This window comes from Doryrhamphus excisus, chromosome 18, assembly GCF_030265055.1.
Source record: "Doryrhamphus excisus isolate RoL2022-K1 chromosome 18, RoL_Dexc_1.0, whole genome shotgun sequence".
Lineage (NCBI taxonomy): Eukaryota > Metazoa > Chordata > Actinopteri > Syngnathiformes > Syngnathidae > Doryrhamphus > Doryrhamphus excisus.
Window position 1 is genome coordinate 9,138,748 of NC_080483.1, and position 511,857 is coordinate 9,650,604.

At 40.5% G+C, this 511,857-nt stretch overlaps 21 protein-coding genes and 1 long non-coding RNA gene across 36 annotated transcripts; 16 read left to right on the plus strand and 6 right to left on the minus strand.

Moving 5' to 3' along the window:
- Positions 1-15,076: 15,076 nt before the first annotated feature.
- On the minus strand, positions 15,077-110,236 carry pax7a (paired box 7a). 3 transcript variants are annotated; one of them, XM_058054785.1, is made up of 10 exons: positions 110,031-110,236; positions 79,267-79,967; positions 78,203-78,438; positions 77,219-77,348; positions 76,825-76,953; positions 52,845-53,044; positions 40,640-40,805; positions 39,209-39,405; positions 20,392-20,641; positions 15,077-17,534 (listed from the first exon to the last, which is right to left on the minus strand). In XM_058054785.1, the coding sequence occupies exons 2-10, from the start codon at positions 79,349-79,351 to the stop codon at positions 17,419-17,421; spliced, it is 1,509 nt and encodes a 502-aa protein (XP_057910768.1). In that variant the 5' UTR covers positions 79,352-79,967; positions 110,031-110,236; the 3' UTR covers positions 15,077-17,418. The 3 variants fall into 3 exon arrangements, with proteins under 3 accessions (XP_057910768.1, XP_057910765.1, XP_057910766.1); XM_058054782.1 differs by having other exon boundaries at positions 77,204-77,348; XM_058054783.1 differs by lacking the exon at positions 110,031-110,236 and adding an exon at positions 85,888-86,001 and having other exon boundaries at positions 77,204-77,348.
- Positions 102,084-106,052, plus strand: mrps16 (mitochondrial ribosomal protein S16). Its single transcript, XM_058054786.1, has 4 exons — positions 102,084-102,228; positions 102,339-102,378; positions 102,743-103,009; positions 104,738-106,052. Exons 2-4 carry the CDS (start codon positions 102,366-102,368, stop codon positions 104,851-104,853), a joined length of 396 nt encoding a protein of 131 aa, XP_057910769.1. The 5' UTR covers positions 102,084-102,228; positions 102,339-102,365; the 3' UTR covers positions 104,854-106,052.
- Positions 110,237-121,014: 10,778 nt separating the features above from the next.
- On the plus strand, positions 121,015-127,825 carry LOC131106611 (mucin-3B). Its single transcript, XM_058055835.1, has 11 exons — positions 121,015-121,111; positions 122,054-122,335; positions 122,417-122,541; positions 123,637-123,701; positions 123,775-123,891; positions 123,962-124,158; positions 124,239-124,404; positions 126,055-126,222; positions 126,306-126,421; positions 127,463-127,530; positions 127,600-127,825. The coding sequence occupies exons 1-11, from the start codon at positions 121,015-121,017 to the stop codon at positions 127,642-127,644; spliced, it is 1,446 nt and encodes a 481-aa protein (XP_057911818.1). The 3' UTR covers positions 127,645-127,825.
- A 793-nt stretch (positions 127,826-128,618) lies between these two features.
- errfi1a (ERBB receptor feedback inhibitor 1a) lies at positions 128,619-181,559 on the minus strand. 2 transcript variants are annotated; one of them, XM_058055183.1, is made up of 7 exons: positions 180,390-181,559; positions 179,984-180,275; positions 149,354-149,470; positions 143,505-143,584; positions 135,777-135,989; positions 135,614-135,696; positions 128,619-132,982 (listed from the first exon to the last, which is right to left on the minus strand). In XM_058055183.1, the coding sequence occupies exons 5-7, from the start codon at positions 135,929-135,931 to the stop codon at positions 131,883-131,885; spliced, it is 1,338 nt and encodes a 445-aa protein (XP_057911166.1). In that variant the 5' UTR covers positions 135,932-135,989; positions 143,505-143,584; positions 149,354-149,470; positions 179,984-180,275; positions 180,390-181,559; the 3' UTR covers positions 128,619-131,882. The 2 variants fall into 2 exon arrangements, with proteins under 2 accessions (XP_057911166.1, XP_057911165.1); XM_058055182.1 differs by lacking the exons at positions 143,505-143,584; positions 149,354-149,470; positions 179,984-180,275; positions 180,390-181,559 and adding an exon at positions 140,110-140,274 and having other exon boundaries at positions 128,620-132,982.
- Positions 174,355-181,149, plus strand: LOC131106272 (taste receptor type 1 member 3). The gene is made up of 8 exons (XM_058055184.1): positions 174,355-174,551; positions 174,635-174,935; positions 177,234-177,590; positions 177,652-178,053; positions 178,131-178,334; positions 179,297-179,417; positions 179,911-180,281; positions 180,348-181,149. Exons 1-8 carry the CDS (start codon positions 174,355-174,357, stop codon positions 180,933-180,935), a joined length of 2,541 nt encoding a protein of 846 aa, XP_057911167.1. The 3' UTR covers positions 180,936-181,149.
- odad1 (outer dynein arm docking complex subunit 1) lies at positions 181,347-192,716 on the plus strand. The gene is made up of 16 exons (XM_058055181.1): positions 181,347-181,947; positions 182,193-182,273; positions 182,342-182,438; positions 182,519-182,708; positions 182,780-182,905; positions 182,973-183,086; positions 183,166-183,233; positions 185,791-185,978; positions 186,081-186,215; positions 186,425-186,507; positions 186,593-186,761; positions 186,848-186,993; positions 188,203-188,300; positions 188,447-188,537; positions 188,622-188,709; positions 192,595-192,716. The coding sequence occupies exons 2-15, from the start codon at positions 182,207-182,209 to the stop codon at positions 188,694-188,696; spliced, it is 1,647 nt and encodes a 548-aa protein (XP_057911164.1). The 5' UTR covers positions 181,347-181,947; positions 182,193-182,206; the 3' UTR covers positions 188,697-188,709; positions 192,595-192,716.
- Positions 192,717-200,670: 7,954 nt separating this feature from the next.
- Positions 200,671-203,991, plus strand: si:ch211-222l21.1 (prothymosin alpha-A). The gene is made up of 5 exons (XM_058054999.1): positions 200,671-200,901; positions 201,309-201,386; positions 201,700-201,766; positions 202,387-202,463; positions 203,114-203,991. The coding sequence occupies exons 1-5, from the start codon at positions 200,848-200,850 to the stop codon at positions 203,186-203,188; spliced, it is 351 nt and encodes a 116-aa protein (XP_057910982.1). The 5' UTR covers positions 200,671-200,847; the 3' UTR covers positions 203,189-203,991.
- Positions 203,992-204,218: 227 nt separating this feature from the next.
- slc45a1 (solute carrier family 45 member 1) lies at positions 204,219-215,336 on the minus strand. Of its 2 annotated transcripts, XM_058055792.1 has the most exons (10): positions 215,180-215,336; positions 214,366-214,808; positions 213,437-213,529; positions 213,041-213,265; positions 210,872-211,743; positions 210,638-210,791; positions 209,418-209,594; positions 209,140-209,345; positions 206,168-206,393; positions 204,219-204,583 (listed from the first exon to the last, which is right to left on the minus strand). In XM_058055792.1, exons 2-10 carry the CDS (start codon positions 214,784-214,786, stop codon positions 204,555-204,557), a joined length of 2,403 nt encoding a protein of 800 aa, XP_057911775.1. In that variant the 5' UTR covers positions 214,787-214,808; positions 215,180-215,336; the 3' UTR covers positions 204,219-204,554. The 2 variants fall into 2 exon arrangements, with proteins under 2 accessions (XP_057911775.1, XP_057911773.1); XM_058055790.1 differs by having other exon boundaries at positions 204,219-206,393.
- A 1,216-nt stretch (positions 215,337-216,552) lies between these two features.
- Positions 216,553-224,327, plus strand: prxl2b (peroxiredoxin like 2B). Its single transcript, XM_058054955.1, has 7 exons — positions 216,553-216,708; positions 216,989-217,193; positions 218,839-218,890; positions 219,002-219,065; positions 219,156-219,231; positions 221,521-221,639; positions 224,121-224,327. The coding sequence occupies exons 1-7, from the start codon at positions 216,646-216,648 to the stop codon at positions 224,145-224,147; spliced, it is 606 nt and encodes a 201-aa protein (XP_057910938.1). The 5' UTR covers positions 216,553-216,645; the 3' UTR covers positions 224,148-224,327.
- Positions 224,328-224,843: 516 nt separating this feature from the next.
- mmel1 (membrane metallo-endopeptidase-like 1) lies at positions 224,844-240,986 on the minus strand. Of its 2 annotated transcripts, XM_058055378.1 has the most exons (24): positions 240,802-240,986; positions 237,101-237,274; positions 235,985-236,032; positions 235,402-235,464; positions 235,164-235,325; positions 234,102-234,182; positions 233,887-233,982; positions 233,693-233,811; positions 233,464-233,529; positions 233,193-233,327; positions 232,071-232,160; positions 231,814-231,950; positions 231,655-231,748; positions 231,462-231,590; positions 231,211-231,309; positions 230,346-230,429; positions 230,168-230,271; positions 230,026-230,084; positions 229,831-229,950; positions 228,685-228,818; positions 228,527-228,592; positions 228,361-228,456; positions 227,204-227,280; positions 224,844-227,095 (listed from the first exon to the last, which is right to left on the minus strand). In XM_058055378.1, the coding sequence occupies exons 2-24, from the start codon at positions 237,255-237,257 to the stop codon at positions 226,996-226,998; spliced, it is 2,316 nt and encodes a 771-aa protein (XP_057911361.1). In that variant the 5' UTR covers positions 237,258-237,274; positions 240,802-240,986; the 3' UTR covers positions 224,844-226,995. The 2 variants fall into 2 exon arrangements, with proteins under 2 accessions (XP_057911361.1, XP_057911362.1); XM_058055379.1 differs by lacking the exon at positions 235,985-236,032.
- LOC131106386 (uncharacterized) lies at positions 229,739-235,619 on the plus strand. The gene is made up of 7 exons (XR_009120071.1): positions 229,739-231,727; positions 231,801-231,854; positions 232,148-232,281; positions 233,214-233,312; positions 233,890-233,988; positions 234,116-234,216; positions 235,183-235,619. It is a non-coding gene; the product is annotated as an uncharacterized LOC131106386 (long non-coding RNA).
- A 7,765-nt stretch (positions 240,987-248,751) lies between the features above and the next one.
- On the plus strand, positions 248,752-253,832 carry miip (migration and invasion inhibitory protein). Its single transcript, XM_058054970.1, has 9 exons — positions 248,752-248,972; positions 249,339-249,491; positions 249,567-249,669; positions 249,751-249,862; positions 249,938-250,017; positions 250,083-250,209; positions 250,959-251,055; positions 251,126-251,245; positions 253,555-253,832. The coding sequence occupies exons 1-9, from the start codon at positions 248,946-248,948 to the stop codon at positions 253,678-253,680; spliced, it is 945 nt and encodes a 314-aa protein (XP_057910953.1). The 5' UTR covers positions 248,752-248,945; the 3' UTR covers positions 253,681-253,832.
- A 2,016-nt stretch (positions 253,833-255,848) lies between these two features.
- On the plus strand, positions 255,849-263,167 carry tnfrsf1b (tumor necrosis factor receptor superfamily, member 1B). The gene is made up of 9 exons (XM_058054450.1): positions 255,849-255,968; positions 258,818-258,923; positions 259,552-259,677; positions 259,759-259,917; positions 261,077-261,170; positions 261,235-261,404; positions 261,472-261,564; positions 262,572-262,630; positions 262,709-263,167. Exons 1-9 carry the CDS (start codon positions 255,927-255,929, stop codon positions 263,165-263,167), a joined length of 1,308 nt encoding a protein of 435 aa, XP_057910433.1. The 5' UTR covers positions 255,849-255,926.
- A 904-nt stretch (positions 263,168-264,071) lies between these two features.
- Positions 264,072-300,384, plus strand: trim62.1 (tripartite motif containing 62, tandem duplicate 1). Its single transcript, XM_058054446.1, has 7 exons — positions 264,072-264,116; positions 264,479-264,569; positions 267,719-268,240; positions 289,021-289,116; positions 291,306-291,562; positions 293,122-293,237; positions 297,114-300,384. Exons 3-7 carry the CDS (start codon positions 267,833-267,835, stop codon positions 297,662-297,664), a joined length of 1,428 nt encoding a protein of 475 aa, XP_057910429.1. The 5' UTR covers positions 264,072-264,116; positions 264,479-264,569; positions 267,719-267,832; the 3' UTR covers positions 297,665-300,384.
- On the minus strand, positions 300,168-314,922 carry LOC131105932 (uncharacterized). 2 transcript variants are annotated; one of them, XM_058054451.1, is made up of 4 exons: positions 314,754-314,922; positions 305,640-305,907; positions 305,156-305,305; positions 300,168-302,273 (listed from the first exon to the last, which is right to left on the minus strand). In XM_058054451.1, the coding sequence occupies exons 2-4, from the start codon at positions 305,647-305,649 to the stop codon at positions 301,423-301,425; spliced, it is 1,011 nt and encodes a 336-aa protein (XP_057910434.1). In that variant the 5' UTR covers positions 305,650-305,907; positions 314,754-314,922; the 3' UTR covers positions 300,168-301,422. The 2 variants fall into 2 exon arrangements, with proteins under 2 accessions (XP_057910434.1, XP_057910435.1); XM_058054452.1 differs by lacking the exon at positions 314,754-314,922 and adding an exon at positions 306,328-308,553.
- On the plus strand, positions 304,793-323,672 carry znf362a (zinc finger protein 362a). Of its 3 annotated transcripts, none has more exons than XM_058054448.1 (9): positions 304,793-308,465; positions 316,767-316,833; positions 318,134-318,338; positions 318,403-318,522; positions 319,517-319,841; positions 319,919-320,143; positions 321,199-321,277; positions 322,743-322,901; positions 322,971-323,672. In XM_058054448.1, exons 2-9 carry the CDS (start codon positions 316,768-316,770, stop codon positions 323,133-323,135), a joined length of 1,344 nt encoding a protein of 447 aa, XP_057910431.1. In that variant the 5' UTR covers positions 304,793-308,465; position 316,767; the 3' UTR covers positions 323,136-323,672. The 3 variants fall into 3 exon arrangements, with proteins under 3 accessions (XP_057910431.1, XP_057910432.1, XP_057910430.1); XM_058054449.1 differs by having other exon boundaries at positions 307,976-308,465; positions 318,128-318,338; positions 319,541-319,841; positions 322,971-323,666; XM_058054447.1 differs by having other exon boundaries at positions 307,998-308,465; positions 318,128-318,338; positions 322,971-323,664.
- A 1,203-nt stretch (positions 323,673-324,875) lies between these two features.
- Positions 324,876-328,546, plus strand: LOC131106259 (epithelial membrane protein 3-like). Its single transcript, XM_058055161.1, has 5 exons — positions 324,876-325,091; positions 326,989-327,103; positions 327,180-327,282; positions 327,355-327,495; positions 328,199-328,546. The coding sequence occupies exons 2-5, from the start codon at positions 327,026-327,028 to the stop codon at positions 328,372-328,374; spliced, it is 498 nt and encodes a 165-aa protein (XP_057911144.1). The 5' UTR covers positions 324,876-325,091; positions 326,989-327,025; the 3' UTR covers positions 328,375-328,546.
- A 3,618-nt stretch (positions 328,547-332,164) lies between these two features.
- fam83e (family with sequence similarity 83 member E) lies at positions 332,165-338,785 on the plus strand. 3 transcript variants are annotated; one of them, XM_058055820.1, is made up of 8 exons: positions 332,165-332,909; positions 332,999-333,145; positions 336,300-336,424; positions 336,496-336,933; positions 337,740-337,796; positions 337,882-338,143; positions 338,217-338,432; positions 338,502-338,785. In XM_058055820.1, exons 1-8 carry the CDS (start codon positions 332,454-332,456, stop codon positions 338,682-338,684), a joined length of 1,884 nt encoding a protein of 627 aa, XP_057911803.1. In that variant the 5' UTR covers positions 332,165-332,453; the 3' UTR covers positions 338,685-338,785. The 3 variants fall into 3 exon arrangements, with proteins under 3 accessions (XP_057911803.1, XP_057911805.1, XP_057911804.1); XM_058055822.1 differs by having other exon boundaries at positions 337,906-338,143; XM_058055821.1 differs by having other exon boundaries at positions 332,167-332,909; positions 338,505-338,785.
- An 865-nt stretch (positions 338,786-339,650) lies between these two features.
- On the plus strand, positions 339,651-348,638 carry utp3 (UTP3 small subunit processome component). 2 transcript variants are annotated; one of them, XM_058055614.1, is made up of 17 exons: positions 339,651-339,825; positions 340,002-340,086; positions 340,687-340,743; positions 340,817-340,873; positions 340,940-341,072; positions 341,147-341,215; positions 342,065-342,186; positions 342,251-342,412; positions 342,485-342,553; positions 343,847-343,887; positions 343,968-344,064; positions 344,670-344,738; positions 344,994-345,131; positions 345,200-345,342; positions 345,431-345,497; positions 345,737-345,844; positions 345,920-348,638. In XM_058055614.1, the coding sequence occupies exons 1-17, from the start codon at positions 339,809-339,811 to the stop codon at positions 346,007-346,009; spliced, it is 1,524 nt and encodes a 507-aa protein (XP_057911597.1). In that variant the 5' UTR covers positions 339,651-339,808; the 3' UTR covers positions 346,010-348,638. The 2 variants fall into 2 exon arrangements, with proteins under 2 accessions (XP_057911597.1, XP_057911598.1); XM_058055615.1 differs by lacking the exon at positions 344,670-344,738 and having other exon boundaries at positions 345,920-348,630.
- On the minus strand, positions 346,066-350,965 carry ppcs (phosphopantothenoylcysteine synthetase). Of its 4 annotated transcripts, XM_058055619.1 has the most exons (5): positions 350,846-350,964; positions 348,554-348,646; positions 347,459-347,984; positions 347,283-347,386; positions 346,077-347,142 (listed from the first exon to the last, which is right to left on the minus strand). In XM_058055619.1, the coding sequence occupies exons 3-5, from the start codon at positions 347,976-347,978 to the stop codon at positions 346,816-346,818; spliced, it is 951 nt and encodes a 316-aa protein (XP_057911602.1). In that variant the 5' UTR covers positions 347,979-347,984; positions 348,554-348,646; positions 350,846-350,964; the 3' UTR covers positions 346,077-346,815. The 4 variants fall into 4 exon arrangements, with proteins under 4 accessions (XP_057911599.1, XP_057911601.1, XP_057911600.1 ...); XM_058055616.1 differs by having other exon boundaries at positions 346,066-347,142; positions 347,283-347,984; positions 350,846-350,965; XM_058055618.1 differs by having other exon boundaries at positions 346,066-347,142; positions 347,283-347,999; positions 350,846-350,965.
- On the plus strand, positions 349,962-483,621 carry foxj3 (forkhead box J3). Its single transcript, XM_058055612.1, has 12 exons — positions 349,962-350,307; positions 399,298-399,796; positions 441,651-441,725; positions 455,192-455,275; positions 458,783-458,884; positions 469,590-469,718; positions 473,799-473,970; positions 478,969-479,415; positions 480,214-480,315; positions 480,399-480,590; positions 480,659-480,757; positions 482,183-483,621. The coding sequence occupies exons 2-12, from the start codon at positions 399,476-399,478 to the stop codon at positions 482,296-482,298; spliced, it is 1,839 nt and encodes a 612-aa protein (XP_057911595.1). The 5' UTR covers positions 349,962-350,307; positions 399,298-399,475; the 3' UTR covers positions 482,299-483,621.
- A 9,713-nt stretch (positions 483,622-493,334) lies between these two features.
- prdm2b (PR domain containing 2, with ZNF domain b) lies at positions 493,335-510,859 on the plus strand. The gene is made up of 4 exons (XM_058055753.1): positions 493,335-493,501; positions 499,867-499,968; positions 502,535-506,898; positions 508,112-510,859. Exons 2-4 carry the CDS (start codon positions 499,950-499,952, stop codon positions 508,127-508,129), a joined length of 4,401 nt encoding a protein of 1,466 aa, XP_057911736.1. The 5' UTR covers positions 493,335-493,501; positions 499,867-499,949; the 3' UTR covers positions 508,130-510,859.
- Positions 510,860-511,857: the final 998 nt, after the last annotated feature.

The following is a 511,857-nucleotide window of genomic DNA, read 5'->3' on the forward strand; positions in this document are numbered from 1 at the left end:
GCATTTACTCACATTCCGTGTGTCCATTCACATCCTTTCCACTCACACACTCGTAACAGTATGCACATTTACACACACATCTAATATAAACAAAATCACAAATACTTAAACTTGCTGATATAGTTAATCTTCAAACAGCTAAAATAATGCATAAGGCTAAAAATAACCAATTACCTAAAAATGTCATCCAATACTTCTCTACAAGAGAGGAGAAATATGATCTCAGGGAAGAACTACATGTGAAACACTTATATGCTAGGACTACGTTAAAAAGCCATAGCATTTCAGTATGTGGAATCAAACTATGGAATGGATTGAGTAAGACCCTCAAACAATGCACAACGAAGAGCCAATTCAAGAAACAATACAAGCAGTTGATGTTTGCTAAATACAAGGATGAAGAGTCTTCAACCAGTCATGATGTGCTATACATATCACTATATTGACACTTACTATGGTACCCATTATGTCATTGGATGGTCATACCACCTTGTACTTTGGTACGGGACAAAAAAAAAAAAAAATCTAATAAAATTAAAAAAAACTTAAACTATATTAGGAAAGCAGGAAGTGAACAAATATAACAGTTACTGATTATGTTTTCATATTTTAAAATGCAATGTTTCATTGTTGACACTAGATGGCAGTGTTTTGTGGCGAACTTTTTAACTTTTTTCAACAAGTTTTATTGCAGTTGATTGATACCTCAGAGTGTTTATTCCTCCAGCAAATATTGTTTTTTTTTATTATACCTTTATTTACCCAGGCAAGCAATTTAAGAACAAATTCTTATTTACAAATGCAGCCTGAACAAAGAGCAAAAGCACTTTGACGGGAGAGGGGAGTGCTGAAAATAAGAACGTTGTATAAAATGACAAATATCAATACAGTAAATATGTACGATACATACAATACAAAAACATCAAACAACAACATTAAAGCAATGGGATATGGCAATAGGCCTTGTAATATGAGAAGATGAACAAGCTGAGTACTCACACAAGGACTCCTGTGACATTGACATCTGTTAACATTGCTGCTAAATTATTAATATTTCATATTTCATTTTTATTATTTGTTTTAATTCTCTGTGTCCCGCCATGAATCTCGTGGTCCTCAATAAATAGTGATGCTATTTCCGAATCAGTTATATAGTGCAACTTTCATAGCTAATTTTAAGTTATTTTTAATTAACTTATTTTTATTTTTATAAGTTACCATAGCGATACAGCTGCTTTAAAGGAGAGCTGCCTTCAGCAAGCTTCGCTGAACATGCAAGTCCGGCTTTCCACTCAACACGGCTCGCTAACCCACTAAATTCGCTTCGCGGAATAGCGAAAATTATTTTCTATTTACATACACATCATGTAAACATTCACATTCAGCTAATAATAATATCTATTGTTACTAGTACTACTGTAGCTATTCACAGTATGGTATTATAATAATATGAACAGCTGTTCACACATAATTCAAATGTGTCCATTCACATGCATAATAAAATATCTGTCATGTACACAAAAAAGGAAAATATGTCCATCCAAGGACAAACCGAGGTCATGTAAACATCTGTCTAATCACACACCGAGTCTAAACATGTGTCTGTCCATTCACATACATACATTATATTGACTTTATCGATGGCCGCATCACTTGGCTGGGGGGTGTCTATAAGAGTTTCTACCCTCAGACCTTCTATTTGAGCCAATCACAGTGTGATGTTGTGAGTGTGTGTCTGTGTGTTGACTGAGTGACTTTGACTATTGTTACACAGGTGGCAAAAGCTCCGTCTCAGCACCTCCTCCTCCTCCTCCTCCTGCTGCTGGTGGTGGTGGTAGCCTCATCTCAGCTCACGGCCCGGTGCAGTGAGGCGGTTAGAGTGGCAATGGCTGGTCAGGGCCCCCATGTCACCCCCCCAGCATCCACACTGTTCATTTCCCTTTCATCTTGAGTGTGAAATCGCTGCCGGTGCAGCGCTGACCTCAGCATTAAGAGGTCAACTATTGAAATCTGATGTGCGCCTCTCTGGCTGAGGGACTCCAACAGATGGAGGGCACAGAGAGGGGAGGCGGGCAGAAAGAATCATCCTGAGTGCTCAGAAGTTGTGTTTCAGTGACAACTTTTTTGGGGGGTGGGGGGGGAGTTGTGATGTCTTGCCACTGCAGATCAGTATTACCTCCACCAAGGAGGTTTTTAATCACCATTTGTTTGTCTGATTGCAGACAAAATACAAAACCTATTTTGACCATTCACATACACATACACCTAATTTATCATTCTAATGTATGTCCATTCACACACATATAATTTAAGGCCATTTAAACATACACACATATATGCCTATCCATTCACATACAAAGTTAATATCAACATCAATCCTTCCACAAAACATTACATTTTGCAGCAGATAGAATTTCAAAATCAGCCTCTCCATTCACATATAGTCTGTCTTGCAAGCCAAGACGAAAATGTGTAAAAGGACATTTACACATTTTAGTAGCGTTCCACATTCGTTAGCACTGAAACCATTTCATTAACACACAATCATTATAAACATCCGTCTGTGAATTCACACATACTGTAACATAAAGTATACATATGTTTGTCCGTTCACATTCACATGTGCCATAAACGCCACACTAACTATTTAACATCTGTCTTTCCATTCACCTAAATACATTATTTAAAAAAACAATCAACCCATTTACACACAGTAATTCCAAACATCTGTCTATCAATTTACATACACAAATAATTTAGTCCCTGCCCATTCACATAGACACATACACCTACTTTATCATTCTAATGTATGTCCATTCACACACATAGAATTTAAACAATGGTCAGTCCATTTACACGTACACACATCATGTAAAAAATATGTCTATCCATTCACATGCAAAGTTAATGTCAACATCAATCCTTCCAGAAAACATTACATTTTGTCGCAGATGGAATTCCATTCACATATAGTCTGTCTTGCAAAGCCAAGACGCAACTGTGTAAAAGGAAAAACATTTTAGTAGCGTTCCACATTCGTTAGCAGTGAAACCATTTCATTAACACACAGTCATTATAAACATCCGTATGTCTATTCACACATACTGTAACATTAGGAATACATATGTTTGTCCATTCACATTCACATGTGCCATAAAGGCGACACTAATCTGTCTTTCCATTCACCTAATACATCATTTAAAAACCAATCAATCCATTCACACACAGTAATTCCAAACATCTGTCTATCCATTTACATACACAAATAATTTAGTCCCTGCCCATTCACATAGACACATAATGTAATAGTTGACCTATCCATTCACGTACACACATAATGTCAAGCGAAGGACATCTGCCTCCGGATGACGTATGAGGTGAAAACTTGAGTTTTAACATCATTCACCATGCAAATTTGGACTCTTGAATGTTGCGTGTGTCTTGTAAATGTCTCCCCACAGCCAGGACACATACATCTTTGCGTAAAAAGACAAACTTTTTTGGCAGCGTTCCACCAACTACACACCGACCTTCTGCATTTTGAAGTCAATTCGACACCTCTGCTCAGTGTGAATCCCCTTGCAAGATAGGACTTTTTTCCAGGTCTTGTCTCACATTTCCCATGGGCTAGACTTTCATCCTTCTTTCTGCACAAGACCACCCTAAGCCCAAATAAGGTGTTCTTCCTCCTCCTCCTCCCTGAAGAAGCTGAGGAGTTCGCAATGTGCCAAAACTTTGGAGCCCCTCACATATACGCAAAGGGGCGCCTGTAATCACAAATAAATAGCATTTCTGCCTATCTCAGGAGCAGATAACTAGGAGATACGATGCCTTCGATAAGGAGCAGTAATTTGGCTTTTAGAGATCGCTCCGGGGGTCTTGGTGCTGAGCGGCACTGATTGACTGTGTATATGGGAGGTTGTTTTTTTTTTTTTTTTCTTCCCCCTCCCCAACCCGCTCCACATTTTTATCTCTCCTGTTGAAGAGCTTTTCATCTCTGATGATTTTCTCCCTTTTCATACGTGTTTCCCCCAGAAGGAGGCGAGATCACAAAGCAACACAAGGCAGAGTGGCATGTTTTAAAGCGATGGACAAAATACAAATATTTGAAAATGTATTTCATGGTAATTATGTCAGGTTTCATGGCCTTGGCGCAGTACTGAGGCGCAGCCTGGATGCCTTAATTTGTATAGAAATTGTAATCATTTGTTCATTTCAAGGTGAAAATTGCATTTTTTAATTTAAATTGTATCCTGCGTGATAGGCTATTATCTAGAAAAATTGTCTGTGTGTATGGCGGTCTATGCCCTGCCGTCACGCCTCTTTGGAGCCCACTTCTCCCGAGAAAGGGCTTATATGTGAATCTCCTGACTCAATGCACCCAGCTTGTTCTTCTTCGCCGCCGCTGCACTCATTTCCATTCTGCTTATTAATATTAATTAGCTGGCGAGCACAGGCGAGCATTTTAAATGTAAATCAAGCTACGGTGTTGCAGCGATCTTTATCTTTGCGCCGATTTCTTAGATTTAACACAACTTTACTTGGACTTTTTATACACCCCCCCACACTTTCTTATAGGACACAATATTAGGTACACCTGTTCAATATAACAAGATACGATGCATCAGCGAGGTAGTGAATATTGCAGCAGGGGTGGGAATCGGCATTGCTAAGTGTACGATACGGTGATTGAGTGATATCAATATGTGATGGTATCATGCAATTCACAATATTTTGATGACAAAAACACATGTTTTTGTAGAAATACATGGGACATGTGTAAGAATGAAATCATTAAAATAAGTGAATATAAATAAATTGAACACAAATATATGAATACAGTAAATAATATTATATTTATAAATGCAACAATAATAATATAACTGCAGTTCATCATTCATCATACATATATATATGTATAATGAAACTGCAGTTCAAAAGTGAGAATTATTACAGTATCGTCATTACAGTAGTGGTGAGTGTATACATCTAAATATGACATTATAAAGTTCCATAGAAATAAAACATTTCATAGTTATATTAAACCATTACAAAAATAAAATGGCATTAATCTGCCACAATAACTCATTCTAAACCCCTCTTTAATTTTTTTTACTCTCACTTTTTACACGACAGATTATCTAGCGCTAATACTCCAGACCTTGAAATTCAAAACAGCCCCCCAAAAAATAAGATTTCCTTTGCCCATGCAAACGAGGCGGTCCGGGGGAAGCAGATATATGCGGAGCGTCTCGCGAGGATCCTCGGAGGTGACGGGCCACAAAGCTTCGGCTCAGGTACATGGCATATGCTGGCATAATTACAGGATTTGTGGAGGATTATTATACTGTAAGTGCTTTCATGGCGACAGCTGGGAGCTTTTTATACTTGCCGGTGACGCGTAATCTCACGGAATAAAACCGAGACCCCCAGAGCATCTCTTAATCATTTCTTAGCATACCTGCACACGGCTCCTCTCAGCTCTCTTCCTGAGGACACATTTGTACTGTTAGATGACAATTATTAGCACGCTCAAGGAAAACAATAACCAAGATTTCTTTCCAGTGTTTCACATATATTCATTTATTTGTGCCTGGAATTCATTTGGAATTGGCACAACCTCCATTTTTGGTCAATTTTGGGCTACCTGTTTGCCGTCACCCATAAACACATTATAATGGGACTGTCTGTGTAGCTTATTGTTCCAACACTGTACAGTAGATGGCATTGTTACTCTTTCTTCATATGCCACAGCTGACTTAGATGCGCATTATAATTCATCTACTCATCAACATAGTGAGATATTAGATACATACATAGTACAATGATGGGTAATTTTTCTTTAAAATCGGGACGCTTCCCCTAATGATAAAGTCTCCAAATAGACACGCCAAAAGAAAGACTAAAATAAAAAATAAAATAAACTTTATTCAGCTCCTTACCAATATTTATGTAACATATTTCTCTGCAAATGCTACGTAAGCCTCATTGGAGCTTTTCCACTTGCACTACAGTTCAATGGAAAGAAATCCATTGAAAGTGGGCTGTACGGCGGTCGAGTGGTGAGCACGCAGGCCCCACAGCTAGGAGACCCGGGTTAAATTCCACGCTCGGCCATCTCTGAGTTTGCATGTTCTCCCCGTGATTGCGTGGGTTTTTCTCCGGGTACTCCGGTTTCCTCCCACATTCCAAAAACATGTTAGGTTAATTGGCGACTCCAAATTGTCCATAGGTATGAATGTGAGTGTGAATGGTTGTTTGTCTATATGTGCCCTGTGAGTGGCTGGCGACCAGTCCAGGGTGTACCCCGCCCGAACACAGCTGGGATAGGCTCCAGCACTCCCAGAACCCTCGTGAGGATAAAGCGGTAGAAAATGAATGAATGAAACGGGCTAGTGTACCAAAATATTTTGGTATGGACCAAAGGATGATAATCGTATCAATATACGAAAATAAAGACATTATTTTATAATAATAAAGACATATGTGCGCTGTGATTGGCTGGCGACCAGTCCAGGGTGTACCCCGCCTTACGCCCAAAGACAGCTGGGATAGGCTCCAGCACCCCCGCGACCCTCGTGAGGAAAAAGCGGTAGAAAATGAATGAATGAATGAATGAATGCATGAATGAGTGCAAAAGTGTATTTTCAGTTTATCTTGTAGGACTAACTAGGTTTGTCACCAGCTGCTTATAATTATCTGCATTGTAGTTTCCAAGAAACTCTGATGCAAAAGTCAATTTTTGCTGCCATTCCTGAAATTTTTCGAAGTGCATGCATTTTGTCCGCTTCCATAAGAGAGACTTATTTTAGACTTATTAAAATGCATGTATTGGAATGTACAGACAGGCTTTCAGATAGAACTGGTTGCTTGTCGACACACTGTATGTTGCCTTATTTTGCATACATTTCCTTTTTATTACTGCATCTTAAGAAACTGTAGCCAATCTGCACTTCTCATCAGTGAAGGATTTGGTGAAAGCTTCCAAATACTACGTCCAATACCTTCAAATACTTTCATCAATTCTTGGGGTCTTGAGGAGATTTTGTGTTCAGCTTGTTTTTGGTTTGGAGAGAGAATGTGTAATTAATTGGTCATTTTCTTGTAAAATAAAGTTTTTGTTAAAGGGAACCTATTATGGTCATTTTTCAGCCAGATCAGACATCATGCAGAAGCAGAGCGCCTGGGTCTGACCCCCACAGCATTTCATCAATGACCGTCTAGTTTCGTGCAGTGGAACAACCCACTAAACAAGAAGGAAGTGGTGTCATTTATCTGTGATAACTACAGTAGCTGATCTTCAACAATATATGAAGTTATTCTAGTGTATATTTCGTCAATTGTGTTCATGTTTTTATTACAAAACATGCCTTTTAGCATGTGCTCAAGTGGAAGAGAGTGAAAGTCCACTGTTCCGTCACCCATTTATTATGTCATGACTGGTTGAGTCTTTTTTGCTAAAGCCCTCGTCCCACTTAACACAAATCAAGCAGAACCAGCAAGAATTTTAAGAAATTCTAAATTCACGCTATGCATTCTGGTGAATGACTTCAATTATCAGGAAAAGGAGCTGGTGCTTCAGAGGCGTTTGGTACTGTATGTTTGGCTCCTTTTTTTCTTCTGATATAAATAACGTGATGTACGTTGGCCACATGGAAGTAGTGAATGACGCTTCAGTGGGTTTGTTGCCTTTCAGCACCTCTTTTCAGCACCTCTGCGCTGTCCACGCTAGCGGCGGTCGCTGGTGGAATTGATTTGGCCACTTATGGTTGGCGGTGATGTGAATGTGATGTGACGTGAACAAGGCAACACGGTGATGTTTCAGCGGCAGCTGCAATCAAAATGTTGGGAATTTTTAGAATACTGTAAGAATATTAGGAATGCAGTCAGAGTACATTTAGAACACCTTCTGAATGTCGGTCGATATTTCCCCACTTCAAATCCACCTTGAAAGTTTTTAGTGCCCTGATATTTAGAATGTACTAATAATGACTATTGAGTTCAAGAAATAACTCTTTGTCTGCCTCTTTGTCAACAATCAAGTCTTCAGTGAAGGTAAAAGTGACTTAAAATTTATATTTGTCCTTTTAATTCATCATATATATGGATTTTATATTCATTTTGAAGTGTTTTTGCATGTTCACATTTTTAGCTTTCTAGAACAGATGATTAGATTTGCAACATTCATATAGGCTAAATTATTTTTCTGCACAAAATAAGATGAAAAATAAATGAACAAATCAAGAATAAAGAAAATCAATCAATCAGTAATAAATAAATATAATAATAATAATAAAACGGCAAATAATAAAAACTTAATAAACCACATATAGTTGGTGGGTAGACATATTATTTTTTCAGATTAAAATTACCAAAGCATTATTAGAGCCCTGTAGACATGACAAAACATGACTATAGTCACATTTATACTTTTTTTATTTACAACATATTGCACAACTGCAGGGTCTTGAGACACATGCTAACTCGCAAACTAGAGAGCTAGCGACCTAAACGGTAGCCTTCAAGTTATTTCCTTTAAACTTAAATAGCCAAAAACATACCACTTCCACACGGATAGGGAGGATAACTATTAACAGTCATTTAACCTTTAATATGAACATTAATCAAACGTAATAATTTTTTCTGGGTACATGATACCATACAGCATCCATATCAACATCAAACTTTCATACAAGGCGGGGGCCTCAAACTAGTGTCCTGCGGGCCACATTTGGCCCATGGGCCGCATGTTTGAGACCACTGGGTTAAATGTTATGGTTTCAGACGGATACTTTGCAATGGAAATCAAGGTACCACTGCACAGCTCCAGGAACCTCCCCTGGTCTCTCCAACTGCCATTGTTCACTTGTGACACAATTGTAATATGAGTCTTAAATATGCCTCACACATGTATTAAACGCATTTAAATTATAACACTTTAAAAAGTTATCAGTGATCATTTTAATTTGACATCATTGCTGACTGAGGATGAATTAGATGTGTTTTTCTGTGGGAGAAAAATTGCCTATTTTCATAGAAAATAGTTATTCAATGCTTCTTCAGTAGTTTTGTTATGAGTGTGAAGTGCCTTGACTTGACATCTTATTTACTAAGCAGTGTTTTCTTGCGCTAAAGGGACGGTTGCGGTGGTGTCCCAAGACTTGTGCACACACTATGTCGTGACCTGTTTTTCTCTCGTGCTGGCAGCAGGTTACTTATCAAGTGGGGCCAGGTTGAGGGCCCCGAAATGAGATGAGAATCAGAGCTCCATGGATCATTCCAGAAGGAGTATGACCGGGGCTGAGCGATAGGGCCCTCCTGGCCTCTCTTGCCGCCGAGGCTCAGGACTTTTTTCTATTTCCATCCCTGTGATGTAAACAAACCCATTACAGTCACTTATTTATGCACAGGGGCAGTGCTTCGTGGGGGCCCCGGACCTGAGGACACGGCCCGCAGCTAAGCCACCGTGGCACCGAAACCCCCCCCATCTCTGTCTTCAATGGCCGCCGAGGAAGAGGAGGCATGTGCGCTTTATCTAAACCTCCCCAGAGAAGCGAGTGGAAACGGCTCTGGTGGGCTCTGTTTATCCGCCGCTCCTGTAGTCAATCAATTAGGCGATCAAAGCGGGCGGAGAGCCAAAGCTCTCATACATAGCGACGCCTCATCCGGCACCTCAGCTGCCGCCTCGTCCACTCTGAGTGACAGGCACACCAAAAAAAGCACCCTGGCCGCCACCTTTGCGAGGCAGACGGGACAAGCGTGGCACATGGTGAGCTCTGATCTGCTCAAGTAGAACATAAAGTTTGAGAGGAAGAGATGAGCTGTGACTCTATTGATGCATTTGGCAACCCTGTGGGCACCTTCATGATAAATAATGTACATTAAGTCATCATATCATTTTTTTGCTCTTCTTTTCATTCAAATTACTCAAAACACATTAAAAAATACAAAAATGCAATTAAATGATGTTTATTTATAATCTTTTTCATTATATTAATAGAATGTATAATTCAATGACAGTATTGTTATATTACATACAAAGTACAGATGACGTACTCACAAAAATTATAATAATAATAATATGGGGCAGAAATGGGTATCAGGTTATTGTTTTCTTTACACATAATTTTAGCTGCTTGAAATTAGACTAGATCAGAAAAGTTAGTCTTTATTCGAGCTTTTTCTGCTGATTTTATTCATGTGAAAATAGGCATTTATCCTTATTAAATTACAAGTTTAATCCTCATAAAACTCAGACTTTTATAAAATATATATGTTATTACAATATGCGGTACCAAGGAACTTTTTTTAACATGCTAACCCATTTTTGTAAAAAAAAAAATCAATAAATGAATTCATCCATTCATTGTCTACCGCTTATCCTCACGAAGATAAAATACAAACTGTAAATATCACATTTTGCAAAGTTTACAATTAAAAAACTTTCACAAATATATGTTTACTTTAGAATTGTTGTATTATCTAATTATTATGGAATCTCACATGCTCAACAAATGATGAACTATAGTTGATAATGGGTAGCCTAGTGGTTAGCATGTTGGCCACACAGTCAGGAGATCGGGAAGATGCCGCTATGGCATCTCTGTGTGGAGTTTGCATGTTCTGAGTTTTTTCCGGGTACTCCGGTTTCCTCCCACATTCCAAAAACATGCTATGTAAACTGGCGACTCCAAATTGTCCATAGGTATGAATGTGACTGTGAATGGTTGTTTGTCTATATGTGCCCTGTGATTGGCTGGCGACCAGTCCAGGGTGTACCCCGCCTCTCGCCCGAAGACAGCTAGGATAGGCTCCAGCACTAGTGAGTATAAGTCGCATAGAAAATGGATGTATGTACCAAACTGCAAGTTCAATATCATGTTTCCCCGTCCAAGAACTTTGGACTTATTGCAGCCTCAGAAGCGATCAGGTGCAAAGGTACTTAAGTCGAGGGGAGAATACATTTTAGGATTGCTCCACCCAATGTGCATATGTTGAATAAAGGGGTGTAGTGGCAAACTTACGTGGAGGGGGGCAAATCCTGTGCAGTCAGAATCCGCTTCAGCTGTGCGGCTTTTCACCCTTGGGGGAAAATTGGACTCTAAGGCTATGTCCAATTTTTTTTCATATGTGAACTGTATCTGTTTTTTTCATATTGGTGTGAACAGTACAATTCCCGTTTTCTTCAAATGCGACTCAGGCCTCATTTGTATGTAGATATAAATTCAAGAAGTATGCGATTAAAGCTGTTTTATGTTTTGCATTTTGTTCCTTTACTGTACCAAAAAATATACGTGACTTTAAGCAAGGGAGGTGACAGTGACTATGGTGTATAGTTACACCCTATTACTATATCATATTATCACCTTATTGTGTGGAACACTGATTCATATATAGCAGGTCATGTGATACAACAAGTTGACTTTGTAAAATGTACTATATTGTTGTATGTATACATGCATGTATGTTTTTAATATTGCGGCCCCGCTACAGCTGTAAGATCATTTGTCATGTCAGCAGTGCATGAAAGAGTGTGTGCTGGCTTGCAGCTGTAGGAAGTCAGTCAATGTGTCGTTAATCGCGGAATGTTGTCTACAAATCTCTTCGCTATGGTGTCAATGCTCCTGCCTTTTGCCAACATGTCAAACATCTGAGCTCACTTACTTTTTATTTGATCATCGCCGCCGCCACCGCCACCGCCGCTTGTTTGCTCTCCCATGAAGCTATAAAGGATCAAATTAGCAGCTTGTGTTAATTAGTCAAGAAATCAGGTCAGATTGATGTGTGAGAGATATAAATATACCAAGAAATAATTAACTCTTTTTATTGTTCATATGAAATTTCATGAGCGGTAATTTATTTTAGATGAGAAATCTGATTTAAACTCATCTGAATAAAACAGTTTAGTTGGTTTACGTATTATCAACTATCCATCCATCCATTTACTATACCGCTTATCCTCATCAAGGTACGCTGGAGCCTATCCCAGCTGTCTTCAGACAAGAGGCGGGGTACATCCTGGACTGGTCGCCAGCCAATCACAGGGCACATACAGACAAACAACCATTCACACTCACATTCATACCTATGGACAATTTGGAGTCGCTAATTAACCTAGCATGTTTTTGGAATGTGGGAGGAATAAAGTACCCGGAGAAAACCCACGCACGCACAGGGAGAAAATGCTAACTCTACACAGAGATGCACAAGTGGAGAACCAAACCCAGGTCTTCCCGATCTCCGGACTGTGTGGCCAACATGCTAGCCCAGGGGTCGGCAACCCCAAATGTTTAAAGAGTCGTATTGGACCAAAAAAACAAAAAACAAATATGTCTGGAGCCGCAAAAAATTAAAAGCCTTATATAAGTCTTATAATGAAGGCAACACATGGTGTATGTATCTATATTAGCCTACTATCAAAATTACTAAGATGGCTACAAATACATAATGAGCCTTCATGATTACGTGTTTATTTTCCCTGCAGCGTATCCTGTAGGGAATGACGCACCACGTGACTACTCTGTTGTAAGATGCCCCAAGTTTAACTTCATTACAATATTAATGAATTATGTTTCATTGCTTTGATGAAATGAAAGAAATGCTATAAACAAATCCGATTTTTGATGTCATTTTTATTATGATGATTCGAAAAAACAACAACAAAATGGAACGTGCATAACGAGCCCCTTATCTGGGCAACAAAGTGCAATAAAACGCAGCCTTTTGAAAAGGTAAAGTATATAAAATCTAATTAATACAGTTTAAGTTTGATTTCTGTGCAAATGCCTAGCAAGTCAGTGCAAGGGTGAAACGCAGCAGCTCTCCTCTTCGTAGCTATCCTCGTGTTAACTTGTCAGGGAGGTAGGTAGGCGGATAGATTAATAAAGTATCTACCTAACCAACGTAGCTCTCCTGGTGTTAACTTGTCAGTGTTATTCAGCTCCGAACCGTAGTAAGGGCGACCTGACTTCAGCAGAGAAGGAAAATATTACTTGTTACTTCCAACCAACTTTATTTTAACATTACAGCCCCGAGGTATTTCACACCGGACGAACTTCCTGGTTCAAAGGTCAGGCAAGTTCACCCTACTTAGCTGTCCAAGGCAAATGCCTGTAACATTCGAACCCGCGGAACCAAACATAATAATATCCCTAAGTGTCATTCTAAATATATACTGACGAAAATCAGAAAACACTTTATAAAAACAGACAATTTGTTACTAAATATGTGCCTATGACAGGATTGTGTTCTTACCCGTTTAATGTGACTTCTGTTTTCAGACATGACTCTTCAACTCTTCAACATCGGGCATGTAAGATGAATGCAATGAATGCAAATTATTCGTTCCAAGAAATGTTTAATCTTCCGTTCTCCCCAGTTATTTTTCTCTTTTTCGCCGGTTTGTTTACAACAGCCACCTGCCTGGCATCCCGCCCTGCTGATAGAAACGTGTGTCGCAAGGGTATGACGTAATTCTTCGTTGACAGAAATGTTGACATTTAATATTTATATTTACAGCATTGAAAATTTAAATGTTAAAAAATTTTGTGTCAAGATTGTCCTCCTACAGAAACCATATTAAAACAAAAAATATATTTCCCTCCTCCATATTTTTCCATTTTCAAACATTTTTCAAAAAGCTTCAGGGAGCCACTAGAGCGGCGCTAAAGAGCCGGATGCGGCTCTAGAACCGCGGGTTCCCAACCCCATGCTAGCCACTCCACCACCTTGTAGCCCCAGGTACATTCTAATCTAATAGGTAGCCAAATATTCTTCTTGATAAAATGCACATCTCAACCGAACCTGTTATATTCTCCTTCAATGAATAAGACCTTTTCAAATTAAATGTCATAGCAAGTCCGCCTCCTTTGACTTCATGTGAAATAGCTTTTTTCTCCTCATATATGTTCTTGGACTATATGACTCCAATTTGTGTAAGATTACAACTTCCTCATAGTTAATAATTTGAGTAGTGGGTTTCATTCTCCTCAGGGTTCACGTCAGGAAAGGCATGTGTGTTTGGATTGCTGGCAAGAGTTGAAAGTTGAGAAAATAAATCTGTAAAATGATGCTTTCTCTCTCATAATATTACTGCATTCATATATAGAAGACTTTTTTTTCTCCTCATAATATGTTTTCATTATTTCTGACATTTTGGTATATAGTAATCCTTCTTTATCACTGCTAATTGGTTCCAGCCCCGACCACAATTAGTGAATTTCCATCAAGTAGGATTCATATTAATGAACAAAATCTGTTTGTTGTTACAATTAGTAGAGCCCGGTACACATGACATAACACCCCTATATCTTCCGAATGTGTGGGCAGGAAGTGACGGCAATAATTTGGAGTTGAGTACAGCCCAACAGTAACCTGTGTTATATGATGATGATGGTTATTATGTTATTGTGACTGTTGTCATAAATAAATACTTATAAAATTATAAAAGCCTGTTGTTGCCAAACAAGCTCATCATTGTCTTGTATTGCCTTAAACTTTATTTGTATTTTAGTTGATTTAGAACATTTTTACTCTTTATGGAAAAGCTTAATTTAGGTTGAGAATACATTACATTGACTTAAATATGCATTTTGTGGATTAATAATATGCTGTAGTAAACCATGAAACAGACAAAGTGATGTTCAAGCCACTGGAATTTGGGATTATATAACCTTTTCAATTTTCTTTTCATAAATAATTTGTTTTTGTCTCCCCGTGCATGCGTGGGTTTTCTCCAGGTACTCCGGTTTCCTCCCAGATTCCAAAAACATGCTAGGTTAATTAGCGACTCCAAATTGTCCATAGGTATGAATGTGAGTGTGAATGGTTGTTTGTCTATATGTGCCCTGTGATTGGCTGGCGACCAGTCCAGGGTGTCCAGGGCGCCTCTCGCCCAACTCCAACACCCTTGTGAGGATAAGTGGTAGAAAATTAATGAATAAATGAAAAAAAAAAACAATTCTCTTGTAATTAGATTTTTTTTCTTTTCGGCGTGGCCCTCATATTCCTCTTCTAACTCAGATAGAACTAAAAAAAAAAAAAGAAAAAGTGCATTTTGCAAGATAGTATTGCATTTGTGATCTTTATTTGATAACAGTTACGCCAGTGTTACAGTAAACACACCCACAGGCTGAAGGTAGTAAATAGCAATACAAGTTTTGCCACTAGTCTAATATTGATACAGCAGAATAAATTATACGTATGATCATATACACACATGCCAACAGAAGAGAAAGCAAGGATGTCAGAAAGCAACTAAACAGATTAAGGGTCGGGTAGAGGGCGACGGGGGAATAAGACGCCTTAAATATCCAAATGTTTATTGAAGTGTTAGAAACGGCATTGATACACTAAAGACAATTCTAATTTCTTCTTCTTTTTTTTTTAAATATACCTGTACACAAGTTCACAGGAGAAGCTGCAGTTCAGTGCGCGGAGTAAAGTTCTCATCTCGTCAACAAATCAGTTGGAGGGGGCGTGTCCCGGGAAGGTGCAGTCCTGTCTGTCTTGCATTGATCAGTCCGAGAGGTCAAGGCGGTGAAAAAGAGATCCATCCGCCATGGTATAAAATGTACACTACAGTGGTCCTGTCATCCATTGGCAGCACTTTTGGTCCACTTTTTCCATTGGATAGGGAATTAAGTCCAAAACACTGACATGTTCTCCATCCCTGCACAGGCTTCCAACGCAATTAAATACAAGTCAAACAAAACAGAAAGTTGCCAGACAGCCAGTTTTGTTTTAGTATAAAACATATTTCTTTATAAACAAATGACGACTGTACACTTTTTAAAGGAAAAGAAAGAAAATGACAAAGTGGTCCTGGATCATGTTGGAGGTCAACTAGGAGTGCTGCACACATGGTTGGTATCCACCATTCTTTAGTTTTGTACATTTCGTTGATGACGACGATGTCATTGGGGGCTCGGGTTGCATTCTGAGTCAAAGATATTGTTTTGGAATGCTTCTATTATAACGTTAATTTACAATTTTGGCAAAGAGGCAACTTTATTCCTGTAAAATAAGGTATTTTTTCTCTGTATGTGATAACTTCATTCACGTAAATAACAGCATTTTTTGTCCTTTTTCATATCATGCTTTAGAGTCAAAGATATTGTTTTGGAATGCTTCTATTATAACGTTAATTTACAATTTTGGTAAAGAGGCAACTTTATTACTGTAAAATAAGGTCTTTTTTCTCTGAATGTGATAACTTCCTTCATGTAAATAACAGCATTTTTCGTCCTTTTCGTCATTTTTCGTCCAAGTAGTGTTGGGCATCGAGTTTCGAGCATGGATGGGAACCGGGACTCACATTGACTTACTTCATGTGAAATTGTTTTTCCTCGAAATATGACAACTTTATTCATCGTAATAATTATTCTAGTAATATTACTACTTTTTATTTGGAAATGTAGGACTCCATATGTTCTCGTAAAAATTATATTATTCTGCTTTGATTCTTGTAGTTTTATTTTTTTTTACATGTACTTTTTTTCCCACAATTTTCATGAACATGAACAACTTTTTATTGTCATTTTTGTCAAGTAAGTGGCTCAACTTGTGTCCTTTTTCCAAGGAAGAAGAGTTGGAATGCTGCTTACGGTGGAATGTTTGTCAGGAATGATTGAAGTGAAGGTGCGTTTGTACAAGATGTGCTCCGTAAAGAGAAAGTAGGAATAATAAGAGGAGGGGTTTGACTGTGAATGTATGTGATTTAATCTGCTTTCCACACTAGCAGAGGGCAATTAGAGGGGGGGGGGGGGGGGGTGTAATGCAGTTAGGCCTCCATATTTCTAAACAAAATACATTAATTTCCCCAATCCGGTTTTTACAACAAAGCCCCCACTTCCCTGTGGACCGCAGCTAAGGATGGGGTGGAGGTTAGAGGCGGGTGTGGAGGCGGAGGGGGGGGGCGCTATTGGCGGCCAAAACACTGCTTAAAATTCCCTGCAGGATCCCTCCAGCCAGACTTCCCACAGAGTGGCCAAGTTCTTTTGGAATGTCAAGATGGATATGAAAGCGGGAAGGTCAAATCGCTCACTAAAAGTGAGGGGGTGGGAATTGCGGGGGGGGGGCAGCTTGGAAAACAATCATTGTGCTCCTCCTCACGAACACACCAGTGGAGTCAAACAACGTTAGCAATAATAAGCACAAGAATATTATCATTATTAACAATCATATCAAAAAAAGAAGAAATGATATTTGTTAACTACTATCAACATCAAGGTCACATGAGTACTTGTTGCCAATGGCTCTGGGGCAGGGGTCCAATATGTGGACCCATTTAAAGTGTGGCCCCGTCCCCTCTTGCAGAGCAACGGCACGTCCCGTTCCTTCTGCTGGACTTGTGGAGGGCGGGTCCCCACTTGATGGAGTTTGGATGTGTTTGTGAACGAGGGTGGGGGCGGGGGGGGTTCAGTAAGCCTGCCCCGTCTCCACCTGCAGCAGTCCCAGCACGGCCGAGTGGTCTCCAAGCTTCATCCTCCTTTGGGTGGACAAACTCACGTTCTTGGCCAGGTAGTCCACGGCAGCTACAGCGACAGAGAAGACTACAGTCAACATCAAAAGTGAACATTATGTACTTTTTCAATTTTTAAAATATTTTTATTATTTTTTTAAATATATTTCTGTTTTTTTTAATATTATATTCAGTAGTTGCGTATTTATTTTAATTTTTTTAGTATTGTTTTTATTTAAAGGGAATTTACTGTGAGTGTGTGTGTGTGTGTGTGCTTTGCAACAATGCAAGGAAGGGATTTGGTTTAAAATGTATGTAAGTATATATTCATTCATTCATTCATTTTCACGGGTGGTGCATCTCTATTTCTGTACTGTGTATATGCGGAAAAGGTAAGGTATCTGCAAAATATATATACGGTGTGTTATCCTATCAAAATATATACAAATTTAATATTTCAATTTCAATTAATTTATTATTTAATCATTTTAACAATGTATTAACTGTATTGTGTAACCTTGGTTTTTGTCATTCCAAAAGTTCGGATGAAAACTGAAATGTACAAAAAAAAGTAAATCCAATTAATCTGGTTGAGACATCCAAAAATATTGAAAAATATATATATATATTTTCATTCATTCATTCATTTCCTGTGCTAATTAATCCTCATTAAGGTCTGCTGTGTTCAGGCGAGATGCGGGGTACACCCTGGACTGGTCGCCAGCCAATCACAGGGCACATATAGACAAACAACCATTCACACTCACATTCATACCTATGGACAATTTGGAGTCGCCAATTAACCTAGCATGTTTTTGGAATGTGGGAGGAAACCGGAGTAAAACCCACGCATGCACTGGGAGAAATATGTATATATATTTGTTATTAAGATGATTCTACATACATGTTATCATGAGCTACATACTTATTTCAGTACTTGCAGAAGAATCCAAGCAATGGAAGTTCCAAAGTGAAAATGGTTACATTAAAATGTACATTTAGGGAATGGCTGGGATAGGCTCCAGCCCCCCTGTGTAGGGGTCCAGAATATTCCTCGGCTGTCATTAGTGATGAAATGCACGGTGTCAGAGGCGAGTGCGTCAAATGAAAAGGGGGTGAGGTTGGCATGGCTCTGGCACGGCTCATATGCATCCTGGTAGAGTCTCCATGCTGTCACTCAGCAACACCCCCCCCTCTCCTCCCTCCATGATGACCGTGTTTGTGTGTGTGTGTGTGTGTGTGTGCCAGTCTTCATTACACTTGGCATGTGCGATTTCATGGCCTCCACAGTCCACACGGCCCATCATTTTCATCATCCTCCATTCATTAGCCATCCACTGTGCTCAATCAGCATCTTAATTAACCTCGCATCAGCTCGCGTCCGCCATAGTCGGCACACTCTTGCCAAGCGGCCCGACACGTGACACATGGCGATGATGTCGGATGCTTTTGGTCTATATATGTGTGCATGTGTGTGTCCGTGTAAATAACAAACAAATGTGTGCACGCTGGCTGCTTGGGGAAGTGTGCTTCATTTTACCTTCATCAATAGCCGAGACAGCATCAGTCAATTATGCTAATCTAATAAGGCAAACTCTTTCCTACCCCCAGGCTGGACCAGTGTGTGTTTGTGTGTGCGTGTGTGTGTGAGATGGAGGCGAGAGGAAGAGGTGGCCAAGAGGACATTGTGGCCCCCGAGGGTGTGCCGCTCTTTGAAGTGGCCCTCTGCTCTTTCCCATCCAAGTGGAGAGGGATGTGACTAAGGAGCATGGTGCTGCTAGTGCTGGTAATAGTGTGTGTGTGTGTGTGTGTGTGTGTAAATGGGGGGGTGGGGGTCTTTATCAAGAGCACGTGTCTCAAACTAGAGAGCAAAGGTCAACAAGGTCTCTCATCGCTTATCTTGCGTTTTGAAACACAACTGCACATGTCACACTACTTTTTTAGTAGTTTATTATGACATCAGGATTTGAATAGTACCATGTTGTATTTTAGTCAAATGTTTGTGTATTTTTATATATTTTATTTAATTATAATTAAGTTATATATAAAGTTATATATAAATATATATAATTAGAGTCATTAAAATATTTTTGTATTTAGTATATTTTTGTGTATTTTTTAACATCATTTAAGTATTTTATCTAATGGTTTTAATATTCTTAGTATTTTTAAATTTTTATTATGATAGTAATATATTATTATTATATAATAATAATGTAATTTTTTTAGTATTGCATTTTTTTACAATTATATTTAATGTTAATATTTGTGATTTAGCATTTTCCTTTCATTTAAATTTTTTATTTTCATTATTATTTTTGGTATTTTATAGCATTTAGTAATATTTTACTAGTTGTATTTTTTATGATCTTTAGTAACCATAAAAAACCCATAAAAAACATAGGAACTAGCCCAGAGGTACTACAAGAAATGGTATTACTTTTATAAAATGTTTTCTATTTTTGTTTTTTTATATATTTTTTTATTTTTTCCACCAATTTTAATTTTAAAAAATGTATTTATAATATTCCACAATTTTGTGTACATACAATTTGGTATTGTCTTTATTTTTTTTCCATCATTATTTTTGTTATTTCAGTTTAAGGTTTCTATTTTAAAAAAATTGTTAAGTCTCATCAAAACTCATTTCATTTAAGTTTCATAAAAACAACTCTTGAACCATCTAATTTTCAATCCAGTGTGCTTAAATTAGCGACATTCAAACATCAAGTCCAAAAATGTTTTGTGTTTTGGGTGCTTGTTTCGTTCTAGGTTGTGTTGCGGTGGGAGGAAAACGAAAAGACGAAGAGGCGTCTCTCTGACTTAACTGATGAACACCTTTAACAACCAATGGAGATGCATGTCTGAGACAGTTCTACATTGGAGTTCCAAGGATGTTTTTTTTTTTAAAGCTCAATAAGACTACTCACTCTGTCCATACTGGCTGTACTGGTATCCAGCAGTGACGGGGTCCACGCTGTAGCTGGTGGCGCTGTAGGTAGGGGGGCAGTAGGACTGCGAGGAAGCCAGGCTATCCACGCTCTTGATGGGGTCTGAGCGCTGGCTGCAGCTGGCCGAGATGGGGTTGGAGCTCTCCAGGCTGCCGTGTAGCGGCGAGATGGAGAAGTCGTGCTGAGGCTGGGAGGGCACGGCGCTGGGGTTGCTCAGGATACTCATCACCTGAGGATCAAAGCGGTGATGAAGTTGAGGTAAAAAGGAAGAATACATGTCCATTATATTTTGTTTCCATCTATCATTCTGTTTTTTTGTGCCGCTTATTCTCACTAGGGCTGCTGGAGCCTATCCCAGCTGACTTTACAGGGTGATCGGGTACACCCCGGACTGGTCGCCAGCCAATCACAGTGCACATATAGACACATACATGAGTAGGTAAATAAACCTAGGAGTGAGAGAATGAAATAAACGCAGTGATGAGTTCAGGGAACAAGAGCAACTGTTTCCATTAGCTGGCGCTGTCAGTAAGCATTCTGCTGTGGGACGTAAAGGGTCCCCAAGGGTGATAATAGACCCACCATTCGTGCCAGACAGCCCGAAGCCTGAGCCGGAGCCTACAGCACAACAAGCACCGAGGGAGTCCCTAATCCTTCGCCCCTAGCCTAGCCGTCTCATGAATAGTAATGGACTTGGAACTGCTAAACGATCCCTTCAGATCCCTGCACAAAAAGTGTGCTCTGCAAAGCCAACAGAGAGGCCCGCTGATACCGCAGGTTAGGGCTCGGCCCCCCGAATATGACAGCGCGTGCGTTATTGCTGCCGCATAAAGCTTCCAATTCAATATTCTAGATTATTGTAATAGCATGTGACACTCGCCAGAGGAAGGTCTCACAATGTGTTCAAATGGAAGAGATTACCTCCACTTGGAGCACACTGGACCGCTGCACTTTTAAGTGAGTGAGGGGGTGCCTCATAATAATAATAAAAAAAAACCTTTCCCTCCTATAGCGAGGAAGCCGTACTTCTCAACATCAGGTTCATGTTGAGTTTGGCTATGCTCCACTGGCCTTTGGCCCCCTGGCTGCTAAACCAATTAGGCCATCATGGAGGTGGTTAGCAGCACACACACATGAACATACATCACGTGAAGGATCCCACATAACAGAATTAAACATTCTCTACATTAATCACAGCTTTAGGAAACATAACACATCATTTCCATATGTCAATCCTACACTAAAGCATGTAGCATAAGAGACAGCGTGCATGGAGGACACATTTAACTCAAGGACCACGAAGATGAAGCGTCTTCAGGAGGACAGACAAGATGGCTGCAAGGCACGGTGGTCCATTTTAGTTTTTAATTGAAGCTCGATTGGATCGCCCAATAGCCAACAATTGCTCCAATTAATATTCATGCTCATAAAAGTTCTTCAAAAGAAAACGATGCCTTATCACAGATTTTTGCTATTCTAAGGATGGGTCAGCCGCTTTGGAAAAAAAAAATCTGCCTGTCAGTCCTCGGCCTTAATAGTTGGAATTTTGCTGAAGGAGCAAAGATAAGCTTTTTTTTGGAGGTTTCTGCACGCACTCCGTAACTTTTAGTCATCTGATGTTTAATAACACTCATAAAAGGATGGAGTTGGACATTTAGACATCATTGCAAAAGTCAGATATTCCGCATCTTCATCAATGCAATCACATCATGAGGGCTTTTTTGGTAAGATTTGTGACTATAATTCTCCTAAAACCTTCCAAACAACAAAAATGAACTTAACTAAAGCATGTTAATGGATTAAGATAATATGATTTGTGAAAATTTAGTGGGGATCCATGTCAAAATGAGTGCCTTTTAATAAGAGTAGGAAATATAAAATAAAATAAATTTAAATTAAATAATAGCAAAATATTAACTGTGGTGTATCACTTGACTTTTGGGCAAGCTTTTTTTTTGTTTTTTTTTTGCAGTATTTCCTACTAAAACTCAACAAAAGAACATGTTGTTTGCATCTATTGTGTAATTTATTTTAATGAACTGTGTTGATGGACAATGTTGGGCTCATTAGTTCATTGATTCATGCTTCCCACCCATATACTGTATATTTAGTTTAGTGCAATTATCATGAATATATAATTATTGAGAAAATAAAGTTCATAAAAGGCATCTTGGACGTCTATGGAGTAACCTAGAAACCAGAACATGTGAAGTCTTTGTCGTCACATGTGCTGGAATAGTTGCTGATGATGTGCTGTGTGTTACAGGTACAAAAAGTCAAGCTTATAACTTATAAGGTTGGTAAAGAAGTAAACAAGTTTATTTGTGTGTATAATGTGAATATAATCCAAAGTTCTGGTTTTTACATATTTATGATGTGATGAAGTACATTCATGGGCTAACAAGTAGTTTACACTTCTTTTGGTTGGTGATATATTTGTATTGTATGAATGTACTTTTGGGAGTGACCAGGATGGATAGGATCAGGAATGAGTACATCAGAGGCACATTACATGTTAGAGGCCTTGGAGATAAAGTCAGAGAGGCCAAACTGAGATGTTTGGGAGAGAGGAGAGATAGTGAATATATTGGTAGAAGGATGCTGCCAGGTAGAAGGCGTAGAGGAAGACCAAAGAGGAGGTTTATGGATGTAGATGAAGGAGGACACGAGGGTAGTCGATGCAGAAGATAGGGTTGGATGGAGTAGATTGTTTTGCTGTGGCAAATCGCCAAGCTAAGGTATCTGCTTTAACTGTTGTCAGAATCATTGCTGAACAGCCACCTGTAACGGGACTGACTCCGACAATAATGAGAGGGAACCCTGAATGTGATGGCGAAATTGCCCAGTTGTTCAATTCTGATGCAGAAAATGAGGACTTTAAGTGCGTTGTTAAACAGTAAAATAAAGTTAAACTAAACCTATTGTTTTGCTTCCTTTGCCTTTTCTTTTTTTGTAGACCGTCTGTTTTAGAATGTGCCTTATAATATGGGGCGCCTTATGTTGCAGAAAATATAGTGTTGTATTGTAACTAAAATGTTACATTTCTGTGAGCTATATATATAGAAATGTTCTTGGGTGTTAGATTTGTATTTTGACTCAGATGTTCAATGATGTTGTTGCTCGAGTAGCAAAGAAGCAAAAAAATGAATAAAATGAGTGTTTTGTAAGAAAAAAAGCAATGTTTCTGTCAGCAACTATGATAAACACTCAACCTTTATGAAATATAAAAACAAAACAAATGAACAAATTTGGACTTTTCCTGGATTATAACTGTTTTTGGAAACATAAACAACCCTTGTTCAAATATACTATGCATGCATTTTTTGCATACAGTGGAAGAGTAGCCTCTATGACCGATCTAAAGGAAACGTAAAGACTTTGACATTTTGATATAGAAAAACGCGTTTCATTTTGCGAACATACTCTTCATCCCCCCCCCTTCCTTCCTATTCCACAGTGTTTGGTTTGTTGTTGGACGTAGTGTGAGTGCTGCTTTGGGAGATAATGCGAGCCAGGACTTTTAGTTTAAAGGACAATGCTCCGGGGTGTTCTCTGCCTCCCACCTCCCTCCCTCTATGCTCTCGCTACAGATAGATTACTTTAAAAATAATAACAACACACACACACACACACACACACAAAGTAATTAATTCTCTCAAGTTGTGAGCCCTGCGGCCTGGGGAGAATTGTAAATTGATACAATGTGCATCCTTTCAGATAAATAAATAAAAAGCCCCTTTCATTGCTCATTTATTCAACAGTCAAATTGCATTTTTTTTTGTCTTTGAGTGGATGTTTGACAAGCCTCTCTGTGTGGATTGTTGTCGAAAACAGCCCCAATAAAGAAAGACAAGCGTTCATTCTATTTCAGACAACATTGGCATGAAAAAAAGAGCAATCTGCTGCTTGCTGCACCCACTAGAGCACCTGCACACGAGTGAAACTATGACCGTGTATAGAAGGAGGGCTGCAGAAGAGGAATAGAGTAGTGGGGGGGGGGAAGTGAAGGCTTTGGGGGAAGTACAAAGACTCCTGTAGGACTGCGCTGGCCCGAGGGCTTGCCTGCCTGGAGAGCTGATAGCGAGGTCCCTCTGTTCCATTCCCGGCGCCAGCGCCAACACACCCTGCTCCACAAATACTCTTAATCTGCGCAAGACTGGATTAGTTCCTCTGTCACCGATAGCTTTCGCTGTTCTGCCCAAATGAAATGCCCCCGAGATGTACCTTTAAGTTAGGCAGAGGTCAGCGGGGCAGACAGGGGAGGAAGAGAGAATTAAAAAAAAAAAAGAGCAGCACTCCAAATGTCTGCCAGTTATCGGAGTGCTGCAGAATAGCATCTTAGCACCTTAGCAGATCTGCAGGCGTGATAGTGGCCTTGGAGGAGAGTGATTAAAGATCCACTCGGATGACAGAGATCAATATTTGAAGGCCTGTCCTGAGGGTGCGATTACAGCAAGAGAATGGGAAGTGAATGTGACTTTGGCTGGGGACTGTTCAACTATTCCAAAATGCAGATACAGTATGATACATATTCTTACTTGAAACATATTGCTCTAAAACAGGGTTGGCGGAACATTCTCCATCAAGGATGAGGAGGGCGGGGCGGGGCAACCCTGGTATTTCTATATATTTTTTTGATTTGTAAAAAGACAAAACAGCATTTTGTCTTCAAATTGTGCCTTTTTATGACAATTTTTGCTGTTTTTCTGCTTTAATTTTATTTCTACAATGTGCAGTGGGCTAATAAAAGAAAGAGCAGTGGGCCCAACATTGACCCCTGGTTGCACCCCTTCACTAAAAAATCTAAACTGTAGAGTCCAATGTGGTGTATTTGTGTTACGTTGACTGTTATGTATTATACATTATGTATTATTATTATGTATTATTGTACTATTACATTCTTAAATACCTCAATTAATGTGACATTTTTTTTTCACAAGGTACTAGCACACTTTGCAGAGGAAAGTGTGGAATAGTTTTATCGTTCATTTTCACAGCACCAGATGACGGCACCTTTGTTTCAAGGCTCAATCAAATAATAATAATAAAAAAAATCTTGAGGGTTTTGATACATTTTTAAAACACGAAATAGGACAAAAAAAATTAAGAGGGAAAAAATTAAATTTGTACCAAAAAATGTCAACTTTATATTTTTTTTCTAAATCTGTAACCAATATTCTATTTACACAAATATTATTTCAGTAAAATATACATTTTCTTGTGACATTTTTTCTCATGTTTCCTATATTATCATCATCAACTTTTTGCTTATTGGCTGGTACAAATCACATGGCATGTATTAAAAGTGTCAATTCAAAGTGAAAATAATAATACATTTATCATTAAAAAAAATAAAATACATACCAAAATTAAATGTGTAGAAAAATGGAAGAAAATATTCAACGTTTTATAACAATATAAAATACATATTAAAAAGTTTAATTTAATGATGAAATTACATTAATAAAAGCACATTTCCAACATGTTTTTTTGTATGTGGAGGAATCTGAAAGTTGCAAAAAGACATACTTCTCATGTTGGAATGGAGTGGTGGCCAAGCATCCAGTTAGTGCTGATCCAACTTAGGATTGCTTTGGAGAAGGTCATCAAGTATTTACATTAAGGACTTTAAGTATAACAACCATAAGACAATCAATACAGCTATATATTTCTCCCATAGCCAGCCTCTGCTTGGTCCACTCCTGCTGCCCCCAAAGCCTCCCCACCTCCTCCATCCCTCACATGAGCTGGGGCCGGCCCAGCGGGCAGTCAGGCCCCCTCATCCGAGCAGACAAAATGACTATTTAAAAATAACAGTGATTGCATAAATTGAATTAAAGCGTTTTGGTCACGGTGGAGGAGGTGGCGCGAGGCGGGGGCGGGGGCCGCGGCGATGGTGGCAGGCAGCAGATGATGGGCTTTGGCCCGCATGCCACCGCCTTAATTGGCTGCGGCACATTAATAACAAGTGAAAAGTGTCTTCCAACAGGAAAGACAGCGGCAGCGAGAAAAGACGGCCTTTAAAGAATGGAAGGTTGGGGTGGGGATGGTGGTGGGGTGCTAATTGTGTTCAATTAAGTGGCTGATTGGCACTGACAGAATCTGGGCAGTGACAAGAGAGGCGCAGATGAGGATGATTAGCAGCCGCAGGAACAAGCTGTCACTCTTCACAATAATGTTGATATTAAAAGTGATGCTGATGATTTACCTGAAAGGTCTATCGACTCTCATCCAGAACCATACTGTCTGATAGCATCAATTTCATTCATTCAATTTAACACTGTAGCATCAAATGGAGTTGGCGGTGGGCTACCCAGCATGCTTTGCGGGCACCTTGTAAATAGTAGTTTAAAGTAGTATTACTCTTATCACTACCTGTTACGTGTTGTGTGTTTATTTATTTGGACCCCAAATTGTCCATAGGTATGAATGTGAGTGTGAATGGTTGTTTGTCTATATGTGCCCTGTGATTGGCCCCACTTTATGAGACCCCTGGTTATAACTACAATAAGTTTTTTTTCATCTTATCTTATTTTGTTATGTTTTCTTTTGTTCTTTTTCTTCTTCTTATTGCACAAAAATAAATAAATACAGTAAAATTTGCTACTCTTTATGGACCAAATTCCACTTTTACCTGGCATACATTTGTCACTCAATAAAATAGAAGAAAAAAAATACCAGTTTTGGAAATTAACAAAATTAATTTTAATGTGAATATAAATTATTATGATGGGTGGTAATCATTACTTTATGTACAATTACTTAAAAATATATTGTTTTTATGTAATTTTTGTGTTATAACATTTTGTAAGTGGTTATAACACATTCCAAAAACATGCTAGGTTAATTAGCTACTCCAAATTGTCCATAGGTATGAATGTGAGTGTGAATGGTTGTTTGTCTATATGTGCCCTGTGATTGGCTGGCGACCAGTCCAGGGTGTACCCCGCATCTCGCCCAAATACAGCTGATTAAAAAAAAAAATCCTGTTTCTCAGTGTGTATATTTATGTATGTATATTTATTGTGACATGTTTCATTATTTTCTTTACTAATTTTTTTTCCTTTATAAAAATATGACATTTATGAAATTTTCAGTTAGTAATTACAAATAAAGAAAAAAACACCTACATCCTCTCCAGCTCACTTTTACTAACGTGGAAACATCTAAGCAAGCCCAGCTGTTCACTGACACCCAAGTCTACTCTTAAACATCCCATAGTGGCGCCTATAAAGTCGGGGCCTTTGCTAACCAGAGGTTAATATGCCGTCTATTGGAGTGCAATTGGAGAGCGTGTGGGGAAGCAATCGTCTATTCTTTGCTAGTGATATGCTTGAGTAACTATGGGATGGATTCAGCCACCAGGAACAAGAGAGGCCCCTTCAAAACACACACACACACACACACAAATGCACACAGACTCTAAATTAAACGGCAGATTTTCTGATTCCAGGAGAGTGGTTTTGGCGTGTGGAGGAAAGCGAGGCAAGAAAAGGTTGGAGGAAGACGAGAAGGAGGAGGAGGAGGAGGAGGAGGAGGGTTTGTTTGCGGAAAAGCAGCAGGGGCCAGGTCTAGTGAAAAATGTCAGGTCAAATCGTTCTTGACAGTGTTAATATCCGCACCTCATCGCCATAATTACATGTAAATAAATAGTGAAATAGCTCTCAGCTGGAGACGGAGAGGCGAGCCAGCTGAGGACCCGGCAGCCTTGTTGTCTTACACCATCAAGCCAGGCGGCTAACGCTAACATTGGCGCAAAGACGGGAGGGGGGTTTGGCGATGAGGGAGGGTGGATGGTCGCTGGCATGAAAAAGACGGAGAGTGTAGGTGAGAGGGCAAAAAGTCAGGGCGAGTATCAATCACATCAATGCACCTGTCAGAGTGGCATCTGGAACTAACAGGACGCACATGAAGCGCACATACACACTCTGACACACACACACACACACACAACACCAGGAAGGCAGGTTCACAGCAGAGCAGACCTCGGTCATCCCATAATATCCTCTTGCTACCCTAACCCTTGACCCCTGAGGAAGCATGGGGTCGCCACAGACGCTTCACCTGCCTGGTGAGCGGCCAAAGACAAGTGGATGCTGTATTCATTTTTATTTAACACTATTGCCACCTCTGTAGACCACCACAATGCATTCAGATTATTTTTGGTACCTCTGGAATATGTATTGTACTGACAGGTAATTGGCTTGTGATGAATGAGGTGAGTTATATTTTCAGCAAATTCACATCTTGTGTGAAAGTGATTATATATATATATATATATATATATATATATATATATATATATATATATATATATATATATATATATATATATATATATATATATATATATATATATATATATATATATATATATATATATATATATATATATATATATATATATATATATATATATATATATATATATATATATATATATATATATATATATATACTTTCCCCCATGATAGCTTATTCTAAGGCACCCTTTATTATTATGGGCCTTTTTGCTGATTGGCTACAAGTAATCACATGGCATAAGGGCCCCTTTCCAGGAAATAATATATATATTAATAGCAACATTATTATAAATATATTAATTTTCATATATTCATATATTCATTCTAATATTATGATAAATATTGATTATGATGAAATATAAAATAAATATAAAAAATATAATATAATATAAAAATAATTTGTTTTATATTAATATATTAAAAATAATTCGTTTTATATTAATATAAATATTAATATAATATTAATAAAATATTTTTATATTAATATTAAAATATATACAATATAAAAAATAAATATTTTGTATATTAATGATTGCATTGTATTTATAAAAAAAGAGTCTGAGCTGAGCAGAAAATGCCCCAAAATATGCTTCGGAAAATCAGGGTGTAAATATAAAAATGAAGGGATCCATTTAACAAAAAAAATAACTTTTTAATACAAAATAGTCTCCAATATTCAGGTCACCTCAAATGTGGCTGTATTTTATCAGAATTCAAAAATATGTATTTTACATCATCATATTTGCTAAAGTTTCACATTATCACTGATAAATACATACATAGTCATCCTATATATCTTTATTCCAGTCTCATGTTGAAATTCTTCTGTTTTGAATGGACCGAGTTTGAGTTCCCTTTTTTGTCTACTCATGATGGCTATGGTTTATGTTTGCATATTCATTTCATAACAAATTGATGCACACAGAGCAATGAACAACTTCATACTCTCCTTTCATTCTGCTTGCGCCATGAGATGTTCAGGCGCACTCCTAATTGTGTTAGGCGCTAATTTTTATTCACATCCCTCCCTACTACAATTGATGTACCCCTGGGGGTACATGTACCCCACTTTGGGAAGCTAGTTAATAGAGTGTAAAAAATGCCATAACTTCATCAAAATTGAAGAAAGAGATAACATTTTTGGCCAGTGTCGCCATTTTGAGTACTGTTTTCATCAGGTTAAATTTGAATGTGATCCGAATTAATGTCTGACTTGTGTTCTGTGCACAAAGAACTTCGGAGTAGTGGACATGGTGACTGAGTAAATATGAAGCTGGCTTATAATATAATTTCTACTATCATAATAAGAGTAGGCATATTGTGAAATAGCAAAAGTCACCTTCAAGAGCGCATGAGTGCGGATGCGTTAGCGGCTATTTTAGATAGCATCGAAGTGTGCAGCGATACTTGAATAGCGGCAGCAGGCCTGCGCACCTTATAAGGCACCGTAGCTGCGTGGGACACACAGCATGTGAATCAGTCTCAGTCATTTTCCTCCTTAAATCCCCATCTTCTAGGATTTACTGAAATTCATATTGGCTGCCTCCGCGAGATAAATGTAAATCACATTCCCTTATATTTATTATTTATCGGGACGCAGCAGCTCACTTTCAGCGGGAAATATCTCTCACCCGCACACAAACACCCTTGCATTTAAATAGCATTTTTATTGTTCGCCCTAGCCTTTCATCTGGGCGACGGGGAGAAGAGAGCCGCCTCTCCGGGGGAGACACTTTTTGGAGCTCGGGGAGGAAGGTGGCGGGGGGAGGGCAAAGAAAGGGGGGGCACCAGCGAGTGAGTGCGCCATGACATGGAGGCAAATGCAAAGAGCGAAGAGTGAGGTTGCCAGGTGAAAAATAGAATATGAAAGCAACACATGAAGACCAAAATATTTGGGATTGGGAAAATGAAAAATGGCTTCTTTGGGTTGCCCCGCAGACATTAGAGATAGAGCAGGTTTACATAGCGAGGTAAAGCGGAACGCGTATTACCTTAGCCAAGCACGAGAAGTAAGAATTGAACACCATTTGCTAACTGGAGGGTTAGTGCTAAAACTATTTAACAGTGTAAATATGCAGATTAAGAACTTTTTTCACAGCAACAATGGTACAGTCCAAGCCGGATTGAAAATGTGACAAAAATACACCTGTTTACTTTATTTTAAAAAAAGTAAGTTACCAGTCATGGCCTCAAGCTGCCATTGGATGGAATTATGGAAAATAAAAATTGTCACAAATTGTACTATCCAAACCCAGCCTCTGGATGAACCAGGAAGTAGCCTGCTAACTAACTAATCTACAGGATGTATCAAAAAAGCAGACTCTCCAAAAAGTAGCCGCTAAACATACAATTGAATATTTTCATGAATGTCTTTATTTTCGTATATTGATACGATTATCATCCTTTGGTCCATACCAAAATATTTTGGTACACTAGCCCGTTTCATTCATTCATTTTCTACCGCTTTATCCTCACGAGTGTTCTGGGAGTGCTGGAGCCTATCCCAGCTGTGTTCGGGCGGGGTACACCCTGGACTGGTCGCCAGCCAATCACAGGGCACATATAGACAAACAACCATTCACACTCACATTCATACCTATGGACAATTTGGAGTCGCCAATTAACCTAGCATGTTTTTGGAATGTGGGAGGAAACCGGAGTACCCGGAGAAAACCCACGCATGCACGGGGAGAACATGCAAACTCCACACAGAGATGGCCGAGGGTGGAATTGAACTCGGGTGTCCTAGCTGTGAGGTCTGCACCCTAACCACTTGGCCCCCATGCAGCCCCTGGCCTGTTTCAAGTGGGCAAAAAAACAAAAAATCCTCCCAAAAAATGAAAGGGTTAAAATTGAAGCAAAAGTAATAAACAGTGATACAAAATGTGTTTTGATCGTCTATGCTTTGGTACGCAGGCTATTCCGACAAGTTGGAAATGGTTGAATTGTTGCACCATACTTTTCCGCAACAACATCAATGGTAACAATTATCTCTGAATGTTAAAATAACAAAAATAAACGTTAAAATAACAAAAATAAACGTTAAAATAACAAAAATAAACGTTAAAATAACATTCAGCTGGACGGCGGTCGAGTGGTTAGCGCGCAGACCTCACAGCTAAGAGACCAGGGTTCAATTCCACCCTCTGCCATCTCTGTGTGGAGTTCGTACTCTGGTTTCCTCCCACATTCCAAAAACATTTGTAATGTTAGGTTAATTAGCGACTCCAAATTGTCCATAGGTATGAATGTGAGTGTGAATGGTTGTTTGTCTATATGTGCCCTGTGATTGGCTGGCGACCAGTCCGGGGTGTACCGCCTCTTGCCCGAAGACAGCTGGGATAGGCTCCAGCACGCCCCGCCACCCTTGTGAGAACAAGCGGTAGAAAATGAATGAATGAATATTATGATATTATAGTTAAAATTGCATTGAGCACTTTTTTAGTCTCACAGGACTGCAATCTACCAGTGGTGTTGGTTTCCAGTGTGTGTGTGTGGGGGGGGGGGGTGTTGATGATAATATTGTCTAATTTGCATAACTGGCCATGATGAAAGCAGGAAGTGAACAAATGTAACAGTTACTGATTGTAAAAGTACCAGATGGAGGGGTAGGATTTAATAAGCTTTGCTTCTTCCTACTCCTTTTGGACATGTGGAACTGTGAACTGATTATGTGATGCATTCAATTGTAATCTGATGCATGTTCAAATGAAATAAAACCATTACCATTACCAAACAAGTATTACTGGCCTCAACTGAGGTCCAAACCCCAATAAATGCCATTCACTAACATTGGCGGACTTGTTTCTGACCCCAAATGTGGCCTTGGCGGAGGTCTGTGCTCCACTCCGCATGCCATTCTAGTCTCAACATGAGGCGTCATTCATCCCAGTCGATGAATCAGTGCCAGCAAGGGCATATTTCTGATGTCACAGGCGGGGAAGGTTTCCTCAGAGTTCAAAAGTGTTGCAAAAACAAGACTAATAATCTAAGCAGAAACAGTATAGCCAGTGGATATGATTTACAGTCCCTGGATTTTCTTGGCAGCTGCCAACAGCAGGTCTCTTTTTACAGAAAGCCTCTTACATGTTTTTTTTTAAATACTTGCCAAATTGAAAGCGCATTTGTTTTAATGGGAGTTCTAATTAACCACTATGTGTTGCTGAGCGAGCGGCGGATGCTGTGAATGCAGGCGATGTGCTCATCCTCTTTGATTTGTTGTCAGAGGAGGCTGCCAGCTGACACAGTGCCCGGTGAGAGGCTTAATGCCCAACTTTTAATAGTGTGGGGGACTACACCAATCCCCCCCCCCCCCCCCCCCCCCCTTCGCTCATTGGTATTCAGGTGCAGGCTGCCTTGTTAGAAGTCAGGGAGGGAGGCAGAATGAAGCCAGATTGTTCCGTACATTTCACCCCTCCTCTCTCCATTTTTTTTGGCAGGAGCAGAGCGGGCGTCTTAAAAATAATTCATCCTTTTTTTTTTTAAAGAAGCGTCTGCGCAAGCTAATGGAGAAGCAGCAGCACAGTTTGGAGTCTCCCCTGGCTTATCTCGCTCAGACAGTTGTGGGGAGTCGCTGGTGAGCACGGTGTCAGCGTGCGTTGGTGCGGTGCAGGCGGGCAGGCGGGCAGGCCCCGGGACACGGATCAAAGGGAGGCAGGGGTGAGCGCCGCAATGCCTCTGATCCCGTCTACGTGTATATGCGTGTGTGTGTGTGTGTGTGTGTGTGAAGGCCCTGCCCACTCACACAGCCCAAAGGCCCTCTACATACACATGCACACGCATCGCTGTCATTCCAAAACACTTTCATTAAACTGAAAACACATGAAAAAGTTACTTATAGTTAACAAAGTAACTTTGTCAACTTTGTTAACATCAAACTGGAATCATGGGTTGGGAAACAAAAATGGCTACCTGGACTGGTTTTTATTGCAAGCAGCTTCGAAGATGGCGCAGCAGCTTGAGAACATAATATAATTTTTAATACACTTTTTAATACACATTTGTTACCTGTGACTCATTGAATGTATCTTAATACTACAAAACGGGAACGTGCAATGGCCGTCTACAGAAAAGTTGGATTCTTTGGCCTTCTTTGAATGCCATTCTTTCATGTAGTCAAGCATTTTTTACAAAATATTATTAGTATTATTAAAATATGTGGTGAGGCAGTTCATAAACCCCGCCCCCAAAATGGTGGTCTGGATCAGGACACTGGCAAGCACATGTGTGTAAAATATGAACAAAAATTGTCTTTGAATTTTGTCTAATGATTATGAAAAGTTGAAGATACCTGTATTATATGAATGCTACATGATTCATAGTTCTCATGAAGCAGTTCAAAGTTCAGTTCACACATTAAAAATATGAATAATTAGTTCACCATTTCAATTTCAAACTGAAAGTTCACTTCATTTAAAGTTTTTTTAAGGTGAAAATTCAGATGAAAGGCTCGTCTTTAAACATGGAGGTACATATCCTGAAGTCCTCAGGAGCATTTGGGAGTATGAGCAATCACGTACCTAGACAAGGGCCAGGGGTGGAGTAAATTAAAATGACAAGGTGGAGGATCTGGAGGATCTAGAAAGTTTTCTGTGTGCGTTATTGTGTGTAGCTGCTCTATAGGAGTCCACAACCAAATACAAAGCACCAAAAATAAGGGGTCCTTTTTAAGAATTGCTGGATTTTTACGCTAATGTGCACAATGCTATGTGAAGCAAGTCGAGTACTTCATGTGTCGCGCCGCCTGCTGGTAAAATGTGGACAATAACAATAACGTGCTGTTACAGGCTACTGCTACAGCCATAATCCACTCAAATCTGAACCCTCTGACATCACTTCCTTTCCTCCACATGTCCGGTACACATTTATTTCAACACTTATTTCTTGTTTTCTCTGATTATGTCTACTTTATTGGGTAATAAGAGTGTAAAGGTGACTGTAGGGCTGTTATTTCACATCTAGAGGGCTCTATTAATGTTAAAAACTGTATTTTGATGGATGTAAATAGGTTTTCTATGTTTCAACTACAAAAATATTTCATTTTTAAATTAAAAAAATCCACTTTTTTAACCAATTAATTGCAATAAATGGGGTGATTAATCTATACATGACTGTATATGGGGTTTTAATTTAATTTAATTCCAAATTTTAGCTGGAAATGTTGGGAAAAACTTGTGTCAGCATGATCGAAACCAAACTTTAAAGACTACCAATTTTTTTTTTTACCATTTCCACACTATTCACAAGTCAATCAAAACACATTGAGTGAGAATAAACCTTAAAACTGCTTTTTTAAGCATTACACAAGAAATGCTATCTCTAAGTCAATTAACCTTGTCGTACCAGAAGGAATGAGGACCTTTACACCATTACCATTACACCATTACTATTACCATTACTACATGATGTTTGACTGGTAAGTACAGTATGCCAGGGTTAATAGAGCTTTAGAGCTAATAGACTTTCATTATATGTAGTACTTCATAATGTAATAGACAGCTTTGCTTAGCTTGATTAAATATAAACACGCTAGTCTAAATCCAGACATTTCAGGCATCAGCATGCTCTCCCCCGTGGACTCTGAAATAATATAAAATAGTATAGTTTTTCATGTATGTGTGTAAGCGCCTATTTTGACACCTGCATAGTCTGTGTGGTACAGGTTCATTGTGTGTTCCTATTTTGGTTGCACCGTGAGTTAGGTGGGCATTTCGATTGATTGGCGGCTGCTAATAAAAAATAAAGCTCTGATCAAAATTTGCAGGGTGGCTAATGCTGACGATGCAGACCCACTGTTTTCTACAAGTGAAGTAGCCTTGAATCTGATTATTATTATTATTATTATTATTATTATTATTATTATTATTATTATTATTATTATTATTATTATTATTATTATTATTATTATTATTATTATTATTATCAAGAATATCCTCAATGATGACAGGCAAGAATCTTTCGAGCAGTTTATCTGACATTATTCAGTGTGTGCCCTCCCAACACCTGCTGCGCCTGGAAATGAAACAAGACCAACAAGGAAAAAGCACTTGCGCTTGATTCCTTTTGGCCAGTCATGCACAGCAACCGCCTCCCTCAAGCAGCCAAACATGTCGCCACAATCAAACAGCAACCACTTTCACGTCCTTTCTGGATGGCTTTTCCACCGTAATGGGAAAATATGTGCTGTCGGGTTGGGTTATGGGATTGGGATGGACGCGGGCTTCCTGTCGGGGCCTGCTGAACGCTGCAGGATTCCATTACAGACTTGGCAGAACGCCACCGTCGCCCATTTGTTGGGAAGCAGAGACATTTTTTGTGTCAATCTTTGCGGCAAAGGGACTCGGCCACCAATGCTGTAGCTCTCCTACGTTACCAGCAAGCGTATCTCCTGCAAACATACACAGCGTGCAACTGACTAAACTCGTCTTTACATGCTTTCCCCCCCCCCCATCAATCATGACAAATACACCATGACCACAGCTCAATTTATGATAATGTTTAATTGCAAGCCTGCTTGTGAGTTGTTGTGTGCAATGCGGACAGCATGTTTGTGTTCGTATGTGTGTACGCAGCGGGACGTCGCGCCACCCAGTGAACTCTGATTCTACTGCCAGTGGGAAGGTTCATTTCCATGCTGAGAAGCTGATGGGAATGCTGTGCAGGGCCTTGCACAAGCATGGCATACCACATCAAAACATCTCTTGGAAATATAATGAAAATACACACACACAAAAAACAAAAATATACCCATTTGGACTTCAAAATAGACACATGACTGGAAGGAAAATGGGAAGCGTAGATCTCAACCAAGGCCGAGTAAACCCAAATTTCACTACCTTTATACAGCAGATATGCATACCAGCCGAATAGCTCATCAGAATTAACATGTCATTCATTGACAAATAAAATAAATTTTGGATTTTGCTAATAAATTCAATAAATAACCAGAAAATAACAAAAAAATGGATTTGAGTGCACAAACAAAGAATCCACACTGTGAAGAATGGAAACTGGTTCTTTTATAGACAGATTCTGGCCTGGATCTCCATTTTTATTCACCAAATACACCACTAAATCCTATTGGTTGTGGTTAAAATGCTTCGGAAGACTCACAAGCATACTGTACATGTAGTACAGATACACTCAAAGCTCAATGACTTGTGGACAATTACTTGCGAATTCTCACCCGTTTTGCTTGATGGCAGCCATGTTTATCAACCATTGTTGCGCAAATTTTACACACATGTGTTTGTAATCCCCTGCGTACCAAATTTCATATGAGTTTGGCTAAACACCTACAGTTACAGAGGTCTTGGAATGTGTTGAGTGCATTGAGCTGAATGGTGAAAGTAAATAACTAAAAAATAATTTTTTTAAACAGGTTTGAATTGAGTAACTTGATACATTCAATTTCAATCTAGTTAAAATGAACATAAATACATTTTATAATAATAAATAACTAACAGCTCCTTGATGAAGGGAAAAGACATTATATGCATTATATGTGCTCTGTGATAGTCTACGCTTCTCGCCCAAAGTCAGCTGGGATAGGCTCCAGCAACCCCGGTGACCCTCGTGAGGATAATCAGCATAGAAAAAGAATGGATGCATGAATAAATGCATCCTAGCTTCTGTCCTTTCATCCTCACTTTACAAGGACATGTTTAATATCCTAACACGTTCTAGAACCCCTGCTAAAAAAAAAAGAAGGGGACCCCATGCTGGCATGAATGAGGCATTAATGAAATATATATGTTGATAAATGATGAACTTGGTGTTTGTCTACAGGTTTTTCAGCGGGAGCATTAGCAGCTAAAGCCCCCTGCGCCTCCATTAACAATCCAACACACTGTGAGCCTCCGTGTTATCCTCACTCCGTCACTCCAGCAGGAGAGAAAATCTCCTTTTTGTCACAAAATCCTTAATTCTTTCTTTTAAAAAAAAACAGGGTAATACTCAGTTTCCAATCTGCTTTCAGAAATATTTTAAAGGCGACTCAAATAAAACACACACGAACGACTGGGGTAATTGTGGACAAATGCGGCATTGAAATTCATTTTCAACTCTTTACACACCATTTCAATCTTATTTTCTGCTTGTTAACCGCATCTTGTCGGTGAGGGGTGGGCAAGGCTGGCCAGTATTGATGGGTAATTGTGTATAATTCGCTGCGTACACACGATTTGCATCATTTACAAATGGTTTTGCATTCTGTGCCGCTTAAAGCTCAACCTCCAGCGTGGAGCCACATTCAAACGCTCATTAACTAAGGTGTCCAAGGAGGTTAGCATGAAAAGTAGCACACATAGAGCACCCTGCATTAGAAGGCAAGGAAGCCAATAGGTCAAAAAGAAAAAAAAATCACTTCCTGTGTTTAAATGTTAGCATTTTCTAAGAGGAAGAGAAAATATTAAAGAATGTGTAACAATAGATAATAGGTAATAGGTAACATTTACAATAATGAAAGAAAAGGGGAAAAAGGGAGCTAAAATAAAAAAATGTATAACAGATACTAAATATAATAATAATAGTATATATTCCAATATATATATATATTATTATATATAATATAATAATATAAAAAATAGAGAAATTAAAGATGAATTAATACATTTGAAAAAATACAGGTGTAAAATTAATTAAACAAAGAAATTAAAATAGAAAAGAAGTAAGTAATTTTTTTTAACTTAATCAATGCAATAAATGAATAATTAAAAAATTCACAAGTGGAATAATTGAAAATAATGCAGAAGCAAGATGTATATGAAGAAAAAAATGTTGAAAATGAAAATAAGAAATAAATGTGTTATATAAATTAAAATAAATATATATAAATAAATAAATATATATAAATTAAATTAAATAAATCCATAATAATTTAATGCATACAAATACAGGAGCAAAACAAATTAAAATAATGAGAAATGATGAAGAGAAAGAAAAAAAATAAAAATTCAGAAGTTGCAAGTAAACAATATACAAATAAATAAAATACATTTAAATAAATAAAGAGCTTAAAGATAAAGGAATAAGTTAAAATAGATGAGAAAATGAAAATGAACAAAAACAATGCAGAGAGAGGCTGGAAAAAAGGGTAAAAAAAAAAAAAAGACTGGAGTCTTACGTCTGCAGACAATTACAGCAAGAAGATTATGGGTCTACATTTTAAAGCTTTAGCTAATTATTTCATCTCCGTGTGTTCTGGCAACGCCGTGCAGGATTTAGACGTCCCAGGAAAGTAAAAAGCGCTGTGGACTATCAAGATAAATTTTAATTTGTTGATGTTAATCCAATTGTTTTAGCAATGTAGCAATTTGGAGTTGCTAAAATAAATCCAGGGCTTTTGGAAGGCTGGCATAAAAGCTTGACACTGGTAGTTATAGCAATGAACATTTTAATTGCAGCCACAATTACATATTCCGACAAGTGAGATGAGCAGGAAGAGGAGGAGGATGGGGAAACGTCAGGAATGAAGTTTTAGAGTTGTGTCCTACCTGGGGAGAGAGCCCGTTGCCGACCGCGTTCATGTGGTTGCTGGACGCTGAGGGGCTCATGAAGGAGTCTGAGTAACTGGAGAAGCTGTGGCGGTTGGACGATAGGCCGTACGCCGAGCTGCTGTCGGCGCTCAGACCTCCCTGGTGCATGGAGGACGGGGGCAGGGGCTGTGGTCTGTGCAAGGTACTGCTGCCCTCTGACAGGGGGGGAAACATGCACAGGTACTGTGTAAGCTACGATCATCAGTAGGATATCTCCACATGTCCATTGACAACATTAAAGTATATCATATTATGTATGGAGAGTAGGCCAGAGGAGTTTCTTCTTGCCTCCAGTGGGGTTCCTTAATGTATGAGGAGCACAGTTCCACACAGTACACATTTTAAATGAAATATTTCATAAAAACTCATAAACAGCAGATTAGTGGACAGATATAATATGCATAATTAGGACTACCTGTGAAGAACATCTGTTTATGTTCCTCCAAAGCTATTCAACTACGTTGTATTAAAAAAAAAAAAAATCTGCGATGCTCGTCAAAGATCCTCAATGAAACAGGAGCACTATGCAGACCAAAGTCAAAGATCCTTGTTTGGACAGGAGCACTTTGTACATTTTTTAAAATGCTAGTCAAAGATCTTTCATATGACAGGAGCCCTCTCCTGCGCTTAAGGATCTACTGCCAAAAAGCCAGTCCAAGATCCTGTGTATAACATGAGTGCTGTTGTTTTTAAATACCTACTTCAAAAACGCAAGTCAAAGATCCTTCATATGACAGGAGCCCTCTGCTGCTTTTAAGGATCTACTGCCAAAAAGCAAGTCCAAGATCCTGTGTATAACATGAGTGTTGTTGTTTTTAAATACCTACTTCAAAAATGCGAGTCAAAGATCCTTCATATGACAGGGCCCTCTGCTGCTTTTAAGGATCTACTGCCAAAAAGCAAGTCCAAGATCCTGTGTATAACATGAGTGCTGTTGTTTTTTTGTTGTGAATTGATTATGTGATGCACTCAATTGTAACCTGGTGCATGTTCAAAATAAAAATTAAACCATTACCATTACCATAAATACCTACTTTGTAAGGATTTACTGCCAAAAAGCAAGTCCAAGATCCTGTGTATAACATGAGTGCTGTTGTTTTTAAATACCTACTTCAAAAACGCTAGTCAAAGATCCTCATATGACAGGGTCCTCTGCTGCTTTTAAGGATCTACTGCAAAAAAGCTAGTCCAAGATCCTGTGTATAATATGACTGCTGTTGTTTTTAAATACCTTTATAAAAACAGTCAAAGAGTCTTTTGATGACAGGAACATGCTGCTGTTTTTAATGACCTACTTCAAAAAACGCTAGTCAAAGATCCTCTTTATGCCAGGAGGGCTCTTCCTTTTTTTGGAACTTTTGCAAAAATACACCATGACCGCGTACTCACCTTGTGATAGCGTGGTGCTAGGGTAGCTAGCCTCCGGGAGCTGGTATGTGGGTAAAGTGGGCATCCCTGTAGGTGGGAACCCCCCAGGAAGCAGGTGGTTGAAGGCGGCCAGCTGATTGGCTCCGGCTTGTTTACGCCACCTGGCCCTTCTGTTGCTGAACCACACCTGCAGGAGATATTGAGGGAAGAGATTTTAAATCCTCTTTCTATCAATAAACCACAGCTCCACAGTACTGACAGCACTCATGCAGCCCTGGACCACGGTGTAGGCAAAACACAAGCTTACTGACCTGAAACCCTACTTACTTATACTTTTATATAAGATTGCTTAGTTAGTTATTACAAATGGTGCCTTCAAGGACCCTCATTAAGCAGGAGAGATGAGGCAAATGTACTATAAGGCTTATGTACCCTTTTCAGTTTGGAATTTAAGGGCACAAAATGTCACTGCAGTGCTTTGAGCCAACCTGCTTGAAAAAGACCAACTGCAAAAAGGCTGGTCAAAGCTCTTTCAGGAGACCGCGACAGCTAAAAGTCAGGGAGTTTCTACGTGAGTGATTACCAATCAATGTGCGTCAACATCAATTTTTTTTTTTTTACTTAACCTCCTTGATGTCTCCCAAGCATGACATAGACTCTTCTGATTGCAATGCATCAAAGAAAAGGAGATGGTATCCTTGAACATGTGAAAGGATCTGCTCCGGAATGGACAGTGATAGCTACCTAAGCAGTGCAGTGGTCCTTCCAATAGACCTGTCTCTCCATTCTTTGCAACGTCCCTTTCAGTATACTAAATGTAATTGTTAGTAATTATTTTAGTGTTTTTTTCTTGTATTGAATCTGTCATTGATATGATATATTATTCATATGTTCTATGTAGAGTGTGACTTTGCTGTTCGGTACTATTTATAATTTAAATAAATAATGTTTTTTTTTTCCAAATCAAGTATTTAGAAGGCAAGAACTCCAGTCTAGACAGAGTCAGTCCCAAAATGAGCAGCACACACAATGTCAATTCCCTGAATAAAAAAAGGCACAAAAAAAAAATCAGACTTTCTTTAGAAACAGGCAAAAAGATTTACACATTTTAAAAAGGCTTCTTCTTCTGCTTCAACAAAACATGAATCTAATCAGAGCTTGTGAAAGGAGGCAGCAACCTGTTCCATTTAGCCCGAGACAAGGCTGCGGCCTCTGTGGCGCGCTCGGTGGGGGCTGAAGGACATTGATCTATGCCTCGCACAGGCAATTCATCAGACTTTAATACACTGTCAGCGCAGTTCATCTACTGTTGTGTTTCAAACGGCCCGGGCTATTGTGAGCACACATGAAAGAGGGGGACAAAGGCCCCTCCATACGCCAACCAGAACAGTGGACACAAAGAGGGGGCGTCCCTTTTTAAACAGGCCTTAAAGAGGGGACACTTTCAAGGGGACTTACACAGCAACATACTTGCTGAAGGAGGAGGAAGGGGGGCGCTTTTTGTACACACAAGCATATACGTATATAAAACTTTTAAAGGACCGTACATGGGATTTTTATTGGAATGTGTAGCAGAAGAAAGGAAGTTTCTAGGACACAACCTAGCAATACTGCAAGAAGAAATCATCTCCATCCTGCTAGCAACAAGTGATGTGTGGCTGTAGGGAGGCTCCATCCATTGGGATGTAGTGGAGCGTGCTCCCAAGCGCCCCACTAGAAGCTCCTACTGAGGCTAGACAAACAGCTGCGTAACTCAGAAGAAGAGGAGGAGGAGGAGGAGGAGGACTTCCACACACTCCCCATCACCCCATTCGGCGCTGCCACTTCACCTCCGACCTCATCCTCTCACCCCAACCCTCTTTTATGTTCACGTTAAACTTCCTTCCCCCTCTTTGTCATCCTAGGAGGTGTTCCATCATGGGAGCCACAAAACGCTTCCAAAAACATTTGACTGTTGTTCTTTTTGCAATGGCGACCCTGCAGTGACTCACTTTCACACATTCTTCCATCATCAACAATAATCACACTGATCAGGACACTAAGTTACTACTACTATTACTACTATACTGTACATATTATATACACTATTTATTGCCTTGGAATTGTCCTAACTTTTTCCCACTTTATGGCACCCCTGGTTATAACTATAATTTTTTTTCTGTTTTTTTCATCTCACCTTATTTTGTTTTGTTCTTTTTCTTCTTCTTTTTGTACAAAAATAAATAAATACAGTAAAATTTGATACTCTTTATGGACCAAATTCCACTTTTACCTTTTTTACCTAGACATGCATACATTCATCACTCAAGAAAATAGAAGAAAAAATAAATAAAATACCAGTTTCGGAAATGAACAAAATAAATTTTAATGTGAATATAACTTATAATGAAAAAATAAAAATATATTGTTTTATGTATTTGTTGTTATTATTGTGTTATAACATTTTGTGTAAGTGGTTATAACACACATTCTTCCCATGCATGCGTGGGTTTTCTCCGGGTACTCCGGTTTCCTCCCACATTCCAAAAACATGCTAGGTTAATTGGTGACTCCAAATTGTCCATAGGTATGAATGTGAGTGTGAATGGTTGTTTGACTATATGTGCCCTGTGATTGGCTGGCGACCAGTCCAGGGTGTATACCGCCTCTCCCCCAAAGAGAGCTGGGATAGGCTCCAGCACCCTCCGTGACCCTCGTGAGGATAAACAGCATGGACAATGGATGGATGGTTATAACATACGTATAACATATATACTGTATATAGGACACTATATGAAAATAATTTTGTTAGAAATATTTATAATTAATAATTATTTTTTTAATGTAAAACTACTGCATTCAAATGTTTTTTGTCATTATTATTATTGTACCACTTTTGAGTTGTTTTTCTAAAATGTATAAAATGACATGTATAGTTGAGGAGGACAACTTCCTGTTTAGCTTCCTGAGAGCAGCTCATTCTAACTAAAAAATTGGAGTTTTAACAACAATGATTAGAGAGCCTGTGTCTAAATTGTATTTAACAGTAATAACAGTATCTCAACCTCACTATTAACATTTATGAAATGTTGTTACGGTGAAGTGACACCTTTTTATTTCCTAATAATCATCATTATTCCCATTTCCTGTTGTTTTACTGTCGGAACATCACACAATGGAGGTTCACTTCTGAAGTGACCAAATATGTCTCCTCCACACAAAACAAAAGGGACAAAAGAGAAGCGTGTGTCACAGATGAAGGCTCTTTAACACCACAAAACCACACTCTTGCCACTGAGCAGCCTGAAGCCTGAGGATTTGAGGCTGTGCTCTGGAACCTGATCACAAAGTCACCTTGGACCACAATTCTCTGCTCTCCCCAATCCGGTTTAATTCTCTGCAGCGCACAGAGAGCATTGGGCGCTCCTCGGCGTCCTCGCCATATCTACCTACACGTGTCGCTCCTTCTCAGCTACTAAGAGGTTTCTGTATCTGGAGGGTCTGGACAAGGATGCACCTCAGCTTGGAGGAAGAGGAGAGCTTCCAGCTTAACTCTGCTGCAGGAACCACAAAATGTGGGACGGCAGTGAGGGGACCAAAAGGTGAAGGTTGCTGTGGATCATATTCAATCCACACACATATGTAACAATAATAATAATGACAGTGTATGTAGATGATGTAAGGTGGATGGAAAGTTGATGTAAAGTTCTAAAGATGACTATGCTAATGATAAAAATGAAATTGGGCAAAATTTGACTATAACTGAATGCTTTTTCTTTGGCTTTTGTGTGACATCACTGCAGAAAAGAACCAGTGTTGGCAAAGATTAACAGAAAAAAACTCCATATTTTTATAACACAACAATTCGATTTGATTTGAAAGTGTACAAAGGATTTCTGCATGTTTAAGATGTTTGTTGTTTTTTGGTCCCAAATTCTGCCTCAAAGTACACTAGTGGCTTCATTAGGCCTATTTTAGGGGGGCTTCAGCCCTAAAATAAAATGTTCTTAAGCCCCCCTAAATAATTTGCTATTTTGATTGGTTTTTTTTTGTTTAAAAAAAAAAATCTGACAAATTTCATATAATAGGGCAAAAGCAATAAGCAAGCCAATAAGCAGGCTAATACTAGCCTACTAATAGTAGCAATAATCAGAACAAAAAGAATGATGATAGTCATAATAATAGGCTAATTAATAATATTATTATATAACTGATCACTGTCCACTGGACAGAATGGTTGCAGAGCTTGAGCAGCGGTTTTGCAGTATAGATTGCGTGTACTTGTGTAAATTTAATGGTAGCCTAAAACAATTGAGTATCTCTACTAAATCTGTCCAAAAGTGGCAAAGTTATATCCCGGTTCTTGTTCGTTATTTGTTTTTTGGATATTTTGATTGATTGATTGCTCTTGGGTCTCTGTCCTGGCTGCTCAGTACAATATGGCTAAAGCCACCATTGGTAAAAAGTCAAAGTAAAATGGAATGTGCGTCATGAGTGATAAGTATGACAGCCATGGAACCACATATATTTAAGGTACTGTGACATAAGAATGTGGTACTTCCGTGTCTGGTATGGCTACTCAGTTCAATATTGCAAAGGTTGTGATGAACCAGAAATTGAATTTATTGAGGACTGTCGAAGTGGTACTTGCATGTCTGTCCTGGCTGCTCAGTACAATATGGAAATAAGCACAATAAATAAAAAGACGGTTTCTGGGAGATAATGCTCCCTGGTCTCTCAATGTATGACCTAAAACTGTATGACTTTAAGGCTGCACGGCGGACGAGCGAGCGAGGAGACCCGAGTTCGAATCCACCCTCGGCCATCTGTGTGGAGTTTGTTCTCGGTTTCCTCCCACATTCCAAAAACATGCTAGGTTAATTGGCGACTCCAAATTACCAATAGGTAAGAATGTGAGTGTGAATGGTTGTTTGTCTATATGTGCCCTGTGATTGGCTGGCGACCAGTCCAGGGTGTACCCAGCCTCTCGCCCGAATACAGATGGGATAGGCTCCAGCATCCCCTGCGACCCTTGTAAGGATAAGCAATACAAAATGAATGAACGAATGACTGTAAATTTAAAGTTAACTATGATGACAGTTTGACGCAGGTTTTTGCAATCATAATTGATCTGAAAGGAAAAGATTGTGTTCTCAGTTCTCAGAGGCTTGTGTGGGTTCAAGTTTGTATGTTGGCATCGCCTCTTTGCCTTTAAATCCCCCTCATTCACCTTCAGCCAAATGCATCGATTCCTGCGCCATCGTGTTGTATTTGATATCATCTCGGCTCTGAGGTTAAAGCAACCATTCAATGGGATCACAAGGAATTTTAGAGTCCCCCCCCCTCTTTCAAGCCAATCCTCCATGCAGGCTGCTGTCAAAAGAGAAGTAGACAGTAGATGTGTGACGCCTTTCAGGAGCCAATTTGCAACATGTTGCTGCAGATGAATAGCAAGCGACATGAGCGATAATGACAAAACAAAATGCACCGCTGACTTCATATCCGCCCGAACGCGCTGAGGGTGATGCAAGCAGCATCAACATACAAACACTCTTCTCCCTCCTACCATGCAATAACACCCCCCCCCCCCCCCCACCACCACCCCTTCCCTTCCTCATCCCGCCGCCCCCTCCCCGTCATCTTCCCGCCCTGCCTGCCTTCCTGCCTTGCAGACTGCTGGCACTATGCTAATTAAAGTAGCTAGGAGTGTGAATATGAGAGGAGAGTGCGGATTAACTTGATAAGTATCAGCAGTACAGAAGCACTGTACCAAAAGTCATTTAAATTCTAATAATAAGAAAGTGTTAGAACATTCACACTGACGCACTGGCAACCATTTCTCCCCACCACAATCTACATAAATCCTATTTGTGCCTTTATGAAATATAAACCCCACACTGGCGGGAATACAGTTTTTGCCTGTTGGGTTTCGCTTGCCGCCAGTCGACTCCATTGTTTTTTTTTTTTTTCCTCGCTTTTTTGCCGCTGGTGGGCGATTGATAGTAAAACAATCGCCACTTTGTTATATATCCCCTCTTGGTTTATGTTTGCTATTATGAATGTGCAGTAGGAGTCTGAGCTGGAAATGAAGCAGAAAGATTGAGACTTATTGAATTAAATAAATCCCGAGTTACTCAATTGCTTTTAAGTCAATATTTAAAATGATTCTACGTGTCCAAGTTCAGAGATTGTGAGCTAGCAACTCATCATTCAAAGACATTAGTGGCACTGTGCTCAACATGCATTGGAATACGAGGATGCAAATAACATAAGTAGCCTAAGAGGTTTATAATCAAACAACAAAAAGAACAATAACTTGTGGTGATTCGACTACTCACTCTAAAGTTACATTGGGTGTTTTATACATGTGAGAAATTTCAAGTCAATCTAACTTATGGGGTTTAATAAATGGTCAATGACCTATGGACAATGGTAATGGTAATGGTTTTATTTCATTTGAACATGCATCAGATTACAATTGAATGCATCACATAATCAGTTCACAGTTCCACAGGTCCAAAAGGAGTAGGAAGAAGCAAAGCTTATTAAATCCTACCCCTCCATCTGGTGCTTTTACAATCAGTAACTGTTACATTTGTTCACTTCCTGCTTTCTTAATATGGTTAAATTTAAAAAAAATGTATTTTTTATTTTTGTCACGTACAAAAGTACGAGGTGATATGAGCATACAATGACATAATGGGTACCATAGTAAGTGTCAATATAGTGATATGTATAGCACATCATGACTGGTTCAAGACTCTTCATCCTATGGACAATGGCTTGCTAAGTCCCGCCCAAGCTCCTGCAAAGAGGTTATGCTTGAAAGCGGCCATGTTTTGTTCCAATTTCACACACGTGTGCTTGTCACTCTCGCTACCAAATTTTGTTGCGATTCAGCTAATCATTCCAAATGTTTTGCACTTTTGTCAAAGTAATAGCACAGAAAAATGTGCAAATTTGCACCCCAACTTGTCTGTTATGAGCAAGTGTCCCAATACTTTTACACACAGTGGCGATTTATCCTTCTCCCCCCCTCCCCCAACATATTAACTGGTAAGCACATAGAAAAGGGGAGAAACTTTCCTCCATCCTCAAATTGATTTACACGCTTGGTAAAAAGCCAACGTGTCTACCTATTAGATTGCACTAAGTATCACAGCTACATGCCCCATGTTTATTGCTAATGAAAGATGATCTCTTTGACAGTAGTGTGAGCTGATGGAGAGGGAGGGGGCGTGCTGGGTTGGCCGCACCAGCCAAACCAAGAATTGCTTCATCTTACTGTATGTGAGGCTGCTTGCAAGCTATCAATGTGACAAGCTATGTTATTTATATGTTATTTATATTTTGTTCTCAAGATTGTATCCTCCCCCCAAAAAAACCTAATGAAAGGTTTTATTCATTCATTTATTTTATACCGCTTATCCTCACAAGGGGGTGCTGGAGCCTATCCCAGCTGTCTTCAGGCGAGAGGCGGGTACACCCTGGACTGGTGGCCAGCCAATCACAGGGCACATATAGACAAACAACAATTCACACTCACATTCATACCTATGGACAATTTGGAGTCGCCAATTAACCTAGCATGTTTTTGGAATGTGGGAGGAAACCGGAGTACCGGGGAGAAAATCCACACATGCACGGGGAGAACATGCAAACTCCACACAGAGATGGCAGAGGGTGGGATTGAACTTGGGTCTCCTAGCTGTGAGGTCTGCGCGCTAACCACTCGTCCAACGTGCAGCCCTCTCAAGATTTTATTTATAAAAAAAAACTATTGAAAGGTTTTATCACACAATAAAACGCATTTGCAAGTTGTCATGTGCATACCAGAGCAACAGGTGGCGCCACCACTATAAGGACATTCAGCCACAAAAGTGGGCAATTAAAGCAGCCCCCTCAAAACAATAATAAAGGAGTGGTTTGCAAGCAAGGCTGGCTGGCGACCAGTCCAGGGTGTACTCTGCCTTTCTCCCAAAGACAGCTGGGATAGGCTCCAGCATAAGACCCAGGTCTTCCCGATCCCCTGACTGTGTGGCCTACGTGTTAACCACTCTTCCACCGTGTGGCCTACGTGTTAACCACTCTTCCACCGTGCGGCCTTCTTTTAATAATATGTGTTGTGTGTAGTGTGAGTGACTTAGGTCTAGTTTAGTATAAGTTTCAATACTAAAATTTGACTTATATGCTGTCGAAGGAATGGAACTCCTAGGTAGACTGAAAGGACCTTCTGTACCCTCCTACTGAGGACATGGATCATATCCCACAATTTGTCAGTGGAGGTAATAAAACCGTAGTGGGCTGGCGCTGCTGAAGGAGCTCTGGTAACTGCTCTCAAAGTGACAGCAGAGCTGATAAAGATGGATGAGAGATGGGGGGGCGCGGGGGTGTTTTAAAATGGCAGGCCTGTCCAGCCAGACACAAGGGAGTGTGCATCCGTTTATGAGGTTTGCGAATCAGCACATATTGACAGCTCGGGCCTCCCAAGTTGCACCTCTACTCCCCTAACCATCACCGTGGTGGACGACACACGGGTGATTTACACCATGATTGTTTTATTCTTAACCCAATGCGCCCATCGGTCTCTCTAGGACATCTGGAGGATGCATCATTGCAGCTGTGCAGGAGAAGATGGGCTTTCCGGGCCAAAGGGTCTTCTTTCTTTGCTGCCATTTGGGCACCTAAATGTAAAGGCCCAGCTGGTGCTTGTTTCACGAAGACACGTGTACATTCCATCCAAAAACACAACCAAGGATGTAACCATGGCACATATAACCTTCTACTACTTTGCTGACCATGTTACAACTCATAGAAACTGTAAGTGTATTTGGTCCTGTAAGGCCACCATACTGTACTTTATGTACACCAAAGTCAATAAGATCTTTCACGTGTTCAAGCATCAACCTACCTTTTTTTTTTGCTATCACCCCGAGAGTTATCAATTGAACCTTTATCAGAAATCACAGTCTTTTACACCATCCTGTCCATAAACAAGTCATGGAGACATCTTCTTTGATGGCTTATTTATATAAAAAAAGATTAAATAGAAGGTAAAGAATAGATCATGATCAAATAATACTAAAAATAATGATAATAGTTGTGAAAAAACATACAAAAAATACAATTATATGATATTAATTATAATGAAGGTGGCACGGTGGTCGAGGGGTTAGCGCGCAGACCTCACAGCTAGGAGACCAGGGTTCAATCCCACCCTCGGGCATCTCTGTGTGGAGTTTGCATGTTCTCCCCATGCATGCGTGGGTTTTCTCCGGGTACTCCGGTTTCCTCCCACATTCCAAAAACATGCTAGGTTAATTGGCGACTCCAAATTGTCCATAGGTATGAATGTGAGTGTGAATGGTTGTTTGTCTATATGTGCCCTGTGATTGGCTGGCGACCAGTCCAGGGTGGACCCCGCCTCTCACCTGAAGACAGCTGGGATAGGCTCCAGCATACCTGCGACCTTTGTGGTAGATAAGCAATAGAAAATTAATGAATGAGTGTTAAAAGTTGGCGTATAAATAATAAAGAGTGTACCATTGGAACATGCAACCACTATTGGAACCACTACTATAGCCTATCCCAGCTGTCTTTGGGAGAGAGGCGGGGTACACCCTGGACTGGTGGCCAGCCAATCACAGGGCACATATAGACTAACAACCATTCACACTCACATTCATACCTATGGACAATTTGGAGTCACCAATTAACCTAGCATGTTTTTGGAATGTGGGAGGAAACCGGAGTACCCGGAGAAAACCCACGCATGCACGGGGAGAACATGCAAACTCCACACAGAGATGGCTGAGAGTGGGATTGAACTCGGGTCCACTCACCGCCGTGCAGCCCTGAAATGGATTTTTGCAAGATATTTGGGTGCACTCAAAAATCTTTGTTAGTTAGTTTCAGTATTAGAGTATTAGTAAAAGGGAAAATAGTAACTATAATAGTACTATAAGTAAGTACTATATAATAACTTTAATAGTAAAAAAAATATATTAGCAGTGTGGTAGATAGATAGATAGATAGATAGATAGAACTTATGTAATACTGCTATTACTTCTTTTTGTATTTCCATGTCAACCTGCCTATGATCAAATATAACCAAAAACATTACTACAGTTTTAAATATATCAATACAATTATTTATTATCAAAATTGTTTAACCCTCTGACAACCAACTGTGTTCAAGTTTGGAGGTTCCGCACCAGTGAAATACATTTCCCATGTTGGGAATATAGAATTCTAAGTATTTCAACAGGTCCTTGCTTAAAGACTATTTGACTGTTTTTCTACGGGTTTACAGATGAATGATTTCTATTGGAGCAGCTGCTTCCTGCACATGTACCATATGTGAGTATCACATCTAAAACACAAAAACCAACAGAGTGTCTCATGAAATAAGAATTGTGTGAGGAGGCGAGATGGACATAGACATGTGTGCAAGCAGTTATTGCAAGTGACGAACACTTAGCATGCGCTGTGCACTTCCAGGGGTTCAGACAGAGTGTGAATGACTGCGGTAAGAGGAGAGGGGTGCCCCAGACTCCCCCCCCCCCCCCCCAACCGGTGGCTGATTGATTAATGTTGTCAGGGCACGGGGGTCCCAGGAGAGGATGAGGAACACTGTGTGATATGTTGAAGGTTTTACAAGCAGCGGCAAGCTTGAAAGTGATGGGATGAGATCCTGGGCCAAGGGGCCGGAATGAGAAATCCAGCAGGAATGCGTTGCCTTCTTTCTCTACTCTTTTTTTTTTCTTTTTCACCTTCCACCCCCCTCCTAAACTTTGGGAGAACAGCTGCCGCTATAACTCTACTGTAAATATTTTCCCTCGCTTTGACACACAGCTGCATGGCACCCAGGCAGGCAGACAGTTACAACGAAGGAGCGGCCGATTAGCATGGGAACCTTTTTAAAAGCACTAAAAGCATCTCTTCAAATCGTCATACTTCAGCTACTGAACATTAGGCCATACATAAAACAATAATTAGACTACAAAATAGCCTGTAACTAATACAATAGTTGCTCTTTTATTGCCATGGCAACCCTGGAGCACCTATAGTTGGCTAGAACCCACCATTTTACTTTAACGTCAATGTAATTATTCATTCATTCATTCATTTTCTGTGCTGGAGCCTATCCCAGCTGTTCGGGCAAGAGGTGGGGTACACCCTGGACTGGTCGCCAGCCAATCACAGGGCACATATAGACAAACAACCATTCACACTCACATTCATACCTATGGACAATTTGGAGTCGCCAATTAACCTAGCATGTTTTTGGAAACAAAAAAAACCCACGCATGCATGGGGAGAACATGCAAACTCCACACAGAGATGACCGAGGGTGGAATTGAACCCTGGTCTCATAACTGTGATGTCTGCACGCTAACCACTTGACCGCCATGCAACCCTGCCCAAACATCATAAAGGAAGATGCCAAAAAATATTATTGTAGAATTTCACTCTTTTTGAGGGACACACTCCAAAAACAGGATATATTGATAATGTTTCAATAAGATTGATCAGTCAGATATTGTATACCAAAAAATCATATTTATTAGTGTAATGTAGTTCAACACTATACCATGACCGGGGCTCAAACCCGCATCCATAGATCCCCACTGATTGAGAACTGATCAGCGCAATAAGCAACAAGCTAAAATCCCGAGTCGCCAACTCGTTCCCTGCAGCTCTTAAGGCATCTGGGGGTTGAGGTTTGTACGATGGCAGAGCTACACCCGTTAGCATCGATGAATATTCATTCATTCATTTTCTATCGCTTGTCCTACGAGGGTCGCGGGGGTGCTGGAGCCTATCCCAGCTGTCTTCGGGCGAGAGGCGGGGTGCACCATGGACTGGTTGCCAGCCAATCACAGGGCACATATAGACAAACAACCATTCACACTCACATTCATACCTATGGACAATTTGGAGTCGCCAATTAACCTAGCATGTTTTTGGAATGTGGGAGGAAACCGGAGTCCCCGGGGGGGAAAACCCATGCATGAGAACACGCAAACTCCAGGGTGGGATTGAACTCGGGTCTCCTGGCTGTGAGATCTGCGCGCTAACCACTCGACCGCCATGCAGTGCATCGATGAACAATGATTACCAAAAAAAGTACCGTTTCAAAAAGCCCAAATGAGTGCAATGCAAAAGGGGAAGTAAAACAACAAAAACTAGCAGGGGCTTAAAACTGTTCCATGCTTTTTGACCTCAATAGGCGACGGGACCCTACCTGCACTCTGGCCTCGGTCAGCTTGGTCCTCTGAGCCAGCTCCTCCCGGGTGTAGATGTCCGGGTAATGTGTCCTCTCAAAAGCCTTCTCCAGCTCCTCCAGCTGCTCGGCGGTGAAGGTGGTGCGACTGCGCCTCTGCTTCCTCTTCAACGGCAAATCGGGTTCCGAATCCACGTCGGAACCGTCGTCTGTGCGGCTACCTGAGGGGTAAAGAAAGAGTAGAATAGTTATAGTTCAGGAAATGCATCATTCCATTTCAATGACAGCTGTAAGAATATTATCTTGATCTGTGAATATTTTTTATATACAATAAAAAAAAAAGGCCCTGATGCACAATCCTGCCTCAGTAGTGAGGGGGTAGGGGGGTTAAGAAGAAGTTAAGCGCTAGAGAGGGAGCGGGGGTAGTCGGGTTAATCTGCACAGGCCACCTTGCTGCTCCTCGCCTCTGGTTGGCCAAGGGCATGCTGCTTATACACAACACACAGCCGCAGTGTGTGTAAGCATAATATCATAGCAAAGCCATTCAGCTCTCCTTGTGTTTGCGTCTTCTGTCATTAAGTGAATTAGAACACATTTTACACCACTTTTGAAGCATTCAACTAAGCTGAGTTTCCGCTCGAGGAACATAGATACGGCACAAAGCTGCACAATCCGGGCCGACAGGGAAATTTTTTGACAGCATTACCATCGCAACATTACCATTATAACTGCATTTGGAAAATTGCATCATTTTCACCACCTCTGCATGTCTATTCAGACTGCATGGCCCCTTTCATTTCATGTCACAAAATTCTTATTTTCATAATTTCCTCATTGAGACACTGACAAGGCGGCGGTGATGTGCCAGTGTTGCTGCGGGCCTTGTTGGATTGCATCATGCACAGTCCAGAAGAGTGTGGGAGAGGGAGAAGAAAGGAAAGATGTGGAAGAAGAGACACCAGAATCCCGCTTCTGACACCACTCGGCTCCAATGACAGCCCATAGAATGGTCACCTATAGTAGTGTAACAGCACATGTATTCCTAATCAGATTTATCGGCATGGAACACACAGGCATACACTTTTCCCTACATGGTACACATTAAGTGGGGGATGGGTGGTGTCAACACTACTCTGTCAACAAATCGGGACAAAACCAAAGAGTGGAAAAACCTCTTCTGTTTGCTATTAGTGCTGCACTTCAGCTATTTATTACAAGAAAAATAAGATTTTATGCCCCTGAAAATGTTATTGTTACTGCTGCACCGTTCTGTATTTCTGCACTTTTCTAAAAATAGACATTGTCAACTATTAAACATACACCATATAAATGAAGGGTGATCTTGCAAGATTAAAACGTGATAAGATTTTTTCTTCGGAAAAGAAATGTTTCATCGGCACTAGGCCTAATGAATGAATGCAGGAAGAGAGGTTACTCCACCATATCGTCCGTTTTTCATCTTGTCATGTTGTAATACAACAAATAATACATTGGGTGAGTCCAACTTTGTTCTTAAAGGGGACCTATAATACTCATTTTTTGACCTTTTTTATTGAGTTGTGGTCTCCTATAGAGCAGCTACACACAATAACCCGCACAAAAAACTTTTTGGATTTTCCAGACTCTGCACCTATCCCGGCTGTATTTCCTTTGATTTGTGCTTCCTGCCAAAACAATCTGTTTTAATTTATTCCACCCACGACCCACTTCTGGGCATGCCCACCATGCAGTGATTGGTCACACGCCCAAAGTGCTTCCTAACTATAAACCATATAAGGACGTCCACCCCTCTGTGACATCACAAAGGGGCAGTTTTACCACGCCTTTTGAAACTGAGCGTTTTGAGCCATCTCAAACTTTTTCTGAGCTCACTTCCAAAAGCAAAAACCTCATTATCTGAAACTTTGGCATTGTTTAACACGAGAATACAACATTCCAACTATATTTATAGGTCAGAAAAGTGGAAAAAGCATAATAGGTCCCCTTTAATGTATATATTTTTTAATCCAAAAATGTCCCTGTTAGCTTCCTACAGATTCATTAGATTTATTTCTTATGATAGAATTTGACTTGGTTAACATCTGTTAGAATCGAACCCTTTGGAACACTTTAATGATGCTAAGAGAGGATCCACTGTATAAACATACATGTAAGCAGTTTCATTTAAAACCCATAATAGAGCTGTTTACACAAAGGCTAAGCAGTTTTATGTCCTTCCTGTGATCTTAAACCCAGGTACCGAGGTGGCGTACCGCTCCACCGGTAGCAATCGAGCTACTTCCTAGCGCCTAATTTATTGTTTCCGTTTACGGCTCACTTCAGCAGCATCTATCAACACAAGTGGACAAAAGAATACTCAAACATAGCCTCGGAATAACAACTGTGAGAACAAAAGAGCAACAGAGCTGGCAGAGTCTCAAGGCCAGCTCCAGAGTTTAATTAAACAAGGAATTAGGGGATTATATGGAGACTATCATCACAGGCCACTCCACCAGTCTTCCACGAACATTTTTTTTGTCCCCCCTGAGCTCGCGCTCGACGATTCTCTGCGGATTACACGTGGCCGCCGGACATGAGGCCGCATTCATTAAATCAATTCTTCAGTCTTATCCTTTTTAATAAAGATTGATTCTTGAAACACACACCAGCGAACACCCTTGAACATACAAAAGTTGAAAATGTACATACACCGCATATCTTTTGTTGGTTTTCACCAGGATGCACATTTCGGTCGGGGCGCTAAATTGCTGTGACGACACTTGAGACCACTTTCCAAAGTCACCCCTGCGTCCTACAACGAGGGGGGGACGCAGTCAACGCAAACTCGATGGGACGTCTTCTACCTTCTTAAATGATAGTCTTTTCCTTGTGCAGACTTTACTTTACCGTGGAACCCGCTGCGGGTGTCACATTCAGACCTGCCAGCGGGCTAATGATTGATAACCCTCAACAGCTGATGGCATGCACTGCAGCTCTCCATTAAGCCCTTCAGAGCCAACACATCTGCTCTCAAACATGAACCACAAGCGCAAGGTCAACAGGCCTGCCTGTAATGAGGATGGGGTGGAAAGGGAACATGGTACAACACAATACGTGCACAGCCCAGCTGGGACTTGGACTGGGAGTGGAGACCACCTCTGCCAACATCGGAGAGTTACATGCATATGTGCTTAGGCCTGAATGTGATGCATTATTCACAGAGAAATTAAGAAAAATGCTTGAAAAGAAAAACAAAAGTGTGTTGGAGGGGTCTAGTATTCACATGGTGATGTAATGGAAGTAGTTTTTGCACCGTCCAATAAAAAAACACTGAACCGCCGCACAGTCACCATTCAGGATTCACAGATATTTGCTCAAAAATTTATAATTTCTTGCAGAAAACATTTCTCAATCACCATGAATCTGTTATAATTTATGAATATGTGACATGTTTCCATGCTTGTGTCTTTATTTAATCCTTATTTATACTTAACTGATTTTTTTTTTCATCAAGCATCTTATTTGTCAATCATTGAACGCACCATGGCGCCATGGCACCACGCATGTTAATATATGATCATAAATCATTAATAGAACAGACATGCAGTGTGGATTACACGTAGCCTGACAACCAAGCATGAAGGCTACATTGTGACTCCAGTTCCATTTATTCATGGATCATTACATTAGCATTTATTAATGGTGAGTACTTGTGCATTTTATACATGAAATGTGTATAATAAGTGTGTGAGGCATATTTAGGACAATGACAATTGAAGAGAGAAGGTAAGCTGAATGGGATCTAATTTTATAGACAGTTATTTGATTGAAACTGCCAATACAAAATCTGAAGGGAATGTCAACGTTATAGCTAAAGGGTTTGGAGCAGAGAGAGGTGAGCCATTTGCCAAAAAGAGGCATTTTTTGTGCATCTTGATCACTTAGAGTTTTTCACCATTCATGAGAGGTCTTGGAAAGTAAGTCATTTACTTGTATAGCACTTTTCCACCTCCAAGACACACTTGGACACTGTTAGCACATTTACTGTATCTACTGATGGCGCTGCATCAGGAGCAACTGGGAGTTGAGTAACTTGTCCAATTACGGGAGGATAGAACCTGCCATGCCACCCAAGTAACCACCATTAATAGAATAAAAAACATTAGTATTTGAATTATGGATAAAGAAGGAAAAACCCACACAACGTAGACACAAAGTGATGTCCTGCAATCTAAAGAACACAAAAAAGCCCGTCGGGAGCACATACATACAAAGTGTACAAAAAAAGTTAATATGGTTCCGCTCCAGTACTGAAGGGGGCAGTAATATACATTCAAAACAGAACAACTTCCAAAACAATCAAGGAGAAAAAAGATGTCTGTTATGTATGTATGTCAGCGGATATCATTTTTTGCATAATACATCACATAAACGGGTTGCACGGCAGTCGATTGGTTAGCGCGCAGACCTCACAGCTAGGAAACTAGGGTTCAATTCCACCCTCGGCCATCTCTGTGTGGAGTTTGCATGTTCTTCTCGTACATGCATGGGTTTTCTCCCGGGGACTCCGGTTTCCTCCCACATTCCAAAAACATGCTAGGTTAATTGGTGACTCCAAATTGTCCATAGGTATGAATGTGAGTGTGAATGGTTGTTTGTCTATATGTGCCCTGTGATTGGCTGGCGACCAGTCCAGGGTGTACCCCTGCCTCTCGCCCGAAAACAGCTGGGATAGGCTCCAGTACCCCTGCGACCCTCGTGAGGATAAGCGGTAGAAAATGAATGAATGAATGAACATCACATAAACAATAACTTGTGAAAACAATACAGTACTACTACAGGAAGTCTTCATATTTTATCTAAAAAGTCAAAACGGGAATCATGCAACCAAAACAACAAATAAAAAAAAGCAATTCCATTAAAAATGTATGAAAGGTTGCAGTGTAAAGTCAATACTCTTCCACTTCAGTCATATTAATGTACATTAAAACTGTGAACAAATCAAGGAGAAAAAAGTCTGCTTTGTTTATGTGCAATAATGTTTTTGCCTAATCAATAACTAATGTTAACAAAGCCTTCTTCAACTAAACATAACGTAAAGAGAATGATGAAGGTCTGCTTAGGATCTTCTAAACAAACATTTAATCATCATGTTGTCCTCTTTTTCTTTAAATCCACTCCCTCATGTGCCAACGTTAATAATAATCAGTAAACAACACCCCCGCAGGGATGTCGAGACCCATTCGTTAATGGTCGGCTCTGCAACAAAAAGGTACATACTGATTAGACCTTTCGCATAATAGCGCCGCTCTAAGGCTTGGTGGGATATTGATAAACCTCCAGCGTGCCCGGCTCGTTACTTAGGGTCCAATTAGAATGTAATTATGTGCCATCCAGTGGGCACGATTACTCCTCTCCTCCAGGGGGCCCCTTAAGATCAGTCACACACACACACCAACATTGATTTTCAAATGCTGGTCAGCACTTTGTTTAGCTAAGTACTTGATTAAGACACAGAATGAATTAAAGCTACATTGAATTACAAATGGCACGATAGAGGAAATGGATGGCTTTAATACAAAAATCTTTAATCAAACGGGGACCAATCATGGATATTCCGCTTTTCATACTAGAGTATCGTGTTTAGATCAATGTTTTTTTAATGAGTGTCTGAAAAGATTAGTACACAGTGACCAATTTTCTTGCTTATTTAGCAGTAGGGATGTACTATCATTGTACATTGTACATTCATGTTCTACCACTTATCGCGGGGGTGCTGGAGCCTATCCCAGCTGTCTTCGGGTGAGAGGCGGGGTACACCCTGGACTGGTCGCCAGCCAATCACAGGGCACATATAGACAAACAACCATTCACACTCACATTCATACCTATGGACAATTTGGAGTCGCCAATTAACCTAGCATGTTTTTGGAATGTGGGAGGAAACCGGAGTATCCGTAGAAAACCCATGCATGCACGGGGAGAACATGCAAACTCCACACAGAGATGGCCAAGGGTGGAATTGAACCCTGGTCTCCTCGGTGTGAGGTCTGTGCGCTAACCACTTGACCGCCGTGCAGCCCCAACACACAAACATTATTGTCTAAATAGCATATCTGTTCAAAAGACTGAACCATTGTTATCTAGCACCACCTAAAAAAACTCTTCTTCTTCCATTCCTTCATGATGACATCAGTGGTGGATGTTAGACATCTTATGCTCCCCCAACTTCCTTCCTTACATTTGAGGAAGTAGGTTTTATGCTGCCGATACCAATCCCGATAATCCATGGTGAAATTGTCAGATACCAATACAGATACCGATCACATACATACAGCATAACTGCCCTCGGCACCCCGGAGAGGACACAAAATGCCGGCACTCGTCCCTCAGCTTGGCACCACTGCTGAAATCAGTGTGCACAATACCCGTTTCAAGCATGACGCAAGAGTTCACTCGTCATGGTCCATGTGAGCCGTGTACGCTTATTGGACAGCCAAACTGGAGAAGTGCTAAGACTGATGTGCACCAATCACGTGCATGCTCACAAAGTGCACAAAGTGGTTACAAAAGGCATGTCCGTCACTCGTCATCTATAGCCCTGCACACAACAAATGTTCCTCCTGCACTAAAAGTGCTACATAGTATCTGATGGCTCCCAGATCCCAAATGCCAAATCCACACTCGCAAGTAAAGTGGGTTGGGACCGGGGCCACACCCTTCCAAGTACTAGCGCCCAAATTCCGCACCAATGTAAAACTTATATCAGTCTCACAAAGACAGGAAGTCCCACTTACATGGCAGACATGGTTATTCTGATTGATGTAAAATGGGCAGAGCCAATCTGCGTTTTAAAGCAAATATCGGCCGATATCCATATTGTGCTTTTTCACTGATACCGATCGGTTGACCAATCGGAGCACCCCTACTAACTACTTATCTTACCTCCTAAAGAGGACAAACATAGATATTACAAATAAGCCCCTGCCTTCGTGCTCCCCTGTGCCATGGCAACCGACAATGGCCTCCCTATCAGCTGCACCTTTCTGCTCACTATCCGAGACGCAGGGACAAAAACAGACAGGGCTTTGGCAGTGCGGTATTAGCTCATAATGGCTCATTTTTGAAAAGCATATTAGTTCCAGCATAATTACGATGAGGCCTCACGCTCTGTGTGTATGTGTGTGTATGTGTGTGTATGTATGTGTGTGTGTTGCAAAGCATTCACAGGACCAGCCTGTGAGCACCGAGTCACACCAGTTGACTGACAGCAGATTTAGCTGGAAATGCTGCTTATGTGTTTATTTACACCACTTTTTTTTTTTTATCTCACAGGACAAAAATAACACGGAGTCTTTTCTCCCCCCTTTTTATGTCGACTTGTTTATTTTTGTGCCTACCTTTTGTCGTGCCTTGATACCGCAATTATACTTTTTGTCAGTCACAGGGGGGTGAATATCAAAAGGCCTAATTATGCAAACAGGCCGCAGATAAGCGATGGGATCTGCTATCTGTGACATGCATCTGTCTCTGTGCTGTCTCTGCCGCTCCGGGCCTGCATATAAACACGCCTGCCTGTCCTCGGGACTGCATGCGATTCAAGCACAACAACACCGGAGTTAGTGAGAGTGGAGGGATGTTTTGGGGGCGGAGAGTTGGTGGCGGATGAGGATGGGGGTGAAGCAACATCAAATAACTAACAACTTCCCCCGATTTGCATTTTTGGGAGAATGGCATCGCCCGCTTAATGCACGTCTCTCTCTGCCTCTTCCATCCCAAAGGGGCTGCCGAAGTGAACGGGGGGCCTCGCAGTGCACGATGCATCCCTGATAGCAAGCTCATGTGACGACCACATCAGCGATTAAGAGACAATTTTTGCCATGAAGAAGCTCCCCGGGTTATCCTAAACTCAAAACAAAACTCTAGTGCGTTAAAGCGCAAAAGCTGAAACTAAACTACTTGGCTGTAAAGTTAAGCAACTTTTTTAGTCAACAGTTTTAGTCAATTTGAGTCCCTCGGAGGAAGAAAATGTCCAAAATTTGGGAATCCCGGTTTCCAATGAGATTTATGCTTCTAAAGATAACAAAGCTCATGTAAGGTACACCTAAACAATCAAAAGTACACATTTGTTTGGGTAAGTTTCAGTCCCGAAGAGGAAAAAGCTTGCCAAAATGTCAGCTTAAAAAGTTAAGGAATCCTGTTTTTTGGTGAGATGATGAAGCTCAGACACTTTAAAAGGTCTTTTAGTCAGTTTGAGGCCCGGGGAAAGAAAAACATCTCCAATATTTTAGCTTAAAAATGTCGTGAAATGATGAAATTCATGCTTCTAAGAGATAATAAAGCTCCGACACTTTGCTAAATACATCTGCACAGATGTGTTTTAGTCTGTTTGAATCCCAGGAAAGAACATCGAGAAGCAACTTTAATTTTGAAAGTAGCTCGTCTACACACATTTTCGGTGTACGGAAAACACTTCTGTGACCGTCCTTCAACATAAGAGCACCATTTTCCCCAAGAATATCTTCTATAAACAGTTGGAATTGCATGGGTGACTACATCTTCCTTAATCACAACAACAGGCATTAGAAATGTGTGCAGAGTCTGAAATCCCATTAGAAAAGTTAGCCACTTGGTTAGCAATAAATAAATGTGCTTTCATTATAAGGCTTAAGGTCATTAGATTTTTAGACAAGACTGAGTTAAAATTGTATACCATTTTATGTTATATGTACCCTGTGATTGGCTGGCGACCATTCCAGGGTGTCAGCTGGAATAGGCTCCATCATACACCTGTGACCCTAATGAGGGTAAGTGGCATAGTAAATGAATGGATGTCCTTATATTGTGAAACATTGTGAAACCCTAATGCGGACGTTTCAGTACTGAGGAGGAACAAAATGTTAAAAATTTGAGCTGAAAAAGTTTGTGAATTTCGGTTGCATAGTGAGATTCATTTTTCCAAAAATAACAATGCGCCAGTACTTCATGAAGTACACCTGAACCATTGGCGGCACCAATTTATGACAAATGACTGATTCTTGTAGTACATGAATACCCACTTATCTTTAATTTAATTATAATATAGGGCAAAACATGTGTTTCAGTAAATTTGCCTCCCAAGAAGGAACAAATTTTCCAATTTGATTGGACAAAGTTTGGGAATTCCAGTGTCTAATGACATCCACGATGCCAAAGATAACAATACTTAGTATTATTGTCACTATATTTGGGCTAATACACGTCAAGTACTGTATTGCACATAAGTTAATGCACACTTTAGCTTTGACTGTGCTCTTTCATTTGCATATTTTAGTAACATTTTTGCAATTGCAATTTTTGTGATTCATATTTGATGTTCCTTGTCCTCAACACTAGAACTTGGAAAGTGTTTATGTCACTTAAACTACATGCACAATTATAAACATATTATTAGATTACTACCTCTCTGAATATGAGCATTTTTATACAGTATTTGGAATAACAGATTTTTGGATATTCACCATATCATGATGATTCCAAGCACTCTTAATTCTAAAGAATGAAGCAGGAGAAAGAAGGAGAACTACGAGTACAAATGCAAAACATCAAGATGTGCAGCAAGTACTTCAATACTTTTCTTAGGGTTCCTTCAAGAAGAGGACAACAAGGAGGAGTCTCTCTAATCTCACAACAAACAATTAGCCAGCCCCCTCTACCATTTTTTTTTTTTCGGAGGGAGGTGTTTGGGGGTGGAAGAGTCATAGAGCGATGCTCTTTTATAGCTCTTGTCATTTGGATGAAGGCACGGCAGCGTCCGTGAGAGCGCACGCTTGCCTTCAACAACAGGCCGTCCACTGCTGGGGCCTCCCGGCCTTTTCAGCCCGCAGAGACAAGCTCCTCAGGGGGCCATTAGAGCATGAATAGGTGCCTGACAGGCCTGTGCAGCTCTGCAGGGCATCCATAAATGCTGACATATTGACTCCCCATGCCTGAGTGCTGCCCAAGTGTGAAAAACGTGACGGCCTTGAAGGATTCTCTCTTTGCCAAAGAATGTGGAGGATGATGAGTTTAGTTTGTTTTTAACAATGATCAAAATGATTGTTTAGGGGGTCTTCAATATTAAAAATTAGGCTGTTTGTGGAGCCGAACAGTGGCCATGCAGTCATGAGATTGGGTTCAAATCTCAGCTTGGGCATCTTTGTGTGAAGGTTAGATGTGTGCATGGGTCGTCTCTGGGTACTCCGAAATTTCTGATCTCCTGAATGGGTGGCCAACATGCTAACCACGAGGCCACGGTGTACCCCAAAAAATAGTTATAAATCCTAAATCCATAATAATAAGATGCTGAAACAGAACATTCGATTCCCCACTTGGGCATCTCTTTGTGGGGTTTGCATGTTATCCCCGTGCATGCGTGGGTTTTCTCCCGGTATTCCGGTTTCCTCCCACATTCCAAAAACATGCTAGGTTAATTGGCGACTCCAAATTGTCCATAGGTATGAATGTGAGTGTGAATGGTTGTTTGTCTATATGTGCCCTGTGATTGGCTGGCGACCAGTCCAGGGTGTACCCCGCCTCTGGATGGATGGATGTTGCTAATGTTATATAAATACATATACATATATATACACACACATATATACATATATATATATATATATACTATATATGTAAATATATATATTTCTATGTACTTATGTAGCGCTGCATTCCACTCACTGCTGAAAAAACTGAATTTCTCCCTATTGCACAAAATAAAGACTTATTTTATCCCATAAACTATAAAGCATTGCATAAACCCCGTGATAAATGCATCTTATTATGATCATATATACAAAAAGGTATTTGTAATCATCAGATAAAAGCGGAGTATCATAGGAGGAGGAGAATATTTACAGTACTATTCTCCTGCAGAATAGTACTATACATATTCTCCATTTTGTAATCATTTCTACTAAAAGGCACAGGAGAGTCAATCCCGTCAGTCAATATTAGACTTTTAATATCCAAGTGTGTAATTCACACACACTGCCCTCATCTTTAAGTATTGAATTTCTATATTCTTGACTTGCTTTTGCATTGAATGTGCCTTAATTTGCCGCAACAAGGCATTTTCCTGGAAATCCCCTAATTACACATCCTAGATCATCATAAAAAACTAACTTTGCCAGGTTTCTTCTCCAGCATCCCCTGTCTACAAGAATGTCACCGCTTGCCTCAAAGTCTTTACTAATTGAGGTCAAAGCGAAAATAATGAAATTAACAAGGGACAGAGTTAAAAGGCGGGCGGGTGGTGAGGGGCTGAGGGGGTCCTTGCCAAATTGAGCCTGAGCTGTGGTCCCCTGGCAAAAAAAAAAAAAAAAATGCTCGTCTTACATTGAAAAAAAAAATACAGGAAATAAGAAAAAAGGCTGCAAGCTGAGGTCTCTTGGAGGAGGAATATGGTTTTCTCCACAGAAGCAAAGACAGATTAACCCACAGCACAGTATAGGAATGCACACACTGGACCCCTTTGTGTGTGTGTGTTTGCATGCATGCTTGTGTGTGTGTGCCTGAGGAAGGTCTTCTAATTTTCTGGGCAGTGAATTTTATGGGGGAAAAAAAAGTTTGCGTGACACAAGAAAAAAAGATGATATAAACATAAAACGGTAGCTGCTGCTGCTGCATAAACGGCTTCACCAAGACAGATTGTTAATAATAAAAGAGCGTGAGTATTTGCAACAAAGAGCTTAAGCGAGGCTGTAATGTGGAGCTTTTCACATATTCCCCAAGGAGGGAATGAGTGACGATGCAGAAATAAGCCCATTAGTTTGAAAATAGGGAACAAAACATTGCAAGTTGTTATTTTTGCAGGGACCAGGACGCCAGCTCCGCCCTTTTTTCTTTGGACAATTTGAGCAATTTGTGATTTACAACATGTTTGTCTTTAGCGCGCGGTTGCATACGCAATTAAAAACAAATGAATATTTGAGCATTGGAGCACATCAGGAGCATAAAATGTGAAATGTTCTGCCGCTAAGTAGCATAGGCTAATGGCCATTTTTAAACTAGCAGAGCATGGTTTGTGACAGAGAGGAGAGAGAGAGCGCGGGGGCACTGTGCTAAACCTAATTATTGTTGCACATTATGCCGCCTCTTCCTGTATTGTAATAAAATTAGCCAGAAATGCCTTTTGTCTCCACACCCCCCCTCCCCATCCTAAACGCAGCTCGCTTTGCGGTTAACCAGCGGAAACCCTTTCAGAGTTTGACAACCCTCGCCGGCGAGGTGAATCGCTGGAAAGTATGCGTCTTTCAATAAATTACGTGCTTCTGACCGGCTCATCTGATTTATCATGGACATAATAAAAAGCCTGTGTCGTGTCGGCTAATTTCTGCATTTTGTTTGGTTTGGTGGAATAACAACAGCTTAATCGGCAAGACAAACGTGCATTTGTGCCAGAGGTCTTGCTTATTATTATTATTACAGTGTGCATCTCAAAAATGTAGCCAAGATTCCCTCAGACAGGCGGGGAAATGTGTACACTGTGTTTTGTACGGGAAGCATCGCACTATAATAAATGTCAGACAAAGCTCACACGTTTAAATAGAGCACTCTGTCAAGTGTAATGAACTGATGAGTAACCATCATTAAATCGTGGAAAAAGTCACACATAAGGGCGGGGTTGTGTCTTTTTTTTTTTTTTTTTTGAGTGCTAAAGAAAAGTTTACAGTCATCTCTCAGCAGGAGGATTCATCTCAACTGGAAGAAAAGCTTTTGTGGTTTGACGTCAGCTGTCAGCCGCCAACCACGTTTTTGTCGTCTGATAAATAACTTGTTAGTCGGGATGACTGTGATTTACGGAATTACACGGTGAATTAAATTGTGTTTACGACGGAAATTGCTCTCTGTCTCTCTCTGTCGCAGGCAATGCAACCCGCCGTAGAGTCCAGACAAAAGAAGGAACGCTGTGTGCCTCTGAGCGGGAACACAAAATAAAAATGTATGTTTCGTGTTATTCCCGCTCCAGCAGTAGGCGCCATTGTCTGTTAAGGCCACGAGGTCAGTTACTAATGCTTTTATCATGGCAAACCATGTGTGTAGATCAGCTGATTGGGGTGCTGATCTACGTTGGATGCGTAGCAAATCACCACTAAGGTCTCTAATGAGCGCCGTGGCTGTAGGTTTTTTTTTTGCATTTGACCTCTATATGCGCTTTAAAATGTTGTTGTCAGAGCATTTTGGTCCCTTACCAAAATAAACTGTGAATTGATTATGTGATGCATTCAATTGTAACCTGATGTTCAAATATAATTAAACCATTACCATTAAACCACTATTACAACATTGGTTCTGTTGCTGCTGTGTGGTACTAAAAAAATGGCCATGTGATCAAAATTTTTCATGCACTCCAAATCATTACCTCATTCATTCATTTTCTACCACTTATCCTCACAAGTGACGCAAGGGGTGCTGGAGCCTATCCCAGCTGTCTTCGGGTGAGAGACGGGGTACACCCTGGACTGGTCGCCAGCCAATCACAGGGCACATATAGACAAACAACCATTCACACTCACATTCATTCCTATGATTGACAATTTTGAGTTACCAATTAACCTAGCATGTTTTTGGAATGTGGGAGGAAACCGGAGTACCCGGAGAAAACCCACGCATGCACGGGGAGAACATGCAAACCCCACACAGCTATGCACAAGTGGAGAATCGAACTGAGAATGTTATGTTTCATCTTATTATTATGGATTTAGGATTTATAACTATTTTTTGGGGTACACCGTGGAATGTTTTTGGAATGCGGGAGGAAGCCGGAGTACCCGGAGAAAACCCACGCATGCACGGGGAGAACATGCAAACTCCACACAGAGATGACCGAGGGTGGAATTGAACCCGGATCTCTTAGCTGTGAGGCCTGCGCGCTAACCACACAACCGACCGCCATGCAGCCCCAAATCATAAACTGAATTAAAAAAATATATATTTATATGAAAAAACCCTCTCTTGAATACAGTAGATCCCCGCTTTTCATGTAGATTATGTTCTAGGATCACCAGCGATTGGCGAAAATATGCCAATAATAGAAATGCCCATAAAATGCCCCTCCCTCTCCAAACATCCCTGCTATGAATGTTGACCGGGATTTCTGACCAGACATTTCATGTTGTTTTCAAATCTCTCATCTTCTAAAAGGCTGTTGTAATATAAACAACCTATGGTCGGTTACCAGCGCCGTTCAAGCGTGTTCCGACCACCACCGACTGCTCCGGTTAAAACCCTAATCCTCCCTTCTCTCCTGGTGAATAACCCATGAGAGCCAAATAAATGGCCTTTTAGGGAGGCGCCGGCACCTCTTGTCAAGACATATCCACTTGAGAGACGCCACCGTCCTCGTGTCAACTCATTCCTCCGGCCCATTTCCTGCCCTCACTCCAGTCTAATGGATCTGAGCCACCACAATCCCAGTCGAGGTAATACTCACCAATCGGGATTCATTACAAGGACAAATGCGCGAGTGCGATGCCCACTGTAAGTGACACAGACGAGAGAGGGGCTGGAGTATGAAGAAATAAAGCCCCCCCAACCCCTTCTGCCCCCCCTCTTTCGTCAGACTAAATTGGATTGGCAATACGGCCCACAGATGTTGGAGGAAAGTGGCGAGAAAGACAATGGGGCAGAAAATAAGCCACAATAATGACTCCACTTGGTAAACTAACACAGTATTGATCGCCTTCTCCTTCTTGTTTGTTTAGAAAAGCCTCATCCCCGCTAATAGCTGTCTAAGAGTGTAATCTCTCCCTTGTCCTCCCCCCCATTATGTGGCTCCTTTTCAAAGACTTTAGGGTCCAGTGTCGCGCTGGGCTACGAAGCAATGGGACCGCCGAGCGATTGTTTGCTAATGTTGACACCTGCCAGAGCCGGCTCGCTCTATTCGGGGCGCGCCAAGCACTCCGAAAATGGGATGCTCCCCCTCTTTAGCGAGATTAAGTGCGGGGTTGCCGGGGTCACAAATCACCGGACTCCCTCTGAAGTCGAGAGGCACCGAGCCAGAGAGCGAGAAGACTAAAAAGGGAAAGCTGCAAGAGGGGAGGGACGGGAGGAGGGATGAGGGATAAAGACTGACAGTCTATTGTCCGCTGAAAAGGACGGGAATAATGTATCTTCTTAGCTGTGAGGGACCAGCGTGGCCCCCTTCAAAAGTATATCAACAAGGGAGGACAATGCACATTGATACTTGGAAATCATATAAACTCCGACAAGGAGTCTTCAGCCTGCTTCCATGTTTGAAACTGCTGAGAACTGACAAGTCTAAAACCCAGCCATAACATTTTAAATGTTTGATTTGTTTGTTAAACTACGGCAAAACTATTGAACCGACAAAACTTTGCAGAGTTAAACAAAAACTACTCCAGACATTATTATATACATTTATGATGAGGGAAGGATCCTTGAATATTTGTGCAAACCCAAATAAAGTTAAGTATGGAGGATTTCTAAAAAATGTTTTGGTTAATTTTATTAATTTTTGTCCTTATTTCTTAATCAATGTCTCACTCAATCCACATTTTTTTTTACCTGTACTGTGCTGTTTCATTTGCAAAAAAAGATATTCAAGGAGCCAAAGAAGAGCTGCAGACATTTTAGGGACTTCATAAAACTGATTTGTCATTTGTTTATATATTAAACGATTTCGATAAAACTACACAAAAGTTTGTTTATGAAACATTGTGACAGGATTACACATGCAGCATTCGACTAAAGTTGAGAATTCGAGAGTTGATTCAATTTCAGAGAGTGAGTCAAACAGTTTTGTTTGCAGAATTATGCAAAATCCACAATTGTATGGCGAATAGGGAAGAGGTAAAGGAAGGACCCTATTGTGTTTTAGTGTGAGTCGAATATGTATTATCAGAACCATTTATATAGTTTTTTCTATATGCATAAATTTGTATTTTAGATTTGTTACCTTACTTAACCGATTTGTGACAAAACGAGGTACGATCACTGAATTACGTTGCCTAATTGCAGAACAAGTGCCATAATTTGCTATAGTGCTACCTCAGAATGCCAGGATGTTGTTGCACCTTGGTTCAAGGCTTTCATTAACAAAAGAAGGCAAATTACTATAACATAAAACATACTATGGAAGCTTGACACAAGAATGCACAAGAAAAGGAGAATAAAATCAGGAAGTAACCAACAGAGATACAACGGAATCTAATGAACCGTAGTTACAGATCATACGCAGGTATCCCTCGAACTAGAATAAACGTGAAACGTAAAAGGCTCCAGCATACCCCCGGTGACCCTAGCGTAAATAAGCAGGTTAGAAAATGGATGGATGGAATTGTTGTCATTCGGAACAGGACAACCAGCGATTATTTTGCACAACTTTTTCCACCATTTTTATGTTTACCTCAACCTAGTCTACTTTTACATTAAAAAACGGTTGGACTTTTTTTTATTTGTTGGCATCTTTTAAATGAGATTTATTAGTAAACATTTTAGACAGACGAATTTAACTATTCGTTCTGAAGTGAGTATCTGTAAAGGTACTTTCAGCACAATTGGTGGAGGTAGATGGCAGCCTATTCAATACGTTTGGTTGGTTATTTACACAAATGATACAATATCCACATTATGTTATTAATAAATGGACCTAAGACAGGATCTATTCGATTTTTGGCTTGATGCGCCTCTTTTTGCTAACATATACTTAAGCCGACAAAGCAAAAACAAGCATGTCCACAACAGACAGCACCCAGCTTCTCCCCTTCTACTTTCCCCCCTTTTGCAGATGTACATTAATGCATTTTTTTTTAAAGAGAGCGAGAGATCTGAGCAGCAGCAGAAGCAGCCTGTGTCCCTTTTTAAAAGTGCTGCTGTCCAGCCTTATCGTGTCAGTTTGAAGGCCCCCATTCAAAAGTATTCATGCATCTGCCTTTGAGGCACAATGGCTGCTAGTTTATAAACTGTCTGCCCGGGCACCCAAAGGCTTTGGTTCCTATTGTTTTGCTCCCCTTAATAAACTTTTCGGAGGAGTTCATCAACTCGCTTGAATAGCGAGTCTCAAGACAGAAAATAACAGAAAGGCCTTTTCTCTCCTCCCTCCTCTTTCTCTCCTCTCCTTTCTAGAAGCTGTTCACCGAACAATGGCGAGAAGAGGCTTGTCAGACATCACACACAGCCTTTTTTTTTCTCTCCTCTCGCTCTACAAGAAAAAAAGTATTCACACCCCACCGAAAAAAGAATGAAGCCTCTTGAAATGGAACAGGAAGACAATGCCTTTTTTTTCACAAGGCTGCACTAGAAAGTAAATAAAAAATAATACACAAAGTGTGTGAAAGTCTTCTAAAATGCAACTAACACCTGTTGTCAGCTGCAATGACAGAATGGAGTTAAATAGAGTTAAATCACTTGTTTACACTTTGCACAATTCAACATGATTTAATCCTATATACCTCTTCTCCATGTCCAATTTATGTTACCAGTTTCTAATTGTGAAACTGCATACAGTTACAAAAAATAGGGGGGTGGACATTATACATATAATTCTATATACATGATAAATATGTAGAAATAAATATGTAAAATATATAGAGGAAAAACACTGTCAATAAATAAACGCAGGCTCTAAGTCATTAATCCTCTGTTGCACCTTTAAATTACAAAAATGATCCAAAGTCTTTAATAGATGTCCGCTCTAATTAATTTCATAGTCAATTAAAAGGAGGCTGCACTCCATGGCTGCTGGACAGCCGTAATTGATGTAATAGCCGGTAAAGCGCAGAGAGAAAGAAAAGAAGGTCTTCTTGGAAATAAAAGCCCGCTGTGGTCCAATTGAACAACATCGCTTATCCCTCCTTCCACCTCCTCCTCTTCCAGCATCTGACCCAAAAATGCCTTATTGGCTGCCCCCCCCGGACCATGCCGCCTCCTGTTTCCCACCGATGCCCCCAGTGCGTTTTGAACACCCTAATTAGATGTGACAAGTTCAACTAGCTGGTCCTCGCAGGAGGAAAAAGCCGCTCAGGTTATGATTTCCCACTCGGAGCCACCAGGGATCGTGTGGACAGATGATTCCTGTCAACTTCATTCATCTTCTCACAGCCAATTAAACATCAGTGCTAACAAAGCGCTGCCAATTAAACGCCTCTGAGGAGACGGAGATGGAAACGTTTGGCGGGAAGGGGACATTACATAAATCTAGTATAATAAATGTGTGATTTGCAACCTGCGGAATATGAGACATGTTGTATCATATTTGGTCACACGCTGTCTATTTTATGATACACTCTGTACACTTGGCAACCTGGAGCCATCTGCACGATCAAGATGGGTCCAATTGTGTGCAGATAATCCATATTCTAATTAATTGTGGTGTAGTTTGCGCCAATTCGCTCATTCTTGATCGTTTCATGTTCGGAATTAACACGTTTTAACTGATAGTGTCGATCGAAACGGAGAGATATATCCGTATATATTTGACATTTTTTAGATTTTAATAATCGTTTACGTGTAAATAATTGGTGATTTAATGCATCTTGAAGAAAAAATGGAGTGCACTACTTAATTATAACCAGCGGAGGCGCTGTTGAGTCAAATTTGACATTGTTGTAATAACGTAATTTCGTTTTTGTAAATATATATTTCTTTAAATAAAGATATTTAACATATGTAGGAAAAAATACAACTGAATATCACTTTTAAAAAGAATCTAGGCCTTTATATTGATATGATATATGCAGGATATAGTACAGTATATGAAATATAATTATATAGAATATCATTGTATATATACAACAACATTACTATATACATTTATAACTAAAGTATAAATATATTTCAAATAAAGTGGATTTGGAAAAAATAATAATTGATTACACCAATACTATTATGCGACCAGTCCAGGGTGTACCCCGCCTCTCGTCCGAAGACAGCTGGGATAGGCTCCAGCACCCCCCGCGACCCTCGTGAGGATAAGCGGTAGAAAATGAATGAATGAATGAATGAATACTATTATGCCTATATATATATATTTTTTTTTTTTTTCATTTTATCCAAGGAATTTTCAGTGTTTAGATTTTCGACACGGCTATTTTTATGTCCCCATGTTTTAACAACAATGATTGGAAATTCTACGGCGTCTTATCACCAGACCCCCTCCACCTGTTGACATCAGGAGAATGGTGGAAACTGGGGACACGGGGGGTCAAACACAGGCCCCCTAATGAAAGACACCCTATGTGACAGGATACCTGGAGGGGACATCACTTCGCATTTAATTTGTGGCATATGGCTTGAGACCTCCCCCCCAATGAAACCCACTTGCATAAACTCAATGTAATTCTCGATGGTAAAGGCTATAATTAAATATCGGTAGTGCCTGTGACGTCACCCAGACGTCTTATATTCTGCAGTTTGGGAGCAGGATGTGTTAACCTTGAATTGCGTCCCAACAATGTGCCATCATAACCCCCACCCCCCTCTCCATCAATGAGGGGAGAAATTGAATCCCTTTAAGTTATTAAGCAGGAAAGGATTATAAAAGGCTCTTTATAGAAATGAGCTAGAAATCCCCATGTCTTCCTCTGTGCACTTTTTACATTTCCCACAAGAAGCTGGGGAGGGAAGATTGGCCCTTTTCAAGAGAAACCACAAGAGATGGGAAGAAAACCTTTTTTTTTTTTTTTGGTTGGTGCCCCAGATGATAGAGTAGGATGTATTGGGGTGGGGGTCCCACATGGTAAGAGCTCCACTTTAATTAATAGACAGCCTTGAGAGGTATCACTGTCAGTGTGTGAGTGTTTGTGCCCCCATGAATATTTCTGATGTGATCAAAGTCAATGAATCTAAGCCTGCTCCCGTTTTATTTATTTTTTTTTTAACTCACTTAAGCCCCTGACACTGAAATGTCACTCCGGGTTCGGTGGGCCGTACAAGCTTAATAGGGTATGGGTAGCCCCCCCTTCCTCCCCCTTTTAGTCAGTTTAGTTTGCATGTGTACACATCCGTTAATGTCTTCACAACCATGACACTATTTAAACATTTAAATAAACATGACATTAAAACGTAAGAGGGAATGGCCTGCCCTAGCGTAGCGTAAAAGCTGTCATTACGCACGCGCAGTGGAGCCATACTGGAACCACAACAACGTATTTACAGGTTATTATTCATCCCACTGTGTTGGGATGATGATACATGCAGAAGTCACATAACAAGACAACAAATAAGCTATTTTACCACTTGTATCATAATAACAATGAAATAAACTGTCATTATATATATTATATAGTAATTTCTTTTTCATATCTGCCCTGTTATATGACCCAGTATTTTGTGTATTTTACATTACATCGTGGCATCTCTCATTTAAATGAACTAAAATGACATGAACGTAGGTAATATTATTATGGCCTATACAGTATACCCTCACAGGCCACTTCACTCATTATATGCAATGGAAAAGCTCAAATATAAATACTTAATAAACTATAATCATAATAATGTAATGCCTATAAAAAAGAAGAATTATGCATTCATTCAGTTTAAATCATGCATTTTCTCCTCTGATCATTTTAATATTAAATATACATATAGCTATAAAAATGTAATTATTGGGACTTTGCAGTGGTGGGAAAACTATTTTGGAAAATAATACAAATATATTGTAGATTGGAGATCTCTAAATATAAAATTAGAATGTTGTTATTTTAAATATGATTAGACATATGTTAAATAGAATTGTGATTGTCGTTTGCAGTGGTGGAAAAAAAATAGAGCCATCTAAAAAAATTGGAGATATTGACATTTATAATTAATATGTCATTGATTTAAATATGATTAAATATGTTAAATATTGTTGTGATTCTAGTTTGGTGACAAAATAAAAATAAAACTATTGAATCATGTTGGAGATTGTGGGCTTATATTTTTTGTTTTTAATATGACTAAATAGGATATTTTATACATTAGAGACACTTTTTAGATAATACATTTATTGTATTAAGATATTGATAATTATAAAATAAAATAAAAATAATTTGATTATGTTGGAAATTGTGCATTTGTGCCTAATGTTTTTACAGTTACAATTTAATATTATGATAATTCATATATTCATTCCGACATTTTAAATAATACATGTATTTTTAGTCGCCATTTAAATCTTATTAAACGCGTTAAATTGAGTGATTGTAGTTTGTAGTGGTGACAAAAATATTACTGTTTAAAATAATATAATAATAATTGAGAGATTTTGGAGATTTTGCAGGTGTGCCTAATGTCTTTATTGTTATTAGTATTTAGCATGATTATTAATGTTAGTGTCGGGTTGCCCTCCCTATAATAAAGCGCGATGTAAATTCCAGTGAAATGTGGCTCTAGTGGCTGCGGGGACAGGGGAGGTTAATCCGAGTTTAATGCAGTGAAGCACAGCGCGGGGTCTGGGCTATGATGGGTATGTTATCTCTGCCCACCATTTGGGTTCTCCCTCAATTCCAAGCCAAGCCAAATAGCTGCATGGAAGAGAGAGAGAGAGAGAAAGAGAGAGAGTGGAGTGGAGTGGATGGAGTTATACTCTCCTCCATGCCTGAGGAAAGAAAACGTTATTAATAGCTAAATAACTCGCCCATACTTTCAGTGAATCTCTCTCACACACTGTTCCAGATGGATTTGTTTGAAGTCAAGCGCACCAGTCCCCTGCATGCCCCCCCTACCCCTTCTCCAAACCCCACCCTTCCCTCCTCCATTCATTCGGAGAGGTTTTATAGCCGAAATATAACCACAATATGTCACCATACACTTCTAGAAAGGAACACTTTTGCACACTTTTCACAACAGAGTGGCACCAATAACACAACACAAATGATGATGTGTGCTGTTCTGTTTGTGCACTCTTACCCTCCACCCCCCCACCCCCCCCCCATCCACCAACCCTGTCACTTCCCCTGCCTCAAACTGGGAAATAATCCCACCTGGCATCTGTTTAATTAGATTGAGGACCTCTGCTAATCCCACGATTTGCTCAAGTGTCCATCGCCTGTCGCCGTGCGTCACTTGTGGCAGATGTGCATGATGCAAAAAAAAAAGAAGAAGATCCACAAATATAATGATGGATGGTGCGCAGATTATTACATGTTTGCATTGGTTGATTTACTCCCCTCTGATCTCTTTAGATTAGAGTGAGAATACAAATGCACTTCTAATAAACAAATAAATAAATATTAACGACTTAAAATGGATTTAAAAAATAGAGGGGGAGAGAAAAAAAAAAGAGAGAGAGAGAGAGAGAGGATGGAAAAAAAAGCATGAATTTTGACGCCCAGGGCGAGCCACTGTATGTGAGCTGGGCTCTGAGATGAAAGTGAAAAAGAAATAAAAGGCTCTATTTAATCTGCTTTAAAACCCCTCTCCACATATAAGGGGCCGCGCTTCAAACCGCTAAGAGTGAGAGGCTGATTGGGGATAAATACATTTCTTAGCGTGCCTGCGAGCTATTACACCCGGTGTGAACACGTAGTCACCTATTCAGCCAGCGTCGTCTCCAGCGCTCCCTCTAATAAGTATTAGCGTTATTATTAAAAGCCTCGCTCGTCTCAAACTGTATTACGCATGCACGCACGGAGCCACGGAGGAAGGAAGGGGGGGGGGGGTGGCTTTTTATAGCGATGTAATTCTCTCCCAATTTAAAAAAAAACACCAGCACCACGGGGACAAATGTAGCAGCAGGGGAATTATAGGATCTGGGGTGTTTTATAAATCAATAATATAATATTTGTGCGTAAAGTTTAGTGCGTATAAAGCGTGCGTAAAAAATTCAAGCCACTTGGTGATTTATCATTAAAGCGTTTAACATGGCCTCATGTGGACACTCTGGAGGAGAATGGTGGCATTTTCCTGACAAAGCGTGGCAAGGGTTGGAGAGAAAGAAAAAGGGAGGAAAAAAAGACCGTTTTCACGCTATCAACTGATTCCACTCCAACGCGCCATTATATTAAATTACAAAACTATCTAGCAGCGGGGCGTACTGAATAATTCATCTCTCTTTATGTGCCCTCCTTGCCCTTTTGTCCAAAAGTTTTCTCTCTCTCTCTTTCTCTCTCTCTCTCTCTCTCTCTCTCTCTCTCTCTTTTAGTAGGGTTTTTTTTTATATAAGAATGCCGGAACGGTGCTTCTCCTTATTCCCCGCTTTGCTTTCCAGGATTTAGCTTTTGTAGCTCGACAAAAAAGAAAGCATCAATGAAAGGGAGAGTTTGTTGAGGTTCATCTTCAAGTTTACAGAGAGGGGGACTGGGTGCGCATACGTTAAGGGTCCTTTTTTTTGCGTAATGACGCATGAGTGACACAAGAAAACCAGGTTTAAAAATGTGAATAAAATCAAACATTAATATAGTAACACCACAAATAATATAATAATAAATATCTAAATATTATATAATAATTTTGTGCTATTTTTACATGTAAATATTTTGTTTAATGTATCATATATTTTGCTAATGTAATTATTAGCTAGGGTTTTACTATTGTAAGCTGAATTTGAATTTATATAATGAAAAAAACATCTAACCAATAACGTATATAAGTCACAAAAATATTTTAAATAGATAATATCCATATTTAATACAGCATATTAGCATGTATATGATTTCATGACGAGCTAGAGTTAACAAAGCGACACCACATTGATGTCCACTGAAGTGACAAGCAGTGAAAATGTCACCGGCTGTGAGGTGGGTCAAGCAGTCGTTTAGGGTCCCCCACTATGAATGGCTGAAAGTATGAATGAATGAAGCAACACAAATTAATTTCCTGCAGCGAAAACACCTTCTGCCAAGGCGCTCATAAATAATGAATAGTGAATGATGGCTCGGTGTAAAATAAAAGAGGAATAATGTGTCCAAAATTCCCAAGGGAACGCCTCAAAGGAAGTGTGTTTTAAATGTTGGTAAATACTGACATTAGCCGGGCCATTAACACTGAGGTGGGTGACATGCAAGGTATGTATAGAAGGCATCGACATTATAAAAAAGGGCCACTGCTGTTAACTTACATTTATCACCGAGGATGCCATCGATGCTATGCTTTGTTTTCTTTTCTCCGTCTTCATCCTTCTTATCACAGTCATCCTCGTCATCTTTTTTGCCAAATCGGGCCCTCAAAACGCGGCTGATGGAGCTCACTAATGGCAACAAAAAGGTAAATGGGTGATTAGCCCCTAAAACCCAGAACACAACCATATCATCCTGTAAGACATTTCTTAAGAAGGACACTGCACACAAAAGTATCAAAGGCATATTGTGTGTATTTTCTATAGACTATATTCATATTTCAACACCTTCATGATACACACACACACACACCACCAATAAATCATTTATACTTGCTGGCTCCTATAATAAAGTTAAAAATAAAATAGAAATGCAGCTTACCAGATGAAGCCTCACCTGAAGGAACCGTGCTTCTGTCGCACACCCCGTCCTTCAGCAGCTTATCCCGGATCTCCCAGCTGAACATACCCGGGTTCTCTCTCTTGTACTCCTCGATCCTCTTCTCCACATCAGGAGTGGCCACCTGCTGTAAGTTGGAAATGTTGGAGAGGAGGAGGCAAAGAGGAGTTAGATAGGAAGAGGCTCATTTTCATTTGAAGTATAGTACTATTTACAGTATTCATGTGTATTCCAAAGGGTTGTCATATAAATTAGAATATTTCATACTGAAAATGGTTAAAATATTTGCACTTCAGCTCAACTTTATTTTTATTTTAATATTTAAGTCAGTAGTTTTATAACTCAAATTTTAGGATTATCAAAATACTGGCTTTTTTAAAGCTTCATATCATACAGTTATTTATTTTATTAAATGTGTATTATTTAGTATTGCATTGCCACTATTTAGTGTCAATTCATATTTAACTTGAAATCGATCAAATTGATAGAATTGGAAAAATATATATAAAATAAATTGTTTTAATACAAATAAGTGCAGTTAAAAAGCAACGTGGGAATATTGTGACCAGTGAATATACATTATTCAATTATTGAATGATTTTATATATTATACTATAGATTGTAAGAAATATAATATATGACTGAGCAGGGGTACTTAATATTTTGATTAGTGAAGGAATTGACATGATTATGAAAAATTAAATATTGTGTATACCACCAATTAAGTGTATGTGGAAGGGGATGGGGAGGGGGTCTGCGCAAGTGTACCTAATATTTTGACCATTGGATGCATGGTAATCAATATTAATATTATACATTATGTAAACACTGTAATATATACTGCATATTTAGCTGTGCAGGTGTGCCTAATTTTGTGACTTGTTACTGCGCATGCACATTATGATAGTTAGCATTATTATTGGCGAAATTATTAGATTAGGTTCCGTGTCCAGGTACTGACCCACTCCCACTCCCACTCACCCTGGGCTTGCTGCCTCCGATGGCCCCGGGACGGATGGAACCAGTCTCCTGGTATCGGCACAGGATCTTCGACACGCAGCCGTGAGAGACCCGCAGTTGCCGCGAGATGACGCAGGGCCGGATGCCGTGGTGGGCCATCTCCACTATCTTGTGTCGGATGTGGTTGGGTAGGGGCCTCCCGTTGATGAACACGCCGCCCAGCTGGTTGACACGGCCCTGGCCCAGAGGGGTGGACACTGCGTGGGGAAGACACACACACAGCCATGTCAACACAATATTAACAAGAAAGCATCACGTTGTGTGTATTTTTAATTGCCATAAATGATCATATTGCACATTAAAAAAAAAAGTAACCCACTCTCCACGCAGACAATTCCACCATGGAGGGCCACTAAAAGAGACTGACACTTGCCACCTTGATTATTCCTAGTCATGCTGTCCAAATATTGATGTGATCCTTTTCTCTTCTTCTTGTGGGTTATTTGCCATTTGCGGCGGCGCCCCACTCGAGAAAATCCACGGAGCTTCGCCAACTTGCAAAGCAATAGACGTTTTTTTTTTCACCCCCTCTGTTTTTTAAGACGCATTTCACTTGATGCCACTTGAGCACGAACTGGGCCCTAATGGGAAAACGGTTGCCATAAATGCATGCAAATACAAAAGTGGTACCCCCACCCCTCCATTTCACCCCCCCACTCATCCTCCTTCTGCCTTATGCTCAGACACCTTGAGTGTGCGTGGAGAGTTTTCACCAAATTAACAATTAGATTGCCTCTTTGGTGGCTCGTTCACTGTCAAAGTTGGGGCCGTAAAATGCACAAATATATGTATAATATTATATCATGTATAATATAATGTCATCAATATAAACTAAATCAAGTAGGGGGAAATATGAACGTTCATATAGACGAAATGTATAATTTTAAGTGGACAGTGGGAAAGTAAACAATTGTACAAAAATAATAATAAAATTCATTTTTAAATACACATATCTTTGCCGTTTTATATATTTAAACATGAAAAAAATATTGTATGACCTTCATGCAATTGTGTCCATGCCTCACCTTCCAGAGGGAAGCCGGTTCGTGGGTAGTTCTGGCCCGGAGTGGGGCGCACCATCCGAGGCACTGTTCCGGGCAAAGTAGCCATCCTGCAGCTACTGGGTCAGCACCACCACCGCTACAAACAAGGGAACTCTGGAGCTGCAGCTGCTGTTTCTCTCACAAAGTCCAAAATGAAACAAGAGAAGGGAATGTTATGGGAACCAAAAATGCACACAAAAAAGAAAAAAAAAATATGCAGCGAAATTCCAATCCCAGGTGGAGAAAACTGGTAATTCTCATGCGAGAGAGAGGAAAGGGGAGATAAATAAGTGATGGTCTTCTTAAAATAGATTACTGATGGTATAAAATGATTTTATAATGAAAAGTCTGTAGTGCTTAAAAGTCTGGAGTTGGGTAAAATGCGCAGATACTATTTTCCCCTTGGTGCATTTGGCGTGAGTGTAATGTCTGCTGGCTCCGTGGAAGTAGTTGAAGAGGGCAACTTTGGCGTGCACGTCGTGGGAGGAGACAGCCGAGCTCTCCCATAGGCTCCCTTGGCCTTCTTCTTTTGGGGATGAAACGGAGTGGGCTTAGCCTGCAGCCGGAGCGACCAATCAGAGGGCCGTTTTGCATTTTTTAATACGCTGCTGCTGCTGCTGCTGCACCCTTCTTCCAGCACCATCATCATCATCATCCTCCTCCTCCTCCTCCATCCTAAGACCCTGCACACAACAAGCGAATGCATTACATCGAAATGTTTGCCTAAACCCACTCTTTTTATTCACAGTCTACTTCCATGACATTCAAACCTGAAGAATATTTAATTAAAAAATCTCAAATTCTTATACAAATGTAATTTATTAATTAATACATGAAAAATAATTCAAATTGACATGTTTTTAACCCTTAAATGTCGAGTATTGGTGATGCAATGTAGTCAGATCTATGGAGAAGAATTGAAAAATGGCTTCTAAAAGATTCTAAAAAGTTTGTCAACAATATTTGGTCATATTCCAAGAAATAAAATTTATTGCATTAAAAAAATACATAAAAATAATAAATAATACAATAATAAATGAAAATAAAAGTTTTTTCAATGAATGTTATATAATTCGAATACATTATTTTAGGTATAAAAGAAGAAATGTCGTAAAAAAGTACAAAAAAAACATGGTTATATTAATCACCAATAAAAAAATAATAATAAAAAGAAATGAAATAATAAATAATACAATAATAAATGAAAATAAAAGTTTTTTCAATTAATGTTATATAATTCGAATACATTATTTTAAGTATAAAAGAAGAAACGTCATAAAAAAGTACAAAAAAAACATGATTATATTAATCACCTATGAATTAATCAGTGCATTAATTCGTTTACTCGTATTTGATCTTTTTATAGAAGGTAATTACTAATTTTATGCACGTGTTGCTATTGAATGGAGAGTATGTTTATTATATTAGATATACTGTATATACAAAATACCACTAGGCCTTTGCACTAAGTGGATGGGTGACATTTTTTGCACAAGCACTCATGATAGAGGGGGCAGTTTTGAACAAAACATTTTTTTGCAGCAACAATTAAGGAGTGTGCAGGGGTGAAATGGCGATTTCACATATGCAGCATGAGACAGCAGGGAGGATGTGCTAGTGACCCTTCCAAACTCAGCCTCACATGATGGGGGGGTGGGGGGTGGGGAGACACCCAAAGAGAGGAAGGATTCAGTCAAGCATCAATCATGTGACAGACAAATGACACTAGGAAGTAACTGGGAAGAGTCCAGCAACACTAATATATAACATTTTAATATTCAGCTGAGGTGGTTGATTTGTAAACATGACATTGTGTCTATGGTATTCTCAGAAGGATTTTATATTTATGATTGTATGCTATGGAAGCACTGCGAACATACAAATGATCAAACAGTAAAAACACCACGCAATGAATGCAATGAGGAGATGCTGCACACACAGTGGTTTGATAAAGTGTTTTCCTCCTTTTTGATTTCTAACACTGAAATGTTTCGGCTCATGAAGTAAATATAAATATTAGTCAATGACAACACAACTGAACACAAAAAACAATTATTAAATTAAGCCTTTTGTTAGAATCCAAAGCTACATGTATGAGTCTCATACAACGCTGTGGAGCAAATGTGGCTCATCTTTGCAGAATTGTTATAATTGAGCCATATTGGAGGGTTTTTCCAGCATGATTCAGGTCAGGACTTTGACAAGGCCACTCCAAAGTCTTCATTGTGGTTTTTTTCAGAGTTGGACTTGCTGGTGTGTTTTGGATCATTGTCCTGCTGCAGAACACAAGTTGGTTTCAGCTTGTGGTCTTATTAGCAGAGAGCAGAATTCAAGGCCTTAAAGGGGAACTGCCCATTCCCAGGGGAATTTTGCCCATTATTCGCAATCTCCTATGCAAAACATGGACACATTTCTTTGCCTTTTCTGTGCATTATAACACAAGAAAACAAGTTTTTTTCAGTAAGCTTACAACGCTGTCATTGAGATACACCTATTTCGACTATGAATCCCTCTAAATAAAAACCTCTAACAACGTGTAAAGTGATTTGCGGGACTACCAGTATTTCAATAACTTGGGTAGAGCCACTAATTGTGGTGGGAAACGTCTATTAGCAACCCCGCACCATTCATGCACACTGTATAATGCTACATAGACAAGCGCTTTTGCTCCATGACTTACACAAAATAAACATATTGCATTGTTTGATAGATATGCTGTGATCATGCATTAACCCATACATTGATTGTAATATGTAATAGTTGCAGTATCTAGCCATATGTATTTTGATGATTTAAAACACTACCATTGCACCATTACTAACATCACCGTATGTTAATGTTGGTATGATGTTTGTTGGCTCATCATCAGACAACAGAATATTCTCCCAAAGGCCTTGGAGTAGAGGTGGGAAATGTCGATTAGCAACCCCACTCTCTGTATGCACACTATATAATGCTACACAGACAAGAGCTTTTGTTCCATGACTTACAGAAAATAAACACAGTAAAGACAAATTGTTAAATTGTTACTGTTTGCTCTTCTAACGTTGGAAAGGTGTCGGGCTTCAGCAAGTTTGTCGGCTAGACCAGCTGCATATTGCTCCATGATAACGAAACAGACCAGTGTCAAATACCATGGACAGATTAAAATCAGGAACTCCAACCACTTGTGTCTGATGGTAGCGTCTTTTGTAAATAAATGTGGCTTTCCCATACGAGCCGTTGCTCTAAACGTAAACAGAGAAAGCAGAGCTTGGGGGAGGGTAGCGAGCTTATCTGGCTTACAACCATGCCCATATAAGGAAGTCCGCTCCTCTGTGACATCACAAAGGTGCAGTTTAACCACACTTTCTGAAACTGAGCGTTTTGAGCCATCCCAAACTTCTTTCAGGGCTCACTTTCAAATACGCAAACCTCTTTATCTGAACGTTTGGCATCATAACATGAGAATACAACATTCTAACTACATTTACAGGTCAGAAAAGTGGATAAAGGCATGAGTAGAATGCCTAGAAGAAAGATAGTCATCTTTGCAAAAAATTGGTTGCTTTACTCTTTAAAGACAGATATGTTTTAGGTCTGGTCGTCCTGCTGTTACAGCTAACTTCCTAGTAGCCTTGCTAAATTCCATTTTACTCACAAAAAAGTCTCATAGGCCCGACAATTGGGATTGAGAATTAATTCATCAATTAATTTAATTAATTGCATAATACATTTAAATGAACTGGACAATTTTGCTGGCCTCAATATATTGCTATGCACATGCATGTCTATTTCCTTGACCTCTTGCCTCTAAACAGGGATGAAGAGAATTCACACGGTCTGCACCTTAGCACATTTGTTCCACAGAACAACGGACTGAACTGCCCTTTTGTCAGTAGTACAGTCTCTTGTCTCGTTGGGTGGAGTTGGGGCTGCTAGCATACACACAGAGTGCAGAAGAGTCTAACATAGTAGAAATTAAATATGAGTCAAATAAATCAAGATACTGTTGTTGCAATATAGTCATTTTTATAGTAATTTTCTTCATTTTCTTAAAAGTAAAGCTAAAATCCCTCATAGAGCCAGTCTTCTGTGTTGTCTCATCTGGTGACAAAATGACACCCCTACTAATAACACAAAGCTTTGTGTGAAAAAAAATATATATTTTACACAATATATATAGTATGTGTTTGTTCTAGTTAACATTTTGTTCACACTTCCTAGAATGACACTTTCTAATAATAACCAGCGAATCCAGTAATTAGAAGTGCAGGGAAGAAGGAAAAAAGCAGCCTCTTTATTAAACATTTTCACAGTTTGTTAGACATTTTCCTTTAAATCTTTCCTTTTACGAGACAGCTAAGAGCTCATCAATTCTCCAAGCATTTCTAAGGTTTGCCACTTTTTGCAAAAGGAAGTGTCCGGTAGTGGGCGACGGAGGTGCTCTTTTTCTACTCCTGTGAGTGTGCAAATACTTCATCTGATGTAAAAACACGCTGCAATCTTATCTCGATCTTCAAATACTTTCCTCTCCTTATTTGCGTCACGGTAAATTAGCAAAGTTTCTTTTATGCTTGTAGGTGAACACACTCTTCCGCTTATGCTTTATCTCCATATTGTTCAGCTACAAAGGAAGAAGAAAAAACATAGCATTAAAGATGTTGCCGACTTGGGTTTTTATCTATTTTGTGAGTGGAATAAAGACGACAGATTATTTGAATGGCATTTTTCTTTCACAAGCTGATTATCAGCTTTTATTTGCTCTACAAGGTTGTAATTAGGTTGTTTTGCCAGAAGAACTCACAGCATACAATATAGGCATATATTTAAAAATAATCATATCAACATAAAGCCAACAATTCTATAAAAATGACATATTTTATACACCATTTACTACACAGAGGACGGTGCAGAGAGAGGAGTCAGGGAGTCCGGTCTCCTCACAATGAGGCTAAACACAGTAAACTATACGGCATACATGTTGGTGGTCATGGTGGTCACATGATGTGACTTATTAAGCTTTTTTCCATGTTCATTTTTGCATTAAAAATACTTTAGTTTTTGTTTTATCATTGAAGTTATGAGTATATTTGGCCCATTATGCTTGCTCATTTGCTAAATATATGTTTTTGTATGGGCAGCACGGCGATCGAGTGGTTAGCTCGCAAGCCTCACAGCTAGGAGACCAGAGTTCAATTCCACCCTCGGCCATCTCTGTGTGGAGTGCGTGGGTTTTCTCCGGGTACTCCGGTTTCCTCCCACATTCCAAAAACATGCTAGGTTAATTGGCGACTCCAAATTGTCCATAGGTATGAATGTGAGTGTGAATGGTTGTTTGTCTATATGTGCCCTGTGATTGGCTGGCGACCAGTCCAGGGTGAACCCCGCTTCTCGCCCAAAGACAGCTGGGATAGGCTCCAGCATACCCGTGATAAGTGGCAGAAAATGGATGACTGGACATCTAATGGTGCAGGACCTTCTTCTCACAGTTAAATCAGTAATGAATGCTTTTGTGAATATTGAGTGAGTTATTGCAGTACACTTATTTTGGGACTATTTTTTCCTTGCTTAATGTACGTTTTTAGACATTTTTGCCTCTTTTCACTCAAAATATTTTACTGTATGATTTTGGCAATAAATATGACATGAGCACTCACTCTTGACTTCGCCTGAGTTTGACTAGAGCTCTACCACACCTTTGTTTTAGAGTCTCAATGTTTCTGTCACCACCCATCTACCTGTTTAACGTCTGTTACTGAGTACACTAGTGTTTTTTTCTACTGGAAATTCCAGGTGGTTGTTGTGGCTATGACTAATGTTTATGTAATGGTTAGAATTGATTTACTATCTAAACAATTGCTTGTTTTTCACCCATAGACAGAAATATGGTTTTCATGTTGATTTCACCTCTAAATACAGCCTTCATAGGCAAAATTTACTGTTCGATATTATTATTAGACCTAGACATTCAGTGCATTTTCAGTCTAATAGTGTCTCATAGAAAACCTTCTGGACACACACACTCACGTAGCACAATAAGAGTTGCCCAACATGTACATATGACTAATGTAATAATACAATACAGGGAGACACCATAGATTGTTCTCACTGACAAGCCTCGCTCTTTGCACTATCCACCCAATCTGAAATTGAGTGTTGACATTCAGAGCTATTTATTGACTGAATTAGCAATACCATCGGACACACCTGGGCAACAAAACACACCTGACAGTCACATGTTCCAATACTTTTGTGCGCATGAAAAATGGATGGCTGCTCTAAAGATGTAAATACTTGGAAATGAAACCTAAAACCGTGTCTCGTATTCATCTTTTGATGTAAAAACCAAAATGTACTTTTGTTGTGACTTTATAGACCTATTAAAAAATAAAATCCCACCAAATTGTCTAACCTTTGGGGCACCTTAATTTGAAATTCTTCCTCAAGTGTTTATTCCATTTACACAAGAAATGAAATAAAAGCAGACACTTTCATTGAATAAGAGTGGCCATTGTGATGGAGAGGCACCCTTAAAAGAGGAAGCTGCTGCCCAAATTAGAGGCTTTTAGTGTGATCCAGCTTACAAGAATACTAATAAGTATGCATGCAAGGCATAAATACCTTTTTAACTATATCCTTGATAACTTGTTGAGACATCTCCACATCTGGTCAGAATTATCCAAAAGTCTAATCGCTTCCTCAGCGGTAAATATTCCATTGCCGAGGAGAGGATGAAGCTGGCAAGAAGAAGTGTCACTTTGGGAAGTAATTGAATGAACGGGGAGAAGACACAGGTGTGACAAGGTGGTTAATGAGGAGAGCGAGGACGCAGACATTCCTCATTTGGAACAAGTTAGCCTGTTTGAACCTTGCTTCACCCCCCCACTGACTTTGCATTGCACACACACACACACACACACACACACACACACACACACACACACACACACACACACGTGGAAGAGCTCAATCACTGAAATCTGTTTTACACTCACTTAATTAACTATTATATTACAATATATTTGTTATGCTTCTTGAAGTGTGTCTTAGTCCATCATTACTTGTTTTTAGTAATTCTATAATGACCATGTGCTTTATTTAAAATACATTCAGAAACCATACAAAAAAAGTGTGACCCTTATATTTGGTACAGTTTTACTTGTACACATGGCGTGAAGTACCTAAGACTGTGTACAATATATTCCCGCATATTTTAGATACAGCATTTACAACACCACAAATTTGCAGATTCATTCATTTTCTATTTCTTATCTTCACGAGGGTCATGAGGGTGCTGGAGCCTATCCCAGCTGTCTTCAGGCACGAGGCGGGGTACACCCTGGACTGGTCGCCAGCCAATCACAGGGCACATATAGACAAACAACCATTCACACTAACATTCATACCTATGGACAATTTACCTAACATGTTTTTGGAATGTGGGAGTCCCTGGAGAAAACCCCCGCATGCACGGGGAGAACGTGCAAACTCCACATACAGATGGCTGAGAGTGGAATCGAACTCAGGTCTTCTAGCTGTGTAGTCTGCTCGCTAACCACTCGTCCACCCAACAGCCCCAATTCGCAGATTTTTGGTTAAAAATTTAAAAAACATTTAGCTTGTTAGCTTCCTTTGCTACTGAACAATGGCAAACGTTTTTTTATGCTGTAACTCCAAAAAAAACATAATTTATTTATTGAATCCTACTTTTATCTATGTTGGTTGGATCTAGAACAGAGTAACCATGGTATGACAAGGTAACAAGGTATGACTCTCATGGAAAAATACCATGAATTATATGCCAATGAATCCACCTCTGTGACTCACCACCTTATTGCGATTGAAAGGTTTGAATGATCCTAGGAGCTATGTTGTCTGGGCTATATGCCCCTGGTAGGGACAGGCCAGACAAAAAGTCATACAGAAGACCCTATGAACAAAAACAAAAGGTGGCACCGCACCTTGCTCGGACGTGGTACTCCTCACCCGACGACAATAATGACAGTGTCTACACTAGCGCATTCCATCCAGAATCCATTTGGGGCTACTAGCAAAATTAACAACATTATTCTGGTAACACTGGATTTCACATTCAATAAAAAAATATAATTTGTTAATTTTTCCTATGGTTGATAATAGAAATCCTGTCAAATTTTCCGTTATTCTATGAGAAATTGAGTGTTCTCATTCAAGACTTTCACACAATATTATATAAAAAGTACAGCAAAATAAACAGGTGGTTAGAAACATTCACAAATCAACCAATGGAGTTCTTTCTTAAGAACTAAAGCACCAATAGCATGTGCGGTCTTGAATGCGTTGCATTCTTGATGTGGGAATGTGCCTTTTCAAAGACAGCTATCATGTACTTTAAATCACTTCACCCATACTGAATCATTTGCCGTGCAACGTGTGGTATGGGAGGTGTGTGGGGGTGGGGGGGATAACCTAACATGTGTCATGTTGACATGTATGTCTGGGGTTTGAGTTATGCATCAAGCAGGGATGGATGCTCATAACTCAACGGGTGATCAAACAGTTCAGGGCTACTTAAAGAGGACAGCTGCTTGGGGATCCCAGAGGTTTGTTTAGAGGAGGGACCAGTGGGACCAGCTGATCTATAGGTGAACTTGTTGGCATACAAGGAAGTGATTTGACAAATCCTCCTGCTTCAAGCGGATACAGCATTAGCTTGTCAACATTATCATGGATGTTACCAAAGCAAACATATTTTCATTGGACCACAACATAATCAATATAGCAGTTTTCTATATGATCAGGGTCACTGCAGAAGGGTGAAAGTTGGATTACATGCTGGATTTTTCACCCGTCAGTCATAGGACAATTGAGGAATTCTATATGACCTATATACATACTCTGGCCACAACCTAATCATTCATTTTCTACCGCTTATCCTCACAAGGGTCGCGGGGGTGCTGGAGCCTATCCCAGCTGTCTTACACCCTGGACTGGTCGCCAGCCAATCACAGGGCACATATAGACAAGCAACCATTCACACTCACATTCATACCTATGGACAATTTGGAGTCGCCAATTAACCTAGCATGTTTTTGCAATGTGGGAGGAAACCCATGCATGCACAGGGAGAACATGCAAACTACACACAGAGATGGCCAAGGGTGGGATCGAACCGAGGTCTCCAAGCTGTGAGGTCTGCGCGCTAACCACTCGACAGCCGTGCAGCCCCAACTTAATCATCTTCACAGATTTTTTTGTTTTGGTTGACGTTGTCGCATGGCATCAGCTCTGTTAGCATACCACACCTCTATTTGATAGCTTCCTGTCGCATTAAGCGATTAAGTTGAAGCGAGCGGGTGTGGTATGTTCTGGGGCACTTTGGTAATGCACCATTTTTGCTAATATTTTCATTATTTCGTGGAAGATCGACTGGTCAATCGCGATTGACAGGTTAGTTACCCCTACATTATCGTTTTCAGAAAGTCCAAACAGCAACAACAAGACAGTGTTATCAGATTTATAAATATACAGTTTCAGCACCCGTGAGTGTGAATGGTTGTTTGTCTATATGTGCCCTGTGATTGGCTGGCGACCAGTCCAGGGTGCACCCCGCCTCTTGCCCAAAGACAGCTGGGATAGGCTCCAGCACCCCCGCAACCCTTGGGAAGAAAAAGCGGTAGAAAATGAATGAATGAATTTCAGCACCCAGAAAGCTGTTGCCATGGGGACGAAAGGCTGAAACAATAAAAACACATTTTTTCAACCAAAAAATGTTCCCGTGTGGACAGGCTCTTAAACAGCACATTAGTTGAGACTAAGTCAACAGTGCCTCTATTGGTTGCAGCCAAGTATTGCACTCTATTTTGACTCATTTGCATCAAGATGCAGTTAATGAAAAGTGGATTATTATGGTCTTTGGACAATATAGGGGCATCAGATAGATGTGTGCAGGTGGGCTGGGTGACATCCTGTCACAGCTTGTTAGGGTGTGAACGGCACACCAACACCAGTAAGAGGGTGGACAATGGGGTTGGTTGCTCGGAGCATCAAATCTAAACCTCGGAAATGTGAGGGCTGTCTCGTGGAAGTCCGGATGAGAAAGTGGAAACTAACAAGCAGAAAATACGAGGCACATGACAAGGCGCTGATGATGGTGCTCCTCTATTAGAAAACCAAGAAAACCAAACTGTATGTCCAGAAACCCGTTTGTCTGTAAGGAGATGCTCTTGTCACCACACTGCAAAGATCACCTGCTTAGAAGCAACATAGAATCAAGATCAACATGGTTTCAACAAGAACAAAGAAGCCATTCATGCAACATGTTCTTATGCAACAACGTCATTGGGCCGTGTCAGGATTAAGTTTGATTTATAAGCCGATTGTTCGCTTGATGTCTTTGATTATTTGGCTCACAAACATTATAAATGTCATGGCCGCTTACCATGTCCCAGAAGTGTCCTAACATGCACCTCAGGACAAGGGACTCGTTGTCGTAGCAATAATATATATTATCTTTAATAGATGTTTCTTGTCACGTCATTGTGGTGCTGTAACGGCGATCCCAGGATGAGAGAAATGAGGCCCCCCACGCATGCACGGGGAGAACATGCAAACTCCACACAGAGATGGCCGAGGGTGGGATTGAACTCCTAGCTGTGAGGTCTGTGTGATACCCACTCGACGGCCATGCAGCCCATTCCAAAAACATGCTAGGTTAATTGGCGACTCCAAATTGTCCATAGGTATGAATGTGAGTGTGAATGGTTGTTTGTCTATATGTGCCCTGTGATTGGGTGGCGACCAGTCCAGGGTGTAACCCGCCTCCCGCCCGAAGACATCTGGGATAGGCTCCAGCAACCCCGCGACCCTCTTGAGGAAAAGCGGTAGAAAATTAATGAAAATAATTTTATTCAATAAGAATGAATATTAGCAGGAAAAATGCTCAGTTATGAAAGAGTGTGGTGTGCTATAGCTTGGTGTTAGCTTGTATTTCTGTGTTTACATTTGCAACATTACTAGCAAGCACTTGCGCCTAGCTGGGTAGTGTATGTAGACTCTGAGACAAAGTCAAAGATCGGTGATAAAAACGTTAGTACTCCAAAAGTGTAAGAACTTAAACCAGATCCGATATGATCAAAATAATAATTACAACATACGCCGCCATCTTGCATAGGTCTATGTGTTGTGTTAAAGACACACGTCATTTTCAATGATTTAATAACACAAAAACTAATTTGTATCAATATACGCTATTTATAAGAAGCTGTGGGAACCCCCATGTAGTCAGAATGGTACAATCTTGATCACATGACATTTTCATATGATCCGACAGCTGATTGCCGGATCACGCTCCTCTGTATCGAATCACAGAATAGTCAACTATTCTAAGACACCACTACTCACTATATACACAATACTATGGCGGGTCAGATTATGTCCTACCTGTATGTCCTACATTACCATTACCAATACATGCTTGTGGTCTTTCTACTATAAAATTTTAAGAAAATCGAATAAAAAAAATACACTTTTGCTGTGGGTTGTTGCTGTGGCTAGTGTAACAATCCATTTTACACCAGCAAGAATGTGTGTGTGTGAGTGTTTGTGTGGCATGTGACAGGAGGACCAAAATGCTTGGGTATCACGCTCTGATGTGCATGCCAAATCCACTTGTCCTCTCACACAACCTAGCAGTGTGCTGCTCGGCTTGCAAGAGGTTTGAGGAGAGCACCGCTGGGATGGAGGTCACAACCTCTCCCAGCACAAACCGCACGAAGTGTAATGCGCTGATTGAATTGACCAAATATCAACTTCAGCCAGCTTTGGTCCTTGCCTCCTAGTGACTGTGCTGTACTATATTTACTGTATAGCAAAAATCTTGTATGTATATATTCAAAAATACAGTATTGAATAATATAAAGTATTCATTTTTAGTGCATTAAGTTAATTCATTCATTCATTTTCACAAGGGTCACAGGGGTGCCAGTTGTCTTCGGGCAAGAGGCGGGGTACACCTTGGACTGGTCGCCAGCCAATCACAGGGCACATATAGACAAATAACCATTCACACTCACATTCATACCTATGGACAATTTGGAGTCGCCAATTAACCTAGCATGTTTTTGAAATGTACTGCACGGCGGTCGAGTGGTTATCGCGCAGACCTCACAGCGAGGAGACCCGAGTTCAATTCCACCCTCGGCCATCTCTGTGTGGAGTTTGCATGTTCTCCCCGTGCATGCGGGGGTTTTCTCCGGGTACTCTGGTTTCCTCCCACATTCCAAAAACATGCTAGGTTAATTGGTGACTCCAAATTGTCCATAGGTATGAATGTGAGTGTGAATGGTTGTTTGTCTATATGTGCCCTGTGATTGGCTGGCGACCAGTCCAGGGTGTACCCCGCCTATCGCCCAAAAACAGCTGGGATAGGCTCCAGCACCCCCGCGACCCTTGTGAGGATAAGCGGAAGAAAATGAATGAATTAATGTTTTTGGAATGTGGGAGGAAACCGGAGTACCCGGAGAAAACCCACGCACACAAAGGGAAAACATGCAAACTCCACACAGAGATGGCCGAGAGTGGGATCGACCTCCGGTCTCCTAGCTGTGTGGCCTGTATGCTAACCGTGATCACCGTGCAGCCTGAATCAGAGTTGTGTTTTTTAATTTTGCACAATTTACTTTGTTTTGTAGTGTGAATGGTTGTTTGTCTATAAATGCTCTGTGATTGGCTGACGGCCAGAACAGGGTGTACCCTGCTTCTTGCCTGAAGTCAGCTGGAATAGACTCCAGCATACCCCCGCGATCCTAGTGAGGATAAGCGGCATAGAAAACGGATGGTTGTTTGGAAACATCTTGAAACTATTCTTGGGTCATTTTTACCACTCTTGCAGATTTGTCAACACATTATAGCTTCACAAAATTATATTATATATATATATTTTAGGTGAATGCTGCAAAGTAAAAGTCTCTGGCAGCATAGTGATTTTGAGTTTTTGAAACACAGCCTCAACCCTGAAAGACAAACAAGTGTAAATAACAAAACCAAGCACACTTGTCATATGATCTAGGTGGTGTGTCCCCCCGTAATATGGTTGATATATTTGGAGATTTATCAGCCAATGCGGGCGAGCACATGCTCTTCCATTCCCGAGAAGACAGTACATTTTTGCTTTAATCCGGCGGCTGCGAGGGAATACAAATTTTAGTGCGAGGAAAGAAGCTTCTTTGTTAATGAAGATAAAAGTAATGCCTCCATTTTGCATGCTATTACAATTAGTCTCACCACCAGCATCTGAAAGATTCTTCCAGAGTAGCGAGATCACTTGACCCCCCTTCTGTGACCAAATCCTGTCTTTCCATTAGGTGCTCCCTGCAAGCAGAACATCTATCAGTGCTCGAGCTGGACACAGATGCTTAAAAAAAGCATAGGGCATCACAAAGAGCTCACAGACGAGAAGTCACACGGCGGCTGTGATTGAAAAGAGCCATTCTTCTGAGCAAGTGATGTGGAGAATTGAATATACATTTGCTCTTTCTTTATTGGAAAAGCAGCATAAAACAATGCAAACATGCAATCACATGACTTAATTTTCTCAACACATATGAAAAACAAACACACAGAAAAAGCAATAAATAAAATTGCCGTAAATTTTCCATATTTTATCCCCCCACACACAATATTACATATCTATTAGACATAATTACTACAATTTTGTTACTTTTGAAATGTATTACTTCCAAAATGCAGGTTTAATCTAAAACAAATGTTACACACAATGCACCGGTCTATATATTGTACTTGGGTCTACAGTATGCCATTGGTGATGCAAATATCACTATAAAATCAGCAAATAATCATAATTCTGTTTGTATAGCTACAAAAATAAACTATAGATGACATGTATTTGCCAGTTTGCCTGTACTGCAAAAGTGTATCAACATACAGTTAAACAGGATGAATGTGAGTGTGAATGGTTGTTTGTCTATATGTGCCCTGTAATTGGCTGGCAACCAGTCCAGGGTGTACCCCGCCTCTCGCCCCAAGACAGCTGGGATAGGCTCCAGCACCCCCGCGACCCTCGTGAGGAAAAGCGGTAGAAAATGGATGAATGAATGAATGAGTTAAACAGGACCGTGACTGTGGTTGTCAACTTATTTGGTCAGGTCTGGTTCTTGGCTTTGTGGTCATATTAACATAAAAGGGTTTGATGTCATCCATCCATCCATCTATTTTCTGTATCGCTTATCCTCACAAGGGTCATGGGTATGCTGGATCCCAGCTGTCTTAGGGTGAGAGGCGGCGTACACCCTGGACTGGTCGCCAGCCAATCACTGGGCACATATAGACAAACAACCATTCACACTCACATTCATACCTATAGACAGACCATTTGGAGTCACCAATTAACCTAACATGTTTTTGGAATGTTCGATGTCATTACGCAAAAAAATGGACCGATCCAGACCAGGGTATTTAATTATTATGGAGTGTCTGGTATGAATGTGAGTGTGAATGGTTGTTTGTCTATATGTGCCCTGTGATTGGCTGGCGACCAGTCCAGAGTGTACCCCGCCTATCACCCGAAGACAGCTGGGATAGGCTCCAGCACCCCCACGATCCTTGTGAGGATAAGTGGTAGAAAATGAATGAATAAATTGTCCATAGGTATGAATGGGAGTGTGAAGTTCTATGATTCTTATAGAGATTTTCCATCAGTGTGATCCTGATGTATAGTTACCTTTGTAGTACAGGCAAGCCTGGCTTTGGACTCAATAGACCTTACTAACTCACTCAACTTGCTTTGCCAGTATACCCCTCAGACAATATGTTACATCACAAAAAATCAGAGGTGCTGCTACAGTGATTGGCATCTATTTTTTTAAATAATGCATTAAGAGTCAGAGTAATATAAATTGCAGTACATTACTATGTGACAGCAAAAATAAATTCTCATAATAATTGGGTAATTTTTGTAACGTGTGACTGCCATGTTTAATCTTTCTTTTATGTCCTTTTTTAGCAAAAACAAATATTACAGACTGTACACGACGTCACAACTGATACAAGTGTTCCTTGGTGGGTTCACCAATTCTTGTGTTTGTTTGGCAAAATAATCCATTAAAGTAATAATTGATTGACTGATCCTAATACGCAAAAGTTGCATGGGTACATGACACAATGGTGCTCAGTGATGAGACACAAAATATAATTTAACACTCTTAAGAGGGATGAAACCCAGAAACTCACTGTGCCCACTGATTTACTTTCGTAATGTACCTTACAAAATGTGGGGCTTTTTTGGTGGTCAGAAGTAAGAAGCCTTTATTCATAGATGAGTCATAACCAATAGAGATTAACACAGTGACCTTGCTTAATTTAGATATTGAAAATTATGCAAAAAAAAAAAAAAATACAGACAAATATGATATGCACATTCCAAAAACATGCTAAGTTAATTGGCAACTCCAAATTGTCTATAGTTATGAATGTGAGTGTGAATGGTTGTTTGTCTATATGTGCCCTGTGATTGGCTGGCCACCAGTCCAGGGTGTACCCCGCCTCTCGCCCGAAAACAGCCGGGATAGGCTCCAGCACCCCCGCGACCCTCGTGAGGATAAGCAGCATAGAAAATGGATGGATAGGCATACACAGTATAAGCACATACCGTACAAATTTACCTGAACAAATCTGCATTACAAACATACAGAAAGAATCTTCTGTACATAATGATTATGCTACTTCGGGGACCGCAAAATAATTAAAAGAATAACACTTTTAAACGCGCTAACAAAGCAAGTGCAATGTGACCAATGGCACATTAGTAGCATCTCCCACATTACCCAGTTCTCTTTAGACATACTGCAGCGTAATGGAGGATATAAAGTGAAAGGCTGTAATGGCCATAAATAATCACCTCTCAGGCTCTTTATTGTATTACACAACCAGGAAGCACACACAAGTGGTAGAAAATACAAGTGGAGAACCCTAATAATGTGATATCAAACGAGACATCCGATCATTACAGGATTACATCTGCTTGTTGTTATCGCTTTTTCTTTGGCTTTTTGTGCCTTTTGCAAAAAAACACCTACTCCCAAAGATGAACCATCATCAATATACCTCTAAAGTGTCAACATATGTACCTCATAAAACCTCAGTCTACCTCACAAAACTTCATTTGAGCAAGTATGAAAGGATTAAATTTGAAGAAGAACCTTAATATGAGCTAGTATCAAAGGATTAAATCAGGATGGGCTTTTTTCATCTGCTTTTAGAGGGAAAAAAAACCTTTATACCCACAGTTATTCAAAAAGATCAAGTCATCGAATGGCTTCGTTCAAAATGTCAACATGTCTCAAAATACCTCACAAGAGTATATGAATAAATGCTTTTGCTTTTTCTTTGGCTTTTGAAAGTAACGCTTATTTCTCCAAAATAAGTTGTTGTCATGTCACATCACAAAAATGTCATTATTGTACAACACCTCAGTCGACCTCATGAGACTTCATCTCATCCAGCATCAAATGATTGCATTTATTACATTTATTTATGAGCTGCATGTTCTATGCTGCTACATCACTACGGTCACAGGCATGCTGGAGCCTACCCCAGCTGTCTTCGGGCGAGAGGCGGAGTACACCCTGGACTGGTCGGCAGCCAATCACAGGGCACATATAGACAAACAACCATTCATACTCACATTCATACCTATGAACAATTTGGAGTCATCCATTAACCAAATATGCATGTTTTTGGAATGTGGGAGGAAACCGGAGTACCCGTAGAAAACCCACAAATGCACGAGGAGAACATGCAAACTCCACACAGAGATGTCTTCCCAATCTCCTGACTGTGTGACCTTCATGTTATGCACCATGCGGCCCACAATGAAACTACAGTATCACAAAAAGTTGGAAGACAAGTAAGCTTGAAGTAAAGTTAAATATACAGTAGAGCCATACTTTTCACAATGCTTTGTCCTCTTCATTCAAACCTGTCTGCTAGGTTGACTTTTACGTTCTCCTCTGATTCTGGATCAACCCTTGAATAGAAATGACTGTTGTAATTATTAGGTTAGATTCAGCTCTACAACCCTCTCTCTTCTACTGGCATTTTCACTGGAAGATCCACTTATTAAAGACATTTAAATGGAAAGGGACTCAACATTAATGAATGATGATGTAAGATGATATACTAGTGTAGCCAGTCATAGTATACAACTATGGCGAGTTCAAGGACCATTGAGAAAAGTGGGAAATCTCATTGCACATTACGGTATCAGTGAAGCATAAAACCGTAAATGTGAAAATTGTGGGCTTTTTAAACAGTGGTATATGTATGCAGTACATTACACCTGTATTATCAGGTATTTATAAAAGTATTACTGATCTTCAGTGACTAGGTTTTCTGTGGAAATAAATAGCATATTTTCTGAAAACTGAAAAAAAAGTAACAGGGTCATGAATGTTGTATCACAAATTAGTTGTCATATCTTATCCTACTGTAGACACAAAGCAATATGTCCCAGCATCAATCTGTCCTTGGCATCGGGATCAAAGTCGGTAACGGACGTGACAGAGCCACAGGGGTAACATCAGGCCCTTTGCCTCTTTTCCAAGTAAAATATCTGGTCATCTGAGCGTCTCTAAACAGGACGGTCACAGACGATTAGTAGAGGAACAACTCGTATTGGTATCCCAAAGAGCATGGGGTACTCACAAGAGACATCCAGCCACAACTGGAATCAATGTCACTGTTCAGATCATCACGCATTGCAGATTCACCATGTAAGATGAATTTGGTGTGCTGCCTAGCTGTGTGAGACTTCCATTCATTCGCAGATTTTTCCGCAAGAAATTTGGTCGGCTTAATAGTGACACTTTTCCTCGGGAAACATGCAGCCCGGCTTTGTTGTGTGTCACGATGTTTGTCTGGCTCGCTTCTGTCTGCAACCGAATCCCCAGCCTCTCCTAAACAGGCCTTATAATCGTGTTATTCCTTTTAATTAAACTTGAGTGTGCTAAAATGATCAAATTAGTCAATTAGTCGTAATGTACTCAAAACAATGTAAAGTGTGGTTTTCCCTATATTTGTCAATTGAATGGTTGGTCTTCCAACTTTTTTTTTAAATTGGTTCCATCGAGAATGGCTGCGTCAGACTCATCATTTAGTTGGAAATGGTGCTCTCCAAGACTTGACTGCCTCCTCCCAGGTTGATCTATCTCATGAAAAATCAATTAGAGAGTTTAGATATATAATTGTGGAGGAACTGATTGATTGATACATCTATGTTCAGTGTAATTTGGTTGGTTTCATGTAAAGACGGCAAACAATAACAGAACAATGGGATTTAACGGCTGAATGAGTGGATATAAACACAAGCTCACCTCATGAACAGTACATCTTACAAGTCGTATTTTACGATACAATTTAAGTGAGTCAATAATAATCCGTAACTATGTGATATAACAGGTATAATATACAGCAATGGTATCAATGCAGTGCTAGGTATTTGTCATCAATAGCCACGTATAGATGGACCCAAATATTCCAATTCCATTCGGGTTATTTGCTAAAACGGAAAGAATCTAACCTTTGCATACACCTCATTCCAAAAGAAAAGTGCCAATCCAAATGAATATACAATCGGATTCACAGGGGTGGAATATTCCTTTCCCCAATCCGATTGAGGTATATTGTACCCGCTCATACGGAAAGTTGTCAGACTACGTTCTTCTTCGTGATGTTTTTCTTCTGTTGTTTATTGGCGGTTGGCAAGCAGCTTTCGTGTGCATTACCGCCATCTGTGGAACAGAATCTAAACCCTTCTATACGCCATTCATAAGTCCAGTTTTATTAAAAAAGAAAATACATATCTATATAAAACATGTGCCTGGCTTAATTATAAAATATTAGCAAGATTTAACTTTATCTTTTATTGTTCCCTGGTGCGTTCTTTCAGCGAATGCTGAGATATGACGTAACACGCAGCTCGAGACGTTCTTCGATTAAAAAAATGGAGACTGGACTGCTGCGGAAAGTTTGTTTTTGATTCAAACTAAATTTCAAGAGTGGACGAACAAAAAATTGGCAATACGGAGTTATTCCAACAAGTGAAAGAAAAACTCAAGGAAGTCGGGGTATCACGTGATGTTGGTGTTTACACTTTACTGCACATGCCCCATTGACTATTCTGGTTGATTATAGCGGTGCATGTAGACACGCATTTGGAATATTCCTTTCCATGTATACCATTGCTTTCGGAAAGGTCATTCGGAAAGATTCCATTTGGAAAGAGGAAAAACTCCTCATGTAAACGTGGCTATTGAGGACACATGATTAGCAGACATTACTGGATACTTGGAGGTACTATTTCTAGTAATTAGTTAAGAGGATCCACATCTAGAAATACTATACTCCATAGTCTCTACTTAACTACAGAGGCCTGTTTTCTTGTTGCCCTGAGTATCCTCTCAGAAGGCAATAAATACAGGAGAATAGATATGTGCAAATCACAAAGCAGGTATTGGTATTCTCCATAAAGAAAGGGAGCACAGGGCAAGTCTAATAGAGGCTGAAAATGCCAGACAACTTTGAAACAAATTCACCTTGCAATCAAGCGAGCTAAATCTGAATATTATCTGTCAGAAATGTCAAAAAATAACCCCTACAAAGTTTAGAAAGTAATCAGAATGATCTGTTATTAATAATATTCTTCATGGAGTTCTCTTCAGTCTGATCGGAAACTTTTGGATCTTGTATCTTGATCTTATATGTTAAACAACAGAAATCAATTGGTTGGTGCCTTTCTTTTTTAATTGTTTTTATGACTTTGTTGGTATTCGGCAAAAAGGACTATAAAGTGCTCAAGCCAAACTCAGTATGCAGATCTTTATGGCGACTCCGTAATCAGGAAAAAGCTGAAACAAACAAACTTCAAATAATGCACTTCGATTTTAATCTGGTTACAATTTTGGACTACTGTCTTTTAATTTAATGTTTGTAAGGTTGTTTTACAATATTTCAATTTTTTTTTTATTCAGAGGAGTCTGATATCCAGAGTACCAGAGCCTACACACACCACCCAGCCGGGCAGGAGCCTTTGCAAGTGGTGTCCAGAACATAAACAAAGGCAAAGAAGGCACAGAGGAATATGCAACACCTCAAGCTAATTACAGCAGACTCTCCTTATCGAGGATTTTCTTTGCCAGTGTGCGGTCTTTGGTAAATAACAAAACTTTTGGACTGCAATGTCATGATTTTCACCAAAATAGGGCTAAACTTTGTTGTTGTGTTTTTTGCAGAATTAGGACTCATGGGTAATGGTCTCTTTTAACTTGTTCCCTTATTCACCCCTGATACCAGTATCCATTTTTAAAAACATCAAAAGTTCAGGAACTTATAGTACTAGTATGACTTCCTGGAACTAAAAGGTTCCTGTCTGGTTTGCATTTCTACCGCAATCAGGCTGATGACGTATTCAGGGTGAGTAGTATATTTCTACACAAATGTCAAAGCGAAAAGATACAAAACAAGATAGTTTAAAAACAAAGCGCTGATTGTTTTTCACAAAAAAGTCAGCGATGAGTGAAGGGTTAAGGCTTTAGTAGCAAATGTCTACACACACGTTCACAGTCCAACACAGACTTTTTGTCACCATCTGTAAATGACAATATAAAAAGAGTAAATGTCAGCGTTGAGCTCACGGAGGCAACAGGAAAACATGTAATTGTAGCTTCACTTGGCTTTTGTAACTCAACAAATCACATACATCTAACTATTGTTTCAACATGTAACTAAATTGTCATCATTTACAGAGGAACCTTGGTTAGTGTCATTAACATGTTCCAGAAGGACTAACTCGATCTGAAATGGACACTAACGGAATCAATTTTTCCCATGAGAAACATTCATTCATTCATTTTCTGCCACTTATCCTCACGAGGGTCGTGGGGGTGCTGGAGCCTATCCCAGCTGTCTTCGGGCGAGAGGCAGGGTACACCCAGGACTGGTCGCCAGCCAATCACAGGGCACATATAGACAAACAACCATTCACACTCACATTCATACCTATGGACAATTTGGAGTCGCCAATTAACCTAGCATGTTTTTGGAATGTGGGAGGAAACCGGAGTACCCGGAGAAAACCCACGCATGCACGGGGAGAACATGCAAACTCCACACAGAAATGGCCGAGGGTGGAATTGAACCCTGGTCTCCTAGATGTGAGGTCTGTGCACTAACCACTAGACCACCGTGCAGCCTTAATTTGCAACTTTTTCCAAATTTTTCCACAAATGTGATAGGTGTGCAACAACACTATCTTGATTTATTTGACTCAGAAAGCAGTCAGTAAATGAAGGTAAAAGTAACCCATCCATCCATTTTCTATACCGCTTATCCTCACAAGGATCACAGGCGTGCTGGAGCCTATCCCAGCTGTCTTCGAGCGAGAAGCGGGGTACACCCTGGACTGGTCGCCAGCCAATCACAGGGCACATATAGACAAACAACCATTCACACTCACATTCATACCTATGGACAATTTGGAGTCGCCAATTCACCTAACATGAATATTTTTGGACAACAATTTAATAACAACGCTATCGGCTTGATCATGCAAGGATAATATTGTGGTGGACCTCATCCAGGATGAGCTTACTAGTCCCCAACCAGCATAGTAGCACTGTAACTAAATATATTAATTAGTAAAATGACCAGCATGGACAGTTAACATAACAATAAGCATATCAGTATAATGGGCATATGAATGAGGTATGTTCAAAGATAGTTCTGAGCTTTCTGAGAGGATTCTGAGATGCTTTTTCAATAAGGGCCGTGGTCCTTTGCAGAATTACAAACAAGGGCCTATTTTATTTCTTTGTGTTTTTTGTCTTGACTGACCTCTCCTTACAGAAAACCATGTGTTTGTCACACACACACACATTGAGAAAAACAAGCTTTACACAACAGGAGTGTGAAATCAGCATGTTCCAAGACTGCAGGGGTAGCCGAGCTCCCAGTGGGCAAAAGTGTCTGCGGGCTCAGACGACATCAGGCACAGCATTGACCCCTGCATTCACCATCACCTTGCGTTTCATTACCAGCAGGGTCCACGTTGCTGGAACGTGATTTCAAACCATATGTGCCACTGATACGGGGAAACGTCGAGAGAATACAAATGATAAAAAAAGTGATGTTATACATGCAATATCGTTCTCAGAGCACGGCTGAAAAAAACAACATTCAATTGCAGGCCCGTCATTCTAAATATGATCTTTGTTGTTGTGATTGTGTGTGCTTTATAAACACATCATGTGGCTTATTTGCTACAAATACACAAAAGACAAAATAATTTATTTAGAATTAATGGTAGTAGTCCTGATATATATTATAATACTGGGTAGACGTTTTTTATGATATACCTGTATTAATCAAATCGATTTCAAATGTTATATTGCACCAAAACTAATAATCAAAGGCTTGAATTACTTTGCATAAAAGTCTTAGGAGTGTGTAATAGTATAATTCTTTGTATTACTCAAATCCATTTTTAAAGTTATTTCTGCACTATAATATTCTCATATGTGAGACTTGTGAGTAGCAACAACTTTGTATATATGAATATATATATATATATATATATATATATGAACAAAATATTTTGTGATATTTGTATTAATATATCAATATATCGAACACCACACACAACAAACACTATATTAGAAAGTATTTTTTTATGGTTGCCATTTAGATTAACATTACACTTTAGTGGTGTAATACTGCCCCCAAGCAACCCGAAAAGGTATTGTCGTCACTGGGAAGTACAAACGTCACTTCCGGTTACAACATGGCGGCGCCCTGATAAGTGTCAGAGCGAGTATAACTATTTGTCTTATTTCTCATAACATCACCCCTACCACATTTCTGGTTAGACCTGGTTAGATTACGCGTTTTCCCCACATTCAACATCGGCAGAAGGTATCGCCATAATGTCGTTTTATGTGTTTATTGTTAGCTGTTAGCTTCGGAGAGCTTTTATATGTAGTGTAAACATTACTGTTTACTTAGGAACTGTGTTTTTGTTACAGGCTCGAAGATTATATTCAACTAGCATCATGGTTCATCTGTGTAAGTATAAGCTACATGTATTCATTCTCGAAGATTTTGTTTTGTTTAAATATTGGTTTAAAATTGTCGGAAAAGTGAGTATCCTCACAATATGTTACATTACAATCTTGCGCTATTCACCTCTGTAGTCACTACAACACATCACTGTTTGTGCAGATGCTGTTTCTAATCAATTAAAAAGCTTAATTCAAGTTAAAATAGTTCATTGTAAACAGGAGAAACATTCAAGTACTGCTGCCAAATTTAATGTTAATAATGTTGACTATTCTGATGTCAATATCTATCAGTATCAAAAAATAATAATAATTATGATGTCCTGTTTTTTTCTATCCAATCTGTCTGTGTATCTACTGTTCGCCTGCAGCATCCCACCTCCTAAAGCGCTACCAGGGGGGTCACGTGGTCCTCCGCATGGCTCTGGCCGGCCACAACCAAGCCAACAGACCCTTTTATCGCATTGTGGCGGCGTATAACAAACAGGCAAGAGACGGCAAATATATAGAACAACTGGGCACTTACGACCCGCTCCCCAACGTCTACAACGAGAAACTAGTCAGCTTCAACTACGATCGCATCAAGTACTGGATCGGCTGCGGCGCCCACACGACCAAGCCGGTGGCCAAACTTCTAGGTGTGTGCACACTGATTCCATACATTTAATATTATTATAATGCTATTAATTATAGCAGTTTGTGAAGTGCATGAGAAAGTGGTTATTTATTATAATAAGGACAGTATGTTGCACAACACAGCAGCAACAGGGCCAATATTGAAATAGCGGTAAGGAGCAAACTACAAACAATGCAGAGTTCCTTATTACGAGAATAACCAAAAGTTGACTAGTACAACTAACAAAGCTGCTGGATTCTGACCAGTCATTAATTACACCCTCACTAGGGTTGGGCAGTCATTTTTATATACCGGTATAAAGTCTTCCAGTGATAAGAAAATGACTTATGCTGGTATGAATGATAATTTAAAATGGAAAAAAGCCAAGTTGATGACCAAGAGCAATGCCTAGTGGTTAGCGTGTTGGTCACACAGTCAGGGAATCGGAAAGATTAAGCCAATTTACCCGTGATCCAGTTGCACAAAGTGGGATAGTGCAAAGTGGCAGTGTTTTTACATAAGTTACCATGGAGGTTTACTCTGTGGAGTTAGCCTACCCCAGACTAGGCTAAGATCCAGAAGCTATTTCATCTCATCTCTTAAGTGGGACTGAGACCGATGTACGTGTTACACCACGCAATTTGTTGGTCGTGGTCAACACGTAGAGTAAATAGGGTAGTCAAACTCCTCCGAATTGGTAGCTTTTAGATCGTGAGTACAGCTTGAGGTGCGCTTCATGTAAGGCTTCGTACGTTTCAAAAAAAAATCTTATTACAGCCTGGGATGGAACACACTTGGCCTTGCTAAGTTGATGCATATACCATTATGCCACTCTGGTTTTCTGGCAGAGGAAGTGAAATCAATCATTATACCGACAGGATCAAAATCTTAAGACCAGTTGAAAGATGGCTAGAATATGCATTTTAATTTTAATATGCGTTTTTAGTAAAGCTACAATATGCGCAAGAAGAAAAATGGTGTTAAATTTATCTAAAGCACTCTGTCATTCATTATTGGCATTGAAATTTTACAGACAATTTTTATCTCACAGTTATAAAAGGGACAAATTGCTTCCCTTTCAGAACTCAAAACGGGACATACTTCTGTTCCTAAAACTGGGCAATTCTGTTTTTTAACGCAGCCCGAGTACTTCTGTCCCAAGCTCCTTCTTTTGCCTTTCTTCTCTCTCATTTGTCACCTTCCAAGAACAGATTTGACGTTGCATCATTGCATCTCTTTGGCAGCCATGTACAGAAGCACCGTCAGTTGTCTTTGCCAGGACAAAAACATAGCTTTGAGGCTAAACTTGCCATTCAAAATACCCTTTTCACTCCATTTCTATCCATTTCTTCTCAGTATACATTCCCACTGTTGCCTCGAATCAGCCAAACTATGATGTGTCAAACAGGATGTGCACACTTTAATCACGTGTTTAAAATAAATTGTGGCATTTTTGAGAGTTAACTCGTTATTGTTATTGTGTTACTAACACAAGATGGGTGTATGCCAACGGAAGTTCCACTGTACTCCTAATCTTATTGGATAAGAGAAGCCTGTCTGATTTCCAATCAAACCTCTCAATGACTCACACCAGGCTTGGGTGGTAAACAAATGAACTCAGCATGGGATTAAATATTTATTTTCCTCAGGTGTGACATGCTGTTATATAACCTTTTTTTTTAGGTCGGTCTTACATACACTACAGTGTACACAATATATATGGTTTTAAAAGATGCTTGTCGTCTTGCAGGGTTGGCCGGGTTTTTCCCACTTCATCCTATGACGGTGACAGAGATGGAGCGTCGCCGAGCCCAGGCCAATCAGGCGGAAACGAAAGCGGAGGATAGTGTGGAGGCTGAAGCGTGACGAGTGACTGCTTGTGTGACGACACATCAGTCCAGAGACACATTGGACTCTTGTATTTTTTTGTATATCGTTTATCATAGTTGTGGTTCCTTTAGTGGGTAAACCAATGATTAAAACTGGTAAACTACATGTTTGGTATGGTGTCAAGTTTTGCGATTCCATTGTCGGGTTGGGAATGCAATCTAAATAATTTGTTATTCATATGGGGCTGTAAGGGCGGGGCTACACATACTACGGTCTGTTAATTGCTTGACAACTGTCAATTCCAACCTATTAGAGATGGGTTATGGGGATTCATTGTAAACCTTTCAGTCGAAATGGAGGGCGATATTTGGCTTCAACCAACAGAGGTGCTGTTGATTCAATTTGAACTGGTTTAAGCCTAACTATATATTTGCATTGTGGCCCATTCATTCATTTTCTACTGCTTATCCTCACAAGGGTCGCGGGGGGTGCCGGTCCCTATCCCAGGGGTACACCCAATCACAGGGCACATATAGACAAACAACCATTCACACTCACATTCATACCTATGGACAATTTGGAGTTGCCAGTTAACCTAGCATATTTTTGGAATGTGAGAGAAACCGGAGTACCCGGAGGGTGGGATTGAACTCAGATCTGCGCGCTAGACACTCGACCGCCGTGCAGCCCCATTGTGGCCCACATACAGGAAAAAATAAATTATGTGATACAATTTGTGTGGTCAAGATGTTTAAACCAATCAAATATAGGTCCAGATATGCTAAACTATCTAATAAAACATTGGCAACTGTGTTATATGTGACAATGAAATTACTGTTATATCTAAATATATGACATTTTATTTTTAGAATATGCATAGGGCCAATAAACAAGTAACAGCCGCACATTGGACACCCCTAATACACATCCACATGGCACAACTGATCCAGGTGGCATTATTTTGCTTGACTCAACGCTGGTTTGGGAACAGGAGTTCAGAACATTTGGAGAAAGGTTAAAAATATTGTTTTAAAAACAACTTTGTTTTCCTCATAGAAGATCAAGGCAATGTAATCAAAATATATACAACATTCTCATTACTAGTTTCAAGCTGTAAATATTGTGTCTCTTATTCTCTTCTAGTTCCAGGACGTCACACACTCCAAGTCTCACCCTTTGACCTCCACTTGTAAAGATGAATTCCTTTCTTTTGTGTGTCCTTTCTTTTTGTGTGATTGCATGCATACATACATGTGACTCAGTGAGGGAGTGATTAAACAAGCAATGAAAAGCCTCAAGTGGACAGTAATGTAGATATGATTGTACTGTACTTTTTTTTTTTTTTTTTTTTTTTTTTTACAGCCCAGCGCTCCTTTTGGGCCCAGCAGGACCTTCCCCACCCTTCATCACGCTTGACTGGCTGTTTGATGGAACTTTGCTGCGCACTAATAATCAAGAGTGGTTAATCATCATGGTTTTATGTAAACACCTCTTTTTGGATTATACTGAAAGCAACCCTCAGGAAATCCCTGTTATGTTGTGTCATAGAATTTTCCAAACAACAGTTCATTCATTCATTAATTTTCACAAGGGTCGCAGGGGGTGCTGGTCCCTATCCCTGGGGTACACCCTGGACTGGTCGCCAGCCAATCACAGGGCACATATAGACAAACAACCATTCACACTCACATTCATACTTATGGACAATTTGGAGTCGCCAATTAACCTAGCAGGTTTAAATATGCTAAATAAAAGTCATGGTTTTAGTGGGTTGGCTGGTCAAAGTGGACTAAACCCAGAGTGAAAAGGAGCTGAATAGAGGGGGAAAAAAAACATAGGTCACAGTTTTATCTGGATATGTACTTGATATGTCAAATAAATAAAATTAAATAAATATAAAAAATAACTTTAAAAATATAAATGTAATTAATAATAATTAAAATATAAAAAATTACAAAAAAATACTAATTTATATATACACATATATACATACACGCACACACACACACACATATATATATATACGTATACATATACTACATATATATACATATACACATACACACACATATACATATATATACGTATACATATACATATATACGTATACATATATATACGTATACATACATACATACATACATATACACACATATATATATATATATATATATATATATATATACAGTCCCTGACAAAAGTCTTGTCGCTTATCCAAGTTGTAGGAACAACAAATAATAACTTGACTTGTAGTTGCTCAATTGGAATCAGAAATGACTTATATGAAAGGCAAAGCCCTCTAGATTATGCTTTTTATATCAAAATAAAGTTTTGTACCATTCATTGAGTTTTATCATTTAATTAGGACATAAAGGTCAGATTTTGCTTGGACAAAAGTCTTGTCGCATACAAAAAAATGTAGAAATAATACATATACTTAATGTTGAATACACAAATATGCTACAATAACATTAGAACATAAAGTCATTGTACCTTGGAAAAAAGAATTAATATTGTGTATGGCTTCCATGAGCTTGGAGGACTGCATCCATACGTCTTGGCAATGACTCAAATAACTCATCTGGAATGGCCAAGAAAGCAGTCTTGCAGGACTCCCAGAGTTCATCAGGATTTTTCGGCTTCATCTTCCAAGCCTCCTCCTTCATCTTACCCCAGACATGCTCAATAATGTTCATGTCTGGCGACTGGGCTGGCCAATCCTGGAGCACCTTGACCTTCTTGGCTTTCAGGAACTTGGATGTGGAGGCTGAAGTATGAGAAGGAGCGCCATCCTACTGCAGAATTTGCCCTTTCTTGTGGTTTGGAATGTAATGGACAGCGAGAATTTCTTGATATGATGTTGCCATCAACAGCCAACAAAAAAATCGTGTTGCATTTGCCAAGGCCCACAGCTTGCAGAAAGGATGGACAGTGGAAAAGTGGCAGAAGGTTGAGTTTTCTGACGAATCATCCATTGAACTGCATCCCAATCGCCGCAAATACTGCAGAAGACCTGTTGGAACCCGCACGGACCCAAGATTCACCCAGAAAACAGTCAAGTTTGGTGGAGGAAAAATCATGGTTTGGGGATACATCCAGTATGGGGGTGTGCGACAGATCTGCAGAGTGGATGGCAACATCAACAGCCTGAAATATCAAGAAATTCTCACTGTCCATTACATTCCAAACCACAAGAAAGGGCAAATTCTGCAGTAGGATGGCGCTCCTTCTCATACTTCAGCCTCCACATCCAAGTTCCTGAAAGCCAAGAAGGTCAAGGTGCTCCAGGATTGGCCAGCCCAGTCGCCAGACATGAACATTATTGAGCATGTCTGGGGTAAGATGAAGGAGGAGGCTTGGAAGATGAAGCCGAAAAATCCTGATGAACTCTGGGAGTCCTGCAAGACTGCTTTCTTGGCCATTCCAGATGAGTTATTTGAGTCATTGCCAAGACGTATGGATGCAGTCCTCCAAGCTCATGGAAGCCATACACAATATTAATTCTTTTTTCCAAGGTACAATGACTTTATGTTCTAATGTTATTGTAGCATATTTGTGTATTCAACATTAAGTATATGTATTATTTCTACATTTTTTTGTATGCGACAAGACTTTTGTCCAAGCAAAATCTGACCTTTATGTCCTAATTAAATGATAAAACTCAATGAATGGTACAAAACTTTATTTTGATATAAAAAGCATAATCTAGTGGGCTTTGCCTTTCATATAAGTCATTCCTGATTCCAATTGAGCAACTACAAGTCAAGTTATTATTTGTTGTTCCTACAACTTGGATAAGCGACAAGACTTTTGTCAGGGACTGTATATATATATATATATATATATATATATATATATATATATAAATTAAAAGGTTTGTTCACGTAGCAGTCATTATTATTTAGAACCATTTGAACGTCTGTGATGTGGACTTGTACCGCACGTGTGTATATGTGTGTTGGTATGACTGTACTTTCACAAGCTACGTTTGCCGAGGGAGGGCACGACATCACTAACAATCAGAGTGGACCTGTTGATCATTTATGACACCTATAGCACATCCCACAGTGACAAACGTTTAGATGCAGAAGGAACAAACTGAGCAAGAAGACTTAAAGTGGAGTTGAAACATTTGAATATTGGCTGAAATGATTCAGGTTTAGATCTTTTGGAAAATGCACAAGTGGATACAAATGGAGCCCTGCCATGGGAAAGGCTTTTCCACCGTTCTTATCGTCACATCTGTCATCATGCTGGTTTCTTTCAGTTGGATAAATGCACAAGAAGAAGGTGGGTTCATTTCCATATTTCATATGTGGTATACATATAGTGTTAACATATAATCTTGTCAGTGATTGATTAAATACATGCTGAGCAGATGCGAGCCATCCATCCATTTCCTATGCCGATTAATCCTCGAATGCCAACCACGGCATTACTTGTCTGCCATTTTAATTTGACAAGTGGAAACATGAAATTCACAACCATTCTTAATAAGGCTGCCAGATTCAGACAAAATAATTTAACTGTAAATGACTAACAATGACAGCACTTAAAATATTACATCCTGTCTGGACAAAATAACATCTTAAAGAGGCTTAAGACAGTCAAACAACATCATTTTAACTACAGCAAAGCATGCTGGGATATGTGTAACGTTCCTATTCGACAGATGCGGATGCTATTCTAAATGACAAGTGACAAATCAACAGTTAATTTATTGAAACAACCAAAGTTGTATAAAGTTGTAAATATTTGCAGACTATCGGAAAGTAAAAAGGAGACATAGAATTCTGTCCCAACCTGAAAAGGCAACTATAGGGGTGCATTATGTGTCATGTCATGTTAGCAACTTCAAACTAGCATCTTTTTGTGTGCACTTGCATCAATTGGGACACTCACCAGCAATGGATATATTATACGATATATTATATACAGACCAACAACAGTGTGTCCAATTATTTTGTAAAATTTTGGAAATAATATCTAGGGAAACTAAAAACAAACAAACTAATAAATGGCCATTCAACAGTTCGGCGAGTTCATGTGATGCTAATAGGATTGGTTACTACAGCACACAATATATTACCGTCTGGGTTTATGATCGTCTTTTATAAAGTGGAACTTTTCAAGGGGTAGTGATAATGCAAGTATACAATTGTGGTGGGAGGTGTTACATGAGGAAAAGTTTGTGGGGCTTAAAACAAACCTACCAGCCGGCAGTAGTGGTGTGGAGGAATCTCGCTGCGGACTTCAATCCGTGACACTAGTCCTGTAATGGTAGCTCACTTCCATCAAGGAACCTGACCAATTTCGAAGTCTACCGCGACATGTATAGGTTTTTTTTGTCCACCCGATTCACGGTAGGCGGCTCCTGTCGCTCACTCGTGTCATTTCCCCACTGCCATAAAAAACCTACTTGCGATGCCATATTTAGCCGGTTAGCCGCGATTGGTCGTGCCGTACCACGTGACCAAGACGTCATATAAACAATGGGGAGAAATATAGAGTAATGTAGAACTTTGTTATCTGGTTACACACTGATGATGTATATAAGTGTGCTTCATTCACTACTTATGTTGCTGAAAAGGACATGAAGGTTTTAATACTTTAAATATGTAGGAATACACAAGTTTGAATACAAAATCAAGCCAAACTAAACAAACTAGTAAACAACCATCCACAGGTGAATTTTCTTCCTCTTCAGAGCCACAGACTTTGCCTGAAACAACAGTCATGGCCACAGAATCAACTGACTCAAACAAATCACCGGAAACGTCCACCACAAATGGAATCCTGCAAACAACCAACAATGATTACTCCACAGCAACATTCAGCTCTTCCACACATACTGGAGTATCATCACCTCTGCCTCCAAAAAACACTGGGTTCATGGATACGTCTCCTGTACATAAGACAGACACAACGTTACCAACCAATCTGGAAACAACCCAACCCTCTCTCATTAGTACTGAACCATCAACAACGGGTATGTCTTCACCTTCACAACCACAGTTTACATCTGAAGCAATAGTGACGTTCATAAGATCTACTGCTAATGAATACAGCACACATTCCTCAAGTTTAAATACAAAGTCAAGTCAACCCATACCAACCAGTCAAGAACCATCAACAGGTGAAATGTCCTCCTCTTCAGAGCCACAGACTTTGCCTACAACAACAGTCATGGCCACAGAATCAACCAACTCAAACACATCACCGGAAACATCCACCACAAAGGGAATCATGCAAACTACCGACAATGATTACTCCACAGCAACATTCAGCTCTTCCACACATACTGGAGTATCATCACCTTTGCCTCCAAAAACCACTGGGTTCATGGAAACGTCTCCTGTACATAAGACGGACACAACGTTACCAACCAATCTGGAAACAACCCAACCCTCTTTCATTAGTACTGAACCATCAACAACGGGTATGTCTTCACCTTCACAACCACAGTTTACATCTGAAGCCAAATCGACGTTGATAGGATCTACTGTTAATGAATACAGCACACATTCCTCAAGTTTGAATACAATGTCTAGCCAAACTAAACAAACCAGTCAACAACCATCCACAGATGAATTTTCTTCCTCCCCAGAGCCACATACTTTGCCTACAACAACAGTCATGGCCACAGAATCAACCGACTCAAATAAATTACCAGAAACGTCTACCACGAAGGGAATCATGCAAACTACCGACAATGATTACTCCACAGCAATATTCAGCTCTTCCACACATACTGGAGTATCATCACCTTTGCCTCCAAAAACCACTGGGTTCATGGATACGTCTCCTGTACATAAGACAGACACAACGTTACCAACCAATCTGGAAACAACGCCACCTTCTCCCAATCATATTGAACCATCAACAACGGATATGTCTTCACCTTCACCACCACAGTTTACATCTGAAGCAACCATGACGTTTACAGGATCTACTGCTAACGGATACAGCACACAATCCTCAAGTTTGAATACTAAGTCAAGTCACATCAAACCAACTAGTCAAGGACCTTCAACAGGCAAAATGCCCTCCTCTTCAGAACCACAGACAACAGTCATAGCCACAGAATCAACTGACTCAAACACATCACGGGAAACGTCCACCACAAAGGCAATCATGCAAACAGCAACATTCAGCCCTTCCACACATACTGGAGTATCATCACCTTTGCCTCCAGAAACCACTGGGTTCATGGATACGTCTCCTGTACATAAGACAGACACAACATTACCAACCAATCTGGAAACAACCCAACCCTCTCTCACCAGCACTGAATCATCAACAACGGGTATGTCTTCACCTACACAACCACAGTTTACATCTGAAGCAACGGTGACGTTTACAGGATCTACTGCTAATGAATACAACACACAGTCATCAAGTTTGAATACAAAGTCAAGTCAACCTCAACCAACTAGTCAGGAACCATTAACAGGTGAAATGTCCTCCTCTTCAGAGCCACAGACTTTGCCGACATCAACAGTCATGGCCACAGAATCAATTGACTCAAACAATTCACCGAAAACGTCCACCACAAAAGGAATCATGCAAACTACCGACAATGATTACTCCACAGCAACATTCAGCTCTTCCACACATACTGGAGTATCATCACCTTTGCCTCCAAAAACCACTGGGTTCATGGATACGTCTCCTGTACATAAGACGGACACAACGTTACCAACCAATCTGGAAACAATCCAACCCTCTCTCACCAGCACTGAATCATCAACAACGGGTATGTCTTCACCTACACAACCTCAGTTTACATCTGAAGCAACCATGACGTTTACAGGATCTACTGCTAATGAATACAACACACAGTCATCAAGTGTGAATACAAAGTCAAGTCAACCTCAACCAACTAGTCAGGAACCATCAACAGGTGAAATGTCCTCCTCTTCAGAACCACAGACTTTGCCTACAACAACAGTCATGGCCACAGAATCAACTGACTCGAATAAATTACCAGAAATGTCCACCACGAAGGGAATCATGCAAACTACCGACAATGATTACTCCACAGCAACGTTCAGCTCTTCCACACATACTGGAGTATCATCACCTTTGCCTCCAAAAACCACTGGGTTAATGGATACGTCTTCTGTACATAAGACAGACACAATGTTTCCAACCAGTCTTCAAACAACCCAACCCTCTCTCACCAGCACTGTACCATCAACAACGGATATGTCTTCACCTTCACAACCACAGTTTACATCTGAAGCAACGGTGACATTTGTAGGATCTACTGCTAATGAATACAGCACACAATCCTCAAGTTTGAATACAAAATCAAGTCAACCCAAACCAACTAGTAAAAAAACATCAACAGGTGAAATGTCCTCTTCAGAGCCACAGACTTTGCCTACAACAACAGTCATGGCCACAGACTCAACTGACTCAAACCAATCACCAGAAACGTCCACCACAATGGGAATCATGCAAACTACCAACAATGATTACTCCACAGCAACATTCAGCCCTTCCACACATACTGGAGTATCATCACCTTTGCCTCCAAAAACCACTGGGTTCATGGATACGTCTCCTGTACATAAGACAGACACAACGTTACCAACCAATCTGGAAACAACCCAACCCTCACTCACCAGTACTGAAGCATCAACAACAGATAAGTCGTCACCTTCACAACCACAGTTTACATCTGAAGCAACAGTCACGTTTATAAGATCTACTGCTAATGAATACAGCACACAGTCATCAGGATTGAATACAAAGTCAAATCAACCTAAACCAACTAGTCTGGAACCATCAACAGTGACATTTGTAGGATCTACTGCTAATGAATACAGCACACAATCCTCAAGTTTGAATACAAAATCAAGTCAACCCAAACCAACTAGTAAAAAAACATCAACAGGTGAAATGTCCTCTTCAGAGCCACAGACTTTGCCTACAACAACAGTCATGGCCACAGAATCAACTGACTCAAACATATCCCCGGGAACGTCCACCACAAAGGGAATCGTGCAAACTACCGACAATTACTCCACAGCAACATTCAGCTCTTCCACACATACTGGAGTATCATCACCTTTGCCTCCAAAAACCACTGGGTTCATGGATACGTCTCCTGTTCATAAGACAGACACAACATTACCAACCAATCTGGAAACAACCCAACCCTCTCTCATTAGTACTGAACCATTGACAACAACTTCACAACCACAGTTGACATCTGAAGCCACGATGACGTTTATAGGATCTACTGCTAATGAATACAGCACACAGTCATCAAGTTTGAATACAAAGTCAAGTCATCCCAAACCAACTAGTCAAGAACCATCAACAGGTGAAACGTCCTCCCCTTCAGATCCACAGACTTTGCCTACAACAACAGTCATGGCCACAGAATCAGCTGAGTCAAATAAATCACCGGAAACGTCCACCACAAATGGAATCATGAAAACTACCAACAATGATTACTCCACAGCAACATTCAGCTCTTCCACACATACTGGAGTATCATCACCTTTGCCTCCAAAAACCACTGGGTTCATGGATACGTCTCCTGTACATAAGACAGACACTATGTTACCAACCAGTCTTCAAACAACCCAACCCTCTCTCACCAGCACTGAACCATCAATAACGGGTATGTCTTCACCTTCACAACCACAGTTTACATCTGAAGCAACAGTGACGTTGATCAGATCTACTGCTAATGAATACAGCACACAGTCATCAAGTTTGCATACAAAGTCAATTCAACCTCAAACAACTAGTCAGGAACCATCAACAGGTGAAATGTCCTCCTCTTCAGAACCACAGACTTTGCCTACAACAACAGGCATGGCCACAGAATTAACTGACTCAATTAAATCATCGGAAACGTCCACCACAAATGGAATCATGCAAACTACCAACAATGACTACTCCACAGCAACATTCAGCTCTTCCACACATACTGGAGTATCATCACCTTTGCCTCCAAAAACCACTGGGTTCATGGATACGTCTCCTGTTCATAAGACGGACACAACGTTACCAACCAATTTGGAAACAACCCAACCCTCTCTCACCAGCAGTGAACCATCAACAACAGATATGTCTTCACCTTCACAACCACAGTTTACATCTGAAGCAACGGTGACGTTTATCGGATCTACTGCTAATGAATACAGCACACAGTCATCAAGTTTGAATACAAAGTCAAGCCAAACTAAACAAACCAGTCAACAACCATCCACAGATGAATTTTATTCCTCCCCAGAGCCACAGACTTTGCCTACAACAACAGTCATGGCCACAGAATCGACTGACTCAAACACATCACCGGAAACGTCCACCACAAAGGGAATCTTGAAAACTACCGACAATGATTACTCGACAGCAACATTCAGCTCTTCCACACATACTGGAGTATCATTACCTTTGCCTCCAAAAACCACTGGGTTCATGGATACGTCTCCTGTACATAAGACAGACACAACGTTACCAACCAATCTGGAAACAACCCAACCCTCTCTCACCAGCACTGAACCATCAACAACGGGTATGTCTTCACCTTCACAACCACAGTTTACATCTGAAGCAACCATGACCTATACAGGATCTACTGCTAATGAATACAGCACACAATCTTCAAGTTTGAATACAAAGTCAAGTCAACCCAAACCAACTAGTCAAGAACCATCAACAGGTGAAATGTCCTCCTCTTCAGAGACACAGACTTTGCCTACAACAACAGTCATGGCCACCGAGTTACCAGACTCAAACAAATCACCAGAAACGTCCACCACAAAGGGAATCATGCAAACTACCGACAATGATTACTCCACAGCAACATTCAGCTCTTCCACACATACTGGAGTATCATCACCTTTGCCTCCAAAAACCACTGGGTTCATGGATACATCTCCTGTACATAAGACAGACACAACGTTACCAACCAATCTGGAAACAACCCAACCCTCTCTCATTAGTACTGAACCATCAACAACGGGTATGTCTTCACCTTCACAACCACAGTTTACATCTGAAGCAACAGTGACGTTGATAGGATCTACTGCTAATGAATACAGCACACATTCCTCAAGTTTGAATACAAAGTCAAGCCAAACTAAACAAACTAAACAACCATCCACAGATGAATTGTCTTCTTCCCCAGAGCCACAGACTTTGTCTACAACAACAGTCATGGCCACGGATAAAACCGACTCAAACACATCACCGGAAACATCCACCACAAAGGGAATCATGCAAACTACCGACGATGATTACTCCACAGCAACATTCAGCTCTTCCACACATACTGGAGTATCATCACCTTTGCCTCCAAAAACCACTGGGTTCATGGATACGTCTCCTGTACATAAGACAGACACAACGTTACCAACCAATCTGGAAACAACCCTACCCTCGCTCACCAGCACTGAACCATCAACAACGGATATGTCTTCACCTTCACAACCACAGTTTACATCTGATGCAAAATCAATGTTGATAGGATCTACTGCTAATGAATACAGCACACAGTCAACAAGTTTGAATACAAAGCCAAGTCAACCCAAACCAACTAGTCAGGAACCATCAACAGGTGAAATGTCCTCCTCTTCAGACCCACAGACTTTGCCTACAACAACAGTCATGGCCACAGAATCAACTGACTCAAACAAATCACCGGAAACGTCCACCACAAAAGGAATCATGCAAACTACCGACAATGATTACTCCACAACAACATTCAGCTCTTCCACACATACTGGAGTATCATCACCTTTGCCTCCAAAAACCACTGGGTTCATGGATACGTCTCCTGTACATAAGACAGACACAACGTTACCAACCAATCTGGAAACAACCCTACCCTCGCTCACCAGCACTGAACCATCAACAACGGATATGTCTTCACCTTCACAACCACAGTTTACATCTGATGCAAAATCAACGTTGATAGGATCTACTGCTAATGAATACAGCACACAGTCAACAAGTTTGAATACAAAGCCAAGTCAACCCAAACCAACTAGTCAGGAACCATCAACAGGTGAAATGTCCTCCTCTTCAGACCCACAGACTTTGCCTACAACAACAGTCATGGCCACAGAATCAACTGACTCAAACAAATCACCGGAAACGTCCACCACAAAAGGAATCATGCAAACTACCGACAATGATTACTCCACAACAACATTCAGCTCTTCCACACATACTGGAGTATCATCACCTTTGCCTCCAAAAACCACTGGGTTCATGGATACGTTTCCTGTACATAAGACAGACACAACGTTACCAACCAATCTGGAAACAACCCTACCCTCGCTCACCAGCACTGAACCATCAACAACGGATATGTCTTCACCTTCACAACCACAGTTTACATCTGATGCAAAATCAACGTTGATAGGATCTACTGCTAATGAATACAGCACACAGTCAACAAGTTTGAATACAAAGCCAAGTCAACCCAAACCAACTAGTCAGGAACCATCAACAGGTGAAATGTCCTCCTCTTCAGACCCACAGACTTTGCCTACAACAACAGTCATGGCCACAGAATCAACTGACTCAAACAAATCACCGGAAACGTCCACCACAAAAGGAATCATGCAAACTACCGACAATGATTACTCCACAACAACATTCAGCTCTTCCACACATACTGGAGTATCATCACCTTTGCCTCCAAAAACCACTGGGTTCATGGATACGTCTCCTGTACATAAGACAGACACAACGTTACCAACCAATCTGGAAACAACCCCACCTTCTCCCAATCATACTGAACCATCAACAACGGGTATGTCTTCACCTTCACCACCACAGTTTACATCTGAAGCAACCATGACGTTTACAGGATCTACTGCTAACGGATACAGCACACAATCCTCAAGTTTGAATACTAAGTCAAGTCACATCAAACCAACTAGTCAAGGACCTTCAACAGGCAAAATGCCCTCCTCTTCAGAACCACAGACAACAGTCATAGCCACAGAATCAACTGACTCAAACACATCACCGGAAACGTCCACCACAAAGGCAATCATGCAAACAGCAACATTCAGCCCTTCCACACATACTGGACTATCATCACCTTTGCCTCCAGAAACCACTGGGTTCATGGATACGTCTCCTGTACATAAGACAGACACAACGTTACCAACCAATCTGGAAACAACCCAACCCTCTCTCACCAGCACTGAACCATCAACAACGGGTATGTCTTCACCTTCACAACCACAGGTTACATCTGAAGCAACGGTGACATTGAAAGGATCTACTGCTAATGAATACAGTACACAGTCCTCAAGTTGGAATACAAAGTCAAGTCAACCTCAACCAACTAGTCAGGAACCATCAACAGGTGAAATGTCCTCTTCAGAGCCACAGACTTTGCCTACAACAACAGTCATGGCCACAGAATCAACCGACTCAAACATATCGCCGGAAACATCCACCACAAAGGGAATCTCGCAAACTACCGACATTGATTACTCCACAGCAACATTCAGCTCTTCCACACATACTGGAGTATCATCACCTTTGCCTCCAAAAACCACTGGGTTCATGGATACGTCTCCTGTACATAAGACGGACACAACGTTACCAACCAATCTGGAAACAACCCAACCCTCTCTCACCAGCACTGAATCATCAACAACGGGTATGTCTTCACCTACACAACCACTGTTTACATCTGAAGCAACCATGACGTATACAGGATCTACTGCTAATGAATACAACACACAGTCATCAAGTTTGAATACAAAGTCAAATCAACCTCAACCAACTAGTCAGGAACCATCAACAGGTGAAATGTCCTCCTCTTCAGAGCCACAGACTTTGCCGACATCAACAGTCATGGCCACAGAATCAATTGACTCAAACAATTCACCGAAAACGTCCACCACAAAAGGAATCATGCAAACTACCGACAATGATTATTCCACAGCAACATTCAGCTCTTCCACACATACTGGAGTATCATCACCTTTGCCTCCAAAAACCACTGGGTTCATGGATACGTCTCCTGTACATAAGACGGACACAACGTTACCAACCAATCTGGAAACAACTGAACCTTCTCTCAATAGTACTGAACCATCAACAACGGGTATGTCTTCACCTTCACAACCACAGTTTACATCTGAAGCAACGGTGACGTTTGTAGGATCTACTGCTAATGAATACAGCACACATTCCTCAAGTTTGAATACAAAGTCAAGCCAAACTAAACAAACCAGTCAACAACCATCAACAGGTGAAATGTCCTCCTCCCCAGAGCCACAGACTTTGCCTACAACAACAGTCATGGCCACAGAATCAACTGACTCAAACACATCACCGGAAACGTCCACCACAAAGGGAATCATGGAAACAGCAACATTCAGCTCTTCCACACATACTGGAGTATCATCATTTTTGCCTCAAAAAACCACTGGGTTCATGGATACGTCTCCTGTACATAAGAGAGACACAACGTTACCAACCAATCTGGAAACAACCCCAACTTCTCCCAATCATACTGAACCATCAACAACGGGTATGTCTTCACCTTCACAACCACAGTTTACATCTGAAGCAACCATGACGTTTACAGGATCTACTGCTAATGAATACAGCACACAATCCTCAAGTTTAAATACTAAGTCAAGTCACATCAAACCAACTAGTCAAGGACCTTCAACAGGCAAAATGCCCTCCTCTTCAGAACCACAGACAACAGTCATGGCCACAGAATCAACTGACTCAAACACATCACCGGAAACGTCCACCACAAAGGGAATCATGGAAACAGCAACATTCAGCTCTTCCACACATACTGGAGTATCATCACCTTTGCCTCCAAAAACCACTGGGTTCATGGATACGTCTCCTGTACATAAGACAGACACAACGTTACCATCCAATCTGGAAACAACCCAACCCTCTCTCACCAGCACTGAACCATCAATAACGGGTATGTCTTCACCTTCACAACCACAGTTTACATCTGAAGCAACAGTGACGTTGATCAGATCTACTGCTAATGAATACAGCACACAGTCATCAAGTTTGCATACAAAGTCAATTCAACCTCAAACAACTAGTCAGGAACCATCAACAGGTGAAATGTCCTCCTCTTCAGAACCACAGACTTTGCCTACAACAACAGTCATGGCCACAGAATTAACTGACTCAATTAAATCATCGGAAACGTCCACCACAAATGGAATCATGCAAACTACCAACAATGACTACTCCACAGCAACATTCAGCTCTTCCACACATACTGGAGTATCATCACCTTTGCCTCCAAAAACCACTGGGTTCATGGATACGTCTCCTGTACATAAGACAGACACAACGTTACCAACCAATCTGGAAACAACCCAACCCTCTTTCATTAGTACTGAACCATCAACAACGGGTATGTCTTCACCTTCACAACCACAGTTTACATCTGAAGCAACGGTGACGTTTATAGGATCTACTGCTAATGAATACAGCACACAGTCATCAAGTTTGATTACAAAGTCAAGCCAAACTAAACAAACCAGTCAACAACCATCAACAGGTGAAATGTCCTCCTCTTCAGAGCCACAGACTTTGCCTACAACAACAGTCATGGCCACAGAATCAACTGACTCAAATAAATCACCGGAAACGTCCACCACAAAGGGAATCATGCAAACTACCGACAATGAGTACTCCACAGCAACATTCAGCTCTTCCACACATACTGGAGTATCATCACCTTTGCCTCCAAAAACCACTGGGTTCATGGATACGTCTCCTGTACATAAGACAGACACAACGTCCCCAACCAATCTGGAAACAACCCAACCCTCTCTCATTAGTACTGAACCATCAACAACGGGTATGTCTTCACCTTCACAACCACAGTTTACAACTGAAGCAATAGTGACGTTGATAGGATCTACTGCTAATGAATACAGCACACATTCCTCAAGTTTGAATACAAAGTCAAACCAACCTCAAACAACTAGTCAGGAACCATCAACAGATGAAATGTTCTCCCCTTCAGAACCACAGACTTTGCCTACAACAACAGTCATGGCCACAGAATCAACTGATTCAAACCAATCACCAAAAACGTCCACCACAAAGGGAATCATGCAAACTACCGACAATGATTACTCCACAGCAACATTCAGCTCTTCCACACATACTGGAGTATCATCACCTTTGCCTCCAAAAACCACTGGGTTCATGGATACGTCTCCTGTACATAAGACAGACACAACGTTACCAACCAATCTGGAAACATCCCAACCCTCTCTCATCAGCAGTGAACCATCAACAACGGGTATGTCTTCACCTTCACAACCACAGTTTACATCTGAAGCAACGGTGACGTTTATCGGATCTACTGCTAATGAATACAGCACACAGTCATCAAGTTTGAATACAAAATCAAGCCAAACTAAACAAACCAGTCAACAACCATCCACAGATGAATTTTATTCCTCCCCAGAGCCACAGACTTTGCCTACAACAACAGTCATGGCCACAGAATCAACTGACTCAAACACATCACCGGAAACATCCACCACAAAGGGAATCATGCAAACTACCGACAATGATTACTCCACAGCAACATTCAGCCCTTCCACACATACTGGAGTATCATCACCTTTGCCTCCAAAAACCACTGGGTTCATGGATACGTCTCCTGTACATAAGACAGACACAACGGTACCAACCAATCTGGAAACAACCCAACCCTCTCTCATTAGTACTGAACCATCAACAACGGGTATGTCTTCACCTTCACAACCACAGTTTACATCTAAAACAACAGTGATAATCCGAGGATCAACACAAAATAGTGCTGAGACTCTATCAACTCAAACACAACCAACTAATCAAGAAACACCGACTGCATGGTCGTCTTCGTCCGAACCACAGACTATGTCTGTTCCAACAAACACACCCACCAAATCAACTGAATCAAACACGTTATCAGAAACATTCCCCACAAAAGAAACCCCACAGCCCTCAACAGCAACGTCCAAGCAAACAACAGTAATTCGTTACACTTCTGCCTCAACAGACACCACATCTAATCCATCGTCAGTATTTAATTCTGCATTTACTACGACCCAAACGAGTGAATCTCCTTCTGTAACATACCGACAGACGCTGTCAACTCAATTCCCAACCACCATCACAGTTCCACCAACCAGTCCAAGATTATCCACAGAGTCAAAACAATCGCCTGGCTCTCCAAGTGTTTCTATTTCCACAGTTGACTTCCAGACACAAACATCTGGTCCAGCTGCATCGACAGCTGCAGACCATACACATTCTTCATTAACTGCTAGCACAACACGTTTGACACAATCAACAGCAACAAGCGACCAAACAAGTGCTACTACAAAACCTCAGTGTACAGAAGAGGACTGTCAGTGTGCAGCAGGCAGGAAGTGTACGTTCAGTGAGGAGCTTGGTCGCTGCCACTGTGTTTGTTCAAATAGCACCTATGGAGACACCTGCTCCTATGGACAAAACTACACATCTCCTGATATTGGTAAGACCAAAATTCATTTTTCCAAAAGGTTTTCAAATTTCGATCAGGAGTGTATAATACAGTACTCGTTTCCCCATACAGATACTGGCGCCATACCCACTCGAAAAGCAAATATTACTTTGGACATCAAGATCACCTTTCTGGATGATTATTATGATTTGGTATCACCACAATCATTAGATTTCATCAGGAAATTAATAAAGGAGGTACAGTACATATTTATTTGTCTTCATATGCTCATTCTAGGGAATGCTCACATTATTTTAAATACATTTTATTGTATTACTGTATACTTTTTTCAATTAAATGAAATGGTGACTCAGGAGGTAGAACTGGAAGGTTGGCGGTACAATCCTCATTTCCTCATTTTTGTTGACCTTTCACCCACGTTTCCTCCAGTGCTACCCATACTGGTGTGTGAATGTGAATTGGCAGCCACTTTTGGAAAAATGTTAAATAAATAAATTGTAAAAAAAATGTGCTAATAAATTAAAACTTGTTAATTTATTTTTTACTTTACTTTTACTGTATTATTGAGTTTGGTCTTAAGTAAAGCATATATGTGGGTTTGAAAAATGCATTTAACATTTATAATAATATACAAACATTTAAATAGCAGTGGAATTATTTCAAATTATTAATTATAATTATTTTGTGGATTAAATTATGTAATATGTTTCCATCAACATGAAATGTTTAGAAGGTCAATTGTTAAATTCTATTAAGATTATACATTTTAATGTAAAATGATATTCTAAAACTATTAACTTAATTAAATATATATTATATATATATTATATTATATATATAATATAATATAATTATATTATATATAAACTATATATAAATATATACTATTACAATTACTATATATACTATATATATACTATATACAATATACTATATATATAATTTTATAAATTAATCATTGATTTTAAAATAGTTTTAGGAATATCATTTTACATTAAAATGTAGAATTTTAATAGAATTTAACAATTGACCATCTAATCTAACCATTTCATGTTGATGGAAACCAACATATTACATAATTATATATTATATATATTATTGTATTTGTATTGGTTATTATGTATAACTAATACCGTATTTTTGTGTATTTATTAAGTTAATGAATTAACTAATGAATTATATTTTTATTAAATTATTGTTAATTTTTTTTAATTGATCTGTAGGATCCAGTCCAAGGTGTACGCCACCTCTCGGCTGGGATAGGCTCCAGCACACCCTCCGCATTGAAAATGAATGATGGATGATTTGTACTTAATATTGTTCTCTTTCAGCTTGAAGTCCTATGCAAAGAAGCCGACCCCCAAGGTTTTGAAAAAGTAGAAGTGTTGGAGTTATTGTAAGTATTGTATTCTCATGAAATCATACAAGTTACTTCCTGTTTTTATCAGCTTTGTCTTTGTCTGCTACAGACCAGGAAGTATTATTGCAGCAAGACGAGCGAGGGGGCTCTATCAGAACATCGCACTACAGTTGGTCAACACATTCATAAAGACCAACAAAGCCGGAAAGGAAGTCATAACGTTGTCGTAGGTTTACTCCTGCAAGTTACTTCCTGTTTCAATCAATGCACCTTCATTTCCTGTCCCTCTGCCGTAGACTGCATGGTGTGGCCGCCACAAGTCGAGCGGCGTACTCCTATCAGAACAACCAAACCCAAATACAGTGGCTCAACATTCACTTAAATGGTACCTTGACCCAAATCCTGGATGAGAACATCGCTCAGATATCTCAGGCCTTCGGTGGTGCAAGCGTGCAGTTGGAGCAGGTTGTCTCCGGGCCACCTGAGATCAACAGTAAGTTTACTTTCAGTAGTATTATTATTATTTTATTATTATTTTATTAATATAACCTATATACTGTATTTATCCATCAGACATCACGGACATGCAGCCTTTTGTTAGCTGCTCAGCATTTGCTAATTACTCCGCTGAGGTCGTGGAAGGTCAGTGGCAGTGTGTTGGACCATGCAAGACCTCAACCGACTACTGCAGTTCCCACGGGGAATGCCTTAATGATATCCACAGAGGACCCCTTTGCAGGTAGTACCGAACACACTCACTGGGCACAGTCCATTGACAGATGTATCAGTGGTGGCCTCCGCTCGAATATATGCCTGACCTCAATTAAACACTTCATCGATAGAAATAAAAACCTGTGGTAGGGACCTCCAGTTATTTACACCAAGCCTCAATTAATCGTCAGTAGTGGTTTCTGTTCTAGTACTGTATGTTGTCCACTGGTATAAATGCCTCACCTCAGATAATGATCTTGCAGGTTTTCAGTTGTATTCAGTGTTACAAAAATGTGAAAATATGTGGCTGTCATGGCTGACTGCAGTGTTGGGCATGTTACTTTAAAGAAGTAATTATAGTTACTAGTTACTTCTCCAAAAAACTAACTTACTAACTGAGTTAGTGTCTGTACTTCCATTTGGCAAACGCTGTGTTCTTGCCAGGCTGCACGGCGGTGGTTAGCGTGCAGACCTCACAGCTAGGAGACCCAAGTTCGATCCCACCCTCTGCGATCTCTGTGTGGAGTTTGCATGTTCTCCCCGTGCATGCGTGGTTTTTCCTCCCACATTCCAAAAACATGCTAGGTTAATTAGTGACTCCAAATTGTCCATAGGTATGAATGTGAGTGTGAATGGTTGTTTGTCTATATGTGCCCTGTGATTGGCTGAAATTGGAAGTCACTGAAATTGGAAGTCTCAGATTCCGGACGCTGGACAACCTCTGATTTTTTGTCATTATCCATTCCCTATAAATAACACATTTTTCACTTTCTATGCCACTTATCTTCACGAGGGTCGCGGGGTTGCTGGAGCCTATACTAGCTGTGGATAGGCTCCAGAACCCCCCGCGACCCTCGTGAGGAAAAGCGGTAGAAAATGAATGAATGAATGAAATAAGTAACGCCGTTATACCCATCACAGGCTGTCTGAGACAAAAAGTTTCCCAACCCCTGCCTCCATTAAAGGCGTAGTACATTGTTTACATCAACAAATAAACGCCACACATCTCAGATGGTGGCCTCCACAATGAATTGCCTGATCTGTCAATCCCTTAAACAAATAAAGGCCTCACCTCAAATAAGTACCTCCCTAACCTACAATAGGTGCCGTGCCAGGCCTTAATTACTCACTGGGTGTGTCATCCACTCATACAAATAAACACCTCACCTCAAATAGTGTTCTCCACTCCAGGAGACACATAATTGCTGCCTTCTGTGTCAACTTAAACAACTAACTCACCACCCAATTAAACACCTGGTGGTTTGTCATATTGATTTGCCCACTAATAAATGCCGTGCCACAGTTAAACGACTGGTGTATCAATCCCACAGAGAGGCCTCCACTCTAATAATTACCAAGACACAATAAATCACCAGGTGTCTTCTTACAGTATATGATTTGAGGCATTTATTCTAGTGGTTGAATAAATGCCTCACTTCATATAATAGTCTTGACTTTAATAATAAAAAGATACCAATGTGTCATGCACAAATGCCAGTCTTGGATAATGACCCCGGATCTAATAAACGCCCACTTAAGATATAAAAGGTGACACCTGAGATACCTGCCTCCTCTTGAATTGATGCTGTGCCTCAAATAAAAAGGCCTGGTGGTCAACTAGTGGCCTCCACTCTACTGGACACAAATAATTGCCTCACCTTGCATTTTGTTCTCACAGGTGCTATGAGTCGAACATCAGGCAGTACTACGGTCAGCAATGCCAGCTGGTCCGTTGGGGTCCTGGCTTCTATGGAGCTGTGTTTGGGTCGCTAGCGGGGGCGCTGCTGCTTGTCCTGATTGTCCTTCTTGCTGTCTTCCTGGTCAAAAGAAAACATTCGAGTCCCTGGTGAGTTAGTCAAAAACTGGCTTTTACTCAGCAGATGTCATAAAAATATAAATAAAATAAATAATTTTTTTGTGTTTTTTTAGGTATAGAAGTCATTTTACCGGATACTTAGATTTTGAAGAAGATTACTTTGACTTCACAGACACAGGTACTCCACCTCTTACAAGACATGATGGACCGTTCCAAACAACGACATTAGGTGTGTCAAAAATATACCTTCTTAACGTCGATAATTCATTTATTTCATTGATTACATTAACATTCAAGCCACTCCTAATAGTCTTGTAGTGTCATAGACTTTCTTTCATAACTTTATTCTGACCTGAACATTAACAGCAATTCCAATACCATATACTGTATGTATCGCTAATCACAAACACACCTTTAGTTCTCCTTGGAATGACACTTCCTCATTGTCACTATAGACAACACTATAGAGATGCATTCATGGACACTCCGAAAACCATAATAATATCTTTATTGTGCATGTATGTGTGGTCTAGATAAACAGAAATGCTAAGAAAATCAATAAGGGGATATTCTTATGCAGAAGTACAATTTGATGCATTTAAGTATGCTCGAAAATAGCATAATTTTTTTTTTAAATAATTTATTCTCTTTTTTTCAATTCTCTTTTTTCTTACGGTACCTCACCTCACACACAAAATAATACTGTATTCAATTTTGTATATTCTAATAAATTTTAACCTAAAAAAACATGTTTTTTTTATTTGTTATTGACTTTTTTCTTGAAAAAATAATGTGACTTTATTCTTGGGAAATTACAGCTGCATTTTTGTAATATTACAACTTTATTCTCTTTGGAAAAGGAGCCAAAAATAAACTGATATTTTTGTATTTCTTTAAAAAAAAATTTACACACTTTGCTCGTGTTCAGACATTTTATAGTTCATAAATGATAAATTCTGTCTGAAAATTACATCTTCATTCTTTTTTGGTTAACTTTTTCTGCAAAACGTAAAGAAAAGTGAAAGTGAAAATTGTAATTAGACATCGTAAAACGCTCAGAAAAGAAAGAAGTGCGATTAAACATTGGCAGCATGGCCGGTCCAAGCCGCTCAAATACCGCCATTGCCCTCAGGGTTAAAGATGGTATCCTTGAACATGTGAAAGGATTTTCTCTTATGAATTGAGGTTACATTTTTTCCTGTTGCCACTAGGGGGCATCTTTGTATTGTATGTGGAGATTGCCTGATATAATGTTCTTTCTTGAGTTTAGGATTGGAGGGCACTTACAGAGATGAAACCTTTAGGCCTCACCTAGAAAACATTGATCCACACATACAGGTATATTTTTACATCTAATGAGCACCATGAGTATATTAAAAGGTAATGTTGTTTTTTTTGTCTGTGCAGGTGTCAACAAAACGTCCTGAGGTGTTGCACGTCACGTACTCGTGAAGCTGGAATGTTTGCACATGAGAGTTTATATTCATATGATAGCTTTCTATATCTTTATATTGTTGGATTGTCACATGTATGCCTGCTTCACATTGAATCCCTGTCTGTTCTGCAAATAAAACCTAATGGTGTTCATAAAAACACATGGCCGCTAGAGGGCGGACTGAACGTGGCAATAATACTTTTCTGAGTTGACTACAAATGAGGCAGCCTGCTGCACTGCAGTGTTAAATATTAACTGCTCAACACACATTACAAAATTAAACAAATACAAGGAATTACTTGCACATATTCCTCCACGTGGTGCCAAAAAAGTATCTGCAAATAGTAATACTGATAGATGTTTTTATTGAAAATAAATATCTATTTGTTGTTTGAGTATTTGAGAATAAATCATAAAGAATGATTATCTATATTATGTACAGTATATAATGCTAATATTTATAATAAATTTATATATTAGTAATAATTATTTCTCACTGAAGTAAAAAAAACATGAATAAATTAATTAATACAAAAATTGAATTATAATATAATGACTGTATTAAACTGATAAATTAAAGTAAAGTATATTTTTTAAATGCAAAACAACTTGAAAAATAAATAAATGATTAATAATAAATTACAATTAAAATTTTAAATATAATTTTTATTTTTGGAAAAAAAATATTAAAGAAAAAAAACATTTTGTCTTGTGACCCGAGCTAAATTTTCAAAATTTGAAATTCTTGTCCTGTCTTTCTTCAATAAAATACAGTGCATACGTCACACATAGTATAGCAAATAGTGATTTAATCATTTGGCAGCTTTAATAATAATATATATAAATATATATATATATATATATATATATATATATATATATATATATATATATATATATATATATATATATATATATATATATATATATATATATATATAGCAATATAACAATAATGATGAAAATACAAAAATCAATTGCATGTGCATGTTTTATATTACTGATGATTTATTCCATTTCCAATGTGGTTTTGGGCTGCGTGCCCAACCTTTTATTGTGTACATCTACACACACCACCAACCTGTGTGCATGTAGTGGTGAAGAAGGGCGGGAACCAGGAAGTGAAAGACAAGGCAGCTGTGCACCTGTCAGTCCACCATTGTCAGTCACTCTCTGGATGGAGGCCAGTCACAATAACACACAGCAGGGTGTGTGTGTGTGTGTGTGTGTGTGTGTGTGTGTGTGTTGAAACAGTCCAAGCAGACTTGACTTTAACACACTCCAGCCACAAAATTCATAAATAAAGTTTATTTTTTTGAAAAAAAAGACTACAAATGGAATCGTTAAATACTGTACACAGCATACTACACTCTCCCAGTGCATATCTTCACCACAGCAGAGATCATTATTATTATTTTTTTTTTTTTTAAACTCATCTTCACTTCTTTGTCCTATAATAAGACATTTCAATACCGTTAAGATTAAATAGTACCAGTGTATGATGTAAACATTATCGTTGTTGGACTTTTTAAGTCAGAGCAGGAAAGAACACAAAAAAAAGTATACTTCAATTGACCTTTAGTGAGCCCAAAGTGAACTTCAACACGTGTGCTACATTTACAACATGTCTCTTGGCTGACCAACAACTATAATAATAATAAAATACAAAAAAATATATATATCTTTTTTTTCCTAGGCTGCCAGCAGCCAAAGTCTGTCAGACCACACCCACTGCAATCATGTAAGGCAGGAATGTATGAGAACAGGAAAGTCTGTGTGACAGCTCTCTGCATGTGTGGCTTTAAGACCATGCATGCACACAACATGACAGAACAGAAGAGAAGGTGGACTACGTGAAATAGAGGATTGGATATTGGAGGGAGGTAGTACTTCACAGCTTGACCACAATATTACAAATTTCAGTAAGAATGCATTCACTCAGGTCACATACACACACACACATATAAGTAACAAATACGGTCACCACACACTCAACATAACCCCTTTCACGCAGCTGGCTTTTTTATTTCTCTATAAACGGTCCTCCATAATTAGCCGGTTTTGGTGTGGTAGCATCAGAGCCGTACCAGAAACAAGGGAAGCTGTGTGAAAGCGCACAGTCTGGCAGATATCCAGTTTTTTTTATTATAGGTTATATCTTTATTATATCTTCTGTTATGGCTCTCAATTTGAAGAGAATACAGAATTCCTGTATTCCGAGCCAGGACCACAATTGTTTAAATAGCGGATACCGGAAAGGCAAGATACTTATGAATGTTAAAAAATATTGCTCATTACAAGATGGCGTGTGGCTGTGTGAAAGCGCACAGTCTGGCAGATATCCTGTTTTTTTACTGTATGTTCTGTGTAAAACGCCTGATCTTCTGTTACAGCTCTCAATTTGAAGAGATCCCTAGCCCCTTTTACACATTTTTATTGCAGGTTAGCTTTGGTCATTCTGTATTCCTGTATTCCGAACCAGGACCACGATTGTTTAAATAGCGGATACCAGAAAGGCAAGATACTTAAGAATCTTAAAAAAATATTGCCGCTGTCCGTCAAGGATTTTATACATTACGGTATCTCATTACAAGATGGCGTGTGGCTGTGTGAAAGCGCATCTCAATGCAGGAGTTACCCTAACAATTCTCCCCTATCGGAGGTTAGTATGAGAGCCGTAACAGAGCCAGGACAACAATAGTGGATGCCTGTTGTGTCTGATAAGTATTTCATACAGTACTTCACAGAATGCCTGTTGTGTCTGATAAGTATTTCATACAGAACCTCACAAATATTGTGTAATTTATTGTGGAATGCTGTGTGAAAGCGTACCCCAGTTGCAAAAATATCCTGTTTTGACAGCAGGGTATCTCTTGAGCCTTTCACACAGCTTGTAAAAGCTTTTCCAGGCTACTGTTCTCTATAAATGTCAACAGAACAGGAAGACTAAAAGGCGCCCCAAGTCATTATTCTGCCATCAGACGTACGTCAGAACACAGGCGAGACAACACCTGTGTAACTGTGTAACACTTCGCCAATCCTGTTGTGTTGACAGGAACGTCCCCTTCTGACAAATACATTACATACAAAAATGGGTGCAAATCCCGCCTGCAGGATCTCCTGCTACGGATTCAATACGCCAAATTTTCCTTCGGAGGTAGTGTCAGAGGCTTCTTGTACCCCGTTATGTTCTCATTCATTCATTCATTCATTTTCTACCGCTTTTTCCTCACAAGGGTCGCGGGGGTGCTGGAGCCTATCCCAGCTGTCTTGGGGCGAGAGGCGGGTTATACCCTGGACTGGTCGCCAGCCGATCACAGGGCACATATAGACAAACAACCATTCACACTCACATTCATACCTATGGACAATTTGGAGTCGCTAATTAACCTAGCATGTTTTTGGAATGTGGGAGGAAACCGGAGTACCCGGAGAAAACCCACGCATGCACGGGGGAGAACATGCAAACTCCACACAGAGATGGCCGAGGGTGGAATTGAACCCTGGTCTCCTAGCTGTGAGGTCTGCGCGCTAAACCACTCGACCGCCGTGCCGCCCCCGTTATGTTCTAATTGATAGTATTGCTATTGTTTTGTGGCTCTGATGCATCCATTTGATGGGATATCTGTGTGAAAGGAGCTGCACTTGGCATTCCAATGCATAAACAGAATGGCCCTATAAACAAATATATATATGTGTGTTAGAATCCTTCATTTGACCCTATATATCTTCCCGTTTCAGGGATGGGCATTGAGCTACATTTTCTTGAAGCGAACTATGTATTATTTATCCTGTTACTGGGATGAGTGAATGTTCTTAATGGTCTTATTGAGCACATTACTTAGACTGAACTCCCAGCACCTCTACTGGTTGCAGCTAAGCAGCTCCATTTTTTACCCCAATTGCTTTAGTCCAAATCACCAGTCACTGATCATGCCCATCCTTACCCGACGGATTAAACATCACATTGTGGACCTTGTGTCCCTGATGAGATACAAAAGCAGCTTTTAAAAAAAAAAACAAAAAACAAAAGCCCCGACACGTCATACTAAACATGCTAACCCTTCCATACGCTAAAACACTGAATATGAGAGGTTCAAGGCCCGCTTGCACCTTTCACATTTCACACAAGTTTGAAGGCCGAAAATCAACATGTAGTGATGGTGCCCACCGTTAGCACGTTAGCAGTAACCGGATACCCTGGTACCCCGCTGTTATACAATACATAACGGCTTCAAAGTAAAACAGCAGCGGTTCAAACTAGATCCACGGGTGCTTTCCTTCCAGTACGGAAGTCCCACTCCGAGTCCGATACATTCGTGTCACGAGCGGACGGGCTTTCCAAGTTCAACAGCAGCTTTTCCACAGAAGGGGAGTCCATAAAAGTGGGCCGATAAGGCAGAAGGTAGTAGTGGGTGTGGCTGGCCTGGTGCCCCTGATTATCCACGATAGGCAGGATGCAAGGGGAGCCCTCGCTGTTCTGTCTCTGTAAACCCCGACTGACGAATTTAGGGTCCGGTGCAAAGCTTTGCGTCGGGGGCAAGATGCCATTGTGGTACTTGGGGAGGCTCTTGGGGCTGGGGGTGCGAGAGCTGCACAGGGACATGGGCTCCCTCGGGGGCAGCTTGGGCGGTCTGTCTTCGTCGCTGTACGCTCCGGACGACACTTCCGCTGACCAGCGGCGAGAGTCTGCTGTCTTAATTGTCCGTGGCGGGACGGGAGGAGGAACCTCTGATCTGTCCATGTTGTGGGCGTAGCGACTGTGGCAGGCAAGGCGGAGCTGAGAGGGTTTGTTAAAGCATCCGGCTGGTCCTGAGAGAGAACGCCGGAGTTTCCTCTGACTTTTGTCCAGTGCTCTCTGACAAACCGTTGGCTGCTCTTGACTCACTTCCTGTTGCGGCGGATGTGCAGGGTGCTGCTGATGATGATTATGTTGATGTTGCTGATGGGGCTTCGGGCTTTGCGGTGCTAAGGGTCCGTCGTAGTAAGCATGGTTGACCTGCCCGCAGTCTCTGAAGCTCCTTCGACTGAAAGCCCCGTGACGAAAAGGTTTGGAATACTGTTGAGACACCAGGCAGCAGCTCTCGTCCGCACTGTTAAAGAACTCCACCTCGTTGTCCATTACCTGCTCGGATGACATATCCCTACGCAAAGGGATGGGGGGCAATGGCTTGGAGCACCTTCCGGGGGTCTGCGGCGGACTGCTACACATGGAGAGCCTTTGGAATGAGGGGACCACCTGGTCGTCATCGGCCGGACTGGGGGTGGAGGGTTCAGCCGCACAAGACAGGGAAAGGTGGGAAGGCCGGGGCTTCTTGGGAGGTAATTTCAGTGTGCTGGAACTGTGTTTGTGCCCTAGAAGAAGAACCACAAGCAGATGTTAGCATTTTTAAAAAGGTCTTCTCACAGGCCGCAACAATATAAAAACATCGGTCAAATAGCTGCAATAATAAATTCTCACTTTTGATGAACAATATTTTTATAATTGTGGTTGTAGTTTTGCGGCACGGTGGTCAAGTGGTTAGCGCGCAGACCTCACAGCTAAGGAGACCAGGGTTCAATTCCACCCTCGGCCATCTCTGTGTGGAGTTTGCATGTTCTCCCCGTGCATGCGTGGGTTTTCTCCGGGTACTCCGGTTTCCTCCCACATTCCAAAAACATGCTAGGTTAATTGGTGACTCCAAATTGTCCATAGGTATGAATGTGAGTGTGAATGGTTGTTTGTCTATATGTGCCCTGTGATTGGCTGGCGACCAGTCCAGGGTGTACCCCGCCTCTCGCTCGAAGACAGCTGGGATAGGCTCCAGCACCCCTGCGACCCTCGTGAGGAAAAAGCGGTAGAAAATGAATGAATGTTTCTGACATTTGTGGCGCCCCCTGTGGGTTGTGTTTACAGTGCCTCAAAATACATGCGAGTATGCATGTAACATACATATCCTCAACGATGTATAATGCTATAATGCAAAGATTAAAAATGTGTACATGTTTTGTGTGCACTTTTCTCAGAGCAGAAAGTTAATTTACACACAAAAACAACTTTAGGACAGCCCATTCCTTCAGAACTGTACACATATAAAGATAACCACAATATTAGAAATGCCATTCAATGTAAACATACCATAGTAATACCATTTGACATTTAAAACTGAATATTCAATGGAGCCACAAGTTTTGAATATTTTGGCTGCCACGTTTAGCAGGCAAGTGTAAAAAAAACAAACAAAAAAAAAACTCTTCAGTACAAGACAGCACAATTGTAAATAAATACATTTCAAAACAGCTCTTGTATTGGATTTCATGACAAACTCATGACAAGCTTGTCAACCAATTGAAAACTGCAGAAGGCCGTCACTCAATATCCCGATCTGACCCACCGGTTTCATCTTACAAACAACATTAAACTCATCACACAGTCACTAACACTCAAATGTCATACCTCAGAAATATAGAAACATATCAATACAGGATTTATATGCATTTACTTGAGAAAACCATTTCATTGGAGGAGAGCATAGAAAGCATTAAAAATGATGCTGCAATGCTGCTTCTTTCTACTAGAAGGAGCTAGAGGACCCAGAGCCAAAAGCAAAAAGGGAGGCTGATGTCACTGCAGCACCCCAATGAGTTGCTCAGACACATGGGAGAATTTTTCCATGCATCCATTTTATATGCCGCTTATCCTCACTAGGGTCACGGGGTATGCTGGAGCCTATCCCAGCTGTCTTCGGGTGAGAGGCGGGGTACACCCTGGGCTGATCGCCAGCCCACCACAGGGCACATATAGACAAACAACCATTCACACTCACATTCATACCGATGGACAATGTGGAGTCGCCAATTAACCTAGCATGTTTCTGGAATGTGGGAGGAAGCCGGAGTACCCGGAGAAAACCCACGCATGCACAGGGAGAACATGCAAACTCCCCACGGAGATGCCAAACGGAAAATCGAACTGGAGAATTTTGATTTATTGAAATGTTTCATATTGTGACATGTTTGTATATTTACATTTACACCAATTGATCATTAAGTCTTAATAAAAAAAATAGGGAAATTCTTATCTTCCACAAGAAAATTTTTTGAGAAGGGGCGTGGGGTTGTGGGGCAGGTGGGGGAAAGGTAGTAAAAGCCAGACTGTACGACTGTGGTGCAAACGTGTCACTCTTATTTTGAAGGCCTGATGTTACTGCTGCTCTAGCAGAACCAGAGAAGATTTACAATTTTCATTAAAGTCAAAACAAGAGAAAATATTAAGACAGTAGGGTACCGGGATAAAATGGCAAAATACGGTAGTTACCCATGAAAATGGAAAGGTCCAATGGAATGGCTTCCATGTTAATGAGTCGATCAACTGGGGAGACGTCGAAGTGATTTTTGTCTTTTCAGATTAAAATGAAAAAAAAAATAAACTATGCAGAACTTTCCACAACAGCATTGAAGATGCGGTCATTCTCATCCGAGTCAATAAAAACACGCTGCAAACAAAACCACACTATTATTGTACCCATGGTGAGTCAGCATTGATTTTGTGCTTTTCTTTGTTATATACATTAGTAAATAACAGTAGCATTAGATTTTTATATTAGAAAATGCAATAAGATCTGCCCGCGCTGCCAAGTGTCCAGAGTCAGTGGGCTCAGAAAGTTTGGGAAGCACTAAAATAGAGGATCTTTGACAGGTGTAAAAATATCCATTGTGTTTTAATGTATGTATATTTTAATGTCTATATCAGCCATTTGGTGAAGTAAAGAGTAGCAAGTATGGCAGAGCCTTGCATTGACATTGCATTGCATTCCATACAAAATAAGATTGTGAATGTTTTGTTGCATGGAAGTTTACATTTTTGTATTGCTTAGCACCAATTTAATTGATAACTTTGCTCCATTTTGGTGAAATCCGTGTCCCTTAAAAATCCCTTTTTCACCCTTGTGGAGCAAATACAGAATAAAAACAATGCAGTCTTTGTCCCCTCCCGACGACACTTACTCTCGTAACTTAGAGTTGGCGGACCCATCTGTTGGCCATGAGCGCTGTTATCTGTGTGTGCAGATTTCAGACTGAAGTAGAAGCTGTCAAGGATTGAAAACACATTACTACCACTCACATGAAACCCTGCAATGATTTCAGATCAGTAAATCTGTGCACTTACTTCTCCAGGTCATGGCGATGGCTCCATGATGGTTTGAATCCATCCATGCTGTGACGACAGGACCCGCCCCGCAGGAAGGGGTGTTCTACGGGAAAATATGTCTCCTGGGCAGTCAGGCCCACTGTGGACATGCTCCAGGCACACTCGGGTCGCATCAAAGCCAGAAAACACTCAGATGGGGGACAGCTGGCTGCCACACTGCTGCCAGTGTACCTGTATGAAAACAAACGGAAGAAATATAAGCTGTATGTAATAATATGCGTTAAGTTGCAGGATTTCATAGCATGAAGGAAAAACCTGCCTTTGAACCGCAGTGAGCTAGATGAGTTCACATTGTGTATACTTCATGGAGCATATAGTTAAAAAATAAATAATAATAAAATGAATAATAAATAAATAAATAATAATAAAACTAATAATAAATAATAATAAAACTAATAATAAATAATAATAAAACTAATAATAAATAAAATAAATAATAATAATAAATAAAATAAATAAATAATATTAAATAAATAATAATAAATAATAATAATACATTAAAAGGCAGGCTTCACTACACATCTTAAAATACAGCTTGGAGCTCTGCCAGCTATCAGTCAACCAGTCAGTATTTTCTTCAGCAAATAGGCTAACCTAGCATTATGTGGCTGCTAAAAATGAGGTAATAAGATTAGCATTGTAGTCGACATAGCTATGCTAGTGTTGCTAAAGTTTGTGTCCTCTTGTCCCACTTCTTAATGTTACATTGCTGTGTGCAATATATTGCATATATTACATTGGACATAAGTAAACATCAAGCAGAATCAAGGCTACATTTTGGACAACGGACCTCTGAGACGTATTAAAAATGTTTGGAAATACTATAATATGAGGTTTTACAAATATGTTCTACCCGACTACTTTTCCTGCAACAAAAAAGGACCTGCGATGAGTCGACCGTTTGCGTTACTGCAATCTGTGCATAGGAAGGGGATCCTCCTCTTCCCAGAGCGGCACCTGATGTTGCAACAACTCCTCATGTCAAATGACCTGAATGTTTGTGTCATTCCAAGTATGTGTCAAGCCTGAGTAAACCATGTCTACATATTCAGCAGGGGGGGGAAAGATACCCGAGTGAGCCACAATTTTTTTTTATGCTTTACTGGGGTTACAAATCGACTGCAGGTAAATATAGAGATGTGATGTGAGTGGATTAACCTGTTCGCACATTTCACAAATCGGCGGGGTAATGGTCAGTAGTCTACCTCCCTAATTCCTTGTCTCCCCGTGAGCAATATTTATGTGCTGCTCTGACAGCTGCTAGGAAACAAAGCCCTAAAACAACAGGAAGCACGGGGGCATCAGCCGGAGGGCAAGATGCATGCCAACTCGTGGGTTTGTTGACTTGGTTCGGCGGGACACAGGGGTGGGGTGTGGGGGGGACTGGAAGTAATATGATCCTTGATAATGAACCCCCTGGGGGGCCTGTGCTTCCTCTTGCAACAGGTGCAAAGACAGTTCATCCTGGCACCCCACCATCGGAGCACTTACAGGCAGCGGGATTAAAACAAACGATGCGTGGCCCAGTCGGAGCATGGAAACCACTTTATTCAGATCATTTGGTCAGAGAATGGGGCTCTTTTTATAGTCAAGAAAAAGGACTTGGGAGAGAGTCAATTTGTGTGCCACTTGGTACTAGGACCCATAAGGCTCCTATGTACCTTTTCCCAGCGCAGAAAAAGCTATATCATCAAAAACAGAGGCTCTTGTGTCCTCTATCTATCCTACAGTTGTTTTTTTTTTTTTTTAAACAGGGATGATTCCTGGAATACACATGGTCCAAAAAATAGAGGTTCTAGGAGTATATTTGTGTCCCTCTCAGCACCTCTTCAGGACTACATTATAACTTTTTCCAGGACCAAAGACTACATGGCCTAGAAATTGGGGTTCTGAAGATTCATATGAGGTACAATCTAGACGAATCAGCACCATGTACTTTCCAAATATCCCAAATATGAATAGTTTTGTAGTCAAACAAATTAGAAATTGACCTAAAATTACAACAAACCTTAGTCCAAGGGTACTTACTGCCAGGTGTCCACAGTAAGTCATTATTTTGTCTTTACATGGTGGTTTATTCTGCTGTTTTTGCGTGTCAATACCATTCCATATTAAAAACAGTATTTCTCACAGTGTTAGTAAGGATTGAGTTTGTGTCACAAGACCATTAAGAGTTTGGGATCAATCCTGGGCGTTGGATCACAGTTTGGGATCACTATGTACAATCTAAAGTACAATATTGCACCCCAGGTGGGTCATTATCAGACTCAGGGGAACAGCTCCCCGGGAACCAAAAGGTTCATGGTTGAGAAATGGTCGCTTCCCCCCCAAATACTACAATAGTACTTGGTTAAAGGGGACCTATTATTATGCTCATTTTCTGCTCTTTGTAACAAGTTGTGGACTCCTGTAGAGCCGCTACACACAATAACCCACACAGAAAGCTTTCTAAATCTTCTTTTCTCTAGGTACGCCCACTCCGCTGTTACTGGTCACACTTCCAACCGCTCCCGAGGACTTCCAGATACGGAGGTCCACATTTAGTGCAGGATATCTGCAGCCCATATAAGGAAGTCCAGATAGCCTCAATACCAGTAGAACTGACTGTGTTGAACTGAAAACTTTTTTCAGGGCTCACTTCCAAATGTACAAAACTCATTATCTTACCCTTATTGGCATCAATTAACACGTGAATAAAATATCGTAACAACATTTATAGATCAGAAAAATTGAAAAAGCATCGTAGGTACTCTCGAAAGTTCAGATAGTCAAGTTTAGGAAGACTACATGTTTGGAATGGTTGTCCATTGGTACCTCTATGTATATAATCTAACCTAATATACCATCCCAAAGGACTAAGTAGTCCAAGTTAGTCTTTTAGGACATGTAAAAGACATCATTAATTGAGGATACCGCCATCTGTTCAGGGTTGCAGGGATCTAGAGCCTATCCTAGCTGTCTATGGTCTTAAGACAGTCTACAATGTTGACTCAGGGTCAAAATGGCACATTTTACGGAAAGAGAAGTGTCTGTCTACATAAAATAAACAATCATCTATGAGCATTTAAGGCTATACGTTCGATTCCAGTGAAACATTTCCTGGGTCAAAGGGGTACAATGTCTGGAAATAGGATTTATAGAGGTCCAGGTCTATAATATAGTATGCTAATGTCAATGTAAGAGTGTCTTTATTTAGGTATAATCTATACTGAGTATTCAGTTCCAATGTGATTTTTCTGGGGTTAAAAGGGTGTATGATGAGAAAATATGTTTTTTTGTCTTATTAAATTTCATTATTTAGTTTGTTTAGCTTAAACAAAAGAGGCTAATCATTCCCCTTCATCTTCTCCAGCACCCAAAGTATATAATACATATTCAAGAAATAGAGTGCACCCTTTAGGTACAATATAGACAAACGTAGCACCCCATAAGCCTATTTATTGGACTCCAAGGTACACTTGGTATGGTCCATTGGGTATATGGTGTCGAAATCATCGGTTTGTGTGGCTAATTATTGAACTCCAATCCAATATAACGTTTCCAGTCCTAAATGTATTCACTTGCATTGCTAATTATTGGACATGCATGACTTTAACAGGCAACAAAAACAAGTCATTTTGAGTGACAAGCCTAGGTACCCCCCCCCCAAAAAAAGTTGTTATGGTGTACAATAATAGACGTACATGGCTGCACGGGTGCAAAATTAGCTCTTGTGATGACAATTGAAAGCCTTGCTTCCAAAAGAAGTGAAGAGAAGAGAAGAGAAGGAGTTGCCGCCCCCGCTTCACGACACCCCTGCAGCGGTTTCCAAGCAACCATACCCGCTTTACCTGTGCGGCAAGCAAGCAAGCAGTGCGCACACCCCCTCACCTTACAAGATTGAACAATCATGGCTAAAAAAGCCCTCTAGCATCCGGGCTGAGTCACGCCACGCCGCACACACACACAGGCGCGTGCGCACAAACACACACACACACACACACACACAATTTGAGATTTGGAAACACTTAAAGATGATGCGCAATTGTTAAGTTTGTGGGTCAAACATTTTTTTTAAAGAGGCTTGCATCAGTTAAACTGTACCCACGGTAAAGTAAATACAGTAGCTGTACATGAACACGATTATTCTATTATACATTGTATTTTTGTAGGCCGGCGTTCAATGTCCAAAATAAAAGAAAATATCCCCTATACGCATGTTGTTTGCCACACATATACATATATATACACATATACATACATACATACAAGGGTGAGACAAACAATTCCCACACATTTCTCCACGACTCACCAAAAAGAAACCGCAACCCTCCCGAAGCGTAAAAACAGAAGTCCTTTAGGGCTTTCCAAAAACAATGATTCCGTGAGGTGGATCTATAGATTCTTGGGAGCCATCAAACTGCCTTCGATGAGGCTGACGATCCCCTATTTTACAACGTGAGATAAAGTGCTGAATGGAAGCGAGCTGGTTTATAGGCTGCACGAGCACCAAGACAGAGACGCCCTGGATCCGCCCATTTAAAGGCATACGCGTCTTTTGTGTGTGTGTGTGTGTGTGTTTATGCATGCACACTTGCAAAGTTGCACGGACAGGAGCACTATCTCGCAAGACAAATTATGCAGTGTCTCAAGCCATTTTTGTAGGATTTCAATCAATGGGGCAAATGAGGCTCTTTATGATAAGGAGCAGTACAGGTTTATGAGGTGACCATTTTGTGTTCACCCACATTCTCACCAAAATTTGGCCAAAGTTTCAATCCGCGCAGTCTTGCACCCACACTTCCAGCACTACGGGGCACAAATTTGGATGTGTGATGTAGACCTAAATCCATTAATGTCCATTATACGCATACCCGAAACGATGATCACAGTATTTATCTGCATCCTGAATCACAACCACTCGAACTGGTCCATGAGCTTCCGCTACGTAGTCAAGATTGCACTCGGTGTACTGACTGCATTTTGCATCGGCCTACTTTTATTTGGACTGAACTTACACTACTTACAAATGCTAAGTGTAAAGTACTGAAGTGTGCACATATAGGTAATGACTTGCTTTCTTGGTCTATCACTTCTAACGTTGCGTTTCCTGAATTTAGTGGATTATTTCCAGTCTTATTTGGAGTCTTCCTAATGTATTTATCTTCATATCTCGAATGCATTAAAATGCAAATGTGTTTATCAGGAACACAAATGTAGCTGTGGCTGTTTTTTGAGTCATTGTATTTATTTCTATTGTGAAATGTGATGATTATCATTAAGAACTTGCGAGGAGCATTCTTATCAGTCATTTTATGACGAACCTTATGTGTGATTGGCCTTTTGTGAGTACACACGTTTTGTATTCTTTTTGTCCACCTTATATTATGTAATTCATTCATTCATTTTCTATCGCTTTTTCCTCACAAGGGTCGCGGGGAGTGCTGGAGCCTATCCCAGCTGTCTTCGGGCGAGAGGCGGGGTACACCCCGGACTGGTCGCCAGCCAATCACAGGGCACATATAGACAAACAACCATTCACACTCACATTCATTCATACCTATGGACAATTTGGAGTCACCAATTGGATGGAATTGAACCCTGGTCTCTTAGCTGTGAGGTCTGCGCGCTAACCACTAGACCGCCGTGCCGCCTGTCCTTATACTATGTGTCATATCAAAACAAACATAAAGTATCAAAGGTAATTAGTAATGATTAGTAATGAAGAGTAGCGATCCTTCTTTTATTTTAATCTACCAGTTTTTGTGTCACTCACATTGCTTATTCGTTCTGGAATTTGTGTAAACATTAAACCGTCTTTGCATTCAAACTACATTGTGATGATGACCTTTTAGGCCAATAGATTAAACAGATGATCAAATATAAACTTGCAGTCTTCCATTCAAAAACTCCATTACAACAACATTTGGCTTACTTTTACCTTCTGGGACATTTATCAACAAACTCTAGTAAGAACAAAGCCTGGCATGCTTCTTGCACTTGTACCACATTTTCCCTTCAACATGGCTGCACCAGCAATACACAAAGCAACCACAAAAGCACACACACATGCAGTCTGCTGCCAGCCACACCAAGCCCACATTGCTTTGTTTTGTTTTGTTTTTTTTCTGCAAGCTTATCAGATTGCCCTGAGCATTTTTGTCCTATGAAGCAGCTCCTGTTTGAATGAATCTCTACATGTACTGTATTTTTTGTGAACTGTGTTATGGTGAGAGGGGTTCTGAATATTATTGCTACCTGTTCTGTTACACAACCTCTGTGCAGGGCAGTTTTGTAACTAAATTCAGCATTGTGAAAACATGAGGACACACCATGGTGTAAATTACTCAAAATGCTTTGGAAGACATGCTACGATACATATATCCCCCTTCTAAATCCACCTGCTAGCTTGATGTTGACATTCTCCTCTGATTTCGGATCAACATTTGCAACAAAAAGGGACTGTCCAGTTCTCTCTTCAATTGACAATCCAGGTTTAAACCCTAAATATGCCTCACACACTAATCGTATAGGTATTCGCCACTAATTAATATTAATATATTGATTGATGATTCAAAAACAGATGGAATTGGAGTCACAGGGAACAAAAATCTGCAAATGTGCAGGAATCCGTTGTGTTTTATAATCATTAGACAAATAATCAATGATGGACAAGCATTAGTACATGCTTGTACGTCCACTTACCTAATACAAAATAATTAATAATTAATAATACAAAAGGGCGGCACGGCGGTCTAGTGGTTAGCACGCAGACCTCACAGCTAGGAGACCAGGGTTCAATTCCACCCTTGGGCATCTCCGTGCATGCGTGGGTTTTCTCTGGGTACTCCGGTTTCCTCCCACATTCCAAAAACATGCTAGGTTAATTGGCAACTCCAAATTGTCCATAGGTATGAATGTGAGTGTGAATGGTTGTTTGTCTATATGTGCCCTGTGATTGGCTGGCGACCAGTCCAGGGTGTACCCTGCCTCTCGCCCGAAGACAGCTGGGATAGACTCCAGCACCCCCGCGACCCCCGTGAGGAAAAGCGGTAGAAAATGAATGAATGAATAATAATACAAAAGTACCAGTTTCTTGACAAGTCAACTAAACACCCAAAAGTTACAGCTTTGAGTGCATTGAGCTGTGTTAGAAATTTCAAGTCAATTCAACTTTTGTGTTTTAATAACAGCGCCACCGTGTGATGTAGTCGTCAGAGGAAAAACAGAACAGGGAACACAGTTGTGACAAATGTTCACACTTTTTATGTGCAGCGGTAGCAACATGACTACATTTGTGATCTTGTACAGGTGTACTGTACTGTAATGCTCAGCATATAGTACATTCATGAAGCCTATTTAGCAGTAAAGTAGTGGTTTATTAACTATGTACCCTACTAAAGCAGGCTAAGCAAACCTGCACAGTGACACGCAGGCTAACCAAACACAAGCAACAATAGCGACAATCACCTCATGTGCTGAATCAATACTGGAAAAAGGAGAGGTGTGTGTTTGTGTGGAGGGAACAGAGAGCGCTCTTTGTGCTTTACAGCTTGGGCACAAGAGGGCCTCCCTTAAATCCTGCAGGCTTATCATTACATTGATGGACCTGTAATGGGCCTTTCGACATTTTTGGGATTCCTCGGAAGGAAGAAGGGAGTGTGCATTACATTTTTTAATGTAAACAAGACACAGTTTGGTACTTACTGTGTATTGCAGCAAACAGTGGGCTACGTGAACGAAGTGCTGTCTTTCTGCATCTCGATGTCATCCCTCACAGGAAGTTCCTTATAAAGTGAGGTGGAGGAGGGAGATAAGAATGCACAGTGAATAATTCCTCATCTCTTTCTTTTCATCATTTTGACTAACACGAAACTTGTACAAAATGTAAAAAAATATATATAATAATAATAACAACTTTTTGTGTGTTTACAGGAAAAATATCCCTTCTCTTTGTGGTGAGGGTGGAGTGTCAATGATTTATTCACTATGGAGGTCAGAGCACTGATTGCCCCAGCCTGCCAAGGTAATTAAATTGCACGCATTTTCAGCCCAAGAGCAAAGTCCGCACTGATATAAACACACAAGCAAGCTAGGTTGTAAGGTGACGTCAACCCTGAGAGCCTGTACAGCTGCACAGTGCACAAATAAGCAGCCTATTGTTGGGTTTATGGGGAAGCAGACAAATCGGTGTTAAAACTGTTTTCTTTCCCCGAAAATAAATAAAATTAGTAATGGAATTACTACTTCAGAAATTTAAAGCATTACCAAGAAAAGTAATTATTGTGTTACTTTTTGGAAAGATCTTCAAATATCTGGATTGTGCTACTCAGAGCATACCATAAAAACACAAAATGGAACAACCTGCTTGTGTTTTGTGTTGATGTTTAGTGTGCCGATGCCTTGCGTGTGAATGCGGGCGCTAATATCGTTAGTATCACTTTTATTTATAAATAGTACCAAAGAAAGGACAGAGCTGATTGGTTCATTGAACTAGGAGGAATAGATTATTTGTTAATGCGTAGACAGTGAAAAGCAGGAAAACAAACCCATTCAAAGTAAAATTAACTAGTTCAGAAAGCAAAAAACGTAAACATAATTAATATTGAAATCAGGTTATAAAATTCTACAGCTGTCAGTCGTCCCACCAATGTTACGGTTCTGAACGTTAAGAAACGTTTTCAGGTCGAAACGGTATTTTATCGTTTCAGCCCAGTCGACTTTGTCCTGATATATTTTTGGTCTTATACACCAAAGCGACACGCATAAGTATACGTATTTGTCAAAAGTCTACAAAAGACGAACAAGAGGAAGTTCACAAAGTATGTGCACATGTGTTTCAAAAGGGGCTAAAGTCAGATGGACATTTTTTGTAGCACATCTAAGAGGTTTCTCTGTATAACTGTATAATTTATTTACCCTGATATTCTGTTTGGTTTGATGTTTTCAGCACAGCAAGTTCCTGGGATTATGAAAAAACACCAGCCGCTAGGTACTTTTATCTGGGGAAGTTTGTGCTCGGAGGAATTTTTTTTTTAAACTGCTTAATATCATCTTCAATTTTAACATTGAGAATTTTCAAAAAATGTGCTTACAGTATATCCACATCTAGTGAAAATATATGGGTTCAATTCCAGAAAATGCTTTATTTAAGCACCCACATTGGCAGACAAATGCTGATGTAAGTCTACCATATATTTCACTGAGATCCCGTTCTGTTGTGTCTCATACAGTAGTCGCTATGTGCATCATAATGGTGCAGGTTTGAGCTTCAAAGCTAAGCTCGGGATGACATATTGCAGTGTATTACTGCTCTATTGTGGTTTTGTCTCCGTCTCCATAACACACACACATATTGCCTTTTCCTTTCTCCATGCAAACAAATGAGAAATAAACTTGAGTATAAACCTTATTAAAGAACGCTGTTTAAGAGCAGTGCACTCCTTGAGATGCTTTGCTTCTTAATCATTTCCTCTATTAACAAAGTCTTATGGGAAATGATGAGATTTGAGTGTAAATTGCCTCACAAGACAGGTATTCTATTCTAGCGAGCAATATAATCAAGAGCAGTGATACAACTCATGGTTGCATCATGCCTCCACATTGTTATGCTGAGCTTTGCTGATGATGGCAGGGTGTGTTGAGTCTATGAGACATCCAACAGTTTGCTGTCGAGCATATCTTGTGAATCAAACTTAGTAATCATCACATGTGTGTGCATGTTTTTTGTTGAATTCACCTTGTAATCATTGTGCTAAAGAGCATGGGAACATGGATTCCACTGGCTTAAAAACTACACCACTTCCCTACGGTGTCTGATGTCTGGGGAGAGAAGCTGTGAAAAATGACAGCTGTGGTCAAAAAGGAGAACGTCATGCTGCTCCAGCTGCAAGTGTGTGAATAACCTGCTCTAAATATGCCCTGTTTTCCGGCACTTTTTTTCCCACAGCAAATATGGAGCGCCACGGACATCTTTTAGCGATTAGTCATCCCTGAAGGGGACGGTGAACAGATGTACTCTGGTCTGTATTCAGCCAAAACAGGAGTTTCTGGCACCTGGCCAATGACTATCCCAGTCGCCTGGTGCTCTTGATGTTCACAACAGAGCAAAAACTTAATAGTTGACCTCACGTCAAAATCTATTCATCATAGGCGACAAGCGATTACTGGGGGAGTCCAATCCTCCCTCGGTTTTCCTGGTCCAGAGTGACTCATAAGGAGGATGTTAAAAGCACACATCAGAGCACCCTTTGAGGAGCTGATAAAGATTTCAGATGTCCAACAAAGAGATCAGCAGGTTTGGCATCACTTCTTGATGTGGTTAGGTATAAATCCACCCACAGAGATGAGACAAAGTTGAGCCAAGAGGGCAACTGATGGATAGAAGAAGGCAGATGATCTGCACTCGGTCAGCTTGATACGTCCACATTTTTTTTGCCCGTGTGAGTGCATTCTTCAGAATGACGAGATCTGAATCATTGGGGCCAGACTATGCACAGTGTCAGAGGGCTTTTTGTTCTGTTCAAAAAAAGAGCTTAGGGTAGGGGTGTCAAACTCATGCCACGGAGGGCCGAGACACTACAGGTTTTCTTTCCAGTCGGTTACTAAAGCAGGTGATTTTAATTTAAATTTTTGAGGGACGAACCTGTCAATTAAATCACCTGCTGGAGAAACTGATTGGAAAGAAAACCTGTAATGCACGGGTCTCAAACACGCGGCCCGCGGGCCAAATGTGGCCCGCAGGACACTAGTTTGAGGCCTCCGCCTTGATATGAAAGTTTAATGTTAGTGCGGCCTGCGCAAGTTTGATATGGATGCTGTATGGTATCATGTACCCAGAAAAAATTATTACGTTTGATTAATGTTCATGTTAAAGGTTAAATAACTCTTAATAGTTATCCTCCCTATCCGTGTGGAAGTGGTAAGTTTTTGGCTATTTAAGTTTAAAGGAAATAACTTGAAGGCTACCGTTTAGGTCGCTAGCTCTCTAGTTTGCGAGTTAGCATGTGTCTCAAGACCCTGCAGTTGCGCAATATGTTGTAAATAAAAAGAGTATAAATGTGACTATAGTCGTGTTTTGTCATGTCTACAGGGCTCTAATAATGCTTTGTTCATTTTAATCTGAAAAATATAATTTGTCTACCCACTAACTACATATATGTGGTTTCTTGAGTTTTTATTATCTGCCGTTTTATTATTATTATATTTATTTATTACTGATTGATTGATTTTCTTTATTCTTGATTTGTTTATTTATTTTTCATCTTATTTTGTGTAGAAAAATAAAAAGTAAGATATTTGAGAACAGTGGAATGTTTTATCAGAGCTTTTCTTGTAGAAAATTGGAACCAATGTTTTTAATAAATTGGGTTTTTTTTGTTTGTTTTTTTTGAAAACCTGATGCGGCCCAGTCTCACCCAGACCCGAGCTCCAGTAGCCCCCAAGTTAATTGAGTTTGAGACCCCTGCTGTAATGTCTCGGCTGTCCATGGCATGAGTTTGACACCCCTGATGGCGTTGCTACTACCTTCATGCCCTGCAACAGAAATTATCCACTCCACTGATCACCTTAACAATGAGGCCCAGTGCCCATTTTCCATTCTATTCCAGAAAATAAGCTGTGCAGGTGCATACATTTAAGATGAAATGCAATGGTCTAGAAAATCCAGGAAACCAAGCGTGGGCAGTAATGAGTAGCTTAGTCTATGGAGTTGGATGGTTGTTTAAGCCTTGAGGCCACATCGAAACAGCCGTATGCTTGATAAATCAGTAAGCCACCATCCACTTTGCACAACAACAGTACCTTAAAATCTGTATACCCAAAAGTTCATACCATACATTTTCAGAAAAAATATGCCACAAACATTGCAAAAACTTGATTAGCAGACCTTGCAAAACTTTAGTGTACAGTTTTTATATGTTTTAATTGAATAGTGGTTAATGTTCATTGTAACCTTTGTTATTCAAGGTATCGTTGGGATTTTTGGACATGAAGTTGTATGACATTCCCATTAGCAGTGTAGTCCATCAATGGTGACTTACCCCACACTTGTATCCGTGAGCCCAGTTCTCATCAGATTTCCGTGATGACAAATGTAGTCCTGATTAGTTATTGTTTTTTTTTTTAAGTAGAGTTTGGCTTCTCAAAATAATATGATACGAGTAATGCAGGCTGTAATCAGCTGTCCATTGTTGTGTATTTGATGAAAATGGCTGTGACCCTCGCAAACAAGATGCCTGCAATGTCACGGCAGATGCATCTTTATCACACACACACACAACAAAGGACAACCGATAGCACGCATTCATATGACGTCAGAGAAAGTAAAGCCGAGGGATATGTGGGTCTGATATTTTTAAAAGGAGGCATTTGTATTACTCTTTTGTACGCATATTGTTTTGAGAAGCCAAACTCTTTACCTAAATAACCTTGATAGCTAATCTGAACTACATTTGTCATTACCAAAATCTGACCAGAACTGGGATATCGAGACCAAGTGAGGGAGTAAGTCGCTGTTGATGGACATGTCATACAACGTCATGTCAAAACTATCAACTACCAACTATCCCTTTAAGGTTAGGGATGTTTAAAGGTTGTCAAAAATATGGTAGTAACAAACTCTATCAACAGAGTGACAAGCTTTTTATGAATTATTTCTGACCTGAACACATCCATAGCAGTGCAATTTCAACTCATATATGTATCTCCAACTCACAAACACGTCCCTCTGTTTGCCCTGGGAACAATAGGCATATTCAAAGAAACTGTGAACTCCAAACATCTTTACTATACGATAGGGATGTCCCGATCAGGGTTTTATACAACCGATTCCGATCATCCATGAGTGAAATCAGCCAATACCAATCACATAGATTAAGTGTAAATGTTTAAATGTATTACTGGCTTTTTCTTCTGAGCGCTACTTTTACAAAATGAAAATGGCAAAGAGCTACTCAATTTTGTAACATTTATTTTCATAGCTTATTTCCAGAACAAAATGCTTGCATTTTGTATTTCACAATGCATTTTTTCCTTGTCTTCTCACATTATTAACTAAAAACTTGAATGAAAAGCTTTTTCCCCGCCTCTGCTGGGCCCCTCCAGCCGTATCCGCTGCCTTCTGAACTGCAAATGCAGCCGATATCGGATATCGGTAAGAAACGGAAACCTAATATCTAGCATTTCTAATCCTGATATACCATATTAACGTGATAGCTGTTTCTCGAAATAAAAGAACAATGCTGAAAAGTGACTCGAGCCATCATGGCTGCTTTGTAAATGTAGCTAGTGGAAAGAACGCAGTGTCAGGTTTAAAGAAGGGGCTGTAATTATCTCCAAGCCAGCAGATTATTCTCAGCTATGAAGAAAAATAATGGGTTATCAGTGCCTACGTGATCTATTTTTAAATCATGTAGCATATGAGCCAACAGTATTAGATAGGTTTACCGCACATTAATATTACCGTGTATGTTTGTGTTTAAACAACATGATCACAAGAAAATCTCAGTTTATGCTATCCAAGTTTCTGCCCTCTGGAGACGATGTCGCCTACTCACTGTTGTGGTCACTCGGCAGGAAGTAAATCAGCCAGGAGACACCCCAGACCAAACACTGCAAGGGCCCATGGAGCCTGAAGGCGTGTAGGAGGTGTGCATGAAGTGGTTCTTGCGTCTCTGTCAAGTACAACACAAAAAACCTTGGTTCTGTATACAGACATAAAGTCACCCGTAGAAATGTGTGCACAAATAACTAATACGTAAAAGCTGCCACGAAAAAATTCATCGAGCCAATCCAAATCGTGGAAACCAATGGAAATGTTCACCACACAGGAAAAGGGTGTCGTTTTACACTTCCCTAAGAGATATCACACCCACATACGTGTCCCCCTGACCTCGCACTTGCCTCAGCTGAAGGACTGCCTTTAAATAGGGACTCATGTCAAAGTGGTTGAAACATATTTTGCTTGCCTTTTTACTTTCTTCATCCTCCCAGAATGCATCTGTCCACAAAAAATAGATTTTCGGTTGAACTTCTCTTCAATGTGAGTTCACAAATTAAGCATGCGAATGCAATAGACCTTGCGTAACCGTTATCCTTGTCTAAATAAAAAGCAACCCTAATACCCTAGAAGAAGGGGTACCACAATAATAACATCTCCCAATGTGTTTAGACAACCAGAAGTCTATGAGACTGAACTATGGCATCGCTACTGTTAATAATATTATATGTAATATGGAAGTGGCAGGCTGCACAGTGGACGAGTGGTTTGCATGTCAGGAGATCTGGTTTTGATTCTCCGCTCGGACATCTCCGTGTGGAGTTTGCATGTTCTCCCCATGCGTGGGTTTTCTCCGGGTACTCCGGTTTCCTCCCACATTCCAAAAACATGCTAGGTTAATTGGCTACTCCAAATTGTCCATAGGTATGACTGTGAGTGTGAATGGTTGTTTGTCTATATGTGCCCTGTGATTGGCTGGCTACCATTTCAGGGTGTACCCCGCCTTTTGCACAAAGACAGCTGGGATAGGCTCCAGCATGCCCGCGACCCTAGTGAGGATAAACGGTATAGAAACTGGATGGATTGTGGCAGTGCGCAAGGCAGGATTAGAACCATATATTAAGTGTTTTATGCATACTACTGTATAAACCTTGCAATCCTACCAGCAGTCAGCATTCCCACCTGCACTTGCTTGTTAGTTCAACAGCTGTTGCTCTTTTCATATCCAAGCAGAAGCTGTCGTAATTCTACATTAGATTAAAGTTACTTAAGATTTGTCAGAGCAAAAATTCCTTACTGGATATGACTTCAGTCAGAAGCTTCTTAGGTGTTGGAGCAAAGACACTGACGTATAGATCGTCGTATAGTTCAGCCAAGAGGTATTTCCTGGTAAATCTATTTATCTTCCTGTTGTTATCTATGGTCTCAAATTCTAGTATGCACTAGGTTGTGGATATTCACTGTAGAAATGAGTTTCCTGGGCATGACTTGTGCATCGATTATATTGATTTTGGACTGGTATCCAATCATAATTAAGTCCCTGGACGAACCAAGGACACACTGGAGAGATCTTTCCAGCTGGCCTTAACTCTTTTTGCAGTTGGAACAGCTAAATCTGCTTTATTTGTCACATATAGTATGTAAAGCAAAATATGGGTGCCCGAGGGAACCAAATCCAGATCTGGATCTTAGATAAGGGAACCGGTTGGAAATTAAACTTACATTTTTGGGGGTTATGGGCACCTGGAGAAAACCTACACACTTGTCGTGGTCTATGTAGAGACCTTCTTGCTATAGTCCATATGGACAAAGACTGAAGCATTGCCTGGAATTTAGATTCAGATTAATCAAAGGAAGTTGGAATAACCTGCAAGACAATTCGAACAAACAGAGAGATGGCGTACTGCTGGTACTCTGTGACAAAAAAAGCACACTTTATGCAGTTTTCCTAGTTTTTCTAACAGCAAATACAAAGAGAGCAGATAATTTGATATATTAATGGGCAATATTCCATGGCAATATTGGGCCATACTAAGCCAGCCAAGTAAACATTCATTCATTCATTCATTTTCTACCACTTTTTCCTCACGAGGGTTGCGGGGGTGCTGGAGCCTATCCCAGCTGTCTTTGGGCGAGAGGCGGGGTACACCCTGGATTGGTCGCCAGCCAATCACAGGGCACATATAGAGAAACAACCATTCACACTCACATTCATACCTATGGACAATTTGTGGTTTGCCAATTAACCTAGCATGTTTTTGGAATGTGGGAGGAAACCGGAGTACCCGGAGAAAACCCACGCATGCACGGGGAGAACATGCAAACTCCACACGGAGATGGCCGAGGGTGGAATCGAACCCTGGTCTTCCTAGCTGTGAGGTCTGCGCGCCACTCGACCGCTTAGGTAAACATATACAGCAAATGTGGCGTCCCTTTTAATGAAATTTCCAGTATGTAGTGCCAGAACATGTCGCTGCAAAACAGAAAATAAATAAGAAATTGGATAAGAACATTCCATGCCTTGTTTTGTCTGAGGTGGACAAAAAAGAAAGCTACATTGAGTCTTTTTTTTTAATTCTGCCTTGCTGACCTTTTGAACTCATATACAAAATACAACAGAATGGAAGTTGAACAAGTGTGACATTACAAGCGTGCTCAGGTGGTTTGTGTGTATGTGCAGACACTTCAAAAATTTGCGGGAACATTGTTAATGGGGGGAAAGACACAAAGAGGTGTGATAGACCTTTTTGCACCTTGCTTGTACAACAGCACAAACACCACTCCCTGTTGTCTACCGGCCTTTCGTGTTTGCATGGGCACGTGTCCACATCACGTCATGCTGATCTCTCATGTGACACAGCTGTAACTTGGCAAACAGAGCTAAGTCGTATCGTTCCAAGCAGGTGTAGTATTGGTGATATTAACAGCTAAAATGAGCGACGATCCACTTTCTGAGGGCCAGACATTCATTGCTTGAATTGGCCAAATGATTCAGACGGAAAAAAGGGAGTTGCAGAGGAGGAATATGAGGGGGTTTGAGAGAGGGAGTAGTCACACAAGAGAAACCACCCACCCTGACCACAAAAGCTTGACTCATGTGCTTCAGCTGGTGGACGGTTTGGGGGACAGGGACCCACCAGTGGGTATCCTCTTGCAGGACATCCATGAAAAGTTATTTGTCACTCCTTTCATTCATTCATTCATTCATTGTCGACCACATATCCTCATGAGGGTTGCGGCCGTGCTGGAGCCTATCCCAGCTGTCTTCGGGTGAAAGGCGGGGTACACCCTGGACTGGTCGCCAGCCAATCACAGGGCACATATAGACAAAAAACCATTCACACTCACATTCATACCTATGGACAATTTGGAGTGGCCAATTAACCTAGCAGGTTTAAATATGCAAAATAAAAGTCATGGTTTAGTGGGTTGGCTGGTCAAAGTGGACTAAACCCCAAGTCAAAAGGAGCTGAATGAAGAGAAAAAAATACATAGGTCACAGTTTAATCTGCATATGTACGTGATATGTCAACCAGAACCAAGTTATGACATTCTGTCATAATATAAATATAAATTAGTCATTTTTATTAAATAAATACATATTATTATAAAATTATAAAATATTACTATAAATTATATATAATTAATATAATAATATATGTAGTAAATATAATATAAATAATTATATATATGTATAATGTTTATATAATTAATTAATATATATATATATAATATATATAATATATATATATATATATAATATATAATAAAATATATAATAAAATATATATTATATATATAATATATATAATATATATATATATATATATATATATATATATATATATATATATATATATATATATATATATATATTATAATGTATTATGTATATGCAATTTTTACTATTATTATTTTACTATTACAAGTCAAAAAGTTTTTGGAATGTGGGAGGAAACCGGAGTACCCAGAAAAGACCCACATACGCACGGGAAGAACATGCAAACTCCACACAGAGATGGCCGAGGTTGGAATCGAACTGGGGTTTCCTAGCTGTGTGGCCTGCACGCGAACCACTTGTCCTTTGTCACTCCTATTATAATGAAATACTTCAACTTTGAAGAGCTGAGCGGTGTACGACCTGACATTATGTTAAACAGAGATTGATCCCTGTCTTTTGTTATATACTACATGGAGTCATTCATAAAAATGATGTGTACTGTTTGGACACACACTGCTGACAAGTGCAGGAACACAGTGTCCTGCCTGAGTTGCAAAACAGGATGATTGCTTGTTAGATGGTAGTCAGAAAAAAAAAGCAAACACTCCCACTCTGATAGGAAAAAAATGTTTGAATGAAAATTATAAATTGCAATCATAGATGTGTTTTTCACAGTCTTTTGCTCTGCTTTACTTACATTTAACCATTTAAACACAATTACTGTAAATAGTCTAGTAGTTTGTGTTGTGCTGCAATTGTCCAGGAGCCTCGGAGTGTGTGTGTGTGGAGGGGTACAGGGGACACACACAAATGTTAGCAATAGGGATGCTCCGATTGAACGGCCACCAAACAGTATTGGTAATATCGATATCGATAAATGCCTTCCAATGGCAATCAAAAAAGCTGATCACCTGTACTATTACGCCGTGTCACAATCACCGCATGCAGTGTAGTATATTGGCTTGCATCCTCCTCCCACTTTCCTTCACACTATGTAGGCGTGGCAAAACAAAAACAGTCATGTCTGCCATGAGGAACTTACTGGCCAACACATGTCGGTAATCTCTTGGGGCTACCACAATAGAAAACTTTAATTTAATACCCGATTTGAAGTACACATTTGAATGTAGTGAGTTTTCGGGGCTTATGTTGTGATCATCAGTCAAATGGCAGCTAATGCAGCCAAAACGGTTTCCAACACTGTACGTGACAGTCAGAATCCTAAAGAATTAACCCCCTCACCCCCCTCCGGAAAAAAATATTTAAATCGGCCGAGATGTTTGGTGCTCATAAACAGGCTCAAGGGACACATATGACTTATAACATCATTAACAAGTCACATTTGGACAATAGGGTACCCTGTTTTTGGTAGTTGTGTTTGAACATGTCAGGACTTCATGTCATGATTAATCACTGCTTTAACTGCTGTTCTAAATGTACACGTTCAATATAAATGAATATACACTATTATTGGAGGTTATTACATATATCACTTTTGTGCGGTTGAGCGCACATACATGGTATGGTATGGTTTATCCGTTTAGTTACATCATGTGGTTACAGTCATTCATTAATTCATTCATTTTCTACCGCTTTTCCTCACGAGGGTCGTGGGGGGTGCTGGAGCCTATCCCAGCTGTCTTCGGGCAAGAGGTACACCCTGGACTGGTCGCCAGCCAATCACAGGGCACATATAGACAAACAACCATTCACACTCACATTCATACCTATGGACAATTTGGAGTTGCCAATTAACGTAGCATGTTTTTGGAATGTGGGAGGAAACCGGAGTACACGGAGAAAACCCACGCATTTACGGGGAGAACATGCAAACTCCAAACAGAGATGGCCGAGGGTGGAATTGAACCCTGGTCTCCTAGCTGTGAAGTCTGCGCGCTAACCACTCGACCGCCGTGTGGTTACATTTGTATTGTATTTGTATTTCAATTTAACATGTCTGAAAAGGACTAGGAAGAAGCAGAGCTTACAGCAGCGGACATTTGCACATTATGAGAAAACACAGTATAAGTTAGTCATTGTGAGACATATTTTACATAACGTTTGTTATCATCATGCTTGTGTACCAAGTGAGACCATAACAACTGTGTATATAAGTGTCGGTGTGTGTGTATGTGTTTTAACACCTCGCCTCCGTTTCCTGTTTTCATCTCACAGTGTCCCCAGTCACTTTGTGCGCACGCCTCCGGCCTGTGCAGCCAAGTCGATAACACACCCCCACCACCACCACCTACCCCGTGAACACTAAGTAAGATAAGAGCTTGTGATTAGCACTGCCTGCACTCTTAACCCATACAAAATACATGCGGTGTGTGTGTATAAAATCTCTTCATAGAGCGTCTCTTGATTGGACACACTGAAATCTTATCTGCAAAAGAGAGAGCGAGAGAGAGAGAGAAAGAGAGAGAGAGAGACACATAGACACTTTCCTGGAGAGAGGAGGGTGTGCATGGCAATGATTACTCAACAGCACAGGAGGCGGAGCCATGTTTGTCATCACTATTTTCAAGTGCACAAGCAAAACTTCTAGCTCCACTATGCACCCTATAATGAACCATGGCAATAAAAACTGAGCAGTTTAAAAGGTATAACGAGCTTGTCTTATTAAATTTAGGATAACCTGTAAGGATAAGCATCTTTTTGTTATGCTGGTCTATAATAATATTTTCAATATTTCAACATGCTAAATGTACTGCAAAAAAGGGTAGTAAGGATAATTCATAATGCCGCCTACAGATAATATACTAACTCCTTATTTATAAAATCACAAATACTTCAACTTGCTGATATAGTTCATCTTCAAACAGCTAAAATAATGCATTTAATTACCTAAAAATGTCATCCAATACTTCTCTATAGAGCTGTTCTATCTAGTACTTGAGCATGAACTGGTGAAGTCTGCTCAGATGAGAGGCGAAACATTTTTTTAAGTCAACATGAAAAGTCCAGTTGCGATCGATACTCTGAGAATATAAACAGATTTTAAGTCTGTGTTATACTTTCCACACAAATGAGCCGAATGAGGAAATCCGCTCGAGAGACCGGGTGTGACTTTATACTCGACTTCCGACACTTAGCCGTCTAATTCTTGAAGAGGAGGAATTGTATTGTATTTGTTTCCTGCTGCAACACAAAAGGAAGAGGAGTTGGTCCACTCATCCTTTGAACAGGGGGAGTGCTGAAATCACAGCTTGTCATTTTTCCCACCACAGGGACAGGTACCCTAGCAGGAGAATGTGCTTACAAAAGGCATGCTGAATATGAAAAAAATAAAATAAAACTTGACATAAACCACAACTTTCAGGGTTTCCTAATGCTTAAACTACTGTGTGACCGGGTAGGCTGCCTCATATAACTGTATTTATCACATACTACAGTATTAATTGTCCCTGTACCCTAGAAACCGCCCATGAATGATACAGGAAAAGGCCGAAATGATACTGTGTCAAAGCCCAGGGCAGTGATACTGATAAAATATAGAGTTTAACCATGTCCAGTATCAGCCCCCGTAGCTGTCCACTCAGAGCGCGCTGCTCTGGTATCGTGCCCGTGAAACAACCAATCAGAGAACAGTGCACGAGCGTGAACACACAGCGTTTGTTTTGCTGCAGTCTGTGTTCTGTCAACATGTCAGCGTTTTACACTCCCGGCGAAAGACAAATATGGAAAATAGCAAACAGAATATTAGAAATTGAACATTTTATCACCATTAATGAGGAGGACACAATAGTATGTGATAATAAGATCATAAGACCTTCGGTCTAGGGCTGATACTGGCACGCGGGGGGAATGATACTGGGCCTGATACCAGACAAACCATGTGATAACCTATAAGTATTTCTATACTTCAGCTGTGAGCATCTCCTGCTTATTTGCCACTTTTTCCACATGTCTCCATCCGTGTAGTTACAAACATTTGCAGGTGCACAAAGTGGAAATTTTCTGCATGAAAGGGGCCACTCAAGAGGGCGTGGGTGCGAAAAAAAAAAAAAAGTCTTGCAGATGCTGAAAGCATAAAAAAAAGGCTCAAGTCACCCAGGATTTGTCAAAATGCATGACATCATGGAAGTTTTGCACATATTTGTTTGCATTCTGTGTAAAGTTTACAAGCTAGTGTACGCATACATACATCAAGAAATGAAATGTGCAGACCTCACAGCTAGGAGACCAGGGTTCAATTCCACCCTCGGCCATCTCTGTGTGGAGTTTGCATGTTCTGTTCGTGCATGCGTGGGTTTTCTCCGAGTACTCCGGTTTCCTCCCACATTCCAAAAACATGCTAGGTTAATTGGTGACTCCAAATTGTCCATAGGTATGAATGTGAGTGTGAATGGTTGTTTGTCTATATGTGCCCTGTGATTGGCTGGCGACCAGTCCAGGGAGTACCCAGCCTCACGCCCGAAGACAGCTGGGATAGACTCCAGGAAAAGCGGTAGAAAATGAATGAATGAATGAATGAATGACTGAGCTCATACTTCAACAACGTCGGTGAACCTGCAAATCAAAGCATGCCAGTGTGTTGGAATAAAGTGGCGTCAAACCCTTTTGTTTACAGAGTTTCCCAATTTGCGGGCTAGCAGGGATTTCAAGAGTCTGACAGCTTCTCAAACTCCCACACACGTGTCTCACAGGGCAGCGTCTCTTCCCGCAAACTGCATTTTGTGAGGCCCACCGATTTAAGTCTAGTGTTTCATACAAACCCACACGTTGTTTGTTTTACTTGTTGCCATGGGGATAGTGGCAACCCCTCAATAGTTGACCTGAATAGATCGCTGTGGAAGTAGGCGGCTTGGCTGCCGCACAACATAAACAGATGATGATGATGCAATCTTTATTAGGCTTTTTTTTTTTTCTTCTTCATGTTTGCATTAAGCACGGGTGTTGCTAACATTCAACGGCATGTGCTGTTAGAGTCCCGACTGGTAACTCTAGCCGGTGTGGAGTGTCTGCATGCTGTTTCTGGAATGACAGTGATGGAGAGACTCCGCTGTGGGCCACAGAGAGAGAGAGAGAGAGAGAGAGCGAGAGAGGTGGGGGCTGAAAAAGCTCTGCTCTGCTCTGTTAGCTATTTGATAAAGAGTGCTATATTGCCTCTGTTTGATTGTTTTACAATCCTTTGGCACCAGACCGTCTGCCGCAGGTATGATCTGCACCTGTGTGTTGCGCTGGGTCACAAGCAAAGACGTCCCACACACACACACACACACGTCAAGAGACATCACCGAGTGTGCAATCACATGCTCATATAAACTCTCACACTGAACGTATAGTACTTAAGTCTATTCCCTGAAGCAAGATAAATCAGTCATTAAACCGAGCTTTTCAAGATGTAAAATAAATTAAAAAGTAGATTGTAGAATGACTCTTGCAGACAAGCTTGTCAAGACTACCGTGGAGCAACACTGAATGTTTGTCACCTGTGACTGGTTGGACCTGATCTGTCGCATGTATCTCTGTCCTTTCAAGAAGTGCTGAGGGTGTGGGGTTTAGCGCTGGCCTGCATGAAAAAAAAAAAAAAGGATTTACATTACCTAATTTTATTTTCTTTCACAAGGAATGAGTTCACTTTTTTTTCCTAGTTTGGAGTTATAAGCTTAGACAAGGTGAATTTGTGTCTACAGTGGTGTATAAAAAGATTTCTGTCAAGCATGGCACTGCTAATCTCCAAACCATCTTTGATGCATGACTTGGATCCCCACTGCATGTACGCAGTGAAGGATAGGAAGGAAAAACAGGTCAGCATATTGTGCAACCGTTTTGGCACTAAACAATCATTGTGTGCTTCATGCAAGTGCTGAAATGTGTAATCTGGGGTGAGTTTGCGAACTTGTGCATGACTATTTTATGCATTTCTATTCTCTTACTGTGGAGCTGGAAATCCTACATTGGAGTATATTCTATTCAATTATGCTGGGCAGATGTTGTAATAGACATTTGGACCACCTTTGTTGGTTATATTTATATTTAAGATATATCAGGATTGTATTCTTATATTTCACAATTTTCTTTTTTTTTTCTTTTTTCATATCCTATAACAAGTGCCAGAGCTGCAGCCAGGAATGATGTGTCCCATGAAAAAAATAATGACTTGGAGTTTGTCCTCACTTTTCCCCTTCACACAGCACAAAATAAATGGATAATTAATCCATGTGATCAGGATCGGTGTCGGCTGGTTTCAGTCCTGGATGATCGGGATCAGAATCAGCATCTTCTGGGGCATGTATTTTCTGTTCAGTTATTTTATCATTATTTACATTTCGTTTGATGATCTGAAACACTTTTTCACACCACTGTATCATGATATATTGTATGTTATATTTTGCATATCTTACTTTGATAAACAAATAAATACAGTATATTATATTTTTATTCCTATATATGTGTAATACACTATTTGGATTACTGCAAATATATGTAATTATTACTATATACAGTATATTTGTCTTTCACAATTTCCATTGCATTTATTGTTGTTGTATTTCCTTGTTTTTTCCCCTTTAAATTCAACTTTCATTAATTCATTTTCTACCGCTTTTTCCTCACGAGGGTCGCAGGGGGTGCTGGAGCCTATCCCAGCTGTCTTGGGCCGAGAGGCGGGGTACACCCTGGACTGGTTGCCAGCCAATCACAGGGCACATATAGACAAACAACCATTCACACTCACATTCGTACCTAAGGACAATTCGTGGTTTGCCAATTAACCTAGCATGTTTTTGGAATGTGGGAGGAAACCGGAGTACCCGGAGAAAACCCACGCATGCACGGGGAGAACATGCAAACTCCTAATTGTGAGGTCTGCGTGCTAACCACTCGACCGCCGTGCCGCCCTAAATTCAACTTACGACAATATATTTTGCTTTCTACCATGCATTTAGCATCTATTTTGAATCAAGTTCAAGTTACTAAATATGTACTATATACTTGATACTTGCCTCTCAAGGCTTCCATAGAACATTGGAGCCACATTCATGTAGAGAAAAAAAAGGTTAAAGGTCAAACGGGAAAGTCAGGATTTAAAAGGTGTGCAACAAACAGGAATGGGAAAAAAAAAAATAAATAAGCACGCCCTTTTACTCCTCAAAATCCTCACCTCCTCCTAACCGCTGTGCAACATGAGCAATCACGTTTCTACCACCTGTGCATACCTGCACATACATATATGTGCATACACATAAAAATATGCATTGCAGACTGTGTGTCATATGTCCATGGTTTACAAACAGAGTATGTCTGCCGTCACCGGACACCACGGCTATTTTGGCGCCCGCTTCCCAAGCCACATCCTAGTGTCCGGTCTCCATGTGGAAGTCTGCAAGCCAAGGTCAGCGGGTCACATTCCTCCAGCTCTTTGGCATTCTGCCCTAGGGTTCAAGTAGTGTGGAAGTGTGTGTGTGTGGGGAGGGGGTGTTCTGTACTGACTAGTGATAGAGAGACACACACAGGAATACACAGGCACATGCAGTGTGATTAATGTGTCTAAACAGGTACATGAACAAGTGCTGTGTTTGTATGTTTGAGGGTTAACAGGGGCGACTCATGGCCAATTGCTCATTTACTTGTCTACTTTACATACAGGATGAACACCATGAAACAGTATATATGTGACAGCTATCAAATGTTCAAGTTTGTTCAAGCTGATGTAATTTAATCCTCATTGGTGCACCATAATCACCCGCAGGGCAACGTTGAGTGATGGCATGCAAAATGCCCAAGTCGTATCTTACTGGAAGAAACACTTCTCTGATGGAGCGTTGTGTCATCTTTAGAACGCCATATGGACAAACGTCTTGAGCTTTTGATTTGCAAAAACAAGGACTTAACTTTCAGGGATATGTGGCAAGAAATGACAAACAGCAGTGTGAAAAAGTGTCAATGCTAGCTTTAGCCAGGAAATTGACCGGACCCTCATTCCCCTTACTTGTTTACTGTGGTGAGTTAGTTTCATAAGCTTTTCAAAAATAATAATAAATGAAATAGACATTTAATCCAAGAACTTTGTTTAGCGCCCTCATTTAAACAATGCAAGTTTTTCATAACCCAACCTCTCAAAAGAATCGGAATAGAGAATCGTTAGGAACCGGAATCAGAAGAAGGAATCGAAATCAGAACCAAAATAGCTCAAATTTAAACAACACTAAACCTGTAAATGTTGTCAGAATCTTATATAGGCGTACCCGGTTGCAAGCTGTTTGCTGTGGGACCAATCACAGTGGAGTAGGCAGGCCCTGGAGGCAGGCTGTGGGTGGAATAAATTAAAACAGATTTGGAAATCCATGGGGGGAAAAAAGCTGGATTAGGTGCAGATTCTGGAAGCTCTAAAGAGCTTTCTGTGTGGGTTATCGTGCGTCGCTGCTCTATAGGAGTCCACAACTCAATGCAAAGGGCCCAAAATGACCATAACAAGTCCCCTTTAAGGGCAGTGTCCATGACTCCACCATAAGAACCGCTGCAAAGTGTATGTAAATGTAAATCAATGCAAAGGGCCCAAAATGACCATAACAAGTCCCTTTTATGACTCTGGGGAAATGGTCTTCATTGCGGAATTCCAAGATGAAAACCTTTGCTGAACAAAAAGAACATTCAAGATTATCTCACTTCTGCCAGAAAACTTTTTGAAGATCCCCAAGACCATTTGGGAAAATACTCTGCGGTCTGACAAGACAAAAGTTGAACTTTTTGGGCAGCAAGAGACCATGAAAGACTAAACCAGTTATTAGATTTAGGGGGCAATCACTTTTCAAATCAAGCCATGTAGGTTTGGATTTTTTTTCTCCCTTACTAATAGAAAAGTTTCATTTAAAAACTGCATTTGGTGTGTACTTGTGTTGACTGATATTTTAATTTGATTGATGATCTGAAATATTTAAGTGTGACGTGCAAACGTGCAAAAAATACGAAATTCCAGACAATTCAAATTTTTGTGTCTGAATTCATCCCAAAATCAACACCTAAGTCATTCACACTGTACAGAACACATGAAGGACATACGATATGGTAATGGTTGATTTTATTTGAACATGCATACAAGTTATATAAGTATTTCAAGTTTAATTTTTCCTGATGTCGTGGCAAAAGAACCTGTATATTCGAGGTAATATGGTAAGGTAATACGGTAATACGGTAATACGGTCACATCCATGCTTCACTACAGAATGTAACATTGTGTACTGCTGATGAAACTAGTAGCACTCTTTAAGTGGAGTGTGTTGCGTTGTATCACTCTAGTATGCAAATTTGACACTACAGCCTGAAACAAAACAAGGACATCTTGCACGGGCTATGAACTTCCTGGAATTCTTGTTCCCTGAAATTCCGAGTGTCCTGCCGGAAATCCAGCTTGAGCAACCCCCTACCCCCAAAAGGGGTTGAGGAGTGTGAATAAGTCCACAGAGCAAACATGGCCGTGGCTGACAGGCGGACTGACTCAGCGCCACATTCCAGCGGAGTCACCCGTCCACTTTACCCCTTTGGCACACGCACCCCCTCCACCTCCCGCACGCACACACACACATATGCATCACCTCTTTAATGTGTGTTCTCTATGCAGGTGTGCTCAGATTACATCGTGTAATTAACCATAACAACCCTTTCCCATCATATCGCCACTCAGGCTTACTCACCATATGTTGTCACTCTAATTGCTAGAAAGACCATATTTGGGGATTGATCCACACAAAGACAGGGGATCCATTGGAAGTGTGGGCAAACAGATTAGGCTTGTTTATGTAAAATGCATGACAGGCAGTACAGTACATCCCGTGCAGCTGCTATTGCATGTCTGGATGCTGAGCTGCCAAGCACCAGGGCCCTGATTCATCCGCTCACTATACTGATCCCCAAACCGGTCTGTCGAGGAACCGATATGCGGCACAGTTACTCAACTCAACTTTAGCATGTATGTGCATACATGCTAGTTACCTTTTGCCTATTTTGCACAAATCTATTGGCTTTAAAACAATCACAGCATCATGGTTGATGCTGAGCCTTGCTGTCAGAAGTAATTCAGGCTACAAATGAAACACTTGTTTCATTTTGCATGCAAAACAAATGTATATTTTTGTTACCCTCTGAGCAATTTGGAAGACTTACCAAGGAAGGAGGACACACCAAGATGGTGACAAAGAACTAGGACAACAAGATAATTAAAGACAACTGTTGTGTGACCTGACTCTATTCATTACACTTAAACGCAATGTACAATTAATGAATGACAACCCAAACAACTAAACATTGAAGCTGCAGTAAGAAGCATTTGTTTTTCTTCCAGGGTTCCCCTTCTAGTCATGAAGAGCAATTTACTGTAATAGCTGAGATTTGTTTTTAAACTGTAACAATAACACCAGTAGGTTCACCGATATTACAGCTAGCTAAAGCTGGTGAGTCACAGTCACTATGGCTGTTCCCTTAGTGCAAGCTAGCGTACCGTGTAAACAGGTTTTTTAACATGCTGTTTAAGAGAAAAATAGATTTTGTTGCTGTACTAAACTCGTTTCAATTTTAATCATGATGTCCACACTATGCCCTAATTTGCATATTTCATATATATTGTATGCCTGTGAGGGCTGCACGGCGGTCGAGTGGTTAGCGCGCAGACCTCGCAGCTAGGAAACCCGAGTTCAATCCCACTTTCAGTCATCTCTGTGTGGAGTTTGCATGTTCCAGGAGTATTCCAGAAGTATTTCATTATAATAGGAGTGACAAAGGACAAGTGGTTCGCGCGCAGGCCACACAGCTAGGAATCCTGAGTTCGATTCCACCCTCGGCCATCTCTGTGTGGAGTTTGCATGTTCTCCCCGTGCATGCGTGGGTTTTCTACGGGTACTCCGGTTTCCTCCCACATTCCAAAAAACATGCTAGGTTAATTAGCGACTCCAAATTGTCCATAGGTATGAATGTGAGTGTGAATGGTTGTTTGTCTATATGTGCCCTGTGATTGGCTGGCGACCAGTACCAGATTGCCTGTACCCCACCTCTCGCCAGAATCAATGCCCTGAGCATATTCCATACAACAAATTAATAAAAATGACCTAATTTAGGCCTAATTTATTAACAACATTCAGCATTAATTAAAAACACTTTTACAATAATGACAACTGTCAATGTTCTTTGAACCTAACAAGGGAATCAAAAGTTAAAGTTGAGATATTGGTTGCAGTGTTCAATCAAAAAAAGCCCAAACATATCCAATATTTCATAATTATCCAATAATTCATAACCGGATCTCATGAATATGAAAAATATATTATTACAACTTCTTGCCTTATTCCCAGAAAAAAAACACATATTCAACAACTAAAAATTCTATTTTACTTTGAAAATTTGACCAGGATATGAATCACTTCGGCCTGGTTCACAAAGCATGATGCAACAACTGCTTAATTTCAATTTGAATTGATACCGGAATTGAATGTGTTCTTCCAGCGCCATCTCTGAAATCGCTTTAGTAGTTTCTTCCTAATTCTGATAACTTACAAAACAACAACATTTTGTACTTGGCGGAGGTGATTATATCACAGTGTCCCTCAGTGTTAGGCAGCATAAAAGGTGTGCGTGATTAACCCTGCATGAGTCAGATACAGGTGTTTTGCAATTGAAGTGAGGCCTCTAACACCACCCCCTTCCCCAGTTTTTTTTAGGTTTATAGCAATGAGACAGCCTACATCTTGACACGCAATCCTGCTGTCATTGATTCAACACACTGGAGAGACAGTGGAAGGGTCTGCAGCTGTGGAATCTGTGTTGACACCATGACAGATTTGGACCAGTTGTAGATATGAACACATATTGAGTTTGGTTGAGGTTCAGGGCCCTAGATAAAGGTCATATTAGGAGAGTGGAGAAACAGATGTAGATAAATCTGGGTCATTGGTTTATATAAACTGGTAAAGACGGTGAGAACAATCTGAGGAAATTCTTCCCAAATCAGGTCTTTGGTCTTCAGTCCAATCTACTTCCACTAATGTGCTCAGGTTGTCATGTTGCGAGGGCGATTACCAATGTATAATTGTGGCGATGACTGGTATTGTCGCCTGCCTGGAGTAAAGCAATGTGGATTTTCCTGTAAAGTCACCACCAGAGTGACGCAAAACCTCCGTTGCTAGTGCACAAACTGAGTCATCTTTCTGAATAAAATACAAGGACCAGTTTGGAGTTTATTACTTTCAGATGTGTGGTACCCTGAAGCAATTGTGCAAAAAAAAGCTACTCTGCTTTTTTTGGATTTTATAGTCATCCTATCAAATGACAACATTGTTCCATTTCGGTAACATACAGCCTTCATGTTAGGAATAACAAACTGCAAGATGGTCCCTCAGGTCCAAGATTGTGGACAATTGGTAGGTAGTGGTTCACCTTGCTGACTTTGATGCAGAATTCCCATTCAGTATCACAAGCGTTCTGCAATTTGTCGTGGCCTATCCAGTCCGTAGGTCATCTTTTGCTCTAAGTCAACGACTTTGTGAGGTTCTAGAAGACTTCAGAAGAAAAATAAGAAAAGAAAATCATCCTTTTCAAACCTGCTCAGCAAATTTCACTTAGTTCAAAGATAGAATTAAATGTCTGAGATGTAAGGAGACATCACGGGACTTGTAGACGCTTGACAAATGAAATGGTAATGGTAAAGGTTTAAATTTATTTGAACAATCCGTTGCATGTCAATTATGAATAGAATTATTCACTTCTTGAATTTTGTGTGTTATTGTTAAGAAAATCATGTAAAAAAAAACCATACTTTTAAAACTCGCTAAGCTATCTTCAGTTTATTTGATTTAGCATTACCCCAGAATGCAAGGACATGGTGGCAAGTTGGGTCAATAAAATCTTTAAGTAACAAAAAAATAAGCTCACGTGGAGCATCACAATACATGAAAGCCAAATTACCAAAATAACAAAGAATGCTAGAAGGTACAGCTATACACAGGAATGCACAAGAAAAAGAAAATAATACCAGGAAACACATAAACAACCGAAATGCAACAGAATCCATCCATCCATCGTTGCAGTAGGAACTTAACCTTAAAGGGACTTGACCTTAACAGGAATCTATTATGACAATTTTTCAGCCCTTTCTATTGCTTTGTGGACTGCTATAGAGCAGCTCCACGCAATAACCAGCACAGATCTGTTTTAATTTATTCCACCCCACAGCCCACCTCTGAGCACGCCCCCTCTGCTGGGATTGATCACACTCCCAAGTACTTCCGGACTACTGCCGAACCCCACTTTCTAATTTTAAAGTTGATAATAAATGAATAAGATCTTTGGGGAGCTATGTCAAGTACCCTGAGAAAAAAACATGTAAGCAGACCTAAATATTAAATGTAGTATAGAAAATGCTGTCTTTCAAGAAAATATGCAGACAATGTGAACATAATCAACAATGACATTGACAGCGTAGGCCATCTAAAACAACAAAGAAACTGCAATCACACAACCTGACTCACTCCTTCACTTTGTAATGATGAAGTAGGTGTATTTACATTGGCTTTGTGAAGCATGAAAAGAAGCACAGGAGCCTTGGAGACAGGTTTTCTAAGATGACTGGCCATGCCGGCTGAAGGCAGTGTTGGCGGCGGCTCCTAACCTGTGCTTTAGAGGAGGACAGACACCCCTGAGGGCAGAACTTAGAGCAGCTGGTATGTTTCTATAAACAGGCAAAGACATCCTCTTGTGATGTATGTGTAGCAGATGCTGATCTGTGTCTGCCCTCGAGAGGAAGCAATTATTGACTCAGAGGCAGACACGCCTCCGTTTTATAAGCGCATATGAAATCATCTCATGACTGGCAGCCTTGCAGCGTGATTCATTGTATTGCCTGGAAATGCAGGAGAAGCATTGAAGACAATATATAAATGAGGTGGAGTTGTACCATCACCTACTTCAGTTGAGCCATAAGTTGAACAATTGGGAGAACATTTTCTGGACATACATAATTATTTTTTGGTCATGTATTGTCTTTTAAGTAAGTTATTTGCCCTAAACACTGTGCCCAAAGTAACACATGAGGTTCCTCGGTCTATGTATAAGTTCAGTTCCTACTAGTACTGTACACAGAACACATGAAGGACATATATGTAAAATACAGTAATAAAACGGACGGATGAGAGAGGCCTATTGGAAGGCGCTAGTATGAATAATGAGACCACTAGGATGCTTAGTTATCACGGTTATGTCCAGCAGATTCTTGTATATGTTCAAGGATACTACTCTCATCCTTGGTGATTATTATTATTTTCTGTTATGCCCGAGGGACGGAAAAGACCAACATTATTGTTCTCTTTCGTCAATGTAGCGATGCGGATTATGTTTTATGTTTTCTTCCGCCGTGCTCACATAACTAGTTACTGTATATTTTTGCTTTTGTATAGTATTAATTTATAGGCTTGTATTGTAATGATGAAACGTCGTAAAAGAAGACCCACTCAAACTTGACGTTTGACAATTTTTGTTGACAGACATACATGTATATGAATGCCATAATTTGTTTTCTTATTATTTATGTAATTTATTATATATCTATTTCTCAGGAAACAGCATCCACTGAAGCAAGGCAACTTGTCATCACGTCTGTCTGACGAGGCCAAGCGTCCTATGACGGGTTGTACGCCTCTTACATAAGCTTGACCTGGTAAAATTCCACAGCACTCGCTCGCGCCTCTGTCCTCCATCTTCCTCCAAGTGTTACGCTCCGCAGCGACAACAATTTCTCACTGTTTCTCAAAAGTGGGATGTTTTTACAGCTGCTTTACAACCGTGGGGCTGCGTCACGTCAAATGCGACTTTGCCTTTAAGAGATTCGCTCCATCTCCGAATACAGTGTGTGTCATTGTTTTCGGTGGGCCTGTCTACCGCCCTGGAGCGTTTCCAGAAAGGCCTCGTGCAGACGAGGGGAAGCCTCTGCGGTCACTGAGTAATGTGAAACTTAAAACGGCATTATCTGTTCAACATTAAATGATATTTATGTGCATTTATGGAAATGGAAATGCAAAAATGAAAGAAATAAACACAGCGGGAAAAAGCAGACTAACTCTGAGATCACGCATTACTCGTCTAATGAGTCACAGACCGAAGGATGACAGATGAGAACAGATCAGTTTGCTTAGCCGTGTAATACAAAACCACCACACGGAAAGCAATACACACATCACAGATATAAAGTGTTGCATGTCCAGCTCTGCTCTATCAGTTATAATCATTTGAAATTCAAGTGCACTGAGTGTATCATCAATAATGAGGGTGAGATCTGTTAGACCCATCCAAAGTGATGCAATGCATATGTTCTGTCTGGAAACGGTGCTGTCATTTGAGTAAGTAATATCACAGCTGTGCATCACTATCACCGCAGGAATCTTATCACACTCCTCGATAGTACGCACAAGGTGACCAAGGACATTGTGTCTAAGGTTTGGACAATGTGTCCTTGGTGAGTTGGATGACAAGCCCAAGGATGGAGCCAACTCAACCACTGCAGTGATGCAAAAAATTGCTTGTTTTTCCCTACATTACATGTCTACAATAATGGTCCAACAGCAACTTCGAAAAGCTCAAATCTATATAATAACTTTATTTTTAAATTATTGAAAACAATTTTTTTCCTCCAATAAAATGTAATTTTGTTGTATTGGGGCCGCACAGTGTTGTGTGAGTTCGATCCCACCCTCGGGTATCTCAGGCATCTCCATGTGCATGCATGGGTTTTCTCCGGGTACTTCGGTTTCCTCCCACATTCCAAAAACATGCTAGGTTAATTGGTGACTCCAAATTGTCCATAGGTATGAATGTGAGTGTGAATGGTTGTTTGTCTATATGTGCCCTGTGATTGGCTAGCGACCAGTCCAGGGTGTACCCCGCCTCTCGCCCGAAGACAGCTGGGATAGGCTCCAGCACCCCACACGACCCTTGTGAGGAAAAGCAGTAAAAAATGAATGAATGAAAATGTAATTATGTTGTATTGGGGCCGCACAGTGGTCAATTGGTTAGTGCGCAGGTCACACAGCGAGGAGACCTGAGTTCGATCCCACCCTCGGGTATCTCAGGCAACTCCCTGTGCATGCGTGGGTTTTCTCCGGGAACTCCAGTTTCCTCCCACATTCCAAAAACATACTAGGTTAATTGGCGACTCCAAATTGTCCATAGGTATGAATGTGATTGTAAATGGTTGTTTGTCTACGTATATGTGCCCTGTGATTGGCTGGCGACCAGTCCAGGGTGTACCCAGCCTCTCACCCAAAGTCAGCTGGGATAGGCTCCAGCATACCCTTGCGACCGTAGTGAGGATAAGCGGCATAGAAAATGGATGGATGGTAATATTTTAGCATGCTAATATACATAACATACACGCTCTTGTGCTCCTGTGCAAGTGTACCCAATGTTGTGGCTAATCAATGCAAGCTATATGTATTGATTTGCGCAATTGTGCATGTTATGGAACAGTTTTACCAAGTAACTTTAAATACAAAGCTGAAGAAAGACTGATAAAGTGGAGGCTCCGCTGAGCTCCGCTGTGGCTGCAGCCGTCTCGGGAGAGGCCATCTCTATGTACAACTGGCCAATGCCAGAGTGTGAAGAGTGAATACATAATGAGCATTTTCTTTAAACACAAAGATGGATAATGACTCGTTTCATACATGTATCCGGCAAAAATGCATTATCCGTAATGGATACTAGTTATCGGCTCATCCTTACCAATGAGGTCCATTCCAGCGATGAATATATTCTATTATCTTCAGCTATTATCTTCATGAGAGTCCCGGGGGTCTGACTTCGGGCAAGAGGCGGGGTACACCTGGACTGGTCGCCAGCCAATCACAGGGCACATATAGTCAAACAACCATTCACACTCACATTCATACCTATGGACAATTTGGAGTGGCCAATTAACCTAGCATGTTTTTGGAATGTGGGAGGAAACCGGAGTACCCGGAGAAAACCCACACACCAGTGAATAATGTTCAATTTACATTGAAAAAGTCAGAGCAATTATTTCATAACAATGTTTATTATCATATGTTAAATGTAATTTAACAGTACATGCTACACTAATAACTACAGCAGACATAGTGATATAGTAAATGTCCCCTCCAGAAGTGGCTTTCTAAAACACCTCTCCAATTCTTTTCCTCAAATTATTCAACAATCCCATAAAACGCCCGCTGGGTCACTGCTTGTGTGAGCAGCACAGCAGACGGCGGCCATTAGGCTCGTCCTCTTGTCCCCATTTGAACTGAGACCAAAGAGAGTTATTAGTGAATCCAGACTGCAAACAATCCCTGGAAACTCCTTAAACAGTTCTAGCGGACTCCATGTCTCACTATCTGCGTGGTTAATTTAGTTTGTGGATTGAACCCCCCCTCCCCGGCGAATATTATACCAATTCAACAGAAGAAAGCAATGGCATAAAATGCTGATGGTTGTAAAACGCAAACTGATCCTGTAATGCTTATGCATCTTTGCACATGTGGATGTGTGTACATGTTGCAACACACTTGTAAAATACACGCAGGCTAAAGACACGAAGAAGAACAAGTTTTACTGCTGGGGGGAGGAGGGATGCTTGATTTAACCCCTTCCAGGTGCAAAGCATGTTGCATAGGAATAATCTCATTGTATGAACGGTCTTCACACAGGATATTACTATAGAGTGGAACCGAGTGGTTGACTTCGAAGTTGTTTTCATTTCAAAATATCCCATTGGAAATTAAATGAAATATTCTGTTCCAGGGTCAAACTGTCACTATCGTAAATATTTATTAACTGTACACACTAGCACACAATAGCATCAGTAACAATGGTCACTGGACACATTATGGAGAGGCAACAGGGAGGCATTTGCAGAGAAATACTGCCACTTAGCTGTGGTTTATCGGTAAAGGGGTAATTAATTGGTGTTGTGCATTCATTCATACATTCATTTTCTATACCGCTTATCCTCACGACTGTCGCAGGCATGCTGGAGCCTATTCCAGCTGTCTTTGGGTGAGAGGTGGGGTACACTCTGGACTGGTCGCCAGCCAATCACAGGGCACATATAGACAAACAACCATTCACACTCACATTCATACCTATGGACAATTTGGAGTCGCCAATTAACCTAGCACGTTTTTGGAATGTGGGAGGAAAACGGGGTACTCGGAGAAAACCCACACACGCACGGGGAGAACATGCAAACTCTACGCAGAGATGCCCGAGCGGGAAATCGAACCAGGGTCTCCTAGCTGTGTGCAGTGCTTCTCAAATAGTTTGACAGGCCCACTGGGGAAGCCACTAGAGGCTCTCATTTTAATGCAGACCAACCACCATATACACATTTAAGCCACTTCTTCTTTGCTGATGCTCACCGGCTTCTTTTTGTTGCTATTTGCGGCTATTACTTGTGGTTGACAAGCATCGACTCTCGGAATCAAAATCAAATAATTTGAACAATGCCGGGAGAATCGAAATGTTAGTCTCGGTTCCCATTGATGCTCAAGACCTGATACCCAACCCTATTTCTAAGTGTTACAAGTATAAATATGAGTTAAGCAGAAATGTGTTTACAGAGCAATACTGTCCCCCAGTGGTGTTTAATAGGTATTACTGGAATTCATATTATTTGTGTTTTATAATAGGTTAGCAGTGGCTTGGTAAATTGAATTTATGCAAATGTCTCAATTTCTATGGTTATCATCACACTTTTTTTCTTTGGAATACTTGAATTTTTTTATGTTTGCATGATTAAATGGCTGTTCCCTTGCACTCTGTCAAACAACAACAACAGGTGCATTTCTTCCCATGTTTTCTTGGCTATAAAGGCGATGTCAGTGTGGTCCAACATCCCACAGAGCAGATTAGCATTCTGCTGCTGGACTGGGCTAGCTGACAGTCTCAGGGGCCGGCTAATAATTTGTCAGTGCCTGTGGGGTATGAGGCCAGCATGTCAACAACGGGGCCAGTGTTTCTCAAGCCAGCCATGGAGATTAGAGAGCAGGGCTAAACGGAAACCACAGTGAGAGGCTGGTGTTCCTGGTTCTTTATCGTGAAAGGAAAGAAGACAAGCGTGCTAAATGTGTGTGTTGTGAACATTGTCCTATCTTAGCAGCAGGTGATAAGGCTAATCACAATAGAAGTGTATACAAATACAGGGTTTCATGCGGGTTCAGATTCAGAAGTGATTCCCTCTCATCAGATGGCTGCACTGTGTATCTGCATGACTGCACAGCTGCATCTTCACCTTTGTCCCACCACAAAACCTTGAGCTCTGAGCTGTACTATAAAGAACTTTAATTCATGTTATCCATATATGACAATTTGAAAGCTGAAAACCTCCCATGCTTGAGTGTGAGCGCTGCAGGTGAAGCGGTTCAAAGACCCACGTCTGACACCCAGTGGCTAAACCACATACTACAATGTCCAGCATTCACTCATAATGTTTATGTAAAAAAATAAGCATAGTAGATGTGTAACCTTAAAAGGGTGTAATTTAACCATAATCTGGCCTAGAACACCAGATTTTACATTGTAAATAATAATAGCATTGCTGCTAATATTAATACTAATAATAATTATCATAATAGGAAAGCTCACAGTACATACTGTTATTTGTTTATCTTTCAATGGGATTGAATCACTGCAATACTACATAAAACTGTAATTTTTCAGCAGAAAAAAACTGTTTTTGTATTATTTTACTGTAGTTACTATGTATAGTTGAAATTACAACAGGAAAAATTACAGTTTTATGTAGTATTTTACTGTAGTACTCTAGTTTAAATTACAAAAAAAGTGTGCCGATACATATTTCATATGCAATGCAGAGCAGTAATTCAATCCCATTCCTATTGTCCCATTCCAAAGTCAAAAAAATAAAGTGATTCCAATGTGTACAAAATTCCAAAATACAAAATCCAAAAAACAGCTTTTCAAATATAAAACAAAATGTTCAAAATTCTGCTGTATTTATTGCCGTATTGTCACAGCAAAGAAAGGGGGGGGGGGGGGGGGGGGGGAACTAAGGACATGTTGAAATCCTAACTGGAAAAAAAATCAGTGGCAACAACGCACAAGATCCAAAAGAAGAGATTAGATCATACTCGAGAAACAAAGCTCCTCAAACATCAAGCAGACAGATTCTGATCTGAATCCACCACCTGCTGCTGTGGACTTGCATCCCACACAAACACTACACCACCATGCACACAACATGTACCTCCTTTTGCTGTAAGCCATTTGAATTGATTTTGCCTACCAAACAGAACTGCTTAGCGGTGACTGTACCAAAGAAAAACAATTAGTTTCATCATAGCCTTTTTACGTCAAGATCCCAAACAAGATAGCCATAGGAGACTACATGATAAAAAATGATCATGGTTGTTTGCAAACATGTCCAGGGTGTACCCTGCCTCTCGCCAAAAGTCAGCTGGGGTGGGTTCCAGCATACCCTCGAGACTCTAATGAGGATAAGCGGTATAGAAACTGCACGGATGGATGTTTGCAAAAACTGCAATCCCACATCCAAGACCACCCATGAAAGAAAATTTTAATTGTAATTTCAAAAACTCAGTTTGATAACTACAGTATGTACGTTCATTTGTCAGCAAAAGACAGGTAATGTTGACAGATGTATGTAAATATCGGAGCAGGAAATGTGTCAATTTGCTCGCATGGGTTGCACAATCTATGCAAATGTACATGTAAACAATGATGCTGAGATGGAGACAAAAACAAACAAAACTGAAGACAGCCAATTGGGTAAGCTTAAGTAATGTTTTCATTATTGATAATGCTGCAATGAAGTACAGTATAGTCGTGAGTGCATAAACAACATTTAAATGTTGCGGTCACCTCCTGCCAGACAAGAGAATCAAACGACAAACCACAAACAAATGACAGGTAAATGTGCCGGGAAGTTGAGCACCTCTTTGTAAAAAGAGACAACAAATCCTGATATTCCCAAGAAACTCGCAAGTCTTTTAAAATAAAAGGGAATGTATTATTCCTACTGTTAATACACCTTTTCGCCTTGCAGTTTCTTCTTTCAGCAACAGATTCTCCCACCCAATTATAATACAATTTGAGTTTTGACATTAGTCCATCTCTACCGACCATCCCTACTGATGAAGCAGCTGTGGGTTTGTTTGCTCAGCATCAATTCAACAAACCAACTACCTTTACCTTGAGAGAGAACCACTCAACCACCTGACCCAATACTCTCATTGGACCAGGAGTGGGAGGGGTCATTAAGGGACCTACCTCAAATGTGATTTTGCATGCGGAAATCTTTCATGGTACACCTACAAACATTGACCTCGCCCCTGCTGACTCATTCTGCATCTTCTCTAGAAAACATGGCTGTAGGTTTTCATCTCCTGGTTCTGTGTTGGACACTGACTCACTGTGTGGGTTCACCTGCTTGGTTCCAGAATATTTCCACCAGCATCTTTCAACTTACTGGGGATATTATGCTTGGCGGGCTGTTTTCCATCAACGAGCTAACCAGTAACCTTTCCCAGAGGACAGAGCCCAACGACATCAGCTGTGAACGGTAAATTAGGATATGATAATCTGTGTGAGAGTATGTTTTGTCGTATTACTAACAAAGCTTCATATTTTGTTTATTATATTTAGTTTGAATGAGTTAGAACTGGGCCTTGCACTGGTGATGAAATACACAGTGGATGAGATCAATGCCAACCAAACACTGCTCCCTGGCATCAAGCTAGGGTACAAAATCTACGACACCTGCAAGCAAGCCGCCGTCATTGTGAGGCCCACCGTCTCCTTCCTGACCAACAAAAACAACCGCACGCTATCTGTGCAGTGCAATTACACCGACTACGAGACCAGTGTGGTGGCTGTGATCGGGCCCTATAACTCGGAAATGGTGGTGGTGATTGGGAAACTACTGGGATTTTTTCTCATGCCGCAGGTTTGGTCCTCATAGACCTTGATGTCTTTTGATCATGTGTTTTTGTATGCACCCTATTTGGTTCTGAGCTTCTCAGAGCCCGAGATGGTTTATGTGGCTCTAAGTCAGAGATGTACTAGTCTCTGAGCCACAGGAAGCTAGTGCAGAGACCTGAGACGGGACTAAAATGGTCATATTCTGGTTCTAGGTTCTAGTCATGACTCGTGCAGCAGCATTCTGGATATACAACTGTTTTACAGTTCGGTTTGGGAGCCCAGTTAGAAGTCCGTTACGGATTAGTCTCAGACTGGATGTTATGACCAAAACTCATATGCGATATATGTTGGTTGAATATCGATATGATACAATACGCAATCAATATGCAATCAACAATCATCAATATGCAATCATGCTGCAGTCACAGAAGTCTCTCAGCATTAGCTCTTCCATCTCACATTCCCCATGATGGCAAACATGGTTGATACTGTCTTTATCCAGCAACATTTATACCGTCTTTTTCGCTGTTCAATCCCGCTATGTAGCCTCTCCTCCTTTGTATCTCCGCGGGGATGTCTGGTCGCTCTGCGTAGCAAACGGGTGTTCGAAGCTAACAGCTACTCCAGAGTGTAAACAATGGAGCTAGTCGCAAGCTGCAAATGTAAGATGAACATCTACGTCATCAGCTACATCAACATCATCAACAGCTTGCACTAAGGCAGTGCCATTTAGAAACATGAGACCTCCGCATCAAATCCAATCTATATTGATATGAACGATATGCTTGTTTTTGATATCGTGCTTAAAACAAATATCGATATTTTTAAAATAGTGATATATCGCCTAGCTCTTAATTAGTCTATCATTACATAACACGGAAGCCTCAACATGGTTTTGATAAATTATAGTTGTATTGATTGTTTAAAGTATTTAGGCATTTTGTGACCCTGAAGAGCACAGGTCACTAACTGGCGGACAGGGGTTTCATTCCAGACCCTGACGGCATCCTACATGGATCTGTGTCCCACATGATACTTAGCCAATGAAACCGATGCATTATAGTTATAGTTACTTTCCCAAAAAGGTAACTAAATTAGATAATTACTTTTTCATCAATGTAACTAGCTACCAGGAAAAGTAATAATAGTAATCCCTCATTTATCGTGGTTACTTGGTTCCAGACCAAGTGTAACTTTGCATTAGTATTATTTGCCCCATTGGTGTAATTCCCAGTTTGTCCAGCTGGGTGCGCATGCATCCCACACAAACTGAGGCTATTGCTGTTTCTCTCGGACCATAGTGATGTGCATACCACTGATTTCTTTCCAATCCAATTCGGACTGCAGCTATGGAAAAAAATAATTTTACTTGGTTAAAGACAAGAAAGAATAAAACATTTCACTATGATGTAATGAACGGACAACTGGTTAACTTTATAGTGTTATTTATTCTATTGATATTGCTATTGTCCATAAGTGGTTATTTTTAGGACTACATATACACTATATGCATTCTCACACCAGAACAGACTTTAACCAAAGCAAATTTACCTTGCCGTTTAATATAGTGTGCCTGCAAGGTGGTGATGTGTGCTATGTGTGACTCTGAATGCTGAAAACATGCTACAGTAAGTTTGAATAAGTATGTATTGTTGGAACCAGCATTGAGTGTTATGGATGCAAAATGAGACAGGCCGAAACACAGTTTCACCCACGATGCTCCACTGGGTTGATGGACTGTTATGCGGGAATCAGAGTAGTATGCGTCACAGCTGATGACGGAGCCACTCCCATCACATTTACATACATGTACCTCTGAAATGACAGCGGTCTTCTGTTTAACCCATAAAATTCTGAGGTTTTGAACCTTTGTCTCTTTTGAGTGGTCCATGTGTTTGTTGCGTATCTCTCAACAACGCTCATATGAACAACCCAAAATAGCATCCGCAGACCATAATGCTTTGAAGGATTATGTGCAAGTATCACAAGATTTCATCTTGACTACATGATCCAAGATGGCGCCGTAAACAAACCGGATGGTATTTTGGATACTAAACAAGCAGGCGAATGCTAGCCAAGGAAAAATTTTGGTTGTTAACCAAAAAAGGTGTTTACCGGGGAAACGTTAACCGAGGTACCACTGCACTTATTGACCATTAAAAATTTCCAACCTATCCTTGAACAAATCCGTATCTTCTGATCAGCCCAGATTTGAGAGTGTCATACCAAACCGTACATGAACAAAAGTCATCAAAAAGTCATCACACAGTGGTTACAGCAAGAACATAGTGTCTAACTTTGTATATGACTATTCTGGTTTCAGATCAGCTTCGGTGCCACCAGCGACAAATTCAGCAACAAGCACATCTACCCATCCTTTTTACGCACAGTGCCCAGCGACAAATGGCAAGTGGACCTCATGGTGCTCCTGCTGAAAGAGTTTGGGTGGAACTGGGTGGCAGTGGTGGGCAGCGACGAAGAGTACGGACAACAGGGAACACAGGAATTCACCAAACTAGCTGAAACCATGTCCGTGTGCGTAGCCTACAAGGGGCTGATTCCTGTCTACTCTGACCCTGCAGCCACAATCCGAACCATTGTGGACAACATCCAAACCACAAAGGTCAAAGTAGTGGTGGTGTTTTCTCTTCCAGAACCAGCTGCAGTTTTTTTTAAAGAGGTAAGTAAAGACTATACCATAAACTAACAAACCTAACTACCCATGATTCCCTTTATTCAAGGTGATCAATAGGAACATAACAGGTGTATGGATTGCCAGCACAAGTTGGGTGGTTCATCATCTGCTGACTTCCCTCCCTGGTATGGAAAAAATCGGTACCGTCATCGGATTCGCTGACACAACACGGAAGCTACATCTGCTACCGGCCTACACGGAGGTGCTCCTCACCAAACTGAGCGAGGAGAAGATGAAGCCTGTAGCGCCTGAGCTCCACAATCCCTGTCCACAATGTTGGAACTTGACACCAGCAAATATAAGCCTCGTCCTGGATCCTGGAGTGCAGCAAGCTGCTTTTCGAGTTTATGCTGCCATCTACAGTGTGGCAAAGGCGTTGCATAACATGCTAAGCTGTAGTTCAAGCTCGTGCGACTGGGATACAGAGACCAAAATTCTTCCATGGAAGGTGAAGCATTTGTCATTGTTGAGAGTGACTACAGGACTTTTTCTGTTCTAACCTAACAATTGTTGTTTTTTTTGCAGCTCTTGAGGGTTTTACGTAACATGTCTTTTGACATTAATGGCACGCATTTAGAGTTTGACAGCAATGGCAATCCCAACATCGGATTCACAGTGGTGGAGTGGATCTGGAAAAAGTTGCAACTGGATTTTGCTGTTGTTGGAAGTTTCAACCAAGAACTGTCCATCAACAAATCTCTTTTCAAATGGCATACTGAAGACTCTCAGGTAATTAGTTCTGGTCTCATATTATAGTGCTATTTTTACTATTAGGTCCCACAGTAATGTATTGTTAGTATTTTATACAAAATCTAAACTTGATGGTACCATTTAGTTTTACTTTAGTTTCAAATGCTCATGAACTGTGTTTGTCCAGAGTGTGTTGAAGCGCTATTGTGAAGTTCAACCACTTTTTTTACATGTACACTACAACACTGCACTTATTCAGTGTAACAGATGGCATACATTACATACAAAAACCTAACATTAAAGCATGGGGCAGAAGGACACAAACAAAATGCAACACCAGCATAGCTATGAGAGCTACGGTGCTAACATTACACTCACAGTTTAACTAGGGACGCTCCGATCAGGGTTTAATGCTGCTGATTCAATACCAAGCATCAAGGACTGAAATCAGGCGATACCAATACTGATCACATGGATTAATTATACATTTTTCTATTTATTCACAGTGAGTGGTATTGGCCAAGGGGGACATAGAAAGGGGAAAAGTCTGGACAATCCCAAGGAACCCCCTACCTATTAACTAATAGGTTAGGCCACTTTTTTTTTTAATGAGACCAAGTATTTCAGGTTGCACCCCTGTTCCTGGCTATGGAATATGAAAAAGAAAGGATAAAAATCACCTTAATTCAGACAAACATATTTTACTTACTTTTTGAAGAGAACATATCGTATGAAACTCACTCATGAAACTTACTGAGGGTGAGACACCTTCTTTAAGGCACTAAACATGATCTCTTTGATTGTGAAGTTGCATCATCACCTCTTTGTGCCTCGTGCAAAAAATGTGAAAAGACGTGTAATACATCTTTAGAAACGAACAATCGGTTTGAAAAAAAAATGTCTGAATATGTCTTTGGGAGCGAATTAGTTAAAAGATCCGGGGGTTATGGAGTCAAGTGATGGATTCCTTAAAAATTATTGTGATGTCACCACTTTTGCAGATCCCCGAATCCACCTGTTCAGCAGAATGTGGCATAGGCCAAGTACGAAGAGTCAAAGGCTTTCATTCGTGCTGTTTCGATTGCATTGACTGTTTGCCCGGCACTTATCAGGCCAACCATGGTAAGGTTTATTCATTTAAATAATAAACAATAGATTTTGGCATACTAGCTCATTTGCATTGCTCATTAGGGTTGTGCGATATTGACCTTAGCATGTATCGCAATATTTTTTGAGACGTTTTCATGACATAAAAATTATATAAAATTTCAAGTCAGCATTTAAAATATATAATACAGTGAGCGTAAAAAGTATTTCATCCCTTGCTGATTTTGTTGGTTTGCCCACTATGACATGGAATTTATAATTGTCACTTGTACAGAAGTACAAGCAAAATTGAAAACATGATCATTACATACTTTTAATGGTATGTATTCTAACATGGAGAGACATACACTAAACCAATATTTAACTGTATTATGTATATGAAATTATTGTATGTATGTATCTTTCTCATCACTTTCTGGAGGACAGCAGACATTGTCACTCTTTTACAAATATGCATTAAGATGTTGAAGAATTTCCTTGTTCATGATTTATGATTTCCAATTGCTAGAGGACATCCAGTGTACCCAGTGTCCAGAGGGCCAGTGGTCCCAGACCAGAAGTACTAACTGCACTAGACCCACCTTTGAGGTTTTGTCCTGGGACACACCAGAAGCACTGGAAGTGGTGCTGGGCGGGCTGCTGCTGCTGCTATGTCAGGGTGCAGTGGCCGTCATCTTCCTACGGCATCGGCAGACCCCCATGGTGGCGGCCTCTGGTGGGCCCTGGAGCTTTCTGGTGCTTTTCAGCCTGATTGGAGCCTGCCTCAGTGTGGTGCTCTTCCTGGGCCATCCGGGGAATTTGGTGTGTCGTCTTCAGCTGCCTCTGATCTCCATTTTACAAACGTTTGCCGTCTCCGTTATCGCCTCGATTTCCCTGCAGGTGAGGACAGACATTTGTAAACTTAAGACATTTGTAAACATTAAAAAAAGTCCTCTCCTTGTGCAGATATTCTTTCTAACAGAATTCCATGACAAGGCTGCTCCTCACCTGCAAAAACTGAAAGGACCTGCTTGCTGGCTGTTTTTGATCATATGTTGGGCTTTGCAAGCATGTTTCTGCATCTGGTACAGCCAAGAAAGCACCTTGTTGTCGGAGTATGTGGCAAACATGAAAATCGACTTCATGAGAACCTTCTTGTCATGCCCGATCACACCTGCTTTTGGACTGGGCTTGATGCAGAGCTGCAACTTTGTATTGGCCCTCGTGTCGTTCATGTGCACCTTTCTGGCGGTGAAACCTCCTCATCAGTATAACCTGGCCAGGGACATCACCTTTTCCACGTTAATCTATTGTGTGATTTGGGGAACCTTCATTCCAATATACATAGGTCTGCGTGAAAAGAGTAAGCTTTTTGTTATGATTTCCTTTAATCTGATGAGCAACTTCGGACTTGTGGCAGCTTACTATTTCCCAAAATGTTACCTCCTGTTGAGAAAACCCGGGCTCAATACCTCGGAATATTTCTGTACCTTCCTGGAGGGAGCGCCGCTGACATCTGCCAAGGAGGAGCCACAGCCACAGCAGGGCAAATAAGCTAAAAACAATTCTCAAGATGTGGTAGGTGTACCACTGGTGGTAGGTGGGCTCTATATGGTGGTACACAAGAACAATCAAAATACAATACTGTCTATCCAACCATTCATTTCATATACTGCGTGTACGCCATTTTTGCTCCTGTGTACTACTATCCATCCATCATCTTCTATGTCACTTATATGTACTACCAACGGCCAACTATTACAGCCAACATTACCTACATTTGCTTTTTCAAATAAACAAATCCTGGGAGATGATTCTCCTAAGTCTGTTAATGTCTTTACACCTGCCATACCGTGTGCAATTGTGGGACGTTTGACTGTTTTAATAGATTTTAAGTTATTAGTGCTCGGTTTAGTTAATCTCCATTCCAAGTATGCTAGGTCACGTGCGGGAAGAGAGGTCACAATGACTTATTAATTTCTCTCCGGTAAAACTCCACCACCTTAGAGGTAGCAGGAACTTATTCAATGATTTATGTATTAACTTTTCAGCGTTATTCATCTCCGAACCGGAGTAAGGGCGACCTGACTTCAGCAGAGAAGGAAATGTTACCTGTTACTTCCAATCAACTTTTACTTTTAACATCTCAGCACCAAAGCATTCCACACCGTTCTTTTTTTGTCTCCTCTTCCTGGTTCAAAGGTCATACAAGTTCACGCGACATAGCTGTCCAGGACAATGTGTAACCTATGCCATTCTTAACTAATGTCCATGACAAGTATGCTAGCAGGTATTCCGAGTGTTTAGCAAGAAATTAGCACGAATAAAACCTAATTTCGAGATTATTTAGTTTGTCTACTAAATATTTTAAATATATTGGGTAGGAGGTGAAATACTAATTCAAGCAAAACGGTACAAGTCTTCATAAATTGTTTAACCTACCATTGCGGTACTTGTGCAATGCATGCTGGGAAATGTGGTTCTTCTAAACCACTTGGTAACCGTTGCTAACAACTCAAGTTGCTGCTCAAGTCCTACGGAGAGACGAGATTGTACTTTCTGTGCGGTAAGACTGCTTTTATTCGTCGTTTAGAAAGCCCACACACCTCACATTTTGGACGAACTAGCTACTTTTTCAACAATTTTACCGAATGTGTTTCTTCGTCGCCATATTGGGTTTACCTGACGAATAGTGACGTCAGAGATTTAGCTAACTTCTGAAAGCTAAACACCTTGTTAAATTTTGCCCAAAAATATGATAACTCTGTGTATTTTAAATAATGTCTTGTTATCGCCCCTTTTGTCCTCTAGAGCGCAGTGTAAACATGCCCAAGGGAAAATTATCCAAAAGTGCCCGTTCAGATAGCAGTGATGTAGATATTGATGGGACAGGTAATGTGTCTAATTATTTATACATCTCTTATAAGAAACACTTACACTTACGTGTCATTTTTCAATAGAATTAGAAAAAGCAAAGCTGTTGAGACAGTACAGAATCATGGATGGAGACCGCCAGGCCTACAGCATTCAGACCCGACAGCAGATGCATAAACAACTGTGAGAACTAAGAAAGTACAATTTTACCAGTGCTTGACAGTGTTTTCTTTACATCTAAATGTCTGCCTGTGCATTATAAGACAAGAGATAGAGAACCTGAGGGCGGAGCAGGAGGAGCTGCAACATAAACTGGGTGCTTGTAAGAGCTTGTCCCGTCAAAAGAAAGACAAGAAGGATGCAGCATGCCTTCATGCACTGATGGAGCAGAAAGACTCGCTGGAAGTGGAATTGGAGAAAGAAGTACAGCAGCAAAAAGAGATAGAGAAAGAGGTGATAGTCATTTTAACATTGCTTGACTTTTTATATACTGTTTTATTATACTTATTGAGTCATGTGGGCAGATCTCAAGCATGGAGATGAAGCTGAAAGAGCTGAGAAAAGGAGAGGCCAGCACAAGTGACACTCAAAGGTCTGCAGCGAGGCGAAATCAGAGGGCTATAAGAACTATGGAAAACAAACTAGAAGGCGTGAGTATCAAAGCTCAGTCAGCTTCACATGTTAGCATGACACCTACATTTCAAACGTCCTTCTCAGGCCTTGACCCGATTCAACGAACAGTTGACAAAGAACAGCCACCTCAGAGAGGAGCTGCAGACCCTTCACATTGAGCGAGTGCGATTCCAGCGGCTTCACGACAGGCTGGTCCAGGTGAGCGATGTGTGATTTTGCTACTGAAGTGTTAAGCTGCTTTTTTTCTCTATGATTTATTTGATCTTGTTCTTTACAGGAGATCCAAGAGGTCCGAAAGACAATTGGGGAAGCAATCACTGTGTCTACTGCAGCCCACGATGCAAGGTACAACATTTTCACAGTTGGGTATCTCTCAAAAAGAGAGTACACATGTTGGCAACCGCTATATAAAAAATAGGGGTGTCCAAACATTTCCCATTGAGGGCCGCATACTAAAAAGTCAAAGGACGCAGGCATGCCACCTTGATATTTGTATATGTTTTTTTGTTCGGCGGTCGAGTGGTTAGCGCGCAGACCTCACAGCTAGGACACCCGAGTTCAAGCCCACCCTGGGCCATCTCTGTGTGGAGTTTGCATGTTCTCCCCCGTGCATGCGTGTGTTTTCTCCAGGTACTCCGGTTTCCTCCCACATTCCAAAAACATGCTAGGTTAATTGGCGACTCCAAATTGTCCATAGGTAGGAATGTGAGTGTGAATGGTTGTTTGTCTATATGTGCCCTGTGATTGGCTGGCAATCAGTCCAGGATGTACCCCACCTCTGGCCCGAAGACAGCTGGGATTGGCTCCAGCAACCCCCGCCCACCGTCTTGAGGATAAGCGGTAGAAAATGAATGAATGAAAAAGGTTCAACGCAACTTGTGATTGACTGCCGGTCTCTCAAAAAGCAATTTGGGATAGGTTCCAGCATACCCACAACCCTATTGAGCACAAGCATTGCAAAAAATGGATGGCTGGAGTGTTAAATACAACGTAGAGTATAATTATAGTCAAAGCTTTTTTTTTTGTTGAGTGTCAATCAAGCAATTCTCTTTACATAGTGCCTTTAGCTCTATTTTCCCCCTTTGTTTTCTGTTTAATTATATTTCTATCAAGTTCTTTCAATAAAAACGAGCCACAGGCATATCCGCTTTGGACACCCCTGGTCTCAGTGAAGAATGATGAAACGTGTTCTGCTCAAAACTGGTAGTTCATTGGTTTGTAATGGTTAAGCATTGATGCACTGACTGCTTATTAAAGTTATTGAGTGATTTGCATTTCACATAAAAAGTGGACACGTGTTGCTTTTGTTCCTCAAAGCATGCAACTTGCCAATGTTGTGCACTGCCAGTGTCACTTGTACTACTTTTACTACAAAAAAACGTTAGCTTAGCTAATTAGCTTCAAGCCAAGCCCCCTCCGTTCAGGCTGACAATGTTGCGGTACCTACGAGCATGCTACCGGACTCGGCACACCACGCTTCGACCATTGCCTCAGCATCGCCTAGTGCAAGGGGAGTAATGTCGTCCACAGATACACTTATTTTACCACCATAGAGTGTGTGCTCTTTGTGTCAGAGAATAAAATGTCTGTTAATTAAATCCTTCCATTTATTGTTGCAATACATCATTGGACAATTTTGCCCAGTATTTTAGAAAACGATGTAGCTCGGCTAAATTGTCTAATGAGATGTCAGCCTGTGCCCACATTGCTACAAAATCCTCAACAGATTGTTATGTTGGTGCTTGTGGGTAATGCAGAGTTGTGATGCAATTCCAATCACTTTATTTGCAAGCAGCAAACATAACATTCACACAAGCAAGCTCCGCTAACCCCGCCATGTTCCATTCAAGCTCACTGAAGAAAAAGAGATGACTTTCCAAATAATTTTGCCAACGTAGACAGTGTTTCAGTTGGCCTCTTCGGGGAGGGGATGGGTTGGTGTTTGTGATGAAATGAATGAACAGTCTGCTGGTTTCATCACACACACTAATGAATGCATAGTCTGCAGGGGAAATATTTCCCCACACAAACGTTTGTTCTCCTCACAATGACAGCATTTCATTCACATAATTTCAATTTCTGAGCGAGTCCGCATTTAATAGTAGAGTCCTGGAACATGACAGCTCAGTAAGTATATGGAAGTAGATTTATCGTGACCATGGCCTAACCACTACGATGGCAGTTATATTGGTATTTAATTGTGTTGCCAGCTATTTTATAAAATAAATAATATATGGCGGACGAGTGGTTAGTGCGCAGACCTCACAGCTAGGAGACCAGAGTTCAATTCCACCTTCGGCCATCTCTGTGTGGAGTTTGCATGTTCTCCCCGTGCATGTGTGGGTTTTTGCTAGGTTAATTGGCGACTCCAAATTGTCCATAGGTATGAATGTGAGTGTGAATGGTTGTTTGTCTATATGTGCCCTGTGATTGGCTGGCCACCAGTCCAGGTTGTACCCCGCCTCTCGCCTGAAGACAGCTGGGATAGGCTCCAGCACCCCCGCGACCCTTGTGAGGACAAAGTGGTAGAAAATGAAGGAATGAATGAAATAATATATGGCGGAGGTTGAGTGGTTAGCGCGCAGACCTCACAGCTAGGAGACCAGGGTTCAATTCCACCGTCGGCCATCTCTGTGTGGAGTTTTCATATTCTCCCCACGGCCCTCGTGAGGAAAAAGCGGTAGAAAATGAATGAATGAAATAATATATGGCTTTGTCATTTTCAGTGGTCAGTAACTCTACTACGATACAAGTTGGACACTGAGTACTCTAAAGTATACCCACGTTTGATTTCTATGTCCCTTGAGAATATATGATGTAATAAAACTGCCTGAAATGTGATGTAGATGATGTCGTTCTATCCATAACAATGTTGCATGCTTGCACATATTCTGTCCATTAGGGTGGAGGCTCAGTCCAAGTTGGCGATGATGAGAGAGAAAGCTGACAAGGAGGTTTCCCACTATAACACTGAAATGAGGGAACTTGAAAGGGTTATTTCCCACGAGTGTGGTCTCAAAGACTTCATCACCACCAAATACAGTGAGAAAAGCCAGGATGATGAGCAGGAGGAGGCAGGGCCTGGACAACGTAAGAAACACAGGACCTATGGTCCAACTTGTTCTTGCCGAGAAGACAATTTAAACTCCTCACATTCCCATTTGGCACAGCTAATGTTTTTGCACTTCTAAGTGTCAGGTGTAAGGGATCAGCGGATGACAGACCCTGCTGAGGAGTCTCAGGATGATTTGGAGGCCTTTTTTGAGAGGATTCGGTCTGTGACAGGAGAGGACGACCTGGACTTGCTGGTCACGAGGTTCATCCAGGGTAATGTCAATGCAGTTGTTGCACTAGCTTATGGAGCTAAATATAATTGTGTCTCTTTATAAGACAAGGAACCATATTTGGTAAGTGACATGATGCCACATATAGTGAAGCCACATGCTTTTTTTTTCCTCACAGACAATAGATAGATAGATAGATAGATAGATAGATAGATAGATAGATCTCTTAAGTTGTGCTGTTTCTCTGTGCAGCTGAAGACCGTAACTTTGCCCTCTTCAATTTTGTAAATGAGCAAAACAATGAGGCCGAGGTGCTTCAGGACCAAATCAGCCAGGTGTGTTTCTTATGCCATAGCACGACCACATCAATACTGTGTTTATGTTGATGTAATGTTGTTAACTGTGTCTGTGTGTACACAGATCCAAGAGGAGATGGAGCGCTTTCGCCAGAGAGGTTTGCAACAGGAGGAGGATCATCATGCTTTGCTGAGAGACATCGATGTTCAACAGAAGGAAGCCCAAGTGCAAGCTCAGGACTATGAAAACAGAGCTGATATCTTAAACAAAAATTTGAAGGAGATTAAAACAGGTCCAGCATGCACCATGTTTGCATGGCATCATCACACACACAAAATGAGCGATTATATATAATACAGAGTAGTGTTACTGTTACAGGAGTGAGCAACATCTTCTCTAAAGTGGCACCCGACATCTCGGCGATGGAGGATTCCATTAGTGATAACAACATGATGTCCTACTTGGGTGTAGTGGAGCAAAAGACCAACGAGCTCCTCACCATACACGCCTTCCTCGATAACAAGGTAAGGTCTTTTTCTGTCATTAATTTCTGTCATTCTGAGGTATGAATGGGGGTGCTGGAGCCTATCCCAGCTGTCTTCGGGCGAGAGGCGTGGTACACCCTGGACTGGTCGCCAGCCAATCACAGGGCACATATAGACAAACAACCATTCACACTCACATTCATACCTATGGACAAGTTGGAGTCACCAATTAACCTAGCATGTTTTTGGAATGTGGGAGGAAACCGGAGTACCCAGAGAAAACCCACGCATGCACGGGGAGAACATACAAACTCCACACAGAGATGGCCGAGGGTGGGATTGAACTCTGGTGTCCTAGCTGTGAGATCTGCTCGCCAACCACTAGTCCGCCGTGCAGCCCATGAAAATGTTTATTATTAAGGGAGCAAAAAAATCAAACAAACCTACATGGTCCTGTGTGAAAAAGTGATTGCCCCCTAAATGTAATAACCGGTTGGGTGGCCACCCTTAGCAGGAACAACTGGAATCAAGCGTTTGCAATAACTTGCAGTGAGTATCTTACAGCACTTTTGCCTCACTCATCTTTGCAGAATTGTTGTAATTCAGCATGAACTATATTTTTAAGGTCATGCCACAGCATCTCAGCATTCAGGTCAGGACTTTGGGTAGGCCACTAGACACGACACTTTTTCCTGGCCTCAGCCATTCAGAGTTGGACTTGCTGGTGTGTTTTGGATTATTGTACTGTTGCAGAAGCTGTGCCGAACACAAGGTCGGACATGCTCCTTCAGGATTTTTTGGTAGATCGCAAAATTCATGGTTCCTTTTATCACAGTCTTGCAGTTCCTGAACAGACCCAGACTATCACAGAAATGGGAACTTCCAAAAAGTTAAACTTTTGTCTGGACTGGACGTTTTTGACATATTTTATGTATTTTTTTAATGAAAAAAATGTGTACTACTAAAACATATTTTGAGATTAACACATCTTGGCAGATTTAAAAACTGCTTTTCTTTTTGTCAAGCTGCTACTGCGGCTCCATGATAAATCATAAAAAATACTGGTAAAAAATGCATATATCAGATTTTTTTCTTTAAAACTTGTTTGTTATTGTTTTCAGCATATAATTGAAGCAACTATTCTTTAAAAGTGTGTTCGGCACTGCCAAAACTTCTCACTTCAGAAGGTTTTCAATGTAAAAAAACAAAAAAACACTGTGTATAATTTACTTTTATTTACAATTCCAGGATGTTGGAAAGGAGTACAACCCATCCGATCTCCCTAAGTTCCTTTTTGGCCAAACCCCTGAGATGCTCCAGGCGAACCTCCAACCTACAGTCCAGAGGTTTTGGGGTTTTTTTTAAAGCTATTTATTAAACTATGTTTTAATCTATGTATTATAAACCTGTTTGGATTAAAAAATTGCACATACAGTACTTTACAGTTCAAGGCTTTATGCTGACGTGTGTGTTGTGTTCTGTGACCTCCCAGTGTGGAATATGACGTGGACAACCCGCCTGTCACGGATGAGGAAGAGCGTCCACTCTCACAGGGGGAACTCCGCAGAAGAATACTGGAAGGGGTCAGTCAGATAAAAAGAGGCTATCTATAGTCTATTCTCCACAGGAGACGGTTACATCAAAACTTTTTCTTCTGTGATTTACAGGTTGTGCAAAGGGAGAATCACATGACGACCAAAAGCTCCAAAACGAGCCCACGTGTTGTGGCGGACACCCACTGACGCAACCTGAGCGGTAGATATTTCAAAATATTTTCTTATGTGCAAGGTTATGATTTAAAATGCATCTTGCACACTGTATATGAAATAGAAATATTCAATGCATATTCTTTCCTTGATGATTACTCTAACAATACAGTGATTTGTTTATATGCATCTAATTAGTTGTTTAGCCATAAAAAAGCCCTGTGGTAACCAGCTGTGCTTTTCATGTGTTAGTGGCCATCTGGCTTTGACGACACTGCGGTGTCGCTACGTGACACTTACTGCTATGCTCCAAAGGTTGGGGGCAGCAGAAAGCTTTTGTCATTCTAATTGGCTTGCTGAGATTTGGATTCTGAGTCTTTCCAAACATGAGGGAGGATCTGCATGTGAGCAGTGATTTTGGAACAAATTGTTGTGGGAGATTGAGCAAATGTGTAAGCAGTGCGGGGCAATGTCACCACATAATACAACTACCCACCCAGTACAGTAAATTAATTCCTCAGTTATTATGGTGCATTGGTTCCATACCCGACCGTGATAAGTGAATTTCCGCAAAGTTCTCATTTATAAATGGAATATTTTCATAGTCAGAGCACAAAAAAACTGTTTATGATGCTTTTGTAACATTATTAGAGTCCTGTAGACATCAAATATTACCCTTGTAGTCACCTTTAGACCCGAATAGTCCCTGTTTCAGAGTTCAGTTTCAGCTTTGTGTGGGTCATGCCCACAACAGAAGCCTGTGTTTTTAGTACAGAATTTTATTTGGGATTATTGTTCCATAACCTGCAATAAAATCCTGTTGTTCCGGTGATCAAGTCTAGTGTTTTTGTGTCTCACCAAACATTACAGGAACATTACTGACCCCTAGTGACCAGTGTAAAATACTACATATCATTCACAGCATTTTTGAATCTGTCTTCTGAATGCTTTGTGCTTTTCACTTTAGGAATTTAGACAGCTGGGATAGGCTCCAGCATACCAGCGACCCTCGTGAGGATAAGTGACATAGAAAGTGGATGGATGGGTGGATTTTTTTGAAAATACGTGTGCAAAATTGGCTTCAATATGCTTATAGTTCGAGTGGTTAGCATGCAGGCCACACAGCTAGGAGACCTGAGTTTGATTCCACCCTTGGCCATCTGTGTGGAGTTTGCATGTTCTCCCCGTGCGTGGGTTTTCCCCGGGTACTCCGGTTTCCTCCCACATTCCAAAAACATGCTAAGGTAATTTGAGACTCCAAATTATCCATAGGTATGAATGTGAGTGTGAATGGTTGTTTGTCTGTATGTGCCCTGTGATTGGCCGACCCTCGTGAGGATAAGCGGTAGAAAATCAATGAATGAATGAATGAATGAATGAATGAATGCCGATGGTTCGAGTGGTTAGCACGCAGGCCACACAGCTAGGAGACCTTAGTTTGATTCCACCCTCGGCCATCTGTGTGTAGAAAAGCGGTAGAAAATGAATGAATGAATGCCTATGGTTATATTCAACCACCAAACAGCATGATTTATTAATTCATGTAGTTTTTGAAAACTGTGCTAGAGAGAAGTTTTGAAATTCAAGTTTTGTGTCCCTGGGCAAGACACTTCACCCACCTTGCCTCCAGGCTGCTCACCCTGATGTGGTAGTTGGTAGCCATAAGCCATGGCTCCAGACTACCTTTTTTTTTTTTACAAGGTGCACAGTGGCCCCTCACTTAATAATAACAAGGGGAAGACACTTAAAACAAACCCTTGGGAAGCGCAGTTATATGGACATTATCAGGACTTTATCAGGTGCAAGGACGTATTCCGGGTTAGTCAGAACCTGTTGACGTGGAAACGCCGTTGGAAAAACTTGTTTTTGGACACTGAAGGGCTCAAGTCATGAGCAAATAGTCACAACAAAGCATACTCTGCTAGCAAATCAGTCTGACACAAAGTAGAATACTATATTTGCTCAAATCAATTGGGATTGGGATTTCCAATACGGAACACAAGCAGAAAATGTAGGGGTGCACATCACAATCGACTTGCAAAGTCAACATTCACATTTTTACTGTATTACTGATAAATACTATTAACTCCAGTATCACCCTTTTTTCACACACATTGGCCTGCCTTATTCTTCTTTGGTGTTTGTCTTCTTTCTTCTTCTTGGGTTGGAAAAGTAGCTCATTTGCTCCTTGATGTCAACTACTGGGCTGAAGTGTGGAGCAGTAACAAAAATATTCAATAATTATGAAATAAAATTTAAGTGGCAGGGTTGTCAACTTGTGCAAATAATTATTATGCGGGTATTGAAAAACTCTTCGTGCAGCCCGAAGAGTTTTTCAATACGCACATAATAATTTTTTGCACAAGTTGACAACCCCGCCGCTTTTTTGCAGTACATTTAGCGAGTGAAGATTGCTTTTCTACATTTTTAGGTAATTGGTTATTTTTAGCCTTATGCATTATTTTAGCTGTTGAGGATTTTTGTTTTTTTTTTGGCTACTGTACAATGCTTTATAATGTCATTGTATCCAAACACTCAGTACTAAAGATAAAGTGAATGGGTGCTTATTTTAGGAGGTTTACTTTAGCGCAGTGACCCTGCTAAACAATGTACAAAGCCTGTTTCTATATTTAGTCTTGAAAGGTAGGTTGCATACAGTAGATGGCATTGTTGTGTTTCCATCACCAGGTGTTTTAAACAAGACAAATGGGTCAATCTGATGTAATTGACTGCAGATTGTGCGGTTTTAGTGGATGCTTTTCAGGATGTGGGACTGTTACTCCTACAACACGTGTGACACGGTGCAGGCGGCGTCTCGGTTTGTTCAAGATAATCCCGTCTGTGAAAAAAGAGATTATGTCAGATAAAACAGCAAACAGAGGGGTTGGCTGACAGGCGAGGGGAAACGTGACGGAGGAGGCTGATGTCTTTGAAACCCCCGACGAGTGCTGCGTGCACACGGCCCTGCATTGCCATAGAAACGCTCCTTTTTAATCGCAACACAAACCTCATTTTCCTGCTCCTGACAAAGGAGCCCTCATTTCCCGCCTCGGCCATTTGCCAGCGCCCCACCCGCATACACCCCCCAATACATAGTATACTTTATTTACACCTCTTGCTCAACCACTTCTTTACGGCTTTCTTTGAGTAGTCAGGTTTCTCTGGATTCTTCCCTTTAGTGCTAATTAAAGTGTGGTTATGATTTGGAGTCGCTAACGTGAACTTTAAGCAGATTTCCTTATTTTTTTTTATGTGGGGGGGGGTCATTTTGCTTCACCTTATGTCTTGAATGTGTGTTATCGTTACAAAATGCTATCTAGACTTTAAAAAAAAATGTCCAGACTCTCCTTCTGTAGTTTATTTATTTGGGAATGTTGCCAGGTAGTTTCCCAGTCACTCAGTCTGCCTGCCTGCACCCTCCCCTTGACGTATGCTTAACACCCCCTGCCACCATCCCCGCCACTCCCCACTCCCCTTTCTCACTCCCGACATCCCAGGGATGTTGCTAAGCAACCGCCCACCATGAGAGCTTTTTTTCCAACCAATCAAATCATCCGATTTTCAAACGTGAATGAAAATAACTAAAATATATATTTTGAATATGTATATAGACATCTGCGCTTGTTTACTTCACTGCCCCCTCTTAAAAACAGGATTATTTTTTATAATAGTTGTCCACTGGGTGGCAGTACAGTGGGTTTCTCATGCCATTTTTTTCCCCCTGCTGTTGCTAAGCAATCTTGACTCTTGTGTTTTTTTTACCTGTGAAACATTTGCAGATATTCATCCATCCATTTTCTATGCTGCTTGTCCTTACTAGGGTCGTGGGGGTATTACGTAGCCGATAATCCCTGCCACCATTTTCTTCATATTAAATAGCGTTGATAAATGTCACTCTAAAAGTAGAGTAACAATTATTTTTGTCTGCTTCCAGAATTTGTCTTGGCTTCCAGTCGCTCTACCATGACCGCATTGTGTGAGGCTTTCACACAGGAAATGTGCTCTTGAGTGATTAAGACCTGCAGCTCTCATGGCTGCCACTTTGCTTGCCGTCCTTCCGTCGTCTTCCTCTCACATTGAAGATGCCCCCCCCCCCCCCCATATATCGTCCAGCTGATTTATATCTCCATTCATTTTTGTTGTTATGGGTGTTCACTTCTAAAGTGTCCCTCCCCCCCCCCCCCCCCCCCTTCTGTCTACTAGTATGTCCCCAGTCTCCCTTGTCGTGGCAGCTTTGGTTGCTGTGCAGATGGCTCTTTGTTGGTGCTTCACAATGGATCTGAGGTCAGTGTGCCTCATGCCATCAAGCGCACTCTAAAAGTTCTCCTCTGCAGCTGCTTCTCGCTACTTGTACTTGTTGTCAATCGCTCCGAGAAAGTGCAGCCAACGCATTTTTGTACTATTTCAGTGTAGTATGAAGTATGTAGTTTATAAGGTAGCCTGGACCTTGCATAGAATAGTGTGCAAAAATGTTTTACTTTAGCCTCATTCACACAGGAATACCGGAAAATTGCTCCATAACAGACTTATAGGTTATCACATGGTATGTCTGGTATCAGGCCAGGTATCAGCCCGAGACCGAAGGTCAATACCAGACAATTCCGGGCCTGATACCAGACAAACCATGTGATGATCTTATTATCACATACTACTTAATCATGAGCTTATTATCACATACTATTTAATCATGAGCTTATTATCACGTACTATTTAATCAAAAGACCATTTTGTTTCCAGAAAATGTTCAGTTTATTACATGTATTATATCTAAACAGTGTAAACACAACAATTGCAAAAATATTTCATATATCAACAGTCTTATCAATGTCTGACAATTACAGTTCCATTAATCAAGTTTGGGTTTTTTGGTGACTGGAAAAGCACTAGGAATATTTATAGTTACAGTGACATTTCCTGTCACATGCGCGGAGTTTAGAAAGTTAAGCCCAGGAGCCCACTTCATGACCTGGACTTGTGCGTCATGTTCTCTGATTGGTTGTTTCACGGGCACGATACCAGAGCAGCGCGCTCTGAGTGGACAGCTACGGGGGCTGATACTGGACATGGTTAAACTCTATATTTTATCAGTATCACTGCCCTGGGCTTTAACACAGTATCATTTCGGCCTTTTACCCGTATCATTCATGGGCGGTTTCTAGGGTACAGGGACAATTAATACTGTAGTATGTGATAATATCCGGTATTTATGTGTTTGTGCTTTCCACATACAACCAAACTAAGACAGGGTGTATCGGCAAAATTGCGTGTGCCAGAATCCTTTGTGATACTTTATTAATACTTGTCAGCTATTGCGTTCAACACAACAAGGCGGGAGATGGTCGTAAACTTCACAGTCCATTTTCATTTTTCTTTATTCCCTTTACACCACTGTGACAGCTCTGGCCCAGGGTGGAAAATTGCCAGTTGGTGCTCTTCATATCAAAAACAAAACAATTCTACCTCTGTAGGCAGAAAATTGCCAGATTGACTTAGTCTGTGCAGTTTACACAGAGCTTTGGCAATGGATTGTGGGAGAATGAAGACATTTTGATCCGTCCTTTTACTTTTAAATGTTCGCTTTTCTCGATCAATGTCTCACTTTTAAGCAAGGTCAGCTTTTACAGTAGCGTAAAAGGTGATGATAATGTCAGTATGACTGCTGTGAAAATGCTCATTAAAAAACATAACTTGCGATATCCATCCATTTTCTATGTCGCTTACCCTCACTAGGGTATGCTGGAGCCTATCCCAGCTGTCTTTGGGCGAGAGGCGGGGTACACGCCAGCCAATCGCAGGGCACATATAGATCATTCATACCTATGGACAATTTAGAGTCGCGAATTGAGCTAACATGCATGTTTTGGGAATGTGGGAGGAAAACGGAGTACCCGTAGTACATATATAAACTCCACACAGAGATGCCCAAGCAGAGAATCGAACCCATATCTTCCAGATCTCCTGACTGTGTGGCCTCCATGCAAACCTCTCTCCACCGTGCGGCCCTACTGAGGTAAAAATGTTTTTGAAAGAAAAATAATCAAGTAGGGCAGCATGGCGGTCAAGTGGTTAGCACGCAGACCTCACAGCTAGGAGACCAGGGTTCAATTCCACCCTCGGCCATCTCTGTGTGGAGTTTGCATGTTCTCCCCGTGCATGCGTGGGTTTTCTCCGGGTACTCCGGTTTCCTCCCACATTCCAAAAACATGCTAGGTTAATTGGTGACTCCAAATTGTCCATAGGTATGAATGTGAGTGTGAATGGTTGTTTGTCTATATGTGCCCTGTGATTGGCTGGCGACCAGTCCAGGGTGTACCCCGCTTCTCACCCAAAGACAGCTGGGATAGGCTCCAGCACCCCCCGCGACCCTCGTGAGGAAAAGCGGTAGAAAATGAATGAATGAATGAATAATAATCAAGTATTTTTACCAATACCGTTGTATGCCACACATGCACATCAATGCTATTATGTTCAATATGTGAATCCTTCAATTTCAGCATTAATATTAACAGTGTTGCGTGGCTGTGCGGTCCAAAAAATGTAATAATTTAAGACTTTTGCACAGAATTCTATTCAGAATTCTTTCATTGTTGATTTCTTTGGTGTTTTGTACTGTAGCCATGCTTTGGTGCATGTGGTATCCTTGTAAACGCAACCACACACCAGCCAGAAAAAAACACAAATGCAAATTTACCATCTGCTGTGCGGTGCAAAAAAAAATGCTTATTCTTATCACTTATGTCATAGTCAAACATCTTTAATTATTCACAGCATAACAATACATGCTAAATATTTGTTTAAGATGGTAAACAAAGCTAGGTCTTGTCAGGAGAATGAGTTCCAACATGGTAGCACAGAGCAGAGCCATGCAGGGCCTTGATGTCTGCAGCAGGAAGGAGCAGGTAGAGTGAATGGCGGGAAAGTAGGAACAAGAAGGAGGAGGAGCTCTTCTCGCAAAAAAGCTCTCGGAATGACTGGAAATTTCCACTTTCTCTTTGCAAGTCAGTTGCTGGAGGGGTGGGCGGAGCTTAGAGGTGAAATTAAATAAGGTGGTTGCAGCCAAGCACGAGGGAGGAAGACATTTGTGAAACATTATTATTAGCTTCAATGTAAGCAACCTTATTTACTCAAACAAAGCGACTTCCTGGTGACTTTTATGGACATTGTGTGACTATTTCATTTTATTTCAGTTTCTACTGTGGAAACAAAAGCCACAAACAGAGACTTTTTGTCCCAGCAATAGTTGCATGTCCTGAGTGTAGAGACCCCACAGCTTCTTTGTCATTCCAAAGGGATCTGATTAAACAGACGTGCTATTGTTGATGCATTTTACTCTGCTAATTGCTAACTAGTCAAAAGCCAGAGACCACAAGCATAAACCAAAAGAAAATGAAGTACCAATGCTGTTTTTTCATAAAAGGGCAAAGAGGCAACTGGAATCTTTTGAAGTGGATAGCAAACACGCCTTAAATCTTTTGGACCACTTCCAAACACACTAGCATTTTGCAAATCCTCAAAGCACTAATCCGTCTTCCGCGTTAAAAAAAAGACAAGTCAACCACAACTGTCCAACAAGATCCACCAGCCTTGATCATCTTGATCCAAACAAGACGGTTAACAAAAATAAAAGGTGGAAAACACATTTTTATTTTACTTAAATGCAAAGCTTGTCGTCCATTGTTGCCAGCTTGTAAAGCCCTTTGAGGCTATTTTGTGATTAAGGGCTATATAAATAAACTTGACTTGACTTGAATTGATGTTAATCTACTGCATAAAATATTAAAATGACACACAAATGCTTGCCACTACAATGGAACCTCAAATGTTCTGCTGAGTAATGTTGGTGGATGTCCAAATTCTTCTAATTTCACAACCACTTTCCCATAGAAAATAATGCCAACTGAATTAATTTGTTCCAGGCTCAGGTTGTTGCCATCCTAAAACCTTTATTTGTAAAAGTATAATTTATTTGTAAAGGTAATGTTTGGTAGGAACACATTAATATTCTTAACTGTCATAAAAGTGCAAAAATAACCATTGTATGATTAAATACATAAAACTCCCCCTTGGAAGATCCCTGATATAAAAAAAAATAAAGTATAAGTACTCATCCTTGGAAGATGCCTGGCATAAATCTACATATAACAAAAAAGTACAATTACTCACCCTTTGAAGATGCCTGACATAAAACTACTTGCAACAAAAATGATGTAAAAGTAGCCTACTAACCCTTGGGAGACGCCTGGCATTAAACAAAAATGAAGTAAAAGTACTCTCTTGGAAAATACCCGACATAAAACTACATTTAAAAAAAAGTCAAAGTAATCACCCTTCAAAGATGCTTGACATAAACTACTTCAAACAAAAATAAAGTAAGAGTACTCTCCCTTGGAAGATGCCTGGTATAAAACAAAAATAAAGTACAATTACTCACCCTTGGAAGATAGAATAGAATTACTCACTTATTCAAGATGCCTGACATAAAACTAAAACAATCTAGAATTACTCACCCTTCAAAGATGCTTGATATAAAACTACTGCAAACAAAAATAAAGTAAAAGTACTTTTACACAAACACTTTCTCTTTTACAGCTCTGATACTAACTCCAAAGGCAGAATATTGGCTTTCTAGGTTTCCAAATGTGGCCCGCAGGACACTAGTGTTGAGGTCCCCGCCTTGATATGAAAGTTTAATGTTAGTGCGGCCCGCGCAAGTTTGATATGGATGCTGTATGGTATCATGTACACAGAAAAAATTATTACGTTTGATTAATGTTCATGTTAAAGGTTAAATAACTGTTAATAGTTATCCTCCCTATCCGTGTGGAAGTGGTACGTTTTTGGCTATTTAGTTTAAAAGAAATAACTTGAAGGCTACCGTTTAGGTCGCTAGCTCTCTAGTTTGCAAGTTAGCATGTATCTCAAGACCCTGCAGTTGCGCAATATGTAAATAAAAAGAGTATAAATGTGACTATAGTCGTGTTTTGTCATGTCTACAGGGCTCTAATAATGCTTTGTTAGTTTTAATCTGAAAAAATAATTTGTCTACCCACCAACTATATGTGGTTTCTTAAGTTTTTATTATTTGCCATTTAATATTATTATATTTATTTATTAATTACTGATTGATTTTCTTTATTCTTGATTTGTTTATTTATTTTTCATCTTATTTTGTGTAGAAAAACAAAAAGTAAGATATTTGAGAACAGTGGAATGTTTTATCAGAGCTTTTCTTGTAGAAAATCGAAACCAAAGCAAAGTTTATTAAATTTTTCTGTTTTTAATAAATGCGTTTTTTTTTTTTTTTGAAAACCTGTTGTGGCCCAGTCTCGCCTAGACCCTAGCTCCAGTGGCCCCCAAGTAAATTTTGTTTGAGACCCCTGATTTAGACTAACTGTAGATTTAAAAAAAACATAATTAATATTCAATCCTGCCTTAAACCAATACTGTAAGCATTTTATTAATACAATGCCTCCTGATTGTTGTCCCTATCATAACTTCTATGATGACTTCATTCCAAACTTTTCTGCATGATGGCACTAAATGGTGTTAATTACAGATTGATCCATCAAGACCTCACTCTTCTTTCTCCAGTGAGAAAGTCAACTTTATGTTGGCCCCCCGTGCGCTGCGGGACTCGCCTGACAAGCACAGAAAAGCCCACCGGACCATGTGGGACTCCCACTGTTAAAAACAAAAGAGCTCAGATTGCGGCCACCAATTCCTCCAATTATCGGGACCCCCTTCGCCCCCTTCTCAAACCCCCAACCCTAATCCTGACCCTTGCTCTTTGAAGCACGTTCCTCTAAGTGCTGACATTCCACAAGTCATGTCTTTGGGCCTTTGTCCTCACAGAATGAGGTGAAACGAAGGTGTTTTTTAAGCGAATTGCCATCCTGTATCATGTCACTGCAGAGGAGAACAGTCGGGGTCTTGGAAAAGTATTTCCACACGTGACATTTTTAATTTAATAAAGACACATAGAGGAGCTTGTCTTTTGTGAATGATTCCTTTTGCTGGTGCCATGTGGTTTTTTTTTCCAGTTGGGAAAATGTGGGGCACTGTTGCATCTCTTTTTCTTTGGCTACCCTACTGTTTGGCTTTAACCTGCACACAGCACACAGGCTGCCCTTTTAGCTGCAGAAACACGAATGGAAAGATGTTGTGCTAGGCAAATGAGGAAGGGGAGGAAATTATCTCACAATCTGCCCGCCTCATTCTCATGCACGCGCCCACTTTCCACTCACCGAAAAGGGGAGTGAGTAATGCCTTCTGCCGTCCGCGAGTTACTCCCAAACATCATTAGATTTCAGTGCAATCTCTTGGAGTTATTTTGTGTCATGTAACAGCAGACTCAGTAGGCCACCAGAACCTTGCAGAACAACCCGCCAGGGCGCAGGCATACAAGCCTTTGAACTCTGCGTGTAATTACGCTCCATAATTATATTTCTTGAATGCGAGGTGAGTCACTAAATGGGCTTATAGGGCCCCAAGGCTTCCTTGAAATCGGTGGCTTGGCGGGGAGGAGATAAGACCGGGATGGTTAGCTCCCAGGAGATGTGCTAAAATTAGAGGCTAGTGACAAAACAGTGGGAATATATAATAATAATGTCTTTAGGTATTGTGATCTAAAATACTGTTTGTTTTTTAACATCAGGAAATAAACTGAAGCATTCACTTTCCCCAATAAACTGGCTGTTCCGCTTTGTAACTGAAAGTTATACGCGGGCTCTACCAAGAAAAAAAACGGCGGGGGGGCCCACTAGCGCTTGTAGTCACTTCCTTTGGTTTAACAGTTGGATGAACCGGTTGAAGATGAAAGGAAGTGAACTTCAGGAACCACCGAGTGAGAAAAAAATAAAACAGGTTCAGGATATAAGGATTACTTATTAATGGGATGAATAATTATGTTTTTTTTTTTTTTTTTTTTACCTGTTTGCTGCTGAACTGGCTAGATAAACATCTAAAAAAACAGTGTAAACTAGTACTGCAAAACCACAGCCTGATCTAATGTCATATGTTGCACTTTTATAAATATTTTGCTATATTTTTATGTGTTCCGCTTTAAGGCCGCACCGTGGCCTCACAGTCAGGTGATCTCTTGTGTAGAGTTTGCATGTTCTGTTGTGTACTTGGATGTTTTTGTTCACCCGCATCCCCAAAAACATGCATAGTAGGCTAATCTGCGATTCTAAATTGTCCATAGGTGTGAATGATTGTCTGTCTATATGTGTCCTGTGATTGGTTGCCAACCTCTCGTACCCAAAAGTCACCTGTGACCCTATGAAGACAAGCAGTATCGAAACTGAGAAAATAATTTTTTACATCACATTTTTCATTAAACACAGAGATTAAACATCTAATTGTCTGTACGAATGCATGCAGATTTCTAATTGTATTTTGCACACTGCTAATGCAAAAATAACTTTAAAATAAAAAAAAGACTGAGCATGAAGTAACTGAATGCATACTCAATACTTCTAATAAGATTACAAGGTGCACTTTAGGTAGTATTCTGCAATGTTTTGTTGCCAGTGTGTAGAAACTGGTTTCACTGAGAGCAGTTAAATTTAGACAGGAAGGAGTAGCCAGCTAGCCAGCCAGCCAGCCAGCCAGCCAGGAGCATGGTTTTCACATCTTGACATAATTCAGCCTTAAGTGTAATTTGACACCACCATGCTCGACAAAAAAAGAGTTCTAAAAAACATGACCAAAAAAAGACTCAACATGGATTCGAATGTCGATTCGATTGCTGTCGTAGTAAAACATTACTGAGCTGTCTGTATGTTCTGTAGATATATGACAACTTTAAGAACTTGTATCTATTGTTTAAATTAAACCATAAGATAGACAAAAAGTGTCATTGTAAAGCAGCGCTTTAAAACGACTCACCAATCAACGACCAGAACGCATGAGAGGCGGGATTTTTTGCTAAAACTGACATTGCTTTCCTCTAATCACATATATCCGTCGTCACTCCCGTCCAATCAGCTACCGAGTTGAGCCTCTGCCTCCAAGTAGAGTCGCTTTCAAGCGGCTCCACAGAAAAAGACGGGCAGACTTCATTTCTCTCTCGGCGTCATTGGACTTGTATCCCCCTACGACGACGACGACGACGACAAAGAAGAAACAAACATATTTAGAGTTTTCCCCATTAAATAGGAATAAATAATTATCTTTCCCTTTAGCCATGGCCGATACAGCTGTTGTAGACACGACCGCCACTGCAGAGGTTACAGCCAAGGTGCGTTTGATTCATTCATTTATAATGACGCTCTAAATAAGTGTATAAAGTTGCTACAGGTTGCTAAGGAGCGATGATGTTGTTTGGTGGTTAAATGGCGGTTAGTGTGTGCAGCCCTCAAATGTTGTTAATGTCGATAAAAATTCGACGCCTAAGCCAGGTAGAGGTCTTTATTTCGTCTTTGTGCACCATACGGGTTTGTTTTACTAACAGAGGTGAACGTTTTTGGGGTGAAATTTGTCTACAAGAAGTAGACAAAAGCTGGCTGTGGGCGGGAAAAGCCTTTGAACGTCTCAAGCGCTTCCTCGACAATTAAATATTCATTTAATATATTGAAGTTATTTTTTTAACTCATTAAATCTATATTACTGGATTTTTTCCGTGATTGTGTCGTTTTGTTTCAAAAGGAGCTGAAAGAAAAGAAAGAAGTAGAAGAGGAGACGAAGACGACGGCGGACAACGGGGACGCACCTGCTAATGGCACAGTGAGTTTGGAGTAAATGGTGATGGTGGGGGAGAGCGAGGGTCTTTTGTCTCTAACAGCCCTCCCCTCCTTCATGGTCGTCGTGCAGGTGTCGCCATTCTGCCTGCTTTGTGTTGCCTTGTGAAATAAATGGCTCAGATGTTGGCAATGTCTTCCCCACAAGAGGACTGGTGCTGCTTAGTGGTTAATCCTCTAGGGAACACTAGCAAGCAACCCCCTCTTCTCTTTTGGGGGGGTAGGATTATTCAAACCACTGAGAGTCATTAAAAAAAAATTATCTTTTCAACAATCTTTCTCTTACCTCCTCTACTCAGAACGGTGCCAATCACAGTGATGACAAAGTTGACGCAGCAGAGGAAGAGGAGCACAAGAATGGAGATGGTACAGTTTTACAAAAAAAGCTTTGTCCTATAAGGGTGGACTATACAGTGCTTGGGTCCACCTCACTTCAACAATTTCTCTTTATATTGACTGCTGTGTATGATACCTGACACCTTTTTTTTTATAAAATAAACAAAAATAAGCCACTTTTTAATTTTTATGTGCCTAGTGTAATATATGTTGGGCACATTTCAGCATCCTTGGGCTTGATTGGAAGAGGTGGGCCCTGGCACAGCATGATTGCATGCATACTCTTGTGTATTTCTGACAAACCCTGATACAAGATGTACATCCAGCACATTTGGCTACTGTGTACAAGTTGGGTAGTGTTCCCCTCCTTTGGCATGGTTGGGTGGGCCAGCATAGTTCTTGCATGACACATTTTATAAAAGAACTAAGTCCACAAAGACTCAAAATAATCAAGTCTAAACGCAAGTGATTTATGGCATTCGCCACCTTTCACAATAGAAATCTGAATAATTTTAATGACTGGAAATGATCCACCTTGTCAGGTAAATTGGGGTGAGTGCTATCTAAGTCTAGGATGGTACAACTGGCCTAGTAAGAATACAGTTTGCTCTTAATTACACCCTAAAGAAACAATCTGTTCTTTTCGTTAGGCAATGCAGACGAGGCGCCCCCTGCTGAAGATACGGATGCACAGCCCGTGAAGCGTGCTGCTGATGAGGAAGAAGAGGTTTGTTGTGTAACTCTAATAACCGCATTTCAGCTTATTTAACCCCAAAAAGGCACCCGAGTATCAAATGTAGCATGTAGGTCACTTTTAAGGCTACTTAAATGAAAATGTGAAGATATATTTTTTGAAACAACTGTGGTCAGGTCAGAAGTTCATTACATTTGATGCAGTGAATATGGGTGATAGTAACTCTTAAGGATATATGTAGAACCATATTTTCTTGATGCATTTTTTTGACACACACCCATTACCCAACGAGACAGATGCTTATCTCAGTAGCAAGGCCTCTTTAGGAAAAACAGTGCTTCATGGAAAGTGGCACCCTTTGGTTGACAAATACAAAAACTGAGCACAGGTAGTCTGAATCTTAAACAATTGGACGGTGTTATAAATGTGGGATCACAAAACATAATTTCAGATTACTAATTGGATATTTTTTTGTATCAAGGTAACAGCTGTATCTTAAGCCTTGACATTTTAGGTTAATTTAAGGAACAGAGCTAACCATTCAAAATATTTGAAAATTAGTATCTCCTGGCAAATCTCACCTATATTTCAAAATGCGACTTGGGGCTAAAAATCTCCTGAAGCGTCAATGTTCATGTTTTTAATATTTAAATGTAATTTTATGAATGTTTTGTGTCATTCAGGAGGAAAAAGCGGAGACCAAAAAACAGAAGACCGAGGAGAATGGAGATTCAAAAGAGGCAGAAGTGGAGGCTTAAACATTCCTTATGCAGCCCCCCTCCTCCTCCTCTCTGGTCAACATCGTGTTGTAGAGCTTGTGCTTTTTTCTTATTTTTTTCCCCCCCAAAGACATTTTTTTTGTCATATTCTCACATTGCACTGAAGTTGTTGTGAAATGTAATGGCCATCTCCTTTATTTTTCTTTGTTGTTAATTTCTTTTACCAAATGTTATTTATTGGTCTTTTTAAAATGAGCCCCTCTTATAAACAGGGCCATGCTATAAGATCAGTTATTTCCATTTTGAGCACAATCTCTATCAAGTCAGTGCTGACCAGCTGATTCATCAATGTTCTTCAGGCAGCTGCTCATGTTGACCTCTCAAGATTCACTTTGAGGACCAAAGATAAGTTTTAAGCAGGGGATAATGTTAATAGTTTAAAAAAAAAGGACATTAGTTAAAGCAAAACCTTTTTGTGTTTGAGCTGCTAGTTAATGCTTGGCTTGGCTGCCCGGTTAAAATAACAGATGGAGCAAATAATATGAAAAGGGACTCCATATGATAGCTGAAGGTGGGCTTCTTTTTTGTTTTGTTTTTTGCAATATGAATTAACCCCTCTTAAATCTTAATGCTTTGGTCATTTTCTGTATGCATTCCACGCAGGTTTGTACCATTTACACCTTTTTCGGGTTGCTTTCTTTTACAATGAGTTTACATTTATGGCTGAGTAACATGGCATCGTGTCCAAAAACTGCCTCTCTTAAGAACCAGGATGACATTTTGGTCACTCCAGCCAACTGCTTTGTATATTCTGAAACAAAATAAATTGTCTTTTTACTTAATTTCCTGCCGTCTGCGTGTTTTGTTTTTTTCTAATTGAAGTGACCCACTTTCCTATTCCTTAGAAAATGGCTGTCTAAGATGCAGGAAAAATGATGGGAAAGGAAGTGCTGTTGGGTAAATATCTACCCTGTTACTCCCCCTTGTGGTGTGTTGGTGTGATGCAGCCTCATTCAAATAAGTTGACACAGGAGTCCAAAAATGATCAATTTAGTTAAAAGCGTTTGTTTTTAGAGATGTTGAACAATAGGTGGCACTAGTGTTACAATGTTTATAAATAAAGCAAGCTTCTGTACATTTACTGTTTCCCAGGCAAACACTGACTTTCGGCTGAGGCAGCAGTACTGACTGGGCGTGATGGGGTTTGCCTGTGCTGACCAGGGCATCAAAGAACGGTGCCCTTAAAGAGCGACTGACAGTGCAGTACAATGATGATGGGTTGCTGCTGCTGCTGCTGGCTTTAATGAACCCCAAAGAGTCTTCGTTGTCCACTTTGCGAGGTGCGGTTACTCAAAGTTCACATGTCTTCTCTTTCTGTTTCTTCTGTAGCCACCTGAATCTCGAGTCACACCCCAGTTTCAACTTCTCCTCTTCCTGATAATGACAAGAATGACTGTCATTATTACACTGCTCGGCCAGGAGGTCGTCACCATGCAGTGTCATGGCTTTTAAGTGAGGGGAGGGGCCCCACCAGTACACACCTATATCCAAGGTAAGTGTATACCACCCAAACCCACATGTCATTGTAATTATTTACACTTCATGAAACCCATAAAACATGTCATGACACAAGCCCTTGAATTAATAAGTGTTAAAAATGTTGCTATGCTATACTGTCATGTGATTAACAGACATTCGCTTCACCTAAAACAAACATGCAGACATGAGGGAACACATTACAGTGGTACCTCCAAATGTTGAAGTAAAAAAAAAAGTTGCGTGATGCCACAGAAGGATACAAGGTATGGCGAAAAGACATGGAAATGGGAAATTTAACTGGTAAAACTGCTAAAAACATGCTTACTGGCTTTTCAGAAATGTCACAATTTAAATAAAGTTTAAGGAAATACAAGATGTCCTCACAGGCCACTAGGTTCCACTAGTAACACGCACACGACTTGATCGCAAACAGGCTTTTAATATTTTATAATTATGTATCCCACAACAGTCATAACATAATACGACTACTAATAATAGTCATCATAATAATAACGAGGGCTACTGTTGTTGGCCGTACTCCAGCTAATACTCAACTCTGAACCCTCGACGTCACTTCCTGTCCACATGTCTGGGAGCCATTTATTGACACACACATGAGCATAAGTCTTACTTATGTTTTAAATGGCCTATTTTTTCTGATTATGTTTACTAAATTGGGTAATATGAATGTAAAGGTGACTATCAGGGTATTTCCTGTCTCAAAAAATCAAATCAGGGTAAAAATCTAATATAGAAATTGAAACAGGTTTTTTATGATCTAACTGCAAAAATATTATGTTTATTGATATTGAATCCTACTTAACAGAAATTCACATTGGCATGGTCTTATTTAGCTGGGGCCGGAGTCCCCTATTGCATAACAGGGGACTTTTACAGCGTACATGCAAAACTTGTTAATACACCTATAAAAGGCCACTATGCAAACACCTTTGAGTGAGTAGCATACCCCTGTTTTGGTTTTATTTATTTACCTTATACAGTTCTACAGTTAAAATGTTATGTGTAAAAACATGGCATTTACAGATAATGAAGGTTTTATGATGATTGGAACAGATTAATTCACTTTCCTCTGGGGAAAGGAAGTGAAGATTGGAGGTTCCACTGTAAGAGTGAAAAAAAAGATGTTGCATTAATCCTCTGAAACAGCACCAAAATAGATGATTAACTGCAAATAATCAAACACACAAACAACAGCTTCAGTCACACGTAATGCATGATGCATGGGCACACACACTGTATAAACACACCACGTGGAGGCGCCGGCAATGTCAGTCTTTCTGCCCGCTCATTGAAACACTACAATGTTGTGCTGTACAGTGTGCGGCAGGAGATGTGGCGTGTTCTATGCACACACTCAATAGTGTGTGAAAGCTTGCTTGTTTTTTTAATTTTTAAAAAATTTTTTTTTTACTTAAGTGTGCACCAACAGTGGCTGGCTCTCGCTTTCGGGGGGCTCACCCTCTGGGGCGGGCAGCTGGTACACGACGCAGAGCGAGGAATACACACAGCCCACGAATGACATCAGGCTGGAAAAGTACATCACTCCCTGGGCACCGCCGACCAGTGAGGTCAGGGGTCCCATGGCCACCGAGACCAGGATCTGAGCCAGGAAGTACTGGCAGCTGAGCAGGGAGATGTCCACCCCCATCCCTCGTCTGGTCCCTTCCTCGGAGGAGCCGCAAAACTGACAAGGCAAGAATGTTTTGTTTATTCATGGAGTGTAGCAAGTGTATTAAAATAAATGTCACTGCTCTACAACAATGTCATCTACAGCATCCTGCAAAAACAAGACGGTTAACAACAATGCTTTTGGAGTATTGGAATACATAGCCACCTATTAATGTATAATAAATAATTCTAAACATTTGTTTGTTTTTACATGAACGTATATATGTGTGTGTGTATAACACTAAATACAATGACATATTTGAATAATACAAAAACACTATACTGTTGTATAATATAATACAATATAATACAGTGAAGAAAATAAGTATTTGAACACCCTGCTATTTTGCTATTTCTCCCACTTAGAAATCATGGAGGGGTCTGAAATTTTCATCGTAGGTGCATGTCCACTGTGAGAGAGATAAACTAAAAAGAAAAATCCAGAAATCACAATGCATGATTTTTTAACAATTTATTTGTGTGATACAGCTGCAAATAAGTATTTGAACACCTGTGTATCATCTAGAATTCTGACCCTGAAAGACCTGTTAGTCTGCCCATTAGAAGTCCACCTGCACTCCATGTATCATCCTGAATCAGATGCACCTGTTTGAGGTCGTTAGCTGCATAAAGACACCTGTCCACCCCATACAATCAGTAAGACTTTAACTTGTAACATGGCGAAGACCAAAGAGCTGTCCAAAGACACCAGAGACAAAATTGTACACCTCCACAAGGCTGGAAAGGGCTACGGAGCAATTACCAAGCAGCTTGGTGAAAAAAGGTCCACTGTTGGAGCTATCATTAGAAAATGGAAGAAGCTAAACATGACGGTCAATCTCAATCGGAGTGGAGCCCCATGCAAGATATCACCTCGTGGGGTCTCAATGATTCTAAGAAAGGTGAGGAATCAGCCCAGAACTACACGACAGGACTTGGTCAATGACCTGAAAAGAGCTGGGACCACCGTTTCCAAGGTTACTGTAGGTAATACACTAAGACGTCATGATGTGAAATCATGCATGGCACGAAAGGTTCCCCTGCTTAAACCAGCACATGTCAAGGCCCGTCTTAAGTTTGCATATGACCATTTGGATGATACAGAGGAGTCATGGGAGAAAGTTTTATGGTCAGATGAGACCAAAATAGAACTTTTTGGTCATAATTCCAATAAGCGTGTTTGGAGGAAGAAGAATGAAGAGTACAATCCGAAGAACACCATCCCTACTGTGAAGCATGGGGGTGGTAGCATCATGCTTTGGGGGTGTTTTTCTGCACATGGGACAGGACGAGTGCACTGCATTAAAGAGAGGATGACTGGGGCCGTGTATTGTGAGATTTTGGGGAACAACCTCCTTCCCTCTGTCAGAGCATTGAAGATGGGTCGTGGCTGGGTCTTCCAACACGACAACGACCCGAAGCACACAGCCAGGAAAACCAAGGAGTGGCTCCGTAAGAAGCATATCAAGGTTCTAGCATGGCCCAGCCAGTCTCCAGACCTGAACCCAATCGAAAATCTTTGGAGGGAGCTCAAACTCCGTGTTTCTCAGCGACAGCCCAGAAACCTGACTGATCTAGACAAGATCTGTGTGGAGGAGTGGGCCAAGATCCCTCCTGCAGTGTGTGCAAACCTGGTGAAAAACTACAGGAAACGTTTGACCTCTGTAATAGCAAACAAAGGCTACTGTACCAAATATTAACATTCATTTTCTCAGGTGTTCAAATACTTATTAGCAGCTGTATCACACAAATAAATTGTTAAAAAAATCATGCATTGTGATTTCTGGATTTTTCTTTTTAGTTTATCTCTCTCACAGTGGACATGCACCTACGATGAAAATTTCAGACCCCTCCATGATTTCTAAGTGGGAGAAATAGCAAAATAGCAGGGTGTTCAAATACTTATTTTCTTCACTGTATATCATAAATTAAAATGAATGAAAATAACTATCTCACTCATATTTCCACATTTACATTCATTCATTCATTTTAGGGTCGCGGGGGTGCTGGAGCCTATCCCAGCTGTCTTTGGGTGAGAGGCGGGGTACACCCTGGACTGGTCGCCAGCCAATTACAGGGCACATTTAGACAAACAACCATTCACACTCACATTCATACCTATGGACAATTTGGAGTCGCCAATTAACCTGGCATGTTTTTGGAATTTGGGAGGAAACCGGAGTACCCGGAGAAAACCCACGCATGCACGGGGAGAACATGCAAACTCCACACAGAGATGGCCGAGGGTGGAATTGAACCCTGGTCTCCTAGCTGTGAGGTCTGCGCGCTAACCACTGGACCACTGTGCAGCCTGTCGTAACTGTACTGTCGTATAATATAATATATCATATTTATTAAAATGAATGAAAATAATTATCTCACTCATATTCCCACATTTCCATATTAAATAAATATATATATATGTATTAACATTTACAGAGTCAAAGACAATGATCTTACCTTATGGACCAAGATATTGAATGGTAGCTTGCAAAATAATGCTTTCTGCTATTTAAAGGGCATTTTCCTATATTGAGAACTCTGCAACTGTACTCCTATTCACAACTCATTTCTACCACCTAGTGTCCGATTCCGATTGAGGACATTTCTTAAACCAGGCTTTCCCACAGCTGATATGAATTTACTATGACAAACATAAACCAAAAAAACCTCACTAAGAACCTGTGTGTCAATAGAAACACAGTTTACTACACAGTTTAAAATGAACATGCATGTGCATTATATAGAGTATATAGACTGACCTGGGGGCTCTGGTAGTATTCACACAGCAGAGAGTAAGGCAGCGTGCATAGCGAGGAGAAGAGCACCCCGTAGGTGACACATAGAGACAGTACCACATAGAGGTTAGTGGACAGCGTGGCCAAACCTGTGCCCAAGCCGAATGCCAAGTAGGCAAAAAAATACAATGTGCGAAGAGAGAAACGCTCCTCCAGCTTCTCCAATATGGCTGAAAGGAGATAATATACACAGGTTAAATGGATATAAAACAGAATGGGGATGCGAAGAGGTGTCCACTTACCTGAGTAGAAAGCAGCACTGAATGCATAGATGCACATACCCCAGCAGCCCATGCTGACCCCAGCGTTGTAGCGCTGGTAAGCCTCAGAGTCATGGGGCGCTTTGGGGTCTCCTTCAAAAACTACCTCCCCCATAAAGTCGGTGTAGAAAAGCAGCATGCCTTCAAAGGACAGCCATCCTAAAAAAAACCCCACAATGACAACACACATTACTGTAATACAATATGACCTTCAAGTCAGTCAGTGGAACCTTGGAACTCAAACACAGTCTTTTAGTAGGGCCTGTTCTATCTTTCATTTGTGCAAATTTTGTACACCGTATTTTCCGGACTATAAGTCTGACTTTTTTTCATAGGTTGGCTGTTCCTGCGACTTATACTCCAGAGCGACTTATAAATGAATGAACTGTTTATGTTACATAAACACTGGACAACTTTTCTGTTTATGTTTATTTTTTGTTAGCTGAATAACCATTGTGGGCTGCATGGCGGTCGAGTGGTTAGCGCGCAGACCTCACAGCAAGGAAACCAGGGTTCAATTCCACCCTTGGCTATCTCTGTGTAGAGTTTGCATGTTCTCGCCGTGCATGCGTGGGTTTTCTCCGGGTACTCCGGTTTCCTCCCACATTCCAAAAACATGCTAGGTTTATTGGCGACTCCAAATTGTCCATAGGTATGAATGTGAGTGTGAATGGTTGTTTGTCTATATGTGCCCTGTGATTGGCTGGCGACCAGTCCAGGGTGTACCCCGCCTCTCGCTCAAAGACAGCTGGGATAGGCTCCAGCCCCCCCGCGACCCTCGTGAGGATAAGCGGTAGAAAATGAATGAATGAATGAAGTGGTTAGTGTGCAGGCCACACAGCTAGGACACCCAGGTTCGATTCCCCCCTCAGAATAACCATTGTGTTAGCATATCTTACACCTATTCAGCCTGTTCTAGTCACGTAGTACTCAGCTCATGTATCCATCATGGTTAGGCAAACCCTACGTCCACTAATTTTTATACTGCAGTTTCCTGTTTGACTTATCATGTCTGATACTCTGATATTGCAAAGGCTCTACATACACAAAAAAAATGAGAACTGGCAAAATCATCAAAAAAATACTGACTAGTAGTGTATCAGGATTTGGAATATTTTTCCATATATGACAACATAATTTATGTTGAGTTCCACCATAAACTTGGATGTTTTTTGCAAAGTTTATAACGATGTTTTACTCACCCAAAAAATGGTTAGTGCATAAGCTGCGCAAGGACGGAGGCATTCTGTAAATGGCTATACACAAAAGCTTCATTGACATTTGGGATTCTCCTGTCTCCACATTCTCACTCAGATCGCTCTCGTAGCGGACGCCATTCAGCAAAATGTTCGCCACCTTCATTGAGCAAAAAAAAAAAAACAATTATGAAGAGTTCGGAAATTGTCTTAGACATTAAAATGTGTGGTTTGTCTGACCTGCTGGCTAAAAGTCACAGTCCTTCTACGTCCGTTCTCCAGCCCGACTACCTGCGTCGCTGCTGGCTCTTCCATAAGTGCAAGACTTTGTGGTCGCTTCAGGATTCCACCACTGGAGCCCCGACGTTGCCCCAAATCGAGCTGCTGCCCCCCTGACGTAACCTGAGATGCTTGTTGAGATGCCTGTGGAGCGCCCTCTGCATCCGGATGATGGACCCCATCAGGCTGCCTCTCAGGATGGCTCTCTGCTGATTGGGTGAACCCTTCTGGGGGAGGGGAGTCCCCCGGAGGCATGTGTACAGAATTGGGCACCAGGAGGGCCTGTGGTGTCTGTTGACCCGTGTAGCAGTCTATGAGAACACTGTCTATATAAGAGGTCCCCAATGAGGAGGCAAATTCATTGATGCCGGTGAGTGAATTGTCCCGACTTATAAAGCTGCCGTACTTTGGGGTAAGGGGGCTCAGGGGTGATATGGGGCTAGTGAGGCCCGCGCAGAGGCGGGCGTTAGCGCTGCAAGAATGAGCCAATGGGTCCGGGTAGCTCAGGTGGGAATTTGAGAAGTGATAACTGTAGAGACCTTCCTCGTCTTCTTCATCCACTCCCAGCGCTGATCCCGGTGGGGCGGGGGGAGACGGGGGAAGAAGAAGGTTGGGGCTCTTCAGGTGGCTTTTGCTTGAGTTTGGGTTTTTGTTTGGCTGGCTCTTTGGCAGGGGCCGCTCTGGGATGCTCGTAAGAGTCATGGCTGTGGCAATCACCAGAGTGATACTCGTAAACAGGTAGATGACACGAAGTTGACCTCCCATTGATTTTCCAAAGTGGGTTTGATCCCAATTGATGCCACCCACGATGTACCCGAAGCCACCCCCTAATCCTGGACAAAGAAACAAACAGTTGCTGATTAACACTGATTTTACAAAAATGTTACAAAAATAAAAAAAACAAAAAAACTATATTAAGAAAGCAGGAAGTGAACAAATGTAACAGTTACTGATTGTAAAAGTACCAGATGGAGGGGTAGGATTTAATAAGCTTTGCTTCTTCCTACTCCTTTTGGACATGTAGAACTGTGAACTGATTATGTGATGCATTCAATTGTAATCTGATGCATGTTCAAATGAAATAAAACCATTACCATTAACCAAAACCCCAATTGACGTAGTAAAGCACTACATTGGAATTGGGCAGCAGGACCTGCAGTGCAAATCCAGCCAAAGATTGACACCACAGCTATTCACCATCAATTGCAAGGGTTAAGAACCCTCTTTACCAGTTATGGTTCATCATTGCTGGTAAAGCAAGCTGACAAAAAAATTAAACAGGAGAAGCAATGCTTTTTTAAACTTTAGTGGTCTTTTAAAAGAACAGAATGCACCCGTGGTAAATCAGTTAAAGCTGTAGACCATTAAAAAGGGAATACAATAGCTGATATTGACAATTTTCTGGTATATAGTCAAATATAATAATATAGTCAAACAACCATTCACACTCACATTCATACCTATGGACAATTTGGAGTCGCCAATTAACCTAGCATGTTTTTGGAATGTGGGAGGAAACCGGAGTACCCGGAGAAAACCCACGCATGCACGGAATTGAACCCTAGTCTCCTAGCTGTGAGGTCTGCGCGCTAACCACTCGACCGCCGTGCACCCCAGCTCCATGGTTTTTACCTCCAATTCAAATATTCAGATAAAGGCACTAGGTGAGACGTTGGTATCAGGATCTTCGTTGTAAGGTGAACTTTAGCACTTTTCTAAAAGAACAGCAGTTCTAGTAAATCAAAACCTCAGAAAGCTGTAGAACATTAAATCAGGAAAGCTGTGGCTGATGGCACCTTTTGCAGTTTTGCTGAGCTTCCTTGCCTTTGGAACCCATTGATGAAAGAGTCAATCCAGGCCAACCTATGTCCCCAATGTTGTCACTTCTAAAACTGTACCAGCATTATTGGGTTGTTTCACAAGCTTGGTAATTTAAGCCACAATAACATTGAATACTGTATATTGTACGTCACTTAGATAGTCCCATCAGAATTGGTAATAATAAACCTTGGTGCTATAGACTATTAAATTATGGTTGACCATACATCATCTGTCCTTATCCCAGTGATTCTCAATTATATTGATTGGAGAGATTCCCTGACAGTACACAAAAAATCACTTTATCCCTACCTGCCAGCAGTGCATGGATGTTCAATCCCCGGTCCTGGTCCTCGGGGCTACAAACATCCATCATGTAGGCATGACTCGGGTTGTCTGCGGAATCTGCGCTGAAATCCATCAGAACCACACCACATACAGTCAGGATTATGCCCCACTTGTGATTGGACGCAGTGTCGGCCAGCGCTCCCCCGATGTCCCGCCCGTTCAGGACCAGAGTCAGACCAACCAACGCCCCTGGAGGTCCAAAATAGAGATGATAGTTATATACCCATACTGTATATGACAGGAAGCATGATTTCCAGGTGCTTTTGACAGATAATCCTTAATCCATACAAGGGATTAAACAACAAACATACCACCTACTCCTTATCTCTTGTAAGTACTGCTAAAGAACTGGTGTCTTACCGATGGCCAGTGCAAAAATAAACGGTCTCCTTCGTCCAAATCGGGATGTGCAGCGGTCACTCCAAGCTCCAATAAGAGGTTGAACTAGGAATCCTTCAAGATAAACAAAAGATACGCATTGTTATGCAAAATTTACTTTTTAATTATGTTATCACAGTAATATGCGTATTTAGAGCCTTTTTATTAGCATGTTGTCGCTAACATTTTTAAGACGAGTTTAGGCGAGAGGCGGGGTACACCCTGGACTGGTCTCCAGCCAATCACAGGGCACATATAGACAAACGACCACTCACATTCATACCTATGGACAATTTGGAGTCGCCAATTAACCTAGCATGTTTTTGGAATGTGGGAGGAACCCCATGCACGCACGGGGAGAACATGCAAACTCCACACAGAGATGCCTGAGGGGGGAATCGAACCTGGGTGTCCTAGCTGTGTGGCCTGCACACTAACCACTTCATCACCATACAGCCCGTATCACATCATATGAAGTCATTCATTCATTCATTCATTTTCTACCGCTTATCGTCACGAGGGTCGCGGTGGGTGCTGGAGCCTATCCCAGCTGTCTTCGGGTGAGAGGCGGGGTACACCCTGGACTGGTCGCCAGCCAATCACAGGGCACATATAGACAAACAACCATTCACACTCACATTCATACCTATGGACAATTTGGAGTCGCCAATTAACCTAGCATGTTTTTGGAATGTGGGAGGAAACCGGAGTACCCGGAGAAAATCCACGCATGCACGGGGAGAACATGCAAACTCCACACAGAGATGCCTGAGCGGAGAATCGAACCCAGGTCTTCCCGATCTCCTGACTATGTGGCCTACGCATTGTATATGTAAAGCTATTAAAGCTACAGACACACCAAGTTTCAGTCGACCGTCTTTACCACATCAAACCAGCAGGTGGTCTCTTACCCAGTATGGGGCTGATGAACCACACCAAGCTGTAAAACTGATCTGGCAGGCCCATCTGGAGAAGCACGGGTGTCACATAGGCCGTCTCCATGGCGTAACTGAATTCAATACCAAACAGGATGCACCCGTTGAAGAGCAGCTCTTGGAAGGTGCGTCTCGGGGGCAGCTCACTGAGGTCCAGCTGGTCCAGAGGACACGGGGTGTTGGGTGGCGGCGGCGGCGAAGGTCGAATGGGTTTCTGTCTCTTGTGTTGCCTTTGGAAGTTGTTGGCACGGTGACTTAGATGTCGGGTGGAGGACGTCGGGAAGCTGGCCGTCTTTGGGAGGGAGGTCCTCCAGAGACCTTCCTGAGCGGAGGATAATCTCCCCCCGGGACTGGCCAGGAGGGGGTCGCTGGGGGTACCCATGCCTGGGGATGACATCTCACTCTTAAGCCAGCTTAGTCTGCCGCATAAAAGAAACACACGGACAGTGGGAGTCATTGCTGATGGTCATGTAGGGGATACCAGGAGGACACTGCAGGCATCCTGGACGTGCACGACGCAGTCTTATAGTGAGCTGCGCACGCCACCATGTGCTCGCCACAGCTGCAGGAGTATGCGGCATCATCAAGTCTGTTTCCTTTTAAATATTTCATAAAGGAAGCTCACGTAGGACAGCTCGGATTCTATTATCCAAATAATGCACCCTTGCACCCTTCAAATTTCAACCTTCACCTTTCTCGTCTATTTAAACAATCGAGTCCTCACTGGTAAAGAGCATGCCGTCGAGCTAACGTTTAAAAGAGGCGTGCAGAACGAAAAGATGATAATTACCTTGTCGCGCTGGCTCGTCATTTATATTGTGTGTAGCGTGCTACCATTATGGATTTTTATAGACGTTAGATGAATTACAGAAGTCATGATGGCTGTTTTTTGATGCAGTCATTCTCTCCTAGGTGCCTTTTTCCTTGCACCCTCCCTTTCCTTTCCTCCCCCCTCTTCGCCTCTTCCTGCCGGTCTGTCCCGTGACGTCACGCCCCTCCCTGCAACATCAGCACCGCTATCTATGGCAATGTTAACGTAGTATTATCTACTGTTTACAGTATTGTATGCACAGTTTGTATATATGGATTATTGTATGTATAATATTAGCAATATTACCTGCACTACTCGGCGTCGTAGTTACAATATACTACACATTCAAAATATATAACATAAAAAGTAAAAAATCCATGAAATGTATATAAAAATAATAGTACAAAATGTCTCATGCCGTTATAATTTACCCATTGATTAACAATGTCACTGTCATGTTAAAATTGCATAGTCGGCACTATTAAAAATAAAAAATATATAGTATGACTTATTTTTTTAATTAATACAAAATACATTGAACTGATTAAAATATAAAAATACGACATGTTATATTTTATATTAATATATGAACCATATTGTGGGTGTAGAACTGCACTGCATAGTCAACAGACTTAAAATACTAAAATTAATGTCTAATTCAAAATAAATATTTAAAACAAAAAATACATAAAACTGATTAAAATAATTAATTATATTTCTATAATAATATATTATATAAAATTTTATTATTTTCTTAATTTTTTATTATTATTGCATTTTTATTGTGGTTTCAGTTGTGGTTGTGCACTGTGGCGGCAACACAATTAGAAAACTAAAAATAAAATATGGCTAGTGAAAAATAAATCTAAAAAATAAATAATAATACAAATATTCTCACTGTACCAGAATTCAGATGTGTAATACTGCAATATAAAACCTTTCATAGTATACTACTCTTATATATAATACTATTGTAGAAAATATTTCAAATGTTTCAAGCCCCATAGTACATAATGAAATAACTGTAGTATATCATTGTGTTTTCTGGAAGTGGCTAAAGAAAGTTGCACATACGTATATAGGAAAAGCAAAGGGAAGTAAAAAGAAGGCTACGTTAATGAACAACTCACTGTCATAATAGGTACAACTTTTTAAAAAGTGAAAATAAGGTGGTTGAGTATGGTGTTGGTGTGACCTTTGCTCAACTTACACAAGCTATTATTTCCCTGATTTAAGCGGCGACACTTGCCGAGGTCCCGCCTTCTTTTAGGGCCCCCTTTGTGCTCCGATTGGCTAACAACTCTGAGCTACTTGAGTATGATTGGAGGAGTTTTTGTAATGGGCGTACCAGGAAGTGGTTGTTTTGCAACAACTGCTTACGGGCGTCCAAGCGTTATAATATAACCTCATTCCTTTGATCATATGGTTTGATTTTGTTGTGAAACATGGCAAATGCTGACCTTGTCCGAGTAGGAAAGAATTTATTAAAGAGCGCTGACACTGGAGAGGTAAGCTATAAAGTACCTAGCTTGAAAATCGATCTTTTTAATTGTTGCCAGTTGTATTTCCAGCAAGCTCTCAATGGTATATTATTAAAATCTATTAAACTCTTAACTAAACATCCTGCTGAGAGATCTACTGTCATGTATCTGCTATTATTTCCCCCACTTAAGCTAATAGCTCATAAGTGGTGTCTCCAGGGTGACATAATAATGATGCTTATGGAGAGGTACTCTTCAATGTGACATCCTGCAATAATAACACTGTTCCCTTGTCTTGTGCTTCCAGAATGTGGAGCTCCAGTCTCTGTGGCAGGACCAGCCGGTGGTGGTGTTCTTCCTGCGTAGGTTCGGCTGCCAGGTGTGTCGCTGGATGGCGGCTGAGATCAGCAAGCTGGAGCCAGACCTGAGAGCCAGCGGTGTGGCACTGGTGGGTGTCGGACCCGAGGAGTTTGGCCTCCAGGAGTTCAAGGATTTAGGATTCTTTAAAGGATGTAAGCACCATTATTGTCTATGCTCATTTATATGAAACTATAAAATGTGTTTTCATAGAAAATTCCAACTTAGAAAACATCAACTGTGTTGAACTAGAAAATGCATAACTATAACCATAAAGATGCTGTATATATGGACAAAATATTTATTAGAACAATTAGGCTTGTCATGATAATGACTACAAATGATGATGAACAATACTATTGTCAACTTCATTTTGACACCATTTTGTTATTCATTCATTTATTCATTTTCTACCGCTTATCCTCATGAGGGTCGCGGGGGTGCTGGAGGCTATCCCAGCTGTCTTCGGGCGAGAGGCGGGGTACACCCTGGACTGGTCGCCAGCCAATCACAGGGCACATATAGACAAACAACCATTCACACTCACGTTCAAACCTATGGACAATTTGGAGTGGAAAATTAACCTAGCATGTTTTGGAATGTGGGAGGAACCATTTTGTTATTAATGTAATAATATATGGCATAATAATGTGAGTAATAAACTTTAAATACTCAAGAGTACACCCAAGAGTATTTAACATTATCATTTGAATGTCAAGACAAACAAAAAAGACAAAACACTAAAATAAACACTAAAATAAAAGTATCTATTTTAAAATTAGACTTAAATAAGAATCATAATCACAATATTTCTACTTTTGAATCAGTGTCACTTCCATTATTGTATGAATATTCCAAAAGAAAACGGAGAAATCAGCTCATTTGCATATGTAAATATGTGTGGAACAAGTGATTTACCTTTCATGAGGTGTAACATTTTGTCGCAGTACAAGTACATGTTTTGTATGTGTTTAGTGTACAATGAGGGCTGCATGGTGGTTGAGTGGTTAGCGCGCAGACCTCAGCTAGGAGACCTGAGCTCAATCCCACCCTCGGCCATCTCTGTGTGGAGTTTGCATGTTCTCCCCGTGCATGCGTGGGTTTTCTCCGGGTACTCCGGTTTCCTCCCACATTCCAAAAACATGCTAGGTTAATTGGCGACTCCAAATTGTCCATAGGTATGAATGTGAGTGTGAATGGTTGTTTGTCTATATGTGCCCTGTGATTGGCTGGCGACCAGTCCAGGGTGTACCCAGCCTCTCGCCCGAAGATAGCTGGGATAGGCTCCAGCACCCCAGCGACCCTCGTGAGGATAAGCGGTAGAATCACCTCACTGTTGAATTACTTCTGGAATCACGGCACCGTTTTGTATTATTTATTAATCTTTATCATGTTACAAAATGATGCACAAACGGGAGGAAATCACATGGTGATTGACATCAGATGGTGTGCACACTGTTCCCTCTTTCATGAATAAGTTTGCAGTAACACATATATATAATATAACACATCTTTGATCATGAAGAAGAAAAGGGCAGGCCTGTGTTGTCCTTTCAAAGCCATGATGTTTTCTTCATATTAGTTGGCTACTTGATGTCTCACCCCCCTTGTTTGAAAACTGAAGCAATGTGACACAAAATTGGTGAATTCCTTTTTTAATAACCCTGTCTGACCACATGTGCCTGGGAATTCATTGTAATATTTCTCCGAGTGTGGGCAAACAACACAAAATCTATTTATGGCTGCTACAAAAAATAAATGTATGGGAAATAAGTAACCCTAATCTTTGCTTTATTTTAGCAATTTATGTTGATGAGCAGAAGAAATGCTATACAGATTTTGGCTTCAAAAGGTAAGTGAGTTCCTGTGGAAACTGCATTTAACATTATTATGTACAACTGCACAATCTGATGAGATCCAATACAAGCATAATGACAAACGTGCTGCTGAATGATCCTTGCAGGTACACTGCTCTGAGTATAGTTCCTGCCGCACTGGGGAAGAAAGTACGAGACGTAGCTGCAAAGGTAGCTGTGTGCATAATGGTGTGGCTATACCTGACATCACTTTATTGTCTGACTCCTGTCTCTCTCTGCTGCTGCTGCTGCTGCTCTCAGGCCAGTGCTGACGGCATCAAGGGAAACTTCTCAGGTGACCTACTCCAGAGTGGAGGCATGATCATCGTAGCCAAAGGTACTGTGCAGCCACACATAAGGAATGATACGATAAAGAAAGTTAGCAGCTTAATGGGTACAAATATACAGTACATACAGTATGTCAATCCATGCACTAGAGGGCAGTACTGTATAATGAAATTTGATTGCACAAATGTGTATTGTTACAACAAAATACTAAATAATAATACAAGCAAGTGGAGAGTACAGTATTTTCCAATACTATCAACATCTGATAACGTAAATACCATGCAAAATAGCATTATTATATTACAAATGGAGTGTTTAAGCGTTCTTTGACAATGTAAACAACGTTTTTTGTTTGTAATACAATACAACCACAGATGTCAACCAGTGACAGCAAAGAGGACAACTGTGATGATACACAACAGACACAACAGTAAATTTAACTTGTGCTTTGCGATGTAGCGCAAGTCCTCTCTGTCCTGACTGCTCAGTACAACATGGCTAATGCCAACAACGCCTCATAGGCAGTAATCCAGTAATATTGTGTAAAAGTTCATTTTCTTCTGTAATATCATTCAAATTGTGAAACCTTCATATATTGTAGGTTAATTTTAGGTTTAAGTGAACTATTCAAAACCCCGAAATCCATGTGTTATAATTAGGGCTGTCAAAGTTAACGCTCTAATTAACCCTTAGATGCATAAGTGGGTGAAAAATGACCCGGTCAGGTTGTTTTCTTGAAATATCTTTGTAATGAAAAAATGTTATCATTTCATATTCCATGTATTCCTCAAAATACATGTTTTTGATATAATGCCATTCAATTTTTTAATTTACCTTTTATACATTTTAAGAAATTTTTTGTTTTTGTGTTACTACCCCAACCTTCCATAAGTGGGTGAAAAATGACCCGCATGCATTTTCTATGGAATCCAATCGGAACCTTTGATTCTTATCAACTTTGGCTGTCAGGAATAAATTAACTGTAACACACAAACTATGAGAAGTGTCACCCCTCAGTAAGATTATTTTACACATCAAGTGCTAATACATGTAAGTATTATCTTCATATGATATTGTGTGTGTGTGTCCTTCATGACTGTTAGTATTGGTTAACAACAAATTAGCACACTTACATAACTAGCTGACACTGGCTGGCTAACATTACTATATGTATTGTTGGGCATACTTTATCAATAGCTAACACTAGCACAGTTTTCGTAAAATATTAAATTATTTAAACCCTCGGCCGCCACCGTAGTTTGATTGAAGCACGGTAACTCTGTAGCCACAAGTTGGAACAAATATTGATGGGAAATTGAGAAAGAAAAGAATATTTAGATTGGTAAAGTTAGCTTCTAAGCCCTGGTATGTGGCTCTAGTAGCAAGAACAAAGTTATTTGTATCTATTGTCGCTGTGTTTGACTTTAATCACGGATTAAATGGCCTGCCAGAGACTGGAGCAGTGCAGGTATTGTTTTTAATTGTCATGTACAGTGCTACCATGTCATAAAAGTGGCCCAACTAACCAGTGGTTTTCACATTTTAACATCTTTCTGATGATTTTTGCATTGAACTGCTAGCTAAAATTGGAGTTCCAGCTGCTATTGACGGGCTATTAATGTGATGACAGTGGCTGGAGTCCAGTGTTTTGCTAGCATTAGCGATTTAGCATCGAGCTAGCTAGAAGATTTTCAACATTCGGGTAAAACATACGTACATGTGAATGATCCTATTTATGATGTATTGTATAAAACTATGATAGGTACAACATCAAATGAAAAGCATTAAATGTATACAGAGCCGCCATTGTCGCTTGGTGGACTTTGTTTTTCAGAGAGGTTGTGTACCGCAAACATGCACATTAGCACTCAAATTCACCAAATCTTACCTTCATCATTCCTACATAGTATTAGCATTCAGGAGCAAGTATGAGGTGAACGAAAAAGGGTGAAAATACATCAAAATACATCCATACAGCCCTTATCGTATAGAGCTCTTTGCATCAGAGAACGTTCGTGGTGCGTTCAATAACCGTCAAACAAAGTTGGACAAATCGCAGTTCTCATTAAACATTGAAAAAACTTGGGGGTTTCTAATTCATTGTTACAGTATTGTAATAATTTGTATTATTCGTATTATTATTTGTATATAATTTGTATTATTATATACAGTATGTGTGTAACTGCTATGTCTCTGTCATGCACTGCTAAAGGATGAGTTTCTTTAATGCATTTTAGATGTATTTAGTTTAATTATACAGCTAGTTTTTTATATACTTGTATGACAGTTAAGAACAAATTGATGATCATGCCTTTTTAATGTGTTCTGCTGCATAAAGGTGGTGACAAGGTCTTGCTCCACTTCGTTCAAGACTCCCCAGGAGACTATGTACCATTGGAGGATATTGCTAAAGCTTTATCTATCTCATCTCAAGTGAAAGAGGGTCAGAGGCCAGTGGTAAGACGCACTTCCATTCAACAAATTAGTAAGATAAGCCTTTGGTTAAATCGAAAATGTTTTACAGCACTTTTACGTCAGCAGCATCATGCACATTTGACAAGCTTCGTCACGGACAATGAAATGTCCATTACTCAGCGTTGTTACTTTGAAAAAAAAAAAGAGAAAAGCTCCTCAGGAATGCAATAACAACTCAGAAACATACGGTCATACACGCGCTTGTGGTGAGAGTGGGAGTCTGTCCTGTGACCGTCAGGTCTTCCTCTGACATCTACGGCATGTCCTGCCACCATGTCAAGAAGACTTGACCTCCCCATGAACCGTCTTAGGAGCAACACGCATCTTCTCGTCAGCCGATGAATAGAACAGACATTATTGTTGCCCGCGAGCTCCAAAATGTGGCAGAAACGAGTGCTAGTCACAAGCTAGCGTCCATGCTTGTTTGCATGGGGCCTTGACAACATTTGTCGTCACAGGAAACCTTTGTCAGGAATCTACCGATTTCAGCCGCCGATAAGTAGAAACCTTTTCCTCGAGGAATTCGACACGTTTGGGTTAACAAGTAGTTATCTGTTAAGACGCTTCTTATCTTATCTAATTAGCGTCCCAGTAATTTGGTACAGTAACTCCGAGCTCAACAGCTCACTGTAGCACGCAAAACAAGCTGACCTCATTTAAAGACACATGATGTAACACTTGTGTATTAAATATATCAAATATCTTTTAAAATCTACAGTTATCTAATTTCTTACCATTGTCATAACTTATACTCTACTACTTTCTGGGTACTCCTTTTGTTCGATACTAGTTGAAATTATTTCATTCTTACCTACAAAACACAGTTTTTTGGGACCGGCTATTTGCAGTGGCATGGTACCACTTAAGTACCACTCTCGTGGCATTCTTATACTAAAGCACCAATTGCAGTACCGCTTTTTGACATCCTCATATGCTTGGGGTACCACCGAGAGTACCAACTTTTGTTGTTTAGTCCCAAAGTACCACTATTTGGTACCCTTTTGCACCCCTTTCCTACAAAGTAGGAAAGTATTTGGCAGCCTTTTGCATAGCTAAAGTGATTGGTACCTAGAAGTACCACTCGGTTACCAATTTCATATCTGGCACCCTCATGCTTGGGGTACCACTGAGAGTGCCAACTTTTGTTGTTTACTTCCAAAGTACTACTATTTCGTACCCTTTTGCACCCCTTTACTACAAAGTAGGAAAGTTTTTGGCAGCCTTTTGCATGGCTAAAGTGATTGGTACCTAAAAGTACTACTCGGGTACCTATTTCATATCTGGCACCCTCATGCTAGGGGTACCACCAAGAGTACCAACTTTATTTGTTTAGTTCCAAAGTACCACTATTTGGTACCCTTTTGCACCCCATTACTACAAAGTAGGAAAGTAGTATTTGGCAGCTTTTTGCATAGCTAAAGTGAGTGGTACCTAGAAGTACCACTCGGGTACCAATTTCATATCTGTTACCCTCATGCTAGGGGTACCATTGAGAGTACCAACTTTTGTTGTTTAGTCTCAAAGTACCACTATTTGGTACCCTTATGCACCCCTTTTACTACAAAGTAGGAAAGTATTTGGCAGCGTATTGCATAGCTAAAGTGATCGGTACCTAGAAGTACCACTCGGGTACCAATTTCATATCTGGCACCCTCATATGCTCGGGGTACCACCGAGAGTACCAACTTTATTTGTTTAGATCCAAAGTACTACTATTTCGTACCCTTTTGCACCCCTTTTACTAAAAAAGTAGGAAAGTTTTGGCAGCTTTTTGCATAGCTAAAGTGATTGGTACCTAGAAGTACCACTCGGGTACCAATATCATATCTGGCACCCTCATGCTCGGGGTACCAACGAGGGTATCAACTCTAGGGGTTCCTACAAATTACCACTGTTTAGCACTCTATGCTTGGGTACAATTTATAGTGGATTGGTACCTAAAAAGTACCACTTTTGGAGCCTTATGCCTGGGTACTATTACAGTGGTTTGAACTACAACACTTTGGTACTCTTACTGTATGCCAGGGTACCAACCTTAGTAGTACAATACCTAAAACATGTTGGCACCCTTAAACATGGGTCCTAATTTAAGTGTTATTGCACCTTACGCCTGTTTACCAATCGTAGTGGTTCGCTCAACCGCTTTTTTGGAGTGTATGGAGCAAACAGAACAGCTAATCATCCAAAGTATACCACACCAAGAGCGTATATGGATAATGACCCAAAACATAGTATGACAGCAAATCCAGATTTCATGAATGATGTTTTTTGTGTATTTGTGCGTCACTGTGGCATAGCCATGTTTCTGTGGATGGAGGTCAGGCGTCATGGCAGTGTACATCTGTACGCTGTACGCATTGCAGTATCATTGGCTGTTAGATATGCACATCACCATTGATTCCATGCATTTATTATTCCCCGACACTGTGCATCTTGTACACAAAGTTAAATTTTTTCTTGCAGTGCAATGACGATGTTTGCACTCGGTGAGGACGTCGCCCATTCAAGCCTGATTGTAATGTACACAAATGATTCTAATACCTTGATCATGATGAATGTGGATTGTTTTATATGACCATTCCATTGTCTTTATCATTAATGTTAATGATGTGTAATTCACAGGTTCTATGGAATTACTAATAAGATGCTAATAAATGAATGTCATAGTTGCTTATTTGTTGTTGCTTTTAATTCGGTCAAGTAAAATAATACACGGCTGCACGGTGGTCGAGTGGTTAGCGCGCTGACATGCTAGGTTACAAAACATGCTAGGTTAATTGGCAACTCCAAATTGTCCATAGGTATGAATGTGAGTGTGAATGGTTGTTTGTCTATATGTGCCCTGTGATTGGCTGGCGACCAATCCAGGGTGTACCCCGCCTCTTGCCCGAAGACAGCTGGGATAGGCTCCAGCACCTCCTGCGACCCTCGTGAGGAAAAGCGGTAGAAAATTTATGCATGAAAATAATACAGTACTGCACAATGGGCCCTACAAATTTGATAATTTCTCATTCTTAGTTTTTCTCATCTCATTCACCATCCATTAGTTTTCTATGCCGCTAATCCTCACTAGGTTTACGGGCATGCAAACAGTCAAATGCAGGCAAATGGTGTACAGTATAAATGAAGCCACCAACATTTAAAAAAAAAACACATTCAGACTTGAATTTCTCTTTGTTGTGTTGGCACATTCACTTTAATGGCAATAATTGCAGGTTAGCATCACAAAAATAGTTATAGAAAGTAATATTCCTGCAGGAACATTCCATAAAACATACTGTATACTGTAAATACTTTTTATTATTATACATCTTTAAATCTTGCAAAGCAACAATGCAATGTCATAAATAGATAAATAAATACATTTCACATATTTTTTGTATATATATATTTATAGCAAAAGATAAATTGGAATAGAGAAAGAATAACAATACAGTTTGACCATGTGGATGTGACATGATGTATCTATATGTAAATACTGCTATATAGAACATCAAGCATATATAACACATAGTACTCTATAGTGTAACACATTCAGTTCTGCTTGCAAGACATCCTGAATATGTTCATTTTATTTTAAAAGCTCTCTGCAGCACTAATCCCCCACCCTACCCACCATCCCCCCCTCTGCTTTGATTCTCCACTGCCATTACGTGGTAATAAAGGTAGAAAATAACAGTCTGAGCCCCATTCTCGCTTGCTCGCTGGCCGTCTTGTACTTGATGGTCACGAGGCCTCAGCGTCCTTTCATGTCCATTAGTGATCACCAGTGTGAGCTTCATCTGCCTTCGCTGTCTGATCAGTCTAACCTTCACGTGTCATTTGATTGTGCCATAAAGGCAACAGGTTGAGTGTTAACTGTGTTGTGTTTTGGTCAGATTTTACGTTGAGTCTACCCAAACAATCTGATATACTTCAGCCCAAAATGAAGAAAATACACACTTTGCCTAATCTTGACAAAAACAAAACAACGCGGCTTGAGTCATACATTTTCATCTCTTACATCTCTTTTTACGTTGTATTTTACTTTGTTTTGGGGAATTTGTGAAAATCAGCCAAAGAGAAAGATTGACACAGTAGCATCTCCAACGTTAAAGTTGCCAGTGTCTTCAAAGGGTGAGTAGTTTTGCTTAATTTTAGTTTTATTGATTTCCCATGATCAATATTCCTCCTGTTCCCTCTCTTGTCTGTACGGTGTCTTCAAGGGGTGAGCAGTTTTACTCATTTTTAGTTTTATTGATTTCCCATGATCAATATTCCTCCTGTTCCCTCTCTTGCCTGTACGGTGTCTTCAAAGGGTGAGTAGTTTTGCTTAATTTTAGTTTTATTGATTTCCCATGATCAATATTCCTCCTGTTCCCTCTCTTGCCTGGCCGGCGTCTTCAAAGGGTGAGTAGTTTTACTTTTTTAGTTTTATTGTACAGTGCTTAATTTGCCATTATACCTGTATGACGGTGAAGTTATCATGTGCATTTTTTTAATGATGGTGAATTGTGGCGATGGTTCATTCATTTTGTTTTCATGACAATTAACAGTTCATTCAAATTTTACTTCTAGTTCCATAATCTCAAAACCTGAACAATTTGTAAGTCAGACAGCTTCGGGATCACGGCCACAACAGTAGCCCTTGTTGATATGATGATGATGATTATGTTACTATTATTGTGCCTGTTGTGAGATAATTTAAATCCACAAAAAAGCCTAAAGACACAGAGTGACCAATGTGGAATACTACATTCACAAGTTCACAAAATTCTTAATTTGTAGTATTTGTGTTTCAGCTAATTTAGCCATTTCGGCAGAAACTACATAACATTTGCTTCTACTGTATATGCATATTTTTGCTGCAAAATTGAAACCGCAATGTGGCGAGGGATTACTATACTAAGAAATCGTCCTTGCAAAAGCCAAAGTTGACATATTTTCCGAGTCTGTTAAAAGCTGCAGCTCAGTCTAAATGTTAATTTAAGAATGAACAGTCTTAAATCTCTCAGGTAATTTGCTGCACATAACAGTCACTGGACAAAGTCACTAAATGGAACTAATTCTCTGGTTGCCACCTACGTTTTCATTAATCCTGCAAGCACTCACCCTAGTTCATTCTGCGTGGGGCCGAATGAAAACATTCACAAGTAAATCACAAAGAGCTGCACTAGATTTTTGTAAAGAACATTCTCAGCTCGTATTATATGCCAGAGTTTGTTTCCAAGACTCGACAGGAATCCAGGATATCACCCGTTGCCAAGTACAACAACAGCCAGTGCAATAATAATAATCGCGGTCACGCCAAATAAATGACTCCCAAGCTTAAAGAGTCTCCTTTCAGCGTTAAAATGTTCTACCAGACACGGCACTTCTGCTCAGGGTTCATGGGACTGCCTTTTTTGCACTGGAAGGCTTCTGAGAAAGCTTCGAAATTCTGGAGCGAACCGAGAACCCTAAAAGAACAGAACATTGTTGCAGTGAGACTTGTTCTTTCAATATTTGAGTACAAGCTAACAAACACATGCATGAGTTAAACTGATGGCTTGAGAAAGGGACCTTACCTGTATTCTAAGGGGCTGTGGGAGTCAGTCTTGATGGATTGGCTGGCGTATTCGGGCCGATAAGCACCGCACCAAACCTGAATAAGGAGAACGTTTAAGACTGGCGCGTGTCCAATATCCAAAACAGCGGATTACTGCATTTTCATGATTCAGCCTTTGTGGGAAAACTTACTATTTTATGCTTAGAAATCTCCATAATTATGGCAACACATCATGTAATTTAATACTAATTTAAATCCTGCAAAGCATGCTGGAAAGTTGACTATCCCAATAGGAAGTTACCCAGCATACCTTGCGGATTATACATTTCCATAAGATTGTGTTGTTTTGCGGACTACACGGTGACGTAGTGGTTAGCACGCAGGCCACACAGCGAGTTCAATTCCACCCTCGGTCATCTCTGTGTGGAGTTTGCATGTTCTCCCCGTGTTTGCGTGGGTTTCCTCCCACATTCCAAAAACATGCTAGGTTAATTGGCGACTCCAAATTGTCCATAGGTATGAATGTGAGTGTGAATGGTTGTTTGTCTATATGTGCCCTGTGATTGGCTGGCGACCAGTCCAGGGTGTACCCTGCCTCTCTCCCGGAGACCCTAAGCGGTATAGAAAATGAATGAATATTATCAGGCTGCAGGGTGGACGAGTGGTTAGCACTCAGGCCTCACAACTAGGAGACCCGAGTTTAATTCCCCCCTCAGCTATCTCTGTGTGGAGTTTGCATGTTCTCCCCGTGCATACGTGGGTTTTCTCCGGGTACTCCGGTTTCCTCCCACATTCCAAAAACATGCTAGGTTAATTGGCAACTCCAAATTGTCCATAGGTATAAATGTGAGTGTGAATGGTTGTTTGTCTATATGTGCCCTGTGATTGGCTGGCGACCAGTCCAGCTTCCTGTGATTTCTATAGTATAATACAAGGTGGGCCTAAAGTAGGGTTACAGTTACTTCTACGCTACTTCATCACAACTTGTTACTTGGGTTGGTTACACTGTGAGTGATGGATATATTTGTCAGTTTGTGTGAGTGTCAAAATAGAAGTTTCTTGTCTCAATGATGTCTCAATGACTCAATTACGCACTGGAACCAGCGCTCAGTTTGATGCAGAGCACTTGCGAACCACCACAAGCACAATAATTGTTGTCATGTTTCCCTTGCTTACTTGGGCAAAGTTAAGAAAGAAAAGCTGCTTGTGGTCCATGTTCAGACCGGGAAGACGAGGCTCCTCCCCCTCTGTCTCCACCCACTTCAGATAAGCCTGTGAACACATGTGAAAACATCTCATCTGTTGTATGTAGATTTTATATTTCAACAACTTAACAACCCACCTTATAGGCTTGGCGAACCCCTCCGTTGTCTGCGATGTTCTCACCTAAAGTGCTAATCCCACTTACCTGCAATCACAAAAGAACATTAATGCACACAAAAACAGCACCTTATTAAGCTTTGTAGCATTTAAAACAAAATGGGGGTGGGGGTTTCTTACATTTTGCCCACCCGCTAACTTCCAGTTGAACTTGCCATACTGTTGCACCATGCACTGTGACTGCTCCTTAAAGTGCTCCGCAGAGTAATTGCTCCACCAGTTCAGCATGTTGCCATCCTTGTCAAAATTGCGACCTGCGGGGAAACGTAATTAACATAGTATGTGGCTGCAGGCACACTTCAGTCAGGGGTTTGGGTCGATATCAAACAGGAGAAAAGTAGAGTATGATGGGAAACTGGACTAGAATCGAATAACCCATAGGCTGGAATACTTAAGAGTAAAGTCAGTGGAGTACCAGCAGATAGCCGGAGCACAACGAGAAGCGCGCTAACCACTCGACCACCGTGCAGCACATATGCAGTGGAGAGAGACCGGCTAAAAACATTTGTATACATAAATATTGGCCCATGAACCAGTTAGTGTGTGGTTTGAATATGGATTTACACACAGCACCGTGGGGGTGCTGGAGCCTATCCCAGCTGTCTTCGAGCGATGACAATGATAATGTTAGTGTGGCCCGCGCAAGTTTGATATGGATGCTGTATGGTATCATGTACCCAGAAAAAATTATTACATTTGATTAATGTTCATGTTAAAGGTTAAATAACTGTTAATAGTTATCCTCCCTATCCGTGTGGAAGTGGTAAGTTTTTGGCTACTTAAGTTTAAAGGAAATAACTTGAAGGCTACCGTTTAGGTCGCTAGCACTCTAGTTTGCGAGTTAGCATGTGTCTCAAGACCCTGCAGTTGTCTACCCACCAACTATATGTGGTTGCTTAAGTTTTTATTATTTGCCGTTTTATTATTATTATTATATTTATTTATTACTGATTGATTGATTTTCTTTATTCTTGATTTGTTTATTTATTTTTAATCTTATTTTGGGCAGAAAAATAAAAATTAAGATATTTGAGAACAGTGGAATGTTTTATCAGAGCTTTTATTGTAGAAAATCGGAACCAAAGCACTGAAAAAGTTTGCATATTTTTAAGTTTTTAATAAATGCGTTTTTTTTTTTTTGCCCAGACCCTAGCTCCAGTGGCCCCCAGGTAAATTGAGTTTGAGACCCCTGGTGTAGAGGCTCCCTTCAATGTCCAGTTCTCTATTGGACAAACTAGCTACAATTGACTGTCCTCTTAGTCTTACCATTGTCATCAAATCCATGTGTGATCTCATGTCCGATGACCATTCCGATTCCACCAAAGTTCAGAGCCTGCTGCTGATGTTTACTAAAGAAAGGTGGCTGCAGAATGCCTGCAGGAAACACTGCACACACGAGAAAAACGCTCATGAATGAAACTGGAGAAGCTACCGAAGAATGTTATTGCTCAAGGCTCTTACCGATCTGGTTTCTGTTGGGAGAGTAAAACGCATTCACCACAGCAGCACCGATGATCCACCTGGAATGTAAACAATGAATCAAGTGCTACACTGCACTATATACTTCATCCTCAGTCAGGCTGATTTCAAAGTGTCAGCTTACAAGTTGGGATCCACTGGCTCCCTGAGCTTCTTTAGACTCTTGTGGGCCTCAGACTTTAGATTCTCCAGGACATTCTCAAAGTAGTGTTCCTCGCTGAAATTCAACTGTAAAGGAAAGCAAATCAGCAAGGACTCAAAGTACCGGCAGTACTTTTCTCCAAGCTAAAATGTCTCCTTACATGAGCATACTCTTGGTCCAGCTTGAAGTTACTTTTCTGTAGAACATGATCTGGATAGCCGATATGCTCCTTGATTGACATGGCCTGCAGATAAATTAACCACAGTTAAGATTATCTGCAGTACATGCATAGTGACTCTTTGTAAATCTACCTTCTCACTCGCTAAATGTACTGCAAAAAAGGTCAGTAAGGATAATTCATAATGCCGCCTACAGGGAACATACTAACTCCTTATTTCTAAAATCACAAATACTTAAACTTGCTGATATAGTTAATCTTCAAACAGCTAAAATAATGCATAAGGCTAAAAATAACCAATTACCTAAAAATGTCATCCAATACTTCTCTACAAGAGAGGAGAAATATGATCTCAGGGAAGAACTACATTTGAAACACTTATATGCTAGGACTACATTAAAAAGCCATGGCATGTCAGTGTGTGGAATCAAACTATGGAATGGATTGAGTAAGGAACTCAAACAATGCACAACGATGAGCCAATTCAAGAAACAATACAAGCAGTTGATGTTTGCTAAATACAAGGATGAAGAGTCTTGAACCAGTCATGATGTGCTATACATATCACTATATTGACACTTACTATGGTACTGAATACCTCGTACTACGGTACATGACAAAAAATAAATAAATAAAAAATAATAATAAAACGTAAACTATATTAGGAAAGCAGGAAGTGAACAAATGTAACAGTTACTGATTGTAAAAGTACCAGATGAAGGGATAGGATTTAATAAGCTTTGCTTCTTCCTTCTCCTTTTGGACATGTGGAACTGTGAACTGATTATGTGATGCATTCAATTGTAATCTGATTCATGTTCAAATGAAATATTACCATTACCATTACCTTCTCTCTTGCTTTCTCCTTGGAGGGGGCATCCATCCAGCCTAGCTCATCCAGCGTTTCTACATATGCAGTCTGGATCTTCCCAATGAGGTCGCTAACCTGTGAACAGATGAAGTAAGAAAGGAAATTTAAGAAAAGCTCAAGACCGACGAGACTAGCATGGATGCTGACATAGTAGCAGGTTTATCAAAACTGGATATGTGCAAGAAGATGTCTTCATTCTAAATTCAGAGATCCTACTTGACACTGACCATCCGTTTGCTTTCCCCGGCAAAGGTCTCCCGCACATAGAGCGCTCCAACCGCATTCTCCATGCTGCTTTGGACGTAACGGACACACTCCCTCCACCAAGCGTCCTCCACTGTGGTCCCATACAAAGTCTAAACACACACAGTAACAAGAGCGTGGATTTTGGAGTCCCATCATTGTAGCAACGGAGCCTACCTTTCTGTAACGAGCCCTGGCATCTTTGAAGCGGCGACTCAAGCTGTTCACTCTGTCGATCACCAGTTGCCAGGTGAGGTAGTTCTGCATAGTTCTGCGCATGTGAAAAGGTTACATTTTTGGGTTTGTTGTCTATTGGCATGAAGGCCTAAGGCTGACCTGACGCTATGTCTGGAGAGGATTTCGTTCATCTTGTCAAGGTAGGACGAACCGTACACCACCACTTCCTCTTTCCGCTCCACATTGAGGGAAACGCTAGATAGCACTCCTTGAATAAACCGTGTCCAATTAAAACCCTGGAAAAACAAAACAATAGGGCTAAATAAGTTTTTTTTGCTAAATATTCATGCTAATTATATTCCTTTGTCGAGCTGCTTCTTGCCATCTTATTTCTTATCACTGAAGCCAGAACTTACGTTAAAGCTGAATGTGGTGTGCAGCTCATTCAGTGTCATTTTGTTGTAAAGAACTGTGACGTCTTGTCGCTCCTCAGCCGGCGATGTGGCCTGGAAGGAAGACGAGAGTTGCCAATCATGCAGGCTTTTTGTCAGTAAAAGTCTCACAGCAATGATTGGACCAATGCAGAGAAACAGAAACTCCAACTGATGCCGTTACCATTTCATTCGGGTATTACTTTTCTGGATTGCTATATCTATACATGTGGACATCTTATGTTATGTTTCTAGTTATGTTTCTAGATTGTGATGTAAGTTGAGTTTATAGTCTAAGTAGGAACTTAAACTTACTGTAAATTCACTAATACGTCACTCACACTGTACATGGAACACATTAAGGACATAAAATATGCCTCAGTCTTTTATTGTTTATTAGTTCCAGACCCACCCTCGGCCATCTCTGTGTGGAGTTTCCATGTTCTCCCTGTGCATGCGTGGGTTTTCTCCGGGTTCTCCGGTTTCCTCCCACATTCCAAAAACATGCTAGGTTAATTGGCGACTCCAAATTGTCCATAGGTATGAATGTGAGTGTGAATGGTTGTTTGTCTATATGTGACCTGCGATTGGCTGGCGACCAGTCCAAGGTGTACCCCGCCACTCACCCGAAGACAGCTGTTATAGGCTCCAGCACCCCCCGCGACCCTCGTGAGGATAAGAATGAATGGATGAATGAATAAAACAGAATAAGAAAGGGGGACAAAGTAAGAAGACAAAACTTTACCACTTCCACACATAATGGGAGGAGATGTGAGGCACACACTGCGTTCTTGGACTGTAATAATATGTTCTCAAGTTGTTGTTAATTTATGGGAGTGAGTTTGTGACCACGAAACGTCGTTACACGGAACGCCGTAAAACCGAGCACCACCCGTAGTTTGGCTGCATTAACCTAAGTCTATCCTGTGTCATTTTCACTGAAAATTTTGTATCTCCACTTTACGATTGTTCTCTTGCAAGTCCTGTTAAAAGTTTGAACCATGTTTGTGTATGCATATGTCCACTTCATGTACACATATAATACAGTTTTTAGAAAATGTCAAAGAAAAGATCATTTAATAACTGCAATAGCTCGTCATCACTCACGTTAGCAATGTCTGTCTCCAGGTCCAGCACTTGCATCATTTCCTCCCACACACGGTCATCATCCTGTGTCAGGTTCCTGTCCTCCCGGGTTATTTTGGCAATAGAGACCATAAAATGGAGGTAGGCCTCTCGAACCTAGAGCACAGATCATTATTTGGAGGAATATCTATTTTGTATCTGGCAAATACTGAAATCATGATCACATTGTTTATAGAGTTTGGCGTAGCAGCAACAGTTACATGACATTAATCATCAAAACACAACGCCTCACCTTTTTGTAGTTTCCATCATTAAAATAGTAATCTCTCGATGGCATCCCAAGTCCTGGCTGGTCAATCTTACCAAAATACAACATAAATAAAATGTTAATTTGCATATAAAAAGCATGTAGTGCCATGTTTTTTTTTATTTTAATCCTAAAAACAACAAAAATATAGCTTTCTTTCTCTTCTACCTGTGTTGATGTAATAATTATACAGCAGCAACGGCGGCAGTCTTACATAAACAATATGGCGCCTAGAGTCCCGGTCATCGGTCCACACATACATGTCCAGCAGGACTTTCTTGTGATAATGAGCTGTCAATGTAGCCAGAGTGTCTTCAAGGCTCCATTCTTCTTCTGCAACACAATGACAATCAAATCAAAACAAGTCCATTAGACAACTTTTGGTGTGTGTTTTTGTTTGTGTTATACCAGTGGTGGCGTTCCAGTCATCAGATGCCACAGGCCAGTCTCCAATACTGTCTATGAGCTTCAGGAGAGGCTGAGAGTCCCGCTGCTCTATGAGGCCTGTGGGTAAGCACATGATCACAACTTTGCCTGCACTATAAAATGAGATCCAATCCAAGATCTATCCATGCATTTTCTTGGCCTTATCCTGTTCAGGAAAATAAAGATGCCCAACTTACTCTCATTCATGCAGGAGCTGTAAAGGATTTTGGCCTTCTTGATGGCATCTCTGTCTTCCTCACACTCTGTTTCAAGAACGCCTGGAAGCAGAAAACACTAGCTTTGCATTTAACAGTAAGTAAATAAGTCACTTTTATTCATAGAGCTCATTTAAAGTGCTTTAGAAAAAAATGGTTGGTAATGTTTACATACAAAAATGACTATACATATTTGTTCGGTGTGCAAGAATATTATATTCATTCATTCATTTTCTACCGCTTATACTCACAAGGGTCGCGGGGATGCTGGAGCCTATCCCAGCTGTCTTTGGGCGAGAGGCGGGGTACACCCTGGACTGGTCGCCAGCCAATCACAGGGCACATACAGACAAACAACCATTCACACTCACATTCATACCTATGGACAATTTGGAGTCGCCAATTAACCTAGCATGTTTTTGGAATGTGGGAGGAAACCGGAGTACCCGGAGAAAACCCACGCATGCACGGGGAGAACATGCAAATTCTACACAGAGATGGCCGAGGGTGGGATTGCAACCCTCATGAGGATAAGCAGTAGAAAATGAATGAATGAATAATATCCTATATTAGTATAATAATAATTTTGTAATAAGAAAATTATTAATATTAATATATGTTACGAAGTTTGTGCAGCAGCACTGTACTTTCAAGCTTGGAAAAATGTTCATTAGCCTGCGTGCTAACCACTCGGCCGCCGACACAGAATGATATGAATTTCAACATCACGCTGTCTATGTATGCACACAAGTGACTGTATGACTGACAAAAGGGCTCACTCCTTTCATGCCGTTGTTCTATGGAACAAACACACCAAGGTGCTGAGACCAATGCCCAGGGAGTGAACTCTCTTCCTGCCTATTTGTAGGCAGGAGACGAGGAAAACAGACACATTCCCACGGCAATATATTGCGGTTGTTCATTTTCATTGATTGTGTGATAAATTATTATGAATTTGTTATCGGCCCAGACACCCCTATAGACGAGTATAGCTCCAATATTTGCAGCAAGACCCCTCCCCCCCAACCAACGTCGCCCACTGACCTTTGAGCACAATCTCCAGCTTGTCCCTTAGAATGTCAAAGACGCTATGGCGTGAGCTGGTCTCTGGGATGACGTGGCGCTCCAGCCAGCCCCCGCAGGCATACTGGTAGAAGTTATCACAAGGCTTCACAGATGGATCCATGTTCTGCAGGAGCCGGGATGCTTCGGGAAGAGGTAAAAAAAAAAGTAAGCATGAGACATGTTTTTTTGAGGGCGGTGGGAATCTCTTCACCCTCACCTGCTGTAACACAGTCTGCACTTGTGCACACATGATGGTCCAGGTTGGAACGAAACAGCTGACCTGGAAGACAAAATTGGGGTCAACAAGAAAATAATCAGGCTTTATTGACATATGACATCACAGCTGGGAAGAAGCTTGCAAAGAGCATTTCAAATGGATTTGGGCACGCTGAAAAGATATGCTGTGTGATGCTGGGTGCAGGAACGTCAAAATGAGGTGTGGGGGGGGGGGGGGGCAATTGGAATGGTGTACCACAGTCCTAAGCCCGAGGGGACCCTGGAATTTTGGGGGAAAAACAGGCTACCAGAAGAGAAAGGAGAAACAGGGAGAGAAAGTTACAAGTAAGCCAAATGCTTACTATGTTTTTTTTCACAAAATAGTTAGCTCAATAGTTCAGGCCCTTCAGGAGGCTTATGTATGGGGGGCCAGATTTTGGTGCTGCGTCCCTGCTTGTGTGTGTCAGCACTGACTTTTGTGGGGCACTGCTGATGAGGCACCAAACAGACTTAGAGCATTAAGAGAGTATGACACCATTTATCCCCCAGCGTGTCCCGCTGGGGCGGCTTACAGAGACGCTCACCTCCGGCCCCCGCCGAGCTCCGCGACAGGCCCGACCTGTGAGATTGTTCTGGAAGAGTGAGAGATTCCCAGAAGCACTCGTTAGAAGCATAGCTCTTGTAACACAGAAAGATTGCAACATTTTGTCCTCCTGCGCATCCTGCTATATAGCAGCATAAGCTAGGCTTTCAACAACACTCGTTAAAAAGTACATATTAATCTAACACGGTGGTTCTTAACCTTGTTTGAGGCACTGAAACCCACCATGTTGTCTGTATTTGTCCAACCACTTCCATTTTGTGCTCGAAATAGTTAGTATGGATTACGATATTATGCAACAAATTACACGACGTAAAACCGCGTCAATCACACATTGACTGCCAAGCAGTAAATTCTCCGCAGCACTGATTGGCCAAACAATGTCACATGATCATCTTCAGCCAGTGATGGCCAAGCAGCGCATGTTATTACGAATTGACACCCCTGATCCCTGAGACTGATTCACAGAACCATTAAGGGTTCGATCGAACCCAGGTTAAGAACCACTGATCTAACATGTATTTTGCTTGTTAGTACTGCAAATTTAGTATTTAGTATATTATATATTACTATATTGTATTTTGGATATACTGTATGTATTTAATATCCAATACAGAGCTGTGATTAAATGTGAAAATTAATGTGAAAAGGTTATTTCTAGAGGTTCAACTTGAAAGTGAATCGCTGCACTGTATTAAAAGTAACTTTAAATGTGTTTAAAAAAACTTAAAAATGTATATTATTTATATAATATTTATGTTGGACAAATTTATGTCATAAAACAAGCATGATTCAGTCTAATTAAAACATTTATATTTATAGTGAATACAGAACCGGGATTAAACTGCAAATTAATTTGTCAAAAATCATAAATTTGTAATTTTTCAAAGAAAATATGCAGAAATAAATAACAGTTACAGTGCTGCTGTCTTGAAAATCAACTTTACCATGAAGCCTTATAAAGAATCAGCAATTCTAACAAAAACCACAAAGACACATCAGCAACATAGCCTTCCTAACTGGTTTATTATCATTGAACGAACCACCAATGACTTTAGATGGCAACTGTTTAATGCATGAGAGCGACATGACGGTATACCTTTAAGTACTGACGTATAGAGGACCACCAGGCCCGCCAAGGCACAGCTAAGCAGCAGCAGGAGTACAGACAGACCGATCTCTGCCGCAGTCCAACGATGTTTGCCAGGTTTGCTCGATTTCTCCATGATGTCCATTTGACTTTCCGATTTGCCCATTCTCCTGACCGCACGCTCTGTGGAGGCATAAGGGCGGGGTACAGTCTACTGTCTGTGTCCAAAAATGTCAAATTCCATGTTCTCCTCGTGCGTGCGTGGGTTTTCTCCGGGTACTCCGGTTTCCTCCGACATCCCAAAAACATGCTAGGTAAATTGGCGACTCCAAATTGTCCATAGGTATGAATGTGAAAATGTCATACTATTGTCCCTTTTTGTATTTAACACCCTTAAGACAACAAACTTGTCATTAACAGCGCCTCTGGTGGTTACAGCTAAGTATTGCAGTCTAATTTACCTCAATTGCTTCAAGACTGAAGCACAAAACTTAACTCTCATCATACATATTATGACTATAAAATAAAATATGATGACTTTATGCATACAACATTCCAACTTTCTTATAATATTCTCTTATTTTGATCATATTACTTTTTTCACTCTTAATGCAATATACATAATATTCATTTTTCAACTCTTTTAATATTACTTTACGCTGAAAATATGACTTATTGTCATAATATTTCCACATTATTCTCATAATTCTGACTCCATTGTTGTAAATGTCCGAACTTCAGACAACAAATTAGAGTAGTTTCGACTGATTTGACAGCACCTCTGCTGGTCACAGCCAGGTAGTGCACTCATATTTTACCTCAATTATAATTAAATGGGGATAAACATAATGTAAATCATACATTCAGGCCTTGAATAGAAGTGAAATAGTGAAATATTTGGAAGCGGGTGAGACGTTGAGCAGCACAGACAGCTTCAATAGTCCGTTCAAAAAAAACAGAACATGACAGGCTTATCACTGGCCTCCATATGCTTTCAATAGTTCTATTGGATAGAGTTGAATGTTTTGGTCATTTTCACTATTAAACTCTCACAAAAACACACATTAGGCTTTGAGGCATAAGCCTATTTGAAGAGAGCTCATTTGCATGCACAATAATTCCGTACATGTGCAGTCAATATTGCAAATCAGCGTGTGCGGAGGGGGACAAAAGGACAATCAGCAGCATGGCACTGCTTCTATTCATTGTGCGCCACCTGTTTCTCCGGCGTGGACCTATCATTAGGCCTGACAGTAAATCACTGGCTCACACTGCACTCCGCCATTAGCTGCCGCTGATGAATACTCACGGCCACACATGTGAAGAATGGCCAGGGAGGGGGGCGGCTTGTTAGAGCATCACCGCCATCACACAGCACCCAGACGCTTCCCGTCTTATATGCAGTCTTACGTACAGAGACAAATATTACACTTTTTTTCAGGCCCTGTATGCAGTATACTGTATATTGTACTGTAACTTCATTGGCCAACAAACATTTTATAAATCACATTTTTGAGAATTCAAAGAGGATACATTATTTTAAACTTAATTGTATATAACATATTTCGTAAGTAAAAGTAAAATATTTTTAAGTATTTTTAAATGTTTTTATGTTTGAAATGAATGACTTACAACTTATTACTTACTACTATTTTTTATTTATTCTTAAAAATATGTTTTAAATATTTATTTTAAAAATCTATTTTTTTCATATTTCTTCAATACATATTATAAACATGATTTTCTGTATTAGAAATATAAAATAGAAGATACAGTATGTATATATTCTTAAAATAGTCTGCAGATTAATTGCACAACAATTTGAAAAATGATTTTGAATGTTTTTTAGTATATTTAAGTCACTGTATTGTAAGAACATTTGTAAAACATATTTAAAAAATTATCTAACATTGTCATTTTTTAAAATATGTTTTAAAATATATGTATATCCTGTATACATTTATATAATATAAACAAGAGAAACACCTACATTTGAAAAAGGCATATATGCATGTATATCCTGTTTAACAAATATAGTTTTTGCATTTATTTTTATTTTTCATAGAACTCAATCTACTGGCACTCATCAGTATGTTTGATTTTTCTTGTAATTTCCATAATTCTATTTCATCGCTCTCTAATAAACACTTTGAACTACCAACAAAAGTGTTCAGCCTTTTAAAAAAATGCATTTTTTTTACCATGAATGTCATGGCTGTAAAACATCTCATAGACCAAATATATAATTATCTGGTTCTCAAATTTGATTTATTTTGGTTTAGACAGTTACTTCATGATTTGATTTGAGAGTCATTTTTCCTAAGTAGTCTTTTGAAATCATCATAGGTGATTTAAAAGTACAATTAAGTCAAAAAGCAGTCACATTTGAGTGTTTATAGTTTAGCTGGAAATGACACAGAAAAATTTTACAAAATTTTTGCACCATTTTTAACACCGTTAACTTCTAGCATAATTATCAACATTTTGATCATGGAACTTGTTTTCACAATGTAAAAAAACAAATATATATATTTATAATTATTATACTATATTATCTGTTTTATATGCCACTTATCAGGCGGCACGGCGGTCTGGTGGTTAGTGCGCAGACCTCACAGCTAGGAGACCAGGGTTCGGTCCCCGCCCTCGGCCATCTCTGTGTGGAGTTTGCATGTTCTCCCCGTGCATGCGTGGGTTTTCTCCGGGTACTCCGGTTTCCTCCCACATTCCAAAAACATGCTAGGTTAATTGGCGACTCCAAATTGTCCATAGGTATGAATGTGAGTGTGAATGGTTGTTTGTCTATATGTGCCCTGTGATTGGCTGGCGACCAGTCCAGGGTGTACCCCGCCTCTCGCCCGAAGACAGCTGGGATAGGCTCCAGCACCCCCGCGACCCTCGTGAGGAAAAAGCGGTAGAAAATGAATGAATGAATATGCCACTTATCCTCATTAGGGTCGCAGGGGTATGCTGGAGCCTATCCCAGCTGTCTTCGGGCGAGAGGCGGGGTACACCCAGGACTGGTCGCCAGCCAATCACAGGGCACATATAGACAAACAACCATTCACACTAATATTCATACCTATGGACAATTTGGAGTCGCTAATTAACCTAGCATGTTTTTGGAATGTGGGAGGAAACCGGAGTACCCGGAAAAAAACGCATGCACAGGGAGAACATGCAAACTCCACGCAGAGATGCCCAGGCAGAGAATCGAACCCGGGTCTTCCTGTATATATATTGTCACTTTATTGACAAATTTATATCAAAAAATGTTGGCTTTAACTGTACATCTCTAATTTAAATTTGGCAAAAACAATCGCTATAAACTCCATAAATCTGCAGATTTTTTTTTAATAAAGTAGTACATGAAATAATTTAATAATAACAGATAATTTTTGTCATGTTTTTTGCTATTTAAAGGCAAAGGCCAGTTTGTCATTACAAAGTCTATTCTTCAGCATGCAAGTAGGTGACAGTTTAACCGGGTGAGAAATCCCAGAAAGTGCTACAATGTAATGTGACATGCTTTAGCGGCTGCTAGTTCAAGTAAACAACATGCAGTTATTCTCCCATGCAAGGATTTAACACCAGCACGTCTGCACACTTTTCTAACGACAAACTTCTTTCACCATCATCAACATCATCATCATCATCATCATCAGTGGTACCCGGAGTCGCCCGGCAACAGTAGCGGGCCAGAGTCTTACCTTTTGAATGGTGGTGGTGGTGGTGGTGGGGGGAGATGGTGGAGGTGGGCAACAAGAACCCCGCTCCCCCCCAAAACACAGCGCGCTAATATCTCAAAACACCCCTGCTGAGCATCCACTCAGAGCTGGTGCGTGGAGAAATGAGTCCGTGCTGCGGTGCTGGAGGGGGGAGATCTGCTTTCGGACTGACGGGGCTGTGCTGTGCTCCAGGGTGAGGGGGAGAGAGAGCGAGAGTGAGACAAGAGGGAGGGAAGAAGGTGATAAGAGGAGTGCTGGGAGTACTGAATATGTGTGTTGGATGGGTTCACTATGGGGCATCTCTGATTTCACCTTCAAAGACCCCATGTTTTGGTTTGCAAAAGTTACTTTTCCATCTTCTAATGGTAATATGGCTTCATGGGCACCAAACATGACAAAAAACATCATTTCCTCCACTTTGGTTTTGGAGTTGTTTTCATGCTTTTCATGAGGCCATCAAGTAAAAAACAGGGCTGAATGACAACTCGAATAGTTGAACAAGATCATGTTGTTCGTCTTTGGAGGTTGTCTGTGGACTGAGTTTGACTTATCTGAGATTTTTCCTTACCTGCCACTTCGGGCCTTAACCAGAACTGTGCCTGTGGTTTTCCACTTCCTCACTATGTTCCTCAGAGAAGAACCTGACAGCTGAAATCTCTGACCCGGCTTTTGTATATCCTGCCTCTAAACCAGGGGTCTCAAACACGTTGCCCCGCGGGCCAAATGTGGCCCGCAGGACACTAGTTTGAGGCCCCCGCCTTGATATGAAAGTTTAATGTTAGTGCGGCCCGCGCAAGTTTGATATGGATGCGGTATGGTATCATGTACCCAGAAAAAATTATTACGTTTGATTAATGTTCATGTTAAAGGTTAAATAACTGTTAATAGTTACCACTTCCACACGGATAGGGAGGATATGTTTTTGGCTATTTAAGTTTAAAGGAAATAACTTGAAGGCTACCGTTTAGGTCGCTAGCTCTCTCGTTTGCGAGTTAGAATGTGTCTCAAGACCCTGCAGTTGCGCAATATGTTGTAAATAAAAAGAGTATAAATGTGACTATAGTCGTGTTTTGTCATGTCTACAGGGCTCTAATAATGATTTGTTCATTTTAATCTGAAAAAAATAATTTGTCTACCCACCGACTATATGTATGTGGTTTCTTAAGTTTTTATTATTTGCCGTTTTTATTATTATATTTATTTATTTATTACTGATTGATTGATTTTCTTTATTTTTGATTTGTTTATTTATTTTTCATCTTATTTTGTGTAGAAAAATAAAAAGTAAGATATTTGAGAACAGTGGAATGTTTTATCAGAGCTTTTATTGTAGAAAATTGGAACCAAAGCGAAGTTTTTTTTAATTTTTTTGTCAATGTGTGAATGTGAGTGTGAATGGTTGTTTGTCTATATGTGCCCTGTGATTGGCTGGCGACCAGTCCAGGGTGTACCCCGCCTCTCGCCTGAAGACAGCTGGGTTAGGCTCCAGCACTCCTGGGACCCTCGTGAGGATAAGCGGTAGAAAATGAATGAATGAATGAGTTAATTGGTGACTCCAAATTGTCCATAGATATGAATGTGAGTGTGAATGGTTGTTTGTCTATATGTGCCCTGTGATTGGCTGGCGACCAGTCTCGGTTGTACCTCGCCTCTTGCATCAAGTCAGCTGCGATAGACTCCAGCATATCCCTGCGACCTTCGTGAGGACAAGCGGCATACAAAATGAATGAATGTATTTAAAATGTAATATTTCAATATATTTTTAGATTTATAATTCATTTCCTGTTACGCTTTCACTCCTGCAAATTGCCTTACTAAAAATGGAATATTTCCTACCTCACAGTGTTGTCATCATTGTGCACCGGATTAAAAGCAAAGTCATTATGTGCTAATAAAGAATAAGTGCTTGCTGAGTCATGCCAGAATGAGAAATGACCTTCAATGGTTGAAGGTGATTGAGATACTAAAATATCTTTATAGGACGGCACACAGTAGCATACTGATTGTGGCTGCAGTGCTTATTGGTCATGAGCGTTGACTGATGGCCTTGCAGCCCAGCGGGAGGGAGGTAGAGCTTTGCAGCTGACTTGATATTTTATTCATAGATTTGATTGAGCCATGAGGAAGCTTATACATAAATATTCATTGTGTGTCATGCCTGTTTGTTTGCCTCCTAGTACACGCCATCTACTTTCATGTTGGAAACCTCAAGATTGCTATTAGACATCCACATTGTCAGAGAGGCAATGGAGTCGGACACAAACCGTAGTACAGTAAACCTCGGATATATCGGATTCAATTGTTCCCACTGGTTTTGTCCGATATAAGCGAAATCCGTTATATGCGTATACCGGAAAATGTCCGTATTACGCATATATCGGATTTATATCCGGTATATGTGTAAATCGGATTTTATCCGTTATAAAAAGGCACATTCTTAACTATGTTTCCAATGTACCTGGACGCGCAGGCAACGCTGCAAATGACGTCGTATAGCGGCCTGTCACGATTCGGCGAATCGGAGCGCCACGATGCGGCCATCCGATATATGCGAGGGAAATTTAATGGAAATGCATTGGAACAGGACTGGAGATTTTGTCCGAAATAGGCAAAATCCGTTATAAAAAATCTGATATATGCAATGAATTTTTATTGGAAATGCATTGCAAAAAAATCTTTTCATTTTTATCTGTCCGTTGTGAGCGAATTTCCGGTATATCCGAGGTTTACTGTATAAGAGGTTAACCAATGCATAATAAAACTACAGTAAAGCAAAAATGCTCATATACCTAACAGGAAGTTGTTTGCACCTATTGCTTGTATGGTTTATCACAATCGCTGTATAAAAATAGGTTATAATAAAAGTAATCCTGTTTTGAAGACCCATAGCAGGAAGGCGTATGCAGAGTCACCTTTTCAAAACTGTGGATTGAGCGCCACTGGTGGTATAGGGGGCTCATTCTTGTGGTGCTATGTATTTTTTTCCACTTTAAAGCAGAGAACAGAAATTGAAATTTCTTTTATTGTTCAAAAAAAAGGCACAAAAAAGAGCTTCATTGTTTGTGACAATTTCTATTTGCTTTGCTATTTTCTTTGCTGGCGCACCGCTGACACTCCAGCTGGTCAGTGGCCAGCTGTGTTTGCATTGCAGCAGCTTTTGTTGCTTTATTTTGTCATCATTGTCGTTGTCGTATCCCCCCTCCCTTCCCTGCTGTGTATCAGAGGACCCTAATGATGTTTACAAGCAGAAGCGGTCAATTGGACCATTGGTTGTCTTGTTTAGCTTTCATGAAAAAGTAGTGGACTCTGGGTATTGTGATTAGTTGGCCTCAAAAACAAGCTTAAAAGCTTTTTAATTATTATTGTTGATGAGTTTTATGTATCAGATAGAGAGGAGAAAGGGTGCACAAGTCGAGTTAAGAGCAAATGTGGTGGAGGAGGCAATATGTGTGCAAGAAAGACCCTTAGATATACAAAAGAAAAAGTAATATTAGGAAGAAAAAAGTCTTATTTCTTTAAAGAAAATAGTCATATTAGGTGGAAAAATTGTTACAGTTGAGAATGCTGCAACATTACAAGAAAACAGCATGTCCTTGCTATTGGTGAGTTATTGAGACACCCAGAAGTTCATTCATTCATTCATTCATTCATTTTATACTGCTTTTCCTCACGAGGATCATGGGGGTGCTGGAGCCTACCCCAGCTGTCTTCGGGCGAGAGGCGGGGCACACCCTGGACTGGTCGCCAGCCAATCACAGGGCACATATAGACAAACAACCATTCACACTCACATTCATACCTATGGACAATTTGGAGTCGCCAATTAACCTAGCATGTTTTTGGAATGTGGGAGGAAACCGGAGTACCCGGAGTAAACCCACGCACAGAGATGACCGTGGGTGGAATTGAACGCTGCTCTCCTAGCTGTGAGGTCTGCACGCTAACCACTCGACCACTGTGCAGCCACCCAAAAGTTTATTTTTGTATTTTGTATAAGTAACATCCCTGTAAAAAACATGTAATGATCACATTAGTACATGTTATCGGTGTTGTAGAAAGCCTAACGCTAAAATGCTAAAACTACTTAACATTGAGAGACGTCCTGAAGTAACCTCTTTTCTTGACAAACTTTGGACTTTCCAGTCTGTACTTTCGGATCGTATTCGGCATCCAACACGAATGATTGTATTTTAAAAAGATTTAAAAAAGATAAATTGCCATTTATTAGCAACTTCTATATCGTTTATCAACTCCTATAAAGTTGGTTTCGGCAGCTATCCAGAAGTCCTTGTGACCAACCACAGCGGAGTGGTTCCAAAGGCTTAGGGAAGTGACCCTCTTTTACTCCCAACACAGAGTCACAGAGCTGTTAATAAGCCCACACCAAGTTGCTACCTCTCCCCTGGGGAAACTACAGAGTAGAACAAGGTCCAGTCCTTCATGAGGAATGACCTTACTTCCAGGACACAAACTGTGGGTCGAGGTGAGTCCAGTCAGAAAAATCTCTCACAGAACCTTAAGCTCCTTACCCACCAGAGAAGTGACGTTCCATGTCCCAAGAACCAGATTTGGTTGTGGTGATATTATGAAAAAAAAGTCACAATATTGCAATGAAAAAAGTCTTAAAGAGGAACTGCACTTTTTGGGGAATTTTGCCCATCATTCACAATCGTAATGTGAAACATTAACACATTTCTTACCCATTTCTGTGCATTATAACACAAGAAAACAAGTTAATATGAGCTAGCTAACAATGAATGTCATTGGGATACACCTATTTTACTCTAACAACATTACATCATTTGATTTACATGCTGTGATCATGCATTACACTGACGATAATATGTAATAGTTGCCATATCTTGCCATATTTTGATGATTTAAAACACATTTTGTGAGACTTTGACATTGAAAATGCCACTTCCACTAGTTAAAGTGTGTTTTCTTTGCTGTGATGACAACCCATGGTCATGGCCAGGGCGATGGCCCATGATCATGTGACTTTGCAGCCATGCAGCCTTCATTCTGCTCCCAAATAAAAGCAATAATTAGCAGGTTTGTTGCTTCACTACTGATTTATTGACATTTTTTTTATAGGCCTGACAGAAGCCGTTAAACTCTGCACTGGCGTATAAAAGATTAAATGAGGTCACACCGCTGATGGACTCGCAGTACCAATCACACACCAAAACGCCAATGCCAGGAAACATGGCGTCTTCTAACAGAAGCGTGAGCCAACATAATAGTGATAACATGCCTGCAGTCACTAAAACTTGTTCGGTATTCATTTGCTGTACTTTAATGAGACACAAGTTTATAATGTTTAATATCAAGAGATGAAAGTTGTTATTTTTAATATATTGATTCTAATTACATAATGGAAAATTATAAAAAATAAGACAAAATATTCAGAGAAATTCAATGGCTCTTTTTGAGTGACGTCGCTGTGCTTGCTGTCACATTAACCATTACAGTTGAAGTAATTACACCCTCCAAAATTGCCACTTCGATTGGTCTGCGGGCATGAAAATATTTTATATTTCCAGTTCACTTTAATTGGTCACACATCCATAAAGGGCCATCACTGGGTCCACCATATGGTGATGGCTGATCTACCATGTGATCCGCACAAGCCAAAAATACAAGTGAAGGAGTAACAACCACATATAAGTCGCATTTTGGGGGGAAATTTATTTGCTAAAATCAGCAACCACAAACAGACATTTCATCTTGAAAGGCAAGTTATAGTAATAACAGTAAAAGTATAAAAACAGGCAAATGCTAAGGTGGTATGTTAACAGTTATTCAGATAACTATAGCCTAAACAACTAACTTTACTTGTAGCTTGTAATCTGAGAGGAAGAAATTGTTTTGTTTTGTTTTTTTTTAAAAAGGGCTACATTTCTAAAAAAAAAAAAAAAAAAGTAACTTGCCATTTATTAGCAACGTCTAGATCGTTTATCAACTCCTATAAAGTTGGTTTTGTTATAGTAATTACAGTAAAATGTAGAAAAACAGGCTAAGGCTAAGGTGGTATGTTAAGTTATTCAGATAACTATAGCCTAAACAATTAACTTTACTTGTAGTTTATAATCTGAGAGGAAGAAATATTGTTTTTTGTTTTTTTTAAAAAAAGGGCTACATTTCTAAAAAAAAAAAAAAAGAGTTGGTTTCGGCAGCTATCCGGAAGTCCTTGTGACCAACCACAGCGGAGTGTTTCCAAAGGCTTCCAAGGGAAGTGACCCTCTCTTATTCAAAATGAATATAAAATGAATGTCCAAGAGTGAAAAGAAATGAGTAATCATACTTGCAATTATGTAAACAAACATGTTTGTGGGTAGAAGCCCTGCCAACCTTGTGGTCACATTGTGTCAGGCAACGAAGGGCAATGACAGCTCTAATCTCCTTGATCTTATTGGCATCCACACACACTATCGATCTGTTCCCTTTCCTTATCTCACAGGAATCTTTCCATCGCAGGGCCTCAAACACCCGTCTCCCACCTGCCAGCAGCCTCTCCCGCTCCATCGGATGATTTAGCTCTCTTATGTCACCTATGAAAAGAGGCTGTGTGTGGGGTGCAAACATCCAATTGTACCTTTTGTGCTTTTGTCGTCTGTCTTCTGTTTCTTTTCCTGTTTCTCCTCTTGGTTCATGTGTGGAGCTACAATGAGTCAGATGAGAGAAGCTTTCAATGACGAAATTAGATGCTAACTTCATGTCGGATCATACACAGAGAGGACATACACGCATTACTATATACTTTCACTTTATGCATAACATTAACGTCCAGTTTGGACTCTTAGGAAAACAATCAGTTTTTTCAATTCCTAGTATGTGTTTGATCATACCTGGCAATGAACCCTTTTCTGATTTCTGATTTTTCCTATTAAAGAAACTGCCTGGAGTTGGGTCAAGTACAGTGGTATGAAAAAGTATCTGAACCTTTTGGAATTTTGTCAAAATCACACAGATGAAAAAAACAGTGTCCGCTTTAACTAAAACCGCCTAAACATTTATAGGTTTTCCTATTTTAATGAGGATAGCATGCAAACAATGACAAAAGGGGGAGGAATAAATAACTATAATTATTCTTATTTTGCAGTCACCATGGGATAATTTGTTATGTATGTTAGCTTGTTTATCAGAAATAAGAGTGTTGATGTTATTGTGTGTCTGAAGGCTAATGAGCAATAGCCGCCGACAGTAATTGTTTAAAGGGCACCGGCGGGAGGTTAATCGGAGAGGTAGGCAAGGAATATACAAGCTGACGACTGGCACTGTTTCATCATAATGGGGTGCACCTGGGCGCCGCCATGGTCAACTAATCAAACGGGACCAGCCTGCACGGCTCTGGTGGAAAACGAGCCGTGACTGGAATACAGAGTGTTGCCTCCACGTCGTCATTGAGCATCAGGGGCCTGAAGGGCGGGCGGCAGGGGCTCAGCCGTGACCCTGCAACACCTGCAAAACACTCATTATAGCGTGACAATGGATGGATGGATTTAATGTACATGAAACTATGATGAATTATGTCACTTGTGTCACTCACCTGGAAAAACAACAAATATGACTTTTACCTGAATTATCTCTGTGCAACTATACAACTAATAAAGATATTCAAAACTCTGTGTGACGTAACAATGTTTATGATTGTGATTCTCCATTTTGTCTCTAGTCATGATGAGAAGATTTAATTTGTATTTTTTATTACAGTATATAAATAAACATATCGAATGTATTTTGCATTCTTAATTTGTGAATGGCGCTCTCTGCTGTTACAATCAAGCAGCGCTGCTTCGATGTAAACATAATTATTCCTTTAAGAGCCTTCTTAGCAAGGCATTATGGGAAAAAATATTAACCAATCAGATTGCTGGAGTTGCTTGTTGCTAAGGAGACGGTGGCGAATCGCAGCATTTAAATCACAGAAAGAAAATGGCGTCATTTGTCGACGAGGCAGTGATACGTGAATTTGATGACCTATTATTACTGCACAATTTGATGTAAATACATCAGAACGTTAGCTATTCGAGGCAGTGACGTTTTATCATCTAAATGTGTTGTTTGTGGACATAAATTACGTATTATGAGAAGGTAATGAATTACGTCCGCTAGCTAAAGAAATGAAGCAGGATAGCAAACAACTGAAGGTAAGAGAGACTCAATATTGTATTTTAGCAGCGACTATTAGCTTGCACTGTTTTCCTTACCATAACACATTTAAAGTTAATAAGCAGTTTATTGCACTACAGTGCGTCTAAAAAACGTCTGGAGACAACCCATGTATTCTGTGTAAACTTTATCGGGGTAAATACAACAACGAGTTAGCTTTTAAATTATGATGTAATTGCCGTTTGTTTGCTATTTTAAGGCGTATCGTTTAAAGTAGTTCACCTGATAGTAATTCTCCCTGGAAGATAAAGCTTTTGCAACTAAAAAAAAAGCTAACTTGCATTGTGCTGAAATGATCCATTGCATTAACAGCAATCTATTTTTCTTACTTTTCCTAACTTAAGATGTGTGAGAGACAAATGGGCACCCGGGGTCCCACCCCTTCACCTTTTTTGACCCCCAAACGCCAAGTGATAGCTGAGAAGGTTTCACCATTACGAATATCTTCACATGGGGATGGCATAAAGTCCTCTCTGAAGTCTTGCAGCAATGAACAGGTGAATCAAAACACATGATTGAAAGTGTAAACATCCTATTCTTAAATATAGTATATCAATGTTTTTCTTTCTTAGAGGAAGATGCAGAATCGAGTGACGTTCCAGACCGATACCCATGCTGAGGAACCTGCACACAGGAATCGTCTGCATCCATTACTTGGTTATGATTGGATCGCAGGTACATGGCATTCATGGTTGTTTTCTAATCTCATTAAACATACATTTATATGCAAGATAAGCACAGTCTGTTCCATTTAAGGAGTCCTGGATGCACAAAAAACCCTGGGGGAACACTCTGATGACTTCTACAATGATCTGCAAGCATTTCGAACACAAAACAAAAGAGAATGCATCCACCAGCCACACTCTGAGTGAGTCCTGCTCATTGTGTTGTGTTGCTGATGCACAACTCGTCTCCTTATTGTCACTTAATGATCGCCCCATAGAGTTCCCCGGGATATACACTCGGCACTGACGCTTCTTGCAGACAGAGGCAGCCCACAAGCCGACACAGATACTCATGAGTGTAAGAGATCAGTTCTTGTTGGGTGTAATTCATTATTCTAATATCCTCATCTTGCTCTTGTTTAGGTACATTCACTTATAAGATGAACACCAGATTGTTCCCTATCCCGGTTCACTCTCCGGAATGTTGTCCTGTGTGCAAAAGGCTAAAATCCTCACACCCGCACACCATGACTGAACCAGCACACGTCAGGTAAAGAGTAGTTGGGAACCTGAACGGCAATTGTCACAAACTTGATCACTGCATTTGGTCAGTTTCTGAATCATAATCATAATCATAATCATAATAATAATCATAATATAATAATATTCATAATATAATCCTAATCATAATATAATCATAATATGATCATAATATAATCATAATCATAATAATAATTTTAAAACTGTTTAATTTAAAAACAATGTTTTTCAAGCCTCAACATGCTGTAGTGGTTATATTAAGTACATTTTTAAGTTAAAATTGTTAAATGTTTGGTTAATAATAATTGATTTGAACGGAGTAAAACCTGTACTTTTTAAGAACAAACATGATGATTAAAAAAACAAAAAACAAGCGATTATAGCAATAAGATCAACTGTACATAATAAAGCATTTCGCTCTCTGGTGGCCGTCTCTGGTATTGACGAACCCACTATACTACATACATAATGCTTAAAATAGTAATAGGTGATTATAAGGCAAATAGAAAAATTGTAATAACAACAACTAATATATTCATTTTAATAACCTATCTCGAAACAGTTGTTTATTACAAGTATTTATTTCTTTGTGTATGTATTTCACAATGAACCTTGCTAAAATGTGACATAAACATGCCCTGTGGAGGCATACTAAGTGGCGTGTTCCACCTCCAAGGGTCAATTATTTGTGTCTTTTGTGTCTTTTTCATGGTTTCAAAAGCAATTCACTGTGTGTTTTTGTGTGCGACCATTTCAAAGGGTCAGCATCCCTCGTGCCAGCATTCTGTCTCCTTACAAGTACAAAGCACATCGTCGCTGCAGCTTTGATCCATCTGACAGTTTGGGCTTACCATCGGTAAGTACTGTACACTTAATGTTCACATTGTATTTTAGCTGCGTCCTTATTTGTCTTTACTGTTATACAGCACTGCCTTTTGGGCTGGTCCAACAAGGTTCAAAGCTTCTTGCCCCCACCCAGCAACCTGGACCTGCGGAGTCACCTCATTAAGGACAACTCCACTGAGCAACCAGCTGAAGAAGGACAGGTGATGTTCTTAATTCTTTACATTTTTTGTATATATTTTTTCTTATATACACCTGGATCTTTGCTATTACGAAACCACCACCTTTTCTCATTTGTTGTTAGCATAACAGATTTGTGTGCATGTACTTTACTTAATATAAACACCATGTTCTAACTGTATAACAAATAGTAATGGCCATATTTAATAGCATGTGTTATTGGTTATCAGCCAAACATCATTAAATGAAGTAAAACTTAGTGGTAAAGTTTAATAGTGTGAAAAATGAGTTATCATTCCAGTGTACAATGAGGTACTTCATGTGGCCTCCACCTCAATGACCTAGAGCACTATTCGAAACTAACTAATAGCTTATCCACTTGAAAACATGCAATGGAACACAGTACGTCTCTTCTTAAGACACACTTAATAGAAAATAAGCCACTTCAATAAAAATAATCTTCAATAATCAGCATTTTAGTCTGCTCCTCCTTTCATGAATGATAATATAATGATAATATACGCTGACGAGATCCCTAAACTAGATTTTCCTCATACAGAAACAAAAATCTTCACGTCTCAAGAATAATTTAAAAACAAAAAACTTAAAAGAACACAATGCCACAATGCGAAAAAGCCTCCTCGCATGGAGGTTGACTTCCTGCAAGCGTTGACGCACAGTGGGGCTCCTGATGCGGGTGTTGTTCATGCCGAGTGTTTTCTGTGCTGTACGACTGGCACGGCGAAACCGTTCTTGCTCGGATGGAGCGATCCTGGTCGGGAGTTGTCACTGTTGTGGCATTCATGCAGGTTTCTGATTTTGGGTTGAGAACAGCCCAAACGCTTGGCTATATCACTGTAGCTCAAACCGGCCTCTACCATACTCAGTGTGTATTTGGTATTGTATTGAGACCAACCCATGTGCAATCAACTGTGACAACATGACAACTCATCATTATCTAAACTACCCGAGCATTAAGTCAACAATAAATCCACAAGGAATAAATTAAAACCCAAAACTTAAATTAAAACTCAAGTATAAATATGCATACATTTCTACCTCAAAGTTTCTAGTAACTGTCAGTATAGCATGGATAAATATTACATGTATGGAATAATTGAAGCTGTGCTGAAGGGCCACTCGTTCTCCACACTTGTTGAATGAAGGTGCTCAAAGAAACCTGGATTGAATGTTGTCTCACCTTTTATTCTTTGCACTAATCGACTATAAAAACTTCTCCTGATGCTTTTGCACATGTTCAAGTTTATGCTGTGATTTTATTTCTGCCTGCATTTGTTGGGACATCAGAGACATCTTTTACACAATGAATACACCCCTCTCAAAAAGAAACATGGTTGCTATGTGGCGACAAATGAGCAAATAAGGCATTTATTTAAAAAAAAAAAACAACATTTATTGAAATGTAGTTAGCCAGCGTTAGCCACCAAGCTAAAAGACAGTTGACTGTGCTTCACAGTTCTTAAGGCGTCAGTCAGTTCGTGAGGTTTAACCATCGTATCCGTTAGACATGCAGACTGCACTTTGTTCATTCTGTTGTTGTAGCAGGTTAAAAAAAATACCTTTTTCAAGTGCAAGATGCAATCATCTACATTTTTTTTACGTGGGCGAGGGTGCAAAGTGTCTTCTTTTCACAGGAAAGGTTGCCGACCCCTGGTCTATTTGATGTGTGTGTTGCAGAGTATGCTGTGTTTGTGCGAGTTGCGCACACATAGTGCTTTTGTGAGTGAGGCAAGAGACATGTACTCATAGCACACTCACAACAACACTTTCTTCTTGTCCACCAATAACGTTCACAGAGGTACATTCACCAACACCACAATTCACGACCTCAGTCTTACATCATCATCCCATTAAGTGTTGAGCTGTGTGTGTTGGTAGGTTGGTAGGTCATGAATGAGAGAGCGGTTTTGTATCGGAGCTCATTAGTAGGTGTGCCTAATGTAGTGACCATGAAAGGGATTATATAAAAATAAATAAAAATAAATAAAATAATAATAAATAAATAATAAAATTAAATAAAAAAACTGTTTAATTTTTTTTTAATTTAATTAAAAATTCAAAAAAAAGAAAAAAAAACTTCAACTGTATTATGGAAAGCAGGAAGTGAACAAATGTAACAGTTACTGATTGTAAAAGTACCAGATGGAGGGGTAGGATTTAATACGCTTTGCTTCTTCCTACTCCTTTTGGACATGTGGAACTGTGAACTGATTATGTGATGCATTCAATTGTAATCTGATGCATGTTCAAATGAAATAAAACCATTACCATTACCTAAGACTTCTAAAGTGGTCATCATGTTATTTTCCAGGATCAGGTAACCAGAAGCGCTCACTCTGACCAGACACCACCTCTCTGTCGATTGGCCCGTCACAACTTGCAGCACTTTACCCCCAGAAGAAAATTAAGACGCATACCTTCTTCTACCAAGAGTTGACTACACACCCTCAAAAATGTTTTATTTACAATATTATCAAGGCAACTGTAAAGCTGGCAAAGCTACAGTACATTGTGTGTGTCTTGGAGATATTCTTGTCAACCAATGAATGTCATGTATTTAAATAAACGTACTGAAATTTGGATCATTTATGTGTGATGTTTTAGTGGTCGAGTTGTTAGTGCGCAGCTAGGAGTTAGGAGGATCAGGGTTCGATTCCACCCTCGGCCATCTCTGTGTTGTTCTCTGCATGTTCTGCTCGTGCATGCGTGGGTTTTCTCCGGGTACTCCGGTTTCCTCCCACATTCCAAAAAACATCCATCCATCCATTTTCCTCCGCTTATTCGGGTCCGGGTCGCAGGGGCAGCAGTCTGAGTAGGGAAGCCCAGACTTCCCGATCCCCGGCCACCTCCTCCAGCTCCACCGGGAGGACACCAAGGCGTTCCCAGGCCAGCTGTGAGACATAATCCCTCCAGCTTGTCCTAGGTCTGCCCCTTTTCCCGGCTGGGCATGCCCGGAACACCATTCCAAAAACATGCTAGGTTAATTGGCGACTCCAAATTGTTCATAGGTATGAATGTGAGTGTGAATGGTTGTTTGTCTATATGTGCCCTGTGATTGGCTGGTGACCAGTCCAGGTTGTATCCTACCTCTCGCTCGAAGACAGCTGGGATAGGCTCCAGCACCCCCGCGACCCTCGTGAAGAAAAAGCGGTAGAAAATTAATGAATGAATGAATTGTCCATCAGTATCGATATCAGCAATACTGTTTCATCTTGATACCAAAATATGCAGTATCGCCCACCAGTAATGCATATCGTACTGTAAAATGAAACTTCATTTTGTGTCGTAAAAAGGTATAACCAACATGCACGAGTGCCTTGTAACCTTTGCGGCCTGGCGGAAGTGAAGCAACACCTTCACGACATCGTGTTCTATTTTCATACTTGCCTTTTTACATGTCACAATACATGCTGACTCATTTTGAAACCTCTTTTTCTCTGTCACCCGGGATGCATTTTGTTTTTGTCTTTCTGGCTGTGAGCCTAGCTTCCGACTTCCCCTTTCTCACTGTGGGACTGACACAAATAAAGATTTTCTTGAAGATGATATCCTGCTTTGGATGTGACAACAGTTGGCTGACGTGCTTTTGAAGAAGTGCTGCATCTTTTTTTTAATTTTTTTTATTCTTTTTAGAGTGAAGTTTTGCTTTGCTGTGTTGTAACCCATTTGCAAGATACAAAAATGTCTAATGTCTGTGCTCAAGTAAAACATGTTTGGTGGACAAATCAAGACTAAGGCTAAATCCTAATTTTTTCACTTGACTACATGCATTTGATGGTTAAGCTAACTCTTCCTCTACTAAACTACTGAAAACAAAATGGTGAAATATGGTCAAAACACCTTTGATTGGCTGGCAACCAGTCCAGGATGTACCCTGCCTCTCGACCGAAGACAGCTGGGATAGGCTCCAGCACCCCCCACTATAGAAAATGAATGAAATTGTATTAATTTATTCCAGTTTATTATCTTCATATTGTACCAATATTTTGTCTGAACTGCTTGCAGTAGCGTATGTTTATATGATATAATTTTTGTCCAAATAGATTACAGCTTCAATGTGTTGCTATGTCAATATAATCTACCCAGCGCCTTCAAAATCAGTAGTGCAGGCCCATGTCACATACACAGGGCCAGCTCTCACAGTGACAATCGCTGAGGGCCGGATATCAAATGCACCACTATGAAGATTTCCATCACAAGCACATAATTTATAGATTTTTTTTTTCATGTATTATTATTTGGAATTTATTTAAAAAAATAAATAGGGAAGTAATTCCTTTCACGACTTTACCTTCCTGTTAAAATTCAGAAGTCAAGCACGCGAAATGACACTTCCGGTGTATTCTGTTGCACATACACATAAACTTATCTATAATGCATTGCTAAAAATGATAATACAGGAATAAATCATCACAATGTCATTGCGGAGTTAGTCTCACAACTGATGTAGGGAATGCATGGAGACCATACATTCATCAATTCATCCAGATCTGTGATTTAAATGTTATTTCCAAGTGTATAGACATTTTATACAGCCTACTGAGTATACACTTTTTGTCTTCAAAGGTGAGAGCGACTGAGTGAGGGGGCACGCCGCCTCACGCTCACTTCCTTCCTCCAAACACTCAAATCACTTCAAGTGGCTTGCTCCACTTTACCGCCTACTGCAGCCTCCGAGAAGCGATGAAGGACGTTTTTGTTCTGCTGGCTGCACACGCTATCAAGGTAGGTTTTGTTTGTATGTCGACTCCATTTGAAAGAAATGCACTAGTGATGCTGATTTTGAGTGCAGTCCATATCACTTTTACTAGACTTTTTTTTGGTTTTTAATGTGTGAATTTATACTTTAAGCCTTTTCAAAACTGACGTCCTGTTTCCTGTCACGTTTTTCCTCTGCTGCATTCAGCTTAGTGTATCTTTAGAGTAGTTTTTAGAGTTTTTAGAGTGGTAGTTTTAGAGAATTTTGGGAATAATCTGCAATTGGACGAGGTATGGTAAAATAATGTTTTATTGGATCAGAATTACCACCCTCGGGCATCTCTGTGTGGAGTTTGCATGTTCTCCCTGTGCATGCGTGGGTTTTCTCCGGGTACTCCGGTTTCCTCCCACATTCCAAAAACATGCTAGGTTAATTGGCGACTCCAAATTGTCCATAGGTATGAATGTGAGTGTGAGTGTGGTTGTTTGTCTATGTGTGCCCTGTGATTGGCTGGCGACCAGTCCAGGGTGTACCCTGCCTCTCGCCCGAAAACAGCTGGGATAGGCTCCAGCACCCCCGCGACCCTCGTGAGGAAAAGCGGTAGAAAATGAATGAATGAATGAATGGATCAGAATTAATCAAACAAATAAAATCAATAGACTGTATGAAAATACTAAATGCTAGTTTCTAGTTTCATATAGTCAGTTTTTATGTACATACTACATAGTATTCAGCTAGTGCTTATAGCCAAAATTTTGCATTTCACAGTACCCGGTTTTCAAGGACTGCCAAACAAAGTACAAAATCTCAGTGCTTGACGAAAAAGCATGATCAGTGAAGTATGGAGTATTTGGTAGTGGTGTGTATGCTGTACATTTTACCTGTATTATTAAGCTATACCTAACATGGGCACAGCAAAATAGTTTACCCTCGTGAGGGGCAATACAAGGTAACATAGTAGAAATTAGGAGGAAGAACGTGATGGCATGATGAAAGGCAACAAAAAACACTTGTCCACCTCAAACCAGACTGACCAAGTTTTACCGATAGTCAGCACTCACTGAGAAGTTAACAGTTAACAGAGAGTGTAGTTTGCTACATCACAAAAGAAATGCTGCTCTTTAATATAGTTAAAAAGGCAGCATTTCAAGAAATGCTCCAAACGTTTTACAGACAGTACCAATTTCCTGTGAGAAAATAGATCTCAACAGCAACTTCACAACTTAGAAGAGTGAAAGATGACATATTTAGGATTATTATTAGTATTATTCACATTATTATTATTATTTTTGTATTATTTTTAGTATATTATTTCATTATTATTATTTATTATACATTATTATTATTCACCATTATTATTTTATTTTATTATTTATGTGATTATTACTAGATAGTTGAGTCATTTGTGGTACAATTAGTTTGTTGTATGAATATGAGTGTGAATGGTTGTTTGTCTCTATGTGCCCTGCGATTGACAGGCGACCAGTCCAGGGTGTACCACTCAAATTCAGCTGGGATAGACTCCAGAATACCTGTGACACTCGTGAGGATAAGCGCCACACAAAATGAATGGATGACTTTGCATTTTTGTTTATTTCTAACATCACTAAAGTAAAAAGTAACATATAATAGATTAATAGTCAAAGAGGGATGAAAAAGATGGAATGATGTTAATTTGAGGAAGTGAAGAAATGTAACAGTTACTGATTGTAAAAGTACCAGATGGAGGGGTAGGATTTAATAAGCTTTGCTTCTTCCTACTCCTTTTGGACATGTGGAACTGTGAACTGATTATGTGATGCATTCAATTGTAATCTGATGCATGTTCAAATGAAATAAAACCATTACATTACTAATTTAATGCTAAGTTTATGGTGGCTGACAAAGGCAAATGTGCAGCCATGCTTAAAGTCCAAGCATTTTTGGAGAGATTGAGATGGAGTCCACCTCAGGTTGAGAACAAAGGTGTCCTCTGTTTGTACGCATGCAGCACAAGCAAGGTGGCCACAGGTGGAAGATGGTCTGGTCCTGTTTCACGCCCCGCCCTCCACCGTCATTAAAATTGTTAGAGGTTACCTGACAACATGACAATATGTTCATTCTGCTATACCTTTCAAAATACCTTTTAACAGAAACATTTTTTAAATTTACGTTTTGGTTGTGGGTAATTAGTTTATGGCGGCACGGCGGTGAAGTGGTTAGCGCTCAGACCTCACAGCTAGGAGACCAGGGTTCAATTCCACCCTCGGCCATCTCTGTGTGGAGTTTGCATGTTCTCCCCGTGGATGCATGGGTTTTCTCCGGGTACTCCGGTTTCCTCCCACATTTCAAAAACATGCTAGGTTAATTGGCGACTCCAAATTGTCCATAGGTATGAATGTGAGTGTGAATGGTTGTTTGTCTATATGTGCCCTGTGATTGGCTGGCGACCAGTCTAGGGTGTACCCCGCCTCTCGCCCAAAGACAGCTGGGATAGGCTCCAGCACTCCCCACGACCCTTGTGAGGAAAAGCGGTAGAAAATGAATGAATGAATGAATGAATTAGTTTATAACATTTTTGAATAGTCATCTCTGTTCCACCATTACCATTAATGGCAACAAGGGCAAAAATGCAAGTATAAGGTATTGTTTTGTATGTTTTTTGTTAGCAGGATTCTGCACAAACACACTCTTTGTGATCAAAATAAAGTGTACCGATATACAAAGTTGCCGTAAAATTCCACTTGCAGTGGGCACTGATGCTGCAATGACCAATCAGATCCAGCAGATGAGGATGTAGCATCAGGAGGGATTTTCCAAACAAGTTTTATAATTGTTTGGCCTCAGCGGCCATTTGCATTCTGCATTAATTTTTCTTCTGCATGCTTTCCCACAGGTGTTGTCGCTCCCCTATTATGCTGGGCCTAGCAGAAAGTGCAACAATCCGGATCGTGAGTACTTGCTGGAGGCTTTGAGCCTGTGCTGCAGGAAGTGCCCACCTGGTAAATCTGGAGCTCTTGTAGCAACACACACACGTGCATGCATGAAAGCTGCAACTCCTCCTCGCCGCTTCTCCTTCACATCGAGAGAAGTCAGTTGAGGTGGCTCAGGCATCTAGTCCGGATGCCTCCCGGACGCCTCCCTGGTGAGGTGTTCTGGGCATGCCCAGCCGGGAAAAGGCCCCGGGGCAGACCTAGGACACGCTGGAGGGATTATGTCTCACAGCTGGCCTGGGAACGCCTTGGTGTCCTCCCGGTGGAGCTGGAGGAGGTGGCCGGGGATCGGGGAGTCTGGGCTTCCCCACTAAGACTGCTGCCCCCGCGACCTGGACCCGGATAAGTGGAGGAAAATGGATGGATGGCATTTGACAAATATTCATTCATTCATTTTCTACCGCTTATCCTCACAAGGGTCGCGGGGGTGCTGGAGCCTATCCCAGCTGTCTTTGGGCGAGAGGCGGGGTACACAATTTGGAGTCACCAATTAACCTAGCATGTTTTTGGAATGTGGGAGGAAACCGGAGTACCCGGAGAAAACCTTCTGCCCTATCCATGTATTGGAAACAATGTACTAAAATACTTTTAATGCTAAAAATACAGTCAAAGTCTGGTGTCCCCCCACACTCCACAGGGTGGCGATTGACGCGGGACTGCAATGAAACAACAGAGAGTGTGTGTGAACCATGTGAACGCGACCAATACATGGAGAGCTGGAACTACGCCCCAAACTGCTTCCTTTGTGCTAAGTGCAAAGCTCGTCAGTAGCTCCGAATCTTATCTCCACTTTTATCTTTTTGTCTTTGTCTTTTTTATCTTATCGCTTTTTGTATATAAGCAGACAAAGGCCTGCAGTTTGCCCTTGCCTGCTCCTCCACCGTCATGTCCAAGTGTACGTGTCAACCCGGCATGTACTGCATCATGGAATCTGATGAGCAACGCTGCACTGAATGTATACACCATACTTCATGCAAAGCTGGTTACGGAGTCTTAGTGCCAGGTACCCAGATTTTCTACCGTTTATCCTCACAAGGGTCGGGGGGGGGGGAGGTGGAGCCTATCCCAGCTGTCGAGCGAAAAGGCGAGGTACACCCTGGACTGGTCGCCAGCCAATCGCAGGGCACATATAGACAAACAACTATTCACACACACATTCATACCTATGGACAATTTGGAGTCGCCAATTAACCTAGCATGTTTTTGGAATGTGGGAGGAAACCGGAGTTCCCAGAGAAAACCCACGCATTCACGGGGAGAACATGCAAATTCTACACAGAGATGGCCGAGGGTGGGATTGAACTCCGGTCTCCTAGCTGTGAGGTCTGCGCGCTAACCACTCAACCTCTGTGCAGCCTAAAAGAACATCATACCAACAGTAAAATATGGTGGTGGTAGTGTGATGGTCAAGACCTGCATTGCTGCTTCAGGACCTGTAAGACTTGCTGTGTAATAAATGGAACCAAGTCCCTCTCTGAAAGGTTGAAGAAAAATGAAATGAATGGCCTAGTCAAAGTCCTGATTCAATTCCAACTGAGATGCTGTGGCATGACCTTAAAGGGGACCTATTATCCAAATTTTTCATCCCTTTGTATTGTGTTGTTGACTCATATAGAGCTGCTACACACAATAACCCACACAGAAAGCTTTGTAGATTCTCCAGAATCTGCACCTATTCCAGCTGTATTTCCTTCGATTTCCTTTGATAACCTAACATGCATGTTTTTGGAATGTGGGAGGAAACCGGAGTACCCGGAGAAAACCCACGCATGCACGAGGAGAACATGCAAACTCCACACAGAGATGCCCGAGCAGGGAATCAAACCCGTGTCTCCCTGCTGTGTGGCCTGCACGCAAACCACTCGACAGCCGTAGCCTCCCTTTATAATGATGTCTTAGGTAGATTATTTTGATCTAATCCAATAAAAAAGTTATTTCTCATTGACACCATCAAATATATTACAGACTGGTTAGTGTTCATTCATTCATTCATTTTCTATTGCTTATCCTCACGAGGGTCGCGGGGGTGCTGGAGCCTATCCCAGCTGTCTTGGGGCGAGAGTTGGGGTACACCCTGGACTGGTCGCCAGCCAATCACAGGGCACATATAGACAAACAACCATCGACTGGTTCGTGATTTTTTCGTTGTTGTTGTTTTTTAGGAACAGCAACCTCAAACGTGAAGTGTAAAAAATGCAGTGACGGAACGTTCTCCAACATCTCCTCTGCAGTGGAGCCCTGTAGGCCTCATAGAATGTGAGTGTGATATGGCTTCAACTGAGTCGTTGCACCTTGTATTTGTTTGTTTCTATCTGTGCAGATGTCACGGGAGACCGGTCTTAAAAGAAGGAACATCAACCTCGGACACTGTGTGTGAAGATCATCTACTGCCAAGTGGACATGCCAACCAAAGTGAAGGAACAATCACTCCAACATCACCTGGCTATGTCCCACCATATTCAAAAAGCCTTGGCGCTGACAAGGAACTGGGTACGGTTTCTTGGTAAGATGTTTTTAAGCAACAATAACGAAAACGTGCTAACCTGCGTGTCTTCAGTTGCAGCAGTCGCCAGTGTTGTTGGTGCGGTCATTTTCTTCATCTTGATCGCCATCATTCTTCTGATCCTTTACAAGACAGTATGGAAGAAAGGTAACCTGAAAAAAGAAAGTAAACCATTCATTCATTTTCTACCGCTTATCCTCACGAGGGTCACGGGGGTGCTGGAGCCTATCCCAGCTGTCTTTGGGCGAGAGGACTGGACTTACACCCTAGACTGGTCACCAGCCAATCACAGGGCACATATAGACAAACAACCATTCACACTCACATTCATACCTATGGACAATTTGGAGTCGCCAATTAACCTAGCATGTTTTTGGAATGTGGGAGGAAACCACAGTACCCGCACTCCACACTTGATAAGGCAGAGGGTGGAATTGAACTCGGGTCTCCTAGCTATGTGGCCTGCACTTTAACCACTCATCCGCCGTGCAGCCAACTTGTTTTCAATGTCGACAAAAGTGTTTTTCAAGTTAATTGAACTAATCTGTCCATATTTCCGCATGATAGGTTCATTGAAGACTAAGTTGTCTTCAATGTTTCTAAAAACATTGGGTGGAATTGAACTATGGTCGGCAGCACGGCGGTCGAGTGGTTAGCGCGCAGACCTCACAGCTAGGAGACCAGGGTTCAATTCCACCCTCAGCCATCTCTGTGTGGAGTTTGCATGTTCTCCCCGTGCATGCGTGGGTTTTCTCCAGGTACTCCGGTTTCCTCCCACAAATTGTCCATAGGTATGAATATGAGTGTGAATGGTTGTTTGTCTATATGTGCCCTGTGATTGGCTGGCGACCAGTCCAGGGTGTACCCCGCCTCTCGCCCGAAGACAGCTGGGATAGGTTCCAGCACCCCCGCGACCCTCGTGAGGAAAAAGCGATGGAAAATGAATGAATGAATGAATGAATTATGGTCTTCTAGCTGTGAGGTCTGCGCGCTAACCACTCGTCCGCCGTGCAGCCCTAGCATCATAATAATTAAACCAGTAAAAATGAATATATAGTCTATGTAGTCGCTGTTGTGTCATGTGACTAAATTCTTAAGAAACTATATGAGTTGATTTCTATGCCCATCCTTACTAATAACATTGTCTTTGTCAGGCACTGCAAGGTTGCAGCCTAAAAACAATGGAAATGAAAATTGCAAGAGTGGTGATAAAGTGAGTGTTTTTTCTGACAGTTCTCCTTCTTTGGTGTGTTGCATGCTAATATTTCTGATTTCCTTCTTCTCATCGCAGGTCAGTCAGGGTCACTTGGATGAAACTGTGCCAACTGCGGTCCCTTTGCTAGAGCAACATAGTCTGCTGCAGAGTGTGGAAGTCAGCGGGGATTCAGGTCACTGTAGCAGCAGCAGCAGCGGCAGTGACACCACCAGCGACACCAGCAGTCAGGAGTCCTCCGAACCCCTGCAGTCCACCGTAGCCCTGCACCAGTCTGCTGTTTCAGAGACCGCCATCCAACCTAAACAGCCCCCTTGGCCTCAGAGCCCTGACCCCGCCAGTCCGCACGTTAATGTCAACATCACTTTCAACCTTGGGAGTGGAGACTCACACTACATGCCGTCTGCATGCTTCATTCAGAGACACTCTGATTTCCAACTTGGAGATGAGGAGGAGAATATGAAGTCCTTCAACATGCCACAGCAAGAAGAGGGAAAAAATTCATCAGAGCAGGAGAGTGCTAATGAAAAAGCATGAAAAAGCATGTATATATATATATATATATATATATATATATATATATATATATATATATATATATATATATATATATATATATATATATATATATATATATATATATATATATATATATATATATATATTAGTAATTTTTACCTACTGTATATATCTGTAAATAGTAGGAGTGTCACAAGATCATGTATCACAACATCTCGCAACATTAAAACGTGACAACAGTTTTCATTTGGAGACAATAGGTCAGCCAGAAGCCAATGAGACTCAACTATGGCATAGCTATGAATGATAATGGTAGTACTAAGTGAAAAGGCATCACACATTAAATGCTATACACGCACATTAAACCTTGCAATTCAATCTACCTTGGTGTTCCCAGTGTCAGGGAGTGACATGGATGTCTTTTCCTGTCACCAACAGAGGCTGTTGTAATTCCACACTTGGTCCTCACCATGGTGGCCACAGCAAGTGGTAATAATGCGGCTACCATAGCTCTGTTTCATAACACACCTCATACGTAGAGGAGATCAGTGTTGACAATTTAGCGTCACTAGCAAATAGGGCTGTGCATTCAAAGTGAAAGGCAGGAAGTGTTCCTTACATTATGCATTTATTTAGTAATTAAATACAAGTGTTCCACAAAGGTGAAGTATCCACCATGTAGGATCTCCACCTCAAACTCAATGCTGGGCCTGAAATAAAATATAGAAAAGCAAGCAAGAAAAACTCATATTATTTTGCTTTAGCAATCAAATGCTTGTGCAATTGTATAACAATATCATTATTATATACAAATTTATTTTCATATATATTGTCATTTTCTAGTGGTCCTCTGGAAGCAGCCATATTGCATCGTAACCCTCCTTGAAAACAAGTTTGAAAACCTGTTAAATCTCCTGAATGGTTTATAGGGGGCTCTGCTGCCATCTGCTGTACGATAGCGGAAATGGTACGTTTTGAACTGCTCGCTTATCATGCTTATAAAATATATATTTAATCTATACTCAGTTGATACCCAATAATAGTGGTAATTGTATCAGCTGTCCTCCCGATTTAAGTATACATTTTGATTGGTTTGTTACGAGTTTAAACGTGTAAACTGGGTGAACACCGGGAGGAAGTATGGACTATACCAACATTGGTAAGCTTTGCATTGTTATATTTTACGAGTGTTTTTCAATAGTAAAAACAATTAATAAAACGCTTAATTAATTGTCTTTAACTGTGTTTTGTCACGTTGTCTTGCAGAAATATAAATGATACCTTTCTCTTAATAATATATCTGTTTTCCGATCTCCCCCATCGTTCCAGCGAGTTGGTTGCGCCTGTTGCCGCTGTGTATTTCTCTTCTTCCTGGTTAGAGACTTGCCTCCGAGCTGCCGTTGTCGCCTGACAATCTCCGGTAAGTCAAGGATTTACCTGCTTTTTATCCATTTATTTCACTAGTGGTTGTCGATTTTGCACTCTTGTCTTATATATTTTCTTCTGCTCCTCGGCTTCTAATGTTGCATGTTTAAGGACTGTTTAGTGAGGTTTATGTGGCTGTGTCCACAGTCCCATCCTCCCCCTCTGCTGTTGCTGGTGGCTATACTGGCTAGTGTTGACAAATCTAGCCTATCTTAGCAAACAAAAGACAATTAATAACGCTCACACGCCAGTATAAAGACGTGATCTAAGAATATTTTTGTGTATTTTTATCAGATGTATAAAGCTGTAAAATTTCACAAATATAGGTGAATTTCTTGAGGGTACCTGCTGCAGGTGCTTGCCCTGTTGGTTGCTGCAGGACTAATTTTATTATTATTTTTTATTAGAAAGAAAAAAAGCATCAGGGTCATACCAAAATTATAACTCTTAACATTATCCTCTTAAGCTAATAAAATAATATTTTCACCAAATTTCAGGGGAAAAAGTGCAGAACTAAATATAAATATTAATGGGACTTCCTGTTTATATGACAACATGTAACTTTTAAGATATTATGAGTTAACCTAAACTGTCAATGCGACACAAAAACGGCACACTTTTGTTCCTCGTGGAAAAAAGGCAATTTTTCGATGTCACATTTATCTTTAATAAAGTATTGCAATTCTTAATGTTACCATTACAATTCTTCGTAGGACTGGCCTCCTATTTTAAATTCTTATATGTATCCACCAGATGGCGCTACTTCTTCCTCATTCAAAGCATGCAGCTAAATTTGTAACTTTTTACTGAAATGTGTATGTATTTCGATTTCAATATTTTTTGCTTTTGGAATTGAAAACAGTGTAGTTATGTAAACATGTGACTTTAAAGGGTTAAAATCCCCCAAATATAATTATGTAGTGTATATACTATATAGAAGTGCTTTTAAAAGACTGTGGGGGTGGGGGTTTAGCATATTTTTACAGCAGTTTTTTGTTGTTTTGTTGTCTTTTAAGCCATCAAATACCAGATTTTGCTTGTAACAACAGGAATGTAATAGCCACACAGAACACAAAATGTTAGATGTCCTCCATTGTTGTCTTTGTTTACTGTATCATCTTCCATTCTCTTTGTTGAATCCATCAGTGGCTTCTCAAAAGTATGGTTTACTGTTTCAAAACGATACAATGGTGAACTGAAGTGAAACCAAATGTTTGGCATTGTTGGCTAACACGATGCATGAAATCATTTTGTGTACTCTGTATGTATTTTGACTCTTGAATATGCCTTGACTATACCTTGTTTGACGGGTACTGTTGATACAAAATAAGATTGGAACATGGAACTTGAATGCCGTCAATATTAAATAATAAAAAAAAAGGTAGGTCAGGCTTTTTAAAAGTTTATAATTGGTGATCAGCCAGAAAACCTACTGGATGGCAAAACAAAATGGTATCAAGCTATCACTCGGTCTAAACAATAGTCAATGCTAAGTAAATAACAGTTTATAGTAACTAATCGCTAACAGTATTTTAGAACCAACAATAGTTGTTACATACCACTGGTCTCACCGATCTTCTTTCTTTGAAACCTTTCCATTGTGTCTTTCGTTTTCTTTTAAATGTGTAATTACTCTAACTGACATAACTGGCTTTCTTCATATCACGCATGCCTCACAGGTATCAAACATGTCATATTATGAAATCAGTTGCATCATATTGTATCAAAGTATTATTAGCATCATAATTCATTCATTCATTTGCTACCGCTTATACTCACGAGGGTCGCGGGGGATGCTGGAGCCTATCCCAGCCGTCTTCGGGCGAGAGGCGGGGTACACCCTGGACTGGTCGCCAGCCAATCACCGGGCACATATAGACAACCATTCACACTCACATTCATACCTATGGACAATTTGGAGTCGCTAATTAACCTAGCATGTTTTTGGAATGTGGGAGGAAACCGGAGTACCCGGAGAAAACTCACGCATGCACGAGGAGAACATGCAAACTCCACACAGAGATGGCCGAGGGTGGAATTGAACCCTGGTCTCCTAGCTGTGAGGTCTGAGCGCTAACCACTCGACCGCCGTGCAGCCCTAGCATCATAATAATTCTCATAATCTTTAATGACTTCTATAGTACAGGCATGCGGTGTGTACAAATGAGTCCATTTTATGCAACCAATATGGTTAGCAGGTCTTATTTAATCCTACCACTACTCCATTTCTCAGCACTTCCTGCGTTTAACATGTTTACATGTACAATAACTCATTTGTAGCACTTGCTCTTTTTGGTGGTACGTCATACATAATTGGCGATGGTCTCCGATGTAAGAGTTGTTTCCGCAGGTGTTGGATCTCATATATTTGCACTACATACTGTTCTGGACATAAGATAAGATATGCCTTATACACAATATAAAAAAAACAAAACAATATTCATTCATTTTCTACCGCTATCTAATCGCTAACAGTATCTTAGAGCCAACAATAGTTGTTACATACCACTGGTCTCGCCGATCTTCTTTCTTTGAAACCTTTCCATCGTGTCTTTCGTTTTCCTTTAAATGTGTAATTACTCTAACTGACATAACTGGCTTTCTTCATATCACGCATGCCTCACAGGTATCAAACATGTTATATTATGAAATCAGTTGCATCATATTGTATCATTTATGATAATGACATTTTCTACCGCTTATCCTCACAAGGGTCGCGGGGGGGTGCTGGAGCCTATCCCAGCTGTCTTCGAAACAACCCAAGTATTAACAAATCAACAATTTTACCCAAAGTTATATACAAATACAGTTATATATATGAAATAACACTGAATTTGTATGATAACACAATGCTCGAACCATGATGGAGCGAGAATTCTGTACCGTCTATAAATAGAACTGTTAGAATGTCCAAATCATTGCCAGATCAGATAGACTTTATGGCAAACTTACAGTACATACAGGAAATCAAAAGAGTATGTTAATTATTCTTTGCTAGGCTAAAATCAGGCCCATCAAGTAAACAACAAACAAACACAAAATCAGCTGCAGGCCAAAAATAGCCCCCGGGCCGCATTTTGACCTTCCCTGCTTCATGATGATGCTCAGTGTGATGATACCTGTTGTACTGTTGTCTTTAAACAGAGACCCAAAAAAAAGCAAAGGAATTCCAAACTGTCGAAGAATGCCAGTAAACTCCACAGCTGAGGATTAAAGCGCTCCAGAGTGTTGCCCTCGCCATCTCCTTTTTTTTCGCAAATGGCTTGCTGCCTGAAGGACGAGCTCCTCTGTTCCATCTGCCTCAGCATCTACCAGGACCCCGTCAGCTTCGGCTGCGAGCACTACTTCTGCCGCAAGTGCATCACAGAGCACTGGAGCAGGCAGGAGCCTCACGCAGCGCGGGACTGCCCCGAGTGTCGGCGCACCTTCGCCGACCCGCTATTGTCGCCCAGTTTAAAGCTGTCCAACATTGTGGAGCGCTACTCGGCCTTCCCACTGGACGCCATACTCAACGCTCAGAGGAGCCCGTATCCCTGCAAGGACCACGAGAAGGTCAAGCTCTTCTGTCTCACCGACAAAAGCCTGGTGTGCTTCTTCTGCGACGAGCCGGCGCTTCACGAGCAGCATCAGGTCACCACTATTGACGAGGCCTACGAGGAGATCCAGGTCAGTCGCACACATACACACACTCCCAAGGGTGAGGCTGACATTTTCTCAACATCTGTCAGCGCTTAGCAGCACACTGGGAATGGAAATAATATGAATATTTAGCCTTTGTATATGCACTTTTCCTAATCCATAAACATTAATTCATATTGATCTTATGCTATTGTATTTTTTAATTTCATATAGGTCTTTGAGGTCTCACAATAATGTATTGGAAGTGTGTTGTCAGACAGTTTATTTTTATTATTTTTTCAAACTTTCACTGGTGTTTCTGGTCACCATTTTCGCTACGATTCAACGGTCTGCTGGCGGAATCACACAAACAAGACAGAATTTCATTCACATGATATCAAATCCTGTGGGATTCCGCTTTTAACAGTTAATTGTTAGTTAAATTGTTAATTTTATTGGCCTCTTCTGTGATTCCGTTACCATGGAAAATCATAGGGCTGTACTGGGGACACACTACCAACATTTACATACTGATACTCTACTATACTCATAGTCACTTAATTGCACTACTTCATTGCACTGCTGTACATATTACTCTTATTATATCTTGTCACAGTCGTACTGTGCATGCTGTTTATAATCTGTAGAATCTGCAATAGCCATACTATAGTCATTTATATCGCTGTATATATCCACACTGTATCATAGTCACGGGGTCAGGGTCACGGGGGTGCCTGAGCCTATCCCAGCTGTCTTCGGGCGAGAGGCGGGGTACACCCTGGACTGGTCGCCAGCCAATCACAGTGCACATATAGACAAACAACCATTCACACTCACATTGATACCTATGGACAATTTGGAGTCTCCAATTAACCTAGCATGTTTTTGGAATGTGGGAGGAAACCGGAGTACCCGGAGAAAACCCACGCATGCACAGGGAGAACATGCAAACTCCACATAGAGATGGCCGAGGGTGGAATTGAACCCTGGTCTCCTAGCTGTGAGGTCTGCTATTGTTGGCAAAACTTTCCATTGTGATTCATTACATGAACACACATTGTCAGTTGTCATTGTCACATTGATTATTCCTCCTGCAAACAACAAATGGATAAAAAGTGATGCATTACAGTATAGTTGTATGACCTAATAACAAGATGGCAGATGAGCCCAGAATGTTGAGGAATGGGCCAGGCCTCTGTGGGGTCACAAGAGATTCAATTTGGGTCACCAGATAAATTAGCAAGATGTGTTCCATTTTCTGTTAACATGCCCCTAAGAGCTGGGCGTACTGGTTTTTCCCCATCTGGTTTCATTTTGAAAGCCAATTAGTGCGTCTTTGGGAGCTTGGGAATGAATTGCCTCATGAATATTAGAAAGTCAGTCAATTCAATTGAATTGAAGACTGCATGTGAGCAGTCAAAACTGTCATGAACTATATGAAAAACTAGCTAACTCTGTTTATAATGTAGTAATGATAGACCAAATTAACCTTATTGGATTATTATCAATTTAATAGTTCACACTGTAAAATGAAGGACATTTTAATCCAGCGAAAGTCCATTCCCACCTCTCCGTCATTCCCAATCAAGCTCTGTGTCTGAAGCCTGAGAAAATTGCGCAACATTGAGAGGGGACGTAATTAGGCAAAGCACAAGATGTTTCTCTTGTCTCCAACCAGCTTGTCCCACGGCCCCTGAGCTTTGCACGGCAACAATCTGCCGTTTTGTATTCTGGATCTAGCTTTGCAAGGCTTCCCGGCACTGAAAGAAAATAGTATGAGCCCTGGAAACAAAGCCTTGTCCCATGATGAGGAGTACAAGTGTCTATTAATTTAGGAATTGGCATCCAAGAAAAATATAGTATAAAGCATTTGTATCATTAGCTTGTACAAGGTTTGCTTTTCTTTCTTGGTCCTCGCCAGTGAGCTAGTAAGGAGCAGTGTGTCGATTAGAAGCATGCAGAAGAACTTTGCCTGCAGGCACTTTAAACATGTGGTACAAAAGGCCAGTGCCAGATCTACATGATGAGGCTATGCAGCAGTGATGGAGGTTTTTTTTTTTCAACCCTGACTTTTAAGAAGCCTTCCCTCCAGTCATGGTCAAGTAGTGTAATGGTGTGGCGCTGCATGAGTGCTGCCGGTACTGAGAAGCTGCGGGGAATTGGAAAAAATGAAGAAAAAGAGGATTAAAGACCTTTTTAATCAGGCTTTTAACTAATATTTTTAAACTTTTCTTACGTTTTTATCTTTTTAGTCGTATTTTAAGCTCTTAATTTTTAGCTTTTAACTCCAGTATTTCCTCAGCGGGGGTCCTCCACAGTGGGGGCTGTGTCAGGTCTGCTGAGGGGGTGCCATCCTTGGGTCCCTTCAAAGGGTTCCTCCCTTTGATGTGGGGGTCCGCCCGTCTGTCGGAGTCGGGGGGACCCGGGTGCTGGTCCCCCGATGGCACAGCCTGCGGCTCCTCCCAGTGTGGACGGCCCCAAAGGTGGCATTTCCTTGATCCTCGGTGCCATGCCATGTCTCCCTACTGTGTGTGTGTGTGTGTGTGTGTGTCTAGTATGGAGGGTGGGAGGCTGGGGCTTTCTTAGCAATTGCTTTTCCTTTTAATTGTGGTAATTGTTTTTAATTCTGTAAAGCACTTTGTGTTGCATGTCTTTGCAGGAAAAGTGCTCTACAAATAAAGTTGATTTGAATTGAGTTGAATTCCAACAAGTACTATGGAATTCTGAAGCAAGATGATCCCCTACTTTTGGGAAACCGGTGGTGGTTTTTTAACACCTACAAAATAGACACTACTGATGCTTGCAGTGATAATCCTCTATTGCCGTCAGTGACTGTGAGTTAGCGTTGTCTCACCTCATCACCCACTCGACAAGCAGCAGATGAAGAAAGCATGGCCTCCGCTGACTCACTGAGCTTTTTCCCCCACAATAAGGGCAGCAAAACACATTTAAACACAGTACAAACTACACAACACAGACATCGTGACTAATCTATCCACTCTGCCAGCAAGTGTAGTGTATACTCTCTGAAATACAGAGATGCTGATTTGTGGCGTGTGTCATTGTCTGTCGATTTCTAATCTTTCTTCTGAAGTCACGTTCAAGACAAAACAAACGTAGGCCGGAGTGAAAAATGTGCTGTCATTGTTAGGCACGGCTATGAGCTGGTCTGAACAAGATACAAGGTCTAGTTTTGCTCGGGTTACCCCCTGTAAAAGCCTCATTAATAAGAGAAAGAAGAAGAACAACGGCCCGCTGTTGGCTCCCCAAGAGGATATTCGATTCTGTTTTTGAACATGCGATACACACTGGCCAGAAATACAGTAACACACAATGAGAACATATGGATCGATAATAGTCTAATGGGTGTGTATTGGCAAGAATCTGGCGATACGATATGTATACTAGGCTCATGATACGATATATCACGATATTGTTAACAAGGCGATATTTTTATAGTTTTTCTTCAACAAGTTAGTATAACAAGTTAGTATAATAATCTTAGTTAAAGATTATTTCCTGGAAAAACTGAATTACACCAGCAATATGCACTTACTAAACACATTTTAATTCGATTAGAACAGTATGTTATGCTGTATCACAAACTTTCCTCTGTAAAAACTTAAAGTGTAGCATTTGGATAAATAAAGCTTTAACATCCAGCTTTAAATTTACAAAAAACCCCATAAAAAACAGCTAAATTAAATTATGTCTTAAGATCCTGCTCAAATGTTCACATTCTAATAGCTGTGAAAAAATGCAGAGTATACAGTCCCTGACTTATCCACCATGAGAACAGTATTTTTGTGGAAAACAAAGTAACTAACATCAGTAAAAAGTCCTTTTTAGGATGCTTGAAATAACCATAATTTAACAAAACAGTGATATCAATTTGAAAAACAAAATACCTGCAATAACACAGTACTACTTTTGTAGTATACAAAAGAACCTTCGCATTGCTTGCTAGCGGCAGGTCCTCATGGTGTCTTGCTAAGGACAATAAAAAGTGCAGAAAAATAAAAAATTAAGATATTTGAGAACAGTGGAATGTTTTATCAGAGCTTTTATTGTAGAAAATCCTAACCAAAGCACTGAAAAAGTTTGTATATTTTTCTGTTTTTTAATAAATGCGTTTTTTTTTTCCCAGTCTCGCCCAGACCCTAGCTCCAGTGGCCCCCAAGTAAATTCAGTTTGAGACCCCTGGGGAGGCTGGACATGAAGAAACATCTTGAGCAGTAGTGGGTTCAGTACCGATGTCGAGTCTAGGTACTCTCCGACCTATCAGGGGAACTGCATTATGCCAGTTGGTGACCACTGAAGAGGGCAGCCCCACGGTTGGTCTGTAGCAGGCCATAATCTCCTTTAAGCCTGGCATGTCACTCTGCGCTGACCTCGGGCCTTGACGAAGGCGGCGTCCTGCCTGTTGGGGCTTTACCTCCCGCTGGTACCCATCCTTAGGCCAAAATTTACAAAACAAACAAACAAGCCTCCAAACACTTTTTGACATCACGACATGACACACATCTGGCAGATGTTCATCCAGCATGTAATTGCTGGCGTGGGCTGATTTGTTAGCATAAAAGCTAGAGCAGTTCCCAGCAGTGGTTCGGTTGGGTTCACCACGGTTGGGAACGGTTAATCCTGATATGTCTTGTTTGTACTACGGGGTGTGTTGGCTGGGGGTGCGATAGCTGTGTCTGATGTGTAAACAGCGTGACATGATCCCAACACTGTCACCTGCCAGTGAAGGCAACAGAACCAACCAACTCAAACGGCTGCTTGAATCTGCTTGTAAGAATGAGCATGATGAAACGTGGCCATTAAAAGATTTATGTTACAATATTTCTCAGCACTTTTAAAGTATTAGAGGTCCCATAATAGTGGAAGTGTGCTGGTCAAAGTCTAGCCCTGATGAAGTGCTTTTAGCAAGCCCAAATGGTGTTTGTTGTGTTTTTAGCTTCCATGCTTTAGTAAACTGTTTGTCCAAGCCTGTCTCAGACAAAGAAGCACTGTTGTGTACTTTATTCACTTTTAAAATAGGCAGTAATCTCTGATTAATCATAGTTAATTGTCTCCTGACCTGAATGTGATAAGTGGGGGGCGGGGGGGGGGGGGGGGGGGGTCTATATTATTTGTAAATGTAATACTTTGGGTCATAATAAAGACATCTTATCTTATCTTAGACATGAAATAGCACCCATATAGTCACCTTTACACTTGTATTACACATTCTAGTAGATATAATCAGAGAAAATAAGCCAATTAAGACATGAATAAAACTTGAGCGTGTTACAATAAATGTGTTCCGAATGTGTGGGGGACAGGAAGTGATTCAGTGGTTCAAAGTTGAGTTTTAGCTTGGCATGGGTTACGAAACAGTAGCCAGCATTATTAGAATTATGATTATCATGTTATTACTCATATTGTGCCTGTTGTGATAATTAAATCCTGCAATAAAAGCCTGTTGCTCTGGCGATCAGGTTTGGCGCATGTAGGTTTCACCGAACACGAGTGACCGGTGTAGAATATCATCTATCACACTTTCAATGCATCTTTTTAACAACTTATTTATTTGTGTTAGTTCATTTAGCCATTTTTTATGCTTGAAATTGTTTAATTAAGACACACAAAAAACATATTTTTTTTATATGAATTGGCTGTATTACAACCATGAAACGGCATGATTTATTAATATATTTTTGAAAAACTGATGATACAATGTAACTGTTTTAGCACCGTTGGCACTGCAAGCGTAGCTATGTGAGCTTCAGTGCTAACATCATAGTTTCATTACAGCTTATGTCTGTAGCCGACTGATGGATAGTTGGCAAGGCTTTATTTTTAAGATGTGTAGCAAAGCCTGCTTTTTGTTTATTTTTTTTTGCATCCGTCTTTAATGAAGTGGTAGGTGTATACATGGAGTGGACTCATCTAGGTTTTGCCTTCATGACGTCATGAAAACTCGAAGCCTCAAAATCGACTGTCGTGATCATCATTGTGTTGTTACGGTCTGTTGTCGCCTGTCACTCAGGAGTTGCATCGGAAAATATTACAGAATAAATGTTTTTTTTATTTACAGTTCAGGTTGGATTTTATTTTGTTGCGCTGTGCACGATGACTGACGCGCACAGCTCAACGTTGTTCATCAACGGGTTCTAGGCACATATTACATAATTAAAAAAGGCGATTGTGCATAATAGGGGGTCTTGAAGGCTAGCTAAATGAGGGATTTCTATCTGCATCTGCATGAGGCTGCACGCATACTAGTTCGTCATTGCATAGTAGCCATCTCCTTAATTGGATGATTGAGACTGAGACCAGAACACTCCTCCTGCTGTCTGTTTGCCCTGAAGAAGTCTTTACACTCTACTTGACAGCAGTGAAAGATCAGTTGCCTGATGGGGGGGGGGCTGTCACTCAGTTAATTAGGTCATATTTGGGGTCTTTGCTGCATATTCTTGATAGACTTAGGCGATTATATATACAGTGGAATAAAAAGCACATTTAAATGACTGTACCCACCAGTCTGTCATTGAAAGCATCCACCAGTACCTTCCCCGTCACTTCCTGATTAAGTGATCGGCCCCCCTGTACCAACTCGCCAAGCACATCAAATATGAAAACACATTAGCATTTCTGTCGCCTGTTCCCAAGTGCTCTTCTGGTGCTTTCACAGCAGAAGGCTATTCACTCTCCCGACCATTAAAAAGCTGTGGCCCGACAGCTCTCTTCTGACGCTGTTGCCACCACTACCACCATCGCTGCGCTTGTTCCCCGTGGCCGTGCTGCTGCAGTAATGAGTCAGGCCTTTTCAAGGGCACCCACGGATGCCGCCCCCACCTCCCCTGTGGCTTAGCATCACCTCGCCTTGCTTGGCCTCCTTTTCTTCAGCAGCTGAAGTCTTTTTTTTTTAATGTATTTGCTTTGATAAATGATATTTGATATTTTAGCCCATTGTTAGCCTCCATACTACCTGTTGGGCATTTTTGTATGAAAAATACCCAACACAGACCACATTCTTGGGCTGAAAACTAGGAAAATTACAGTACTCTCTCTTGGACTGATATTACACAAGGGATGCATCGATTGATCAGCCACCAATCAATATTGTGTGATTTCAGCCAAAAAAAACATGATTAGCATATGCAAATCTGATGACAAAAATCAGCATGTGGTGGTAAATCCTACATCTGCTGCCAACAAAATGACACATCTTGTATTGAGCCAAAAAAGGACTCACTTTGTTGTGTATTGCTGCAAGAATCAAAACTAGTCTATGAAACCGCAATGGCTTCAGTGAGACAGCTTGACAGACGACGTCAATCGTTGCCAGCGTGTTTGATCACCAAACCTTTTTCCGTCGGACTATTCTTACATCTTTGCACCTGCTGCCGTTTACATTTGTGGCAAAGTTATTTGCTTAGCTTCTTTAAACTCCAGATGTGACTTTTTACCACAATGACATTTTATTGTTAACACAAACAAGCAATGCGGTTAGCTCGACGCTCGTTTGTGTCCCACGGGGAAGCCACAAGTGGATATCACGTCTGTGAGGTTACAAACTAACATTTTCAAGTGCCACTGCTCTAATTGCTATCATGTCGTCATTATACTAATCATTATACTAATTAAGTCTTGTCTTTAAATCGCTATTTGTGTGTTGTTGTTGAACATAAACACCTTATGAAGGTGACACATTCACACTTTTTGAGTGATGATCTGCTTAGTAAATAAAATAATAAAATTTTTAAATGTTGCCAGTCAGACGTAAAACACAAATAGTTGACGGCTCTAATAATGATGAAAGTGGGAGACTCCTGTAACCTGGACACTGAATTTATTCTGTTTTAAATTGAGCAGGACAGATTTCTATTTAATACAGATATTTATTTGTTTTATTTTATTCTGTTAATTTTTTTTATTATTTATTATTATTTATTTTGTTTTTATTATTTATTTTATTAATAATTTATTTTGAGCTAAAAATGAATTAATGTATTTTATTTATTAATACATTTTGCCAGGTATTTTATTTGTTTGTATTACTCCAAAACATGCAGCAAATTAAATTCAGGTTTTTGGAGACTCCTGTAACCTGGACACTGAATTTATTCAGTTTTAAACTGAGCAGGACAGATTTCTATTTAATACAGATATTTATTTGTTTTATTTTATTCTGTTAATTTTGTTATGAATTATTTATTATTTATTTTGTTATTATTTATTTTATTAATCATTTATTATTTTGAGCTAAAAAGTAATTAATGTATTTTATTTATTATTTTATTTATTAATACATTTTACCAGGTATTTTATTTGTTTGTATTACTCCAAAACATGCATCAAATTAAATTCAGGTTGTTGTCAAATAGTACAAAAATTGTTTCACACCACATAAATTCCACAATGACCCTTAGTTTTAAAAGCATCGGAATCGAGAATCTTTAGGAACCGGAATCGCAACCAAAATTGTTCAAATTCAAAAGATGCCCAACCCTACCCATGACATTACAGCAGGACACTACATTGCACACTGAGGTCTCTGCAAGCAGCAATATTAGAAGCTGCAGGTAATCACTTTTTGTGATCGTCATGCCGATTATGTACTTTGTACCAGAAATTGGTCGATGCTGATCGATAGGAGCACCCCGTAATAATTAAATTTTCGAACGGTTCGATAACCTCAAGTTATCAAGAAACTGATATACAGTTTAATCCCTGCCAACGGTGTTGCAGAGAAAGGACTGGAGAGCCAGAAGGAACATTCGCAGGCAGAAACGCAGACCAAAAGCAGCACTGTAAGGTTTATGACATTTTAATAATGCATGCTAATTTTACACTTGTATTGCTCCTCTGTGTTACTTTGTAAATATTACATGCATATTAGAAAGAATTTCCTTTTCAACCTCGGTGCCATTTGCTGGATTATGTACAAGTAGCGGAGTTCTCATCATCATGTCCTCACCCAGGCAGATGTGTATCATTACTGATGCTGCATGTGATGATGCACATGGCAGGACACCAGCCTCGCTCTGTGTTTATTCCGGCATGTATCGCTGCTAGATTAAGAGATAAACACAAGCACTTATACCAGAGAAGCAGAGCCGGTGGCGGATCCATTAAAGGCAAACATTTTGTTTTGTTAAGATGATTACTTTTGGCACATGCTTAAGTTGAGTTGAGTGAGAGTCAGATGTTGGTGCATCTGTTGTGCATTAGAGACGTTGGGGAGGAACCCTGCACATTAAATGCCTGCACGTGCTCCAAAAACGGTTTTAATAGAAGACGGGAAAGATGTGTAATAGCAGGATTCTTTCTGCAATGAAAGGTTCAGTTTGCAAATATAAATGTTGCTCAATTTCTCAAACAGAATATTCAAGAATATTCAATTTTTTTGCTTTAATAAAGCCCGGTTGTGTCTTGTGTCACATCATCAATAAACACCAGCGACCCAATGCCACTGGCAGCTATGCATGCCCAAGCATTACACTGCCTCCACCAAGTTTTACACAAGACCTGGCATGCTTTGGATCATGAGCTGTACCATGCCTTCGCCATACTTTTTTGTTGCTATCATTCAGGTGGAGGTGTATCTTGGTTTCATCTGTCCAAACAATGTTCATCCAGAAGTGCGCTGGTCAACCTGGGCGACCTGGTCTTTGGTGGCCAAATCGGGTTGTTGGGACATTAAATGTTTCTTCTCTGGTGGGGAAGTGGCAGCACAAATCATTATTTATTATGTTTTTTACTCACTTTTTGTCACTTCTATGTTATTCGCTCTGACTTGCTCTGGGAGTCTACCTATATGCTACCTGTTGCTTTGCATGTAGAAACCTATATAGAACCCGAATATAAGATTGCCTGTCTTTTTCAGACTTTTAATTCTTACATTTGGTTCAGTACTACATCGGCCGGCTGATATATCGGGCCGATATTTGCGCTTTTTTTCTTGAATCTGTATCGGCCGATACGCACGTGGATTCGCCGATATATTTTCCGCCGCATGATTTACAGTCAGGCATCCGCCGGGGTAGCTTTGAGTTGCCCTCTCTCCGAGCACACACACACACACACACACACACACACAGAAGGAATTGGAGCAGCCGTGTCTGCTTATGAGAGGTCATTAGCATGCACAACACGAACTTTAATGATGAGATAAATGTTTTATATATCGTACTAAATTGTGTCAGTGTTTGTGTGTCTGGTAATATTTGTTATCATGGTAATTTTTTCATGTAAATTGAGGGAGCAAAAGCAGTATCGGCCACAAATATCAGCAAGCAAAATCGGCCATTGGCTAAGGGTGATGGAAAAGTACCAGTATCTGCATCGGCCCCAAAAAAACATTTCGGTCGATCCCTTGTCAGTATGGTAATATGTTATCTTTTTCATCCCAAATATGGAGACCTAAAACTACTGTAATTACAGTATGATCTATACACAAAACATTCAAACTGATGCTATAAAATCGTCATGGCAAGTGTGGTGCTTCCAGGTCTACTTGGTAACTGAAAGAGGAAGTGATGCCCTTAGCTTCAAGCGAGGCTTCATGTTGAGCAGATCAGTAGTGAAAACAGCACACAAACACACAGCAAGATGCAGCGAAATATGACATTAAATTAATGTGACCAGGCAGTGAGAGATGCTGTTTTTACTCCCTTTTTTTGAGGTAGCCTGAACGGTAAAGTGAACAAAAGGACCACAAAGCCATTCAAATTGTTTGCTTCCAGTGATTTTTGACAATGCCACTTTGGTGTTTACGTTCGTTATACTCTATGCCTGCTGCTGAATTCTTGATTAGCCATGGAATTAAAACAGATTACAGGCCGTTGTTCCCTGGCAGTGGGAACGGCTGGGCTATAATCTCTTGTAATTCCCCGTACCCGTGATATTTGCAACAGATGATTTTGATTTGACCAGCTGCTGTTGGAAGTCCTCACTTCACCATCTCCTCCATGATGGAAGCCTTTCAGCCTTATTTGTCAAAATGAGGGGCCCTATTTGTGTTTGCCCACCCACTTATGGTTTTACCTGAAGTCCTGGTCCAGACAGAGGTCACGTGACACTGGCAAAACTGTTTAGGACACGTCTTAACTGCTGAATCAAGGAAATCCTCTCAAATTAAGCAACAGCAGTGTTGCTTACAGCAGGATAATTATACCAGCTGTTTAAAGAGTGTTAATTGTACTTCATTAGCGTTAGCATACATTGCAATCCAATGCAGGAGCTTGTTTCTCATATAGGTTACTTTAGATTGCTACATCAGAGCAAAAATGTGTCCTTTTTATTTCTATATTATATTAATATTATATATTTCCTCACAGCTAGGAGACCCGAGTTCAATTCCACCCTCGGCCATCTCTATGCGGAGTTTGCATGTTCTCCCCGTGCATGCATGGGTTTTCTCCGGGTACTACGGTTTCCTCCCACATTCCAAAAACATGCTAGGTTAATTGGCGACTCCAAATTGTCCATAGGTATGAATGTGAGTGTGAATGGTTGTTTGTCTATATGTGCCCTGTGATTGGCTGGCGACCAGTCCAGGGTGTACCCCGCCTCTCGCCCGAAGACAGCTGGGATAGGTTCCAGCACCCCCGCGACCCTTGTGAGGATAAGCGGTAGAAAATGAACGAATGAATTATATATTTCACATAGCATCACTTATCTAAGGCACTTTATTTACATATGGAGAAAGTCCAACTCAACTCCACACGAGCAAGCACTGCAACGACAGAGGCGAGGAAAGAAAATTGCAAAAGACACAGTAATAAACATGCAGAAAGATCATTGATGTCTTTTGGATATTGGGGAAGGGAAAGATCCCATCGGAGAGAATCTGTTCCAGGCGCTCATAAAATCTTAAGTGTACTGGCATTTTTCAAAGTAACATTTTAATTCATTCATTCATTTTCTACCACTTATCCTCACAAGGGTCGCGGAGGGTGCTGGAGCCTATCACAGCTGTTGTTCGGGGCGAGAGGCGGGGTACACACTGGAGTGGTCGCCAGCCAATCACAGGGCACATATAGACAAACAACCATTCACACTCACATTCATACCTATGGACAATTTGGAGTCGCCAGTCAACCAAGCATGTTTCAGGAATGTGGGAGGAAACTGGAGTCCGGAGTTGAACTCGGGTCTCCTAGCTGTGAGGTCTGCATGCTAACCACTTGACCATCGTGCACCCCCTAACATTTTAACATTTTAATATTAGACATAAAAACAATGAAACGGTCAAGAAGCTAAGGTGTTTTGCGGAGGGGATTTGTCCAATGTGCGTAAGAAGAAAAACAACTAACAATTTAAAAATGTAACCATAAGAATCCACTTTCTCATAACGTTTAAATACAAGTGGCCAGGCGGCTGTACTCCACTACTACTTTCTTGCAACATGTGTTGCAAAGTACATTAGCATAATGCTCATAATGCTCACCAAGGTAAGGTCTGGCAAACACCAAATGTGTACAACCTCCGAGGTTATTAGTTCAATTGCTAAATGAATCCAAGCAGATGTTGTGCAGAAATTCTACTTTTGTTGTCCAGTCAGTGTTTCTACGTGATATTAGCCATTTAACCACCATTTTGCCTTAATTGCTATTTGATGAGCTTTAACAAGCCCTCTTTTTTTCTAACTACCCATAATGCTTTTAGGTTAATGATCAGGCTAATGAGCACTGTGACTTATCAGTGCAAGTGTCGCTCTAAAACAAATGAGCTTCAGCAGAGGAAGCGTCTGGCATTTCTTCTTGCGGTGATCTTGCTTGAGCTGAAATGTGCCGTACAGTTTAGAGGACATCTTTATTATGAAGACTCGCTGTAAGTGCTAATTGATTGCCTATAAATCAGGTTAGCAGAGAGAGAGAGTGACTGCTTGTGGTGCAAATTATTCTGAATGATGAAGCAAGTGGAAGAGTAGTAATGCATTTTTTTAATATTGTTTCGACTGTTTAGCAGTTTAAATGAGAATAACTATTTATTTATTATTAGGGAGGCTCCAATTGATTGGCCACCGATCAATATCAGCCAATTTCCATGAAAAAAGACATGCAAAACACGTTTAATCCTAGATACTGTATCAGCTGAGTCACTGGTGTTGCTAACAAAATGAGGCATCTCGCATTGAGCTAATAATGTTTTTTTTGTCTTGGAACTCTCCCATGCAGGCTGTTTTGCCCAGTGTCTTTCTTATGGTGGAGTCATGAACACTGACCTTAACTGAGGCAAGTGATGCCCGCAGTTGTTTGGATGTTGTTGTTGTTTACAGTACAGGATGAAATGTTAACAGGGAAGAAGAGGGCAGGAACCAATTAATAGGAAATAAAAAAAAATTAAACGAAAAACTAGGACATGCACCACCATTTTGTTGTCTTTCAATAAGATCACACTGGAAACTAAGTCACAAGAACTACACAGCCCAGGGGCCTTTCAGCCGTTGCTTTCCACCAGAATTCAAAGAACAGCAATGGCGGGAGCGAACACCAGCTGAAAAACTGGCAGAACATGATTTGCAAGGCAAATTCAGAAATAACCACCTGTCTGTTAAGCTCACGGAACTGTCACGACAGTCGCAAACGTTACTGAACTTCATAACAGTGGAATATGACGGCTGGTAAAACACGTTTAGCCTTAATCAAGTACATCAGCGAGTCAGGGAGGAATGGTCTCCAGAGGTGCGCTTACAATGCAAATTCTAGAAAGAATCCGCTAGACATATATTCATTCGTCAAATGCAAATTACCATCTGGTGTCAAGTCTTGTCTGACGAAAGAAATGGTTTGGCTTGTGCAGCCAGGATTTATGACTCTGTAGCTGTGGTAGAGGGGAAAGGCTTCATCAACCTTGCACGGGAGCTGCTCGGCATTGGAAACAAATGTGGAGGTAACGTGCAGGTGGAAGGCATGATCTACCATCATGTTGAAGAAGATCAAAAAATTTAGTATATTCCTCAAAGAATAAAAAGAAGGGATATATGTACACACTGATGAAATGTGATGCTATCTGTGTACATTCATTCATTCATTCATTTTCTACCGCTTTTCCTCATGAGGGTCGCGGGGGTGCTGGAGCCTATCCCAGCTGTCTTCGGCGAGAGGCAGGGTACATCCTGGACTGGTCACGAGCCAATCACAGGGCACATATAGACAAACAACCATTCACACTCACATTCATACCTATGGACAATTTGGAGTCACCAATTAACCTAGCATGTTTTTGGAATGTGGGAGGAAACCGGAGTACCCAGAAAAAACCCACGCATGCACGGGGAGAACATGCAAACTCCACACAGAGATGGCCGAGAGGGTGGAATTGAACCCTGGTCTCCTAGCTGTGAGGTCTGCATACAAACCACTCGACCAACGTGCCGCCCGAGCTTCCGAGATCGGGCGTTTTCAGGGTAGTATGGCCGTAAGCTGCCAATATCTGTGTACATTCATTTTTTTTAATAATCTTTGAGCATGATGGTTTTAATATCATACTCCTCTTTGCATTTTTGTGCACAATGTCAAATCATCGAAGGATATGATGATGCATAATACCTGACCACAGGCTGTACTTAAAATTCACAGATCCACTGTGTTATTTTACAGTGTGACTTAATCCCAAATATTTATCGGCTGTCAGGGGGGGCCGGGTGAAAGCGAGCCAGGCACAGTACTTAATTTGGTCAGCTCCGGCTGCAGGAGGCCTCCTCGCATATAAAGTAACCATCGCTCTGAGCTGCATCATATTCCATCGCAGCAAAACATATCTGCAGGAGCAACACGCCTCCTCACTTGGCAATTTGTGTTCCTCACACATTCTAAATGGTTTTATATTAATAACATACTGACTACGACGGAGTAATCCTAAGAGGCTTTACACACACCAAAAAAAAAAAGGTGGATCTGGCTGTTATTGGAGTTGTTGTGAAATTCCTCTGGCAGTCAAACACATCCAAAGGGTCATTTTCAGGTTGTGTTTACACAGTTTTTCAGCAGAGATATGAAAAGTTTGTTTTGTCCAATCGGATTTCCCCATATTCATACACACCTTTTAGGGGAATGTGTCTCACTTTACAATAAGCTACACAAAAATACAGTAGTTACTGAGAAACCTATGAGGAACCAATGATTAAGGCACATAGAGTAGTTACCAAGCACCTAATGAGGAGAGCAGTTACTGAACAACTAAGGCACATACATTTAGAGTAGTTACCGCGGAACTACTGAAAAACTAATGATTAGTGGTTCGGGTTAGGTAAGTTCTTTCCTCATTCCTCACATGTGTGTACTCTTGCGATTAGCAGATCTTGCTAGTATCGAAGATAAACTTACATAAATGTCCGTGTAAATTCATGTAAACTGATGTGATATGTTTCCTCTGTAACCGACAGGTTCCCATGCCTTTGCTTTTTTCTTCTCTCCTTATTCTATCTCTGGGTATCTATAATCTATCTCTCTATTCCTTTTTTGAAATGTCAAATGGCTGGACAGAGATTTGCGACAATTACCCGGTCGAATGAACTAGATGTGATGTCACCTCCCGTGTGTGTGATGCTCCGGGGGCCACCCGAGAATGGTGGAAAAACGATGTGTAATTGATATGATCATAAAAAATTTGACACACAGCTCGCTGTGGCACACAACTTTATTGCATTTAAGGACCACTGAACAAAGTGTGAAATTTCAACACAGGTGAAAAAATATGATCAATGAAGCAGAAGATACACATATTTAAACAGTGTTACATGTACGGTGTACATATGATGAATGAGATGTATTTTCCGCACGTGAGTGTGAATGGTTGTTTGTCTATATGCGCCCTATGATTTGCTGGCGACCAGTCCAGGGTGTACCCCACCTCTCACACAAAGACAGCTGGGATAGGCTCCAGCACCCCCGCGACCCTCGTGAGGAAAAAGCGGTAGAAAATTAATGAATGAATGAATGTATTTTCCGCAGAAGACAATGGTAATGGTTTTATTTCATTTGAACATGCATCAGATTACAATTGAATGCATCACATAATCAGTTCACAGTTCCACATGTCCAAAAGGAGTAGGAAGAAGCAAAGCTTATTAAATCCTACCCCTCCATCTGGTACTTTTACAATCAGTAACTGTTACATTTGTTCACTTCCTGCTTTCCTAATATATTTTTTTAATTTTTTTTTATTTTAAATGTATTTTAAAATTTTTTTTGTCATGTACCGAAGTATGAGGTAATATGACCATACAATGACATAATGGGTACCATGGTAAGTCAATATAGTGATATGTATAGTGATACTGCTTGTATTGTATCTTGAATTCGCTCATCATTGTGCATTGTTTGAGGTCCTTACTCAATCCAATGGTCTATGGTCTACTTTTTGTAGAAAAAAAATTAAATATTTTGGACCAAAAATGGGCAAATTTGCAGGGCAGTGAATTATGTGCAGCAATCCACTGTATAAAAGGTTGGAATCCTTCTTAATTTTTTAAAACCGCTTTAGTTGGACCGTCTACTTTGCTGTGGTAACTGCTAGGTGATGCTTGTATCAGTATACAAATTCTATACATCCATGTAATCAAGAGAACTAAGAGCTAAATGCTCAGCAAGAACGAAAACAAATGCTAAAAATCCTAGGTCAAGTAAGTTGTTATTTAAAAATACGAACTGAGTCCAGTAGACAGATGTGTAGTGGTAGAGTGTTCCAAAGTCTGAGTGCTGAGCATTTCCACTTCCAGAATAATTTCCTTTCTGTTCAGCCATTTTAAAAGAATATTCATTTTGTCACATAGTGTTGTTTTTCCTTAGTTTTTCCAGTTTGGGGTGATGCATTTGCATACTGTGCTGCGCTCCCACATTCGATGACGAAGTAGAACAGCAGCCTCCGAGAAGCGTTCATCATTTACATGGCGTGCCCTATATACAAACTGAAGACTGCTAGAGGCTGCCAGCATCCATGTTTCCTCTTGTTGCTGCTTCTTTGACCAAATGTTTTGGTATAAAAGCAAAGTCATTCATCTAGCCTATGTGCTAGTACAGCCATGAAATGTGTTTTCTTAAACAAGTAGTTTTGGTATGGTAATGGTAATCGGTATGTAGTTTATAGTTATAGTCTATTTCCACCTTCACAGTTTCTCAACTTTTATGAGTGGGAATGTATTTCATTGGATGTCAGCAGTTATTTATGTCACCGTTTTTTGCACATATTTTCCATCCTGTAGGTCCTTTCTTTAAAAATCATCACTCATGCCTATGAAGTAGCATGTTTTGTTTGCCCCTTCATCACATTGAGCACTCTCTTATACCCTGAAGGAGCTGCTGGAGAGCATATTAAAGCTGGCTTCAGTATGGAAGATTTGAGGGATTTGTGTTGGCTTTCAAAGCAGGGCCACAGGGAGAGAGTTTGCAGCATGCACTTTTAGACGCTATAAATAATGAATAAAGCCCCCGCAACATTGAAGATGGAGTGACGACGGGCATTGGAATTGACATGTTTCATCTGGGAACTTGAGCTGCTTAAATGAACTTCAAAAAAAAAAAATGTCTGCAGGTTAGATTTATTCATACAACTACCTGAATAATTGTGAATACATCAGATCTCTCCATTTCATTATTTATTAGTTATTTTTTAATAAATAAAATGTCAATTTATTGTCATTCATTTGAATCCAAGAGATTATCTTTCTCCAAGCAACTACACTAAAAAAACATCTGTAGGATGCGGAGGAGTTTGGTAGCCTTTAAATGTCTGCATGAGAATTTTAATTTCGTTTTGCATGAGTTGAAAACAGGGCTGCACGGCGATCTTGTGGTTAGCGCGCAGACCTCACAGCTAGGAGACCCGGGTTCAGTTCCACCCTCGGCCATCTCTGTGCGGAGTGTGCATGTTCTCCCCGTGCATGCGTTGGTTTTCTCCTGGTACTCCGGTTTCCTCCCACATTCCAAAAACATGCTAGGTTAATTGGCGACTCCAAATTGTCCATAGGTATGAATGTGAGTGTGAATGGTTGTTTGTCTATATGTGCCCTGTGATTGGCTGGTGACCAGTCCAGGGTGTACCTCTTGCCCAAAGACAGCTAGGATAGGCTCCAGCACCCCCCGCGACCCTAGTGAGGATAAGCGTTAGAAAATGAATGAATGAATGAATTCCAAAAACATGCTAGGTTAATTGGTGACTCCAAATTGTCCATAGGTATGAATGTGAGTGTGAATGGTTGTTTGTCTATATGTGCCCTGTGATTGGCTGGTGACCAGTCCAGGGTGTACTTCTTGACCGAAGACAGCTGGGATAGGCTCCAGCACCCCCGCGATCCTCGTGAGGATAAGCGGTAGATAATGAATGAGTTGAAAACAGTTGCATCAGTGACTTTGCCGCTCAAAATGTTTGCTTGGTCCTGGCTGGGTTATGGTGGTGACACACCCTAAATTAAAAGCTCTTATTCATGTAGTGGCAATATTGTGGGGGAAAAAGCACATGTAGTTGATTTCATAGACATTCTGGGCTTTTTTATAGACCGATCATATGCCCTCTCGACCAGTCAGTCCCACATTTTGCGGTATAGTAGCGCATTTTCTCGGCCAATTTTATCAGCTCCTGTCTTAGCTCAGAGTGTGGGAGTGGCCTTTGACTCCCTGCACATAAGCCAGTGCGATGATGAGGCGGTCGAGGTTTCCGAGCCTGCAGCACTCCCCCCCTCCATCATTAACATGAAGAGTCACGCTCACCACCACTAGCCCGCCCCACCCTGTAATGGCAGCCATTTGTTGTCCTCTCCTCATGTCCTTGAGAGGAGAAAATGCAGCATCTTTTGGAATCATTTACAGCAAGCTGTTGCACTCAGGGATGTTTTGCAACAACACACACTGATGAATAATAGCATGTATGCTTTTCTCCCCCTGTTGCCGTTAGACTCTTTAAATTGTTATTGTCAGCAGAGATGTATTCAAGTATTTATTTCAGCTGAGTAGCTGCTTGTTATATATTTTTCTTCCCCCCTAGTCCCCTTAGCTGACAGTTCCATTTGGGGGATTTTCGCTGCCTTTGGTGTTTGAAGGGAAGTGACACCTGAGCAAAGCGACAAGATGTCAAGATTTCCTTGACTGTGGCTTTGAAATAGATGACGCCTGCTTTTGTTGCATTTGTTTCACCCTGAATTAGAGCAAGTTGATTAAAAGTTGCTGAGGTGGGCTAACGTTGGCTATGATTTCATATTCATAAGGGACAAGTGTACAGCATTTGGGATGGGAGTACACAGTATCGGAGGCGGGATTAAAGGGTCTCCGATGTGGGAGTACATAGGGACTATATGATGTGAGAAGTGGGGCTAAATGGTGTGAGAAGTGGGAGTACACAGCAGTGGTCGACCGATTTGATATTTGGAATTTGACGTATATCGTTATCGGCCTTTATTTAAATCCGAAGGACCGATATCAAGAAATCAATGTAAGATTGGCTTAAATGCAGCTGCGTCTCTTTTTTTTTTTTGTGTCTCTCCAACATTGCTCCACCCACGCCGCCATCTGATTGGTTCAGCAATGCGCTAATATCAATGTGGAAACAGTCCATGATTGTAGAAGCCTGTGTATGTGATTGTGAGAGGGAGTAAGAAATTCAATTCAGTCTTGTTTTGTTGCAGGGAAGTACGCCAAGATGAAAACTAAGACTTAAATTAGCTCGCTTGCTCTAATATGTAAATATTGATTTATTTACTCTGGAAACTTTTCAGTGAGTTATTTAAGTTTTTATTCAACTTCTAAAAGATGCATCTCAGTCTAGAAACTCCATGCTCTTCTGGAGCTATTTTTCGATTTGTTTGGTTCAATAAACATGCAGTTAAACAAATTTTAAAGTTTCATAGTTTGCATTATTCAAAATTATTCGAGATTTTGTGCCAATTTTTTTACTTCTGTTGCAAATGATAATCGGCTCCAAATATCAGTTACAGGCCTCCTTTAATCGATATCTGCCCTGAAAACCCCAAATGGGTCAATCTCTATTACGCTGTATCAGAAGTGGGAGAACCTACTCAAGGCATATTTATATCTGGAATTTAAAAAAGGCCCAACCCATATTATTCACGTTCACCACTGTCAAGATTGCAAAGTTTGGGACAGGTGACCCCTTTTCAATAGACCCCAAAGATGGCAGAGACGTTACGATGCTTGGTATGGAGATGGAGCACCTTTGTGTCTCCACAAAGGATGAGGTACCGTGATGGAACATCCTGGTCCTTTTTGTGACTACTGTGTCAAATGGTTGGTAAGCCAAGGCCGAAACATCATGAAATAGCACTTTGCATTAAATAAGACTGTACTGATTGTACTGATCCAGAAAACACCAACCAGGTGGTAATTAAAAAATGAAAGAACATCTGCTGATCCCAGATGTGCATGCATGCTCAAGTTTACAGTATCAGAGTGAAACGGCATTTTATGTGACAGCAGAGCCTTGTTTCTCGCGTGTGGCGACCTTAGAAGGGCTGAAGCATAGCGCAAGTTCTCCCAGCACGAGCCCGACGGGAGACTAGACCCAGTTTCCTTCTGACGCACCCCGATGTCTCCTGGGATTTCATGCATTTCATGTTTTGGCTCTCCTTCTGCATTCTTGTTGTGTAGCCGAAGCTTTTAATCTGCACAGGGAAGCAGACCGAGCAGTAACAACAAACAATACAAAGTTGTATAAACAGAGCAGCGTGTGGCTGAGATAAAGCGACTGATTAGCATTTCTGCGCGGAGCGGTCCATTTGCAGCAAGATAGGAGCGGATCAAATGAAAATGAAATTCAGCCATCCGTGCTTCTAATGTTGTATTACCCTGACCTGCTGCTGCTTGTGGTTGGCCTGTGTTTTGCAGAGGGAGATGAAGGAGCAGTTGGCCACCCTGCAGGACAGCGAGAAGGGTCACACCGAGGCCCTGCAGCTCCTGCAGAGACAACTCACCGAGACCAAGGTACTGCAGCATTTTTGTCTCCTGAAATCACATCTAATTCTCGTGGCGATGTTGGACAAAATCATCTGTCCAGTTGTCTATGAATATTGACGTTTTATGCAGATAAACACTGTCTGTTGGAGAGCAACCTATGCTTTTTGTCACAGCAGTTTTATTCATTCATTCATTCAGTTTCTACCGCTTTTCCTCACGAGGGTCGCGGGGGTTGCTGGAGCCTATCCCAGCTGTCTTCGGGCGAGAGGCGGGGCACACCCTGGACTGGTCGCCAGACAAATCACAGGGCACATACAGACAAACAACCATTCACACTCACATTCATACCTATGGACAATTTGGAGTCGCCAATTAACCTAGCATGTTTTTGGAATGTGGGAGGAAACCGGAGTACCCGGAGAAAACCCACGCATGCACGGGGAGAACATGCAAACTCCACACAGAGATGGCCGAGGGTGCAATTTAACCCTGGTCTCCTACCTGTGAGGTCTACGCGCTAACCACTCGGCCACCGTGTCGCCCCGTCAAAGCAGTTTATTGAGCAAAAAATCTGCAAACATATTGATGAAATCAAAGTTATTTGACCACTGACAGAGCTACGCAGAAGACTGCAAGATACCACATGACTGAGCAGCAGTCCCTGTTTAGTCAGCCTTGAAATTTGGCACCAAACCCTATTATTCTCGGATTTGTAGACTATATCTATCTTTGTTTATTTTCATGTGCGTCAGTGCTTGTGCTTTCCCGGAGTTGAGGAAAGATAGTCTGAACAAGTGATGGTAGAAGCACCATCCAGTAATACACATTCAGTTCCAAACTTTCCTTTATCTGAGGCACATTATACAAACAGGTGGCACGGCGGTTGAGTGGTTAGCGCGCAGACCTCACAGCTAGGAGACCAGGGTTCAATTCCACCCTCATCCTTTGCATGTTCTCCCCGTGCATGCGTGGGTTTTCTCCGGGTACTCCGGTTTCCTCCCACATTCCAAGAAAAAACATGCTCCAAAACAACTCCAAATTGTCCATAGGTATGAATGTGAGTGTGAATGGTTGTACCAGTCTAGGGTGTACCCCGCCTCTCGCCCGAAGACAGCTGGGATAGGCTCCAGCACCCCCGCGTCCCTCGTGAGGAAAAAGCGGTAGAAAATGAATGAACATTATCCAAACATAATACATAAATAAACAAAGTAACTGACAAAACTAATGGCATTTTTCTAATGAACAGGCTTGAGCGACACCCATTACTGTTCATCATTCAAAAACACTATATTTTGCCCTATAGGATGATAGGAGACTTTGCAATAAATCCTCATAATAAATCTTTCCTTGTGAGTCGAAAATTCCCCTGCCACACTTGAGTAAAGCGCTGAGATTGACGTACCTGTTGCAGCATCGCACCACTTCCCTTCAGATTGAGGCCAACCCGCCCTGTGGGTGTGCCCTAACTGCAGGAACAGCCACTCGTCAGTGAAAATGCACTGATCTCATTAGATTTCCCTTCCATTTGCCTGAACTTCCTCTACTGTGTTTCCACCACCTCCACTCCTCCTTTTTCCTTCCTCGCCAAAGGGGCCTCCTTTTTCGTTTTCCCCTCAATGTGTCTCTCCAAATGTGACTGAGATGGAGGAGGAAACAGCAGCCATTAAACTCTAATTTAAAAGGCGCTACATTTTAAATACTTGGCTTGTTCGTATTCTGGAAGATCCTACACACACACACACAGTGGATTCACTTCACACTTCACACTTCACACACTTGCCTGAAAGGTATCCTATCCAGTTTCCTGTCTCCATGGGCTGCAGACACCTACCTGCTCAGTTCCATAGTCAGCAAGACTGATTGTCAGGCCTGCTGCATCCTCCCACTCCACTCTTCAACTAGCTAGGAGGGCTGAGACGCTGTCTACTCCTAATGTCATAACTGTCATACTCCTTGAGAAATTGTCACATTTAATGGGTTTCCACAGAGAATATACAGTACCAGCCGCCACTCTGGAGGGAATTTTTAGGGCTGCGGAAATTAAATTTCAGATGAACATTCCTAAAAGTGTACGAGGAGAGCTTAATGCTCACAGAAATAGTAGTTTGCATGCAGAAATGGGTCAGAAACATTGTAGTGTATGTAAGTACAATATATAGGATTCTGGTCCTCTTTGTAAAACTGATGGGTCCTTGCGTCTTTTTTTTTTTTTTTAGTCCTCAGCCAAAGGTCTCCGGGCCACCATCGGTGACGCCTTCGAGCGCCTCCACCGCTTTCTGCGCGAGCGTCAGAAGAGCATGCTGGAAGAGCTGGAGATGGACACAGCACGCAAGCTCACCGATATCGAGCACAAGATCCAGCGCTACAGCCAGCAGCTACGCGACGTCAAGGAGGGCATCCAGATCCTGCAGGAGCGCCTCGATGAGACGGGGCGGCACGACTTCCTTGAGGGGGTGGCCATTACGTCCGAAAGGTAAGAGAATCTGCTGTGGTAGCAAAAGAGAATACACCCACGTGTTTCAAGAAAAATGTTATTATATCTTCTCAAGGCACAATAGAAATGAACCTAAGGTAGACTTGAGTGTAGTGGGTCCCCGAGTATGCACACTTAGATTGCAGCAAGTAAACCTCGTGGGGAGCGATGCAAGTTAATGAAGTAGAAATTAGGAGGGGAATAAGATGATTGCAAAGCAAAATACCACAACCCACGCATGGGAATATTCCGGCTTCAAACCAGATAAGCAAAGAGAGCCCATTAACTCTGATGGACTGACTGATTTACCGCAAACATATCCACCTGAGCCAATTTTTCCATCTGGGGAGGGAAAAAAGGAAAAAAACAACACATTGAGATGTAGAGCCTTCGTCCCGACAGTCAACACTCACTGACACGTTTAATCAGCAAAGTAAATACTAACGGAGAGCGCAAAATGGAGTACGTTCACAGGATGTGTAATTTGGTACATCACAAGGTAATTGCAGCATACTGCTCCTTAACACAGTTGGAAAAGCCAGCATTTCCAGAAATGCCACAAATGTTTAACAGATAGTCAAAATTCGTTCATTCATATTCGACCGCTTATCCTCACGATGGTCACGGGGATGCTGGAGCCTATCCCAGCTGTCTTCAGGGCGAGAGGCAGGGTACACCCTGGACTGGTCGCCAGCCAATCACATGGTACATATAGACAAACAACCATTCACACTCACATTCATACCTATGGACAATTCAATTTGGAGTCACCAATTAACTTAGCATGTTTTTGGAATGTGGGACGAAACCGGAATACCCGGAGAAAACCCACACATGCACGGGGAGAAGACAGGCAGTACAAATGATTATTATTATAGTATTTGTGGTTTATTTGGCTCCAAAAAATGATGACAATAATATAATTTAGTCTCCATTTATAAACACTGATGTTAAAAATATCAAGTTTTGTGACTCGGTTAAATAAAAATCTTAGCTTGGCTGGTTATAGTATTTGTTCATTGTACCCTTCTTAACATTAATGTTCAAATCTTGTCTTGTCTCATTCTCAATGAGGCCCAATCTCGGATGTCATCTCATCTCATGAACTGGGTGTCTCGTGACAGGCCTACTGACTACGCTAAAGTATATTCAAGTTTACTTTCTATTGTACTGTCTAATAGAACGTCGGCTGAAATCTATGGGGTGTACTTTTTTTTTACAACAAGTTGAGATAATCCCTAAACAGATGGGGATTTGGTTCTAAAAAGTAGGCGTCGTGTTTAATCTGGATGTGGTTTATAGAGGACATTTTAATTGAACTCTTTAACATTTTCATGCAAGAGCATGAGATGAGATATTAAGCCATGGCACCATGAAAACACCATCAGGACATTTGATTATTTTCTTGCTTGTTGAACAACTACAGGAAATAAATATATATAAGAATACGGAGTCCCACATTTCAACCCCATTTAGGAGATTATACAGAGAGGCGCTGCGTTATTAAGCAAGTGGCAAATCAACTGATTGAGGCAACCATTGATCTCTTCCTGTGACAGAATCAAAGGGAAGATACATGAGACCAATCTGACGTACGAAGATTTCCCCACATCCAAGTACATGGGACCACTGCAGTACACCATATGGAAGTCGCTCTTCCAGGATGTCTCTCCAGGTAGGTGGTATTTTGCAAGTTAAGTAGCGGCATACCTTAGGGGTATGTTTCCACTATGTGGTGCAGTTCGGAGAGTCACAGTATGGTAGCAGTAAACCAGATGTCAACAATAGCCACGTATACATGGACCCAAATATTCCAATTCCATTCGGTTTATTTGCTCAAACGGAAAGAATGTAACCTTTGTATACACCTCATTCCGAAAGAAAAGTGCCAATCCGAATGAATATATAATCGGATTCACAGGGGTGGAATATTCCTTTCCCCAATCCGATCGAGGTATCTTGTACCTGCTCAAACGGAAAGTTCTTCTTTGTGGTGTTTTTCTTCTTCTGTTGTTTATTGGCGGTTGGCAAGCAGCTTTCGTGTGCATTACGGCCATCTGTGGAACAGAATCTAAACCAGGGGTGTCAAACATACGGCCCGCGGGCCGGATCCGGCCCGTCTGGTGGTTTGGTACGGCCCGGGGAAGAAAGCTGCATTGTATAAAAAAAATATGAATTTAATTTAAAAATTGTAGTTCTTGTATTATCCGCTAGGGGGCGCATTTTCCCTGTTTAAAAGATATGTCCGCAGCAAGCGTTAATTCTGACGTGAAACGGTACAAAGAGAAGATTTCAGGGCTGTTGATGGAGTTTGAGAAAAGATTTCAGGTTTTTAGCGAACTCGAAACAGATTTTGCAGTTTTTCGCTCAACAGTGAAGGTTATTCATTTGTTCAAATTGCTTTCCAGATGTTGAAAAACAGTGTTTTTAAGTTCCACAAGGCTGCTATAAATGTTTTTGGAACATTGTTACTAATTCTGTGATCAGTTTTATGTACAACACACTTAAATATATGTTTAACTGTGTTAAAGTGTTGTTAAAATTGCACATACTTTATTTATGTTCTTATGTTATTCTCTTGTTCATAATATATTGTTCATAATGTAAAAAGAAAATTCTGTTAATAAACATTTTGATAATTTACTCATTCTTTGCACAAATTATTAGTATTAGTGACTAATACAAAGGAAAAAAGTGGGCTTATTGTTAGTTCTATGTCATTTTGCAATGAGTTTACTGGTCCGGCCCGCTTGATCTCAAATTAAGCTGTATTCGGCCCGCAGACCAAAGGGAGTTTGACACCCCTGATCTAAACCCTTCTATACGCCATTCACAAGTCCAGTTTTATTAAAAAAGAAAATAACTATCTATATAAAACATGTGCCGAGCTTAATTATAAAATGTTAGCAAGATTGAACTTTATCTTTTCCTGTTCCCGGGTGCGTTCTTTCAGCGAATGCTGAGATATGACGTAACACGCAGCTCGAGACGTTCTTTGATTTAAAAATAAAAAATAAAAAAATGGAGGCGAGCAATCGGCGTTGGACTACTGCGGAAAGTTTGTTTTGATTCAAACTAAATTTCTAGACTGGACGAACGAAAAACTGGCAATACGGAGTTATTCCAACAAGTGAAAGAAAAACTCGAGGAAGTCGGTATCACGTGATGTTGGTGTTTACGTTTTACTGCGCATGCCCTATTGACTATTCTGGTTGATTATAGCGGCACATGTAGACTATTCCTTTCCATGTATACCATTGCTTTCGGAAAGGTAATTGGGAAAGATTCCATATGGAAAGAGAAAAACTCATGTCAACGTGGCTAATGTAAGGAATTTGATATCTTCTTTAAACTCCCCCATTTGGTACTCTACCGTTGTTGTTGATAAGCAAAAAATTAAGGTTTATTATGGCGTCCAACAAGTGTTAGGTTGTAAATAGCCAGAATGCATGACAAACAGCTATTCCTGACCACTACCAGTAGCGGTCCAAGCCAAAGGGCCACCATGCCCCTCCTCCTCCTTTCGTCAAACAGTGCCGAGAGGAGCTCTGCCATCCTCCATCAATCACTGATACTGTAGCAGAAGATGATGATTTCAATAATGTGCAGAGGAATTTTTGTTCCTCCCTCCCATCAGTCCTCCCATTTCAACTCGTTGCCATGATGAGAAGGAGGCCAGGCATTATTACAAACTGCAGTTTTTTTCCCCCTTACTTCTCTCTCCTTGACTGTCAGCCAAATGGAACAATTGGTTCCAATCCATCAGCAGCGGTTTGCCAGAGACGATACAAAGACGTTCTCTACCAACATCCTTCAATCCCTCACCGGGTTTAGACGCTGAGAAACGAGTGGTGTTGTCAGCGTGAGGCTATTGTTTATAACAAACACCAAAAACATCACTCCAAAATGGCCAAGGCGTGCAAACACTTCACCTTACTATGCCCTTTTTAGAAAGCTTCCTGCTTCTATTTTGTATGCTATTGCTAAAATGGTTGGGCATTCTCACCTTATGGAGAGCTCAGCACAGCTATGATTGCCTCCTCCAGCTCTTGCAGTCCTTTTTGTGAGTTCACCCTTCCCCAAGTTCACCCTTCACCGATGAGCATCCTTGATGGTGCGCACTTACCATTAAAAATGTAAAGTTGTGTTGAAATCGCTATTTTTAGGTTGAGTTTTAGGAATGATTGGAACCCTTAAGAGATCATAAGGACATTTTGGTTGTGTGGAATTAATAGATTATTATTTAGCAAATAACTAAAATAGCAAAGCATTTGTTCCCATCAACAAAAATTGTCCTATTGGAGATCATTGAAACGCTAAATCTGAATTTATCTTGACTTGAAGGAATGCTAATTCTAAGTCATTCACTCCCAAAGACGTATTTATACGTCTTTTGCAATTTTTTTTGTACAAGAGGCACAAAGAGTTGCAACTCTACAATAGAAGAAAGCATGTTTGATTCCGTTTTATGTAAGTGTCAATATAGTGATATGTATAGCACATCATGACTGGTTCAAGACTCTTCATCCTTGTATTTAGCAAACATCAACTGCTTGTATTGTTTCTTGAATTGGCTCATCGTTGTGCATTGTTTGAGGGTCTTACTCAATCCATTCCATAGTTTGATTCCACATACTGAAATGCTATGGCTTTTTAACGTAGTCCTAGCATATAAGTGTTTCAAATGTAGTTCTTCCCTGAGATCATATTTCTCCTCTCTTGTAGAGAAGTATTGGATGACATTTTTAGGTAATTGGTTATTTTTAGCCTTATGCATTATTTTAGCTATTTGAAGATGAACTATATCAGCAAGTTGAAGTATTTGTGATTTTAGAAATAAGGAGTTAGTATGTTCTCTGTAGGCGTCATTATGAATTATCATTACTACCCTAAAAGTCAAAGTAGCAGTGAATTAAAAGTGCAATACAAATTGCAACTGTAGAGGAAGCCCTAACGCGGCAAAGCAGCAACCCAACCTGCGTACATTTCAAATATCCATCCATCCATCCATCCATCCATCCATCTTCTACCGCTTATCCGAGGTCAGGTCGCGTGGACAGCATCCCTGGCCACTTCGTCCAGCTCCTCCCGGCGGATCCCAAGGCGTTCCCAGGCCAGTTTGGGAGACGTAGTCTCTCCAACATGTCCTGGGTCTTCCCTAACCAGATCCTGGCATCCTAACCAGAAGCCCAAGCCACCTCATCTGGCTCCTCTCAATGTGGAGGAGCGGCGGTTCTACTCCGAGTCTATCCCGGATGACAGTGCTTCTCACCTTATCTCTAAGGGAGAGCCCAGCCACCCTGCGGAGAAAACTCATTTCAGTCGCCTGTACCCGCGATCTTGTCCTTTCGGTCGCTATCCAAAGATTTCAAAGACATTTCACATATTTAAAGAAAAACAAAGCCTGCGTTTTATCTTAATCGTATTTGTAGAATTTATAAATACATCTGAACAATCATGGACCATAAATGTCCCCCAGGCCGCAATTGGGACACCCTTGCCCTAGCGCAGAAGGACACCACAATAAACTGTTGTTGTTTGTAATCATTAGTGCCTGCTGCGCTGACCCTTGACCCCATCACCGCCCACCAAAGACTCATCCTGTCGGACGACTGCACCATCGTTGCGTACGGCAACCTCCACCCGCAGCCCCTTCAGGACTCGCCGCGTCGCTTTGACGTGGAGGTATCCGTCCTGGGCGCCGAGGGCTTCGCATCGGGGGTACACTACTGGGAAGTGATGGTGTCGGAGAAGACCCAGTGGATGATCGGCGTGGCCAGCGAGACGGTCAGCCGCAAGGGCAGCATCCAAATCCAGCCCGGCCGCGGCTTCTACTGTATCGTCATGCACGACGGAAACCAGTATAGCGCTTGCACCGAGCCGTGGACCCGCCTGAACGTGAAGAGTAAGCTGGAGAAGGTAGGCGTCTACTTGGACTACCCAAAAGGTCTTCTCATCTTCTACAACGCAGACGACATGTCCTGGCTTTACACCTACCGGGAGAAATTCCCTACCAAGGTCTTCCCTTACTTCAGTCCGGGTCAGAGCCACGCCAACGGAAAGAACGTGCAGCCGCTGCGAATCAACACAGTGCGCCTTTAAGACCTGGAATATGACAACAAAGATGTCCGGGAAATCTGTTCAACATCTTAACGTTTCTTGTGACTTGTGAAGATCTTTTAATGCGAGGATGGCGCGAGATAGGAGGGAAATCGCCGCTTCCTGCTTCTCGTCCATCTTGAAGCAATGTGACAGTGAATGTTACACAGAACATGATGATGTCATCATGTTCTCCCCTCCTATGTCCACCCTGGACCGGCCAACCTAGAGCCAGAAGCCAGAGTCCACATCCTTATTTACCAATCCAGTCCTTCCCTTTTGGATGTGTGCACCCCCAGTCGCCCACAGACAATGCTGCTATTGGTGGAGAAAGGACCTGGTTCTATATATACGTAGTACATGTCATGTGACACATTGGTGGCGCCCCCTATGGGTTGTGGTCTAATTGCTATTACTATACTGATGTCCTCAAGGTTTTATAGTCTATCTTCAATATTTGCTGGGCTGCATCTTCCGATTCTCAATTTAACAGGATGTCATCAAAGCCACTGTCTCATGGTGCAACCAAAAATAACCCAAATACGAGTAACACACGTGGAACTGCATAGACACGTACTAATACACATGCAGTACACGACTATTTTAAACTAATGTATATACCCACAAGGTATGTTTGGTAGCTTCATATTTGGGAAGTGTTGCTTCCCAGCATACCTTGCGGGTTATAAATTGGTATAAAATAGTATTGTTATTGCATGTATATTATTGGTGTGTCAGCCTGGAATTTTTCCACGTGTTTTTGGTTGCACATTTGGGTTGATGATCTCCTTTCGGTTTGTTTTGTACCATATGAGTAAGGAGTGGTGTAGATATCGATGAAGAACACCTCCAGGTGCAAGTTGGGGTTTGCATCAGACTATTTTCTGTGCAAATCACGGCAGGTTTTCCCACTTAAAGTCATGTTTTTATTAAAAATGGGCTAATTCGCAGGGTTGCAAATGCAATCTTCCATGCAGTCCTTCTGACCCGTGAGGTGTATTTGTCAGAAAAATGGCAGCACTTGGCGACACAGTATAAGTAAGGGGTGCATGATTTGACACATTGGCAACCTTTTGTGTGCAGCGGTGTTGGTTTAAAAGTGTTTAAATGTCTACCCTTCCAACTGGTTTCTGATGCTACTAAACGATATTGAGTCCAGGGTAGGTGCGAAAATGCTAATCCGTGTGGCAACGTTGACGACGGTTCCCATGAGATTCACACGTATTTGTCCTCTCCACGTGCCTCCAAGCGCCGGGCTTTATCAGCACATGTCCTGCAGAATCTCCACTAAGAGCCTCTTGTCCTGCAGCCAAATCCAACATACTGGTAGATTTGTGTGTTTGTGTGTATGGTGGTGGTGGGGGGGGGGTTAGCCAGCCACGTGGCACGGAGGTATATTTGCCTCGACTATCATTTCCAATCCAGCAACAATCCCATCTGGAGATCCGAGCACACGCCCCTTGCATCATACCAAAAAGCCTAAATAATGAAACGCCATGTTTGCACCTTTTTACCCGTCAGCTCCAGCAGGATGGGATTGGACGAGGGTCCATGTAAGGACATTCCAAATGTTTCTTTTTGTTTTCTTTGAAGTTGCAGGGTTTCTGATGTACAATCTGCTTTAAAACCAACAGCCAGGACCACCAACCCCCCAACCCCCACCAGGGCCGCATCCTTGACCAGTTTTGTTTAAATGTTACAAATGAGATTAATGTATCTTGCCATCCAGTCAGTGGGGATAGAAACATGTTTATGATGATAATGACTATGACACTTTTAATGATTATATTATTGATGATTGTGTCCTTTATTATGGATGGCCGCTGTGCACCCATCCACGTGTAAACAAACACTCCTACACTATGCTGCTGGAGACTGTAATGTACAATAAATGAATTCATCCACAGGTTTTTTGTGTACATTATTTGCCTAGTTTAATACATAAATACATAAAAATGATATTTGCATCACCCGGCGGTGTTTTGAGGTTCGCAATGTGGATTAGTTTTACTAAATGACACGAATGTCAAGGAAAAAAGCAGGGGGTTAAGAGGGATTATACAGTTTTAGAATGCCGTGTCTGTGGTGGATGTGTTCAAATTGTCAGGAAAATCCATACACTAGTTGCTGCCGTGTGTGTGTGTATGTGTGTGTGTGTGTGTGTGTACTGGCAGAAGTGATGATGCGTCATTGTAAGAATTAAGGATGCATTGTGAAAAGGAAAATGTCAGAATGAAAAAGGTAAATCTGTCGTTTCCTGGCGCGGTCACTAAGCTCTTATTGGAAAATATTTGCTTGCTAGAGCGCCCTCTATTGTCGGCTTTTATAATTTTCTTCTTTGCATGCCATATTCTGTGTGTGTGTGCGTGTGTATATGTGTGTTTATACATACATAGACACGCACACACACACGTATGAATAAATATGTGTTATATAATTCATAGATTTGAACTCAAAATGAAAAAGAGTTCAAACCAAATTATTATATTGAAAGAAATAATATACATTATTTTAAATGACAAAACAAAACTTTATTTCAATAGTTTCAATACAATTTACAATTTTTTTTAATCCGATTAAGTTGTAGATTGTTGTTTTTTGAAAAAAATTATTTTACCTTTCATTTTTTTCACATCTGTGATGACAGCCACGCCCACTTGTTTAATTGAACAAACCGTAATCGCCAGTGTTAATACTAGTTAAAAAAAAAAAAAAAGTCCCCCCTGAAAAATTCCTTCAATACAAAATTGACATACTGTACACATATGAACCATTGGCCCCGCCCCGTTGCATAGTTTGACCAATCAGGAACCCCACTTTTGGTCACTTATTAACTCACAGTTGTGACTTTTACCCCAAGCCCTTGTTCCATCACTTGGCCCCGCCCTCCTGTTTAGGCCAACCAATGAGCATTCATTCATTCATTTTCTACCGCTTTTCCTCACGAGGGTTGCGGGGCGTTGCTGGAGCCTATCCCAGCTGTCTTCGGGCGAGAGGCGGGGTACACCCTGGACTTGTCACCAGCCAATCACAGGGCACCAATGAGCATCTCTACTGTTAATAGTTTTCTGTTCTCTTTTCCTTTTACTCCAATTTTTGTCTTTGTTTGCTCACCTGTGTCAAACGACTTTGGCCCCGCCCTCTTGGGTAATTCAACCAATCACTATCTGCAGTGTTAATCCCATAGAAAAAAACCCTCCCTGTTTCTATTGTATAAACATGATGGACATTTGCATAAGTTCTGTTATTCTAATTTTTCCCATAGTCAAACCATGCTGGGCCTGCTCTCTTGTTGAACCAGTATCAACCAGTATCAACCAGTATCTCCAGTTAATGTGAAATAAATATTTTTTTTTTGCATTTTACTCCTAATTTTGACTTGAACCTTTTAGTGTGCACACCTGTGTTCACATTAGGTTTGTCCAATCAATCAATATTGTGTTTTGTGTTTCTGTTTCTAGAGAAATACTTTTGTATTATATTATTATCTAATGAAAGTGTATCAAGAGTGGAAAAGCAGCATCATGATATTATCTCATGTGGAGTAATGAGAAATAATGAGCTTGAGAGCGTCTTTAGCCAACATGCTACAGCCTGCCTCCTCAGCAGCTTTTGCACACGCGAATGGCAGTCATTTGCACAATGCAAACCAATGTTGACAGGCAGACCGGCTGTCTGCTTGCACTCATATTAATCCCTTAATAATCATCCCCTCCTTCCTCCTCCTCCTCCTCCTCCAGTCACCATCCAGCTCCGCTTCTTCATACTTCATACGTCGTGTGGCTTTTAGAAGCCAGTGGCGTTGAGAACAACAAAAAGTGCAAGCACGCGTCCAGCAGGGCCTCCACGCTTCTGAGCAGGAGGATGTTGACGCTGAGGTAGAGAGGCAGCACAAACATGGCGAGCACAGCCAACCAGGCTATCGTCAAGTTCACCTCCGGGTGGGGAGCACCCGAGCGGCGCTTCTCGTATGACTCCTCCGTGATGAATATAAGAGGCGCCCTTTTCTGTCTCCCGTCAGACAGGCAATCGCAGGCGAGGACGACTGGAAAGTCGTCTTGGTGAGACTCCAAAAGTTTGGAGTTGTCATGGGAGTGCGTGGTGGCACGTTTCCACCTATGCAGGCTTGAAGTGAGGAGGAGGAGCAAGAGCAGGTATAGGAACGCCATACCCCAGCAGAGGTGCATTTTACTGGGTACGGGACTCAGCAGATTTGGCAAACATCTCATCAAGGAGCCGCTTCCACGCAAACAAGCCACTAGCCTCACCTCCTCCTTCCGCCATCGGCACTGCACGCTGAGGGCCACCAGCACCCACACAGCCAAGCAGCAGACGTAGCTTATCGCTTGGGACTGCCAGCCTTCATTCTCCTCAACCTCATCCTCGCTTTCTTCCTCTCTTGATGCTACCTCACTACGGTGTTTGCACGATGCAGACGACTCAGGCCACAGGAGTCTGGTCAGAGTCTCCACGGCGATGAGGGGCATGGTCAGTAGCAAGACGGCACCGTAGGTGTGACTGAGAAAGAGCAGGAAGCGCAGAGCGATGATGTCAAGCGGCAGCCTCAGCTCCGTCAGCCATGACTCGAAGAGACTCAGGAAGCTCACATAAACTGCCGGCAAAACACAAAAGAAGACATAAGTTCAATTCCTCTATTTTCCACTATTCCACTATTTTGAACCATTTCTGCTGCCAACAAAAATAACTGACAGACGCAAATGAACCATTTAGAGTCTTATTAACATTAAAAACTGAGTCTTCAAAGAACCTAACATTCATGTTTTTAGAAATTTAGTCTTCAATGAACCTATCATGCGGAAATATGGACAGATTAGTTTTAAATTAACTTGAAAAACATTTTTGTCGACATTGAAAACAAGTTGGCTGCTCGGTGGTGGAGTGGTTAAGGCGCAGGCCACACATCTAGGAGACCCAAGTTCAATTCCACCCTCGGAGTGCGGGTACTCCAGTTTCCTCCCACATTCCAAAAACATGCTAGGTTAATTGGCCACTCCAAATTGTCCATAGGTATGAATGTGAGTGTGAATGGTTGTTTGTCTATATGTGCCCGGTGATTGGCTGGCGACCAGTCCAGGGTGTACCCCGCCTCTCGCTCGAAGACAGCTGGGATAGGCTACAGCACCCCCAGCGACCCTCGTGAGAGTAAGCGGTAGAAAATGAATGAATGAAAGCAAGTTTGTATTTCAAGTTTTTGTTGACATTTATTTACATTGAAACCGACATTGAATCCAATTTAGTCTTCATGAATTTGATACGGTTTTTAGACACCGAAGACCGTTTAAACCGTGATAAACCTGAAAAACACTTTTGTAGACGCTGAAAACTGAACACTGAACACTGAAGACAACTTTGGGAACACAACGAACCAAACCTGGTTTGTTGAGTCTAAAACCAGATTTTCCAGTACTACAAAGGGGGCTCTTTTTTAAGGTAGCTAGATCACCAACAGTGTTTTTGGCAGTGATCATCTTCTCATAACACTCCGTCATAATAACTTGCTCATCTTGTGTAAAATACACCAGCCAGGATTAATCCATTTTTGCACGGAAGTAGAATAATATGACGTCGAATACTCCGTTTTATGTGAGCACAAAGCCGAGAACCGGACTTGACAAAGTAAATTGATAACTACCGTTGGACTGTTTGGAGAATTTGGTTTTTGTTGAGCTGCATCATGAGCACAAAACCCAAAGACTAAGACTATCGTCCAATCCAATTTAGTCTTCATGAACTTGATATCGTTTTTTGTTTGTTTTTTTCTAAACCGAAGACTATTTTGTCTGGAATCAACATGAACATTTTATGGGAGAAATTGTTAGGCTACACAGCGGTTGAGTGGTTAGCGCGCAGGCCTCACAGCTAGGAGACCCGAGTTCAATCCCACCCTCGGCCATCTCTGTGTGGAGTTTGCACGTTCTCCCCGTGCATGCGTGGGTTTTCTCCGGGTACTCCGGTTTCCTCCCACATTCCAAAAACATGCTAGGTTAATTGGCGACTCCAAATTGTCCATAGGTATGAATGTGAGTGTGAATGGTTGTTTGTCTATATGTGCCCTGTGATTGGCTGGCGACCAGTCCAGGGTGTACCCCGCCTCTCGCCCGAAGACAGCTGGGATAGGCTCCAGCACCCTCTGCGACCCTCGTGAGGATAAGCGGTAGAAAATTAATGAATGAAAACAAGTTTATATTCAAAGAACTTAACACGTTATGTCAACATGGACGCAGAGTTTGATGCTACAGTGAACCAAACCAACAATTCGTGTAAACATTGACTCCACTTAAGTAGGGGGTCTCCTGGGGCACCAGGCCTCGTACAGTCATAAATTAATTCATTAATTCATTGATTTTCTACCGCTTATCCTCGCGAGGGTCGCGGGGGTACTGAAGCCTATCCCAGCTGTCTTCGGGCGAGAGGCAGGGTACACCCTGGACTGGTGGCCAGCAAATCACAGGGCACATATAGACAAACAACCATTCACACTCACATTCATACCTATGGACAATTTGGAGTCGCCAATTAACCATTAATTCACTAATAACACATAATAAATATACTCTAATTTTGCCAGTTTCGGTATATTGCCATATGCAATGCGTGTCTGTTTTCTTTATCTCTTGTGTAACGAATAAGGTTAAATTCACCATACTCCATCAGGTGTTTATTCTAGAAATGCCATACTATTTTAACATAACTTTTTAACATGCTACCCCGACAAATTTATATAATTCTCACAAACACATGGTAGACATGTTTGTTTTGGGTTTGACATTTCTGCACAGTGTGAAGGAAAGTCGTCAGAAGACGCTGTGTGCAGCACTAGTACAAGCCACAGGTGATCGGTGTTGAAAGGCATGTTAGGCACATGCCGATCATGTGCTTTCTCATGAAAATAAAGAGATAATCGTCCGACCAGCCCCGTTCAAGACCATTTAGTCTTTAGTGAACATTCATTCATTCATTCATTTTCTACCGCTTTTTCCTCACGAGGGTTGCAGGGGGTGCTGGAGCCTATCCCAGCTGTCTTTGGGTGAGAGGCAGGGTACACCCTGGACTGGTCGCCAGCCAATCACAGGGCACATATAGACAAACAACCATTCACACTCACATCTTTAGTGAACATGACAAACATTATTGTAGATACTGATGCCAATTTTGCTGCTATAATGACCCCCAATACAGGTTAGTTTTCATTAACTTGATATGGATTTTGTCCACAATATATCAGATTCCATTTTGAATCTTCAGTGAACCAAGGAATTTAGTCTTCCATTGACCATTGACGTAGTTTTCCTGTTTTTTTTTGCCGACATGGAAGACCATTCAGTCGTTTTACATGTGTTGAAACCTGGTTCCTATTCAATAAGGTTGACAGGTTTTTGTAAACACTGAAGAACTCTTGATTGATTAGCAACTTTGGACATAATGTGAGAGTTTACCGAAGGAAAGAAACAAAAAGGACCGCTGCGTACTCACCTGTGACCAGAAAGTCAGTGAAGAAGAGGATGCAGCAACCGCAGAAGCCAATGGGACTGCGGGAGTTGGCCAATGAGGGCAGGAAGAGGAGACTGCACACCAGTTTGAAGACACACAGCACGGACATGCTGTCCAACATGCCGTCCATGGCTGCAGGTACACACACACACACACACACACACACATGCAGATATCTCAAAACAGGTTTTCTAATTTAGCCTGGAGGTATGGGAGTTCAGGAATGTCCAGCGCTCTGTCGACTCATTGAAGTAATCATGGTTATTTTGCACTTTTTCTTTATCTACGCTGTCCTTGCAGATCAATACTTTTCGAGTGAACTCTGGACGTTTGTTAGGAGTTTCACATGCACGCAAACATCATCAGCTGTTGGTAAAAATGGGATGAAACAGAATATTTGGAGGTAACAGTTGAAGCATCGTAATCTGTTATTAGTACAAGCGTGTTTGTTATGAGTTTTCGTTACCTGTTGCCATTGGGAACCTTCAGAGACGCATGTCACTTGTTAGATCTCCGCAACACCTTCAAGCACTCTTCAACCCTCCCCCCCGCCACCCTTGTGAGCTCCTGCTAATGACCCACCTCCCCCTCTTCCTCCTCCTTTCTGCGTCCTTCCACTTCTTGTTGCTGCACCTGGCACCATGTGGAGGCGGGGCGTGGAGGCGGAGCTTAGAGGGCGCAGCGCTGTTTGAACAGGCGAGGAGAGAACCAGTCGGGCGACTCCTAACTAGCAGCTAACAAGCATGGAGATGAAGGAGACGAGAGCGTGTCAAGACAAACAATTAAGTGGGGAAACATTCAAACTTGTTCAGGCAAGTGCTGCAAAAAATATTGTAAGTCTAAGAGGTACGCCTGCATGTGTTCACTGTTGTTAAAATACATAACCGCATATCATAGCAATCCCCCGATTATCACGTAAATTATTGTGTGGAAATATGGGCTAATAACTAATAAATAATTATTAAATAAATAATAATAAAGCAATCTTCTCTCGCTAAGTCTACTGCAAAAAAGGTCAGTAAGGATAATTCATAATGCCGCCTAAAAAGAACATACTAACTCCTTATTTCTAAAATCACAAATACTTCGACTTGCTGATATAGTTCATCTTCAAACAGTTAAAATAATGCATAAGGCTAAAAATAACCAATTACCTAAAAATGTCATCCAATACTTCGCGGCACCAGTAACAACCTTCATTTGGGCCGAGGATCGTCCCGTGTCTTGACAGACGGCCAATCAGATCCTCCGGGCTCAGCGCATGTCACATTTTTTTTGTGTCTACCATGTGAAATTTTTGTTCCGTATCTGTGAGGATCTTTCAAGAAGTTTCTGTCTTAAGCCTACAACCGGACATACAAGTTTTTGGCCGTTCGATTCCTCCCCATTTGTTTCCCCTTAATGACGCTTATTAAAAGACTTTGCCAGCATGTAGCTTGTAAATAAGTCACATAAATAACAATAGGCATTGCAACAGGAATCAAATCTAAATATATGTGTACATATATATTACAATAGAGACGTAGCAAACAGAGGAAAATTGGTAAATTGGTCTAGCAACCTGAAAAAAACATAAGCACCTCAGTCGATAGCTCATCACACACGTGCCCTGTGTGCGATTTTAAGCATGGAGACCAGTCGTAGGAGCCCGTACGACCGGTTGTGACAGTTGCTTTACTGCGTCCAACCTCGGTAGCCATAGCGCACTGTGACAGGCCTTGCCTATGCAGCTCAACAACAGTTAGCCATTAAAAGATCTTGACAGACAATTACGTTGAATCCACATTTTTGCCAAGATAAAGACTATTGTCTTAAACGTTTGATAAGCTGATGCTATTTTAATGCTAGCTTACAATACATTTCTTTTTTTGTGCCACTCCCCTTCCTTCATTTTTCATTTTGAATCACTACGGAAAAATGTTTGATCAGGAGAGTGTATTATGGGGCAAACAGCAACATGCCCCTACACATGTACCCAATTGTAAAAATCCTAATAAAACCTTTATCTATTTGTATTTGTGTCATAATGGCTACTAAAAAACAAATAAATCCCCTAGAACAATGTTTTTCACCTCGACCTCTCACGTGCATCACTGAGTCTATAGGAGGAACGAGGCAATCAGCTACGTGTTGCCACACGGACCAATATTACATTGCTTACATTGTCCTTACACCACTCGTCAAAGACATAATATTTGCAGAAAATAATTAATAAATGTTAATTAAAAAAAGTGATATTGGATAATTCCTCACGGCACACAAGTGTGTATTCACAGTGGTTGAATATCACTCCACTTTGTTTAGAAATCTGATTTTACACAGTCCTAATCGTGCCTATAATGAGAATATTCACGTGGACGCAGCAGCAGCGCCATCTTGTGGTAAGTACCGCCCTATACACACAGACACTAAAGGTAAACGATGCTGAAAATGTTGCTATCTATTCGATACCAAGTAAATACAGGGGCGTTATTACTGATAGTGATGTCGATGCTTTTATTTGACTAAGATTTAAGATAATTAATTGATTTTTTGATTTTACCTTTAATTTATTAATGGTGGATAAATAAAACAGGCTTTACAAAGGCATCGATGTTATTGATAAGAGGTAGTATCGGTATCGGCTCAATATGGAAGTGATGGGAAGGGTTTTTTAATATTGTGTTGTTTATATTGTTATTTCCTGTTATTTGGGATGATTTCAGAACACAAGATGGGCTTTTAGACAAAAAAACTAATAATTTGCTTTTGTTTACTTTCTTTATTTTGCTGTGTCATTTTTTAAATAATTTTTGTAAAATATTTGTCCTGTTTTATTGTGATTATAATAATAATCAGCAAATTGAAACGCCAAATCATTGAATATGCTTGAAAATATATTTTAAAAAAGGATCTATCATAAATATTATTTTTTATATATATTTTTTTAAATATTATCTATTATATATTAACACAGAAGCGCACTGAACAACATCGAAGTTGTCGCTCAAGTTTGTCGCCGATCCTGATGTCGACACCATCGGTATGTGTATGGACCCGCCTCCCCCTCTAAACGCACACACATCGAATATGGAGCAAAAAGCATTGCCTGTCCAAAAAGCGTCCAAATAAAAAGGCATGAAATGGGTTAAAAAAAGGAGTGCAGTCTACTGTGGGGTTCTTCTCCTGCAGGACCCAGAAGTGAACAGCAGGCGACCCGGAAGGCTTGAAGGTTGGGAATCGAGCAGGAAAAAAAAAAGCAGAGAAGACTCCAATCCTTTGCGAGGGGGAAGAAAAAAAAATCATCTTTCAGGTATGCTGCACCACATTGTACCCGTATCGCTTTGAGGTTATTTTCGAACACGTCGTGTGCGTCGTCGTCGTTATGTAAGAGCGTACTTAAACCAAAAAGTTCCAAAATAAGCCAGTCTGCTGTGTCGTGTTTTTTTTAGGGGGGGGTGGGGGGGTACATGTTCTTTTTTGTGTAGTACAATAATGAGTACGTGTGCATCCTCCATCGTGTTTGCAGTAGGAAGTGTCATCTTTTTTTTCTGTCCTCAAAGCCAGCCGCGATATTTAAAGCTGGACCAGGCCAGAAAGCAACGCTTTTGCCGCACTAAGACTCCATTCTACGGCTTGTGCAGGAATATGGCGCCCGGTGCTTAGAAAAATAACAAAAAACCACACACAGGGCTGCCATTTTTGATTTTTCTTTTGTCTGCTTTTTTGGTGAAAAGAGTGAGAGTGGGAGCCTCCGTGGGGAGGATTGTGCACAGCCAGCATCATCGTGAACACTGCATCGCCTTGCATGCTTTCACAGCATCAATACACGTATTACACTCTTATTAACATAACACTTATTAACCATAACACTATATAGAATTATAGCAATGGTTCTGATGCCGATGGCTTATCCAATATGTTTTAGTTGGACATATTTGCATTATTTTGCATACTTAAATATATACAGTATATTATGTAGTATACATAATATACAGTAGTATTGTGACAGATATATATATATATATATATGTATATATATATATGTTTTTTAATGTTTAATGTTCTATCTTATACTGGATGAGTGGTTAGGAAGATCTGGGTTCGAATCCCCATCTCTGTGTAGAGTTTGCATGTTCTCCCCGTGCATGCGTGGGTTTTTTACTCCGGTTTCCTCCCACATTCCAAAAACATGCTAGGTTAATTGGCGACTCCAAATTGTCCATAGGTATGAATGTGAGTGTGAATGGTTGTTTGTCTATATGTGCCCTGTGATTGGCTGGCGACCAGTCCAGGGTGTACCCCGCCTCTCGCCCCAAGACAGCTGGGATAGGCTCCAGCAACCCCCGCGACCCTCATGAGGAAAAGCGGTAGAAAATGAATGAATGAATATTTGCATTATTTTGCATACTATGTAGTATACATAATATACAGTATATAATATACTACATAATATACTGTATACACAATATACAGTATATATGTATTTAATATTATTATTATTACTATTAAAGGAGGAAAAAAATCCAAACCTAACTGGCCCTGTGTGGGAAAAGCTATTGTCCCCTAAACCTAAGAACCGCAATCAAGTGTTTGCTATAACGTGCAATGAGTCTCATACAGCGCTATGGAGGAATTTTGGTCCACTCATCTTTGTAGAATTGTTATAATTCAGCCACACTGGAGGGTTTTCCAGAATGAAGCGTCCTTTTTAAGGTCATGCCACAGCATCACAATAGGATTCAGGTCAGGACTTTGACTAGGCCACTCCTAAGTCTTCATTGTGTTTTTCTTCAGCCATTCAGAGTTGGACTTGCTGGTGTGTTTTGGATCATTGTCCTGCTGCAGAACCCAAGTTGGTTTCAGCTTGAGGTCACGAACAAATGTTTTGGTAGAGATCAGAATTCACGGTTTCATTTCTCACAGCAAGTCCTCCAGGTCCTGAAGCAGCAAAACAACCTCAGACCACCACACTACCACCACTGTATTTCACTGTTGGTATCATGACCTTCTAAAAACTATTTTCCCAAATGTCTTAGGGATCATCAAGATGTTTTTAGGCAAAATTGAGACGAGCCTTAAAGGGGAACTGCACTTTTTGGGGGAATTTTGCCCATCATTCACAATCCTTATGTGAAAAATGTACGCATATTTATTTCCCTTTTCTGTGCATTATAATAACGTAAGAAAACAAGTTCATATGGGCTAGCTAACAATGCACACACCTATTTCGACGACAAAGCCCTTTACAAAAAAAAACCTCTAACATGCTGTGATCATGCAAGAAGAAGTACATTGATGATAACATGTCATACTTACAGTATCTTTCCGTATTTTGATGATTAAAAACATGACTGGAACGTCATTCCATGCACATTGATTTCACAGACCCATTGATGGGAACTAACGCTACTTCCGTCAACAAGGTAAGACTCCTCCTTTCCCCAGGCAGGGAATCATGTTGCTGTGTGCTAGGCAGGTTAAGGTATAGTGAAACATACACACACACACACACACACAACAGTTACTTCCAATGTACACTCTCATTGGGATGCCGACTGGTGGAATAGCTATCTTTCAGTACAAGACGTGCAGTTCCCCTTTTATGGTGTTTTGGTTCAAAGGTGTTTTTTTGTATCGGAATTCTGCCATGCAGGAAGTTGGCCAGTGTCTTTCATACGGTGAGGTCATGAACACTGACCTGAACTGAGGCAAGTGAGGCCTGCAGTTCTTGTTTGTTGGATGTTGTGGTGGGTTGACCGCTTGGATGAGTTGTAGCAGCACTCTTCGGTCACCACTGTTCCATGTTTTGCCAGTTGTGGATAATATGGCTCTCACTGTGGTGTGCTGGAGTCCCAAAGCTTTTGAAATGGCAACAAGTGCACCTCTGAATGGCTGTTGCTGCTTAGGGTGGCCAAACCAGTTTAATTATATACTAATTCATTCATTTTCTACCGCTTTTTCCTCAGGAGAGTCGCGGGTGGTGCTAGAGCCTATCCCAGCTATATAATATATATTTAATTATTTATTTGATTTTATTTATATATATTACATATATTTATATATATATAATATAAAAATAAAAAATATACATATTAATATAATTTATATTATATATATATATTAAAAATATATATGTATACATATGTATGTATATATATATACATATATTTTAAATTTTTATGTATATATATTTTTCATTTTTATATTTAGTTTTTTTTATTTCATTCTATTTTTTGTATTATGAATAGTTGGATTGTATTGGTTCTGCTTCAGCTGTATCTACAGTATAGAGCTGTTTTATTTTTAATATGAGGATAAGTGGTTGAAAATGAATGAAATTTTACTTAGAGCGATTAGTTAGATACTTTTTTAATTATATATCAAATTTGTGTGAGTGGTTGTAATAGTAGTTTAAGTATTGGGATGCAGTTATATCAATACATTTTTATTATATTTTTGTTTTTTGTATTTTTTTAGTTGTAGTAATATTAGTAGTATGTTAGCGTTCTTATATTGTCATAAATAAATTTAGGAAATGTTGCTTAATATTAAACAACACACTGTTTTTAAAATTGCATATCAATTGCATTTAAGTCATAATAATGACAATATACTGTATTACATATGCACGCATTGGCACGTTACCAAGGGGTTGCTATGATATGCTGTGATGTATTAAGCAGCATTCTTGATGTGAGTTCTCTTTTTGGCATTTCTCCCCTGCGACAATGTTTCCCAGCATCAGAGACAATTAGTAGTTGTCTATTTTTAACTCATTACAACAAACTGGATTGTGGTTTATTGCTGTTGTCATGGTTACAGTCATCTGATGTAGGCATTTTACTGCTAGTTTCCACTTATTTGAGGAACTATGAAAAAAAAACGATACATGCATATATTGAATGCAGATTTTTCTCTGCACTTTTTGTGCGCCATTCCTGAAAGTTGGAAACAGGCTGCAGGAGGTGAAAGCGAACCCCCACTGCCATCATTAGACAAATATTTGGGGGGGGGGGGGTTCTGGACCTATCGTTTTTTGTTGCTCTTGGCTGGCTCACGCGGGCTAGTGTTATGCCTGGGCTAAAGCAAACACATGCAGGAATGGTGGAGTATGCCAAAGCATGCAATAGAAAACGAATGTCTCCAAAAGAGCACAACTTCTGGAGGAAAAAAGGGAAAAAAAAGATCATTCCTCTGTGCAGAAACATGGCCACTTTCTACTAAAACTACTTTACGTTTTTTAAATGTGCCCAAGAAGAACACATTGCACGCTGTTGCAGATCAGTAGAAACAACGTTCATCCTTCATGAAGCAGGAAGAAGTCTGCTAACATACGAATATACTAAACAAATACACAACTTCTTTGCTTTTCTTCCAATAATTGATTTTCTGTTTTTGTCGTTAAGGTCATAGTAGAGGCGTCCCCCAAGTACGCACGTGGTAAAGTCTAAATGTTTTACCTTACCCAATGTTCTGGCACATTCGGTACTGAGGACGAGCTTGTTAGGTGCTAGCATGCTAACTGTCAGCATGTCCGCATTTTGGCTACTTACTATGTCTAAAGACAAATATTGTATATAGATAGCACATAGGATAGTCTTGGCACTTTTGATGTTAGCATGCTAACTGTTAGCATGTCAGCATTTTGGCTACTTACTATGTCTAAAGGCAAATATTCTATATAGATGGCACATAGGATAGTCTTGGCACTTTTGATGTTAGCATGCTAACTGTTAGCATGTCAGCATTTTGGCTACTTACTATGTCTAAAGGCATATATTATAGTATATAGATGGCACTATGTAGGAGCGCAATTGGATAGTCTTGGCACTTTTGATGTTAGCATGCTAACTGTTAGCATGTCAGCATTTTGGCGACTACTTATGTCTAAAGGCATATATTGTAGTATATAGATGGCACTATGTAGGAGCGCTATAGGATAGTCTTGGCACTTTTGATGTTAGCATGCTAACTGTTAGCATGTCAGCATTTTGGCGACTTTACTTATGTCTAAAGGCATATATTGTAGTATTTAGATGGCACTATGTAGGAGCGCTATAGGATAGTCTTGGCACTTTTGATGTGAGCATGCTAACTGTTAGCATGTCAGCATTTTGGCGACTTTACTTATGTCTAAAGGCATATATTGTAGTATTTAGATGGCACTATGTAGGAGCGCTATAGGATAGTCTTGGCACTTTTGATGTGAGCATGCTAACTGTTAGCATGTCAGCATTTTGGTGACTTTACTTATGTCTAAAGACATATATTGTAATATATAGATGGCACTATATAGGAACACTATTGGATAGTCTTGGCACGTTTGATGTTAGCATGCTAATTGTTAGCATGTTCACATTTTAGCTTATTTCCCCACTTCTAAACGCTTGGCACTTTCAGTACAGAGTGATGTCATGCTAGGTGCTAGCATGCTAACTGTTAGCATGTCAGCATTTTGTCTACTTATATGTCTAAAGGCAAATATTGTGTATAGATGGCACATAGGATAGTCTTGCCATTTTTTATGTTAGCATGCTAACCGTTAGCATGTTAGCATTTTGGTGACTTTACTTATGTCTAAAGACATATATTGTAGTATATAGATGGCACAATGTAGGAGCGCTATAGGACAGGCTTGGTACTTTTGATGTTGGCATGCTAATTGTTAGCATGTTCACATTTTAGCTTATTTCCCCACTTCTAAAGGCTTGGCACTTTCAGTACAGAGCAATGTCATTGCAAGGTGCTAGCATGCTAACAGTTAGCATGTTAGCTCATTTCCTCATGTGTCCATGGCATTGCTCGCTGGCGGACACCGGGCCAGAGGTTCACAGCACAGGTGGCAGGCATGCCCATTAAATGAAGACGGGAAGTACCCAAAAATATGCTGTTTTTTTCTTGCTTTTGTTAAAATAATTGTTTCCTGTTTTTGATGTTTCTGTCACTGTGTCCACGCCATCCCATAATGCAAATCTCAGGGTACGGTCTGTCATCATTTGTCATGAGTCATAAAGGAGCGTGCTAGCTATACACAGAGATATTAATATACCGCCATTTTGTGTTTTTGTTGTTTGAGTCACAAGAGAAGCATTCTCCCCGTTCCTGAATGCAAATGGTAGAGTCCTGCCTCCCCAAAATTGTCCAGGCTGTCTCATCCTAACATCCTACATCATTTTTTCATGAACCAGGACGTAGCCTGCTAGCTAACATATGAACATATGACCGTCCAACGATTTCCTTACTTTTGTCTTGTACTTGTACTTTTGTGACATTTTACATCATTCTCTGTGAACCGCAAGGTAGCCTGGTCGCTAACAGATGAACACACCACAAATTGTCCAGTGGAACCTCGGTTAGCGTGTTTTCTTTTGTTTGTGTGCATTCGCCGGTGAGCGTACAACATGGCGTGCGTCTTAATACACTGCGTTCATTCATATGTATTAATATTCATTTTGAATAGTTTTTTGTAAGTAAAACTCTAATGGCAAAACAATAATATTCATTGCGATCTTATTGTTGTAATCTAACTCTCATCAGAGCGCACAATATCAACTGTAGAAACCGATGCTTGTAATGAAATGAAATTATTACTACTAACCTTTCTGGATGAGGAGAAGCGTCTGTTAGTGAGAGCCGATCAACACAACGCCAGTGACACCTTGTTGACTCTGATAACGCTTGTAATGGGCCGGTGCAACATTCGCTGATCATGTGACAGCATATCTCCCAGGAAGCATCAGTTGTTGAGCGAAACATCTGTTTGGTGGAAGCAGCTCTTTTTCAGTCTGATGCAAGAGCACAATAAGTGTGCATAGATACATATATACATCTTTAAAGGAATAACGCCGCTATGATGCGGACAAGTAGTGCTCAGTTTTGATTGGCATGGTCAGTTGTTGAACTGTGTGCTTATTAGGGCTGCGATTATTATTTTAATACCCGATTAATCATTCATTCATTTTCTACCACTTATCCTCACTAGGTGCTGGAGTGGTCTGGACAATGGACTGGTCGCCAGCCAATCACAGGGCACATATAGACAAACAACCATTCACACTCACATTCATACCTATGGACAATTTGGAGTCGCCAATTAACCTAGCATGTTTTTGGAATGTGGGAGGAAACCGGAGTACCCGTTGAAAACCCGCACATGCACGGGGAGAACATGCAAACGCCACACAGAGATGGCCGAGGGTGGAATCGAACTCGGGCCTGCAATCTAACCACTCGTCAGAAATCGAAGATTTGAACTGTTTTTGTTTTGTTTTGTGCTTTGTTTCGTGACTTTTTTGTGAGTGTCTTCCTGTTAGCTGTTTATAGGTTATTGTGTGTCATGTGATCAAGGGGTGATATCCTGATTGGGTGCACAGAATCACATGAGTCAACCCTCATGATTCAAATCACCTGTTGCTGAGTGTTGTATATTAAAACATTGTATTTATATTTCATATATATATATGCACTTATAATTATATGAAAGGGTATTATTAAATAAAAATATATAGTAAACATATACATATATAGTATACAAGTACTTTCACTTGGGTTACAGTTTCATTTGTTGAATTGACTTTTCATTTGAAAATACCACTTCCGCTCTGACTCCACCTCACTCTGCAGGTGGAGTTTTTTTTTAACTTTCTGTCAGCAAGCATCGACAAAGCTCTTTAATCGCAACATGGTGAATGACGCATCAATCGCATAATGCATACAAATCCATAATGAAACCCCTTGTTGGCACTTTAAATTGTTCGAGCCCCAGTGTTTATTACTCTGTAATCACACTTTTGTGAAGAAAATCAAAATATTAGAAACAGCGGCCAGTAGAATGCAGTGCAATCTATCATTCCAGGACAAAAAGTCTCAAAAGTCAGCCATGTTGATTTGAAGTTGTCATATTGAGACCATCTTCAGGGCTCGATCTGGGGATTGTAATGTAAAAGTAGCGTACTGAACAGATGGGGGATGATGAATTATGAAGCATTTTAGCCTCGGCCATAAGACGTGGGCGAAGTTTGGCACCCCCAAAAAAACAGTTCTGCAAGGGTTAGACCTTGACTTAACGTCAGTGATCTGAATGATGCATTGATTAATATGCACTTTTATGAATTAGTCACAGCGCCATCTAGTGATGGGAGGAAATGTGTAAAAAAGTCAAATTCCGAAAGGATCGATAATAAGAAGCTTTTGGGTGGAGCTTGGCGACGAAGTTCGGGTTCCACCATTGGCATCAAAATGTGATAACTTGGGTCCAGAAGGTCAGATCTCACCCAAATTTCATGTGGAGGGATAGTGAGTCTTTATTAAAAATGCTAAAAGGTGTTTTTTTAATAATAATAATAATACATTTTATTTGTATAGCGCTTTTCAAAATACTCAAAGACACTTTACAGAAGAATGAAGTTGAATAAAGCAAGTAAACAGAATAGAAGACACACCAAAATACAACATTCATTGGTTAATACACAGTTAAAACACGAGTACGAGTTTTTTTTTAGTGTTAGTAATCATATTAACATCATACAATAGAATAAAAACCTACATTGTACTGTTCTAAGTTTCTGATGCCGTATTGGAGTGGTTGCATCAAGTCTCTGTTTATTCACAGAATGGCTGAACCTCGCTTCAACAGTCCCTATTTTTGGCCCCCGCCTCCTGCCATGGCTGTCAGCCAGGTGAGTTGTCATCATTTGTATCTATCTGCGTTATTAATAGTAATGGTAATGGTTTTATTTCATTTGAACATGCATCAGATTACAATTGAGTGCATCCCATAATCAGTTCACAGTTCCACATGTCCAAAAGGAGTAGGAAGAAGCAAAGCTTATTAAATCCTTCCCCTCCATCTGGTACTTTCACAATCAGTAACTGTTACATTTGTTCACTTCCTGCTTTCCTAATATAGTTTTTTTATCTTTTTAATTTATTTATTTTTTGTCCCGTACCGAAGTACGAGGTGATATGACCATCCAATGACATAATGGGTACCATAGTAAGTGTCAATATAGTGATATGTATAGCACATCATGACTGGTTCAAGACTCTTCATCCTTGTATTTAGCAAACATCAACTGCTTGTATTGTTTCTTGAATTGGCTCATCGTTGTGCATTGTTTGATGGTCTTACTCAATCCATTCCATAGTTTGATTCCACATACTGAAATGCTATGGCTTTTTAACGTAGTACTAGCATATAAGTGTTTCAAATGTAGTTCTTCCCTGAGATCATATTTCTCCTCTCTTGTAGAGAAGTATTGAATGACATTTTTAACTAATTGGTTATTTTTAGCCTTATGTATTATTTTAGCTGTTTGAAGATGAACTATATTAGCAAGTTGAAGTATTTGTGATTTTAGAAATAAGGAGTTAGTATGTTCTCTGTAGGCGGCATTATGAATTATCCTTACTGACCTTTTTTTGCAGTACATTTAGCGAGTGAAGATTGCTTTTATAGTTATTAGCCCATATTTCCACACTAAGTAAGATATGGTAGAACCAGAGAGCAATAAAGTGATTTCTGATTGAGAACAAATTTTGGTTTGTTCAATATTGAAATATTTCTTGCCACCTTATGTTGTATATTTGTAATATGAGGTTTCCAGCTTATATTGTCTTTAAATCTTTGATGTAAAATGCGGAATATCAGCTTATGAGAATACATAAGTCATACCAAATCATACCAAAAATAATACTGATCTATTTTGCTGTAAAAACACCTCTTAAAGTGGAACCTCTAAAATCCCATGCCCCTGAAACTGTACAACTTTCCTAGTGAGGAAAATGTGGGTGAAAATATGCCTAAAAAGTCCTGAGTTTAACTGTTTTATGTTTGTTTAGCTTATTTTTACACTTGTATGGCAGTTAAAATACGCATGTAATTATAGTGTATTTGTTTTGTGTGAAATTTGTGTGAAACTTTGCATAACACAGACAAAGTGATGATCATTTCCTTTTTCCCTCAAAATGAAGGAGCAGCTGATGGCGGAGAAGATCCGAGCGCCCCATCCGCCCGCCTCAACCCTCCCTTCCCAGCACACCTTGCTGACGCCCCCCAGCCAAGAGGACGGCGGCCAGCATGAGATGTCCAAAGCCCAACAGACGCCAGGTCTCAACCGGCCGTCTCAGGGGGACGTGGTCCTGCACGCCAGCCCTGCCCGGCCTGCCTCCAGCTCGCTTACAGGTAACGTCCATTACTGTATCATCATTACTGTACTTTACAGTTACTTACGTGAGTTTTTTGTAAGGCCGTGTTCTTGGGGACGTAAACTTGAACCTCGATGACAAGGTGGCGATTAAAGCCAGAGGATTATGGGAGGACTGGCGTCAGCTCATAGACCATCCTGCAAGGACAAACCACCTGTCAGGTAAGAACATAAACCCTTTCATACACATGGAAATGGCGTTCTGGGTGCCTTGAAACAGTATTTTGGGGAAATCTTAAAACCCCGGGATGTTGTTTTCATTCATTCATTTTCTACCGCTTATCCTCACGAGGGTCGCGGGGGTGCTGGAGCCTATCCCAGCTGTTTTGGGGCGAGAGGCGGGGTACACCCTGGACTGGTCGCCAGCCAATCACAGGGCACATATAGACAAACAACCATTCACACTCACATTCATACCTATGGACGCCCTAACTACTCGAACGCTGTGCAGCGCTGGTAAAATCAGCAACAATTTTAAAAGAATAATGTCAAAATATTAAAAGAAAAAAATTTAAAAAAATATATATATTTTTAAAAATGTATGTCATTTTAATAGCATAAAAATATTTTTTCATAAAAAAATCAAAGGGCACATATAGACAAACAACCATTCACACTCATATTCATACCTATGGACGCCCTAACTACTCGAACGCTGTGCAGCGCTGGTAAAATCAGCAACAATTTTAAAAGAATAATGTCAAAATATTAAAAGAAAAAAAGTTTTAAAAAAAATTAAAAAATGTATGTCAATAGCATAAAAAATGATTTTTTCATAAAAAAAATCACAGGGCACATATAGACAAACAACCATTCACACTCACATTCATACCTATGGACAATTTGGAGTCGCCAATTAACCTTATTACTAATAACCTTATACTAATTTTGGAATGTGGGAGGAAACCGGAGTACCCGGAAAAAACCCACGCATGAACAGGGAGAACATGCAAACTCCACACAAAGATGGCCGAGTTTAGAATTTAACTCAGGTATTCTAGCTGTGAGGTCTACACGCTTAACCACTCGAACGCCATGCAGCCTTGAGGATAATTGGTTAAAAAAAAAAAGGTCATTATCAGGTAGAAAGACGTTGCAGATCAGTTCCCGTTATTTCCCAAACGCAGCCATACTTTCAAGTCTCATCTTCCATCAGGTGTCTCCCTCGCCTCCCGAACAGGAAACCTCAGCAACTCCGAGGTCACCACCCCTACGACGCCGTCTCCCAGCAGCCCCGCCCGGCTAGTGGGCGGCGCTTCCACACCGCACCTCCTCTCGGGCTTCCCCGGTCCTCACGGAGTGGAGCCAGCGAGAACCAACGGCGGTCTCCTGGGTCTCCTCGGCGGGTCGAAGCCGAGAGAAGGACGCAGAAGAATCAAGGCGGAGAACGGCTCGTCGCTGCTGGTGGTTCCGTACCCCATCATGGCGTCCAGCAACGACCAGTCCTGCATTACCATCACTGCCAAAGAGAAGACATACAGGCAAACATCTATCTTCATCTATCAGTATTTTATTTTGCGTATCATAACCTCTCATATCCCGATTCCCGTTCCCACAGGTGTAAAGTGTGCCCGCTGACTTTCTTCTCCAAGTCGGACATGCAGATCCACTCCAAAACGCACACGGAGGCCAAGGCATATAAGTGTCCTCATTGCACCAAAACCTTCGCCAACGCTCCCTACCTGGCCCAACACCTGCGCATACACCTGGGCCTCAAGCCGTATCGCTGCTCCTACTGCGAAAAGAGTTTTCGCCAGCTCTCACACTTGCAGCAGCACACCAGGTACCACATGGAAATGCATATATAAAAAATGTATCAATTTGATTTTTGTATCCCTTCCCATTACACAAAGAAAAGTATTTTTGTTGTCATACTGCAGCTGCATGCATGTCATAGTACCATCCTAGCAGCAGGGGGCAGTCTAATCTAGATGTGTAAGGTGAATGTAGGCCATACTGATTATACTGTAGTGCTGGGGTCTCAAACTCAATTTACTCGGGGGCCACTGGAGCTAGGGTCTGGGTGAGACTGGGCCCCCCAAAAAAACGCATTTATTAAAAACTGCATAGTGCATATTAAAAACTTTTTCAGTGCTTTGGTTCCGATTTTCTACAAGAAAAGCTCTGATAAAACATTCAACTGTTCTCAAATATCTTAATTTTTATTTTTCTGCACAAAATAAGATGAAAAATAAACAAACAAATCAAGAATAAAGAAAATCAATCAGTAATAAATAAATATAATAATAATAATAATAAAACAGCAAATAATAAAAACTTAAAAAACCACATATAGTTGGTGGGTAGACAAATTATTTTTTTCAGATTAAAATGAACAAAGCATTATTAGAGCCCTGTAGATATGACAAAACACGACTATAGTCACATTTATACTTTTTTATTTACAACATATTGCGCAACTGCAGGGTCTTGAGACACATGCTAACTCGCAAACTAGAGAGCTAGCGACCTAAACAGTAGCCTCCAAGTTATTTCCTTTAAAGCCAAAAACTTACCACTTCCACACAGATAGGGAGGATAACTATTAACAGTTATTTAACCTTTAACATGAACATTAATCAAACATAATAATTTTTTCTGGGTACATGATACCATACAGCATCCATATCAAACTTGTACGGGCCGCACTAACATTAAACTTTCATATCAAGGCGGGGGCCTCAGGGCCGCATGTTTGAGACCCCTGCTGTAGTGTATCTATACCAGTGCTTCTCAGTTATTTTATGTCATTCCCCCCTAAGGGACTGAAATGTTTTCGCCATACTCATAACAATAACATAACAATAATAATAATAGTAATAATAATTGTTTGTTCAGAATCCACACGGGGGATCGGCCATATAAATGCTTCCAACCTGGATGTGAGAAAGCCTTCACTCAGCTGTCCAATCTGCAGGTAAGCTTGACACAAAATCCGGTTGACATGTTTAATTTGACAGGATGCATTTTATTTGTACCAAATTCAAACCATATATCACTGACATATGGGGAATTCCAGGCTATACCATGTGGTTGGACCATGCTAGCAAAGGTCGACTTACAAAAAAAAAAAAAAACGTCTTAGTTTCCAGGGCGTTACAGAAACAACTTTGTGTGGAGTTTGTATGTTCTCCCCGTGCATGCGTGGGTTTTCTCCGGGTACTCCGGTTTCCTCCCACATTCCAAAAACATGCTAGGTTAATTGGTGACTCCAAATTGTCCATAGGTATGAATGTGAGTGTGAATGGTTGTTTGTCTATATGTGCCCTGTGATTGGCTGGCCACCAGTCCAGGGTGTACCCCACCTCTCACCTGAAGACAACTGGGATAGGCTCCAGCACCCCCCGCGACCCTTGTGAGGATAAGCGGTAGAAAATGAATGAATGACAACAACATAATATTGTGACTTATTATGAAGTCACAATATCTTTTTTATGCGACTAAAATTACATACATTTTTTTCATAATATTACGTTATTCTTATAAGATTACAACTTTTTTTCTCTTAATATTTTGACATTATTCTTTAGAAATTGCTGATGATGCACGGCGGATGTGTAGTTAGGGCGCAGACCTCACAGCTAGGGGACCATTTTTGCTGCTGTTGTTTTGCTTATTTGTTTTTTTCTTGTTTATTTTCTTCTTTTTCTTGGAAAAATTATATTTTTAGAATGTACCCTGGACCAATGTAAAAAAAAAAACAAAAAATTTGCTGGCCACAAATGGCCCCCGGGCTGCACTTTGGGCACCCCTGGCCTAGACCAGAAGATGTGAGCAAAGCTTGGTGGAAATGTTTGACTTGACCATTTTCGGAGAGTGTTAAAAAAACTGACAACGCAAAGAGGATTTTTGGGGATTTCTTCCAAATGTGAACTTCCCAACAGACTAACTAACCTCTAGAACAGGGGTCTGGGGGCCACTGGAGCTAGGGTCTGGGCAAAACTGGGCCGTATCAGGTTTTCCAAAAAAAAAAAAAAAAACGCATTTATTAAAAACAGAAAAATATACAAACTTTTTCAGTGCTTTGGTTCCGATTTTCTACAATAAAAGCTCTGATAAAACATTCCACTGTTCTCAAATATCTTAATTTTTATTTTTCTGCACAAAATAAAATGAAAAATTGATGATAAATCAAGATGATAAATTATACAAACTTGCGCAGGCCGCACTAACATTAAACTTTCATATCAAGGCGGGGGCCTCAAACTAGTGTCCTGCGGGCCACATTTGGCCCGCGGGCCGCGTGTTTGAGACCCCTGCTATAGAAGGTCAGCTCTCAAGCCAACTTGAGTGGGAAGATATTCCTTTGTCACAGCGCCCTCTAGTGGTGAGTGTCATTGCGTGTGTTTTTCTATGATTAATCATTGTGTTTCACACTGTAGTCTCACCAGAGGCACCACAACAAAGACAAACCCTTCAAGTGTTCCAACTGCTACCGGGCCTACTCGGACTCAGCCTCACTGCAGATCCACCTGTCGGCCCACGCCATCAAGACCGCCAGGGCCTACTGCTGCAGCACGTGCGACAGAGCATACACGTCGGTGAGTTGACACGCCTTCCTGTGTTCCTTTTACATCACGGACATCTTGACGGTCGTCTTTTCGTCTTAGGAGACCTACCTCATGAAGCACATGTGTAAACGCTCAGCGATCCATCATGGGGGGCCACGTCACCCCGCTGAGCGCAGGGCAGACCCTGCCCATCACCCCCGCACCGATTCCTCTGACCTGGGCGCCTCCATTTTGTCACGACATCACCTTTCTCTCGCCGTCTAATATCATGGACTTTAAAGGCACTGAGGGACCTTTAAGAGTACTCGTGTGTGAATAATAATCATAATTTGGACAGTCCAAATGTGTCGAATGAGCACTTTCAGGTCTGAAAACGACAGACTTAAAAAAAAAAAAAAAATACAATGAAATCATTGTGTAACTTCACAGCAAGTGTTATGTGCAAGATATTTTTAAATCTATTGTAATGTACCAGATTGTGTTTTTTTATACGCTCCCTAACTTTTGTATGCTGGTAAGATACTGTAGAAAGGCTTTAGAAATAGTCCTCAATCATGATGTCTGTCTGTGTATGCAGTTATTATTATTCATGTCATATTCATGTTTTATACCATGACTGTCCATTCACCTATACGGGAGGATGCATTTTCATGTGTAGATGGTGCATTCAAACTGCCTTGTGTGTCCTAACAATGACAACGACAAAAATAATCAACATATTATTGTCATTTTTTTTTTAAGAATAAAATAATAACTTCCAGAATTGCCTTTTTTATGTTTCAGTCAGGGCAGCACGGCAGTCGAGTGGTTAGCGCGCAGACCTCACAGCATGTTCTCCCCGTGCATGCGTGGGTTTTCTCCGGGTACTCCGGTTTCCTCCCACATTCCAAAAACATGCTAGGTTAATTGGCGACTCCAAATTGTTCATAGGTATGAATGTGAGTGTGAATGGTTGTTTGTCTATATGTGCCCTGTGATTGGCTGGCGACCAGTCCAGGGTGTACCCCGCTTCTCACCCGAAGACAGCTGGGATAGGCTCCAGCATACCCCCATCGCCCTAATGACGATAAAGCGGCATAGAAAATGGATGGACTATCAAGAGAGTGAAACATTTTGGATATAGATCATCATTTTTAAAAATTGTGTTTGTTTTTTTTTTGTTTAGAAAATTTTGACAATATTAATACATTAAAATAGCGACATTTATAAAATATTTACAACATAACTACATTAATTAATAAATGAATGAAGGAATATTGGATGCTGAAAAAAAATGAAAATTGTAAAGTAAAATTTTAAAATGAACCAAAAACATAAATCCAAAATATATAAATATAAACATATAAATATAATATAATCTAATTTTATAAAATATAAAATATATATTTTTAACATCTCACAGTCTTTTGTGCCATTCTTGTGTCCTCCCAGCTAAAAGATACACATCCAACAAATACCTTCATATCATAGGTTTTAATTAATTGAATATATTTTCTTTACTTTTCTCAAGCTGTTGCACCTCACACTTTAACATCAGTTGATGAAAGAAAATAATTTACAACATTGGATATGCCTTTATTGAGATTCTGAGTACATAAAAAATGTATTGTATAAAACTGAATACAAATTTACTTATATAAGCCATCTTTATTGTGTTATTTCCAGTTTTTGCACACAAAAAAACCCATTCAGCAGATAAAATGTATCTTTTCTGCAGTTCAATGAAATAACATGTACAGTATGTCCAGTGTTCCCATGCCATAGTGAAGTGGTCTCTAGTCTCTATGTACTGTATGTTCTTATTGTTGTGTCTTGGCTGGGCTGACACTTCCTGCACATTTCACCATCTAAAACAGGCCGCCAGCCCTTCTAGCGCTTTCCAGCTTCCTGCCTTCAGTCACATCCCGCCTGGCATGTGTGACTCTGCATGGTGATTGGTACTTCTAATTCCATGCAGACCAGCCTGGATGCATTATTTACGTTATAGGATGGGCGGGGAAATAAAGCCGTTTTTGGCAGATCCAGAGAAATCTGATGTGAGATCTACTGGTCCAGACCACATTTACGAGGGGGAGGAGGGTGAAGCTTAGAGGAAATGGGTGTAGAGCACTCCTCCTCCCCACTTCGACTTTGTATCTCCATGCATTCCTCCTCGCCTCAGCTTTCTGGGACTTTCTACGAGAAAAGAGGATAACAACTGCAAAGCACCGAGTACAACTGGTAAGAACTTCTTTTAAACATTTTATGTGTATGCACGTCACTATTTCTTATGTACTTTGTATTTTACAAGAACCAAATGTTTTGTAGTAGCAGTAGAATGAACGCCATTGATCAAATAAATATCTACATAACATAACTTCCCATTTATGTGAACATGTGGAAGTCTGACATGCAGGCTTTGTCTTTCTTATGGTGGAGTCATGACCCCTGACCTTAACTGAGGCCTGCATTTCTGTGGATGATGTTGTGGGGTCTTTTGTGACCTCTTGGATGAGTCATCACTGTGTTCTTGGGGTCATTTTGGTTGGGAAGGTTCACTACTGTTCCATTGTTTTTGCCACTTGTGGATAATGGCTCTCACTGTGGTTTGCTGGAGTCCCAAAGCTTTAGATATGGCTTTGAGATATCTGTGTTAATCTCAGTTATGTTATGTTTTAACAAAAAAAAAGGGGGGGGGGGTAATTTTTCCACACAGGACCATTTCTCCCTTAATTGTCACTGACTAAAATTTTAATTAATTTGATGAGCTGAAATATTTAAGTGTGACAAACATGCAAAAACCTAAAAAAAAAAAAAACAGGAAGTGGACAAATACTTTTTCATATTTTATTTCATATTTTAAAGATTGAACTCCAAATGTTTTCATGCTAAAATCATCCAACTTTTCGACGTATTTGGAGTTCAATGTGGGCTTTCAGGCATGTACAACTTTCACAGGTAGTTCCATTTGCTTTTCTATGGTTATTGTCACATTTTCCCTCTTTGGCATTACGCAAAACCACACAGAAAGCCCCCCCCCCCCCCCCCCGCCCCCAAAAGAAATCCCAAACCACCTGCAGATTTAATCCTCTATATGGCATAGTTTTAGTAAAATTGGTAGATCTAAATGTTTAGACTCCAACATGTGCTTCTGTAGTACTGAAGATCTATGGTTATCATCACACTTTCTTTCTTTGCCATCCCCGGTACCACCTGTCGTGACATCATACAAAAACACAGACATGTATCACATGTATTGTCTCTCACGATATTTTGCATATTCTTTTCTATGGTTATCATCATGCTTTTGCTTTCTGCCATTGTGCTGTAAAAAAAATCTAAATAAAAAGCATAGCACAATAGTGGAGTTAATCCTTCAGACCAGGAGTGGGCAAATATTTTGATTCGTGGGCCACACTGAGTTAACAAAATTGTCCGGGGGGGCCAGAACATATATTTAACACCCACATTTTTATGCTTATTGCTAATGCTAATTTCCGTTGAATTATTTGTCTAATTTTATCTGTAAAAGTGTTATATCATCTGTATGTTCTCAGGAGCACCACATCAAACTATGTAATTTAATTCTGCAGTTTTTTTTTAAATAAGACATCCGACTTGCAAGTTTAAAAGTTGAAATACAAAAAAGCAACTGGTGGGCCGGATTCAAGCGCTCGGTGGGCCGCATGTGGCCCCCGGGCCGTAGTTTGCCCACCCCTGCTTTACACGCTCATTGCTGATGTCTCATGAGATTTGTTGAAGTTGGTTCACGTTTGACATTTGATGTAGATTTTTCCATCAAATTGTGGTTGACGGGAAAAGCCTTGGACTTGGACGTGTAATCCAGACTTGAACCCATATGCTTGCTATGCTTTCTGTGATGTAGACAGTGTGCACGCTTGAGGTTGAATGGCAGAAAGTGGAGTATAGACATTGTGAGTGTGTGGGTTGTGATGTCATGGAGACAGCGTGTAGTCTGCTCTAATAAATACAAGATGTTTTTGGGAACATCATGAGGAGTCTGATGAGGAAGCTTGACTGTGACTCATTCTTGCAACACTTCCGTACAGAACCGCCCAGCTTGGACTTGTATGTGTTTGTTTATGTATTTATGTCTTTTAATATTTTGTATTTACAGGATAGCAAAGCGCTGCTCCTCCCATCCTCCATCAGCCATGGTGTACCTTCTCATCTCCTTGACCCTGCTGCATCTGCTCACCTTGTCTATGCTGCTTGCTGCCACCTTGGAGAAGGTCAGAAGTGATTTTTACCAAAGCCAAACCCTTGGAATAAAATGTACCAAGTCAATATTACTCTCCGTCTCGCTAGTCCTGGTGGATCTGGGCCGATTCTGAAATCAGCGACTTGTGGTACAACTGTTTCCATGACAACACTTCAGACACGTGGCTGTGTGCCGCCACCAATGAAAGTGGTCTGTATGCTTCAAATCCATCATGGTAGTCTGATACTGTAGCTTGGATTTTAAACCTTCCATGTGATCCAGACTGGCTGCAGTCGGTCCAGGCTCTCATGGTTCTGTCTGTGGTCTTCTCATCCATCGCACTCCTGGTTTTTGTGGCTCAGCTCTTCACCATGTCCAAAGGAGGACTCTTCTACTTGACAGGCCTCTGCCAAGCCTTTGCAGGTCATTGTCCTCAATTACCACCCTGCTCAAAATTATTATTAAAATTATTAAAATTATTAAAATTATTAAAATTATTAAAATTATTAAAATTATTAAAATTATTAAAATTATTAAAAATATTAAACTTATTAAACTTATTAAACTTATTAAACTTATTAAAATTATTACAATTATTATTGTTATTATTGTTATTATTGTTATTATTGTTATTATTGTTATTATTGTTATTATTGTTATTATTGTTATTATTATGTCATCACCCCAGTATGGTGCTGATCTTTTTGGGCATTCATTCATTCATTTTCTACCGCTTATCCTCACAAGGGTCGCGGGGAGTGCTGGAGCCTATCCCAGCTGTCTTCGGGCGAGAGGCGGGGTACACCCTGGACTGGTCGCCAGCCAATCACAGGGCACATATAGACAAACAACCATTCACACTCACATTCATACCTATGGACAATTTGGAGTCGCCAATTAACCTAGCATGTTTTTGGAATGTGGGAGGAAACCGGAGTACCCGGAGAAAACCCACGCATGCACGGGGAGAACTCCACACAGAGATGGCCGAGGGTGGGCTTAAACTCAGGTCTCCTAGCTGTGAGGTCTCTGTGCTAACCACTCGACCTCCGTGCAGCCCTCTTGTTAGGCGATCTTTCATTATTATGACATGCCGTGTAAAAACACGTGGTGGCTTTTTTTGCAGGCTTCACAGACTTTGCAGCGTGCCTCATCTTCACCTTCCACAGGAAGGAGATCCTGAACGACTCCAGAGATCTGAGCCGAGGTCGTTTTGGCTACTGCTTCATCCTGGCATGGCTGTGCGTTCCTTTGCTGCTTGTCAGTGGAATCCTCTACGGCCACTTACGAAAGAAAGAATGAATGAAAGCTGCTACTTTTTATCATTTGTGGAAATCAAGAGACTGAAAGTGTAGAATGTTGTCCTTTCACTTTTCATCACAGCCATTGGGTGTGAACATAACAACATGTTCTATCAGGGCCACACACATGAAGGGAAGGAGTAACTCCATTGTAATTTGCATTGCATTGTGTTGCTTTATTAAAAACAACACAATATACAGCTGTGTGTTTGATGGATATATACACAGACAGATAACTACAGTATATATTTATAGGTTATCACATGGTTTGTCTGGTATCAGGCCAGGTATCATGCCCCCAAGTGTCAGTATCAGCCCAAGACCGAAGGTCATCTGACATACCATGTGATGATCTTATTATCACATACAGTAAACCTCGGATATATCGGATTCAATTGTTCCCACTGGTTTTGTCCGATATAAGCGAAATCCGTTATATGCGTATACCGGAAAATGTCCGTTTTACGCATATATCGGATTTATATCCGGTATATGCGTAAATCGGATTTTATCCGTTATAAAAAGGCACTTCCTTGACTATGTTTCCAATGTATCTGGACGCGCAGGCAACGCTGCAAACGCTGCAAATGTCGTCGTATAGCGGCCTGTCACGATTCGGCGAATCGGAGCGCCACGATGCGGCCATCCGATATATGCGAGGGAAATTTAATGGAAATGCATTGGAACGGGACTGGAGACTTTGTCCGAAATAGGCGAAATCCGTTATAAAAAATCCGGTATATGCAATGAATTTTTATTGGAAATGCATTACAGAAAAATTGGTTCTTTTTTATCTGTCTGTTGTGAGCGAATTTCCGATATATCCGAGTCCGATATATCAGAGGTTTACTGTACTATTTAATCATGAGCTTATTATCATGTACTATTTAATCAAAAGACCATTTTGTTTCCAGAAAAAATCAGTTTATTACATGTATTATATCTAAACAGCGTAAACACAATAATTGCAAAAATATTTCAACAATAATATTTTATCAACAGTCTTATTTGCATTTTTAGCAGCGCGCGCTGAGTGGACAGCTACGGGGGCTGATATTGGACATGTTTAAACTCTATATTTTATCGGTATCACTGCAATGGGCTTTGACACAGTATCATTTCGGCCTTTTCCCGTATCATTCATGGGCGGTTTCTAGGGTACAGGGCCAATTAATACTGTAGTATGTGATAAATATATGAATATATTTGTTTGTCATGTCGCACTGTCTGTCCATTCGCACGTAAAGTACCAACCAGAATCAAACATGTAGATATCTGAGATAGATAAACTGGTTTGACCACATTGCGTTTGTTTGTCAGATCATACAACTTATCTTTGCAGTCGCACATAATCTAACCATCGGTCTGGGGCGGACCAGAATCAAACTTACTGAGAAATATCTGATACATAGACCAGTATGTCCATTCACACATACTGTAAACATCTGAATGGACTTTTCATAATGTATTTATTGCTTAATCAGTGACAGTCAGCGCCTGTCACTACCAGAAGAATGCGTCACTTTTTTGTTGGGTCATCTTTTAACACTTGTTTCCTCCAGAATCACAATCTGTCTCAATGAAGGGCCTTTCCAGACATGTGTAGGTACTCTGGATGACAAACCGACCAGTCAGGCTAGACCAGTATAAAAGGAGGCATGTGTGTTTGGAGCAAATGTGTCAAACTCAGGCCCCGGGAGCCAAATCTGGCCCAATTTTATTCGGCCCCACAGAACTGTTGGGAAAATAGCATGGAGTTGGTCCTCATAGTGGACCTAATCACACAAAGTGCTTACAGTGATTGCTGAAATGTAGGGATTCCCTGGTATTTTAATTTTTAATTTTAAACAATGTTGTATACAGCACAAAATCGACAATCGTTATTAATACGGGTGCCCGATTCAGACCAAAATTCAAAATAATGGTCATGGTTTTATTTCAATTGAACATGCATCAGATTACAATTGAATGCATCACATAATCAGTTCACAGTTCCACATGTCCAAAAGGAGTAGGAAGAAGCAAAGCTTATTAAATCCTACCCCTCCATCTGGTACTTTTACAATCAGTAACTGTTACATTTGTTCACTTCCTGCTTTCCTAATATAGTTTATATAGTTATATAGTTATATTTTTGTTTTTTTTTTTATCACGTACTGAAGTACGAGGTGATAATGTAAATGTACATGACTAAAAATGGCAGCACTTTAACTATTACACAATGTCTGCACAAAACATCAGTCAAAAGTGATCATTTTAACAACAGCAAAGCATTCTGGGAAATGAAAATGTTTCCATTCCACAGTTGACAACTTTTCCGGGTTTACACATCTCACACATTGTGATTTTTTGTGTTGATATAGAGCTGGTCGATCAACAATCACTTTATTGAAATGATGCCAGAAGACTATTACAGACTCAGTAGAAATCTCAAGCAGGAATGGACAGACACAAAAAACCCACACAAAAAAAACACACATTTCACCCACTCCAATGTAAAAAAAAAATGTCTTCATCGTGTCAAAATTCAAAATGTCAAAGACATAAAGATTCACCAGTGGTCATTTTGTCCCAACCTGAAAACGCAACCATAGGGCTGCATAATATTGTACGTTCCAATATTAACCCTAACCCTAATTTTGACACCCCTGGTTTAGAGTGTGCCTCCTTAAGAGAGTGTAGTTTGTCATATTTTCATATTATCATATTTTTGTTTGTCTAAATACAAGAATGAAGAGTCTTGAACCAGTCATGATGTGCTATACTTAAACTATATTAGGAAAGCAGGAAGTGAACAAATGTAATGGATTGAGTAAGGACCTCAAACACAACGATGAGCCAATTCAAGAAACAATACAAGCAGTTGATGTTTGCTAAATACAAGGATGAAGAGTCTTGAACCAGTCATGATGTGCTATACATATCACTATATTGACACTTACTATGGTACCCATTATGTCATTGGATGGTCATATCACCTTGTACTTGGGTACGAGGTACATTATAAAAAACAAACAAACAAAAAAAACAACCGTAAACTGTATTATAGAAAGCAGGAAGTGAACAAATGTAACAGTTACTGATTGTAAAAGTACCAGATGGAGGGGTAGGATTTATTTGGACTTTATTTTGGTAATGGCTCAAATCGGGGCCCTATTGCATATAACCAGGATAAGGGATTAAGGGATATCTTGGTTATCCTAGCTCAAGTTATCCGTGATCCGGCTGCACAAACGTTAGCTGCTGGAAAGTGGAATATGCTATGACAAGTTACCATGGAGATTTATTCTGTGGCGTTAGCCTTTACCAGACCAGGCTAACGTCCTGGATCTAGTTCATCTCATCCCTTGTATCAATCAATAGTCACCATAAGATCACCTCGTACTTCGGTACGAGGTACATTATTAAACATGTATTATGGAAAAGCAGGAAGTGAACAAATGTAACAGTTACTGATTGTAAAAGTACCAGATGGAGGGGTAGGATTTAATAAGCTTTGCTTCTTCCTACTCCTTTTGGACATGTGGAACTGTGAACTGATTATGTGATGCATTCAATTGTAATCTGATGCATGTTCAAATGAAATAAAACCATTACCATAATATTTCTCTCTAAGACTGGACATTCAAACACCCAGATTTTAAAAGTTTATGCACTAAAAGTGTGCGCGGTGAAAGTGAGCTGCTGGTGTGAGGAAGTGCAAGCCAAGCATGAGCAAGCCAATCTGTCATCAGCACAGAATTTGTGGAATCCAACAACAATGTAGCCTACAAGGAGTGGAAGGCTGACTGAGATGACAAGAAAGGGTGGGAACGAGTCAAGTCAGAGTTGTGGTGTCAAACCGGAGCCACAGAAATGTGACAAGCAGCATTGGCGTCTAAGAGTGTTTCGTTGTTGTCTTTTTGGATTTCTGTGTGAAGGTCAACATGAGCTGTGGACGACAAGTCGGATCATTTTCCGCTCAACCTTTTCGTCAACGTGGGGGTACTTAAGGCCGCTTTGTGAAATCGATGGAAGACATGATACTAGTTTCGAATAACACCAGCTGAGAGTTGGCGATCGATCACCGTGGCTGCAGCCATGCTGGGCTCTCAGAAGGCCAGCCTGGATGAGAATGCCGTCTTCTTGCAGGTAAACCCATCCTCTCCGGAGTTCCTATACTCCGAGTTGGAACGGCAGTCGGTGGAGAAGCTCCTCAATGAAGGTCCCAAAGCTTTCTATTATTCTGTCGGTGCCGAGCTTTTTGGTTCCTTCCTCTCTCCTGATGAGGTCGAAGAGATCACTGGTTGGGTTCAGGACTTTCATTTTAACCCGTTACCAAAAGAGGAGAACGAAAAAAGCAACCCAGACACCATGGACCTCACATCCTCCTACTTTCCCTCCTATTCGGATGCACCCGCTCCGGGTTTGGAGCTGGGCTGGCCGGAGGCGCCTTGGGTGCGCATGGAAAATGTTGCAGTTTATACAAATCCTCCTGCTGAAGGAGAACCTCCCATTAGATCGGTCATCAGAAGGCATCTGCAGAAGGCCAGCCAAGTATGCATTCTTTGCTTGGACTCTAAATCAGACTCAATGCAAAAACACATGAAGACATGTACATGTAAAATGTTTCAATCACTGTGCAGGTAATTGCCATTGTGACGGACAGGCTGACAGATGCTACTATAATTGGAGATTTACACAATGCTGCCTCCAGGGGCGTCCCGGTCTACATCATCCTCAACAAAAGGACCATTGAGGAAAAGTACACGCTTCACAGGCTGGGGCATCCGGTGAGTCGCCTACTTCATCGACAGTTATTCAAAAAAAACATATAACTCTATCTGCACTACGTTTGAACAAAAATATTAACGTACAGTCAGTATTGTGCAAGTTCATAGTTCTCATTAACTCGTTCAAGTTCAGTTCACCTTCATAGTTCATTATTTCAATGTTTAAAGTTCAAAATTATGTAGCAGGCTGCACGGCGGTCGAGTGGTTAATGCGCAGACCTCACAGCAAGGCGACCCGATTTCAATCCCACCCTCGGCCATCTCTGTGTGGAGTTTGCATGTTCTCCACGTGCATGCGTGGGTTTTCTCCGGGTACTCCGGTTTCCTCCCACATTCCAAAAACATGCTAGGTTAATTGGTGACTCCAAATTGTCCATAGGTATGAATGTGAGTGTGAATGGTTGTTTGTCTATATGTGCCCTGTGATTGGCTGGCGATCAGTCCAGGGTGTACCCCGCCTCTCGCCCCAAGAGAGCTGGGATAGGCTCCAGCACCCCCACGACCCTTGACCCTTACCCTTTACCCCCCATTTTACCCCGAGAGTAAAATGTGGGCAGTGACAATAACATGCTGTTATTATCACAACAAGTTCAAGTTAATTCATTCATTTTCTACCGCTTATCCTCACGAGGGTTGCAGAGGGGGTGCTGGAGCCTATCCCAGCTGTCTTCGGGCAAGAGGCGGGGTACACCCAGGACTGGTTGCCAGTCAATCACAGGGCACATATAGACAAACAACCATTCACACTCACATTCATACCTATGGACAATTTGGAGTGGCCAATTAACCTAGCATGTTTTTGGCATGTGGGAGGAAACCGGAGTATCCGGAGAAAACCCATGCATGCACAGGCAGAACATGCAAACTCCACACAGAAAAGGAATTGAACTCAGATCTCCTAGCTGCGAGGCCTGCATGCTAACCATGTTCAAGTTTATGTTCTTTATTTATGAATATGTTGTGTTCAGTTCAAAGTTCTTCGAAAAATGAGTGTGTTCAATGAAGGCATTCTTTTGAAGTCGTTCAAACACAACACTGGTTACATTGTTGTGTATGAGAGCCGGCACCATGTCTCATTTCATCAGCGTGCCTTCGTAATGACGGAAACCCAAGTGACGTATTGTAGTTTGACTGGTTGCACTGCATTCAGTGTACTTGGTCATAAGTTGGTAATGAAAAGTAAGTTGGTATTAAGTAAGAACATTCTTCATTTCCATCCTCTACTCGTCCATCCATCCATTTTATCCACCACTTAATCATCTTTAGGGTCACAGAGGTATGCTGGAGCCTATCACAGCTGACTACACCCTGGACTGGTCGCCAGCCAATCACAGGGCACATATAGACAAACAACCATTCACACTCACATTCATACCTATGGACAATTTGGAGTCACCAATTAACCTAACATGTTTTTGGAATGTGGGAGGAAACCCACACACGGGGGGAACATGCAAAGTCCACACAGAGATGCCCAGTGGAGATTTGAACCCAGATCTCTTGACTGTGTGGCCAACATGCTAACATACCAGGTACTCCTGGTATCATATTCGCAAGGTCCCATTTTTCATATGGTATTTGCTACGGTTCAACATCTTCAGAACCACATTTTTTTAATGAAAAATTGTTCTAAATGTCTTATTTCCAAAGATTTATGGTACTTTAAGTACCATAGTGCCAATGTTCCCAAAATTCATATATTTATTTATGTTGTTGTTGTCCTATTTTCCTATGTTCTTTGGGTGCTATGTTCCAAATTCAAATGATTTCATGCTACCAGGTTCCTATTTTTGGTGGGGCCCCATGTTTCTCTGGGCATTCACATGCTCCACCGTCTCCAAAACAATATTTTCCTATGGTCACCTGTTCCTAATGTCTGACACATTATTTAATCTTACCAGCACTATATTTTCCTTGGCTCCCGTGTTCCCAAGTTCAATGAGTTTTGTGTTCCCATGGTACAATTTTCCTGTTTTTGTAAGGTCTCATATTTCCAGTGTTCCAAAATGTTCCTAATGTATTCTATTACTAGTCCTGTGTATTCACAAACTAGGGTTCCAGTGTTCTCAAGTTGCCAAATTCAAAGAGTATTCAAGATATTTTCCATGTTCACACTGTCTCATATTTCAATGCTTCACTTCTTTGGGTCACATGTTACAAAGTTCCCAAATTCAAAGGTTTTTTTTTTCGTCTCAAGGTTCAAAGAACTCAGAGTTCAGAGTTTTCAGAAAAATATTTTTCTAGGCTTCAATTTTCCCAAGATCCAATTTTCCTTGGGTCTCATATTCCTTGGTTTTCATGAAAAGGTATTGTGTTTCCTTGGTGCTTAGCATCATGTTTCTTAGTTTTTATGTTCCAAGTGTTCCACGTTGCCAGGACTCTGTGTCTTTTGGGTCCCACTCTTCAAGTTCCTAATCTTGTTCACATGGTGTTTTTTTCTTAGGGTCTGTTGTTTGCAAGTTCTTATAATCCCAGGATACAATGTTCCCAATGTTAGGTTCTCAAAGTAGATTCTCTATTTTCTTGGGTCCCTTGTTCCCAAGTTTCCAAATTTAAAGGGTTCTATGTTACCAAGGTGCCATTTTCTTTGGATGCTGTGACGTTAAGGTTTCCCTGAATGCATCACATAATCAGTTCACAGTTCCACATGTCCAAAAGGAGTAGGAAGAAGCAACGCTTATTAAATCCTACCCCTCCATCTGGTACTTTTACAATCAGTAACTGTTACATTTGTTCACTTCCTGCTTTCCTGATATAATTTTAAGTTTTTTTTTCTTTTGTCCCGTACCAAAGTACAAGGTGGTATGACCATCCAATGACATAATGGGTACCATAGTAAGTGTCAATATAGTGATATGTATAGCACATCATGACTGGTTCAAGACTCTTCATCCTTGTATTTAGCAAACATCAACTGCTTGTATTGTTTCTTGAATTGGCTCATCGTTGTGCATTGTTTGAGGGTCTTACTCAATCCATTCCATAGTTTGATTCCACATACTGAAATGCTATGGCTTTTTAACCTAGTCCTAGCATATAAGTGTTTCAAATTTAGTTCTTCTAAGAGATCATATTTCTCCTCTCTTGTAGAGAAGTATTGGATGACATTTTTTAGGTTTAGCAATGAGATGCTAAACTTTAATGTAATCTGCAGAACATCCGTGTTCGTCTTCTTGGAGGTAAAAGCTTCTGTTCCAGGAGAGGAAAAATGGTGGAGGGTGAGTTAAAAGACAAGTTCCTTCTGGTGGATTTAGAGACAGTACTTCACGGCAGCTACAGGTAAAAGATGACATCAGGAAGGTCTCTTTAAGAACTGCTGATCACATGTAGGTTGTCTTTGTGCTCCTCAGCCTCACATGGACTGACGCTCACTTACACCGACAACTCATCACTGTCGTCAACGGCGCAGCCGTCGACACCTTTGACAAAGAGTTCAGGACCCTCTTTGCTGCCTCTGCACCTGTACCGAACCTGTGGGAGTTTGCCGCTCCCCGCTTGGAAATTCCTCAGCAGCGAGTAGACTTCTCAGACCCCAGCCCACCGAGACATTTTCACATGAAATACGAGATCCAAAACCCTCCTTCACCGCCGATGGACACCCCGCTGGACTGGGAAGCCATGGGTGTCTACCCCAGAGATAGATTACCAGACAGTCCTCTTGAGACCAAAGAGGGACAATTCCTTGTGTCCAAGGAATCGGTCTTGCAGACAGACATGCAGATTGACAGATTGACACCTGTTACAGACTCTTTTATTCATAATGGATACAAGCCTGTGACAACAAAAAGGTACATCATACTGTATATTAAATATTGGGCTTACTTTAGCTCAAAACAGTAAATAGCAGGACCAAATAGTGCAAAAAATATTACAGCCTATCCCAGCTGTCTTCGGGCGAGAGGCGGGGTACACCCTGGACTGGTCGCCAGCCAATCACAGGGCACATATAGACAAACAACCATTCACACTCACATTCATACCTATGGACAATTTGGAGTCGCCAATGTTATAATTTTATACATTAATATATCATTCATTCATTCCTTCATTCATTCATTTTCTACCGCTTTTTCCTCACGAGGGTCGCGGGGGTGCTGGAGCCTATCCCAGCTGTCTGCGGGCGAGACATTAATATATGATAATAAAAAATTATGATATTATATATATTATGATTTATTATATTTTTACATTACTCCAAATTGCCCATAGGTATGAATGTGAGTGTGAATGGTTGCTTGTCTATATGTGCCCTGTGATTGGCTGGCGACCAGTCCAAGGTGTAGCCCAACTCTCGCCCGAAGACAGCTGGGATAGGCTCCAGCACCCCTGCAACCCTCAAGAGGAAAAGCGGTAGAAAATGAATGAATTAATGAATTAATTAATTAATTTTACATATTAATCACAACAATTAATCATAACAATACTGATATACATACTTCAACGAGTACTCAGCTGAAATGCCGAGAAAATATTGATGTAAAAATAATAATTATAATAATAATAATAATAATAATAAATAATAATAATTTATATTGTAATTTTTATTTTTTTGGCACACAACTTGACTGATCCTTTATTTTTTTGTACCTGACAGGACATGGGAAAGTTCTCCAGTGACAAGCAATATGCCAGAAAACTCAAAGACTTCCAAGTGAGTTTTTTTTTAACAGTATAGTTTTAACCGATACCATTAATCATAAAATGGAATCATGCTAATGTAATGATGGAATTTACAGAAATGAACACATAACTTTATCCAGTTGGAGAGACCATCAGATAGAACAACACGCATCCCGGCAGTTCTCCAAAGAAAAGCTCAACAATGCGGACGACAGAACACCAACAAGGTTTGAAGACAAAGATGGCGACTGGAGGCGAAATCAGTTATTTTCCTCTTTGAATTATAAACGGCGCTCACGGTATGAGACCAACGTGAGGGAGGAGAACAACACAGATGACGACATCAGGGCCAGTATAGAAAACAAAGCCTCCTCCAGAGTAAACCACCATTATTTAAACTATACTACAATCCTCCATTTCTCCATGTCATTGTTATTTTTTCTGCTGGTAGAAACCTTTAATTCTGAGGGTCCCTCAGTCTGAGAGCTTCAACTCCCTGGATGATCTCATGAAGAGGTTCAGGCCTCAGCACAACAAAGCAGAACTCCTCAGAAGAGGATCTAAGACCACCATGTCCGAAATGACGCACTCCATGATGGATCTCCGTGTGGATGCACCCGGTGCTGAAAGAGTTAAGGATGACAGAAGACTATCACTTAATACCAACGTAAGTATCTGCTGCCATGTTTTTTTTGTGCTTGGGGCTTTTGACAAATCATCAAGGAAGCTTCTTCAGCAGAATTTCGACCCGGACCAGATGACACCAGGATTAATGCTGATGAAGAGGAGGAACAATGTCGTAAAATCCGCCTTACAAAGGATTCCACAGACGTTTCAACCTAGAGAGCGACCTCGCAGCTTCGCCCTGGATCTGACCTGGAAGCCTCTGAGGGAGACAAAGGGCGAGGAGGAAGAATGAGCAGAAGAAAAACTGGAAAACCTCGAGATGTTACCTCTGTAGTGTTATACACCCAAACTAGCAAATACTGACTGGGACTCCAATAAACAGTCTTGTGTGAACTTTTTGGTATACCGATTTTGCTCTTTGAACGTGCCACTTTGACCTTTTGACCTTTGAGAGATGGGCGATACTGCAAAGTTTGGTATCAATTCGATACCAATTACATATAGGGCCAGTATCACCAATAGCCATACTTTTTACTTGGGCATCTTAATACAACAACTACTACGCTTCTATTGCTCTGATACTCATACAGCTCTGCTTAGAGTTTATCATCTTTTATAGCAACCACACACCTCATATATTAAATGTATTTCCCTCATGGGCTAACGTTTGCATCACCCTTTTTATTTTGTCTTCAAGAAATTACTTACATTGTTTCCAGGACATGCATTAGATTTAATTTTAATTTTTAATTTAATTTTATTTTTTTTGTCCAATCAGATTTCATCTTCTATGTGTTACCATGCCAATATAATCTGCCCAGATTCAGTCCAATAATCTCTTTAATTGCCATTGTACGCTTACAACAATTAAACAATCCAATCTAAAGCTCTATGATATTCCTCGCACACGCCGTAAGCATTGAAGTAAGAAGGTGTTCACCACTAATTAATGATAATGAATGATGATGATGATGACGGCACAGCGCGAGCCAACACTTTAAACTTGAAAAACATGCTTCTAATTTACTTCCTGCAAACATTTACTTCCTTTAAACATCTATGCAGAGGTTCCACTCAACAGCATTACCTTTCCTTTGGATGTGGTGCCATCAGCGGCTTTTATGATTAATAATAATATATTTGTAAATTATTCCAACGAGTAAATGAAAAAAAAAAACTTTTTAAAAAAATAAAAAGCACAAATGAAATGTAATTTCCTTCTCGTCCGGAAGGTGGTGATATTCAACTCACGATGCTCTTTATTAAGACGCCGAAGAAGACGTTGCGGAAGCACATGGTGGTCCTTAGAGTTGTGGAAGTGTTTACTACTCGGCTGTCTACACATTAAATAGCATAACAAAACATTTATAGTAAACATATTTAGGATCGTTTTATCTACGCTCTTTTACCTCCAAAATGGCTCGCGCTAAAAGGTGAGTTTAGCTAATGTTAACGTCAACAAAAAGCTAGCTTCACTAACATGGTAACGTACTTCTATGTTCCTTTATTTTATGCCATTTAAATCGTCACAACAACCAGTGAGGCCTGCTAAGGAATAAGATAAGAGTGTAATCTCATGTTTGCATTCTGTGTGTGTTACTGTCCATAGGGGTAAACGGCTCCAGAAGTCGAACAAAGAGCAATATCACGAAGATGACCCAGAAGCCTACAAAAACATGCCTGTCCCCGATAAAGTAAGACCCACGTTTTAATCATTACTATGTTCATTATTATTATTTTGCGATGTCATAAAGTTTTGATTAATCCTATCCGTCCAAGCTTGACGTGAACAATAATTTGAGACCACATTCACTTCTCTGCCCCAAATACTATACTAGTATTTAATATATTAAATACTAGGTTTTACAAGCTTTTTTAAATTTTATTTTTTTCTTTGTTCTTTATTATAAATTTTTTAATATATATTTTATTACAAACTTCAATTACAAGGTTTCACAAGCTATTCGGCTCGTCTTTTGAAACTAAAATGCTAACATCCGGTCCTAGCTAGTATTGTTGGAAACTCTGCTTGTACTGTTACTCGAAAGGAAAACTTTACATTGATAAGCCATACATTGAATTATTTCACTTATGTGCAATGCTTGCTCTTTTTGCGAAAATCTGAAATCTGTCTTTTTTTTTTTGAACCCATCAAATTTTCCCCCATAAATTCACTCCAGCAGAAAATGTTTCCATTTAACAATTTCTGTCATATTTTTAAGTCCGAAAGATGATAATTGTTTGCCTTTTCTGTTTATTCATTCATGAATGGAACCTTTCGTATCTCACTTTAGACGTCCTCGGAGTACATAAAGGATAAAATTGACGAGTTTCATGATGCAAAGATTGCGGTAAGTTTTTAATCAAATCTTGGACGCAATACGGCGCTGGATTATGTGCTGACACTTGGATTTTTCCACGTAGAAACTTTTGGCCAGTGGAGTTGACATGGCGAGCGATGAAGAGGATCTGGATGATGAGGTGGGATTCCTGTTTTAGTTTGACCTGGATGTCATGACATTAGTTTATGAGACAAGACTTCTGCAGGAGGAGGTGATGGCCCTGGAGACTGATGATACTGATGATGATGAGGAGGAGGATGTTGATGAAGAAGAAGAGGATGAGGACGATGATGAAGGGACCGACATGGAGAGTGATCTCGAGGGAAAGCAAGACAATGGTTAGATGTCAGAGTGTGAGGTTGTCTAAAGTGATAAAGGTTTATTTGAACAATGGTGTTGTTTTCCACCTCAGAGCTTCCCAGTGATTTAGCATGGGGCACCAAGAAGAAGATGTTCTACGACTCGGACTATGTGACAACAAGTAAGCATAACATGCAGTTGTCTTCAAAATTATATAGCAAAGTGTTTTAAAAGTGTGAAAAATACTTCATGGTTTTCATTTATATTCCAAGTAAAAGTATGAAGAAAAATACATTTTTAATGTAAGTTTAGTATCCTAACTAATTGCTCTTGGTTAAAATAAATAGTATTTCAGTATAATATGTTACATAGTCTGGCTACTGTTGGTATTAACTACATGAGGTGTCATACTAGCAGTAAATTCGGCAATGTCTGAAAAACCCGACTCAAAGTTTTTGGACTTGATTTACTTCTGAGATAAACGTGGCTAAATCTAATTTATTTTGATAACATGAACTGAACACCAATTGATAACTGCTGATTAACTAAAGCGTTCAGGATATTTCACGATATTGTTTTACATCAAAATTGCATCTGTGTTGTACAATGTGCATAAAATATGTATATTTTGAAAATATTTAAGTTGCACTTTATCTGTCAAGAAATAAACAAATTTCTTAAGACATCAAGTGATTGAATATCTTATGAAAAAGAAGCATCAATTAATGTTAATTAAAAATAAAAAAAATAAATTAAAGTATCAATTAAAACAACAAAGTTTATTTTTGAAACGCAAATGTCAGCTTTACAGACCATCTACAATTCGCTCTAATTGAGTCATCGCCTGTTCATTTTTTTCTTGAGTGGGGTTTAATAAAAGGGCAAGTTGTATTTATTTATTCAAGTGGATATCACATATATATTATATTGGCTATTGCTGACTATGCCTGTTTATAATAGCACGGCTATTGAAGATATCCTGCCATGTTACTATGCTAGCATCTGATGCATTTTCATTGTATTGTGATAGAAGGTAAAACGCACGAAGAGCTGGAAGCAGAGGAACAAGAGGAGGAAGAAGAGGCCAAAAATATCCAAAAACGCTTAACGGAAAACCTGACCGAGGAGGATTATGACTTCACCTTTTTTCAGGTATTTACCAGCATTGACTTATTGCCATAAATAAATAAATGACTTTTTTTTTTGTGAAAACAAGGAGTTTCCTGCGACAGCAGAGGAGAAGAGCGATGAGAAAGTTGTGGGAAAGGAGGAGAGGATCGTTAAGGACCTGAAACAGATGTCCCAGAAGGAGAAAATGAAGCTGCTGAAGAAGGAATCGCCAGAGCTCCTTGAACTCATTCAGGACTTCAAGACAAAGGTACACGGAGATGAATGAATGTACACTTAATGGTGTCATGAGATGGGCGGCACTAAATGATGTGGTTTTCAGCTCACAGAAATGAAGGAGTTGCAGCCCCTCCTACAGATGGTCAAGGATGGAAAGATCCCACCAGGAAAGGTAACTTCTGTTATTTTTATGCATGTGCAAAGCAAAGGGCAGTTTTATTTCAACCATATAGGACTTCCTTAAGCTGTGATATTTTGTTGTTAAATACACATCCCCATAAATTATTAATAATAGGGGTGCACCAATTACAATTACTGATGTCTGACCAATCCCGAATTAGTGCGGGTACACGGGTTCCTTGACATTCACCATGGCTTGCTCCCTTTCTCCCGACGGAAGCAGAAAATCTCATAAAGCAAAATAGCAAATAATAATCCAAATAGTACATTAATACCTATAAACTCTGTATCATCATTACTTGCTCGTAGCTTCAACAGCGTGTGAACTTCTAATTTCCCCTCAAGCACAAAGCCATCCGGGTAATGTAGTACACATCCACAACCAACACAATTAACAGCTCAGAAAACACTGTGATGGTGAATCCATTGAAATTGTAGGTGAAATTGACTGAGTGAAATTGTGTAAATATCATCAGACTGTGTAACTCTCATCTATATATATATATATATATATATATATATATATGGCATGTGTATTTTATATATAGTATGTGGAAATTATGATTGCAACATCTGAAACCCTTTATGTACAATAATTGACATGAATGATGACAAATGTTGAAATAATGGCAGTGGGTGTAGATGAACATGATGATAATGTGTAATGGGCATTGGATTAACTATTCGTTTCCATTAATGGTAATGATTTTATTTCATTTGAACATGCATCAGATTACAATTGAATGCATCACATAATCAGTTCACAGTTCCACATGTCCAAAAGGAGTAGGAAGAAGCAAAGCTTATTAAATCCTACCCCTCCATCTGGTACTTTTACAATCAGTAACTGTTACATTTGTTCACTTCCTGCTTTCCATAATACAGTTTAAGTTTTTTTTTTTTAAATAATGTACCTCGTACCGAAGTATGAGGTGATATGATGGTGACTTATGGTGACTATTGATTGATACAAGGGATGAGATCAACTAGATCCAGGACGTTAGCCTGGTCTGGTAAAGGCTAACGCCACAGAATAAATCACCATGGTAACTTATGTCAGAACATATTCCACTTTCCAGCAGCTAACGTTTGTGTAGCCGGATCACGGATAAATTGAGCTAGGATAACCAAGATATCCCTTAATCCCTGGTTATCCTGGTTATATGCAATAGGACCCCTGATTTGAACCTATTACCAAAAATAAAGTGCAAATAAAGACTTCATGGTTGCTACCTGTGCTTTATTTACATCAAACTAAAACATTTGGCTTGCTTGTTTCCAAAAGGGTGCCGCCTACCTGAAGACCAAACGTCAGCTTTATCTCAAGTAAGTAGTAAAGTTGTGCTCAGGTCTTCACAAGTCCTTCACTTTTCCTCACGACTGCGTTTACCGCTTTCCTGCCACAGTTACTGTACCAACATCAGCTACTACTTGGTGCTCAAAGCCAAACGAATCCCCGCTCACAATCATCCAGTGATCGAACGACTGCTTGCCTACAGAAATGTAAGTCCTCCGCTGTAACAAATGCCATACCCTTATTTAGCACTACTTAATAATAAATACTAAGTCCCTCGCCGCAATAGGCACATTTTTACTTGGACATGTGACACCCCACCGTATGGCATGCTAGATGTCACACATGCCATCTGTAAAGTTGCAATGGAGTTTCTACAAAATTGAATTTAGAAAAGACTGAATTTTTGGTGGGCTGCACAGCGGTCGAGTGGTTAGCGCGCAGACCTCACAGCTAGGAGACCAGGGTTCAATTCCACCCTCGGCCATCTCTGTGTGGAGTTTGCATGTTCTCCCCGTGCATGCGTGGGTTTTCTCCGGGTACTCCGGTTTCCTCCCACATTCCAAAAACATGCTAGGTTAATTGGTGACTCCAAATTGTCCATAGGTATGAATGTGAGTGTGAATGGTTGTTTGTCTATATGTGCCCTGTGATTGGCTGGCGACCAGTCCAGGGTGTACCCCGCCTCTCGCCCAAAGACAGCTGGGATAGGCTCCAGCACCCCCCGCGACCCTTGTGAGGAAAAGCGGTAGAAAATGAATGAATGAATGAATTTTTGGTAAATACAATATGTTTTTATTGTTATCCTCACTAGAGTCACATGGGTGTGCTGGAGCCTATCCCAGCTGACTTCAGGACAAGAGGCGGTGTACACTCTGGACCGGTTGTTATTTTATTGTCATTTGCAGGGAAAAAATGCATTTTATTATTTAATATTAGAAAAAAAACATTTGTCTTAAATATATTTTAATGTCTAATGCATTTTTCTAATATAATTCTTAAGATGTTGCATACTTTTGAGCAATAAATGCTCTCCGCCACTATGAGGGATGATATTTTATTTGGTTGACTAGATTCAATATCACTAATCCTATGCAGACAGGTCATTTCTCCATCCTCGTTGTTTGCTTACCTGTAGCTCATCAATGGACTGAGTGCAGTTGATGCCCGCCTAGCGCCGCAGTATCGCAAGCTGCTGGCCGCTAAGGAAAAAGACAAGCTCACCAGCAGACCAACACCGGAGAAGAAGGCTGGAGTCTCCACTAAGGAGGACGCGGTAAAATAAATATATTCTTTGCTTGGAGCTAACGTGGAAGCAGAAAGCTAATGTGCATGTTGCTGCAGGATGAAGAAGAAAACACAGCGCCAGAGACAGAGGAAGCACCGTCAGATTCTGACCTGGACGAGGAAGCAGCGTTGAACTTTTACAAACAAGTGGAGGAGAGGATGATGTTGAAGATTAAGAGGAAGAAGAATAGAGCTAAAGAGTGAGTAGATTATATATATATATATTTTTTTTAAAGTTTGCCAAGTTGAAAGAGCAGAGGAATGTGAAGGATTGTCCCATCCTTGCAGGGTGGAGGAACAAGTTGATGAGGAGGAAGAAATGGATCCAGAAGCTAAGAGAAGCATCACATACCAGGTACCGACACTCCCATGTGTAGCCTTTGCAGTTTATTGCTTAGATTATGGGTATTTTTTTTCTATATTTTTGTTAGAATTTTAAGTTTTACTATAAAAATGGAGGGATGCCTGGTGGACTACATTATGGTTCTGCATTTGTAGTTTTTGAGTGTCAAAAAGCCTCGTGAAAGGATTGTATCCCTGGGTCTAGTATGAACATTTTGCCACTAAGGGTTTTAACAATCAATGTGTCCCCAGATGGCCAAGAATAAAGGTCTTACCCCCAAGAGGAGGAAGATCGACCGCAACCCCCGAGTCAAACACAGGGAAAAGTTCAGGAGGGCCAAGATTCGCAGAAAGGGCCAGGTGAGCGTTCCGTTCAGAGATTTAAAAATTTTTTTTTAAATTCTGTCAAATACTGACTTTGTGTATGTGGACCAGGTCCGTGATGTGCGTCGGGAGGAGACGAGATACAGCGGAGAACTGTCCGGCATTCGTGCAGGAGTCAAGAAGAGTATCAAGCTTAAGTAACCGCACACCGCTGCATTTTTTTTTTCTGATCATGTAAAACATGCTGATTCATTGTGGGGCACTAAAAAGAATATACTTAGAATAGACACAATTTAAAATACTGTATTACATGCTGTCCATGTACACAAACTTCATAGTATCATTCATTGAACATCATGTCAAACCATTACAGTCATATGATTATTAATTAGTCATGTTTCAAGAAATATACTGTAATGACCTAAAATGTACAGTCACATTATATTCAACTTCTCATCATGTGAATCAGAGCTTTTATTCCTGTCAAACACCAGCGACCTCAAAGGTTGAACAAGTTAGCAAAGAATTCTGATGCTCATTCTAAAGTAATTGTGAACAGTGACACAGAGTCATGAAACAGTGATTAAGTAAAATGCAATATTGATCATGTTTTCGTCTTAACAGGGACCTAATATTCTTTTTCCACTTTTCTGACCTATAAATGTAGTTAGAATGTTGTATTCTTGTGTTAAAACGATGCCAAAGTTTCAGATAATGAGCTTTGCGCATTTGGAAGTGAGTCCTGAAAGTTTAAGGTGGCTCCAAACTCTGTTTTAATTTTAAAATAATTAATAGCCACTGTGGGATGCCACTAAGGGTTGTCTGATATTCGGGTCAATATGGTACCGATTGGCTTGCTGCCATGTAATAACATTCTTACTTTGCTTCAAGATATTACCAACTTTGATACAAAAGTTGCATAGATTTATCGATTGACATGATTGATTTTAGTAATCAATTAATTATCCCTACCACAGATACAGACCAAATCGAAACTCCAATAATGATCAACCCGCTTGCTGTGTAATAAACTGGCCGTGCGCAGTTGTCAAATTAGTCACTATCCTCTCCTCGATCTCCACCTCATTCTTCATGTCCTCTTTGGAGAGCACTACCTCATCCTGGGTGCTCGGGGTCACAACCACAACGTAACCCCGCCTGGAGTCCAGAACATTGGCTACGACCACCTGGTGCCTGTAGGTATCCAGCGCTCTTCGAGCCTTCTCCAACAGGATGGAGGAGTCTGTCTCCAGTTTGAAGGATATGACAAAAGCCTGCGGTGCCCAGTCCTTCACCAACGGGGACAGGATTTTGGGAACCATATTCATGGTTAGCTGCAGGAAGGAGGATAAGGACCAAAGCCATGTTAGTCACTTTAATGCTAATGCTGCAGAAGAACGTAAACAGGTTTTCTTGCCATGACTATGACAACATTAAGTTGTATTTGTAATTTTCTATGTGTGGAAAAACTCACTTGAAGAGGTCCATTTGAAGACTGGATTTTGTGCTCGGGCATTTCCGATGCTGGGATGTAGAAATCCGACACTGCTGCAGCCAGGTAAAACATAGCCTTCGATCCTGCGTTGCAGAGCAAACTCGCTATGAGCAACATGCCAACAATGCAGCCACTTCTACAGACTGTATGTCTACCTATGGTGCTGAGTGCCTGCGCTGCTGCTTTAAGTAAGTGCAGATACTCCGACAGGGTGCTAAAGTCAATGGGGAGAAGTAGTTGGCTATTTGTTACGTCCTGGTAGCGCTTTAGCACTTTGGTGATGTTTGGGAGCACCTGCTGGTTCACCACCACATCACCAGAGTTGCTTGCACTGAACTGCAGGGTGTCCAGCATGTTGACAGTGGAGAACATGCGAGTGTACGGATACATTGAACGATGCCGGTGCAGGAAAATGACAGCATAGCCGGAGTCGAGAAAATACTCGGCCGACGACGCTCCCCTCCTTCCGCTGCTGAAGTTGTCGAGGAATCGAACGGTACGCGACTCCAGGGGGACTTTGGTGCCCCCGGATGTGATGAGAACCACGCGGCGACCAGCCTCTGCGTGACGCTGGGCAAAAGCAGCCATCTTGTCCTTGACCTCTTTCACGTGAGCGGGAGCGGTGAACTCTTCGGCTAGCTTCCCATCAATGGAGGATATTCTGGGTTCGGCCATGGCCTACTAAGGAGAGGGCAGCTGTGTTAGAATGGACACTCATTAGGAACTAAAGATTACAAACAGGTCCCATAATAATGCAGTACTTGCACACAAATACAACAATGCACTTTAACACTCCCAACCCTGGCTGATTTATTGATACAGCTCTTGCATTCATTCCATGTTTGCTCTTTTATTATTCATTGACAGCCATACTATATACAACATATATGACGCCATTCAATATCTAGTTAATTACTATAAAGACAATGCCAAAAGGGAGGCACTTCACTAGTTTTACACTACCACATAAATATATATATGTACTAATATTGCAGTAGTACGTTTTATCCTAAAAAGTATTTGAAATACCCCTAACTTTTTTGTGAGTAGTGTACAATACTCGCACAAAATAAAGCACAGTTTCATTTTCGAAAACAAGCTAAGTCATAGCAAAACCGAGTCATGTCACGCGGTGCATTGTGGCTTTAACAACCAAGCGCAATGCTGCTAAATGTTTTATCAACAAATTTGAAATGCTGTAACTACAATTTACTTGTGCAAGTAATAAAAACATTATGACAAAGTCTTACTTTTTAAATTCCCAGATGAACTGACAGACAGCCGAACACCGCTTCTTGACAACTTCTGAACCACTTCCGGGACCTGGTGAGATTTCTTCTTCGCTTAATAAATACACAGACATATTAAGTGAGCGCCCCTACCGGCTATCTTTGGTACTATGTCCTAAAACAGTTTTCCTTTATTAGACTCCAGCATACCCGCACAGTGAGGATAAGCGGCATAGAAAAAGGATGGATGGTTTTCCTTTATTATTTATCCCCCCTTTGGGTGAATCTATACATGGTAATTATACATTTAAAAAATATATCGTATGAATATGTATTTACCCAATAAATCCAACAAAACGTTAAAAAAAGTTGGTTTAAAAAAAAAGCTAGGTAGATAATCCACTTAATTGCATTTCAATGCTGTGACCTGATGTGGCTTACATTTCTATGGCTCGAAAAACTGATCCTGTAATTAACCAGGAGGGAGCGCTGTTGCATTACAGACTAGACAGCACGGCAACAACCTGTTTCTCACTCTTTGTTTCATGCACTGCATGGAACTTACATCAATGAATTAATGTTCCATCATGCATGGCCAAGAAAAACTGACTGTTTACAGTTAACAGTTTACATGTAGAGCACAGGATGAGAATATATTCAATATATTTAACATTGAGCAGGTTTTTCGTTTTTTTTAAAGGAGAGAACACACTTAGTGGTGTATGTATGAATAAAAAGAATACATATAAAGAAAATTGTTTTGGACAGTTATTGACCTGTAAACTATTTTGTTCATCTAATTAACAAAAGCATAATTCAAAACAGGATACATTTTTATTAATGATGGACTGGTTTATATTAGGGATGCACGACAAACGAGTGGTTAGCACGCAGGCCTCACAGCTAGGACACCTGAGTTCAATTCCACCCTCGGAGACCCGAGTTCAATTCCACCCACCCCGCACCCTCTGTGTGGAGTTTGCATGTTCTCCCCGTGCATGCGTGGGTTTTCTCCGAGTACTCCGGTTTCCTCCCACATTCCAAAAACATGCTAGGTTAATTCTACTCTAAATTGTCCATAGGTATGAATGTGAGTGTGAATAGTTGTTTGTCTATATGTGCCCTGTTATTGGCTGGTGACCAGTCCAGGGTGTACCCCGCTTCTCGCTCGAAGACAGCTGGGATAGGCTCCAGCACTCCCTGGGACCCTTGTGAGGATAAGCAGTAGAATGAATGAATATTATTCTAAATTATTTAGATATATCAACGAAATCATTAAATGAGCTTGGACATTTCAAGTTAAAACAATATGGGTGTGAGTATCAATATTACTGTAATGTCCACCCCGAATAGTCATTATAATGTGACACTATGGACTAGTTTCCGTGGCGGCAGGGACGGTGACAAAAAGGCGGCAAAACAACAGATCTTCCCTGCGCGGCGACGTATTTGAAAGTAGATCCGGTCACGAGCGAGCAGAGTCCCGGATGTTGGCTGTGCCGCCGAGAGAGAGGCGAACTAGCGAGAAGGCGGAGAGAAGCTGTGAAGGGACGCCACGGTACCGCAGGCACACACCGGCGAACCTTGCCCGGGACGACAAGCGTCAAGCACTCGGGACAACTCTCCGGTGGTCACCGGCAGACTGAGGTGGAACAGAGGAGGTGAAAAGGCAGAAGACGGCGGGAGCAGTTACTGTGAAACTACCGCGAGGATTACGGAGACCACCGTCAAACAACAACAGCAGCGGCGGCGTCTCTCTCTCTCTCTCTCCCAGAGTAAGTGAGCTTACAAGGGCATGGAAGTTGAACCGAGGCCCGCGAAATGGATGACTTTGTTGGGGAAGTGTGTGTGTGTGGGGTGGGGGGGGTGAACCCGGCTGGCTGCTTGGCAGGCCCCGGTTGACAGCTTTCCGCTCGCCGTGGCAGGGGGGCGCAGGGGGACACCCTCTTTTCCACTCCCGCCTCCTCCCCTTCTTTGCCTGGCTGTGTTTGCTGGAACTCTCAAGTTGACAGCTCCAGAGCTAGCGGGCTAGCAGCCCCGTGCTACAGGTGACAACAAGCGACCTCACAGGCATGGAGGGAGGCAACTTTGACAGCTAGCTAGCCAGTGGAAGCTAACTTTAGCCGTCGTCGGTGTTTGTTTCCTCGCTTCGGGTGTAATGTAGGGACGTACCCTACACCCCCCACCCCCCCAAAAGCCAGCCCTCCAGCAGCTATCGTTAGCTAGCTGTTTGGTATGTGCAGTAGGAAGTGTGTGTGTGTCTGTCTGTGTGTCATTTGGCTTTGCTGTGTGCCCTGGTGGCATTTGACTCACAGCTGTTGCAGCGTGTTTTCTCCACTGTCAATCGTCTTTCCTCCCCTTCCCTTCCTCGCACACTGCAATTGAATTCCTCTTGCACGGAAAGAAATCAGCCTCCTCCTCCATGTGTGGTGTGGACGCTCAACAAGTGCAGCGGTGCATTCGTTGGCTACGCATTGGGTACACCTGCACATTGACACCTGAAAGCAGGCCGGACTAATTAACACGCTTGTTAAAAAATATTATTTTCTAATTTTACCTTGCCAAATAGCTAATATGCCAAATAGCTAATATAGTCATACAGTCAAAAATTAAATCAGAAGCTTTTTATTTACATCAACTGAAGCTCCTCGGTCTACATGACAGCAGTGCTCAGCTCTTTAATGGATGCTCTACCAAAGTCCAAATAAAAGATTCTCTATATGACAGTAGAGCCCTGCTATTTTAAGGACTTACTGCAAGAACCCTCGTCCAAGACCCTCACGATCGTCATTATGACAGTTGTGCTCGGCTATTTCTAAGGACCCACTGCAAAAATGCTCATCGGAGATCCTTAATATCAATTGTTCCAACCTTTTTTGATCCACGGATCAGCTCGTGTTCCAACAAATTTCTGCCGGACCAGGGCCGGGGGAATCCCAACATTATAGCAATCTAATGTCTTTTATTTATGATGTATTGTGCAAAACTAAGTAACAATATCAAATTAAAAGTGCAACATGACAAAAACCCACCATCCGTTTGATGTGTCTGGTAAAAGGCAGTGCACTAGCATGAATTAACTTGAGGTTGTGCACTAACAAATATGCAAATTAGCATGCCATGATGCTATCAAATCTTACCTTTAGGCATTCCCATGTTGTATCAGCAAAGAAAAATGGTAAAAATACAGTTTTTACAGTTTATCTGGGTGAAGTTAGCACACAGGATTGTTGAATAAAGTGGGACGGGTTGCCGCTTGGAACAGATTATATGACAGGAGCACTCTGCTGTTTTTAAGAACAGATTTCCAAGATGCGAATCCAACATCCTCTATGTAATGGTAATGGTTTTATTTCATTTGAACATGCACCAGATTACAATTGAATGCATCACATAATCAGTTCACAGTTTCACATGTCCAAAAGGAGTAGGAAGAAGCAAAGCTTATTAAATCTGGTAGTTTTCCAATCGGTAACTCTTACATTTGTTCACTTCCTGCTTTCCTAATATAATTTAATTTTTTTGTTTTGTTTTTTTATTTGTTATTTTTTTATTTATTTTTTTTTGTCATGTACAGGAGTGCTATGCTGTTTTTAGGAATCTTCTCTAAAAAAATTGTCATTTGTGGTCTGGATATGCCTGGTCTTAAGAGCTCCAATGCAGGAGCTGCAATTGGATAACAACTGAAAGCAACCTATGTAATGAGAAGGTGGCAATGCTGTTTTGATTGACACTTGCCCTTGTCATGGACCAAAATATTAGACATACCTGTGAGGGTGATGCAGTGCAAATACAGTGAACACAGTGCACTAAAGGTGGCAAAGCAGTATATTAGCGTTTTTTAGCTCCTGCATGTAAATGAAGTGATAAGTTGCTTCTATTCCTGTGAACTTGCAATGCTGTATGGGTCTGAGGTTTTATATATCGATCTGTATGCGCCTTTGTTGGCATTTCACGAGAGGAGCGCTTGTGCAAGTTGTATCAATAATGACCGAGTTACAGTATGATGCTAGATGAAGCACTCACTCCCACGTCCATGTTTATTTTTCACTCATAAAGTGGTTTTCATTTATGACTATTTATCATTGTCATAAATCCCAAACCCCCTCACTTCAGACTGAGGAGAAAATGCCCTTAACATGAGTCAGCATCTGCAATGTAAAAGGTCAACCCCGGTTTTGCTTAAAAATAGTATTGCCACCACTCCAGACACACAGCTGGCAATGTTACTTCCGCTTCATTCACCTGTTGTTGCTCCAATTGAACTTTCCCATTATTGCTGCCTTGCTGCCTGTTTGCAAAACTGCATGTTAGATGAATGTTTTTGGAAGCAGCTCTGTGTAATAGAGCCTTGCGGTGGCGTAATAGACTTGGATAACATGCATACATAATATGTGCAGAAATATGAATCACAGCACGCATGCATTTGAAAAATGGTTTTCAGTAAGCATAATTGGAGCAGCATTTTTTCCTTGTTTTCTGGCTCTACTTGTTGTTGTTGGAATTCCTGTTTCTTTCATGGACATGATAACACCTCTGGCTTGTCCATAGCTAGATAAGACTGCTCAGTGTATCCGCCCACCACGTCATGAAGGGTAGCTTGTAAAAAAAAAAATGGTTTTTTAGATAGTCAAGCGTTTCATTTCTTATATTGACATTGTGTATAGTGTAGCTTGTGGTTATTTTTAGGGCTTTATATACTACAGTCACAGAAAAAAATCATTAACCCAACCTTGTTTTTTTAGTTCATTTGGTCACTTTAATGCCCGGCACAACTAAAGGTACATTTGTTTTTACAAATATAATCATCACATCAAAAATAGCTCTTAAGAGTGTATATCTAGCCATTTCTATGGTTTTCTTCATAATAACCAAAGTCACTTATGTTCTTATATCAATAACTGTATGGCACTCTACTGCAAAAAGCAATGTTTCTAGGTATTCCATGTTGCCGTGTTCATTGTATTCTTCAGGAAACATACTTGTAGTGGTACCAGCCATTAAAATTAACAAGAAATTGAAGAAACAAGGCTGGTCTAATAATTTTTTCCATGACTGCACAATTTGTCTGCATGCAGAAGAAACGGTTCTTGAGGGAGTCGAACTGGTGTGAATGAAGCAGACAAACAAATATTAGGTCGAGTTAAGTTAAAATTATATATTATAAATGTTTTGGAAAGGAAAGGTGTATGTAGAACAAAGCATAACAAACAGCAAAAAAAAAAACCCCAATGATTTATCAAATAGAAAACCACAGCTTTTACTTAAGATGCTGAGTGTAAGGTTTTTCTAGCCTCTTCAATCTTCCCGCTTCTTCAAATACCCGCTTCCTTCTTCGTCCTCTGCGTGGGTGTCGTACTCACGTGAGTGATGTAAGCAATTCATCAAAATAGAAAAGACTATATTTTGTAATGGAGGTATTCGAATTATCTGAATAATTGTTGCAGCCATAATTACATTACTGCAACATCTGTTCTCCACTTTTTTTATTGCCGAAACACAAGAGCGAATCAGGAGGGGACTTCATATCAGCTCACTGATGTCATATGACCTCTACAAAGTGACGGCTACGATGTAGGTGACACGCGACCCACACGACCGTGGCGACTACCAGAAAAGAAAAGCGACAGTGATAGTAATCTGCCACTAAAGCATTCTATTGGGCAATGATGCTGTGCACTGGATGATGCTGGATGTCCATGATGGAAAGGAGCCTCCTCAGTGTCCTTGGTTTTGCCGCGGATGTCAGGCTTTCCAGCTCGGTGCCAATGACATAGTCTGCCTTCCTCAACAGTTTTTCCAGGCGTGTGGCGTCCTTCATGAGAGTGCTCCCCAGTCTGGTAGAAGATCTGTAACAGCATACATCTTGCATACATTCCTTTTGACTTTTTCCGGAGTTGACTTTGTTGTGCTGACTCAACAGCGCCTCTGCTGGTTGTTTTGCCTCAATTGCTTTGAGACACCATTCATTAACAATCAAATTTGACACAATTCTTATCTGTCAATCAATTTACAGAGTAATCAATGTCGATTACGGTCTGTCCACCGTTGGAGTAGCGTGGCAGCTCATTAGGAATGCAGCATCTGGCCCCGTCTCCTCACTCAGAGCCGTTTTTTAATTTCTCCCCTTGTTGAAGTGATTATTCAAATGGCCGTCCGTGTGGTACACTTTTCAGACTCCTGGTGGTAGTTGAGCCTGTGGCTGCGTGCATACTCATCACTGACTGTGTGTGTGTGTGTGTGTGTACATGTGTGAGCGTATGGTTGGACAGCACCCAACAGGTACCCTTCTGCAGCAAAACCCTATTAGACCACCACATCTCAGCCCTCAGGCTAAAATCATATTGTGTTACATGATTGGCAGGCAGCAATTTATTCATGAGGATGCCAATATTTCTTTTTACAGCATCTTGTGTAGTGCTGATGCACTCGCTAAAAGACGTATGCTTTATTTATTTTTTGTTCATCTTTTTTTTTTGTTTTTTTGCTACAAATCCAAACCTGGCAAATTTTAAATTCCGGAATGTGAAGTCAGACTCACAGTGTAGCTTTTTAATTTTTAGGGCTGTTAACGTTCTTCACCTTAGAGCAAGGGTGTAAACGCTTTAATATTCTTGGCCTATGGCTGATTAAATATGCTAAAACAATCCAGTGTAGGTCAAGATATGCCAAGCAGAAATATAGTTGTAGAATTAAAATAATCAAATAATTTTTTTTAATTCTTAGTGTTAATGAAATATTTTGATTGAGAATTAGAATTCTTTATTTCAGTAATTAATTATTTTAAAATTTTAATTCCAAATTAATGTGATGTTTTGACAGTTTTAGAATTGGGTTCAAGAAGCTGTGTCATCTATAATTCATATTGAATTAATGAATGAATTATTTCTTAATTTGCAGGGGATTAGTACACAAATACATCTGGCAAATTTTGTTTCCTCAGATAAGGTAAGTCAGATACAATGTAATAATCAGCAAATGCTGAAACAAATAATGATTGATTGATTAGTGTGAGTTGACAGTCAGTTAAAAGCAATGATGATTTTTCTCATGTTCTAAACGTCCATCATAATGTTCTGAGGCAATCTTAATTTAATATTTATTAATGACATGAATTATATCTTCTTATCGTATGCCGTAGGACAATAAAAGGATATTTGAGCTGCAGTCCACCAATGGCCCCCAGGCCAGACTTTGGACACCACCACCTGCTGTTCCTTTCCTCTCAACAAACTTTGCAGAAGACTGGACTATTTTTGAAAAGAAACGTGACTTAAAAATAAAAAACATTTTTTGCTCCCGTTGAGGCCTCAAGAATGAGTGAGAGGCTCAGTCTTCATTAGCAATGCTGTTCCTCCTCCTCCTTCACTAGAATGCAGATGAGCTATGGAACCATTCATCTGCTCGGAATTGCCTCCCTGATTCCAATTTGAATCTTGTTTGCAGTCACGTTGTGTGAGCACACTTCTCTGTGTTAAAGAAGTCTCTTCATTGGAACGATCAGAGAGGATAATTGCACTTAAATGAACCTCATTTAGTGTTGGTCGGAGCAATTATTGTAACTGCAGTTTTTGGCATTTTTATGTATATTTTTAGTTTTTTGGACTGGACCATCCAGTCCGATCAGTATCGGGTTTTGATGCCAGCATAAGGAATGTATCGGAAATTTTTGATCCATGTGAGGGGTCCTCTGTGTCCACTATGGGGGGTCGGACCAACAGAAATTTATAATAGGACAATAAAAAGGGAACTTTCGTAAAATGTGGAATCTTGCGGAAGTTGACACAATGTGAATGAAGTGCTGTCGTAGTGAGGAGAAGGAACGTATTTCCTCAGCGGAGAGCTCAACCTTGGCCGATTCCTATTAGGCGGCATGCGGAAGTGCATGACCGAGAAGCTTTTGGGGTTAGCTTAGTTTAGCAGCGCATGCTAGTGTGGCAGTGTGTATGTGACTCAGGCTGTATGAGTGTGTTTACACTGTGTTCTGATTTACGACTTGTAAATAATGGAAGCGAGCGTTTCACAATTCCCGCTGAAATGTTACAATTTGTTGAGGATTTTGTAACAATGTGTGCTTGTGGTGACATCCCATTCAGTTGTTTTGCATTTAATAAATTGACAATTTAGTCACTATGGCCTGAAAATAAGTGTAGAAGTGGGAAAAAAAAACTATTTCAATTCCCGCAATTTTAAAAAGCTGTCCCTCTCAGTAGCGGCCATGTTTGATGATTTAGACAGATTTTTCAAGGCACACAGAAGATTGTGTTCTTGGGCTATGTAGACATGGTATATACCAGGGGTCAGCAACCCGCGGCTCCAGAGCCGCATGTGGCTCTTCAGCCTCTTTGTTGTGGCTCCCTTTGCAATGCTTGAATATTTTTTAACACCACAGTGGGGAAAAAGCATGTCTTTGTAATGAGTTTTAAAAAATCCAACTTTGTGTGAGTCCATGAATGCATCCTGACTGAGTTCTGACTGGTGATTGGATGAGTACAAGGATGAGCAGACAGGATGCTATTCAGTTCTCTCTCACAGGTAAACATTAAGGAAAATACTTTATAAATACTTTTCATACTTTCCCAAAGCTATTTGACAATTCTAAAAAATAAATTAGAGATCATATAAAACAGCGGCATTGGAACTTCAGGTATCAGGTAAGTTTACAGTAATTTACACATATATTTATGTAAGTTTATATTTAATATAATACTAGCAAGAGTACTCCAACTTGTTTTTTTCTTATCTGAACTACTTTGATAGCCCCAAATTCCCTCCAATTTTGTTTTAAACATACTATGTTTTGCGGCTCCAGGCTATTTTTCTTTAGTGAGCAAGGGGGTGAAATGGCTCTTTTCATAATAAAGGTTGCCGACCCCTGGTATATACCAAAAGACAGATTAGACTCTCATCTTTCATCAGGAAAAAAAAAAGATTGCTTCTACCCTTTTTAATCACCAGTAGGAAGTAAGCAAAATATCTGTATCAAAAAGGAAGTCTGTGAAAAGATACACTTCAAGCAGAACTTTCACATTGACACAAATTGAGACATATTTATATATCATAAACTATGCGTTTGGACGCACATGCGTGGGTAACCTTTGCGCTACACGGCGAGATGCCTTCTCTCTTCCTGGTTGCACCAAACATGATTTATTCTACTGTGGAGCTGCATCATCACCTCTTTGTGCCTCTCGCTCAGAAAAACGTAAATGACAGCGCGAGCGGTCGGGTTGAAATTATTTTTATAAATACATCTTGGGTAGCGAATGAGTTAAAATGGAATATGGAAAAAAATCTAATGGAATTAGGGAAAAACTATAATGGATTTCATAGGGCTTTAGTGGTATCAGTTTGTCAACCAATGTAGCTAAAATATTATCAGCAAACATAACCAAAAGAGTTTTAGCGAACACCGCTATCACCACACATGCACTGAATCTGCCCTCCTCACTCACATCACACACACATACACACACATACACACACAAGCACTCCGCCTGATGTGTTCAACACGACACAAAACAGTCGGACATCACATACATTTAGCATTACACAAAACTTGCCTGTAAAGAGGAGTTTATTACAGCCTCATATAAAATCAAATATAACTAGATGCAACAGTTTCAGTAGAAATTCCTTGTGAATGCTGAACTGAAATGCTGTTGAAATGTATGACTGTTGAAATATGTAGAATGAATGTTGAAATGTTGAACTCTATTATGAATGGAGGAATAGTTTGAAAGCTGAAGAGCTTGAGCAAAACTGACATGCTGTTTATGTTGAATGTTACAGACGCTGACTCTGAATGCTATGGAAATGTGCCGAAATGTTGAATGAATGTAGCAATGGTTTTTAATGATTTCTGTTGTTGGAATTTTACTACTGTATGCTAGTATGCTAACATGCTAACAGTTAGCATAAGTGTCTATTTAAAGTCATACATGAGAAAATTGTTAAAATTAAGATATGCCTTTATTCGTCCCTCAGTGGGGAAATTTGTAAAAATGCTTACAATACTAGCTTGCTAACTGCTAAACTGCTGAAAATGGTAAACATACTCAACCTCTGTGAGCCAGGTCCTTAATCCAGTAAGATAAAATTGGGAAAAAATACTTTTAGGGTAGGACTAATCATTTGACATGGTTATAGATCAGTTTGTTTGGGGATTTAGAATAATTACTTTAAAAAAAAAATCAAACTTTCTCTCAATCTCTCTCAAGGCAATTGCAGTTTATTGACATTAATATAAACAACCAGTGGTTACAGCGGTATTACCTGTGTCAGATCCCTGCACCATGACACAGCAGTATGGGCACTGTGGGGGGTCGGACGACATGTCTGAATGGAGGTGTTGCGTTTTCTTCTTCTTGCCGTTGACGGGAGTGGATTAGCAACTAGCTTTGAGTTGCATTACGTTATATATGTTATATGGCAACTCGATCGGCAGCCTATCCCGATCTGAAAATCGGACCAGGACATCCCTATTAGCGATGTTTTTTTTTTTTGTGGTATTAATGTGCGTAGAAGTTGATATCACATGACAAAAGTTGGTGTCCATTTCTCAATTTCTTGACAAAAGTGAACCGAACCTTAGCAGAATTCACTCATAAGTTTGCCCAGACAAGACGGTTCAGATAACGGCGTTTACACTTGAACAAACAAACTGTACTAGCATAGTAAATGCACCACAATGCGTGTAAAAGCATTCCCTGTAGCCATGACATCAAATATTGGCAAGAATGACATTGGCAAAGCGTCATGACAGTGACAGATATTAGAATGGATTTTAATTAGTTTTTTTCCTTTTTTCAGTCCCCTTTTTTCTCCTCCCAAAGATTGGCTTAATTAATTATCTGACAATTAGAGATGCATGCATTGTTTTAAGTAATAATTGAAAAGAAACGATTCTCAAGGTGTGTACTCTTTCTTCCAGCAACAACCCCGAGAGATGTTTTACCATTCATGTTATTCAAGAGACACATTTTTGGAGTTTTGATCAGCTGGGTGCTTTAATCTATTTTTGCTGTAAATTAATGAATTTTTAAAGAGGCCCTCACTCGATTTGGGGTGTCTGTTTTCACACAAGCATCTTCTCAGCCATACGCATTCCCTCCTCAGTAGAACTTTCTGAACTATTTTTATTTCTTTGTTTTATTGCTTATTACTAAAATTTACAGTGTGTACATGCATTATTAAACTAATTATTTTAAAATTAAAATAATGGTTTTAATGTCACTTATTTTTTTTTCCAAATTGGGCCATTGTATGCCAGACAATTAGAATGATTGTAATACATAATACATATATAACATATACGACCGTCGTGAGGATAAGCGGTATAGAAAATGGATGGATGTGTACTGCAGCATATTATTCATATTACAATGAATATAACACCTAATTTTATTTCTAGGGCTGTCAAATGATTAAAAAGTATAATCAGATTAATTTCAGTGAATTGAATTACTTTATAGCACATTGGGAAAGTATTAAAAAAGCAAAAAAAGAGGGTAAGAGGGTGTTGGTAGTGGTGCCCTCATGGTGTCTGTGTGACTCATTACAATCTAAGATGACTCATAAGTGTTGCCGTTAAATTCTCAGAACTTCCTGCGAGTAGATTAGCAGAAACCTTCACATATAAAAACTTTATAGCAAGGATGCTCATTACCTCCATCGTGAGCTACCTACCGGTAGATCACCAAGGTAGTTTGAGTCGATTGCATAAAGTCACTTTGTCTTTTGCATAATCATTTTCAATTCTTGTATATCGGTAATGCTAGCAAATGCTAACTGGATGGAAGACATAACTGTGTGTCCTAATGAACGTTATCCAGCTATTTTGACTGACATATTACCAGTACTTGGGTTATGTATATAACTATTAAGAAATTATGTGTAATATAATTATGATATCAACTACTTTGGTTAACCGTAAACATAAAATGTGAACTCCTAATCATTAATATTTATGATAAATTTCAAAGATTACCGTTTAGATTTTATATAGGTTACACTTTATAGAAAGAGGTAGATCATTTTGACTTCTACCTTACATGCTGAAAAAGTGTGTGCACCCCAAATGTACAAAATGTAAATATGCACTCATTAAAAAAAAAGTTAATATATATTTTTTTCTGTATTAAAAATAGGAGGTAGATCTGTGGGTATCGGTCGTTTTAAAAGTAGCTAGCAGGCTGAAAAAGTGTGAACACCCCTGCTTTATAGTATCCTACTATAGCCATTATGCATAATTAAGTGCTGAATGATAACACACAGGAAAAAAGAGTAATTGAAATGATTAAGAAACTCCTCAACAAATGAGTGTATAGAAAGCATCTTTGGCGATCCGGTTACAAGTGGACAGCTCATTGATTCATAATGAATAATTCTCCATGTCTAAAATGACCGCTTGTGATCTCACTTGACAGCTTTATATGCAAACGATCGCCTACTCTTTGATAAGGAGCCAATGCGTTTGTTCTTTTGTGCCGATGGGAAGCGGCAACGCACCTGCTGAATAGAAAGTCACCCATCTGTAGCGGAAATGAAGTCAAAGCCCAAATCAAAACAGCGTAAATCATCATGAATGTTCTTACGTCCATCGGACATATTCTAAAACAGCCCGATCGACAGACTCAATGCTTCGAGAGGCCTGTGACCTGAGCTTTCTTGACGGCGTTTGGTATCTGGTTTAATCATTACAGCGTCTCTAATGACAAACACATCATTAACCTACAAGGCCAGACCAATCTAGACGCTGGGAATCTGAGCAGAGGTGGGGCATTCCCTCCAGTGACACCAACTTGCTTGACAATGCGGTTTTGTCTGAGTATGAACCATGACAGGGATTTTTTGTTGTTGTTTGTGGTTCATTGTATTTATCTAAAAAAATGTTGTTGTGTGGGATCATGCAAAACAAATTATATATGGGCATTTTTTATTTATTGTTTTCAAACTTGTATTGTGCTAGTCTCTTTGACATGCTTGGATTATAGGTTATCGAGGGCTGATACTGGCACGCGGGGGCATGATACTGGGCCTGATACCAGACAAACCATGTGATGATCTTATTATCACATACTATTTAATCATGAGCTTATTATCACGTACTATTTAATCAAAAGACCATTTTGTTTCCAGAAAATGTTCAGTTTATTACATGTATTATGTCTAAACAGTATAAACACAACAATTACAAAAATATTTCAACAATAATATTTTATCAACAGTCTGACAATTAAAGTTCCATTAATCAAGTTTGGGTTTTTTGGTGACTGGAGAAGCACTAGGCACTAAGCACTCATGTGTTGTTCTCTGATTGGTTGTTTCACGGGCACGATACCAGAGCAGTGCGCTCTGAGTGGACAGCTACGGGGGCTGATACTGGACATGGTTAAACTCAATATTTTATCAGTATCACTGCCCTGGGCTTTGACACAGTATCATTTCGGCCTTTTCCCGTATCATTCATGGGCGGTTTCTAGGGTACAGGGCCTATTAATACTGCAGTGTGTGATAAAGTGCAGTACCACCTTCTACAGGACCAGTAAAATATGCTTGTATGTATATGTACTCAGCTGGGTTCAAGTCCGGATGACTACCTATCTATTACCTTCACCTTCCTGTCCTCAGCACCCACTTGTCATCTTGTTTGGGCTCCTTATGATGTTGGGAAAACTGGGGCTCAAGCTTTTGTCAGAGTACATGTCAGAATTCCTGCTTCCCACAATGAACCACAGCTCTGCAGTATTTAGCCCCAAACCATGATATGACACTGAATGTTGTTTCCATCCATATTATCTTTGGTGTTAATTTGGGTTAACTTTGCCTTGAAAGGAATTACTTGTTCATTCATTTCACCGCTAAGTTTCGTTTCCTTGACAGTGACGTCAGTCTGTATTCAGAATGAATCAATTCTTCGAATTCATATCTTCAGAAAGAAGGTTTGTGGTCAGGATTGGCTGAGGGCGAGAGTTTCTTAAAAAGTGGATCATCAAGCCAACTGTAAGATTAATCCTTGTTTTAGGGTTGTAAATGAATACAATGTATGGTGCGCACCAATTCAGGGTTTGCCATCATAGTCTCCAGTCTATGTGAATGTCTGATAAAGGTGCGTTCACACTTATGTTGTGTTCAGTTAAAACAAGCTGTGGTGCATTTCCGTCTTAGTCTGATTTGTCTGGAAGCATATTCCTTTTTGTGAACTTACGTCTTCTTGGACCAGACCATAGTACTGAACTGCAAATATGAAGACAGCTCTAAGTCGGTCAGTCCAAAGACGACGTCATCGTCGTCGGAGAGCCATGTGATCTGCATGGGCAAGCGCCATGTCCCGACGATGCTGTATCAATTGAACAAGACTGCGGCAGATGTGTTAGACCTCATCATTAAACACTTTATGCCTTCATGTCTTCGTGTCTCCAAGGGCCCCGCATGCTCGGCAGAATCATTGATCAAAACCTCTCAGAACCTCGTCGCCTTAGATGTAGTACTTTTGTGTGCTCTATGCGTGATTCAGAAAACCCCTAACGTAAGCCAAGGATTCTCTTTCTGGATTCGGAGAGAATGTTAATCTCCAGGGACCAGGAAACCCACACACAAGTTATGACTTGCTTTGGCTATATTAACCCAACTCACAAATTTTTTTTCTACTACACTTTCTGCACCATACTCTCAAGTGCTCGTGGTTTAGCACACATCACGTCTGTGGAGAATTCCCAAGAATGCGTCTTGTTACTCAGATGAGTCATAGTTCCTCTGGCTTGCGTGCCTCTCCCTCAGGGTGGATGAATGAATGAATGAATGAACAAATGGGCGGAGCGAGAGGTTAGTCGGATGACAGGACTTGCCGCCAAGGGGACGTGGTCCATGCCAGTTGCTTGGCGTAATTAATCATTGTTTTATTTGTTTTGGGCATTGATGAACATCACACTTGCACAATTCAACGTGTCCGAAAATTAATCGGAAGAGCTTATTTCATCCATTTTGTTCAATTTTCTATTGGGGAGAGAAAGAATTGAGAATAGTGGCAGATGGCTGATGCGGTAATGAAAGAAAAGGAAAGTATAAATAAATAAATAATCAAACATATAATTAAAATAGTTAAAAAATTGCCAGGCATGGCGCATGGCCCAAACATGGGCTGTCCCCGCTGACTGATTGCTCTGATGAGGGCTGAGTCACCTTCTTCTGAACTGTTTCGAAATATCGGCCCCCAGGTTTGACCCTACAAGCCAGCCGTTCTGCCAATGAGCTGTGTGGCTCTGGGAGGGGGAGCCCGGTGGCCCTGGAAAGCAGCGTAGCTTCACCTGCGATCTGACAAATCTCCCTGCCATACTGTGGGATGTCTCTATCGTAAGCCTTTACGTAACGTTTGATAGAACATTGCAGGTATTTAGCACTTTGGTTCTGAACTCCTGCATCCAATTATCACCCTATATCATGAAATACGTCTCCGCTGAAGCTGCTAACCTTTTGAAAAAGTGCTGATGAAATGGTATAAGTCTAGTCTCTGTGTCTCTCATACCTGCTCCTCTTGGTCCCCTGCCAAAACCTATGACTCACAGGAGACTGAGCGACCTACTTTCTCAAAGTCTTCTAGGAGTGCCAGAAGAGATCTCTCGCCTGTTTTTTTTTTTTTTTGCTTTGTTTGCAAGACAATAGAGTGGGTAAATATAAGTCGTTTTATTTTTTAAATGCACTTAATGCACCCATTTTTAGATTTACAGCGCTGTGTCAGCAGGGCTTTTACTTCAGAGGATTCCCTTCATTGTCGCAAGGAGCAGAAGGTTTAAAGCAAATACAGTAGTTGAGCTTTGATGTGCAATTAGACGTAAACCGAGTTTCATGCAAGGCTTGCTAAACTAATTTAAGTACTGCCGTTAACCTGCAGTATTGGCTTACATGCGATCATATTTCAAACATCCTTGTCATCCAGGTTGCCAGATGATGTTTTCTATGTGTAGACAAATGCTCTTTTGATAGAAACTAGTGCAAGTAGCCTGGGGCTATGTTGTAGTAATGATGGTGGTTCCTACAGGTGGCTTTAAATATAGTAAATTAGCACGAAACACGCGAGTATCGTCGAGGGACACTGGGGAAAAAAAAAAGTTCTTCAGAACATGGTTACACAAACGTCCAGTGCATTTTGGACTTTTGTCCACATTGTACATTTTTGCCAAAGACCCCTGTTATGCAAATGTGACTTTTTCTTAGGGTTGGGCGACATATTTTATGTACCGGTATACCGGTATAGATCCTTCCAATTATTAAAAAAACACTTAAACTGGTATAAATGATAAAAGGGAACAAGCCGAGTTGATGCAGGCTGTATCTCCTCTTACAAAGCGTGAATAGAAGCTAGCAGGGGTTAGCTTGTGTGGCTGTGTGTGCGCGACTCCATTTAAATGAGTATATTTTCACCAAGTTGCGTTTTATGGCTTTAATGTAAGGAATGTGTTACAGTGCCTGGTAACAACATGGACATTCTGAGTGTAAATTTAGTAATGTTTTTTTTTTTTTTAACTTTGCCTTATATACACATTCTTCACACACGTAACATGCTTCTGTGACCGTCCTTCAAAATAAGACAATTTGAGTGTATCTCATTATATGGCTTAATTTTTGTGGCTTTTTATACAAGACTCTGCTGAATTTAAATTGTATATCATTTTATTTTTGTCATATCATGATACATCATACATACAATATTGTGATATATGCTAAGGTCCGTATCACCCAACCCTACTTTTTTATGGATGTTTACTTATACCCCGCCCCGCTTTTTCTCATGCTTCAACTGTGTATTAATGAATGAATGTCGTATTTTGGTGTGTCTTCTACTCTGTTTACTTGCTTTTATTCAACTCCATTCTTCTGTAAAGTGTCTTTGAGTATTTTGAAAAGCGCGATACAAATAAAATGTATTACTATTATTATTATTATTATTATACTACTGATGGCGGTTCCTAGAATCGGAACAGAGTTAGACAGCATTCTAGTACGCTGCTCCATTTGCATGGACTGATCGCAAAATGACTTTGACTTATCTCAACTTGTTACATTAGGAGAATTTCCAACTATTTTAAAGGATGGTGAAATGTTTGGGTTTGGCCAATGTAACTGTTATTAAATTGTTGGAACATTATTTTTTCACTGTAAATGTTACATGTTGGGAATGTCTTCTCAGACACTTTGTGTTGTGCTGCTGCCTCAGCCAGGTCAATCTTGTAAAATAAATTTTTGATCTCAATGAGGTTTATCTGGTTAAGTAAAGGATGAATGAACACCAACTCTGAGAAAAATCTATCATTACCCTCAATTGTTTGCTCCACTTTTGAGAGAAGAGTCGCTCAAACAGTCGGTTCTGAACTTGTGGGTTTTCATATTGTGAAGGAAAACCCTCCGTCCTTATGCTCATGATACTGTAGCTCACATAGCTATTCTAGCGTAGCTAACATTGTCCCACTGCCAATTATTATGTTGTTGTATGTGATATAAACAGTAGGGGTGTCTTTGAATACTCAACTATTTGAACATTCAATTCAGAGGAGTCTGCGTCAACTAGCAATCTCGCATTTGAATCACATAAAAATATTGTGTGATCAAAATTGAACCATTCCGACTACATGGGGGGTACCCACAGCTGCTGCTAAGCACACATTTTTACAAAGAATGTCTTTGTTTTTGTATAAATAGCATATTTTGATTCAAAACAGCCCCATTTTGTTAAAGAATTCAAATGTGTGTTTAACAGAAGAGCTATACTTACTGGTGGCACAATCCAGTTGATCTGAGAGCTTGATTTGAATGCTTGGAAGGCATTGTCAACATTGAGGGACTTATTGGCTCATAATGCCTACCAAAAATCATCCAAAGTGTGGAAGTATTCCGAAAAGGTTAACGATGACTCCAGAAATATGATACAAGAACCAACAGCCAACTTAATTTTTCTATCCCAAAATTGCAAGTAATGGGGCTCCTAACTCGGCAAGTTGTTGATTTTTAAGCCATGTTATTTCTATTCTTTGTGCACCTTTCTGACGTGCGCCAACAGCGACTGTGTTTCGGTTTTGTTTACGTTGCTTTCTGTGTCACTAATATATGTATTACAACTACCATGCTCATTTGTTCATCTTGTGTTTTTGCCCATTTCTTTGAGGTGGAAAAAGTTGCAAATGAGATCTGTTGGGATTAGCTGTGCTCTTAAAGCAAGCAAACAAAAAAAATGAAGAGTTGACTATTACTCCACAATGGGCAAAATCTAACAAATCATTCATTATTCATTCATTTTCTACCGCTTTTCCTCACGAGGGTCGCGGGGAGTGCTGGAGCCTATCCCAGCTGTCTTCGGGAGTGCTGGAGCCTATCCCAGCTGTCTTCGGGCGAGAGGCGGGGTACACCCTGGACTGGTCGCCAGCCAATCACAGGGCACATATAGACAAACAACCATTCACACTCACATTCATACCACGCATGCACGGGGAGAACATGCAAACTCCACACAGAGATGGCCGAGGGTGGAATTGAACCCTGGTCTCCTAGCTGTGAGGTCTGCGCGCTAACCACTCGACTGCCGTGCAGCCTCTAACAAATCAGAACTATGAAAATCCTTAGTCAATGACAGCCCTTGTGATGGACAGTCTTCCCATGCTACATTGCGGTTCGAAAATCACTCTCTCACTCTATCGTGTTTAAAAAAATAAAAAATAAATAAATGACCACTGTTTTGTGGTTGGCTATAGACCATTATTACTAACAATATTGAAAAGCAGGTTATGTATAAATGTGTAATATTCTATGTTTACATGACATTAGATCACTGTTTGCATTGCTAGCTACCTAGTATTCTAGTTTGTACTACATGCTATTCTAGTTGTAAATGGAAAACTCCCAATTAATTTTGGCTGGTTTTGATTGGAAGAATATGTTTTGGTTTTTTTTTTTTGCTGTTGACAGATTCTTGACTTTTGCCTTCTAATTGCTTTTTTCCCCATTTCGGGCCATGTTGGCCTCTCAATGCTGTGTTGTTGAATGCCATGCTTTGGTGATGCCTCCCTCTTCCCTGTACAAGTCTGGCTGCTTTGATATGTCAGTTTGGGTTCAATCTGCCGCCTTCGCCTTGACACGATTGGCTGCGCTCGCTTGCTCTGACCCCCTGGAAAGCCCCTGGCACGGCCAACCCCAGGGGGCTGTGTTCAGTCATTTATTGAGCTTCCTCCTAAAGACTGCCATGCCTTCATTTCCCTTTCTAGTTTCCCCCCCACATCTTATTAAGATGCAGACGGCAGAGTAGTATTTGGTCTGAAAACCTTGCTCGGGGGTGGGGTGGGGGTGGTCAATGGTTGTGTAGGAGGTTAGGTTAGGGGTGGGTGACTACATATGCAGCCTGGTTATGGACAGTGTTCTGATATCTGTGACAGATGTTGGTCATAGTTTAGTTTCAGTCCTGGATGATTGCAATTGGCAGCATAAAACCCTAATGGGAGGACCCCTGTGTGTTTTTCACTTCCTGTATGTAACTCATTCCTTTTCTAGTAGGGGGAAAAATAAGGAAGTGTGATGATAGCGTTAATAGAAATCACAGATAACTTATTGGGAAAACTTTTTCAGAATTCACTACCAACTATATAATAAGTAATACCTTGATTCGGTAACAAATAAAATAAAATGAATCCAGGAATTAACAAACTCAGTATAGTAAGTAAGTAAATACAGAATAAATTCTATATCGGACTGACAAAAACATTGGAGATGACTAATTAAATAAATACAGGATATTCACGGTAAATGATGTCAGATACTTTGATATTGATTAGATGCTAATGAATGAATGAATTCGGGATAAACGATATCGGACACTGTGGTTCTCAGTATTCAGCTTGTTCCCTGTACCTTGTAAATGTAGTATATGCTTGTACTGTTGCTTAAATGGACTCATATGAGTACATTGTTCCGAGTTCCATGTGTTACTCTGCATACTGATTTGCTAAAAGTATCGTGCATGCATAGAACTGGTCCCTTGGTGGTAAAAAAAAAAAAAAGCTGTTTGTTTTTTTTTTTTGCATTCATCTCTTTCACAGCTACTATTGTATTTATCATGGGATTATTCAAAATGTTGATTTAATATACCACATAATGCAAACATTAGCAATAGCAATGAGGTTGTTTAATTATCCTATATTCAGTTGTCAATGCTTACATTGCACTGTTTTGAAAATATGGATATGAAAGTGTGGAACCAAATATACTCCAAGTTCTCTTTTATTTAACCTTCTTCACATGCCCCCTCGTCTTCATAAGTCACAATGACATGAACAAGAAGACATTTTCATTTTCTCTCTGATGCAATAAAATGCATTGAAGCTACTTTCATGATTGTCAATGATATTTGTGGTGCCCCCTATGGGTTGTGGTCAGAGTGCTTTGGAACATGAGACAAATGCTCAATGACTTAGACAGTTAGTCCTGCCTGTTGCCCCTGCAAAACGGTGGGCATGTTTTTATTTTTAATTTTTTTTACCAATCTTGCCCAAATCTTGTGCCAGAATCTTGAAAGTCTGTACTAAATTTTGTGGTGATTCAGCTTAACGCCATAAAGTTCAGTTGGTGTTTTTTGTAGAGCTCATTGATATGTGTGACAAATTCAAACAGCGCCGCCATGTGGTTTATCTGTTAGAAAAATAATAGTGACGGCAACAAAGTAGGGGTGCATGTTTTGACAAATTTTCGCCGTTTTGTGTGGAGTGGTTCAGGAGTGGATGAGTTACACCACAGGGTGTTCTTTTTCAGTATAACACAGGAAAAAATTGTGAATGAAATTGAGCTAGATTATTTTCGATTAGAAAGTGGAGCTTGCCGTGTGGTCAGCTGTGTGTGCCTTGTCGGTCTCCTCCTCTGTCCTTATCTTTGCTAGTGACTCATGCTGCATGCCTCATGATGCGCCACTCTCACCAAATGAGTCATGCTGAAAAAGCACCTTAATCGAAGGACGCCAAGGACAAAGCCTGTTGTGTTTCCAGTTCTGCTGTTCCCTTTTTTGCATATGCAATATATCAGGGCCATTCAACCCTGTCATTCTGGGGGCCTCATTTTCAGAAAGCAAAGGACTGGGGACAGAGCTGGACTTCCCTTCATAATTATGCTTATTTTGTATATAATATAACAATGTGATATGTTAATGCAAGGCTGTTTTACCAAAGGGCTAATATAGGCGTACTTTAAAACACAAGCAGTTCATCTATTCAGGTCAAAGATCCTCTACATGACAGGCTTGCTGTTTTTAAGGACCTGCTTACAAAAGCTAGTCAAAGGTCTTCAATAAGATGCACCATTACAAGTGCATTGTGTAGAGCCCTATGATTTCTGCAATCAGGGAATTAACGTTTGTTGAAGATTTTGTAACAATTTGTGCAGAGGCTGACACCCCATTACAAAAGTTAGCCAGTTATTATCATTGTCATGATGAAAATGTTAGGTTACTGTGTGATGATTTTAGCATTCTTGTTAAGATGACACAGTGAGTCAGATGTTAAATTGACTAATGACTCTTGCGATTTACGATGGGTTGACAAGTTCATGTTTCATGTTCATGACAAGCTCATGTTTGGCTCTTGTCAAATAAAGCGCTAACTGGTTCTCACAGACTTGTGTGTGTCACAATATGCTGTTTTATGACATGGACATGTGCTGCTTTTATACTGTATGTACAAATGTTATTTTGTCAAAATTTTAGGGCTGCAACGATTATTCGAATAATTTGAGTACCTCGATTACAAAAATATTTTTTATCTGCTTCGAGGAATTGCTTACGTTGCCAACACTCGTACGTCACCCACGCAGAGGACGACAAAAGAAGTGGCTGTTTGAAGACGCAGGGAGATTGAAGAGGCTACAGAATGCGACAAGGCAATTAAAGGGAAGGAAAACAGTTCAAAAACAGACAGAAAATGTGTCTAAACACTGTGACGTATAGCCTTTAGAACGCAGCACTTACGTACCACAATAGCAGTACTTTCCTGATACACCGTCGCCGCTGTGCAGCAACAATAAAATCCCATTGTGAAAGCGATCACTGGCTGAGGATAAAAACTGTGCGGTCAGATGCATACACCTTTTACAATGTCCACATATCGTATTTTAGGCCGGTATGTTATGTAGGTTGTGTGGGAAAGTTACTTGTTTTTTGAGCTGATTGCACCATTAACTCCATTGCAGAAATGTTATATTATGATTGCGTCACTAAAATATTTGATTGCTGCAGCCCTACGGAATTTAATGGGTGCGTCTTAAACTTATACACTGGACATTTTTGTAAATCTTTGGGTCATTTTAACAGTAGCTCGCAGGCTGAGAAAGTGTTAGCATCCTTGGAATACTGTATCATACTGTGTCATATTACATAGCCTTCTACTATGTCTGGAAATGTGAAGCAGCTTTACAAGCTGACAAAATTAAAATATAACACTCCAGTTTGTTTTGCTGTGGTTTTCCTGCTGGTACAGTACCTGGCATTCACACATTTGTAGTAGATGGAACGATGAATGAATGAATGAATCATCTGGGTTGGGCAGTATGGCAATAAGAGATCATGTAATGGTAGGAATTTCTCTGCGAGTAGAGATGTGGTAAAACAAGACTTAAACAATGAAAACGAGAAGTAGACTGTTGCCTGATCTTTCAGACATTTTGATGAGATTTTACTTGCGCTCTTAAAATTTTAAGTTAGGGGTCACTGTGCTACTAGTAATAAAAGTTAGTCTGGAGGCCTGAGTTGGAAGGGGACAGGAAGACATTTGTGCACAAACCATTGCTGTCACAAGTTGGGTTTCCATAAGATCATACATTTGTAAAGAGAGGTTAACCACTGTGTTATTACAATTAAATAAAACTACAATTAAGTAAAACACACTCTTTGAACAGAGAAGGGAACAGGAAGGTGTTTGCAGATCAATACTGGCACCTCGTGGCGTTTATATGAAAAAGCTTGTTTTATGAGAACACATATTTTGAGGTTGCTTGTATGTTTAAAAAAATTGTTGATTTGCAATTATTTTATGTGCATAAAAGTCATTACAATAATAGTAGAATATTGGAAATATGCATAATGATGCTGTCTTCAAGTGATATAAAAATAAATATGTGGGGAAGTACAGAATACAGAAAGATGTCACACTTTTGTGGTTTGTTCCTGGTCACCTGAGCAAGGTGCATGGAGGTGCTAGAAGCCTGTTGGCCCAATTTAGCTTACCGGTATGTACTGTCTGTATGCAAGCCCAATACGGTGTGGTGTGCATTCATCGTGCAGGGCGGTATCCTTGTGAAGTCTGCATTGGGTGTTTGCCGTCTGTATCTAGGGCCCAACGTAGAAGCTCTCTTCTGTCAGATGTGTGAAGCTGTGCAGAGGCAGCCACTGGGAGTTCTGTTTCATCTCCTCTCATGCAGCTCCAGAGCAGACATGCAAATCCTCCATAATGAGCGCAGCCTGTGTGGTGCTTGTAGGAAAGCAAAGAGGGAGGTGGTGGGGGGTTGAACTCAGGAATGTAAAGTGTAGAAGGGGAATGTGTAGGAAAAAGGTGACACAGCCGACAGCCGTACTGCGAGAGTTTGGAGGGATATTTTTGCAGTAAGAAGCGTAAGAAGTGAAAGGCACTATTTCCTCTCAAATCAAACATTTGATTAGCCAACCATGGCTGTGCTCTTCCTGACAACACTGAAGTCAAGATGCAAATAGTGCCAAGTTAATTAGCCTTATCTTTTACACCAGCAAGACACGACGTGGAAAAAAAGTATGAAACACAATGCGCCTCGCTAATCACTGTGCAGTGCAGTCAAGCTTTGCCGTGCATTTTGTTATGTTTTGCATCTTGCTTTACACTTGTGGAAAGCTTAGATGTGAGGGATTTTGCTGATGAAATATTTGTTCGTCTCAGCCTAAAAAGACTGTTATATACAGTCATGTGAAACATTGGGACACTTTTTTTTTCTAGGGATGCTCCAATCAGTTTTATGCTGCCGATTCTGATCATCCAGGACTGATTCTTTATTTATTTATGTATGATGTTGTGTTATGATGCAAGTGGCGGACATACTGAGCTAGCAAGGTTGTTGTCGTGTGGAGCATGTCATCACACACTAGCATAATTACAGTAGAAAAACTGATATATGGATATGTACCTCATTTTTGTTGGATGATATTGTTTGGCTGATATTATCCGACATCCCTATAAAAAATTGTATTGTAGCGACTACCCCAGGGGTCTCAAACTCAATTTACCTGGGGGCCACTGGAGCTAGGGTCTGGGCAAGGCTGGGCCGCATCAGGTCCCCCCCCCCAAAAAAAACCCAGAAAAATATACAAACTTTTTCAGTGCTTTGGTTCCAATCTTCTACAATAAAAGCTCTGATAAAACATTCTACTGTTCTCAAATATCTTAATTTTTATTTTTCTGCACAAAACAAGATGAAAAAAAATAAACAAATCAAGAATAAAGAAAATCAATCAATCAGTAATAAATAAATATAATAATAATAATAATAATAAAACGGCAAATAATAAAAACTTAAGAAACCATGTATAGTTGGTGGGTAGACAAATTATTTTTTTCAGATTAAAATTAAGAAAGCATTATTAGGGCCCTGTAGACATGACAAAACACTACTATAGTCACATTTCACATTTATATAACATATTGCACAACTGCAGGGTTTTGAGATACATGCTAACTCGCAAACTAGAGAGCTAGCGACCTAAACGGTAGCCTTCAAGTTATTTCCTTTAAACTTAAATTGCCAAAAACTTACCACTTCCACACGGATAGGGAGGATAACTATTAACAGTTATTTAACCTTTAACATGAACATTAATCAAATGTAATAATTTTTCTGGTTACATGATACCATACAGCATCCATATCAAACTTGCGCGGGCCGCACTAACATTAAACTTTCATATCAAGGCGGGGGCCTCAAACTAGTGTCCTGCGGGCCACATTTGGCCCACGGGCCGCGTGTTTGAGACCCCTGATGTAAAGGAAGCACATGTTTAGTTATATAATGTATTTTGTATTTTCAGGTTGGTTCTGGTACACTACACATTGTCATGTTTTTGCATTGTCTAAAGCAGTGGTTTCAAAGGACTTCCTTGGGAGGGGCCAGATGTCTTTCAGGGGACGTGCAGGGGGCTTGAGACAAATAAGGAAAACACATTTTGTTCAAACCCATCGCACTGCAAAATTCATTTATAAACAAAACCTGTTGTTCATAGGGAGCTACTAGATGCACTCCAGTCCATTCAGGATAGCAGGGAGAGAAATGTTTACAAGTTATTGTCAGTCAGCAGCACCATATCGTGCAGTCTTCCGCTGTTTTGTTGAACTCACTAGCGAATTACATGCTGTCACATTGTTATGATGTTACACAATTTACATAGCAAGCGTGGTTACTGATGTCTTGACTGCACTACCCAACATGAAACCACATGCAACGCTAGGGTTTACCATTCTCAGTTGTTCTACGGCACAATGTTAGTATGTTTTTTTTTGTTGTTGTTGATTTCAATTTAAAGGGCCAATTCTACACCAGGACACAATACAAATAGAGTAACATAAAGAAACCCCATACCGATCAAGTGATTTCCCAAGCTGGAAGGTGACTGTTGACCCATTCATTATGTCAGATATTACACTGGAATGTAATGAAAATGTCAACTGCCCACACAAGCTTTTTTCTCTCACCTTTCCCTTCTGGAAAGGAGAGTTCCCCATTGGAAACAAGTGCAACGGTATCTACCGCTCTTACTGCCGACTGAGTGACTAATCAGTCTTTACATCGAGGGAGTTTCTGCTTTACGGGTAATGCTGGGTGGGAATTCCTGGGTCGCCTGCGAGCTTTGTCCAATTCTTTTACTATTGCTCTTTTTTTTTGGTCATCAAAAATAACTAAAACAAGTCTTAATGTTGAAATTGGTGACATTGTCCGACATGTTTTACATGTATTGATGATTTATTTTAATTTTTTTGTAAACCAAGACATGTCCAAAACTTTAACTTGTATTATATGACAGGGCTGTACTCTTAACTTTTTCACCAGGAGTACTGGAAAAAATTTAGGACCAATGTGAAATTTCTTAAATAACACAATTTTATTGTTAAACTCAAACAACATACACAGTAACACACATAGTATGCACTCCGACATGTAAACACAGGGCCATCATAAGGCCAACATCTCCCTAGGACTATGTATGACTATGTATAGCATGAATGAATCATACATAGCCTGGAATACTACATCCTGTACATACATGTACTAAGCTACACATACAGTCTCATAACATGACCAACATCACGTCACATGTCATTACATTACTAATGAGGCCAGCAATTGTCTTTTGTACATTTGCTGGTGTCAAGTTTGGGCAAAATGTAAAATTTTTTTCAGACTCCTATGTGCCTACACTTTCAGTTTTTTTCTTCTTACTTCTGCTTCCAGTGTTATTGTATATTTTTTTGCCTAAAATGTGCCCTTCACTGGCACATATTTCACAGAAAAGGAGTTAAGTGTCAACAAATGATTGTGTCCACGCTGTGTTTTTGTGGCACAATCAGGCAGGCATCTACAGCAGATTTGTGGAGGCGCGCTCCAGCCCCAAGCCTCTCCCGACCACTTCTTGATGAGCAAATGCATGACGAAGGAAACACTTTCTCGTTTCCTTTATTAATGCGCGCTGTGCAGGAATTCAGAGCGGAGTTATGATGCACACAAACGGAACTTACTTCACAGAGAATAGTCACGTTTCCTGCATCGCTTCAGTATCCATCTGATAACATAGCTTGTTAGCTCTATGTCAGACGCTGTAATACACTGTAATACGCTGTAATACGTTCTCTAAAACTTCCGTGAAAAAAAAAGAATGGTCTCCATGACAGGACCCAACAGTGTGGCACTATAGTGTAGTGTTATATTGTTTTACAAAGTCATAGCTTACCATGGTGTAAAAAAAAAAAATGCAGTTTCATTGCTGCGGAGTGAGTGACATAGAAAGAGCTGCGCCTCGCTGGTCTGTTTGTTTGTGTGTGCACAAAGTTGCATGAAACACAATTCAAGCACAGATTAAAAATATGGATAGATTAATTAATTTATGTAATTAGTCTTTTTTTAATCTTCCAAAAAATTCCAGAGAAAAGCCCTCACCATGAGCTATTTTCATTTAAATTCCTTTAGTGTGGCAGAAGAAATGATTGTGGAAATGATCGTGCATCTTGCTGATTTTTGTCGTCACTGTAGTCCTGCATGAAGGCTTGTATGAAAGATGATTGGACGCAATTTACAACACTGTTGTTAACCCCTCATATGCCGCTATGATTACTGATCTGTCGTTCATCCCTATTCACTGGGCAAGAACATTTGATTGCAGACATGTTTAGTTTTGCTATGGTTATGGTTAGTTTTTCTTTGCTGCTAACGTTAGCCATGGCTGTACTTACAAACTCCTAATCACCTTCATTCATTCATTCATTTTCTACCGCTTATCCTCACGAGGGTCGCGGGGGGTGCCAGCTGTCTTCGGGCGAGAGGCGGGGTACACCATGGACTGGTCGCCAGCCAATCACAGGGCACATATAGACAAACAACCATTCACACTCACATTCATACCTATGGACAATTTGGAGTCGCCAATTAACCTAGCATGTTTTTGGAATGTGGGAGGAAACCCAGGCATGCACGGGGAGACCATGCAAACTCCACACAGAGATGGCCGAGGGTGAAATTGAACCCTGGTCTCCTAGCTGTGAGGTCCATACGTTAACCACTCAACCGCCGTGCACTCCTAATCACCTAATGACAGCAGATCAATTTGCACCATTGTATTCCACTCCAACACAAGAAGCCCAACACATTAAAACTGATTCTTATAAAAAACAACTTGCATACAGAAGTTCGAAATTACAAATGAGATTAACGAGAATAAAATAAAACACTAATTATGAATGCAATTAATTTTAATGTATGTTCACATTTAACACTCCTAATTATAAGCATTGAATTCAATGTACTTTTCAACCATACAGTATTCACAATTGGAATTAAAATGTTTTGTCTCCATTGTGATATTTATTCATGATATTAGCCAATGTTGTGAGCTCGTGTCTATTTATATTCCTGAAGTTTCATTCTTTCCCTCCAGTCTAATAACTTAATCTCACTCCCTTTGATTTGGTTTTATAATTTGTCATGACATTTGTCAACTGGAATTTAAGCGTTCGCCGTAGGCCCGCTTACTGTTCACGTGCCTTTTTCTTTCAGCCTTAAGCCCCAGCTTTTATCACGTACTCTTCTGGCTCTTATAAGGCGTGCAACCTTAAAGCAAATCAATTTTATTATTTCTGCCTGCGAAGCTTAAACCAACAATGACTGCTGCTTCCATGTCCCTCTCATCCACACCCTGGTAAATAGCAACATCGTATCCAGGATACCAACTTCATTGAAATCATGTGGAAGAAGGGTGTAGCGTGGAGAGAACAGGTATAGACATATAGACATTAATACCTGCTTATTTCCAATCAAAACATATTTCTAGCCTGTCACTCATTTTTTTTGCTTACTATCTCCGCCTTCATCATAGCAGATGGGGGGAAAAAACGTTACTTGGAAAATGCCGAAGGAATTTCTCTGCTTGCGTAAACACAGACAGTGTCTAGCATTGTAAGAGTGTAATGATGGTTACCTTGTTGCTAGCGTTCTACGACACCTTTCCCGACTACATCTCATCCATAATTGATCAGTTGTGCTGTATTTCACCCGAACGTGATAGTTTGTGTGTGCGTGAGTATTGCAGATTAACTCTGTAAATTATTATCACAATATTACCATTATAATAGTTTGACAATTGTAATGGTGATATTTACAGTACAGTCATCCCTCATTTATCGCTGTTAATTGGTTCCAGATCCGACCGCCTTAAGTGAATTTAGGTAAAATATTAATAAATGGAAGGTTTGTTAGAGCAGTGATTTTCAACACGCATATCCAGACGTTCTTGAGTTTTAAAAATGGAGGCCAGCAATCGGCACTGGACTAAGCAAAGTTTGTTTTTGATTCAAACTAAATTTCAAAACTGGACAGACGAACAACTGGCAATACGGAGTTATTCCAACAAGTGAAAGAAAAACTTTGATGTTTACGTTTTACTGGGCATGCCCTGTTGACTATTCTGTTTGATTTTCACGGCGCATGTAGACAAGAGATTGGAATATTCCTTTCTATGGATACCATTGTTTCCCGAAAGGTCATTCGGAAAGAGAAAATTCGTCATGGCTACTGTCGAATGTCTGTGGTGTAAAGACTGGCAGAGCAATGTAATATTGGTCTATGTGGCAACACCTACCTTGTTCCTCCGATAGACTTTTTGAGGTCGTGGTGACATTTTGTAACATTTTTGGTTAGTGGTGTGCCACAAGATTTTTCCAATGTAAAAAACGTGCCGTGGCTCAAAAAAGGTTGAAAAACACTGAGTTAGAGCATAGGAAATGTCTTGACTTGTTTTTACCGTTATTTGCGTCTCGTAGACATGTCCCTATAGTCACCTTTACACTCCTGCTATTCTTTGTTTACGGCACATTGCACAACTGTAATGCACAGGCCATGGGATCAGTGCAGGGTTACAACGCTGCTAGCATAGCAAGCTACTGAGCTAATGTGGTAGCCTCTCCAATTTACTTATTCAAAACGTAGTGTTTCAAACACAGTGGCGAAGAAAGACAAAGTAAGAAGCCAAAATTTTACTACTTCCACACGGAATGGGAGGAGAAGTGTGTCTTGTTGGACATGCTATGTATGGCTGACTACATGCAGTGTGAAGTCTGATCTTATGTCATATAACATTGCTGATCCTAGTCGAGAAAACTGTCCATGTCGGTCACCGTTGTTAATGCGCCCACTGTGTTAATTCGGTTTAACACCGAAATATTCCCAGACTGCGTCGTAGTTGACTGCAGTTTCTTTGGCGATAAGACAAAAGCTCTCCCAATTATGAAGTTATCATACTTTAATCCTTTTTTTTGTTGTGCGCTGTTGTTGTGCTGGATTACGGCAAAGTGGGAAAGGTCAGGGATTTATGGCCGGGGGCCGCCCCTGAGCAATACGCTTTTAACACAGAAACTCCCAATCACCATGTCACGTTAATGTTTACTTGAGGTTGCTGTTGCTTTTTGTCCATAGGTAAAAACATCTGTATGAATGCTGAAGGAAACTACTTTGTTCCAGACTAAATCATGTTTTAACACCACACACACAAGTGTAGGATTTAAACAGCAACCTTGGGTCTCTGTCAATGCGAATAATGGACTATGATGCCTTAAAGTCATATTTTTAAGAGCAAGCAGATTTCTCTTGTAAAGAAAAATGCTACACGCGCTCCCTTACGCCCTCATCCCTGCATCGTCCGTGGTTGAGCAAATCAAGTCCATAATTATTCTGCCAATCAATTGGGAGCGCAATTGTGGCTGTGAGGCAGTTAAATGCTGACGGGAACAACCTGTCAAAAAAAAAAAAAAGCTAAAAGCGTAGCTAAAACCACCATTTCCTTTTTAAACCCATTGAACTCTATGTAAAAAAATAGGCAGAAGAGACTCATTTGTCTTATTTATCATTGCCAAACGTAGGGAGGTCTTAAGTACAGCTGCGTGTGGTAAAGACAAAATGTGTCCAGGCTCGAGGACAGAGTTGGCACTGCATCAAGTGAGCCACTTCAGGCTGTCTGGAGAGGCCTCAAAGGAAGCAACATGGATGCAGAAACAGTAGCCTCTTTATCACATTGATCCTACATTTATCCATCCTTGCCTTTCACTCAAAAAAAAATCAAGAATCCTATTCTTATTGCGATCATTACAAAAAACACACATCACATGGTTTGTGTTTGTGGCCCTAACAGCTTGCCAGGGAGGCATCCCCGTGTTTTGAGGTGGCAGGGGTGCCCTGACACAGACCATGCGAACCCAATTACCCTGGTCCCATTGCCTGGGGGGGCCGCGTTAACACACTCGGCCCATGAGAGGTTGACTCTTTGCCAGCCTGGCAGCCTGCAAAGGCCTGCTGCTGAATCACAAATAGACCACTTATGCATGCACTGGCAGGCCAAGTATTTTGGTGACAACTTTGTGAAGGACCATGTCTGTACGGTTGTCGTAAAAGATCATGTCGTGATCATCACGCGACCCTAGTTGAGGATAAATGGCATTGAAAAAGGATGAATGTATGGATAATATATTGGATAATAATGTGAGTAGATTGTAACAAAAGCAATATGATTTAATGTTCCAAGAGTATTTAACATTGTAATTGGAATGTCAAGAGCTTCTAAATTAAACATATACAGAAACATGATAGTATATGGTAATAGTTTTATTTCATTTGTACATGCATCAGATTACAATTGAATGCATCACATAATCAGTTCACAGTTCCACATGTCCAAAAGGAGTAGGAAGAAGCAAAGCTTATTAAATCCTACCCCTCCATCTGGTACTTTTACAATCAGTATCTGTTACATTTGTTCACTTCCTGCTTTCCTAATATAGTTTATGTTTTTTTTTTGGTCACATACCGAAGTACAAGGTGATAATGTAAATGTACATGACTAAAAATGGCAGCACTTTAACTATTACACAATGTCTGCACAAAACATCTTTCCTAATATGGTTTAAGTTTTTATTTTACTGTATATATTTATGGATTTTTTTATCGCGTACCGAAGTAACTGTCAATATAGTGATATGTATAGCACATCAATGACTGGTTCAAGACTCTTCATCCTTGTATTTAGCAAACATCAACTGCTTGTATTGTTTCTTGAATTGGCTCATCGTTGTGCATTGTTTGAGGGTCTTACTCAATCCATTCCATAGTTTGATTCCACATAATGAAATGATATGATGATCAATCGTTCCACAGAGTGTATTGATTAGAACAAACAGATCAGTAGAAAACTGCAACAAAACACGTATCAGGGACGCCATTTTTTAAAAATTTTTTTTTTTTACTTTGAATCGGTGTCACTTTTGTTATTGTCCAAAAAACCAAAAACAACACTCTTGGAGTCACTGCTAGAGCAATATAGTAAAGTGACAGCCAGGCAAAATGAGTAAACAAAGTCAAACTGTGGCATAGCATCAGTAGGCTTAAGGCTGGGTTAACGAACAAGCTGTGCGGTAGTCCGCTTGAGAGACCATGTGTGTCTTTATGCTCTCTGCGGCATCTGCTGCCAAACTGCAGGGGGCAGTGTATTGAAAACACACGTCTAAGTTTGCCATTGTTTCCTCGACTTCCAACATGGTGACACTTGCCCCTCTACTTGTTGAGGAAGAGGAATAGTATTGGATTTGCTGCTGCAGCAGAAAAGGAAAAGAATGCGGTCCACTTGTCCTTTCAACAGGAGGACTGCTGCAATCACAGCTAGTCATTCTTCCCACCGCAGGGACAGGTACCCCTGGCAGGTGCTTACAAAAGGCATGCTGAACACGGCAAAAGAAACTACAAAATAAACAACTTGACTTACAACACAACTTATTTTTGTGCTTCTTTATGCTTACTGCTTACTACCGTGCGTCCGGGTAGGCTGCCTCATACAACTGTCCTTCAACTGTATTTCTGTCCTTCAGCTGTGAGGATCTCCTGGTCGTCTGCCATTTGTTCGGCGTCCGTGTGTAGTTAAAAAAAAAAAAAAAAATGCGGAGGTGCGCGTAGTGTATATTTTTCGTGGAGCTGCACTGACCTCACGGATGACTCCACATTTTATATTTTTTATATTAATTCATTTATTTTCTACCGCTTTTTCCTCACAAGGGGGGGGGGGGTGCTGGAGCCTATCCCAGCTGTCTTCGGGCGAAAGACGGGGTACACCCTGGACTGGTTGCCAGCCAATCACAGGGCACATATAGACAAACAACCATTCACACTCACATTCATACCTATGGACAATTTGGAGTCGCCAATTAACCTAGCATGTTTTTGGAATGTGGGAGGAAACCGGAGTACCCGGAGAAAACCCACGCATGCACGGGAGAACATGCAAACTCCACACAGAGATGGCCGAGGGTGGAATTGAACCCTGGTCTCCTAGCTGTGAGGTCTGCGTGTCGCCATATTTTTTATATATTATATATAATTTATTTCATATTTTTATATTTTAAATTATATAATATATTATATAATTTTTTAATTAAAAAAATACAAAAAAACATGTCAGTTTCAAATGGGCCTTTGCACCATTATTGCTGTTGCTCGGGCCCTAAAAAACTGAAAGACATACTATAAACCTTGCAATCCTACCTAAATTTGGTGTTCCCAACTTCACTCATCACCGAAGAGTGAGGCCACGATCCAAGCAGAATCGGTAGTAATTTTGCTCTGAAATTGTTTGAGTCCTATCACAATGACAGATAGCCACACAGTTACCAATTCCAGCAAAGTACTATGACCTGTGGGGTTGCCCAGGGGTCAATCACAGGGCTGCTATTTTTCAATCTGTACATACGCCCTTTAGGCCAGCTAAAACACAACTGCAATGTGTTCAACCACAACTATGCAACGACCCTCTGGCGGAAGGTGAGCATGGTCCTGTAGATTTTCTTTGTGACTGTATCAAACAGATCGGTGTGTGGGTACAAAACAACTTTCTCCACCCAAACTCAGCAGTCTTCATCAGAATGGTCACCTGGTGTGACTTTGATGAGGACTGCTAGCAAACAGTCGAAACTGTTCGGTATGGAAAATGACTATCTTGGTCTGTTAAAAATATTTGTTTTGAATATATGAATGTTAGACCAAATGTACTTCATTGGACTAGACTTAAAACAGCTCTGTTTGTGAACTAGTCTTACATCTCTTACATGTTTGAACCACATGAACCATCTCGGTTAAGTATAGTTGTTTAATTGTTTTTAGCGGCATCAGTGTCTAAGATGCAGGCTTCAAAGCATGTGAAAAAAGTAGCATCGTATGTTGTGTACTTAATTTTTTTTATTAACGCAGTAACCCAACGACCGCCTGTATTATATTTTTTCAATGTTTTTTCTTTTTGTCTGTGTCTTTGGTTCGTGTAGCATTTGCAATTGAGCGGAAGTGAACGAATCTTGCTCCATGTGTGCAGTCCAGGGTTTCGAATCATAGCATTCACGTGACAAAACAAACTTTACCAGCAGAGCAATCGCACTGGAGTTTCTCAAATGTGACAAGACTACAATAAGATGGAGCTACTTAACTGTTATATCTTCCTGCGGAACCATTAAGCCTTTCATTGAAAGACCTTCTACTTTGTTTCTTAATGACCACAAGGCTTTAGCGTTGCTCGCTGCATGATAATAGCGCTCACGTGCATGCACAATACCATATAATGCACTGTTGCTATTTTAGTCTCCAAAATACTTGGCCTCCAGGCCTGGAAAAAGTGACTTTTGACTTGAGGGGGCAGGTAAGCAGGGTTCCCACCCCTCCCTGATTATCCTCTTGCAATTGCTAGGAAAACAAGGGCTTCTCCCACACTCGCTATAAAGCCGTTGATATGGAAGGTATGACCTAGGTTTGGGCTCAGGGTAAAGATAGCAAAAAGGCTTGTTACCAGGTTACATCACATCACTGTTGTTGTTGTGAGAGCGCATGCCAAATCTGAAGGAATAACAGACAACACACACTAAGTGATTTTTTTGCCAAGTCGCCATCACGGTACAGGAAGATTCTTGTCAGCATAATCTCACCTCTTTTTTTTTTCCCCTCACTGTGTGGCTCTCTTTACACTTTTAACAATCAGTTGTATAAATATTTACTCTGTTCTGTTTGAATTGACTACTCTGTTCTTAGCGACGTTTTTAATGGAGCATTCATCATGCGTGCATCGGTGTGAGCCGTCCAGCGGTTGTGTGTTTGTTGATGAAGTCTGACGTTACCCGTGACTTTCGTATAAAGGGGATTCCATTTTTGAGAATTGTACAAACTGTAAGTGCAGGAGAGCATTGGTTTGGTATCTGTTACTACTACTAGCCTTGTGTGTGTATGTGTGGAAAAAAAATAATGGTCGCAATGCTGTCGTTTTTTAAAACAGCTTGTTGGAGGCATGCTGCTTGTTGGGATGTGTTATTAGTAGAGTTGTAACAGTAAATGTATTCATAATCAGATTTTATGGTACGGGACATTTGGTACATTACAGAGGCATACTGAGTTATACTACATATGTAGGGCTAGGAAATATGGATCCCGATACTTTTCACAAAGACAGTTTCAACAAAGTCGAAGTCAATTACGTGTGCAAAGTTGTAAAAGTTGTTGTCAAAATCAAATAGCAAAATAAAATCATTTTAATATTTTATTTCAGCTAGCGCCTCTCATAGTCTAGACAGCTTAATAATTGCATGCGGACACTCCAGCATTCTATCTTGTAGTTCGGACTACTTATTTATCACCCATCGTTCTTACATCTCACATTCTGACACAGCGAATGTGACTGAGTAGTAATTTAATGAAGGTTTAGAAACATTTATGTTTTAGATCCCGCTCTGTAATAAAGGGTGAGGACCACCCTGCTAGCATCGCACGTTAACTACACCTGAACCTTCACTGCAGTGTGCAGCGGGAGCCAGAAACACCCGAAAACTCTCCAAATTTGGCAGAAAATGTAGCTCAATTGATATTTAGTAATGTGTATATATCACCCTACCTATATAGGTATAGTTGTGTTTGGACTCCGTAAACCAAGACAGCGTAGTCCAGGCTTTGGCTAACATGAGTCATGGCAAGCGATGGTGCCAATGAGAAGCCACAGCTTGAAAACCCTACAGCTTTTTCACTTTTAATACAATACCGATATTGTAGCCGTGTAGCCTTATACATATGTGTTTTGAGTGTGGAATGTTAGAAAAGATTTGATCAAGTGATCGTTAGTCAGAAAACATTAATCATCAGTAGATATGAGAAAAAACTCACTCTCTCACGCTTTGCAGATATTCTTGGCACTGTCGGTTTTTGTAAGGATCCTGGTGCCAGTTTTTGTGCCACTGCGAGGGACTTGTGCATGGCAGGTTTTGCACTCTTTTTTTGAACTTGAATGTTGTTCCTGTTTCTTGATTTGGCACATGCCGTTATTATGGTCATGTGGGCTGTTTCCAAGCGTTGCTGGATAGAAGTGCTGGAGCAGAGTATGGAATGGACTGCTTGTATTGGAGATTTTAGATGCAGGCCGATATAATCTGATACTTTAAAAAAAATAATATTTTTTTTTTTTTGCTGCTATTGGGCTGATATCCACCCTTTGTCATTGAAGTCTTCTGTTTGGGAACACTTGGGTCTTCCTGGTGAGATACTTAAATGAACAAATACAAGTGGATAAGACGAGAGCAGTGTGCTGCCCTTGTTCAGTAGAGACGTGGAACAGGAGTACAGTCAAGTTCTTTTGAACTTACACCAAAATGCACTTGAAAAGGCCGACAAGATCGCAGAGGATGCTTTATCAACACCAGCAGATTTCCTTGAGTTTTATTTCACAATTTAACTATTTACAGGAGATGAGGTTAGGTTGATAACTTCTAATCAAAGCGGAATAGCATCGAATTTCTAGATAGTCAAACACAGTTGGATCTTGTTGGATCAATAAGCAATAAGTTGTTACATGCCAGTGGTCTCTCTGGTTTACAATCATTCTGATAGTCGTAACAATAATATTAGGGTAGTACCTTTCGTGTACTAAATTTGCCAATTATTTACTTTGAACAACCACCTAGCATCATAATACATGTCACAATTGCGACATAGGTATCAAACAAACAAATAATTTGGATGATGTTCGAAATAAAGAAGGAAAAAAAAAATCAATTGCCCATCATAATTTGTGTCAGTGATTTCAAAGACCTGCAGGTTTAAGCATCATGGCCATCAAGAGAATTGTCATACTTTATAGAATAGAAGTACAGTCATGTGATGCGTATAAACACTATAACTATATAACTATTAATGCTGCATTCCAACCAATAAAGAACTTTCAGTTTTGAAGAATAAAACAATAATTGATCGTAATTACTGTTGTGGTTACACTGCATTGTTGCACTTTCATTCATTCATTCATTTTCCACCGCTTATCCTCACGAGGGTCGCAGGGCTGCTGGAGCCTATCCCAGCTGTCTTCGTGCAAGAGGCGGGGTACAACCTGGACTGGTCAGCAGCCAATCACAGGGCACATATAGACAAACAACCATTCACACTCACATTCATACCTATGGACAATTTGGAGTCGCCAATTAACCTAGCATGTTTTTGGAATGTGGGAGGAAACCGGAATACCCGGAGAAAACCCACGCATGCACGGGGAGAACATGCAAACTCCACACAGAGATGTTTGAGATTTCATTTATTGGATAATTACCGGCTTGCAGTTTGCAATTAGGAATTTAAAAAATAAATTAAGCTGTTTACGCAAAAATTAAACAGCTTTACGTTTTGCATTTTGATCACAACCGTGACCTTAAAACCAAAGTATGTACCTGGCCATGATTATGATTACCATTACACCCCTATTATTATACAACAGTGTAATGCTTTGTGCGAGATTGTGGGAAAATGTATGTTTACAAGCATTTCACAGGAAACAGAATATGCTTTAGGTTACTCGTCGTGGGTTCTTCCGGAGCATCACTGCATTTGTCAGGCTGCATATTTAGGTAATCACAGTCTTTGTAACATGCGTTTAGCGCAGGGAACGATGCCGTGACTCACCCACTCCATTAATGTGTGGCTATGACAGGATGGAAACCACACGCCTGTGAATAAAAGCCTTTGTTTTTGCTGTTACTCAATGCAATTGACAACTTCAGACAAAAATTCCAACATGGCCATTATACAACCTTTATGAACTGTACATGCAATGATTTAAGTTGCATTTTAGTTGACATACAAGTGTAAAATGAAATAAAAGTACAACCACCTTGACATCAGCATCTCATTTGCATAATTGGCCATGACACATGTGTATGTGGTAGCCATACAAATTCATTCATTCATTCATTCATTTTCTACCGCTTTTTCCTCACGAGGGTCACGGGGGTGCTGGAGCCTATCCCAGCTGTCTTCGGGCAAGAGGCGGGGGTACACCCTGGCCTGGTCGCCAGCCAATCACAGGGCACATATAGACAAACAACCATTCATACTCACATTCATACCTATGGAGTCGCCAATTAGCCTAGCATGTTTTTAGAATGTGGGAGGAAAATTAACTTTTTTAATTCCACTTTTTAATATCATAGGTAAGAGAGCCACCTGCGAGTGTTGTAAGAATGTGGGGGAGGGGGGCGATGTATGCTTTCTCCAAAAATGTCTCGTAAGACCACAAAAATTCACTAGATCCTTTTTTTAGTCCTTTTTTGAGAAACAGAATCCAGAGGTGTTTGAATACTTGAATACTAAATACATTGACAAAAACACTGATCTTTCCTGCTGCACCTTTTTACTCGATGGCAGACCAGGTACGTATGAGGTATGTTAAGTGTTGAAAGAGTCGGAACGACAATCTTATTGACCCGTATAGGCTCCACTCATAGACCCATTATAATGTGTTTTTAAGTGAGGGTGAACAGGTAGCGCCACACTGGGATTTATGCAAATATTGTAGTATACCTGTACACTACTCGTCAAAATTTTGACAGTTTTGTCGACTAAGTGTGTCTAAACCTTTTGACTGGTACTGTATTTGACCTGAAAATCATGTTCATATTAACCAACATGTTGTCCTTGATGCCAATATGAATCTATTAGCACTCTATTACAATGATCTGTCAGGCTAGTACTGATAGCACAATTGTGTACACGTGTCTAACAAGCTATTCTGTTTTCACACGAGCAACTAACAATGGAATATTTTTCCTTCCACTTCAGACTCAGGGATCAGTTGCTAAAGCGGCCTCCCAGCAATCATCCCAAAATCTGATATAATATGTCATCTGTGTTTTTTGTTTTTTTTATTTTTTTTTTTTATTTTTTACACATTAGTTGCCCGGATGTGATTGAATTGTTAAAAGACAATGGCGAGTCGTCCTTGAAAAGGTGCTATTGAAACATACCCATTTAGTCAGGTTGTGTGATGATGCACCTGGCCGGCAGGCTGGCTGTTGATAGCGTATAGTGTGTTCTCACAGCTGGACAATAGATCACTCACGCTAAGATAATAGGTGCAATCAAATAATTCAGTTGGCAGTGAGTTGTAAAAGGGGGAATAAAACAAAACCCACTGTAATGCAGATGTAGGCCAAGGAAGTAGTGGACAACGGTGTGGGATATATTTACTTGCCATTCAGGATAATGTTTTTGTTGGCATATTATGGCCGAAAATTCTAGAAAAATAAGGTTAGGTGACAACAATCGATATTTTTATGATTATTATCGTTGTTCATGAACAATCATCATGCACAAATCATTAAGATTAAGATATGCCTTTATTCGTCCCTCAGTGGGGAAATTTGTATTGCACAGCAGCAAGAGTACAAAGTCAGTTAAGCAGTACAAAATACACAATATAGAAAAATAAACAATATAACCAACCCAAGTATTAACAAAATCAACAGTTTATACACTACAGTATGTAGATAATATGAAACGACATTGTAATTTGCATCACTTGACATTGTAATGAATTATAAAATGATTCCTTTATATTCCTAATATTGTATTATTAAATAGTACATAAGCCAGTACCCTTTTTAAAGGGTACTTAAAAGGGTTCCCAGCAGGAACCCTGGTTTTTGCAGTTGATCCAGCTGCTAAAACTACTTAATGTTCATTCTTTCCAAGCTTTTCTCCTGGGCTTTTTTTTGTGATGAATGAAAAGCCTGCCAACTTTCTCACCTCCACGTCGACTAAAGGCTGGTTCTGCACTCTATAATGTGAGGGTTGTAGATGAGGAGGTGTCATTGCACTTTGACTATTCAGTGAAATATTTGTTCCCTGCTCGAGCACATCAATGTTGCAATCACTCAAAACAAGGAACAGGGAGAATTATATTTTTTTTGGGGGGGGGGGGGCATGACGCAGATGCTGACGTGTCGCTACAATGAACTTGACGTCACCTGCCGTGTTGGCCGTTGAGCAATCTTTGCTTGTTACTCAGCGTCTTGCCTCACTTCAGTTCTTAAATCAAAGACGGCCCTGGAACGTCTCCTAAAAACAAAAGACACTTTGGCAGCTTGTGACGCAAAACGCGATGTCAGATTTGCCATCCTTGTTGGGCTGTTGACGGCATGCACGTTGCCGGGGCATGTCAGGAAGCATCTTGGTCAATTAAGATGTTTCATAACGCTTTCAAAAAAAGTGTCATTCATCTTATAAAGTTTAAGAGTTGATAATTCTTGACTGTGGCGACAGTGACAGAATCCCCCACCCCCCCTTTCTTCTAGTGCTAACGAAGTAGCTGTGGGATCGCAGTGCCAGTGGGCGTAATGCCTGAACTCTTGACCCCATTCACTATACATATAGTGTTGCTCTCTCTGTTTCAATCCGCTCTTTACTTCCTACATCATACATCAATGTCGCAGAAGTTTAATGTTAGCGCGGCCCGCGCAAGTTTGATATGGATGCTGTATGGTATCATGTACCCAGAAAAAATTATTACGTTTGATTAATGTTCATGTTAAAGGTTAAATAACTGTTAATAGTTATCCTCCCTATCCGTGTGGAAGTGGTAAGTTTTTGGCTATTTAAGTTTAAAGGAAATAACTTGAAGGCTACTGTTTAGGTCGCTAGCTCTCTAGTTTGCGAGTTAGCATGTGTCTCAAGACCCTGCAGTTGCGCAATATGTTGTAAATAAAAAGAGTATAAATGTGACTATAGTCGTGTTTTGTCATGTCTACAGGGCTCTAATAATGCTTTGTTCATTTTAATCTGAAAAAAATAATTTGTCTACCAACCAACTATATGTGGTTTCTTAAGTTTTTATTATTTGCCGCTTTATTGTTATTATTATATTTATTTATGCATTACTGATTGATTTTCTTTATTCTTGATTTGTTTATTTATTTTTCAGCTTATTTTGTGTAGAAAAATATTTGAGAAGATATTTGAGAACAGTGGAATGTTTTATCAGAGCTTTTCTTGTAGAAAATCGAAACCAAAGCAAAGTTTATTCATTTTTCTGTTTTTAATAAATGCGTTTTTTTGTTTTTTTTTTTGGAAAACCTGATGCGGCCCAGTCTCGCCCAGACCCTAGCTCAAGTGGCCCCCAAGTAAATTGAGTTTGAGATCCCTGCTCTTAAGCATTGTTGATTTTGCATGTTTACTGTATTACAGTTGTGACTGTAAGTATCGGCTTCTACTCTTAAACTGCTGCATACTGTTTTCCAGTGCTATTATTTTTCAGACATATACACTACATGACAGTGCTGTTGTTCAAGCCCATAGTTTGTTGTGTAATTTGGATGCTTGTGTATGGTAAGTTTTTTTTTTTAAAAGGAAATAAAACATTATACTCAACACACTCAACACCAGTAAAAACGTTTATTTGAACCAAGGATATCCTGGTGTCTTGACGGATAGCCAATTAGATATTCAGGCTCAAGGCTGGTGATATTGTTTTGGGTCTTACCACTTGACTTTTTCTTATAACTTTTAAGAAGTTTAAAAAGACTGTCTTAGTACATCCAACCTCAGTGTGAATACCTGAAATTCATTCCACATTTTTAGGAACAGTGGAGTGGGTGTGCCTGGAAGCGAGCGGTGGGTGGAATAAATTGAAACAGACCGTTTTCCCGGGAAGCACAAAATCCAAAGAAATACAGCTGGAATAGATGCAGATTCTGGAAGATTTATAAAGCTTTCTGTGCTGGTTATTGTGTGTAGCTGCTCTATAGGAGACCACAACTCAATACAAAGGGCCGGAAAATGAGCATAACAGGTCTTTAAACTTTTGCTACTGTTTCATTTTGAAGCCTTACTATGAATATTTGAACCTTCTTAAGATCCAACAGTGCAAAATGTACATTGTTGGAATTTTTCAACTGGTCTTGAAAGAAGAAATGTTTCTATCTTTAGTTTGATAAATTTTTCCTTCTTCCTCAATATGCATTTGAACTCTTTTACCAATCCTGTGACTTACCCCCAAGGACTTTTGTCCAGCAACAGACTAGGGGGCTTGTGAGAATCCTTGAGCCAGCAGGGTAATGAAGGCTGCGAGAGTGTCAGGGTGGCCTGAACTCATAATTCCTGTCAGTAACCCAAGGCCTTCTAATTAAGACACCAAATGTGGCCTTGCCTATTATGGAGCAGCTGGATCATTAGTGTAGCGGGTCAAATGGCCTTTTCATCAACTTGTGTCTTTTTGCTAGCTGACCTGCTGTAGCCTACATAATTATCTGCTTTTTTTTTTTTTTTTTCCAACAGAATATTGGTGTGAGTCACCTTTCTTTCGGTTACTGGGTGGAGATAGAGTCTTTGTTTGTGTGTTTTGATGGACATGAAATCACTCTCCCATTTTGGCTGACAACTACCGCCACTTCTGCTCGTCAGTCATCAAGTCTGCTCATCTATTTCTCATCAGTGTGGAGGTTGAACAGACCCACCTCTTGTCACTGTCAGCGTCTCTGAACAAACGTTATCTGATGTATTGATAAAATCCTAACCATATCAAAAGTCGTAATGATATAGGTTATTTTGTTTGTACAAAAAACAAATTACTGTACATAAAGGAACATAATGTACAGAAAAGCAGTAGGAAGAAACAGATTTCATCTAGTCTCTAGACCAGGGGTCTCAAACTCAATTTACCTGGGGGCCACCGGAGCTAGGTTCTGGGTGAAGCCGGGCCGCATCAGGTTTAAAAAAAAAAAAACCCCAAAACGCATTTATTAAAAACTGGAAAAAAATCAATAAAAAAACTATCTTCAATGCTTTTGCTTCTGATATACCCTACACTTTTTCAGTACTTTGGTTCCGGTTTTCCACACCAAAATATCTGATAAAACATTCCACTGTTCTCAAATATCTTAATTTTTATTTTTCTATACACAAAATAAGATAAAAAAATAAACAAATTAAGAATAAAGACAATAAATCAATCAGTAATAAATAAGTAAAATAATAATTAAACAGCAAATAAGAAAAACGTAAGAAACCACATACAGTTGGTAGAGAAATATTTTTTTCAGATTCAAATGTACAGTATTAACAGTTATTTAACCTTTAACATGAACATTAATGAAACTTAATAATTTTACCCAATTAGCAAGTTAGCATCGTACTCAGTTCCATCTGGGAGCAGCGTCGTAACTTTAACAACATGTTTGATCAGATGCTTTATCTTGACGTTTATTTTCCGTTCTATTCCAAATAATTTCCTGCATTTATTTGTACCCAGCATCATAAGCCTTTAGCTTCATTGCTAATCCAAAGCAAAACAGGGTAGGGTAACAGTAGGGGCAAAATCATGTTAATTGTGTCCGGTGTGCACACAGCTTTAAGCTGTCATTTCAACATTAAACTTTGGTATCAAGGTGGGGGCCTCAAACTAGCGGGCCAAATGCGGCCCGCGGGCCACGAGTTTGAGACCCCTGCTCTAGACTGCTCGACGGCCAAAAGGTCTCACTCTGTTCATGCCATTGTTCTGCGGTGTGAGGCTTAGACGAGGTAAACTGACGTGCATGCAAATGGCAATATATTGTGACCAGCTAAATTTTCAAGTTAATTTTTATTTACTGTGTGATTAATTAATTTAGTATTGTCCTTGGCCTGGTGCCCACAAGGCATTGTTTTTTTTCTGAAGGAGTCTTATGACACACTTATTCAACTTTAATGTATTTTCTTTGTTATGTCCAAAACAGTCATTGTAAACTATAAAAACGTGTTTGGTGTTAACATTGATGGCTTTCTGGAGTGGATTAACAACAACCTGTAAACATTTTGCTTTGAAGGGTTTTTTTTTTTTTGCAAAAAAACTGGCAACCTGTATACACTTTTACCTCAGATTACACATTTTTTATATTCAAAACCACATAAAGAAGACGGCAAGGTCTATGTTTAGCTCAATAGCTCAAGTTGAATAACTCAAAAAATGACCAAAAGAAATGTCGCTGGATTCTTCTTCTCATGAACCCAGAAAGGCCAACATCATATAAAACTGTTAAATGAGAACCACGCTAGTGGAACTTAACACAATCCGCATGCCATCTTGTCTCTTTGGCCGCCAGTCAAGTCAAAAAAGTAACAATAACTGACACATAAATTGTCCTTGTGTTAAACAAGAAAATAATAACAAATAATCACAAATACATTAAAATATCCATTATTGTGTGGTATCAGTCGTATTATTTACTACTGGCAAATGCTCCTCCCAATCAGAAATCTCAAATTAACCTTTTTTCCCCCCCCTGGAATTCTGTTAGGGGTGGTCGGGGGGTTGTATTCCTTAATCATCTGCTCATGTCTGTGCTGATAACCGTTATTGAGTTGGCTGCTGAACGTCTGCTAACCTCCCACTGTTGGAGATCAATGGACTTGGCAAGCATAAGCTTCCTCTGACCGGCTGACGCCAAAACAGCTGGCTCAATTTCCAAATGGCTGGCGGATGCCCACTAGACCATCGTTTATATTGTACGCGACACCCATTTCTACTATTTAATCAACACGGTTCATCTGGCAACCAGTCGACCAAATGCATTTTTCTGCAATATTTGAAAGGACAATACTGTTTAACGCTTTGTTTAAAAATGATGAATCCTGAACGCTACTCAGTGTATTCAATGCTGCTCCCGCTCTTCTTCGGCCCCTGTTGGTTTAGGAGGAGGGGGTGTGTTTACGTCCCTCTTGCCCACGTTAAGTCCACAATGAGCTCCTTGATCTGGGTGTTCATGGCCAGTCTGTTATTTTCACACCTCCTCGTCAGGCGCTGATCCTCCACCCAGAAGACCGACTCACGATAATCAGGCCTTAGCACCGAGGTGTCGTCTGCAGACTTGATTATGGCTTTGTCGTTGTTATGGGTGAACAAAATTTGTACTGGTCTTAGTGTATGCTACACCGTATGACTGTGGTGCATCACTTCATAATATGTTATGACGGCAATTTTGCTAACTTTGTGGATTATATATTTGTGGTTATTTGGTTTTGTTGTGAAAGGTGGCAGCTATCATGTCTAAGTAGTGTGAAGAATGATTGTATTATATAACAAATTGATGCATATTTCTGTGCTTGTGTGTGAGCAAGTGTACCATCGGCTTTGACTTTGGGCATTATTTTCATTCTTTCTATGACACAAGGTGGTTATCATTAATAACTGTCAGGCAGGATGTTTAGAGTGACCATGCAATGCCTCCAGGTTGAGAATTTGTGAATGTGCTCATGTATGAATAATCATATTGCTGCCAAAAATGTAAACAGGAAGAATAATTCTGCAGACTAGTAAGTGAAACAGGACTAATAAACACTAATTGGAGCAAAATTATGGTTTATTGACTAATTTGAATGCCACCTTAAGTGTGCTATCTGTCAGTGGGGGAGCTAGCATTCAAATGTACTGTATACTGTGTATGTCTATGGCTTCTCTGAGACTGTATATATGTGTACCACGTGTGCGCACACTATAGTCTGGAATGGACTGCTTGTATCGGAATGCTCTGATATTGGAGATTGTAGCTACAAGTGGATATAATCTGATACTTTGCTGATATCGGACTGATAGTTGATATCTATTTTGGATTGGGACACCCCTAGTTTGTACTTGACTAAAGCAGTGTTTTTCAACTTTTTTTGAGCGTTGGAAAAATTTTGCGGCACACCAATAACCAACATTATTTGCTTCTTTCAGCTTTTTCCTGATTACGGACTCTCCACAGCAGATCCTTTTGATCCGCATACTAATTTAACCAACAATGTTACAAAATGTCACCACTACCTCTCACGTGCAACACTAAGTCTATAGGAGGAACGAGGCAATCAGCTACGTGTTGCCACACGGACGAATATTACATTGCTCTATTACACCAATGACACGCGACAATGACATAATATTTGTAGAAAATTATTAATACATGTTAATTAAAAAAGTGATATTTATAGGTTATCACATGGTTTGTCTGGTATCAGGCCCGGTATCATGCCCCCAAGTGTCAGTATCAGCCCGAGACCGATGGCACTGATAAACCAGACAAACCATGTGATGATCTTATTATCACATACTATTTAATCATGAGCTTATTATCACGTACTATTTAATCAAAAGACCATTTTGTTTCCAGAAAAAATTCAGTTTATTACAAGTATTATATCTAAACAGTGTAAACACAATAATTGCACAAATATTTCAACAATAATATTTTATCAACAGTCTTATCTTATCAATGTCTGACAATTAAAGTTCCATTAATCAAGTTTGGGTTTTTTGGTGACTGGAGAAGCACTAGGCACTAAGCACTCGTGCGCTGTTCTCTGATTGGTTGTTTCACAGGCACGATACCAGAGCAGCGCGCTCTGAGTGGACAGCTACGGGGACTGATATTGGACATGGTTAAACTCTATAGTTTATCAGTATCACTGCCCTGGGCTTTGACACAGTATCATTTCGGCCTTTTCCCGTATCATTCATGGGCGGTTTCTAGGGTACAGGGCCAATTAATACTGTAGTGTGTGATAATGAATAATTCCTCAAGGCACACCTGACGATTTCTTGTTGAAAATCACTGGACTAAAGCATACCGGACTAAAGGGTGCTCTGATGATGAATAGTCTACACAGAGAGTTTTCGGTCATCTGTTCTTCGGTGGTGTCCTTTGTTGACCTGTGTGAGCTGTTGGAGGCGTAGGTCTTTCATGGCGCTCAAGAGGTGAGCGAGAATAGATGAAAATGTCATTTTGCGTGCGGTTCAGTTGCTGTCTTGAGGCGTTTTTTTGAATCACCATTTGCAAAGTCTCTCAAAAGAATGGGATAGAATTTCACATTGAAGACTATTTTTGAAAGGATAGGAGTGTTTGGTCTATTGAGGGCTGTCAGGACTGTGTTTATTCCCAGCCTGACAGTATGACTGTACTCACACAACAGGAAAAAAAACCCCAAAAAACAATCACACATGTTCATCATTCTCCCTCCTGTCCTTTTGCACGTCAAGCAGTTCAAGATGTCAGCCTGCTCTTATTCCCCCTCCACGCAGATGCCCATCTTCACCTACATTTATAACTTTAGGCTTATCTCGTCTGCCCCCTCTATTTCGGGACATGCAGGGCAGTGTGCCAGAGAGGACAGCGAGACAGGCTGTTGCAGACACACACTGGGCGGAGGACAGTTTGCAAGATGACACTGCCTGCCTTGTTTATGGCAGAAGCTCCACGAGGGGGCGGGGAGGGGTGGCGGGGGGAAGCGTTGCAAGCTGGAAGGCAGGGCAGGCAGGCAGGCAGACAGACAGGGGAAGGGGGTTTACTAGCCACAAGAGAGTCGGAATTCTTCCTGAGCCATTGCCCCATTTGGCTGGCAGTTGTGAAAACAATTGCCCAGCATTTACTCTCTCTCTCTCTGTGCAGATGGAGTCCTAGCTATGAGTCAGCTCTGAGAGCAGCAAGTGGCAGAGAAAGTGCTGGTCTAGTCATCTGCTGCACAGCCAGTATAAGCATGTGCAAGCATGCAAACAACTTCTTCCTGTTTTTTTTTTTTTTTTACCCCATCTTTTTCAGACATTACTTAATTTACAAAGGTCTTAATGTAATTCAAAGAATACATTTCAAAAAACAAGAACTATTTCTGGGTAAAATATCAGTATATACAGACACTCCTGCACCCCTTAACACTCCCAAACAGTATTGGAAGACAACTTTATCATTTCATTTCAGACATGCCCTGGCTTCATTACTGCTGCCTAGTGACCAGAATACTACACATCACATCAATATGTTTCGACTAATAATAGATCATGTATTAATTGATTAATTGATTTATTACTGAAAAACCGCAATATACTGAGGGAGCGATAATTGAGCTGGGGTATTGAAAGCTATTGCGTGTGTACGTGTTGTTGTGCATCAGTGGACATGGAGTTAATTGTATATTCAAAGTGTACTTTGTAGGGGTGTCACAAGACACAAGATGATACACAAGATTGGGTCTTCGAGACCAAGACGGGATTACATTTAACTATATTTAAGAAATAAAAATAAATACAAATAAATACAAATACATAAAAATAAATACAAATAAATACAAATAAATACAAATAAATACAAATATATAATATAACAATATTCATTTATTCATTCATTTTCTGCCGCTTTTCCTCACGAGGTTCGCGGACGGGTGCTGGAGCCTATCCCAGGTTTCGGGCGAGAGGCGGGGTACACCCTGGACTGGTCGCCAGCCAATCACAGGGCACATATAGACAAACAACCATTCACACTCACATTCATACCTATGGACAATTTGGAGTCACCAATTAACCTAGCATGTTTTTAGAATGTGGGAGGAAACTGGAGTACCCGGAGAAAACCCACGCATGCACGGGGAGAACATGCAAACTCCACACAGAGATGGCCGAGGGTGGAATTGAACCCTGGTCTCCTAGTGAGGTCTGCGCGCTAACCACTCGACCGCCGTGCCGCCAATATAAAAATATATACAATCTATTAATTTACATAATGCCATGTATTTCTGCATTCTGTGTGAATGCCAGAATGACAAATATAATTGACAAAAGGGCTCACTCTGTTGTTTTATGGAACAAATGATGCTGAAGCCAATGCAGAGCGTGTGCCCTCTTCCTGTCTTCCTGTTTTGACGCGGGAGATGAGGAAAAACATTGGCATGACAAAATATTTGCTTGCGAAATCAAGTTCATTTTCATTTGTTGTCTGATTAATTTGTTTATTTATCATCCATCCCAGGCCAGGTGTCAACGAATCTGAATGAGGTTTGTGACACCCCTTGTACAAGACAATTGATTGACGACCAATTGAATAGAAAGTTAGGCTAAATTCTGACGTCATATGGAGAATCAAGAAATTGCGGAGTCAGTCTAGCACCAGAGATACAGTATGTTATAAAACTGGGGAAACTAAGGCTAAAAGCAAAATAAACACCTCAAGTAAACTACCTAGGGGCGTACTGCCTAAAGGAAAAAAGTAAACAGGAAGCAAAAAGTAGAAAAGCAGGAAAACGCATCTCACAGAAAGCACAGTTTCTCAAAGTACAACAGACAAGGGGATGACATGAGGGCTGTAATGTAAAGTATCAAAATGTAGCATCAAATGTTCCAACAGGTAGCAAAGCAAAAGTCCAAGTCCAGGAGCAAGTGGGGCCACGGAAGAACATCCTGATGCATCGTCAGAACAATGTGCTTCATTGCTGAATGGAGCCCAAACTGTCCTTAGGACAATTATTATGGCCAATATAGCAAGCTTAAATCCACCAGAGGATCAATCTCCAGTTGCAAAATAGGGGTCTTTACAACAGATATATCTGCTGGATGCTCGGGATGGGTGTTTAATCAGTTAATTGATCAGGAACTTCATTTATCTCTAAGAGAAATTCACATTTCCAGCAGCTGTGAAAAGATGGGAAAACATACATAAAGTGGCATAATAAACTTCAACAACTTAAAAACACAAGGTAAAACGGCATGGAAAATGGATGGATGGCACAATATGGAAAAATACAAAAATTCCATGCAAATAAATAAATACAGAACAAGATAAATGTCGGATTCATTGTGCAAATCAGAATAATCATAATAAGGTAATGAATTCAGCCTAGTTTGTGTGTCTTCAAACAAAAAGAGCAATAGTTATTTTACTCTGCTGTTGTGTCTTAGCTGTAGTATTACACTCCATAGTCTCCTCTTGGCTTACACCAGGGGTCTCAAACTCAATTTACTTGGGGGCCACTGGTCAACTCAGGTCTGGGTGAGACTGGGCCGCATCAGGTTTTCAAAAAAAAAAAACAAAAACGCATTTATTAAAAACAATTTTTTTTTAAAAAAAAACTTAGCTTTGGTTCCAATTTTCTATAAGAAAAGCTCTGAAAACATTCCACTGTTCTCAAATATCTTACTTTTTATTTTTGTACACAAAATAAGATGAAAAAAAATAAACAAATCAAGAATAAATAAAATCAATCAATCAGTAATAAATAAATATAATAATAATAATAATAATAATAATAATAATAATAATAATAATAATAATAATAATAATAATAATAATAATAATAATAATAATAATAAAACGGCAAATAATAAAAACTTAAGTAACCACATATAGTTGGTGGGTAGACAAATTATTTTTTCAGATTAAAATGAACAAAGCATTATTAGAGCCCTGTAGACATGACAAAACACCACTATAGTCACATTTATACTCTTTTTATTTACAACATATTGCGCAACTGCACATGACACATGCTAACTCGCAAAACAAAGAGCTAGCGACCTAAACGGTAGCCTTCAAGTTATTTCCTTTAAATTTAAAAAGCCAAAAACTTACCACTTCCACACGGATAGGGAGGATAACTATTAACAGTTATTTAACCTTTAACATGAACATTAATCAAACGTACTAATTTTTTCTGGGTACATGATACCATACAGCATCCATATCAAACTTGCGCGGGCCGCACTAACATTAAACTTTCATATCAAGGCGGGGGCCTCAAACTAGTGTCCTCTGTCAGCCATACCATAGTAGCGATAAACACATCTTTCAGTGCTGTAGCCTAACCATTCAGGTTCTTAAACCAAGACAAGTTAACTGACACAAACATGGCTTCCCTTTCCACAGATTTGCCTTGGAGAAGACGGCATGCTGATGTCCTGATCTGAGGGAGTCCGCTTAGACTTCTTCACCATTTGTCCCCTTCGCCCATCAGTCCATCAGCTACAACACACGCCAACTGCTTTACCTCCCGGGCAGTCCCCAACCCGCCCCCCCTCCCCACCGCCCACGGCCTGCCGTCACCATGACGTCGGAGCTGGAGAGTAGCCTGACCTCCATGGATTGGCTCCCTCAGCTTACCATGCAGGCGGCCATCCGCAAGGCCGACGGCCAGAACGCCCACGGGCCAGGCATGGGCAAGAAGAGCGCCCTCCTGGATCCTAACACCACGCTGGACCAGGAAGAGGTTCAGCAACACAAGGACGGCAAGCCGCCATACAGCTACGCCAGCCTCATCACGTTTGCCATCAACAGCTCGCCAAAGAAGAAAATGACGCTGAGCGAGATCTACCAGTGGATCTGCGATAACTTTCCCTACTATAGGGAGGCAGGAAGTGGATGGAAGGTATGTTTATTGTCATAAAAAGTTGCAGGGAAAGTTGATGATTGTCTTCTGTGCACAGGACGGAAAAACCAGATGTATGCATCATCACCAATCACTATTGTCACTTAAGACAAAATCTGAACTAGCGTTCCAAATCACACAAAGTGCCTCACTCTGTCAAATGAAACATGATGCCGTCTTATATATATAAAAAAAAAGATAAAAAAGCTGGATTGATATTCTGAGAAGCGGCCTCTATCTGCTTGCACACAGCCTAAATAGCCCATTCATGGGTGGTATTATTCATGGAAGATGCCTTGATAGGAGAAGGCCATTATGCAGAAGCAGAGAGCCAGTGCTGTGTCATCATCTCAAGGAGGCTGTGATATACAGAGATGAAGCTTTGCTGATTGCCTTTTAAAGGGCCCAGATGGAAATTGATATTAGAATGAGTTTTCCAATCAGTCAACGTTTATTGGAAGTAGAATCTTCAGGCGGTGCTTTATTGCAGTCAGACAAGATGAATGAAGCCCATTTCCTCAGGGCGACAAGATCTGGCGCATGTATAGGCCGTATGTTTTGCGAGGGGCAGATTAGAATGCACATGTTCTTTTTAATGTTTGAGACTTGTGTTTGGAAACTCAATTTGACACTTTTTTAAACTGTCATTCTGCCTTAATTAACAGTTGGCAATGTTAAAGTCAGACAGACTAAGCACTTGATGGCTCAAAACATGAAATTAGAAAGGTAACTGGAGATTATGACCCTTTGTTAGGACTTTATGACTTCATGCCTGTTGTTATAAAATGCTCTAATGGCAGTTTCACCCCCTTTGGGCATTGTTATTTTGTGTCAAAAAAACATTTTGTGAGAAAAATTATTACCGTATTTCCGGACTATAAGTCACACTTATGGCTGTTCCTGTGACTTATACTCCAGAGCGACTTATAAATGAATAAACTGTTTATGTTACATAAACACTGGACAACTTTTCTGTTCATGTTTATTTTTTGGCGGCCGACCGGTTAGAGCGCAGGCCTCACAGCTAGGAGACCCGGGTTCAATTCCACCCTTGGCCATCTCTGTGTTGTTGGTCTTGCCTAAAAATGCTTGCATTTATTTGTATTGAGTGTAAATATGAAGCTGCACGGCGGTCGAGTGGTTAGCACGCAGACCTCGCAGCTAGGAGACCCGAGTTGAATCCCACCCTCGGCCATCTCTGTTCTCCCCGTGCATGCGTGGATTTTCTGCGGGTACTCCGGTTTCCTCCCACATTCCAAAAACATGCTAGGTTAATTGGAGACTCCAAATTGTCCATAGGTATGAATGTGAGTGTGAATGGTTGTTTGTCTATATGTGCCCTGTGATTGGCTGGCGACCAGTCTAGGGTGTACCCTGCCTCTCGCCCGAAGACTGGGATAGGCTCCAGCACCCCCGCGACCCTCGTGAGGAAAAAGCGGTAGAAAATGAATGAATGTGTATGTTATATAAACACTGGACACCTTTTCTGTTCATGTTTTTTTTTTGGCGGCCGACCGGTTAGAGCGCAGGCCTCACAGCGAGGAGACCCGGGTTCAATTCCACCCTCGGCCATCTTCTGTGTGGAGTTTGCATGTTCTCCCCGTGCATGCATGGGTTTTCTCCGGGTACTCCAGTTTCCTCCCACATTCCAAAAACATGCTAGGTTAATTGGCGACTCCAAATTGTCCATAGGTATGAATGTGAGCGTGAATGGTTGTTTGTCTATATGTGCCCTGTGATTGGCTGGCGACCAGTCCAGGGTGTACCCCACCCGTTACCCGCAAAAAATGCGACTCATGTATGATTTTTTTTACCTAATTATGCATTTTTGGCCTTGTGTGACATATACTCCGGAGCGACTTATAGTCCAGAAAATAGGGTACTTAAATAAAACAAAAAAAGTTGAACTTACATTAAGACATTAATTATCGTCCATGACAATTTGACATTGTGATAGGCTTACTCTCATCCAAAATCCTCTATATTAGAGGCCCCCAACCACCAGGCTTTAAGAAGCAATGATTTAAAAAAAAAAAGAGGCTTTTAAAAAAATATGTTTTTGCCATTGTTTTTCATCAAGCATTTATTACCACTTTCTTTGGTGTCCTTGAATGCACCATAGTGCTCTGAGTTAAAGTTCCATACAGCTCTCTCCGATGTTGCCTCAAATAGATTGGAATCGTTCCTGTTCTTCTTTCATCCCATTGTTGTTTTCCAAATGCTGATGCTGTGTGTGAACACACAGAGGTGAGGTTTGATCACGTTATGTCTGCGTTGAGTTGGAGCGGTGCATCACCTCAAGTTAAGCACGCTGCCTGGCACCTACACATCAAACACTGATGTGATAATCTTCTCTCTGGAATTCAAAGTCCAGGCTCATACCAATGGTGAATCTAAATTTAGTTTGTGCTTTTAATTCAATGTTGTCAGCTACTTTTCTCATTTTTGTTCAGTATCGTCAGCCATGATGAAACTTGCAGGGCTTTAACATTAGCTTCAAAGTAAAGTTGCTGTTTTTGCAATGTAGCTAGTGACACTGTCAACTTTGTGTACTTTTTTTTCCAGTTGAGAAAATTGTCTGTGTCGGTCATTGCTGTCAATGCACTTATCGTGTTGATTCTACTTAAAACCGAAATATTCCCACACTGTGGCATTCACCTTAAAATCGCTTTTGTGTGGCCATTCATGTTAGTGTATGCTGGCTCCGTGCTCACAAAGCTGGCTAACTGCAGCTGGACTAGTAGCTAGTAGCCCCGCCTCCAAAGTCACAGAGAAGTTTTTTTTTTTTGGGATCTTCTGCTAAGTTGATTCATCCATTATCGTGACCGACCTTGGTCTTGGGCATCCTTCTTTCATGTTAGGCTCTACTGCAGGTCACAAATTTGGCCCGCGGGCACTAGTTTGAGGCCCCCGTCTTGATACGAAAGTTTAATGTTAGCGCGGCCCGCGCAAGTTTGATATGGATGCTGTATGGTATCATGTACCCAGAAAAAATTATTACGTTTGATTAATGTTCATGTTAAAGGTTAAATAACTGTTAATAGTTATCCTCCCTATCCGTGTGGAAGTGGTAAGTTTTTGGCTATTTAAGTTTAAAGGAAATAACTTGAAGGCTACCGTTTAGGTCGCTAGCTCTCTAGTTTGCGAGTTAGCATGTGTCTCAAGACCCTGCAGTTGCGCAATATGTTGTAAATAAAAAGAGTATAAATGTGACTATAGTCTTGTTTTGTCATGTCTACAGGGCTCTAATAATGCTTTTGTAATTTTAATCTGAAAAAAAAAAAATAATTTGTCTACCCACCAACTATTTGGTTTCTTAAGTTTTTATTATTTGCCGTTTTATTATTATTATTATATTTATTTATTACTGATTGATTGATTTTCTTTATTCTTGATTTGATTATTTATTTTTCATCTTATTTTGTGCAGAAAAATAAAAAATAAGATATTTGAGAACAGTGGAATGTTTTATCAGAGCTTTTCTTGTAGAAAATCGGAACCAAAGCACTGAAAAAGTTTGTATATATATATTTTTTTAATAAATGCGTTTTGGGTTTTTTTGTGAAAACCTGATGCGGCCCAGCCTTGCCCAGACCCTAGCTCTAGTGGCCCCCAGGTAAATTGAGTTTGAGACCCCTGCTCTACTGCCTATTGCAAAAATTCAAATATCCACTGTATGACAGAAATGCTGTTTTAGGGATCGAAAAAGGAGAAAAACATGAGTTGGGAAAAAAAAACTATCTATCTAATCTAAAGCCGCTTGAACTCACTATTGTACTCACAGTATTAAATTATTGAATCAAACATTATGCTATGGATTTACAATTATTTCAGTTTAGATTCTCATGGGGGGAAAAAACAATGGCTGGGAAAAACTGCGACTCGGGCTTCTTGCGCTTTGAGTGATGTGGTTTGTCACATTAGTGAGGGGAATTTCTACAGTTTCAACCCACATTGAGGCCAGACTGTTGATCTTAGCAAGCATTTACCAAACTACCAAATAGCGTCTTCATCCTCAAACAATCGAGACACCTTCAAGCCGACCCGGAACCGTTTAGGTTTGTCTTATTTTAACCAAAACAACGTTTTAGTACACTCCGGTAGAAAAAAAAAACACACGCCACTCAAATAAAAGTTGTTTTGATGGCAACCTTGCTAGTAGAGCACAAGGTCAGCAGCATTGAGGAAAGAGACAGAAGGCAACTTGAGGAGAAACAGGAAATTATGTGCTTCAAAACTGTTGAAATCGAAAAATATCAGGTACTTTAGGATGTTCTGTTGAAAGCATTTCTTAAAAATTATCACTCAATACTTGACAAAAAGACTGCAAAAGTATAAATTTTCCTTATGACTGGGGTGTCTAAAGTATAGCCCACAACTTACGGCATACGGTACATTTTGAAAAAAATAAAAGTAAACTTGGGCATAATTTACACATATTTGCAAATGGTGATTAATCATGATTCATTAATTTGGAAACAGATTAATTGGGCGGCCCTAATGGTTTATATGACATTGTAGGCCAGAGTGTTGTGTTGTGAGCTGTCAGGGTTTGGTCTGTAGGGGCCAGTTGTGTTTGGCTACGAGTCGGAGCTTGTCAACCCAAGAGAGAAGAAGAGTTTCTGCTCCGCGTTGGCTGCACAATACTAAAACGTTTTAGTACATATATATTAAAAATTAAAATATAATAAAAATATTAATACATATTAAATATTAATAAATATATAATATAATAGTCTTCAATGCTTCTGCTATACCCTCCACTTTTTCAGTGCTTTGGTTCTTTGGAAAAGCTCTGATAAAACATTAAATTATTATAAATTATTAAATTATGATAAATTATTTTTTATTTGTTATTAAATTATTAAATAAATGTTTAATGTTAATTCTTATTTTTCGACACAAAATAAGATGGAAAAATAAATAAGCAAATCAAAAAACAAATGAAAGAAATTAACACATTAATTTTTATTTATTATTAAATTATTAAATAAATGTTTAATGTTAATTGTTTATTTTTCAACACAAAATAAGATGGAAAAATAAATAGGTAAATCAAAAAACAAATGAAACAAATTAACAAATTAAACTTTCATATCAAGGCGGGGGCCTCAAACTAGCGTCCTGCGGGCCGCATTTGGCCCGCGGGCCGCGTGTTTGAGACCCCTGTTGTACAGTATATAAGGGCTCCTGTTTTCTACTTATTTTCAGTTGTGTAAGTGTAATAATATGATGTTTTTGTTAAGCATGTTACATACAAAACATTACCATCATTCTGTCGCGTATGATTTGTTAGACTATGCAAAATATGCATTCCATTAATCTCAATTCATTTACCAAATGACATTAAATCAAACAATATCAACTTGATAGAAGCCATTAATGGATTATTACGTGAACACAGTATTGACTGGATTATTACATTTAAACCCAAAACCATTACAATAACAGTAATTGCATTTAACCATGACTGTATAGAAAACTAGATTTTTCTTATGCCTCTTATTATTACAGGTCTATTTTTTCCACTAGCTGTGATTTATGAGACAATGGTCCATTGTTATGTCAAGCGGTCTCGGTTATGCTTGTTTTAGTGCAAGCCAGGGTGCGAGTGATGGCGTTCACACTTGACCAAATGAACCTCGAATGCAGCGGAGTTCATTTTAACTGAACCGAACATGACAAGTATGAATGCACCCTGAGTGTTTATGCTCCTGATTTGGCCAGTTGCACATTACATACATACACTCTTACACACACACTGTCATCATGAGTTCACTAGGCACTTGTTAAAAAGGACTTTTCTATTTCTATTTCTATTTCTCTTAGGTATGTGTGTGACCATGATGCCGTCTGTGTGTGTGTCATCCTTGGAGGCACGTACTCCTGGGCGGGGTGAATGTAGGTCGATGTAGTCATCACTCGCGTGTTCAGCCGTAGTCGCTGGAATTTGGGATTTTGTATGATTATTGTATGATAATTATAGGTATATGTGATGATCTTATTATCACATACTATTTAATCATGAGCTTATTATCACGTAGTATTTTTTTTCTCCCTTTATTTGGGCAAATATATGAAACGTTACAGTGCATTTCTTACATCAATCAAAATATAACTTTTTATTATTTACATTTGTATTCAACTATCTGATAACAAGCCCAAAAGGAGTAGGCTAAGCAAAAGCTTATAAATGCCTACCCCTTTTTGCAAGATATAATCATGTTCTTGCCACTGTCTTGTTTTCCCCTGTTATTATTGTCATTGTAATATTATTATTATTATTATTATTATTATTATTATCTTTTTCATTATAATCATCATTAATATTACCATTTTCATCATTATAGTTAACAATTTTTGATTTTTTTTCAGTTTTAATTATTTAATTTTACAGACTTCATTGCTTCTTGTAGAGTGCTGTATCATTCCATCTGTTATTTTCTGAAATCCGCAGTCTTTGTGTGTCAATTTATTAGCCCATTTTTTTTGTGACATTTACTTATTTTCTGGATTGCATGTGTCTAATCTTGTGCATTAAAAAAACAAGAACTTGAGACTGTGTCTGGACAGGTGACCAACCCAAACATCAGTATCTTCTTGTTTATCTTCTTGCTTATTTAATCAAAAGACCATTTTGTTTCCAGAAATTTTTCAGTTTATTACATGGATTATATCTAAATAGTGTAAACACAATAATTGCAAAAAATATTTCAACAATAATATTTTATCAACAGTCTTATCTTATCAATGTCTGACAATTAAAGTTCCATTAATCAAGTTTGGGTTTTTTGGTGATTGGAGAAGCACTAGGAATTTTTATAGTGTGTGTTCACGCTCGTGCGCTGTTCTCTGATTGGTTGTTTCACGGGCATGATACCAGAGCAGCGCGCTCTGAGTGGACAGCTACGGGGGCTGATACTGGACATGGTTAAACTCTATATTTTATCAGTATCACTGCCCTGGGCTTTGACACAGTATCATTTCGGCCTTTTTTCCCGTATCATTCATGGGCGGTTTCTAGGGTACAGGGCCAATTAATACTGTAAGATGCCCTAATCTCGCCTTAATCACCCCAAAACACCAGCATCGGGCTGCACCTTCAAGAAGTATCAAGTAACATGCAATAAAAAAAGATCATTGTGGAAAACTGTGAAGGTCACCTTTTGGGGAAAATAATTGCTTTTCGAGGAGCGTTTTTCTTGGCTTTTACAGTTTGCAGTTCTGAGCAGTCTTTAGAGCGTTTGATTCAGGTTGCTGTATCCCTCTTCTGTATGGGAGGCATTGCTTTTTGGAGGGCAGCCAACTAGCTTGAGGACATTTTGGATTTAAGGATTCCTAGAGACTTCTTCGAGAAGAGTAATGCTTTTTTTTCTGAAATGGAAATATTCTGTATCGATGTGTTTGCAAGCCCCCCCCTTTAAAGAGAAACCAAAAGACGGCCTGGGACCCATGAGGAATTTAAAACGGATGTTAGTTATCAAGCTGTTTTGCTTAAATGTCGCATTTATAGAAGATATAACAGCTTTATGCGACATGTTTCATTGTTCATTTTATTTTTTACACAATGCGAGATCGCAAAACAAGGATGCATTTCTTTTACAGGTCGACAACTTGTGCTTTTATCATACAAAGGAAATAGCCTTATTTTTATTTCATGTACACAAAGGCATGTCATTTTGTCTCGATGTGATTGCACCTCTTTTCGTTTGCACGATTTTTATATTTAAGTAAGCGTGCTGCAGGTTTTGACTTTGTGGATTATTTTGGCAGTCTTTGTATTGATTCAATAACACATCTTTATTTGAGTGACAGTGCTGTGGCGTTTGACTTTTTGGATTATTTTGGTATTCTATGCATTTCTTTGATGACACATTTTCATTTGAGTGACCATCCTGCAGGTTTTGACTTTTTTTATTCATTTATTTTTGAGTCTTTCCATTGATTGCATGACATATTTATTATGAGCGAGTGTGCCACAGGTTTTGACTTTGTGGATTATTTTGGCAGTCTTTGTATTGATTCGATAACACATTTTCATTTGAGTGACCATCCTGCAGGTTTTGACTTTTTTCATTTTTTTATATTTGAGTCTTTCCATTGATTGCATGACATTTTTATTATGAGTGAGTGTGCCGCAGGTTTTGACTTTTTGGATTATTTTGGTATTCTATGTATTGCTTTGATACATTTTCATTTGAGTGACCATCCTGCAGGTTTTGACTTCTTTTTTAATTTATTTTTGAGTCTTTCCATTGATTGCATGACATATTTATTATGAGTGAGTGTGCCACAGTTTTTGACTTGTGGATTATTTTGGCAGTCTTTGTATTGATTCGATAACACATCTTTATTTGAGTGACAGTGCAGTGGCTTTTGACTTTTTGGATTATTTTGGTATTCAATGTATTGCTTTGATACATTTTCATTTGAGTGACCTTCCTACAGGTTTTGACTTATTTTGCATTCATTTTTGAGTCTTTCCATTGATTGCATGACATTTATTATGAGCGAGTGTGCCACAGGTTTTGACTTTGTGGATTATTTTGGCAGTCTTTGTATTGATTCGATAACACATCTTTATTTGTGTGACAGTGCTGTGGCTTTTGACTTTTTGGATTATTTTGGTATTCTATGTATTTCTTTGATGACACATTTTCATTTGAGTGACCATCCTGCAGGTTTTTACTTTTTATTTGATTACATGACATGTTTATTATGAGCGAGTGTGCCACAGGTTTTGACTTTCTGGATTATTTTGGAGTCTGTGTTGGTTTGATGATGCGTCCTTATCTGAATGAGTGAGCGTACTTTTTGAAGTCTTCCCAAAAATTTGATGACGCGTCTATTTGAGCAGCTGTGCGGCAATATTTTTACCTTCTGTATTATTTTAGTCTTCGTATGTTTTGATGACATATTTCTGGATTTTTTATGGAGTCTTTGCATTGATTTGATGCCACGTCCTTACTGGAGTGTTTGACTTTTTCCATTGTTTTGTGTTTTTTTAACTGATGTAACAGTTATCATATAATATATATGGCAATAACCATAAGACATGTCTTTGAGACATATTTGAGATTTCTGGATTTTTTTTAGTCACCGTCGTGTACTAGTTAACTGGTCTGTTTTTAATTTGCCGGCAGCATTGATTTAGTGACGCTGTGAATGTACGTGTGGATGGTTGTCTCTCTATACTTTGTGCCGCGTGATTGACTGGCAACCACTTCAGGGTATAGTCAGCTGAGATAGGCTCCAGCCTCCCCCCACAGCGCTGAACAGCACAAGCAGTACTGAATGAATGTATTTATTTTACAAAATATAGCAGGTAATGTATATAACTGGTGGGCGACTCTGAAGTAATTCAAGGTTCATATGTCCTTTGAGAAATACTGTATATTTCTTGTGCTAGCTGCGTAGAGTTGTTAAATCTTTTTCCTAAATATGGTAAATGACTGTGCTATATATTGACACTTCATGACGAACGGCTTTCTAAATTGGTAGTCTAACAGGACTGCCTGTATTGATTTTTTTTTTTTTTTGTAAGTCTTCGCTGGGCCAGTTATTCATCTCCGGGTTTTGCACTCACTAACCACATCTCTAATTATCAGCTCACTTTATGCAGTCTGAAAATGAAAGCGTGACCTTAAGCTGCTCAGGAGAAGCACACACAAGACTACACAACATATCATCTGTCAGAATGTTGACCTCCGCTGTCATCACCAAGCCTGCTCGGAGGTTTCCCGTAAATCTCCAAACCTCACCTGCATTTCTTCCAGGTGAAGAATGCCAATGAAAATCTGAAGCACATGTCAACCAGTTTAAAAAAATGCCTTGTGCATTTTTTTTTTCCTACTATGTCTGTTTTCAGTACCTTTTCTCCTCTTTTTGGGAAATGTACATTTCTGATGATGGCCCACTAAATACAAAGGCTCTGTTTTCATTGTTTTCATTGAACTGTTGTATGATCTTGTTCCCAGGGAAGTTTCGCCTTGGTGCTCTATTTGACAGGAGCGCTCTAAAAATTACAACATGACACTAGTTTTTTAAATGGTCAAAACTAGCTAGCTAAAGATCCTGTATATTAGATGGGGCTGGGCTATATGAACCAAAAACTCATATCCCGATATATTTAGGTTGAGTATCGATTTACAATATACGTATATACCAATATTTTTTCCATGAAGCCAAATGTGCATGTCAAGTTCTTTTATTAAAATAAATACTTAAGATGATGATTCTTTATTTTATTTTGAAGCTTTGTACAAGATGTACCTTTAAAAAAAAAAAAAAAGTTTTAAAGATAGCCACTGCATTCTCCATCCATCCAGCCATCCTTTCGTACAAGATGTACCTTTTAAAAAAGTTTTAAAAATAGCGACTGCATTCTTTTTAAAATAAATATAGACAAAGTCAAATATTATTTTTTTAATAACAAAACTTTAGCTATGCTGAAATCTTCAGCCAATAACAAAAGAACAAAAAAATATGAAGTAGTGCCTGGATTAAGAGGATATTTTAAAAATGTCAGTGAATATACTTAACTGAAGTTACTAAACTACTAAACAATAGTATTTTTAGGTAAACATTTTTAGACGACACAAGCATCTCCTTATTTTGTGCCACGACTACCAACGTGGAAACTGCATCAGGCTTATTAGCAGCTGGCTAACTTTCTTGTACATTTGTGGTAGCGCTTGTGCTAATAATTGTGACTTTCTGGAGGAACGCAACGCTAAGTTTCAAGGTGGAGAAAATGATTTTCTTTGAATGCTCTGGATTTGAAGTACATCCATATTACTGAATTACTTGCTTATTCCTTGTCGAGTTCTTCCACCTCAGACACGGTAGCCCGTTAGCTTCAACTGAGCCTCCGGACTTCTGCTCCGCCCCTTCTCTGTGCTTCATGCAAGCATGGGGAGATACAGTTCAAACCTAGTCTATATCGATATCAACAATATGATTGATTTTGATATTCTGCTTAACCTAAATAACGATATATCGCCCAACCCTAATATGACAAGAGCGCTCGACATTTTCATAACCCGTAAAGATGGGACTTCTGCAAAGAGGCCCTGGACGTTTGCAGAGATCTCATTATAAAATGCAAATACACAACCCTAAGCAGATCAAAGGTTCAACTTCCCATTAGATCTGAGGCTTCATAATGGCCGCCTTGGGCAGTTGGCTCTATTTAAGGAGAGATTTGGTTAGCGACTAGACCTTCAGGACATGGCTCTGGAGATAATGTTCCTGCTTTTCCGACTTGTAACTCCACGCTCTTGTTGCTTATTTCAACAACTTACCTGAACAATCTTAGCACCTCAAGTTCCACTCTGGAACCCCGGAATATCAAAAGTGTAAAATTGCTCTGGTCACTTCATCAGCATGTATCAGGCGCTGTGAAAGTCTTGAGGAACTTACCAACGTTTTAGCTACTATTGGTTTGATTGTCCTATGCTAGCTAAGACTTATGCAAGAGATAGAGTTTTCAATGTTTTCTCCCAGGAGCAAAATTTAGACCTGCCAACATGTACTCATTTTTGGTAATCACACACGGAAGACATGCTTATTCTGAATGCTGCAGCGAGGACAGAGCAGATAAGCGGAGGGGTACAACGTTTTAAAGCAAGTATCGGCCAGTGGTGATAGCGTCCTTTTCCCACTGATATCGGCCGATGCAAATCCGATTGGAGCACCCCTAGCATGCATACATAAACTCTAGCTGTTTTTCCTCTAAACTCTCTCTAAATTTACAATTAACTGTCATGAGGGTGGTCTGCTTGTTTTAATGATAACAAATAACATTGTATGAATTCATTCATTGTCGGTTAAACATTTCAAAAAGTCTCAAAGTGTAATTGAAGTCAATGCAGGACACAGTCATTTGCTGTGTCTTTGCTTATTGACAAAGCTTATTAATATTGTTCTTATTTCAACTTTTGCTGCTTTTTTTGTCCTCATTCAATTGACAAGTTGCGGTCTAAAAATGGTCCCCGGGCCGCAGTTTTGGACACATCTAACATTCATTAATTCATTCATTCATTCATTCATTTTCTACCGCTTTTTCCTCACGAGGATCGCGGGGGTTGTCACAGCTGTCTTGGGGCGAGAGGCGGGGTACACCCTGGACTGGTGGCCAGCCAATCACGGGGCACATATAGACAAACAACCATTCACACTCAAATTCATACCTATGGACAATTTGGAGTCACTGATTAACCTAGCATGGAATTGCACAGGGAGAACATGCAAACTCCACACAGAGATGGCTGAGGGTGGAATTGAACCCTGGTCTCCTAGCTGTGAGGTCTGCGCGCTAACCACTCGACCGCCACACATCTAACAGCCATATGAAATCATTCTATTCCTAATCTACTATCTACTTTTCCTATCCACTCACAAAAGGGTGAACGTTTGTCCTAACATGCACCCTGCTGTGTTGCCTGTGTTGTTATTTTTATGATATATATACACCACATGGTAGCACTGATATTAAATAATAAAAAAAAAATTATCACCACAACATTTGATACACACCTTTAGTGGATATGTGTGTAAAATTTGAGCAGGATTGGTTGAAAAACATGACCGCCATCAAGCAAAACGTCAGGACCAAGCAACTACTTGTCCTTAAGTCATTGACCATTTGTCTGCACAGTGAAACCTCGGTTAGCATACGCCTCGGTTAGCATGTTTTCGGTTAAATGTTGAAAAATTACACCATGGTATTGCCTCGGTTTGCGTACGTTGTCCGAGTAGCGTACAATGTGCTGCTCATCTTATGTTGTTAATATACTGTGTGAGTGCAACTCAATTCTTAATTTATTTTTGATGACAAAACGTCCTTGTTCGCATCCTATGAGCTCACCACTACGTGGAAACAGGAAGTCAGCTGCTTCACCTGTCTATCAGTGGTTGGCTCTCAAAATTTATATGCGCAAAACAATTCTATGTGCATATTGAAAGGGATAAATCAACATTTAAATTTATTTTATAAAAGACGTGATTGTTGCCAAAGGTCAACATGGACACCACCGCCATGTTTTCCCGTTGTTTCTTGAATTCAATAGTGTTTCTCAATTTTTTTTTTATTTTATCAAGCGCTGGCACAACTTCCTTTGGCTCCATTTTCTGTGGCTATTGAATTCAATAAATATATCACGGTAAAAGAGGAAGGTGGTGTCATTTTTGGCTTCCTGTAGTGGATTAATTGACTATGAAAAAAATGTATCCAGTTAATGTACGTTTTGGTTAGAGTGACACTAACCAAGGTTCCCCATCTGTATTCGATGTATTCTCAGTGCCACGAATGTTGTTTACCGTCATGTGAAAAAATTAGAAAACCTTGGGGTGTCATTGTTTCCCATGACGATATGTGCTGTTGCCATCTACTGGCCTGGCATGCATATTGCAGTGTTTTTGCAGGTCCACGTGTACTGTGATTGTTTTGAAAAACACCCAGAAAGAAAGACGTTCCCATTTTCATTCTTTTGTTGTACAAAAGTACCCTAAAATGTATTCCAGCAAAGTGAAGTGGCTAGTCGGTGGACAGGAACTGACATTGTCGGGGCTGTGGGAGGGGTGGTGAGTCACTCGGCAGCCAGCTCGATTCCTGCCGTGCAGCGGGCTCCCAAGTCAGGAAGCTCCAGCCTGGCCGTCCGCCCACCAGCCTCACCTTGCACCTGCCTACCGGCGCCCCACCGCTCACGCTCGGGTCCTTGGAGTGGGCGGGGAGAGCAAGCTGGCAGGCCTTGGCACAGATCCTTTTTTGGCAAGGAACTGCTGTCCCCACACTCTGCTGAAGCGCTAACTGCAGCGCAGAACACAAAAAGGCCTGAGGCTGCTCCTGCTTCCTCCTGTGGCCTGCAGGCCTGCGTGGAGATGTTGGCTTCTATTCTGCTTGGTATTTTTGCTGCTCATGTGACAGTCATAGCCGTGGTTTACACTTTACCTATGGTTCCTAGGGGTGTCACAATACACCATAAGCACGGATTGGTATGTTCCTTATGCTACGTTCACACCAACGCCGAATTTTTCAAAAAATCTCACGATCTCCTCAGATATGTTTATGCTCTGTTAAGCTCTGTTACGCAATGGAAAATTTTGAGATCCCGACTGCATCCCGCCTCTGATCCAGAGCATAATAAAGATGCAGCAGATCCATTGATCCTTTGAACCAAGCTCTGTTAAGTTTTTCCTACGCTTTGAGCAAAACTTTGATAAGCTTTGTGACGCTTCGTGACAGATCGCCTCAAATTTTTTAACTGTTTAAAAATTTTTGGTGCTCTTGCCGAATGTCCCGAATTGCTCAAACCTTTCTTACGCTGTATTACGGTCTTTACGCTTTCATTAAGCTTTGTTACGCTTTGCCCGCAGATTTAATTTGCCATCGATTCGGCGTCGGTGTGAACGTAGCATTAGTTTTACAGTTGAGTTCATTTTGGGTAAAGTTGAGGCTGAATTATGCTCCAGCAAAGACGGGCAATATTCCGCCAAATTCATTCATTCATTTTCTACCGCTTTTCCTCACGAGGGTCGCGGGGGTGCTGGAGCCTATCCTAGCTGTCTTCAGGCGGGGAGAGGCGGGGTACACCCTGGACTGGTCGCCAGCCAATCACAGGGCACATATAGACAAACAACCATTCACACTCACATTCATACCTATGGACAATTTGGAGTCACCAATTAACCTAGCATGTTTTTGGAATGTGGGAGGAAACCGGAGTACCCGGAGAAAACCCATGCATGCACGGGGAGAACATGCAAACTCCACACAGAGATGGCCGAGGGTGGAATTGAACCCTGGTCTCCTAGCTGTGAGGTCTGCGTTCTAACCACTCAACCGCCGTGCCGCCCTCCGCCAAATTCAATATTAATAAATTGAATACTTTAGTAGTTAGAGCATAGAAAGCCTGTTTATGACTTTCTTCTGCGTGAAGGAAGAACCATGAAGGATGGCATACTCGAGCCGATTAATATTTTGATTAGCCGTTATCGTAGAGATAGTAGGTATTTGACAATTCTGAGCCTTTTGACATCAGAATCCGCACATTGAATGAATAAATTTACTCCAATCACAAACTTTGAGTAATATTGATGATTTATTTTCGAACACTGGTACCTGGAGTTTTAAGGGAACAATATGCAAAACAATACAACAATACAATACAATAGTTCTCCAATAGATACAATTAAGAGACCTTTTATCATAATAGGTTGTAATATTTGTTTATAGTGCAGTGGTGCAGACGCCATAGTTCCAGCTTGTTCCTCATCTTTCAAGCTCTGGCCTCTCCTTGGCACTATTGATAGCCATGACTCCTTGTAGCCAAATGCTGGGCTGCACTGTATTTGTCTTTAATGTGTAACATTTGAGAACCATGTATGCCCAATCACATCACAAATGCATGTACTGTTACGTCCCTAATGGTTCCATCCTCAGCCTCGTGTTTTCAGTGTCGGTGCTCTGCAAAAGCTGTTGATGAGGGTCATCAGTTGATTCTTCCTACATAAGTCAAAGCCTCGCTCATATAGTCCAAGACACACACGAACACACACACACCCTTTTTCCTGCCTGCAAAAAAAGCACTGGTGTGGATTTCTACACACGCATTCTTCGTCACAGCTCCGGGCCTTTAGAAAAACACTTAATCAGTTTGCATTGTTGAGGCATGCTCTTTATTTGGTAATTACAGGCAAGTATGAGAGACACTGGTTTTTGGATCTCTCCCAGGTAGAAGGCCAGTTAGAGCTGGTTTCCCTTATATTTTTTGCTTGGATGATGAAGTCTGACTGGGATTCTTTTTGAAGCATTAAGCTGACTGCCACTCATAAGATGGATGAGGATCTTGATTCCTGTTTATTGATTCCTAAAAGTTGCTTATTGCCTTATTAGATCATCGTCTTCTGTAATGTCCTTGGTTAAAGCCTCCTATAAAGCCAAATGGTAATGGTTTTATTTCATTTGAACATGCATCAGATTACAATTGAATGCATCACATAATCAGTTCACAGTTCCACATGTCCAAAAGGAGTAGGAAGAAGCAAAGCTTATTAAATCCTACCCCTCCATCTGGTACTTCTGTTCACTTCCTGCTTTTCGTAATACAGCTTAAGGTTTTTTTTTTTTTGTTTTTTTTTTTTTATTTTGTAATTTTTTTGTCCCGTACTGAGGTACGAGGTGATATGACCATCCAATGACATAATGGGTACCATAGTAAGTGTCAATATAGTGATATGTATAGCACATCATGACTGGTTCAAGACTCTTCATTCTTGTATTTAGCAAACATCAACTGCTTGTATTGTTTCTTGAATTGGCTTTTTAACGTAGTCCTAGCGTAATTGGTTATTTTTAGCCTTATGCATTATTTTAGCTGTTTGAAGATGAACTATATCAGTATAAGTTTAAGTATTTTGATTTTAGAAATAAGGAGTTAGTATGTTCTCTGTAGGCGGCATTATGAATTATCCTTACTGACCTTTTTTGCAGTACATTTAGCGAGTGAAGATTGCTTTTATAGTTATTACCCCATATTTCCACACAATAAGTGAGAACAAATTTTGCTTTGTTTAATGCTGAAATATTTCTGGCCACCTTATGTTGTATGTTTGTAAAAATAATGATGTTCTGACGGGGATATTTGCCTCTAGAGTTTATGAGCACCAAACATGACCAAAATTCTCAACTTGCTTTTGAGATGGCCGAGGGTGGAATTGAACCCTGGTCTCCGAGCTGTGAGGTCGGTCTGCGCGCTAGACCGCTTTGCTGCTCCATATAGTGGTTTGTAAAGATAAATAAAAAATTAAATACTACAGGTTGTCAATAGTATTAAAATTGGCTTAGCATAAAAATGTTTGTCCCCTCGGGAGGGCATGGCAGAAAATACTTCAGAACCACTGAATTACGACTGCACTGTTGTGTGCGTTAAGAAAAAAACACACACAATGGAAATAATGGGAATGCATGTGTCTGACTATTCACCCAATTAGCTGTTACATCAAACACAAACATTTGCTGTTGATAGCAGTGCGCTGTTGTCTGCAAACTTACTCTAACAGCACAAACATCTGGATTCAGTAGTTTACTGCGGTTGACCTATAAATGAAATAGTCACGGCAGGAATGTACTACCAAAGCAAGGTCAGAGACCATCCCCATTGACGCCTGAACACCACGCTACCTTTTCCGCTTCCATCCAGGTCACAGATGGCGCCTTTTTAGCAGTGACTCATGAACGTATGCTGATTTTTTTTATTTTTTTTATTTTTTTTGTGCCGACAAGAAGGAGTAAGCGAGAGAAGGGAGATGGCTGTGCTGATAAATGCTGCATGTTAAAAATAGAGCTCAGTCTTCGGAATCTGTCTTTAACAGTGAATCTGTTTGTTAAATCCAACCGCTGCCACGACTGCCAGCCAGTGTTGTTTCAAAGTCTACAAATTGTGACTTATGATTTGTTTTTTAAAAATGAGAACTTATCTTCAATGCAATTAATAAGGTTTATAATCATGGCAGAGGCGTGTTTTCTCCCTGATGATCAAGTTTCCTCATATGAGCCTGTTGCTAGTTTATCAGCCAGTATACTGTCACACTTTTTTTTTGTAACTTTATGGAAATTACAGCGAAGGGATCGCAGGACTAATTAGACGAGGCAAGAGAAAGATCTTTTTAAAAAGTCTCCAGCAACTTGAGACTGCTGATACGGTCAAAAGTCTGCACTCCCGCCTGAGGTGAGTGAGTGATCTGCCGAGAGCTCAGCCATGTTGACTGCTGGGTCATTCACGTCCGATGGGAGCAGAATGCCAGTGATGATTGACACTTTCAGAAAATCTGCATGGCAAGTAATTATCGTGGAAATATACGCTGTCTACGCTCTAGCAATTATTGAACCCCTCCCCTCTCCTTGCTCCCTTCGCTTGCTAGCTTCACTTGCCTGCTGCTACGGGGTGCATGTGATATATTTTAGTACAGAACATTCCCACACACAACACATCATTATTAGCAATTGTACCAAGGAGAAGCCAGAGCTTGTAAACAGTCTTATTGGTGCTCCATTTTTTCAGAAAAAAAAAAATATTAGAAGCTAAAGAACTCGTCTTAAACCAGGGTGCCAATGTTTCAAAGTGTTCATGATGTCATGCAACCTAACAAGGTTCCCTTTGGAAGCGAAACAGGCCCACGGCATCACCGATCATCACCGAAGATCAGAATTCCTCTTGTTTTTATGTATTATTTCCATTCATAAAATCTAATTAATCGATAACTATTGGTTTTGGTATTCGATTAATGTTTTTTTTTAATGCAAAAATGTAAATACAGTTTGATTTCAGCCTCTCCAATGTGAATATTTTTTTATTTATTTCCTTGGTCATCCATGAAAGCAGATGTCTTGTCTTTTGTCTTTTAGGCAAAACAACATATTCACACACAGACTTCACTTGGGAACGCAGTGATCAACATTTTTTGTATTTATTGGAGAATTACCAGCTAGCAGTTTGCAGTTTTGAACGATAGATTAAAAAAAAAACATTCACTTGTTTTTATTTCTGTTCATAAAATCGAATTAATCGACAACAGGTGGTTTTGGTATTCGATTAATATTGTTTTTTTAATGCAAAAATGTAAATACTGTTTGATTTCAGTCCCTCTAAAGTGAATATTTTTTAATTTCCTTGGTCATTCATGAAAGCAGATGTCTTGTCTTTTGCTTTTAGGCAAAAACAACATATTCACACACAGACTTGACTTGGGAACACAGTGATCAACATTTTTAGTATTTATTGGAGAATTACCAGCTAGCAGTTTGAACAATAGATTAAAAAAAAAAACATTAAATTTGTTGATACAAAAGCTAAGCAGTTTTATTATTTTAGATTTTGTTCCCTTACTGTACCCAAAATGATCCGAACTGTGACCTTAAAACGGAGGCAGGTACCGAACCGCAATTATGGGGTATGATTACACCCCTACTGATGCTTAATGCATCTTACTGACTATTCTGCCAATTGGCTTGTCTTATTGTCTATAATTAGGGTCTATAGAGTCTATAAAACATCTGTGATTGGCTGGCGACCAATCCAGGGTGTACACCGCCTCTCGCCCAAAGACAGCTGGGATAGGTTCCAGCACCCCCGCGACCCACGTGAATGATTGAATGAATAAAAAAATAGGCCGGGTGGTTAGCATGTTGGTCACACAGGAGATTGGGAAGACCTGGGTTTGATTTTCTGCTTGGGCATTTCTGTGTGAAGTTTGCATGTTCTCCCCTGGGATAGGCTCCAGCATCCCCGTGACCCTAGTGAGGATAAGCGGCGTACAAAATGGATGGATGGAGGTGATGATGATCAATAAAGCAGAGTCATCAAATTGTCAAACAGCCAATACATATGAATACAATATACTGAATATATACAGTTTTTGAATATAGTTCCTTGTACGTGACGCAGGCTAGCCCGCTATAATCCTCAATGGGGTCAGCGTCTGTGTGCATGTGTGTTGAGGGACAGTGGCACAGCTGTGGCAGCCGAGTGGAACCGATGATGGATGACATGCCAAAATGGGCCATGCCGCCTTCCCAGGCGCCCGTATTGACAGGCAACGGCAGTTCTTGAAGCTCACGTTCAACGCCAGGCCCGACGAGGCTAATCGCAGGTCATGCTGGTCACGGGCGACACGTGAAGATCAGCTCTGTAATTGCTCATTTGTCAATGTCACATCCTCAAAGCTTCACGCGGTTACTTCACTGCATGTACAAAAAAAACACCAACATGGTGCAAAGTTGGTATTTTTCACTGAATTAATAATCAAGGGAAATTAATGACTGGTACGGCTAACAAAATATGCATCAGAATTTCTTACAGCTCAAAATCAGGGAGTAATAGAAGTAGAATTCATCTCGGTTGTCGCCCTAGATTCTTTACAATATTAAGTGACGTGTATGTTATTCATGTTCTATAAGTGTAAAAAGACGATAAACATGATATACGCAAGTTTTAGAAAACCACCTTTGATGATATGCTACTCAAATCTTTAAGTGTAGACGTAGTTGATCATTTCTTGACTGTACTGTTTTAAGTAACATTTTAAGTAACATTTCAACATTTCAAAAGAAGTTACCCATCTATATTAAAGTTGTTCATTCATTAATTTTCTACCGCTTATCCTCACGAGGGGATGATGGAGCCTATCCCAGCTGTCTTCCGGCGGGGTACACCCTGAACTGGTCGCAAGCCAATCACAGGGCACATATAGACAAACAACCATTCACACTCACATTCATACCTATGGACAATTTGGAGTCGCCAATTAACCTAGCATGTTTTTGGAATGTGGGAGGAAACCGGAGTACCCGGAGAAAACCCACGCATGCACGGGGAGAACATGCAAACTCTACACAGAGATGGCCGAGGGTGGGATTGAACTCAGGTCACCACTCGACCACCATGCAGCCCCATCAAAGTTGTTCATTTATTCATTCATTTTCTACCGCTTTTTCCTCACGAGGGTCGCGGGGGTGCTGGAACCTATCCCAGCTGTCTTCGGGCGAGAGGCGGGGTACCCCCTGGACTGGTGGCCAGCCAATCACAGGGCACATATAGACAAACAACCATTCACACTCACATTCATACCTATGGACAATTTGGAGTCACCAATTAACCTAGCATGTCTTTGGAATGTGGGAGGAAACCGGAGTACCCGGAGAAAACCCACACATTCATGGGGATAACATGCAAACTCCACACAGAGATGGTGGAGGGTGGGATTGAACTCGGGTCTCCTAGCTGTGAGGTCCGCGCGCTAACCACTCGACTTATTAAAGTTGTATAAAAGTAAAATAAAAATAGTTGTTTTTTTTTGACGATGCAAGCATTTAAGGAAGTTTTACCATTATAAAACCTTTATAAACTTACTCTAATGCAAGTTTAAAACGGAGTGAACCACTACATTGTAAAGCAATAAATTGTATAATATAATTATAACATTCTTTCTTTCGTCTTTTTGACTATTGTCGCTTTAGCTGTGACGGACATAGTTTAGCACTCTCAACCTTGCACAAATAATTATTTTCAGGTCTGTGGTTATCATTACATTTTTCTTTCTTGTTTTGATTGGTAACGCTGGTAATGCTGTGGTGTTGGAGTTGATAAATGATATCGGTATTGTGGCCTCTGTTTTACTTTCTATTGTATCAGTAAGAAAGTGATGGGTATCATCCATCACTATTGAGCAGCGATGTAGTATGTATGCTAATGTAGAGCCGTTGTTGTGTTTTCTATACTCGGGCTCTATTTACCCAAAACCTCATTTAGCAGCTTTAGTATGCTTCTATGCTGCTTAAGCACAAAAAGAGAAGAATGCACCGGCAACAGTGACTTCCAGTGCCGGTCCTCCATCCGTCCACCAGCAACCTCCTTAAATGGACAGTCGGCAACGCCCTGTCGCCATTAGTAACGGCGGTCGCTTCTTCATTGTTAGCGGGCAGCCGTCGTCAGCAGGCTGCTGTGAGCCATTGTCAGAGGCCTGCGTCAGAGGCTCTTCTTCTTCTTCTGGCTGATAATTAAGTGGCGCACTGACAAACGGCTTTCATCAGATCCCTCATGTGGAACTGAGAGCATGCGAAGGCTTTCAGGGGGGATAAAAACCGGAGGACGTCACTTTGCCTCCAATCCTTCATGGCCTTGTGCTGCTGCCTCTGCAGAGAGTGGAGGAGGTGGAAAGCAAGGGGGAAAAAGTACCCAGTGTAGCACAGTAGAAAATTGCAAGGCTGCGTCGTTTCGGGAAGCACACAGCACAACAATACAAAGGCTCAATTTCCTGCTTTGTCTCCATCGTTTGCCAGTGCTTAGTCTGTCTTCATATTTGATGATTTGGCAGTTGTCGTCTTGTCCTTCAAAGGGAATCTAACGTGATCATTTTGGCCTCCATGTATGCAAACAAGAGGGCGGCATGGCGGTTGAGTGGTTAGTGCGCGCGCAGACCTCACAGCTAGGAGGACCAGGGTTCAATTCCACCCTCGGCCATCTCTGTGTGGAGTTTGCATGTTCTCCCCGTGCATGTGTGGATTTTCTTCGGGTACTCCGGTTTCCTCCCACATTCCAAAAACATGCTAGGTTAATTGGCGAATCCAAATTGTCCATAGGTATGAATGTGAGTGTGAATGGTTGTTTGTCTATATGTGCCCTGTGATTGGCTGGCGACCAGTCCATGGTGTACCCCGCCTCTCGCCCGAAGACAGCTGGGATAGGCTCCAGCACCCCCGCGATCCTCGTGAGGAAAAAGCGGTAGAAAATGAATGAATGAATGTATGCAAACAAAAGAGCTCTTCAACAGCGTAGTCAACTCTGCCGCACGGCTTTTAACAGGAACCAAAAAGGGGGAGCACATGACCCCAATTCTGGCCTCCCTGCATTGGTTGCCTGTTCGCTTTAGGATTGATTTTAAGATTTTATTGTTTGTTTTTAAGGCGTTGAATGGCCTGGCCCCCCAAATACATCTCGGACCTCATCCAAATTTACTCTCCAGCGTAGTCACTGAGGTCCGAGGGCCAGACGAGACTTAAGACCAGGGGGGACCGAGCCTTTTCTGTGGTTGGCCCCAAACTATGGAACTCTCTCCCCTCCCAAATAAAAAAAGGCCCCCAACATCGAAAGCTCGTCTTAAAACTTTTTCGGAGTGAGTCGTATGGTCCTGTGTCTTTTAGTTCTTTGTTTTTATTGTAATCAGTTTTATTTTTTATACTTTTATTGCTTTGTTTCTTGTTTTTAATATTTTAATATCTATTTTACTATTTTATTTCTTAAATGATATGAAATTTTGGATTATTACTTTTTAATTTTACTAGTCTGTGCAGCACTTTGGAAACTCTGTTTATAAAATGTGCTATATAAATAAAGTGGATTGGATTGTATGTACTAGTCATGTTAGTCATGTATAGCAGTACAGGTGGTCCTCGGTTTTCGGTTTGTGGCGATCCATGCAGCACAAGAATGCAGCGTGTGTCTCATGCTTGGTGGAAAAATACAGTGTGCGCCTGAGGAAGAAGACCATTGCTTATTACCTTTTTGGACTTAACATTATGTCTCCCAGCAGTTTGCCCATGGAAGTGAAAATGAACATCAGAAAAAGCTTTTGGTCTTAGCTGCTTGACTGGTGCGACCATCATTAAGGATAAAGATTATTGAATGAATAAATGCTAGAAAGGTCATAGAGGTTGTTAGCTCTTACGAGGAGATCTGGGAGGAGAAGGGTAGTAATCTTTCCACACTGTTTCTATTATGGTTTCATTTAATTCAGCTGTTTAATCTTTTCATCTTACACATGTGTATGTTTTTATGTTTTACATGTGAGAGAGCCTCCTCCATCGCTGCCCCCACCCTGTGGAAGTCTTTGCCCCATTCACTCCGTACTTGCCCTGACCTCCCTAGTTTCAAAAAACAACTAAAAACCCACCTCTTTAAATCTGTTTTTAATGTCTAACTTTTATACCTGACTGCTGTGCCCCGCCCCGCTTTTACTCGTGTTTTAACTGTGTATTGACGAATGAATGTTGTATTTTAATGTATATTTTACTCTGTTTACTTGCTTTTATTCAACTCCATTTTTCTGTAAAGTGTCTTTGAGTATTTTGAAAAGCGCTATACAAATAAAATTATTATTATTATTATGTGGACGAGTGGTTAGCACAGTTAGGCACAGTTAGGCCACACAGTCAGGAGATCGGCAAGACCTGGGTTCAATTCTCCGCTTGGCATCTTTGTGTGGAGTTTGCATGTTCTCCCCGTGTGTGTGTGTGTTTTCTCTGGGTACTCCACTTTCCTCCCACATTCCAAAAACATGCTAGGTTAATTGGTGACTCCAAACGGTCCATAGGTATGAATGTCTGGCTGGCGACCAGTCCAGGGTGTACTCCGCCACTCACCCGAAGACAGCAACATAGAAAATGGATGGATGTGTAGAGTACAGTAGTGTCTTAGGTATAATTTAGGTATAGGTTTACAATAAAACACAGGTTAGGAAGGGAATGTACAGACTATCACAGACAGGCATTATTGTCGTCTTAGCTCTCAACACAAGTCTGGGGATGCATGAGTGCTGCCAGCACTGGAGCGTTATGGTTCATTGAGGGAAACTGCATTCGATTTCACTTGTTTTATTTTTCTTCTGTTTCTTTAAAGATGATTGCCGATGCACACAAGCAAACAGAGAACACTTTTTAAAAATGACCTAGTCGCTGCAGTGAATGCATGCTGACCGCAGATAATACTTTAAAAACTTTGGCTCTTGAGTGTGACTATTCATTATTATGAAATTCTGTTTGTACACGCGGCCAAATGAGGCTCGTCAGATGATTTTGGTAGATGTTCCATCACCCCTCTCTCTAAGTATGCTTCAGAACAGGAGCTTTTTTAAGTAGAGTATTCATCTGCATGTTTTCTTGTTTAATAATGAAATATAAGACATTATAAATCACTTTAAGCCTTGTATTCATTTTCTAAATCCTGACTTTCACTATCAGACGCCAAAACACGATTATAATTTGCTAACGCGGTAGCCTACCGGGTCATTGAGTGGTCAAGATGTGAACTTCCCGCCTACATGCCTAAAGAAAAATGAGGAGTACCATATATTTTGGACGCATGAATTTGTGGAGAGAGCAGGTTTGGCGGTGTGTCTAATATGCAGTGATAAAATGTCATTGATTAAATGGTTTAATTTAAAGGGCACGCCATACTACATTTGTATCTAGCGGTATCCAGTGGGGGGACACCCGGAAGACGACATGCCGAGAGTTACTCCAATGTGCAACTCCCATGGAGCCGACAAGCTGGCTGGTCTTCGGAGAGCATTGCTCTTTTTGCCAAAACATTCATGCTTGATGTGGCAAATGAACTTTTTGACGCCAAGTAATCAAAGGAATAAAATACATTCCTATGTCAGCAAGAACTGTTCACCATCCCACCATCATGATGGCAAATCAACCGGAGGAAACACAAGTGAAGGACGTAGCTGCAACAGAATTAACTTTTCCCTCGCTTTTCTTGAGTCGACAGACATAAACCACACAGCACCAGAAGTCACTGAATTACTTTATTCATTGATTGGCTTCAGTGTAACAACATCATTAAAAAGAACAACTGCAGAGACTTACTATAATCTCAAATTGTTGGTCTTGCCTAAAAAGGCTTGCATTTATTTGTATTCAGTATAAATATGGGGCTGCACGGCGGGGAGAGTGTTTAGCGCGCAGACCTCGCGGCTACGAGACCTGAGTTCAATTCCACCCTCGGCCATCTCTGTTTAGAGTTTGCATGTTCTCCTCGTGCATGTGTGGGTTTTCTCCGGGTATTCCGGTTTCCTCCCACATTCCAAAAACATGCTAGGTTAATTGGCGACTTCAAATTGTCCATAGGTATGAATGTGAGTGTGAATGGTTGTTTGTCTATATGTGCCCTGTGATTGGCTGGCGACCAGTCCAGGGTGTACCCCGCCTCTTGCCCGAAGACAGCTGGGATAGGCTCCAGCACCCCTCTGCGACCCTCGTGAGGATAAGCAGCAGAAAATGAATGAATGACTTCATATGTGATACGGGCTGTATGGTGTGGAAGTGGTTAGCGTGCAGGCCACACAGCTAGGAGACCCAGGTTCAATTCCCCCCTCAGGCATCTCTGTGTGGAGTTTGCATGTTCTCCCTGTGCGTGCGTGTGTTTCCTCCCACATTCCAAAAACATGCTAGGTTAATTGGCGACTCCAAATTGTCCATAGGTATGAATGTGAGTGTGAATGGTTGTTTGTCTATATCAGGGGTCGGCAACCTTTACTATGAAAAGAGCCATTTCACCCACTTGCCCACTAAAGAAAAATAGCCTGGAGCCGCAAAACGTTGTATGTTTAAAACAACATTGGAGGGAAAAAAAAAGACGAGTTGGAGTACTCTTGCTAGTACTGGAGATAAACTTTTGTTTTTAAATGAGCTCTAATTTATTTTTTAGAATCGTCAAATAACTCATTAATAATAATTAATAACTCAAATAACTCAAAGTATTACTCATTTCCCTTCATGTTAACCTGTCAGAGAGAACTGGATAGCATCCTGTCTGCTCATTCAGTCACCAGTCAGAACTCAGTCAGGATGCATTCATGGTCTCACACAAAGTTGGATTTTTGTAAACTCATAACAAAGACGTGCATTTTCACCACACGGGTGCTAAAAAATATTCAAGCATTGCAAAGGGAGCCGCAACAAAGAGGCTGGAGAGCCACATGTGGCTCTGGAGCCGCGGGTTGCTGACCCCTGGTCTATATGTACCCTGTGATTGGCTGGCAACCAGTCCAGGGTGTACCGAAGACCGCTGGGATAGGCTCCAGCACCCCTGCGACACTTGCACACTGGAGGGGCTCAACAAAGGATGTACAAACAGGATTATTGGGAGGAGGAAGTATGGTATGCTGCTTAGTTAATTAACACCGTCCATTGTGATCCTTTCATATGTTGAAGGATACCATCTTTAACCTTGATGATGGTTGCCAGTATTGATCAGTGTTTCTTTTCTTTCTGACCATTCTATGATGTCTCATCTCACTTTCTTTTTTTTTTTTTTTTTTTTTTTTGAAGAGTCCAGCTCTCTCTTGGAAGACATAATGAAGAGTGAAAGATTACCTAAAAAAAAAAGAAAAGCAAAACTGTCATACATAATCATGAAATGTTGTAACATGATGACCGCCTGTAAGAAAGTACAGATCCAAGATTTTCAACAAAGCTGATTCATTTCTGTGAGTCCATCAAATACTACTAATTTCTCCCCGGGGCCTGTATATTTCCAGGTCTGAGTGCCCATCTCTGGGGTGCTCTCTTGACAGCTTGACTGTGTAACAGTCCTGTGAATGGCTGCCAATTGTAAAAGAGGTGCGCGACCCTCATCATTTCTCTCGGAATTCCTCTTGGTTCCTTGCCAATGACAGCCCCCTCAAAGGTCAGGGATACTCTGAAATAATCCACTTAATGGAAGCACGCTTCGCTCGTTTACGCATTGCATGGCGCTGCAGTGCAGCATCACCGGGGGTTGCACAAAAGTGCTTTGACTGCGAGCGAAACAGACCGAGGATGGACCAATGAGAAGAGAGCTGGCAAAGACAGGCTGCTGTGTTGAAGCACCGTGGCTCATGAGTGACCTGCCATTCACTGTTGATTTTCACATTTCCGACTTAACAGAGGATGGGACTGGTTAAAAGTAGCGTTCACGCGCGGTGCCTCAAGTGCACCCTTTAAAAAAAATCATGCAGTCTACTTTTCAATCCTCATTTTTACAGTTTTATTCCAAAATTGTCCCTAAAGCAACAACGCAGGTGTATAAAAATGGGGGAGTATGTGGGTTGTATTGAGTTCAGAACATTCATGCATACGAGCTTCTTTTGGTTTCCACCCTCAGTGCCGTGCTGCTGTTCAACATCCTTGGTGCAAGCATTCATAAACTTCTTATGTGCCTCTAGAGAACACTGCGTGTTTTGTGTTGCCTCAGCCTATTGTCTGAGCTCTCTATAGGTTGAAATATCCTTGGATTAAACACAGATGCTATTTATTATACATGTACATAAATATATATATTCATTCATTCACTACCGCTTTTCCTCACGAGGGTCGCGGGGGGAAACCGGAGTACCCGGAGAAAACCCACGCATGCACGGGGAGAACATTCAAACTCCACACAGAGATGGCCCAGGGTGGAATTGAACCCTGGTCTCCTAGCTGTGAGGTCTGTGCGCTAACCACTCGACCGCCGTGCAGCCCACACACGTATATATAACTCATTCATTCATTTTCTACCGCTTTTCCTCACAAGGGTCGCGACGGGTGCTGGAGCCTATCCCAGTTGTCTTCGGGCGAGAGGCAGAGTACACCCTGTTCTGGTCGCCAGCCATTCACAGTATATATATAACTGTACCGCCAAAGTGAATCACACCTTTACATTTACACAATTCGATGTGGCCATAAAGAAGTTTAACCTCTTCTTGTGGTTAAACCTTAACTTATGCAGTGATGAAAGAAAAAAAATTGATTGAAAAAAAGTTGTCATTATAAATATAATATTCATTCATTCATTCATTTTTTACCGCTTATCCTCACGAGGGTCGCGGGGGTGCTGGAGCCTATCCCAGTTGTCTTCGGGCGAGAGGCGGGGTACTCCCTGGACTGGTCACCAGCCAATCACAGTATATATATAACTGTATATATAGAACTGTGCTGCATGAGTCAGCTTATTTTAGTAATGTGCTTACAAAGATTGCTACCGCCGAAGTGAATCACACCTTTACATTTACACAATTCGATGTGGCCATAAAGAAGTTTAACCTCTTCTTGTGGTTAAACCTTAACTTACGCAGTGATGAAAGGGAAAAAAATATTGAAAAAAAAATTGTCATTATCAATATAATATAAAGAATTCTAAATAAATGATAACAAATAAAGAGACAAATACAACCGACAACCTGGAATGACACCACAAACATAACTACTTTTCATTTTTCTAACCTCCCACTTTAAATGATAGCCTGTTGCCGTAACAGTCCTCCAAAGCAAGCGTTGTTGTTAATACTGCTAACACGCTCTTTTAAAAAACCAACAACAACGCAGGTCATCTCTTATGAAGCCAATTTCTGTCCTGCATGCACAGTCCTCATTATAGGAACCCGTTAGTGAAAAATGGCTTTAATTTAACCAAATGCTCATTGTTGGGGGGAGGGGGGAGGGGGGGGGGGTATGAGGGGGACTTGCTGGCAGGCAAATACGATTTCCCCATAGTGTCGTCTCCTTTTGCAGAAGTGGCTGTTGAGTTTTAATTACTATAATACCTCAATGTGCGGTGCGTTAGTTGACCCGGGAAATTGTTGGACATCATTTTTTGTTTTTCCCGTTTTGTCATTTGTCTTAATAGTAAGGTCACGAGCTCTATAAGCAAAGTGTAACAGTGTTTAATTCACCTTCGTGTGTGTTTTTGGGGTTGGACGGCCTTTGTAAATTGTTAAAGGGGGCCCTGGCCTACATTTGCAACTTTAATTTTAACTGTTCTGTGGAAGAGCTTGGTGTGTTTTTTCAGTTATACTTGGTTTCAATCCTTTTAATTAAAGCCAGATTTACTTTGGAGTGGTTAGCGTGCAGCTTGTGTAGCAATACAGATTTACTATCCACTGAAAATGAGTCAACACGCCACCAATGTTGTCTAAATAACACATAACACAACACAAGTGAGTGGCAAGATAATTGCGTCTTGCCTGCAGTCAAGCATGACGGTGGTGGCGTCATGATCTGGAACTGAATGAGTGATGCCACCACCGGGGCAGCTCTGGTTCATTGAAGGGAAACATGATTTCTAACATGTATTGTGATATCCTGAAGCAGATTATCATCATGGCTATTTTCCAACGTGCTAAATGCAGCCGCAAAAATGGTGCGCTGGTTGTTTTGATTGTACCTGGAGAGCTCACCTTTCTTTTCAAAGACATGGTTTTATTTTTTTTAATTTGTTTTCTTTCGCTTTCCTTTCCGCTCCCTCGCTTGCTGTGGCATCCCACATGCCGTCTTCCCACACCCCCTACAAATAGCCAGTGAAAGTGTTACATTCCGCGGCCTCAGCGCAGATCCCCCAAGGCCCAGAGTTGTACTTTTTGTGTTGGTGGGCATGTTATAGGGTCTTCATGAAATAGCAAAAAGCCCAAAAAAATACAGGTAGCTCACTGGTGTCCTTCCTGTATTATGTGTTAGGTAGTTCTTTTTATGGTCTTTTTTTTTTTTTTAATTGATTTTACAAAAAATCTTGCTGCCCCGTTAACACCAAGCTCTCTTTCATTCATTCATTCATTTTCTACCGCTTTTTCCTCACAAGGGTCGCGGGGGGTGCTGGAGCCTATCCCAGCTGTCTTCGGGCGAGAGGCGGGGTACACCCTGGACTGGTCGCCAGCCAATCACAGGGCACATATAGACAAACAACCATTCACACTCACATTCATACCTATGGACAATTTGGAGTCGCCAATTAACCTAGCATGTTTTTGGAATGTGGGAGGAAACCGGAGTACCCGGAGAAAACCCACGCATGCACGGGGAGAACATGCAAACTCCACACAGAGATGCCCGAGGGTGGAATTGAACCCTGGTCTCCTACCAAGCTCTCTTGTATTTGTTTTTAGACTATCACTCGATTAAGGCTTAATAATAATTGTTGCCTTTTAGAACCAATTTTAGAACAATTTTAGATCACTGAAAACACACATTTATGAAACTCTTTCTAAAATGTGAGCATTTGTGGGAAATATTTGTTTGTTTTTTTGCTAAAGATGAGATCTTGCCCCAAGTGGAGGAGTTTAAGTACCTCGATATCTAGTTCACAAGAAAGGGAAGGATGGAACGCAAGATCAGCAGGAGGATTGATGCAGTGTCAGTAGTGATGCCGACTCTGCATTGGTACGTTGGTGCAGAGGAAGCTGGGTTAAAAGGCACAGCTCTCAGTTTACTTGTTGATCTGCATTCGCAGTGAAGCTTTGGGTTGCTTTGGGTAATGATCACAGGCGACGAGTGGCTGGCTTCAGGCCTGCGCTTGAACATCTCCACCCAACTTTCCCCCTCCCCTGGTGCAAGTTTCCAGTTCATATATTGTAAAATGTGCTTACTTGTGCTTGCGTTGATGAGTTTTTTTTCCAGTCCCACATTGTACAGACTTTTGGGCTTGTTATTTCCCCTCCCTCTCCTCTTCCCTTTTTATCACCCAATAATCCTGTCCTGTCTAGCCCCCTGGCATATTGTATAATATGTTGTATATGTATGGATGGGTTATTGCTCAAGTAAAGGCAATTTTTTCTCTATCTCAAAATGATTGGAAAAATAGAAAAATAAAGAATTTGTTGTGTAAAGCTCAACAATCTGACAGCATGTGAGTGTCCAAGAGCCCCTTTGAAATTGCACTGCAACAAAGAGCAGACAGGCAGCAGCAGAGCAACTCGAGCAGAACATGATAAATCACAACTTACCAATTAACAAAATAATCATGATTAATCACCATTTGCAACTATGTCTGACATATGCCATTTTCACTATTTTAATAAGAGAAAGACGCGACAAATCACAGGACAAGATTATGTATATTTTACATCCTATATGTTTGTTATTGGGCTGCATGGTGGGCCGAGTGGTTACGGCCACACAGTTAGGAAACCCGGGTTCACTTCCCCACTCGGGCATCTCTGTGTGGAGCTTGCATGTTCTCCCCGTGCATGCGTGGGTTTTCTCCGGGTACTCCGGTTTCCTCCCACATTCCAAAAACATGCTAGGTTTAATTGTCGACTCCAAATTGTCCATAGGTATGAATGTAAGTGTGGTGTGAATAGTTGTATTGGCTGGCGACCAGTCCAGCGTGTACCCCGCCAGCTGGGATAGGCTCCAGCATGCCCGCAACCCTCATGAGGATAAGCCGTGGATGGATGTTTATTATTGGCAGCTCCAAATATACCAAAAATGTTTAACAAGCTAAAACAAACCACACAGCATTGTCCATGGATCCCTGCAATTCTGCTCTGGGCCTAAGAGGCCTAAGTACAGGTGTGGTAAATTTCAAGCTAGGGTTGGGCGATATTTTTTATTTACCAGTATGGAGTCTTCCAATGATTAGAAAATGACTTATACTGGTATAAATGATAAACGCAATCAAGCCAAGTCTTGCACCACAGCGGACTTTAATACATACGATGAATGAAATGCTATCAAGGAACGCTCGTGTGGGGAAGCATTGACATGGCAGTCTGCTCTTAACACTAAACAACCTCTTCCCGAACAAAAACGGTTGAAATGGCGATAAACACCAGGGAAGGTTGGCGGAACCGAGCAACATGAATGGGTTAGCTAGTGGGGTTAGCTTAGTTTAGCATGCTAATATGGTTGCACGCACTTGGAATTGCATGGGTGACTACATCTTACTTAATCACAAGCACAGGTATTTGTTAGCAATAAATAAGTGAATGGGTTAAGGTTCTGCTAAATCGTTTTATATCATCATATCACAATACATCCCAAAAATATTGTGATATTATACCCAACTACTTCAAACACAGTACAGCAGGGATAGAAATACCACACTTTTATCCTAGTTAAATAGGCCCATCTTAGCCATTGCTCTTTTGTGTGGAAAATAAACATTTGCTTCAATGAATTTATTAATGTGTTGTTGTGGTTAGCCTACTCACTAGCATCCAGTGGTCTTCTGGTTACCATCTGTTTTTACTGTGTTGATGTTCAGATTTTGGATTGTCCTTGAATGCAATGAGATTGTGTTATTCCAAGGACAAATGAAGATGAATTTGTGTATTTGTGTAACATACAGTACATGTGTATGGTGTTGGAATTGCACATTGCTATAGATGTTAATGTAGGAATAAAGTTATAAAAGAGTGTCTGACTCTGGTGGGAGAATATACTTTTAATTAAAATTTGAATTTATTTTTGAGGGCCCTTAAAATGTTTTCAAAAATACATGTCCTCCTTTTCCAACTATGGATTTCGGCACAACTTCTTCCATCTTTGTGTGGTCCACTGCTTTCATTGCATTTTGGACAAAGCTTTTTTTCATGGACATTTTCTTGCTGCCCCACACACAGATACCAAACAGCATTTCCCCCAAGGATTTTGTGTTTTTTTTGCTTGTATTTTGGAACATATCTTGACGCATCTAAGTCAGCAGTGGTTCCAGTCTTTTATATCCCTCCATCATTCAGACTTGCTGACAGGTCAATTAGAGGTTGTGGTCCAATCTTCCAAAGTGATGGTTCTTGCAAGAATGTTTTCTTTGGATTCACTCACTTTGGATGCACTCCTGTGCACATAGCTTTCATTCACCATGGGGAGATCACACAGGCTTGTGGAACATATTTTTGGTACGCTTCTACGCAAGAAGGCATGTGGAGACACTAGGGATTCTCCTATCAGGGTTTTATGCTGTCGATTCCAATACTGATCATCATAGCCGATATTGATAACGATCACATGGATTAACTGTACATTTTTTTCATTTCTTGATGATGAGTGCTATTGGCCAGGCCGCTCGACAATTCCAAGGGCCCCTGGTAAATAGGTCATTATTAAAGAATAATTCAAAATAATTTGACACAAACCGGAATTTAATTTGCAGTGGTAGTATTTGGAGTAGTATCAATACATGGAAAATATATTGTTCAATTATTTATTTATTCATGACTGGCAACAGTAAAATTGTACTACTTCATTTACCAAGCAGGGCGGCAGAGTGGTTAGCGCGCAGACTTCACAGCTAGGTTCAATTCCACCCTCGGCCATCTCTGTGTGGAGTTTCTCCCATTTCTCATTTCTCATGTTCTCCCCGTGCATGCGTAGGTTTTCTCCTCCCACATTCCAAAAACATGCTAGGTTAATTTGCGACTCCAAATTGTCCATAGGTATGAATGTGAGTGTGAATGGTTGTTTGTCTATATATGCCCTGTGATTGGCTGGCCACCAGTCCAGGGTGTACCCCGCCTTTCGCCCGAAGACAGCTGGGATAGGCTCCAGCACCCCCGTGACCCTCGTGAGGAAAAGCGGTAGAAAATGAATGAATGAATTTACCAAGCAGACCTCCACTCAAACAGTGTTATACGCTTGGCATTGTATAAAGGCATAAAGTCTGAATTGTACTGTTTGTTTGTTTCTTTCGACTTTTTCCTTATTACTATTAAGAGTTGAAATAAATATCCTTTGACACCTTGTGAACTTCATTCTTCAAAATCAGCTGGTGAGCTAGTGGACCGCTGTGATAGTATCACCATCAAAAGACTGGACATACTTTGTGTTTATATTCATTAAACAACCACACACAACTAGTGTTTTGAGACCAAGACATAATTAGTGTAATGACATGAGAAAGCACAATTGTTCAGTGACACTTGAAAAAGTTAGTACGTACCCCATGAACCCCATCGACTTCCCCGTGGGACAAAAACAAGTTCAGAACTAACCACACTGCTTGCTTGTTTAAAAAAAAGTGTGACTGTGGTAAAACCTAAAATTTGGAGTCTGAAGATGATAAGGTTGCCAAATAAATCTAGCTAGCTAGCTAGCTAGTTGTGGCCAGTGACAACTGGACAAAGCATGTAAAAAAGAGGTACAAGAGGATACATGCACATTAGTATGTTTGTATTGTGATGACATGAATTCTCATGTCACCGCTGGTTTATGTGATTGGCTTTGAAAGGTATTTATCGGCATATGCCGATCATATTTTTTAATGGAAATTGGCTGACACTAATCGATAGGAGAAACTTTTTCTGTTTGGATGGTAGACGACTGTCAAGATTGTTTATTGGATACTCGGTGTGGTACAGTATATCATATTTTGGTACGGAATTGAGATGCACCGAGTTCCCACTCTACAATATAGTTACAGTACTTGTCTACTGCAGCTCAGCATTTTTTTTTTTTTGAGAATTTTTTGGGGGGAGAATCACTTGCTTGCAGTTTGCAGGTTTTTTATGTTTTATTTAAAAAAAAACATTAAAGCAGTTTATTTTTAACATTTTTTCCCTGACTACCCAACCGTGACTAGGTACCTACGGAATCGTACTGATTGCGTACTATTACAGCCTTAGTGCATACTGTTGTTGGACCACATCATGGCCATAATTTACTTGTCGCTGTACCTACAGGCTCTTCTCCCTTGTTTTTACTCTTTATTAGGGGATGTAAATTGATTATTTGACTCTGAATATTTGCCTTTTATGAGCGGCTGCCATGTAATGTTTAACCAACGTCTCTGTCTTGCATATTTGCCTGTGCCTGTGTTTTCCCATGCCGTGCTACTGCGAGCTCTCTGATCTGAAAGGCAGCAAATCCTGCAGCTTTTTTCTTTTTTGTGATTCGAGTTTAGTTTTCCAACTCCTTAAAGAACACCTGTAGGGCATCAGAGAGACTCAGCTGATCCACGGAATGCTTGACGTAAACTCAGTCAGTAGAGTGGAACGTCTAAGCTTGACTTTAATATGTTCAGGGGGGTTGGGGGGGTCACTGGACATCATTTCTTTCCATTTTAACATACGTAACTGTCATTTAGAAGTAATACTAGGCATGCAGACTAATAGACTAACTCGCTAAGGGAGATTCCCTTAGTCAGCTAGAGCTTCCTGTCACTCACACTTACAGTAAGTGACCGTAAAGTTTTAACACTCTTTACCGTCATACCACCAAGTACATCTCACTTTGCGGTAAAAGGGGCAATCACACAAAGGCTTTGAGACCATGTCCGCAAAACTCCGGTTATTTAAAAAAATGCATATTTTATGTTACATTTGGGCCTTTCATCCACACTCCCAGGTTTTTGTTCTTAAAAACTGAGCTTTTGGATAGGTGCCACATTTATTTGTGTGTGTCCACATTTATTAGTGGCAGGTTGCCACATATAAATTAATATTCCCAAAGCGGATCTTTGAAAAATTCATTGTGATCTGCTGTTCAATCCAGTATTTTCAACTTATTGTACTCAGCAGCATAGTTTGTCTATTTGTGTTCTGCGGTTGGTCTAGCTACCAGTCCAGGGTGTACAGGATGGATGGACAAAATCGGTGAATGACGCAAACAAACACACGCATGCTAAGTTTTTTTAAATTTTCTTTGAAAATGTTACATTTACTAATGTTCATGGAAATTCATTATTACTTGGGTGCGGAACCAATTAACCTCAATAAACGAGGGATGACTGCACTCATAATATGGAAGTGGCAATGTGCTTAGCAGGATTGGAACCGCCCACTATAAACCTTGCAATCCACATTTTTTTTTATGTGGCGAATGAGAAGCTTTTTTGCCCAAATTATATTTTAATGTAAAAATATAAGTATTATTGTTATGTTTCAATTGTTTATTCTAAAACTGAAATATACGTTTTCCCAACAGACCATACAAGTTTATGGTTATGTGTGGATAATTTTTTTTTTGTAGTTTTTTTCAATTTATTTTCAAATTATAATTAATCATAAATTACTCAACCGGTGGCGGCACGGCGGTCGAGTGGTTAGCGCGCAGACCTCACAGCTAGGAGACCAGGGTTCAATTCCACCCTCGGCCATCTCTGTGTGGAGTTTGCATGTTCTGCCCGTGCATGCGTGGGTTTTCTCCGGGTACTCCGGTTTCCTCCCACATTCCAAAAACATGCTAGGTTAATTGGCGACTCCAAATTGTCCATAGGTATGAATGTGAGTGTGAATGCTTGTTTGCCTATATATGCCCTGTGATTGGCTGGTGACCAGTCCAGGGTGTACCCCGCCTCCCGGGTCAAAGTCAGCTGGGACCCTAATGAGGATAAGTGGCATAGAAGATGGATGGATGGAAATTACTAAATCATAATTTCTAAAATATTGATGTTTTCTTATAAAAGCAACAATATTAATAGCAATTTTGTTAAAACAAATTTGAATATTTTGGTTTTGTGACTAAATTAAATATATATATATATTTTTTTTTTTGCAAATTGTGAGCCACTAGAAGAAATGCTCAAAAAAAATTATTTCCGATTTTGGTTATGTCGACAATCGCTTATTCTAACATGAGTCAGCCCATCCCTGGGTTGTCATATTAAAGAGTTTTAAACTGTATTGCATATAATGCACACTGTCCAGGGTGTACAGAATGGATGGACGGATGGATGTACTCAACCGCCTGGACAGAGACTGCTATGCTACATCTGTGTTGCCATGAATTCCATTTCTGGTTCTATAGTGAAAGTAAAACACCCAAAGTAAAAAAGCAAAATGTTCTTTTAGCGCTGAAGGAAGTTTCCTGAGATATACGGAAGCCTGGCAAGTTTTTCTGAGGTTTTACGTGATTCCGTGCATGCACCACACATGCATTACTATGACTTTGTCTGCCTTTTGTTATTCCGAGTTATACGGTATACACTAGGGGTGGACTAAGTGTGGACAATGTGTTGGTTGATAAGAACCCCCACACATTGAATGTTTCATTCCTCCAGAAGGCATAGTTGCAGGAATGTGTACATGTGGGAAGGGCACAACACTTGCGGCACGGGGGAGTTTCTCCTGTTGCACCCACCACTGTGTGCCGCCTTCCTACTTCCAGTCGCTGGTGCTCATCCCTGTATGTCACAACCCAGTGCACTCACTCGGGTCCCTGACTGTGCACCAAGGGTTGCGCGGTTCCTCCCCCAGCTGTGAGGAGCCGGGTTCTGACATGGCCTGTCCCTTTAGCTCACTGTGGATGTTTGACATGCTGAACGCAGAGGTCAACCTGACCTACTTTCTTTCTTGGCGGCTCTTCTGCGCTCCTCAGCAGAAGGGGGGGTTATGTGAGGGCGGAGCTGCTTACGCCTCCACTGCTGTCCTGGTGTGTTAAATCACCGCCATATGTGTGCATGTGTGTGTGTGTGTGTGTGTGTGTTTCTTTCTTCGTTTTTTTTTTTTTTTTTTTTAGATGTGTAGGAGGCATCACATCATCACATGCAGACCAACAGTTGTGAGTGTGTGTGAGGTCGGACTCGAAGCGCTCTGTGGGGGATGCAGGTAGATGCTGGGCAGCACTTGTGCAGGACCCCTGCAGTGAGCTCTGTCTGACTCGCTTTGTGTACCTCTCTCAACACACTCTGACCTCTCTGGCTTACCTCACTTTCCCCCAACTCCATGTATTTTTTTTTTGTTCTTTAGACAGAGCCATGCACCTCTCTATCTGCATTTGAGGTGCTTCGTTGTCAGCTTTGCTCTCATCTTCTGCACTGGGATCTGTCAGTGCAAGCCACTTCTGTTGTCATCCAATTGTAATAAGAGAGCTTTGGTGCAAGACTAAGAGTAAGGCAAGTGTGCTCCAACCCTCATAGTAATCTAATGGTATTGTCATGTACTGCTGTATGTAAAATAATAATCTACAAAGAAAATACTCTACAAAACACACCAAATAAATGAGTCCTGCAAGCCAGAAGTTTGTTACCCGGAGAAAAGCATGGTTTGATGTGCATGAGTGACAGGCTCAGGGTCTTTTTCTTATCCATTTTTGCTTATTTGGGGTCTTGTTTTGGTAGTGGTGACAGAAAAAAAAATCCAGTCTTACACAAGTAAATGGATGGAAGTGTCAACAGCATCTTCAATGTAATAGTTAGTTGTAGTTTAATCCATACCAATAGAACAATGAACATCTCCAACACAAGGGATTTGGCGCATTAGCATGCTTGGAATTGACAAATAAATAATTCTGTGCTATAAGAAAACCTGTTAAAATATTTTGTTTTCATGTAGACATTGGCTAACTTTGACTTTTATCAGAGTAAAATTTGGATTATTCATTCATTCATTTTCTAACGCTTTTTCCTCACGAGGGTCGTGCGGGGAGCTGGAGCCTATCCCAGCTGTCTTGGGGCGAGAGGCGGGGTACCCCCTGGACTGGTGGCCAGCCAATCACAGGGCACATCTAGACAAACAACCATTCACACTCACATTCATACCTATGGACAATTTGGAGTGGCCAATTAACCTAGCATGTTTTTGGAATGTGGGAGGAAACCGGAGTACCCGGAGAAAACCCACACATGCACGGGGAGAACATGCAAACTCCACACAGAGATGGCCGAGGGTGGAATTGAACCCTGGTCTCCTCGCTGTGAGGTCTGCGCGCTAACCACTCGACCGCCGTGCCGCCCAAATTTGGATTATTATTCAATAAAAAGAAATATGCAAATATTTAAAAATGTAATTTTTCTATTTAGTCAAGTTTTGCCCCACCGGACCCACATTCTGGTACCCGGTAGTTAGTAGAGACCCATGCCCAAAAACACTCCCTTTCTGTTTTATATTTACTACACACACTCAGCGAGCCTTTCGCAGTATAAAAAGATGCTCTCATACAGCAATGGATGTTGCAACAGGCATCCCGCCAATATTTACAAAAAAAAAAGAAAAGAAGCAGTCTGTGTTCATTAAAATATAAACTTCTAAAGTAGCAGCAGTAAGCATTGTCTCCTTGACAATATCAATGATTTAGAGCCAGTAGAGGGTACTTAATGGACACAGCCACCTCTCTCTCTCTCTGTGTGTGTGTGTGTGTGTGTGTTTAGCAGCTTTGGCTCTTTGAAGACATACACAGAGGTAAAACACATTTAAGTGCTTAAGTGTGTATGCCGTTGTTCATCTTGTGCCACGCAGTCTGTCGAGCAGATGTGGTTTTTAGACTAGCAAAGAATTGGGAGCATCAAATCTGTTTGTCAGCATACACTATGCATGACCCTGCACTGCTTAAGCTGGGACAAGGTTGGAGATGCACAACCACAAAAATGACTAAACCTAGTCAGTTGTTAACATCTTATCACTTGGAAGGAAAGTGGTCCACCCACACGTCTTCTCAAGGGAGAATGCTATAGAAAGTAAACTTGGATCTACTTAAGAGTCGTTAGTCAGTTCATTTACATGCACTAAAAAACTAATTAATGCATGAATTTGGTTGAAAGCATCTTTTTTCAAACACATATAAACACCTTAATTAGATGGTATTTTTAAAGACTTTTTAACATTTATAATTTTTAGCATTCCGAAATTATGCCATTGGAAGACGGTTTCCTCTGTATATATACGCTAACATCTATCCGTCATTGTAGTGGGGATTCTGCGCACACGCCACTCTCCCCGGTGGAATATAACGTGGAACTGGATCCCATTCAGTTAGTGATGTAGACTAACCCATCCTGATATGTAAATTTGGATGCCTGCCAATACAGATACAATTCCGATGCCAGATCATCCGATGCAACCACTTTAAAGGAAGAATTTTAGCCTGATGCGTTCATGACTTCACAGACAACACAGAACTCTTAACATTGCACATACTACATTGTTGTTGCGTTTATATGAGACTGCAATAACAGTTTTTACGTTACGTTACAGCTACGTTGTCTGATTCTTTTGGCTATGTTTACTATATTGGTCTACCTATAGTGGCTGACAAAGATAGATGTATGTACCGAGTAGTGTACTTTTTATATTGTGTAGATTTACTATCCTCTTAAAGCACACAGCGTTTATTATCTAAATAGCTGGCAACACAAATGAGTAGCAAGATAATGGTGTCTTGCCTCCGGTGTCAAGCTTGGTGATGGTGGTCATGGTCCGGGGCTACACAAATGCTACCAACACAATGGGAGCTGTGGTTCATTGAGGGAAAATTATATTCCAACTTGGACCGTGACATTCAGAAACGAGGACACTGCTGCGTGGTAGTACTCCAACATGATAAGTAGGTTTGATCGTTTGAATTTGAACGGTTCCGATTCCTTGTTTTGATTCCGGTTTCTAATTATTCCCGATCCCGCTGCTTTTAAGAGGCACGGTCATAACAGTTTGCATGGTTTCAATAAGGGTACAAAGCAGAGGTCTTTTTGGACTTTTCAATTATTCATTCATTCATTCATTCATTTTCTACCGCTTTTCCTCATGAAGGTCGCGGGTGTGCTGGAGCCTATCCCAGCTGTCTTCGGGCAAGAGGCGGGGTACACCCTGGACTGGTCGCCATATAGACAAACAACCATTCACACTCACGAATTCATACCTATGGACAATTTGGAGTCACCAATTAACCAAACTCCACACAGAGATGGCCGAGGGTGGAATTGAACCCTTGTCTCCTAGCTGTGAGGTCTACCCGCTAACCACTAGACCACTGTGCCGCCCTGACTTCTCAATTAATTTTTTGTAATGCTATTACAAATGCTTTTTACAATGCTTTTTATCAATACTACATTGAATTCCTTACAGTGTTGACCCATTTTAGCAAACAGTAAAGCTATACTACTATACAAGCTATAACTACTACAGTATAAGTTTCATTTCTATAGTATTGTCTCTTGAGAATATGTGCTGTAAGAAACTGAAATGTGAGGGGCGTGCACACTTCCACACGCATATACAGTAGTGCAAGAGCAACTATTCCAGTTCTATAGGGGCAATACTGTAAATACATAGTTTTGGGGGGATGAGATTTCCTTTCCCTCCAGGCACAAAGATAAATGACTGACACTGTGAAGCATCTCTTTGTTTTCTGTTGGTGAACATTGTCAGACTACCTCTGGTATCCTCTGGCATTTCAACAGCGGCGAGATTGACAGCATCATACAACGAGCCTGTCATTACTGTCCCCTCCTGTGGTATAATTGCCTCTAGTGTCGAACAAGGACCACATGCACTTGGGAGGTTTGGAGGGAGGTGGGGAGTGTGGGAGGGGGGGGTTCTGAGGCTGGGGGAGCTACCCGCCAAGTTCCACTCATCTCTTGCGTCTCGTTAAAATCATGGGAGATATTATGCTACCTTTTAAATCCATCTGTTAACAGCACTACATGAAGTGGAGGTATATGGGGGTCTTTTTTGGGGGGGGTGATGGCTTGTGTCCAGCTGCTTTTTCCAGGCCCTGGTGGCTACTTCAGCCAGCCTCTTCACCCCCAATGAGACAGCTGTATGAAGCTCCCTCTTCACCACCGTGAAGTAGTTTCAACCGTGTAATGAGTTAACTTTCAGGATGGATCTACATAATTTATTTCCTGTCCTCATAGGGGGATCGCTGAAGCCTTAATTAATATCAGGCTCTGCCATCCCAGTATAGGACACCTCCTGCCACGTGTTTTTTTTTTGGCACATGTTGAATTTGATATGTTGTCAAAGGAATGTTCTTATTATGTCTTTGCGTACCTGCTGACCTCATGTGAAGAGTGAAACCTGGACACATTTGTAGGTCAGCTACCAAGCTTGTGTGGACTTGCTCTTACTGGTAATTTGTGTTGGTGTATACTCACCTTTTGTACCTTTCTCTGTTTTTTTCACCCCACAGAACTCCATACGGCACAATCTGTCATTGAACAAGTGTTTTCTCAAAGTGCCTCGCTCCAAAGATGACCCAGGAAAGGTGAGATTTGTCCATTTTTGACTCCATTAGGACTAAATACGATACATTACAACTAGATAGGCCCATGTTTTGCTGATACTGCTTTGAGTTACAATAGGAATAGAAAAAATATATAGTAATAAACATTAAATAGGGCTGCACCATTATGCAAAATCTGTGAATGACGCAAACACACACGCATGCTGTTTTAACTTTGAAAATCTTACATTTACTAATGTTGAATCCTTCTTCATGGAAATTCACATATTGTGATTGGGTGCGAAATCAATTAACCTCAATAAACGAGGGATGACTGTACACATAATATGGAAGTGGCAATGTGCCTAGCAGGATTGGAACCGCACACTATAAACCTTGCAATCCACTTTTTTTTAATGTGGCTAATGAGACTTTTTTGTCCAAATGATATCATTCATTCATTCGTTCATTTTCTACCGCTTACCCTCATGAGGGTCGCGGGGGTGCTGGAGCCTATCCCAGCTGTCTTCGGGCAAGAGGCAGGGTACACCCTGGACTGGTCGCCAGCCAATCACAGGGCACATATAGACAAACAACCATTCACACTCACATTCATACCTATGGGCAATTTGGAGTCGCCAATTAACCTAGCATGTTTTTTTTGGAATGTGGGAGGAAACCGGAGTACCCCGAGAAAACCCACACATGCACAGAGAGAACATACAAACTCCACACAGAGATGGCCGAGAGTGGGATTGAACCCGGGTCTCCTAGCTGTGAGGTCTGCGCGCTAACCCCAAATGATATTTTAATGTAAAAATATAAGTATTATTGTTATGTTTCAGTTGTTTATTCTGAAACAGAAATATACGTTTTCCTAACAGACCATACAAGTTTTATGGTTATTGGTGGAGGAAAAAAAAAAGTTTTTAGTTGTTTCAATTTATTGTCAAATAATAATTAATCATAAATTACTCAACCGGTAGCCTGGTGGTTCGCATGATCCAGAAGATTTGGGTTTGAATCTTCAAATCCTGAACATCTGGGTTTCAATCTCCATTTGGCATCTGTGTATTTAGTTTGCATGTTCTCCCTGTGTGTGCCTGAGCCTTTCTCCGGGTATTCCGGTTTCCTCCCACATTAAAAAAAAAAACATGGATATTCAGTTAGTTGGCAACTATAAATTGTCTATAAATGTATGTGAGTGTGAATGGTTGTTTGTCTATATGTGCCCTGTGATTGGCTGGCCACCAGTCCAGGGTGTACCCCGCCTCCTGGCCAAAGTCAGCTGGGACCCTAATGAGGATAAGCAGCATAGAAGATGAATGGATGGAAATTACTAAATCATAATTAGTAGTTACATTTCTGAAATATTGATGTTTTCTCATAAAAGCAACAATATTAATAACAATTTTGTTGAAACTTTGATTTGTTAAAACAAATTTAAATATTTTGGTTTTGTGACAAAATTAAATATACATATATATATATATATATATATATATATATATATATATATATATATATATATATATATATATATATATATATATATATATATATATATATATATATATATATATATATATATATATATATATATATATATATATATATATATATATATATATGTAAATTGTGAGCCACAAGAAGAAACACTCAAAAAGCCTTTGCTTTTGTCTTTGGCAAAAGGCACAAGTAAATGTGCAAAAAAAATGATTTTTGATTTTGGTTATGTCGACAATCGCTTATTCTAAGAGTCAGACCATCCTGGATTTGTCGTATTAAAGAGTTTTAAACTGTATTTTAAACTGTACTACCCCCTTGTTTTGCACAACTCCATTTTATCTGTATTTTTACTGTGTATATGACGAGGCATAACAGTTGAATTTGTGAAATATTGTTGCTGTTAGCTCTACTACTGTAAAATATCAATCAATACAGTATTTACGTAACCTGACCTAAAGTAATGCATGTCACGATAAAAGTATACAAACAGAAGAGCATGCTTGCAGCTGGCAGTGTTCAACTTTCTTTGTGTTGTTGTTTTTGGGTGCATATCAAGATGCTGTCTGTTAACTTTGAGTCGCTGCCAGAACTCTTGACAGTCTAGAAATGCATGGCACGCTCTTAATCTATTACCAACCTGCCACCCCCGCAGGATTGCATTTCATATGTAAGAAGAGACTTTCTTGAGGTGTGTTTTTTTTTTTTTTGGGACAAGCACAGGCAGCAGCAACAGTGGGTAACATGAGTAGAAGTCAGACTGATGCAGACAGACATGTAACATGGTTTAAGTCAAGTTATTTCCAATAATCGTACTTCCCTTGGGCATTTTCTGTCTCACAAGATGTAACTGCATTTGTAAAATCATAGGTGGCTCGCGCCCCGCAGCTTTATATCTACTTCTGCATACGCTTAAAGTGTTGATTGTGCCACTCCGTTATTGGTGTGAAACTAATGCCTATTAGCGTACTGTTTACAATGAACTCATCAGCGATATTAACACTGGCTTGCTCCTTACCGTGATTGCATCATTGGTTGTGTTGCTGCTGTGTTGTGCAATAGACTAAGTGACCATTTGGTCAGACATACACAGAGAGATGCACTCTTAAAGTCAAAAATAAATAACATGTTACACTGTGGGCGGCACGGCGATCGAGTGGTTAGCGTGCAGACCTCACAGCTAGGAGGTCCAGGGTTTGATTCCACCCTTTTGTTTGCATGTTCTCCCTGTGCATGCGTGGGTTTTCTCCGGGTACTCCGGTTTCCTCCCACATTCCAAAAACATGCTAGGTTAATTAGCTACTCCAAATTGTCCATAGGTATGAATGTGAGTGTGAATGGTTGTTTGTCTATATGTGCCCTGTGATTGGCTGGCGACCAGTCCAGGGTGTACCCCGCCTCTCGCCCAAAGACAGCTGGGATAGGCTCCAGCACCCCTGCGACCCTCGTGAGGAAAAAGCGGTAGAAAATGAATGAATGAATGTTATATTGTATATAATGACTTTTCTAACAAACTTCCAATTAACTGTCCTCTTTGCGTTTTCTGTAATCTGATCATTTATGGTTTTTTCACATTTTTCTACGTGCTGTATTACCAGTGTTTCTCATACATTTATTTATTTATGGTGACCTGCCACAACTGAATTTGGACCACCACAAATAAATATGCTGCTCCCTGTTAGCACTCGCTCTTAAACACATCGAGAATAAGAAGACGTAGCAGGAGGGATCAGTGTAGCCAACTTAGTGACTGCTATATTTAGTGAGTATTCTGACACTTCTAGATGGTATTTTTCAATAAAGTGCTTAGTGACTTTTTCTGATCTTATTTAGCACTTTTGGAGATTTTACAATGAAAGCACATATCGCACCTTTCAAGGAGCAGCGGGTTCATCTTGCTTGGGACATATTAAAAAACTACATCTAAAAAAAAACTACAAAAAGAAGCGACAGATGAAAGTATATTCAATATATTTGTTTTGCTTTTCATGTTTGTTTCTCACTTTTTGTCTCTCCCTTAGTTGTCATAATAATTACATACACATGCATCATGGACAGTTATGCTAACGGTGCACCCATCCGCAGATAGATTTCAGTCCTGTGAAACAATGATCTCTATTATAAAACGAGAGGGATGACATGACTTTTAAACACTGTACAGCTCATGTTTTAAATAAGAACATTTCATGTAACTACACAAATTGTGTAGAAAATATGGAAAAAATGTTAACTTTGAATCACTGCCAGAATTCTTGACAGTCTAGAAATGCATGGCACGCTCTTAATCTATTTTTTTTTTTTAGCACAGACAGCAGCAGCAGCAGCAGTAGTGGGTGAGGTGAGAAGAAGTGATGAGAGACATATCCAGTGTATATCAGGGTTTAAGTCAGGTCGTTTCCAACAATCTAGCTTCCCTGGGGGGCATTGTGGAGAAAAAAACAAAAAGAAAATCACTCCTAATTTTCTCATTTTTCCCCATCCCAAACGGACATACAGTCTAAAATGGTAATTTGACATTTGAGTCTCAGCAGGACCACCTTCCGTCGCTTTCGCAGTCCCATCTCTTGCGACATCAAGCTGGTAATTAGCCAACCCTCATCCACTGATGACGGTGCAGCCCGTGGGCGTAGATTTGTACGCTGCCGTGCATAGGTCTAATCATACAGTCATGGCCCAAAATATTGGCATACCAAAATGCCAACGTTTTTGGCCATGCCTAATATGGCATACGTGTTAAACTCAGGCCCAACTGTTTGAAAAAATAGCATTGAGTTGCTGTGAAGTGAAGTAATTCTTTCGGTATCAACTGCTCCTGGCGTTACAAGACATAAGTGGCCATAGTATTATATATAGATGGATTGGACAAGCATTTAACTTCAAAATGTAACTGTACACAACCAGAAACACTATGTAAGCTATTGAACCCTAATGGTAATGGTTTTATTTCATTTGAACATGCATCAGATTACAATTGAATGCATCACATAATCAGTTCACAGTTCCACATGTCCAAAAGGAGTAGGAAGAAGCAAAGCTTATTAAATCCTACCCCTACATCTGGTACTTTTACAATCAGTAACTGTTACATTTGTTCACTTCCTGCTTTCCATAATACATTTTTATTTTTATTTTTTTTTTAAATAATGTACCGAAGTACGAGGTGATATGACCCTGTCTGTACAAAATAAAATAGGTATAAGACAGTCAAAAGTTTAACTACAGCATTTTAACTGGAGCAAATATATCAGAAGGTAGAAATTTCAAGCAGAAATGAACGGACACAAATACTGATATTTTTATTGAAAACGCAATGATTGGACGATTGAAGCTTTAAAAACTTTTGTCCCTCAATTTGTCCCAGCCTGAATGTGTAATCACAACAGACAATAAATTAGTATGTTCCAAACCCGACACTGTACTCGAGGAGTACTCGGATAAAAGGTATGTAGGCCTCTTACTTATCCATTTGATATTTTTTCAACATTTGACTATACTAAATACAAATTTTTCCGCCTGGATTATTAAGACTTGTCCTGTCATGCATCAAACAATGCAACATCAAACAGCCATCTATGTGTGTGTGTGTGATTGATGCATACAAATGTGCTTTGTTTACCAATTACGTTGGTTAAACGGATATCAAGTCGGTTTGAAGAAGGTTTTTTTTTAACTTTCAATATGTAGAAATATGCACTTATTATATAAGTGATGAACATTTTGGGATTAGTAATAAGAAAGATCCAAAGTGTGACACCCCTGGCGATATGGAATACAACCAAATCAGCCTAATTTGTACAACCAAGGCCAAAAACAACCAATATATAAGTATAATAGTTAACAGGATTTCCTTTTCGGAACAATGTAAATTTTATTATTTTATTGCCTTAAGTGCAGAATTAATAGTTGTAGCCCTGACACACACACTACCACCATGCAGACATGTCAGCGGTAAGTTAGTTTCACTTTGGACGTTGGATATTAGGCTCCATAGCTACAGCGGTAGTTCTTCCTCACAGTGCTCCCGGACTGCTGTGTCATGGTGTGGTGAGCTTACACAGGAAGTGGAACTCCTCTTTGTTAGTATTACGGCCATCCATGAATTACTATTCCCTTGAAGAGACGAGTTTATAAAAAAAAAAAGGGATATGTAATAAAAAGGTACATTCAGGAATACTTTGATTGCATTTTTTATGCTTTGCAGAGTGATTATCCATTCCACCAATTCATATTAAAAAAAAAAAAAGGATCAGTACGGGATAGCATTGGAAAGAAAAAAAATCGTATCACATCGTAAGCCAAAAAATGTGGATCAGGACATCCATAGTTACTATTCATATAAGATAGAGCTATAGTTACTGCCACCTATTTACTGTGTTTCACCCTTAATAAGTACTGTAAAATCTTGCAGTACCAATATTGCAGCCTTGAGTATCGCCCTATCACCCGATCCAATACCAGCATGAATCATACATATTTTTTTTGTGTTTATTTTGTAGTTTGGAATGTTAGAAAAGGCTTGGTTAAGTGGTATGACTCAAACAGAGAACAGTAGGTATGAGGAAAAACTCACATTCTCATACTTTGTGGATGTTTTGGATGGCGGGGGCGGAGGTTTGGTTCTCTGTGGTCTTGCAAGCATCCTCATACTGTTTTTTTTTTTTTTTTTTTTGTGGTGCTGCTTTGGAGGCATGATAGGGTTGGTTGTTTTGAACGTCCCTGGTTCCGTGCTACTGTGGGGACTTGGCCACATGGCTGTTTTGTACTCAGCAGCAACATACATTTTGTTAGCACGTTAGCACACAGTGTTGTTGTGATCGCGCGGGCTCTATCCGAGCACTGCTACATTAAAACGCTGGAGCAGAGTCTGGAATAGACTCCTTATGTCGGACATATGTTGACATCAGAGATTTTAGATGCAGTCTGATATGACTATTGTACATATTACTGTTATATCTTGTTGCATTCATAGATCATACTGTTTATAATTTATATAATCTGCAATAGCCATACTCTAGTCACTTCATTGCAATACTGTACATATTACTGCAGGGCTCTACGTTAAAAACAAAAATGACTTGCCCATGGGGAATCCTTAAGATGAGAACTACTTGCCCGAACTTGCCCCATGTAAAATGAAAAGACTGCCATAATGATATCATATATCAATATATGCTGATAATTCATCAGATAATAGTACTGATGCATTGTATTTGGAGGAATGTCTGAAAAATAGTGTAGATGTATGTTAACATGGCAAGCCATGCTACCTTACACATGGTAGTCGTAGTAAGCAGTGATATTTAGAAGTTGTGCACCACAATGAAACATTTGACACATTTGTGTACTAGTAAAGTGTTTTTAATCCAGAAAAAAAAGCTCAATGGTCAAACAATAATTTGTGAAGCAAAGGTGAGAAAAATACACGGAGAAATGAAACCGCTAGGTTTTGTAGCTTGTGCTAAAATCAGCACTTGGTATTGGATCTAATGGGTGGTGTTTCATTGTGACCGCTTCAAATTGTCACAGCAATGTGATTCACTCACCTGTGCCATCATTTGATTTGCTGCCGCTAATAAAATACTTGTTTAGGAGGCACTGCTTCATCACTTTTTGCTGTTTTCCTTCACAAGTTGTTGAAGAATTAGACGATGTTGGCAGGGACGCCATGATAGATGTTTTCCTAGTAAAACGATCGCTGATTGGTTGATCGCGAACAAGAACGGGTGTGGGTAAAACGCGGATTGTGGATTACGGACCGCGGTCTAAATAAACGATTCTGATTGGTCCATTTCAAGATTTGCAAGGATTGCTTTGCAAATTACCACCGGAATTACACAGTCCGTGTTTTACCAACACCCAACAAGAACCGCTTTAAAAAAAACTCTTGGCAGTACGGCATGCTAAAGTGCACTTGCCCGACGGGAATATTAATGATTGGATTTACTTGCCCCAATTTTGTTTTAACTTGCCCCGGGCCATCGGTACGTTATTGTCGAGCCCTGTACTGTTATTATATATTGTCACATCCATACTGTGCATACTGTTTATAATCTGCAATAGCCATATTATAGTCATTTATATCCCTGTACATATCCTCACTGTATTATAGTCATAGCCTGTTATAGTTTGTTCATAGATCTGTCCATTTTTCTACATTTACTTACTACTAAGGTACTTATAAAATTGCACTTCTGGTTGGATGCTAACTGCATTTTGTTGCCTTGTACCAGTGACATGAGCAATAACAATAAAGTTGAATCTAATATAATATAATATAATATAATATAATTTGACACTAGTTTTTTGCTGATATTAGACTGTTTTTCTGATATTGGATCTGGAAACCCGGGAAGCATTGGTAGCCATGATTAGCCAAAGACTGGGCTATACTCCATTTATTTTTAAAGAAGATACGTACATGCTATGTATTGCAAGGCAGTTCCACTTCTTTTCCATCACTTAATGTGTTCTGTGTAGGAACTCAGTACGCCCCAGTACAATACAGAATGTTCCGTACAGAAAACTCCAATTACAAATATATGTACCATTATGTCCACGAACCCTAACCTACATTTCATTTCAGAGAATTTACTATACAGCGGGGGAAAAAAAGGCACAAATAATTACCCCTTCCACACACACAAGCATGGAGTGCTTCGGCTGGCTGTGTAGACGATGGGGACTGAATGCTAATTTGGTGTTTTGCTGTAATCCTCTGATATTGACACTCCTGGGAGCTGCTCCACTAAATACAAAATAATCTATTGCTGTATGGATCCCATTCCAGATGCACGGCCACAACGTTGCTCGAATGCTTAATGTTTAATTTGGAATTTTCCTCACTCCCTTACAACACCCCCCGCCCCCCATCACCAACCCGCCTCGCGCGCAAGACAACTTCAAAGAGTGCGGTAGCTGCTCTTGATATGTTGCATCAATATTGTAATGTGGCAGGAATATGAAAACTGCTGCTTGGATGAGATAGGAGAGTCGAGGCTGTCTGTCTGTCTGCGAGATGCTAGTGATTAGATGGCAACCGGTGCGCCTCAAAACACACCTCAGAGGCATAAATGCACATAACAATTATTAGGAATGATTAGGAATGTGGTCGATTATGAGGAATTGATTTATGGTTTGTGTTGAAGCACTGATTGGCTGCAACCAGCAGAGGCGCTGTTGTTTCGAGCGGTTTGCCGTCCAATGAAGGAAGTTGAGCTACAGCCACGCAGACCTTCACTGTGGGCAACATTGTTCTGCACAGTAAGACACTGCCATTGAAAGACGAGTTCAGGCAGAGACAATGTATACAATAGAAATACATATGCTGTCACTTCATAATTCAATGTTGTATTACTGCAACATTACTGACTTTTGCCTCTTCCTACTGCTAGGTGGGGGATAACTTGTAAGCTCAGGTTCAGTTAACCACTTCCTGATATTGTTTTTATTATTTTTTATTTTTTTATATTAACTCCACAAGATTGCAGTAGCTGTATTTGGTGGTCAGTATCCAGAAGATTGATGTATCTCAGCATGCACTTTAAAATGTTGCCCCTCATTTGTTTGTGTGAAACTTAGTAGCAACAGTATTAACACTGGCTAGCAGTTTGCTCCTAAAAAAATAAAATAAAAAGTTTTTTGGAATTTTGCACATAATCCACAATTCTTATGTGAAACATGAACACGTTTCTAGAAAACGAGTATGAGCTAGATAACAATGCACATCATGGGGACCTACCTATGTCGACTACAAAGCCCTCTGAAAACACTACATATGCTGTGATCACGCATTAACAAATACATTGATGATAACGTGTAATACTTAAGAATATCATGCTGTATTTTGATGATTTAAAACATGGTTGAAACTTCTCTGTAAGTCACATTGATTTAGCTCAGGAACTTACGCAACTGCCATAAACAGCGGCATCGAAACGATGACGGCACATACTATGTTCGCTGTCAGTGGGATGGCTGCGTCTTCCAGCACAAGATGTGTGCTGCAGTCCTCAGTTAAAAAATGCCGATAGCAAACAAGAATTTTGGTGAGTCATTGTCGCGAAATTGGGAGTGACGTTGACATGAGCGGCTCGCGAGGTGTTGTGTTAGTCCGCCAGATAAGTATAGTTTTTTGAGTTAGCTGCTCCAATAACAGTATCGCTGTAGCTTGTCAGTTATGTAAATGGGACAGTGTTGCCATTTTTTTTAAATCCTTTTTTGTTAAGACTTCAGCTTTGAGTGTGCATTGTTAGCCAGCTCATGTTAACCAATTTTCTGGTGTTCTCATGGATTCACATAAGGATTGTGAATTAATAGCAAAATTCTTAAAAAAAAAGTGCAGTTTTCCTTTTAAAACAATTCCAATGAACCCAGGGGATGAGGACATTATTATAAAATTAACTTTTGGGCGGATATTTTTTTTTTTTGCCATTATTTTTTTACTATTTGACACAAACCTGAATTTAATTTGATGCATGAAAATAAATTGTTCAATAATTTCTTTTTTTTGTTGTTAAAAAAAAACTGAATTAACTAAATAAAATAATACAAACAAATACGTTTTTATTTAAAAAAAAAAAAAAAAAAAGAAAGAAAGAAATTAGTGTCCCGGTTACGGGGTCTCTGACTTTCATCACTATTAGACTCTTTGTGTTTTAGTTATGACTTGCAACATTTAAATATTAGTACTTTATTTACCAAGCAGATCTCCACTCATGCCACTCATCGTCTATATCGTGTCTTTATGCTATGTCAGTTGTTATTAGGCACAAACGCTGAATGTAACAGTTAATCATTAATTGAAGCAAATATTCATAGACCCTTTGTGACCTATTCAAAATCCTCCTGTCATAGTATCACCATCAAAAGACTGGACACCGAATGTGTTTATGTTAATTAACAACACACAAATGACAGCAAGAGAACAGAATTGTTCAGTGACCCCGTGGGAGAAAAACGAACTCCAAACTAACCATATCGCATGGCAATCGGTTTTCGGGATCGTCTTTTCAAAGGCATAGGCTGACCACATATTGTTAATGGAAATCGTTCAATACTAAACGATGTCTGAATGTATTTATGTATTTCTTTTATGCAAGGTGGCAGTTATTAATACGTAGCGAGAGGAGCAATGGCATTGATTATCCATCCTTTTGTGTGCTTCTTTTAGTTCTGTTGACATGATTAGCATTTTTCTCTTTGTGAGAGGATATACACACACAAAAGGCAACGCACTAATACTAAAAAAAATATGGACTGGGAGTCTCTTTAAGTCAGTCACTTGTCAGTCAAATCCTTGGACTCTTGGAATTGTGGTTTTGTTTGCTAAAGCGTGAAAGTTAGTTAGGAGCCGAAAGTGGTCCATTCACAGTGGTCCTTGTTCTGTGGAAAAAATGCTAAGTATAGGTGCAAATGACATAATTAATGTTAAAATATGAAAATGAGCTGTGTCATTTTACAAGACGACAGCAGGTATGTTTTTATTTCTTTATTTAAAATGCAGCAGACTCCCAGACTCTTGTTGTTGTTAGGGCCCACTTCCTTTGGCGTTGCAACATTCTGTTGCAGAATATTTGTGAATAATTTAATGGCTCTTTTATATGTTTTTCTGTCTTTTCCTGCCAACTCTCTTGGGGGAGGAAAAGGGGGGTGGGATTGGAGGGATGGAGGGCGGGGGGGAATGCAGCAACTCTCATCCCAAGAGGGTTAAGTTAAAGTGTGCATCCCCCCCCCCCCACACACACTAATTAAAAGCAAGCCCGGCTTTGTCTGTGTGACTGCTCATTTTGAAACAACTGCATCATGAGGCAGAAATGGATTGGCTGTGGTGACAGCACCTTTACAATCTTGGAGGAAAAAATGGTGGAATTTCTAATGAGGCTTCTGCGTGATATTTTTCTTCATCTTTGCTTGATTGTGCTGTGAATTATTCTCGCCCCTCTGAGGAAACACTAATTGACCCCAAAGCCTCGCACACATTAAAACATATCATTCCACCGACCCCCCTCCCTCCCTCGCCCCCCCCCCACCCTGATGAATATAGGCCAAGCGTGGCTTTTTCATTTTAACAATTGCTGCCGCGGAGTACGTGAGTTGTGAAATAACAACTATTTTCTAGCTTTAACAAGGGCAGCTATTATTGTATGGATACTTGAGTTCCAGCTTGTTTTTCAGCACCTCTTGTTGTGAGGAGAGTTCCTCGTGGACACATCAATTATTCACTCTGCTAAGGAAGTCATTTTAAAAGGTCTCGATCTTGGGCTACACCATTCTGCAGAAAGTGTGAATTTCTAACTTAAGAAATCTGAATTAAGATCACGAAGAAAGCTGAGATACCGTACTGTCCGATATTGGTTATCCCCAATTCCATTCATCTGTCATGAAGTTATTTGTCGGACTTTCATGAATTCGTTTTATCCGTCAAGTGATAGAAACATCTGATTGGTTAAAACGTGTTTTTGTGTTAACATTTCTCTAGCGGATGGGATTGTTGTGTGCTCCAGCACAAGACGAGTGCTTCAAAAATGCTGACACTGTTGAGTCTTTGTAGCCAAATTGAGAGCTAGGTACAGTACAAAAAGTGCAGTTCCCTTTTAAGGTGAGTTTTCAAAGTGGCCAAAGAAGAGGTCCGTCTAATTTTTAGATGCCATATTTTTTGGGCAACAATAGAAAAGACTGTGGCCCCATCTACACTTCTGCTTAGATTTTTGGTAGTTGATGGTCATATTTTATATATTATTAATTCATTCATTCATTTTCTACCGCTTTTTCCTCACAAGTGTCGCGGGGGATGCTGGAGCCTATCCCAGCTGTCTATGGGCGAGAGGCGGGGTACACCCTGGACTGGTGGCCAGCCAATCACAGGGCACATACATATAGACAAACAACCATTCACACTCACATTCATACCTATGGACAATTTGGAGTCGCCAATTAACCTAGCATGTTTTTGGAATGTGGGAGGAAACCGGAGAACCCAGAGAAATATATTATATGCTATTTATATTTTATTATAAATTTAGATTGTCATTTGGGAAATGAAAACTTCTCTCCAATTATATCACCTTCTCCGCTTTGCGATTTAGATAAATAATCGCCTGACAATAATTACAGTATTTAGGGTCATACTTCTATGTATTTCTCTTATGCAGTGCAGTGGTGGTTATTTCTAACTGGCATGAGGAGCCATTGCATATTTTATATGACTGTCAGGGTAATGTTTTAAATAGTGTTTATAATATAAAATATATAAAATACTGTATGTAACAAATTTGGAAAAATGTTCACTTTGAAATCTCGACATTCTAGAATCGCATGGCACACACTTGCATTTTTGACATGCCTGTGAGGTTTCAGATTGCTCCTTTTTTTGGAATTGTTTGTGCAGCCCCTAGCCCGATCGCACTTTTTCTTGGGATTTTTATTGTGAGAGATTAAAAAATGCCAACATTGTTCAATGTGTGCTGCCTTGTGTTTGGAATAGGAAAATGCATTAAATGGGTTTGAATGCAAATATAACAACTAATGCAGCTGGCCGGGTTGTGGATTTGCAAAATGCAGATCCCCCCCAGAGTCTGACTCCACTGTTCATTCCTTGATTAGCCTTGGAAGAAAGAAACACGTCGAGGGCAGCCTCAATTCATGGGCTAAGACTTGAGTAGCCTTCATCGGTCTTGGCAACCGTGCACCACTAACCTGAGGCTGAGGAAGTGGTGCTTCAGGAAGAGCTTAGCATTTCACCATCAGCAGCGGCAGCCTCTCATGGAAGAGCAGCCGCAGAGGAGGCAAAATCTTTCTTACTTGACAGAGCCCACCCACACAAATGCACATAAAGGCACTGTGCCGACTCGCAGCAGCAGGGGCAGATAGCAGTATTATTATTATTTTTTTTGTTTTAAGTAAAATGTTGCCAGAAAAGGCCGATGCCGCTCTGACACCTCAGTGAGCACCTCGATTTGTTGAGGTTGTTATGCACTCACAGTGATCTCTGCTTTCCTCCGCAGGGCTCTTACTGGGCCATTGACACCAACCCAAAGGAGGACGCCTTGCCCACACGGCCAAAGAAGAGGCCACGGTCTGGAGAGCGGGTAAGTGTGATGCCAAAAAAAGATCAGTCACAACATTAGGTACAAGCTAGACAGAGCCTCATAAAACAGAAAAATGAGTTTAGATTGACAATGTCAGTGATTATTATTAGTATTAAGAACTGCAATGCATTATACTGACAGCTACTTTTACAAATTTCCCCACTGAGGGACGAATAAAGGCATATCTTAATCTTAATCTTAGGCATATCTTTAACCATGCACACAATATTCCTGTATTAGTCAGAACATTCATTCATTCATTTTCTACCGCTTTTTCCTCACGAGGGTCGCGGGCGTGCTGGAGCCTATCCCAGCTGTCTTCGGGCGAGAGGCAGGGTACACCCTGGACTGGTCGCCAGCCAATCACAGGGCACATATAGACAAACAACCATTCACACTCACATTCATACCAACACTGGAAAAACAAAAATACACTTGAATCTTGTCAAACTTGCTATATATTTTTTTGTTAAATCAATATGGGTATTTTGTTATTTCACGTTTTATTCATGTAATATTTGTAGAAAATTCTTGTTAATTTTACATCAAATACTATTAAACACTATGTGGGAAACACTGAGCAAACAATATTGTTTTGCTGTAATAAAAACTAAAAATAATGATATGATATGAATATATATTACTGATATATTTTGCAAATCAAACTCAAATATTAAATTAATTAAATTAAAATGTACTAAATTATGCAGTATTTACAAACTTACTTTATCACCATATAAACAGCTTTCTATTTTAATGTATACATTACATTTTAAACATTTTTTAAATCATATGCTCAAATCATATTAAATTGATATTGAATATCTGAAATATAGAACCAGAATATAACCATTATATGCAGTGAAAAGCAAAGTAAGTTACACCTTTTGAGTCATCTTGCTAAAAGATTAGTGCCAGAAAACACAAAAACATGTATTTCTAGTTTCTCCAGAAATGTATTAATTTTATTCATTCATTCATTTTCTACCGCTTATCCTCACGGGGGTGCTGGAGCCTATCCCAGCTGTCTTGGGGCGAGAGGCGGGGTACACCCTGGACTGGTCGCCAGCCAATCACAGGGCACATATAGACAAACAACCATTCACACTCACATTCATACCTATGGACAATTTGGAGTCGCCAATTAACCTAGCATGTTTTTGGAATGTGGGAGGAAACTGGAGTACCCGGAGAAAACCCACGCATGCACGGGGAGAACATGCAAACTCCACACAGAGATGACCAAGGGTGGAATTGAACCCTGGTCTCCTAGCTGTGAGGTCTGTGCGCTAACCACTCGACCGCCGTGCCGCCCTTTAGCCAGAACATCTATCAGAAAATACGTACTAATATTAAAGGGATAGTTCCTATTTTTTTACATGAAGCTGTATGACATCCCTATCAACAGTGACTTACCCCCAACCCTCCACCCACCCACCCTTTTTTTTTCAGTGAGCGTAGTACTGGTCTGATTTCAAGGAACATAGTTCTGGTTACTTATTGGGGTCACTTAAGCAAAAAGTCTGGCTTCCCAAAACATTATGCAAATATAATAGAGTAATATGTTTGCATCACAAAACAATATCTAACAAAAAAAGACCTCTCAGTCGCTCTACACTATGCGGCTGTCCATTTGTGTGTATGTGTTACACACAAGACCACTACAATGTAGCTGTGGAACACACACAACACACTCACACATAGACAACAACCTTCATACAAACAAACACATACACTAACATTGTAGGAGTTTCTATGCAGCAGATTTGACATACCTGCCTCTCCACATGGCTACTCTCTAGCCTGTCATCAAGTGGCCACTTTATTAATAAACGCCGCCCCCCCGCCCCCAGCACCCTTTGCACACATTGTATTGTGCACTCTCTTTTATGTAACAAACTTTGATTAATACAGAAGCGTCACTTTTGCACTTTTTAATTATGGATACCTTTCATCCAGCATGAGTGTGTGAGCAGCTCAGATTAAAGCGGCCTCAGGGTGTCCCAGCCGTGCGACCTGTGCCATGTCGTTGACCAGAATCCACAGGAAACATTAAGCTTCGGGGAGGGATGGGGCTATTATACATATAATACAGATATCTTCAAAGTTCTACGAGCATTTGACAGATGGTCAATGACTTTTTGATAATTAGTTGCTAAGCCAAAAGACATTTGGCTTGATGGTCGCAATCCATCTTGCTCAAATTTTACATACATGCTTCTAAATTTCCTTTAAGAGTATAAAAAAATTTCAAAGTGATTTGTGTCATCACCCTCAAGATACAGCGGGTGTTTTGAAATGTGTGGGAAATTCAATTCAATCCAACATACGGGTTTCAATAACAGTAAGAATATTCATTCATTCATTTTCTACCGTTTTTTTCCTCACGAGGGTCGCAGGGGTGCTGGAGCCTTATCCCAGCTGTCTTTGGGCAAGAGCCAATCACAGGGCACATATAGACAAACAACCATTCACACTCACATTCATACCTATGGACAATTTGGAGTCGCCAATTAACCTAGCATGTTTTTGGAATGTGGGAGGAAACCGGAGTACCCGGAGAAAACCCACGCATGCACGGGGAGAACATGCAAACTCCACACAGAGCTGGCCGAGGGTGGAATTGAACCCTGGTCTCCTAGCTGTGAGGTCTGCGCGCTAACCACTAGACCGCCATGCCGCCAGTAAGAATATGTGATCAGGAAAATAATAGCACAGACAACACAGTAGTGGATACTGTTTTGACAAAATTTGCAGTGGTTTAGTAGTAGTGTTTTTTTGTTTAGTGGGCAAGTGGGTAAAATGGCTCTTTTCATAGTAAAGGTTGCCGACCCCTGCTTTACACAAATACATACAGACACACTGAAAATAATCCATCCATCCACTTTCTATGCTGTTTATCCTCACGGCCTATCTTAGCTGAATTTGGTACCCCGCCTCTTACGGGTTCACCAGCCAATCACAGTATTGAAAATTATAAATATATATATATATATATATATATATATATATATATATATATATATAATAAATAATAAGAAATTAATCATGTTTGTATCATCAGGAAAGCGGTGTTGCATAGCACAAAAGAATGTGTTTTTTCTCTAGCCCCTCCCCCTTCCATCCCGCAACAAGGAATTCCATTAAAATGCTAAGAGTTTGGTAAATCTCATTTACTGTTTATCGTGAATTAAAAATGGTATTGTTGGCATCCAATCCTCTTACAGTAAGCAGTTTTTTTGGGGGGGGGACAGGCACAGTGTGGCGTTATCTTTGTGTGTGTTTTGGGTGGAAGGTGTGGTTTGGGGGAAGAGGGCTGTCTCTTCTTGTCTCCCGAGGAAGCGCGGTTTAAATGTGACCTAAATAAAGCCCTGGTCTCGATGTGATGAGAACACAGGACTTGACAACAACATCAAACTGTTCCACCGCAACCTGCTCTGTGATCTTGTGTGTTTAATAATTGGATAATGTCGGATTATTTTTTTACCCCCCCCTCAACCCCCACAGGCTTCTACGCCGTACAGCCTGGAGTCTGAGTCTTTGGGAATGGAGTGTATGATCTCTGGAAGTGCCTCTCCAACGCTGGCAATCAACACTGTGACTAACAAGGTACTACAGGCGGCCCTCCAGCCTCCAGCTCCAAACACACACCTGGCTATGTGGCTGCACCCTGACCCCGCCCACTTCCACAACCACCTACAGCATTGTTCCCAGCAGAGAGAGAAGCACTCCACATACACACACACACACACACACGCCTAAAGCTTCTCTGCAACCCACACTAAAATACACAACGAGGTACACTGCAGCACCTGATTCCTACACATCAACGGTTTGGCTTGGCAACACGATGCCCACATTGATGCTTTGCAACATGAAACCCTCACCATCAAATACACACTAAACACACACCTGAGGTGGAGGTGACGTGCATGTTCACGTTACACTGCCACAACTGCAGGTGACAACACACTTGCAGGTTGCAGGTTCTATCTTAAAGTTGTTTGAATTTACATTCATTTTTTTTAACTATTAGAATTCACAGAAACGCATTTAGTCTGATCCAGAGTCAAAATATTCTAATAAAAATGTATATTAACTGTATAGGCATTGTTTTCTGTAACATTCTTACCTGCCATACACAGTATGTGTAGAATAACAAGTAGAAAACCACTGCTTTAAAACGAAAAAAAAAAAAAAAACCCAGAAGGTAGCAAGGGTATAAGGTCACTGTTCGGTTCATTTTTGGTTTGTTTTGTTTTTTAACATTCCCACTCCCCTCCCTCACCATAGCGGTGTTTTGACCACCGCTATGCTCCAAAATGTGCTGCTTTGTGGACTGTCATTACACACTGCAGCCGTGCTTTTTCTATGTGTTCTAAAGATATAAAAACAGATAAAAATAGATATATAAATGGATTACTTCACACTGCCAACAAAGCCCGCTATTACAACACCAATATTTACTTCACTTCCTGTGTTTAAATGTTGAAATTGTATATTACGATTCAAACATTGCTCCTCACTCCATAAGGTTTTTTCAAAAAACAATTAATTAATTAATGATCGCTGTTTTGTGATTAATTAAGGTTGTGGTTATTGGTAAAAAATATATATATATTGAAACACAAGATATATCTAAGGTCGAGTGGTTAGCGCGCAGACCTCACAGCTAGGAGACCAGGGTTCAATTCCACCCTCAGCCATCTCTGTGTGGAGTTTGCATGTTCTCCCCGTGCATGCGTGGGTTTTCTCCGGGTACTCCGGGTTCCTCCCACATTCCAAAAACATGCTAGGTTAATTGGCGACTCCAAATTGTCCATAGGTATGAATGTGAGTGTGAATGGTTGTTTGTCTATATGTGCCCTGTGATTGGCTGGCGACCAGTCCAGGGTGTACCCCGCCTCTCGCCCAAAGACAGCTGGGATAGGTTCCAGCACCCCCGCGACCCTCGTGAGGAAAAGCGGTAGAAAATGAATGAATGAAATTTTTTGTCCCATACCGTGGGACATGTTAAAAAAATGCTAAAGAAAATGTAATTAATCATATTTAGAAAGTCATAGATGTTTTAAATAAGTAAATACAATGATAATAATAATAATAATCAATTAATAAAGTTGGAATAATATGCAAAGCATAAAACTATTTTATCTTTGAAGTCCAGTATAAAATTATAGCAAGTGCTGCAAACTGTTATGAGGTAGTTCTCCAATAATACAATTCTCAAATAAAACTGTATTAAATAAGACTATTGTAAACGGCTTGGGAAAGACTGAGGGAACTTATGAAAGACCCAAATATTTGAAGGTGTCCAGAAGTGTAGCACATGGGTGTAAGAAAGGAATGACAGCAATGCACTGACGTTGTTCCATCAGTGTGTCTGTGTGTGTGTGTGTGCGTGTGTGTGTGTGTCACCGCATGTGTGTCCACCCATGACTGAGAGTAGCTTGGTGGCTTCTGCTCATCACCCAGTGAAACAGAACCAGGCTTGTGCTTCAGCACAATGAGGCGGCAGACAAGAGGCCGCTGCCTGGAGGCCAGCAAAACGGGCGACACAGCAGCAAGCCCGAATGAAGCCTCTCTTGTTTTGAGCCACGGGAAAGAAAAAGACAAGAAAAAGCCCACTGACTGACTGGCTGGCTGACCGACATACGGAGTAGAAAACAGGGCAGCCCGGTCATTATATGTTGTTAATTTGGACAGAAAAATCATGATGAAAAAAAAGATAGATGCGAGCACAGATGCTAAATTCAGGCAACAAGGTTGAAGGAACAGAGGGGGAGCAGCTCATTAGCCTTCCCTGTGCTCAGTGTGTGCTCGCATCCAGTGTTCATTAGCGTGAAGGGGAGCTCAATGACTGAGGATGACAAAAATCAGCCTTGCGATGCTAATCAAAAACGGGGTGCCGCAGAAATATAAATGCTATACGGCATGAAGTCACCAAAGCAGCTCGCTTCTATCTATTTTTACACTCCCTCCGCCCATAAAGTGTGATTATTTTTAAAGCCTCTATGGGTTTTTGGCCCAGAGCTGGCATTGACACGTCGTCACATCCCGCTCTCACGTGCGTACACTTACATACGTACATGTGGCACGCACATTTCTGCAGTGGTGAAAGGTAGCATGACACAGAAGTAAGCCATGCAAGCGAGCATGCTCATACTAGCGACTAAAGGCTGTGTGTGCGGTGTTAGCTAGTAGGAAAACAAGGCAGACGTCTATTCTTAGCAGTGAATTCAATTGGGGGGGGAAAAGCCAGAGGTGTCTTTTACAAAGCTGTCGTAATCTGGAGCATAAAACAGATTAGGAAAATTGCCGGAATGTGCAGAAATTCCTGCAAATGCGGTCAAGGCATGACTCTACTATATAACTCTTCTACTCCCTAAACTGCTTCTCTCAAAAAACTGAGAATTACTCAAAACATGCAGGCCTACTATGTTACTTGTGTTGTTATTTTTTGACAAATACACTACATCAGTGGTCTCAAACACGCGGCCCGTGGACACTAGTTTGAGGCCCCCGCCTTGATATCAAAGTTTAATGTTAGTGCGGCCCGCGCAAGTTTGATATGGATGCTGTATGGTATCATGTACCCAGAAAAAAATTATTACGTTTGATTAATGTTCATGTTAAAGGTTAAATAACTGTTAATAGTTAACCTCCCTATCCGTGTGGAAGTGGTAAGTTTTTAGCTATTTAAGTTTAAAGGAAATAACTTGAAGGCTACCGTTTAGGTCGCTAGCTCTCCAGTTTGCGATTACTGATTGATTTTCTTTATTCTTGATTTGTTTATTTATTTTTCATCTTATTTTGTGTAGAAAAAAAAGTAAGATATTTGAGAACAGTGGAATGTTTTATCAGAGCTTTTATTGTAGAAAATTGGAACCAAAGCAAAGTTTTTTTTTTAATAAATGCGTTTTTTTTTTGTTTTTTTTTAAACCTGATGCGGCCCAGTCTCACCCAGACCCGAGCTCCAGTGGCCCCCAAGTAAATTGAGTTTGAGACCCCTGCACTACATGGTAGCCCTGTTATTATTATTTGATTGACTTGAAATTTGTCCCAGAGTTCAGTGTGTGCCATAAAAACAGAAAAAAGTTGTGTATTTTTCAGAAAAAAAATGTTTACAAGAGTACTTTTTAAAAAGAAAATAAGCATATATATGTTTTTAACTTTTTCAAGATACATACAATCTTATTCTCATAACTTTTTTAGCTTTTTTCCCTCAAAAATCTGATAAAAATCTATGAATACTTGTTTAAAGTTTTCTGTTTAAAAAAATAGAACAGAAATGTGTGTTGTTATTCTGATAAAAGTGTGACTTTTTTGCATTTTTTTTTAATTCTTGAAAAAAAAATTAACTAGCAAAACATCTTTGGGATTTGCAACTAACTAAGTCAATGACAATTTGTCTTAGATTTCTTTCATGATTAATGACTGAGAAAATCTGTCTTGCATGCGTCCAAGCTTGTCTTCCAAAATCCAACCCATAGGGGGCAACACAGATGTCTTTTACAGCCTATGTAAAAATATGAGGACGTAGGAAGCAGATACTTCTGAAAACAACCCCCTCTTTCCCTTCATCATCACACCTCTGTGCCACAGTTGACGGCCACTTCAATGCAGCCTTTAACTTTCAAATGAGACTCGATGTGTGAGACAGACACAATAAAAGAGGGAGTGGAATGCCTGACGCCTGCAGAAAAGAAAAAGAGATTCTTGCTGGTGCCTTCCGCATCTGCCATTGGCCTCTCTAAGAAGGCGGGAAGGAGGGGACAGAGACTGGAATAGAAAGAGAGGGAGAGAAAAACAGAGACAGGGAATTCCTGTGGCTTGGCACGCTGCGCTAAAAGAGGCGTGGCCTATCCCGTGTTTACAGTGCCGAGGCAGTGAGATACAAGCTCTCTGCAAGGACTTTTTTTTATCAGCTTTTATCACCATCAAGTCAACAAAAAGAGGAGAATCAAAAGAGTTTTTGTGTCATATCCGGAAAGCCCAATCTTAACTTTCATCAGGGCATCATTACATGGCCCACAGCTGGTGGAGACTGGCGCTGTGGCTCGTTTCAAGCAATCAGAGTTGTTGCAATCACATGAACGCTTCAGGACAAGTGCTGCAAAAGCCCAAAACACACACAAAATAACTGTATGAGATAAATGCTGCAAGTCCGCGGAATAAAACAAAAGTTAGACAAGCAACCTGGAAGTTGGCCAGACTTGGAGCAACAGATTTTTACAGCCAAGTTTCATTCATTCATTCATTTTCTACCGTTTATCTTCACAAGGGTGCTGGAGCCTATCCCAGCTGTCTTCGGGCGAGAGGCGGGGTACACCCTGGAATGGTCGCCAGCCAATCACACTCATATGTAGACAAACAACCATTCACACTCACATTCATACCTATGGACAATTTGGAGTCGCCAATTAACCTAGCATGTTTTTGGAATGTGGGAGGAAACCGGAGTACCCGGAGAAAACCCACGCATGCACGGGGAGAACATGCAAACTCCACACAGAGATGGCCGAGGGTGGGATTGAACCCGGGTCTCCTAGCTGTGAGGTCTGCGCGCTAACCCCAAATGATATTTTAATGTAAAAATATAAGTATTATTGTTATGTTTCAGTTGTTTATTCTGAAACAGAAATATACGTTTTCCTAACAGACCATACAAGTTTTATGGTTATTGGTGGAGGGAAAAAAAAAAGTTTTAAGTTGTTTCAATTTATTGTCAAATAATAATTAATCATAAATTACTCAACCGGTAGCCTGGTGGTTCGCATGATCCAGAAGATTTGGGTTTGAATCTTCAAATCCTGAAAATTGGAATGTGGGTGGAAACCGGAGTACCGGGAGAAAACCCACGCATGCACGGGGAGAACATGTAAACTGATGGCCGAGGGTGGAATTGAACCCTGGTCTCCTAGCTGTGAGATCTGCGCGCTAACCACTCGATTGCTGTGCAGCCCTGTATTAAAACATAAATAAATAAAAATAAATGAAAAATAAAAATAATGACTTATACTGGTATAAATGATAAATGTAAACAAGTTGATGACTGCACACCACGATGGATATATAAGGTGAATGAAAAGCTGTCATTGTGAGGAGTATGAACATTTTTATTCGTCAGACCGCGCAATCATGCTACAAAATCATTAAACATCGAACAATACTCTCCCGACCTACACAGGTTGAAATTGACATAAATGCAATGGGAAGTTGGCTGAATCTTCTCTTACAGAACGTAAATGGAAGCTAGCAGGGGTTTGCTTGTGTGGTTGTGTGCCCGCTACTCAGTCTCGATGAGTATATTTTCACCAGGTTTTAAAGTAAGGAACGTTTTACGGTGCCCGGTGACGACATGTAGTTTCAAAGTGAAAAAAATAAGACATAAACATAGCTCATGGTAGCCGTATATACACATTCTAAACACACACGGAAAATCCTTCAGTGAGCGTCCATGTCTGTGTCAACCAAACAAGAGTATCATGAAAAAATATCTTCCATATGCAGTTGGAATTGCATGATTGACTACATCATCCCTAATCAAATTTAGTAGCAATGTGTGCCGAGGCTGACATCCCATTGGAATAGTCGCAGTCAAAGCCACTTTGTTTCCAATAAATAAATGTGCTTTACAATTTCAGTATTTCATTATACGGCTTAAGGTTTCTAGCTTTTTATACAAGGCTGAATTTTAATTTGATATAATTTGTTATCACATACTACAGTATTAATTGGCCCTGTACCCTAGAAACCGCCCATGAATGATACGGGAAAAGGCCGAAATGATACTGTGTCAAAGCCCAGGGCAGTGATACTGATAAAATATAGAGTTTAACCATGTCCAGTATCAGCCCCCGTAGCTGTCCACTCAGAGCGTGCTGCTCTGGCTCAGGCACGATGCCTGTGAAACAACCAATCAGAGAACAGCACACGAGTGCTTAGTGCCTAGTGCTTCTCCAGTCACCAAAAAACCCAAACTAGATTAATGGAACTTTAATTGTCAGACATTGATAAGATAAGACTGTTGATAAAATATTATTGTTGAAATATTTTTGCAATTATTGTGTTTACACTGTTTAGATATAATACATGTAATAAACTGAACATTTTCTGGAAACAAAATGGTATTTTGATTAAATAGTACGTGATAATAAGCTCATGATTAAATAGTATGTGATAATAAGATCATCACATGGTTTGTCTGGTATCAGGCCCAGTCAGTATCAGCATCTGATACTGACACTTGGGGGCATGATACCTGGCCTGATACCAGACAAACCATGTGATAACCTATAAATATCATCATATCGTGATACATCCTATAAAATATTGTGATATATGCTGAGGTCCATATAGCCCAACCCGACATTCCACCAACTGCTCTAGTGAACCCAAGGGTTTGGATGTTGTCATTCACACTAATTAATGACATTCACGCTGACTAATTGAAGCGTAGTGGCGTACTAGTACTAGCGTATTAGCAGAATAATCGCAGCGGAGTCCCTTTTAACTCAAGCTAACATGCAAATGTGTGTTTTCGCTTATACATTCTGCTTGTCAAAACAAGTGGAAACCTTCTGTAACATATTCTGCATGCATGCACACACAAGTTATAACACACTGACATTATGCCCTTTTGCCACACAACTCAGAGTTTACACCACATACGCACACACATTTCTTCTTTATGGCGAACATCGCAGTTCACGTTTTTGTGTGCTTGCACATGTGTGTGTGTGTGTGTGTAATGCTTACAGCAAATGAATAAGTGACTCTTGTAGGCTTTTAAAAAGTACTCCAGAGAGCTGCCCCCACTGGGCCCAGAGGATGAGAGCTTAAGGTTAAAAAGCCTATTTAAATTTCAGAGCGAGCAGCACACAGGCAGCATAACGGCTAGTAGTCCCTGTAGCGTTACTCTCTGATGTCTGATGATGTGATGAAGTGTTCCTAAGCTTTTTTTCTTTTTTTTTTTACACGTAAAGTGGAGCCTCTGAAGGCTCACACCGCTGAGGTCGAACAAAATTTGGACTTGGACACAAAACTTTGGTAGGGGGAAACACAACACTGAAAGTTGTACAAAAACTGAATGAATATGCAAAGTGCTTCAGCTCAGTGAGTCAATAAAAGAGAGCAATTTGATGCACAACAGTACTTCCACAGACCTTGTTTTTTTTTTGTTCAATTCAATTGTTCTAGGGGGCACATTTTCAGAAAGCTAAAGACCAGGGGGACCCATCTCTTATTAATGTTATTTTGTATACAATGTCAATACAAGGCTCTGTCATATCTTATCTGTCAAGATATTTCTCATCAACTGGATAATAGTCAGAGGTAGAATTCAAGATAAAACACTATGCTCGTCAAAGATCCTCTATATGACCGAAGCACTTGGATATGACAGGAACAAGGACCTACTGCAAAACCGCAATGTGACAGGTCGCTTTGAAGGACATACTGCAAAAGCACTAGCCAAAGATCCTCTATATCAGGGGTCTCAAACTCAATTTACTTGGGGGCCACTGGAGCTAGGGTCTGGGTGAGACTGGGCCACATCAGGTTTTCAAAAAAAACAAAAAATGCATTTATTAAAAACAGAAAAATATACAAACTTTTTCAGTGCTTTGGTTCCGATTTTCTACAATAAAAGCGCTGATAAAACATTCCACTGTTCTCAAATATCTTAATTTTTATTTTTCTGCACAAAATAAGATAATAACATAATAAATAAACAAATCAAGAATAAAGAAAATCAATCAATCAGTAATAAATAAATAAATATAATAATAATAATAATAATAAAACAGCAAATAATAAAAACTTAAGAAACCACATATAGTTGGTGGGTAGACAAATTATTTTTTTCAGATTAAAATGAACAAAGCATTATTAGAGCCCTGTAGACATGACAAAACACGACTATAGTCACATTTATATTCTTTTTATTTACAACATATTGCGCAACTGCAGGGTCTTGAGACACATGCTAATTCGCAAACTAGAGATCTAGCGACCTAAACGGTAGCCTTCAAGTTATTTCCTTTAAACTTAAAAAAGCCAAAAACGTACCACTTCCACACGGATAGGGAGGATAACTCTTAACAGTTATTTAACCTTTAACATGAACATTAATCAAACGTAATAATTTTTTCTGGGTACATGATACCATACAGCATCCATATCAAACTTGCGCGGGCCAACATTAAACTTTCATATCAAGGCGGGGGCCTCAAACTAGTGTCCTGCGGGCCACATTTGGCCCGCGGGCCGCATGTTTGAGACCCCTGCTTTATAGTCAGTGTTTGTATAGCAGTATCAATTTACTGTCTACTGAAAATGAGTCAACACAAAGTCATTGTTGTCTAAATATCTGTGAGTACGCCTCACAGTGAACATGTCCAAATTGAGGTCGTGGTGTATATATTATTTAGTGTGAACGGCATTGTTATCTAGCACTGCCTTAATCCTCTTGGATTCCTCTTGCACTCCTCCGTGATGACATCACTGGTGGATGTTGGACACCATGAGCTACTTGACCTTCCTTCCTTCCTCTTGTTTTGCAAGAGAGGAGATCATGCTCTGCTTCACAATGTCACAGTACCTGTTGGAATTCATGTTTCCCCTCAATGAACCGCAGCTCCCCGGTGTCCCTAGCACACGTGCGGCCTCAGACCATCACACCACCTCTACCATGCGTGACAAAAATATCTTGCTACTCATTAGTGTTGCCAGCTATTTACACAATAACGGTCGTTTTCAGTGGATAGAAAATGTATGCATTATGAACTAAAAAACAAATACAAGGCAAATATATATATTTTTTTTTATTGTGATTGCAGTACTATACATTGGCCACTAGCTGTCAGTAATGAACAGGCATTTATTGTAGGTTTAAATTATCTCACAACAGGCACAACCATAATAATATAATAATAATCATAATAACATGCGCGACCATTTGAGGTCCATAACCCACGACAAGCTACAATCAACTATGAATCCCCAATGTCACTTCCTGTCCTCCACACACTTGTCCGCCCCGCACAAGGTCGCCTCATGAGCATATTTAGTGTGACAAACATAAGCAGGAATTATTTACTCTCTGTTTACTCGATTATGTAATATGAATGTAAAACCATTATGATACATAGATGAGACAATAGCCACTACAGGATGTACGCTCTCCATCTTATTTAGCTTATCTTATTTATGTCTAATATGTCTTATTTTCAGGCGGCACAGTGGTCTAGGGGTTAGCGCGCAGACCTCACAGCTAGGAGACCAGGGCTCAATTCCACCCTCGGCCATCTCTGTGTGGAGTTTGCATGTTCTCCCCTTGCATACGTGGGTTTTCTCCGGGTACTCCAGTTTCCTCCCACATTCCAAAAACATGCTAGGTTAATTGGCGACTCCAAATTGTCCATAGGTATGAATGTGAGTGTGAATGGTTGTTTGTTTATATGTGCCCTGGGATTGGCTGGCGACCAGTCCAGGGTGTACCCCGCCTCTCGCCCGAAGACAGCTGAGATAGGAAAAAGCGGTAGAAAATGAATGAATTAATGTCTTATTTTCTCCACTGTATTGGGTAATAAAGATGTAAAGGTCTATAAGGCTATAATATTGTTTAAACTATGTTTAGATGATTGTAGACAGGTATTCTATGCCATGGACTATGAAAATATTCAATTTATTCGTATTGAATCCTACTTCACTGAAATTCACTTATCACAGTTGGGTCTGGGACCAATTAACTGCGATATATGGGGGTTATTGTACTGCTATACACGCTGTACACTGACTATTGTATTGTATGTACAAATTTCATGTCAATAGTACTGTCACTTGAGAAAATAATAATAAAAAGTGGTTAGGTTTTGTCTTTTGGAAACTAATTAACATTGTCATCCTACAAGTGTTTTGACTGCTCTCCTGAAAAGGTCAGTGTCAGCAACAACTCCTGATAATCCTTTGTTTGGATGTCTCATATGTATTTGCGGTCGGTGAGCAGATGCGTTCAACATCGCCACAAGTATGACCTTTACTGATGGGAATGTCCACGTTGTCTTGAGACTTCCTTTTTTTCCCCCCTCCCTGGACTACTCCTCGCTTTCTCTCACTGCCAAGAAAAGAAAAGTGAAAGTACTCTGCTGTTATGACATTGTGTTTTTCCAACACACACATATACACACATAGAACATGGGCTAACCTCATATCCATAATCTCATCAGAATGCTTTGAGGACGCCACCATTAGCAAGGATGGAGACGTTAATGAGAATAAACTAACAAAGCTTGCATGTTACTTCATGCTACAGGTGGCGCTCTACAATACAGACCAGGAAGGGAGCGACAGTCCGAGAAGCAGCCTTAACAACAGCCTGTCCGATCAGAGTCTGGCCTCCGTCAATCTCAACAGTGTGGGCAGCGTGCACAGCTATACGCCGGTAAGGCCGGGACTTGAACTACTATGAGTGCTACTTCATTGTACACATATCCATCTTCAACATTGGCTATGTATACATTGACCCAAATATTCCGCTTGTATTCAGTTTATTTGATCAAACGGAAAGAATTTAACCTTTGCATACACCAAAAGTGCTGATCCGAATGAACATATGTATAATCGGATTCACAGGGGTGGAATATTCCCTTCCCCAATCCGATTGAGGTATCATGTATCCACTCATATGGAAAGTTGTCAGGGTGCGTTTTTCTTCATCATGTTTTTCTTCTTCTGTTGTTTATTGGCGGTTGCCAAGCAGCTTTCGGCGTGCATTACCGCCAACTGTGGAACAGAATCTAAACCCTTCTATACTTTATTCATAGGTCCAGTTTTTCTTTAAAAAGAAAATATATATCTATATAAAACATAGCCCGAGTTTAATTATAAAATATTAGCACGATATTTATCCCGGGTGCGTTGTTTCAGCGCATGTAACACGCAGCGAGCAAAATGGAGGCGAGCAATCGGCACTGGACTGCTGTGGAAAGTTTGTTTTTGATCCAAACTAAATTTTAAGACTGGATAGACGAAAAACTGTCAATACGGAGTTATTCCAACAAGTGAAAGAAAAACTTGGGGAATCCGGTATCACGTGATGTTGATGTTTACGCTTTACTGCGTATGACCCTTTTGACTATACTGATTAGAGCGGCGCATGTAGACAAGAGATTGGAATATTCCTTTCCATGTATACCATTGTTTTCGGAAAAGTCATTCGGATTGAGGAAAAACTGTTGTGAAAAATCCTGAACATCCTTTAGAATGAAAAGAACGCCAACAGACCTGATCCACATTGCTTGTTTACTTTAGTATAGTTGCGTTTGCGCATACATTTTTTATGTGCATATCAGTGTTTTGGGGTTTTTTTCCTTTTTTTTGAGTTGTGAATGATAAACTGATTTGACTAGATATTTGACACGGTTTGATACGGCTGTACCCTGGATCGATAAGAGTCAACCATAAATCCTTAGTTTAATCAAATATAGAGAGAGACATGCACCAGTATCACAAGGCTAGCAACTGGTTGACATTGTGTCTCTTAAAAAGCCAGAGTGCAAAAACAATTATTACGCAACCTCCGTAGCTTAGCATGACTGAAGACTGAACAATGGATGTAAATAGTAGCAACACGCTAGCTCGACACCGGGAAAACTTTTCAACACATCAGCAAAATAGATGTATATTATGGTGATCTAATTTATCGTATTTATTATGTATTGTGTAAAACTAAGACGGGAACTTTTCAAATTAAAAGCACTACATTAATACAGACCCGCCAGTACAAGCCTGGAGTTTGTTTTTCAGAGAGGTTATGCAATGAAAAACATTTTTACATTAGACTTTAGCACTCGTCGTCATCAATTAGGGAAAATATTGCAGACTTAAGGGAATCTCCTCAACCTAATACTCATTTGGTTGTTGTACGATCAATCAGGAGCTGCCAATCATTGTTCCCCCTCTGTACACCGCACGACTACCGACTCAGGGTAGATTCTCACATTGAGTATTTTTAGTTGTGTAATATGCTAGGAAAACATGCTGAAACAATAGCATCTATTGAGCATGGGCTGCATCCCACATTTTATCCCGTCGGGAAGCTTCGGGAGGTTCCTTTCAAAGAAGCAGACACATGACTGAGGTTCAGGGTGGACACGCTCTGGAGCACCACATCAGGAAGCTGGGTTAAGGGAAGCTGAGAGACGCGTATGTGTGGAAGCCAGACAAAGAGAAAGCTCTTCTTCTGATGCCCTCCCACCAGAGATGCCCCCTTTGCTTTGGTGTGGTCCTCTCGCATCCTCGAGTGCTCCCTTGCTCCAGGCGTCTGGCCATCGATCGGCTCAGCCTGATGGATGTGCTTCGCTCGCTGGCTCGCTCTAGCAGTAAACACTCCGGCTTTATTATGGTCCCTTATCCGAGCCAGACTGCGAGTGGTCGGCCCCACATCTTCAGCGAGAGGTCGATGTTACCATCGACAAAAAATTGAACGCGACCCCTTAATGTAACGCGGGTCCACAGTGGACGACGGGGTCAAGTCTGGCTTTTGCTTTTTACAGTGAACCCTTGCAATGATGAATCCCTTAGATTGAAACTCACTGCTGGTGGGCACCCAGGGCCGCTGCGTAACACAAGCTGCCCACACGAGTGCACGGATAAAACGGCGGCTTATTTGTGCAAGCTATTGCTATTGATTTTTGTTTTAAATACATTTTGCTGGGCCACCTGAGCATTGGCTTTTGTGTCAACCCCATAATGGTGTGCGTGCGTGTGTGTGTGTGTGTGAGAGAGCGAGAGAACCAAGGCAGCAAGCACTGACCCAGATTGTTGTGCAATTATTACCTCCACCAATCACGAAAAGGCAGCGGTATTGTGTTGATCGGCATTTATTCTTTTGATATTTCGCCGCATTATGTATAAAACTACACTAACGATATCAACAAAAAATATTTTCCATATTTTTCAATCTTGGCAAGTTTGCAGGATTACATGAAAATAAAAACTATATTATTGACCGAAACATTCATTCATTCATTCATTTTCTACTGCTTTTCCTCCTTTTGGTCGCGGTTGTGCTGGAGCCTATCCCAGCTGTCTTCGGGCGTGAGGCGGGGTACACCCTGGACTGGTCGCCAGCCAATCACAGGGCACATATAGACAAACAACCATTCACACTCACATTCATACCTATGGACAATTTGGAGTCGCCAATTAACCTAGCATGTTTTTGGAATGTGGGAGGAAACCGGAGTACCCGGAGAAAACCCACGCATGCACGGGGAGAACATGCAAACTCCACACAGAGATGCCCGAGGGTGGAATTGAACCCTGGTCTCCTAGCTGTGACGTCTGCGCGCTAACCACTGAAACATAAGACAATATTTTCCATCCATCAAGCCATCATTTAAAAATATTTGAAAAGATTAATTGTCTTATATTCTGCGTGATTGATATTTTTTAAATGGGGGGTTTTCTTAGATTGAGGTCACTTATGTTGCACATGAGCCCTGCCTCACAAACAATAATTACAGTTTTATTATTTTATTGGCTCACTCAAAAACTACCTCAAAAAAAGTGTGGAAATGGTATGGGAAAAAATGCAACTTATAGTCGTGGTTTCCCGATTTATATGTGGCACCTTATTGGTGACACTAGGCGCCACAGCAAAAATTGCATTGCCGCGAATTGGCACCAACTCGCGCCGTCCTAGTGGACAATTTAGCATAACAAATATGAATCGCGCACCGAACTCACAATCTAAAATCTACGAATATAGCGGCAGGCACATGGGTGTCACAAATCACTTGGTCCATAAACACAACACACCTGCAACCCCTCTGATTATCCATTTTTATCCATTTTCGTGCATGTTGTAACACATATGTCCGGATGTAACTCCTGCTTTAATTGTGAAATTTTAACTATTATTATCATTATTTTAGATGTCAGAAAAATAAACTGTATTTTAAAGAGATATTTCAATAGTCGACATGAACTATGAACCATGAAGCAACAGCGCCACTGCTGGTTGCAGCCATGTTGTACATTAAATTTAGTCCTATTCCTTAAGACAATCAGTTTTCAGGCAATCTATAAAATATTTAACACATTGAGTATTATGCTTGAACCTTGGTTTCCTCTGTTCCATCCGAGACTCAAAAATGCATTCCTGCCATCTTATATCATCCTCTGTGAATATAATTGTGGTGTTTTTTTTCTGAGTTTCAAACTATTTTTCTTTATATAAAAAGTAGCATTTTTTTGTTAAATATTCCATTGGATGTATGCTACTGGTGCATTCCATGACCAAATGAGTGTGGCAAGTATCTTTTGGAAAAAAGCGTTTGTATTATTCATGAGAGTGTTTCATCATTGTAATGCGCCGCCCGTGGTATCCGTTGTCCCCCGATGGACTGTGTGTGCACAGAGTAGCACAACTTCAACTTATCTTTAACTATTCAGCGTAATCTTATTTTGCACTTTAAATTTGTTTTTGTTTTTTTTCCTGATTGTCCACTGTCCTCAGGTGACCAGTCACCCCGAACCCGTGTCCCAGTCTATGAGCCTCCAACAGCCGCAGTCCCAGTACAACATGCCAGACAGGGACAAACAGCTCATGTTCAATGAATTTGAAGATCTCAGTGCCTCCTTCCGCAGCCTTTACAAGTCTGTCTTTGAGCAGTCCTTCAGCCAACAAGGTGAGTGGATTCATTTAACGCTTGCACTCTGGCTGTCAAACTGGCACATAAAAAAAAAAGATGAAATGTCATCACTACGAGTGTCTTAGAATAGTTGACGATTCCATTGGGAGGAGTCTGATTCGACTATCAGTCTGGCCCAAAACTTATGCAAGATGATGATGTCTACACACAGCAAAGCCCAGCACCTCTTCCAGGTTTTCAGTTTTGTAGTTATTATTATTATTATTACTCATATTGGATCTGGTTTAACATCTTATACTCGACAAGAACTATTAGGTATTGGATTTCGCAATACCGGAGTCTACGCACACCACACAGAAAAACGCAGAGGTGTTCGCAAGCAGTATCGAGAACGATACTGCTGACCGAGCATTTCCTCGCTAATGTGTAGTCTTTAGTGAATTAAATGGACGATTTATGACTACACATCACGCACAGTACGAAACCGTTTCACAGAGACATGACACAATGCTTTGTGTTTTATATTGGGGTGCTTCCATAGATCGGCTACGGATCAGCATTGGCCGTTATGGGTGAAAAATGACGTTATCGACATTGGTCGATACTTGCTTTAAAACGGCGATCCCCTCCACCGATCAGCATTAATATCAGCCTGCAAAACGTACCTTAAAAATGTCTAAAAAAAACCAAAAAACTTTAGATTGGTGCAGCATTTGTGTACGAACACTTGGCAGGCTGTGGTGAGTTCGAGGCTCACAATGTGATCATCCGTAAGGCAGCGGTTATAAAGCTCTGGTTCCAACCCGCTGTACGTGTGAATGTGGGCAACATTTGGGGATGAGTACCGCTTCAATAAGGATTTTGGGAGCGCTATGTAGAACTTTTAGTGCAAGAGGAACTTTTGTTGTGTGTGGGGCTACGTCGGACTCCGGATGATGTGTGCTGCGCTTGAAACGGGCGTTGTGCACACTGACATCACACTCCTTCCCGAAGAAGAGGAAGTCCCCTCCATCACTGCTTCACAAGGCAGCGGATACCTCCTTTTCATTTAGGTTTTCAATTAATAATGTGAGGAGATTACAAATAAATGCACTTTGAAATAAAAAAAAAAGTCAAGTTGTGAATATCAGCGTTTCGATTAGCGAGTCGTTAGCGCGCAGGCCACACAGCTAGGAGATTTGGGTTCGATTCCGCACTCGGGCATCTCTGTGTGGCGTTTGCATGTTCTCCCCGTGCATGCGTGGGTTTTCTCCGGGTACTCCGGTTTCCTCCCACATTCCAAAAACATGCTAGGTTAATTGGCGAATCCAAATTGTCCATAGGTATGAATGTGATTGTGAATGGTTGTTTGTCTATATGTGTCCAGGGTGTGTACACCGCCTCTTGCCCGAAGATATATATAAACTTTTTAAGGATTTTTGTAAAAATGTAAAAAAAATATATATATATATATATATATACAAATAACAATGGCCCCCCGCATCCTTTGATTTTTTTGGTATGCGTCCCTCAGTGGAAAAAGTGTGGACACCCCTGGTGTAGGTGTTCCTGACAAAGTAAATGTCATTGCAATGAGGAGCTTTAATTGGTTTGAACTCTTGTCTTTTCTTCCAAACAAAACAAAAGTACATATTTGATTACACAAAAAAAATCAAGAATTTGGTGTACAAATTTTCATGTTAAAAAGTATGCTAATATGTTTGTATTTGCTGTATATTTAGGACACATGCTGTGTTTAGCTTCTTGTTCTCTATTTCCCTCCTACATTATGATGTATTACATTCTAACATTTATTTAGGGGTGGAATGGTGTACTCCATTACCACGGTCTCAATTTTCAGGTCACGGTATGGTTCATTTTGGGTACAGTAAGCGTTAATTATTTTTAAAATCAAACCTAAAAAAACTGCTAGCAGGTAATTGTCCAGTAAAGAAGCATTGAAATGTTGTCCTCTTCATCTGACGAAGTGAGTCCAATTCCCTTGTAATTCCCTGGCACGGATCTTCATCCGTCACCACGATGGAGAAATGTTCCGCTGTAACACTTAGCGGAGGATCCAGCCGAGAGCGAAAGCGAGTCCCAGTAGGACAAAATGCAGTTTTGCCTGTAATCTGATTGACTGATAAACAAAGAACGCTTGACAAGCGGGTTATGAGCAAAGTCGACTTGAGTTTTTTCTCTGCGTAACCTACTTTGGCGAATCAAATGCGTTTCATGCTGATGTTTTCAAAGCGCTCCTCTCCCTTTAATCTATCATCTATGTTTCATTAGTTGAAAGTTGTTACCTATTCTTTTTTTTTTGTGCACATAAAAAGTGCAATCTCCTCGTCAGACAAGCCGCGGCAATTAAAAAGCGTAAATAATCTAGCTTGGAGGATTTCACAGCGACGAGGAGCGAGCTAATTCGCCCGCTTTGATAATAGGTAATGAGCTGGCATTATTATTCCGCCGGCGCGTTAATTGCTTTTTGTGTTTCCCTGCGTGGACAATAGGCTTTGTGTGCCGATAAGAGATGCACCTTTGTCACCCCTGCAGCGGGTGTTTGCGCGCCGATTGTGGAGGCCTTAAAAGCACTCCAGCGAAAATAGGTTTACTGTGGAGGGTGGGGTGGGCCCTCTTAAGACCCCCTCTCGCCGCCTGCACGCCGCTCTGATGATTGCAGCGGCCTGTGCAGATGTTTTTACTCCAGCCATGTGGTGTGAAGGTAGCACAATGGATTGGCTCCCCCCCCCTCCTTCAAATAAGACAAAATCAGAGCTGCGGCGGCTCGGACTTGTGAACCTCAGCGTGCTGAGTCACCCTCTGATTCAACAAAATGGCAGCTGGACTGTCTCAAGTGTGCAGCTACTTAAACACGGGAGCTATATCCCATTAGTTAGGACATTAAAACCAGCTTTACTGCAGTGGTCACATGACTGCATATATTTATTTGTGTGAAATCAGTCTTCTGCCTAATGGCTGTGACAATATGACAAAGCCTGCACCTCTACTGTGTCGTCTAAGCCAGGGGTCAGCAACCCGCGGCTCCAGAGCCACATGTGGCTCTCCAGCCTCTTTGTTGCGGCTCCCTTTGCAATGCTTGAATATTTTTTAGCACCCGTGTGGTGAAAATGCACGTCTTTGTTATGAGTTTACAAAAATCCAACTTTGTGTGAGACCATGAATGCATCCTGACTGAGTTCTGACTGGTGACTGAATGAGCAGACAGGATGCTATCCAGTTCTCTCTGACAGGTTAACATGAAGGGAAATGAGTAATACTTTGAGTTATTTGAGTTATTAATTATTATTAATGAGTTATTTGACGATTCTAAAAAATAAATTAGAGCTCATTTAAAAACAAAAGTTTATCTCCAGTACTAGCAAGAGTACTCCAACTCGTCTTTTTTTTTCCCTCCAATGTTGTTTTAAACATACAACGTTTTGCGGCTCCAGGCTATTTTTCTTTAGTGGGCAAGTGGGTGAAATGGCTCTTTTCATAGTAAAGGTTGCCGACCCCTGGTCTAAGCTATTCTTTTTCTGACTAATACACCACATGGTGGCGCTGTTGTTAAACTTCAAAGTTTGACCCCTGAAAATTGGATTGACTTGACTTGATTTCTTACACGGCTCTTTAAAGGGTTAATCACTGGCTATGTTTACATGCAAATAACCCTATCATAACCGGAATATTAGCAATAACCCGGTTGGGCACGACCATGTAAATACCAATAACATTTTTGGAAAAACCTAAATATGCTCATATTCTGTATTACCCCTGGGTTACTTATTTTCTAACCTGAATATTAGGTCATGTATACGCCTATTGGGATATTCCCATCGAAAGGAATATTGCTTTGTGTTCTGCCCATGTTCCATTTGAAAGGAATCTTGGGTCTTTGACAGAAAGTATTGAATTTGAAAACATGGCTGCATGCAAAACTGCACATTTTTGAGGCATCATGGAATCTAACCATACTACTAAGAAAGGCAAGTACTTCCGGTACCGGGTTGTTCATTATACACCTTTGTTTTTTTATACAGGAAATGACGCATCACATGTTCTCCATGTGTCGCTGTAATCAGGATATCCCAATTGATTACAATGACCATTTATACAGGAATAACCCTGCTTGCTCAGGCTTGTGATCGGGTTATTCCAAATGTTTCAGAAACCGGAATATTGACATATTCATATGTAAACATAGTGATTGAGAAATTTGGTACACAACTTTGAGACTCACGTGTTCATCCACAACCATGTGTTTTTATGTATTTTTTTGAATACTATTGTAATTACAGCAATTATTTTGTAATTACATCATATGGTGGTTAGTATATTGTGTTATTATTCATTGATTATGTATTTTTTTTAATAATAGTGTAATGTATATTATTGCGGTAGTCGTATATTGTATTGGTTGTATTGGTTCTCAATACATTTCCATGAGAGTCAAATGATTTTTTTTCTATGAAAAAAATATTTTTTTTATTTATTATTATTATTCATTTCGGTCAGAAGCTTTTATGTTTACAACACAAATGTCCTGTATGCATTTTTTGTTTCTCTTTGTGGTTGTACTTTGAAATGGCGTAACTGTTTCTAATATGCACGGTAACCTAAATATTAGAAATAATAAATATTAGTAATAATAAAATATTAGAAATAGTAATATGCATGGTAACATAAATATTAGAAATAGTAATATGCATGGTAACCTAAATATTAGAAATAATAATATGCATGGTAACCTAAATATTAGAAATAATAATATGCATGGTAACCTAAATATTAGAAATAATAATATGCATGGTAACCTAAATATTAGAAATAGCAATATGCATGGTAACCTAAATATTAGAAACAGCAACATGTTAATGTAATAGCTCTTTGGTGTAGTCTAAAGATACAGAGTGGATGCTGCTCTTGCATCGGAAGTCATTGGATGGTGCCGGTGTACTTAATTAAGTGTCCGTGGTTTTTAATCTGCACCCCCTGTGTATAAACCAAGCAATTTAATTCCCAGTAATTACACGTGTGCATCTTGTTTTCCAGGTCTGATGGGAATCCCGTCAGATTCTTCGCAGCAGCAGACTCACACATCCTGCTCCTATCAGCACTCCCCGAGCGGCGCCATTAGCACCCAAAACAACCTGTCTAACAACCAGTCCAACAACCACCCCAACAGCCACTCCAACAACAGCGGTCAGGTGCCCCTGTCCCACCCGGCCCAAGCCCACCCCGGACACGACTCCCCGCACGCGCAGCACCTCTCGCACAACCAGCACGCCCAGCACAACCAGCACCCGCAGCACCCTCAGCACGCAGCGCAGCACCCACAGCACGGCCAGCACCCGCCGCAACACCCGTCCCACGGCCAGCACCCGCAACAGCACACGCCGCACCCCTCCCAGCACGCTCAGCACGGCCAGCACCCTCCTCAGCATCAGAGCCTCTCCCACCAACCTCATCCCACCCAGCAGCAAATGGCCTGCAATCCAGGTATGAAGTTCAACCTCCATATTGTTGCCGAAAATCAAACATGGTCCATAACTCAGCCCTCGTTTGTACTCAAAGCATGGACAAAGTGTTTTAGGTGCTAAACAATAAATCATCACAAGATTTATTATCTGATGAGAGACTAAAGTAACATGCAGAGGAAGGAATTACACTGCAGTCAACTGGCGCCCCCCAGTGGCCACCACTGGATTAATTACCAATATATTTTATGGTATTGATTTCAGACTTCATTCATTCATTCATTTTCTACCGCTTTTTCCTCACGAGGGTCGCAGGGGTGCTGGAACCTATCCCAGCTGTCTTTGGGCGAGAGGCGGGGTACACCCTGGACTGGTCGCCAGCCAATCACAGGGCACATATAGACAAACAACCATTCACACTCACATTCATACCTATGGACAATTTGGAGTCGCCAATTAGCCTAGCATGTTTTTGGAATGTGGGAGGAAACCGGAGTACCCAGAGAAAACCCACGCATGCACGGGAAGAACATGCAAACTCCACACAGAGATGCCCGAGGGTGGAATTGAACCCTGGTCTCCTGCGCGCTAACCACTCGACCACCGTGCCGCCCTGATTTCAGACTTACTTTAAGTTAATGAATTTGTTGATAAATAACTAAGTTGTTGGAGAGCTATGTTTTCCTTTGCATTTTCTCATGCAGTCCGCGTTATTATGAAAGTAAAACCCATGAACTTGTACATTATGATGTGTTATCCATCCATGCTGTGTTATTATTAATTATTATTATTAATTAATATCTTGCTTGTGTTTTGGAAGGTTTACTTTCTGACTGGTATCCCAATCTGGATGCACTGAAAGCCAGCTGTCGTGTTGCTAGCAGCTACAACTGGGCTGACGTCGACCTTTCACCTTTCCAAGGTGTGTAGAAAAGTACTTCTTAACCAGATGTTGGTTTCGATATATTTTTTATTTTTTTGTGTTCTTTTCTCCACCGCGCCCAGGACTGAGAGAAAGCATGAGGCAAGCGGAATTGAACAACTGGTCTTTGGAGCCCACCCAGATTGCAGACCTCTGCTCCTCCATCAACCAGTTCTTTGCCCGCACTGGTGTCATTTCGCCACAGGGGGCGGTACAACCCACCGTCTGCCACGGCCCCATGCACCCAAACAAACCCAGCCAGCACCTCGGCACAGGTTTGACTCCCATTTATATTATTGTTACACATCGTGATACCACTTCACCATATCTGTTTTTGTTTCAGGAAATCTCTACATGGACTCCAGACAGAGCATGTCCATGATGGGCCCTCCAGGGTACCCACACATGCCCCCCATGAGCAGCGCAGGGCCCACCATGACCGGTGAGGACCAACAAATACAAGCACTCTAAGCTAGCCATCATGTATTACAATATGTACAGTATGTGTTTAACCTTCCTCTTGTGTTAGCTTTCTGGTATCATCACGTATTAAATCAGCTATAAAATACACTAAGAACAAGAAGTTACCATCAAATTTGCTTCTCATGTCTTGGTTACCTTCTTAGGCTTCCTCATCCATGAAAATGTTGCTTTTAATACTTTTGGTGTGGGCATGGAGGCCTTTTTTGTCACTATACCCCTCCATTTCAATTTACAAAAATGGTAAAATGAACCTCAAAAGAATCATATACATAAATTGAAGGTTCTTTTGTTTCCTGGCTATTACTAAGGGATATAGAACATATCTCTTAAATCAATTAGATTTATTTATTTTCTCATTTTAGTATTAATCACTAAAGAAACATCTATAGTGTTCGGGTCAATTTTGACCCATATATATTAATGTCAAGAAAAGGTAGAAAACGTTATTGTTTTCATGAACTTTTGTATAAACTGAAATCAAAAAGGGCGGCACGGCGGTCAAGTGTTTAACGCGCAGACCTCACAGCTAGGAGACCAGGGTTCAATTCCACCCTCGGCCATCTCTGTGTGGAGTTTGCATGTTCTCCCCGTGCATGCGTGGGTTTTCTCCGGGTACTCCGGTTTCCTCCCACATTCCAAAAACATGCTAGGTTAATTGGCGACTCCAAATTGTCCATAGGTATGAATGTGAGTGTGAATGGTTGTTTGTCTATATGTGCCCCGTGATTGGCTGGCGACCAGTCCAAGGTGTACCCCGCCTCTCGCCCAAAGACAGCTGGGATAGGCTCCAGAAAATGAATGAATGAATGAAATCAAAAATCAGAACAGGTCCAGATCTTCAGATCTTCCAGATCTGTACTTCTTGCCATTCTTTCCATGATCCAAATAGTAAATGTGAAATCAGCCAATCAAATGAGGGAATTCACCTCACATGTCTGGATATTGTTTTTCTGCTGGTATACTGGAAAAGCGGTCAAAATGAGAATCCCCTGAAGCTTCCATGATGAGAAGAGGAGCTGGTTGTACACTTATGATTTCAGTTTTGGCTTAAAATATTGCTTTAGTCATATTATTATAACCGGGTCAAAACCGACCCTAACAATACAGTGGTCATAATTTCAACCAGACCATTTTGAAATTTAGTAAAAAAAAAAATATTGTTTTGTTTTTATTTTGTTGAAATAGAGTTTCCTGACAAAGTCAAAAAGCCTTGATGCAATAAACAAATATTATGTGATTCTTTTTATGCATTAAAATGGAAAAACGGGTCGGTGCCAACCATAACACAAGAGGAGGGCTATATAATTATGTATACCTTGTTGAGTATTTCCCATATCATGAAGTACAGTTTATGTATTACTGCAATGTTGAAATATCCACTCAGGACACCACGCTCAGCTGAACCAGCAGCAGCACATGATGCCCAGTAGAAACTTCCAGATGCATCGCCTGCCGGCTGACGACATCCAGGATGATTTTGATTGGGACTCCATCGTTTAGCCTCCGTCTTCTTAGGCTGACAAGGAGGTGAAGGAGCAAGGGAAGGAGGAGGAAGAGGAAGCCAGAGGAAATGAGGCTAAAAAAAAAAGGCTGCAGGAGGAGAGGGGGGGTTGGATGAGGATGAAGATGACGATGAAGATGCCGCCCTCCCTCCAAGGTGGGTGGACATGTGGGTGATGGAGGAAGACATTTTTACAGGAGTAAAACTATCAGACAATCAAGCGTGGTGGGACGGAATCAAGCATATGTCTGGACCACAGCTATAGTCAGCCCCCCCTTGCAGCGGCCTTCGGAAAAAAAAAAAAAAGAGAGAGAGAGAGAGAGAGCCTCGCCAACCCCCCCACCCCCTTCCGGCTTCTATTCCCTCCCTCCGTACCTCCTCTTCTGTGATTCAGCTTGTGATTCTTTTTCTCGTCTTGGCCTCGTGGACGCCTTCATCTCTCTCCTCTTAGTGTTTTATTTTGAAAAGAAACACAGGCCGCCGCCTCCTCTGTGAGTCACGTGACCACGCTGCAGGAAAGAAGCGATGCCCCCGTGTGGCCGAACAGGGTTTTTTGAAAATGTTGAGCAAAGCCAAACAATGTGCAAATATTTTTTTTTTTTTTTGACTTCTGTTTTTGTTTCTAACGTGACTGCCTTCACAGTTATTATTTTATTTTGTTATTTTGCCACTCATCCTAGCCATGAAATATTCTCTTTGGGGATGGACGATGAATTATCATTAACAACTTCAGTGATGAATTATGTGTTGAATACAATTGAGACCAAATGGAAGTCCAAGTTGATCTACATCGGCAGTGGAAAAAGGAGTTGAGAACATTCAGAAGGAGATAGTATTGACCCACATATAAGTCTGAAAAAGACATTGGGGTGTAGAGATGTACACACGCAAACCAATAGAACCTCTTCTCCGCATTAGGCCTGTCAGAGCTTTTCTTCCTGTCACTCACACAAAAGTTGTTAGCGCTCTGGCAAACATCACCCTGTGATTGGCTGGCGACCAGTCCAGGGTGTACCCCGCCTCTCGCCCGAAGACAGCTGGGATAGGCTCCAGCACCCCAGCGACCCTCGTGAGGAAAAAGCGGTAGAAAATGAATGAATGAATGAATGAAGTCATTAAAGGTTTTTACAAATATGGGTCTTGAAAAACAGGAGTTGTCTTAAGGACGTCTTATGGATGTCTTATGGACGTCTTATATTTGGGTCAATACAGTAATAGTCACTCCATTATGCTCAATTGTTTCAACGGTCACTTCCTCCCAATCCACAGAAAAGGTTGAACTTCTGCTCCGTTATTCTGCTCCTGGACGCTGGTCGACCCCCCCCCCCCCCCCCCCCCCCCCCCCCCACACACACACACACAGGAAATATTGAAAATGGAATTAGTCCCTTCCGGGGTCAACTGTGTTTGACTTTTGAAGTCAAAACAAGTGGTTGAATTATGAATTCTAAACCACCAAATCTCCTATAAGACACATTCACTCTTAAGATCTATCACGTTGGGTTCCATGTTGATGACAATCTTTTTTTAGGACTGAAAGGGGCCATTTTGAAAAAAAATTGTTTGTGTCCTTTGAAGTTGTGGCGTTTCAACTCTATTGGATTTGGTAGTCAAATGGTTAGCTTTCGCTATTTTGCCTTTTTGTCACTTATTGATTGTAGAATGTCATTAAAGAAACCAAAATACAAACTTAAGTAAGATAAGGACGAGGTTCTTCTTAATATTTTTTTTAATGGTTCTGAACTCCTATTTCCAAGCCTAGTGTTGTAAAGAGTGCGGGTGCGACTCGGTTCCCTCATACCTGACATCATTTAGACAGCAAAGGAGCTGCGTGAATGAATCAACGGCGCCTCTGCTGGTCACAGCCAAGTACTGCACTCCATTTGTACCTCCCATTGCTTCAAGACGCCATGAATCCTTCCACTGAATCCACCTAGTTAGGAACGGGTGTGTTCTATTTAAAAAAAAAAAAAAAAAGTCATTTCAATTTGAGTTCTTCCAGGTGAAGAATAAAATCAAAAAATGAAAAATGGTAATGCTAAAAGGGACAAAGACTAAAATGACTGGATCACTTTTCCACGTATGAGTGTGTCTTATGTGATTTTTTTTTTTTTTAATGAAAAAAAAAAGTCCGTTTTTACACCCATATACCTGCCAGAGAGATTATTTGTGGGGAGTTTTGAAAAGTAGTGTTTTGTTAAAGCAAGCAATGGATGGGGAGGGGGGGTTGGGTTATGGGGGGGCGTGTGTTCTTCAGTGCTGGTGTGTCTTGTACATATTTGTCTCTTCAATCATCCTCCTCTTCTTTTTCCTCTCGGGGGGTGGGGTCACCACAGACGAGGGAGGGGAAAGAATATTTTGTTATCGTCCAATCAGAGGGTGACAGTATGTATATATCTATATTGTATATATGTGATGAAAATGGCTTTTTGTGTGTGTGTGTGTGTGTGTGTGTGTGTGTATGTGTGAGAGACACTACCTTTGACCTGTACTATGTTTCTACATTGAGTGTTTCAGTGTTGATAAATATATATTTGCTTTTGTCTTTTATTAGTTTTTGTCTTTTGTCATTTCGTGTTGGTTTTTTTCCCCCCCCTCTTTTTATTTGTATTTGATTTTAATTGCACGATTTCTGACTTTCGTTGTCCAATGAGGTGACAGCTACTCTTTGTATTGGTTTAGTGCTGTAAAGTGTTATTAGAACTTGTCAATACCACCCTCCTCCCTCTCGCCCAATATGCATGAATGGCACTTCAAGAAATAAAATATGGTAACTTCACTGTGGAATAACATGATGTTTGAGCCTTCTTCATCCACCTTCGTTCATCTTCTACTTGCTGAACTGCTGAACACCAAAGAGTGAAAAGGCGGCAAAACATGCCCCCTAAACTACTGTGTTGCCGGTGTTCTTATTTTTGTGACAAATAGACTACAAGCTCTCTGAGTCATTTACATTTTCTCACACTTACAAGGATGTAAAATTGGTTAAAAAACATTTAGTGATCCCAGAAGCTACGTATACCGTATTTTCTGGAATATAAATTGCTCCGGAGTATAAGTCTCATCAGGCCAAAAATGCATAATTAGGTAGAAAAAAAACATACATAAGTCGCACTGGAGTATAAGTTGCATTTTTTGCGGGTAATTAATTTTCCTAACTACTTGACCAAAACAGACATTACGTCCTCTTGGAAGGCAAGTTCTAACATTATTAAAAGAATCGAGAAACAGGCTGAATAGGTGTAAGATATGCTAACACAATGGTTAATCAGCTAACCAAAAAACATGAACAGAAAAGGTGTCCAGTGTTTATGTAACATAAACAGTTTTTTCATGTATAAGTCGCTCTGGAGTATAAGTCGCAGGAACAGCCAACCTATGAAAAACTGTATTTGGGGCTATATACCCCTGGTTATCGCTTACAGGCCAGACCAAGAGATCCAGAAGATTCTGAAGACCCTATAAAGACAATCTCTCCTCCACATCCGAAGGAGGAAGCAGTGCCCAGTCCACACTGTTAACAGTGGGGACGGGGGCCTGCTGAACTTAACTGCCTGTGTTTGAGTTAATGGGCACAAATGAATGGTAGTACAATACCATCTAGTGGCAACCTCCTGAAATTGCAACTCCTCCATCTGGTGGTACATACAGTATATCCAAATGGAGATACTATGTTCATGAATTCTACCCAATCATCATTTAATACATTCATCAAATAGTCTCATTTTTTTTTTTGGGGGGGGGGGGGGGGGTGTCATACAGTGTATAATTGAGTTTATATGTAATATGTATGATGTATGTATGTATGTATGTATGTATGTATGTATGTATGTATGTATGTATGTATGTATGTATGTATGTATGTATGTATGTATGTATGTATGTATGTATGTATGTATGTATGTATGTATGTATGTATGTATGTATGTATGTATATGTATGTATATATATGTATGTCATACATATATATAATGTGGGGATATGTGTATATGTATGTATGTATGTATTTATATATGTATGTATGTACGTATGTATATGTATGTATATTTATATGTATGTCATACATATATATAATGTGGGGATATGTGTATATGTATGTATGTATGTATTTATATGTATGTATGTATGTATGTATGTATGTATATGTGTATATATGTATGTATGTATGTATATATGTATGTATGTATATATAGGTATGTGTATACAGTGAAGAAAATAAGTATTTGAACACCCTGCTATTTTGCTATTTCTCCCACTTAGAAATCATGGAGGGGTCTGAAATTTTCATCGTAGGTGCATGTCCACTGTGAGAGAGATAAACTAAAAAGAAAAATCCAGAAATCACAATGCATGATTTTTTAACAATTTATTTGTGTGATACAGCTGCAAATAAGTATTTGAACACCTGTGTATCATCTAGAATTCTGACCCTGAAAGACCTGTTAGTCTGCCCATTAGAAGTCCACCTGCACTCCATGTATCATCCTGAATCAGATGCACCTGTTTGAGGTCGTTAGCTGCATAAAGACACCTGTCCACCCCATACAATCAGTAAGACTTTAACTTGTAACATGGCGAAGACCAAAGAGCTGTCCAAAGACACCAGAGACAAAATTGTACACCTCCACAAGGCTGGAAAGGGCTACGGAGCAATTACCAAGCAGCTTGGTGAAAAAAGGTCCACTGTTGGAGCTATCATTAGAAAATGGAAGAAGCTAAACATGACGGTCAATCTCAATCGGAGTGGAGCCCCATGCAAGATATCACCTCGTGGGGTCTCAATGATTCTAAGAAAGGTGAGGAATCAGCCCAGAACTACACGACAGGACTTGGTCAATGACCTGAAAAGAGCTGGGACCACCGTTTCCAAGGTTACTGTAGGTAATACACTAAGACGTCATGATGTGAAATCATGCATGGCACGAAAGGTTCCCCTGCTTAAACCAGCACATGTCAAGGCCCGTCTTAAGTTTGCATATGACCATTTGGATGATACAGAGGAGTCATGGGAGAAAGTTTTATGGTCAGATGAGACCAAAATAGAACTTTTTGGTCATAATTCCAATAAGCGTGTTTGGAGGAAGAAGAATGAAGAGTACAATCCGAAGAACACCATCCCTACTGTGAAGCATGGGGGTGGTAGCATCATGCTTTGGGGGTGTTTTTCTGCACATGGGACAGGACGAGTGCACTGCATTAAAGAGAGGATGACTGGGGCCGTGTATTGTGAGATTTTGGGGAACAACCTCCTTCCCTCTGTCAGAGCATTGAAGATGGGTCGTGGCTGGGTCTTCCAACACGACAACGACCCGAAGCACACAGCCAGGAAAACCAAGGAGTGGCTCCGTAAGAAGCATATCAAGGTTCTAGCATGGCCCAGCCAGTCTCCAGACCTGAACCCAATCGAAAATCTTTGGAGGGAGCTCAAACTCCGTGTTTCTCAGCGACAGCCCAGAAACCTGACTGATCTAGAGAAGATCTGTGTGGAGGAGTGGGCCAAGATCCCTCCTGCAGTGTGTGCAAACCTGGTGAAAAACTACAGGAAACGTTTGACCTCTGTAATAGCAAACAAAGGCTACTGTACCAAATATTAACATTCATTTTCTCAGGTGTTCAAATACTTATTAGCAGCTGTATCACACAAATAAATTGTTAAAAAAAATCATGCATTGTGATTTCTGGATTTTTCTTTTTAGTTTATCTCTCTCACAGTGGACATGCACCTACGATGAAAATTTCAGACCCCTCCATGATTTCTAAGTGGGAGAAATAGCAAAATAGCAGGGTGTTCAAATACTTATTTTCTTCACTGTATATGTATGTCATACATATATATAATGTGGGGATATGTGTGTATGTATGTATATATGTATGTATTTATATATGTGTGTATATGTGTATATATGTATGTATGTGTATGTATGTATGTATATGTATGTGTATATATGTATGTATATATATATATATATGTATATATAATATGTATATATATATATATATATATATATATATATACAATATGTATATATATAATATGTATATATTTATAATATTTTGGTCACCTCAAGAGAGTCAAAATATTACAAAGAGCGATTACAAGCAGAAAAATAACCCATTGTTAAATGAATGTGCATTATTATCTTTTTAAAGACATATATGTAGACTTGTATGCTTTGGGGTAGCAGCCATGTTGAAAAGTCATTCCCAGCAGGTGTTTTTAGACAATAGATGTGCGGAAAAACATCTTATTTTTCCCCTGCTTATCTTTGGCCTTCAGGTTCTCCCATTTGTAGGGAGCTGATGAAGGTCTTTCATTCAAACACAGCAGGTAAGAGCGCTGAATAGTCGCTCCCTCACAACCACTTAATAGAAAAGTACATAAAGTATATTAGACAGATAATATTATTAAATTTGACTGAATGACCGGAATGAAAATGTGTAGTGACATGAATCTGATGCTCCATGTTATGTAGCCATTTATTATTAATGATGAAGGAAGGTATTTATTTTTTCATACAGAATATTAAATCATGGCCATCCAGATTCTGGATTCTGAATTCCAGCTCAGGTTTGGAGTGGACTTCCTGATGGTTTGAGTCTCTGACCTTCAGCTGTCAATCAAATCACATTGGTGAGTAAATAAGTAAACGTGATGTGTGAGCTCGGGTGCAATACGAGGAATATCTTGTTAGGCGCAGGAGACAACAACAACAACAACAACATGGCCTGCTATAGTGCTTGCTTTAACTTAAAGGGGAACTACACTTCACAATCCTTATGTGAAACATTAACGCATATTTATTTCCCTTTTCTGTACTTTATAACACAAGACAACAAGTTAAATTGAGCTAGCTTACAATGCTGTGATTGGGATACACCTATTTTGACTATGAAGCCCTGTATAAAAACCCTTTAACAATGTTGCATCATATGATATACACACTGATGATAACATGTAATAGTTGCAGTATCTTAGTGTATTTCCATGATTTAAAACACTACCCAAACTTCTTTCCTAGGTAGCATTGATACACATACTTATGCTAGTTCTGTCAATAACAGCGGTATAGATACAACGACAACACTTACAATGGCCGCTCTCTTTGGGATTGCTGTGTCTTCCAGCACAAGACGTGTGCTCTAGTCTTCATATAAATAATGCTGACGGCTAACTAGCATCTTGTTAAGAGCTAAGTATCCACTATTCCATCTGTAAGTCACGCTGAGACCAGTTGTTAGCGAGGCGTTGTGTTAGCGAGTACTTTTTCATGTTAGCTCCTGCAATTGCTGTAGCTTGGTTACAAGTCAATGATATAAATGGTACATTGTTGGCGGTTTTTGTGAGGGCTATAGCAGTATTTCCCATGACGCCCGTTGCTAGGTAGCTATTAACTTCTTTTTTTGTGCTAGAATACACAGAAAAGGGAAAGAAATATTGTTAATGTTTCACATAAGGATTGTAAATGATGGGCAAAAAAAGTGCAGTTCCCCTTAGAGAGAGATAAAGCACGTAAAAGACATAATGTCTAAAAACAAGAAAACATTACGTGATTGGTTTAAGGCAGCGCTTCTCAAATAGTGAGGCGGATCCCCAACATAAGTTAGCAAAAAAACAACTAAAATGTTGTTTTGAAATACTTCTTAGTCCCAAACATAAAATCATGCCATCCAACCCAGTTCATAAAACCATCGGCTCGGTTTTCAGGTTTCTGCGGTCCGAGACCACCTGCAAATAACAACTAAACACATGTAACGGAGACAACCATTAAAATCTCGAGCCTGCAGCATTTTGGCGCCAACATATGCTACACAGACTTCCCAGCATGCCTTGTGTTTGTGTTGATCATATACAGAGTGAGATAGTGGTTCCTGTTCTTTTGTGTTGTGTGGGTGTTTGCTACGCTACTATTATTCAAACAAAAGAGTACGTCTTTAACAAGTTGAAGTTTTCCTCTGACCATTTCCTGACCATTTTCCTGTGCAATTCTCTGCCTGGTTTTGCAAGGTTTAAGAGGGGACGGAGCGAGAGGAAGTGGAGAACAAAAGACAACAGCAGCAACAATAACAGCATCACTAAGTTGATGGTGTTTAGTATAAGAAGGGACAAATGATGAGACCAAAATGGAGGACAATCTGTACCCCGTGTTGGTTGACTTCCAAGTTATTGTAGCTTTAAAATGTATATGAATGTATATCTCCATAGGAAATAATATAATATCACCTAATGAACCCTTTATTGACCGATTGATGGAAAGGTGATGGCGAGTGAACGGGAAGGTGTCTGTCTCCACCTAGTGGCCTTTAATTGGCATTACTCCTTTTAATATGTGTGTTTATATTAGCATCTGCTAGGTATGTCATTCATTCATTCATTTATTGTACACCCTAGACTGGTCGCCAGCCAATCACAGGGCACATATAGACAAACAACCATTCACACTCACATTCATACCTATGGACAATTTGGAGTCGCCAAATAACCTAGCATGTTTTTGGAATGTTGGAGGAAACCCACGCACGCTCAGGGAGAACATGCAAACTCCACACAGAGATGCCCGAGGGAGGAATTGAACCTGGGTCTCCTAGCTGTGTGGCCTGCACGCTAACCACTTCTGCACCATACAGCCCGTATCACATTATATGAAGTCATTCATTCATTAATTCATTTTGTACCGCTTATCCTCACGAGGGTTGCGGGGTGTGCTGGAGCCTATCCCAGCTGTCTTCGGGCGAGAGGCGGGGTACACCCTGGACTGGTCGCCAGCCAATCACAGGGCACATATAGACAAACAACCATTCACACTCACATTCATACCTATGGACAATTTGGAGTCACCAATTAACCTAGCATGTTTTTGGAATGTGGGAGGAAACCGGAGTACCCGGAGAAAACCCACGCATGCACGGGGAGAACATGCAAACTCCACACAGAGATGGCCGAGGGTGGAATTGAACTCGGGTCTCTTAGTAGCGAGGTCTGCGCGCTAACCACTCGTCCGCCGTGCAGCCTTTATGTAATTCATATTTAAGCAAACAAAAACATGCAGTTTGTGCAGGATTTTTCACAACTTAAGACTTATTTTTACACTTTAAAATTTAGGTCGAGACTTCCATGACCAGGACGGTAAACACATTACACCTGCCGATATTCAACAGTTGTACCTTTCTCTCCATTAGCCTGGAATACTGTAGATGTTCCCAGGGAGGCTCGCATCACTGGGGTGTGTTTTGACTACCTCTATAAAAGGTATGTCAGTGGGATTGGGAAGGGTCTCCGAGTATTCCTTCCACTGCCCGACTATATCCACAATAGGCTTGCGTCCCCAGTGTAAACAGTGTGAACTGAGGTGTTGGGTGCTTTTCCGTAACCTGGGGTGACATGGCTCAGATGGTAGAGTACTTGTCTCCCAACCTGAAGGTTGCAGGTTCGATCCGTTTTCCTGTGATCATGTCCAAGTATAGTATCCTCGGACAAGATACTCGACAAAACAAGATACTGTACTGTGAACCCCCCCGTTGCTCCTGATGCCGTGTCATCAATATGTAAACATGCTATCAGTATCACGGTGCTTTCAGTGTCTTGGAGGTGGAAAAGCTCGATGGCAGCCTTGACATCTGGTGTCCACTATCGGGTTTGGGACTTGCCACCACGACTGGCACAGACAGCTCTAATTGGCTATTTCAGCAATGGAATACGACCCATTCCGACTCTATATCTGGGATGCAGGCAAAGGAAGTGAGAGTTGAAGGCGAAAGATTCCCTCTTAACCACAACGGACTGATAAGAATCTGCATTACTGTGGTTAGTGGCTGTTTTCATGGCATTAAAATTGCTCTCAAGCCTAATCCACCGTGTTACTACCAACACTGATTGCAGTGGCGGCCATATTTGTCTCTATGGTTATCACCACACTTGGCCAGAAACAATAACAACACTGGAAGCCAAAGAAAATGTAAGTTAAATAATACAGTAATGATTGTCTAAACTAACAATGGTAAATTGTGTATCTTCTGGGCTTCTGGGGTTGACTTTAGATTAGGGGTCTCAAACTCAATTTACTTGGGGGTCACTGGAGCTAGGGTCTGGGCGAGACTGGGCAGCATCAGGTTTTCCAAAAAAAACAAAAAAACAAAAAAATGCATTTATTAAAAACAGAAAAATGAATAAACTTGGCTTTGGTTTCGATTTTCTACAAGAAAAGCTCTGATAAAACATTCCACTGTTCTCAAATATCTTACTTTTTATTTTTCTGCACAAAATAAGATGAAAAATAAATAAACAAATCAACAATAAAGAAAACCAATCAATCAGTAATAAATAAATATAATAATAATAATAAAACGGCAAATAATAAAAACTTAAGAAACCACATATAGTTGGTGGGTAGACAAATTATTTTTTTCAGATTAAAATTAACAAAGCATTATTAGAGCCCTGTAGACATGACAAAACACGACTATAGTCACATTTATACGTTTTTTATTTACAACATATTGCGCAACTGCAGGATCTTGAGACACATGCTAACTCGCAAACTAGAGAGCTAGCGACCTAAACGGTAGCCTTCAAGTTATTTCCTTTAAACTTAAATAGCCAAAAACTTACCACTTCCACACGGATAGGGAGGATAACTATTAACAGTTATTTAACCTTTAACATGAACATTAATCAAACGTAATAATTTTTTCTGGGTACATGATACCATACAGCATTCATATCAAACTTGCGCAGGCCGCACTAACATTAAACTTTCATATCAAGGCGGGGGCCTCAAACTAGTGTCATGTGTTTGAGACCCCTGCTTTAGATGCAGGGTTATTGTGGACTAGCCCAAACTATAGTCCAGGTATTTTCTGGTCGGGGATCAAGCTGGTTTATTACACTATTGCAGCCATTATGTTATTATATTCTTTACAGTCTAACATCCAAAGTGAATTGATAGCACCTACCAGACAGATTAGATGCTTGCTGTCCCAAATCTCCCCAGTGGAGGAGGAGGTGGTGGATGAGCAGCAGCAGCAGCTAGGAGGCGGCGGCGGCGTGTGATTGGTTGTCCGGCTCATCCCTCATTCTTGGCAGCCTATCGCGCCGAGAGAGGAGCTGCTGGTGTTGGTACACGGTGCAAGACAACCCCGAGATAACAGCTGCACTGGAGGAAGAAAGATCCAGCACTCTGAGCAGGACTCCCCGGGCCAAGCGAGGTGAGGCCTGGTCCTTCTGTGTCTCTTTTATTCAACTTTATTTGACTTTTATTTCAAACTCCATTAAGTTACCAGCGGGGCGATTTCTTAGCACTTGTAAGCTAAGTTCGGTAAGCTAACCGCTAACATTGGGAGGCTAGTTGTGCTGTGGAAGAAGGAGGGAGGGGGCGGCTTTTCTCCACTTTCAAACCCGACATCAAAGTCGTCGCTGTGGACACTTACAGGACGTCCTAAAGCCAGTCGCTAATTCATGCTGGTCGACTCTATTAGCGGTTCAACCCGCTTTGCCCCCCCGGTGGTGTCGCTCCTTATCGAGGATGTGACCTTCCTAAGCTCCCTAAAGCATGAAAGCCATCCATCTGAGAGCCTCCACTTGATGGTGGCCTATAGCACTGTTAGCTAGCTATCTAGCCGAGCACCTCAACATAACTCTATCTCTACCCCACCCAGGAAGCTCGGATATCGGATAGTGATTAAAAATATCCCCATTTCGATTGTTTGCGGGTGTACTTTTAACAGAGGCTGCTGCCGGTTTTGGGTCCAGAATAACCAGTCCGTCGGGTTGTCAGACGGGGCGATGCTAGCGAAGCTAAGACGGCTCGGTTTGAACACACGGACACCTCGGTGAACCGGAGCAGATGGGAAAAACTTTAATTTTCTCCTTTACTTCTCACTTAAACTCCGCTAAATACACGTTACTGACATGTTTTAAAAATGATATTTAATCAATCTCGACAAGAATCATGTTAAAACAACCATGCCTTTATGATAAAGTTAAAAGAAATTAAACAACATTAGATTGTGTGTTATCGATGTGCAGTGAACAGCAAATATATTATTTTGCACATAATGTTCAACTTAGATGGCTGTGTGAGTATCTGTCTATGTGCTGTGAACTTTGACCAGTTTTTTTGTCTGTTAAAGATAAATGGATCCTGTAGGTATACACATCCACACTAATGGCTTTGATGGTCCTTTCTTCTACAGTACTGCAACATTAAATTGCACAGGATTGCTGAAAGGCTTAAAATCAGTTGTGTGGTGTGTTTAAATGAGTAATTACATAACCTTAGATGCACTAAAAAGACTTAAATGCACATTGTGGTGCAACCTTGGTGAAGCGTTATCATTCAGCTGTGTGCTTGCATATAAAATAACAGGCTTATTTATGCTAATGTGACTTTTTTCAACAAATGACAGCGTTTAGTCATTAAAGGATGCATAACTTGTCAACAAATGATGGTAATGTCACATCGTAAAACTATAATTGTTCATTTTTAAAGGTTATTTTTCCAAAATTTCATTCTGCAGGCACTGTTTTTAAAGACATTTGAGCAGGCTTTAATGTCATACAAGTATTAACATATTAAAAGGCAGTAAATGGAAATTGTAAAACATTACAAGGCATTATATTGAAATTATTTTTGATTTGTTTTTTATGTGTTTGGATTTCTTTTGTGTTTAAAAGTTTACCTGTTGAGGTTTTTCTATCCATATATATTTTCTATGCTGCTTATCCTCACTTGGGTGGCGGGAATGCTGGAGCCTATCCCAACTCTCTTGGGGCGAGAGGCGGGGTACACCCTGGACTGGTCGGCAGTCAATCACAGCTGTTTTTCTGTTTTGTGTGTTTAATGTAGTATTGTGATTAGAGGTTTCCCAATACAACATTTTCACTTCCATTTTAGCAAATACCGATATTGAAAAATTATTGAAAAGCCTTGATCAAGTGAGGGTTGAGGTGCTCGCTGATGCTTTTATACCCGTCATTACTCACTACGGACAGCGACAGCTCCTCTCTGTCCTAGCCAATGACTTATTGCTGTGGGAGTTTCCCATGTGATGGCCCTTCACATGTGCAATGATGTTGGTCGTATTAAACTTTGTTTTTGTGCCATCACAGGAAACTCAACCTTTTATTGTCACCTCGCGTAATTATGTGGGCTCTATCCGGGCTATGTTAGATAGATATGTTGGGGTGGAGTCTGCAATCAACTGCAGTCGTCCTTGGCTACATCTCGGTTTGAACGTTGTTATCTCACTCTTATTGCGTTTCCACGAAAGAGAAGGAAAACAAAACAAACAGAAATTGTGATGTGTATCCATTGTAACGCAGCATGTTGTTGTCACGGATAAAACAACTCTGTGGTAAGATGCACACACCTGTGTGTGTGGAAAAGTCATTTCTTTGATTGCGCCCGTGCCACGGAGCCATGAGGACGCTTCCTCTACCTCACCTGCCCGAGGAGGAGCACTTATTGTCGGACACACTTTGTCAGAAGCACTGCTGGTGCTGTCGAGCTCAGGGCGCCACGTTTACAAAGTGCAGACAATCTTGGCATAACATCTGTCGTCGAAATGTGGTTATTACGCACTTTTTGTGGGGCTACCCATGTTTAAAAAACTTTGGTAGACCCAACGACTGTGGTGGAAAAGACTATTGGAAACTCCAGACATCGATAACCTTGTCATTTGTCATGCAGGTAAGACGCTCCCTGTATGCACACTTTATAATGCTACACAAACAACCAAAATAAACAGGGCATGACTATTTAACAATACAGTCAGACAATACAATTAAAGCAGGTTCCTTAGCCCAAGCTCCACTATCCCGGTTCTCCATGTTCACTTTAATTTGGCCATCAAACATGCCGGCTTCCCTCCAATCATTGTTGGAGTCTGTTGTTGTTAGGTAGTCAGTGTTCTCCGTCCGTCACTTTGAACGCCCTGTTTACCTCCTAGAATGCTAGCAAGCTCTGTATTCACTTGACTTGATTTTCACAGGAGAGATAGGAACGATTTGTTGGAGGCGTGGCAGACGTTTAGATATGTGCTGTGCGTATTACGTGTAGTTCTCTGATTGGTTTATCGCTGGCAGCTAAGTATTACGTCCCTGTGTCAGCAGTATATGGTTTACGCTCACTCAAACAGAGCGCATATCCAAGTAGAACAACATTTTTACTGATTTTGGAACACACACACAAGGCGCACCACATTAAAAATCGATTTTTGAGAAAATTAAAGACTTTTAAGTGCGTCTTATAGTGCGGAAAATACGTTACTCGATGACTAAAATGTTTAATAGCTGCCGCCCTTGTGTAAAGGTGACTATAGAGTTGTCCATGGAAGCAGAGCTATTTGTGGTTTCGGCAAAACAAGGTATTCACACAGATCAGTCTTGACTTGCAAAATTCCAGAAACTGTGATTGACATTTTTGCCTCTTTTCAGATATGTTGCGGTTTTTGTTTGGTTCATATTGCTGTTGTCCATCTAGGCCCAACTGATTACTTGATCAATCAAAACAACAAGCTTCAGATTAATTGACTAAGAAAATAATCGTTAGTTGGAGCCCAATTTTGACTGATACCAAGTTCCTTTATGTCCATCCCTTCCAGTGGCTTCCATGTTCCTAATCTGCAATATGTCTCACTGCTGCATTCATGAAATTATAGTCTGTATATCTGAGCCAACAGTGTTGTTCAAGTTTCGAGAGCTCTGCATTGAAACACCAAAGGGGCTAAATGACGTGCTAATGCTGGTGGTAAAACTCTGTAACGCCAAGAACGTCTGCTGAAAATCCTCCCCAACGGTCTGGCCAACTCTTGTCATATCTCAAACACACACACACACATGCGCGCCACACACACGTGCGTGTTTTAATGTAACATAGAACTCCTTGATAAATAACTCAGTTGGTTGATGCATGCATTTTTTATTGACTTACAAAAATCATCTGACTAATGTTTTTTTTAATTCTCAGGCCCTGGCCTGACTAATTTGTATCAAACTACAAAGGAATGTTGACTGGAGACAATGAAAAAGATGAAATGGAGAAAAGTCACAGGAAAACTGCACCTTTTTTTGAGGGGGGATTTTGCCCATCATCCACAATCCTTACATGAGACATGAACACATGTATTTCTCATGACTGTGTTTTCAAAAGATATAAAAAGAGAGCTGCACCGGGTTGTACAATGCGACTAATTCACTTGTATATGCGCCTAGAAATTAGACTGGGAATGGAAAAAAATAACAATTGAGCATTTTTCAACCCCATTATTAGCATTTTGCTCCTGAAATAAGTCCATACAAGGATGAAGAGTCTTGAACCAGTCATGATGTGCTATACATATCACTATATTGACACTTACTATGGTACCCATTATGTCATTGGATGGTCATATCACCTTGTACTTCGGTACGTGACAAAAAAAACCTTTAACTATATTAGGAAAGCAGGAAGTGAACAAATGTAACAGTTACTGATTGTAAAAGTACCAGATGGAGGGGTAGGATTTAATAAGCTTTGCTTCTTCCTACTCCTTTTGGACATGTGGAACTGTGAACTGATTATGTGATGCATTCAATTGTAATCTGATGCATGTTCAAATGAAATAAAACCATTACCAAGTGAACAAAACTAGAGTAAAATGTCCACACATCTGTATATAAACCTACAAGTCTTGTTCAACCTTTCTTTCCTCACATCGGCAACTCTCACTCAATGACGTCTGAGCTTGTACGGCTTGTGCAACGGCACTCGCTGACGTAGCGCTAAGTAGCTTTTTTATCAGATGGATACTGCAGCGATGCAGGGAAGATGACTGTTATGATGTAAGTGCTGTCCCATTCATATTTTTTTTTTCGGAAAGCAAGGAAGTGTTTCTTCCGTCATGCATTTACTCATCAACAAGCAGTCACAAGAGGCTGGCGGCTGGAGCGTGCCTCCACAAGTCTGTTGTGGAAGCCTGCCTGATTGTGCCACGAAAACACAGCATGGACTCAATCATTTGTTAACAATAGATTCTTCCAATGATAAGAAAATGACATATAGCTGTATAAATGCTAAACAGGCCGAGTTGATGACATTCATGTGTAGTATGAAGTATTTACTCGACAGACTGCTCAAATGTGGCACAAAATCATTCATGAACAAGAACATGTATTTTCATGAGAGTTATATGTTTTAACACTTAATGCAAATAAAAATGCATGCATTTTTACGCAAGGCAAGTCATTTTAGAATATCGTATGTCTCTGCATTTATTCTTGTAAGCAATGTTATACTGAAGCATATTCCTCTGTCCATACATGTTGAAATGTGTGCCTCCTCATCTTTATACCTTTTTGCTGTCTTCTTCGGCAAAAGTGCTAGGCACGAAGTTCATCTCTTGACCACTCAATGACCTGGTATGCTAGCATCTTAGCCAATTATAATTGTGTATTGGCGTCTGACCGGAAACTACCGGAAGGACAGCCATTGCCGGACAAATGGACAGAAGACGGATTAAAAAACATGATAATGTTTTATATTTTAACCTTTTTTTTGAAATGCTGTGATTTCTGTAACATTGTACTTTTAACATGTAAGCGAAATAGTGGCTGCACAGCGGGCAAGTGGTTAGCGTTTACCGTCCTGGTCATGGAAGTCTAGACCAAAACTAAATGTTAAAATGTAAAAATAAGTCTAAAATAAATCTTAAGTTGTGAAACATCCTACACAAACTGCATGTTTCCTGAAATATTAATTACATACGGGGGTTTAGTGGTTAGCGCGCAGACCTCACAGTCAATCCCACCCTCAGCCATCTCTGTATGGAATTTGCATGTTCTCCTTGTGCATGCGTGGGTTTTCTCCGGCGACTCCTTTTTCCTCCCACATTCCAAAAACATGCTAGGTTAATTGGTGACTCCAAATTGTCCATAGGTATGAATGTGAGTGTGAATGGTTGTTTGTCTATATGTGCCCTGTGATTGGCTGGCGACCAGTCCAGGGTGTACCCCGCCTCTCGCCCGAAGACAGCTGGGATAGGCTCCAGCACCCTCGCGACCCTCATGAGGATAAGCGGTAGAAAATGAATGAATGAATATTCATAGTGTTAACATGTGAGAGACAGATATGGCTCACGAGCCGTAGGTTCCCGACCCCTGTCATAAGGTTACAACCACTATCATAAATTTGAGTTCCTACTTGTAATGTATATTTCTCGCAAGTGTTCTTAATGTTTATTAATGTAATACAATTACTTTAATCACTTGTTGACTGCATTCTCATAACACTACAACAATTCCCATTATATTTTCATTGTAAAATTAAGATGTTGATCTGATAAAAGATACAACTGCTGGAGGAATAACTATTCTTGTGTATTTTGATTTAATTTTCAACTATTCTTTGACTTTTGACTCTTTTCCCATTATGCTATTATGTTTTATTTTCCCACTTTGGCTCTAACACTCGTGTGTAGTAAACAAACCAATAGTAATTGGAATTTTGCAAATGATTTCTTTCCCTGTTTGTTCGGTGTGTGTATCTCTTGTAAAAGGCTGTTGTCAAAAAGTTTTTTGTTCTTTGTGCTTGCAGCCAGAAGAAAGCTGCTGTAGAGATCCAGACAAACTGACTGGGCTGACTTGCAGAAAACAAGTGGAAACAAATCTGTCAAGGCGATGTGGGATGGGGAGGAAGGCAAGTTGACTTTCAAAATGTTGATTACTGTAAATTCATGCATGCTACACTTTTATATCTGCCGGGACCTTTGCACTTCCTCCTCTGTCGCTATGAATTATTCAGACAAATATCCAATATGTCTACCTACAAGTATCTAAGGGTGTAATATATTGACTTTCAGTAGCGTACATTTACATTTCCCACAGGATTTTTGCAATGGAACTTTTTAAGGTCAAACAGTATCTGGATATAAGAAGCTGCTTTAAATTTTGAAACATACTCTATTTCCCATCGGAAACTATGGAAATGCGTACAAACAAAGTTAACTCTATAGTAAAACACTTTCATTCTTTTGTTAATTCATAGTGGCAACATAATGTACTTGTTGAGGTTGGGCCTTTTGGTCTTTATACGTGACCAAAAAGCCAAAGAAAAACCTTATTAGGGTTTATTCTGTGGCCATTGAACTAATGAGAGATGTCTGTGAATATTCTCATTCATCTGGGTCTGCCATCACCAAATAGCGGCCATAGCGGTCTGGATGTGGACCCAGTCGTGGCCCTTTTAATAAAGTGAACGAGAACGAGCTTCAGTTATTAGGGCAAACGTGCTAATGTCACTCAAAATGAGCCAATAAAGGTGTTTGTTTACTTCCCGAGAAGTGAATGAGAGAACCCCGGCTTGCTTAAGTAAGAAAAGTTGATAAGAGAAACTCATACATTTAAACGTGAATGGATGGTACCAATAGTACCAATTAGGCCTGTAGCTATGGGATATTATATTATATTCTACTGAATATTCCTTTGATTAATCCAGTAATCAGATAAAACTTAAAGAACAATTATTAATACACACAAAAAAATAAGACAGTTCACTAAATAATGAATGCCCAGTTATGAATGACCAATTGGTTTATTATTTTTTTTTTAATAATCAACTTTGGAGCAAACACCCAGAGTTCGAATCTCCACGAGTAAGCATCATTGGTATTCATCAGGAATGGCATCCGGAATATGAAGTGCTCAATCCAAAATCAGTATGCGGATGTTTCGCTGCGGCGACTCCGAAATCAGGAAAAAGCTGACAGAAACAAACAAACAAACCCATTTTATTTCTTAAATTGGGCATAGGAGCAAAGTCTATTTTCTTGGGTCTGATGGACTACTTAGTGGTGCGTTTGTAGATGAATATATCTATCTTACACTTGAACTATTTAGTGGAAAAGGAGGGAAATAATAATTTCTTGACTAAGACTAAATGATAGATTACTAGGGCTGTCAAAAATAACGCGTTAACAGTGGTAACTAATGATGTAAAAATTTTTATTGTAATTAATGCATGCGACTCAAGGACGCCTCGGGTTCAACCTCATACACACAGTGGAGCGTCCTCACACAGTTACAGAGCGCTTGAAACTGTTTTATAATTTGACTCTGACCTGAACACACACACACACAGCAGTACAATCTCAACATCATATACTGTATGTATCTCCAACCCACACATGTCTCCAGCGCGTTCAAAAGCGACTTGTGTATGTAAATAAACGGGAAAGATAAAGAAAAACATGAATTGGAAAGCAGGAAAGAGGAGAAGGCAGCAATGGTGTTCAAGATCCCACTGTAAATGATGATGATGATGGCGTGAGGAAGAATAGAGCTTGTTGGGTATGGTGGAGACAGGGATCTGACTATTTCTGAGCCTAATGATGTCATAATATGCACATCAGATTTATGTTTAGATTTATTTACTCCTATCACAAACTTTGGGTCATACATCTATTTTCTATGCCGCTTATCCTCACAAGGGTTGCGGGCATGGCCAAAGACAAATATTAAGATATAAGGTTGTTTGTCATCGTCCAGTCAAGCTACATGCAACTGTTTGAAAGTTTGTGCTCATGCGTGTCATGTGATGCAATCCCAGAAAACGAGAATCAATCAGCACAAGTTTAATTGATCAACCAATGATCGGACAGGATGATAATTTCCCAGATTTCCCGGAGATATTTGACAAGCAAGACAGCCAATCAAAACCATGTGAGACTTATACAATGACGAGAAAAAACTAGCATAAACAGACCTTACTTAATTCTAATTGAAGACTCACGATCTTAGGTCATCGTATTCTCAAGGCATTGACTATTCCAATTGTTTTAGAGGAGGTTTCACCAGCTATGTAAGACAGAACTAGTCAGACCAGACCAACTGATGAAGGTTTCATCAGTTTATGCTCAATGACTAAGCACAACCCTAGTCTAGTCTCTAGATAGGACAGCTAAGACAAGTCAGACTACAGCTGACCTGCCTAGTCATTGAACATGAACTGATGAAGCTCAGATGAAGGGCAAAACGCTTTCTAAGACAACCTGAACAGTCCAGTTGTGAGAATGAACTGAAGAGCCTTCTCGAAAAAAATCTTGAAAAAAATATAAACTTCTGTATTATAGGGCCTTAGGGGTACCTTTTCGAATGTCCACTATATATTACAATATGAATCTTAAAGCATAAGATTAAGAAGCAGGTTTATACAAATATATATTCAACATGACTGACATTGTTCATTCGTCATAATTTGTTTACAGGTCTGAAGGAGGATGATGGGAGGCCATTTCAACAAAAGCCCTCACAGGAACTCCAGAAAGCCTACCCCATGGAAATCAGTGACCACATAGATGTGCAGGACATGTCAGCCGTCATGATGGATGTGGGAAACGAGGAGGAGGAGGAAGGAGAAGAAGAAGAGGAGGAGGAGGATGCTGATTTGACTCCAAATGAAGCACAACAGCCCGAGCCATCTGTCAGAGGTGTCACAAAAAGCCTTTCCCAGTCTTCCCTGCCTCTTGGGCAAGAACTCGAGGTTAACCCCGATCTTGACCTTGATCCAGACCCCGACGGCGACCTCGAAGGAGACCCGCATGGAGGCTCGTTCCCCTGTCAGCACTGTGAACGTCACTTCTCTACCAGGCAGGGTCTGGAGCGCCACATACACATCCATGCCGTCACCAATCAGCAAGCACAACTGTTCAAGTGCCGATACTGCAGTAAGGCGTTTGGCTCACAGGTGGGCCGACGGCGCCATGAAAGGAGGCACGAGAGCGGCCTTAAGAAGCCGCTCGGCTCCTTTGCCGGTACACCGAATTTGCTCAGTCCATTGGGTCAAACGGATGTGTCGAGCCCCGACTGCACCAGCCCGACAAGTCACCATGTAGCCTCGCAGCTCACCGGAGGAGCTGTTCACAGCTCTGAAACGCCAAGGAGAGAATCAGGCCCTCATGTTGACCGTCCATTCAGTTTAGATGAAAATGGTGATTCCAAAGAGCTCCACCCATGCAAGTACTGTAACAAAGCATTTGGCACGCACACCAACATGCGCCGGCACCAACGCAGAATACACGAACGACACTTGTTGCCGAAGGGTGTTCGCCGGAAAGGTATGCTGCTGCAGGAGGCATCAACGCAGCCACAACCTACTGAGTCGCAGAATACCAGCCCGGCCCTCGTATACGTTCCCAGTGCTGACACGGAAGACGAGGCAGATCGGGACGATTACACGGTGGACATATCTAAAAACATCTCAGAGAATCTGAGTTTCTTCATTGATGGCAAGATTGTGTCCACCAGCACAGTGAGCAGCTGCGAGGTCATCGAAGTGGACACCAGATCTGCAGCCCTGTTCGGTCTGGACACGGTCATCATCAGCCCCAGTCAGCTCAGTCAGGCCCTGAAGGTGGAGGCTCGAGCCAGCACTGCCAAGCAGGTGTCCAACTTCTGCCAGTCATCATCGAAAAGAAGAACATCCACACCACCTCTTGTTCCCGGCCTCAAAGTAGAAACGGAAACGCCGTCTTTCACAGCCTCTTCATCAGCTGTGACATCATCCTCTCCTAACTTGCTCGTGGGCGGGCTTCTGCAGCAAGCAGCGGATTCATCTGGCTTTCAAAGGGAGAAAACCGTTTATCTGTCTCCTAAGCTCAAGCAGCTCCTTCAGACGCAAGACGTCCAAAAGTCCACCATCACGCTCATATCTGAAAGCCACAGGCTGGCATCCTCGCTGTCTGTCACACCACTGCAAGGTTCCTCTAGTCGGTTCAAAAGGAGAACAGCCTCCCCACCATCCTCCCCACAGCTCAGTCCAGCAGTTAAAGCAGAGAACTGCAAACCAGAGACGGCAAGCTCGTACACCCTGAAGGTGCCAAAGCCGGAAAGCCTCAGCGTCTCCCCTCTTGGTAACCACTTGGATAAAGATGATGCTGGAGCTCTTAGCCCTTCAGGAAGTAACCTTCTAGGCCAGAGCTCCTCCAGCAGCGGAGGCAACGCTTGCAATCAACAACCTTTGGACTTGTCCAACACTGTCAGTCGGCGAAGTGACATCCCTATCAAAGCTCAAAGCGATTCAGCGCTTGATTTGAGCGTGCATCGGAAGCAGAGCGCCGCAGATGTGGACGTCAAGGGAAGTGCAGCACCACAGCTGCTTGTCAAAAAGAGAAAGCCGAACACCAGCATGCTTGAGAAGGTGTTGATGAACGAGTATGTCGGTTTGCCCTTGCCGACAGAGGAGGGACCCTCGCTGATTGGCAACCTCAGTCTTCAACCTCATTCTCCTAATGTGGCACCCGAGTCTGCCCACCCGTCTCCTCCATCTTTGACTCCAGTCACCATGAACCCGTCGTCACCTGGCACGTCCAGCGTTACCTCAACAACGCCGCCTCCCCCTGTACTACCCACCATTCCCTCTCCGCCTGCCATTGCAAACTCTCCCTTATCTCAGCCCTCTGACTCATTGGCACAGCGCCCTCTCCCCGTCCTGTCACCCAAAATGTCCCCAAGGACACCTGAGTTCCCGTCAGAAGCAGAGGAGAGTGTGTTCACCAGTGAAAGTAAGGATGAGGAAGAAAACACCCTATCTGAGACACTGGACTCCCCGAACACGCCACTCAAAGATCCTGTTGATCACCATGCACCTCTTGAGTCTTCGCCAGTTGGTTTTTCCGCTACAGAAGACATTTCTCTGCTGTTCGATGAAACACACGAAGACCTCAACTCAGGAACTTCAAAGTCTTTAAGCTCTGACTTTGCTGCTCTCTCACCCCAGCCGGAGTCCTCATCTTGCCCTCCTCCCATGCTACATGATTCAGCCCCACCACTGCCTCCACAGAGCCCTCCTCATGCCGACATAAAAGAGAAGCCCCTGCATTGCACAGATGACGTCTCTGTCATGAATCATGTGCCTCGGGATGAGGTTGACCCTCAAACTCTTAACAGTAAGACGTCCGATAAACCCCTTGAGGCTGAACAAATGGACTCAGCTTACAGCAAGACTTTTGTTTGCAACGTCTGCGAGGGTCCCTTCAGCTCCATGAAGGAGCTCAGTGGTCACATCAGCCAGCATGCTTCAGATTGGCCCTTCAAGTGTGAATTCTGCCTGCAGCTGTTTGGCGATGCCGCCGCCCTGCTCACTCACCGGACGACGCTACACGGGGTGGGCACCATCTTTGTGTGCTCCATCTGTTCCAAGGAGTTTGCCTTCCTCTGTAACCTGCAGCAGCACCAAAAAGATCTGCATCCAAATGAAGCATGCACACATACCTCTGTAGAGAGTGGCAAACTCAGGCCACAGAACTACACCGACCCATCCAGAGCCAAAGAAGAAATCGCCCCCTCCACACCGGCACAAGAGACTTCAAAAGAAGCTCCAGAACAAAATGTCTCAGTAAAGGATGAGCCTGATGTTAATGGAAACCAAGCAGATGACAGCCCAGAGGATCCTAATGAGGAGCTGTACACGACAATAAAGATCATGGCCTCTGAGGGCGGGAAGCCCAAAGGCCCAGACGTCCGCCTCGGTCTCAATCAGCACTACCCCAGTTATAAACCGCCCCCCTTTCCCTATCACAGCCGCTCCCACGCCAGCTCCGTGGCCTCGGCGACTAACTTCACCACACACAACATACCACAAACCTTCACCACGGCCATCCGCTGCACTAAGTGCGGCAATAGCTTTGACAACATGCCTGAACTGCACAAGCACATTTTGGCCTGTGCCAATGCCAGCGACAAGAAGCGTTACACTCCCAAGAAGAACCCCATCCCACTCAAGCTAATAGTTGAGTCTCCCAATGGAGTTGTGTCACCCTCAGCTGCAGGCCAGAGTGCCTTCCGGAGAATGGGCCAGCCCAAGAGACTTAATTTCAGTCAGGATGTAGGGAAAGCGAAAATGAGTGCCCTCAGTAAAAAGAAGAACCAGCTGGTCCAGAAGGCCATTTCTCAGAAGAATAAAGCCGCCACCTCGGCAAAGAAGGCTGCCGTGAAGGTCGAGGAGGAGCAAACGAACGTCTGTCCTCACTGCAGCCGAGAGTTCACATATCAGGCCAGTCTGAGTAAGCACATGGCCATCAGCTGCCCCTTGAAGCCTGTCGTGAAAAAGCCAATGAAAAGACTCGCAGACAAGAAGAAAGACGCTGCCTCAGATAAAAATATTAAGAAGAAAGACAGTGACGCAGCAGCCATGGAACCAGAGCAGAAACCCCTGGGAAAGACCAGAGCTCGTAGCTCCGGTGCAGTAGAGCTTGAACCCTCGCAGATCAACAAAGGCAAAAACACACTGAGCACACAGAAGAGATCCGCCTCATCGCCAGTGGCAACAGCAGCAGCGGCGACGCCTGCCAACAAAAAAGCCAAGAAGGGCCAAGCTCAACCGTCAGCCTCCGACCCTCCCAATGACACCGCACAAAGACCAGCCATGAGGATGCAGCGAATGGGCAAAGAGGCACCATCCAAGAGACTAAGTGAGGCCAAGTCGCAACACCAGCCCAAGAAAGAAGAGCGCTTCTCCCTGCGAACCAGAGAGAGGCTTGGAGGTCCAGTCACCAGGAGCTCTCAAATGGCGGGCCCCTCTGTCGTGGTCAAAAGTGAGGACGCACCAACGCCTGAGCTTAAAGACTCTCCGGTGGGTCACAGGACTTAGTCTTGTTTCAGTGAGACATCCATAGTGACTTAGGCTGGATTTACACATTTGGTTAATTCTGATTTTGCGTCTATAGCCACATGCAAACTTGGGGAAAAAAAGCATAAAACTAAGAAAAGCACGTGGAATTAAACCTGTACAATAAATTAATCAGACTAACATTTGGTCCATAGAAACAAGACTTGCTTGAAAACTAGTTTCAGTGGAAAGAATACACTATGTGCAGCACACTACTCAACACTCAACAGTTCCGACCTTCATTAAGGATAAATATTGGAAGGTAAAGTCTATTTGGACATAAGGATTACGAAGAGTTGGTTGATAATCTCTTTATTGTCCAAACCAAAACAGGCTACTGACCCACAGTAGCTGAACCACACTAAAACGACATCGGCAAAGTCAACTATCCTGTTTGCATGGAGCCGTCCACCTCCCACACACAAGAGTCAGGACTCTTGTTTTTTTTTTTTACCAGATTGGACGGAAATACCAACAATATCTTGATACTAGTTACAAAACCTGTAACGATAACAAATTGTGTTGAATGGTAATTGTCGTACAAATTATTTTCGATAATTGACATTGACATTATTGACACCCATTTTTTCATTAATTATATGGCAAAATAAGTAGAGTATAATGTATCAATATAATGTATAATGTATCAAAAGCGAGTGAACACTCTTGTCATCCATCCAGCGTCACACATTTTAATTTGAAAAGACAAAAACAACTTGCACTCTGACACAACAAACACACAAGTTGTATGGCTCATTAGCATGGAAGCGACACAATTGTACCGTCCTCGCCAACTTCAACGCTTGACCCCGATGTGACATCAGAGTCAAATAAATGTCTTTGTGTAGTATGTTTTGAATAAAGTAATCACCAAAAGTATGCATGCAAATGCATTTACATCAAATTTTATGTAGTTTACAAAACTATAAAAAAAGTAAATAATCATTGATTCTGGAGCCGAACGTGTCATGGCCTAATGGTTGTATGACAGGAGCTGGTTTTAAAGAACCCACTGCAAAATGCTTATCAAAGATCATTGACTGAAGAGCGCTACTGTTTTTATGGACCTTTTGCACCCACACACACAAAGAAAACACTAGTCAAAAAAAAAAATCCTTCCTGTTTGTGCTGTTTTTCCTGTACCTTTTAAATTAAACAAGATTTTGTGTTTTTCCAGGAGGTGTTGATGAAGTAAGCCATGATGACCTGGGAATACAGACTCTTGGTTGTCCCACACTAAAAGAAAAAAAAAGAACTCTGCCTTGCTGGACTGAAGGCGAGCGGTCTTATTTTTTTTTTTTCTTCCATTTGTCATACGAACTAAACTGAGCCTGCATATTTTTTTTTTTTGCCAGCCTTGCAAAAAAAAAAAACCCAACAACTGTAAATGTCAGTAAGTTAATATATATGTATACAATGTGTCATTACTTGACCCAAAACAGTAACATTAGGGCTCTGTCTAAGCTGGTCTATTGCAAATGGCAATCACGCATCAGTTAGGGGAATTCCTTGCATTGTTAATATTCTACTTCCTTCTCCGTTGGATTGTTTAGTGTTTTGCTTTTTTTTTCTTCTGGAGTCTCCTAATGCATGTGTTGGAAAAAAATAGAATAATGTAGATTTTATGACTCTTCCAATGGCCGCCATTTGTTTTGCAGAATATGTATGTTGGATTCTGTAGTTGTTAGAAAATAACCTCTTGGCTTATCATTTGTGTTGGGAAAAGAAATGTGGCAGTTGACTGCAACAATTGGTCCTCAGGAATTCTGTGTGCAAGTATGTGTGCGTGCTTGTGTGTGTGCATGTGTGAATGGACACAACTATTCCTCCTGTCTGCATCTCAATGACATCTCATGTTTTTACTTGTTTGTTTTATCTGACGTTAGCAAGCCAATTCCAGTGGTTGAAATGGACGGGGACTGGTGTTGTCTGGTCTTTATAGTACTAGTCGTTATGAAAAGAAGCATCACTCGCACGTCCCTGCAGCACTTTAGAATGGAACTGCCAAAATGTGTAGCTGGATCGCTAAGATTGGGGCCTCATTAAAACCATAGAATGTATTCATTTACTGTTTTTTGCTGTAAATTGGACACTTTTATCATGTTAAAATGCATGATTCAGACATTTTGGGGCGACAGAAGTGTATCGGTATCTTGGTGCCCCAGCCGTGACTTTGTTTTTCAAGGAAATAATTCTGCCAACATCATGTATCAAATGATTATCAGCCTCCCTCCAAACACAAACGTTAACAGTGTTTCCCACACGTTCATTTATTTGTGACAACGCATTTGGACCACCGTGCATAATGTATCCTGTCTGCCAGGGAATTAGAAGACTTTTTATTTGTTTGTTCAGGCAACTCGACAAATCTAGTGAAGAGTATTTTGGTGACTGACATGCATGCAAGCACATATCGCTGTTCTCTACAGCGCTGTTTGTTGGATGACATAAAAACAACAATGAAGCAACAGAACAAAGCTCATTAGTAGTAAACATTTTTGTTTCGTGTTTGTACTCACTTATTGCAAGCCAATTATGCAAATTGGACGATTAATGCACCCAAAGCATCACCACAAATAGATTCCAGTCCTGTGGGAAACGCTGCTATTTACTAATTCTCCAATTGGAAGAATGGTAGCATGTAAAACGGGAGTGTAAATTTGAACAGTACATGAATGGAAGCTAATTTATATTTCCATAGTAAATGCTCCCCCAAAAATGTTTTTGCCTTTTAAGCGTTAAAGAAAATTGTAAAGGGTGAATATCGGGAATGACCTCAAGTAAAAACCTGGCTATAATTGACCCCCAAAAAGTGGTTTATTTTTATTTCTTGAATATTTTTCTTACTGTCCTATAGAAAAATAAGAAATGTGCTGTGGATTCAAGAATGGAACAAATGATTAACTGCAGACCAAGGTCAACAAAGGTTGTATTCATGTTCAATGTTCATGTTATTGAACGTATTTTCTATACATGATTGACATACATGAACAATACAACATAACTCATGTTTGCATTTCAGTACCACTTGATATGGAAGGCGCACAATGTGACTAAAACCCTTTTTTTTTAACTACACGTTTTTTTTGACCATCCGTTTTCTGTGCCGCTTATCACCAGCGTCGCAGGGGTATGCTGAAGCCTATCCCACTTAAATCTTGACTTTGGCCAAGAGGCGGAGACATGTTCTTTGTGTTAACGTGAATACACATCCAAGATGTCCCCTGCACATTTGACTTAACAATATGGACATGTCCCCTGTTGCAATATGGTAATCAATCTTGTTGATTTAGACCCATAGTAGGCAGAAGAATGTGACTGGGGTCAAAGTTCAAGTCAATGCACACTCCATTACCCTTTCTTGTCGTTATTCAACTGAAGCCTATTGAGTTGTCCGTGAGTGACAGAGACCATAAAGCAGGAGTACCCGAAGTGCGGCTCACATCTCATTTTAATGGTCATTTTCTGAAGTAATAAATAACACTAAGAATGCATTTTGTCGCCTATAACACAATCCTGTCATGCAGTTTTTTGGGTGAAGTAGAAATCATTCTTAACATTTACTAAATTTTAAATAAGTAAATGGCCTGCGTCTCCTTTGATTTTTACAGTACGTCTATGGAAATAGTTTGCACACCCCTGCCAGTAACGATATTTATTAGCTATTGTGGAATGATCTGATTGTTAAACTTGTTGGACCATATTTTTGATACTGATATAATATACCCTTCACACTTACTAAATATATTACAAATTCTGTAGTTACACAACATCTGGTCAAAGCTTCTTTCTGCTGGAAAATGTTGACTTGAAGACAGCGCCGCCGTCCTCCATTCCATTGGGAGTACCAAGTATTTTGTACCGCTTATCGTCACGAGGGTCGCGGGGGGTGCTGTAGCCTATCCCAGCTGTCTTCAGGCGAGAGGTGGGGTACACCCTGGACTGGTCGCCAGCCAATCACAGGGCACATATAGACAAACAACCATTCACACTCACATTCATATCTATGGACAATTTGGAGTCGCCAATTAACCTAGCATGTTTTTGGAATGTGGGAGGAAACCGGAGTACCCGGAGAAAACCCACGCATGCACGGGGCGAACATGCAAACTCCACACAAAGATGGCCGAGGGTGGAATCGAACTATGGTCTCCGAGCTATGCCCGCCGCCGTGCATCCATTGGCCCATTCATTTTACAGTAATTGCGGGTGAAAAATGTGTATCTTGCATGGTGATATTAGGATGAAGATTGACGAGCACTGATAAAGATACTGTAAGTTACCCTACATATCTTTTATTCCACTCTGATGTTGGCATCCTTCCCTTTTAATTTAATTTCACCTTCACTTTTTGTCCACTTGTGATGGCTATGGTTTAAGTCTGCATATTCATTTTATAGCAAATTGAAGGGGTAAAATTGAACAATCATGATACAGCAATATCTGTCCAAAGATTTGATTGGCGTCTGTTAGTAGAGTAGAACATTTTCAACATTTTTTTATACTATGAACAACAATTTGTTGTTTTTTAAATATCACCTACTCAGACCTGCATGTGTGGGTGTGTTTGCTGTGATTTACAAGTGTCCATGAATGCTTCAGTTTGTGTCCCAGTAGTTATGTGATGCACCTGAATGCACCGTTTTACTGCGAGCAGTTTGATCCCGTTTGTTGAGTATAAAGTGTCCATTATCTGACTGGAATAATTCCATGGTGTCCCAACTCTAAAAGAACCACTAGCCTCTTATTAATAGTATCTAAAATGCATACAACCAACAATAAAGCCTCATTTTCAGGTGAATCTCCACTCACAGTACCATGATTTCAATGCTCGTCGAGCAGGGATTAATTAGAACACTCTTAATGCACAAAGTAATCATTCAGACTTATTTGTTGATATGATGAACACAGAGCTTGCTGTCT

Bases quoted from the DNA above. Each gene is read 5' to 3' on its own strand.
- pax7a (XM_058054782.1), bottom strand. From the start codon at position 79,351: ATGGCTACTTTGCCCGGAACAGTGCCTCGGATGGTGCGCCCCACTCCG. The intron at 53,045-76,824 runs GTAAGTTAACAG...TTTACCCCTCAG, and splicing joins TGGCATCCTCGGTGATAAAT to GTAGCCGCACAGACGACGGT. The intron at 20,642-39,208 runs GTAGGACACAAC...TTTGATCCTCAG, and splicing joins GCAACGGGCTCTCTCCCCAG to GTGATGAGTATCCTGAGCAA.
- mrps16 (XM_058054786.1), top strand. The intron at 103,010-104,737 runs GTGTGTGCACAC...GTCGTCTTGCAG, and splicing joins GCCGGTGGCCAAACTTCTAG to GGTTGGCCGGGTTTTTCCCA.
- LOC131106611 (XM_058055835.1), top strand. From the start codon at position 121,015: ATGGATACGTCTCCTGTACATAAGACAGACACAACGTTACCAACCAAT. The intron at 123,892-123,961 runs GTAGGTTTACTC...CCTCTGCCGTAG, and splicing joins AAGGAAGTCATAACGTTGTC to ACTGCATGGTGTGGCCGCCA. The intron at 127,531-127,599 runs GTATATTTTTAC...TTGTCTGTGCAG, and splicing joins ACATTGATCCACACATACAG to GTGTCAACAAAACGTCCTGA.
- errfi1a (XM_058055183.1), bottom strand. From the start codon at position 135,931: ATGCGACCCGAGTGTGCCTGGAGCATGTCCACAGTGGGCCTGACTGCC. The intron at 135,697-135,776 runs GTAAGTGCACAG...AATCCTTGACAG, and splicing joins CATCGCCATGACCTGGAGAA to CTTCTACTTCAGTCTGAAAT. The intron at 132,983-135,613 runs GTAAGTGTCGTC...TTCTTCTTCTAG, and splicing joins GCCAACTCTAAGTTACGAGA to GGCACAAACACAGTTCCAGC.
- LOC131106272 (XM_058055184.1), top strand. From the start codon at position 174,355: ATGGCTGTAGGTTTTCATCTCCTGGTTCTGTGTTGGACACTGACTCAC. The intron at 174,936-177,233 runs GTTTGGTCCTCA...TTCTGGTTTCAG, and splicing joins GATTTTTTCTCATGCCGCAG to ATCAGCTTCGGTGCCACCAG. The intron at 177,591-177,651 runs GTAAGTAAAGAC...CCTTTATTCAAG, and splicing joins CTGCAGTTTTTTTTAAAGAG to GTGATCAATAGGAACATAAC.
- odad1 (XM_058055181.1), top strand. From the start codon at position 182,207: ATGCCCAAGGGAAAATTATCCAAAAGTGCCCGTTCAGATAGCAGTGAT. The intron at 185,979-186,080 runs GTAAGAAACACA...TGCACTTCTAAG, and splicing joins GGAGGCAGGGCCTGGACAAC to TGTCAGGTGTAAGGGATCAG. The intron at 186,994-188,202 runs GTAAGGTCTTTT...TTACAATTCCAG, and splicing joins ACGCCTTCCTCGATAACAAG to GATGTTGGAAAGGAGTACAA.
- si:ch211-222l21.1 (XM_058054999.1), top strand. From the start codon at position 200,848: ATGGCCGATACAGCTGTTGTAGACACGACCGCCACTGCAGAGGTTACA. The intron at 200,902-201,308 runs GTGCGTTTGATT...TTGTTTCAAAAG, and splicing joins CTGCAGAGGTTACAGCCAAG to GAGCTGAAAGAAAAGAAAGA. The intron at 201,767-202,386 runs GTACAGTTTTAC...TCTTTTCGTTAG, and splicing joins GGAGCACAAGAATGGAGATG to GCAATGCAGACGAGGCGCCC.
- slc45a1 (XM_058055790.1), bottom strand. From the start codon at position 214,786: ATGTCATCCCCAGGCATGGGTACCCCCAGCGACCCCCTCCTGGCCAGT. The intron at 213,530-214,365 runs GTAAGAGACCAC...TTTATCTTGAAG, and splicing joins GTTCATCAGCCCCATACTGG to GATTCCTAGTTCAACCTCTT. The intron at 209,346-209,417 runs GTAAGTGGACAC...ATCTCCTTTCAG, and splicing joins CAGTGCTGCTTTCTACTCAG to CCATATTGGAGAAGCTGGAG.
- prxl2b (XM_058054955.1), top strand. From the start codon at position 216,646: ATGGCAAATGCTGACCTTGTCCGAGTAGGAAAGAATTTATTAAAGAGC. The intron at 216,709-216,988 runs GTAAGCTATAAA...TTGTGCTTCCAG, and splicing joins AGAGCGCTGACACTGGAGAG to AATGTGGAGCTCCAGTCTCT. The intron at 217,194-218,838 runs GTAAGCACCATT...GCTTTATTTTAG, and splicing joins TTTAGGATTCTTTAAAGGAT to CAATTTATGTTGATGAGCAG.
- mmel1 (XM_058055378.1), bottom strand. From the start codon at position 237,257: ATGGGCAAATCGGAAAGTCAAATGGACATCATGGAGAAATCGAGCAAA. The intron at 228,457-228,526 runs GTGGGTTGTTAA...ATGTGTTCACAG, and splicing joins GGGTTCGCCAAGCCTATAAG to GCTTATCTGAAGTGGGTGGA. The intron at 227,281-228,360 runs GTAAGCAAGGGA...CTCCTTATTCAG, and splicing joins TCTTTCTTAACTTTGCCCAA to GTTTGGTGCGGTGCTTATCG.
- miip (XM_058054970.1), top strand. From the start codon at position 248,946: ATGAAGCAGGATAGCAAACAACTGAAG. The intron at 251,056-251,125 runs GTAAGTACTGTA...ACTGTTATACAG, and splicing joins ACAGTTTGGGCTTACCATCG to CACTGCCTTTTGGGCTGGTC. The intron at 251,246-253,554 runs GTGATGTTCTTA...GTTATTTTCCAG, and splicing joins AACCAGCTGAAGAAGGACAG to GATCAGGTAACCAGAAGCGC.
- tnfrsf1b (XM_058054450.1), top strand. From the start codon at position 255,927: ATGAAGGACGTTTTTGTTCTGCTGGCTGCACACGCTATCAAG. The intron at 258,924-259,551 runs GTAAATCTGGAG...CACACTCCACAG, and splicing joins CTGCAGGAAGTGCCCACCTG to GGTGGCGATTGACGCGGGAC. The intron at 259,678-259,758 runs GTCAGTAGCTCC...GTATATAAGCAG, and splicing joins TTGTGCTAAGTGCAAAGCTC to ACAAAGGCCTGCAGTTTGCC.
- trim62.1 (XM_058054446.1), top strand. From the start codon at position 267,833: ATGGCTTGCTGCCTGAAGGACGAGCTCCTCTGTTCCATCTGCCTCAGC. The intron at 268,241-289,020 runs GTCAGTCGCACA...TGTGTTTTGCAG, and splicing joins AGGCCTACGAGGAGATCCAG to AGGGAGATGAAGGAGCAGTT. The intron at 289,117-291,305 runs GTACTGCAGCAT...TTTTTTTTTTAG, and splicing joins GACAACTCACCGAGACCAAG to TCCTCAGCCAAAGGTCTCCG.
- LOC131105932 (XM_058054451.1), bottom strand. The intron at 302,274-305,155 runs GTGAGTACGCAG...TTTTGCCGGCAG, and splicing joins CACTGACTTTCTGGTCACAG to TTTATGTGAGCTTCCTGAGT.
- znf362a (XM_058054447.1), top strand. From the start codon at position 316,768: ATGGCTGAACCTCGCTTCAACAGTCCCTATTTTTGGCCCCCGCCTCCT. The intron at 316,834-318,127 runs GTGAGTTGTCAT...CTCAAAATGAAG, and splicing joins CTGCCATGGCTGTCAGCCAG to GAGCAGCTGATGGCGGAGAA. The intron at 322,902-322,970 runs GTGAGTTGACAC...TTTTCGTCTTAG, and splicing joins GCGACAGAGCATACACGTCG to GAGACCTACCTCATGAAGCA.
- LOC131106259 (XM_058055161.1), top strand. From the start codon at position 327,026: ATGGTGTACCTTCTCATCTCCTTGACCCTGCTGCATCTGCTCACCTTG. The intron at 327,283-327,354 runs GTCTGTATGCTT...CATGTGATCCAG, and splicing joins TGCCGCCACCAATGAAAGTG to ACTGGCTGCAGTCGGTCCAG. The intron at 327,496-328,198 runs GTCATTGTCCTC...CTTTTTTTGCAG, and splicing joins CCTCTGCCAAGCCTTTGCAG to GCTTCACAGACTTTGCAGCG.
- fam83e (XM_058055820.1), top strand. From the start codon at position 332,454: ATGCTGGGCTCTCAGAAGGCCAGCCTGGATGAGAATGCCGTCTTCTTG. The intron at 336,934-337,739 runs GTACATCATACT...TGTACCTGACAG, and splicing joins AAGCCTGTGACAACAAAAAG to GACATGGGAAAGTTCTCCAG. The intron at 338,433-338,501 runs GTAAGTATCTGC...AAGCTTCTTCAG, and splicing joins GACTATCACTTAATACCAAC to CAGAATTTCGACCCGGACCA.
- utp3 (XM_058055614.1), top strand. The intron at 340,087-340,686 runs GTAAGACCCACG...ATCTCACTTTAG, and splicing joins ACATGCCTGTCCCCGATAAA to ACGTCCTCGGAGTACATAAA. The intron at 344,065-344,669 runs GTAAGTCCTCCG...TATCCTCACTAG, and splicing joins GACTGCTTGCCTACAGAAAT to AGTCACATGGGTGTGCTGGA.
- ppcs (XM_058055616.1), bottom strand. From the start codon at position 347,978: ATGGCCGAACCCAGAATATCCTCCATTGATGGGAAGCTAGCCGAAGAG. The intron at 347,143-347,282 runs GTGAGTTTTTCC...TCCTTCCTGCAG, and splicing joins CTTCAAATGGACCTCTTCAA to CTAACCATGAATATGGTTCC.
- foxj3 (XM_058055612.1), top strand. From the start codon at position 399,476: ATGACGTCGGAGCTGGAGAGTAGCCTGACCTCCATGGATTGGCTCCCT. The intron at 441,726-455,191 runs GTGAGATTTGTC...TTTCCTCCGCAG, and splicing joins CCAAAGATGACCCAGGAAAG to GGCTCTTACTGGGCCATTGA. The intron at 458,885-469,589 runs GTACTACAGGCG...TTCATGCTACAG, and splicing joins TCAACACTGTGACTAACAAG to GTGGCGCTCTACAATACAGA.